The following is a 548,388-nucleotide window of genomic DNA, read 5'->3' as shown; positions in this document are numbered from 1 at the left end:
CTTATCCTCTGCTGCCCTCTTCTCCTTTTGCCTCAGTCTTTCAAGGCATAGGGTCTTTTCCAGTGAGTCTGCTCTTCCCAACAGGTGGTCAAAGTATTGGAGCTTCAGCATCAGTCCTTTCAATGCATATTCAGGATTGATTTCCTTTATGATTGGTTTGATCTCCTTGTTGTCCAAGGGACTCTTCTCCAGCACCACAATTTCAGCACCACCATCAAAAAACCTGATGCTGGGAACGATTGAGGGCAGGAGGAGAAGGGGGCAACAGAGGATGAGATCGTTGGATGGCATCATTGACTCAACGGACATAAGTTTGAGCAAACTCTGGGAGATAGTGAAGGACAGGGAAGCCTGGCCTGCTGCCGTCCATGGGGGTCGCAAAGAGCCAGACACAACTGAGTGACTAAACAACAATAGCCTTCTTTATGCTCCAGCGCTCACGTTGTGTAGATGACTACTGGAAAAACCATAGCTTTGACTATACTGACCTTTGTTGGCAAAGATTACATTTTTATTTTAAACTCATGTGCAAATCAAAGTTTTCACAAATTCCTGTTTTCTGAAGCAGGTGCTCCAAAAGACATTATTTTCTCTTTTTGTTTCTGCAATTTTTTTTCCCAAAGTTGAGTGTATCTCCAAATGTTGAAACATTTAACTAGTTTTTGGTTTCTGATATCAGAATTACAACTTCTCTCTCTCCCTAAGGGCTTCCCTGATGGCTCAGTTGGTAAAGAATCTGCCTGCAATTCAGGAGATCCAGTTTGATTCCTGTATAGGGAAGATCCGCTGGAGAAGGGATAGGCTACCCAATCCAGTACTCTTGGGCTTCCCTTGCAGCTCAGATGGTCAAGAATCCTTCTGCAATGCCGGAGACCTGGGTTTGATCCCTGGGTTGGGAAGATCCACTGGAGAAGGGAACAGCTACCCACTCCAGTATTCTGGCCTGGAGAATTCCACTGGGGTCGCAAAGAGATGGACAGGACAAAGCAACTTTCACTTTCTTTCTCTTCCTTCTTTAGGAATACAGTCAAGCCTTTATGAAATAAGGGACGTGCATGTTCCAGTGATTGGAGGTGTAAATATTGGTAATATAGAAGGCTTGTGTCCAGGCCTTTTACACATAATTTTTAGTCCTCTTTTCCATCTGTTATTAAAAATGAAATTACCTACCATTTATTGGGTTTCCTTCTAAGCTGCATTTAGGGTTCTTCTTGATGCACCTTGAGTCCCCACTTTGCAGCCTGAACACCAGCCTCAGTGAACTTCCCATAGGACTCTTGCCCAAAGAGCTCTTGCTGTCTGTCTCCAGACCATTCCCATCTGTATCCTGCTCCCTAGGCCTCTTATACTCTCTCCTCTCTTTCATCCCCTTTACTAGGCTAGCTCCTGCTTTTCCTCCCAGGAGTTAGTGTGTGGGTCCTCTCTCTTGGAAACCCTCCATTCCTCCTCATTGCCCTCTGGGCTAAATATCTCCCCTTGTCTTCCCACAGCTGCTGGTCCTTACCTCCTTCCCAGCAGTTATCATACTGATTGTTTGACATCACCCTAATGTAGGAGTTAGGGGCTCTCATTCTCTGTGCACCTGAACATCTGTATACTGCTTATAGTCAGCCCTCCACACATCTCTGTTATCCGTATCCCTGCTTCCATATCCACAGACTCAACCAACCCTGGATGGTGTTGTACTGCAGTATTTACCACTGCAAAAAAAAAAAAAAAATCTGCATATAAATGGATCTTTGCAGTTCAAACCCTTGTTGTTTAAGGGTCAACTATATTTACATGCCTTTCCCAACTGAGTACTCTCTCAAATTCCTGAAGTCAGGGATGATGGCTCATTCATTTTCTGTTGTAGTATACCTAGTGTCAGACTTTATTTTTTGGACCAACCTAGATAGCATATTCAAAAGCAGAGACATTACTTTGCCGACTAAGGTCCGTCTAGTCAAGGTTTTTCCTGTGGTCATGTATGGATGTGAGAGTTGGACCACCAGAAAGCTGAGCGCCGAAGAATTGATGCTTTTGAACTGTGGTGTTGGAGAAGACTCTTGAGAGTCCCTTGGACTGCAAGGAGATCCAACCAGTCCATTCTGGAGGTCAGCCCTGGGATTTCTTTGGAAGGAATGATGCTAAAGCTGAAACTCCAGTACTTTGGCCACCTCATGTGAAGAGTTGACTCATTGGAAAAGACTCTGATGCTGGGAGGGATTGAGGGCAGGAGGAGAAGGGGACGACAGAGGATGAGATGGCTGGATGGCATCACTGACTTGATGGACGTGAGTCTGAGTGAACTCCGGGAATTGGTGATGGACAGGGAGGCCTGGCATGCTGCGATTCATGGGGTCACAAAGAGTTGGACATGACTGAGTGACTGAACTGATACCTAGTAGATGTTCAGTATGTATCTGTTAACTGGCAGATGGATCTCTACTTCTTAGGTTAAGGGGACTTGAGAGGGGGAAAAAAAGGTGCCTCCAGACCACTTGGGATCCACTTGAACTGATTTGCACAGCGAGGTCCTCAGATTCTCTTGGGGCAAATGGCTGCGAGTTGATCAGTCACTGAGAGTGGAAGGGATCAAGGGGACTCACAGGACAGCAGCCTCAAGAGACAGGCCTATTGGTGGGTGGGGAGCTCCTCAGGCAACCCCCAGAATAGAGGTGGGTCGGAGATTGGTAGAGGGCCCTGGGATCTATGCCTACCCTACAAATCAGTGAGCATCACCACTGGTGGCCTTGTCCTCAGGTGGGGCTGGAATAGAAGCAGAGCTGTCAAGTCTAGCACAATCTGCTGAAACTGATTGTTACATGAGTTATTAATTTTTATTAAAAAAAATTTATGGCACATGCGATCTTAAGTTCCCCAACCACAGATTGCATCCATGCCCCCTTCAGTGGAATCGTGAGGCGCTAATCACTGGACCACCAGGGAAGTCCCATCACACGATATATTTTATGCAGTGTTTACAATCCAGGTCAGCTTAGTCATTTGAAGGAGGCAGCTACTCAGAGTGAGGGGAATCAAACAGTTTTCAGAACTGTTTCCTCTCCTTCCAGGGGTATAGCATACTGCTCTCTATTCTGTCTTCTTGCACATCCCACATGGAAGCCCATGTTTTACTCTACAGAGCGTTCATGACAGCCTTTATGATTTGAAGGTGGCCAACAACAGACTGGTTCCAAATAGGAAAAGGAGTACGTCAAGGCTGTATATTGTCTGCTTATTTAACTTATATGCAGAGTACATCATGAGAAACGCTGGACTGGAAGAAACACAAGCTGGAATCAAGATTGCTGGGAGAAAATATCAATAACTCAGATATGCAGATGACACCACCCTTATGGCAGAAAGTGAAGAGGAACTAAAAAGCCTCTTGATGAAAGTAAAAGAGGAGAGTGAAAAAGTTGGCTTAAAGCTCAACATTCAGAAAACGAAGATCATGGCATCTGGTCCCATCACTTCATGGGAAATAGATGGGGAAACAGTGGAAACAGTGGCTGACTTTATTTTGGGGGGCTCCAAAATCACTGTAGATGGTGACTGCAGCCATGAAATTAAAAGACGCTTACTCCTTGGAAGAAAAGTTATGACCAACCTAGATAGAATATTCAAAAGCAGAGACATTACTTTGCCAACAAAGGTATGTCTAGTCAAGGCTATGGTTTTTCCAGTGGTCATGTATGGATGTGAGAGTTGGACCACAAGAAAGCTGAGCGCCAAAGAATTGATGCTTTTGAACTGTGGTGTTAGAGAAGAGTCTTGAGAGTCCCATGGACTGCAAGGAGATCCAACCAGTCCATTCTAAAGGAGATTGGTCCTGGGTGTTCTTTGGAAGGAATGATGCTAAAGCTGAAACTCCAGTACTTTGGCCACCTCATGTGAAGAGTTGACTCATTGGAAAAGACTCTGATGCTGGGAGGGATTGGGGGCAGGAGGAGAAGGGGACGACAGAGGATGAGATGGCTGGATGGCATCACCGACTCAATGGACGTGAATTTGAGTGAACTCCGGGAGATGGTGATAGACAGGCAGGCCTGGTGTGCTGCGGTTCCTGGGGTTGCAAATAGTCGGACATGACTGAGCGACTGAACTGAACTGAACTGAACTGAACTGAAGCATCCAGAGTTCCTCCATCCATTCTTTATTGCACTCCAGCCTGCTCCTCTTCCCCATGCAGATGATGGCTGGGAGGCAGTAAGTCATCACTCCCTAAACATACCCCGCGCTTCCAGACCACCCTGCCTCTAGACCACCCTGCTTCTGTTCTAGGTCCCGTGCACTTGAAGTCTCTCCATCTCTAATCCTAGGAGAAATATTGGTCATCCTTTAAGGTTTCACTCTGATGCCAACTGTTCTGATCCTCTCCTCTCTCCTTCACCTGTCATGAAATTGTACGCATCTCCCACATCCTTTATAATGTGACCTAGCACTGTGTTTATACCAAGCCCTTGAATGCAACTGGCTTCTTCAAGCAGCTCTGTGCTGAGCACATTTGTGCCACCCCTGCAATAAAAGCCCCAGCTGCAAAGCACTGAAGAGTGAAGATTTTAGAAAGAGAGGGTTTTACAAAGATGGTTTCACAAGAGAGAATACATGGCATCTCACACCACACAGCTCCATAACAATTCCCCTTACACATCTCTGTGGCCTCACCTGCGCTCCTCCTCAGTACCAGCTACTTCTCTTTTCCCACCTCACATCTTCTCTCTGGGCCTTTCTCCAGCCACAATCTTGGGGTTTCTCCCTCTCCATGATCTCTACAACTTTCCTCCTAGACAATCCCCTCTAGCCCTCCGCCTCCATCTCTTTTTCAGTAACTTGCATTATTCACACTCATCACCTTTCAAACAACAGAGTCCCATTCTTCAGAAGACAGAGACTACCATAAATATCAAAGTATCTCAGCATGCCCCACCCCACCCCACCCCACAGACGCATTTAACACTTCAGCTAGTCTGTTACACAATACCTCCTCAGAGTGCTGAGTGAAGACATGAGTGAACACAATACACTATTTGCTGATGGCACCTAAGCCTCTCCAGCCTTGAGGCCCACCCCTCTCCCTTCTCTGGTAAGAAGAGACGTGACTCATCTCTGCAGCTCCTTTAGACACAGAGGTCTGACTCTTTCCAGCTCTATAGTTACCAGGAAGGGTTGTCCCACTCCGGCCGAGACAGCCATAGACCCCACTAGGCCAGTTAAACCTTAGGGTCAAACATAATAGCATTAGTATTTAACCAGGTGGACATAGTTGGAAATTTTTCCATTTTGAGATCCGGGAAAAGAGGTGAGTTTTCTGTCACCTGGAAAGTCAGCTCCCTACCCCCTTTCCTGAGTTTTCCTTCTGAAACAAAAGTGTTTCTTCTGGGAGTGGGGTGGGAGGGTGACAATCCTTGCTTTCTTCTGGAAACCATCTTTCACAGGTTGAAGTCAATTGGGTGCCAGAAACTGTTACCTAGGTGGCCTTGGATCCTGTTTGTGACCAAGCTTGCCACAGCTGATGCAGGTAAGGATGACTGGTTATCACTGTGAGCCCTGGGCTCTGACTTCAGGAGACTGGGGCATACTTGCACCTTCTGGCACAGGATGCCAGTCCGTTTGTTTCTGCCTCAAATGGCACCCCACTCCAGTACTCTTGCCTGGAGAATTCCATGGACAGAAGAGCCTGGTAGGTTACAGTCCATGGGGTCGCAAAGAGCTGGACACGACTGAGCGACTTCACTTTTTTTTTCAAGGACATCTGATTTCACCCCCTCTTCTTCCGATTACTTCCTCAGTTATGAGAATTCGGGTGGGCCCTCTGGTCTCTGAAGAAACGTGATGTTTTTGGAAGTGATTCCTGCCCTGACTGCTCTAGGTAGGCCTGATTTGCCAAAGGTCACCTCATAGCACCTTGTCACATGACTTGCTGCAAAACCATCTCAGGTATCAACACTACAGAAAGTGTCTTCTCCTGCTTCTGGTGTCTGCCAGTTTTAGACAATGGTCATAACCCCGCTTCTAGTGCTGTTCAGCATCGTGTCTCAGTCATAGGTGGCTGGGAGTCCATATGGAATTCCTGCTGCTGGTCCCAGCAGACTGCCTCCATCTCCAGTTTCTTACTGCCCCGTGACATTTAAGAGGCATGTACTAACTCCAACTTGATCTTCCTCTGCTGTCTCTGGCACTGTCCTTCCAAATGCCTGCAGTTTCTGACAGTGTGTCTTGTCCATCTTTGGTTCCCTTTTGCTTGATGGGCAGCCTTCCAGAAATCTTTCAGCAGGTATAAACAGGGCTGGACCTGACCATGAATATCTGCAGCAGACGTCTCCTGTTCTTGAGAGATTCCATCCAGTTTCTTAAGAAACTGTGTTGGCTGAGGCTGGCTCACCTGTCTCCAACCCAAGAATTCTCAGTTTAGTAAGCGTGCCTATCACTGTGCTCATTTTAGGCTCTGTCAGAAGCATCTGTCGTGAACAATGCAACCTCCCCAAAACCTGAATGCAGACTCCAGAGCAGTTCCCACACACTGCTAGTCCAGGATCACCCTAATTTGTGCTATATCATTTTTCAGTCCCTTACCTAGCTTAGCGCTTTGACAGTCATATTCTCTGTCTCCCTATAAAGGCTTGAAATCTCAGGTATTTCCACTGGGGCTTTAGACTTGAAGAGTCTAGTTTCAAAATTTAGCTTTGTTTCTTATCAGTATATATCATCGAGTAAATTACTTCATCTTCCTCAGTTTTCTTATCTGTAAAAAAATGAGGATAAAAATACCTACCTCATTGAATTGTTATGAAGACAAAATGAGGAAAAAAAATACAGTTCCTGGAATATAGTAAGTGCTGAACAGCAACCAAAATTATTACTGTTATTATTATTGTCCCTTCCCCCACCAATTCTAGCTATGTCCTCAATGCCTTGTCCTTTGCTTTAGGTAGGCAAAAGAAGGAAAGCAAGGAAGAGTGGAAGAACTTATAACCTCTATAATCTAGATTTGATAAATAAACCTGAAGAAATGCAGTGATTTAGAAAACCCAGAACCCAAAATCAGACTTTCTGAACACTCACCAGGATCCTGTCCTCTAACTTCTTTTGTCTGGGCATTTGTAATATTTAGAAAAGAAAGAGATTGCCCTTAAGATGTAGAAAAGTGGTTTGCCTCTGGTCATACAATATCCAAACTCAAAGACCACTGAGATTAAACCATGGTTACCTTTGAGTTGTAGACCAAGGGACTAGGAACAGGGGTTGAGGGAGACCTTTTTGTTTCTGTCAGTAAGATTTTTTTAAAATTATTTTTTGCTATGCTGGGTCTTTGTTGCTGCAACGGCTTTCCTCTAGCTGCGGTGAGCAGGGGCTGGCTATTCTCTAGTTGCGGTGCACCGGCTTTTCACTGAGGTGGCTTCTTGTTGTGGAGCATGGAGTCTAGGGCATTTGGACTTCCGCAGTTATGGCACCTGGTCTCAGTAGTCATGGCTCCAGGGCTCTAGAGCAGAGGCTCAATAGCTGTAGTGCACGAACTTCGTTGCTCTGCAGCATGTGGGATCTTTCTGCATTAAGAGTCGAACAGTGTCTCCTGCACTGGCAGGTGCATTCTGTACCACTGAGCCACCAGGGAAGCCCCTCAATAAGCTTTTGACATTAAAAGACAAGTAAACAACTAGGCACATATATACATATTTCAAATGTAAAAAAAAAAGTTTTAAAAAGCCTTTCCCTAACTGATGAGATTAAATTAAGTACCCTGCTAACTCTTGTGCAATCTCCTTTGCTTCCAGCCCCAGATCTCTCTGTAACTGGCCTAGAAAACAGTGAGGGCTCCCAGGTCACCAGCACACAGGGACAGATACTCTGACCCTGTTTATGACAGCATCGCAAACACATACTTAACATATTTTGGAAAGGCTGCCTGCTTCTATTACTGGTACATGAAAGTTTTGCTCTGGTAGCAAATCTCTAAATTTAGATGCTTTTCAGGATGAACTCTGAATGATCTTTGTCCCCAACACTAGTCAGGAATTGGAGGGCACCTTGCTTTTTATTTATTAATTTAAATACCAGAGGTGATGTTTTATAATGTGAAACATTTGCAGATTGCCATATTATTGGAAAATATAACAATCAAACACAAGGGAGGATCTATGATTTCTCCGTTAGGTTTCTCATAAAAATTTCGCCTTGGATTCCTTTTTTTTTTCCCTGAGTGTGCAAATCATTATTATATTAGAGTAATACATCATAATAGTACTTTGCACACTCAAGTGAAATAAAAATAAAGCCAAGGTAAAAATTCTTGTCCTGGTAACTCTATGGAGGTGATTAGAATGAATCCAGTTTAGGAATTTAGTTCTTACATGCTTAGTTCAAGATGCTTAAATGTTGTCATTTTAATTGAAGAAAAGACAATTTGACTAATGAGAGAAATTTAAGGAATGCTGAATTTAATGGAGAATCAGCTCCTTGAGAGATTGGCCCCAACAGAATATTTTTTTGTTTGTACAGTCAAAGGTATTTTTTTGTGTGTGTACAGTACAAGGTATTTTTATATTTATTTTAAAAATTTTACTGGGGTTTACTTGACAGTACAGTTTGATGATTTGATGTACATATATATTGTGAAATGGTTATCCCAATCAAGCTAATTAACATATCTATCACCTCAGACAGTTACTGGTTTCTTCTTTTCCTTTTTTTATCACAGACATTTATTCTTAAACACATAATAGATTCTAAGACAACACTTCATTCTAGCTATAGGTGGCAATGGAATGGGAATATATGGCAGGGAATCCAAATGTTTAAACAGGAATAGAATTAAAACTCATCCTTGCCTCAGGCACAAGGAACAACTTACTTTTTGCCAGAGTTCTAAATTCCACCTGCGATCTGGGGGCCCTTCCCTGTGGCCTTTGCTTTTAACTCTCCAAGTTTCTTCTGCTCCTCTGTTTTTGCTTGAACACCTTATCTTCCTCGTCCATCTCCTTGGCCTGCTTGGGCTGCTTCAGGGGCTTCTTACCACCTTTGCAGCTGGACATGGTGCCTGCCACCCCTTTCTCAGCTTCTTTTCCTTTTCTTAAGTGGTGAGATGGGGCTTCCCAGGTGGGAAGGGGAAGGTATATAAATGACTATTAATTCCCAGGTGGCTCAGTAGTAAAGACTCCACCTGCCAAGGCAGGAGACAGCAGGAGATGTGGGTTAGATCTCTGGATTGGGAAGATTTCCCCTGGAGAAGGAAGTGGCAACCTACTCTAGTATTCTTGCCTGGAGAATCCCATGGACAGAGGAGTCTGGAGGGCTATAGTCCATGAGGTTGCAAGAGTCAGACACAACTAAACAACAACAATAGAAGCAGAGAACAGAATGGTTCTGATAGGAGCTGGGGTTGAAAGGTGTCAGAATGGGAAGATGTGGATCAAAGGAGGTAAAGTTTCGGTTATGCAAGGTGAATAAGTACGAGAGATCTAACATATGACAACATGTTAAAGTTAACAATATTTTACTGTATATCTGAAGTTTGCTAAAAGTGTAGATGTTAAGTGTTCTCACCACATGTGCTTGTATGCTGCATGCTCAGTCATGTCCAACTCTTTGTAGCCCTCCAGGCTCCTCTGTCCTTGGGATTTCCCAGGCAAAAATACTGGAGTGGGTCGCCATTTCCTTCTCCAGGGGATCTTCTCAACCTAGGGATTGAACCCACATCTCCTGTGTCTCCTGCCTTGGCAGGTGGATTCTTTATGGTGAATCCACCAGGGAAGCCTTCTCTGCTTCTAGTTTCAGCATTTTTTAGATTCCACACACAAGTGATGTCATTTGGTATTTATCATTCTGTGTTTATATTCACTTAGTGTAATGTCCTTTACATGCATCCATGTTGTTGCACATAGCAAGATTTCCGTCCTTTTTAAGGCTGAATAATATTCCAATTCATGTATATACCTAACAGTGTTTCTTTATGGAGAGTCAAGAAGGTAACTTTGAATTCAGATGGACTGGGTTCAGATCCTAACTTTGTTACCACTGACACAGTGATAGTGAATGGTTTATTTAACTGCTCTGATATTCAGCTTCTTTGTATGAAATATAATAATACTGTCTTCCTAGAAGAATTAAATAACTGCTTCTGGTAAGCGCACATAGACCCCAACAAACAGTTAAGTATTATTCAATCAGGACATAACGGTAGATATGATTTTGTAAAATATAATAATAATTACTATTATGACAGGACATGATGATGCATTGACAAATCTTCACAAAGAAGATCTGTTTAACAAGAAGCAACATGGGGTAATGGAAAAAATACACAGAAAAAGGAGGAGTCCTAGGGAGCCCTGCCATAACTTAGTCACACTGGACACCTCACCTAATCTCCTGGGGTCTCAGTTTCCTCATCTGTAAAAGGAGCACTGTGCTTTGCACCCATGAAGGTGTTTGGCTAAAGTATTTCTAGAGGCCTGTCTAGTTTTAGAAGCACAGGAAAAAAATTTGTGAATTTTTTTGATTGAAAGGACTTCAGTGGAAAAGTTCTTTTGTTTCAACAGGCACCCAAATCAGGACATTCCTGGGGGCATATAGAACTCTTTAGGAAAGAGCTGGGTGGATATAAGAGGTCACGAATGGCCAGAAATCATGTTCCAGCTCTGAGAGTGAAAAGCCTGCTTGATAGGGTAATGGGATTTGGGGAGGACGCAGCTGCTTCCTTTGGGATCAAACTGAACTCAGGTCCTCGCCTGAACCTTTAAAACAACTCTCCCATACCCTCCCCAAAGCCTTTCCCGGCTGAATCCCTGGATCAGCGCCACCTGTCCTGTAGCCCCACCACCCTACCCTCCAAGTCACCCCACTCCTGTGCCTCACCTTAGTTTGCCCTGCTCACAGCCCTTCCTATGAGACTCATTGCTTCCCCAAATCTAACCCCAGCTCTTCCTATTTTTACTTCTCAACTCAGGAACTTCTGGGAGTACATAATCACATGCCCTAGGGAATTATGACAGTACTGGCTCTCACTCTCCCTCTTACCTTCTCCTTATCAATCTCTTGCTTTAAAAAGAAGAAATAAGTAGTTTTTAAAGTTCCTTTCCTCTAAATTTTAAAGTATTATGTGCCAACTGTAGAAAACTTTAGAGGGATAAGGAAGAAATTGGATATCATTTATAATCTTTCAACCCAAAGAGAGCTACGAGCTAGAAATATATTTCCAATCCTTTATTTCTTTGTATCTGTATTTATAGTGTATTTATACCTATTTATTGGAGAAGGAAATGGCAACCCACTCCAGTATTCTTGTCTAGAGAATTCCATGGACAGAGGATCCTGGTGGGCCATAGCCCTTGGTGTCACAAAGAGTTGGACATGAGTGACTAGCACTTTTTTACTTTCTATAGCTATTTATACATATTTTTGCATATTTAATAATATACATGAAAAATATACTCTTGTATATCACCATTTAATAAGTGGCTTTCTATTTCCTTCTTTCTGATCTAGATTGACTTCTTGGCAGACCCAATGACACTGACCTGCAGTATGGAACTGGCTTACATCAGCATGTTATTACTAATTATTGAGATGAGTTAGAGTTCTACATGCTAAAAAAAGATGTCACTCCCCAAACTGACGGCGATTTAGGCTCATCAACTCTGTGGACATGAATCCCAGGACAAATTTGTTGTTTTTTTAAAAAATTTCTTCAGTTCAGTCGCTCAGTTGTGTCCGAGTCTTTGCGACCCCATGAATTGCAGCACGCCAGGCCTCCCTGTCCATCACCAACTCCCAGAGTTTACTCAGACTCATGTCCATAGAGTCGGTGATGCCATCCAGCCATCTCATCCTCTGTCATCTCCTACTCCTCCTGCCCCCAATCCCTCCCAGCATCAGGATCTTTTCCAGTGAGTCAACTCTTTGCATGAGGTGGCCAAAGTATTGGAGTTTCAGCTTCAGCATCAGTCCTTCCAATGAACACCCAGGTCTGATCTCCTTTAGAATGGACTGGCTGGATCTCCTTGCACTCTAAGGGACTCTCAAGACTTCTCCAACACCACAGTTCAAAAGCATCAGTGTTCCCTTATTTTTTATTTTTCATTTTATTTTTGTATTCCTCCCTTTCACTTTTTATTAAAGAGAAATTGGCAACAAGATTAAATCTTTCATTAAAATATTACTCATAATGCCATTATGCTATCAGTACAACTATTGATATTTAAACATTTTGTATACATTTCACATAGGCTCAGAATTTGATTACATACTATTACATACATTTGGGCTTCCATGGTAGCCCAGCTGGTACAGAATCTGCCTGCAATGCAGAAGACCCTGGTTCTATTCCTGGGTTGGGAAGATTCCCCTGGAGAAGGGATAGGCTACCCATTTCAGTATTCTTGAACTTCCCTTGTGGCTCTGACAGTAAAGAATCTACCTGCAATCCAGGAGATCTGGGTTTAATCCCTGGGTTGAGAAGATCCCCTGGAGGAGGGCATGGCAACCCACTCCAGTATTCTTGCCTGGGAAATCTTGTAGACAGAGGAACCTGGTGGGCTACAGTCCATGGAGTCACCAAGACTCAGATACTACTGAGCGACTAAGCACAGCACACATATTTTTAAATTTAAGGCTATGTTATGAATATTTTCTGTGGTGTATTAAGTCCACCCACTTAACTGTTTTCGCTGACTGTATATGAATAATAAGAGCAGTAATGGCCAACATTTACTGAGCCCTATTCTAGGTGTTGTTTATTAAGTACTTTACCTACATTGTCTTATTTAATCTCCACAACAGCACTGTGAGGTAGCAAGTATCATTAATTAGCTGGCCCCCTTTTTACAAATGGGATGACAGATTCAGAGATAGTAACTAGTTTGCCCAAAGGCTGGAGTGCAGTAGAAAGTCTGACTCTGGGTTCTGTGCTTCTTTTGACTCAGTACACAGTTCTTGTTGCTTAATAATGTACCTTAGTAGGTGTGCTGTATTTTGCTCAACTACTCCTTTTGTTTTGGATACTTACATTGCCTCAGTATTTTTTCCCCAATTTTGATAGCCTGCAATGGACCTCTTCCCGGATATAGATTTTTGCTTCTGCTGCATGACTTCCTCATGGTTAGTTCACAGAAATGGAAAGGGAAAATAATTTTATTCAAAGATTTTATTCAAAGGGAGCTTATTGGAGGAGCTGTCGGGGGGAAAACAGGAGAATTTATTCAGCTCTTTTGCCACAGGCTCTGTCCCTGAGCCCTGCTCTGTGGAGTTGGGGGAGGTAGGGCAGTAGTGAAATTGGAGCGTTGCAGAATCTGGTCGCTTTCAGGCTGCATTTAGGGCTTCTCTTGTTATGGAACACTGGACTTCCTGTTGCTGTTATGTTTATTAAGGACATTTAAGCTTATTTTGTTAGCCCCACTTAAAGAAAAAGACCATTTTTCTCTTTGTATCCCAGAGCTTAACATAGTGCTCATTCAATAGTAAGTGTTTAATAAATGCATGTTGAGTAAATAAGTGAAGGATAAAGACCTCTCAACTTCGAACCCTCGGTTTCAATTGAACTAACTGTGATAGTTAATTAATATCTAGTGAGGATGTGTATTAAGCATCAGGATGGGTTAAGTCTCTTTATTTCGATCCTTTTGGGAGCTTTGCTGACACTGGAAGCTTCTGTCCTTCGTGCGAGTAGGTGTGGTCAGTTGCTTCAGTCGTATCCGACTGTTTGTGACCACCATGAACTGTAGCCTACCAGGCTTCTCTGTCCACAGGGATTCTCCAGGCAAGAATAATGGTGTGTGTTGCCATTTCCTTCTCCATCTGTCCTTCCCAGGGTTAGCAAATCCCTACCAATAGCAAAAAATTTCCTGGAAGCGCAAACCAACCAACTCAAGATTATATCCCAACCATCTGCTTTATTAGGTGCTCACAGGACTCAGCTTTGGACCACTGTCCCTTGTCCTAATCCCCACTAAGGACAGCCCCAGTGCCCCAGAGTTGACTGAAATCATTCAAACTAGCCAATCTTAAACCTGCTTACCTTTATTCCTTCCTGTGAAAACCATAATGAAGGCTTTTGCCCACATTTTCCCCTCAATTCCTCCACTCCCTCATCAACCCTTCTGCTTCCCCACATGGCCCTGTTTGGCACAATGTACCCCTTTGGGAACTGTGAACAACAATCTTTTCAATGGCAATCACCTCCTCCTGTGCTGGCCTCATTATACTTAAATAATAATAAAACTTACATCATAAAACTTCCCTGGTGGCTCAGGGGTAAAGAAATCTGCCTGCAGTGCAGGAGATGCTGGAGACGCAGGAGATATGGTTTCATTCCCTGGGTAGGGAAGATCCCATGGAGGAGGGCATGGCAACCTACTTCAGTATTCTTGTCAGAAAAATCCCGTGGACAGAGGAGCCTAGCAGGCTACAGTCCATGGGATCGCAAAGAGCTGGACGTGACTGAAGTGACTGAGCACACACGCACATCTTAAAACAGATACAGAAGTTAACAATGGCTAAGATGATGGGTGAAACATTGTGACCATGTAAGGGAACAGTTGGGCTGCAAGATGTAACTGACAGTAGTAGTCAGTAGTACCTGTCAAGATACCTGAGACAAGGACATGACTCTTCTATAAGGTAACTGCCTTGATATCCCTGGGATGCCAGGCTGGCATGGACTTGGGAACCCAAGAAGGGGGGATCAAGGTTGTCTGAGGTTCCAAGGCAGGGATTTGTTTACAAATCATTCCCATTCTATTAGCGGGTTCAGAGTAGAACTAGCCACAAGATGAGGATGTAGAGGTCTGAATTATTGGTCCAGGCACCTCAAATTGCCCAGGAATGAAATGTGCCCCAGAGTGTAAGGTGAACTTGCAGCTGAGAGAGAGGTGAATATAAAGCAGAGCAGGGAGCCGGGCAGTGCTGCTGGAGACCTTTCCTTTTTTTATTTCACACGTTTTCAACCTTTTTTGAAGAACTATTGGGAGCTGGGGGACTTCAGGTCTGGATGATGGGTCTGACCCCATTCAGAATCAGAGAACTTCTACTTGAGACACTTAATGGTAACAGCAAAGCTTGGTGGGAAAAGTGTGGCAGTGGCAAGTGCAGACAAAGAGCTAGAAAGAGCAAAGCTGCTGAGCACTCAAATTGTCTGAGGGCGTCTCTGTGCCATTAACTATAGCCAGGAGCTACCCAAACTCCTGCTGATGTCACCACCAGAAATAAAATCTGACTCTTCCACACTGTTACCTTCACTAACAAAATGCTGTGTCTGTCTTATGTGCTGAGGGGAGGACCAAGAGCTGGTGTGAGGGTGCTGGCTGGGTGGGCAGCCAGAAGGGCAGAGCTGGGAAGCAGGGGCTTGGCAGAAGCCAAGGGCTGGGTCACCAACAGGCTCAAACAGGATCCGGGTGAGCTATGGGCATAAAGAGGCATTAGATTAGTAAACCATTAGAGGGAAGCTGGGTTCTCTGGTTTACAAACAGATTCTGAGCCAGGAGAGTGGATAAGGCAGAAATTCAGGTTGGAGGACTAGAGACAGCACCAGGAAATTTCCAAATTTCGGGCATAGCTCCCCTTGGGTTAAGTTTTTTCCTTTAAAAAAGAAACTGGATTAAGTTGAGTTAATCAGGGATGGCTCAGGTTTTTTAATTAAAACTTAATTTGGAGATTAACTCATTTTTACAGACAGCTGCACCCACAGGATGGTCCTTATAGGCCTTCAGGGAACCAGACCTCTCAGGGAAGTGCAGTGCCCGCCTGCATCCTCCCTTCCCCAGAGGCTCATGACAGATGGCAGGCTGGGCCTTTCGCAGAGGGCATTCATTTGTGCATCAGGGATCAACTTTGGATTTTTCCTGCAAGACCCAGCCTCCCACCTCTAGGGAAAGAAATGAGGGGTAGAATTATATAAAATATAGAAAGTAGTGTAAAGATATGGAATAAGCCACTCACAATTCCACTTTCAAAGACAGTCACCTGTCTTCTGAATCTGTGGAACAGACATAATTACTATGCTGAATTGTTACATGAGATGAGGGAGAAGCTATTTAACATTTTGATAAGTTTCATTTGATTCTTTTCATTATGCACTTTAAAATTGGAATCACATTGTATATACATATTTTTTTTCTCACATTTTTCCTTAACAAATATCATGACTGTTCTCTCTCTCTTTCTCTTTTTTTAAGCCCTACCGTATGGCTTGCAGTATCTTAGCTCCCTGACCAGGATGGAACCCAGGCTGCTGCAGTAGAAGCACAGATTCTTAACCACTGCCCTGCTAGGGAAGTCCTTACAACTGTTCCAATAGAATTACCTACAAAGCAGATGGTGTATCAGATTTTGTTGGGGGACAGCTGGCTGACTCTGGGTGTAGAGAATCCAATGGTTGGCCTGCCCTGGTGCAGAACAAGAGGTAGCCATTGATAATGCCACGACTGACAATGGAAAAGAAGGTGTTCTGCTCTGGGATTCAGAGGTTAATTGGTTACATTTCTCCTTAGAGGAAACTCACCATCTATGATGGATAGGGTGCTGGGGAATAAGTTGGCATGAGATGAGATCTAAACAGACTGCCTTTTGTTTAAATCTGGGGTTCTCTGGGTCCATATTTTCACACGGTGGTATGAATTCTGTTAGAGAGGAAAGCTAAGACCTTATCTGGAAGTGAAATTCCAGGAAGCCCCAGAAAAGATGGGTGATTTTTGTTTTCTATGGCCCTGCCTTCCCCTGTAATTTTGGAAGTATATCTGGGCCCTGCCTCTGGGGGCAGATTGGGTGCAGGCCAGAGCCAAGGACTTGACAAAATACTTTTTTAAACTGTCACTTTGAATGCGGTTGCTTTATATTCTATCACATGATCAAAACATAATTTATTTATCTCTTTTCATTATGCTGAGTATTTAAGTTGCTTCTAGTTTGCTGTTAAAGTACTATAAAGCAGTGGTCCCCAACCTTTTTGGCACCAGCGACCAGTTTCATGGAAGACAGTTTTTCCATGGACCAGGTCAGGGGGATAGTTTTGGGGTGATTCAAGCTCATTACATTTATTGTGCACTTTATTTCTATTATTATTATTACATTAGCTCTACCCCAGACATGAGGCATTAGACCCCAGAGATTAGACCCCTGCTATAAAAAACGTGTTGTCACGTAAATCATTCTCTTAAATTTGACCTATTTTATGAGTATTAGATGGGAAGAAAGCTATTTTAACATTTTGGTGTGTTCCCTTCTAGTCTTTTTATTCCGCATTTAAAAATGATTAGAATTACTCTGTATATATAATTTTATTCCACCTTTTTCCTTAGTAATATATTGTGACTATTCTCATGGTTTTGTTTTGTTTTTAGATATGATTAGGTCAGCATCTGAAAGACTAAGGCCCTTGAAAAAAAGTGAAAGTGTTAGTCACTCAGTTGTGTCCAACTGTTTGCAACCCTACAGACTGAAGCCCACCAGGTTCTTCTGTCCATGGGATTCTCCAGGCAAGAATACTGGAGTGGGTTACCATGCCCTTCTCCAGGGGATCTTTCCAACCCAGGGATCAAACCCTCATCTCTTATGTCTCCTCATTGGCAGGTAGGTTCTTTACTACTAGTGCCTCCTCAGAAGCCCTTAATGAATGGTAGTCCTTCTCTGTTTTGTTTCACTGTCACTCGACTGAACTGGGCCTGGAGTTGCCATCTCACGTAAAGCACTGCAATCATCATTCTCATAGCTGGGGTATGATTCTTTTGTAGGGGAAGGAAGCCACAATCTCTCCAGGCCTTCTGATGTTTTGTTTTCTATCACGATACGCTGGATCTTCGATCTTCATTGCAGCACGCTGGATCTTTTCTGTTGCAGCATGCAGGCTCTTTAGTTTCGGCATGCAAGGTCTTTAGTTGTGTCATGTGGGATCTAGTTCCCTGACCAGGGGTTGAACCTGGGGCCCCTGCATTGGGAGCATGGAATCTTAGCCCCTGGACCACCAGGGAATTCCAGTGATTCTTAAATTATATGGTGCCTTAGAATCACAAATACTTATGGGCCCAATACTTAGGATTTCTGATTTTGTAGGTCTGGAAACTTGCATTTATAACCAGTTCTCAGTTGATTCTGCTGCTGCTGGTCTGGAAACACATTTTGAGGACTTCAGGCCTACAACTTTTACTACTCTTTCTGTCCTTCTGACTAACTCCTCTCATCCTTCAGGTCTCAGTTTTGATTTTATTACCTCTAAAAAGTCTTTCCTAAACCAGAAGTCTAAATTAAGTGTCTACCCTTTACACTTTCAAAGGCCCCTGGACTTGCTTCTGCATAGGACTGATCACAGTGTCTTATGACTTGTCTGTATCCCCCATTAGACTACAACTTATTTGGAAAAGTGACCATGTTTGTCCTGTTCATGGCTGTATCTTCAACACCTTGCTTAGTGCCTGATACATAGTAGGTGCTCAATAAATGTTTGTAGACTAAATGAGTGAGGCACATCCTGGGTAGTTGGAACCAGAGCCTAGGGACTCATGAGGGTGGAGCAAGTAAAGAAGTAAGTTCTAATGGCCAGAGGCCAGGCACGTCTAGGAATTCAGAGCTAAGGAAATAAGCAGGAAAATGTAGGAGCTATACATCCAGGAACTGGACCTCAGGAGTTTGGTCCACCCTCTGGGTTTCTGAGCAGAGCAGAACTTACTATCATAGAAAATAAACAGGGACTTAAGCTTCAATTTCTGATTAAGATGCTTGATCCATGGATGAACCTGGAGGGCATTATGTTATGTGAAATAGGTCAGATAGAGAAAGACCTAAACCCCTTCTGGGGTCTTTGCTGAATGACCAAGGTGCTTAGTGAGGTTTCCAAACTCTGCCTGATCAGACTCAAATGTGTCCCAGATCTAGGTGAGCACTGGGAATTTTCCAGCTTGCAACCTCAACCACTGATAATTTCCCAGGATCGTTTGTGAAGATTAAATCAAATAATTCATGCGAAGAATATTGGAGGGGATTGTTATCAGGAAAAGAGCTTCTAGGATGCTGGCAATGTATTTTTTTAATCTGGGTGGTGCTTACATGTGTGTTCACTTTGTAACTATTTGTTAAACTGAACATATTCTGTATATATGTTATACATCTCAATAAACATTAAAAGAAAGAATATAACATAGTGCAGACATATAGCAGGTGCTTAATAAATGGCAGTCAACCTGATTAAATGAGATAAGATAGGTAAAAGGCCTGGCACAAAATTCAGTGCACCAAGGGTTCAGGATCATTTCCTGTAAGTAAATGTTTATGCAAGTATGTGTGTGCTCAGTCACTTCGTTCATGTCTGACTATTTGCGATGCCATGGACAGTAGCCCACTAACCTCCTCTGTCCATGGAATTCTCCCAGCAAGAACACTGGGATGTGTTGCCAGGCCCTCCTCCAGGGCATCTTCCTCACCCAGGGGTCAAACCCGTGCCCCCTGCACCTCCTGCATTGCAGGCAGATACTTTACCTGCTGAGCCACCAAGGAAGCTCCTTGTGAAGGTACAACCTACAAAACAAAAACAAAACAACAGCAACCCAAACATGCAAAGTATAAGCACACAGTTCAGTGAATTTTTCTTAATGTGAACACACTGAAGTAACCAATAACCATGTCAAGAAATATAACTGAATGGTTCTTAATATAAAAGGATACGAAGTGAGATTTTTCTGATGTCTCAGAATTTTGGCCAAATGCTCAAAGCCAATAATAAATACCTCTCCCCCTTCTAAAGAACGTTGTCAGACATACTTTCAGGATCTCCTAAAATATTACAGGAAAAAAAAAGACAACAGACTTGTGGACACAATGAGGGAAGGAGATGGTGGGACGAACTGAGAGAGTAGCATTGAAACATATACATTGCTGCTGCTGCTAAGTCGCTTCAGTCGTGTCCGACTCTGTGCGACCCCATAGACAGCAGCCCACCAGGCTCCCCCGTCCCTGGGATTCTCCAGGCAAGAACCCTGGAGTGGGTTGCCATTGCCTTCTTTGAACATATACATTTGGAGAAGGCAATGGCAACCCACTCCAGTTCTCTTGCTGAACATATGAGATTACCTTACGTAGCTAGTGAGAAGTTGCTGTATAATACCAAGAGTTCAACCCTGTGCTCTGTAACAACCTAGAGGGTGGGATGGACAGAGGTGAGAGGCAGGTACAAGAAGGAGGGGATATATGTATACATGTGGCTGATTCATGGTATTGGATGGCAGAAACCAACAGAACATTGTAAAACAATTATCCTCCAATTAAAAAAAAAAAAAGAGGACAGAGCTGGTCCTTAGACTAGCAGCCTCTGCCACCCACCACCAGTCTCATAAGGGACTAGGATTTTAAAGGGGGCTCATTTCAGAATCTGCCTTGGAGGGAGTGATGTGGTTAAGTAATGGACTGACAAGGAATTACAGCCCCTGTGCTTCTGTAGAACCAGAGCGTAGGGTTAAGAGAGTTTGAGGGAAGCCTGACATACAGACTCTGAAATTTGAGGTGGAAGGTGGGAATGAGGTTAGGCACTGGTGTTTGCTTTTGATCTGGAGAATTCTGAAAGTAGAAAGTGGGCTGGAGAAGACTATGATGGTATTGTTCAAGAGAGGGCAATAGTTTAGTGGAGCATGAATGGTGATTTCCCTGGCCAAATGGATGCTGCAGTGGGTAGTGGGCTTTCAGTTGCCTGGATGGGGTCCTGTCCCAGAGGGCTATCCGCCAGGACTCCAGGAGTATGAGGAAATGGTGGTTATCTCTGGAGGTCAGGAGATGCAAGGGTGGATTGTATTAAATTAGCCAGAGGGTACAAGACATCACCCACATCAGGGAACCATGCACAGCAAAGATACCATGTGGCCTCTGACAAACCCACAAATGCTTCCCCTCTGAAGACCTAGTATGTGACCCTCAGCCAAGTTAGTCAAGAGAAACCACAAACTGCACCACCCTGAGTTAAAAGACCATTCCCTTCCCCCTAACCCAATCCTGGAAGAGCCAGAAGATGAGGTGAAACAAGAAAGTGAAATTGCAGACCACACATGCCTTCTTACGTAGTGTTGATCCTCTAGCCACAGGTCAAGCCTGAGGGGTGGAGAGCAGTGCAGATTTCAATGTGAGGTTTTTTTTTTTTTTCCTTACCATGGACTGGATTTTTTTAAGGTCTTCAGCTGAGGTTATTCCTATAGCCACAAGAGCCTGAAAAACTTTAAGATCTTCCTGAGATCCTGTCCAGGGACTAAAAAAAGAGATCCGGTGAGGCGTGTTAAAGGACAGTATTAGGAAACAAAGCCATTTCCTGTTTGTACCTTTTGAGTTCAGTCCTGTGTGTGTGTGTGCATCAGCTGGGCTATGACAGAGTGTGGAGAATTTCTCCTCCACTATTAAAGTACACTTTTCTAGAGATTAGAATTCACTAAGTCCTATCTCCTGTGGACAGTCCTAGGTAAATGCAGGTAGGTTCTCTCTCTCCTCTTTCATTATCAATCTGTATGTGAAGGTTTTCCAGATGATTCTCAGATCATTTAAAAATGTACAATCCCTCCTCCATCAGTTACATTTTAAATTAATGCCTTCCATGTATCAAAGGCATTCTGGCCCCTTTGTAGAAATTGGAGTCAGACAGACCTGATCTGTCTGTCTGCTATTATTAATTGCAGAGCCATTCTCTGAGCCTTAATTTTCCTATCTGTAAATATGTACCTAAGATACAGACTATTAAGCAGTTAAATGCAAATACATAATAGGATAAAACACCCAGAATAACACCTGACACATAGCAAGTGCTCAATAGGTAGTTAAAATGATTAATATTGTTTTGTATAGTATCCCATCAAACTAAAGTATATTAGTTTGATTATTTTCTGTAGCTGTAGTTTTATTTAATGTTTAAATTTTCTAAGGTTTGTTGTTTAAACTATTCAAAACAGTGCTAGCATAAAAGCTTGGGCCCTGAATGCAAAGTTCTTTGACACTATATTCCTAAAAGTGAAATGATTAGGTCAAATGTGTAAACAGTTGTATACTAGTTGGTACTGAGAAAAATTGGACCAATTTGAAATGCAAATTTAACATCTGGGTGTATCTATTTCCAAAATCCTGGAAATAGTGATGCTTTGAAAATATTTACATTTGTGGTGGGTGCTGAGACCTTCTCTTTTATGTAAGGCTCAAAATTTCAGACGTTTTGTAAGTGTTTTCAAAACCCTTTGCCTTGTATATTTTTTCCCAGTCTGCATTATTTGTGACTGGCTCTTTTTCCATTTCATTGCACTGAGATATATATTTTTTATATAAAAATTTACATCTTATACAAAAAATTTCAACATATTTGGTTCTTTAATACATCAGCAGCTTAAAATAGTGAACAGTAGGTGTTAAATACTTAATATTAATTCATTTGCCAATATTAAATGTTTCATCAGTTCAGTCACTCAGTCGTGTCCGACTCTTTGCAACCCCATGAATCGCAGCACGCCAGGCCTCCCTGTCCATCACCAACTCCTGGAGTTCACTCAGACTCACGTCCATCGAGTCAGTGATGCCATCCAGCCATCTCATCCTCTGTCGTCTCCTCTCCTCCTGCCCTCAATCCCTCCCAGTCTTTTCCAATGAGTCAACTCTTTGCATGAGGTGACCAAAGTACTGGAGTTTCAGCCTCAGCATCATTCTTTCCAAAGAAATCCCAGGGCTGATCTCCTTCAGAATGAACTGGTTGGATCTCCTTGCAGTCCAAGAGACTCTCAAGAGTCTTCTCCAACACCACAGTTCAAAAGCATCAATTCTTCAGCACTCGGCCTTCTTCACAGTCCAACTCTCACATCCTTACGTGACTACTGGAAAAACCATAGCCTTGACTAGACGGACCTTAGTTGGCAAAGTAACGTCTCTGCTTTTGAATATGCTATCTAGGTTGGTCATAACTTTTCTTCCAAGGAGTAAGCGTCTTTTAATTTCATGGCTACAGTCACCATCTGCAGTGATTTTGGAGCCCCCCAAAATAAAAAGTCTGACACTGTTTCCACTGTTTCCCCATCTATTTCCCATGAAGTGATGGGACCGGATGCCATGATCTTCGTTTTCTGAATGTTGAGCTTTAAGCCAACTTTTTCGCTCTCCTCTTTCACTTTCATCAAGAGGCTTTTTAGTTCCTCTTCACTTTCTGCCATAAGGGTGGTGTCATCTGCATATCTGAGGTTATTGATATTTCTCCTGGCAATCTTGATTCCACCTTGTGTTTCTTCCAGTCCAGCATTTCTCATGATGTACTCTGGATAGAAGTTAAATAAGCAGGGTGACAATATACAGCCTTTACGTACTCCTTTTCCTATTTGGAACCAGTCTGTTGTTCCATGTTCAGTTCTAACTGTTGCTTCCTGACCTGCATACAGATTTCTCAAGAGGCAGGTCAGGTGGTCTGGTATTCCCATCTCTTTCAGAATTTTCCACAGTTTATTGTGATCCACACAGTCAAAGGCTTTGGCATAGTCAATAAAGCAGAAATAGATGTTTTTCTGGAACTTTCTTGCTTTTTCCATGATCTAGCAGATGTTGGCAATTTGATCTCTGGTTCCTCTGCCTTTTCTAAAACCAGCTTGAACATCAGGTAGTTCACGGTTCACGTATTGCTGAAGCCTGAATTTTGTGTATAGTAGGTGCTTCAGGTCTGGTATCTTGAATATATTTCTGGGTACTCAACTCAGTTTAATTTTGTCATTTTTTCCTGATTTTAGCTCCATAGAAAACAGATTTCATAATTATGATTACACCCATTTAAATGATCATTCATATTCTTGGTAGTTTTCTCTTATTAAATTTCACTAAGAAATTTTAGTTTTTGAGATATCTTATTGTATTTTAGTTGTTATCTCCTGTAACCTGTATCTAAACTTTGAGTCAATGTTCCTCCCATTTTAGTTTCTCTGTATTTATGATTTTTTTCTATTGTGAACATGTGGGGACAGTATACACTTAAAAATAAGAAAAATGTGATACATAGTATCTTTAGTGGTAATAAAATGAAGTACAAGAGGGTGGCATGATTGTAACTTCATGACTAAGTGTTGATTGAAATAGGCAGAGAAGTGTGGGCCATCCTCTCACTGGTTTCTGGACATGGGCTCCCCAGGCTCTCCTGTTTGTTGAGGACTGGAACATTGTACTCTTCTTGATTACAGCTCTCAAAGAACTGCATCAAAACTCAAATGACCAGGAATAGTCTTGACAGAGTACAGGTAGTGTGTTTGTATTTGCTAAATATATAATAATATTACCTTGATTTTTTTTCTTTTTTGATCCTGACTGATAATATTTGCCATATTATTAGTGGTAGTTTAAACAAAAGGGGTGATTCCTGTCTGATTTCTGTAAGCTGATTTTGCTCCCAGACATGTTTGAATAATAGGGATTGGAGTTAACCTCAACCCTTAAATAGCTAGAACACTGGACAAAATATCCATTAAGAAAAACTATTTTTGGAATTTGGATGGCAACTAGAACAGATCTGTAGCCCCTGAGAGAAGGAAGAAAAAGTGAGGTGAGTTTTACAATTGACTCAGTGTACTGCCTGAGTGGACTTAGTGTAGGACGAAGAAACTCTCTGAGCTAAAAGATGTAAACTGGAGTTGAGACATTAATGTAGCTAGAAGTCATGGGGCAGAGTACAGGAGGGGAGGGAAAGGCACAAAGAAAGAGTTCTGGATATTCACAGGGAGACTCCCTTAAGTCCTTGGCTCAGTGATCTGCACATGTGTTGGGGGAAGCTACTGAGGCTGCAGAAAGGATCTCCACAAAGTGGAGACCGAACAATTCCTGGAGTTCACACAGAGCTGGGAATAGTCTGCTCCAGCAGGCAGAGAAGAAAGAGCTCATAATTTCTAAGGCATCAGCTAGGGATGTCAGAGGAGTATTTCCTTAGTGGTGAGGTTAAATTAGCCCTATACTAAATTAAAGGCTGCTCTGGCCTCAAGGAAAGCTTTGAAAAGAACAAACTGATTCTAGGTAACTTAACTGTACACCAGAACAAAATCTAACACTAATTGAGGAAATGCAACAAAACCCAGCCCCCAAGTGTGAAATTTACATTATTGGGCATCCAATAGAATAAATTACCAGGCATGTAAAGAAGTGGGAAAATATGATCCATAAGCAGGAGAAAAGTCAACCAATATAAACAGACTCAGAAATGACAGAGATGATAGAATGAGAAAACAAAAATGTTAAAGCAGCTTTTATAAATATACTTCATATGTTCAAGAGGGCAAAGGAACACTGGAGACAGAATTAGAAGATGCAAAATGGATCCAAATAGAACTTCTAAGGATAAAAATAGAGTAAATGAGATTTGTTGTTGTTGTTCAGTCACTCAGTCGTATTTGATTCTTTGTGACCCCATGGACGGCAGCACTCCAGGCCTCCCTGTCCTTCACTATCTCTTAGAGTTTGCTCAAACTCATGTCCATTGAATCGATGATGCCATCCAACCGTCTCATCCTGTCACCTCCTTCTCCTGCCCCCAATCCCTCCCAGCATCAGAGTCTTTTCCAATGAGTCAACTCTTGGCATCAGGTGGTCCAAATATTGGAACTTTAGTATCAGTCCTTCTAATGAATATTTGGGGTTAGTTTCCTTTAGGATTGACTGGTTTGATTCCTTGCTGTCTGCAGGTAAGATACTGCAGAAGAAAAATAATCAGTGAAGCTGAAGCCATAGCAATTCAAATTCAAAATGAGGCACAGAGAGAAAAAAAAATCTACCATATTGCATAATATGAAAAGTTTTTTTTATGCAATTTTTAATCAATTCAGTTACTTATATCTTCAGGCTCCAATTCCAATTCCTGGTCAAGAACTATGACATGCCTCACAGCCAAAAAAACAAAAACATAAAACAGAAGCAATATTGTAACAAATTCAATCAAGACTTGAAAAATGGTCCACACCAGAAAAATCAGTCTCCAATTCTAATTCTAGTTCTCTTGCTACTTCCACCACTGCAGTTATTTCTTCCACTGAAATCTTGAATTCCCTAAGGTCATCCATGAGGACTGGAATAAACTTCTTCCCAACTCTCGTTAACCTCTGTTTGACCTCTTCCCATGAATTATGGATGTTCTTAGTGACACATAGAATGGTGAGAAACCTTTCCAGATGGTTTTCAATTTACTTTGCCTAGATTCATCAGAAGATTCACTATCTATGGCAGTTACAGCCTTATGAAATGTTGCTTGCTTTCTGGCTATCTTGTTCCCTTGTTCTTTTTTCCTCTCTTGCTATCTTCCTTTGTGAATTGATGATTTTTCATAGTGATGTGCTTTGATTCTCTTCTCTTTATGTTTTGTGTGTCTACTGTAGGGTTTTGATCTGTGGTTATCATAAGGGTTACAGAAGAATGATACATCAGTTCAGCTCAGTCACTCAGTTGTGTTCGACTCTTTGAGACCCCATGGACTGCAGCATGCCAGGCTTCCCTGTCCATCACCAACTCCCACAGCCTGTTCAAACTCATGTCTTTGTTAATAGATTTAACTATTTGTTAATAGTTATATTAAAAATATAAAATGTGGGGGGAGACCAAAAGGATAGAATTTTTATATATGATCAAAGTTATGTTGTTATCAGCTTAAAAGGGACTATATATCAATAATATATACCTCCATATACCTGGAGTAACAGGCAAATTTGGCCTTGGAGTACAGAATGAAGCAGGTCAAAGCTATTATTTTGCCAAGAGAATGCATTGGTCATAGCAAACACCCTCTTCCAATAACACAAGAGAAGACTCTACACATGGACATCACCAGATGGTCATTACTGAAATCAGGTTGATTATATTCTTGCAGCCAAAGATGGAGAAGCTCTATATAGTCCACAAAAACAAGACCAGGAGCTGACTGTGGCTCAGATCATGAAGTCCTTATTGCCAAATTCAGACTTAAATTGAAGAAAGTAGGGAAATCCACTAGACCATTCAGGTATGACCTAAATCAAATCCCTTACAATTATACAGTGGAAGTGAGAAATAGATTTAAGGGACTAGATCTGATAGACAGAGTGCCTGATGAACTATGGACAGAGGTTCATGACATTGTACAGAAGGCAGTGATCAAGACCATCCCCAAGAAAAAGAAATGCAAAAAGGCAAAATGGTTGCCTGAGGGAGGCCTACAAATAGCTGAGAAAGAAGAGAAGCTAAAGGCAAAGGAGCAAAGGAAAGAATACCCATTTGAATGCAAAGTTCCAAAGAATAGCAACTAGCGATAAGAAAGCCTTCCTCAGTGATCAATGGAAAGAAATAGAGGAAAACAACAGAATGGGAAAGACTAAAGATCTCTTCAAGAAAATTAGAGATACCAAGGGAACATTTCATGCAAAGATGGGCACAATAAAGGACAGAAATGGTATGGACCTAACAGAAGCAGAAGATATTAAGAAGAGGTGGCAAGAATACACAGAAGAACTGTACAAAAAAGAGCTTCATGACACAGACAACCACACTCACCTAGAGCCAGACATTCTGGAGTGTGCAGTCAAAGGGGCCTCAGGAAGGATCACTAAGATTAAAGCTAGTGGAGGTGATGGAATTCCAGTTAAGCTATTTCAAATCCTAAAAGATGATGCTGTGAAAGTGTTGCACTCAATATGCCAGCAAATTGGAAAACTCAGCAGTGGCCCCAGGACTGGAAAGGGTCAGTTTTCATTCCAATCCCAAAGAAAGGGAATGCCAAAGAATGTTCAAACTACCACACAACTGCACTCATCTCACATGCTAGCAAAGTAATGCTAAAAATTCTCCAAGCCAGGCCTCAACAGTACATGAACTGTGAGCTTCCAGATGTTCAAGCTGGATTTAGAAAAGGCCAGAGGAACCAGAGATCAAATTGCCAACATCCACTGGATCATCAAAAAAGCAAGAGAGTTCCAGAAAAACATCTGCTTTATTGACTATGCCAAAGCCTTTGTGTGGATCACACCAAGCTGTGGTTTGGGAATACCAGATCACCTGACCTGCCTCCTGAGATATCTGTATGCAGGTCAAGAAGCAACAGTTGGAGCAACAGTTGGAACAATAGTTGGAAAAACAGACTGGTTCCAAATTGGGAAAGAAGTACGTCAAGGCTGTATATTGTCACCCTGCTTATTTAACTTATATGCAGAGTACATCATGAGAAACACTGGGCTGGAAGAAGCAGAAGCTGGAATCAAGATTGCTGGGAGAAATATCAATAACCTCAGATATGCAGATGACACCACCCTCATGGCAGAAAGCAAAGAACTAAAGAGCCTGTTGATGAAAGTGAAAGAGGAGAGTGAAAAAGTTGGCTTAAAACTCAACTTTCAGAAAACTAAGATCATGGTATCTGGTCCCACCACTTCATGGCAAATGGATGGGAAAACAATGGAAACAGTGACATACTCTATTTTGGGGGCTGCAGAGTCACTGCAGATGGTGACTGTAGCCATGAAATTAAAAGATGCTTGCTTTGAAAGAAAAGCTATGACCAACCTAGACAGCATATTAAAAGCAGAGACATTGCTTTGCCAACAAAGGTATGTCTAGTCAAGGCTATGGTTTTTCCAGTGGTCATATATGGATGTGAGAGTTGGAGTATAAAGCTGAGCGCTGGAAGAATTGATGCTTTTGAACTGTGGTTGTTGGAGAAGACTCTTGAGAGTCCCTTGGACTGCAAGGAAATCCAACCCGTCCATCCTAAAGGCAATCAGTGCTGAATATTCATTGGAAAGACTGATGCTGAAGCTCAAATTCCAACACTTTGGCCACCTGATGCGAAGAACCAACTCACTGGAAAAGACCCTGATGCTGGAAAATTTGAAGGCAGGAGGAGAAGGGGACGACAGAAGATGAGATGGTTGGATGGTATCACTGACTCAATGGACATGAGTTTGAGCAGGCTCCGGGAGTTGGTGATGGACAGGGAAGCCTGGCGTGCTCTAGTCCATGGGGTCTCAAAGAGTCGGACACAACTGAGCAACTGAACTGAAGTGATAACAAATTATAATAGCTATTATTTTAAAATACTTTTCCCTCTAACTTTATATTACAGTTAAGTTATTAACACACCACCATGTTCCAAATTTAGACTCTCTGAATTTGGTAGTATTCTTACCTTTACCAGCATGTTGTATATTTTCATGTTAGTAATAGCATCTTTTCAACTTGAAGAATTCCTTTCAACATTTCTTGTAAGGCAGTTCTTGCTTTCCAGAAAAGTCTTTTTCTCTTCTACGTTTTTAAAAAGCTTTTTTTGATGTGGACCATTTTTAAGGTTTTTATTGAATTTGTTACGATATTGTTTCTGTTTTATGTTTTTGTTTTCTTGGCTGTGAGGCATATCGCAGCTCCTGACCAGGGATGGAACCCACACCCCCTGCATTAGAAGGTAAAACTCTTAGCCACTGGACCACCAGGTGATTCTGAAAGACATCTTTGACAGTGAAGTATTGGTTGGCAGTATTTTTTCTTGCAGTGCTTTGAATATGCCATCTCACTCTCTCCTTTCCTTCAAGGTTTCTGCAGGGAAATCCACTGGTTATCTTATGGGAGTTCCTTTGTATGCGAGGATTTTTTTCTCTTACTGCTTTTAAAATTCTTTTTTTTTAATCTTTGAATTAAAAATGTTCTATTACAATATATCTTGGATAATACCTTTTTTCGTTGAACTATTTTAGGAATCTCTCATTTTTATGTATTTGGATGGCTAAATCTCTCCCCAGATTTAGTAAGTTCTCAGTCATTATTTAAATAGGCTTTCCTCTCCTTCCTCTTTCTCTTCTCCTCTGTGACTCTAATAATGCCTAGAATATTATTTTAATGGTGTTCTATAGATCCCCTAAGCTTTTTCATTCGTTTATCCTTGTTCTCCTCTGGATAATTTCAAATGACCTGTCTTCTACGCACAGATTTTTTTCTGCTTGACCCAATCTGCTGTTGATGATCTCTAATGTGTTTTTTGTTTCATTCATTGTATTCTTCATCACTACAATTTTTACTTTTTTATTTTTTGATTTCTGTCTCTGTTAAACTTCTCATTTGTGCATCTGTTGTTTTTCTGATGTTGAATTGTGTTTCTGTGTTTCCTTGTAGTTCACTAAGCTTTCTTAAGACAGCTATTTTGAATTCTTTATTGGGCAAATCATAGTTCTCCAACTCCTGGGGGTCAGTTCCTGGAAAATTATTATAATCCTTTGGTAGTGTCATGTTTCCTTGATTTTTCATGTACATTTAAGTCTTGCATTTTTCTCTTTGCATTTGAAGAAACAGTCACCTCCTTCCATTCTTGCTGACTGGCTTGAGAGAGAAATACAAGTATCTTCTGTCAGCCCTGTTAGGGTTTCTGACACTTTTTCAGACCTTTTCTATGGATATTTCTACTCCACCCATTCTTGTTCCCTCTGGTGGGGTTAATTCTTAAGATTGTATGCAAAACCAGGCTGGAGGCTGACAGCTTCCTGTTTGTTTCCCCTGGAGTGGTGCTTAGGGCTCCCCTAGTGGCTCAAGTGGCAAAGAAAGAAAGAAAGAAAGAAAGGGAAGTTGCTCAGTCGTGTCCGACTCTTTGCGACCCTATGGACTGTAATCTACCAGGCTCCTCTCTCCATGGGATTTTCCAGGCAAGAGTACTGGAGTGGGTTGCCATTTCCTTCTCTAGGGGATCTTCCTGACCCAGGGATCGAACCCAGGTCTCCTGCATTGCAGACAGATGCTTTACCCTCTGAGCCATCTGTCTGCAAATCTGGAGACCACTTTGATCCCTGATTTGGGATATCCACTCTTGATGAAAGTGAAAGAGGAGAGTGGAAAAGTTGGCTTAAATCTCAACATTCAGAAAACGAAGATCATGGCATCCAGTCCCATCACTTCATGGCAAATAGATGGGGAAACAGTGGAAACAGTGGCAGACTTTATTTTTTTTTTGGCTCCAAAATCACTGTAGCTGGTGACTGCAGCCATGAAATTAAAAGACGCTTACTCCTTGGAAGAAAAGTTATGATCAACCTAGACAGCATATTAAAAGCAGAGACATTACTTTGCCAACAAAGGTATGTCTAGTCAAGGCTATGGTTTTTCCAGTGGTCATATATGGATGTGAAAGTTGGAGTATAAAGAAAGCTGAGCGCTGGAAGAATTGATGCTTTTGAACTGTGATGTTGGAGAAGACTCTTGAGAGTTTCTTGGACTGCAAAGAGAGCCAACCAGTCCATCCTAAAGGCAATCAGTGCTGAATATTCATTGGAAGGACTGATGCTTAAGCTCAAACTCCAATACTTTGGCCACCTGATGTGAAGAACCAACGCATTGGGAAAGACCCTGATGCTGGGAAAGATTAAAGGCAAAAAGAGAAGGGGATGACAGAGGATGAGATGGTTGGATGGTCTCACTGACTCGATGGACATGAGTTTGAGTAAACTCCAGGAGTTGGTGATGGACAGGGAAGCCTGGAGTGCTGCAGTCCATGGGGTCTCAAAGAGTCGGACAGGACTGAGAGACTGAACTGAACAGACTGAAGTGGAGAAGGGAATGGCAGCCCACTTCAGTATTCTTGCCTGGAGAATCCCATGGACAGAGGAGGCTGGTGGGCTACAGTACCTGGGATCACAGAGACATGACTGGAATGACTAAGCACACAGAGTGGTGTTTGCTGTCTCCCAATCCAGAAGTGCTGGGCCAGCTTTCTGTGTGTGCTCACTAGCTGTCTGCAAAGGCTTACTCTCCCTGCCCACCATAGTGCACAGAGGGAGCCAGTCACGCGGTGGGGTATGTGCAAGTGAGGCATGGATAGCATTGGAGGTTTCTGTGGGCCATTTGGGGGATCTACAGGTGAGGCATTCCCAACAGCTCATGGAAAGACTTCCTGATAGAGTCCATGACACAGTTAATTGGCCCCCTGTCCCTTTGATGCCCTCCAAGAGCTCTGTTTGCTGGTCTACCAGCCACTTTCTGCCCCAAAGTCAGGCAGCACTCTTCAGAATTTTAGATGAAGTGAGAAAGAAGTAGATCTCTTTGGTAGCATCTCCCATTCAGTGGTAAAGAATCTGCCTGCCAGTGCAGAAGCCACAGAAGATTCAGGTTTGATCCCTGGCTCAGGAAGATCCCTTAGAGAAGGAAATAGTGACCCACTCTAGTATTCTTGCCAGGATAATTCCATGGACAGTGGAGCCTGGCTATAGTCCATGGAGTTGCAGAGTTGAACATGACTGAGCGACTGAGCATGCATGCATACACAGCTGGGGAAGATGGGTACTTACACACTCTCTCTTTCTCCTATGGCAGAAATAGGCATAGGTCTCTATTAGCACTAAGTTGTGGTGCCCTGGGGGGAGGGATGACACAGGTCAAGTAAAACTGTTTCTTCTTGCTGTCTTCCATGTGTCCAGCTTTAGATTTTTTTCCCTCAGCTGTGTGCTGTTACTTTTCTGTTAGACTCCTTGACCACCACAAAGACACTCTTGTCCATGGGTGATTGTCAGAATCAGTTACCTTTAGGGGAAAGATGACAGAAAATTCTTTTTCACCATTTTGATGATGTCACTCTGTGTGGTCTGGTCAGAAACGTTTTGAAAGCATTATTCAATCTACATAAGTGCTTTACATGTCAAAGAGACAGAGATCAGTCCCCAAAACTCAGCAACTTAGCCTGTTCTTGTGGCCAGTCTTTCTCCGTGCTTTAGTAGGCCGTGAGGGCTTCATTGTCATTTTAGAGAAAATTTGATTCAGAGTTCCATAAACTCACTTAAACCTGCATAAATTAAACAAAGACACAAATCTACAGGAGTATTTTAGAGAATCTAATGAAAGAGAGCCTATGAAGTAACAGATTAGGTGCTGGGAAGCCACCAGAAACCAAGCTGTCTCTCCCTCTCCCTCTCTTTTTGAAGCTCCATGTTCTTTTATTTCTGTTCTGAGAGTGGGCTCCATTCTTTTCTTTCCTTTGCTTCTTTGTCTGCTTGGTGTCCCATCGATCCTCTTAAGTACCCATAAAGCCTGACTAGAATGGCTATATATAAATACAATTTCAAATTTCCATAAGAGAAAATCTGATTGGTCCAGCTTGGCTGCGTGTCTAGTCTTAGACCAATCAAACGTGGTCAAAAAAGTGAAATCAACAAGAACATGTCTGTGGAAATTGTCCTCATGAGAAAGGGCAGTTCTGATGAGAATCCCCAAAGGATTCTCCAACAACCATGTATTGTTGATATTCATTTCAAGGATTCATCATCCAGAGAGATTATCACAAAAGTACTTAATTAGCAACTGCCTTATTCTAAAAAAGGATATGAGGTGGCTAAATCTTAAGGTATGCACAGGTGTAAATTTTAATAAAATAAACCAGGCAAGTAAATTAATTTAGCACTAAAAGGCTTTAGTCTAAATCATTAAAAATTTCAAATGTGACTTAGCTTAAATTATTGTTCTAAGTGGGAAATCTCATTCCTAATGATTACAGGTTTTACGATTTTAGAAAGTATTTGACTGGTTGGAGAAAGTAAGTATTTACCTGGTTGGTTTTTCTTAAATGCAGTCTATATTTCAGTCAAAATTGCGTTAGTAAGAAAATATGGAAAAACAAGAACCAGTAAATTAATTTGAATTTAATCAACAAAGGGAGCTGATTTTAGATATTTAACATATTTTGGTCAGTTGTAATGTTTTGTTAACGAATTGTTGAAATTTCATAAGGAAATGAAACTCAGTTGTCTGGCTTTTACCAGGTGCTTCTGTGTGAGTGTAGATAATCATACCTCATGGCATGGGTATTATACATTTTTAGGCTACACATCTTGTTTTACTGCTAAATGAGTAGGGGAAGTGAAATTTGGAGCAAATTATTGCTCTGGACAGGAAGCAATAGAAAGGCAAATCAACGTTGTTCTTGACTTGGTTCTTTGCACTGTAATTATATTTTTACTGGAAATGCTTTACAGCAATGCCTTTTTGGATCATCATTTAGTTATTCAGTACATTCATAGTCAGATATAGCTCAAGCCCCAACTGGGACTGAATTTCTCTGTTCCCCTGGGAAAGACCCTGTACGCTAAGTTAATTTTCATATGGCTTCAGTAGCCTAGGAAGGGGACAGTGCTGCTGACTTGGATACCAGGCTTTCTACCTTGGAGGAGATGGGCTATATGTTCCAACAGGCATGAGTGTGTGTCCTTTTGTGCAATTGTAATTGGAAAGTAAAATGTTAAGGAGGGAGTGAAAGGTGAAAGTGTTTGTTACTTCAGTCGTGTCCTTTGTGACCTCACAGACTGTAGCCCGCCAGGCTCCTCTGTCCATGGTATTCTCCAGGCAAGAATACTGGAGTGGGTAGCCCTTCCCTTCTCCAGGAGATCTTCCCAACCCAGGAATTGAGCCTGGGGCCTCCTGTGTTGCAGGCAGATTCTTTACTATCTGAACCACCAATGAAACCCCTAGGGAAAGAGGGGATTTATTAACAACAAACTTCATTAAGTTGAGCTGCTTACAGCCCTGGGTAAGGGAGGGCTTGGGGTAGGCTCAGGTTGGAGGATAAGCAATTAACTACAAGCTGGATTCTCAGGCAGCCTGTGTTTCTTTGTGAAGGGGAGTAAAATTTTGTAACCTTGGAATCTCCTTGGGAAAAACCTCAAGAAAATGAAAAGCTGAACTCTGGCCAGCCTTTCTTGAGCAGAGGTTGTCTGAGAGAGACCAGCTTTGTTGAGACCAGCTATTACTTTTACAAATAAAAAGCTCAGAGATGGCTTGAGGGATTCCACTAATGGACCACTAGGGAGGGAGCATGCAAGCAGTTGTAGTCAGACAGTGGAAGCAATACTGTGACAACTGGGGCCCTTCTTTGTGGGGGCAGCAGCAAGATGAGCAAGAGACCCCAGGAGAGGCTGTGCACTTGAAGTGAGGTGGCAAGAAGATGCTTGCACTCACAGCTCTGCCTTCTCTTTCTACTGGATAATTCCCATCAGTAGTTGTCACACGCACAAACTGGCTATTGTGTCTCCCATCTTTAGAAGAGCCTTCCCTAGATTCCTCATCCTCCTCTAGCTGTTAGACCATTTCTCTGCCTCTCTTCCCAGAAAAATATCTTAAAATAATCACCTATGCTCTGCCTCCAGTTCTTTACCTCCCTTAAGCTTACTTTGTATCTTTGAGATTCTTTTGGCATTAAAATAAGAGAAAACTCTGAATCAACTATGTAAACTAAAATGGCGATTTATGAGTTTAAATAACAAGAACCCCACTGGAAGAGTGGGCTCCATGTTTGGACTCTGGCTCTGCTTCATGGCAGGTATCTTGGTTCCGTCCTCCTCTTTGGCGTTAGCTTTATCCTCAGGCGTTTACCAAGGTGCTTCCACAGCTAAATGTCCCATGTAGAAATGACAATGTGTGTTCTCAGTTGTTTCAGCCATGTCTGACTCTTTGCGACCCCATGAACTGTAGCCTGCCAGGCTCCTCTGTCTGTGGAATTATCCTGGCAAGGATACTGAAGTGGGTTGTCATTTCCTTCTCTAAGAGATGGCAATAGCCAATGTAAAAGATGAGCTGCCCTCTCCTTCTGGCTCTTCTTAAGAAAAAAGAGACCTCTAAGAAACCTTCCAACAGACTTCCCCTTACATCTTGGCTAGAATTGTATGACAAATACATTCCTAAATGAATCATTGCCAGAGGAAAATAGATTGTAGTAGTTAGTTTGGACCAATCATATTTACAATGTAGCTGGCTTTGGCTGTTTTGTTTGCAAGGAAAGAGGGGAGAACAAGTTCTGGGAAAGTATGTACCATGTCAATTTAACTTTTGTCCCCAACAGTACACTAAAATGGAGCTACACCAGGCCACAACTCCAGTGAGCATTTTTGTCTTCATCTTTTCCCCCTTTTAGCAACATGTGACTCCTTTGGTATCCTTCCTTCTGCCATATCGTATTCTCCTGGTTTACTTTTTCCTTTGGTTGCTCCTTCTCAGTTTTCTGTATATACAGGATTGAAAAATAGGACTTGTCCTATTTTGTCTTTGATTTTGTCTTTGCTACACGATCTTAGAAAATGATTCAAGAGATAATTAGCCAGCACTTGAAAAGGATAAGCCAGAGTGGGTTTTATGTTGCTTGGTTGATTAAATACCTCCAGCTTATGAAAAAGTTTGGACGATACCAAAGTGCATAAGAAATTGGAGAGAAAATTACTTTAGATAGATGTGCAGAAAAAGTTTTCCCCACAGTATGGAAGCAGTGAGAGGGCTTGCTCTTCCAGCTGACAGGGGCAGGATGGAGGGACAAGATAGGTGATTAAATAGTCAATCCCACTAGGGGATTTTAAATAGAAAAATATAGGAGACCCCGGTATGTTAATGATTGCTCAAGAAGGCAGGTTTGCTTAACCACAAAACCAAGCAGGCTTGCTTAGTAACAAAACCATGCAACAGAAGCACAGGACGTGGCCCAAAACAATAAAACAATGGTGGCATGAGACATACATTGTGCCCAGTGAGCTCAGTAAGTCAGTGATCCCTAGGACATGCTCTCTGCACACATAAAAACAATACGTGAACCTAACTTGACCACGCAGAGACAAGAAAACTCCCCTGTTCAACCTGGAGAAAGAGTTAATGATGAAAACATGATGTCAACTCCAGAAAGACAAAGAAGGCCTTCTTTGCCCCTTCCCACTTTTCCTTTGATTATAAAACTGTAGCCCACAAAGTTCTTGGGGCACAGCATTTCTTGCTCACCTGCTTGTAAGCTTCATGAGCATCCTATTCTAATAAATCACTTCTTATCTACCACTTGGCTCTCACTCAATTCTTCTCTGCACTGAGACAGAAAGAACTATGATACCAGAGTTCTTTGGAGCCCCCCTGAAAAGACACTAATCAGTTTCACTGCCAGCTTAGTGAAAGGGGCTTTACTGGGGAGCACCAAAAAATGGGGCACAGAGGAATGGAGTCTGACTGTGGCTGGCAACTCCTCTGATGACAATGAGATGTTGTGTTGGAGATGGCTGTTCTCCCAGAGTTTTGGGCAGAGTGCTTGAGTGCTTTGAGGCTTGAGTGCTTCCCATGTACCTGACATGGTACACATGTAGAGAGCAGACATGGAGTTTTCTTAGATCCTGTCCAAGAGGGCTCCCTGGAGAAAAACAAACCACAAACAAACCCTGGAGATAGATGTCTGGATTCCAAGATGGTGAGGGAAGAATTTTAAGTGATCTGTCCTAGCAGATGCATTTACCTCCAGTGAGAGGACTACCATTGCAAGATTTCCTGAGAGGGTGGAGTCTCTAAAAAAAACCCATAAATAGTCCCATGGGAAAAGAATAATCTCTAAATACCTGCCAAACCCAGGTTGGTTTTTCAAATTCATAACTAGACTAGTCAAGTGAGATCTTTCCTGCCTTTCTACCTTTTCTTCCCTCCCCACTCTGCTTTGCACCAAGGAACCAGAAGCAATCTAGTGAGGGGGAAGAGGACTGCTTGTTTTAGGGGAGAGAAATAACCCGTCATCTATATCTTCCTCTCCCACTAGAGGCAGCCAGGTTGGAGCTTGCCTAAGGGACAGAAGCTTCAACTCTTCATGAATTTAGAAGATTTGGCTATTACTTTGGGCCATTCATATTACTTACTGAAATTAGACTCGGTGTATGTCTCTGGCCAAAGGTGACTGGATGGCTTTTTATTACTTAAGAACATCTACAAACACCACAAATTGCCCTTGCTTTTATTCAAGGAGCAGGTAACAGCTAGTTCAACCAAGGGAATGGTTTGAATGTGTCATGGAGAAAAAGAATAAAATGTTTTTCTGATTATTTCAAGTACATCCCTCTTTCTCAACATATTCAAAACTGTCTCTTTCCTCTTCTATCCAATCTCTAAATGAGGTTTTGCCCCAAACCTGACTCGGGTCTTCTTTCCTTCTTTGCCTACATTTTCTTGATATAGTCTCCCTTTCCATTTTATGATTTTGACCTGCTTTATGCCAATGACTTCCAAATGTGTACCTTTAGTCCAAACATTTTCTCTGAACCCCAGAATATGAATCCAGCTGGTATTGGCGATGTACCTCATTGCCAGTCTAACAGGCGTTTTAGTGGTGGTGCTTTAGTTGTTAAGTTGTATGTGAGACTTGCAACCCCATGAACTGTAGTCCACCAGGTTCTGTCCATAGAATTTCCCAGGCAAGAATCCTGGAGTGGATTGCCATTTCCTTCTCCAGGGAATCTTCCTGACCCAGGAATCAAACCCATGTCTCCTTCATTGCAGGCAGATTCTTTACCACTGAGCCACCACATAAGCCCCTAATAGGCATCTTGCTGCTGCTGCTAAGTCACTTCAGTAGTGTCCGACTCTGTGCGACCCCAGAGACGGCAGCCCACCAGGCTCCCCTATCCCTGGGATTCTCCAGGCAAGAACACTGGAGTGGGTTGCCATTTCCTTCTCCAATATATGAAAATGAAAAGTGAAAGTGATGTTGCTCAGTCGTATCCGACTCTTTGCGACCCCATAGACTGCAGCCTACCAGGCTCCTCCGTCCATAGGATTTTCCAGGCAAGAATACTGGAGTGGGGTGCCATTGCCTTCTCCGATATACATCTTAATATGTCCCAAAATTTCTCATCTCTACTATTTGTTTTTCTCCAGTTCTTTCCTACAGTAATAAAAGCACCCCTTTCCAACCAGTTGCCTAAACCTAAAATCTAAGAGGAATTTTGGGTTTTTCCCTTTCCTGGTCCCTTACTTTCAATCCATAGCCAAGTCTTGTCAGTTCTACCTGAAGAATATAGGTTCAGTCCATACTCTTCTTTCTATCTTTGTCACCCCCTACTCCAGGGTGCCATCAGCTTTTCCTGGGCTACTTCCACTCCCCCATGTGGCCTCCCTCCTTCCACTGTTCCCATGTTTAGTCTGTTTTCTACATCACCAGAGTGACTTTTAAATATTTAAATCTAATCATGTCATTGCTCTGCTTAAATCTTCTGTTATTTTCCTATTTCACATAAAACAAAATTCCAATGCCTGACCATCACATACAAAAGCCTTTGTAATCTAGTCCCTATTTCCTCTTAAGTTCATATGGTCCATTCTCTTCCACTCATTATGCTGCAACCACCTTTTCCTGAATGACCCAGTCTCTTGCTTAGCTTAAGGACTCTGCACTTTCTGTTCTCTCTGCTTGGAATGCTCCTTTCGGTTCAGTTCAGTTGCTCAGTCATGTCCGACTCTTTGTGACCCCATGGATTGCAGCATGCCAGGCTTCCCTGTCGATCACAAACTCCCAGAGCTTGCTCAAACTCATGTCCATCGAGTTGGTGATGCCATCCAACCTTCTCATCCTCTGTCATCCCCTTCTCCTCTTTACTGACTCTGATAAGACTGCATTCTTCTCAACCTTCAGGTCTCTGCTCTGATATCACCTCCCTGAGAAGGCTTTTCCTGAGTAAGCTTTCTGAAGTAGCTCCTCTTGAGAACTCTGTTACTCTTTGTCTGATTGCCTTATTTCTTTTATCCATAGCACTTATCACAAATTTAAATAATCTTGTTACTTCTTTGTTGACTTCTTTTGTTTTCTGTTTTTCTATTACCAAAATGTAAATTATTGGGTAAATATTGATATCCAACATATTATTAGTGTATGGCACCCCACTCCAGTACTCTTGCCTGGAAAATCCCATGGACGGAGGAACCTGGTAGGCTGCAGTCCATGGGCTCGCTAAGATTTGGACACAACTGAGTGACTTCACTTTCACTTTTCACTTTCATGCATTGGAGAAGGAAATGGCAACCCACTCCAGTGTTCTTGCCTGGAGAATCCCAGGGACAGGGGAGCCTGGTGGGCTGCCGTCTCTGGGGTCTCACAGAGTCAGACACGACTGAAGCGACTTAGCAGCAGCAGCAGCAAGACTTGGTAGGACCTGTAATCCATGCTGGAAAGAAAAGGAAACCTAATTCCAGGGGATAGGAGGTCACCAAGAAGCAGTACGGTTGTAAGGCGGCAGGCTGAATCATGATTTAAGAGATTAAGTTGAAATAGGGGAATGGCAATCTAGTTCACGTCAGTTCTTTGGTATACAAATAGAAAACCATTTTCCACAGGCCATGAGACTATGTTAATTATCTTATCATGTCAGTTCGATTTCTTCAAAGACTCTTTTTCTAGCCCTTTATGGATATTATCTTAAATATCCCCTCAAGCAATAGTTTGTCATGAGAGATGAAAAGATTGGACATAAATGTGGGTGGTAGGTAGTCATGTTTTCTACCATATGGATGAAGCGAAACTCTCTTACACTGTTGGTGGGAGTGCAAACTAGTTCAGCCACTATGGAGAACAGTGTGGAGATTCCTTAAAAAACTGGAAATAGAACTGCCATATGACCCAGCAATCCCACTGCTGGGCATACACACCGAGGAAACCAGAATTGAAAGAGACACGTGTACCCCAATGTTCATTGCAGCACTGTTTATAATAGCCAGGACATGGAAGCAACCTAGATGTCCATCAGCAGATGAATGGATAAGAAAGCTGTGGTACATATACACAATGGAGTATTACTCAGCCATTAAAAAGAATACATTTGAATCAGTGCTAATGAGGTGGATGAAACTGGAGCCTGTTATACAGAGTGAAGTAAGCCAGAAAGAAAAACACCAATACAGTATACTAACGCATATATATGGAATTTAGAAAGATGGTAACGATAACCCTTTATGTGAGACAGCAAAAGAGACACAGATGTATAGAAGAGTCTTATGGACTCTGTGGGAGAGGGTGAGGGTGGGATGATTTGGGAGAATGGCATTGAAACATGTATAATATCCTATGTGAAACGAATCGCCAGTCCAGGTTCGATGCATGATACAGGATGCTTGGGGCTGGTGCACTGGGATGACCCAGAGGGATGGTACGGGGAGGGAGGTGGGAGGGGGGTTCATGATGGGGAACACATGTACATCGTGGCAGATTCATGTTGGTGTATGGCAAAACCAATACAACATTGTAAAGTAATTAGCCTCCAATTAAAATAAATAAAAAATTTATATTAAAAATAAAAGAAGTGAAAAGAACCAGTCTCAGAAAAATAGTAAGTCAGATGTTAAAAGAAGAAACTGTCTACTGGTTCATTCCCTGCCCTGGAAAATCTAGGAGCTTTCCTGGTCATGAGTTCAAAGTGATCTCCCTGTAACAATTTCTTTTTTAATGCTTGTATCAATTTGAGTTGGGTTTTGTTACCTGAAATAACAGAAGACCTATTATTTTTTCACTTAAAAAATTGTTTTATTTGTCCCAAGTGGGTGCGTGCTCAGTTGTCCAGTTGTGTCTGACTCTTTGCGACCTCGTGGACTGTAGACCACCAGGTTCTTCTGTCCATGGAATTTTCCAGGCAAGAATACTGGAGTGGGTTGCCGTTTCCTACCCCAGGGGATCTTCCTGACCCAGGGATCAAACCCACATCTCCTGTGTCTCCTGCACTGGCAAGTACCACTGCACCACCTGGGAATCCCATCCCAAGTGGGTACCATTTTTTAATAAATATAGTTATTACAAATGTTTATAAACACTTCTGTAAATGGATTACTGAAGAGCTATCATGCTCATTCCTTGAAATAACTCTTCTCAAAGTATCCTGCATGTACAACTCTTATGAACATCTTTATTATGTGTGTTTTTAAGCACTTCTTCAAATGCATTACAGAACAGCTTTCACGTCCATTTCCTGAAATAACACTCTTGTCAAAGTAGCTGCACAGAGCATCGGAGAGTCCTATCTAATACAGCATGTGACACAATGTTTGGTACATAGCAGCAGCTCTCTGACAAGTGATCACATTATCATTGCTGTTGCTATAAGTGCCAGTCCATGAAAATCATACCCTCAGCCTCTTTGGAAACTCAGAGGTTAATGTGGTCCTCAGAGATATTGGTTTGGGGTGGGTGATAAATCCTGGCCTTAAATTCAATCCTTGATGCTGGTTCTACCTACAAAATTCACCTGTTCCTACTTCTTGCTCTCCTATTCATTCATTCATCCATCCATTCATCCATTCAACATGCCTTCAACTAGGCATATATATATATATCCATTCAACTAGGAAAAAAGTTTCCTGTTAGTAAAATCATCTGAAAACAGGACACAGGGATTCTTCAGCCTCCTCGAAGCAGCCTGCAGTAGAAGAGAGAATGGATCTGGTGTTGGCATCCTATGAAGGAAGACTTGTTAGATCCCTGCCTTAGTCTTCTCACTGTTGACAGTGCTTACATGGACCCTTCCTGTATGTCTGCAGCCAATGGGTATTTTACAGGCCTGAGCATATCCATGTCCTTTCTGACTCTGCCTGACCTCACACCAGCTTCCTGGCCCCTCTGCCTTCTGCCTAACTTAATTACCTTGTAACAGCTGCTGCCTCATTCCCTGGTGCTGCCTGAAACTGGGTCTGACTTCTAGCTGGCTTCATGCTTTCAGGGATCCAAAGGGCTGGAAGAACATCTCTGCATGTCTCTGTGGGGGCGTTTTCCCTGATAGCATGACCTCTTTGAGTTGCAGAGTACTTTTTTCATAATCCTTGCCATGAGCAGTGACGTTTTCTGCTATCTGAGCTCACCATGCCAGAGAGAGTTGGAGACACAGTACACATCACATAAGGAATGTGTCCTTGGATGTGGATCACTTTCGTCAGGCAGAGAACCAAAACACTACTCATTCTGCCTCTCCTGAGACTCACAGCCACGGAAGCACAGATTGCAGGGAGAAATTAAGCAGCTGCATTCATTTGCTAGAAAAATGCCCCAGCAAAGGCACTGGGCAAAGAGTGGCCCCAGGACTATGCATGCCGCTGCAGCTGTCATCACTCAGCCTACGGGGCTGAGGCCTTTTATCAGGGCTCTGTCAGCGGACTTGGTGTGAAGTGTTGCTGGGGGCTGCCAGGGGGTAGGACAAAGGAACCAGGGAGAAAGTACTCTTGTGCCTGGGACTGTGGGTTCCTGCTGACTCGAGGCCATTCTCAGGACAGGAGAATGTTCTCCTTACAAGAGAGGGTCAGGGCTCGAGGATCCCAGGTGGGTCAGAGAGGGGAGAGCTGTTTGGTTGAAGCAGTCTGAGGTCATGTGGCTAGGGTGGAGAATCAAAACCATCCCCCAAACAAGCAGCTTCATCAGAACGGAATAAAGTTTGAAAACGGATGGAGGAGACTGGTGCAAAAGGCAGGATGTGAACAGCAAGTTTAGGATGAAGTCTCCCTTCCCTGTGGGGCTTGTATGATTCTGGGGGTGGGTGTGAGGCCTTCAGGTAGTTGTACAGGGTGCATGAATGGAAGGCTGAGTCTGGAATCTGCCCGCTCTCTGCTTTTGATGTGTGAACAGGGATGACCGAGAAGGATCAGAGGAAACAGCAAAATGACCATGCCCAAAGAAGCCACAAGAGCAAACAAGGCTAGTCCTTTGCCTTGTGCAGTCCACTGAATGTCCACGTGGGCAGGAGCCACCGAGGGGCCACACTAGGGGGCCAGATCTCAGGCCCTGGCCCGACTGAGGTTTTAAACTAAACTCTTTGTCTGTAAACCTAGATAGCTAGCACTCTAAACCAGAAGGGGTAAACCACCTGCCAATTTGTAATTTGGGGGCTTTAGTCTAAGCTTGGAAAAGTTGAATGCACTGACCATAGACCAGACACCAGGTCTGGGAGAGAAAAAAAGGTTTCCACTGTTCAATCAAGCTGAAGAGGAGGTTCATGCAGCTGATTTCCACTGTACCATTCACCAGAAAAACAAAAGAGAAGATGGTTCTTTGAAACCACAGCTGTCTTCAAGGATGGTGAATTTTATTTAAAAAAAAAAAAAGACCTATAAAGTCAAGGCCTCTGTTGAAACAGTAATACGTGCTATTTGTTCAGCGAAGCCCTTTGAAGTGTTTGCTTAAAGATGGGCCTGGGGTGACTTGGGAAGGGAGTACTGAATGGCTCATCTCAAATCAGAGAGGAGAATTTGGACCCGGGGGGTGGTGATGACTGGCAAGAGGGGCGAGGAGAAGGAGGAAGACTCACAGGCAAGGCCAAGATGTCTGGGCTGGAAGTGGTCATGAGATATGCCCGGTGCCGGGCATCTGAGGGACCTTTGAGAACAGGCCGTCCACACGCACGTTAGCTGGTGTAGGGCAGCCCTGTAACATCTCCCCACAGCAGTCTCATTTTCACAATTGCTTCCCAGAGTCACAAGTGAAGGGGCTGGTCCTGGGTGAATCACACAAAATGATTTGCTGGGAATTCAAGTTCTGAGAGGCTCAAAGGCTACCAAGCCGGCACTTCCTCAGCGAAGCGACTAGCGAGTTGTGGGAACACTGACCTTGATATTTGTCCAGGGAGGTGCTGGGCTTTATCCCAAACCACACAACTGGAGACTCTGCCCGTTTTCCATTTCTGAATTGCTCACAGCTCAATGAAGTCATAGACTTTGAAGAGTTAGAGAGTTATTTAGCAGAAATGAGTAGTGATCTTGGAAGAAGTTTGATGAGTTTGAATTGTGCTTAGTTTCTATGACTGCTGCTGGGATTTTAGGAAAGGCGTTCCATACAGTTCAGTAATTTCCCAGAAAAACTGATTTCCTTAGTTATGAACATTAAATGTAAATGTAAACGCACTAATGCACTTTGCACCCAGTGCACAGCCCAGCGAGTCGGTAGCAGAACTTCAGCGTGGGACTCTGCCGAAGGGCATGCTGGGATTGAAATCCTGGCTGCGCTCCACTCCTGCGACAGCCAGCCAAGCACCCCTGAGTGGGGCTAAGTCGGCTGGGGAGGAAAGGACGCCTTTTTCTAATGTGCCTGCCGAAAGGGGGCGCCTTTTCCTGACTTCACACAGGGGAGGCCCGTGAGCAGGCGATTGAAAGACTGCACAATGTGGGCATCACTGTCTCCCTTTGGCTTTTCAGGATGGATATCCCTGTGCAGGTGCCCGCATTGAGGGAGGCCAGGGGGAACTTGGATGTGCCTCGGTATGAATTCTTGTGTATTGGTCGGTTCCCAGTTGGGTTGGGAAACTTAAAAATATTTAGCAAACTTGTTATTTAACTCCGAATGGCAGACCACTAGATACCCCTGAATTAGCACGAGCTTGCTTTATCAATGCATTACGTTTTCAAGAGCTTAAAGATAAAAATGTATTATGCCCACGTGGCGGTCTCAGGGTCTTTGGGGTTTTGTAGGTGAGTAGGTGCCAGTGGATACCTGGCTGTAAGCTCCATGAAGGGCTGGGCCTGGTTCTTTCATGTTCAGTGCTGCACATCCTGCTTTTAGTACAATGCTTGCCGTAAAGTATGTAATCAGTAAATACATCTGAATTGAAGGATGCATAAATGGTGCCCCATGGAAGTAGAACAGAGCAGAGGAGAAAAGATAAACTTCACATAGTGGCTGATCAAGTGAAATCCACATTTATTTGGAGCATATCTTAATCCCTTCTTTAAAGGGACTTTTCAGGGAGCTGGGTTTGCATTAGCAGTAGTGAAGGAGGAAACAGAACAGACTCCATCTTGAAAGCAGGACTCCATCTTGGGCAGGACTGTGGACTTTGAGCTATAGGCCCAGTATCTATGGAAACGACATACCAACTGGAAAACTAGACCCCCTCAGATGGAAGAGCCCCAGGGCTCATACCTAGACTCTCCGATGCCTAAAAGAATACCCTAATTATCTGTGTAACCGAATAGAATCATAAATTCTATTATGCTTATTGGAGTATGACCACAGGCCTATTGATAATTGGCCACTGTTAACTACCTAGGCTTACGGCATACGAATCACAGGTTTAAGGCATACAAATCACGGGTTATCTTTGATTGTATCTTTCTTTTCTTTTGTTCAGACTAGTTTCAGAGAATTTCGAGAGGTGGGTTTGAGCACGTACACTTAGAGTATACAAAGTTTTCACAAAAAGTGGTCGAGGTCCTTGGCTAAGAGGAGATTCTGCCTTGGGCCCGCTGGTATAATAAACTGCACTCCACTATCTGCATTGTCCTTCTGAGTGTTTGTTTCCTGAACGCATGGCTACAACAGTAGAGCTAAGAGTAAGATTTTATAAAATTACAAGCTTTTAGTATTTAGCTCTGAGCATCAAAGTGTCTTTATTGATGTTAGAGTTGTCTGAGAAATGTGTGACTAGGGCATTCAGTATTTTATTTATCAGATTTTATTGACCATCTGCTGCGGTCCATGGGTTTGCAAAGAGTCAGACATGACTTAGTGACTGAACAGTAACAATTGAGTATTTACTGTGCCCAACGCTAGAGAGATGCTGATGTCCTAGGCAGAGTTTCTGCCCTCACACTGCACGCTGGTGTAGCAGGGGAATGGGCACTAGAACAGATGTTTCCAGTAATGGATGTCTAGTGCCAGGGCAGAATCGCCCAGGGTTCCATGTGAACAAACAGGAAGCACATCTTACCCAGCCTGAATGGAATGAGGGACGGCCTCCTGGAGGAAGTGGCTTTGAATCCCTCTCAACATACATGGTTCCTTTGAATTGAGTGGGCTGTGGCTTTCCTATTCACTCAGTCTTCAGAGGTGTAGTCCCACTAGAGGTTCGGCCTGGGGCCAACACTGATTCTTCTGCAGCTGCTACTTGACCCACTGTGGAGGAGACCAGAATTATGCTTACGTGTTTTCCTCCCAAAAGATGCCAAAATTTGTTGAACAGAGCCTTCTACATAGGGATTTCTGAGTTAAAAATAATATCCACTTATTTAAATGTTCTAGCCATAATGTTTTCTGATTCTAAGTTGGCCATATATTCTCAGATTAAGACATCTGATTTGATGTTGTGAAGCTTAGAATCCCAGGGATGGGGGAGCCTGGTGGGCTGCCATCTATGGGGTCGCACAGAGTTGGACACGACTGAAGCGACTTAGCAGCAGCAGCAGCAGCTTAGAATTTTCCTTTCCAGAATAAAAATTCAAATAATGTGTGTTCCATTTCTTAGTGTTTAATTTTGAGATGAATAACAGTCAACATTACAAAAAAAAATGGGACCCTCTCTCCTAGCTGATGGTAGCAAAATAAAGAGCAAAAAATAGGTTTGGGTTTAGAAAGTATCTAACAGTTGAGTAACAATGGTCTCATTTTAAATAGAGTTCACAGTACATATATAATTATGTGTTGCATACACCCACATCCTGTTCTCACTAAGGATGAATTTTGGAGGGGAGCAAATTTAAATTTATCGGTTATTAAAATGAGAGGCTAATAATACTCTCATTTATAGCAGGTGGTACTCAAGGCACTTATTGGTTGGTTCATAGAGAGCTCGGCTGCTTGGAGAGGTGGGATTGTGCCACCTCTCCAACTGTGTGTCACTAGTTGAAGTGGGAAAATAAGACATGATGGTTTACAAAGAATCCAGCTACTTAGAAATCATCTCCATCGGGATGATTTGCACATTTTAAACTCAACCCTAAACCTAAACCCATCCTCTTCTGCCTTAAGCCTGCTTTGCCTCATGTGCCCCTATCCTGGCAAAAGGTATCACCATCAATCCAGTTGCCCCAAGTAGAAACTTTGATATTTTCCTTTATTTCTCTCATTTCTTCTTCTTGCCCCTCATTCCTTATTTCTAATCATCTTTCAAATGCTGTGGGCTCTACCTTTTATATATTACTTGAATGCATCCACTTTTCTCCATCCTCATGACACTTCTCTATCTCAGACCTTCATCAGCTCTCACCTGGCTTTTGCTGGCAGGTAGCAGCTTTTCTGATTTCCCCACCTCCCCTCTTACCTCACTCCAAACCACACCCCCCCCCCACATCCAGAGCTGATCTTCTTTATTTTTAAAAAACAGTTATTTATTTACTTGGTTGCATAGGATCTTGGTTGTTGCATCACGTGGCATCTTTTGTTGTGGCGCACAGACTCTCTAGTTGTGGCCCGTGGGCTCAGTAGCTGTGGTGCATGGGCTTAGTTGCTCCATAGCATGTGGGATCTTAGTTCCCTGACCAGGGACCAAACCTGCATTCCCTGAAATACAAGGTGGATTCTTAACCACTGGACCACCAGGGAAGTCCCGAGAGCTGATCTTCTTAAAGTGCATGTCTTATTGTCCGTCACTTGCTTAAAACCCTTCCGTGGTCCCTCACTATCACCCAAATAATGTCTAGGGTCTTGTGGCTCACAGAGCCCTGCAGGAACAGGCCCTGGGGATCTCGCCAGCTTTGCCTGTTGTCACTTTAACTTCTACACCACAGTCATCCTCCTTCAGTTCTTCAAAGACTCCTTGCTCCCTCTTGCCTTGAGGCTTTCCCTCAAGCTCTTGCCTATGTTTGAAATGCTTACAGTCTCCTACTTGTCTTTCAGATTTCACCTCAAACATGACTTCCTCCCTGAAATCTTTCTCTTCCTCAGGTCCTCATCCAGTTTCCCTAATACAGGCTCCCACACCTGTGTCAGGGAAACCCAGATGTGAAAGATCCATCATGGCCTCTTTTTGTGTTCTCACTGCTTGTCACTTGAAGGTGAGACTCTCTCTGTCTCAGTGCTATATTTCCAGTGATTACCATGTGGCTGGTGCTCAGTCAATGCTTGTGTCTAGATCTTGGGGTCCAAAAGGGATGATTGCTGGCAGAAAGATTGGATAGCAAAATATATTATGATTTTAAAAAATTTAAAGGAATTTTGTTCCCAACTCTGTCTCTATTCATTGCAGTTCTGTCCTCCAAATGCCATAAAGTTTTAACGCGCGTGTATAATGGGACAACCTGTGATGGCAGAAAAAGCCCCAGACTCAGGCAATATTTGTTGAACTCTTGTGACATTCCAGGCTGTGTCTTAAGCACAATATACATATTAATTTAATTCTTAGAACAGTTCTATTGAGTAAGTACTATTAATTTCATTTGGCAGATGAGACACAGAGAATCAGGTCCCAGTTCAGATCCATGCTCTGTCTCTTACTAGCTGTGTGACCTTGGGCAAATGACCTCTCCTTCTGAACTCTCACAGCCTGAACTACAAAATGGAAACAACACTTGCTAACAACTTGACTTCCATTTTTTTCATTTTCTTACACACCACACGTATTACACATTGGCCTTCTGTTGCTCAGTTCTGAAGGCCACCAGTACACTGGTGTATATCAGTACACAAAAGAATGTGAGCTAAGGCACGGGGATGTTCCAGCCCACCAGCTGTCAATACAGTTTTAGCAGCATAGCCAGTGTGTTTGTTCAATTAAATATTTTATTGCAATTCTTCCTTTTATATTATAAAATGTGTGGAAAATAAAAATAAAAGTTCTGATGCTAGTGATTAATAAGTAGCAACTATTCTGTACTTTGTCAGTTTTTAAACTATGATCTCTCAGCTTTCAAACCCACTCTTGTATATTCTGCTTTGTGGTGCAGGGGCTGGGACTGTGCAAGCCACATTTTTTCTTGGCCAGCTGCTTCCTTTTAGGCTATGTTCTTAAGGGATGTTAGGGAGACTGCAGGGCTAGATGAGGAAGAAGAGACATTTTCATCTTTGCTTCTGGTTTATTTCTGGCTGGCATCCTGTTCCTGTTGTCAGCATCCAGCAATGCTGCTCCTTCACTCTGGCAGAGGTGGTTCATTCCAGAAATAGTTTGTTACAGGTTAAGTTGTGTTCCCCCAAACTCATATGCTGTAATCCTTGCCCCCAGAACCTCAGAATATGACCCTATTTGGAGATGGAGTCTTTACAGAAGTATTCAGGTTAACATGAGGGTGGGCCTTAATTCAATGTGACTGATGTGCTTATAAGAAGAGGAAATTTGGACACAAAAATATACATAAAGGGAAATCAATGTGAAGAGACACAAGAAGACCATCTATAAGCCAAAGACAGGGGCCTTGAACAGAGTCTTCCTTCACAGAGCTTTCAGAAGGAACCCGCCCAGTCAACAGCTTGATTTTGGACTTCTAGCCTCCAGAATGTGAGACAATACATTTCTGTTAAGTTACCCAGTTTGTGGTGCTTTGCTGTGGCAAGCCTAGGAAGTAACATACAGTTCAGTCCAGTTTGAAGCTTTGCCAACTTGCAAAACCAACATGGTGTCCCGGCAGAGATACCAGCACTGCTGGCTGGCCCTGGTTCCTCCGCAGTCTGGGTCTCAGTCCACTGGGACTCACCTCCAAACCTCTAGTCATCTAGTGTTTGTCGCTCAAGTCATGTCTGACTCTTTGTGACCCCATGAACTATAGCCCACCTGGCTCCTCTGTCCCAGGAATTCTCCAGGCAAGAATACTGGAGTGGGTTGCCAGTTCCTCCTCCAGGGGATCTTCCTAAACTTGAATAATCCCAACCTCTTCCCTTGGTTCTCCCAGCCCAGAACTGCTTTCTGCCATTGTGTCCTCTCTGAGAGCTTAATAATCTTTTTTTACTTTTAGTTAGCAATTCTTTATTATCTAGTTAAATATTCCCTATATTAAATTCTTTCTGGTAAAATGACTGGAGCCTTGTGGGCATGACCCTGGCTGCCTAGGTGGGGAGGTGGGGCTGCTGCCCCAGTGGGTCTGGAAGGCTGTGCGTCAAACCAAAGAGTGTTATTCTCGAGACTTACAATCTAATAGAATTTGCCTTGTTGGGTTGTGATTTCTGGGGGGATGTATCACCCCTTCCTTCTTTCTTATTCTCCTTTTTGGAATGGAAAAGCCTGTCTCACCATTGTATTTGGAAGCACTTAACTTGCCTGGTTTTACAGGTTCACAGCTGGAGAGCTGTTTTGCCTCAGGACGAGTCCTACCTCTAGTCTCACCTACATCTGATTTTGATATTTAGAATTTGGACTTTAGACTTTAAAATTAATGCTAGAATGAGTTACTGCTTTGGCAGCTGATGGGATGGAAAGACTGTATTTTTCATGCAATAAGGACATGGATTTGTGGTGGGGGTTGGGCAGGGCTGGAACACTATGGACAGAATTGCATCCCCACAAAATTCATACGTTGAAACCTCTAATCCCCAACGAGACTCTCACAGAGAGTATGACAGAAAGATCCTTCCTGACATAACCCTGTATTAGGTACCTCTAATACAGTATCTCAGAATGTATTAGATACCTCTCCTCCAGTGCCAGAGACAAGAATCGTAGAACTCACAAAGTTAATGCAACTGCAGAGTCGGACAGGACGGAGCCCCTGAGCACTCAGCACTCAGAGACAAAGATAGCAACTTTTGAAGCAAACAGAGTGTGGACTTTGTTTTCTCATTTGAATATACATTGGCTTAAGCCCATTTGCTGAGAGTTTCGTTGCTAAGGAAAAGCACTAAATTGAGGAACAGAATAAACTGTTGAAAATATATGAAGATTGGATCTAAAAGGCTTCATGTAGTTTCGACTGTCTGATCTTCTTACAGTAACCTGCATGTTTCACACACTCCTTAGAGATTTTCTGCTCTCATGTTGGTCTCCTTAGACTGGGAGCTCCTTGAGGTAGAGTTGGGGGATATTTAGTCCCTTCTGTATCCCCTAGTGTCCATCACTGTGGCTGGCTCATAGTTGGCATTTAATAATACTAATTAAACTTAAACTTAATTCTCGAAAAGGGCCAATTTCAACTCCCCATCCTCAGTGTCATCTTGGACCTGTCAATGACCCAGGACAGACAGAGCCTCCAGGGAAAAGGGCAGCCTAGCGCAGAGGAATGTACTTTGTCGACTTCAGACCAAAAAAATGACTTTCCGTTAAGGTGGATTATTTTGAGAGCGCGAGACATAATTTACATGTCAGTCAGTCAGGCTGTGCCAAAATCATTCTCATGTCTGGAGGGAATTTATGTCTCTGCTCTTCTATGCTTAGGGTTTGTAACTTTCCTTATTTAATAATAGTTGTTACTTATTTAACACTAACGCATGTCAGGCTCAGTGATAAAGACTTTACAAAATTATCTCTCATTTGATAGCCACAACAATGCTATAAGATAGGTAACCCATTTTATAGGTGAAGCTGAGGCTCTGCAAAGTTAAGCAAATTGTCACTGCCACACTGAGAAATGCAATAACTGGAATTAAAATTCAAGTCTTTCTGACTTCAGTTTGGTCCTTTCCAATGGTCTTCTGTTCTCCTGTCAAGCAGAACCCCTAGACAATTAGGATGGGGGTCTAAGAGACCCCTAAACTCCTTAGGTAAATCTCCTGACTCTCTCCACACTGGGATCTTTTCTCCAGATACAAGCCCTCAAATTCTTGTTATTCCTCTGAGAAAGTGATGGCTAAGTTTTCCAGTCCCCAGTTTAAGTTAGTATACACCTTTTCACACCTCATACCGAAGGAGGCTATTTGCAGAGGCAGCGTGAGATTCAGAAGTGAGCAGGGACTTTCACTTTTCTGTACTGTTCCCCTCAATATCTCCTGCCGTATTTGTACTTGGAAGGGTTAATAAGATGATTATGTTATGGATAAACTATTGGTTATACATGGTACTTTTCAATACTATTTTATCTTCTCACATCCACATCTTATTTTATCCACAATCCTGAGAAGCAGTGTTGTTAACCCAGACTGGGGATCATCTAAAGGGCCTTCCTGAATGCCTTTGATATGTGTTAAAATGTTTCTATGTATTTTTTAAGAATCATAAAACATCAGAGCTACTGAATCATATTTATGGCATTAGGTTTCCAGTATGTCAGGTTTAAAAGAATTTAGGCTAATCTGAGAATCTCTGGATAATGTGGATAATATATCCATGGACATACATGAAAGCTTCCCTTGAAATGGAGATATAGAGAGTGGATATTATTAACTCAATGTTTTCCTTGTTTTTCATCTCTCATCTAAAGATGTATTGAAATTCTATAGCTTGAAATGTCACACAGACTTGGTCACATTTTTCCATGCTAGATGAAGTGTTTTAAGCGTGAGAAGGCCACCTGGATGTTTCAAAATGAGATTGATTGGAAGTCCCCGTCCCCCAACTCCCCCACCCCACGCTGTGCTGTGGCCTTATCCTCAGCTGTTCAGGTTCACACTTTTTAATTCTAATGGTCCACCCAGGGGTGACCATCTCTGCTGGATTTATTTACTCAGTTGAGAGATTGTTGTAAGGTTGAGTCCCTGGGGAAGTTCTGGCCATAGCATCCCCACCCTGAACTAACATTGTCAGTAGAACAAGGCGCAGCATCTTAACTCGGGCATAAGGAAAGCAGTGTTCTTACCAGGAAAGTCATGTTCTTACCACTCTGATCCTTCAGAGATTCTGAGCCTGTTCTTGGCTGCACCTTTCAAGCCTCGTTCTCCATCTAAGCTGGAGATAGTGTGCTCCCTATGTCCTCCTCCAGACATTTTGAATTTAAAACATAAAAGAATAGCATAATGAGCTCCCACACACTCTTTGCTCTATCTTTATAGGAAACATTTTATTTTGCTGAACCATTTGAAATTAAGTGGCAGGTATTATGATGCTTCACCTGCAAAAGAGCTTTATTGTCCTACATAACCACAATGCCCTGATCACATGTAAGAAATTTAACCTTGGTGTAATGTCACTGAGTACAGCTCACATTCAAATTTTCCTTACAGTGTCCTTTATAGCTATTTTGGGAGAGAGGACAATGTAATCAAATCTTTAATATCACTTTTGTGCTAGATGAATTTACATGTAAATTGAAAATGTCTTAGTTGTTTTAAATATCTCAACTCAAGGGACTCAACTTTGATTAATTTTGTATTTCAAACCCAAGTGCACATTCAGTACTGTTTCATCTAAGAAGATTTTGAAACATGACATTTGACGTTAATACTTTCAGAACTCTGGAATACCCTGGGCCCAATATTCCTGATATATTAAAACTAGAAAGAAAACTTCTTTCTTTAGCTGTTTTGGTTGTTGTTGCTGTTTTTAACCATGTTAACCATTTGAGAATGCAAAGTTCAATAATTTTAAGTCTATTCACATTATTGTGCAACACATCAGCAGCACTCTTTTTTTTTTTTTTAAGATATGTGTTTATTTGGCTGTGCCAAGTCTTAGTTGCAGCATCCAGGATCTAGTTCACTGACCAGGGATTGAACCTGGGTCCCCATGTTTTAAGAGCATGAAGTCTTAGCCACTGGATCACTAACGAAGTCCTTCTAGCACTCTTTTCATCTTGCAAAACTAAAAACTAAACTCATACTCTTCTCCCCCAAACCTGTTCCTTTTCCAGTGTTCCCATATCAGAGTGTTGGTAACTCCATTCATCCAGCTATTCACACCAGAAACCTAGGGCATGCTTGAAAATTGCCTTTCCTTTACCTTCCATATCCAATCTATTACCAATTCCTATTGATTTTTACTTTCCTAGGTGCTTCCCATTCATCAGCTTGTTTCTGTCCCTAACCCTGTCTCCCAGCCCATGCTGCTGCCATCTTATGCCACCTGGCTCACTGTGACGGATTTCACACCGGCCTCCTTTTCTTCCTGCTCATCCATCCTGGCTCCTAATAATTTGTTATCCATACAGAGACAACTATTTCCAAAGGGCAAGTGTCTCTCCTTACTGGACGCTGCCCATGCTATAGCCTCTGCCTGGACAACCCTTCATGCAGGTACTGCATATTTATCCATCACAACTTAGTTATCAGAGAAGCCTTTGCTAACTTCTCTGACAAGATCACATTGCCCATGATAAAGTTTTCCACCAAGTGCATTTCCCTCAAACACTTAGAATGATTACAGTGCCTCTGCTGGTCTTCCTCACTAGACCAGAAGCTCTTTGAGGGTAGGAACTGTGTCACTTTTTGCTCACCCTCGTATCCTGAGCACCTAGAACACTCTCGTGAAACATTTGATGAATGAATGAATGCATTTCCTTCTGGTCTATTTTCATATACGCTCATGTTTGCAAAAATAGAAACATCTTGTACCTACAATTTTATAGCTTTTCTCCTGCACTTAGCAATAGGCACACATTTGGGTGCTGTTTTTTATTGACAAAACCCACTCTTTGGATGTTTTGCTGTTTTCGATTACTCCTTGACTTTTCATTTGGAAAGTCGACTTTAGGGTTGTGTATAAACAGCAAACCTGAATTAGTACTGGCTGCTGTATGGTTTCTGACCTATTTTTCAAGGCCCATGTCTGCACCTGGCAACATCTCTGGTCTGTGCAAGAAGGGTAGCCCAGTGGTTGGTATGTGGGGTCAGAGAGATGAGCTGCTCAGCTCTGCTCTGCTTCTGTCCCAGTTAGGCTCATTTGAATACAGTGAAAAGAGTCTCAGTTAAGCTACTTCAGTAGAAGTGGAATCTAGGCAGAAATCTCTCTGAAATTCAAAGTGGACCTACAACTAGAGCTAGAAACTCCATCCAGATTCAGTGCAGCATTGGGATTTGGGCAAAAGGAGTCCATGGCTCTCCACCCAGTCTCAGGGTGACCTATCTCAGCTACTCTGTACATATCAGCTTTGATCTCCACTTTAACTTTCCAAGTTCCTCTTCTTCCTTACAGTTTTTGCTTTTCAGAAGTTTGGTTTCCAAATGGCTTTAATTTGGCATGGTTCTGACTCAATCTATGGCATCTCCTGATACATCTTTTTGCCTCTTATTTCGGTTCTCACGGAAAACTGTGTTACTTTTTTCAAATTAGAGAGTCTCTAGTTGTCCCGTTTGATGTTTTTAGCCAGCTCCATGTGTCCTTGAACTACTGTCTATGTGCACGTGGCTGTCTTTGGATGGGGGCATCCACTCTAGCTAGTAACAAGCCCCAAAATGACTTACTGGGCAATAGAAGAGGTGAACTGGAAACTTTCCATTAGAATAGGGCATGGGCAAATCAGGTGCTGTAACTGACTTAGTACAGCCTGTGTGACCTGGAACGAAACACCCAACTTCAATTTTTTTTTCCCCTTCCTATTGGGGTATGGAGAAGGGAATGTTCACCAACTCCAGTATACTTGCCTGGAGAATTTCATGGACAGAAGAGCCTGGCGGGCTACAGTCCATGGAGTACAGAGTTGGACACTGCTGAAGGACTAACACTTTGACACTATAGCTGATTAACAATGTTGATAGTTTCAGGTAAATCCAACTTCAGTTTTAAGCCTTGGTTTCCTCAACTGTAAAAAGAGGAAAACAACCTGTTTTACCAAATTCTCAGGATATAAGAAAATAAGATGAGATAAAGCATGTAGGATACTTAACCCAAGAACATGACAACGTTTCTCTTCATAGTAATAATATTATTTATAATACATTAATGTTTATAATGAGTATATTAATATACATTATGTATTTTAATACATTCTTTGAAAAAATTGCATTTTCATATTATAAATACAATAGAGACTTCCCTGGCAGTCCGCAGGTTAAGAATCTGACTTGCACTGCAGGGGACATGGGTTCAATCCTGGTCAGGGAATGAAGAGCTCATATGCCACAGAACAACTAATCCTGTGCGCCACAACTACTGTGGTGCTACAGACAGAGAACTCAGGGACTGCAACGAAAAGCCCGGGTGATGCATCTGAATAAGTAAATACTATAGCGTATAATACACATAATATGTTTCTATATACATTTGGAATAATGTGTTTTTCAAATTACCTCTTTAATCTGGCGTACTTCTGGGAAGAATTTCCCAGACAGCTAAATACTTGTGTAAATGGTGACCCTCAGTAGAATAATGTTTCTGACGCACAGGGTGGAGTGATGGGAATGTTTATTTCCCTAGGGGAGATGGTGGTCTACGGGCCCCTCTGCACTGACTATATGGAAATGATCCAAGACAACATGGGGATAATAAACAGCCTGTGGATACTAACAAAGACCATTGTACTGAAGGAGTTTTTTTGGTCTGGAGCCAGAAGCCAAATTTAGAATAAAAGGCACATACTTTCTTTTCTACAGAAATGCTTGAATAATAATAGCTAATGCTTACTGTATGCCAGGCATTATGTGAGCGGCTTCACATATTAACTCATTTCCCCCTCTTCACAACACATCAAGGTGGATACTGTTATTAGCTACAATTTATAGATAAAGAAACTGAGACTTTGATCTGTATTTTTTTAGATCCTTTCCATAAATTATAACCAACTGAGCTTGCTCTGACCTTATGTCCATCTGTAGTACTCTGTACTCTGAACCCCGTTGTTGGTATTGCTGTTTCTCCAGGTCTAATGTCTTGCCTTAATTCTCTGATGTCTTCCAGGGATAACATTCTTCCATGAATTTCAAACCTGAGGGCTGCCACCAGAGCCCTTAATATCTCCCCCCACCCCCACAGCCCAGAGGTCTTTGGGGCTTTCCTGGTGGCTCAGGTGGAAAAGAATCTGCCTGCAATGCAGGAGACCTGGGTTTGATCCCTGGTTTGGGAAGATCCTCTGGAGTAGGAAATGGAAACACACTTTGGTATTCTTGTCTGAAGAGTTCTATGGACAGAAGTCCATAGGACAGTCCATGGGGTTGCAAAGTCAGACACATCTGTGTGACTAACACAACACAGAGGTCTTTTATTTTATTTTTTTTACACCTATTGCACCACAGATTTGTAAGGAATGGGTTCCAGCAGCTCAGGCTCCTTTCCACTGGTTCCTACATAGAATGCTTCTCTAGGGGGAAAAGGCTGGTGCTTCAGTTGAGCCCAAGTACTTTTCTCTTGGCTTTCTGTTTTTCTGATTACTTTCCTTCACACATTTCAGGAAGCTATCTCAGCTCTTAGAGGGCTGAATCTGCTCAGTGTTTACATTAGTTCTCTTGTCCAGAGCCTTGCCCTTAGCTTGTTTGTTTCCAGCAGTGCCACCAGCATGCTGGGTAACACCAGACTCTCCCAGTTTCACCCTGAGAACATTTGTAAGGAATTCTTTTTTGAACATGATGTCTACAATATCACCTTTGTTGTAGAAGACGCACATGGATGTGACTGAAGGAACAATTCCATGTTTTCTTAAAGGCTTAGAGAACCTACAATGGGTGCTGCTCCCCTTGTCCTTCACGTCGGTCATTTTGGCAAAATACTGGAAGTTGGCAGTTTCAGCCAAAAAGAGAGAACCCCTTAATATCTTGAGAGCAAGCTTGACCAAGAAGCAAACGAGGACACGAAGTCATAATAGGATAAGAAGTGAGAGGTGTAGAACATGGTGTAGAACATACTTCATTGCTGTCCACAAAGAGACAAGGAAGCTAGAGTTTTTTGTCTAAGTTTTTGTCAGGTGAAGGTCACTCATGGACTCTCCAGCACCTCTGGTGATTTGGCGTGCTCTTATTGCTGGAGGAGCCTCTCAAGTAAAGTGATGCTTTGGGTGGGTCACCTCTAGATGGATATAGGCATGACATCCATATTGTGTGCTCGATCACTATGTGATCGTGCCTGTTTTTGTGTCCCTAAAATGGTGATCAAAGTACTTAACTGCACTGCATTAGTGGAAGGAAGAAGAATTCACAAAACTCCTCTCATAGTTCCTGGACTATATTTGATGCACAATAAATGGTAGCTTTAGTAGCAATATGTTAACATGGGGAAACAGTGGCTCTTCTTCTGTAGCTGACTTAAGACTTGTTTCTATCAATATAATTTGCGTTATGGAAGACAATTGAGTGGAGTCAGAAGGGGCAATCTGTGGCCAAAAAGGGAGAACCCCTTAATATCTTGAGAGCAAGCTTGACCAAGAGGCCAACGAGAACATGAAGTCATAACAGGATAAGAAGTGAGAGGACTCTATGGTATAGAACATACTTCACTGCTGTCCACAAAGAGACAAGGAAGCCAGAGTTTTTTGTCTAAGTTTTTGTCAGGTGAAGGTCACTCTTGGGGGGCATGGACTCTCCAGCATTTCTAAGAACAGAAATTTTCCTTGAAGCAGCCACCCATTTGTATGGGGACAGAATCTATTCGTTACAAGCATCATAAAGCCAACTAGCTTAGTAAGATATAATTAGATTCTTTTCTCAGGAGTAGAGCTTTTGCCAATGGTTGTATATTTCATTGCATTGTAGGAAAATAAAGTTTACATAGAACAGAATTATTTTGCTTGTACCTGTAAGGACTATTTTCTATTTCATGATGAATCTCAGAGCTTATCCAGTTTGACATAGACACACAGATTGTGTTTTTTACCTTTGCACTAAAATATAATCATAGATCTTATCACACTCATGGTACAACTTTGTGTGTACTTGCCTACTAGGAAAATGGAGGGTTTGGGGGAAGATAACAGTCTTATTCAGGTCGTGGAGTGGGTGGGTTTGGGAGGTATATGGAACATATTGGGGAACTTGGTGAACAGGATCCACCATGAATGAAGAATTGACATATTCTTGGACTTCCATGGTGGTCCAGTTGTTAGGACTCTGCCTTTCCACTGCATGCGGCACAGGTTTGATCCCTGGTCAGGAAACTAAGATCCTGCACAATGTATGGTGCAGACGGAAAAAAAAAATCCATGTTAGTAGTGGTTGCACAACTTGGTGAATAAACTAAAATCACAAACAAACAAAACAACCACTGACTTGCCACTCAAATATTCATCAGTAGTGGAAAGGCAATGGCAGCGCACTCCAGTACTCTTGCCTGGAAAATCCCATGGATGGAGGAGCCTGGTAGGCTGCAGTCCATGGGATCGCTAGGAATCACACACGACTGAGAGACTTCACTTTCATTTTTTACTTTCATGCATTGGAGAAGGAAATAGCAACCCACTCCAGTATTCTTGCCTGGAGAATCCCAGGGACAGGGAGCTGCCGTCTATGGGGTCACACACAGAGTCGGACACGACTGAAGCGACTTAGCAGCAGCAGTGGAATGTGAAAATGTGGCAAAGATAACACATAGAAGATAAAAAACAGGCAGAAATGTGGTTGAATCTTAAAAAAAGATAAAGATGGATGAAAGAAGACATACTAAAATGTACATAACTATAATTATGCTTATACACATTAAAAATTTTATACACAAAAACTTATTTACGGATGCTTATTTAGTTAGTAAATCTATAATATGATTTATATTTTTATAATATAAAGTAAGAAACTGTCAATGTGATTAATTGTAGGGGGCAGAAAGTGATTAGGACTATTAAGATGCACAGAGGGTACTCTCCTGGTGATGCATTATATCAGGTTATACTTATATTTATCTTTACAATAATTTATTAAATTGTATGTTCATGTTTAATCACTGGATATATATTCATGTTACAGATTTTTCCTTAAAGTTTAAAGAACAAGATTTGGCCTTGATACAGCATTTCAGAAACAAAGAATTGAGTTACATTCTTAATTGTGTTGTATTTGAAGTGGTTGGGTGGAATGAATATGGCCAGTGTTGTTTATAATCTGAGAGGTTGTAGAGGACAAAATGCCACGAAAGGCATTGGGTCATGTGCTGTCCTCAGCTCTCCTAGAGGAGGTGTTTAGCATCATAGAGGTAAAGTTCTGAGCCCTTCCTGGCCATGGCCTGCAGGAGGAGTTTGGCTTGTGTGTGTCTTTGTGGCAGGCACAGGGAACTAGTTGTATACACAGCCCATCTTCTGCGTATACAAAGCCTGTATACAGGCTATAACTTTGTTCAGCTGTCACATGGCTATTTCTTGATCTTGGGGAGATGGACTAGTCCCAGTGGATGAATTGTATTTGATGTAAGCCAATCATAGTATTCAATGTATATTTCCTGGTATTTGGTCTGAGGTGGCCAAGTGGCATGGAAAAGTATCACGGGGATTTCAGGAAATACTTCTCTCTCTGATAAAAAGAGAGAGATGGAGAAGAAGAGATCTGTGCTTTTTTGTCCTGATTTTGGACCAGAGTTCTGTGAAAACATGGTGTTTTGTACTGCGACAGATATTGTGCGACCATGTCAGTATACCTTTATCATTCCAAGGGAGGTAGAGTGAAAGATGGGAAAATCTTCTGTCCTTGATGACATCACTGAACTTCTGGATCAACCTGAGACTCCACACTTCTAGCTTCTTATAACGTGAGACTCATTGTTTAAACCACTTTTGATGGGATATTCTGTCTTTGAAGCCCAAAGATCTTTTTTTTTTTTTAAACCTGGGCACAGCTTGGGCAAGGACTGAACCCTGGGCACAGCTTGCCCAAGGACTGAACCCATGCCACCTGCAATGGAAGCATGGAGTCCTAACCACTCATCTGCTAGGGAATTCCCAGAAGCCCAAAGCATCTTGATTAACAGAGCTCTGGATGAAGAACTAGTTTGTGGGGAATACCAAAGGCCCCGATTTTAGGAGTAAGTATCCATGGAAGAAAAGAAGAGCTGAAGCAGAACTGGAACTCAGGAGAGGGGATCACCATTGACCAGGAAAGAGAAAGGACTGGACTCTTGCAGATCGTTGCTGCCCACTGCCACAGGAGGAATGGGTGCAGGTGCAGAGAGCAGAAGCTGCTTTGGTGAGGTGCCGAGCACTAGGGTAGCTGTAGTAGGCAGGCCCAGCAAGAATACAAGATACAAGAAGCCAGGGCCAACATGATATTACAGCTCTGATAGCCTGGGTGTGGTGGAGGAAACGGGTGCTTTAGAGTTGAGAACTGGGTCCTGCCACTCACTTGAGCAGAGCTTCACTTTCCTTAGCTGTAAAATTAAGTAAGTCATGTTAGCACCATTGGGTTGTTAGGAGGATTAAAATGCATTAATGCCTATAAATTTCCTAGGATACAGCAAAAGGTTAACAAAAGACAGTTTTTTTCTATTTAACGGAGACCTGCAGGTGCAATGAAAATACTTGACAATCTACTACTAGACGCCAAGACCAATAGATGCTGAGTGAGGTCAGGCCAACTTGAGACTTCCTAGGGCAATCTGGTGTTGACCTACCTGGATTGGTCTTCCAAGAGAGAAGACCCTGGGGATGGAGCTTCTACAGGCCATTTCTTCTCTGCCTCCAGAGGCATATCTACAACAATAAACAATAGGGAGGGGGAAAGGGATCACGAATAATTGCCATGACATTGTTTTCCCCTGAGCAGGGAAGAAGACAAAGACAGATGACACGCAGTGTTGACAGAAATAAGAATGTCAGAGCTACGTAGGGCTTTCCAAGGTTCCTGAGGAACTGAGTGGGGGGCTTATCATGGGGTCCCGGACTCCTGGCTGGAAGGAGGAAGAGGATTTACAATGTCCCATGTCCATTCCGTCATTGACACCTTGGGATATAGAAGCACCGGAAGTACAAATGTAATGACCAGAACCAGAGGCTTCCTGATCACGGATATGATGGGGGAGGTGGACCAAAATAGCCACGCGGCACTAATAAAAGACTCTGAGAAGCCACTCTTTTTCTATGGAGCCCCTTCCTACACACCCTTCTAAGTAATTTCTAACCTTGTGATGATTACAGAAAGAAGAAGAATAGCAGTTACTGGCGTTTGTAGTAACAGGATGAGAAAGTGCGAGACTTCCTGTTATGTGTGTGTGACAGCTGGTGATAAGTGGAGGGCCCTGCACAGGAAATCCGCCCAGCTTCTGCAATGTGACCTGCCTGAAACTTGGGCGCTCCTTCAGTCTGAGTGTCGATGGCAGGACAAAGGGGCACCTGGACCATGGACGACGTGGTGGAGAAGAGTTTGGAAGGACCCTTGGCACTGTCTACAGATGAGCCCCCTGAGAAAAGGGGAGACCTGGTGGAAATCTTAAATGGGGATAAGGTAAAATTTGATGACACAGGACTCTCCTTAATTCTGCAGAATGGCCTGGAGACCCTGCGGGTGGAAAACGCTCTGACCGACGTCATCTTGTGTGTGGACATCCAGGAATTCTCCTGCCACCGCGTGGTGCTTGCTGCGGCCAGCAACTATTTCAGGTCAGCAGTCTAGGACCAGAGTCAAATCGGGTGCAGGTCGTAAGGGAAATCTGAATTGATGCGACAGCCCGATTGAACTGGTTGGCTGTTGTATTGACGGTTTGTCTATTTGTTTAGGTTTGCGTGTCTATTAAAGATATGTACAAAAAAGGAAGCTATTAAACCTTAGAGTTTAGAATTTAAGTTTTACTAAAAGAAAGCTTGCATCATTTCAAAGCAATGTTTATACCTTATGGTGAGCTTTAATGTGTATATGTATTAGTCCAGAGGGTGGAAAATTACTGAAGTTATGGGATTTTTTTCCCCCCAGCACCTGACTACTGTATTGGAAACATAATGCTGTCTTTGTTCACCAGCAGACATGGAGAAAATGATGTGGCCACTCTTAAAGTTAGCCAATGACTTGCTGAAAAGCAGGGGCTTCTGTTGTTGTGTAGGGAGTCGGGTGGGAAGGGAAAGTAGTTACAACGGTGCTTTAGAAGTTAGAGACGCCTAGTTAAAACAAACTTAGAGATCGGGGTTCCAACCCACCCTGCCCCTTCCTGAGCCCAGACTTTAGGCAAGTAATTTAATGCTCTGAGTTCCTGTTTTGTCATCTGTAAGATGGGAACACTGATGCTTATCTCTCAGGATTATTGTCATAATTAAATGTGAGAGGGAAGAGTTTCACACAGTGCCTAGAATTTAGTAAATGCTTGATATATCTCTGTTGAAATTCTTCACCTCAGTCTATTTCAGCTAAGAACCATGTAGTGAGCAAATTCTTGGGGGAAGGAATGTGGGAGAATCAGGAACCTTGTGAATTTGGCTGGATCCAGAGTTTTTCAGATCAGTGTAGACATGGTGGGAACCAGTTCCCAAGGGAAATGTGGATGCAAAGGTTATTTGGGGAACTTGAAAAGAAATAAAAATTGTAATTCTTCTTATCAAGATTCTTCTTAACTCTTGGTTCTGGCTAAGGAAATTAAAAGCTATTTACTTATGTAAGTATCATGGAAGGTATTTTATTTTATTTTTTAAGATGCTTAGGGGAAAATCTTTGGAATTCAAAGAGCAAGGTCTATATGCTGTTGTGAAACTGCTCAGGTCCTATATATAGACCAGGCAAGGGGATATCTGGGTTTGTAGGAAGTAGGGTCTCTATGTGCCAAGCCGACAATTATCTCATTTTATTTTTGCAATAGCATGATGAAAGTGCCTGATATGCCCTTTTACAGATGAGGAAATGGAAACCCAGCATGACATATCTAGTCATTGTTGGAGCACAGATTGGGCACATTCTAGAAATTTTTGTTTTTATTGCAATACAAACTGCCCCTAAATTGGAGGCTTTACTCCACAAGAAGCATGTAAAAGGTAACATGTAGGCACAGCCATAAGGCTGGGTTGACATATATAAACACATTACTTACTCCACCAATATCGATCATATGCTTTCACACTGATCACAACCCCTTTCAGAAATGAATGAAAGTCAATTTAGCCTATGTATGTGCTGAGCACTCACTTTCAGGTTTATTCTTTTTGCTTTGAGTCACTAGAAAACTGCTATCATAAAACAAGTACCTGATTACCAGTTTCATTAGCCGCTCGACCTGGCTACGAAATAGGACTGCCAGCTATGTGCTTTTGCGTACATCACTGGTTTCTCTAGTCCTGGGGTTTCTCAGTCCAAACAGAAGGTGTTTGGGTTCAGGTCCTTCCGAGCCTGATGATCTAGAATACTTAGGGAGAGTGTGTGTGGGAGCCCCAGAAACAGCCATAAGGCAACGAAAAGCTGGAGGCAGCCACGTGGTGAATGTGTCTGCCAGTGGATGACAAGTCTCTTTCCAAACTGCCTGGTCATGAAGGGGAATTCCTTCCATTCTTTTTTTTTTATTCTTATCTTGGTATTTCCAGGGTGACTGTCCCCCTATAATGAATGCAATCCTGGAGACAGGATTCTTTTTTCCGGTGCTACTGTTTAAAATAACTTGTGTTGTTGACCACTTATTGTAGGTAAAGCCCTGTGCCACCTGTGTCACACACAGTCCCACTTAATCCTCATGACAGCCCCCCTGATGTGGGGAATTGTCTCCCCAATTCTTGATGAGGAACCCAAGCTTAGAGTGTCTCAGTTAACACAGTGCCCAAGTGGGGTTGGGACCCAAGACTGACATCAAGTCTTACACTCCCTCACTGCCTGGCTTGTTTCTAAGATTTTGAAAGGGCCTGGGAGCCAAGTTCCTCTTACAGTCAGGCTTCGGAAGGGCAGAGAGTCTGCTCTGTCTGAGAGGCTTCCGACATAGCCCCCTGAGCTCTGGAGGGCCTGAAGCTGGTTGTAAAATTTTGTAGGTTTTTTTTTTTTTTTCTTATTCATTGAGAATATAAATATTTTCCACTCAGTGATGGAGCCATCGTTTATTTAACCAATCCTCTATTGACAGACATTTGGATTGTTTCTAATTGTTTGCTATTATAAACAATGTTATAATGAATAATCTTTTATGTCCTTTCATATGCATGCAGGAATGGCTGGGGGAGCCTTTCTAGATGAGAGTTTGCTGAGTCAAAGAGAAATGCAGCTGCAGTTTAGTGGGTATTGCCAAATTCTTCTTAAAAGGGGTTCAATAATTTTGAGCTCCCTACAGCCTTCCCAGAACAGGATAGCATCTAACTTTGGGGTTTTTCCCAATCGGATAGATGAGAAATAGTATCTCAAGGTAGTTTTAATTTGCATGTCTCAATTTTGATAAGGTCAAATATCTGGTTTTTTGGGTATGTTTTTGAGAATTTTTTCAATGAATCAGTTAGTTTTTTGCTGTGCAGAGTCGTCATTGCTGCATGGGCTTTCCTCTCGCTGGGGAGAGTGGGGACTACCCTATGGCTGTGGTGTGCAGACTTCTCATTGTGGTGGCTTCTCTTGCTGAAGAGCACGAGCTCTTGGGTGCACAGGCTTCAGTAATTGCGGTCCTGGGCTCTAGAGCGCAGGCTCAACAGTTGTGGTGCACAGGCTTAATTGCTTCTTGGTATGTGGGGTCTTCCCGGACCAGGGATGGAACCCATGTCTCCTGCACTGGCAGGCGGATTCTTTACCACAGAGCCATCAGGGAAGCCCAGATATATTTTCATATGTTTAAGGGTCATCTGCAGTTCTTTTGTGCTCAGTTGTGTCCAACACTCCACGACCCCACGGACTGTAGCATGTCATGTTCCTCCATCCATGGGATTTTCTGTGAACCATCATTTCATAGCCTTTCAAATAAAATTTACTTTTATAAAAAATTATTGTAATCAAAATACTACATGCAAATACTTAACAAAAAGTCAAATAGTATTTAAAAGCTAATAGTGAAAACCAAAAATTTCTCTTCACTTCCTCCACATGTCAGTCCTGGTCACTAGAGTCCACCATTTTCGATGTTTAGCTGTTACTGTTTCTTCTGTTATGATATTTATATTTCTATAAAATATTCTTATACTGCTCTTTCATTTTTCAATGTTAGACATCATTCATTAATTTTCAGGTATGTTTGATAAGAATTTAGCACTTAAACCCATCTCCCTTACCTATAATCTCTCAGTATAATACTATCACATTTTTGATACATTTGTATTAAAAGTGTACATTATACCCATGAAACATTGCTTTCTGTTGAGCCAAATTGTATGTTAAGGTTACATTTTCTTTCTTATAAAACTTTTTGTCTTTGCTGAAGTTAATAACTCACTCTTTTTTTTTCCATTTGCTTAGTTTTCGGGGTATTTTTTGCTCACAGTCTCTCCATGGTTATGTTTCATGTGGTCCAATGCATCAGAAGATCTGTCAGTTCTATCCACTCCCAGCATCTTTATCACTCCCATTATCTCAAACAGCTTCTCTGAACCTGCTGCCCAGCTACTGTCTAGCTGCTTGTGTAAACACAGTGGCTGTAAATAGGGTCTATATTAGTAACTCAGACAATGTAGTTCCCTTTGGGGGCCTATTTAAAAGTCTAGAGTGGAATGAGGAAGCTGGGAAAACACTAGAGTAGAGTTGAGGCTGAGAAAAGGGTGAGGGAGAATAAAGCTTAGAAAAAATTAGGGAAGTACAGGTTTAACATTTATAACAATGTTTTCAAAACTTTTATAAGACCTCTAGTGTCTTTTATAAGATTGCTACTAAGCTGCCATTTGTGTTTGCTTCTGGACAGTTCCCCAAATCAAAGTCGTTAGAAGGGCTTGTTCATCCTGCATACCAGGCCACACTTATGGAATGATCTCCATTTAAGCCAGTGGTTCTGTCCGTTTGCAGGTGAGCATCTCACTGCAGAATATGGCAAATTCTGAGGTTGACCCATGAGGGCAACCGTGTTGTGATTCGCAGGGTTGGCAGAGGGAGGAGAGTACCAGTGAAGTAGGGAGGGGTTGTCAGGCTACCCTTAGTCCTACTTGATGAGCCACTCTTCCTATGTGAATATATAAGCTTCCAGGCTGAGGCTATCAACAGCAAGCTCCTTTGTTGCTGCTGATGCCTGAAATCTCTGCCTGGACTTGGGCCCTGCCTTGTACCTCAGTACTTTAGCCTGTGGGTCTGGTTCCCTGAGGCTGTGATAAGGGGACTTTACTCACTAGCTACAAAAATCAAGCCCAAGGCCAGGAATGGGAAGGGTATTGTGGGTACAGTTTATTAATAATTATTCTATATTAGCCAATTACTGGATGGCAGAAAGGGGGTCAAGGGTAAACTGGGCTTACTCTTAAGCTCTGTTTAGATATAATTCTTGGCGTTTTCTCCATAATAATGTAAACTATCTAGAAAGGAGCCAGCAAGTGCAGGTGATAGAATAAACAGATGCGTTACAGCCGTCTGAGTCTGGATCCGAAATCGGGCTAACGGTAAAAACATCGAGGATTGCTACTGGCACACTGGGCACTGGGGTGAACTCAGATGAACTGATAATTGCACTTCTAGTGTCGGGTTGGGCATTTTACACCTTTAATATTGTCCTTTTGGCAGAACCATTATGGTGGTTAATAATTAAGTACTATAGATCTATAGTCTCTTACCTGCAATTTCAAAATCCCCAAAGTGCTAAAAATGGGAAAGTTTTCCATGATTTATTTGATCACCAAATCTAACTGGAACTCCACTCACCTGGTGAAGAGACAGCTTCTGAACTGAGAGAAGGCTACTTAGACTCTTTATTTTCCTTAAGACACTATTCATATATTTACTGCTGAGGTGAGTGCTAATGTGTTGAATTGAGGAGTGTTGGAGGTGCTATGTAGTATTCATGATATGGTAAAAGCCAAACAATTCTGAATGCCAGAGCACATCTGGCTGCAAGATTTTGCAGTAAGGGGTTAGGAGATTTTCTGATAAAGTTAATTTTCATTTTGGGGGTGGTTCTTCCACCTTTTTTCCGGCATATTTTAGACTTACTTGTTGTTGTTCAGTCACTCAGTTGTGTCTGACTCTTTGTGACCCCATGGACTGCAGCATCCCAGGTTTCTCTGTATTTCACTGTCTCCCAGAGTTCGCTCAAACTTGTGTCCATTGAGTCGGTGATGCCATTCAACCATCTCATTCTCCTTTGTCCCTTTCTCCCTCCTGTCCTCAATCTTTCCCAGCATCAGGGTCTTTTCCAATGAATTTATGCTTATATTACATACTTATACCTGTAAACATGGTTTCCATATAATCTACATCTTGCTTTGCACCCTTTTTTCTTGTTATCATTAGCCTATAGTGTTCCATAGTTTTCATAAATACTATTTACTTATTTAGCTACCATTTTTAACAGATGCATAATATGAAAATCATTCATTATGAATATAGGTTGCTTTCAAAATTTTGTTTTTATAAAGTACGTGGTAATAAACACCTTGTATTAAGTACGTAGGGCTTCCCAGATGGCTCAGTGGCAAAGAATCCACCCGCCAATACAGGAGACTTAGGACGTACAGGTTCGATCCCTGAGTTGGGGAGATCCCCTGGAGGAGGAAATGACAACCCACTCCAGTATTCTTGCCAGAATAATCCCATGGACAGAGGAGTCTGGTGGGCTACAGTCCATGGGGCAACATACACGACTTAGCGACTAAGCATGAATACACATTAAGCACTTTTCACAGTTTGGAAATGGAAAGCTAACATTTTTTGAGTATTTATTGCATGCCAAGAACTTTGTTGGATTCTTTTTTATTTGATTTAATCTTCAAAATATTGGCAATTAAATAACAAGTTGATAGCTTTTGTCTCCATTTCACCCTCCAGGGAAATCACTTCTATAGGAAGAATGGTTTCCATATTGGGACCCAAACTGAAGATAGACCTCTCCACTGGGCAGAAATATGGCTGTTAGGACATTGCCTGTGAAAGACCATTAACTCCCTTTCCCTGCCATGCACTAGTGTGGTCCACATAAGGTGAAAATGACAAGAAGATGTAAAAATGATTGCCTTTGTGTGCATACACACACAAGCATAGGCAGGATACAGTAGGAATGCTCACCCAATTTGAGTCTGGGGGCTGAGCTGACAGATCCTGGTAGCAGAGACCCAGCATGCCTGAGGGTACTGGCCTGGGTCAAAGGGCTAAGTAAGAAATAAATATGCAGGTCAGGGTGTGAGGTGAAGAGACACTATGCTTTGAAAGCACAGGACTTCAGTCCCTATGGGACATCATTGGGGCTGGAATCAGTAAGTGCTGACAGAGTGGAAAGAACACCATCTCAAGGTTCTGCCACTGGCATTTGAGTCCTTCCCCTGCCACTTCTTGGCTGTGCAATACTGGAGAAATTGTTTGACTTCTCTGAGGCTCAGCAAATTAGCAACACCACAGTGAGGCTAATGATTTGCATCGACCTCTCCTGGTGAGTTAGTCTGAAATACACATAATAAAATGGATTCATTTGTAAATCTATTTCTCTCAACATTGTATTCCTGGCAATAAGTCAGATTTCTTAGTTCCAAGGAATAGAAGTCAACTGACTCTTTTGGGAAGGGATTTATGTAGGTAACTCCTCCCAAAGGCTGGAGTACCAAACTCAGAAAACAGACAGCATCAAGGGAGGCCAGGCGGTGTCCAGGACCAGAGCCTAAAGCCACTTCAAACCCGTGGTGAGGAAGACTTGGAGGCCAATGCTAGCACAGCTGTGGCCCCTGGCGCGACTCCACTGCTGTCTTGGGAAACCGGAGGCTGCTGCTATTTCTGCTGCTTCTACCAGAATAGGTTCTCTGTTTCTGCCTCTTTGTGTTACCAGCTCCCAGTTCAGAGCCTGGGGTTGGTTTATCTGATTGGTCAAGTCTGAGTTAGACACATTAGGTTGTTAGCTGTGACAGAAGCTGGAAAAGTGAGCATCAGGCTTTTGTAGCTTCTGGATAGGAAAGTGGCTTCTGTGCCACACACCATTTTATTCAGAGTTGTGCCACGCCTAGGGAGGGTTTCAGGTGTTGGGCAACCAAAAAATGCCAAGGATTCTTTACATGCAGCTACTATGTGACAGGCAGGCCTACATTAGATATAGAACAAGGCTTAAAGTAATATGAGCTAAACAAGTATTAGGGAATTTCACTGCTGTTGTCACATATGCATCAGAAATAAAGCTTCTGAGATCTTAGAAGAGAAGAGGACCATTACTTGCATTTTTATTCCTCCTTTCCCTCCAAATTGTAGGTAGTCCTTTGCATACTAAAAAGTAGGCTGAATGCTGAAGAATTGATGCTTTTGGACTGTGGTGTTGGAGAAGACTCTTGAGAGTGCCTTGGACTGCAAGGAAATCCAACCAGTCAATCCTAAAGGAACTCAGTCCTGAATATTCATTGGAAGGACTGATGATGAAGCTGAAGCTCCAATACGTTGGCCACTGGATGCCAAGAGCCGACTCATTAGAAAAGACCCTGATGCTGGGAACGATTGAAGGCAGGAGGAGAAGGGGATGACAGAGGATGAGATGGTTGGAAGGTATCACCGACTCAGTGGACTTGAGTTTGAGCAAGCTCTGGGAGATGTGAAGGACGTAGAAGCCTGGTGTGCTGCAGTCCTTGGGGTCACAAAGAATCAGACATGCCTGAGCAACTGAACAATAACCGCAGTTGTACATACCTGTGAGAATGTGTGGCATGAAGGCATCATCCATCTTATATGGAATTGGAATCAGCTTGAAAGTGGGATGAGCTGCTGCTGCAGAAGCAGACACCCTGTAAATGTTTGACATGAATAAAAACTTGATATTCCTCCTGCAGGTTCTGTCACTGATTAAGTGACATCCTGGTCAGAGCAGGAAGTACTCAGAGAGTCAGGATTCTATTGCACAACTTCAGAAAAGGGAAGGATGATAAAGCGTGGTCACCACAGGAAAAACTAGAAGGAGCAGTTAGGAAGTCCAAAATGCTTCAGAACATTGTGGATTCGACAGGCCACTCATGTGACCCTCTGGGCACAGATGTGCCGTGCCCACAGAGTGACTTCTGCAGACCTTTGGAAGATGCTGGCAGGGGTTGCTGTCTCAGGGCAGAGTGCAATCAGGTCTTTTGAATTCTCAATAAAATGTCATCTCTGTCACTTCCACCCTAGCATCTAGGGCATAGGGATCTCCTTTCAATCAGGAAGAGAAAAAAAATATTCTTCTCCAGTTTTGAATAATGTTCCATTTAGCATTCAACTAAAACACAACAGAGAAATAATTTCATCATTTACATCTCAAGTTCTGACCTTTATCTCTGAATCAAATACACAGATATGTAACTATCCCTCTATGAAAATGGCTTTACAGAGCTAGATTCTTATATAGTAAACACCAAACATCCCCTGAGATGAGAGGGCCAGATGCAGAATATCTGTGTTTTTGATAGAACTACCTTGGAGCTCACCATCCATGCCATTGCTCAGTGTTCTACAGTGGTCAGCATTCTCTGGGCTGTGAGGGATAGAAACTCAAAGTCAACCAGCTTAGGCAAAAGAGGAAGGTGTTTGGTCACATAACCAAAGCATAGGAAGGGCCGGGAGGCAGCAGCGCCCAGGAGGAAGAGGAACTAGGCCTTGGAGGCAGTCAGGGAGCTCCCTTCCCACCCTCGCTTGGCACTCAGGTGGGGCTGCTCAGGTGCACCGCAGCCTCACGATGCAGAATTTGCCTGTTGGCAGCTCTGAATCTCACTTCTCTCAGTTTCTGTTCCAGAGAGCACTGAGGGGTAGCTGCAGTTGGAAAGTCCCCAAGAAAGGCTGATTGACCCAGCTCCATTCAATTACCCAATCTGAGAGTAATCACTGGCAGGGACTTGGGGCATGACGTCAGCGCAGCTCAGCTCAGAAGTCCACTAATGGACAGACAGGTGTGTGTGTGTGTGTGTGTGTGTGTGACGAAAGAGACAGAGAGAGAGGTCAGTAAAACGGTGAGAGCTTCTATTTTAACCACATGATTGGAGTAGAACCTGGGTGGGAGGAAGAGCATTTTCTAGAAAGAATAGGGCTAACTGGACAAAAGGAAAAGTACATTTCCATTAAATAAAGATAACAGATCCTGGCTTACTTTTAAATTAACCAACTTGTTACACTTCTGGATTTGCTTTGACTGTCAGGAAGCTCAATGCATTAGGTTTCCTTAGCCTAGGTTTCAGTGATATAGTCTTCTCTTACTTTAATCCCTTAGTTCTTATCTTCTTATTTTTTGTGTTAGTTTGTGTTTTATAACACCTCTGGCTGCTTTAGTATAAGCCTTCTCAAGCTCTTTCAGAGAGGCCATTTCTGTATAAAAAGATAAATTTCACTTGTTATGAAAGAATATCTCTTAGCCAACCTACATATCCTCTGTCAGCTGTAAGGATTCTTTTATTCTTTTAATACATGTAACATTTTTGGAAAGGCTACAATAATCCCAGGAGTGCTAATACTGTTCTGACTCTAAAACACAATCAAACCAAAAGTTGCATCATGGCCTTTTTCTGAGGAGACACTCAGAGATCTATAAAAAGTAACCATCAGCAATTTTGCATATAATGACTCAAGTCTGGGGTCAAGTAAGAGCTGACTGTTGTCAAGAGATCATATGTCCTGTGGAGCAGGCTCAGACTTGCAGAGGGCTGGCATATAAAGGGCATTTTGGTGTTGGGGGGATTAGGGGAGGCTTTATGTCTCATGAATAATTCCAGGAAGGTGAGGTCGGTGGACAAAACAACAAAGATTCCACATATATGTGTTAATATATGATTGTTTTTCCCCTTCTGACTTACTACACTCTGTGTGACAGTCTCTAGCTAGGTCTAACCACATCTCTGCAAATGACCCAATGTCAGTCCGTCTTATGGTTGAGTAATATTCTGTTGTATATATGTGCCACCTCTTCTTTATCCATTCATCAGCTAGGTTCCAGAGGAACCTATCTGCAGGGCAGGAATACAGATGCAGATGTAGAGAACAGATGGGTGAACATAGAGATAGGGGAGGGTTAGAAGTTATAGTTATCATGCAGCCTAAGCATAAGACCACAGGAAGAAGGGTAGGGTTGGAGTAAGGAATGTTTCAAGGGCCAATAAGGCCGAGAGAGATGGGAAGGGGTGACCATGAAAGGTTTGTTGGGTTAGGATCAAAAGTTTGGAATGTACCTTACAGGAAGTAGGAAGCCAGGGACGAGTTTTAATTAGGAAAGTGAGACAGTGATCCAGTCTCTCTGTTAAAATAACCCTCTGGGCTGTGATGTGGAGGTCCTGACCTAGGGGCACCCTCAAGTGACAGCAGAAACTACAGGTAGAGAAGGTTAGGTTGGAATTAAGGCTAAGGCAGTGGGGATAAGGAGACAGTTTCAAGAGACATTCAGAGTCCTCTCTGAGGGCCCTCAGGGCAGCCAGACAACAAGGAAGAGGGTGCCATTGGTTGGCGAGAAGGGGAAGAAGAAAACAAGGCTTGGGGACTGGAAGACAAACTCTACTTCTCTGAGCTTCAAGATTGGAAAGAGAAAGAGAAGGCAGTTTAACTCTTTCAATCCTTCACCCACCCATGCCACTCCATTGCGGGACAGAGCCCAGAAACAGAACAAGTAATATAAAAGTCAACTCAAATTCTGAACTTCTTTTTCAAACACTTTGAGGGAGACACACACCATACCCATTCCCCTCTCTTGTCCACATCTCTGATACCTGTTGGCTTTTTGGATATCTTTGTATGAATTTTAGAAATGTCTTATCTGGGCAGACCAGTTAGAAATAGGCACTCCTTTCCCTAGGGACTGTAGCAATCCATGTCAGGGCTCAAGCCTTGGCAAGGGCAGCTGGAGGTCCATCCCAAATCTGACCACATCTGGGTGGCCCTGAGGGTAGCCCGGCCCGAGGGAACTTCTCCTTCACCTCTTGCTTCAAAATTCCTCTCCATCTGCAGCTGGAACATCTTTCACCCTCCCCATTTCCCCTGGATTCTGTATCGTAAAAACCCAAAGAACAGTCTTGGAGGCCCATATTCCTCTTTGGCAACTTGTGGTAGGAGAAGTCTGGAGCACATGTATAGTCATCTTTGTCCTATCACAAGATGGATAACTTTTAGGACTGGGGAAGCCTCAACGTTTGATCACCCCAGGGTGAGGATTGGGACAAGTCTGCATGTTTTTAAGTGGTCATAGCCAGGGAGTGCTCAGAAAAATTTCACAAAGCAGAGGCTGAGCCTCAATTTCTGGAAAATAGCATGGAGGCCATAAGAAACCAGCATGGGGATGTAGGGGGCTGAGATGGAAGATGTTTGGGAAAAGAGGGTGATAAGGAGCCTCCAGGGCAACAGTCTAGTCAGGATGTGGCAGTAGACAGCAAGCACAAATGCTGACTCTGCTCTCAGCCCAAGGGAAGTGAGAATCAGAGCAGATCTCACTGAAGAGGGTTGTGAGGGAAGTGGTGTTTTTTTAGGGGAAGCCAGGGGAACCTTTGGGCAAAGAGATGAAAGATGTGAAAAGCAAATTAAGGTGAAAAACAATCACCATGCTTTGTAATATAAAATCTTGGGTAGCAGGGCTTAGGATAAACACCTTGGGACTGGAGTCCCAGTTTGGAGAATCACTAGAAAACGTAGCTCTTCACACACATACCTTGCTCCCATCAATCAGTCTTGAAAGTTATTATTTATTCTCATGGCAGTTAGAGGAGAAAGGTGGGTTTGGAGACAAGGGGAGTTCACTTGGCCTACAGGACCAAGTATAGGACTGCATATGTAGTTTCCTTTTCCTCCATCCATCCAACAATAGGCCAGTAAATAAGAATTGAAAGAGAAATAAAATCTAACCCCTGCCTCCAAGATCCTTAAGAATCTAATAGAGGGAAAAGGCGCAGTAAAAATAGGCTCTATGGGACTTCCCTGGTGATCCAGTGGTTGAGAATCTGCTTACCAATGCAAGGAGACTCAGGTTTGATCCCTGCTCTAGGAAGATTCCACACGCCATGGGGCAGCTAATCCTGTGCACCACAACTACAAAGTCCATGCAGCAAATACCAAAGGCCCTAAGCACCAGTGCAGACCCAGCACAGACAAGTAAATAAATAAATAAAATTAATAATGTTTTTTAAAAAAAGGCCCTGTAGAAAGTACAGAGTCCTGTTTGTAACCCAGAGTCTTGATGTAAACAGAGGGACATGCTGGAAACTGCTACCTATGGGATGGGGAAGCAGAGTACACAGATCAGACTGTGAAGGGCCGTGTATAGTAATGTTGAGAGTACTTTAATGTTTCTTTTTCTGGGCACTTGTTATACAATCTTCTTTAGCATTTGGTCCCGTTTGTTATTCAGGATTTCTCTTGTCCAGTTGTGTCTGTCAGGATTCTGCATTGCAAATGGCAGATACTTAGTTCAGACTGGTTGAAGCACATAAAAAAAAAATTTTATTTCCACACATGATTTGAAAGTGCAAGGGTATTGGTTTCAGGGTTAGTTGGATCATTGTGCTCAAGTAATGTCATCAAGACTCAAGTTTCACTGTCTCTTGTTTCTTCTCTCCTTTGTGTTGGTCTCTCTCTCAGGGGGGCTTCACACATGGAAGCAAGAAGGTCTCTAGCCTCTCAGAATTTTTATTTCTCTCAGCTCAGCAGCCCCACTGGGAAGAGAGTTTCTCTTTCCCAGTAATTCTGGAGTAAGTTCTGGAATTGGTTTCAATTGAACTGGCTTCTTCGTGTGCCCATCTGTGACCCAGGCACTGTGGCTTGGAAGACATATGGACTATGCTAACCTTAGTCTAAGAGGTGGGACTAGTTCCATACAACCCTCCCAGACTGGTATTGGAGGAGGGATAGTTCCTCAAAGGAAAATCTGAGTACTCCTCCTAAAATGATTAGCAATGATGTTGGGCAGCCAAAATAAGAACTTCCATTATATCTTTGTGACTGAATCCTTGCTGAATTCTGGCCACAAGCATTTGCTGTGACTGATGCTGTTGTTTTAAGGTTTTTAAAATAACATTTATTTCTTAAAAGTTAACATGTGTATAACAGGAAATAAAAAAACACAAGAAGCTAAAAACAAAGTCATTCATAATCGCCATCAGTTTACCGATGTGTCCTTTGATGTGTCCTTCTAGGTCTCATTTGTGTATTTTTGCAACTAAGCATCCTTTTTTATGTAATTAAGACCATGCATTTGTATATCATGCTGTTTTACATATCATGAATCTTTACCATTTCAAAGTCCCAAAGCTATGAGTATTTTGGTAACCAGAATATACTATACCAACTCAATCTGGAAGGAAAAAAATTGTAATCCTGTTTTTCTCGGTGACAAAAATTTCAGAAAAGACAAAAATGGCAAATGGATGGCTGATGTGTATTCTGCCTGATCTTGCAGGTCAGTACAAGCCCTTCTTTCTGTCATAAATTTGGATGGGCTGAGGCCATTGATGCCATGCAGAGGCCTCAGCAGTGGTCCAGTAGGGCTGGGAGGGCTGCTTCTATAGAAACAAGGCTGGCGTTCAGTCCCATAGGGGTACATGTGCAGCATTCTTAAGGAGTGGTGAACTTGGGCAAGGGGCTTGGCAGAGACAGTTTGTTTGAGGTCTGATGGTGTTTAGAGTCAGGTGGGGGCAGCTCCAGGGTTCCAGCCTGTCTGTTCTTTTGGAGCAAATATTGAACGAGCAGCTGAAAATTCAGAGAGCTGACTCCAGGCCCTGAAGAGAGGCAGGAGAGTACTGTTGGTCATTTCTCTAGAGTAGAAGGAGAGATGGCCATGAACCTCCAAATCCTTCTCTGAAGGCACCCCTCCAGGTATATGAGATTTACATGTGCGCAGCAGATAAGAACAAGGAATTGCACACTGTTTGTTACTAATAGGGGTTTGCCATCACATCCTGTTTCAGAACTCCTAGGTCTAGTGAAGTGTGGTACTTCACTAGAAGTAAGCTAGTGAAGTAAGCAGCAGGGGCCCTGTCTAAACAGCTAAGTTAGAGAAAGACTTAAGAGGCCAGGACAAGGCCTGCCTCCATCTGAATCCCCACCAGGTTGGGAAATGGTGGAGGAGTACTACTCCTGCCCTGCAAATTCCCAGTGTAGGGGGCAGCCTTAGGCCTCATGTGATTCTAGGAGGTCTGGATCTCAGAAGATGAGAAGAAGAAACTACAGAAAGGGAAGACTTTCAAGGGCGTATCTGTCCCAGAACCACAACCAGTTAGTTCCTTGACCTGGACCTTAGTCCAGTCTCCTTCTTGGGGTTAGCCAAGGGGAATTGAGTTGGGAAATGGTGACCTCTCTCTAGGGCAGTGATTCTTAAACTTTGATTTGCAAAACAATTATGGGTGGGGCTGGGAGAACCTAGTAACATTTATATTCCAGTCCCACTGCCAGAAATTTTGTTCAGAAGGTCTAGGGTGGGTGGGATTCAGAATTCTGCTTTCTTGATATACAACCCAGGAATTCTGATGCAAGTCGTGCATGGCATATACTTTGAGACCCATCATCCTCAAGGCTGGAGTGCCTGCAGGCCAGGGATGTGGGCAGGTCTCCTGTGCTGGGACAGGGTCTACATGGTAGGGCTTAGGGAATAGCTTGAGGTCAGAAACTGGGCTGAGCCACATGTCTACATAGGTCTTTTGTCTAGGAAATGGTAGGTGGAAGGTTTGGTGCCTTTAGCTTAGAGGTGCTAGGGACCATAGCCAGTGATGTCATCCAATGCTGGGGTCACCTTGCTTCCGCTGACTCTGTGTTTCCTTTGCAGAGGAAACCTCTTTGGCCACATTGGGTTTACTTAATCCTTTCTTTTTAAAAGCTATTTATTTATTCGGCTGCACAAGGTCTTAGCTGTGGCATGTGGGATCTTTAGTTGGAGCAAGTGAATTCTTAGTTGAAGCATGAGAATTCTTAGTTGCATATGCAAACTCTTAGCTGCAGCATGTGGAATCTACTTCCCTGCCAGGTATTGAATGCAGGTCCCCTGCATCGGGAGAGCAGAGTCTTAGCCACTGGACCACCAGGGAAGTCCCTCAAAAATCCTTTCTTAACAATATAGTGTCCATTGAGCAGCACATGATTGCTAATTTTAAAAAAAATTTTTTGGCCAATTGTGTGCATATTAACACACATCCTTTTTAAAAATTTTTAACTGGAGGATAATTGTTTTACAATATTGTGTTGGTTTCTGCAGTACAACAATGTGAATCAGCTATAAGAATACATATATCCTTAAGTAGAATTTAACTCAGTTTGCAACCGCCATTAGAGCTATTCCAACCCTGAATACCTCACTGATGCAGAGAAGTTAGTTCTTGGTATAAAGGTGTGGTGAAGGGATTAGAAGAAGAACAGGACGGGGGCAACATGGGTGTAGCTGGTCTAGGAATGATAGGGGGGTGGTGGTGGAGGTCGATATTTGTTTATGGTACTGTGATTGGGGTTAGAGCTTCAGGAGGCAGGAAGTTCTGTGGTAAGTGTGGAGGCCTGGGGGGTGGGAGGAACCAAAGCAAAGTTGGGCTGATTGAAAATTCTGAATGGATGACATTTAGGAGCTGTTGGAACATGAAGAACTCATTGAATTTGTGAGTGGGAAGTTTTGGGGTGGGTGCATTCTCTTTAAGCTCTAGGCATTGGACTCAGGGATGTGATGGGTATTCTCAATGGGCAAGTCTCTTTGGGCCTCATCCTGTAGAACGCTTGATAATTTTTGGAGGGGCAGAGCTCTGTCAAAAGCAAACATGGAAGATCTAGAGGCACAAGTTTGCTGTCATTCATTCATTTATTCTCTTCCCAAATATTTACTGAATGTCTACTTAGGTTCCAGGCACTATTCTAGCCCTGAGGATATAGTGTTGAGCACAGCATAGTCCCTGCCCTCACCCAGCTCATGTTCTAGCAGAGAGACAATTATTAAACTCGTTAACAATAGATGTGTAATATAGCTTCAGGTTGGTACAGGATTGTGAAGAAAAACAATGGAGATGACATTAGGGAGTGATTATTTTAGACTGAGTGTCAGGGATGGTCATCCTGAGGCAGTGACATCTGAGCAGAGACCTGAATAAAGTCAGGAGTGAGGCTGGCAGAGCGTGGAGGGGAGTGAAGCCCAGACAGAAGGATGGGGCCATGGCCTGACTTCATTCCAGGAAACTTTGGCCCATGGCTATTTCCATGGCTGTTGTGGGAGATGAACTCTATTTCGGGGTCGGCACTGACTCACTGCTGAAGTATTGGGCAACTGACTCCCTATGTTGAGACTATTTCTAACTGTGAAAAGAGGATCTTCATAACTACCTCTGTTTTACAAGAATCTCATGAGACTTGGTGTCTGTCTAGAAAGTATTTTTATTACACAACAGTTTTGTCTCCTGCAGAAGCTAAGGGGTAAATGGTTAGCAACAAACCTAGCTGTGCTCTCAGGGAGCAAAGTGTGGCCTGGTTCACTCAGTGCTGACACTAGATGGTCCCCGAAAGATGGCCTTGAACTGCTGTTTTCCTTAGTGCACTGGTGAGCTCCAGATCAAAGTCCCTAGGTTCCGGGTCCCATTCTATTGCTGACAACCTGTAGGGTCTTGGTCAATGCACTTAACTTTTACCTCAGTCTGTCACCTATAAAATGGGTATGTTAGGGACTTCCCTGGAAGCCCAGAGGTTAAGAAGTCATTTTCCAATGCAGGGGTGGCGGGTTCGATCCCTGGTTGGGGAACTAAGATCCCACACGCCAAGGGGCAACTAAGCCTGTGTGTCACAACTACTGAGCCTGCATGCTACAACTAGAGAGAAGCCTGTGAGCCATAACGAAGGCTCGACACAGCCATAAATAAATAAATTTTAGAATGGATGTAATAATCAAAAGAGATTCTGCTGTTTGGCCTACAAATGCTATAAATCTAACTGTGGGAGATTACTGTTATTAAAGTGGAAAGCTAGGGCCCACTTTGCCTGGGTTGTGGGCCTTTCATGGGATCACAACATTGCCAAAGTGTTTCCATGTGTCTCCCAGATAGCAGCAGCAGGCCTAGGAGTTTGGTCTATGAGAAATATATAGTTTTCTCCTTAGTTTCATCTTATCTGTGTTCAGCACGGTGTCTCTGGCCAAGGAGAGTTTATTTAAGTGGCAGAAAATCAGTGAAAAAAGTCTCAGAGAAAAGCAGAGAAATGCTGGCACTTTGGGACCCAAACCAGGCAAAAGAAAAAACTTCCAAGGGGGCTCTGTGTCTACAGACACAGTCTTTACAGCACGTCCTTCCTCTCTCTCCTGTGAACATTTATTGAGCTCCTATTGTGTGCCCACACCACGCTAATGTCCCTAGACCAGTTTGTGAGCAGCCCTGGTCCTAACTCTATGCTGGATGGGTGGTAGGCAGCTGTGCAGAGACCTGACTGGAACTGAGCCTAATGCTGGCAGGTCCAGGGTTGTGAGATAGAGTGGTGTTGGCCATCTGCTCCAAGTATCTCCCACAGTCTTCTGAGTCCTCTGACCAGCCAGAGATGCCTTGCCTTAGTGAGTGCTAGCTATTGTTTCAACCTCTTTGTGAATATTATCTTATTCTTCCCAGAAGCTCACTGGGGTAGGGACTATTGTTAAATCATTTTACAGAGAAGGAAGCCAAGGTTTGCTCACTTGTGACATGGTGAGATAGCTTCGGAACCTAGACATCAAGCTCTCTCCACCTTCCAACAACCAGGACTGCAGTGCTTTCCCTGCCCTCCCCAGGCTCCTGGGCTCACTCTGCTTGTGCAGAGTGCTTGTCACCCACACACATCAAAACCCAGAGAGGCCTGAGAATTGACCTCCTCCAGGGGTGGCCCATAACTGTCAGAGGTGCCAGAGTATCACAGCCCAACTTTGCCTCTCATTGGGACTACTCTGGAATGTCTTCTTCAGAGGTCCTGCAGGACTAGGCCCGAGTGATTTTCTATATGACTTTTGCTTTGCTTGGCCTCCTCCCTCCTCATCTTCCCTCGCACATACCCCTAATACATCACCAGCTCTTGAGGGTTGGTTTCTGGGAGATTCAGACACCCAGTTATGTATTAGCTGAACTGGGGCAGAATGTTGTTCAGTGACAGATTCTAAGAGAGAATTCAGACGTTGTGTCTAGCAGTAACAGCCCTACCAAGAATCCAAATGATCTCAAACAGCCCATATAATTATGTCATCTGGGACCTGCAAAATGCATAAGAGCCCCTCAAGGTATAAGGCATTTAATTAGACAATTTATATACCTATCTCATTTAATATTAAAATATGTCTAGAGCAGAGTAGACTTTTTCAATTTTCCTTAGAATGTTTGAGATCATACAGATTCAACAAAGTCACTTTTTACTAATTTTAAAATCACGTATCAGGTGAAGGGGTATTTCTAAATTTCACCTTGGTAGGATTCCAGTGATATGCTGCCTTAATTACATGAAGCTTCATTTGACCCCATTATCATTGCCTACCCTCTCCATCTAAATGTTCTATTTCCCATGTGTTCATGTATATGACATTCAAGTGGGTGACATTGACTTTATCCCCTGAGATGTTTGCAGATCTTGGTGACCCAACAGCAGAGTTCAGGATTAATGTTCTAGGGCTGCACTGCCTAATATACTCACCTCCAGCCTCATGTGGCTACTGAACATTTGAATTATGGCTGGTCTGGACTGAGATGTGCTTTAAGTGAAAGTATACATGATGGATTTTGAAGGCTTAGTATTAAAAAAAAAGTAAGTTATCTCATTTATAGCTAAAAATATTTGCTACATGTTGAAGTGATAATATTTGACCTTAAATAAAAGATCAAAATTAATTTTATCTCATTTTTTATGTTTAAAATTATGGTTACTAGGAAATTTTAAATTACACATATAGCTTGCATCAGATTTCTATCAGGTAGCTCTGCTCTAGAGACTCAAAGGGAGGTTTAGAAAATGAGGTTGTCTAGCTCCTCCTAGGAAGACAGGTTGAGCTAAGAAACTGTGTGGTTGCCGTGATGGCAGAGTTCTCTGTGGAATCAGGAGGCGGCAAGGTGAGAGCTTCACGATCACACTTTACAAGGTGTGCGGGTCCACACTTGACTCTGTGCCCCTCTAGCCAACAGAGTTTATAGCTGAAAAAATTGGCGTGTAAATCAGTCATCTGTCCAAAGGACATCACTGCTTCTTTGGTTCCAGCCTGGGATTTGTTAACTTTACAGAATTCACGTTTACTGTCTGTGTCATGCTGTCATATTCTGAGGGGAGAAGGGTGAAGAGGCCAGTTGAGTGAGGAGAGAAGAGGGAGAAGTGGAGGGGATTGTTATCGATGAAAACAAAGACAAGAAGAAGGACAGAGGGAGACCCAGGGGAGAAGATCTCACTGGTGAAAACAAAAGGTTCAAAAAGTCAACTGGTCAAGTAATTCCTTCCTCTGTTTCTTTTTCTCTCTTTTTTCAATTATCTTTCTTTCTGATGTTTTGATGTTTGTTCCTAGAAAACCACAAGCAGTCACCTCTGTTTTGTAGATGAGGAAATAGCAGAAAGAAACTGACCAGCGATTTCCAGAGATAAATAGGAGGTGTAGCAAAGGGAGCAGGAAGAGAATTTAGAGGTACAGGTGCCCTCGGTGTTGGGGTGAAAGTCCCTCTTCTAGAAAGTACATTCTGACACCAGGGCTCCCTCCTGGTGGATCCTGCCTCAGTGAGTACAGTTTCTGGGGAAAGGCTTTGGCATTGTCACAAGCCTCCAGAAGAACCCCACACTTTGAACCAACAAAAAGTAGCTCTAGATCCTGCCAGGCGAGCCAGTAGGGCTCCTGGTGTCCCTTGAGGTCTGGGACTGACTTGGGAACCACACTTGGGCCTAGCAGAGCAGGACACGTCAGTTCACTAAGCACTCACGGGACGTCTGGTGTGTGCCGGGCACTGAGGGACAGACAACAGTCACTCAAGGTCCAGACCTCGCGCACCTTGCTGTCCCACTGAGGCAGACAGATCTGAAGGGAGTCTGTTTAGATTTGGAGCCAAGGGTCTCAGCTGGACTCACATTCACACATCTCTCTCCCAGGGCCATGTTCTGCAATGATTTAAAGGAGAAGTATGAGAAGAGGATCATTATCAAAGGGGTGGATGCGGAAACCATGCATACTCTTCTGGACTACACGTACACCAGCAAGGCGCTCATCACCAAACAGAATGTCCAGCGCGTCCTGGAAGCTGCTAACCTTTTCCAGGTGTGTGAACAAACAGGCCCCGTGTTTTCCTCTGGAGAGAAGAAAGCAGCATTTCTCTGGAGATCTGCCTGGCCTGGCGCCCAGGCCTGTACCTGGGACACACACAGCTGGGCCTGTGCTCACTTGAAATGTCCCGAGGGATGGTGAGCTGAGTCACTGACTCCTTAATGAGATGAAGCCAGGGGAGCTTGGTGCCTAGACTCCAGGAACTTGGTTCCTGACTCCAAGAAAAATGACTATGATTTACAGAAGCGTAATTAGAGTGTGAGGGATTTGGGGGAGCGGCAGTCACCAGTTCATATGTGTACCTTCTACTCCTTAGCACAACCCAGGGCTATTGTCACTTTCTCCCACTTTATGGGTGGGTAAATTTAGGCACATAGAGAATAAGTGACAAGGCTGAAATTTGAACCCTGGGCTTTCTGAGCCCAGAGGCCACCTACTTTCCATTATACATGCAGCCTCTCAGGGATCAGTGTCTAGACTTCAGGGGAAGCGGGAACTTCACTAGTCAGCAATTTGTGGTGGGTGTGAAGAAGAGCACTTCTCATGAAGGGTATCATGAAAGATAAATAGAGAACCCTCAAAATTGTCTTATTGTTTACATCTAACTATGTTTCTGTCTGATTATAATAATTATATTTAGTTTCATAAAATAATTAGACCCATAGCTTCTGTCAATTTTGTCTACAGTTATCACAGGAGTTCCATCCTGAGTTACCATCTTTGCCTAGGTCTAAGATTACGCTTTGAACTCAGTTCCATTGGGTTATGACAGAGATTCTCCCATTGAGGATGTTGAGATTTATGATAAACAGAGTCCAGGGACAGGTCAAGATCATTCCCAGGGACTGGAGACGAGCATCAGATCTTGTCTGGGAGTTTAGGGGTTGGCATACTCTTGGATAATCAGTAGGTCAGAACTGGAAAGGGACAGAAAACAGTCTGGGAATGTGGGGAAAGAGGGGTCTAGGGCAGAGATCAGGGACAATGGGATTATCTTTGTTGAGGCTGGAGTTGAGGCCGGATTTAAGAAGCCCAGCAAGGGAAGGAAAGTGGAAAAAGGGAGAAAAATCAGCCATGAAAAGGCACTATGATTCTAAGCAATGGGTCTCTGCAGGGTCAACCAAGTTTATTGTCTCGGTTTCCTCAGGGTATTTTAAAGATACAGAACAAGTTATTTCCCAAGGACTAGTCACACCTTATCTGGCTATGTCGCCAAGTCAGTTACCATCTGTACACCTAGCCCCTTGCCCTTATTGTCATTGTCTGCTTAAACCCTCGGCCTTATTCACTGGCAGGGAAATATCCTGTTATGTGGAGGGAGGGGCTTAGCAACCTCATGCTCAGCATCCCCTCTACCCACTATTCTGCCAATCTAACTTCAGGGAAATCCTTCTTGTGTCATGGATCTAGTTCAGCTTTTATACTTTTCCAGAACTTTCTCTTACAAGGCAAGTATCCTCTCTTCACTGATGCCTCCCAAAGGACCAACAACTTTGAGAGAATCACCTCATTCACCATAATTCACTCAAGCCACAGTTGCCATTGTTAGCTTCATGCTAATCTCCTTTCCTGGGACCCAAAAAGGGTAGTTGGCTTGTCTAAAGATAGACAGGTAACACTGACAGTAATAACAGTAATAGCAATTATGGCATCAGGTATAGTGCCTGACACCAAAGTAGATGCTTAATATAAATTTTATTGAGCACTTACTATGTGCTTTGAGTGACAGTTGGATCTAGTAACCAGATCTTCTGTTTTTCCCACTAAGTTAAAGTTGGTCCTGTATGATAGGCTGAGGAGATAATGTTGTTTTTCAACATGTGGGTTTTTTTTATATTTATAAATTGTAATAACATACAAACTCATTTAAAAAATTAGGAACCCATAAATTGTAATAACATACAAACTCATTTCAGAAATTAGGAACCCATACAAACAAGCAAAAAAAAAAAAAACATAAAAATTACCTACAACCTCCTTCTGTTTAGAGACAATATAGCAGCTTCCTTGGTGTATAGACTTCAGGTCCTTTTTTGTACAGTGACTTATACAGAGAGAGTTAGCAGCTTAGAGCAAAGCTTGGAGCCAGATTGCTGGATTTAAATGCCAGCTCCATTGCTTACCAGCTGTGTGGCTTTGAGGGTGTTTCACGTCTTGTTGTGTTCCAATTTCCTTGTCAATAAAACAGTCAAACCACGGAACACCAAGGAAAGAGAAGATCGGAGAGACTGGGTATATAGAGGGGTGTGTGTGTGTTTAAATCTTTACTTAACCCCTTTACTTTAAGTAAGATGTCCTCATGTGTCTCCTTCAGTTTCTGGTGTCCCTGAGTCCATAACCTTTCTCCACTGGATAAATCTTGTTAGACTGCAAGCAGTAGGAAGGATAAGCAGAAAGCTTAACTTCTTAAACCAATTTCCTGCTGTCAACCTCCATCTCTCCTGGAATTCTTGGCTTGCAGGGACTTTAATATTCTTGCTTTTTGGGGGTTCTGAGGGACAAATTTAGTATGCCCTCTCTTGTCTCAGCAAAGTCACTTACCAATCTTCATACTGTGTGGTTTGAGGTTACTGATGTCTCTTGGTTTCATTGAGGATGGAGTTTGTGTTTCTGTTTCTTGTTCTCCTTTCAGTTTGGGGTGGTTTTCTAAGCAAGACCTATAAAAACCCTTTAGATCGTAAATAATCTTTTGTGATAATATTACAAATATTTTCCATTGATTGTGTAACTCATAATTTTTAGTTATAGGTTTTTAATGTACAAAGTTTAAAACTAGTATTTAGTCAGATAATGTTGATCACGTCTTTGATGGTTTTTGCCTTTGGTGTGCATTTTTAGAATGACCCTCCCCATTGCTTGATTACGTACTGACTCACAAGTTCATTAGTCTTGTTAAATTTAAATGTTCAATACCTAAATTTTCAATATATCTGGAAATTATTTTGGCATACAGTTTCTTCTTTGTCTTCTTTTTCTTTTCATTTTCCCCCAAGTGGTGAGCTTCAGTGGAAAGTTTAATGAGCTTTAATGAGAGAGATTGGAGAGGAGGACAGAGATATGCTAATAGAGCAGGCTTTGTTTATTGTTTTATATATATATATATAATTTTATTTACTTATTTATTTTTGGCTATACTGGGTCTTTGTTGCTGCACAGCCTTTTCTCTAGTTGTGGATCACAGGCTCTAGGGCACGTGGCCTTCAGTAGTTGTGACTCTAGGATTCTGGAACTCAGGCTCAATTGTTGTGCATGGGCTTAGCTGCTCCACGGCATTTGGAACCTTCCCAAATCAGGGATCGAACCCTTGTCTCCTGACCTGGCAGGTGGATTCTTTACCACTGAGCCACAAAGGAGGCCCCCCTTTTTCTTGATACTTACTTGGCTATACCAGGTCTTAGCTGAAGTATGCAGGATATTCAATCTTTGTTGCAACATGCAGGATCTAGTTCCCTGATCAGGGATTGAACCCAGCCCTCCTACACTGGAAGCATGGAGTCTTAGCCACTGGACCACCAGGGAAGTCCCAGGCTTTGTTTATTGTTGATTCTCCTATTCTGATAATCCCTCACCTCAAAATTTTCCAAATCTCGTTTACTTTCTAGGCAAAAAATAGTAAGTTTTTCTCTGAGGCTATTTTACTAATTTTCCTATGAGTGTTAATTCTTATGAAAATAAGAGAAGAGTGCTGTGAGCTTTTGGACATCTATCTAACCCACTTTCTGCTTGCTATTGCTTCTGGATACTTTCTTTAAAGTATCATACATAGAAAACTGGTAATATTTTCATGCCTAGAGGCACCATAAGGAACAGAAGTTTATAGATTGTTGAAATCACTCTGTGCTTTTAAAATATTATTTTTTTATAGATAAAACATATCTATTCTAAATCAGAAATATAGGGAGATACAGTGAAACATTTGCCATCTTCACTAATGATTTTTTCTTCCTGTTTTGCTATCCTTCCTATTCTATGTATGTACCAGGATAAATATGCATATATTACCCTCATTCATTGCTTCCATTTTTTAAACAAAAGTGTTAGCACAGTAAACCCTCCATTTTGACATCTTGCTTTATTTGGCTTCACTATAATTTTTGGAGGTGGTTACAAGTCAGGATGTGTACAGCCATCTTATTCTTTTCGATGCTGGATAATATCTGTGGGGATCTCTTTAGATGTCAAACATATACAATTATCTGTAATAGTCTCTTATAAGGCAGGGTGGCAGAGCAGAAGGAACATGGGCTTTGGAGTCAGGCAGAACCTGGCTTTAAGTCCAAGTTCAGGGAACTTCCCTGGTGGTCCAGTGGCTAAGACTTCATGCTATCAATGCAGGGGGCCTGGGTTCAAACCGTGGTCAGAGAACTAGATCCCACAGGTCACACAAAAAAATCCTGCATGCCGCAATGAAGATTGAACATTCTGAGTGCTGCAACTAAGACCCAGTACACTGCACCCCGCCCCCCCACCAAAAAAAATCCAAGTTCAGTTACTTGTTTTAGTTATTTAAATTTTCTGAGACTCAGCTTTCTAAGTTGTAAAATTAGGATGACAATAATGGCTACCTTCCAAGGAAAGTATGCCAGAGTTGGCATTTTATTTTGTCATGTTAGAACCTCCACAGAAGTCTATACCACCCTGATAGTGGGACTAAAATCAGCATGAATCAGATTACCTTGGTTTCCCTTCCACAGCTTGGAGTAAAGGTTTCTTAATTGTCACACCTTTGATGTGACTCAGCTGCTCTCTAATTTTCTGATTCTCTTCTCAGGTTTTCTTTTACTCTCTTTCTGTTAAACATTGATTGCTTCTCTCTGAGGATTTCCCAGTCCAGAAAGGCAGAAGTGAGAGTTCAGTTGACCAAGCCAGTCACCACTATTGATGTTTGACAAGGGTTTTTCACAGGAGGTCACTTCATGAGTTGCTGGCCCATTGACACTGATTGCCCTTGGGTCAAAGGCCCATTGGTGTGGCACGTGTGCGTGCACACTCAGTTGCTTCAGCTGTGTCTGACTCTCTGAAACCCTATGGACTGTAGCCCACCAGGCTTCTCTGTCCATGTGATTCTCCAGGCAAAAATACTGGGGTGGGTTGCCATGCCCTTCTCCTGGAGATCTTCCTGTCCCAGGGATTGAACCCACGTCTCCTGGATCTCTTGTATTACAGGCAGATTCTTTACCTGCTGCACCACCTGGGAAGCCCAATTTTTATATATAGTAGTGTGTATATGTTAATCCCAAATTCCTAAATTTGTCTCTCCCCCAACCCTGCCATCTCCTTTGGTAACCATGTTTGTTTTCTACGTCTATGAGTCTATTTCTGTTTTGTAAATAAGTTCATTTGTAACATTTTCTTAAATTCCACATGTAAGTGATATCATATATTTGTCTTTCTCAGTCTGTTAGTTTTCTAAGCTTGAATTTAATCTCTGTTCTGAGCTCCCCATTCTACCAGCGGCAGCAACTGCAGTCAACATAATGATAACTCACTTCGGGAAAGCCTTATCAATTCAGGACTTGGCTTGCTTAGACAGTTCCAGGGTGCATTTACACTGTGGCAGGACACTGTTTAAAGAGGTGTCCAGCCCAGGCTTACCATGGTCATTTGCATCATTGGTTCACGTTGGCACCTGCTGGAAGTCTATATTCCCATCAGTCTCTCTCTTGCTCATCAAGCCCTTCCCTCCTGGCATCAACTGAAAGTCCTTAGACCCATCTGGTTCTGGCCATCAGTCCTTGCTGGTCATTTTTCATTTTCCTCGTCCTGTTTTCAAGGCCTCTTCAGTCTGCCAGTACTCTCAGCAACTTCCGTGTCCCTCTAAGGGGCACATAAGAAACGTCCATTTCCTCTCCTGTGAGAATCTTTAACTACAGGGAACTCAGAGCAACTGCCCTAGGCCCCCTTTGTGTAGAAACAACATGTTCTAGTTTCTCTTCTGCTGCTGCTATTCCAGACTGCTGCTTTTCTGATTTCATCTTGGCAGTCAAGGCACACATTCTTTTGTCCTCATATCTACAACCTCTAAGGACTTCCAGCAGCCCCCTCACTCTGGAGTTCTGGCCTGCTTTGAAAGGCAGGAACCATCCTAGGGGCCACACCTGCTTCTCACTCAATTACTAGACTTCTACTTTCTCCTGTCTCTTCCAAGAGAACTGGTATTTCCTCCAGTGTGAGAAAAGCTGAATCTTATATTATTATCCAATCTCCTATTTCTACCGTTTTGGCATGAAGTTTAAGCCCATGCTCTTAGTATTCTGGAGTTTGAAGGTCAAAAGGCCCAGTTATTACTGCTAATTGGTGGTTTCAAAACTATTTTTCTAGTATAAGTTCTAAAAGTATATTTAGAAACACAAAAGCCAAAATTGTCTTCTTTCATCTGCTCTCTCACCCTTCTCTGAGTCAGTAAGCCTGGAATGCCCTACTTATTGTTTACAAGCTGTGGAATAAGGAAGTGAGATGTGAGGTTTTAGTTGCAATGTTATCCACAATGCTGCCAGATTCTGACTTTTTCTGTTACCTAACTACACAAATGACTAAGTATCTGCTGTGTGCAAGGTACTTCGTGAGTAGCTTTCAGGGTGAAATAAAGATTAAAATTATAAATATAGGTCACATTTAAGTAGCAATTTATCACATTCTTTCCCCTACATGATCCTATTTGATATTGACAGTAGTTCTGAGCACGAGCAGGCCAGGTAATACCCTGATAATGAGACTGTAAGGTGGGTTTATTATTCCCACCACTTTCTAGATGTGGCTTAGATTTCAGTTAATCAAGTGGCAGAGCTTTGATCTGGGTCTAAACCCAGAACTTCTGGCTCCTGTACCTGCCTGCATTACTACTGCTGAAGACTCAAAAACGAGGATTCCCAATGAGCTTACAGACCCTGAGGCAGAATATAGAAATTTCTGGCTCTGAAGAAGTTGGACTTCATAGAATGGGTTGGGTTTCAACAAGTGGCAGCTGGGTTTGGGAAAACGTATTTCGGGCAGAAGGAACTTTTAAACAAAGACTGAAGGTTTCACCTTCTCTACCTGCTGTCCCACTGGCTGCAGCTGTGCGCATGGACCTGCTTCTTAGGACCTGGCTTCTACTTATTTACATGCTTCTGTGCTGTATACAAGTATTCTCTTTCTCTCTCTCTCACACACACACACCCCCAATCCCCCAAAGCCTTGAGCATCAGCTATGTCCCAGGCACCATCATTCTGTTTAATCCTGATAATGGTGTCCCTCCCCAGCCTTCACACTCTCCCTGGGCTGAGTCACTAAGCCACAGCTCTACCGCTTGCCCCTTGAATCTTCGTGTGGCCCACATGTACCTGCAATTGCATGCTGCTAGCCTGCTGGGGCTCCCGTTGTGTCCTCTGGGAACTCAAGGTCTGTCTGTTGCCTGAATCTCTACCAAACTTGCCATACCCTTGGGCACTGCCCCTTAGTTTTCATTTTGATTCCATTTATGAGGTAAGTGCACCTCTATGCGCCTCAGTTGCCCAGCACCTGCCCCACCTTAGTGAGTGGACCTTTTGCAGGTCTTAGCTCCTTCCTTTCCTGCCCACCCTGTATAGCTTCCAGGAAGCAGCAGATCTTTCAGCCAAGTCTGGAGCAAGGACTGAAAGTCTGAAGGGAACAGATGGCTTCCTAAGGTGGGAGAGTGTATTTCCATAGAGTCTTAGGCAGGTGTCTGGCTTGAGAGACAGGAGCAAAGGCAGAAGATTAGAATCAGTGGCAACTTACAACTTGTATGAAGACTGCTCGTTACTACCAATACAGACCCCACAAGAGAATGGCTTGCTGTTTTGTATCTATTGTTTGGGAAGACAAAAATAGTGACAAATATTTACAGTGAATTCAGAAGCACTTTCCAATAAGTTTTATTGTATTTTTAAAAAATATTTATTTATTTATTTGACCCCATTGGGTCTTAGTTGTGGCATATGCAATCTTTAGTTGTGGCTTGCAAGATTTTCTAGCTGCAGCATGAGAACTCTTAGTTGAGGCATGTGGGATCTGGTTCCCTGACTAGGGATCGAACTTGGCTCCCTGCACTGGGAGCACGGAGTGTAGCCACTCAGCCATCAGGGAAGTCCCTCCAATAAGTTTTAATTTTGTTAATCTCATCAACAATTAACACATTCTTCACATATACAGATTTGTTGGGGCTTGAAGTTAAGAATATCAATGTCTTTATAGATCATTTGCAAGGACTCCAAGGCCAGACAGGGACTATGGTCAATAGGATTCCTGATATGGACCAAAATAGGACTTATGTTATTCTGGAGTGGATTTGAAGGAAGCTATAGTGAAATGTGGAATCACAGTGGTGAGATCCTTTAGGATGCCTAGTTCTGGAGAGTGTACAGGGAGGCAGCAGAGGGGCTGTGGGAATGGGGGGAGGTGCATTCTCTTTGAGGCAGACACTTCTCATGGGAACTGCAAGCATGTTTCAAGTGGTTTCTTTGATTATATTTTTAGTCTCCCTGCTCTGAGAGTCAGGTGCCTGGGTGTAAACTTTTACTCACATGCTGCCCACCCCAAATAGGAAGTTGATTATCTGTTACCAATATCTGTTATCACTCAGGTTTAATAAATAAATTCATGTGTAATTGGGACAGATTGAGATCTGAAAACTTACCCTAAAGTCCTAATAATCTTGACTATGAAGAAGCAAAACCAGATATTTTTAAAGAGAAGAGTTTCTTGCCTCCATGACTGGCTTAGTAGTTTCCCAGCCACTGGCTGGGATCCCGTGATTCTGATTAACACTACCCTCACACTCAGAAGTGTTTCAGTTCAGTTCACTTCAGTCACTCAGTTGTGTCCGACTCTTTGCAACCCCCTGGACTGGAGCATGCCAGGCCTCCCTGTCCATCACCAACTCCTGGAGTTTACTCAAACTCATGTCCATCAAGTTGGTGATGCCACCCAATCATCTCATCCTCTGGCATCCCCTTCTCCTCCCACCTTCAATCTTTCCCAGCATCAGGGTCTTTTCCAATGAGTCAGTTCTTCTCGTCAGGTGGCCAAAGCATTGGAGTTTCAGCTTCAACATCAGTCCTTCCAATGGATATTCAGGACTGATTTCCTTTAGGATGGACTGGTTGGATCTCCTTGCAGTCCAAGGCACTCTCAAGAGTCTTCTCCAACACCACAGTTCAAAAGCATCAACTCTTTGGTGCTCAGCTTCCTTTATAGTCCAACTCTCACATCTGTACATCACCACTGGAAAACCATAGATTTAACTAGATGGACCTTTGTTGGCAAAGTAACGCCTCTGCTTTTTAATATGCTGTTTAGGTTGGTCATAACTTTTTTTCCAAGGAGCAAGTGTCTTTTAATCTCATGGCTGAAGTGATTTTGGAGCCCCCAAAATCAAGTGTCTCACTGTTTCCACTGTTTCCCCATCTATTTCCCATGAAGTGACTGGACCAGATACCATGTTCTTAGTTTTCTGAATGTTGAGTTTTAGGCCAACTTTTTCACTCTCCTCTCTCACTTTCATCAAGAGGCTCTTTAGTTCTTCTTTGCTTTCTGCCATAAGGGTAGTGTCATCTGCATATCTGAGGTTATTGATATTTCTCCCAGCAATTTTGATTCCAGCTTGTTCTTCATCCAGCCTGGCATTTTGCATGTTGTACTCTGCATATAAGTTAAATAAGCAGGGTGACAATATACAGCCTTGACATACTCCTTTCCCAGTTTGGAACCGGTCTGTTCCATGTCCAGTTCTAACTGTTGCTTCCTCGCCTCATATAGATTTCTCAAGAGGCAGGTCAAGTGATCTGGTATTCTCATCTCTTTAAAATTTTTCCAGAGTTTCCAGAAGTGTTTATTGAAGCACATTCTGGGGGGGAAATACAGGCAACTTGGAGACCCTCCATTCACCCTTGTCCTTACAAGTCCTCTTTGGACTCTCCTGGAATTTTGCCAGCTTAACAATGCAACAGTTACAAAGGCAAGGTGATGCTCACTGAGGAGAATTAGCCAGGTGCTCTCCAGTATCATCTCTACCACCTACCAACTGTGTGACCTTGGGCAACACACTTGACTCTGAATTCTCTCTTCCATCCTCTGTACCGATGGTAATATTAATATCTACTTAAAATGTATTTATTAAAAATAGAAAATTTATTCATTAAATAAAATAATGCATGAGAAATTATCTAGCACAGATCGTGGTACATACTAAGTACCTGAAAAATATTTTTTTCCTCTTTCTCTTTTTCCCTTCTTTCTCTTCTTTTGCCAGAATTTGTGCTAAGTGCTGCTGGAAATAAAAACACAAGTATGACCTAGTACCTGCCCTTGAGATACTGGACCATAGTACAAAATAGAAATGTAATCATTGTTCTACTAGAGGGGCAGTGAGTTGGTTAGTAGAGCCCAGAGGAGGGAGGAACTGGTTCCATGTGGGGCAGCTGGAGAAGCCATGAAGGAGGAAGTGGCTTTTGAGAAAGAACTTCATGAATACATAGGATTTCTCCACTTCTTTCCCTTTCCCTTCTCTTCTGTCTCCCTCCTTTCATTTTAACCAAGTATCGAGCCAGAATAAAAAATGTCCAGAGGCAGGGAAGGCTCCAAGCACAGTCTGATTAAGACCTTGGCTCTGTGTCTTTCTGGTCCTTCAGGTTGGCCGTCCCTCTTGTGTTGGTTTTGTCCTCAGGTGGATGGATACCAGAGAGCAACTCAGTGCCTCCTGCAAACACAATTTCCAGAAAAATTCCATGTGTGCAAACAAATTTTACCACAAAATATAGGGGTTCAAAAACTCACAAGAGCATCCGTTGGTCCCAGATCGAACAACTCTGAATGAAGAAAACAGCCCTGTGTAGATAAAGTGATGGCTGTGGTATTCCCTTCTTCCTCCTTTTTGAGGGAAACTTAAAAGGGGACTTCTCAGTTGTAGATGGGATGAACTCTCTTGAATCCTTTCTTTAAAAGTGGGGCTCCACCGATTATACAGAGTGAAGTAAGCCAGAAAGAAAAACACCAATACAGTATACTAACACATATATATGGAATTTAGAAAGATGGCAATGATGACCCTGTATGCAGGACAGCAAAAAAGACACAGATGTGTATAGCGGACTTTTGGACTCAGAGGGAGAGGGAGAGGGTGAGATGATTTGGGAGAATGGCATTGAAACATGTATAATATCATGTAAGAATCGAATTGCCAGTCTATGTCCAATGCAGGATATGGCACGCTTGGGGCTGGTACACGGGGATGACCCAGAGAGTTGTTGTGGGGAGGGGGGTGGGAGGGGGGTTCATGTTTGGGAACACATGTACACTCGTGGTGGATTCATGTCAATGTATGGCAAAACCAATACAGAATTGTAAAGTAAAAAAAAAAAACAAAAACGTGGGGCTCCAGAGTTAAACTTGCTTAGGTGATGGGAAGAGGATTTTAGCAGGCAGAGATGGGGGACAAAGGTGGTCCTGGCTGACAAAATGGTGTGAGCATAGAAAGGCAGTGTGATAGTGCTGACAGGTAAGCTTAGGGCTGTTTTCAGAAGGTGAGTAGACAGGCGTGACTCCATCAGGGAGAGTCCCATTGCTGATGTATAGGCACAGCTTGAGGGGTAAGGGTAGACTTTCTCAGTCTAGGCAGTGGCATCACTGAACTCTGTGACACAGTGTTTATTCCAGCAGTAATTGTACACAGTCTGTATGATTATTTGATTCTTGCCTGCCTCCCCCACTGGCTGCCTTTTCCAGTGAGCCTGGGCACTGTATTTCTTTCTGCTCCCCTTGGTACCCCCAGCTGAGGGCCTGTGATCTAACAGATGCTCAGTACATATTGGCGAGAAGAACAGGTGGATGAGCGGTTTCTGAGTGGGGGGAGACACGTGTTTCTCACATGTGTGAACTTTGGTACTTGATTTTACTCTCTTTCCTGGTTCCTTCTTTGCTCCTCAGTGGTCATCATGCTGGGGTAAATACTGGCATCTTGTCAGCTGGGCCTTCCTGGGTCTGGACAGACCAGACCATCTGCGTGCTCCAGTGAAGTGTACCAATCGCCCTTGGCATCTGCACGCAAGCCCTTGTCCTGTGCACACACTATTTGACTGGAGGTGACTTGAAATAATGTAAAAACATATATTTTTGGAACAAGATAAGACTTTCAACTTTTAGCTCTACCTCTCATTTTAAGTCTCTGAAGAAATTGCTTCACTTTTCTGAAACTGTTTCCTCATTTACAAAACAGCAATGATATAATAACAAATCTCTACTTGATAGTGTTGTTGTATGTATTGAATGAGGGGGTTAACGGAAAGGACTGGCACATCGTATGTGTTCTTTATTTATTTTTACATTTTATTTTCTCGTTGTGTACTTGAAAAATCACAAGAAAATATTTATTTTATTTTTTTCTGATTTTGAAAGCAACTTCCTGCTCAGTGCAGAAAACTTGATCTCTGCAGCTAAATCTAAAAAAAAAATTAATAACTGTATCTACACAACAGTTGAGATAACCACCATTGGCATTTTGATGTTTTTCCTTCTAGTGTTTTCTCTAATTGTGAGTTTAGATAGAATAAATAGACAATTCCTCCACAAGACACGAAACTGGAGGGGATACAGAAAGGCAAAAGTGAAAAGTAATTCTCCCTCTCCACCCTGATGCAGGCCACCAGTTCCCTTCCAGAGGCAACCACTGTTACCAGGTTCTGAGGTGGCCTCCCAGAGATAGTCTACTTATTTAGAAAATCGATTTGATTTTCATACCACCTTTCTCTCAGGCAAATGCTGGTGAGGTGTACCTGCCGCTTTGCTCCAGAGCCTGCCCTTTAAGTGAGTTCCCTTTCAGCCCTCTCAGAGGGCTCTGTGGGCAGAGCCACACAGGGCTCCGGTTACAGCTTCTGAGGGCTCAGCGAGGCTTGGTCTCGGTTGTATATTTTTACTCTTTGAACCGAAAATCTGCAAACAACTAAACAGGTGTTAGATTTCTGTCTCAACTGTTTCCACAGTTGCTCATGCGAGGAGCAGATCTACAGGCGGTGGGGGCCAGCAGGCCGGGTGGTCCGAGGCAGAGTTTAGACTTTCTCCTCAGGTCATTTACCCTCAGGTCAATGATTCCTAAACGGACAATTGAAAAGTGTAGTGTGACAGGGAAAAATATTTTGCCATTGGGATTGATCCCCTTATCAGGAACCTGTACCTCCTAGAATGTTCTGAAATGAAGGACAAACCCTAAGTCAATGTGGTCCACCCTAAGACCTGTCCTGCCCTTCCCTTCAGGCCCTAAAACCCTGACATCCCCAGCTCCCATCATTAGAGTTTCTTGTCTGCAGGCTGCACCCTCACTCCCTGGTCAGGTCTACCTGTCTCTACTCTGACTAGGCCCTGTCTTTAGAGCAACCCTCCCCACCAGGCCCTGTCCCCTCAGTCTCCTTCTTTCCATCTTTCCTCTAATTGATCAAACCAATAATATTGAGAACTTGACTCCTTCAAAGCTAAGCTCCAGAGGGCAGCAAATAGAATGGACTGGAGCATTTGAGACCCTTCGTCTGTATTAAATAATATAGCGGACACAAAAGAACTTTGTCACTGTAAAGCACTGTATACATATATAAGACTCACATTCTTATGAAGAGGATGATAATTTAAAAATAAGACATGGAAGCCAATTAATTTTAAAATTAATTTTTCATCACAAAAATGTTACTTATTCATTTTAGAGGATTTTAAAAGTATATAAATAAACAAAATAAGAAAACAATCTCATAGCATCATTACAGAGTGTGGTGCCTTACATAGTTTATACAGTATATTTCATCCATTCCTATGGGACTTGCTTCTGTGGGAGGATTATTGTTGCGATGACCAAAAATTTTTTTTCTTTATAAAAATAAAATAGTATCATAATACACATATGCTTTTGTGAAGTGCCTTCTCATTTCACCTGAAAATATTTCAGTATATAGCCCCCCAAACTTCTTTAAACATAACCATAACATTATTGCCATATTTAAAATTAATCATAGTTGCTTTACAGGGCACTCAAAGCTGGTGCTCTGTGACAACATAGAGGGATAGGGTGGGAAGGGGGGTGGAGGGTGGTCAGGGTGGAGGGGACACGTATACCTATGGCTGATTCACATTGACGTATGGCAAAAACCATCAGAATACTGTAATTATCCTCAAATTAAAATAAATATATAAATTTAAAAAGTAATAATTGCTTTATATCACCAAATGTTGGTTGTTGTAAATAGTTTTCTGACTTTTAAAATTATTTTGTTTAAATTAGTGTTCCAAATAAAGTGCTATACTTTCTTGTAGGTTGATGTATCTTTTAAATCTCTTTTCATGCTTCAGCTCTCTCTCCCTGCCCACCCCCTCTCACTTCTCTCTTTCTCCTTCGGATGCATTTGTTGAAGAAACTGAACGGGTTGTTCTGTAGAGTTTCCCACAGTCTGGGTTTTGCTGATTGTATTCCCATGGCATTATTGAACATGTTCCTCTTTCACCTGTGCTTCCTGTAAGTCTCTGATTAAATCTGGACATTTGATGAAGATTCAGTGAATGGATTTTTCAACTCAATACATTATGAATGTTTTCCATGTCATTTAATATTTTTCTACGACGTTTTCTTTTCTTTTTTTAAAGACCCATCATGGCCTCTCTGGTTCCAAGTACACTCCGTGTCTTTATTTTAATTTTAAAAATTTTATTTTTGGCTGTGCTGGATACAGCACGCTTTCTTAATGACCCTAGAGCTGTCGAAAATATGAACATATTTTCATTTATTTAGCTAGTCCCCTATTTGGGTCACTTGGGTTCTTTCTAAATTTTTGCTACTACATACAACTCACTGATCAACCTCTTTGTGGACTGGTCATTTTCTGGCCTAATTTGCTACCCTTCTGTTCTCTTAGTTCCTGCGGATGGTGGATGCCTGTGCCAGCTTCCTCACAGAAGCCTTGAACCCAGAAAACTGTGTTGGAATCCTGAGGCTGGCAGACACGCATTCCTTGGACAGTCTAAAGAAGCAGGTTCAGAGTTACATCATCCAGAACTTTGTGCAGATCCTGAACTCTGAGGAGTTCCTGGAACTTCCTGTGGACACTCTGTACCACATTTTGAAGAGTGACGATCTTTATGTGACAGAGGAGGCTCAGGTGTTTGAGACTGTGATGAGCTGGGTCAGGCACAAGCAGTCAGAACGACTCTGCCTGCTCCCCTACGTCCTGGAGAACGTGCGCTTGCCGCTTCTGGACCCGTGGTACTTTGTGGAGATGGTGGAAGCGGATCCTCTCATCAGGCAGTGCCCGGAGGTCTTCCCACTGCTCCAGGAAGCCAGGATGTACCACCTTTCTGGCAATGAGGTGAGTCGGTGATGAGAGATGCTATAGATAACCAGCAGAGTAAAGTGACTAGCAGACCTCCCAGAGATACAGGTGAGACTGGCTCACAAATCCTTAGGGCATGAAGAAGAAGATGCTATTAAATTTAGAGTTTGAGTCAGGCAGTCCAGAAGCTCTGGGTTTCTGCTCTGACAAATGGGGGTGATTCTGCGGGTAGACAGCGACTGAGAGGATTAGGTGAGATCGGGAAACCACCTGGCACGGCGCCCGGCACACCCTTCTTTCAGCTGTGCAAGGGCGGGGGTCTGTGGGGAGCCGCACATGTGGAAGGATGCCCTGTCCAGTTGTCCAGTCCAGGCACCACTCCTCAGGGCTGCTGTTTTCCCACTCTGGCCATTCTGGGGGGAACATTAGATCTCCTCCGACATTACCTAGGTTCAGACTCTTATTATTTCCTTCCTGAACTGAGATTTTCTCAAAACTCAACTTCCTGCCCCTCATCTGGCCTTCCTGCTGATCTAAAACTCAAGCCTAATCATTTTCTCCTGGGTTCAGTCTCATCACTGGCTCCCCACCACCCTCAGGATAAAGCCCACACTTCTGCCTAAACTCTCAGAGCCCAGCCTCCTGCTCACTGCTCTGGTGTCATCTCCAACCTCTCTCTCCTGCTCTCCTCTTGGTCCTAGTGCACCGCTTGTAATTCCCCAAGGTGGACATGCTTTTTCAGCCTTCAGGTTAATGCAGGCTGCTGCTGCTGCTAAGTCGCTTCAGTCGTGTCTGACTCTGTGCGACCGCATAGACGGCAGCCCACCAGGCTCTCCTGTCCCTGGGATTCTCCAGGCAAGAGTACTGGAGAATGCAGGCTAATGCTGCCCAAATGACTTTTTTTTTTTCTTTTTTAAAAAATTAATTAATTAATTAATTTTTAATTTTACAATTCTGTATTGGTTTTGCCATACATTGACATGAATCCACCACAGGTGTACAAATGACTTTTTCCTCTTCTTCACCTAGTTAACTTCTGTTCCAGCTTCAAAACTCAGTTTAAGCATCACCTACTCCAGAGGCCCCTGTCATTCTTAAAGTGTCATGGCATTGCTCTGTCATAGCACCAACCATTGCCTGTTAACCATTGAATTCCTCATCTATAAATATCTCAAGACAGTGTACTTGTTATGGTAGGAAATATGTCTTATTGGACTATTCATCCAGACCTTAGGAGAGTCCTTGATATATATATATATATATAGCAAAGGAGTGCTTAATGTTTTTTGAATGAATAAATGGGTACCAAGATGGTAAATAAAAGTATCATTTGTATCTACCTGGTTCTGCTTAACAATTCCTGAAGAAATGTTATATTCATAACTTTATAAAAATAAGAACATGCTTAGTGGAGAGGAACAAAACAATCAAGAAGTAATGATAGGAGGACAGTTTGTCAAGTTTGTATGCATGAACAGCCTCACATGTATACCACTATACAACCCACGTATACCACACATATATACCACTGTACAGCAGTTCTGAGGTTGGCTACCAAGCCTTCTTCATTACGCCACAGAAACATTAGCCAAGAGAGTTTAGGAATTGTCTTTCAGAGGCCCCTTGGGAGCCCCTTCTTTTCTGTGTGTGCTTTTCTAGTTCTGTGTTGTCTTCAGACCCATTGTCACTTATTCACTTTGCAAGCACATTCTTAAATATTTGGTAGAATTTATCAGTGATGCTATCAGAACCAGAAGGAATTTGTGTGTGTGAGAGAGAAGGATTTAAACTTAAAACTTCAAATAATATTTCTTTAATATCTATATCTATAATTCTATTTCTTCTAGAATTAGCCTTGGTAGTTTGTATTTCTCAAAGAATTTTCCATTGCTGAATTTATTGGCATAAAGTTGTCCACTTATTATCCTCTTTAATATCTATAGAATCTGCAGTGATGTCATATTTCTCATTCCAGATATTGGTAATTTGTGTCTCCTTTTTTTTTTTCTGATCAGTCTGGTTAGAGTTTTATCAATTTTATTGATTTTCTCAAAGAACCAGCTTCTGGTTTCATTTGACTTTCTCTATTGTCTTTACACTTTCTATTCCCCTTATTTCTTATTTCTACTTTAATATTCATTATTTTCTTTCTTCTGCTTACTGCAGATTGAATTTTCTTTTCTTTTTCCAGTTTCTTAGGGAGGAATTGAAGGTCATTTTTTTGAGATCTTTCTTATTTTTTCTTCTAATATTGTCATTAGTGCTGTAATTTTCCCCTAAGTTCTACTTCAGCAGCACCCATATATTTTAACAGGCTATACTTTCATTCTTCACAAATAAATCATGAATACCAACTATATGCCAGACATGGCACCAAACACCACAAAACAGTCTCTGCCTTAATAAAGTCCTGTATCTTCTCTTTTAGAGAGGATAGGACACTAAGCAAATGAAGGGTGATGAGTAGACTGATAGAGAACCAGACCACCACAAGGATCCTATGTTGAAATGTGGGTCACTGGCAGGTAGCTCAGCAATGGGAAAGCCCTCATATTCCTGAAGACAAGATCAATCTCTGCAACTGCTCTCACTTCAGCATTTAAAACATAGAGTCTTGATCAATTGCCAACATTCCTGCTATTTTTGTTTCTGCTTCCCATTTCCAACCCCCCTGAAAGGCAGATGTAAAAGGTTTCCTCTTATATAAATTGTCCCTACTACGTCTTCTGCAAAATTGCTGCTGCTAAAACTGTTCTGCCTTTTGTATTTGTGATGGAGGGGCGGCGAGTGGGATTATAGGCTTTGGATTTAGACCAGAGAGAATACTGACAACTAGAAAAGTCCCCAGTGTCAGAAACTTGGACTTCTAGTCAGGTGAATCTGGACTTTAATCTTGATTGCACAATTTACCTACAGTGTGACCTTGGGAAAGCAACTTAGCTGCCCTTAAGCTCAGTCCTTGTAACATCAGTTCAGTTCAGTTCAGTCGCTCAGTCATGTCCGATTCTTTGTGACCCCATGAACTGCAGCACACCAGGCCTCCCTGCCCATCACCAACTCCCAGAGCCTACTCAAACTCACATCCATTGAGTCGGGGATGCCATCTAACCATCTCATCCTCTGTTGTCCCCTTCTCCTCCTACCCTCAATCTTTCCCAGCATCAGGGTCTTTTCAAATGAGTCAGCTCTTTGCATCAGGTGGCCAAAGTATTGGAGTTTCAGCTTCAGCATCAGTCCTTCCAATGAACACCTGGGACTGATCTTGCAGTCCAAGGGACTCTCAAGAGTCTTCAACACCACAGTTCAAAAGCATCAATTCTTCGGTGCTCAGCTTTCTTCCCCCTTGTAACAGGGGGAAGATAATACCTACCAGCTGATGGAATTGTTTTGAGACTTAAATAAGATAATGAATGAAATGTGTTAACACAGTGTCTGACAGATGATAAGTGTCCTAGAAATAAAGACGCTATTCTCACTCAGTTCCTTTATGGCACAATCAAGCATTAAGCATTTTCTTTCTCTGAGGCTAAAATCTCTCTTTCCATTCAGTCCTTTTTTTTTTTCCTTTCTTATTGCCCCAAGTGCTCAGGGCACTTTCTTATTCTCATTCTATTGTCTAGGTAACTGAGCCAACCAACCATTGTGATCTCTGAGTTGGGTCTCATTGCTAGTTGATTTCTAAAATTCTCAGTCTTCTCACTGCTTGCATGAGCCTGACTTTATTCTTGATAACTTGAGTGAAAGTCTGGAGGATACGCTGTGAACATCCTTCTCCTCCTAACCCTCCTTTCCCAGACTTAACCTTGTTCCTTTTTTTAAGCCCACGGTGGTGGTGACAGAGTCAAACGTTAGAACCTAAAGGCAAATGTCAGTTTACATTTGATCTAGGAGTAGTAGCTGGTACCTTCATTGGGAGAGGTCTTTTGCGGGCAAAGAAAGTTGCCCCTTAATTTCATTGCCTCCAAAGTGTCCAGGGACCAACTTGATCTATAACAAGATATGCTCTGATATGTGTGCTGTCAGGAGGGCTTACTCCTGAGGACAGAGTGTCAGAAGCTCACCCCTGTGAGCTTTATCCAAGTAGTTTGGTTACTTCTGTTCAGTCCTCTCATATGGGCTCTTTGGACAAAGAGTACTCAGTTAGGTGCAACTCTTTCCTCTTTCTAACAATATGAAAATAAACTGGGTAGACCTGATTGTTGTGTGTGATTCACTGGCAAACATTTCCTTGTGTCTGAAAACTCGCGCATCTCTGATGTCTGACTGACATTTGTCATGCCTTTGAGGTTAATATTTTGGAAAGTATAGCTGAACTTACATGTGTGTTCAATCACACAGTCATGTCTCTTTTGTAACTCCATGTAGCCCGGCAGGCTCCTCTGTCCATGGAATTTTCCAGGCAAGAATACTGGAGTGGGTTGCCATTTCCTTCTCCAGGGGATCTTCTTGACCCAGGAATTTGACCCCAGTTAACTTCTGGGCCACCAGGGAAGGCAGGTCTCAATACCCAGCCTGATCCATGAACTGGATGATTATATTATCTATTGCTGTGCAACAAATTATCCCAAAAGGCAGTTTAAAACAACAAACGTTTATTATCTCATTACTGTCAGGGATCTGGGAGTGATTTAGCTGGGTGGTTCTGGCTTAGGGGCTCTTCTGAAGTTGCAGTCAAGCTACTGGCTGGGGCTGCAGTTAGTCATCTCAAAGCTCAGAGCCGGCTGGAGTATCCACTTCCAAGCTCCCTCACAAGATTGTTGACAGGTGTTACTTCCTTGCTGATGGTTGGCCCCTCCATAGCAGGTGGCTTCCTCAGAGAAAATGACCCAAGAAAGACAGCAATCAAGATGGAATCCTAGTGCCTTCATAACCTAATTTCAGAAGTAGTATACTGTCACTATTGTATTCTATTGGCATAGAGATCAACCCAGGAGCAATGTGGAGGGAACAACACAGGATGTTAATTCCAGGAGGTGGGGATTGCTGGGAGCCCTTGTGGAAGCTGGTTACCACAATGATCTAGACTGCAAAAAAATATCTTTATCAGGTGCTGGGTCAACTAGCTTGCCCATTCTTTCATTCTTTCATTCAGCCATCATTTATGGAAGCCCACAAGCTCCAGATATTGTTCTTGGTGCTGAGACCTGTTGAAGAAAAGGGCTGTTCCAGCCACGAGGGACATTAGAATAAATTAGATGAGGGTGAAAAGTGCTGTGATAGGGAAATTAAGGACTATGGGAGCATATGTGGAAAGGCTAGAATGGCTTCCAGGGGAAAAGAGCAAAGTGACATGGACAATGATGTCAAAAAGATTACAGGGCGAGTTGTTGGGAGGCAGTGTGGTGAATTGAGGACAGATATGGGGAGATCCTGACAGCAGGCAGCAATACAGGATTGTCAGTGGGAACAAAGTCTTCCGCAGGCCAGGATGCAGGACTGGGAGTCAGGAGTAAGATCACAGCTAGTGTGGTCCCAGCTAGTGAGCAGAATGTTGATGCGGCAGAGCAGGCACTGTGCATAAGATGGTTAAAGAGGGGAAGCTGGGGCCTGCTTCTCTGAACCAGAGTAAGAGTCACAGGAAACCAATTCTGGGAGGCTAGTGCTGTTCTCTAAACATTGCTCTATAATCCATAAATCCTCCCTGAAAGAGGACAGATTGGTGCTGGAGGTTGTACCCGGAAGGATGGTTTAGAGGCTGGAGGGAGAAATCTCAGATGGGACAGATTTGTCTTTGGTGCCAATGCATTGTTCAATCCTCTCCTACCAGCTTGGTATTCTCATAGTGCCTCCAAGTTCTCAGGACCACCCCCCACCCTCATCCCAGCTGGCCTTTCCACTGGCAGTGCTGCAGGCTCAGCCCAGGATTGTCCTGCCACACATAGTCACACTCCCTTCTGCTGACCCACAGAAGAGAGCCCTGCTACACACTTACTGGCCACGGTTCGGCCTCAAGAACTGAGGATCAAAATTTATTGTATCTGACTATAGGCACAGAAAAATAAAGTCTCTTCTGGGAAGTAGATGCTGGATGTTGGCTGACCTGATTGGATGTGACTATTGATTGGATTCACCATTTGTGGGCTTCAGTCTTTGCTACTGTAACCTGTGTGTCACCACCTGTAGGCAAGACTGAAGTTCCATGATCCATATTAGGTCAGTTTAACCTTGTAGGAAAAAGAAGCTGCATTGGTCACGTGGGAAATGGGTGCTGCCTCTCTGTTTCCCATCAAGGTCCTGCACCTGTAGAACCTCCCTCATCAAGCCCAGGGTTGGCTGGACCAGGAGGAGGGCACCTCTCCCTTTTCATTCATAACATCAACATGACATCTCCCACCACTCCCACTGTCCCCTTTGACTAGCTTTCCAGGGCTCTGCATGTGCCAGATGCTCGACTCAGCCCTCTACATTACAACCTCATGCATGCTCACAACAGCCTGGTGGCAGAGGTGTGATCACAGGCCCTTACAGAGACTGCGTCTCTTCTCCAAGGTCACATGGCCATAGGTGGTGAAAGCAGGAAGGAACTCTGGTGTATCTGACCCCAAACCTCTGCTCCTTCAGCTGGGTTCAAATATCTGTGGTATGAATTTCTTCACTTGTTCAAAGCTCTGAAGGGTCATAGGCTTGATGATGGGACCCAGTCCCCCGAACTCCCTGGATACATTCTGTTCCCTTTTGGTTCTTTTCTCCTAAGTCTCTGGATGCTCTTATATGCCCAGTCAGGACTTCTCTTCCAGTCCTCTAAAGAGGCCTGGTAGTGAGCAGAGTCTGGGATATCATCAAGAAATTGAAACCAAGGGGCAGTGGAAGGTGGCCAGAAATTAAATTCTAGGATTCAGTGTTTCCAACCAAGCAAGAGAGAAGATGCACGAAGTTCATTTGATTATAAACAGATCTGAACTTAAAAAGTAGTAAAATCTACAACTGATAACCTTTACTGAGTACTTATTATCCATCAGGCCCGAGGCCTTCTTCCTGACAAAACTATGAGGTTGTTACCACTAAAATCTCCATTATACAGAACATGATACTCAAGGAGGTGAAGTCACATGGTCATACCGTAGCAGAGTTAGGAATCGGATTCTCTTGTCCTGGTTCCATAACCTGAGCTCTGAACCACTGTACCATTCTGCCTTTTTGTACTCCCACTGGTTTTCCAGATCATTTCAGAGCGCACCAAGCCCAGGATGCATGAGTTCCAGTCTGAGGTATTCATGATCATCGGTGGCTGCACGAAGGATGAACGGTTTGTGGCGGAGGTAACCTGCCTGGATCCCCTAAGGCGTAGCCGCCTGGAGGTGGCCAAGCTCCCCATGACAGAGCACGAGCTGGACAGTGAGAATAAGAAGTGGGTGGAGTTTGCATGCGTGACATTAAAAAATGAGGTCTACATCTCAGGTAAGCAGAAGTTATGTGATACCAAAGCCAGTTCCCAAGGCACTACGTGCTTCCCTGAGTGAGAGGCAGGCGACCATCCTAGAAGAATTAGTGTGGATGGCACTGACCTAGCACTGACTGGGTCAGCATGTGGAAACCAGGCACTCAGATGGTCTTATCGTGGAGAGGGGATTATTACTAAACGAACCCTAATCCTTGAGCAGTATTGTCCTAAGAACTGGGGGAACAGACAGACAGATCCTGTACTTTCTGGAAAAGGAAGAAGGAAAGTATTGCTAGAGTTTATCTGGTGTCTGCTGTAGGCAAAGGCCACTGAGCATTGGTAATACAGTAATGAATATTCAGTAATTTATTTAGTAATGAATAAAAATCTGACCTCTCCCCCAAGTTTATTAGATTTTACCTTTAGATGCTCCAGTAACACCCAATACTTTTTCATCTCTTACTTCTAAGTTGTTTGCTTAATTATTTGTAATTACTCTGCCTGTTTCCCATTAGTCCTTGAATTTAATACCTAGCACTGTGTCTGGACACATAGTAAATGTTCAATAACTATTGAGTGACACAATCTCTACCATCTTTACAGCACTTAGTGTAAATAGACTTATCCTTTGGTAGCGTTTAATTATTTGCCTCTCACTTCAAGTTCATATGGTAGGTGATTTTAATCTCCAGGTTACAAATGGAGAAAACAGGCTCAGAAAGTATGGAACTTACCCAAAGTCATACATTCCAATCCGTGTTCTCTCAGTCTCATGCCCTCCCATGACATCAAAAGCCACCTAGCCCTTCTTGAGGTGCCAAGGGAAGAGACAAACATCCCATCCCCTCTTTGGGAGGTTTTCTCTAATCTAAACTTGTTTAGGGAAGAGCTTATTCCCAGAGCTGGCCTCCTTCAGAATAAAGAGCAGGTCAGCTCTTCCTTGAATGCATTAATACCATAGACTAGATTTCAGCTTTCTTTTATCTTGTAGAAATATTTTTAATTGTTGTAGAAGATATAAGCAATACAAGGAATATAAAGTAAAACATGGCAGTTTCTCTGCTCCATTACAATCTTACGTTTTTACTTGTTTTTTTTTTTTTACAAAAATGGTTTTGTATTGTCTTAGAGTAAGTAATGCTAGCCGTGGCAACAAATTCTAAACCTCAGTGAGTTACCACAGTAGTACATGGTGGGCTGAGGGAGAGCACCTGCTCCACTCGGTTCTTCAGGGACCTAGGCTCCTTCCATCTCATGATGCAGCTGTTTCCACAAGTGACCTTAAAGCTTGATGAATTTTGGGAAGAGAGAGAAACTGAACAAGTTGAGAAGCACACCTGCTCACAATAGCCTCAGCCTGGACACGAGGCTTCAGTTCTGCTCATATTCTATTGGCAAGGAGCAGCCACATGACCTCCCTGCACCCCCACGATGTGGGGCTGGGAAGTGTAGTTCAGCCATGCGCTCAGGAGGAAAAGACAGGTTTGGTAATCATGGTCAGTCTTTGCCACATACACGATACATGTTATTTTATTCTTCAACTTTTCTTTTCTCTGTCTTCAATTTGTTGTTGTCTTTTTAAAAATGATACAAGCAATACACAAAAGCATGCTTGTTATACTAAATCAACAGAAACTTGTACTCAATTAATGATCTATTCTAGACATCGTTACATGATCTTCTATATGTGTTAAGTCTATAATACATGTAAAGTACAGCACAATCCCAAGCACAGGGTGAGAACTCAACAGTATTGCTCATCATTATCATTACTGTGAGGATTGTTATTGTTGCTCTTTTACCAGTTTCAGGGCTGTCTGTTGAATGAATGAACCATAATTTTCTTCAATGTCTATTTTCCCCCTGAAAAAAAGGCCACAACAGACATTTTTCATACATATATGTTTATGAACTTGAGCTGCTATATGGAAAGATTCCTGGAAGTGGTCATAAGATGTGTAAATTTAGAATTTTTGTAGATATTGTTAAATTGTCTTCCAGAAAGTTTGTACCAATTTACAGTTCAACCAATAATGAATGACAGTGCCAATTTTCTACATCCTTGTTAACATTTTTTATCATCAATTACATTTTAATAGACTTGAATGTTTAAATTTACACTCCAAGTGAGATTGAATATATTTTCATCTATTTATTAGTTAAATGTATGTTTTTAAAAAATGAGCTGTTCCTATCCTTTTTCTATTGGTTGGTTGTCACTTATTAATTTTTGGAGTTCTTATTGTATGAAAGTGAAAGTGTTAATCACTCGGCCGTGTCCGACTCTGCAACTCCATGGTCTGTAGCCCGCCAGGCTCCTCTGTCTATGGGATTTCAAGAATATTGGAGTGGTTTGCCATTCCCTTCTCCAGGGGATCTTCCCAACCCAGAGATCAATCAAACCTGGGTTTCCTGCATTGCAGGCAGATTCTTTACTGTCTGAGCCACCAGGGAAGTATTTGTATTGTAAATACTTACTCTCAGATAGTGATTGTCTTTTAACTTTTTATATTTTAAATAGTAACTTTCTTTTCTATATGATTCTAGGTTTCTTGTCATGCTTAGAAAGCCCCTCACCACCCCCAAGATCTTTAACATCTTCTATCATATATTCTCCAGTTACTTCCATAGCATTTACACTTAAATTTTAAGTGTAATGTGAAATAGGGGTCTAACTTAATTTTTCTCTAAACAAATAGCAGTTGTTCTAATGCCTTTTTTTATCATCTCTATATCTTTTAGTCTGTTTCTGTACCTTGCTTTTAATTGATCAGTTTGTCTCATCTTACACTGGTAGCACATTATTTTTATTATCATAGCTTTTTGGTATTTTGATATTTATTTATTTTGATATTTGCCAGGGAAAGCTCTCTCACTCCTTCTTTTTCAAATGTTTCTTAGAAATGTTCCCAAATCTACTCTTCCAAATGAAGTTTAGAATGGTCACTTCACGTCCTGAAATCCATGAAAAGCCCTGAAGACATCCAACATAGAGGTTCACTTGGGGAGGACTGACATCTTTGCAATAACTTGTCTTCTCATCTGTGTACACAATATGCCTGCCCAATTAATCAGATCTTCTTTTACATCCTGAAGTAAAAATTGTAGGTTTTCTCCTCCTTTTAATAACATTTGCATACATTTCTTTGAAAGTGTATAGTATTTTATAATTTTGGATACTACCTGAATGGGATCAATAGCACAGTGTTTTGAATAGAGAACTCCAAAAGGTGCACAATCCCACTCCCCAAGAATGGTTAAACTATACGAACAAAAAGCTCACAGAAGAGGAAGAAGCTCAGTCTCCCTAGTAGCAGGGAAAAACCAAACTATGACATCATTTTTCTCTATTAGGATGTAAAGCAAAACAAACCAACCAAAAAAAACCTCCTGATATCTGCTGTGGGTGGGGTATGAGGAAAGGTCAACCAGGACAGCTTTAAAGGCTCTTTGGCAGAACCTATGAAAATTAAGGTAGGCACGCCCCTGACCTAGGAATCCCACCTCGGGGTTCCACCCTTGAGAAACACTCGTGACACAGAGCGTCACCAGTGATACTCAATTTCACACTAGTGCACAGTTGAAAGTCTAAAAACTACATCTTTTAAGTGTTCATAATTAGTAGTACTCTGTGCTGATGGGAAAAAGGAAATACAAAGTCATTAAAATATTTTATTCAAATCACCAAAAAAGTCAGTTCTCCTTTGTCTTGCTCTCTCTAACTGAAATATGTATTTTCTGTTTATTGAGTTGTTTTGAAATTTTTTTTTACCAGCTCATCACTCTATTGTGAGCATCTCATTCAGTTCCAACAGAAATAATTTCAAAGTAGGAGAAACCTCACTTATGTTTTTATATAGATCAGAGATATGAACCAAAGAATTTTCTAAGATCTTGTGGTGATTTCTCCAGGCTTGTATTTGTTTAAATATTAATAAATAAGCAAACATAGAACTTCAGCTGCTTTCTATTTTGATGCTGGTCAAGGCCATACCAGGCTTTCCAGGTGGCTCAATGGTAAAGAATCCATTTGCGATGCTGGAGATGCAAGAGACATGGGTTAGATCCTTGGGTTGGGAAGTCCCCTGGAGTAGGAAATGGTAACCCACTCCAGGACACTTGCCTGGAGAATCGCATGGACAGAGGAGCCTGGTGGGCTGCAGTCCATGGGGTCGCAGAGTCAGATATGACTGAGTGACTGAGCACACAAGGAAGGCCCTACTATCCCACCCACAATCGTCCAACCTCACCTGTCCTGCCTGACCTCTTGCTCCTCAGCCATACAAGCACTGAGTGCAGGCTCCTGCTGGCGCCCACTCGCCTAGGCAGACCTGCGTACCACTTCCCTGAAGCCTTCTCTGGACTTAGCTCATGTAGCCTCTTCTCCGAACTCTCGCAGCACAGAGGTGACACATGGCACGGCCTTACACTGTGTCTCCCTGTTTCCCTGTGTTGGCTCTGTCTCCCCAACCACACCGCACACATCTTCATGAATTTTTTTGCCTGGCGGGGTGGAGTGAGGGTTGGTGTTGGTTTGGGGAGGTAACACTTACGGGCTTGTGGGAAATTATGGGAGAAGCTGTACTTGTTACACGTCCGGTGGTTTCTTAAATACTGTATATGTCTTTCAGGGGGTAAAGAAACACAGCACGATGTTTGGAAATACAATTCTTCAATAAACAAATGGATTCAAATTGAGTATTTGAACATAGGCCGCTGGAGACACAAGATGGTGGTGCTGGGGGGCAAGGTCTACGTGCTTGGAGGTTTCGACGGCTTGCAGAGAATCAACAACGTGGAGACCTACGACCCGTTCCACAATTGCTGGTCAGAGGTATAGATTATTTCTATGAGTGACTCTGTATGGTTGCTTCAAAACTTAAAAAAAAAAAAAAGATATCTTCCAACATAGGTATATGGCTTTCTGATCTTTCTCCTCCCACTGAGAATATTTTTGGTGCTACCATCGATTCAGCATTTCTGATCAGGTCACAGAAATGCCCTTCTTCCAGGTGGGGGAACTCTGTGTGGGTACCTGTCCTATCCTGGCCAGTACCTCAGATGTGGAGTGCAGGCTTGATCCTATCTTGGTCTGTATGTCTTGGTCTAGAACCTCTGTCTCCTAGGACACCATCTGCCCTTGACTTCTCCACACTGGGCACACAGGGATCCCTTGACTACACTGTTGAAACCCAGAGTCATTTAGTCAGCCCTTATTCATGTGCCTATAATGATGAACCATGTGTATGTCTTCATATAAGACTTTAGCAATACAATCTCAGGTACATATCATACTCAAGAAAAGGCAAAGCTTTGTTCATCAATGGGCATAAAGTTTCAATTATGTAAAATGAACCAGCTCTGGAGATCTGCCTATAGATAACACCTGGAACCCTTATACCAGCAATTCTTCCTAACTATAAGGGCTAAGGACAATGCCTGGGACATAGTAGGCACTCAGTAAATATTTTTTGAATGAAGGAGCACATGAATAAATATGAATATACATTTTTGAGAAAGCAATCTCCAACATTGGCTGGTTTCATCTCGTATACACTTATTGCTGTCTACACCCCACCTCCGCTGAGAGCTGGACTCTCAGGGAGAAATAGACTAGAAACCAGAGCCAGGAGGGAGGGTGGGAAATGTATGCTTTGATCTTCTCTGTATCTCAAGGGAGTCAAGCCCACAGGCCTTGTGATTTTAGGCTAAGGATGCTCGGCCTTGTGTTCCCTGACTCCTGGCCTGTGTCCTGTGAACCACTGCAACAATCTGGGCAGTGTGACTGAGAGCTTCTCCTGGTGCCCCTGTGCCCCTGCAGGCTGCGCCCCTCCTTATCCACGTCAGTTCCTTCGCAGCTACCAGTCATAAGAAGAAGCTCTATGTGATTGGGGGAGGGCCCAATGGGAAACTGGCGACGGACAAGACTCAGTGTTACGATCCTTCAACCAATAAATGGAATTTGAAGTCGGCCATGCCAGTAGAGGCTAAATGCATCAATGCAGTGAGTTTCCGGGACCGTATCTATGTAGTTGGTAAGTGAGCAAATGGCATGATGTGGGTGGGGTTGAAAAGGAAAAGAAGATGGGATTGGTCCAGACCTTGGTGGAATTTATCTTTCAGTCCCAGAGACAGAAATAGCCCACATTTAGGAGACATGCAGAGCAGACAGACAATGGGGCCCTGGGAAGGGGAAAGCCAGAAGTTGCTATGGGAACAAAGTGTGTTGTAAGCATTAGCAATTGCACAGAAATGAATATGCACAGTATAAGTGCCCAGTAAATGGCAGCTACCATTATTTCTTACCTTGTGTCCATGGGAATTTTATTTTCCCACTTGCTTGAGGGTTCTAAAAGTTTGCATTTAGCAGGAAGGAGAGCCTGACCAGCCAGACCACAGTGGGCATGTAACTGTTAAGGATGATAGATCTCAACCCTGACTACTCATTATGGAGTTTTTTACAAAAACATGGGTACCTGGGGCTTGTCCAGACCAATGTCAGAATGAGGAGGATACTGGCCACAGTGCCAGGTGTTTTTAACGTGAAGGTGATTTTAAAGTACAGCCAGGGTTGAGAACTACTGATTAAGGAAATACCAAAAATAAATAATTTCAGCAAGTAAGCGCTAACCAGAGAAGGCTTCCTGAATGCAAAATGTGGGAACAGATTAAGGCAAAAATCCCTTTTCTCCCTTGCTTCAGATTTCCTGTGTTTTTACTGGTCAGACTCATGACTCTGCCTCCAAGGTCTGATCTCAAGATGGGTTACTAGAGCTGGTGTTCCCTGTCATGCTCAGTTTAGAGATGCCCCCACTTTTAGTCACTGTTATGTATATCAATACTTCTATGTACCAGGCTTTCCGCCAGGTGCTTTATGTGCCTGATCCCTCTGTTTTCTCATAACCACCATGGTCTTGGTGTTCCTGGTTACAGATCCCAAAGTGGCAGAGCCTGGTTTATGAGTCAGGCCTGCCTGATGCACCACCTGGTATTTCCTCCAGGAAGCAGTCTTAGGGTACATTTTAGCAGTCATGGGAAGTCAGGCGTCCTTTAGAACCCGATTAGCACCCGGCTGCAGAGTTTCAAGGGCTGTGACCTATTTCCAGCATGAGACTTCCCGCCCCTAGTTACCCATTCTGGCTTTCTTGAGAGCCATGAATTTGCTCTTTCTTTTGGCAAGGTGGTAGACTTGACCTAACCAGTAGTAGTTTAGTAGTTAATGGGGAAGAAAACCAGAAAAACAGTGAAACGCTCACGGTGTTTCCTCTTCAGGAGGGGCCATGAGAGCGCTGTACGCCTACAGCCCCCTGGAGGACAGCTGGTGCCTGGTGACCCAGCTCAGCCACGAGAGGGCCAGCTGCGGCATCGCGCCCTGCAACAACCGGCTCTACATCACTGGGGGGCGAGACGAGAAGAACGAGGTCATCGCCACAGTGCTGTGCTGGGACCCCGAGGCCCAGAAACTGACGGAGGAATGCGTCCTGCCCCGGGGAGTGTCCCACCACGGCAGCGTCACCATCAGGAAGTCGTACACCCATATTCGGAGGATCGTGCCTGGAGCCGTGTCGGTCTGACCCCGGGTGCGCGGAGGGCGCAACCACGCGGAGAGCCCCCCTCCCTCAGCCCTGCCCTTCGATCCTGCTTCGGACACCAGCGGGGCTGGACCGGGGGCTCCCCGCGGCGCCCCCTGGAGGCTCCTCGGAAGTCACAGCTTTGGGACACTTGAGACCAGCCAGGAATGTTTGCGAGACCTACCTCAGGAGGAAAGGAGAGTACTTAACATGGAGAAGGAAATGGCAACCCACTCCAGTACTCTTGCCTGGAAAATTCCATGGACAGAGGAGCCTAGTCCATGGGGTTGCAAAGGGTCGGACACGACTGAGCGACTTCGCTTAACATGTAAGACACACCTGTCCCCTGCCAGGTTCTATACCAGGCGCTTTTGTACACCAATGCTTTTTACTGTCCTAATGACCTGATTACTGGATATTAAAACTCCCATTTGACAGGTAAGGAAACCGAGCTTAAGAGAGGCTAAGTGCTTGGCCTAGGTCAGTCAGATTCTAAGTAGCTAAACCAGGAGTTTAAACCCAGGTCTTTCCATCTCGAAGTCAGCGTAGGTTCTGTCTGGCCGTCTATCTCAGAGCAGGAAAACACAAAGCAAAACAGCTCATCTTTTGGTCTGACAGATTAGCTGGAGGATTCACTCAGCAAGGCAGGGAAATAAAGGGTTTTTTCTTCTTATTTCTTCTTCTTTTCCTTATATTTAAACCACATGGGATCTTTGGTGTGGTAACCTTGGGCCCGTTGTCAAGAGTGTATCATAGGTTGTTTCATCTGACAGTTCTGGGGAGATGGGTCTGGGAAGACCTGTTTGCTCTGGAACATGTAAAAAACTTTTGTCTTCCTCATCAAAAACCTCTATCTTTTATGATCACAGGAGGCCCACTGTAGCCTGGAACTGTCACTGCCGGACAGAACTGTACCTTCAGCACAGCCCAGTGCCTTAGTCTTTTAATGTCCAACAGTTGTATTACAATGTAGAAAAGGTTTTTCCAGAGAGTCAGAATACTGTTTTGTTTCTTGTTTGTTTGTTTTATGTAAACATTCTTACACTGCTGGCCTCTGAGGAAGGACTGGCTCTTCTTGACAGTATACGTTCTAATTTTTAGACAGTGATTTGGGTCCATGTCCCTGTGACTCCACCTGCCTGGAAGCTTCATTTTCAGGATCCTTTTAATCCCTCCTATTTGGTTTTTGGATCAGGTTGGCGCAGTTTTGACTTAAAGAACAGAGTCTGTTCTTTACTGTCAGAGATAGAGCTTTCAAATGAGCTCACTGGAAATTCATTCTAATCCCGGAGTTGGGGAAACAGATTAAGATATCCTATTTCAGATGCTGTACTTAAAAAGCAACAATAATGGTAACAACATAGTAACTACATTACCTAATGTCCTTTATTTTCATCATATGATTTCACATCTCTTTATAGAGTTTTATTTCATGTCAGATGTGCCGTTTTGTGCTTGTACATCAGCAGTTTGGGAAGATTGAGGTATTAGAGTTGATAGTGAATTTAACTTTCATAGAAAAGTTTGGTTAGAAGAAGCTACAGCTCAAAGCAGATAAAACAGACTTGGAAAATTACTACTGAAAATTCTATTTATGCATAGATCATTGAGGATAAATATAAATGCATGTTGATGTTTGAGAAGCTCTGTGTCTTAGAGTCAGGTATGACACTTTAGCTCCCTGCTGTGAAAATTGAGGTGGGAAAATACAAACATATTTGTGGAAATTTAGAACACATACCTCGTTTACCCATGAATACTGATAACCTTAATGAAGCTCTCAACTGAAACAATTTAAACTACTTCAATTCAGCAAACATTCCTGGAAATTGTTATGTTTGGCAAGCCTTGGGGACTCCAAAAAGCAAGACAAATTCCCACTCTAGAAACATTCAATAAGTAGGTAAATGGGCCTCTTGTCAATATCATAATTTTTCTTTTCTTCAAGCTAGAGAAAAGGAGATGTACATGAAGTTATGAGGCTGCATTCAGGTCTTTCTTGCCTGTCCAAGTGATCTCCTTGGGAAGCTGTGCTCTTAGATCAATGATACAGCCATTGTTTACATGTTTGTCTTTCCTTGGGATTACCTTCAGAAACCACTTATTAGCTCTGGGAGGAATCAGTCGTATTTCAAAGACAATTTCAGGAAGAAATTTCAAAGAAGTTCAATGACCTCATCATGGGCAACACAGAGAGCCTCCCCTCAGAAAGAATGTGTTCCTTGTCCTGGTTGTCCTTTGATGAGAGCAATTGGCAAATTTTGAGCCCAAATTTTCAACAGGTCAAACTTATGCTGGGAAACTGAGGATTTAGGATCTCTGTGTTATAAACCTGGCTGTCAATAATGGGTTGGCAGACAGATACACCTACTAAGAAGATCCAGATTTCCACACTTGAAGCTGTCAGTCTGTAACTTTTAGGGATATAAAAAAAGTTCAAGTCATTTTGGGGAAACTCTATATCATCAGGATTTAAATTTCTAGGCCCTTGCTAGGGATGGAAGCTCTTAAAATCTAATTTCCATTCTTAGATGAAAAAACAAAAACCTAGTTCACAGGAAATTAACTGTCATAAGCCATACTGCCAGCAGGGGGACGAGGCAGGTTGGTGCCAGGTGAGTCAGAGACAAAAGGCCCTAGGACTCAGACAGAATGTCCTGGCACAGCCTACTGGATCTTGAGTCAGGTCCCATGAGTGGACAGAGAACCCTTGACTGGAAGGAGGAGGATGAGGTAGGAGGAGGAGGAAGTCAGGTTTGGACACAAGTCTAGAAAATGATGCCAGGGGCCCTGGAGTTTGGGAGCATGACTCCATTCTCAAGAAGGGGGAGAGGAGCATAAGGAACCCACTTCTTAGAAGTGAGGCAAAGTTAGAGCAGGACTAGCAGTAAGACCTGTTTGCTGTGGGGCCTCTGGGGTGCTTGGCTAGGTCTCTTTATCTTGCTGGACCAAGAGAGAGAGGCCCAGAGGCTCTGATGAGGTGGAATCTGTCAGAGAGGTTAAAGGGCCCCCGTTGCCAAGGCTGATCTGAAATGGGTAGGGAGCTAAGCTCACCCAAACATCAACAGATAAATATTCTCTTCTTAGCTTTCATCACATTCTACATGCATTGGCCTCAGGAAACACCCACACCCACATACACACAGAGCTCTTGAACTCAAAGAAGCTGTGCTCTCAGGGAAGTGCAAATATTTTGCTTATAGCTGTGAAAATAGAGCTTTGCTATTTATGAAAGTCCTTGAGGTACTGTTGTTATTTACTTATCCTACTTGATTTTGAAAAAGAAAAATACTCAGTAAAATTTTCAAAGTGGGTAAACACCACTGGAATTTCTTATGTAAAGTCCTAACTTGGGATTGCAAAAGCCTTTTTCTCCTTAGTATCTGATCTGGGTGTTGTATGAGATCTCCTCATTTGAGGAGTCAACTTTCATGGAAATCTGTAAATATCTCAAACATGGCTACTGCAAAATGAATTTTGACAGGTCAGATTTTCATATTTTTAGATAAAAATATTAACAAAATCCTTAGTTAACCAAATCCTTTAAGCATTTTGGTTACATGAAGTTGTTTTTTTTTTTTTTTTAGTGATCAAACTAAAGATACCATTTATGGGTAAAAATCAAATAAAGTTTTTATTTATTCAGTATGTATGGAGTGTGAATGGAGTAAATAAGAATATTTTATATACAATTACTAGCTGAATTTTTTTTTTTGGTTGATATGAATAAGCGGTATCTGAATAGAAATTAATTTAGGAGGGGAAATTTGGAATGTTTCAGTTGATTCCAGGGGGCTTAGATAAACTCACATGCTAAAATTAATCAGATTTGGTTTACAGAATGGCAAAAGTAGACAGCTTTTCCCTCCCTAGTGCCTCATTGCCTCTGGGAGCCAGTGTTTACCAATCTGTGTGAGTTTACAAACTGTGTGACTCTATCCTGTCTGACTTGAAGCCTTTCTGCAGGAGGCCTCCCTCTAGGTCTGGTCTAACTTCTCAGCCCTGCCTCCACCAATATCTCTCTGTAGTTTCCGGAGCTTTAACCAACCTTTGTGCTTCTCAAAAATGAGAACGTGAAACTGGGAATATGAACCAGAGAGCTGTGACTCTCGAGCACTGGAAAACTTGTCATCATTTAGTTTCTTTTGGATTTCAATACAAAGATGCTATGCAATCGGAAAGGAAAACCTGGGGCTTTAAAGAAATGTGCAGCCACATGAATGGCATTAGACCATTCTTTCTGAGCCTCCTTAGGGACAGAAGTTCTTACTTCTCAGTCTTATGGATTCTGAGTGGAAAACCTTGGGAAACACAGTCCCATTCTGTGGGTTGTACGTGTTCTGGAGTCAATCCTGGGCCATGGATCCAAGAGGCAGTTCACCAGCTGAGAGTCAAAATGGGGTTTTGACCATAACTTCACCACCGAACGCTCCAATTTTTCTACTGGATCTAATTGGTAATCTGATGCCCGGGCAGCTTGGCCAGGGCCTGGCATCTGCCCAGCTCTCTTTGCCTTGTCTTTCTGCTCCTGGTGCTCTGCTGGTATGTGACCTCCGATGGACCAGCCTCCTTTTCACTGGAGATGTGGGCTTTATGTAAGATCTCAGTCCCCATCCCCTCTTCCAGTGGGTCATGCCACATTTTCTCTTTCTGTATGCTGTCACATTCAAGACTCTTGGTGATGGGGACTAATTTGGGTCAGGTCTCGCCCACCCCCAGACTGCCCAGGCTGCCTGATTACTAATCACTCTGGTTTTCACTCCCACATTTGTTTCTGACACCTGGGGATTTTCCTTTTCTTCTTACCTGCTCAGCTTTCTCCTTTGTTACTGATTCCTGAATGACATTTATGACCTTGGTAGCCATGCATGCCCCATCCCTGATAGTCTGCCCAGTGGGTCACAAGTCACACCAAGTCACACTTGAAAACTACAAGGGTGGAGGGTGCAGGACTGGGCAAAGACAGAGCGGGGAATGGAGGTTGCAAACCTTAGTTTAACACTTGCAGCAGAAACCAGAGGGAAAAATCTGACTGCACAAAGAAACCCATGAGTCTGACCTTAGACAAACAGAGTTTTTGTGGGTAAAATTCTATTCTTTCACAATAAAAAATAGTAATAGGAGCATTTATTGAGTAATTTCCCAGAAATATGGACAGAGTCATAAATAGTTTGGGGACAGTGACAAAGTTGTCTAAGTAGAAATGCTGGATTTTTAATCATCAAACTGCATTCTAGTAGAATGTTACATTCCCAGAAAAGATCACTATAGAAGCCTGAAAGAAAAACAATACATTACACATTGTTCTGGCTGAGACTTAGACATTAGTAAGGAGTGAGTCTTTGTGAAACTGTGCAACAAATATTGATTGAGTAATTAATTTGTGCCAGACAGGATTCTAGGTACTAGGGCTCTGCATCCAGGAACAAAACAAAAGTCCCTGCTCTGATGAGCTAACATTCCAGTGGAGAATGTTACAAAAACAAACAAGTATATAATACAATGTCAAGTAATAATAGATGCTTGAAAAGGAGTAAAGCAGGGTTTGGGGCGTGCATGGTTAGATAACATCACCGACTCAATGGACATGAATTTGAGCAAACTCCAGGAAATGGTGATGGTCAGGGAAATCTGGCCATGCTGCAGTCCTTGTGGTTGCAAAGAGTTGGACATGACTTAGAGACTAAACAACAACAAGGCAGGCATGCTACTTTAAACAGGGTGAATAGATGCTCTTTCTGATAAAGTAACTTGAGTGAAAAGAATATCTGAGAAAGCATATTCCAGGTAGAAGGAATAGCCAGTGCAGGGCCCTAAGGCAGGAGGCTCAGTGTATTCAAAGGGCAGTAAGAAGGTCTTGGTGACTGGAGTGAATTCTGAGTGATGGTAAGGGGTCTCAAGGTCACTGTAAGAACTTTGCCCGTGATCAGAGGAAGATGGTAGGGCATAAGACAAGTTCAGAAATGACACAGATTCACAAATGTTACATACCCAAGCTGTTGCAAATTCAAGTCTGTTACATTCACAGTGGTAATTAGTAGTTAGTGACTGCTGAAAGCAACTATTTTGTGAACCCAGGAAACATTGCATTGTGTGTGCGTGCTCAGTTGTGTCCGGCTCTTTGTGACCCCATGGACTGTAGCCCTCCAGGCTCCTCTGTCCATGAGGATTCTCTGCTATTTCCTTCTCAAGGGGATGTTGCTGACCCAGGGATCGAACTCACGTTTCTGCGTCTCCTGCATTGACAGGCAGATTCTTTACCATTGCACCACCTGGGAAGCCCTGTTGAAATTTCTCCAAATCCTTGGTCTTTCTGACCCTGCCCTGTGTGCTCTCATCATGGTGGGCTGGGGGCTGACTTTCCCAACTGCCTGGTCACATGAGCCCAGGGGGCTTCGGGGAGAGCCTCTCAGATAATTATCTACATTCCCTGTGTAAATGGAAACAGTAACACTCAGACACATGGGTATCTGGTGAAAATGAGACCATCAGTGGCGATATTGGTGGATGGTAAACCAGGATGAAAGCCAGAACCTTTAAAGTCAGTGACCTATAGGAAGCCTAGATGATTTTCTAAAACCTCTTATATCTTGAAATAATGTGGATTGAGATTAAGAGCAATATAAAACCAATAAAAATCCTTAGTGGTTAAGTGCAAACCAACAAGGCATTTAAAAAATCTAGGTAAAACGTGTGGCAGTTCAGATGGGAACTAGAAATTAGGTTCTAGCAGTGTTAGTTCTGGATGATTTTGGAGAATATGATTTTGGAATTTTTACTAGGAACCAAGGCTGGAGACATGATGGGTTAGACTAGGCTGCAGCATTGTCACCAACTTCCCTGATTCCAAAGGAAGGTTGCAGTAGGGGCTGTTTCTCTGCTGGTCTTTGCATCTAGGGCACCTTGCACAGAGCCAGCGCACATATGAACACTCAAGGAATGTTGCTGCTTCATTGCCTGCCAGGAATAATGTATAGGGTGGGGGAAGGGGTTCCTGAGAAGCTGCCACCCAACTATTACCACACCATATTGATCACTTCCTGGACATTTCACACATCACAATTTGAATGATAAAAACCATACTTATCTTTCTTTGGACTGTGCAACATTTTTAAAAATTGGCAACATTGGGCCCATATTTCTACATAACAACTGGTCAGTACAGAGTAGGGAAACTTCTCTTTTGAAAAGGGTTGAGTGGTCTAGTGATTAAAAAATCCACCTGCCAGTGCAGATGACATGAGTTCGATCCTTTCCAGGAACTAAAATCCCACCATGCTGCGGGGCAACTAAACCCATGTGCCGCAACTACAGAGTCCGTACCCTAGAGCCCATGAGCTACAACTACTGAAGCCCACACCTCCCAGAGTCTGTGCTCTGCAAGAGAGAAGCCACCCGCAATGAGAAGACCGCTCACTGCAAGAAAGCTGCTGCTGCTGCTGCTGCTGCTAAGTCGCTTCAGTCGTGTCTGACTCTCTGCGACCCCATAGACGGCAGCCCACCAGGCTCCCCCATCCCTGGGATTCTCCAGGCAAGAGTACTGGAGTGGGTTGCCATTGCCTTCTCCTCACTGCAGGGAAGAGTAGCCCCCAATTGCGGCAACTAGAGAAAGCCCACACAGCAGTGAAGAGCCCGAACGCCACAACAAAGATCCAGTGCAGCCAAAAATCAGTCAATCAATAAATAGAAAGGGGCTGTGCTCTCCAGTTGGCCAGACTCCACTGACTTGATTGGCCCCAAAGGCATTTGAGCTTGCAGCCTCTGGTGTACACTCTCGTTTAGTCCTTGCAAAGAGCTCTATGAAGTAAATTGATGCTCCTTGGATGAGAAAACTGAGGTGAGGCTCCCAGATGTTGAGTACCTTCCCGGCATCAGGCCAGGACACTGTCTGTGGTCTCTTCAGCTGGTGCTGCTTCTGCTCTGCACACTACTGCTGCAGTTATGACAAGGGACCCATGTAACTCCATGCTTCTAGGATTTAAGCATTTTCTGTCTGCATCTCACAATTCTAGTCACTCTGAAAAATCTAGAAATAATATATTACTAGCTCACTGTGTGATCTGAGCAAAGCCAGAGATTTTTGACAGAAAAAGCAACGATGAGTGGTTGGAGATGTCGTTTTTTCCTCTAAGTTGACCTCCAGCCCTAACAGACTCTGCAGGAGATAAGACTGCACTTTCAAAGGCTCCACATGAGGCAAAAGATGACCACAAGTTCCTTACTTACATTTTGGTGATGAGGCAGAGCCAAGGACTCTCAAGGGTTTATTTTCCTTAAAAAGTAAGGTCTGGTTTGAACTGCCAAGCCCCATCACTCTGTTCTGTCCCCCCAGTTCTCTACCAGACTTCTCTCATAATGAGCTCTTAGAGGGACTGCGCCCTGTTCTATCTCAAAGTCATCAAGTCTAAGACAGTAAAAACTGTAAGACAAATCTTTATCTTAGTTGGCTTTAACAAAGGAAAGATGGAAGCATGCCTTAATGATAGGCATTCATATTGTATGAGTCCAGTCACACCAACTTTGTTTGCTTTAAAATTTCTTTTCTCTATCCTCAGAAATTGGGCCATGTGCCTACCCTTCATCTGCATTCCTTAGCATAATATTGGTGACCTTTACACATCATCTTAGTGACAACGTCTATTATAGCATCATTTACTTAGGTGTCCTACAGCACTTGCTTTTGCTTTGCAAAATATGAGATTGTGGTCATTCTTCCTCTAATGAATATCTATTTCACTAATATAAAATTTATGTCCCACTGCTCTGTTTCCTTGCTTTTCTGTACAGATAACTTTTTGTTTCAATGCCAAATCATAGCATTATCATGAAAAGCCTTATTGAGGTAAAATGGGCATACGATAAACTGCACATACTTAAAAGGTACCATTTGATAAGTTTGACATAATGTATACAACTGTGAGGGCTTCACTAACAGATGTATCTGCTCAGTGGTAAAGAATCTGCGTGCAGTGCAGGAGACCTGGGTTCAGTCCCTGGATTGGGAAGATGCCCTGGAGCGGGGAATAGCAACCCAATCCAGTATTCTTGCCTGGAGAATCCCATGGACAAGAGGGGCCTGGTTGGCTATGGTCCATCAGGTCACAAAGAATCAGACACAACTGAAGTGACTAAGCAGCAGCAGCAGCATACATCTGTGAAACCATCATCACAAACAAGGCATTAATAATGAAACTACCGACCTCAAAGTTTTTCCTGCCCCTCGGTAATCTCTGCCTCTCAACCATCCTGTTCCTCCACCACCTTGTACAGGCAACCAATGACCTGCTTTCTGTTAGTATAGAGCAATTTGCCTTTTCTAGAACTTTATATAAATGGAATCATACAGCAGATATTGTTTTTTCACCTGGCTTCTTTCACTCAGAAGTTATCGTGGATTCATCATTGGTGCATTGACACATTCATTCCTTTAAAAATAGTTTTATTGTGATGTTATTTACATGCCATAAAATTCACCTGATTTATTATAGAATTCAATGACTTTAAGTATACTTACTGAGTTGTGCAAACTTCACCAAAATCTAATTGTAGAACATTTTCACCACCTCCCCCAAAAAACTTATGCCCATTTACAGTCACTGCCATTTCCACCCAGCCCTAGGCAACTGCTAGTCTTTTTTCCTCTATAGGTTTGCCTTTTCTTGACATTTCTCATAAGTGAATTAATATAGTATGTGGTCTTCTGTCTGGCTTCTTTGGCTTAGCATGTTTTCAGGGTTCCTGTGTATGTTGAAACATGTATCAATGTTTCATTCCTTCTTATAGCTGAAAAGTATTCTAATTTATGGAAATACCATTTAGATTATTTCCACCTTTGGCTGTTAGGAATAATGCTGCTGCAAACATTTTCATGCAAGTTTCTGTGTGAAAATATATTTTCATTTCTCTTGAGTATAAACCTAGGAATGAAATTTCTGGGTCACATAGAAACACTATACTTAACATTCTGAGAAAACTGCCAAACTATTTTCCAAAGCTACTGTACCATTTTATTAGTACCTTCCCTTTAGCAATGAACAAAGGTTCCAGATGGGGGCCTCCTGCCAACAGCCATGCTGAGCTGAGCTGTCTTTGACGTGGCCCTGCAGTCCTCAAGGCTTGAAATATCACAGCCATCCAACAGCTTTACTGGACTCAGGACAGACCTTGAGCCAGGAGAGAGCCTAGCTGAGCTGCCCCTCAGAAACAGATAATATGGGAGTTCCCTGGTGGTCCAGTGGTTTGGACTTGGCACTTTCACTGCTGTGGCTCAGTTTCAATACCTGATCAGGAAACTAAGATCATGCAAGCGAGGCATGTAGCACAGCAAGCTCCCTCCAACCCACCCTGCCTACCCTCCCCCATCACTGCAAAAAAAAAAGGAGAGAAAGAAGCCCAGATGGTAAATGTTCATTGTTTTAAGCTACTAAGGTGTAGGGAATTTGTTAGACAGCCTAAGATTACTAATATATGGGAAATGGCTAAGGGGTGGAGGGCAGAGGACAACCTGGTTCAGGGAGGTGGCTCCCACTGCCCCTCCCCCGCATGACTGTGGGGCGTCCACAGGCACCCCCAGAGACACCTCTCTAGGGCGGTCATCCAGCCTGGGTTCCCTGAGACCAGGAGCAGGCAGTGAGGACAGAGGGATGGCAGTCTTGCTGGAAGGCTGTTAGGGAGGAACGGGGCAGCCGTGCCCTTGACTACCCCTGTGTGAAGTGAAGAGCTACATCTCCAGGGGCCCTGGTCTCAGTGCCCGGGACAGTGCCTGTTGCCAGCGACCCCAGAGGTACCTGCTGGGAGGCTGCGGGTGGGGCAGGGCCCTGAGGCCTCATTTGCCACAGAATACCTGCAACTGGTCCCAGGTCGGGGCCAGTGGGGACAGGGAAAGGGAGGCGACAAGAGAACTGAAAGCCCTGAGGACAAGTTTCAGCCATTCCTCAGAGTAAGCGGCTCCTGGGGTGAAATGATGACTAGTGCTGAGCCCCTCTCTGCTGCCGGCCCTGCAGGACGGGTGAGGGGAGGGGCTTCAGTCACCCACAATCTCCTCACAAGACCCTTGGAGGGAGAATTTCTTCAGAGGCAAACCGTGTCTGCCCTGGGTGAGCCCTCATGTGTCTCCCCCTGGGCTCCGGCAACAGGGATTGCATCCTATTCACCCAGCCTCCCCCGTGGCTCCTGGAAGGAACCCAGAATTATTGGAACCCAGAAGCCTTGGAGAACGTCCCTCAGTCAAAGCCACTGGTTGTGCAGGGGAGGAAAGGGCAGCTCATGGGCAGTCTTTTGCAGTGTCTTCATCATTTCCATATTTAACCCCTTTCTCCTGGATCCACTGGCCATGGGCTCTATACTACTGAGAGTCTTGGGTACTAAGTCTTAGTACCCAGGTGGCAGCACTGAGGGGACCCCAGAATCAGGGTCGGGCAGGTCACAGGCAGTGAATGATTGAGAGGCTCATCGCCTGGGGTAGGAGCAGGGGGTTTGGAGTCAGTCACACCTGAGTGTGGTTTTGATTTTGTCCCTCAGTTACTGGCTGTGTGATCTTGGGTAAGCAATTTAACCCCTCTGAGCATCAGTTTCCTTCTAAAACAGGAATATTGCAGCCTGTTTTGCAGGATTGGTATGAGGATTAGTAAAAATGCATACCATTTAGAATACCTAGGAGCTCAAATGGAGAAGGCAATGTTGCCCACTCCAGTACTCTTGCCTGGAAAATCCCATGGATGGAGGAGCCTGGTAGGCTGCAGTCCATGGGGTCATGAAGAGTCGGACACGACTGAGCTTTACTTTCACGCATTGGAGAAGGAAATGGCAACCCACTCCAGTGTTCTTGCCTGGAGAATCCCAGGGATGGGGGAGCCTGGTGGGCTGCCGTCTCTGGGGTCGCACAGAGTCGGACATGACTGAAGCAGCAGCAGCAGTAGCAGCAGGAGCTCAAAAATAGCACCTGCTATCAGTTCAGTTCAGTTCAGTTCAGTCTCTCAGTCGTGTCTGACTCTTTGCTACCCCATGAACCGCAGCACGCCAGGCCTCCCTGTCCATCCTCAACTCACAGAGTTTACCCAAACTCATGTCCATTGAGTTGATGATGCCATCCAACCATCTCATCCTCTGTCGTCCCCTTCTCTTCCTGCCCTCAATCTTTCCCAGCATCAGGGTCTTTTCAAATGAGTCAGCTCTTCGCATCAGGTGGCCAAAGTATTGGAGTTTCAGCTTCAACATCAGTCCTTCCAATGAATATTCAGGACTGATTTCCTTTAGGATGGACTGGTTGGATCTCCTTGCAGTCCAAGGGACTCTCAAGAATCTCCAACACCACAGTTCAAAAGCATCAATTCTTTGGCGCTCAGCTTTCTTTATAGTCCAACTCTCACATCCATAAATGACTACTGTGAAAACCATAGCCTTGACTAGATGGACCATTGTTTGCAAAGTAATGTCTCTGCCTTTTAATATGCTATCTAGATTGGTCATACTTTCCTTCCAAGGAGTAAGTGTCTTTTAATTTCGTAGCTGCAATCACCATCTGCAGTCATTTTGGAGCCCCCCAAAATAGTCTCTCACTGTTTCCCCATCTATTTCCCATGAATTGATGGGACCAGATGCCATGATCTTAGTTTTCTGAATGTTGAGATTTAAGCCAACTTTTTCACTCTCCTCTGCTTTTGAACTGTGGTGTTGGAGAAGACTCTTGAGAGTCCCTTGGACTGCAAGGAGATCCAACCAGTCCATCCTAAAGATCAGCTCTGGGTGTTCTTTGGAAGGAATGATGCTAAAGCTGAAACTCCAGTACTTTGGCCACCTCATGTGAAGAGTTGACTCATTGGAAAAGACTGGGAGGGATTAGGGACAGGAGGAGAAGGGGACAACAGAGGATGAGATGGCTGGATGGCATCTCGGACTTGATGGATGTGAGTTTGAGTGAACTCCGGGAGATGGTGATGGACAGGGAGGCCTGGCGTGCTGCAGTTCATGGGGTCGCAAAGAGTCAGACATGACTGAGCAACTGAACTGAACTGAACTGAACTCTCACTTTCATCAAGAGGCTCTTTAGATCTTCTTCAATTTCTGCCATAAGGATGGTATCATCTGCATATCTGAGGTTATTGATATTTCTCCTGGCAATCTTGATTCCAGCTCGTGATTCATCCAATCCAGCGTTTCTCATGATATACTCTGCATATAAGTTAAATAAGCAGGGTGACAATATACAGCCTTGACATACTCCTTTTCCTATTTGGAACCAGTCTGTTGTTCCATGTCCAGTTCTAACTGTTGCTTCCTGACCTGCATATAGCTTTCTCAAGAGGCAGGTGAGGTGGTCTGGTATTCCCATCTTTTTCAGAATTTTCCACAGTTTATTGTGATCCACACAGTCAAAGGCTTTGGCATAGTCAATAAAGCAGAAATAGACGTTTTTCTGGAACTCTCTTGCTTTTTCCATGATCCAGCAGATGTTGGCAATTTGATCTCTAAGCTGCCTTTTCTAAAACCAGCTTGAACATCTGGAAGTTCCCAGTTCACATATTGCTGAAACCTGTCTTGGAGAATTTTGAGCATTACTTTACTAGTGTGTGAGATGAGTGCAATTGTGCAGTAGTTTGAGCATTCTTTGGCATTACTTTTCTTTGGGATTGGGATGAAAACTAACTTTTTCTAGTCCTGTGGCCACTGCTGAGTCTTCCAAATTTGCTGGCATATTGAGTGCAGCACTTTTACAGCATCATCTTTTAGGATTTGAAATAGCTCAGCTGGAATTCCATCACCTCCACTAGCTTTGTTCGTAGTGATGCTTCCTCAGGCCCACTTGACTTCACATTCCAGGATGTCTGGCTCTATGTGAGTGATCACACCATCGTGATTATCTGGGTTGTGAAGATCTTTTTTTGCACAGTTCTTCTGTGTATTCTTGCCACCTCTTCTTAATATCTTCTGCTTCTGTTAGGTCCATACCATTTCTGTCCGTTATTGAGCCATCTTTGCATGAAATGTTCCCTTGGTATCTCTAATTTTCTTGAAGAGATCTCTAGTCTTTCCCATTCTGTTCTTTTCCTCTATTTCTTTGCCCTGATCACTGGGGAAGGCTTTCTTATCTCTCCTTGGTATTCTTTGGAACTCTGCATTCAAATGGGTATATCTTTCCTTTTCTCCTTTGCTTTTCGCTTCTCTTCTTTTCACAGCTATTTGTAAGGCCTCCTCAGACATCGTTGTTAATATTATAATAATTGTAACACTAACTAGAGGGTCTCAGAACATCTCTGGATATTTCATATATGCTACTATTACCTAGTTTTGGAGGTAATCTTACTGCCATTGTTTTCATTCTAGACCAAAAGGAAATTCTCATAAACACCTAAGGGGAGAGAGCAGGTTATAACTGTCACGAACAGCCTTAGTAATAAAAGGAGAGGAAACACACACACACACACAACCTCAAACCCAGAACACAGGTCCTTGCCAAGGATCCTGGTTACAAAAGGCAGTTGCATTCTTTGAAAATGAATGGAATGACTCTGGTCCCAGTCGATGTCTAGCAGTGTTCTGGGAAGACATAGCCCTGGTCTCTGGGACACTCCCAGTGCATGTGCCAGAATAAACACAGTCTGTTGCAAGAGAAGTTCCAGATGAATGGGACTGATGGCCATGGAAATTTATGCTGATAAATCCTGGGGAGTATTCTCTCTTCTCTCGGCAGAACTTCTTCATTTAGATAGTTTTGGGGCTTAGAGTTTAAATATTAGTGTTTTTGTTCTGCTTTGACAATTTGAATGAAATTTCTTCACTAGTGAATCTAATAGGGACTTTAAATTATTCAGATTATAAAACACATTTTTGGTGAATTACAGACTTAGAAAACAAAATTAAAACTAGATTAATTAACTTGTTCTAAATTTGGCTTTTCCCTAGCTGTCCACTAGACGGTGAGATGGGACCACTCTAATCCCACTAGTTCAGAAGCGGCTCTTCCTACTATAGGATTAAAGTGAAACATATATAATATCATATAAAAATGAATCGCCAGTCCAGGTTCGACGCAGGATACAGGATGCTTGGGGCTGGTGCACTGGGATGACCCAGAGGGATGGTACGGGGAGGAAAGTGGGAGGGGGCTTCAGGATGGGGATCATGTGTACACCCGTGGCGGATTCATGTTGATGTAAGGCAAAACCAATACAATATTGTAAAGTAATTAGCCTCCAATTAAAATAAATAAATTTAAATTTAAAAATTAATTAATTTTAAAAAAGGATTAAAGTGAGGAAACTATTTTTGTTTTGGTTTCATCTAAAACTTTTCTTTTCCTTTCAGAATAGATGCACAACTTTTTAAGGGCCCTTTCTAGCACTAAGTGAGCACTAAATGGAGGTATGCCGTTTCCTGGTCTGAAGGCCTGAACCCCAGGTGTTCTCCTTTTATCTCTGAGGTAGCAGTAGTGAAAGCTTACCCTAAATCAGGTGCTGTGCTAAGAGCTTGATCTTACTCATTCCTCAAAGAGAGACAAGAAAGTGTCATTTTCATTTTCTTTAAATGCTACCATTTTCACTTATGGACATTTTGTAGGTAAGTGCTTTGAGGTAAAAATTTCAAATGTGACTACCTCAACCAGGTGAAGAATCTGACTGAGAGAGTGAATGTAGGGAAGAGACCTCTTTGGGTGCTCAGGTTTTCACTCCTGGCAATGACATCTAAAGGGACAGAGCTATGTATTTTTGCAGGAAGAGGCAGGAAACATCTGGATAAATGAATTAGCACAAAGCCTGACCCAGAAATGAAAACCAGAAGCTATGGGACAGAGGGGGCTGTGATTACAATTACCAGAAGCAAAGGGGTGCCTTCCTCTCCAGCCTGATTAAGAACCCAAGTAAGTCCATACTGTGTCCTTTATTCAGCATCTACAGGTGCCAGGCAAGATGCTGCATGCCTTATGATTGAATGTTCATTTACTCCTCACAATTACCCTTTAATGCAGGTGTTGTGGAGGTGGAAAGAAGCACAAGGCAATTCTACTGTCATCAAGATTATTTTCTCAGTCTTCTCTCTGCAATCAACATTCAGCTCAGGGAAGTGGTGACTAAAGTAGACATATAATGGTCCTTCCCTTGCAGTGAAAATACTTCCATTGCTAAGTTACAGAAACTAGTCTCAGAAAAGAAAAACAGTTTTTTCAGCCTGAGTATTCAAACTTTGGAGTTTTCTGGTGACCAGTCAGCATCTAAATAGAATTTGAAAACATTTCTATGGCATTGGATTCAATAGAGAAAAACCTTTGAAACATGGAGAGAAATCAACCTCATTCAGGTTGAGATCCACATAGACTATCTTTGTAAAAGTGTTTTCTCCTGTGATTTAGCTAAACTAAGAACTAGTTGAGTTTGCCCAGCTGGGAGAAAAATCAAGACTCAGAAAGGAATTTTCTCTAGGTGTTTTATTTATGAATTCATCCATTCAAGTTCAGCTACTTCCTATTACAAAACCAGGTTAAATTTGGACTTTATAATTTTAAGGCCTAAGTCACATCATGGCATTTCTCTTCTCAAAACCCTCTAATGCCTCGGTGTGCTCAGCTGCTTAGTTGTGTCCAATTCTTTGCAGTCCCATGGACTGTCACCTGCCAGGCTCCTCTGCTCTCCAGGCTCCTCTGTCCATGGAATTTTACAGGCAAGAATACTGGAGTGGGTTGCCATTTCCTGCTCCACAGGATCTTCCTGTCCCAGGGATTGAATCTCCATTTCTTGCATCTCCTGCTTTGGGTGTGTATGCTCTGTTCTGTCTGACTCTTTGCAACTCCGTGGATTGTAGCCCACCAGCTTCCTCTCCATGGGATTTCCTAGGCAAGAATACTGGAGTGGGTTGCCATTTCCTCCTTCAGGGAGTATTTCTGACCTACGGATCTTCCCCACCCAGGGATCGAACCCGCGACTCCTGCGTTGTCAGGCATATTCGTTACCATTGAGGCACTAGGGAAGCCCAAAATGTCAAACAACCTTGGCTCACACAAGGATCAGGCTTGAACCTGTGACCTTGATGTTATTAGCACTGCACTCTAACCAACTAAATTAACTGGCCAGGATCTCCTACATTGGCAGGCAGATTCTTTACCACTAGCACCACCTAGCAAGCCCCTTTAATGCCTTACCGCATCCCTAAAACCAAAGTTCTCCTAAAACCGTATGTAGTTTGGTTCCGCATTACCATATTTCTCTCTCTAACTTCATCTGGTTTCTTCCTTTCTATTTTAATACATCAATTCTACAGCTAAGAAGAGATTCCTCTCTGAATTCCCCCTACCTCTTTCAGTTTTCTCCATCAGGAGTCAGCAAATACAACAAATACATTTGGGTGGACCAAATACCCATTTCTGTACAGCCAACAAGAATGGTGTTTACATTTTTAAATGGTTCAAAAAAGCCTTCAGAAAACTGTTTCATGACATGAAAATTATATGAAGTTCAAATTCTGGCATCGGTGAATAAAATTTTATTGGAACATAGTTGAGGCCATTTCAAGGGATCCTCAACACGTATCCTGAGTGCAGAGGAGCCCTAGATATAGGAACTGTAGATATAGGAATTGTAGGAAAAAAAAAAAGGCTTTGCTAAGCCACATGTTTCCTTGTAACCTAGTGGTTGGTCACCTGTTTTCTCCAAGAGAATTTTGATGTGGTCTCTCTCTATATGTATTATATATGTATGTAAATAAGTATATAGATTATATTTAGTATAAAGAAGAACTATTAATCTTCATAATTTTACTATTAATAATCCTAGCAGGATACCACTTTGGAGATTTGTGGCATATTTACTTCTAGTCTTTTATATATAAATTTACACATATATAATTACTTCTAAGCTTAGCTGTGAATTTTATTTTTAAAATATTTATTATTTATTGTTAATTTGACTACGTTGGATCTTAGTTGCAGCATGCAGGATCTTTGACCTTCATTGTGTGTGGCTCACGTGTTCTTTTGGTTGTGGTTGTGACATGGGATCGCCTAGTTGTGGACTGTGGGATCTAGTTCCCTGATCAGGGATTGCACCAGGGCGCCCTGCATTGTGAGCATGGAATCTTAGCCACTGAACCACCAGGGAAGTCCCTAAATTTTCATTAAATACCTTTATCTAGAAGAAAATACTAATTCTCACTCTCCTAGATATCCTCACTTCAAAATTACCTTTAAAATATCATTTTTAGCATAAATTATAGGATATAGATTTATTTTTGAAAATTTAGGTAGTAAAAATAAATAAGGAAAAATGAAATTGCCATCAGTCTCCTCACCCATAGACAAGCACCAGTAATATTTAGTCACACATAAACATTCATATTTAATATCCAGTATCTCAAACCTCCTTCTAGGTTTCCTGGGTCTACCTCCAAAACTTCAGTAGATGCCAAACTCAGCAGACCCTGTATTAGGAGCTGTGTTGAAAATCAGAAAGTAGAATGCCAAGTAAATCTACTTGGCAAACAACCTCTAGCCAATGCTAAAATGACTAAAAACATGCTCAAATTTGTCTGTCTCTCCTGAGTAAGAGGGAGAGACTTCATGACACAGATAGCCCAGAGGTTTCTCCAAAAATATACAGTCTACTGTACATGCTGTTTTTACATCTTGCTTTCCCCACTCAGCAATATATCATGAACAGCTCCCCACTTAATGTTATCATAATTCTTCTAAAATGTGTTTTTTAATAGCTGTGGAATATTCCATTCTAAAGATAAAAACATAGTTGGTTTAGTCCCCTCTACTAATGAACATTCAGGTTGTTTGTAAACTTTATTCTAATAATCATAAGCATCTTTGGGCATTATTTCCAATAATATAAATGTGGACTTGCTTGGTTCCACTGTATGCAGACAGTAAGGAATTGATGCATGTTTCCAAGATTCCTTAGAGCAAGGTTAAATCCTCACTTTAGCCTACCTACGTTATTATCATTTTACAAAAAATCCTTTGCCAGTTGAACAAACAAAGCAATTCTATCTCATTGATGTTATAACTTGAAGCTGGTTGATAACTAAGGAGATTGAACATATCTTCATATCCACTTCTTTTGTGAACTGCCTATGTCCTTTGTCTTTTATTTATTAATGTGCAAGTGCTCATTTTACATCAAGGATACTAACCTTTTGTAATATGGGTGCATGATCAGTTGCTTCAGTCGTGTCCGACTCTTCGTGACCCCATGGTCTGCAACCTGCCAGGCTCCTCTGTCTATGGGATTCTCCAGGAGAGAATACTGGAGTGGGTTGCCATGCCCTCCTCCAGGAGATCTTCCCAACCCAGTGATCAAACCCATGTCTCCGGTGGCTCCTGAACTGCAGGGAGATTCTTTACTGCTGAGCCACTGGGTGTATATGTTGTGAATATTTCCCTCAGCTTCCATTTGTCTTGTAATTTTTTTTAATGGTGTACTCTATCATTATTTCTCCTTGTTTTATTCTTAGAAACTGCCCCCCCATACCAACACACACACATCAAGATTCCATGAGGCAAATAGTCCAACAGTCTGTGTTTCTAATCACTATGCCCTACAGCCCTCCACAGAAGGTATAGACTTAGCTATTGCATCAACATTGCTTCTATGGGAAAGCCCGAGACCTTCAATACCAGGTGTACCAGACCCAGGGGGGTGAAACCCCCATGTAAGGCCTGCTCCCTCCTCACCGAACCCAGCATTAGGACTTCTGAAGGTACGACGGCAGTAAAGATGGGGCTGTCAGAGGAACACAAGGCCCTAAGTGAATGCTGTACACCTAAGTGAACGCCGTACCAAACGTGCTCATAGATGCCCCTCATGGAGGGAAACAGAGGGTCACCTTCCTCAACTCCCAGGCTGGTGAGACGGCTCCAGCTATGAAACAACAGCTGCAGGCTATGTGATGGAAGCTTCCTGGGGGTCAGGCCTGAGCCAGCTCTGACTGTGTCTGCGTCACTCACTGGCTCCTTGCTGAACCTGTGCAGGTGGGTCTAGTGTCCTCCCTTTATAGACGAGGAAACCAAGGCCTGAGAGGCCCAGTCACCCCACACTGGCAGCAGCAGTGCCAGCGCAACGGAGGCTGGGCCTACTGGGGCCCAGCTGAGAGAGGAACTTGTCCCGAGGGCCAAACACTGGCGAGCTCAACAGCCCCGAGCCTCAGTTTCTTCACACTCCAGAATCCTGGCACATCTGACTGTGGGGATTAAGTAAGACTAGGTCCTCTATTATCCCTCCTCACTCTACGATCATTCTATAAATATATTTGTTTTTTAAAAATTGATGATGTGGTTTTTGGTCTAATCACACCTTGCTTCTCATTTCTCACAAGAAAAGAAGCAAAGGTCATAAGCCTTTCAGTTACTGTGTGACTGCATGCACAGTAGGATGGCAAGGAGAAGGAATCGGTGTGGGCTAGAGAGGTCCTGGAGGTAAGATCTGAACTGTCCTCTCCTCTCTAAGAAGTGAGGACTTGCAGCAAGACAGGTGGGTGACCCAGGAAGGAGGAAACAGGAGCAGGGGCTTGGAGTCCTGGCTACACGCAGGGCCCGGTGGGAACCAGGCTGCTGGGCAGGGTCTGGGTGGGGAGCGTGGGAGGCAGGGGAGCCCAAATGCAGGAGATGGCCATTGTGCCAGGCGGTGGTGGGGCCCAGGGAAAGGTGCAGGAGTCTGAGTTGGCCAACAGGGCAGGGAATGTCAGGAGCCTGTTTCATTCAGCGCAGAATAGGTCCTGAGGCTTCAGACTTACAACAACAGGCTCTTAGTTTCACATCCTTCTTCTGCTTGATTAGGTGTTCCATTATTGCTTAATAATTCCCAGAATTTAATACTGTAAATAGTAACAACATGAAATACTATGGACCCATACAATGACTGTGTTGAAATCATTGTGTTTTTTAAAAAATTAATTTATTTTAATTGGAGGCTAATTACTTTACAATATTTTACATTACTTTGCCAACAAAGGTCCATCTAGTCAAGGCTATGGTTTTTCCAGTAGTCATGTATGGATGTGAGAGTTGGACTGTGAAGAAGGCTGAGCGCCAAAGAATTGATGCTTTTGAACTGTGGTGTTGGAGAAGACTCTTGAGAGTCCCTTGGACTGCAAGGAAATCCAACCAGTCCATTCTAAAGGAGATCAGTCCTGGGTGTTCTTTGGAAGGAATGATGCTAAAGCTGAAACTCTAGTACTTTGGCTACTTTGGCAGGAGGAAAAGGGGACAACAGAGGATGAGATAGCTGGATGGCATCACCGACTCGATGGACCTAAGTTTGAGTAAACTCCGGGAATTGGTGATGGACAGGGAGGCCTGGCATGCTGCGATTCATGGGGTCGCAAAGAGTCGGACACGACTGAGCGACTGAACTGAACTGAACTGAGTGGGTTTTTGCCATACACTGACATGAATCAGCTATGGGTGTACATGTGTTCCTCATCCTGAACCCCCCTCCCACCTCCCTCCCCATCCCATCCCTCAGGGTCATCCCAGTGCACCAGCCCTGAGCACCATGTCTCATGCATCCAACCTGGACTGGCAATCTGTTTCACATTTTTTTAAAGCATTAATTTAACAATCTGATGAAATAGACACTCTCCTGGTATTAAGGAAGTTAATTTAACACTTGAGAATTTTGCTCAGTGGCCAGACTTCCATCTGTTCCTTCGTCTCTCCTGTGTCTGTTTCTGGTCTCTGTGATCACTTGATTTGTCTTCTATTTCTAACATTTTCTTTTTTCCATAAGAACTATTTCAACTGCTTTATGGGAGTAGGTAGAACACAAATAAATTATTACTGAAATTTCCCTAGATATATGGTCTTCAATGTCTCATTATACTGAATAATGAAAAAAATAGGCCTTCATACATAAAACCTTTTGGACACAGAATCTGAAGTCCTTTGTACACCCAACTTATTAAACCTAATTCAAGTTAACAATCCCTGCATTTGTAGGTATAGCATTTTAAGGATTAAAAATGTGGGAATTTTTTTTGGTTAATGTGCATTATTTTATTTGAGCTACTAAATTCCTGACAGTGAGCTCTTTTTTTTTTCATCTCAAATACCTGGTACGGTACCTATGGTGTAGGTAGGTTTCCAACAAACTCTTACTGAAAGAATGAAAGAATGAAGTCAGAAATAACAATTCTGTAAACAGAAATATGTACTAATCATTATTCTGTTTCACTGAGGAAGAAGCAGTGTTGTGCTGGAGTCATGATGACACAGGCTGGGACCTGGGACCCATTACTACAGTGCTTGCACCTGAACAAACATCTCTGTGCAACAGAACACAAACTATATGGGACTAAAAATAACTGCACGCACATGCGGTTGGGGCAAATTATGAACAATAGATACAAAGAAGGCCAAAACCCAATTGTTACTTCCGAGGTGACAGGAGCAAGGGTACTATGTATGATCCCTGCACACACAGTGTGGCCAATGGCGTGGAAAGACCACCCAAGCCATCTCTGCTGAATCCATTTATCTGCCCCTCCTCTCACCTCATTTAAGGAAACAGCTCATCCCCCTACCGCCCACCACACTCAGGGAGTGAGCAAGGGTACCTCTTGTTTTTGTTCCCTCCTGCTGCAGCACGAATCCCAATAAAGCCTTGCCCAAATTCCTTCTCTGACCTCTAATCAATTTATACTGATTACAGAGACCAAGGACCCTGGTTGCTAACAATGGCACTTATTTCTTCCATTAAGTGACTTCACCTTGGCAACTTGATACTGGCCACGGTGGGAGTATTTACACCAAGAAAGTTAGCAAAGACTAAGTCAGTAGCCCCTTCGCCTCCATCCCTTGAGAGCCAGTTTTAAAATATTTGCCAACACACCATTGAAATGAGGATTTGGACTAGTTAAGTGATTTGATTGAGGTTAAAGTGCTGGCTGAGAAGTCAAATCCAGGCTCCTGGCTCTAAGACCAGAGGCCATTAGGGAAATTGATGAGTCAAGGACGAAAGAGCAGCCAGTTTCTGACTCTGCAGCACAGCTCCACAAGTGACAGAAACTGTATCTCCAGAAGGTGAAACACAGCAGGCCCTTTTATAGCAATGGTGATGGACAAAGCATGAAGACCTAAGTTCCTTAAAGTACCATAATGCTCTACAATCCTTATACCACCAGTTCCCTTAGTAAAGACTCAGGGCTTGTCTTTGCCTATTTGTTCATTTGGCATTTCACTGCCTTTATTTTTCCATGTCAGTGAATAGAAACCTACCCTGTATGTATCTTGTGAAGAAAGTAATGGTTTATGTAGGTGTGGACTTTGTGGCTGGACGTAGTTGGCAGGTCTCAAGTGCCCAATAGTGAGAAATGGTGACTAACCCAAGTTTCTGCTCGGTCCCACCTCCATGCTAAGTTGAAATTTAAAGTCTTTGGACTAAGGCTGAATCAAGAACTAATTCTCTAAATGTATTCTTTGTGGAGGGATACCCCAAATATCTTTGCCCATGATGTGAGCTAAAGTTTCAAAGCTCATGTCACAGTCACAAAACATGAGAAGACAGCTGTTCAGTATTTCCACCCCCACCCTCCCCCGCTGCCCCTGGCCCATGGAGGAGATGAACAAATTGGAAGCCCTCAAATTTGAATTGATAAGTGATATAACAACTGAAAGAACACATGATTTTCCACACATAAAATGAGGGTGATAAATTCATACTTTAGATTGTTCCCTTCCTTCTTAGGCAAATAGGATAAGCTATTACCATGAATTGGAAACATTTATATAATTAACAAGATTAATGAAACATTTATACCATTAACAGTAAGCATATATGCTTCTCAGCATTACTAGCTACAATGTGTTTCCTGAGAAATATCTACAGAATTGAAATTACAAGCTTTCCAATAAGTTTTGGGTGATTTGTGACTTCTGGTAACATGTTCATTTGGCTCCTGTACTGGTTTTAGCAGGGGCAAATTTGTTTAATGAGGAGTAGATCACCAGAAGAAGCTAATGGGGGAAAAACCTTAGAATATAGGAATCTATGTAGTATTAATAATTTACAGGTAATTTTATCTTTCTTTTTCCATCCCCGGACAAGAGCCAAGAATTGTCCTACCATGAAATTTGAAACACTAAAAGTAGAAGGTAGAAAGTAGTAAAACTGATTTTTACTGTGGCTTCCAAGAGGAACGTTTTAAGTTCATAGCTTTTAAACCTGCCACTTTAATCTTTAATACTGATGATTCACCAGATATTCTGAATATCACATTGATTTTTTCATGAAAACGACAGTTATTTTTTCTAATTCATATGAAACTTTCCAGGCTAGAATAAGAGGCCAGTAATTTGAGAGTGTTTCCATAGAGATGATATACAGCCATTCAGAAGGGCAGCTTTCATTAGAGTCCTTTATTTCCCCAACAAGGAGGAACCTGGCATCACAGTGGAATGATTAAATGAGTTAGTGTTTTCCTGACAGTCATATAATATCTCTTGATTCCAGTCCCCTTGTCTTCCCTTTGGATTACATTAGTGCCTTTATGGAACTTGGGGTCTGTTTTCGTTTGGGCCATGATCACAGTACAGTAGGAGAATACTTTGGATCCCTCTAGTGGTCGCTTTTTCAAATTGCAGTTCTCTGCTCAAAGGTTTATGGAATTTAGTGGGTTATCATCAAAACAAAAATTTTTTTAGTGAAAATATGTATTGCATTAGTAAATGTAAATGTTTCTTGGTGAAACTTTGTTTCTTTTATGCATATATTAATTCAGAGTCAAGATCACTTTCCAGTCAGCAATGTTTAGCACCAGTGGGCTGCCTACAGCAGAATGGGATTAGGGTGAGGGGAGCGAGGCAGTGCTAAGTAAGTGTGGAGTTGGAGCCTGCCTCTATTTTAAAACTTTGATGTCTTGTTCACCATGGATTTTTTGCGTTGTTTTTGATTTTTTAAAGAGTGCTGCTTTAACATATTATTTAGATTAGAATGAGTGGAGGCCAGTCACACTGCACTGAGCTCTCTGCCCACAGCTGGATGTCGCCACGTGTGGTGGTGCTCCCTGCCTGGTCCGTTATGTTTCTCCAGCAGCCCAGAAGGTGTTTAGAGAAGATGGGAATGACCCAAGGTCTGGGGTTGCTGGGGTGGAAGGACAGGAACGAGGCAGAAGAGGGCAAAGGTGCCAGGTGACCCTGCATCTGAGACAGGGATGTGGGTAGAAGAAGGGTCAGGAGACGGCTGGATGGGCCAGGGGTGTTAGGGGGCAGGTAGGGTGTGGGCAGAGGATTCCAGATGAATGTTTAGAGGTTGTGGTTGAAGAGAGAGTGGACTGGACTTTGAAATTTCAGAAGAAATGCAGTTCTAAGTGAAGCCACATAAATGACTTTTCCTGCCGGTAAGTTGTCTTCAGTGTGCGGGAGGGAGTGTGAACAAACATCTGCACCACAAAACAAGGGCTCCTTGGACTTCTGAGTGTCACATGTCTACTAGGTAGGATGTAGAAATACAGTTTCTCCAAGATTGGATGTTGTTAATGTATTACAATGGTGGTCTAAAATAGTGCTTAAGAAACAAATAGATGGATACAAAAATATGCACATTTCTGAATTCAAACCCACTGGCTTTCTCTAGTTAACATTACTCTGGTCTAGGTACAGTGCCACTGCTTTTCCTGGAAGATGCCTTCCCCAGCCCCACCCACACCCAACCTTGAGAGCCCCCCTGGCTCCCAGCACAGCTCTCACTGTTTGCTCCAGGTCTGTCTTCCCACTTGAGCTCCATGACAGGCCTTGTCTGCCCTGCCTTCCAACTGTTTCCCTTGAACTTTGTTACCCCATCTTAACTTTCTGATGAACCAGCCCTTTAAAATAGTTCCTCTTGTTTTGACTTGTCCCTCTTCTTCCCCTGAGTTGACTGTTCCTCCAGGCCTTTGCTCAGCTCCCCCTCCTCCAGAGTTAACCTGTGTTCATAGCCACCATCGTCTTTACCATCAGGGTGTCCCCCCCGACCTCCAGTGCTGTCTGCCTCCAGACTCAGACCACCTGCTGTCTTTCCAACACCTCTGTCAAAACAGCCTAAAAGCTAGCCTGTTCCCTCCTCACTCCTGACTCACGAAACCAGTTTTCTTACTTTTGTTAGTAATGCTTTGTCAACAGGAATAATCAGCAATCTATAATAGGAATAGAAAGGAGTTTTATTTGAGCAAAGGAAAGTTTGAGTTTTAATTTTAGTTTTAATTAGGCAAAAATTAGTTTTATTTGAGAATTGTGTTTCTCAAGCCATTCCTCTGATGGGGAATCATCAGGAAAGACAGACTCCTAATTTTAAGATTGCAGTGGTCAGACACAGCTGGCCTAATCACACTGATACTCATCCACTCTTACTCACGTTTTGTAACTCCAGTTCACTTCCCTAACTACTTGAACTCCCACCCACTGCCCCTCCCTGCTCCCTCATTCTCTCTTTAAAAGCACCCTGTCACCTCTGCACAAATCAAGAGAGAGCTCAGCTCATCCCTTTTGTTATTATTGTTATTGAATAAAACCTGTGTCCACCGCTTTAACTAAAACCTGGCTTTATTTTTGACATCTGAAACAAAAGATTGCTCCTCCTTCTGGGACTATCTAAGTCGTGTTGATCCTCAAGCACTTCTGAAATTCTATGATCCATTCAACCCTCTCTGAGTTCTGATCCTCAGGACACCCCTACTGGGCCTGCCATCTGTGGTGCCCAAGTTAACCCTGACCCACCTGTACCTTACAGGGATGTGTTGGGTTTTTTCCTATGATTTTGTCTTGACTCCAATTACTTGTTTCCAATATTTGAGGGTGACCACTATTAGTCTGTTATTTTCTTTTGTGTCTAGTATAAGTACTTACATAGAAAGTACTTAAATACTTACAGGATGAATTGAAATACTGGAAATTGTCATAGTTTAACTATAAACTAAAATGCAGTCAGTCTTTGTCATCTTAATTACAATTTTGACCAATATAGTTGGTTCTGCCTATATATTATGATCACAAACATAGACTCAACAAAGAAATGAGTTATCAGCAGGGGTGAGGTAGAATAAATGACTGTAGGTAAACTACTTTTGTCCAGAAAAGGTTAAAGGACTCCTTTGTATATTTTTGAACAGTTGTGAGGTTCCCAGACTTGGGGTGGGATCTACCATCTGTTTCCTCAAATTCCTTTACAAATCTCCTCTTCTTTATCCTTCTGATGACTGTCCCCTATTTAAAAAGAGGATATAAATTTGTCTCCAGTCCAAACACAGATAAACCCAAGTTATGTTCCAGATATTTGCATATTTTCATCTATTCTCTATTTTCTCTCCTGTTTCCTATTTTCTTTTTTTTTTTTTCCTGTTTCCTATTTTCATCAGTCTCTGAAGTCACATGTAATTTTTATACCCCCTCAGTAACAGTACATTGATATTCATCCCCAATTTGCAGATTAAACCACCAAATCAGCATGTAGGGAGGGGTGCCTGAGGTCACATGATAACCAGGTAGCTCTAAACCAGGTAGCCCTGGAGTTTCCAACCTGCTGCTGCTCCCACAGCATTCTCTTGTGGAGAGTCGCTGAGCTCACACTCATTGTTGGGATCTTTGTTTCCTGTAAGCTCAGCATTTTCTTTTTCCAGGTCAGGCAGGCCTGTGGGCCTCCCTCCAGTTCCCTCCCCTGCAGTTTGAATAGGAAGCTAGAGGATGTACCCTAGAGAAGCTTTAGGACCATGTGAACAGGAAGGGTGGGACTTGATTGCCTGTTGGTGGTTTCCAGCAGCAAAGCCTTGCCTGGGGAAATGTCATTTAGTTGTAACAAGTGCATTCAGATCCTGGTGTTTTTTGGGGTGGCAAATTATACTCAGAGACTGATACTGTCTTAATCAGTAGTTTAATTAACATGCGCTCACCGCAGGATTTATAATTTCACCAGACAATGGCATATAGGATAACAACTCTTAATAAGCCAATAAAGAAAGAAACACTCCTAACAAATGAAAGATTAATTACACTATTGTTGCAGGCAAAGTGGGATGACGAAATCCAAATTCAGTTGAGGTATACCTTTTCTCTGAGGTTAGTTCTCAAGAGAGTGGGCTTAACCAATTAAGAGCTGAGGCCCAGCTACTTGTGAACCTAAAGTGAAAAGTCCCAAGTTGCTATAGCACGTTGCAGAGAATGAGGGCGGGGGTATTAGAGGCAAGATGATCTTGACTGGGCACTTCAGGCTTTCCCCATTTAAGAGTGGCCTTTACCACCTCAGGAGTCAAGACCCCAAGGTCTTGATGAAATAAAATTATTTTAAGCCAGGAGAAGAAAAAACAATTCAAACATAAAATTCTCTCCCTGCCTCTTTCTGCTACTAGCTCCTTCCTTTTCATGTGCGTTGGCAACTGCATTGTACATTAACCAGATCTCCTTAGAAGACACAAGAATGCCTGCTTTACCAAAAAGACCAATTTCCTCGTGGTGCCAGCAAGGTAACTCCTTAGGAGAAAATATTCCTTTTTTAAAAAATCCTGTAAGGGGTCACGATCACCCACTATTCCCCTTGTATGTGCAGATCTGGAATATGTAAACTGTCAATTTGTTACTTTGATTAAAAAATAAAATAAAAAACCCTTTGTTCTGAAAATTGTGCAACTGTACTTTCACACACTTGAAACAAGTGTGCTTTCACACAGGTGAAACAAGTCAGTTCTTAGAGTTTTATGAAAGACTGTGTTCTCAAGTCATCTTAGATAAAATTTTCTATTGGTTTTTAGCTAATTTTTTGTCGACAGTCTTCAGAGGACTGGATCAGCAAAGGTTAGCTTTGCCTAAATCAGAACTTTCAGATTTTCCAGACACAATCTGGGTATTTATAGTACAAATGTCCTCTCATCTTAGTTGCTTCTTCATGTGTTTATGCTAATAACCCCTCAGTTCAGCCCCTCTGCTGAAAGGCAATACCGAAGAACGTTCAAACTGCCGCACAATTGCACTCATCTCACACACTAGCAAAGTAATGTTCAAAATTCTCCAAGCCAGGCTTCAACAGTACTTGAACTGTGAACTTCCAGATGTTCAAGCTGGATTTAGAAAAGGCAGAGGAACCAGAGATCAAATTGCCATCTTTTGGATCACCGAAAAAGCACAAGAGTTCCAGAAAAACATCTACTTCTGCTTTATCGACGACACCAAAGCCTTTGACTCTGGGGATCACAACAAACTATGGAAAATTCTTGAAGAGATGGGAATACCAGACTACCCGACCTGCTTCCTGAGAAATCTGTATGAAGGTCAAGAAGCAACAGTTAGCACTGGACATGGAATAACAGACTGGTTTCAAATCGGGAAAGGAGTATGTCAAGGCTGTATATTGTCACCCTGATTATTTAACTTATATGCAGAGTACATCATGTGAAATGCCAGGCTGGATGAAGCATGAGCTGGAATCAAGGTTGCCAGGAGAAATATCAATAACCTCAGATATGCAGATGACACCACCCTTATGGCAGAAAGTAAAGAAGAACTGAAGAGCCTCTTGATGGAAAAGAAAGAGGAGACTGGAAAAGTTGGCTTAAAACTTAACACTCAGCAAACGAAGATCATGGCATCTGGCCCCATCAGTTCATGGCAAATAGATGGGGAAATAATGGTAACAGTGTCAGACTTTATTTTTTTGGGCTCCAAAATCACTGCAGATGGTGACTGCAGCCATGAAATTAAAAGATGCTTGAGCCTTGGAAGAAAAGCTATGACCAATCTAGACAGCATATTAAAAAGCAGAGACATTACTTTGCCAACAAAGGTCTGTCTAGTCAAAGCTATGGTTTTTCCAGTAGTCATGTATGGATGTGAGAGTTGGACTATAAAGAAAGCTGAGAGCCAAAGAGTTGATGCCTTCGAACTGTGGTGTTGGAGAAGACTCTTGAGAGTCCCTTGGACTGCAAGGAGATCTAACCAGTCCATCCTAAAGGCAATCAGTCCTGAATATTCATTGGAAGCATCAATATTCATTGATGCCGACGCTGAAACTCCAGTGCTTTGGCCACCTGATGGGAAGAATTGACTCATTTGAAAAGACCGTGATGCTGGGAAAGTTTGAAGGCGGGAGGAGAAGGGGACGACAGAGGATGAGATGGTTGGATGGCATCATCAACTCAATGGACATGAGTTTGCCGGGAGTTGGTGATGGACGGGGAAGCCTGGTGTGTTCCAGGCCATGGGGTCGCAATGAGTTGGACATGACTGAGTGACTGAACTGAACTAAACTCAGCCCCTATCCAGCTGATCTCTGTGTGCTCCTTAACCCACAGATGAGATGATGACACCCTGACACGGTTGATTTCATTCTTAATGTGGAAACTTTACATTTAAAAGCAACTTATTTTTTGTTTGTTTGTCTTTGTCATAAACAAGTGGGTTAAAATAATGTAGGTAATAGACAAGTGGGTTTGAAATCATGTCAAATCAACGTACAACACGTGAGAGGAGGAGGCCTTTGCTTTGGGTTGGGAAAGGCTGCCTGGTGACTATATTCACCTTAGCAGAGTTGGGTGCTCTTTCATCATGAAGAGAAGCTGAGTACTATAAAAGAGGAGTCTACCTTCCTAGGTCTTCCCTTCATTACATCAACACTGTCAATGGCATTGCTATGGTTTATGAAAACAGTGGCCAAACAATTGATGTTGCTATAGATGGGAAGGTTTGGTTTTAGAACTTCAACTACATCGAACTGAGGAGAATGACCAACTGTTCTGATTTGCCCAGAACTGTTGTGTTAGCACTGAAAGTCCTGCATCTCTGGAAACCAGTACACAAATAGTCCCAGTTTTAGGCAATAACTGCTGAAGGTTGAGGGGAAAATATAAATCCTTGTGGCAGCTGCCCAAATAGCTGAAAGTTACACTATTTTTAGCATCAAATAGATATGGCATAGATGATCTGTCTTCCAGAGTTGGGGTTGCTTTCCTGCTGTTGTTCTTGCAAGCTGATGTTGACAGTCATGATTTGCAGTTTGTAATAATCGATTATCTACTTGTGTATTATTCTAAGTGATGCACCTGAAGTGTACAACTTAAGTGTATTTGAGTGTCAGTGTTAGTGGTTTTCTTTGGCTTGGACTGTAGATTGACTATTGTGCTTTGTGTTGAGATAGTACTAGTTTAATTTCGACACTATGACTATTTTGACAATATCTGCCAAGAGTTCAGATAATGATCATGAGAATGACAACCATACCAAAGCTGGCATGATGTAAACATCACTGTAAAAGAAGGCTAAAGGATTGTGTTATTTTAAATGACAGATGGACGGACAATTACAATTGGATTAGGAAATTTAATAACCAAAACAGTCCATTCTCCACAATAGATGGAAAAGGATTTGGGATTGGGCTTTGCTATGATTTGAATGCTTCTATCGTCCCCAAATTCGTATGTTGAAGTCCTATACCAAATGTGATGGTATTAGTAGCTGGGGCCTTTGGGAGGTGATTAGGTCCTGAGGTGGAACCCTCATGAATGGGATTAGTGCCCTTACAGAAGAGGCCCAAGAGAACTCTCTTTCCCTTTCTACTATGTGAGGATACAATGAGAAGTCTTCAACCAGGAACGGGGTCCTCACTTGACCATGCTGGCACCCTGATCTCAGACTTCCAGCCTCCAGAAATAAATTTGTGTGTTTTTTTTATATGTCTGTGTGTTTTGTTATAGCAGTCCCAACAGATTAAGGCAGGCATGTGAAGAATCAGATGTGAAATCATTTATGGATACTGGAAAAAAAAACAACATCTGATTTCTTGGAAGTGCCTAGAAGTGAAGTATTGTGAGTAGAATTTTGACAGTAGATGTAAAAACTTTCCCTTAAAAGATCCCAGAATAGACTTACATAAATATAGTCAATTATATTGATCCAATCTTTGACAAAGGTGCAAAGGAAATGCAATGGAGAAAAGATAGTCTTTTCTAAAAATGGTGCTGAAACAATTTGATATCACATGGAAAGAAATAAACCTAGACCTTATATTTTCCAAAAAATTAACTAAAAATGGATTTACAGAACTAAATATTAAACATAAAACTATAAAACACCTAGAAAAGAACACAGGAAAAAATTTTGCTGACTTTGGGTTTGGTGATAACTTTTAGATGCAAAACCAGAGGTAGGAAAGCTATTGACTTTGGACTTTATCCCAGGTAGAAAGGAAAGCTATTTACTAATTTAAATTTTTATGAGCTCACCCTGGAGGCCAAGTAGTACATGGATTGGATAAAGTTAAGACTGAGGGCAGGGAGACAAACTTGGAAGCCATCGCCAATGATCTCCAAATTTGTTGTGCTGTGCTTAGTCGCTCAGTCATGTCTTACCCTTTGTGACCTCAAGGACTGTAGCCCACCAGGTTCCTCTGTCCATGGGGATTCTCCAGGCAAGAATATTAGAGTAGTTTGGCATGCCCGCCTCCAGGGGATCTTCCCAACCCAGGGATGGAAGCCAGGTCTCCCGCATTGCAGGCAGATTCTTTACTGTCTGAGCCACCAGGGAAGACCAGATAAGAGAAGGAGGTACAAGGTAACGAGCTAAACATTACTGGAACAAGATGGTTAAGTTTGCTTTTGAATATTTTGAAGTGCCAGAGTCCTCAGACTGATATCCAGGGAGAGGTCAGTCTAATACTCGGAGGAGCACACAGGAAGAATGACCAGAGGATAGCAGAGGGCCACATAAGTAGGAGGAAGAAAAGTGACAGTGTAGCCCTGGGAGGCAGAAGTGTCAAGAGGAAGCTACTGAATTCAAGAAACTAATCAAACATGTCTTTAGCTGGCGATAATGGTTGCCTTTGATACTGAATAAAATCCACATTATTAAATAGGGCTCTGCAGGTCTTTTGGTAAAGTCAATAATTATATCAACGCAGGGCTCCCCAGGTGGCTCAGTGGTAAAGAATCTGCCTGCCAATGCAGGAGCCTTGGGTTTGGCCCCTGGGTCAGGAAGATCCCCCGGAAAAAGAAATGGCAACCCACTTCAGTATTCTTGCCTGGAGAATCCCATGGGCAGAGGAGCCTGGGGAGGCTACAGTCTATGGAGTCACAAAAGAGTAGGACACAACTTAGTAACTAAACAAAAACAAAAAATAGCAACTCCATGTTATTGTTATGGGAAAAGAAATCTATTGATTAATTAGTTTATTAACAAAAACCTTGTTGAGCAGTTACATGATGTGTACCAGGAAATGTCTGCCATACCAGAGGAGGGAGGAATCTTACATTTTTGCTTCTTTCTTCTTGAAGAAGCAGATAATGTTTAGTAGATGGTACTGGTGAAATCTGCAATTGATCAGTCTTCATGCTACTGCCAAGCAGAAGCTAACTTGGAACTATGAAACCTTTTTATGAAAAGCCATGTTCATTGTATCCTTTGTGTATAATTTTATAACTAGAATAAAATATTACTATAGACTGCTGGTTTATCTTTTTTGTTTGAAAATATGGATTATGGCAAGAAGTACAAATCTTTAAAAAATAAGGACCAAACAACTTTAGAGAAAAAATACTTCACTGTAATTTACTGAACATTCAATAAACATTCAACTAACTGCTAATAAAATACCTTACTGAAAAAAATGATACCAAACAAAATAAATTTAAGTATTTTCTTAAAAAATCATTTTAAAGTTAGCTCTATTCAGTTAGTGACTAATACAATAAAGGCAGACAAACTTTATAAATAGCTGCTTTTATATCTTTCAGTCCATATTATTAAATGATGGCAAATACTCAATACAACCATGTGTAGAGAACTAGGAAATAAGAGGATAAAGCCAATGATAACCCTCACATGAAATCATGTCTGAAGTTGCTTTGCTATCAAAATCTGTATTTTTAATCTGTTGTGAGCACTGAGACAAGCTTCACATATTACCCCCAAAAGAAACACAATGCACAATGTGATTGCCCGTTCAGCAATAGCAAGCACTACATTCATAATCATTTCATTCCAGGAATTAAATTAGGTCAGCCACAGTCTTTGCCATTTCCTCTACCGTAGTGTGGTAGAAAGTCTCAGTGTCACAAAGAATCTTCTTGTCTTCTTCAATGTTTATGGCCACAGCTTTCCTCCCAAACTGACTCCCGCTTCCAATTCTGAACAAAAGAAAAATTATTCACCACAATATCAGTTATCAAGTATTACATGAAGTACAAATGATATGAATTACTTGTTAACCACCAGTGGCTGTTTCTTTGCCAAGACTATACTTGGAGGGCTTCTAATCAGAGCACTAGATGCTAATCACAAAATCTAGAGAAAAAGAAAATATTGCTTTTGTGGTTGTTCAAAAAGATTTGTCTGGCTGCAAGATCAGATTCTATCAGGCAGCCTGAGGGTTATTACTTGTAGAGCAGACTACAGAATTGTGCTTGGGGTAGTGAAATTAAAGCCTGTGCCAAAGTGGGCCAAGAGCAGGTGTTAGCCTGGGACAGACATAAATACCAGACAAAACAAAAGGAACAGGTGTGCGATCCATCTGACACATTTTTGGAACTAAAAATTGAAAATATAAATTCTGGAATGTTAACTATTTATTAGGACTATTCTGTCCAAGGCAATAACCACTAGCTACATGTGGTTATTTAAATTAAAACTAAATAAAATAGAAAATGTAACCCCCAGTTCTCGTGGCCTGTCACCACTGTGTTGGGCAGCATGGATATGGAACATTTCCCTCACTATAGAAAGTTCTACTGGACAGACTTGGTTTAGGACTTAAAATTTTTCTGTGTGTGGGGAACCTCTAAAAAATTTGTATGGTAACCCATATTTATCACTGATTTCTGCTCAGGTCACCTCATACACTGTAACACTATTGACTATACCACTGTATCACTATTACCGCCACAGCTCTCTACTAAAACAGATGATAGACCCAGTCAAAAACGTCTTGGGTGGAACAACTTAAAATATCAAATAACCAGGACAAGAGAAAAACAAATAGGAAAACACTGACTTGCTCTTTATCCAAACAACATGCTGTTGCACTTAAGAGTCTATGTCCTAAATCAGGCTGATACCATTTCTGAGCATCACTTCATCATCTATTCTTACCAACTACTACTATATTTACTATATTATTTTTATATAAGTAGCAAGACATAATTCAATTTATTTAAGTGATAAAGCTACTATAACTAAGCCTGGGTCAACATAAATTGCTACCAGAAAATGCCAAGAAAAATCTCAATTATTCAGGAAATCATCAAGAATGCACAAGATATGAGAAATATCACAAAAAAAACTGTGTAAGTTAAGAAAGACAACCAGATCTAACAGCATTAGTGATGTTCCCTTTGAATATAAACTATCAGTTCAGTTCAGTTCAGTTGCTCAGTCATGCCTGACTCTTTGTGAGCCCTTGAATATAAACTATATAAAGTCCAAAATCTGAACTACATTTCACATTGTTTTCCCACTGTGTTCTGATTAACCACAAATCTTTCTAAGGACAATTTAAATACCACTTTTCATCAACACATTTCCTGATTCATTTACCTGATTTTCAAGGTTGCCTGGCTGACAAAATCGTACTTGAATAAACAATACATGATTTATTTTTCCAGAATAAAAGCAAGTAATTCAGTGAAGATGACAAATACTCAACTGAGAATACAGTTTTCACAAGTGGGCAGATCATAGTTCATAACCATCAACATTAGTTGTACATAAAAATACGAGCCTGAGATATGATAATATATTCAAATTCTAATTCAAAAGCAACTTCTATACAATCTTTCAGGACACAAAATTGTAATGAACTTTCTATAAATCACACCACTGTCTGTGGAGTAAGGTCTTTATTTCCCTACATTGCTTGAGCTGACAAAGACAATGAAAAATCTTCCCCTCAAAATCAACTTTTAGTAGATAAATAACATAATGAAATTAAATACCAGTAAGTCAGTATCAAGGAATTCCTTCTTGGTAATGCCCCTTTCTGTCAGTGCCTGCAAAATATGAATAAGCCTTAACTCTCAGGAGTCATTTGTTGAGTCAGGGTTTAAACTGGTAAATGTGTATGAAACCATGCATCCCTGGGTGCTACAGCAGCATGGCAGACAGGACTTGAAAGGAAACAGTCTTATTTTGAGCAGGGGGCAAAGACAATGCAGCACTTCTCAGCTACGTTGTAATTAGATCCTGCTTCAGTTTATTGAGGAAATAATGAGATATTAACAGTGTCTTAAGGAGCAGTACCAGGGAAGAACAGCTCCTGCCATGTAAGAGACTGCAATCCTGACATGCATTTTCTCGGATCCAGTCTACCCTTTGCCTTGAGTCCTTTAAAAGAACAGCCTGTGTACTGGCTGGTCCCTCATATGTCATAGACAGCATACAACCCCTTCCTTACAGTATTTCAGAGAGGAAAATATTAATTTAGATCAGCGTCAGAATAAAAAGCCGTTTGACTTCTCACTCCTAGACCTACCACTGGAAGGAACCCATTAGAAATTCATTCTTTTCATTCTGCCAGAATACTGATATTACTGTACCAAATTTTAGAACAAAATACTCTGGTGTTAGTTACCTGTAGTTTTTCTACTATCTGGTACGGTTGTTTTTCTTCTTGTGTTTACTTTGTTAGCTTTATTACAAGCACTAAGATACTGCAGATATTAGTTACTACAATTTTAGCACAGAGCTTAAATAAGAAGGTAAAAATAATCCTGGCTATAATTTTTATGTACATTAATTAGAAAAACATTACTCTATTTCAAAATTATTATAAGATACAATAATATATACCTTTCAAAGATCAGTTCTTTCTTCACTAGAATTTGAAATGGATCTCTCAGGAACTTTTTGAGGACTTCAGCATATTGATTGGCATTAAGGCAGAAAGGGACACAACCTTAAAAAAGAGACAATGACTAATTATGATGACATATCAACTATAACAGTTTTCATAATAATACTTAGAGGAATAATGTTTGAGACCAAGCGTCCCTGTCTTACTACAGAACTGAGCTAGACAGAGATTGTAGGAAACAATTGCTTTTGGCAGGGGAAAGGGCAATATAGCACTTCACAGCTATATTGCAACAGTTATTCCAACCTGCCCTCTGAAAAAAATCACACGCACACCTGAGTCCTTGTATTTGATTTCTGGTAAAACTCGTGGATTTGACCTTTAATCCTTTGGCTTATCAGCTTCATCCAAAATAAGCATCTTGGTCCATTTGGGAAAGTGAAAAAAAGTTTTACTTAAAGAGTGAGTTGTGCATAGAGACTTCCTTCCAGAGACCACAGTACAGAAGGAGCGGGGAGGGAAGAAGAAGTTTACATGAAGAAATCTGACAAACTCTATCACATGATCAAGGTCAACATCAATACTAGAAACGCCTGATAGAATGAAATGAAAATGGTATTTTACCTCTGTGGTCTTCCTCCTCAAGACCCCTAACTACAGTCTAATCTTGAGGAAAACATCAGACAAATTCCAATACAAGTGCATCCTACTATCTATCTGACCAATCCTTCTCAAAATGGTGAAGGTCATTAAAAAAAAAAAATGGTGGGGAGAGAGAGGAATTTGAATAACTGTTACAGGCAAGAAGAGCTTAAGGAGACATAATTAAATGTCACATGGTATCCTGAACAGGATCCTGGAACAGAAAAAGAATACTAGGTGAAAACTAAGGAAGCCTGAATAGATCCTGGACTTTAATTAATAATGTGTCAATGTTGGCTCATTAATTTTAACAAATGTGCCAAACTAATATAAGTTGTTAACAATATAGGAACCTGGGAACTCTCATCCCAATCTTCCTGTAAACTTAAAATTGTTCTAAAAAATAAAGCCTATTAAAGAAAAGTCTTAGTATTATCTCTAGATATTCATGCATGGCAACTGGCTTAAACAATTAGGATAATTATTTTCCTTCCCATACCCTAAATATCACTGGTTTAAAAATGCCCTAGGAAAAATATGCCAATACTTACAAAGGTATCTTTGAGAAGGCAATGGCAGCCCACTCCAGTACTCTTGCCTGGAGAATCCCATGGATGGAGGAGCCTGGTGGGCTGCAGTCCATGGTCGCTAAGAGTCGGACACGACTGAGCGACTTCACTTTCACTTTTCACTTTCATGCATTGGAGAAGGAAATGGCAACCCACTCCAGTGTTCTTCCCTGGAGAATCCCAGGGACGGGGGAGCCTGGTGGGCTGCCGTCTATGGGGTCGCACAGAGTCGGACACGACTGAAGCGACTTGGCAGCAGCAGCAGCACAAAGGTATCTCCTATATCAAATGTTCTCCCTGGAGTACCAGGGATGTGATGTGCTGCCTCTTCCATCAGCTTACAGTTTTTGCATTTTATTTTGAACACTTCTTCCATACAATGCAAGCATGACAAGTTGCTCCCAGGTAGTATCCAAGTGCTAGAAGTATCTTTTGGATCTAAAAGTCAAAAGCTTAAATTACTATGTTTTGCAAATAAAGCCTCCATCACATGACTTTCAAAGCACATGGCTAAATGTTAAACTGTTTATATTTAGTTTAAAATTCTGGTCTGCGGAACAGTTTTTATGCAGCACAATGTAGAATCACTTCCAAGCTTACAAGGCAGACAAATCAAACTGCTTCAAGATAAAATCCTTTTAAGCATCTCATTTTTACTTTTAGATTTTTGTGCCCTTTCAAACTTGGGGTCCTCAGTTTTCTACACATACCAGCTAAATAATGAAAGAACCCAAACAAACCTTTTCTACATTATTCTTTTATGTATAAGACACAAAGGTAGGGAAACAAGCTCTATATTTATAGATCCATGGCAAATTGTTCTGATATGTATTCACTGATTATCATTCACTTCAAAAATAAGTATCTTTCCAATAGGAAACTTATAAAGCCTTGAGTTTTTTCCCCATTGTTTTTTAATTGGCAGACTTGATTTTAATAAAGCCTATAGATTTGTTAAGAAAAGCTTTATTTTAGAGCTAACATAGCAATAAGCTTTGAAAGTAGATAGCAAGCAACAGATGTATCATGAGTGACAAAGATTCCTAACTAATTACAGAGACCACAGTTTTCATGTTGCAAAATTGCATTTAAACTTAACAATAACAAAAAGGGCATAGATCCTGTCTACCATAAAAGAAAGAAAGCTTTAATTTCTTGGTCTGTTGAAAGCCCAGGGGAAGTGGACTGCCATGAATTTATTACAAGTCTATCCAGTGTGCAAATTTCTGTAGCCCTTTGAGGAGGCTTGCTGCAGGCACAAAGAATACAAATAGTTGGATTCACCCCTGGTTGAAGTTTTCTCTGGTGGGCAACAGCTAGTAATAATTGGTAGCATTTATAAACCTTGGGGATGGTGGAACAGGTTTTTGGTAGTTATGATTTTAGAGATAAACCAAGGCTCAGAAATGTTAAATGACTTGTTTACTATCACTTAGGTAACAGTCAACAGTTGCTAAGATTAGACCTTTAATTTTTATAATTCCACATTCTCTTCAAGGTGGTGGAAAGGTTTTTCTGGAGAAAAACTGGGAAAAGTTCCCAAGAGGAGTTTTAGAGAATAGTTTGAAAGTGAACTATGTTAACACTGGAAACACTAAGGAAATAAAAAGAAATATAAAACTCCTACAAAGCTTGACATTTGGTTATTACAACATACTAAGTCTACCTCATCATAAACAGCCACTGACCATAAACCTATTTTTTGGCTTTATTTCTCACCCTATAGTCATTTTCTTACCCTTGGAGAGTGCTAATGTTTCTTTCTGTTTATAACACAATGAATATTAAAGCATGTAAGATTATACATGGGGAATAATTTCTGAGACTAAAATATAAATTTTTATTATATTACCCTGGCTTACAGATTTGTGATTTGGTAAAGTTGGTATATTATGGTCTAAAATATCTGCTTTAACTATTATTGAATAGTACATTTCTTTGCATTGAAACTCACAATATTCATAATATTCTTAATTACTTGGCTTTTTTCCACTTAAAACTAAAATACTTATATCTAATAATTTATGCCAAAAATTCACATTTACTAAAAGTTAAAGTGTAATGGTTAATCATAGATCAAATTAATAAATTTCAATGTCCCAGGCACTTGACAAGAATTTAATACAACAATCCTATGAAGTGGATACAATTATTATCATTTCTACTTTAAAGAAGAGGAGATGGAGGCCCAGAAAGATTACGAAACTTGCCTACTGCCATCAAAGTGTGAAACTAAAGTTTTGAACCCAGGTGTGTCTCATTCCAGAATACCCTTCACCGCCTTAATCATTACCTATGCAATGATGTCCATACATTTTCTTGCATGAATATAACCTTATCCACTGATATCAAAGTCAAATGATAGGCCATTGTGATCTAATACATATATAATATACTTTCATCATCACACAGTAAGTCAATATTCCTTGACAATTTAATAGTTTCTTCCCTTAAATATAAGGTAAATGCCACAGCAAAGAACCTAATATAAAACAACTTTCCAGGCCCCCTGAAAGATAAATTTGCTTTTGTTAGGTTCATTCTAACAATTAAAAGAGCTCCCCGGGAATCTTTCTTTGAAATGCACACCTGAGAGGGACAGCAAAACTGAAATGGCTTTTAAAGTGTCCTGGCCCCGTTACTTACTAGTTGCATAATCTTGGGCTGCATTAGAACACGGATTATAATACTCCCTATATAGGCAGTGCTATGAAAGGACACTGTAAATGGTTTAGGAGCTGTATAAATGGTATTCTTGCTTAGGATTGCCAATTAAAAAACAGGACTCCCAGTTAAGCTTCAAACAAATAACAAATACTGTTTTATATTTTTAATTTGATTTGATATCGGAGACATTTATAATAAAAATTGTGTTGTTTATCTGAAATTTAAATTTTAACCAGCATCCTGTATTTTAATCGCTAAATCTGTCAACCCTATTCTTGCCCCCATAGGTAGGAGTGCCTGGAGGATGGTAGGCCCAGGTCCATTCCTCCCACTCCCACCGCTAACGGGAGAAACTAAGGCAAAGGGCAGGTTAGAGTGATTCTCGAGCAGGGGAAGAAAGGAGAGGGCTGGGTGGAGGAGGACTTCTTCTCACTGGTGGGGCTGAAAGCAGAATCCGCTGACAAGCAGATTCTACCGAGCCTCCCGAACCCCCGCAACTCGCACTGCTCAGGCGGGCCAACACCCCACGCCCCCATCCCTGGGCAGGAACACAGCCGCCTTTCCACCCACCGTTGCCTGGGCGGCAGCAGCAGCAGCAGGCTCTGGACTAGCTGCCACCGGTTCCTCTCAGTCGCCATCAGCAGCACCGACATCACAGAGGCCGCCGCCATGTCCCTGGAGCCTGGACGCTTGTTGTGCAACGCCATCTCAGATGTGACCCAAATCGTCCCTCCAGACCGTATAGAAGTCTCTTGTCCTCCTCTGGCCACCGTCCAGTCGGATCCAAAAAGTAAGCCAATCCGAGCGAGACATTCGGAGGGGGCGTCACCGCTAAAACCAATCAAAGAAGAGAGCAGAGCTGCAGTGCAGGAGATGGCTGCGTGCCCGAGGGGCTCCCTGCTTTGTTCGTCCGTTGGGGTGGGATCCGACTAGGGTGGGGCCTGCTGTTCTCAGACCTTTTAGGCTACCTGAGTGCCCCATGGATATTTCTTTCTGTAGTTTATGGGGTTCTTTTTCTCTCATGGGGTTCAGGGCGAAGAGCCCTTACAGAGTTTTCTGAGGGGAAGAAGAAAGGGGGAATGTCCTGATATAAAAGGGTGTGGGATATGAAAAATACAACATTTTATAATGTTTCCAAAAATGTGAAAAACATGTATTTAAAACAAATCCTCCTCTTAATTGTCTCAAAATTGAAATTACAGAATTTTAAAATAAACCTGTTTTTTCTGTACTGTTATGTTTAAAAAATTGAGATATAATTGACACATAGCATTGTATAAGTTTAAGCTATACAACCTATTGATTTGATACCTTTATGTATTGCAGTATGATTGCAGCCATAGGATTAGCCAACACCTCTTTCATGTCACATAATTATGATTTCTTTTTTGGTGGGACATTTAAGATCTACTCTCCTAGCAACTTTGAAATACAGGATCCAGTATTGTTGACTACAATCACTAATACAGTGCATTATATCTCTAGAACTTACTAGTCTTCTAGTTGCAAGTTTGTAGACTATTTTTACAGCAATAATGAGTATAAGATAGAGCTTAACCCTTCCCCCACTTAAAAAAATCAGGTTATTCTTACTATTGAGATTTAAGAGTACTTTGTATGAGATTTAAGAGTTCTTGTATTTTAACAGTCCTTTTTCTTTTTTTAAGAGTTCTTTGTATGGTTTAGATAATAGTCCTTTTTTTTTAACAGAGTTATATTTTTCATACACGTTTTCTATCAACCCATAACTTCCCCTTTTATTCTCTTAATAGTATCTTTCACACAGCAGAAAAGCTTCATTTTAATGAAGTCTATCATCAAGTTTTTCTTTCATGGTACATACCTTTGGTATTGTACCTGGAAAGTCATCACCAAATCCTAGGTTATCTAGATTTTCTCCTATGTTATGTTGTTGTTTGTTGTTGTTTTTCATTTGCTAAGTCATGTCCGACTCTTTGCAACCCCATGGACTGCAGTACACCAGGCTTCCCTGTCCTTCACCATCTCCTGGAGTTAGCTCAAACTCATGTCCATTGAGTCGGTGATGCTATCCAACCGTCTCATCTTCTGCTGCCCGCTTCTCCTCCTGCACTCAGTCTTTCCCAGCATCAGGGTCTTTTCCAATGAGTCAGGTCTTCGAATCAGGTGGCCAAAGTATTGGAGCTCCAGTTTCAGCATCAACATTTTCAATGAATATTCAGGGTTGAATTCCTTTCAGATTTACTAGTTTGATTTCCTTGCTGTCCAAGGGACTCTCAAGCGTCTTCTCCAGCACCACAGTTTGAAAGCATCAATTCTAAAAAAAAAAAAAAAAAGAAAAGAAAGCATCAATTCTTTGGTCCTCAGCCTTCTTTATGGTCCAACTCTCATATTCATATATGACTACTGGTATGACTACCATACATAGCTGTGACTATACGGACCTTAGTTGGCAAAGTGATGTCTCTGCTTTTTAATACACTGTCTAGGTTTGTCATAGCTTTCCTTCCAAGGAGCAAGCGTCTTTGAATTTCATGGCTGCTGTCACCATCCACAGTAATTTGGGAACCCAAGAAAATAAAATCTGCCACTGTTTCCACTTTTCCGCCTTCTATTTGTCATGAAGTGATGGGACGGGATGCCATGATCTTAATTTTCTGAATGTTGAGTTTTAAGCCAGCTTTCTCACTGTCCTCTTTCACCTTCATCAAGAGGCTTTTTATTTCCTCTTCAATTTCTGCCATTAGAGTGGTATCATCTGCATATCTGAGGTTGTTGATATTTCTCCTAGCAATCTTGATTCCAGGTTGTCATTCATCCAACCTGGCATTTTGCATGATATACTCTGCATAGAAGTTAAATGAGCAGGGTGATAATATACAGCTTTGATGTACTCCTTTCCCAATTTTGAACCAGGTTGTTGTTGTTCCATGTCCAGTTCTAACTGTTGCTTCTTGACCTGCATACAGGTTTCTCAGGAGACAAGTAAGGTGGTCTGGTATTCACATCTCTTTAAGAATTTTCCACAGTTTGTTGTGATCCACATAGTCAACGAAGCAGAAGTAGATGTTTTTTCTGGAATTCCCTTGCTTTGTCTATGGCCCAGTGAATGTTGCCAATTTGATCTCTGGTTCCTCTGTCTTTTCTAAATCCACTTTGTACATCTGGAAGTTCTCGGTTGATGTACTGTTGAAGGCTAGCTTGAAGGATTTTGAACATTACCTTGCTAGCATTTGAAATGAGTGCAAATACATGGTAGTTTGAACATTCTTTGGCATTGCCCTTCTATGGGATTGGAATGAAAACTGTTATGGGAATTTTATTGTTTTGTGTTTTACATTTAGGTCAGTGATTCATTTTGAGTTAATTTTCTGAAGGGAAAAATTATTCCATACAACAATTGTTTTTATTTTGTTTTAATTGTGTATCTTAATGTCTGCTGTGTCATGAGGTAAAATTTATATCATGCTATGGTTTGCAGTCTAAGAAGTTTGATTAGCTTTGCTGTAGTCAGTGGTGCTCACCGTGTGGTCCCAGGACCAGCAGCATCAGTAATCCTGGGTACTTGTTAGAAATGCAGATTCTCAGATCTCATCCCACACTACTGAATCAGAATCCCTGAAGGCAAGGACTAGGAGTTTGTATTTTTAAAAAATTCATCTATATTTCCAGGTGATTCTGCTAGTTTGAGAACCGCTGATTTAGACTAAACCAGGTGGCCCAATGGCACCTCACCTCATTTGTGGCACCCAGGGTGGATCCTTTGTCTTTCTCTTCATTGTCAGAGGCATTGCTGACAATCCACCAAAAGGGAGGTAGAATCTACTTGGTAGTGCTTGGAGGATGATTTTTCTTTCCGAGCTCAGGCAAATCCTTACCTGAAGGCAGAAAATGGTCTAGAGTCATACGTTTAGTGATACACACTTTGGTTCTTATACCAACAGCATCTACAAAATGAGACTAAAGCCATACAGGCTTATTGTGGGGCTGAAATGATGTTTGTGAAATGCCTGCCGTCATACCAGGTGGCACAGAGCAGTCACTTACTATATGGTGGTGATAGCTGCTGTACTTGACACTGCCTATCACAACTGGTAAAGAATCCGCTTGCAAGGCAGGACAGCCCAGTTCAATACCTGGCTTGGGAATGTCCCCCAGAGAAGGGATAGGCTACCTACTCCAGTATTCATGGGCTTTCCTGGTGGCTCAGATGGTAAGGATTCCACCTGCAATGCGGGAGACCTGGGCTCGATCCCTGGGTTGGGAAGATCCCCTGGAGGAGGGCATGGCAACCCACTCCAGTGTTGTTGCCTAGAGAATCCCTATGGATAGAGGAGCCTGGCAGGCTACAGTTCATGGGATTGCAAAGAGTCGGATACTACTGAGTGACTAAGCACATCACAACCTTCAGCATATAATTGATATTCAATAGATGTGACTGATTATTAATTTGTTCAGTAGAGAGGAAGGCAGGCTATTCTGACTTGACCTTGATTTTGCCATACATTAGAGTAATGTAATTTGTCAGAGACAAGAGATAAATCAATTAGGATAGATAAAAAGAGGCACAGAAGGGAGGAGGGCGGTGGAGGAGAGAAGACAGAAAGCCTGTCCATGTTCACAAGAAAAATGGAGATAATGACTGTTTTCTTGAAGGAACAAGGAGGTATGGGCTATTGAAAGCTATGCTCATTTCTGCTTAGTTATACAATTTCAGAACTGCAAAAGGGACCTTGGGGATCACAGACCTACTCCCTCATGGCCCAGGTATAGTAGCTGAGGCCCCAGAGAGTGTGTGTTAAAGATGAGGGGACAGAACTGGTTTCTGAGGACAGACACTGCCTGTTACATCTTGCCATAAATCAGCCAATTCATCTCCATGGAAACCCCTGAAGATTGTGAAGGTACAGATGTGGGAAGGAGAGCTGCCTTCTGAGTGTGATTTATTTCTTTCCTTTTTCTCTCATTCCTATTCATAAGCTTCTCATTACTCTTCCCTTCTCCCTTCCCTTCCACCCATAAGAACCTGACTTAATCCAAGAAGCTGAGGTCACTGAATCTGCAAATTCCAGAAAGTCTCACAATATCAGTCTCCTCAGCAATATGTTGCTTTCTAGGGACCAGTTCACAGTTGGCTCTGACTGGGCACCGGATACTACTACCACCAACAGGAAAGCCTTCATTTGGTTCCTCAAAAATACTTGTCATCCTTGAAGAGCCAGAAACTACTGTGGAAACACAACCCAAAGCTATATTACTCCTTTGGGTCTTTAACCCCTCTCTGAATTCCTTGCAAGGGGTTGCTATGAAATGATTGCTCTACTTGTGCAGGCAAAGTGCACAGAGCCCAGTCATGGGAGGGAAGAATCTCTGCACAAATTTCACTCTGCAGGTGGCTTAACACCATCTCTTAACCACAGCCCACAACTGTTACCAGAAAGCATTAAAGAACATCTCCAAATGCCAGGGTTGAGGAGCTATTACTAGAAATTTCATCCAAGGTGTTTGGGGTTTGGCTTTTTACATGAAAAAGAGGAAACCTGAGCTTTCTAGAATTGGCTCAGAACCTGTCGGTGATCCTGGCACTCTCGCGACCGGGTCCCTCCTTTTAAGAATGGATTGAGGGGACAACCTGGCCAGATTTGCATTTGCTCAGGCTTTTCACGTGGGCTTCTGAATTCGGTTACTCCGCCTGTCAGGTAGTATCTGGAGCCACCTAATGAAGCCCTGCGACGGCATCTACCACTAGATAGTTGCGGAGCAGACGCTCCTGCGGCTGACAGGGAGGATGCTCAAGGACGCTGTGCCAGAGCCTTTCCTGGAGGGAGCGCTGGCGCGTCTGTCTGTTGGCTGGCGCAGCGCTGGCGAGCTGCACAAAGGAAAAGGCCCACACGGTGGAGTCACTCGTACGTACCCGCCTGCTGAGCCCGGCTGCTGCACAGCCCGCGCTCCCGGCTCCAAATGCGAGCGTGTCCAGTGGACGCTGATAACTGAACGAGACAACCCCTAACAGGGGGAAACAAATTCTAGCCACCCCTGGTTCCCCGGAGTCACGAGATAGGACGGTCAACTGCACCTCATACAGCCCTTCTTCCAGAGCCCCGGCGGGCGGCCTCAGAACTTCCTGCCAGTCCCTTTCTTGCCTGGGCTTCTCCACAGATACCAGGCGAGGGGGCGGGGTGTAGGGTGGGGGGTGGGGGTAGGGTGGGATACCAAACTGAAGTCGCTGTCTCCTCTCCCCGACAGCTGGAGGACAGATCTTGAATCGCCCCCAGTCTTAAGGGACGATTCAAGATAGGTTCCTAGTGGCTCAGACAGTAAGGAATCTGCCTGCAATGCAAGAGACTTGAGTTCCATCCTCTGATCAGGAAGATCCCCTGGAGAAGGAAATGGCAACCCACTCCAGTATTCTTTCCTGGAGAATGCTATGGACTGAAGAGCCAGGTGGCTTACAGTCCTTGGCGTTGCAGAGTCGGACACCAATGAGCAACTAACACTTACGGGAGTGGGCACATCATCCCCCCCGAAGGAGGACACGCGCGTGCGCACCTCTCCAGGCGCGTCGGGCACCGCCCCCCGGGCGGGGAAAGGTGCGCGCGGAGGCGGGAAGCGCTGCAACGCGCTGTGAGGCGGCGTAGGCGGCGCGGAGCACGCCTCCAGTTTCCTCGGCGCCTCAGCTCTCTAGTCCTCCGCAGGCGCCGAGTCAGCGCGCCTCCTGTGGGCTGACAGAGGATACTTCATCCCGACCCTCCCAGGAGGCAAAGCCAAAGATCGGACCTCAGATCCAGAAACCTATTCACCCGCCTCGAACCAGGAAGCTAGAAGCAGGGTTACGGCGAGATTGGGGCGACGTGCTCCCCTCACCTTTGGCACTGCTACTTTCCTGTCTCCCAAAGGCAGTCGTCGCGTTGGGAAAGCTGCTGGACCTAATCTTTAAATTTACCCCCTGCGGGGCGTGTCTGGCGTCCTCTAGCCGCGCGGCCGTGACTGGGAGTGACTCTCGTTTTGTGCCTTAGGAGAGCGAGAAAGAGTGTGAGGGCCGAACATCCTTTGGAGGAGATGCCTTTAAATAGTCATCCATAGCACCGATAGAAACAGATTTGTGTTGCTTTGTTTTGTTTATACCGAGTGGTTTTTCGGTGAAATGCTGTTTTGGTTAAAAGAAGAAATGGCCCCTCAGGAGTTCACACGGCGACTGGCCACAGTGATCACTCATGTCGGTAAATGACGCTTTTTAAAATCTTGCGTTTTATTAATGGAGGGTGGGGGCGTTGTCTGGGGCTTGGTCTCCCCCACCCCTCACAGCAGCCCTGGGATGGCCTTGGGTGTGGACCTCGCTGCCTTGGGTGCTGCCCTGTAACGGGCATCCCTGGAGCGCAGCGCTCGCAGCCCTCGAGTCCGCCGCGTCTGGCGGAGCCGGGGTAGGCTGTGGGGCAGGCTGTGGGGCAGGGGTCTTCACCAGGCAATTGCCAAGTCTGTTGAACCCTACACCTAGGGCTCTCTGGAGGTTAGGATCTGTTACCCGCTGCTGACCGTGGGCAAGGGTGGCGAGTTGTGTCGTAATTGACGCGACTAGAAAGGAGAGGGAACAGGAGGAAGGGAGGCCGGTGCTTTCCAGCAGAAACTGCTGCCAAGGCCCTGGGAGACGGGGTGCCGAGGTGCGGGCCACAGTAGAGGTCCTCTGCGCAGTCCTGCTCCCTGGCCTGCCCCGTGGAAGTGCTGCCTGGCGGTGTCGCCCCATCCCTGGTGGAACCCACTGAGAAACCTCTGCAAGCCCCGGGAGACTGAGCAGTTTAATCCTCTTCCATGAATTAAAAAAGGGGAGCAAAACATGCGTACCTTCTTCCTGAAATAAGGGTTATGGTGGGAAGACAGGACATTGAGACAGTGGCAAGGTTAATTCTTTTTATCATTCCCGCCACCCCTGCGCCTTCCCTGGACTTCCTTAAGTAAAGAACACATTCATGTTCAGATCTTTTGAATTTAGCTGACTAGAATTATCCTGATCATTTTCTCTGTTGCCCACTTCACTTTGAGGTCCTTCTGTGAATGTAAATCAGTTTTCATTGATAAAGTAAGTTTTCAGTCTTTGTTCCACCCATTTGTTAAAACTGCCTTCTTGGTATTTATATGATAAATATTGCTTCAATTAGCCATCAGTGCTCTTTGAGCACCCTAGGTCAGTGTGTTTAGTACGATAATGATACATACATTATTCATACTTATGGGATGATACACATGTGGGGATAGACTTTGGAAAATGATTTATGGATACATGGGGAGGCTCAGTTTTGATGATTCAGTTTTAAAACATGTTTCTGGTGCCCAGTGTGGCCACTTAACTGGTTTTTAAGACAAAAGGTCAGTAGAATTCTACCAAGAAAGACTGAATGTGAAATGCTGCTGAAGTCAGGATAAAATAAAACAGAACTTCAAGTCTGAAATACACTGAATGCTGAGATGATTGTGCTAATACCAACAGGGAAAGAGCAGTGAACTGGGGGTACGACTGTCTGAATTTGAATCCTGCCCTAGAAAAGTCATGCAACTTCAGATTGGAAAATGGGAATTTTAATAATCCTTCCCACCCAGCTCAAAGTCTGCTTGTAAGATAATGTGGGTGAAAACACCATTTAACCTGTGACTGTGTTATTGGTCCTATTCTTTGACCCTTTGCCACTAAAGATATTGGGCAGATCACTGGGCCTCTTTCAGGGTGAAGCTTCCCATCAGTTAAACAAGGAGGTATATGTGGACAATTATTCTCACCTGTTTCTCTGGATGTAGGATCTTCTTGAAGATATGGTAGGCAGTATATTCCTTGGCTGACACCAGGCTGCCTGTGGGGCCCAGACTGTGGTATTTTCTTCTCCACCTTGCTCCCTCCCTCTTTCCATAGTCAGCTCCATGATACAAACATGAATTTGTTGTAGTTTATGCCCTCAAAGAACTTCTAATGACCCCTGGCATTTGTGTGCTTTGCAGCATTCTGTCTCTTCCTGTGTATCCCCACAAATCTGTGAAGTAGGTGGGGTATACATTATCACTCCTATCTTACAGTAAAGGAATTGAGACTTGGAGTGTTCATCATTTAAGGCTTCAAGAGGTTAACCAGTCACAGGCTTAGGACTAGAAGGTACTTTTCAGATGCTCTGTTTGAGGATCTTACTAAGGGGTTCTCTAACCCTGAAGGTGCCCTGGCCTTCATGGAGAACTGAACTGTGTAGCTAGTAAAGCTTCTCATAGACTGGATTGGCTCTGTTTTTTTTTTTTTTCTTTCTTCCATTTTTATTGATATATAATTAACATACAGAAAGCACTGTATAAGTTTGGGATGTATAATGATTTGACTTAAACACATCATGAAACTATTACCACAATAAGTTTAGTGAATATCCATCATCTCATTGAGATACAACATTGTGTGCTAAGTTGCTTCAGTCATGTCTGACTCTTTCCAAGGCTACAGATTGTAGCCCGCCAGGCTCCTCTGTCCACGGGATTCTCCAGGCAAGAGTACTGGCATGGGTTGCCATGGCCTCCTTCAGAGATGCAACATTAAAGAAATATAAAAAACTTTTTTATTACTTGTCATGAGAACTCTTAGAAATTATCCTCTTAACAGCTTTCATATATAACATACGTGAGTTATATTTATCATGTTATACATTATATCTCTAGTACTTATTTATCTTATAACTGGAAGTTTATACTTTTTGACTCTCTTCATCCAATTCCCGTTTCCCCTACCCTCTTCTTCTGGTAACCACAGATCTGATCTCTTTTTCTACAAGTTTATGTTTTGAAGTATAGGATTGGCTCTGCATTTGACTTCGGGCATTTCCTTGATGAGCAGCCTGTGAGGGGGTGTGATCATGAGTTGGGGAAGGATTGAGAAGTGCTTGGAGCAAGATGTAGAACATTCTCCTGGTGTCCTACCCACTCAACTGGGCAATAGTGCTGTGCTTTCATATTAATTTGGCTACTTCTGCCTCTCAGTCAGTTTCTCCTCCAGCTGGGGTTTCTGCTCTTTCCACAGTCCTTTAGATTTGACAGTTCAGGTCTGGGGCCTGATGATTCAGTTTCTGAAATATCTCATGAGTCTCTTTCCTCTGTCCATTCCCACTGCTGCCTGCCTGTGACCTGCTTCAGAATGTCATTTCCTCCTGACTAACCCTTGTGCAAGCCTCCTGCCTTTCTTGTGTTTGCCTCTAATCTATACCAGGAATAAAAACAACAGGAAAGCCACACACCACACAGAGCATTGTGTACTCTAGAACCTTTGATGATATCCATACATAGTCATTGTCTGTAGCCTGGAGTACAAGCTCTGTACTTTTTGGCACCCTTCCTGTCTTACTCCCCAATACCTGATATTTCTACACCTATGGTTGCTTAACTCAGGCTCTTCTGTTCTTCAGCTTTGTTCCACTATATTTTTCTACCCTGTTCCCACTTCTAAACTTTTGCTTCTGCTTTTCCCCCACCTTGAGTGACCCCCCCCATATGTTTCTTCTCACATGAATAATATACACCTTTCAGTCCTGAATCAATGTCGCCTTCTCTGATCCTGATGTCACGACATAGTGATTCCTGCTTTGAATTTGAAGTAGGTTTTGTTCTACCCACATGACACCTCTCATACTCCCCTTGTATTGTGGTTAGTTGGTTATTCATGTGCATATCTCTGCTCCTAGACTCTTCATTACTTATCCATGTGGCCTAGACACTCACCTAACACAGGACTTCCCTCTAAGGAGGCATAGAATAAATGTTTACTGAATAAATGAGTGATTTGTAGTGCCTTGAACTGGACTTTGAGTACTTAGTAATGCCAGGCAATTTTTACACTTTTAAGAACAGCTTGGAAGCATTTGTAGATAACTCTTTTGTTTCCTAAAAGTGATTTTTCAGGTAGACATGAAGTCCTTCAAGTGTTTTTCATATGATGTGGTTCTCTGTGGGATCTTTCTTTGGATTTTGTTAGTTTGTCAGGGAGCCTAATAAAAATATGCACTTCACATGTGAACAGTGTCCAAGTGTGTTTTTACCTACATAGGGCACAAAAGAGGACCATCCTCTCACCTTTACTCTGGACCGTATAGTCACATTGGTTCAGTTACAGAATTTCACAATCAGAAGTGTTGAATAATTTTCTCCATCCCATCCCTTTCAAGTCTTTAATCTTTTCTTCAACTTTTACTGTTGCTGCTGCTGCTGCTAAGTCGCTTCAGTTGTGTCCGACTCTGTGCGACCCCATAGACAGCAGCCCACTAGGCTCCTCTGTCCCTGGGATTCTCCAGTCAAGAATACTGGAGTGAGTTGCCATTTCCTTCTCCAATGCATGAAAAGTGAAAAGTGAAAGGGAAGTCGCTCAGTCCTGTCCGACTCTTAGCGACCCCATGGACTGCGGCCTACCAGGCTCCTCTGTCCATGGGATTTTCCAGGCAAGAGTACTGGAGTGGGTTGCCGTTGTGTACTGCTATTTATATGCAAAGGTGCTGCCTAAGAAATCATGAGCTTTCTCTTAATGCATCTCTCATTGCTCTAGAACTTTGATAGACAGGGCACATATGGTTAACACAGAGCTTCTATTCAGTGGAAACCCTTAGTCATCCAGCTGATCTGTGTTGGTAATGCCCCATGCAGGTTTCACATTTCTAGTTCAGGTCACTCTCCATCTTGTCATCTCATATTAGAAGTAATTATTTTTACCTTACTTTATTATTGTTCTAAAATAATCTTATGTTTGTCCATGCCCAATTAAACTGTGAAGCAGAAGGGACTATCCTTTGAGATATCCTTATATACTTGGAGATTGGATTGGTGGCTATTTTAGTAGTAAAAGCTGTAGGATTTTGATTTGTAACCCAGGTTGCTACATTTAGGACACTACTGGAATTAGTAATAGGCAACCAGAAGAATACTAAACTAAGAAATTCAGCACACAATTCTTTATTCTATACAATGGAATAGTGGCTGAAATGCCTCAGGTTAGGTCTCAGCTAAAGTTGGTGCTGAAGGAAGACCCTAACGAGCAGAGTATCTGCTGTTCAGATGGGATTACCTGCTGTGAGGACAACTAGACATGCTGGAGTAGTGACTTCACCTATGCTAAAAGTGAATTAACTGGATCTGAGCCATTTTTCTGTTAAGCTCTCTAGTCACTGTGCCTAGGGCTTATGGACTAAAACTGTTTGCACCCTAAAAAAAAATAATTGACAGCTAATTTGCAAAATAAAATTTAAGAAGTGTTTGAATGCTCACAAATAATATTTTCTTACATTAAAAGCAGTGCATGCACAAAGATAAACTCAAAATGGATTAAAGATCTAAATGTAAGACCAGAAACTATAAAACTCTTAGAGGAGAACATAGGCAAAACACTCTCTGACATAAACCACAGCAGGATCCTCTATGATCCACCTCCCAGAATTCTGGAAATAAAAGCAAAAATAAACAAATGGGATCTAATTAAAATTAAAAGCTTCTGCACAACAAAGGAAAACAAGCAAAGTGAAAAGACAGCCTTCCGAATGGGAGAAAATAATAGCAAATGAAGCAACTGACAAACAACTAATCTCAAAAATATACAAGCAACTCCTGAAACTCAATTCCAGAAAAATAAACGACCCAATCAAAAAATGGGCCAAAGAACTAAATAGACATTTCTCCAAAGAAGACATACGGATGGCTAACAAACACATGAAAAGATGCTCAACATCACTCATTATTAGAGAAATGCAAATCAAAACCACAATGAGGTACCACTTCACACCAGTCAGAATGTCTGCGATCCAAAAATCTGCAAGCAATAAATGCTGGAGAGAGTGTGGAGAGAAGGGAACCCTCCTACACTGTTGGTGGGAATGCAAACTAGTACAGCCACTATGGAGAACAGTATGGAGATTCCTTAAAAAATTGCAAATAGAAATGCCTTATGACCCAGCAATCCCACTGTTGGGCATACACACAGAGGAAACCAGAATTGAAAGAGACACATGTACCCCAATGTTCATCGCAGCACTGTTTATAATAGCCAGGACATGGAAACAACCTAGATGTCCATCAGTAGATGAATGGATAAGAAAGCTGTGGTACATATACACAATGGAGTATTACTTAGCCATTAAAAAGAATACATTTGAATCAGTTCTGATGAGATGGATGAAACTGGAGCCGATTATACAGAGTGAAGTGAGCCAGAAAGAAAAACACCAATACAGTATACTAACACATATATATGGAATTTAGAAAGATGGCAATGATGACCCTGTATGCAGGACAGCAAAAAAGACACAGATCTGTATAGCGGACTTTTGAACTCAGAGGAAGAGGGAGAGGGTGGGATGATTTGGGAGAATGGCATTGAAACATGTATAATATCATGTAAGAATCGAATTGCCAGTCTATGTCTGATGCAGGATATGGCACGCTTGGGGCTGATGCGCAGGGATGACCCAGAGAGATGTTGTGGGGAGGGGGGTGGGAGGGGGGTTCATGTTTGGGAACGCATGTACACCTGTGGTGGATTCATGTCAATCTATACCAAAACCAATACAGAATTGTAAAGTAAAAATTAAAAATAAATAAATTAATTAATTAATTAAAAAAAATAAATAAAAGCAGTGCATGTTTGGAATTCCACTGCTGGAATGCCAGTGTGGAGAACCCCATGGGTCCATTCCCCAGTGATACCTCTGTAACATCTGGTGAAAACTGTAAAACAAATAACCTTTTAAAGTCTCTGGAGTTGCACTAAAGGGCATATAGAATACGAAAAAAAAAAATAAAGGCAAGGAAATCTACTAAATCTTGGTTAAAACAGTGAGTATGTGGTACTTGAGCTGCGATCTTCTCCCTCTCAGCTCAGTGTAAAGGAAGCTTCACTCTTGATTGGGTCATGGCCAAGAAGACAGGGCTTCCTCTCCCCTCAGCTCTCAATTAAGAGATATAGTATCTCACCAGGAGGGGCAAGGTGTCAGCATTTCTTATATTCTCCAACTGTAGGTTGCAGAGGCTCAGTTCTTGGTGAGTGTGACCGAGAGGTTAGAGTCTACTTTCCCACCCAGTCTTCATAAGATGAAATCTCTAACCCACTTGTGCCTTTGACCTGCTTCGTTTTGTACTCCAAGAAATGGTATGGACCTAAAGAAGCAGAAGATATTAAGAAGAGGTGGCAAGAATACACAGGAGAACTATCCAAAAAAGATCTTCATGACCCAGATAACCACAATGGTGTATTCACTCACCTGGAGCCAGCCATCCTGGAATGTGACATCAAGTGGGCCTTAGGAAGCATCACTATGAACAAAGTTAGTGGAGGTGATGGAATTCCAGTTAAGCTATTTCAAATCCTAAAAGACGATGCTGTGAAAGTGCTGCACTCAGTATACCAGCAAATCTGGAAAACTCAGCAGTGGTCACAGGACTGGAAAAGGTCAGTTTTCATTCCAATCCCAAAGAAAGGCAATGCCAAAGAATGCTCAAACTACTGCACAACTGCACTCATCTCACATGCTAGTAAAGTAATGCTCAAAATTCTCCAAGCCAGGCTTCAGCAATACGTGAACCATGAACTAACAGATGTTCAAGCTGGATTTAGAAAAGGCAGAAGAACCAGAGATGAAGTTGCCAACACCTGCTGGATCATTGAAAAAGCAAGAGAGTTCCAGAAAAACATCTACTTTTGTTTTATTGACTATGCCAAAGCCTTTGACTGTGTGGATCACAACAGACTGTGGAAAATTCTTAAAGATGGGAATTCCAGACCACCTGATCTGCCTCCTGAGAAATCTGTATGCAGGTCAAGAAGCAACCATTAGAACTGGACATGGAACAGCAGACTGGTTCCAAATTGGGAAAGGAGTATATCAAGGGTGCATATTGTCACCCTGCTATTTAACTTATATGCAGAGTACATCATGCAAATACTAGGCTGGAAGAAGCACGAGCTGGAATCAAGATTGCTGGGTGAAATATCGATAACCTCAGATATGCAAATGACACCACCCTTATGGCAGAAAGTGAAGAACTAAAGAGCCTCTTGATGAAAGTGAGAGGAGAGTGAAAAAGTTGGCTTAAAACTCAATATTCAGAAAACTAAGATCTTGGCATCCAGTCCCATCACTTCATGCAAATAGATGGGGAAATAATGGAAATAGTGAGAGACTTTAATTTTGGGGGCTCCAAAATCACTGCAGATGGTGACTGCAGCCACGAAATTAGAAGATGCTTGCTCCTTGGAAGAAAAGCTATGACCAACCTAGACAGCATATTAAAAAGCAAAGACATTACTTTGCCAAGAAAGGTCCATCTAGTCAAAGCTATGGCTTTTCCAGTAGTCATGTATGGATGTGAGAGTTGGACTATAAAGAAAGCTGAGTGCCAAAGAACTGATGCTTTCGAACTGTGGTGTTGCAGAAGACTCTTGAGAGTCCCTTGGACTGCAAGGAGATCCAACCTGTCAATCCTAAAGGCAATCAGTCCTGAATATTCATTAGAAGACTGATGCTGAAGCTGAAACTCCAATGCTTTGGCCACCTGATGAGAAGAACCAACTCATTGGAAAAGACCCTGATGCTGGGAAAGATTGAAGGCGGGAGAAGAAGGGGATAACAGAGGATGATGGTTGGATGGCATGAACATGTGTTTGAGTAAGTTCTGGGAGCTGGTGATGGATAGGGAGTCCTGGCGTGCCAAAGTCCATGGGGTTGCAAAGAGTCTGACACAACTGAGCGACTGAACTGAACCCACATGTTGGAGTCAAAGAACACCAAACCCTGATTGATCTTGCCCTAGCTCTCTTATAGGGTGGAGTTTTGACATGAGGAGGCATACTAAGAAGACCAGAAGCTTATGCCCTTGGCTCAGAGATTTTGCTCAAGGAAGAGCCATTCCCTGAGAATAGTGAGTACAAAGCCTTCCCCAAAGGAACTGACTTGAAACAGAGTGTGGGGGAAGCTGAAACTTAAAGACACTCTTGAAAAAACAATGGAGATTTTGGTGGTAGCAATTAAGAGGAGGCTAATAGCTCTATGAGAGCAATAAGCTAAGCCATAGGCCAGCTTATTTACCAAGAGACCCAGGGAAAGAGATATTAAGATGTGCCTTCCTGAGGTCAGAACAAGCATCAAAGTCTCAAAAACTACCTCTGCCTAAATTTGATTGGGTCAGACTGTGGAGCATTTGACAAATTAGGGTATTGTTGTAAACAGTAGAGCAATCAGTGGGTGTCCATTTGGGCTGCTATAACAAAATATCACAGACTGGGTGTGGGGACCAGCCTAACAATGAACTGACCTGAGGGAGTGAGCGGTGCTGCAGAAGGATAAGGAAAAATAAGACCCAGATATAAAGTGGGGATCGGGGGGCTGATGCCATTCGCAGGCAAAAGGCCAGATCCGAGTCCTTGCATGCCTTTTATTGTTAACTTCTACTTCTTATTCGTGCTCTAGAGATATCTGTTCTTTACAATCTCAGATCGGGGATAAAGATGTACAGTGCACAGTCCTCAATGTCAAACCTTCAGGCCTTTCATTGTTTACCCTTTTGGCTAGTGAGGCCCTTTCTCAATGACTCTCTCAAAGCTCTGGTTATGGGAACAGCCACTAATGGTTTTCCATCAATCACATCAGTACTTCAACATCTTGTTTTCAAGATGTCTTTCTACGATGTACTTTTTACTACTCCCAGCCGTTTGCCTGGGGGTGATGAGAAAGTCATTATTTTTCAAAGAAGCCCCGTTAATTATAGTACAGGCCTGTGCATAGCATATTCCTTACATATCCCCCTTTTTTATTTTTTGAAAGTTATTTTTGGTGATTATGGTGATCATAGAAGCCAAAGTGATAGTCGCTAACTGCTGTTGTTGTCTGTGGACTTTGTTGGTGATTTGCCACCAGACTATGTAGAAACAGAAAAAAAGACATATAAAAATTAACATAAAACCAGCCATTGATCCTCTGATAGTTTTCAAGTGAGGGATGGGATTTAACTGAGAAAATCCCATCTGCTGCTGCATGCAGCAGATTAGATCCTTGCAAAAGGTGTAGTTTCTGAGAGAAAGTTTCCATAATCTCTTGTTGTAAATTATTTATATCCAAAGATAGATTACCTTGATTTAAGAGGTATTGTTTAACTTTGTCCCAATGAAATGATGATTCATTATATTTGTGAAGAGTGACACAAAAAGAAGTAATATTCCAATCACACTTAAGATGAATCTATTTTTGCAGACTATTTACTTGATCAGTTAGTATTATAACAACCTGTTGTAAATCAGCCATTTGTGCAGCTAATTTTCCATCTGTTTGTCTTTGGATAGACCAGAGAACATCAGAATCTTTATGCCATTCTTGCACAAAGTGCACAGTCTGTACACTCTGATGCAATGCCACTCCTGCTATAGCTGGTGTAGTAGCTGTAGCAATAATTCATAAAATGGCAGCAATTAACAGTCCAATAAACCATTTAGTGTGTTTTAACACTTTCTTAAGGATTTCTTCTACAATATAGACTATGTGTGCCATGGTCTATTCATTTTCACAGGAAGCCATACTCCAGATCTGGTTTTTAGACTATATAGAGAATAGCCATCCTGAAATTGAAGAGAAGAATTAATACAAGTGTAAAAGGAACAATTTTGACAAGTAGCCCAGAAGAGGCATTATAAAAAGTAGGTCCTTTCAAAAATATGAAAGGTAAACAAACACACGATTTAATCCAATGGATTGAATTTTTATCAAAATGTAAGGAATGACCAGATACTGTTGAATTAAACTGCCCCTTCCATGCTGTTATAGGTTGGAAGGCAGCTTATATTTTCCACAATTCTGAATGTAAAGGCATATAAGGTAACTGAGATAAGGGAGGCAAGAAACTCCTTCCATGCCAATATATAGAGCTGTTAACAATGTTATTCATGAAGTCAAAAGTATTGTTTAACAATATAGGCAAATCCAAATTATTATTTTTATCCAAAGGATCTCCTTTGGGACTCCAATCAATAGTTTCTCCATCAGAAGTATTGGCCGTAATATGTCCAGTATTAGCTTTACATAATTTCCATTGTACCCAATGTTCTATTCCAGATTTTATAGAAATAATACAGTTAGGTAGATGGGGCAGAAACATAGTAGTATTTTCTCCTGTGATATTAAAGGAAAATGCTTCTAATAAGAAAAAATGAATTTTGTTCACCTGAGGTTCTTTAACTATAGACAGCCAACTTTGAAATCCTCTTTTAAGACAATGAGTTTCTGCCCCCCATGCATATAGGGGAAGATCTGTTCCCACAGTATAATTAACGCTAACATTTGAAAGTTGTCGGCCTTCTTCTTCTGGTTTTAAAGGAAGGCTTGGGTCAAAAGGTCCAGGTAACAAAGAAGAGTCGTTTATGAAAATTGGAACAGAAGAATCCTCCCATGTAATTGGTCTTAATAGGGGAGGATTGGGCACATATGCCCAATAAGTATGACTGGCACCTACTGTGGTAGTTACCACAGATAACATAGCCAAGAACAAGGCAGTCGAGGTCAAAGGCTATCCTTGTTCTTTGACCAATTTTTCCCCTTCAATGGTCAATTTCTTCAGTTGACTCCAAGTGGTGGTTTGGCTTTGTTGGTCCTTGGAGCCGGTTCGGAGTGGTTGCTGATCATCAGTCTTGTTTTTCCCCATCACTGGCAGCTCTCCGGGAGGATCGATGTCGAACCATCTCTTCTTCTTTCCTTTCTTTGACATGTCTTCCTGGCACCCAGTGGTGTAGTCCATCATCTGAAATGACAAGAGCATAACCTCATCCTTTCCTAAGTCTAAGGCCCTTACACCGATTGTTCATAGCATTTTCCCACTATGCAGGAGTATTATCTGCAATCATTTGACCAGGAGTATAATTTTCACTAAGAATGGTGTTCTGAAAATGCCACGTTGCTGCTGGCTTTGTATGATCTAATCTTAAATCCAAAAAATTTAAAGTAAATAAAACTTGGGCTAATTTTTCTTTTGGTGTCATTGATATGCCATACTTATCTCACTCTTTCTGTTTAAATAACATATTTTTTAGAGTATGATGAGTATGTACCATAGTAGCCTGACCTTGAAAATTATGTAGAATACCTGTAGAATGTGAAATATTCCAATCAGATAAAAATTTCATAAAACAATGACTCATATATGCAAGACCATTATCAGTTTTAATATGTTTTAGTAGGCCCATGAGAAAAAGCTTGCAAAAAATGTGAGATAACATCAGTAGATGTTTCTCCAGAATGAGCAGAAGCATAAATCATTTCCGAATAAGTATCCACAGAAACAGGAACAGCTCCCAAAAGTCCAAAAGAAGGGAATGAGTAACATCAGTCTGCCATATATCATTGGGATAAAGGCCTCTGGGATTAACCCCTGTAGTTGTAGGAACTTGGTGAGTAAGAGTACATATGGGGCAGGCAGAAACAATATTTTGGGCTTCTTGTCTGGATGTTTGAAATTTATTCATCAAGCCATGTGTATTTATATGTGTGAGCTGATAAAATTTATAAGCAGTAAGAAAAGCAATTAACAAAGAGTTGATGGAATCATTGCCCTTTGCCAATTGTTGGGGCAATTTAGAATAAGATCTGATATGTGTAAATTAAAAAGGGGCAGAATGAAGCCTTATTATATTTGTAATTGAGACAATATTGTAATAATAGATGATTTAGAAGCCTTTGGTAGAGATATGGTTTCAATAATTTGTGTTATCTGTACAGCATATTGAGAGTCTGATATAATATTTAATGCTGTAGAAACATCCTGTAATAAGGTACCTGCTGCTGCTGCTGCTAAGTCGCTTCAGTCATGTCCGACTCTGTGCGACCCCATAGATGGCAGCCCACCAGGCTCCCCCATCCCTGGGATTCTCCAGGCAAGAACACTGGAGTGAGTTGCCATTTCCTTCTCCAATGCAGGAAAGTGAAAAGTGAAAGTGAAGTCGCTCAGTTGTGTCTGACTCTTAGCGACCTCATGGACTGCAGCCTACCAGGCTCCTCCGTCCATGGGATTTTCCAGGCAAGAGTACTGGAGTGGGTTGCCATTGCCTTCTCCCAATAAGGTAGCTGCTGCTGCTGCTGCTAAGTTGCTTCAGTCGTGTCTGACTCTGTGCGATCCCATAGATGGCAGCCTACCAGGCTCCGCTATCCCTGAGTGGATTGCCATTGCCTTCTCCCAACAAGGTAGCAATAGCCTCTAATTCAGCTTGTTGAACAGAGGTTAGGCTAGATTGCCATACCTTTGTTGTGGTTCCAGTATAACTGGCTTTGAGAGTTTTATTTGCATCAATGAAATAAACAGGGGCATTAATAACAAGAATTGTTTTAGTAATAATAGGAATTATCCATTTGTGTTTAGCAGCTGCTGCTGTCGCTGCTGCTAAGTCACTTCAGTCATGTCCGACTCTGTGTGACCCTAGGGACAGCAGCCCACCAGGCTCCTCTGTTCACAGGATTCTCCAGGCAAGAATACTGGAGTGGGTTGTCATTTCCTTCTCCAGTGTTTAGCAGCAGTAGTAATCAAAGATGACTTTGGAAAATGGTTATGAACCTCACCTATGAAATCAGCAATGGCAATTTGCCAATCTATACTGGTAACAAATAATCTATGGATTTGATCATCAGTGAAAGGAAGAACAATTTCATACAGATCATAGCCAGAAAGTTGTATACATCTGGATCTCATTTTTGAAACAATAAAGGAAATAAACATTGTATAAGTAGTCATTATTTTCTTAGGAGTGTGGGACAAAAGTCCCCATTCAAGGATATCTTGCAGTTGCCATAATATTCCTGTAGGAGATTCTAAAGTAGGAGGAATAAGTAAAGAAATTGGCACAGTCAGATTTACTTGTTTAGGTTGTCTTTGCCGGATAGCTTGATTCACAAGATCTAAATCCTGTTTAGCTTGTTTTGTTAGTACCTGGGGGCTGTTTAAATCAGAGTCTCCTTGAAGGATTTGAAATAGGTGTGTCAAGGAATGATGAGGAATTCCTAAAGATGGAAACCAATTTATATCTCCTAATAATTTTTGAAAATCATTTAAAGTTTTCAAGGAATCAGTTCAAATTTATATTTTTTGTGGTTTAATATTTCTTTGCAATATATATCCTAAATATGGTTCCTGCTCTTGTAATTTATCAACAGCAATATGTAACCCATATTCTTTTAATTTAATCTCTGTATTTAAGAAAATACATTGAAGTTCTTTAGCAGGAGAAGCTAAAAGAATCTCATCCATATAATGGATAATATAAGCATGAGGGAATTGGTTTTTAATAAATTCAAGTGGTTGGGAGATGTATAATTGACATAATGTAGGACTATTAAGCATTCCTTGTGGGAATACCTTCCAGTAATATCGAGACACTGGTTTTTCATTATTAATGAACGGTACAGTAAAAGCAAAACCATCAGATTCTTGTAGAGGAATAGTATAGAAGCAATTTTTAAGATCAATGATTTTTATTTTCCAATTTTGTGGTATCATAGAGGGTGACAGAATGCCTGGTTGTAAAGCACCCATAGGTTCAATTATAGCATTAATTTTTCTTAAATCAGTTAACATTCTCCATTTCCCAGATTTCTTTTTAATAACAAAGACAGAATTCCAAGGACTAGTAGTTGAGGCAATATGATTAAGAGATAATTGTTCCTCTACTAGCTGTTCAAGAACCTGTAACTTTTTCATGTGATAGGGGCCACGCTCTGTCTGAATAGGCTCACCAAGTTTCCATTTCAATTTAAGTGCTGCTTTTTGTTGTTTAGCAGTGCCCCCCGCCCCAGTAAAAAGCCTGTGTATTTTGAACAGGATTATATCCCATATTTGCCACGCCACAATTTGTTTAGCTTGAGAAGATATAGTAGGAATTGTTACATAAGCTCCCCAGTGCATCAGTAGATCTTGTCCCCATAAATTAATAGGAGTATCTGCAACTAAAGGTTGTAAAGTTGCAATGCAGATTGTTGTTCAGGACGTGAATAGGGCAAAATATTAGTACCTTTTAAAATATTTTGCATAGTTTCAATTCCAGTTAACATAATAAGAACATCTGTTAAAGGCCAAGAAGTTGGCCAGTGCTTTTTGGATGTTATAGAAACATCAGCTCCAGTATCTACAAGTCCTGAAAATTGCTTATTATTAACATATACAGATAATGTTAGTCTAGAATCAGATACAAAAGTTTGCCAATATACTTGTTTTCCTGTACTTCCAAATCTTCCAGTTCTTTTAATATGAGATTTACTAGTAGTGATATAAGGTAATAATAACAATTGAGCTATATGATTTCCTTTTATTATTTGATAAGGATACTCTGTTTTCATAATAATAGAAATTTCACCCTCATAATCTTCATCTATAATCACCATTAGGACTTGAACTCCCTTACTTGTTAAACTACTGTGTCCTAATAATAATCCCATACTTCCTTTAGGTATTACACTTTTAATTCCAGTAGGGATTTTATAAATTCCCATAGCTGGCATAAAAAGTAAATTATCAATAGCAGGGATATCTAATGCTGTGCTCCCAGATGTTGCAGGAAGGAGGTGGGCAACCTGGGTGTATAGTTTGGAAGGGCTGGATGAGGTTGCTGTTGGCTTGTTGGGTACACAAAAGGAACAGCATTCCAGGTTTGTTGAGAGCTCATATTGTTTGATGGGCCCTGAGCAGGGTCCTTCTTCCAGTTTCCCAACAAAGGGGATCCATTTTTATGAAATTTAGATCTACACTGATTAGCCCAATGATTGCCTTTATTACAGTGAGGGCATAATCCAGGTGTCTTTTCATTTGTGGGAGTAGGCTTGCTACTGCTGCTAAGTCACTTCAGTCGTGTCCGACTCTGTGTGACCCCATAGACGGCAGCCCACCAGGCTCCCCCGTCCCTGGGGTTCTCTAGGCAAGAACACTGGAGTGGGTTGCCATTTCCTTCTCCAATTCATGAAAGTGAAAGTGAAAGTGAAGTCGCTCAGTTGTGCCCGACTCTTGGCGACCCCATGGACTGCAGCCTACCAGGCTCTTATTTGGTGTATTTTTATTAGTCTTGCAATTTTTCTGCACATGTCCTCTCTTATCACAACTAAAACATTTAACCTGCTGATTCACTTGTTGTTTCAAGCCTGTAATGGCTTGAGCCAACAATGGCATCTTATAGGGTTCTGATCTAATATCATGACAAGCCTTAATATAATCCTCTAGAGGCTTTCCTTGTACTTTAAGAGGCTGTAAAACCTTTTGACATTCTGAATTTGCATTATCATAGGCAAGTATTGGTAATAACATATCCCTTAATTCAATTTGAGCAACAATTCTCACCAGATTTTGTTTTAATCGGGTGATAAAATCAATATAAGGTTTTCCATTAGATTGTTTTACATTAACGAAAGAAGGATGAGACTGTTCTGGGGGGCTAACCTTTTCCCATGCTCTAAGACGAATCAATCTGCTTTGACTTATAAGTTGATTATAGAATTGTAGTTGTCTCTGAATCCCTTGATAATGCCCCTGACCCCATTAATTGTTCCACAGTAATATTAAGAGGAGGATTAGCAGCTGTATTTCTTTGAGCCTGTTGAGAGGTTTCATCTTGCCACCATGTCTGGAATTGTAAAAATTCCGAAGTGGATAAGCAAGTTCTAGCAATCATTTCTGAATCATATGGAATGAGTCGTTCAGACTGAGCCAACCCCTGAATAAGACCTGTGATGTAAGGAGATGTAGTTCCACATAGTGCATGTCTGTTTAATCTCCTTAATAGTTTTAAAAGATAGAGGAGTATGTTCAAATTGTACCATGCCTTGTGGAAGTTGAGCATTAGGGGGCACCTCAGTCATGATAACAGGCAAAACCAAAGCATCAAGGTCACCTTCTTGCCTCATTGCTCGTACAGCTTGTTGAAAAGATGAGAGAGCAGGTGCAGACGTCTTTGGTATTATGACTGAGGCTCTAAATACCCCATCATCCCATGTTGTATTGGGATCTAGTGGAGGGGGTTCCTGAACTAGAGGGGGCTCGGGCCAAGGAGCCAAAGGCTATGAGACTGGTGATAAAGGGAAAGCTTCAGGATGTTGCTCAGTACCATAGTTAACATGGGATTTAGGACTCAAAAATTGAGCCCCTCCCTCCCCTTCCAAAGGATTATGTTTCCCTTTATCCAGATTTTCATAAATATGAGGTGGCCAGACAGGTGACTCCTGAGATGCAGGAGGAGCAGGAGTATCGGATTCTGAATCAGAAGAGTCAGACTGTTCAGATTGTAAAGGAGCCAAAGTAGTATAAATAAGGTTACAGAGAGACCACAAACTTATAGGAATGGGTTCTGCAGACTGATAGGCTCTACACAAACAATGCATCACTTCCTTCCCTCATTAAGACGCAAAGTCCCTTTTTCTGGGTCCAACCAGTGACAGTGGTTATGAATTGCCTGAAATAACTCCTGGGAAATTCTCTTCTATCACTTTCACTCTAGAGCTATGTAGTAAGGTTTTTAGAAGCACAATATAGTCAGAATGCTTAGAAGGAGATTGCCCTATTGTGTCCCTGATTGACAAATCCACGGGGGTATACTTATCAAGTACTTTCACTGTCCTCCGATCTCTTGGCTGGAATTCTCCTTGTCTTCTGGCACTGTCAAAAAAGAGCCTCGAAAGCTACTTGCACCCTCAGGTCCCTGTTCGGGCACCATATGTCAGGACGAGCCCAACAACGAACCAACCTGAGGGAGCAGTGCTGCAGAAGAATAAGGAAAAATAAGACTCAGAAATAAAGTGGGGATCAGGGGGCTGATGCCATTCGTGTGCAAAAGCCCAGATCCAAATCCTTGCATGCCTTTTATTGTTAATTTCTACTTCCTTATTTGTGCTCTAGAGGTATCTGTTCTTTACAGTCTTAGATCATGGATAAAGATGCAATGCACAGTCCTCAATGTCAAACCTTCAGGCCTTTCATGACTTTGTTTACCCTTTTGGCTAGTGAGGCCCTTTCTCAGCAACTCCCTCAAGGCTCTGGTTACGGGAACAGCCACTAATGGTTTTCCATCAATCATATCAGTACTTCAGCATCTTGTTTTCAAGATGTCTTTCCACAATGTACTTTTTACTGCTCCCAGCCCTTCGCCTGGGGGTGATGAGAAACTCATTCTTATTTTTCAAAGAAGCCCCATTAATTATAGTACAGGCCTGTACATACCATGTTCCCTATACTGGTATAAACAAAAGGAATTTGTTTATATCCCCATGGTTCTGTAGCCTGGAAGTCTGGGATCAGGGTGCCAGCATGATGAGGGCCCTCTTCTGGATTCTGGATTATATCCTAACACAACAGAAGGGGCTAGAGATCTCTCTGGAGCTTCTTTTGTAACGTATTAATCCCATTTATGAGGGTTCTATCCTTATGACTTATGCACTTCCCCCATAGCCTCCACCTACTATACTAATTACATTGATCTTTAGTGGTTAGGATTTCAACATATGAATTTGGGGGGGACATAAACATTCAAACCATAGCAGTGGGCAGTGAATGGAGCCTAACAGTTGGGTGTGACATCAAAACAGGCAGACAACTTAACAGATCTGGAGGAGAGACAGGCAAAAAAGCCCAGTTAAACCTACTGTTATCTAAGAGTGACTGAGAGCATGTCCAAGGCAGCCCCAAGAATGATACCAGAGGGTTCATACTGCAAGAGAAACAGGCTTCACTAAAATAGTCTTAACTGTATCACTAAGTGAACAAGTGAACAAATACCAACAAGTAAATACAAGCCCCAGAGATGGGGAAAAGGGGAATCAGCATCCAAATTTACTATATTAACCTAAAATATCCAGTTTTCAACCAAAACTTACAAGATCTTCAAACAAACAGGAAAGTGTGACCCATGAACAAGAGTAAAAAAGCAGGCATCAGAAGAAACTGCAAGAAAGTTCAGGTGTTAGATTTAGCAAAGACTTCAATTTAATGCAGCCACTATAGATTTGTTGCTAAGTCACTTCAGTCATGTCCAACTCTGTGTGACCCCATAGACGGCAGCCCACCAAGCTCTGCCATCCCTGGGATTCTCCAGGCACGAACACTGGAGTGGGTTGCCATTTCCTTCTCCAATTCATGAAAGTGAAAAGTGAAAGGGAAGTCACTCAGTAGTGTCTGACTCTTGGTGACCCCGTGGACTGCAGCTTACCAGGCTCCTCTGTCCATGAGATTTTCCAGCAAGAGTACTGGAGTGGGGTGGCATCACCTTCTCCAACTATAGATACATTCAAAGAATGAAAGGAGACTATGATTAAAGAAATAAAGTATAATGACAATTTCTTACCAGAGACTGTCAATAAATAGAAGTATTTTAAAAGTATCAAAAGGTAATTCTGGAGTTGAGAACTACAACTGAAATGAAAATTTCACTAGAGGGACTGAATAGTGGATTTGAACTGACCGAGGAAAGACCCAAGGAACATGAAGATAGATTGACAGATAATGCAATCTGAAGAACGGAGGGAAAAAATAATGAAGAAAAGTGAACAGAGCCTCAGAGAATAGTGGGGACACTATTAAGTATACCAAAATGCATGAAATTGAAATACCAGAAAGAAGAGAGAGAAAATGGAGCAGAGATAATATTGAAAGAAATAATGACTTTTAAAAAGACCCAAATTGATGAAAAGCATTTGTTAACACATCCAAGAAGTTAAGTCCAAATAGAATAAAGGCAAAGAGAACCACACCTGGTCATATCATAGTAAAAATGAAAACTTTTAGAGAAAAAATGACTCACTATGTGTAAGGAAGCCTTAGTAAGGTTAACAGCTGACTCTCATCAGAAACAATGGGCATCAGAAAGCAGTGGGATGACATATTCAAAGTGCTAAGAGAAAAAAATTGTCTATCAAGAATCTTATATCCAACAAGACTATCTTTTAAAAAATAGAGGCGAAATAAAGACGTTCCTGGACAAGCAAAAATAGAGAATTTGTTGCTAACAGAGTCATCTTCAAGAAATAGTAAAGGAAGTTCTTCAGGCTAAAACAAGTGACCCTAGATGAACATTCAAATCTACATGAAAAACAAATAGTACCAGTAAAGGTAATTAAATGACTATAAAAGTATTATTCAGAGATAATGTGGTGCTCTAAAGACTGAATGGATGTTACTGTGTTTCTTATGTGATTGCCAGCTTTTGGTGAAGGATGCCAAACAGACATTGGCTTCCCAGGTGGCTCCACTAAAAATTCCTCTTGCCAATGAAGGAGATGTGGGTTCAATCCCTGGGCTGGGAAGATCTCCTGGAGGAGGAAATGGCAACCTACTCTAATATTCTTGCCAGAATAATCCCATGGACAGAGGAGCCTGATGGGCTACAGTCCATGGGATTGCAAAGAGTCAGACATGACTGAACAACTGACCATGCATGCCTGACCCCCCAGGAGATATTAACTGAAATATTGTCATGGTGATAATAATCATGTGTGTTGTAAAGAGTGGTCATTTATGAAATCAGGATTCCTTAGAATCAGTGTCTAAATAATATTGATTTAGAGATGATCATTTTCTCTGATATGGAGAATATCAGTGGCAAGTCCTACCTTTTCAGATGTGAAGCAGGCTGCACCCAGGCTTTGCCAGTAAACAGCTATGTAGCTATCTAGCATGTAATTTGGCCTCTGAGTCTTGGTTCTCTTATATGTAAGATGAAGATAATACCCACTCCACAGGACCAGTAGAAGATGAATGTCTAAATAGTACCTTGTAAGTGCTTAGTGCTTATTGGAGGGGAGAAGCAGAGAGAGTGAGAATGGCTTTAGAGGCAAGGACAGCATCCTCTCCCACTTTGTCCTTTGTCCTGGTCCATTGTAGGCACCGTCAGTGCTACTTCTCTTCCTCTTGCTCCTCCCCAGCTTCTGCCTGTCTACATCTGTTCTGGCAGGTTGCAGGCCTGAATTTTCTATTTTAGAGCAGAGTGTATATTCTTGCTCCTGGGGCCATCCCTCTGCTTTTTCCATCATATGACCAAACAAAAACTGAGAAGTAGAACCCAACCACCTGAGTGTTGCTGACTCTCAGCATTGTGGACACCTTCAAGGCTTTCTTGCTGTGAGGGACAGTTTAGAAAAGCACAGGAAAGGGGAGTATTGCCTCCAACAAGTATTATCCTCCTGGTCTCAGAGAGGACCTCCCACTGAAGGTTTCAAAGGTTTCATAATTCTAATGTATATTCAGGTCATGGCTGAACCTGTTTGCCCAGAGGGTTTGATTTGCTTTCAAGGAATGCATTCCTAAAGCTTCAGTCCTCCAGTTCACTATGCTGGTGTCGACATTAAGGTCCTGCATTGTTTGCCCTTGAAAAATACCTGTGGGGTTAGCAACTTAACATAACAGATTACAAGCAGAAGTTCCAAGAAGGAGCTCAAATATTAGAAATTTAGCCATCAAAAAATTTTGGTGGGGAGAGATCTCTGATAACTCTCTCCATTTGTTCTAAAATAGGTCTTTTCTGGGATGACATTATACATATAAACTAATATACTGACAAATGCTTAAAAGTAATATGAAATTAGACCTTAGGCTAAGAAAGAGGAGGGTAAAGGAAGATGTAATGAGGGCAACTTCTCTATTCTATTTTTAAAAATTATTATTATTACTACCCATTTGAAAAAGAAAACTCACATTTATTGAGTGCAGTGCCCTTTCACATGTACCTTTGTATCTTGGCAGCCTGGGAAAGTAAGTGTTATTACTTTCATTCTGATAAACGGCAAAACTAAGAATAAAAAAGCTAAGTTAAATAAATTGCTTATAGCTACAGTGCTGCTAAGAGCTGGAGTCAAGATTGGAACTGGGGTCTAATGTCAAAGCCTATGTTCTTTCTATTATATCAAGGCAGACATTTTTCTTGCTACTTGAAAATAATTTTGAGAGTGGATATTATGTCAGTTTGGTACTGGGGAAAGATTTCTGCCTTACTTCCTGTGTGCTCCCTGAGGGCAGCAATGATGTCTACTTCATCTTATGCTTAGGTCTAGCTCAGTACCTGGTGTTATTCATGAAAAAGTTCTCTTTTTGTTTGTTCTATTTGAATGGTTTGGAAAAGGGCCCTGGTCTCATTCTCTTAGCTTTCCTGGGTTCTCCCTCTGTCTCAGTCCCACTTAAGGTTCTTCTCACCAAGAATGCTCTGCCTGCCTGTCTGAATCTTCCAGTGTCTGTCTCAAGCCTTCCCTCCCTCAGGAGCCTTGCACAGATTGGGCCAGGTCGGGCCCAGTCTCTTTCCCCTTTCTGAGCACCTATAATAGTTGGTGTCCATTTCATTTGTGTTTTTCTGCAGTTGCTTGCTTTCTATCTTGGATTTTTCTCTTGTTCCAAATATTGGCACTTGTTTCATTTGTTGGTTGAACATGTGCTAGAGTCTTTTCTAATATAACATGAGCATGCCTTACAGAAAACTAAGATCATGGCATCTGGTCCCATCACTTCATGGGAAATAGATGGGGAAACAGTGGAAACAGTGTCAGACTTTATTTTGGGGGGCTCCAAAATCACTGCAGATGGTGATCACAGCCATGAAATTAAAAGACACTTACTCCTTGGAAGGAAAGTTATGACCAACCTAGACAGCATATTAAAAAGCAGAGATATTACTTTGCCGACTAAGGTCCGTCTAGTCAAGGCTATGGTTTTTCCAGTAGTCATGTATGGATGTGACGGTTGAACTGTGAAGAAAGCTGAGTGCCGAAGAATTTATGCTTTCGAGCTGTGGTGTTGGAGAAGACTCTTGAGAGTCCCTTGGACTGCAAGGTGATCCAACTAGTCCATCCTAAAGGAGATCAGTCCTGGGTGTTCTTTGTAAGGAATGATGCTAAAGCTGAAACTCCAGTACTTTGGCCACCTCATGCGAAGAGTTGACTCATTGGAAAAGACTCTGATGCTGGGAGGGATTGGGGGCAGGAGGAGAAGGGGACGACAGAGGATGAGATGCTGGATGGCATCACCGACTTGATGGACATGAATTTGAGTGAACTCTGGGAGTTGGTGATGGATAGGGAGGCCTGGTGTGCTGCAATTCATGGGGTTGCAGAGTCGGACACGACTGAGCAACTGAACTGATGCCTTACTTCAGGACAGAAATACCAACTAATATTCCTCCATGGCCTGGTAGAATAAATTAGTCATGTAGTAGGAGATCAAGAATCACATGTTTAAATAAATGGAATTTCCTCATCTCTAAAGTAGGATAATAATTATGTTGGTCCTTCTGCTTACTTTATAAGTGGAACCATACTATATGCCTGAAAATGGTTAAAAATAAATAAATCCTTCGAAAGTGAAGTGAAACAGTCACTTCAGTCATGTCCGACTCTTTGTGACCCCATGGACTGTAGCCTGCCAGGCTCCTCTGTCCCTGGGATTCTCCAGGCAAGAATACTGAAGTGGGTTGCCATTCCCTTCTCCAGGGGATCTTCCAACCCAGGGATCAAAGCCAGGTTTCCTGCATTGCAGGCGGATTCTTTACTGTATGAGCCATCAGGGAAGCCCTGGTGAGGACTATAGCAAAAGGGATCTGAATATAAAATGATCATAATTGTTGCTTTATGGACTAGCAGGAGAAGCATGGAAGGAGTGTTTTATTGTCCCTCAAATCGACTGCCATAGTAAATTTCTTGTACTAACTGGAAGCCACAACTTGAGCAATGTGAGAGTGCTGTGTGGGGCACAGGCTGAAAACAAGAGGCTTCAGTACTTTCAGGAGATGGCAGTGGGGCCGACATGGGCAGAGGAAGTGAGGCAAGGGTGGCAGAGGATATGAGGACGCTGTGGAACCCCACACCTCAGCCCTGGCAGCAACGGAAATTGTGAGCGGCTGCTTTGAGGGACTGTGCAATAATTTCGTCTATACTGAGAATCAACTGCTCTCCTGGCTTCTTTCTTTGCAACTATCCTCAGCAGTCCTGGGTATTGGAGGGAGAGTAATTCAAGGCCACCTCAAAACATGCCTCTCACACAGGGCTTTGTGGAGGTGGTGAAGCCATCACGTGCGAAGGGACTACTGTCCGTAGGGAGAAATGTGCTTTACTGGGCATCTCCCCTCCTCCAGGTTGACCCTCTATGGACGCTCTCTCTGGTCTCCCACCTAGTCCCCAATCCAAGGAGAAGACCTGCAGGTGGCTGTGAATGCCCCGTGCATCCTGGTTCAATCTTTCACAATTCACTGAAAACTTTTAGGTGATTTCTTCGTGTTTACTTGTATGGTGATACTTCGTGTTTACCTCCTCGTGTTTAAGATGGGTTATAGTTTTATAGTTTATTTGGCTTTTCTTGTTATTAGGATGCAAATGAGCCTCTTTCTAACATTCTGGCTTCCAGGGTGGAAGCAGAATGGCTTTTTACCTTGTGTATATGTGTATTTCACAGAGAAAATGTGCTTCATCCATACAGCCTTCCTTCACCACAGTGTTGTTTCAGGCAGGCTGCTGTGGTTTTTGTACTAGGACCTTTGCAAACTATTCTAGTAAACTGGGTCTCAAGCATTTTTTCTGTGCTTTGCCAGGTATCAGAGACGTTGAATGTTAAATAACTGAAACTCTTAAATAATCATTTTTAAGAGAGCTAAAAAAAATGCTTCCTCCCATCTGTTACCCAGCAACCAACTAATCATAGGGTTCTCTCATGTCAGGGAACCAGGGGTGTTGGGCACAGTCATTGGATGCCTGGCACCCCACCAGCGCTTCCTTTGGTCTACTATGGCCAAGGACCTATATTTGTGCTACAAAGGCTCATCTGCATTCCCTATATTTAAAAAATGTTTTAAGTAACCTGAAAATTCTGCTGAATTACACTTATATAGATAATTTAAAAATCTCTGCCAGAGTAGTTGAAATCCTTGAGGATCAAAATGAAAATGGTCTTGCTCATCTTGGCATTTTTCCTGAATTATGGCCCAGCCAGAGAGCCTCTGAGCCTAGTCTAGCACCATGGATTAAGTCCTCCCAAATAAGTATAGGTTCTTTTCCTGCTTACTGTGAGAGATGGGAATTGGTTGATTTGAACGAGTCTGTAAAGGAAGATGATGTCATTATCACAGGCTTACTGAATTTAAGCACTTATTTCTTTTTTTTTTTTTTTTTTTAGACTAGTCAAGTGCAGTAGTGAGAAGGGGGGAAGAGTAGAACGAGGAGTTCGATCTGTAACTGACTGTGAACAATCAATTTAAGCACTTATTTCTTACTAGCAGGCAATAATGATTATAAGCTTAAGAGATATTGGAATTTAACACACTGATGTTATTAAAGATGTATGTAATTCACATTAGCAAAGGACAAAATAATTTGTTTTGTAGCACTCTGCTAGTAGTGGAAGGGTCAGGATTTGAACCTAGTCAGATTTGGCTCCAGAGGCTGCATTCCTGATCACTACTATCAGTATTTCTAGTCCATACTCTTGGGGTTGTGGGGTGTCTCACACACTCTCAGAGCAGGAAGCTCTACTGGGCCTCATCAGCAGAGTGCGCCATCAGGAACAGAGGTGGCTGTTCTCGCCCTCTGTCAACTAGTCTGTGGTCTCTGCTTCCCTCTGGTGTCTGCACCACTCCATCTGCTTGTCTTTGTAGATTAACTCTGTTCATGTATCAGTGGGTATGAACCCCATGTGGCCATCCCCAGCCACCATCCCCCTCCAGATCCAGAGACTGGGTCTCTCTGTGCAGCTTCACTTTCTGGAGAATCTGACCGGCCCAGCTCAAAGGAAGCTTAGGCATTTTTGATCATATCAGCTGTGGGCTCAAACATTGACTTGGCCTTGGACTGAGGGAAGAAATCTTCAAAGAACAGGGGTTTTGGCTGTGTAGACAACTCAAAACAAATGTAGTAACTTGGAAGGCATTGGTGGCTCAGATGGTAAAGCGTCTGCCTACAATGCGTATCACCCGGGTTCAATCCCTGGGTCGGGACGATATCCTGGAGAAGGAAGTGGCACCCCACTCCAGTATTCTTGCCTGGAAAATCCCATGGATGGAAGAGCCTGGTAGGCCACAGTCCATGGGGTCGCAGAGTCCGGACACAACTGAGTAACTTTTCTTTCTTTCTTTCTTTTTCTTTTCTAAAATACTTGGGCAGTTTTAAGGGCTTGCTCTGTGCAAAACAGAAGCTTGCCTTGTTTTCAGTGTGCTTCTTCCTTCTCTGGGGTCTAATCCAAAGCCCACTGTCTTTCTGTGGCCACCTATGTGCGTAGATACCACAACTACATCATGATACCAACTGGTCAATAACAGATTGAAAGTGCCTCCATGAACAAAACACTGTGCCAGGCCTACAGCCCATGAGCTGTTGTGGGGAGAGTGTTGGACGGAGAACTTGCAGCCTAACACCAGCTAGGTAATCCACCAGCCCCTGTGGCACCCAGCTAACAGAGGACCTGAGGGGTTTGGGGAGGAGGCCTGTAAGCCTCTGGACTGGAAGAGACTAGGAGGAACAATCTGATAGTTATATCAAGAGAGTGCAAAAAAGTCACAAGTTGGCCCCTGATTGGTTGCTAATCCAGTTAGTGCTGTGAGTTTGCAGGCTGAAGTTGTGACCCTCAATGATCCAAGAAAGCTTCACACTAGTGCATGACTTGAGCTGGATCCTAATGGAAGGAAAGGAATTAGGTCGGTGGAGAGGGGTGGGGTGAGGAATGGCCACCTTGGTAACTGCATTGGTTTTCCTATGCTGATTGTCTCATTTATTCCACCCTTTGCTCAGACCTCCCTGGTCAGTGAACCTCTCCCTTGGACAGTTTAGAAACTTTGCCTTGAAAGAAAGAATGATCTCAAGCTGGAAGGCAGATCTACGTGTCTCACCATTTTTCTTTCTTCATAGACATAGATCCTTTTCTGGGGGAAAGAAGCTGGAGAGGCTAGAGGACATGGAAGTAATATTAAAAGTTATGTTTTCATAGCTGTCATTTATTTTCTGCCTCTTTAGTATCACATGTTGTGCTGTATATATACTGTTGATTTAATTAAATTTAATCAGCAGTATAGTCCATTTTTATGGATAGAAATGTGAGGATTAAACAGATTAGGAAACTTGCCCAAGGTCATACTGAATGAAAAGGTCAGGGTTGGCTATTTTCAAGGCCTATGTGTTGTCATACAGAATTCCATTGCAGAATGGAATATAAACCAGTACATGATAGACCTGTTAGTGAATTTTTAAAATATTTCAAAAAACCTAATGGAAAGGAAAAGCATTAATTCCCTGAGTATTTTACCATCCACTTGAAATGTTCATTTGTAAGTAATCACTTTCTTCCAAAGGAAAGCCATCATTTAAAGTTTGAGGATTTACTTCCCTTGTAGCTCAGTTGGTAGAGTCTGCCTGCAATGGAGGAGACCCAGGTTCGTTTCCTCAGTCGGGAAGATCCCCTGGAGAAGGAAGTGGCAACCCACTCCAGTATTCTTGCCTGGAGAATCCCATAGACAGAGGAACCCGGCAGGCTACAGTCTATGGGGTCACAAGAGTTGGACATGACTGAGTGACTAAGCACATACACCTTAAATATGCAATGTGTAACACTTAGACAAGAATAAAACTTTGTTAAGACATTTTGGGGAGTGCTGCCTATTTGGCACTTTCAGTGTGAAGCACTAGAGTGCTTTTAGTGGGGAAAAAAATCGAATAAAGTTATAACTCCCAGTTATCACAGCAAAGCGACAGCACCAATGTGCTCTTTTACTTGGTATGGAAGAATCCCTGTATTTAGAGGACTTTACTATGAAGAAGATTCAAGTACAACACATATACAGGTTGAGAAACTTCAGGTGCCCAAAACGTTTGTGCACATTGGTCTTCCCTGGCTTAGAAGAGTTAATTCTGCACTACTTTGTCCAGTTATCTTATCCCAGGTCCTATCCTACCAGGCTTTAGTTTATCAGTGTTTTTTTTTTTTTTTCTTAAATCTGTTATCAGATCAGTTTAAATTCATTTTAGCCTTTTCTTTTTGTGTACCTAGTTCAGTTCAGTCACTCAGTTGTGTCCGACTCTTTGCGACCCCATGAACTGCAGCACACCAGGCCTCCCTGTCCATCACCATCTCCCGGAGTTCACTCAAACTCACGTCCATCGAGTCAGTGATGCCATCCAGCCATCTTATCCTTGGTCGTCCCCTTCTCCTCCTGCCCCCAGTCCCTCCCAGAATCAGAGTCTTTTCCAATGAGTCAACTCTTTGCATGAGGTGGCCAAAGTACTGGAGTTTCAGCTTCAGCATCATTCCTTCCAAAGAAATCCCAGGGTTGATCTCCTTTAGAATGGACTGGTTGGATCTCCTTGCAGTCCTAGGGACTCTCAAGAGTCTTCTCCAACACCACAGTTCAAAAGCATCAATTCTTTGGTGCTCAGCCTTCTTCACAGTCCAACTCTCACATCCATACATGACCACAGGAAAAACCATAGCCTTGACTAGATGGACCTTAGTCGGCAAAGTAATGTCTCTGCTTTTGAATATATTATCTAGGTTGGTCATAACTTTTCTTCCAAGGAGTCTTTTAATTTCATGGCTGCAGTCACCATCTGCCGTGATTTTGGAGCCCCAAAAAATAAAGTCTGACACTGTTTCTACTGTTTCCCCATCTATTTCCCATGAAGTGATGGGACCGGATGCCATGATCTTCGTTTTCTGAATGTTGAGCTTTAAGCCAACTTTTTCACTCTCCTCTTTCACTTTCATCAAGAGGCTTTTTAGCTCCTCTTCACTTTCTGCCATACCTAAGGAAGCTAGAATTAATTCAGTCACAAAGGGGAAAGAGATCTGCCTGCCTGTTTCTCCCTATCTAACCCCCTATTTAAGGCTAACCTCATTTACTGAGGACCTCCAGAGCTGGGCACTGGGCCAGGTACTGGGGTCGGCATGTGAAGGAGCAGCCATGACCTCTGCTGGTGGCCATAGGCCCTGTGAAGGCCAGAGCTAGGCTGCCCTATACCCCTCCTCAGGTGTACTGGGAGTTTGGAGGAATAGAAGGTCCTCCTGGAGCCTACAGTCTGACAGGGAGGCAGATGGTAAGCTGTGAGCTCCAGGAGAAAATTTTAGGCAGTTAGCCATCACTCCCCCGTTCCTCCCTCATCTCACAGGCTTCTCTCCTTGTGGTCTCCCAGCCTCTCTGCTTCTCTGTCCATCTGCTGCCTTGCTTATGCACCTAGGGATTCAGTTGTGAAACTCAACTCTTTCCTTATTATCTCAAAACTCATGCACATAGAAGGTTAGAAGTTTAGAGGGTTCAGGAGAGTTTTCTGAGGATGGGAGAGGAGGTGTTTATGGTCTGGAAAGACAGACACTTTGAAATGGAGCTGGAGGCATCACTGAGTTTAAAATGTCCTTTGGCCACTCCAGCTCCTGGGGGGTTTTGTAGGCCCTTCCCTTCTCCATTTCACTGGCTTCTTCCCTCCCTCATGGCTTCTTTCTCTCTCTCTTTTTTATTTTTCCAAAAAAATTATATTTATTTATTTTAAAAAATTATTTATTTTTGGCTGTGTGGGTCTTCATTGCTGTGCAGGCTTTTCTCTAGTTTGATGAGCAGGGGCTACTCTCTAGTTGCAGCATGCAGGCTTCTCATTGCAGTGGCTTGTCTTGTTGCAGAGCATGGGCTCTAGGCACATGGGCTTCAGTAGTTGCGGTGCCTAGGCTCAACAGTTGTGGGCCCTGGGCTCTAGAGCACAGCTCAATACTTGTGTCGCAGTATTAACTGCAGTAATACTTAACTGCTCCATGGCATGTGGGATCTTCCCAGACCAGGGATCAAACCTCTGTCTTCTGTATTGGCAGGAGGATTATTTACCACTGAGCCACCAAGGACGCCCCTATTTGTTTATTTCTGACAAGTAAAAATTGTATATGTAAGGTGTGGAATGTGATGTTTATATATATATATATATACATTGTGAAATGATTATAGCAAAGTAGCTAACATAGCCATCACCTTTCATAGTTATTATTTTACTTGTTTAACTTTTTTTTTTGATATACAGTACTGTATTAGTTTCATTCTTTCTTCTCTTTTCTCCCCCACTGTTGAGGAAGGTCTGGTGCAGGACCTGGACTAGATGGATGGGCTTTATGAACACCCTCACCCGCATCCCGCTGCTTTTCATTTCATGTGTTTCCAAAGCATTTTTTTTCCCCCTACAGCAACCAAAAGCAGCTTTGCTTATAAAGCAGGAAAATTTTCTCAGGCTTCGAAATGGGATTTAGACCTTGACATATGGTGCAGAGATGAGGAGGAAAATTCCCCTACCTGGTTTGTCCTTCAGGTGTGGTGTGAGCATATTCTCTCTCAGTATGCCTTGGGAAAACTAAACCTGGTTTTAAAGAGAAAGATCATATTCATCATTTTCTATGGTTTTGTGAAGTCGCTCAGTCGTGTCCGACTCTTTGCGACCCCATGGACTGTAGCCTACCATGCTCCTCTGTCCATGGGATTTTCCAGGCAAGAGTACTGGAGTGGGTTGCCATTTCCTTCTCCAGGAGATCTTCCTGACTCAGGGATCGAACGCAGGTCTCCCGCATTGTAGGCAGATGCTTTACCATCTGCACCACCGGGGAAGTCATATGGTTTTGTGGTATAATCTAAAAAAGAAACAGAAGAAATGAGAGGGGAATGAACACTATGTGTTATTTCATAAAGGCTTTAATTACTCTGTTTATTAAAATAATACATGGCCTGTGTTTACGGTTTGGAAAAGTCAATGTTAAAATATCAGTTGTCCCCAAATTGATCTATAAATTAAACAAAACTCCAATCATAAGTCTATCAAATATTTTTGGGGTAGAAATCAGCTGATTTAAAATTTTATAATCAGCTAAAAAGTACTGTAATAGGCAAACAGAAATTTCTACAAAGCAAAGTAATCAAGACAGTATGATGTTGGCGAAAGGATAGACATACAGATCATTGGAAGAGAAGAGAGAATCCAGAAATAGTCCCACACAATTATGGCCGATTCATTTTTGACAAAGGTGTTAAGGCATTTCAGTTCAGAAAAGTGTAAAGGCAATCTCAACAAAAGTTGCTGGGACAATTGGGCTTCTATATTGAAAGAGTGAACCTTGACGTATACCTTACCCTACATATAAAAATTAACTCAAAGTGGAACATGGACCTAAATGGACTTAACCTTGACTGCACAGAGTTCTTTGGGTCCTTTTTTTCTTGATGAGCATGGCTAAAAACCTATCAATTTTGTCTGTCTTTTCAAAAAGCCGGCTCTTGTTTTCACTGATCTTTTCTTTTTTGGTCTCTATTTTATTTCTTTCCTCTCTGATTCTTATTGTTTCCTTCCTTCTGCTGACTTTGGGCTTTATTTGTTCTTTTTTTCTAATTCCTTTAAATGATAGGTTAGGTTGTTTGAGATTTTTCTTGTTTTTTGAGGTAGGCCTCTTTGCTGTAAACTTTCCTCTTAGAACTGCTTTTGCTGTGTCCCATAGGTTTTGGAAGCTTGTGTTTTTATTTTCATTTGTCTTGAGGTATTTTCTGATTTCCTCTTTGATTTCTTCATTGACTTGGTTTTTTTTTTTTTTTCATTGACTTGGTTTTATAGTTGGATGTTGTTTAGTCTCCATGTGTTTGTGTTTTTCTCATTTTTCTTTTTTTTAATTGATTTCTAGTTTTATACCATTGTGTCAGAAAAAAATGTTTGATATAATTTCTATTTGTTGAGACTTATTTTGTGGACTAGCATGTATTCTATCTTGGAGAATGTTCAATATGTACTTGAAAAGAATGTATATTCTGCTTTTAGATGGAATTTCCTATAGACATCTATTAAGTCCAAAGAGTCAGCATTGTGTCCTTATTGATTTTCTGTCTGGATATGTCCATTAATGTGAGTGGGATGTTAAGTCCCCTACCGTTACAGCACTATTGTTAGTTTCTCCTTTTATGTATCTTAGTACTTGTTTTGGAGAAGGCAATGGCACCCCACTCCAGTACTCTTGCCTGGAAAATCCCATGGACGGAGGAGCCTGGTAGGCTGCAGTCCATGGGGTTGCAGAGGGTCAGACACGACTGAGCGACTTCACTTTCACTCTTCACTTGCATGCATTGGAGAAGGAATTGGCAACCCACTCCAGTGTTCTTGCCTAGAGAATCCCAGGGACGGGGGAGCCTGGTGGGCTGCCGTCTATGGGGTCGCACAGAGTCGGACACGACTGAAGTGACTTAGCAGCAGCAGCAGCAGCAGTACTTGTTTTGTGTGTTTAGGTGTTCCTATATTATGTACATATAAGTTAATAAGTGTCACATTCTCTGCTTGTATTGATCCCTTTATCATTATATAATGCACTTCTTGTCCTTTGTTATAGATTTTGTTTTTAAAGTCTATTTTGTCTAATGTGAGTATTAATACCCCAGTTTTCTTGTTTCCAGTTGTATGAAATATATTTTAAAATCCTCTCACTTTCTGTCTGTGAGTGTGTTTAGTTCTAAAGTAAGTCTCTTGGGAGCAACAGAAGATATCTTGTTTTTTAACCCAGTCAGCCACCCTACCTGTGTCTTTGGTTGGAGCATTTACTCCATTGACATTTAAAGTGACTATTGATAGGTATGTACTTATTACTGTTTTGCTACTCTTTTTGTTTGTTGTTATAGTTCTTTTTTGTTCTTTTCTTCTCCTTTTAGTTTCTTTCTTTGTGGTTTGATAATTTTATTTAGTGGTTTGCATGCATTCCTCTCTCTCTAGTTTTTGTGTAACTGTTGTAGAATTTTAACTTGTGGTCACCATGGAGTTTATATATGTTGACTTATAATATTTTTATTCCTTTCTCTCATGTTTTGTGTTTTTGATGTCATATTTTATATGTTCTTGTTTATCCCTTTACCATATATTGTAGTTATATTTTTATAATTTTTTTGTTCTAATATTTTAAACAACATATTTAAGTTGTTGGTCTTCCCTGGTGGCTCAGTGATAAAGAACCCGCCTGCCAGTACAGGAGATCTGGGTTCAGTGATCACTGGGAAGGTCCCCTGGAGAAGGAAATGGCAACCTGCTCTAGTATTCTTGCCTGGGAAATCCCATGGACAGGAACCTGGAGGGCTGCAGTCCATGGGATTTTGAAAGGGTTGGATATAACTTAAGGACTAAAACAACATTTAAGTGACTGGTCCAAATATATATAGCCATCATTATTTATTTGTTTCACTAGTAGGAGTTTTCCTTTTCTATAGATTCATACTTCTTGTAGCCCTTTTTCCACTTAGAGAAAATCTTTCAGCATTTCTATTAGGATTAGTTTAGTATTGACGAACTCTTAGTTTTTGCTTATCTGAGAAATTCTTTACCTCTCCTTCAATTATGAATGGTAATCTTGCTGGGTAGGGTATTCTAGACTGTAGGTTTTTCCCTTTCAGCATTTTAAATATATCATATTACCTTCTGGCCTACAAAGCTTCTGCAGAAAAAATCTGCTGGTAGTCTTATGGGGGTTCTCTCATATGTGACTTTGTTTTTCTCCTGGTGCCTTTAGAATTCTCTCTTTAACTTCTGCTATTTTAAGTATGATCTGTCTTAATCTAGATCTCCATGGGTTCATCTTGTTTGAGATTCTCTGCTTCTTATACCTGGATATCTATTTCCTTCCTAGATCTGGGAAGTTTTCAGCCATGATTTCATCAAATACATTTTCCTTTTTCTCTCTGTTCTCCTTCTGGGACCCCTAATGCAAATGTTGTTATGCTTGATATTATTCCTCTGGAGGTCCCTTAATCTGTTCTCCTTTTTAAAATTTGTTTTAATTTTTGCCATTCTGATGGGGTGATTTCTATTATTATATCTTCCTGATTACATATATGTTCTTCTGTATCACCTGTGTGTGTGTGTTAGCTGCTCAGTCATGTCTGACTCTTTGTGACCCCATGGACTGCAGCCCACCAGGCTCCTCTGTTCATGAGATTCTCCAGGCAAGAATACTGAAGTGCGTTGCCATTCCCTTCTCCAGGGGATTTTCCTGATGCAGGGATTGAACCTGGGTCTCCTGCACTGGAAGGCAGATTCTTTACCATCAGAGAAGGCCTCTGTATCACCTAGTCTGCTGTTAATTCCTTCTAGTGTTTCAATTCAGTTACTGGACTCTTCAGTTCTTACTGATTCTTTTTAAATTTATAGCTCCTTTTTAATATTCCCACTGTGTCCATCTGTTCTTTTCCCTAGTTCAGATAGCATTCTTATCACTAATGCTTCAAACTATTTATCTGATAAATTATTTATCTGTTTCATTAACTGTTTTTTCAGGGGCTTTTTTTGTAGTTGTTGTTGTTTCATTTGAAACATATTCTCTGTTTTCTTATTCTGCTTAACTTTTTCTGTCTTTATGAAATTAGGTGAAACAGTTCTCTGTCCTGGTCTTGAAGGGTGTCCTTGTGTGGGAGCATCCCTAGATAGTCTGCATGTGCCCAGTGGTTTTGGTGGGAGAGCTGGATCTGACATGAGCACAAGTCATATCTTTCCTTAGGGTGTGCTGGCAGTTATTGCCTTTGTAGGTAGTGGGACTGGAGACAAAGAGCCTGAAGCCAGAGCCAGATATGAGACAGGACTTCTCCTCTGCTCAGTGGCCCTCCCGACCCTATTGAGTGTGGGGTATGGTCCCAAATTGCGGGAACAAAAGCTCTGAGGGTTGAGTCTGAGCTGGTTCTATTCTGAGTGTGTGCTCCTTCCCCCGAGCACTGTTAACTTTGCCCCCAGAGAGGAGCAGTACTAGAGCCAGAGGGGCCAGAGTGTGCATCTGATGTGGGCCAGGGTATGTGCTTGGGTGGTACCAGCACATCAGTTCAGACTACTCTGGCTCTGCCTCCTCCAAGAGCACCAGTAACGGCTGCCCTCACCCAGTCTGGATGCTGTTTAGGGTCAGAGCCAGCGCCACTTCCCAGTCTACTCTCCCATCGGCTGTGCCAGCTCTTGCCCTAGTATGAAGCTGCACCACAGAGCGAGAGTGGCCAAGTAGGCACTCAGCTCGGGCGGGAGCAATCTTTGGGGCAGCAAAGGAAACCAGCCAGAATCCTGGGCAATTTCAATCTACTTCGTCCACCTTGTTTCCCAGCTAGGGGACTTGTCTTTCCTGTGTTGGATCCCTGGACTGGGGTGCCCATTATGTGGTTCAAACCACTCACTCCCCACATCAGATCTCCAAACTCACATAATCCCCTTCCTAGGGTGCAGGGGACTTCTGCACCTGACCTGATCTCATGGCTTCTGTTCCCTTCCTACCTTGCTCCATGTGGGTCTTTTGTACAGCTGTGGTTGTTATAAGAGTCTTTGTCAGTCTCTGGTCTCTTTTTAGTGAGTATTACTCCACATGTGGATGTATGTTTGATGTGTTCATGGAGGGACGTGAACTCCATGTCCTCCTACTCTGCCACCTAGAAGTGCTAAGAAAAGCTTTTTTTTGTTTGTTTTTTTAAATACCTGTAATGGTAGTTTCTTGGGGAGAAGATAGGGGAAACATTCATCTGTCATTGCCATTACTACTGAGATAATCAGCTCTTTTCTAAAGAGAGTTACCTGGTACAGTACCCAGTTATCTCAAAGTCTGATATTAGACATAAAGAAAGTACATTCCTTTATTAGGTACTTGATCTTAGTCAAATGATAAAGGCCAGTTCATGGAATGTAGAAATTGTATGAGCTGTGCAGTTTGTTCATATAATAGATCCAAATGTATAAAGTTTCTAAGATTACAGCTTGTTTCTCCCTAGAGTTCTGTAAGCTATACAGAAAGATATACAGACATACCTCATTTTATTGCACTTAGCTTTATTGCACTTCACAGATATTTGTATTTTTACACAAAATAAAGGTTTATGACAACCCTGTGTTGAGCAAGTCTGTGGCACCTTTTTTTCCAACATTTGCTCACTTTGTGTCTCTGTGTCCCATTTTTATAATTCTCACAATATTTCAAACTTTTTATTTATATTATATTTGTTATGCTGATCTGTGATCAATGATCATTAACTGTTACTTTTGAGAAAGATTATGACTCACTGAAGGCTCAGATGATGGTTAATTAACATTTTTTAGCAATAATAGATTTTAAAAATTAATGCATGTACAGTTTTTTAGACAAAATATTTTTGCACACTTAAGCTATAATAGAGTATAAAGATAACTTTTATATGTACTAGGAAACTAAAAATTTCATGTGACTAACTTTATTGCAGCATTCATTTATTGCAGTGATATGGAACTGAACCCTTAGTTTCTCTGAGGTATACTTATAATTAGGGCCATGGCTGAGTGTGTGAGTTCCATACACACTGCCATTGTGGGTTTATGTGGTTGGCAAAGATAGCTCTGATGTTCCTAGGTGCTGTGATTCCAGTTAAGCATTTATAGTTGTTCATTTCTGAGTGAAAGGCTGAAGAAGTTAATGCTTAGTAAGAAAAAGAACCTGCAAATGGAGAATCATTTCTATAATGCTGATGGGAATCCAAACTGGTACAACAATTTGGGGGGAAGTCTGGCTGTATGTAATAACCTGTTGCTTGAAAGCTGCTGTATTTGCTGCCCTGTGTTAGATGTTCAGACTTTTCATTTGGTTGGAGTCAACATACAGTACCTAATGGTAGGAAAGAAAGAGCTTTTTTAAGTTTTAGTGTCCCAATTTAAATTTATTTTTCTAAATGTAGGTGTTTTCTTAAAGTACTTCACATGCAATTAGCACTAGTAAAGAACCAACTGTGAGGATGACTAAATAGGGCAGCCAGTAATCTCAAAAACTTCTGATAAAACCAATTTGGAAAAGGTTTAAACTTTACAAGTTAGATATACACCTCTCTTTTGACTTAGCAATACCACTCCTAGGTATTCATCCAAGAGAAATGCAAATATATGTCCACACAAAGACCTTTACATGAATATTTATAGTGACTTTGTTCTTAATAGCCCAAGTTGAAAATAAAACCTGAGTGCCTATCATCAGGAGAATGGACAAACTGTGACTCTCCATAGGATGGGATACAACTCAGCAATAAAAATCAATGAACTGCTGATGCACACAATATGGATAAATCTCAGAAGCATTATCTTGAGGGAAAGAAGCTAGACACAGAAGAATACACTCTGTATGATTGCATTACATGAGGTTTCTGAACAGACAAAACTAGTCTCTATTGAAAAATCATAACAGTGGTTACCCGGGGGTTAGGAACAAAGATTGGCTAGGAAGGGACATTAATATACTTTCTATAGATGGAAATGTTCTATATCTTGAAAAGGATAAGGGTTACATGTTACATGGATATATCCATTTGCCAGAATTCATTAAAATGTATACCTCAGATTTGAGTATTTTAATATGTGTAAACTTTGTTGTTGTTCAGTTGCCAAGTCATGTCCGATTCTTTGCGACCCCATGGACTGAGCACACCAGGTTCCCCTGTCCTGCTCAGACTCATGTTCATTGAGTTGGTAATGCCATCCAACCATCTCATCCTCTGTTGCCCTCTTCTCCTTCTACATGCAATCTTTCGCAGCATCAAGGTCTTTCCCAGTGAGTTGCTCTTCGCATCAGATGGCCAAAGTATTGGAGCTTTTACCATGTCTCTAAAAGAAAACTGTATTTTTTTTTGGTAAAAAATGTTTTCTTGTTTTCTCCTTGGTCAATTGTAAGTCTTACTTTGAAATATTAGTTTGAATCATACAAATAAAAATTAGAAGTTTGTGTATAGGACTTATTACTTACTTACTGGATGGATCACATTATGCCCTTTCTTTAAACCTTGCAGCTTAACATCAATAAACAAAAACATTAAGCAAAAAGAACCAAAATAAAATGCGTTATGAAAACAACCTCTTACTGAGTATAGCACTTTGCATGGCATAGTTCTGAAAGGTGAACTCACATGTCCCCCTGGGCGGTGGTAGTTAAGTGGGATCTCAGATTGCAACAGACAAAGAACATCCCTCATTTAGAATCATGATATTGTACTTGTACCTGATTGTTAGCAGTAGTTCAACAGATACTCTGTATCAGTTCAGTTCAGTTCAGTCGTTCAGTCGAGTCCCACTCTTTGAGACCCCATGAATCGCAGCATGCCAGGCCTCTCTGTTCATCACCAACTCCCAGAGTTCACTCAGACTCATGTCCATCGAGTCAGTGATACCATCCAGCCATCTCATCATCTGTCGTCCCCTTCTCCTCCTGCCCCCAATCCCTCCCAGGGGTCCCCAAACTCTGGGATCTAATGCCTGATGATCTGGGGTAGAGTTGAAGTAATAATAATAGAAATAAAGTATGCAAAATAAATGTAATATGCTTGAATCATCCTGAACCATCCCCTAACCCTGGTCTACAGAAAATTATCTTTCATGAAACTGGTCCCTGGTGCCAAAAAGGTTGGGGACATCCAATTCAGGATCTGAAATATTACCATATAACTCTGCCAGTGTATGTTGGCATACTTAGGTAATTGACTTGTATTGGTTGAAGTGTTAACTCTGTAGATTTTATTCCTTGGCAACCTGGAGAAAGGATGAGAATTGTGGCCTGGAATACATTTTCTTAAGAGCATCCTTTAAAATTTTTATATTTGTCTATTATTTGTATTTATTTATTTAATTTTTGGCCATGCTGGCAGCATACAGGATCTTAGTTCTCTGGACAGGGATCAAACTTGTATCCCCTGCAGTGGAACCTTGGAGTCATAACTACTGGACCACCAGGAAAATACCTATTTTATTTTAAAATATCCAGTGGTCTGATGTATATCTTATGAAGTGATTCCTCTAAAAAAAGAAAAAACATTCTAATTCTCACTGACATTAGGATTTCCCTCTCTATCTGACTTCCTCATCCCCCAGTTTCCTGAGGAAGAGATTTGGTCATCTGTTGGGCCTATAATCCTGTGAACACTCTCCAATCCAAAGGATAAACTGTCAGCAATGAAATGCCCTTGAGTGAACTTCAGAGAGATTAGCCAGGAGAAAGGATTAAACATGTTTATGTAAGTGCAGTGCCAAGAGAGGAGCGAGGAGGGAGCAGCGGCAGCACTTCCGGAATACAATGGCCTCTTGGTGTACGCGTTGTGGGCAGCAAGACCCTAGATACTTACCTTGCACCTCTGTGGGGATCACAGAGGCAGAGATGAGGGCTTACTACCATTTCCTTGGAAGTTGCATCAGGCTAGAACATATGGCAAAAAAAGGTACTGTGAGAGCAATGATGCCTTTGTCTTATGTTTTGTTATTCATCCTTATTCTCAACAGGATTGATGGTTTAACTAACCAACTGTACATTAAAAATTACTTTGCAACACTGTCTCAAGTTTGGTAAGGAGTTTAAAAGGGACTTTTTAAATTTAAAATATTAATCAGCTATTAACAATGTTGTAGGTGGTCATTTGGGGTTTCCCTGATGGCTCAGTGGTAAAGAATCCACCTGCCAATGCAGGAGACGTGAGATGTGGGTTTGATCCCTAGGTCAGGAAAATCCCCTGGAGAAAAGAATGGCAACCCACTCCAGTATTCTTGCTTGGTAAATCCCAAGGACAGAGGAACCTTCGGGGCTACAATCCATGGGGTCACAAAAGACCCACAACTCAACAACTGAACAACAACAAAACAAAGGTGATCTTTTACTGAGAAATTCATATTAAAAAGAGATAACCAAATACTTTTTGAAAATCAGATTGTAGGATGGAATGTGTAGGTATGAACCCATTTTAAAAGCATGTATGTATATACATATATACATACTATTATATACCCATAAGATAACTAATTTGGGGTAAAGGAATAGTAAGGAATTTTACTTTTTAGTTTTTGCTTAGTTGAAATTTTTATTTTTTGAAAAATAGCTAACACAATTGTTTTTGTAAAATGAAAATGAGAATTCAGATTATGAAATCTGTGTTCCTAAAGAAAAATATTGTCTGAAGGAAAGCATTAAATCTGAAATGCTAAGACTTCATGTTAGACACATGAGCTGATAACAAACTGGTGGTTTAAGAGTTAAAAAAGAAAAACACTTCTCTCTGTGGGCTGGGTGAGAAGGAATAGATTTCTAAGCATGCCTTACATGGCTTTGGAAGCCAGTAAGACAGGTGCTGTAAGAGCTGAAGCAGCTGCTTGTTTCTAAGACTGTTTCTTTCATGGATGGGCTTATTCGTATATTCCTCCTCACCCCTCACCCTGGCCTTTTTCTTTTTTTCCTTGAAATGTTTATAATACCAATACATTTATCCCCATTAGATCATAGACTAGGAAAGGTGATTAAAGCAAATCTCTTTGTTCTTATTACTCTTTATCTGTGCATAGAACCTGTTTCTTCACGGGAGGGGAATTATTGAATGAAGAAGTATGCTTTTAAAGCCGATTCTCCATTGTTGCATTATACTTTCTAGTTGAGACATGATTCATGGGACGGCTACTATATATTTGCTATTTAAGAAAAGAACAACTTGTTAATCAGATTTTGCTATCCAATCTTAAAACACATAGGTGCTCACCTGAGCATGCACACAAATCCTTGTAAGGACTTGAATTCAGGTGTAAATTATTGCCCTAATTTTACTAGAGTTGAATCCTAAGAGCTTTACAGTCTTGTTGAGCATGAGAGAGGAAGTAATATGAAAGATGAATATGAAGATTTCTGAATCCTAAACTTGCAGGATTACATATACTACTGTTGCTTTTCTTTCTTTCCCCATTATAAAAGGTTGTGAAATATTTGCCTATATACTTCGGCTGTCAGTTGTTTCATTCTGTGACTCAAGACAACAAAAGTTTGAGTCTCTTAATGCAAGTTTTATGAATATCTAAACAGCCTTTCTGACAGTAATGCAATCTTATGTTCAGGGGATTCTGTCAGTAGACTCCTTGGTATAATACTGATTCCTTGGGGCTAAGGGATGAAACACAAGAGATGACACACTGATTAAAATACATGCTTATCAAGACCCATATTTTATTTAATTGTTGCGGACCAGGGAGAGTCAAAAATTAGGGGTTTGCTTTTTCTTTTTAATTAAGTCTTTATTGAATTTGTTACAATATTGCTTATGTTGTTTATGTCCTGGTTTCTTGGCCATAGGGCATATGGGATCTTAGCTCCCCAACCAGGGATCGAACCTGCATTGGAAGATGAAGTGTTAACCACTGGACCAGCAGGGAAGTCCCAGGGGTTTGCTTTTTCACTGGCTATTTCCCCCTCCCCTTTTTTTCTTTTTAGAAGAAAATGTACTTAAAGTATTAGAAAATGAATGCATACCTGTTAGTTTGGTAACACCAACTGCTATTGTTGCTCTTTAGCCACTAAGCCATGTCTGACTCTTGCGACTCCATGGACTGTAGCCCACCAGGCTCCTCTGTCTATGGGATTCTCCTGGCAAGAATACTGGAGTGGGTTGACATTTCCTCCTCCGGGGGATCTTCCCAGACCAGGTATCAAACCCACATTCTACATCTCCTACATTGGTAGGTGGATTCTTTACCACTGAGCCACCAGGGAAGTCACCAATGCTATAACAGCTTCTAAATTGTATTGGATTAATACACTCCATTACAGTGTCCCTTGGAGAGGGAAATGGCAACCCACTCCAGTACTCTTGCCTGGAAAATTCAATCAATGGAGGAGCCTGGTAAGCTACAGTCCATGGGATTGCAATGAGTCGCACACAACTGAGCAACTTCACGGTGTCCCTGGCTGAGTGGCTCTTTTCTCTCAGAGAGTTTCAGGGACCCTGCCTACTTCTGTCTTGTGGTTCTGTTAACTGCTAGCTCCGAGTTGTCATCTTGTAGCCTGCAGATAGGGAAAGAGACAGTGGTGAAGACATCCCCATTTCTGAAATGCCCCAGCTCTTCATTTTTGCTCATCTCCCACTAGCATTCTCTGGCTACTTGGCAGGAACTGCAGGTGGGGAGGGTGAGTGGGAGATGTAGTTTCTAGCCAGACAGCTGCCTTCCAGTGATAATGCCACTGTATGCAGGAGGAACTGTGAATGTGGAGTGGGGAGCTATCCATCTTTGCCTTAGTAAAACTGAGGCATCACATAGCAAAAACATCCAAATATATAAGTCCCTCCAGTCAAGGCTATGGTTTTTCCAGTGGTCATGTATGGATGTGAGAGTTGGACTGTGAAGAAGGCTGAGCACCGAAGAATTGATGCTTTTGAACTGTGGTGTTGGAGAAGACTCTTGAGAGTCCCATGGACTGCAAGGAGATCCAACCAGTCCATTCTGAAGGAGATCAGTCCTGGGATTTCTTTGGAAGGAATGATGCTAAAGCTGAAACTCCTATTCTTTGGCCACCTCATGCGAAGAGTTGACTCATTGGAAAAGACTGATGCTGGGAGGGATTGGGGGTAGGAAGAGAAGGGGACGACAGAGGATGAGATGGCTGGATGGCATCACCAACTCAATGCACATGAGTTTGAGTGAACTCTGGGAGTTGGTGATGGACAGGGAGGCCTGGCGTGCTGCGATTCATGGGGTCGCAAAAATCGGACATGACTGAGTGACTGAATGTTGGATACTGAATACTGGATACATATATATGTGTATATATACTGGAACTGGATACATATATATGTAAACAATGTAAGTGATTACATTTTGTACTGTATCTTGCTTTATTTTTTTGAAACAATATGGTTTGAACTTTTTTTCTGGTTAGTACCTATAGATCTATCTGACTGTATTTAATGGCTCTCTAGTATTCTGGTGGGCTGCAGTCCATGGGGTTGCGAAGAGTCAGACATGACTGAGCAACTTCACTTTCACTTTTCACTTTCATGCATTGGAGAAGGAAATGGCAACCCACTCCAGTTCTTGCCTGGAGAATCCCAAGGACAGGGGAGCCTGGTGGGCTGCCATCTGTGGGGTCACATAGAGTCGGACACAACTGAAGTGATTTAGCAGCAGCAGCAGCAGCAGCAGTATTCTGTTGTCTGGCTGTTTCATCTTTTATTTAACCAGTCCCTTATTAATGGACATTTGCCCTAGAAGAATAATACCATAATAAACATCTTAGTTGGGGCTTCCCTGGTGGCTCAGAGGGTAAAGCGTCTGCCTACAATGTGGGAGACCTGGGTTTGATCCCTGGGCTGGGAAGATCCCCTGGAGAAGGAAATGGAACCCACCCCAGTACTCTTGCCTGGAAAATCCCATGGTCTGTGAAGCCTTGTAGGCTACAGTCCATGGGGTCGCAAAGAGTTGGACACGACTGAGAGACTTCACTTCACTTCACTTCAAACATCTTAGTACTCACTTATCTTGTACTTGTGATAAGATTTCCTTAGATTAAATTCCTAGACATGGAAATTCTTTGCCAGAAGACCACATATTAAACACTTTGACAGATATTTCTAAACTGATGAACATTTTTTAAAATTACCAATTATTTATGGGCTTCCCTGGTGATCCAGTGGTTAAGAATCTGCCTTGCAATTTAGGGGACCCTAGTTCAATTCCTGGTCCAGGAAGGTCCCACATTCTGAGGGGCAAGTAAGCCCTTGAGCCACAACTGTTGAGCCTGTTCTCTGGAACCCATGAGCCTCAACAGCTGAGCCCACATGCAGCAACTACTGAAGCCCATGCTTTAGAGCCTGTGCTTCACAGCAAGAGAAGCCACTGCTATAAGAAGTCTGTGCACTGCTAGTAGAGAGTAGTCGCCACTCTCCACAATTAGAGAAAGGCCACACACAGCAACAAAGACCCAGCACAACCCCCCAAATTACTTATTTATACTTTCACCTATAGAGAATCTGCCTACAGTGTTACCAACTCTATATGTTACTTATCTTTAAAAAATTGCCAATCCATCAGGCAGAAAAGACCTCATTCTGCTTTAATTTACATTTGTTAGTGAGGTTAAACATTATATATACATACATATTCATTGGTTGTATTTCTTCTGTGAATTGTCTGTTCTCAGTCTATGCCTGAGGTATGTTTCCTATGGTCGTTGTTACAAATCACCACAAACCTGATGGCTTAAAGCAACAAAAATTTATTTTCTCATATTTCTAGAGGCCAGAAGTCCAGAATCAAGGTACTCGCCCCACCTGACCCTCCACTCCTTTAGGGGCCCTAGAGGAAGCTCAGTTTCTGGTCTCTTCCAGCCTCTGATGGCTCCAGGTGTTTTTGTTGGTTTGTTGCCGCATCATTCCAATCTCTGTCTCCATGGTCTTCTCCTGTTCCCCCCTCTCTTATATGACTGCATTCTGGGCATGGGACAATTCACAAGAGGCTCTTCCTCTCAAGAGTGTTAATCACATCTTCAAAGACCCTTTTTCCAAACAAGGTAATGTTCACAGGCATTGAGGATTAGGAATGGCTATATCTTTTTTCTTTTTGAAGGGAGGGGACCATCCAACCCACTCTACCTATTTCTTGTTAATTTTATTAATGTAAGAGCTCCTTATATTCTAGGGAAATAAGCCTTTTATTAGCCACATGTGCTGTAAAGCTTTCCAGTTTTTACGTTCCTGTTGAGTTTGTTAAAGGTATGTTTGGCTTGCCAACATCGTTTACAAATTAGCTAACACAGTCTTTTCTTTTTTTAAACTCAGTCTTTTATTGAAATTTGTTACACTTTGAAAGACTGTTCCAGTTCCAGGATTATAAAAATGTTCTCCCATATTTTGGTATTTTTGTCATTTCATTATTCAGTCGTGTCCGACTCTTTGCGACCCCACGGACTGTAGCCTGTCAGGCTCCTCCGTCCATGGGATTTTCCAGGCAAGAGTGCTGAAGTGGATTGCCATTTCCTTCTCCAGGGGACCTTCCCGACCCAGGAATCGAACCCGAGTCTCCCGCATTGCAGGCAGATGCTTTACCATGGGAGCCATCAGGGAAGCCCTTTCATTATTTAATGAATCAATAATGGTTGGAGTTTATTTTGATGCAAGAAGTGAAATTTGGATACAATTAAAAATTTTTGACAATAATAAAATACTTTTATATAGCACCTACTATATATTAAGAATTTTTCTTTAGTTTTCTAACATTAACTCAGTTCTTACAACAACCATACTAGTTTCCCCCATTTTCAGATCAGGAAATCTAAGGCACAGGGAGGTTCATTGACTTGCTTGCGATTATTCTGTTATATGTGGCAGAGCCAGGGTTTGAACACAGGCATTGTGTACTGAGGTAATTGCCTCTTTGCTTTATACCCTTTTGGCTTACAAAAGGTTTCCTAGGACTTTCAGATAGTGAGGGAATGTTTAAATCTCCCTCTTGCCCCTTGGAAAATGCCAATTTTTTTTCTTTTTCCTTTTTTTTTGTTTTTTGCCACACCAGGCGGCTTGTGGGATCTTAGTTTCCTGACAACGGATTTGAACCTGTGCCCCCTGCAGTGGTAGCTCAGAATCTTAACCACAAGACCACCAGGGAAGTCCTGGGAAATGCCACTTTTATCATATACTACATCCCTATTTATATTTCAATCTAATTCTAATTTCCTTTCTGCTCGAGTTCTTCCAAGCGCATAACCAGTTCTATCAAACTTGGTTCACAGTGAAAGAGAAAAAGATGACATTATATCAGTGGGAAATTTACAAGCAAAATTTCGAACCAAATCACCAATGGGTGGCAGTAATGTGGATGTTCGAGAAAAATGTGTGGCGGCATCATTAAGATCATGGCTCAAAGAACTGAATCATAAACTTAATTGGCTTCTGTTAAATCTGGTATACACAAATTGATTTCACATGCTATTTTAATTAAATTAGATAATGTATGTAAAGCATCATCAATGAAAAAAACTAATAGTCAATCTAAGGAAGAAATGGAAATTTTTATTCAAGCTAACCTGTGATCTATAACCAGGAGACAGTCTCTCAGAGAGCTTTGAGACTGTTCTGAAGAGATAAGAGGGGGTAAGGCTAGTGTATATATGATTTTGATGAAGGAGTACATGCAGTCAAGCCTTCATCTTGGTAGAAGGTTACTGCTATTTTCAAGGAACAGATATCTTGGTTAATGGTTTCAGTGCTTTTCTAAGTATGAGAAGATGAAAGAACCAGATGCATAAAATTTTCTCCTGGAAATATTTAAAACTGGCCTATCTGAGGGCGAGTTCTTTCAGTTTTCCTAAAGCACAAAAAAGGTCCTCATCTTCGCCTTGAATTCCTTTTAGGGTTATTGTAGGTCAGTGGCTAGTGACTTGATTCTTGTAGGATTGGATGGTGGACAATATACTTTATTTTACAATCCCTTTCCTTTCAGTCTTAATTTCAACTAAGGCTTGGAAGACACTTTATGACCAATTTGTCCCACAACACTAAGAATGCTCATTCTTAGGTCAGGCATGGATCTTGTTCATAGGCCACTCAACGTACTGTTACTGGACTAGGCCCTCATAACAAGAGCTAAAATCCTCTGGACCCGCTGTCTTACTAGTCTGTTATGGTTCCCTCTTATCGCTTTATCCCATATCTAGAGTTACACTAGTACCATCATTGATCTTATAGAAATATATATGTGGTCAATGGTTTCAAGTTGCCTAATCACACATTTGGTAATGCAAGAAAAGATAAGCTTGTAAAATAGGCACAATAAAAGTAGTATAACTAGTAATATTGAAAAAGCAAGAGAGTTCCAGAAAAACATCTACTTCTGCTTTATTGACTACACCGAAGCCTTTGACTGTGTGGATCACAACAAACTGTGAAAAATTCTTCAAGAGATGGGAATACCAGACCACCTTACCTGTCTCCAGAGAAATCTGTATGCAGGTCAAGAAGCAACAGTTAGAACTGGACATGGAACAACAGACTGGTTCCAAATAGGGAAAGGAGTTGGAAAGAGTCTGACATGACTGAGCGACTGAACTGAGAACTGAACTGAACATTAATAAGGTCATAAGTAAGTATTTAAGTTAAGAACTCCCATTAGGTGCATGCAGCCCAGTATCTGCCCAGGTGACTAATCTGTCTGCACCAGTTGCTGTCTTTAAGGGAAATGATATATTGACATTGTATACACAGAGTTCACCAAAGATGTCTGCACAGACAAGGTTACAGGATTGAGAAAGGAATGTTATTGTCTAAGGAGTTGTATATTTGGCTCCATAAAAGAAAAGTTGATCTTTATGGTTGAGCAAGTTTTTCTGCTATTGGGGAGGTCTGGTTAAGGCATAAGGAATGCCAAAAGGGAGAGAGGAGGCCAAAGGGCAAGGAAAAACTTTTACATTTAAAACTGTCATGTACAAGAGTGTTTGAGCACAGTGCTCAGTAGGTATAAAGTGCTCAATAAATGGTAATAATACTCACAACAGCCTTCTAGAAGAAGATATTATTATTATTCATTCCCATCTTATGGAGGGAGAACCTGAAGATTGAGGAGCTGGTTAGTGACAGAGCTGGGATGCAAGTCCAGTTTTTTTCATTCTACTTTCATAGTACCTGAATGAATAAATATGCTAAGAGAGGAGGGAAGGAATGTTTAGCCAGAGCCTCTAGGGCTTTTTCTTAAGCAAAAATAAAATTATTTATCCATCTATTGTTCAAATGTATAAGGTCATAGTATTTTGATTCCTTTGTGTTAAGATGTTTTCCCCTTTTAAGAGCTTTAGGAAAATGTGAAACTTTGGAAGAATGTATGGAAGAATGCCATGTTGAATAAGCATTAGTCATATTTTTAGTTTTCTCATCTCATCACATTAGATCATATTTTATTATTGTGATCATATTTTATTATTGTACCCAAGACACTGCTTCTCTCTTGAATCTGAGGCTGGGAGTGGTCCTAGAATGAGAAGGGTAGGTAAGCAGTAAGGAGCCCACACTGAGCAGTAGGGTGGGACTTGGTGCTTGAAGGAGAGGTAAAACAAGTGCTCATGGCAGGGTTGGCTTGTTTCCTAGGGTGCTGATCTTAAAATCAACACAGAAGGAAAGGTAAGTTTACACCATGTCGATCTAGTTTCAAAAATACTTTGAATACATATAGATGATCATTTTTATTGAATGATAAGAGAAGCACTAGTGGAAAACTCAAATTAGAAGTTGCTCTTTTTTGTTTGTTTCTGAGGTGCATTTTTGTAAGCAACTGGGGAGAAACATGGATAGTCTAAAGTCAGATTTCAACATGTGCTTGCTTGTCTGTTAAAGTAGCAGCATCAAGAGTGTTTGTTAGTAATGCAGAATCTCTGGGCCCACTCCAGGTCTATTAAATCAGAATCTGCATTTTTAAATGCATGTGATTTATATATCATTGTAATTTGAAAACATTGCTCTGGAGCAGTATTGATTAAAATACAGGTCATGTCACTTTGAAACCTAGTGCTAAAACTTGAGAGCCTTAAAGTGGGGAGGGATCAAGTATTTTCACAGATTTTCTTTATTTCCTGCAGGGCTTTGAGTGCTTTTTATTTAATATACCGCAGGTGCAGAGCTAGTTGGGAGAAGGCAATGGCACCCCACTCCAGTACTCTTGCCTGGAAAATCCCATGGACGGAGGAGCCTGGTGGGCTGTAGTCCATGGGGTCGCTAGGAGTGGACGACTGAGTGACTTCTCTTTCACTTTTCACTTTCATGCACTGGAGAAGGAAATGGCAACCCACTCCAGTGTTCTTGCCTGGAGAATCCCAGGGGCAGGGGAGCCTGGTGGGCTGCCATCTCTGGGGTCGCACAGAGTCAGACACTACTGAAGTGACTTAGCAGCAGCAGAGCTAGTTTGCCTCTCCTGGAGTTATGAAGGACTACAGAAAGAAAGTGAAAGTGAAAGTCGCTCAGTCATGTCCAACTCTTTGTGACCCTATGGACTATACAGTCCGTGGAATTCTCTAGGCCAGAATACTGGAGTGGGTAGCCTTTCCTTTCTCCAGGGGATCTTCCGAACCCAGGGTTTGAACCCAGGCCTCCTGCATTGTGGGTGGATTCTTTACCAGCTGAGCCACAAGGGAAGCCCAAGAATACTGGAGTGGGTAGCCTATTCCTCTCCAGCGGATCTTCCCGACCCAGGAATTGAACTGGGGTCTCCTGCATTGCAGGCAGATTCTTTGCCAACTGAGCTATCAGGGAAGCACTGAGGGGAACATCATCTCCATCTATTGTTGCTAAGGAAACTGCATAAAAACTTCCACCTTGGTGCAGTGCTTGTCTTATTCAAGGGCACAGTGTGGGATGTGTATAGTAATCAAGAATCATAAACTTTTTTTTTTTCGGTAATAAAAAAAATAAAAGAGATTTGGATAAGCATTCAAAAACAGAAATCCTTATACCTAATAATATCTCATCACTTCTCAAAGCAATTTTAAACCACCATCTGCAGAGCCTGGGGCAAGAGTATACAAATAGAGGCCCACAAGCCGCAGTTAAATAAAATGTACTGTTTTATCTTTTTCCTTAACAAACATACCCCATAAGAACAAGATTTAAAATATGCAAAGAGGTATGGGTTTTATATGAGTAAAAATCAGAAAATAGCAAAGATAAATAAATTGAATTATTGCATACATCTGAGTGTTGTGTTGATGGGCCAGTGAAATTTGGATGAATCATAAAGAGATCTCTAATCCATAAGTCATTATTTTTTTCTCATCATGTCAGCAAACATACTATTGTTATAATTGAGATTTTCACATAAGTTGAACTCCATTGAGAGCAGAGATCTAAACTAAATATGATCTAAGTAAAATGTAATTGTGTTCAAGGAGTTTGAATTCTGAATATATTTGCATCATTAATTGGAAGGAAAAATGTGAGAATGTTGATGGTTGGTAGTGCTTGTTTCATTATGTAAGAATCTCCAGCATTCATACCATGTTGAGAGGAAGACTTTGACAAGTTAATTATTTGTTTTTTCTCTTACCTAAGCACTTCCTCTGCTCCAGTCCTCCCAGCACTCTGAAGCGGTGTCTGTCCCTGACATCAGCAGTGGCACAGCCCACAAATCATCATAGCATTTGGATACAGTTCGCCTCTTCTTTTGAGGCTATAGACCAAGACATGTGGCGGTGTCTTCCCCTGGGGCCCCAGTGGTGTTGAGAGTAGCTCTTCAGGGTACAGTGTGCCCTACCAATACTGAGCTCTGGATCATGAAGACAGAGGTAACTGTGTGATCTTTAACACATAGGTCTATGGGAGGGAGGGCTACAGGGCTTGGGACAGGGGACAAGGAAACTTCCTAGTGGGATGGAAATGTTTCCTATCTTGATCTTTTCCGTGGTTGTGTTAATGTATGTGTCAAAATTCATCAAACTGTACACTTAAGATTTGCTCATTGTACTGCATATAAATTGTACTTCAATAAAATCCTATTAACATAAAAAATAAAGGTTACAGAGTGTACTTTTCTCCATGTAAACTGAAGGGGGTAACCGTAGGATCTCACACAACTCTTTTATGTATTCCTTTCTCAGATGCCTGTATCCATGTGCGCACACACATACCACATGCTTTCTTCTTTCTTTTTGAAACTGGCTTCAATCTTACCATAAATATGATTTTTTTGTTCTTGAAATTATATCTTAAATCTTTTTCTATGAACATGATAGTCATAATTGCATCATGATTCTTCCATTTTTTTTTACTTTTATAAGTAATATTCTAGTCTACATTTTTATGTGCAGAGTTTTTATTTTGTTGTTTTCTCATTCTATATATTTCCAGATATAGAATGAATAGGTAAAAGATTATGAAGATTTTGATGACTGTGTATTGAGGCTTTGTATTATAATGGTTAAGATGTTGGGCTTTGGAGTTTAGAATGAACTAGGTTCAAATTCTCATTCTCCTTGACCTTGGACCAGCAAATCTAGTTCCATATTGCTTGCTGTTAGAGTTGTTTTGAGGATTAAATAAATTTAAATATATATATCAATTTATTATATATATATATATTATATATTATATATTATATATTATATATTATATATATATGGGGTTTGGTATGTAATCTCTGCAATAATCACTGGGTAAAATGTGAAACTAGTTTCCAAAAGGACACTACCAGCTGCACTCCCAAGGCCATGTAGAAGTACTAGTTTTCCAGCATAACTCCAGCATTGTATGTTGCTTTAAGGTGAAATGAGACATTCTATTGCTCTTTTAATTACATTATTTCACTATTAGAAGTTGGACATATTTTAGTGTTTTTGGTTTTTAAAATCTTCTAAATTTCTCCTTAAAAATTCTCTCATCTGCTTTCCAAGTGTCTCTTCTTCAATGTTAACTAATGGACAAGACTTCAATACTAATTCATCTGGTTCAGGTTAAGTATTGCTATAGCACTGGACTCAGTAAAAGAAGGAAAATGATTATGCGTTCTTTCTAACCTAGCCAGTAAGGGAAGCGAGGGACTTCCCCGGTGGTCCAGAGGTTAAGAATCCATCTTCCAATACAGAGGATGTGGGTTTGATCTCTGGTCAGGGCACTAAGATCCCACATGCCACCTGCATGCTACAGCTAATGAGGACCCAGTGCAGTCAAAAAGAAAAAGAGCGCGAGAGAAACAAGTGAAACACAGCATGATGCCATGGTGGCTTTTTGTACCAGCCTAGCAACTGATTGCTCAGAGCCTCTGGTCTGTAAGTATTTTCTCAGCAGTCAAGTCTGTTCTAGTTGCAGGGCTAGGAGGAAGGAATGGCAAGAGGAGTTTCATTTTTGTGCTAGGTGCCTTCCTTTTCTGTCATTATTAACTAAAAAATGAGTTATCTGTAAAGTGTCTTGTGAGGTCTGCTCAGAGCTAGTGCTCTCTTTAGTGTCATGAACAGTGGCTCAGTGGAGATCCTGGTCCCATTCCTAGTTCAGCTAACAGCAAATCCTTCCATCCTTTCTGCCTACCAGATTCTCTGGGCAAAGTAGACATGTAGCACGGTCTGTCAAACTAGGGTCTGCCTTCCTTCTTGGGTCAGATCATACATTTTCCCCTTATTAATTTTGTCATTCAGTCACTAAGTCGTGTCTGACTCTTTGCAGCCCCATGAACTGCAGCGTGCCAGGCTTCCCCGTCTTCACTGTCTCCTGGAGTTGGCTCAAACTCATGTACATTGAGTCAGTGATGCCATCCAGCCATCTCATCCTCTGTTACCCACTTCTCCTCCTGCCCTCAGTCTTTCCCAGCATCAGCATCTTTTCCAGTGAGTCAGTTCTTCACTTCAGGTGGCCAAAATATTGGAATTTCAGCATCAGTCCTTCCAATGAATATTCAGGACTGATTTCCTTTAGGATTGACTGGTTGGATTTCCTTGCTGTCCAAGGGATTCTCAAGAATCTTCACCAGCACCACAGTTTGAAGGCATCAGTTCTTTGGTGCTCAGCCTTCTTTATAGTCCAAAAAGGCTTGGGCTCACATAATAGTCACATACAGTCTCACATCTGTACATGACTATTGGAAAAGACCATAGTTTTGACCATACGGACCTTTGTTGGCAAACTGATGTCTCTGACTTTTAATACACTCTCCAGATTTGTCATGGCTTTCCTTCCAAGGAGCAAGCATCTTTTAATTTCATGACTGGTTTGTGTATTTATGGTTTGGTTCCTTTTTCCTCAGACCATACTTGAGCCTTTTAAATTCCTGTGACCCAAGTCTCAGAACAGCAAGAACATAGGCTAAGTGTTTCATTGCCCCTTATTTCTTGCTAGTTGCAACAGTTAAACTGCATCAGGTGTTATCAGCCTGTTTCCTGCCCTCTGCCCTGAGGAGGAGGTTGCAGTCAGTAGTAAGGGTCCTGCCTCAAAGTCTGTATTGCTCTCAGACAGGGGTTGGGGGGTGGCTGGGGGGTGGTGGACAACAAAGATGTGTTGCTTGCTGCCTAAGACTGGATTCCTATGGGATGTGCTGGGGTACACTCCATCACCTCAAAGGGCTTTGTGGATACATCCTGCATTTTTGGAACTGAGGGTCCAGGGTAGCATATAATCACACATTTGTATATATATAAGAGACCAAAATGGGATAAGTTTTTTTCCAGGCCTGTTTGTAACTTTGCATAGGATAGAAATTATGTCAAAATTCACTTACCACTTCCCTTTGCCTTGTGTGGGATACAAAGAGACAAACTTTAATCTACACATATCCAAAATAGCAAGCAGGAAACCTCCATGTAGGACCGAGGGACTTGCAGGGTGCAGCAGGTACCACCACGTCAGTGGGTTGTCACTGGCTGTGCCCAGCTGTTCCTGGAGATGGAAAAGCCATTTTATACATGTAGACCCTGAGGTTCAGCATGTTCTTGCCGTGGTTGCCCAGCTAGAAACTGACAGAAACAGCCCTTAGCATGCAGGGCTGTGTGGATCTGAGGCAGCTTCCTTCTCACTGTAGGGGGAGGTGTTCCTTTAGACCAAAGAGTTCCTGCACTCCCTTCCCTGCCCCATCTCCACGGGATGTGTAGCAGAGCCTGCCAGCAGCAAGGGCTGGTCTTATGTGCCTGTCCTGGTACAGAGCACGAGTGAGGCTGAACCGAGCATGGCTTGCAGGTATCAGGCATTGCTAAAGCCAGTGTCTAACGTCACGCCTCCATGTGCTCAGTCAGCACTGAGTTTGAGAAACCTTCATGGTCTGTTGCAGCAGGCCAGGTTGGGTTATGAGGTCCCTTCACGGAGACCTGGGAAGTCTTCAAGGATAACCATGCCACTCTCAGCAAAACTGGGGCCAAAGGCAAATCAGCTCATTTCTATTCTTGGAAAAACAAATTGTCAATTTTAGTATTGTTCCTTTTGTAACCAGAGGAGGCAGGTGAGAATATCTTTTTGGAGTGCTGGGCAATTTCCAAGATGAGAGACACCAGTCAATATCTCAGGAGTGGCAGAAGTCAGTGCTCCTCAAGGCTGAGGGGTCTAGAAACTCTATCACGCTTGCCCTCTTAGAGTCATGTAATTCAGGGCAGACCCAGGCTCCACACTGAAATTGTTGTGTGACCACAAGCAAGGTCAGAATCTCTCCATTTCTTCACTTAAAAAATGAGATGGGACAGGGGGATCATTAGCTTAACTCACTTCTGTTGTTTCTTTCAGATCTTACCTCTTTAATTTAAAATGTTTACACTAGGGGGACTTCCCTGGTGGCCCAGCGGCTAAGACTGCATGTTCCCAATGCAGGGGGCCTGGGTTCGATCCCTGGTCAGAGAACTAGATTCCATGTGCCACAACTAAGAGTTCACATGCCACAACTAAAAGATTCTGTGTGCACAACTAAGACCTGGGGCAAATAAATAAACAAATGTTAAAAATTAAAATGTTTACTTTAAAGCACACCTCAAATATTGAGGTAAAATAACAATAAATTGCATCTTATGATCTTGGTTTTTCTCTGGGGTCACTTTCCCTTAAATAGACTGCCTCAGGTATGGAAAAATAACAACCCAGATCACTGGGAGATTGTAATCTGAAAAACTCTTCAATTGTATAACTCCTATTTATGCTTAAACTTTCTATGCTGTTGTCCATTTGTAATTTAAATTTTATTATGGAAACAGAAATATATGCAGAAGAATTGTATAATGAACTGCCAAGGATCTGTCAACCAGCTTCAACAATTATCCACATTTTGTCAGTCTGGTTTCATCTCTCCCCATACACCACCTGCCATCTCCCACTCCTTGTAGTTTTTGGCAGAAGGGAATTATGGAATATTTTCAAGCAGATCTCAGACTTCATATCTTTTTACTGTTAGAAGCTTTACTTTGTGAATCTAACAGAGAAGGCCCTTCCTGTTTTGTGAAATAGTGACTTTAGTGTTGTTACTGCATGCAGACTGATTGTAGGAGGCAACACCTGTGACTGTGATACAGGAGTCTGAATTTTTAGTGAATTTAGAGTGGAAAGTGTATTGGGTTTACCCTCCTCCCTCCAGAAAAAGTGGTAGAATTCACTGAAAAGCATCTTGGGGTTTGAATAGCACCACCCCTTATAAGACTTTCAGAAAGCAAATATAGGAAAGGCCTTTACAGAGTGATGGACAGAGCTAGTGTTTAGGTAGCACCTACTAGGTACATCTCCATATGCATCGTCTGTAACCTACACACCAAAGCTGAGAAGTGAAAACCAAGACTTTGGGAGTTCAGTTCTGTTCAGTGCAGTCGCTCAGTCGTGTCCGACTCTTTGCGACCCCATGAGTCACAGCACGCCAGGCCTCCCTGTCCATCACCAACTCCCGGAGTTCACTCAGACTCACGTCCATCGAGTCGGTGATGCCATCCAGCCATCTCATCCTCTGTCATCCCCTTCTCCTCCTGCCCTCAATCCCTCCCAGCATCAGAGTCTTTTCCAATGAGTCAACTCTTCGCATGAGTTGGCCAAAGTACTGGAGTTTCAGCTTCAGCATCATTCTTTCCAAAGAAATCCCAGGGCTGATCTCCTTCAGAATGGACTGGTTGGATCTCCTTGCAGTCCAAGGGACTCTCAAGAGTCTTCTCCAACACCACAGTTCAAAAGCATCAATTCTTTGGAGCTCAGCCTTCTTCACAGTCCAATTCTCACATCCATACATGACCACTGGGAAAACCATAGCCTTAGCTAGACAGACCTTAGTCGGCAAAGCAATGTCTCTGCTTTTGAATATGCTGTCTAGGTTGGTCATAACTTTTCTTCCAAGGAGTAAGCGTCTTTTAATTTCATGGCTGCAGTCACCATCTGCAGTGATTCTGGAGCCCCAAAAAAGAAAGTCTGACACTGTTTCCACTGTTTCCCCATCTATTTCCCATAAAGTGATGGGACCAGATGCCATGATCTTCGTTTTCTGAATGTTGAGCTTTAAGCCAACTTTTTCACTCTCCTCTTTCACTTTCATCAAGAGGCTTTTTAGTTCCTCTTCACTTTCTGCCATAAGGGTGGTGTCATCTGCATATCTGAGGTTATTGATATTTCTCCCAGCAATCTTGATTCCAGCTTGTGTTTCTTCCAGTCCAGCATTTCTGATGATGTACACTGCATGTAAGTTAAATAAGCAGGGTGACAATATACAGCCTTGACATACTCCTTTTCCTATTTGGAACCAGTCTGTTGTTCCATGTCCAGTTCTAACTGTTGCTTCCTGACCTGCATATAGGTTTCTCAAGAGGCAGGTCAGGTGGTCTGGTATTCCCATCTCTCTCAGAATTTTCCACAGTTTGTTGTGATCCACACAGTCAAAGGCTTTGGCATAGTCAATAAAGCAAAAATAGATGTTTTTCTGGAACTCTCTTGCTTTTTCCATGATCCAGTGGATGTTGGCAATTTGATCTCTGGTTCTTCTGCCTTTTCTAAAACCAGCTTGAACATCAGGAAGCTCATGGTTCACATATTGCTAAAGCCTGGCTTGGAGAATTTTGAGCATTACTTTACTAGCATGTGAAATGAGTGCAATTGTGCGGTAGTTTGAGCATTCTTTGGCATTGCCTTTCTTTGGGATTGGAATGAAAACTGACCTTTTCCAGTCCTGTGGCCACTGCTGAGTTTTCCAAATTTGCTGGCATATTGAGTGCAGCACTTTCACAGCATCATCTTTCAGGATTTGGGAGGAGCTTCCCAAATATTACCTTTGGATTGATCAGTATTAGAATATCACATTACCCTGTCTCCATGCCAAAACACTTGAGATAACCTATTTAGCTTTAATATACAAATTTATTTGGTTTGTGCCTTAATCTAACCTGATGTTTACTGCAGTAGAAACAATAACTAGTTCATTTCTTGAGGTTCCCTTGGAAATAGTTAAATTAGGATAATAATGTCGTAGGCAGAGAAAGCATGAAAATGAACCTCCAATTAAAATAAATTTATATTTAAAAAGATAAAAATAAAAAAATAAAGTTCAGTATGAAATAAATCTGTAGCTAAGTCATGCTGGAATTAAAGAAATCATACATTATTTTAATGGAATCTGATCAAGCTACTTAGATGGGCTTAAGTGAATGGCTGAGGTCTATTAATGGGTATGACATTACACATGAAAGCCATTTCAGTAAAGGATTAGTGTTGTTAAAAAAAAAAAGAAAAGAAAAGAAAAGAAAGCATGAAAATGTCTTCCTCTGCCCAGGCCAGGTTAAGAGGTGCCACTCAGTCTTCCCTTCTCACTTGTCCCCTTTCCCCAAATGGGTAAAAGCAGTCTTAGTGATTATAAATCACTCTTTGGGGTTAGAGGACATTTGTAAGTTTGTGCTTGAAAGATTTGAATTTTTGCTTTGGAAACCTGTAACATTTGGTTTAGTGAGGAGCATCTTTATTTAAGATCCTTAAACATTTTTGCCAGTTGGAGAGGCTCCGTGAAGTATTCTGGAAAGGAGGAAAAAAGGAATGGAGTTGACTAAGGAGAGAGGCAGAAAGGAAGGAAGTGAGGAAAAGAATAAAAATCAGAGAACCTTTGTAAGTCCCAGACTGGTTTCATGACCCAGTTTGAGATGAACTCTGGTTACTTTCATTGCTTGTATTTAAAATGTCCTACAGACCCAAAGGAGTGAGCAGACCCTAAGCACCTGCCTTGGTAATGAAACCATCCTGGCAGGTTTACTGTGAAGCTACTGAAGCTTAAACTTCAGGGTTTCTTCCTTGCATTGATCCCTCCCTAAACCTTGGGAGAGGCACTAGAAATTATTCCTGTGCTCATGTGTTTAAGCATCAAACCAGATCCATCCCTGCCTGTCAGGAATTGATTTCTCAAGAGAATAATGTGCCCATAACCATATCTTGATAACCACATCCCAAACTTCCCTAGTGGTGGAACTTCCCTTTCTACCTTTAAATTCTCTTTATAATTTGCAGGAATTTAACCTAATTTGTATTTCATTTGTACAGATGAAATTATGCAGCAGGAAATCAGGCCCTTAGTGGCAGTGGATATAATTGAACAACTTCACAGACAATTTGCCATTCTTTCAGGTAAGGTGTAAATTCATTTGCATTTCTAGATTTCGTTGGGGTAGGGGGGGAGTCTCACTGGGAGGGCCCAGCCTCTTGAAATTGATTAGAATTATATTAGAGTCTCAGTCATCCCCAGGCTTCCCTGGTGGTAAAGTGTCTGCCTGCAATGCAGGAGACCTGGGTTCGATCCCCAGATGGGGAAGATCCCCTAGAAAAGGAAATGGCAACCCACTCCGGTCCTCTTGCCTGGAAAATTCCATGGACCGAGGAGCCTGCTAGGCTATACAGTCCATGGGATCGCAAAGAGTCAGATTGCAAAGAGTCACACACCACTGAGCCACTTCACTTCTCATCCCCAAAGCCTCACCCAGGACTAGAAGGAGCTGAGGATTGTCCAGCAGGAGGAGGGTGGGATCTCATAGATGTTACTCCTTTTGCTTTTGGGTGAGATTTGATATTTCCCAAGGAATACATTTCTTTGAGGTTGTAGAGAATAGAGCTGAAAAGTTTTTAAGGAAAGAAAAAGTAATAAGTACTGACATTAGCTGCCACCATGATGTTCTTCCAATATCCTCACTGAATGTTCTACCAAGATCCAACCTTAAGACAATCTTGGTTTTAAGAGTTCATGAATGTTGCTGAAGTAATTTGTTCTCTGAGAGATTTGTCTTTTATTCTTATCTCTAATGGATCTAATTCAAATACATCAATTTTCATTAAGCATTTAATCAACAGAGAAGGCAATGGCAACCCACTCCAGTACTCTTGCCTGGGAAATCCCATGGATGGAGGAGCCTGGTAGGCTACAGTCTATGGGGTCACTAAGAGTCAGACATGACTGAGTGACTTCACTTTCACGCACTGGAGAAGGAAATGGCAACTCAATCCAGTATTCTTGCCTGGAGAATCCCAGGGATGGGAGCCTGGTGGGCTGCTGTCTATGGGGTCGCACAGAGTCGGACACAACTGACGTGACTTAGCAGTAGCAGCAACATTAATCAAAGGCTAGAAATTTCAAGAGAAGCCACCACAATTAGAAGCCCATTTATTGCAATGAAGAGTAGCCCCTGCTTACCACAAATAGTGAAAGCCTGTATGCAACAACAAAGACCCAAAACAACCAAAAATTAAAAAAAAAAATTTTTTTTAATGCTAGAAATTTTCTGAGCATAGGTATAACCCTGAAAACTTGCTATTACTAGAATACTATTCTTTTTTATTCTCTTAGCCCAGGGTGACATGACTTTACTGAAACTGGAGGCACAGACCAAATCCTGAATTATAGTTAAACCTTTCTTAGAAGCATGGGTTAATGAGATTAGATGTCCTCAGCACATATTACAGAGAAATAAGGTGGCAAGTCACTCTCCCTTTATATCTGTTCTGAAAAAAAAAAAAGCAACAAAGTCATCTTAGTTATATCACAGAGAGTGTGTAGTTGGCATGAATTTTATTCTACAAAATATGATGCAAAAACCATCACATTTTTTCCCTTTCTCTAAATCTTTTTTAGTTTACCCCAAACTCCTCATGGGCTTCCCAAGTGGCTCAGTGGTAAACAATCTGCTTGCCAATGCAGATCCAGGTTCAATCTCTGGGTTGGGAAGATCCTCTGGAGAAGGAAATGGCAACCCACTCCAGTATTCTTGCCTGGGAAATCCAATGGACAGAAGAGCCTGGCAGGCTAACTTCCATAGGGTTGCAAAGAATCAGACACGGTTTAGTGGCTAAACAACAACAAACTCCTATTCTCTCCTACTGAATTTGAGAGAAATTCAATTTCCAATGTTAGGATATCACTCCGCATTTCACAGTTGGTGTCTTAGGTGGGAGCATCTTACACAATGCAGAACATTCTAGGGAATTCTCTGCTCTTCCCCCTACATTGGTCATTGTTTAGATAGTCACTGAAAACTCCATAAATACAGGGTTCTCATTTTTAAATGAGCTGATGCGAAGAGCTGACTCATTGGAAAAGACCCTGATGCTGGGGAAGATTTAGGACCAGAGGAAAAGGGGGCAACAGAGGATGAGATGGTTGGATGGCATCACCAACTCAGTGGACATGAATTTGAGCAAGCTCCAGGAGATGGTAAAGGAGAGAGAAGCCTGGCATGCTGCAGTCCGTGGGGTTGCAGAGAGTTGGACATTACTGAGCAACCAAACAACCACATTTAAAAAATTCTTCCTGTATTTTAGAACAGAGGCTAGAACATAATATCTGCTGAGGTTGAAATGACCTAAGTCCTCCTGGTCTGTCCTGTGAGGCTGGTGGACTCCCTTCTCCCCACATCCCCAGTCTAGGCACCACTGTCTTGACCCTGGTAGCAGTGCCTGGCCAGCCTCCTGCAGGCGCAGTGTCATAACTTCCTGCAGTGAGCCTAGGATGGTGTACAACAGAAGGCAGCATGGGGACAGGCTCTGGATTTCTGGCAACTGCTACTATGGCCCCGTGTTACAGAAGGCCCAAGGCCAACATGCATCAAGGTCTGGAATGGACGATGGGGTGGGCAGGGTAGATTCCTATAGTCTTACACCAAAACTGTAATGCCTCAACTCAGTTCATAATTATAGCATATAAAATTACACAATGATTCATCTGGGAAAGGAATCCAGTGGCTGATTGATACACTTAAATATCCAAAGTTATTGCTTTCAAGTAACATTGAGGCATTTTTTTTCTATGTTTATTTCTTAGAGGCAGTTTAGGGAAAATTGTAAACTGTACCAGACAGCCCTAGATATGGTTAGATTCTGCTACTGACTGGCTGTATCATGTTGGGTAATTTACTTGTCTAAGCTTCACTTTCCTCACTTTGTGTAATGAATAGGATTATCATAATTTTGAGGATTAAAGCATAATGTATGAAAAATGCTTAATATTGCAACTGCCAATTAAATGTTTGCTCTTTTTTCCTGATCTATTTTAGCCTCTCAAAAGTGTTTATTTTTATATTACCAAACATATTTTCAGTATGACTGTTTTTATAAGGGACAAAAACCATACAGTGATAGAGTATATAATACCACAATTAAGTCAGAAGTAGAGATAACTGCCACTCTTTAATGTAGAACATAGAATTGAGAACTCACACTGGCCCAAGAGCATACCTCTGCTTTAGGAAAGGCACTTTGACTGGACAAAGGCAATCCTTTCATTTCTGAGCTTGTCAGCTTGTTGCCTCAAGGTTGCCCTTCCTTTGAGAGAGAAGCATGGATTAGCTGTGATAGAATTTGCCACACTACAAATCAAGAAAAATATCAGCAGCCATGGGGTTCTCTGAGTCAGCAGGTATTTTTTGGAATTAGCAGGCCTGCTTTTCATCTTTAACTTCCCTATTTACCTGACAGAGGCAGCAAATGTCAGCAACGGGGCTGTTGTGGGTGCCTGGGTAGTTGTGGTTGTAAAATAGGAATCTCAAGCCCTGGCCTCTGCTCTGAGTCACAGCACTTTTCCTGATTCAGATAAGCAGAGTGAAGATGTCCCAGCTGCGGACTTATCTATAGATTCCACTGAGATCTAGAGAGAGCCAGAGCCCCCATCAACCAGGGATGCTGTGAAGGAGGGGATGGAGCCTTTTTCTCAGTGAGGCCACAGGTGCCTGGCCTACTGTGCTGTGTGAGTGTGCTCCTCTGGCTCGTTGAAGAGCAGGGCTCATTGCATGATGCCTCACCCAGATTTGTGGCCAGATGGTTTGAAGCATCTGGATGGTGATACCAACAGGGCCATCAGCAGGAATTGGATAGTAGACAGGACTAGGGTATCTGATGGCTCTGACCATGGAAGACAACTTGCATGTTCCCCAGTGAACTTGGGATATTCTAAGTTCAGGCATTTAGCTAGGAATCAAGAAAATATAAACAGGTTAGTGTGATGAAGACACTAGCCTTTGAACTCAGACAATCTAGGTTCATGTTCCAACACAATTAGTAGGTTGCTCTGAGCAGGGTTTCTCATCTGTAAAGTGGGTTGTTTTAACGATAGTGCTTAGCATAGTATTTGGCTACAAGAAAACGTAGACTATAGGATATGTTCGTTTTTAAACTTTTGGGTTGACCAGATGGAAAAATCTAAATGAACTTTTTGGCCAACTCAATGTATAATAGGTCTGGAGCTAAGTCTTGACCCTAAGATGGCTGCTACAGCTCCAGACATCAATTCTGTATCCAAAACAGGAAGAAGGAAAAGAAGCAATGCTGCCTTCTGTTCCTTTTGCCAAGAGAGCAATAACTTTCCTAGAGCTCTTGATAGCCTTCTGCTTTTGTTTCATTCCATAACTGTGTCATGTAGCCACTTACAATAAGAATTTTAATGCCTTTAAAAATAATAGCAGGAAGCTTCTGGTTCAAGAGTAGAAGGACGTGCACTCATCTCCTGGGAGAGCACCAAAATCGCAATTAGCTATTGAACAACCATCAACAGGAGGACGCTGGAACAACAAAAAGAAAAAGATGCCCCACGTCTAAAGACAAAGAAGCTGCACCGAGATGGTAGGAAGGGTGCAATCATGATAAAGTCAAATCCCATACCCGCCAGGTGAGTGACCCACAATCAGGAGAACAATAATACCAGAGAAATTCTCCCACTGTTGTGAAGGTTCTGAGCCTCATGTCAGGCTTCCCAGTCTACAGATCCAGCAAAGATACCGAGAATCCCCAGTGAATATGACTTTGAAGGCCAGTGGAATCTAATTATAGAACTTCTACAGGACTACGGGGAACAGAGACTCCAGTCTTGGAGGGCACAAACAAAATCTTCACACCAAGACCCAAGGGAAAGGAGCAGTGATCATACAGGAGACTGAACCAAAACTACCTGCTAGTGATGGAGGGTCTCTTGTGGACATGTGGGTCAGCAGTGGCTCTTTGTGGGGATGGGGCATTGGCAGCAGCAGTCCTGGAAGGGGCCACTTGGCATAAGACCTCTTGGCGATCTCTATTAAGCCCATAGACCCCAGGACTGGATCGCCTCAGGCAGAACAACTAATAGAGAGGGAGTACAATCCCAGCCATCAGCAGGTCATTGTATTAAAGTTTTACTGAGCATGGCCCTGCCCACCAGAGAAAGACCCAGTTTTTCTCATCACCAGTCCTTCCCATCAGGAAGCTTAGACAAGCCTCTTAACCTCATCCACCAGAGGCAGACAGAAGAAGCAAGAAGAACCATAGTCCCGCAATATGCGTGAGTACTAAGTTGCTTCAGTCGTGTCCACCTCGGCAACCGTATGGATTGTAGACTGCCAGGCTCCTCTGTCCATGAAAGTCTCCAGCAAGAATACTGGAGTGGGTTGCCATGTGCTCCTCCAGGAGATCTTCCTGACCCAGGGATCAAAACCATGTCTCCTGCATTCAAGGCAGTCTCTTGCATTGCAGGCAGATTCTTTACCACTGAGCCATCAGGGAAGCCTCAAGAGCAGCTAGAACCTAAACCACATCATGGAAAATTAACCAAGATGAGAAAGCAGAGGGTTTTGTCCCAGATAAAGGGACAAGATAAAACCCCAGAAAAATAACCATGTGAAGTGGAGATAGGCAACCTTCCATAAAAAAAATTCAGAATAGTGATAGTGAAGATGATCCAGGATCTCAGAAAAACAATGAACAATACACTAGAAGGAATAGGTAGCAGAGTAACTTAGGCAGAAGAACGGATAAGTGACCAGGAGGACAGAATGGTGGAAATCACCACCACAGAACAGAATATAGACAAAAGAATGAATAAAAGTAAGACAGCCTAAGAGACCCCTGGGACAACATTAAATGCACCAACATTCGTGTGATAGGAGGCCCAGAAGGAGTAGAGAGAGAGAAAGGACCCAAGAAAATATTTGAAGAAATAATAGGGTAAACTTCCCTAAAGTGGGAAAGGAAATAGTCAACCAAGTCCAGGAAGCACAGAGAGTCCCATGCAGGATAAACCCAAGGAGGAACACACCAAGACATACTGTAATCAAAATGATGAAAATTAAAGACAAAGATTAAATATTAAAAGCAACAAGGGACAAATGACAACATACAAGGAAACTCCCATAAGGTTATCAGCTTATTTCTCAACAGAAACTCTACAAGCCAGAAGGGAATGGTGTGATACATTTAAAGTGATGAAAGGGAAGAATCTACAACCAAGAATACTCTACCTAGCAAGACTTTCATTCAGATTTGAGGGAAAAATCAAAAACTTTCTAGACAATCAAAGTTAAGAGAATTCAGTACCACCAAACCAGCTTACAACAAATGCTAAAGGAACTTCTCTAGGGAGGAAACACAAGAGAAGGAAAAGACATACACAAAATAAACTGCAAACAATTAAGAAAATGACAATAGGATCATACGTGTGTGCATTCATGGGAGTTGCTTCAGTTGTGTCCAACTCTTTGTGACCCTTTGAACTGAACCCTGCCAGGCTCCTCTGTCCATGGGGTTCTCCGGGCAAGAATACTGGAATGGGTTGCTGTGTCCTCCTCCAGGGGATCTCCCCAAACCAGGGCTCAAACTCGGGTCTGTTATGTCTACCTGCATTGGCAAGAAGGTTCTTTACCACTAGTGCTTCCTGGTAAGCCCAGTAGGATCATGTGTGTGCTTAGTTGCTCAGTCTTGTCTGACTCTTTGTGACCCCATGGACTGTGGTCCACCATGCTTCACTATCAATGGGATTCTCCAGGCAAGAATCCTGGAAGGGATTGCCATGCCCTCCTCCAGAGTATCTTCCCACCCCAGGGATAGAACCCAGGTTTCCTGCATTGCAGGTGAATTCTTTACCATCTGAGCCACCAGGGAAGCCCAGCAGGATCATATTCATCTATAATTACCTTAACTGTAAATGGATTAAATGCACCAACTAAAAGACATAGACTGGCTGGGCAGATGAGAACATGTGTATGTATGCATTTCCACTTACTACATCACTCTAATTAACCCCTGAAATTGTATGTATTTATTTTATATTATTAGGTTAATCATGTTTCCATTATGGCCTGCGATTGTAATTATCTTTTATTTTTTGTCTGCTTATTGATTGTGAAAACTGATAAACATCTTTTGCTATTGTGAAAAAAAATAATAGCAGGAGGAAACACTATTTGAAGGGCTTACACACTTAAATAATGTGTTTCTTAGGTTAGGCCAATGTGAGTTAGAACAGATCCCCAGTCCCCTGATTCATGATTTATTTATTTATTTATCAGTTTTTGGGGGGAGAAGGGAAGAGAAAGGGAAAATAGTTACTGAGAGGCAAATAGCAGTAACCATCTCACTGTCTCTCCCAATGTTGCTCTTCACCATCTTCCTATGGGATTTCTCAAAGTTCCAAATTCTCCTCTAAACCCAGACCCTGAAGGGAATGGTCTTATATAGGCCAAGTATTGCTAGTATTTTCTGCAATAAAATTAGTCCTCTTTATGTACAGAAATGACACCAGAGGACTAAAGTTTATTTTATTAAGTCACCATCGTACTTAGTTCCTAGGAGTCTGGTTTTATTTACCTTCCTTAAATGGGCTTCTTTGCTGCAGTCTTTCTTCCTTCTGCATTTCCACACTCCCTCACAAGGTGGCACTGACTGCCTTGTAGTGGATGGAGGCCTAGTTTTGTTTCCTTGGTGCTTCTGCCTCTAAGACTAACAGACTAAAGGTTAATAGCATGTGGTGTCCCCAGTTAACCCCCTGACTTTCTGGTGTTTGTTCTCAGTGTTAACCATGATATAAGAAAACTCTACCCATCTTTCTCTAGTTAGGCATGAATACCTTTAATTTAATGTTGTAAAGAGCAATATTGCATAGGAACCTGGAATGTCAGGTCCATGAATCAAGGCAAATTGGAAGTGGTCAAACAAGAGATGGCAAGAGTGAACGTTGACATTCTAGGAATCAGCAAACTAAAATGGACTGGAATGGGGGAATTTAACTCAGATGACCATTATATCTACTCCCTCAGAAGAAATGGAGTAGCCAACATGGTCAACAAAAGAGTCCGAAATGCAGTACTTGGATGCAGTCTCAAAAACGACAGAATGATCTCTGTTCGTCTCCAAGGCAACCATTCAATATTACAGTTATCCAAGTCTATGCCCCAACCAGTAACACTGAAGAAGCTGAAGTTGAATGGTTCTATGAAGACCTACAAGACCTTTTAGAACTAACACCCAAAAAAGATGTCCTTTTCATGATAGGGGACTGGAATGCAAAAGTAGAAAGTCAAGAAACACCTGGAGTAACAGGCAAATTTGGCCTTGGAATGCAGAATGAAGCAGGGCAAAGACTAATAGAGTTTTGCCAAGAAAATGCACTGGTCATAGCAAACACCCTCTTCCAACAACACAAGAGAAGACTCTACACATGGACATCACCAGATGGTCAATACCAAAATCAGATTGATTATATTCTTTGCAGCCAAAAATGGAGAAGCTCTATACAGTCAACAAAAACAAGACCAGGAGCTGATTGTGGCTCAGATCATGAACTCCTTATTACCAAATTCAGACTCAAATTGAAGAAAGTAGGGAAAACCGCTAGACCATTCAGGTATGACCTAAATCAAATCCCTTATGATTATACAGTGGAAGTGAGAAATAGATTTAAGGGCCTAGATCTGATAGATAGAGTGCCTGATGAACTATGAAATGAGGTTCGTGACATTGTACAGGAGACAGGGATCAAGACCATCCCCATGGAAAAGAAATGCAAAAAAGCAAAATGGCTGTCTGGGGAGGCCTTACAAATAGCTGTGAAAAGAAGAGAGGCGAAAAGCAAAGGAGAAAAGGAAAGATATAAGTATCTGAATGCATAGTTCCAAAGAATAGCAAGAAGAGATAAGAAAGCCTTCTTCAGCGATCAATGCAAAGAAATAGAGGAAAACAACAGAATGGGAAAGACTAGAGATCTCTTCAAGAAAATTAGAGATACCAAGGGAACATTTCATGCAAAGATGGGCTTGATAAAGGACAGAAATGGTATGGACCTAACAGAAGCAGAAGATATTCAAGAAGAGGTGGCAAGAATACATAGAAGAACTGTACAAAAAAGATCTTCATGACCCAGATAATCACAATGGTGTGATCACTCATCTAGAGCCAGACATTTTGGAATGTGAAGTCAAGTGGGCCTTAGAAAGCATCACTACAAACAAAGCTAGTGGAGGTGATGGAATTCCAGTTGAGCTAATTCAAATCCTGGAAGATGATGCTGTTAAAGTGCTGCACTCAATATGCCAGCAAATTTGGAAAACTCAGCAGTGGTCACAGGACTGGAAATGGTCAGTTTTCCTTCCAATCCCAAAGAAAGGCAATGCCAAAGAATGGTCGAACTACCACACAATTGCACTCATCTCACATGCTAGTAAAGTAATGCTCAAAATTCTCCAAGCCAGGCTTTAGCAATACGTGAACCATGAACTCCCTGATGTTCAAGCTGGTTTTAGAAAAGGCAGAGGAACCAGAGATCAAATTGCCAGCATGCACTGGATCATGGAAAAAGCAAGAGAGTTCCAGAAAAACGTCTATTTCTGCTTTGACTGTGTGGATCACAATAAACTGTGGAAAATTCTGAAAGAGATGGGAATACCAGACCACCTGACCTGCCTCTTGAGAAATCTGTATGCAGGTCAGGAAGCAACAGTTAGAACTGGACATGGAACAACAGACTGGTTTCAAATAGGAAAAGGAGTACATCAAGGCTGTATATTGTCACTCTGCTTATTTAACTTCTATGCAGAGTACATCATGAGAACCACTGGACTGAAAGAAACACAAGCTGGAATCAAGATTGCCTGGAGAAATATAAATAACCTCAGATATGCAGATGACACCCCTCTTATGGCAGAAAGTGAAGAGGAACTAAAAAGCCTTTTGATGAAAATGAAAGAGGAGAGTCAAAAAGTTGGCTTAAAGCTCAACATTCAGAAAACGAAGATCATGGCATCTGGTCCCATCACTTCATGGGAAATAGATGGGGAAACAGTGGAAACAGTGTCAGACTTTATTTTTTGGGGCTCCAAAATCACTGCAGATGGTGACTGCAGCCATCAAATTAAAAGACCCTTACTCCTTGGATGAAAAGTTATGCCCAACCTAGATAGCATATTCAAAAGCAGAGACATGACTTTGCCGACTAAGGTGTGTCTAGTCAAGCCTATTTTCCCTGTGGTCATGTATGGATGTGAGAGTTGGACTGTGAAGAAGGCTGAGCACCGAAGAATTGATGCTTTTGAACTGTGGTGTTGGAGAAGACTCTTGAGAGTCCCATGGACTGCAAGGAGATCCAACCAGTCCATTCTGAAGGAGATCAACTCCGGGATTTCTTTGGAAGGAATGATGCTAAAGCTGAAACTCCAGTACTTTGGCTACCTCATGTGAAGAGTTGACTCATTGGAAAAGACTCTGATGCTGGGAGGGATTGGGGGCAGGAGGAGAAGGGGACGACTGAGGATGAGATGGCTGGATGGCATCACCGACTCGATGGACATTAGTCTGAGTGAACTCTGGGAGTTGGTGATGGACAGGGAGGCCTGGGGTGCTGCAATTCATGGGGTCGCAAAGAGTCGGACACGACTGAGCGACTGAACTGAACTGAACCTTTAATTTTAGTTAATGAAAAGATTAAATCACGAAAAGGTATATCGTTATGAATATTTTACAGTGTTTTGGTTCCTTGAAATGTTTTAGCCATTTTCTTGGCAGATATTGTTTATACAATTAGTATAGTGTTATAATGCATTCTAAATTTAGCCTTACTCAACATGTAAATTCTCTTAATTCACATTTCTTGCAAACCCCTCTGATTGTGAAACTAGAAAGAAGAATATATTTTAGTTGAAAGCTAATGGCATCCTCATCTAGATTGTTTTCAGTCAATGTAACAAGGTAGCTCAATCTCCTTGTCAAACACCTAATCTGCAGGTTTTTTTTTTTTTTTTAAGTGTACAGGATTAATCAAGAGGCATTTCCTGGAGATGACTGGTCGTTGAGACAAATATCACAGAGTGATTGGCCTCTGGGAGCACAAGACTCACGTTAACAATACGTACAAGAGACTTGTGTAGAAAAACCACAATGCTGACTTACTCTTTCCATGATGGAAACACTCACGTTTGCTAGGTAGCACGTTCTCTCCCATGAAACAAACGTACATGGGATATCAGAGTATAATCAGAAGAATCCAGGTGTGGATTGAGAGCAGCAGAGTGGGCTGGATGATCTTAATGGCACTGCCATTAGATAGACTGGCAACATGACCTGGATTCTCCACAGAGCAGGCCAGGAGTCTCTCCTTAGGAGAGGTGCCTGCCTTTGCTTCTTTCAGTCTCCCTTTCCTGTAATTTCTTCATTGATTCCACACCCTCAGTAATCATATAGTCCTCGTTAAACCACACCATGCACTGATGACTCTTGCGTTAGATATACAAAATAGGTGCAGTCATTTGTAATTGGCTTCACTTGGGAGCTCCATTCCACTGGAAGTAGCCTCCCTCCATGGGCACAGCATGGAAGGTGTTCCCAGCATTTTGGCTCATGTCCCTCTGCCTGGGGCACAAGTGCTTCAAGTTCCTTAGTCCTTAGTGCCTTAGGAGCTCAGTCAGTTTTTCACAGTCCTTTTTGGCCAAAAGCAATACCTGACAGGTTAAACAACTTAAGTCTATATGTCCTGACAACTTAGTAGCTATTTGAAAAAATATATATACACATAGTTGAAAGAAAAAGTCAGATTTAACTTTCATTTTTAGAGAACCACAGTGATCTCAAACCTTGGAATCAGTCTGGATATCACCACTTGCATTTCCTATTTCACACTGATTTTCATATTACACTTGCTTTAACACCAGCAGCCACCAAACCCTCAGTTCTCCAAAGATGTAATGCCATTCGAAAGAATACTGCACAATTTAATGTTGAAATTCCAAACTACCGCAAGCTAGTAGCAAGCATGGCATCTGACAGATGCCAACTAATGCTCTTTTCCCCCTAAATTTAAAATACTCATGGCGCTTTTGTGAGTTCACTGTGTATCCCTGTTTGGGAACCATGGGGCTGGAACATAGTCTTGTAGGTACATCTAGCTGCAAAGAGATTGGGAAATATAATCTATCTAGTCTAGTGGCGTCTGCTTTAATGAATAAAATATTTAAATCCTTATTTTATGCTTTTGTTCTACAGGGATGTCTGTTTATGAGTTATCCAAGGGCAGCTGCCTTGCAAGAATGTGCTTAACAATGGGTGCTTAGTCACTCAGTCCTGTCCAACTCTTTGTGACCTCATGGACTGTAGCCTACCAGGCTCCTCTGTCCATGGGGATTCTCCAGGCAAGAACACTGGAGTGGGTTGCCATTCCCTTCTTCAGTGGATCTTCCCAACTCAGGCATTGAACCCTAGTCTCCTGAATTGCTCGAAGATTTTTTACCATCTGAGCCACCAGGGAAGCCTTGTCTTGCAAGAATATAACCATAATAAAGGTTACCATTTATGGAGCACTTATATATAATAAATAGTCTGCTAAAGTGCTTTTCATATATGTTCTCACTTAATCCTTACAATACCTTTTGAGGAAGGTATAGGTAATATTCCTATTACATAGATACATATTTGCATATAAAAGGAAAGAAAGAAAGTAAAGTCGCTCAGTCGTGTCTGACTCTTTGCGACCCCATGGACACCAGGCTCCTCCGTCCATGGGATTTTCTAGGCAAGAGTACTGGAGTGGGTTGTCATTTCCTTCTCCAGGGAACTTCCCGACCCAGGGATCGAACCCAGGTCTCCCACATTGTAGACAGACGCTTTACCGTCTGAGCCACCAGGGAAGATACATATTTGCATATAAAAGGAAGCTTCTGTTTAATTAAGTATCTTGCATAAAATCACATAGAAATTAAAAGGTAAAGAAGAACTTGAATAAAGTTGTCTGATTTTAGAGCCAACTCTCTCTCTTTTTCTCTTTTTTGATCACACTGCACAACATGTAGGATCTTAGTTCCCTGAACAGGGATTAAACCTGTGCCCCCTGAAGTAGAAGCATGGAATCCTAACCACTGGACTGCCAGGGAAGTCCCTAGAGCCAACTCTCTTAACCTCTATACACTTTTACATTTGATATTTGCTGAAGGAAAGTTATGGCCAATGTAGACAGCATATTAAAAAGGTCAACAAAGGTCTGTCTAGTCAAGGCTATGGTTTTTCCAGTAGTCATGTATGGATGTGAGAGTTGGACTATAAAGAAAGCTAAGCACTGAAGAACTGATGCTTTTGAACTGCGGTGTTGGAGAAGACTCTTGAGAGTCCCTTGGACTGCAAGGAGATCCAACCAGTCCATCCTAAAGAAGATCAGTCCTGGATGTTTATTGGAAGGACTGATGTTGAAGCTGAAACTCCAGTACTTTGGCCACTTGATGCAAATACCTGACTCATTTGAAAAGACCCTGATGATGGGAAAGATTGAAGGTGGGAGAAGGGGACAACAGAGGATGAGATGGTTGGATGGCATCACTGACTCAATGGACATGAGTTTGGGTAAATTCTGGGAGTCTGTGATGGACAGGGAGGCCTGGCGTGCTGCGGTTCATGGAGTCGCAAAGAGTTGGACACAACTGAGAGACTGAACTGAACTACATAAATGAAGAGCAATATATGTATTCGTGTTGGCATTATTTACCATTCCACCTATATGAAAATAAATCAGTGTTGTCTTTTATATAGTAACTATCTTCAAAGGATTAAAAAAATTGAATTCTCACAACACCCCTGAACAAGCTTGAAGAAGAGAGGCTTGTTTGAAATAATTCAGTGTCAACTTTCCCACTTCCTGCTCTAAAATAATACAGACAAAAAACGGGGAGACCAATGCACATCTCAAGTTGATATTAGCCTGAGTCCTTTACTTGCAGAGGTAAACATTTTGAAAACATTTTGTTAACATCTTGACTACCCATTTTTGTTGCAGGAGGCCGAGGGAAAGATGGTGCCCCCATCATCACTTTTCCAGAGTTTGTGGGGTTCAAGCACATCCCAGATGAAGACTTCCTGAATGTCATGACCTACCTAACTAGTGTCCCCAGGTGAGCTGAACACAGTACTCTGCTGCCTTCCTTGTCACTGGGTTTATCCTGAATTTCCCATGTGGTAGTACTGGGCTGGGATGGGATCTTCCATGAGCCCAGCTCACACTGCTGTGTTATGGCCAATTTCACTTATCCATCAGTCAAAACAGGGATGTGGAAAGAGACTAGAAAACAAAGTTACATGAACATCAGTTTTATTATGGTGTGCACTTATGAAGTGCTTAATAAACATTGTTAAGTGAATGAAAAATTGATTGACTAGCTAACGCTGATTTTGTTCCTTCAGGTTCACTGCTCTAGATTAAGGTGATCCTGGTTTCCTGGGGCCTGTTGTCTAAGACACCTGGCTGCTGCTCAGGAGGCTCAAGCCAAGTTAGGAATCTTCATTTATTTCCCCTAAATAAGGAATTTAAGGGTAGATTTTATAACTATCATTGTCAGGTGGAGAAGTCACAGAGCAAGGAAACTAAAAGTCCAGAAATTAAAACTGTGCCTATAGCTGAGATCGAAACAGAGATATTTTGAGGCATCTGCTACTTCTACCCTCTTGGGCCCAGGTCTCACATATTTATGCCACTAAGTCAATAAATAGCCAGGTCTCCTAGGGATGGAATGTGGGACAGAGCTCATATTGGTGACAAATATTTCACAGACAGAGGTGGAGCTGACTGTGGAGTCCAAACTCCCTGGGGAGCAGACTTAGCCCATAAAGGCCTTACCCTCCGTGGGTCTGTGTCTCTTATGATACTGTCTGTTACTTAAATGCTTTGTGGTTAGGAGTTTACACAACAGCCAGGGGTGTGCTGTTTTGCTTGCTTTCCATCTGCCTCATATGATTTAGAGGTAAACTCTGTGATTAAAAGTCCACCTGGAACCTGATCCCACCTGCAGTGATTAGGAAGTTAATTAGTTTGCTTTAACCAAACCCACTCTAAGAGATTTTTTGTTTTGTTTTGTTTTTTTACCCTTCTTTCTTCCTCAGAGAAAGCTATAGATATATTTTTAGTGCATTTCTTCAAAGGTCAGTGCTTAAATTATATTTTACCTTATTACTTATCTCTGATCCAAGAGTATTGTAGACATTATATAGACAGGAGAGGATTTGGACTTTGTTGGTTTGAGAGAAGGATGCTGTACATCTCTGGGCTTTGCTTACATGGTTCTCTCTGCAGGAACACCTCTGCCACCCTTCTGGGCCTGGCTGACTCTTGCAAAATCATCAGCCCTCAGTCTGATCTCACTTCTTCATGGAAACTTGCCTTGACCCCAATTCTGCTCTCACAGACTCTTTATTTCCACAGACTCTGTATTTCCACAGTACCCCTTGTATAATGCTATGGTATGTGAAAATTATTTCTGCTCTCCTATTAGACTGTGAACTACTCAAGAATAGGGGCCAATGCTTCTTTTCTTTTTTTCCCTTCTAGCCCAGCACATGGTAGGTTCTCAAGAAGTAATGTTGGTGAAATTTCCAGTTCTGATCTGGTTCATTTCAATCAAAGGGTGTTTGTTATATGGTGAGAAGCAGGACACTGAGAGAGAGGGGAACCCAACTTCTCACTCCTGCCTTTTCCTCCCGGAGTTATAGGTAGTTGAACTTGGTCTCCCTCTTTGGCTCAGTTGACTTCCAGAACATTGACCTATCAGTTTAGCAACTTCTGTGAGGAGCAGCATGCAAGAGGAGGGAGGTGGGTAACAGATAGAAGTGCCTCTTCCCTATTATCATTATATTGCTCTAAACTTACAATCTAATTGTACCTACTCAGTGGATGGAGTCATATGCTAAATTAAATGGGGGCATTTTCATATTATATTTGCAGGCTTTCCTGAGCCACCACACTGAGGACCAGACATTGAGTGCCACATGACCCAATGTGGAGGGAAAGCATGAAGGGGTAGAAACCCTATCTCACAGGCAAAAAAAAAGAAAGAAAAATCAAGAGGCTACTGTTTAGGCCTAATTTACCTTTTCTGCTCTGTGCTGGTGTATAATTTCTCGTAAAATTGGTAGTATTTTCCTTTCCTAGAATGCAGTTTGTCTCTTGAGAAAGAGTAGCTGACCAGTTATTCCTCTTTTCTTCTTCCTGGCATTTGTTTATTCTAGCTCACTGCCCCACCCCTTGTTCCTTTCAACATAAAACAGAGACAATATGTAAGAAGGCTTGAAAGGAGAATTTGACGTGAACTTTGTTTCCCAGTTGTCATTTCAGGTTCCAAAGAATGAAACCACTCTTGTTCCTTTTTATGATTCCTATTTATCACAGTTTGCATCTTCCTAAATGTTACAATGGTTGCCAGACACCAGAACTTTTCCCAGGTTGCACAATGGTTTATAGGCAGGTGGCATGACATACAACAAGGAATGTATGCACAAGTGATGCACTGGGAGAGGAGAAAGACAGGATGCTCAGGGCAGGGAAAGGAGAGTTCTGTGCCTTAAATTAATAAGGATCTCTCATTGTGGTCAGGTTGGGGGAGTGCTGAAAGGCTTCCCACAGCTCGTTTTTTATCAGATCTTTGCTGAGTGCCATCAGTGTGTAGAGAGGTATGTTAGGTGCCATAAAGGACCACAAGACCATACAACAATATCTTGAATCTCACATGACTCTGTTGTTATGATATTCTGTGAAATATGTGAAGAAAATGCTATAAGAGCTCAGAAGAGAGAAGAAGCACTTTAGACAGGAAAAAAACAAGGAAAGCTTCAGGAGTGAAGTGGCCTTGACGGATGGATGAGATTTCCACATATAGATCAGAGAGGGACATTTCAGAGAGAGAGAACAGGATGGTGTTTAAGAACTTTGGACACAGCTCAAACCTGGATTGAAATCCAGATTCTATGGTTGCTAGCTGTGTGATCTGGGGCAAGTGATTTGGCTTCTATTTCCAACCCCCCCACCCCCACCCCCGCCCCCTGCCACTGGATTTTGAAGTTTTAAATAGAGCTTGTTTAGGGAATTACAGACTATTGAGGTTGTCCATAACAGGGTGAGGATCCTTTTCAGATAGTAGTGAGAAATGGGATTTGGATAGACAGTTGGGAACAAACTGGGCAAGGTGTTTTCCACCAAGTTAAGAAGTTTAGGTACAGTGAGCAAGACCAGACCATTGGACATTCTGAGGAAGAAAAAATGGCAACCAGATGAAAGTGGTGGTGGTGTGCAGGATGGGCCAGAAGGAGGGGAGGAAGGGAAGGAGGGAGACCAGTTAGGGGATTCTGCCCAGTTGTTGTTCATGTCTGACTCTTTGTGACCCCATGGACTGCAGCACGCTGGGCTTCTCTGTCCTTCACTATCTCCTGGAGTTTGCTCAAACTCATGGTTATTGAGTTGGTAATGCCATCCAACCGTCTCATCCTCTGTCACACCCTTTTCCTCCTGCCTTCAATCTTTCCCAGCATCAGGGGCTTTTCTAATGAGTTGGCTGTTTGCATCAGGTGGCCAAAGTATTGGAGCTTCAGCTTCAGCATCTCTCCTTCCAATGAATATTCAGGGTTGATTTCCTTTAGGACTGACTGGCTTGAACTTTTTGCTGTTCAAGGGACTCTCAAGAATCTTCTCTAGCACCACAGCTCAAAAGCATCAATTCTTTGGCACTCAGCCTTCTTTGTGGTCCAGCTCTCATATCCACACATGACTACTGGAAAGGTGCAAAGTGAAGAGGGGGTGAGCTGCCTGAGGGCAAGAGGACTAGATAGAAGGGGATGGATGGAAGCAAAAGACACTGGGGACTGGTGGAGGGGGAAGGAAGAGTGAGGAACCAGCCGTGATCCTTAGCTTTAGGAATTCTATTCACAATCAGATCTTTATGCTTTTACATGTCTGCTGCTGCTGCTAAGTCACTTCAGTCGTGTCCGACTCTGTGCGACCCCATAGATGGCAGCTCACCAGGCTCCTCCATCCCTGGGATTCTCCAGGCAAGAACACTGGAGTGGGTTGCCATTTTGAGGTCTCATTTTTTAAATTAATTAATTAATTTATTTATTTATTTATTTATGTGGGCAAGTGAGAAGCACAGTTTTAGGAACTTGTACTCTCCCCTGGCTTTTAAAGCTTTTTCCTGTCGTCATCTGAACCTTCATTATGCCCATTGGTATATAGGAACAAGAAAACAAAAAGAATGTACTTTTAACAAAATCTATTTCTACCTTATTGCATTGAACATTCAAACAGAAAAAGCAATAATGAAAAAGTTAAGACACAGGGAGAACACCCAGGATGCTTGCAGGCAGGCATCAGGACCTCTAGTCCTGGTTAGCTTGCTGGAGCTTCCTGAATCCAGGTGTGATTCCCCACTTCAACCCACTTGAGAGACCACACTACTGTGTCCACCACTGAGGTCTCATTTTAAACATGCCTTCAGTGGCTACAGAGTGGTTTGAAAAGGCGTTAGTAAAATATTCTGAGGCACAGAAATGGTCAACTTTTAAAAAATTCCAATTGCTTTTCTAAAAATCATATTTGTATAACTAAGCATACATTTTTATTACCCTATTCCTCTATTTGGTTTCTAGGTTTTACTCACAGTTATGTGTTCATTACTTGAGAGGGACTGGAGAAGTTACTTTTATTAGAAAGAAACAAGAGCCATATTTCATAACTGTGAATTTTATGATTATTTACTATTTCTAAAGGTCTTTTTCTATAATGAATCTGTTGAGAAGCCTATTTAAGTTTGAAAAATTCTTCCATGTCCATTTTCCTCCCATAGAGTCTGATGAATAGTCCTTGAGAAGACTCATATCCTCTTTTATGATATGCTGTCTCAGAATGCTGTCTGACATTTCTACTTTGGGAGGAGGGGAGGAGGACAGCATTATTATTTGGCCTGTGAATTCTAAACAGACTTGCTCCTTTGTATTGAAAGCCTGAATGGGATTGTAATAATCTGTCAGCTTTAAAAACCAGCCTTATCAGAGAAGTGAGTTTGATCTGAACTTCTTACTATTATGCAGGCAATGGAAAAAGCCCCTGATTTTAAGTAGTTTTAAATACTATAAATAGGAAAAGTGCTGCTTTGATTGAGTAGCTAAGGCAAGATGTGTTGTTTCCTGGTCTGGCTGTGGAATTGCTCCCCCAAATCAGGAAAATGGAATCATTCATTTGACTTGTAGGATAGAAGTTCAGAGTGGGGAGTCTTATTAGGCTGTTGTCTTGTACAAGATGGATGAATGTGCTTCAGAACCCTCTGGAAGGATACCTTGAGAGACCAGACCTTAGGCACACAAGTGAGGCTCAAAATTAGAGCACATCACATAGACTTATAAATAAATGTTTGATATTGGCAAGTAAGTCTTATATGCTAGGAGTATTTGAATGGATTATATTAGAGGATAGGAAAAAAAATTAATATGCCATATTCCTGTTCTTCTCTATGTAAAAACCAGGGAGTCTGACATTTCTCCCTAGTAGAAAGACTTAGTGTGTATAAGACATTTGTTATTTTGCTTAGGTGATTGTTTTAGAATACTGTGCTATATTCTGCCTTTTTGTCATCCTGTGAGGTAGGGGCTCAATTTCTTTTTTCTGATAATTCAGGTTTTTTTAGACATTCAAAACACAGCCTCTTGCTTGTATTCATAGGTTCTAACGGAGAAGGAAATGGCAACCCACTCCAGTACTCTTGCCTAGAAAATTCCATGGATGGAGGAGCCTGGTGGGCTACAGTCCATGGGGTTGCAAAGAGTTGGACACAACCAAGCGACTTCACTTCACTTCACTTCAATGATTGTAAATATCTGGAGTCTTTTCTTACTCAGTGGTATTATCGATTATAAAAAAGATAATTGCTCTAGCTCTGTGAAAAATGGTCTTGGTATTTTGATAGTGACTGTATTGAATCTGTAGATTGCCTTGGGTAGTTTGGTCACTGTCATGATACCAATTCTTTTAATCCATTAACTTGGTATATCTTTCCATTTGTTTGTATTGTCTTCAACTTCTTTCATCAAGGTCTTATAATTTTCCCAGTACAGACCCTTTAACTCCTTTTTAAAAAAATTATTTATTTATTTATTTTAATTGGAGGCTAATTACTTTACAATATTATAGTGGTTTTGCCATACGATGACATGAATCAGCCATGGGTGTATATGTGTTCCCCATCCTGAACCCCCCTCCCACCTCCCTCCCCATCCCATCCCTCAGGGTCATCCCAGTGACCCTGAGCACCTTGTCTCATGCATCGAACCTGTACTGGCAATCTGTTTCACATATGATAATATGCATGTTTCAATGCTATTCTCTCAAATCATCCCACCCTCACCTTCTCCCACAGAGTCCAAAAGACTGTTCCTTACATCTGTGTCTCTTTTGCTGTCTTGCATATAGGGTCATCATTACCATCTTTCTAAATTCCATATATATCTGCTAGTATACTGTGTTAGTGTTTTTCTTTCTGACTTACTTCACTCTGTATAACAGGCTCCAGTTTCATCCACCTCATTAGAACTGATTTAAGTGCATTCTTTTTAATGGCTGAATAATGTTCCATTGTGTATATGTACGACAACTTTCTTATCCATTCATCTGCTGATGGACATCTAGGTTGCTTCCATGTCCTGGCTGTTGTAAACAGTGCTGCGGTGAACATTGGGGTACACGTGTCTCTTTCAATTCTGGTTTCCTCGGTGTGTATGCCCAGCAGTGAGATTGCTGGGTCATATGGCAGTTCTAGTTCCAGTTTTTTAAGGAATCTCCATACTGTTCTCCATAGTGGCTGTGCTATTGCTGCTAAGTCACTTCAGTCGTGTCTGACTCTGTGCGACCCCATAGACGGCAGCCCACCAGGCTCCCCCGTCCCTGGGATTCTCCAGGCAAGAACACTGGAGTGGGTTGCCATTTCCTTCTCCAATGCATGAGAGTGAAAAGTGAAAGTGAAGTCGCTCAGTCATGTCCGACCCTTAGCGACCCCATGGACTGCAGCCTACCAGGCTCCTCCATCCATGGGATTTTCCAGGCAAGAGTACTGGAGTGGGGTGCCATTGCCTTCTCCGATAGTGGCTGTAGTAGTTTGCATTCCCACCAACAGTGTGAGAGGGTTCCCTTTTCTCTGCACCCTCTCCAGCATTTATTGTTTGTAGACTTTTTGATAGCCCCCATTCTGACTGGCATGAGATGGTACCTCATGGTGGTTTTGATTTGCATTTCTCTGATAATGAGTGATGTTGAGCATTTTTTCATGTGTTTATTAGCCATCTGTATGTCTTCTTTGGAGAAATGTCTGTTTAGTTCTTTGGCCCATTTTTTGATTGGGTCGTTTATTTTTCTAGAATTGAGCTGCAGGAGCTGCTTGTGTATTTTTGAGATTGATTCTTTGTCAGTTGCTTCGTTTGCTATTATTTTCTCCCATTCTGAAGGCTGTCTTTTCACCTTGCTTATACTTTCCTTTGTTGTACAAAAGCTTTTAAGTTTAATTAGGTCCCATTTATTTTTGCTTTTATTTCCAATATTCTGGGAGGTGGGTCATAGAGGCTCCTGCTGTGATTTATGGCAGAGAGTGTTTTGGCTATGTTTTCTTCTAGGAGTTTTATAGTTTCTGGTCTTACATTTAGATCTTTAATTCATTTTGAGTTTATTTTTGTTTATGGTTCCTTTAACTCCTTAGTTAGATTTATTCCTAGATATTTTATTTTTTGATGCAATTATAAATGAGATTGTTTCCTAATTCTATTTCTGGTAGTTTGTGTTAATGTACAGAAATGCAACAGATTTCTGAATATTCATTTTGTATCCCACAACTTTACTGAATTCATTGATGAGGCCTGTTAGTTTTGTGGTGGCATCTTTAGGATTTTCTGTGTATAGTATCATGTCATCTGCAAACAGAGTTTTACTTCTTCCTTTCCAATTTGGATTCTTTTAATTTTCCCTGCTGTCTTATTGCTGTGGCTAGAAGTTCCAATATTATGTTGAATAAAAGTGGCAAGAGTGAGTTCTTGTCTTGTTCCTGATCTTAGAAGGAAATGCATTAGACTTTACATGGTTGAGTATAGTGTTAGCTCTGGGGTTTATTTAATTTTTTAAAAAATTGAAGTAGAGTTACAGGGCTATGCTGGTGACTTAGACCATAAAGAATCTGCCTGCAATGCAGGAGAACAGGTTCAATCCCTAGATTGGGAAGATCCCCTGGAGAAGGTAATGGCTACCCACTCTAGTATTTTTGTCTGGAGAATTATATGTACAGAGGAGCCTGATGGGCTACAGTCCATGTTGAAATGAGTAGGATACAATTGAGCAACTAACACTTTACTTTGCTTCTCTTGATTTACAACATTGTGTTAGTTTCAGGTGTACAACAAAGTGATTTTGTGTGTGTGTGTGTGTATCTCTTTTCTTTCTCAGATTTTTTTCCCTTATAGGTTATTACAAAATATTGATTATAGTTCCCTGTGCTATCCAGTAGGCATATATTGGTTATCTATTTTATATATGTTAGTGTATCTATGTGAGATGAGTGCAATTGTGCGGTAGTTTGAGCATTCTTTGGCATTGCCTTTCTGTGGAATTGGAATGAAAACTGACCATTTCCAGTCCTGTGACCACTGCTGAGTTTTCCAAATTTGCTGGCATATTGAGTGCAGCACTTTCACAGCATCATCTTTCAGGATTTGAAACAGCTCAACTGGAATTCCATCACCTTCACTAGCTTTGTTTGTAGTGATGCTTTCTAAGGCCCACTTGACTTCACATTCCAAAATGTCTGGCTCTAGATTAGTGATCACATCATCATGATTATCTGGGTCATGAAGATCTTTTTTGTACAGTTCTTCTGTGTATTCTTGCCACTTCTTAATATCTTCTGCTTCTGTTAGGTCCATACCATTTCTGTCCTTTATCGAGCCCATCTTTGCATGAAATGTTCCCTTGGTATCTCTAATTTTCTTGAAGAGATCTCTAGTCTTTCCCATTCTGTTGTTTTCCTCTATTTCTTTGCATTGATCACTGAAGAAGGCTTTCTTATCTCTTCTTGCTATTCTTTGGAACTATGCATTCAGATGCTTATATCTTTCCTTTTCTCCTTTGCTTTTCGCCTCTCTTCTTTTCACAGCTGTTTGTAAGGCCTCCCCAGACAGCCATTTTGCTTTTTTGCATTTCTTTTCCATGGGGATGGTCTTGATTCCTGTCTCCTGTACAATGTCACGAACCTCATTTCATAGTTCATTAGGCACTCTATCTATCAGATCTAGGCCCTTAAATCTATTTCTCACTTCCACTGTATAATCATAAGGGATTTGATTTAGGTCATACCTGAATGGTCTAGCGGTTTTCCCTACTTTCTTCAATTTGAGTCTGAATTTGGTAATAAGGAGTTCATGATCTGAGCCACAGTCAGCTCCTGGTCTTGTTTTTGTTGACTGTATAGAGCTTCTCCATTTTTGGCTGCAAAGAATATAATCAATCTGATTTCGGTGTTGACCATCTGGTGATGTCCATGTGTAGAGTCTTCTCTTGTGTTGTTGGAAGAGGGTGTTTGCTATGACCAGTGCATTTGCTTGGCAAAACTCTATTAGTCTTTGCCCTGCTTCATTCCGCATTCCAAGGCCAAATTTGCCTGTTACTCCAGGTGTTTCTTGACTTCCTACTTTTGCATTCCAGTCCCCTATCATGAAAAGGACATCTTTTTTTGGGTGTTAGTTCTAAGGTCTTGTAGGTCTTCATAGAACCATTCAACTTCAGCTTCTTCAGTGTTACTGGCTGGGGCATAGACTTGGATAACTGTGATATTGAATGGTTTGTCTTGGAGACGAACAGAGATCATTCTGTCGTTTTTGAGACTGCATCCAAGTACTGCATTTTGGACTCTTTTGTTGACCATGATGGCTAGTCCATTTCTTCTGAGGGATTCCTGCCTGCAGTAGTAGATAGAATGGTCATCTGAGTTAAATTCAACCATTCCAGTCCATTTGAGTTCACTGAATCCTAGAATGTCGACGTTCACCCTTGCCATCTCTTGTTTGACCACTTCCAATTTGCCTTGATTCATGGACCTGACATTCCAAGTTCCTGTGCAATATTGCCCTTTACAGCATTGGATCTTGCTTCTATCACCAGTCACATCCACAACTGGGTATTGTTTTTGTTTTGGCTCCATCCCTTCATTCTTTCTGGAGTTATTTCTCCACTGATCTCCAGTATCATATTGGGCACCTAATGACCTGGGGAGTTCCTCTTTTGGTATCCTATCATTTTGCCTTTTCATACTGTTCATGGGGTTCTCAAGGCAAGAATACTGAAGTGGCTTGCCATTCCTTTCTCCAGTGGACCACATTCTGTCAGGCCTCTCCACCATGACCTGCCCATCTTGGGTTGCCCCGGAGGCATGGCTTGGTTTCATTGAGTTAGACAAGGCTGTGGTCCTAGTGTGATTAGATTGACTAGTTTTCTGTGAGTATGGTTTCAGTGTGTCTGCCCTCTGATGCCCTCTTGCAACACCTACCATCTTACTTGGGTTTCTCTTACCTTGGGCGTGGGGTATCTCTTCACAGCTGCTCCAGCAAAGCGCAGCCGCTGCTCCTTACCTTGGCCGAGTGTTATCTCCTTACCGCCGCCGTTCCTGACCTTCAACATGGGATAGCTCCTCTAGGCCCTCCTGTGCCTGCGCAGCCACCGCTCATCCGGTTGCTCCTCCCAGCTGCCACCCCTGGCCTCAGGCTTGGGGTGGCTCCTCAGGGTCACTGCCCCTGGCCTCGGGCGCGAGGTGGCTTCTCCCAGCCGCCCCTGACCTCCGACGCAGACGCGGGGTGTTTTCTCCCGGCCACCACTGGCCTTGGACATGGGGTAGCTCCTCCCGGACACCGCCCCTGACCTCGGACGCGGGATAGCTTCTCCCGGCCGCCGCCCCTGACCTCGGACGCGGGGTAGCTTCTCTCGGCTGCTGCCCCTGACCTCAGACGTCGGGTAACTCCTCTCGCCTGCACTCAGTGCGCCGGCTCGCAGAATGCTCAAACTACCGCACAATTGCACTCATCTCACACGCTAGTAAAGAAATGCTCAAAATTCTCCAAGCCAGGCTTCAGCAATACGTGAACCATGAACTCCCTGATGTTCATGCTGGTTTTAGAAAAGGCAGAGGAACCAGAGATCAAATTGCCAACATCCGCTGGATCATGGAAAAAGCAAGAGAGTTCCAGAAAAACATCTATTTCTGCTTTATTGACTATGCCAAAGCCTTTGACTGTGTGGATCACAATAAACTGTGGAAAATTCTGAAAGAGATCGGAATACCAGACCACCTGACCTGCCTCTTGAGAAATCTGTATGCAGGCCAGGAAGCAACAGTTAGAACCGGACGTGGAACAACAGACTGGTTCCAAATAGGAAAAGGAGTACGTCAAGGCTGTATATTGTCACCCTGCTTATTTAACTTATATGCAGAGTACATCATGAGAAACGCTGGACTGGAAGAAACTCAAGCTGGAATCAAAGTTGCTGGGAGAAATATCAATAACCTCAGATATGCAGATGATACCCCTCTTATGGCAGAAAGTGAAGAGGAACTAAAAAGCCACTTGATGAAAGTGAAAGAGGAGAGTGAAAAAGTTGGCTTAAAGCTCAACATTCAGAAAACGAAGATCATGGCATCTGGTCCCATCACTTCATGGGAAATAGATGGGGAAACAGTGGAAACAGTGTCAGACTTTATTTTGGGGGGCTCCAAAATCACTGCAGATGGTGATTGCAGCCATGAAATTAAAAGACGCTTACTCCTTGGAAGAAAAGTTATGACCAACCTAGAGAGCATATTCAAAAGCAGAGACATTACTTTGCCGACTAAGGTCCATCTAGTCAAGGCTATGGTTTCTCCTGTGGTCATGTATGGATGTGAGACTTGGACTGTGAAGAAAGCTGAGCGCCGAAGAATTGATGCTTTTGGACTGTGGTGTTGGAGAAGACTCTTGAGAGTCCCTTGGACTGCAAGGAGATCCATCCAGTCCATTCTGAAGGAGATCAACCCTGGGATTTCTTTGGAAGGAATGATGCTAAAGCTGAAGCTCCAGTACTTTGGCCACCTCATGCAAAGAGTTGACTCATTGGAAAAGACTCTGATGCTGGAAGGGATTGGGGCCAGGAGGAGAAGGGGACGACTGAGGATGAGATGGCTGGATGGCACCACTGACTTGATGGATGTGAGTGTGAGTGAACTCCAAGAGATGGTGATGGACAGGGAGGCCTGGCGTGCTGCAATTCATGGGGACACGACTGAGCGACTGAACTGAAGTGTATCTATGTTGGGGCTTCCCAGGTGGCTCAGTGGTAAAGAATCTGCCAGCCAATGCAAGGAGATGCAGGAGTTCAGTCCCTGAGTTGGGAAGATCCCCTGGTGGAAGAAATGGCAACCCACTCCAGTATTCTTGCCTGGAGAATCTCATGGACAGAAGAACCTGACGCACTGCAGTCCATAGGGTCACAAAGAGTCAGACATGACTGAGTGACTGAGCATGCATGCACATGTATTTTAATCCCAAACTCCTAATTTATCCCCCCGCCTCTTTCCCTTTTGATAATCATAAGTTTGTTTTCTGTGTATGTGAATCTATTTTTGTTTTATAAATAAGTTCATCTGTATAATTTTTTTTTAGATTCCACATATAAGTGATATGTGAGATTTGTCTTTCTTTGTCTGGTTTACTTTGCTTAGTATGATAATCTCTAGGTCTGTTCATATTGCTACATTATTTCATTCTTTCTTATAGCTGAATAATATTCTATTGTGTATATATATCTCATCTTCTTTATCCATTCATCTGTTGATAGGCATTTAGGTTACCTCCCATCTTGGCTATTCTAAAGAATGCTGCAGTGAACACTGGGGCTCATGTCTCTTTCCAAGTTATGGTTTTCTCCAGATATTTGCCCAGGAGTGGGATTGCAGGATTGTATGATAACTCTAGTTTGTCAAGTATGTCCCTTTTATAACCCCTTTATGTCCCCTTTATAACTTTGTTGAGAGTCTTTTTAAAATCATAAATGGATGTTTAATTTTGTCAAAAACATTTTCTGAATCTATTGAGATGATCATATGATTTTTATTCTTTAATTTGTTAATATGCCATATTAATATTCTTATTATTGATTCAATTTTGTTACTGGTAATTGGTATGAAATATTTTTTTATTGTTCAGTCTTGGGAGATTATACAGTTCTAGGAATTTGTCCATTTCTTCTAGGTTGTCCTTTGTCCATTGATTGACTTTTGGGTATTAAATCATTTTTGTGTTCATGGGATAAAGCCCACTTGACTGTAGTGTATGATTCCTTTATTATATTGTTGAATTTGGTTTGCTAATATTTTGTTGGATGATTTTTGCATCTATGTTCATCACTGATATTAGCCTGTAATTTTCTTTTTTGATGATATCTTTGTCTTGGTATCAGGCTGACGCCAGCCTCATAGAATGAGTTAGGAAGTGTTCCTTCCTGGGCAATTTTTTGGAATAATTTGAGAAGGATAGGTGTTAACTCTTCTCTAAATGTCTGATAGAATTCACCTGTGAAGTGATCTGGTCCTGGACTTGGTTTTCTGGGAATTTTACTTATTATTGATTCAGTTTTATTACTGGTAATTGGTCTGTTCATACTTCTGTTTCTTCATTGTTCAGTCTTGGGAGATTGTACAATTCTAGGAGTTTGTCCATGTTTTCTAGGTTGTCCATTTTATTGGCATATACTTGTTCATAGTAATTGCTTATGATCATTTATGTTATGTTTCAGTGGTATTGGTTATAACATCTTTTTCATTTCTGACTTTATTAATATAGATTGTCTGTTTTTTTCTTGATGAGTTTGTCTAAAGGTTCATCAATTTGGTTTTCTAAAATTGGTATGTAAACACCAAAGACCCCATATAGCCAAAATAATCTTAAGAAAGAAGAACAAAGCTGAAGGGATTATACACACTGGTTTCAAACTATACTGCAAAGCTATAGTAATCAAAGCAGTATAATACAGGCACAAAACAGAAACATAGATCAATGATACAGAATAGAGATCCCAGAAATGAGCCTACATTCAAATACGCAATTAATTTATGACAAAGAAGGCAAAAATATACAACGGAGAAAAGACAACCTCTTAAACAAGTGATGCTGGAAATACTGGATAGCTACAAGCAAAAGAATCAAGTTGGACTACTCTCTCTTACCACACACAAAATAAATTCAAAATGGATTAAAGATGTAAATGTAAGACCTGAAACCATAAAGCTCCTAGAAGAAAACATAGGTTATATATTCTTTGACATGGTATTTGTAATTTTTTTTGGATATGTCTCTGCAGGCAAGAGAAACTAGTTCAGTCACTTAGTTGTGTCTGACTGTTTGAGACCCCATGAACCACAGCATGCCAGGCCTCCCTGTCCATCACCAACTCCTGGAGTTTACCCAAACTCATGTCCATTGAGTCAGTGATGCCATCCAACCATCTCATCCTCTGTTGTCCCCTTTCCTCCTTTCCTCAATCTTTCCCAGCATCAGGGTGTTTTCAAATGAGTCAGCTCTTCACATCATGTGGCCAAAGTATTGGAGTTTCAGCTTCAATATCAGTCCTTCCAATGAATACCCAGAACTGATCTCCTTTAGGGTGGACTGGTTGGATCTCCTTGCAGTCCAAGGGACTCTCAAGAGTCTTCTCCAACACCACAGTTCAAAAGCATCAGTTCTTCAGCACTCAGCTTTCTTCATAGTTCAACTCTCACATCCATACATGACTACTGGAAAAACCATAGCCTTGACTAGACGGACCTTTGTTGGCAAAGTAATGTCTTTGCTTTTTAATATGCTATCTAGGTTGGTCATAACTTTTCTTCCAAGGAGCAAGCATCTTTTAATTTCATGGCTGCGATCACCATCTGCAGTGATTTTGGAGCCCCCCAAAATAAAGTCAGCCACTGTTTCCACTGTTTCCCCATTTATTTGCCATGGAGTGATGGGACCGGATGCCATGATTCTTAGTTTTGTGAATGTTGAGCTTTAAGCCAACTTTTTCACTCTCCTCTTTCACTTTCATCAAGAGAAACTAAAGCAAAAATAAATAACTGGGTTTGTATCAAACTAAAAACCTTTTTGCCTAGCAAAGGAAAATATTCATGTCAATTAAAACAAAAAGTCCGCTTACTGAATGGAAGAAGATATTTGCAAATGATATATCTGATAAGGGATTAATATCCAAAATATACAAAGAATGTATGCAATCTAACATCAGAAACAAACAGGGGGTTGATCCCGAGAACGTTGAGCATACGAAAATTCTCCTATGCTCAAGTCGCTTATGCAAAGTGGTACAGTACAATCAGCTGTCCATATCCACAGATGTGGAGCCTACAGATATGGAGGGCCAATTGTACCTGTTGATTTCACTACTATGTATTTACATCGTTCTTTACTCTCAGCCTTTAAGTTCTTCTACCTATATTCTACCACTTTTCATTACTAGGAATTATAATGTATTTTACACATTACTATAAATGTTTTTCTTTGATTATAGATTGATCCTACATAACAGAAATCAGTGGAATGCATTTATATATGTAATACGATTGGATCTCTGGAATGAGAGATGTAATCCTAAGTCCTTAAACCTGTGTCACTCAAAGGAGAGTGCTATAAACATTATGGTAAAATAGGTTCTCTTTTCTCATACTCCATGGGTTGCTCAAAATCATGCCACAGTTTAATTTATTTCAGACTTGGACAATGACTTTTTATGTACCTTTTCCCCTAGCATTTTTAATTGCCTTTGTTTTTTTTCTTGTTTATAGCATGGCACATATCTTTATTATATTATTAACATCTTATAGATTTTTTATCATAGAATTCGTCTAGTGCATACATTTTCCTCTTGGAGATATTCTTTTGAGCCTCTCTGAGCTATTCATAATACAGCCTGGTTGCTGTGTAAACCTGCTGCAAGTTGTCAACCTGGGATTGTTTTTTATCTCGGGAAGGTCATTCTTCATTTTGGGATTTCATGTTCATTTAAAAACTTTTAAGTTATTTCTTTTTTTAGAAAGTGTGTATGGTAAGTGAGTTTTACATCTTGAATGTCAGAAAATGGCTCATTTTGATCTCACAGTTAATTGGCAATATATCTGAGCATGGAGTTTTTTTCTTTTTTTTAATAAAATAACATTGATCCATTGATTTTTAGCATTCAGTATTAACTGATAACAAAGTTGATCCTTGTCACAGGATCTGACTGTCATCCCTTCATAGGTCAGCTGCTTGTCTCTCTGCATAAGAAGCTTTGGGGCTTTTTTCTTTATGTTTTGCAAGTTTGAAATTTCAAACATTTTCTTTCATACTGCTATGTCTTTGAATGGAAGATTCAAGTCTCTCTTAGGCTTAGAATTTTTTTCCTGTTATCTCTGCTTGTTTCTTTTCTACAACTCTGCTTCTGAAACTCAAATTAGAGGGACAATGCATCTTCTGAGTTTCTCTTCTGTGTCTTTAATTTTGTATTTTTCATCTCTTTATCATGTTACATTTTAATATTTGTATATGTTCTATATATCATATAAGTATGTGAAAAGTGAGAGTTGCTCAGTTGTGTCCAACTTTTTGTGACTCCATGGACTGTAACCCTCCAGGCTCCTCTGTCCATGGAATTCTCCAGGCAGGAATACTGGAATGGGTTACCATTTCCTTCTCCAGGGGCTCTTTCCAACCCAGGATTCGAACACACCTCTCCTGCATTGGCAGGCAGATTTTTTTTACCACTGAGCCACCTGGAAGCCCTAAGAGGAGTTCAGTTCAATTCAGTTCAGTTCAGTCGCACAGTTGTGTCCAACTCTTTGCGACCCCATGAATCGAAGCACGCCAGGCCTCCCTGTCCATCACCAACTCCTGGAGTTCACTCAGACTCACTCGATGGACGTGAGTGAGTTAAGTATGTTTAATATTTGCTTGGATTAATTCTCCCTCCCCTACTGGGTCCTTAAGCTTTACTTACTTTTTTCACGTTTTTCTACTGTTCTTTCTTGTTTTCTATCTATTTGTATACCTCTGTTTTTAGAAAAAGAAAAAAGAAAACTCTTTGGCCTTTTCATTGAGACTATTAACTTTATAAATTTACTCAGGAACAAGTCACATATTTATGGTGGTAAAATCATCCTATCAAGAAGAAGAAAAGTCTTTCTTTTTGTTAAAATCCACTTTTATGTCTTTTGGCAGTGTTTGAAATTTTCCTGACATAGTTTTTATATTGTTAAGTTTATTCCTAATTATTTTATGTTTGTTGCTAATAGCTCTACTATTAACTGGTCATTTTATTTTGCTGTTGAATTAGGTATAGATATCAAAATCATATTTGCTTCATCAATAGCATTTTGAAGTTCTCTTTCAGTTTTTAGGCTCAGAAACTATTCTTGTGGGATTGGGACTTTATAGCCATTGATGATTTGAATTCCCCTGTGAAATTCCCTTGTGAGTTTGGGCCTTGATAACTGTCTCTGTTTCTTGTATGGACTTTAGTCTGTTTAAACTTTATATTTTTAATGAGGTCAATTTTGGTAAACTGTATTTTCCCAGGAAATAACCTATTTTTGTCTTGGTTTTCAAGTTTATCTAAATAGAGGTATGCAAAGTAATTTCTAAAACTTAATTTTTTTTGGGTTTCAGTGCTTATTTTTCTGTTTGCTATTTCTTAGTTTGTATACCTGTGCTTTGTCCATTTCCCCCCTCCTTGATTAAGTAAGCTAGTGTCTTATTTTGTTAATTTAAAAAAATGGGATTCTGATTTTTTAATCAGATCTATTGGCTTTTCTGTCTTTTACTTTATTCATTCTGCTTTCAGTTCAGTTCAGTACAGTTCAGTCTCTTAGTTGTGTCTGACTCTTTGTGACCCCATGAATCACAGCATGCCAGGCCTCCCTGTCCACCACCAACTCCCTGAGTTCACTCAGACTCGTGTCCATCGAGTCAGTGATGCCATCCAGCCATCTCATCCTCGGTCGTCCCCTTCTTCTCCTGCCCCCAATCCCTCCCAGCATCAGAGTCTTTTCCAATGAGTCAACTCTTTGCATGAGGTGGCCGAAGTACTGGAGTTTCAGCTTTAGCATCATTCCTTCCAAAGAAATCCCAGGGTTGATCTCCTTCAGAATGGACTGGTTGGATCTCCTTGCAGTCCAAGGGATTCTCAAGAGTCTTCTCTAACACCACAGTCCAAAAGCATCAATTCTTCGGCGCTCAGCTTTCTTCACAGTCCAACTCTCACATCCATACATGACCACAGGAAAAACCATAGCCTGGATGAGACGGACCTTAGTCGGCCAAGTAAAGTCTCTGCTTTTGAATATACTATCTAGGTTGGTCATAACGTTTCTTCCAAGGAGTAAGCGTCTTTTAATTTGATGGCTGCAATCACCATCTGCAGTGATTTTGGAGCCCCAAAAAATAAAATCTGACACTGTTTCCACTGTTTCTCCATCTATTTCCCATGGAGTGATGGGACCAGATGCCATGATCTTCGTTTTCTGAATGTTGAGCTTTAAGCCAACCTTTTCACTCTCCTCTTTCACTTTCATCAAGAGGCTCTTTAGTTCCTCTTCACTTTCTGCCATAAGGGTGGTGTCATCTGCATATCTGAGGTTATTGATATTTCTCCAGGCAATCCTGATTCCAGCTTGTGTTTCTTCCAGTCCAGCGTTTCTCATGATGTACTCTGCATATAAGTTAAATAAGCAGGGTGACAATATACAGCCTTGGTGTACTCCTTGTACTTCCTGGCCTGCATACAGATTTCTCAAGAGGCAGGTCAGGTGGTCTGGTATTCCCATCTCTTTCAGAATTTTCCAGTTTATTGTGATCCACACAGTCAAAGGCTTTGGCATAGTCAGTAAAGCAGATTGGAACTCTCTTGCTTTTTCCATGATCCAGCGGATGTTGGCAATTTGATCTCTGGTTCCTCTGCCTTTTCTGAAACCAGCTTGAACATCAGGGAGTTCATGGTTCACGTATTGCTGAAGCCTGGCTTGGAGAATTTTGAGCATTACTTTACTAGCGTGTGAGATGAGTGCAGTTGTGCGGTGGTTTGAGCATTCTTTGGCATCATTCTGCTTTATCTTTAATATTTTCTTCCTTGTGATTTCTTTTGGCTTGCTTTATTTTTTTTCTTTTGAGTTGAAAACAACCCCCAGAGTTCATAGTTTATATTAGGATTCAGTCTTGGTATTATACATACTTAGGATTTGGACAAATGCATGATGACCTATTGGAGAAGGAAACGGCAACCCATTCCAGTACTCTTGCCTGGAGAATCCCATAGACAGAGGAGCCTGGTGGGCCACAATCCATGGGGTCGCAAAGAGTCGGACATGACTGAGCGACTAACACACACACACACACAAACACACGATGACCTATATCCACCATTATAGCGTCATACAGATTAGTTTCACTGACCTAAAAGCCCTCTGTGCTATACCTATTATTCATCTGTCCTATACTCCCACCCCTCAACCCCTAGCAACTTTGTTATATAGCTGTAATCATACAATATGTAACCTTTTCAGATTGGCTTTTATCCTTTAGTAATATGCATTTGTTTCCTTCATGTCTTCCCATGACTTGATAGCTCATTTAGTTTGAATAATAGTTTATTGTCTGGATATACTACAGTTTATCCATTCACCTTCTGAAGGAGATCTTGTTTGCTTCCAAGTTTTGACAATTATGAATAAAGCTTCTATTAACGGGCTTCCCTGGTGGCTCAGATGGTAGGACTGTGGACTGAGGAAATGGACAAAGGACAGGTATACAAACTAAGAAATAGCAAACAGAAAAATAAGCACTGAAACCCAAGAAAATTTAAGTTTTAGAAATTACTTTGCATACCTCTATTTAGATAAACTTGAAAACCAAGACAAAAATAGGTTATTTCCTGGGAAAATACAGTTTACCAAAATTGACCTCATTAAAAATAAAAAGTTTAAACAGACTAAAGTCCATAGAGGAAACAGAAACTAGCTTACTGCCTGCAATGTGGGAGACCCGGGTTCGATCCCTGGATTGGGAAGATCCCTGGAGAAGGAAATGGCAACCCACTCTAGTACTCTTGCCTGGAAAATTCTATGGACGGAGGAGCCTGGTAGGCTATAGCCCATGGAGTCACAAAGAGTCAGACACAACTGAGTGACTTGACTTTCTTTCTTTTCTATTAATGTAAACATCCATGTATGAGTTATTATGTGGACATAGTGTTCAATTCACTTAGGTAAACACCAGGTAGTTACACTTGTTGAGTCACATGATATGAGTATGCTTAGTTTTGTAAGAAACTGCCAGACTGTATTTCAAAGTGGCTGTACCATTTTGAATACCCACCAGAAATGAGTAAGAGTTCACAATGTGAGGATGTGAGTATTCCTCCACATCCTTGCCAAAATTTGGTATTGTCAGTGTTTAGGATTTTGGCCATTATAGTGGATGTATAGTGGAATGTTATTGTTTTAATTTGCAGTTTCCTGATGACATATATTGTCAAACATCTTTTCATATCCTCATTTTCCATCTGCATATATTCTTTTGTTCAATATCTGTTTTGTTTTTTGCCCAGTTTTTAATTGGGTTGTTTGTTTTCTTATTGTATAATGGTTCTTTATCAGATATATCTTTTGTAAATATTTTCTTCCAGTTTGTGGCCTCTCTTCTTATTCTCTTAAAGCTAAAAAGTTTTGATTCATATTTTTCCCCCTTTATATTAGCTTTTTATATAGGAATATTGCTTGCATCTTTGCAATTAGTAAACAAGTTTGGTGATTTAGGGTTGTTTATAAGATTCTTAGTTAAGAATACCATGTTATATATAGTTTCTAAATATAGTTTCTTTTATTAATAAACTTGAAATACTTTTTTTGTTAAGGAAAATTGTGTGTATCCTAAATTTATTTTTTTGTCATGTAGGATGCTAAATTTTACCTCTTGCTTCTTTTTGCCTTTATCACAGTCACCGCCTCTCTTTTCATTTCTTTTTCTCTCCCAGAGCTTTGTCTTTCCAACCCTGTCTCTTTGAGTCCTTCTCTACTCAGTGCCCTGATGTACCAGGACTCTGTTTTCAGTATTTTTGTACTTAGGGTGTACTTTTCTGGAAAAATTTTTTATTTCCATTGCCTCTTCTCTTGACTCTCTGTACATATTAATCAGAGTTCCTCAGAGAAATAGAACCAAGGATATCTGCATACATACTATGGTTAATTTAGTGTGTTAACTTGACTGGGCTAGGGGATGCCCATTAAGCTGGCAAAAAATTATTTTCAGATGTGTCTATGAGGATATTTGAGTAGAGTAGATTGCCCTCCCCAGTGTGAGCAGGCATCACCCAGTCCATTCAATGCCTGAACAGAACAAAAAGGCAAAGTAAAGGTGAATTCTCTCTCTACTTGAGCTTGGACATCATCTTCTCTTGCCCCTGGACATCAGTGCTCCTGGATTTTGTGCTTTCAGACTCAGATCAGGCTTTAAATCATCAGCTCCTCCATTCCGTGGCCTTGGACTTGGATTGTTGTACCACCAGTGTTTCTGGTTCTTTAGCTTGCAGATGACAGATCAAGGAACTTTTTGGTCACTATAACTACCTGAGCCAATTCTGTAATAAATCTCTTTATAAATATATATGTGTGTGTGTATATATGTGTGTATATATATACACATATATATATACACACACACATATATATATATATGTTGTTGGTTACATTTCTCTAGGAACCCTGATATGTAGATGTAGGTATTTATTATAAGGCACTGGCGTATACAATTATGGAGGCTCAGAAGGAGACCCAAGAAGGCCAGTGGTATAGTTTGAAAGCCTAAAAATCAGAGAGCCAGTTTTTTAGATTCTAGTCTGAGCTTGAAGGCCTGAGAGTCAGAATCACTGAAGGCAGAAGATCAATGTCCCAGCTCAACAGTGAGATTGAGAGAGAGCATGAATCCTATCGTCCTTCAAATTTTTGTTCTACTCAGGTCCTCAGTGGGTTGAATGATGCCCACTCATGTTGGGGAGGGTATTTTGGACAAACCAGGATGGTTGATTACTCTACATTTGACTCAGTCTTATGGCAATGTAGTATAATTTCAGTTAGCTAAATATTTTCTGTACCTAGGAGATAGTGGAGGAAAGAAGAGCCTGGGGTGTTTCTGCTTCAGTCCATGAGGTTGGAAAGAGCTGGACACAACTTAGCAACTGAACAACAAATACCAAGCTTACTGAAAAAGGCAATAGAAAATATATTAATATTAGAGCTTAATTAAGAAACTATGTGCTATATCAACCACAAAACTGATCTGGTATTTTGAGGTCAGAACACATTTATCTCAGTCTCTTACACTCATGTATTGGGTTGGCCAAAGAGTTCTTTTGGGTTTCTGTAAGATGTTAGGGAAACACCCAAATGAACTTTTTGGTCAACCCAATATTATACTTAATCATATTCAAAATTTTGACACATCAAAAATTCAATTATGTTTTTTATAGAAGAATTACTAAGATTGGAAATGAAGGAATATAGTATCAAAATATTTTCTATACCAAGAGAGTATGAACTTTGTGACTTGAGTGTTGCTCTTGAATTCAGAAGATTTGAATCTTAACTCTGCATATAATGTATGACTTTGGACAAGTTATTATAATTTTAACCATCTTGAGGATTAGCTTCCTCGTTTATAAAATGGAAATATTATCACCAACCTGACTGTGAGGGTGGTTTTGAGGATTATATTAAATGGTATTTATGCAGCTAACTAAGATCATACGTGTTAACAAGAACAATAAGGATTAAAACAGCCAAGTGTTACCTAAAGAAATACATAGTCTAGAAACCCCATTTCTTGTGCATTTGGTTTAGTTGAGGTTTTGATTCTTTTGTTGAACCAGATGGGGTAGAAAAATAACCCCTTCAGTAGCTGATACAATTTTCATGTTGTTTAGAATGCATTCTTTATGCAAGGGATTATATTCAAAACTATTGTCATGATTCATTAACTCTTATTTCTGAACTATTGCCTGTACGCAATTGTGTCAGAAGACACTGTTCTTTATCTTCCCAGCAGATCCTGCCCTCTTTACCCAAGACACTCTGGTCTTGGGCTTTGGCGTGCAGGGAACTGAGGAGCATTTACCCTCAACCTGGCTGGGGAAGCTACAGAGAGGGTAGGCGGGGAGCTGTTTATTTCATAGATCAAAGAACATCCTGTGTTTATGTACTATATTATATTTACTGAGCCTCTCCCAGTTCCACCTCACTTAAAGAAGTGGTTGAAGCTTCACTTCAACCCTTGGAGCATCAAATTGAATAATTTTTTGTTTTAAAGGAAAAAGAAGAGACATAGGAAACACTAGTAACAGCAAAATATACAAAATAAAACTGCCAGAAGATACAAGCAGATTTGCTATAAGAAAAAACTGAAGGGGCGCCATGAGATGGGGTTAAGAGCATAAGCACCGCTATCAGAGAGCTCTGACTTTGAAATCCAGTTTTGCTAGTATGATGTCAGGCAAGTTATTTTATTTCTATCAGCCTTTGTTTCCTCATCTGTAAAATGGAGATAATAATATCTATTTCATAAGATGAAGTGAGATAAAACATAAAGATGCCTGACAACTGATAGGAACTCAAGATACACATAGCTATAATTGTTTAAGATTATTGTTGTTATTAATGTTATTAACTTGTTAATAACAAATTATTGTTATTTGTTTTTGCTGTACTACAGAATGGTTTTGGTCATTGTTGTATGCCCTTTGATCAGTGCCTGATACCTATTGTGCACTCGCTAAGTTTGGCCTTTTTTTTAAAGTTATATAATATTTTTCCTTTTTCACAACTTGAATTTATTTAATTCCTTGGGTTTTTAAGCTAAGTTATAATTTATATAAAGTATACACATGTCAACTGTATAGCTTGATGAATATATACCTATCTATACACTATGTAACAACTGGGAAGGTTTCCTCCTGAAAAGAAGGTTTCTTTTCTATCAATATCTGCATTCCTACCCCTTCTCTTCCCCAAGTTGACTAGAAAAAATAAAAAAAATATTTAGAAGCCAAGCAACCACCTCTAAACAATCCATAAACTAAAGAAGAAATCATAAAGGAAACTAGAAAGCATTTTTAGCTGAACAATAATGAAAAGAGTATATCAACATTTATGTGATGTAGCTAAAACAGTGTTTCAGTTCAGTTCAGTCTTTCAGTTGTATCCGACTCTTTGCGACCCCATGGACTGCATCATGCCAGGCTTCCCTGTCTATTACCCGTTCTGGGAGCTTACTCAAACTCATGTCCATTGAGTTGGTGATGCCATCCAACCATCTCATCCTGTCGTCCCATTCTCCTCCATCCTTCAGTCTTCCCCAGCATCAGGATCTTTCCCAGTGAGTCAGTTCTTCGCATCAGGTGGCCAAAGTATTGGAACTTCAGCTTCAGCATCAGTTCTTCCAATAAATATTCAAGACTGCTTTCCTTTAGGATTGACTGGTTTAATCTCCTTGCAGTCCAAGGGACTTTCAAGAGTCTTCTCCAACACCACAGTTCAAAAGCATCAATTCTTTGGCGCTCAGCTTTCTTTATGGTCCAACTCTCACAAAGCAGTGTTTAAGAGGGAATTATAGCTTTAAATGGCTACCTGGTGACTCAGTGGTAAAGAATTCACCTAACAACGCAGGAGATATGGGTTAAATCCCTGGGTCAGGAATATTCCCTGCAGAAGGAAATGGCAACCCACTCAAGTATTCTTACCTGGAAAATCCCATGAACAGAGGAGCCTGGCTGGCTATAGCCCAGGGTGTCACAAGGTTAGACATGACTGAGCTACTGAGTGCACACACATAGCTTTAAGTACTTATAATAATAGAGAAGAAATGTTTAAAATCAGTGATATAATTTTCTACCTTAAGAAGTTAAAATACACTGACAATTAAATCCAAAGAAAAGAAAAGGAAGGAGATTGGAAAAAAAGAAAGAAAAAAAAAGGAAGGAAGGAAGGAAGAGGGAGGGAGGGAGGGAGTTGAAAATAAAACAGAATAATAGAGTTCCACTTTAATTTCGTAGTGATCAGAAGTACAACCTGTATGATTGCAATTCTTTAAAATTTGTTGAATTTTGCTTTGTGGCCTGGGATAATGGATAATGGACTATTTGATGAATGTCTGATGTACATTTGAAAAGAACAGATGCTGAATTCTTCAAAGTCAAATCTATATCCCTGGTGATTTTGTGGCTATTTGTATGATCTTAAAGTGTCTCCAAAGATTCTCACTTTCTGAGTTGAAAATTTTACATATACACACACATACATACACACAAATATATAAATTCATTTTTCAAATTCCAGCATTCTGGTTTCAGAATTTGTGCTCATAACTACTTCATGATTGGTATTGGTCAGGCTTCCCTGGTGGCTCAGCTGTAAAAAATCTGCCTGCAATACGGGAGACCTGAGTTTGATCCCTGGGTTGTGAAGATCCCCTGGAGAAGGGAAAGGCTGCCCACTCTAGTATTCTGGCCTGGAGAACTCCATGGACTGTATAGTTCATGGGGTTGCAGAGCTGGGCACGACTGAGTGACTTTCACTTTCACTTTCTCATCTTACAGATAAGGGAATAGGCTTAGAGAGGTTAGGTGATTGCCCCACATCTCAGTGCTAGTAAAGTGGCAGCACTAGGATTTGAACCAGGTTCCAAAACTCTTGCTCTTTCCTCCCATCCATAGTTTCCTCCCAAAGAGAGAGAAGAAAAATGTTTTCCCTTTAGTTTTAAAAAATTTTGTGAGAGTCTTGTGCTGACTTCAGAGGGGACCAAACAGGTTTTTTTGTTCTTAATGAAGTTGGTATCTCCTTGTACTTATGGTTTTGTGGCCATTTATGACCAGCCACTGGAAAAGAGCTGTTTTTCCCATTGACGTGTGTTATTTCCGAACATCTGTGGGACTGACTTCTAGGGAAGCATGTTGATAGCTTTATGAGCATCAGTCTTAGGAGTGGAAAGATAGCAGAGCTCGACCTCAAGGTCCTCTGTCTACACTGGGACATGTGGTGCTCAACTTACATGAATCCTTCTGCTTGTTGAGGGTTTCATACATTTGCCAGCCAGAAATAGAGCCCTTGAGAGGGTTTGAGACATGAAATATTTCTGCCTTGTGAAGGCTGCCAGGTGAGATGAGAGGAAGCCGGTTCCTTTCTTGGGGAAGTCAGACCTGGTTATCCCCTCGTGCTCTGCAGGGCATTTACACAGCAAGCCTGGAGTGACACGGAGGCAGTGGAATCATTCTGCTGAGGGAGCCCAACAGAATCCATGAGTCTCATTGTCTCTGATACTGACCACCCTTTTTTGCAGTGTGGAGGCTGCCAGCATCGGGTTCGTCATTGTTATTGACAGACGAAGGGACAAGTGGAGCTCCATAAAAGCATCCTTGACACGAATAGCTGTAAATATTTATTTTTATGTTTTATTATAAAGATAATTTGAACTATCTATTCAACTATTTCGCATCAAAGTCACCAGGAAGTAGCAGTTATTTTACTCCAAGTTTGGGAAGGTCTTTGTAGCAGGGGCTGATGTGTCACGTCCATATCCTCTCTGCTGCCCGAAGGTCACTTGCAGACCATTCCTGAGCATGAGTCTCTCTACCTTATTGACCTTTCTGGTCACTGGAGAGGAGCAGGTAGAGAGTGCTGGGAAGCTAATGCTCCAGGAGTGACCTGCAACTACTGCGTTATGGGCATTAGTGGACAAACACCCCAGCATTTGCACCCCTCAGTGGGGCAGTTCTGAGATACCACACAGAATTTCAGAAGACCCAGCCCTTCTTGCCCATAGCAGTTCCTCTCACTGATACACTGGCTGTCTAGCCATCCTGTCTCACCATCACGCTATACTCCTAACTGTTTCCTGGGGTCACCTCTTTAGTAAACTCTTGAGACCCAAATCCTCATTTTAAGGTTTGCTTTGGGGATCACTTAATTTTACGACAATCTTCATATTAGTATTCAAATTATTTTTTCACAAATTCAAAAGACACTAGCAAAATCAGACAGTATATGACATGAGCTTGCTTTTAGCATTAAATTGCACAACCTTGGATTGTTTTCCTTTTCCATCTTATTAGTCTGATTTTCACCCCTATTTATTCCCTTCCAGCAAGTGTATGCATCCTTTCCCTGTAGGGACCTCAGACCAAGGACTCAGCCACATGAACTCAGCCACAGACAGTTGACAGTGCCCATGACTCTTCAAAAGGTCTGGCTCTAGAGAGTTCTGGTTTCCCAGGGTTCATAGATAATACTTGAATCATCTGATACTTGAGTCTAATTTGTCCAAGAATTACACTGATCGCCTTTATGTGTAAAAGAAGCTGTAGTGCTGGGATCAAAAATATGACTACCAGTCAGAATCTCTTCATGTGCTTGTTAAAGATACAGATATCTGGACTTTATCCCAGTCCTAATGAGTCAGAATATTCCAGGGTAAAAGCCACGTTATTTTTAAATAAACACTTCAGGAGGTTGTTCTTGAGAACTCCTGAAAGAATGGAAAACCATGAGCAATGGGAAACTTGGATTCCCAGTTTTGCCACTAAGTTGTTAAATGAACCTGTTTTCTCATTACTCAGGCCCTTACCTCAAGATGAGGGCAATGCTTCTTGAGAGCAACTTAGCAATAAGATGCCTTGCTGCTGCTACTGCTAAGTCGCTTCAGTCGTGTCCGACTCTGTGCGACCCCATAGATGGCAGCCCACCAGGCTCCTCTGTCCCTGGGATTCTCCAGGCAAGAATACTGGAGTGGGTTGCCATTTCCTTCTCCAATGCATGAAAGTGAAAAATGAAAATGAAGTCGCTCAGTCGTGTTCAACTCTTAGTGACCCCATGGACTGCAGCCTACCAGGCTCCTCCGCCCATGGGATTTTGCAGGCAAGAGTACTGGAGTGGGGTGCCATTGCCTTCTCCAAATAAGATGCCTTAAGAACCCTTAAAATACTAAATCTTTGACTCAGAAATTCTTCTAGGAAGCTAGAAGAATGTTCCAAAATGTATAAGGATTTCATTTTACTGTTATTTATGATAGTATAAGTATGAAGGAGTCTAAATTACTAACAATAAGGGATTGTTTGAATAAATTGCACAACCATAAAAACATTCCAAGGAATTTTTAATATCAGGAATAAAAGCTCATGGTATAATACTAAGTTAAAAGGCAGATTGCAAAATATTACTACAGTTTGAGTTTATGATAAAGATATTTAAGCCAAGAAAATGGCCTAGAAGTGAAGGACAGGGAAACCTGGTGTGCTAACAGTCCATGGAGTCACAAAGAGTCAGACATAATGTAGTAACTAAACAACAAAAAAATTAGATTGAAATATTAAGAGTGGCTATGAAATCATGGGTGGTTTTCTTATTCTAATATATACTTTATTATAAATTTCTGAATTTTTCTATAAAGAGTGTAAATTAGTTTTTTAGTCAGAAAAAATTTTTTGTTTGGTTAATTTGTTTTTTAAGGAGGGGTTTGGATTATATGAGCAGTAAGATCTCTTTCAGCTGTGAAATATATTCTAATTCTTAGGCATCCAGGGTGTCCACTTTGTCATCTATAATCTTGGGCAAGAGGAGACTGATTGACATGACATTTGCATTGACACTTTTTATGATCCTTCCAGGTAGCATTTCCAGGAAACTTGCAGCTCATATTCATTCTTCGTCCATCTCACTTTATCCAGAGAACATTCACTGACATTGGCATTAAGTACTATAGAGATGAATTTAAAATGAAAGTGCCGGTAAGCATGACCTTTTTGTCTTGTCTGCATTTATTTAGGGCATGGGGAAAAGATAGAACATGAGCTTGTTTCTAAGGAAGGTAGAGAAAGAGGAGGGCATTCTAGGCAGAGGGGAATGGCATGTGTAAGGACATGGAAGCAGGAAATACACACTTTATGTGAAGTCCATGGGGAAGCCCCATTCTTGTTGGAATTACATATAGGATAATCTGGAAGGAAAGGTAAGGCACATGGTATATGTCTTAAGTGTAAGGACAGAAGGTCTAGATTTAAGCAATGGGGGTCCAGTGACGGTTTTTGAGTTGGGTAGTGACTTGGGTAAAGGAGTACTGGAATTATATAAATCCAGAGGTATTAGGTAAAAGATGGTATCCGAGACTGTACAAGAGATTGAAAAAGGAAGAGAAATTATAATAGTATGAGTAAAGGAAAATAAGGATCTAAAATATGGGGGTGAAAAATATAGGTAACTGTGAGTAAAAATTAAAACCAACCTTGTGATATGCATATGAGTGAAAGTGAAAGTCACTCAGTTGTGTCTGACTCTTTGTGATCCCATGGACTGTACAGTCCATGGAATTCTCAAGGCCAAAATACTCAAGGCCTTCCCCTTCTCCAGGGGATCTTCCCAACCCAGGGATCAAACCCAGGTCTCCCACATTACAGGTGGATTCTTTACCAGCTGAGCCGCAAGGGAAGCACAAGAATACTGGTGTGGGTAGCCTGTCCCTTCTCCAGGGGATCTTCCCAACCCAGGAATTGAACTGGGGTCTCCTGCATTGCAGATAGATTCTTTACCAACTGAGCTATCAGGGAAGCCCATGCAAAAAAGGAAAACTAATTAAAATGACAAGATTAAAATTTTTACCTCTAATTTTGGCAGAGATATGGGGCAAACCATCATTTCAGACTTTGTTGATTGGATTGAAGTTGGTAGTGACTAATATGAAAGGCTAATTTACAGTATTTATCAAAAATTAAAATGTACACACTCTCGACCTACCTGTGAGTTATTCTGCAGATACATCACACATGTACATAAAACTGTATATATAATGATATTCATTGCCAAATTGTGATGGTAAATGGTTGGAAAAAACATAACGTCCAACAACAAGGGGCTGGTTAAAGAAATTATGGTCTACCCAAGCAATTAAATATTTTACAGCCATCAAAAATGGTAAGGTGTGGTACAACTGGGTAGAAACAGCTGGCAGTTTCTTGTAAAGTTAAACATACACCTGACCCATGATCCACCCAAGAGAAATGAAAACACATGCCCAATAATAGATGAATAGATAAAGAAATTGCTGCAAATTAATATAAAAGAAAAACATTATGCAACAAATAGGAATGAAGTACTAAGCATGTAATAATGTGGTTTTATCTCAGAAATTCTTAAAAGAAATATTCTCTTAAAAGAAAGAAGCTAGACATTGTATACCCTGTAGTTCTTTTTACATAAATTTCAAGAAGAAGTAAAACTAAGCTATGGTGATAGAAAATTAAAACAGTGGCTGCTGTTAGTGGTGGAGATAGTGGACACCTGAAGGAGGCCTACAGAAACTATTGAGGAAAGTGGTTGGGAAGTAGAGCTGAAGGTCTATGGGGAGGGGTGAGAAGAAGACTATTTTTCTATTACTGTAGAGTCTTTTCCTATTTGAATTTGTTACCACCTACATATATTGTCTGTTTAAAATAAACCCCAAAACACTCCGACTTTAATTTAAATTGCTCTGAGAAAATATGTAGCTCTTCTTAGTGAAAACTGATCATCTCAAGCAAGGAATTTTTCTCTTTTCCATTCTTATTTTCCCTCTGTTAATAGTTCTATTTTGTATTAATAACCAAACTTCTTAAAATACTGTCTCCCTATACTTTGGTATTAACCAGAATCAAAATGAATTTTCCATTCTATTGTAAATACTTATTTTAAAATATTTGAGTGTTTAAGGGAAATGTGAGCCATGGATTTTTTTATTCTGCTTTCCTGAATTGAGTGACAATTAATATTAGAGAAGGGATGAGTCCTTACAAGAAGGTAATAAACTTGCCATGAGCCTCATAAGCTTTCTTCCCCTTCAGAGATGACGACTATACAATTGCTTCTTGTAACTCAAAAGGTTTGGACTTTGAACTGAACATTGGACAAACATCATGCATCTTGCCCTGGTGTGTATAAAACACACCTCTGCAAGTGATAATATATTGACAGACACGTTTGTGGTTTATGCCTTGCTTTTCATGTGGTCCATGGACACTAAGGAGAGAATGAATGTCTGCTTTGTCTTGATACTGTCTTTAACTGCTTCCATTTGTGATGGTGTATATCGATTCCCTACTGATACGTTGTTCAGTCACTCAGTCGTGTCCACCTCTTTGTGACCCCATGAACTGCAGCACACCAAGTCTCCCTGTCCCTCACCATCTCCTGAAGTTTGCCCAAGTTCATGTCCATCATATTTGTGATGTCATCCAGCCATCTCATCCTCTGATGCCCTCTTCTCCTTCTGCCCTCATATCAGGGACTTCTCCAATGAGTCAGTTATTTGGATCAGATGACCAAACTATTGGAGCTTCAGTTTCAGCATAATCCTTCCAATGACTATTCAGGGTTGATTTCCGTTAAGATTGACTGGTTTGATCTCCTTGTTGTCCAAGGGACTTTCAGGAGTCTTCTCCACATCAATATACTTTTAATTTTACCGTAAATGAACTTTTAAAAAAGCTCTTAGTCACCAAAATATGGGCTCATATAGTAGGAATATATTTCAATGCAAAATGTTTACCTCATAGTCTAGCATTGCACCTTACATGGGAGACTGAGCTCCTCCCACACTCTGTTGCACTACGGAATTCAGAGTCCTGGTTACGAAGCTCAGTGTAGTCAAACTTCAGCATATATTTTGCCTTTTCATTTGTTTGTTTCTTCCAGTTTTATTGCAATACAGCTGACATACAGCACTGCGTAAGTTTAAAGTGTACAGCATAATGATTTGATTTACGTACACCATGAAGTGATTTTTCACAGTAAGTTTAGTGAACATCCATCATCTCATATAGATTACAAAATTTAAAAAATAGATTTTTTTCTTATGATGAGAACTCAGTATTTACTCTCTTAACAATGTTCATATATAACAAACAGCAGTATTAATTATCTTCATCATGTTATATATTACATTACTAGTACTTGTTTTATCTTATAATGGGAAATTTGCACCTTTTGACCACCTTCATCTAATTCCCCCTCCCCTCATCCCTGTTTCCGGGTCTTTTCCAATGAGTCAACTCTTCACCTGAGGTGGCTTATGGACATGAAAATTGGTTTCTTAAAATGAACTTTGCAACAGAATACAGGAAATTCTCCTTTCAAAATTAAATATCATAGTTCTCTTTGAAAGCAACTTAAACAACTATTTAAGAAACTAGAGATAAGAACATAAACGTATACTGAAATTAAAAAATATGACATTCTTCATGTAAAACAGCTATTCTAAGAATGTACATGTTGGAAATGGTATGTCAGTACCAGCCACAGGAGGAAATGAGAAGGAGGCTTTGAAGGAAGAAGTTTCTTAAACTCAAAGGTCCCAAAGGAGGTTGGAGGGTCATCACATGCCTTTCAGGCCCACAGGGAAGCAGCCAGTTTTGACCAGGGGACAGAAGCAGAGGGGAAGGGAAAGTATAGACCAGAGCCTTTACTGGGGTTTCCATGGGAAAGGCAAGGCAGGGCAGGGTAACCAGTTTAGGATTGACTGGTTGAAATAGTTCCAGCAGGCTTTGGGGCAAGTGAATCTCTAGTTGCCTGTTACCTGGCCCTGGGATGATTTTTCTTTAATTTTTCATTTCATTTTCTTCTCTAGTTGTGGTGAGCAAGGGCTGTTCTCTAGTTGTGATGCGCAGGCTTCCTATTGTGTTGGCTTCTCTTGTTGCACAGCATAGGCTCTAGGGCGCATGAACGTCAGTAGTTGTAGCACATGGCTCAGTACTTGTAGCTCAAGAGCTCTAGAGCATGAGTTCAGTGGTTGTGGTGCACAGGTTTAGTTGCTCTGCAGCATGTGGAATCTTCCTGGATCAGGGATTGAACCCATGTCCCCTGCGTTAGCAGGTGAATTCTTCACCATTGGACCAGCAGGGAAGTCCCTTAGGATGATTTAGGGCAGCAGAAAGGTTGACTTGCTGTATGAGAGTTAGTTAAGAAAGTAGTTGGGGGACACTGGCTTGGAACTGGTTTTCATATGATAGATGTGCTTCCCTCCAGTCCTTTTTTTTAATCTCTAAAAATTAATTAGCCTCTCCCCAGTCAGTGAGACCATAAATGCCAGAACATCAAGAATATAGAAAATAAGTTAATTTAGTTAATATAACTGACCCTATGAAGAAAGGATGCCAAGTAGACAAATTCAGAATCTAAGAAAACGCAGAATAACTATTTAAAGGCCAAGTTTACATACTCAGTGAGTTCTATGAGTTTGATGAGTGAAATTATTCTGCTTCCCCTCTTATGTAGAATTTAAAATGTTTTTCCTTCTTGACCCATTAAAGATTCAAAGAGGAAAAAAAGTTTCATGGTGAAACTGCCTCTCCATTTTTTTTTAATTTGCATGCAGTAAAATTTACTCTTTTTGATGTTGAGTTGAATGTTGTTGTTCAGTCATGTCTGACTCTTTGTGACCCCATGGACTGCAGCATGCCAGGCTTCCCTGTCCATCACCAACTCCCGGAGTTTGCTCAAACTCATGTCCATTGAGTCAGTGATGCCATCCAACTATCTTAGCCTCTGTCACCCCCTTCTCCTCTTGCCCTCCATTTTTCCCAGCATCAGTTGTATGAGTTTTGACAAACGCATGGTGTTATTTAACCAAAACCACAGTAAAGAAACACACTGGTTTCATCACCCTCCAAAATCTTCTGATATTGCCCCTTTGTACTCAGCTCTAACCCTAGCAGCCACTGATCTGTTCTCCATCCCTAGAATTTTGCCTTTTCCTGAGAGTGCCTTTTGAGTCTGACTTCTTTCACTTAGCATAAAACATAAAACAACATCCATGTTGTTTCATTCTAAAGTAGATTTATCACTTGACTAATATGATGTAATATTAGGGGAAAAGCATATATTTTCATGTCCTCTGACCAAGAACCTGTTCTAAGAGTGTATATGTTGGATATGCCATGGTAAAGTAAGTACTGCCACCAGAGGAAAAGAAGGCAAGGCTTTGAAGGAAGAAGTTTATTATACTCACCAGTCAAAACAATCAATGACTGAAGAAATATAAGTCATTAGTTAAAGGCTACAGTAGGGTGTGTTTCAGAGATGGGAGTGAGTAGGGGGTATGATATGGTCCTTGGGACAGAGCTGGGACCATGCCCTTTGCAGGACCACTGCAGAGGAGGATAAAGGGACAGTTTGGAGTGTGTCATCCTTCTGTAGAAGTCTGGGCATTCATTCAGCAGCAGGCTCGCTAATTTACGAAAACCCACTCCCTATCACCTCCAGACTTCCTCCACACAAGATTAGTTGGGGGCACATCACCATTCTTCATAGAAGGGACATCAGTGTAGTGAAGCTTCTCAATCTATACTCTTCAATGGGTCCCGTTATAATTTTATTTTCATATTTACCAGTCCACCCTTTTGGAGAAGGAAATGGCAACCCACTCCAGTGTTCTTGCCTAGAGAATCCTGTGGACAGAGGAGCCTGGTGGGCTGCTGTCCATGGGGTTGCACAGAGTCGGACATGACTGAAGCAACTTAGCATGCATGCATGCATTGGAGAAGGAAATGGCAACCCACTCTAGTATTCTTGCCTGGAGGATCCCAGGGACAGAGGAGCCTGGTGGACTGCCGTCTATGGGGTCACACAGAGTCGGACACGACTGAAGCGACTTAGCAGCAGCAGTCCACTCTTTATTGGAATAGTCATTGCAGATTTTTAGGTCTCAGTACAGCATTTGCTTTTGGTGGCTGAAGGGTGTATATTAACCTGGAAACTTGACAAAAATTTAGCTAAACAAGACCTGACTTATAGGTAGCTTAGAACTGAACTCATCATTCTGTTGTAGGCTGTTCAATACTCCTATTCCTCCCTCAAAGCGGGGAAATGGAAAGAGATTTTCAAATGTTTCTCTACTGGATATAAATGCCTGATCAGGCCAAGTTGAAGTAGAATCTTGATGAGCTACTTAATTATCTGTGAGAAATATATTAGGTTTTTTCTGTTATAGATTGTTATGTTAAACTCCATTTCTGACCTTCATGACTACATTGACAAAAGCCAATTGACAGCGGACTTAGGGGGAACTTTGGAATATTGCCACAGTCAGTGGATAAATCATCGAACCGTGAGTACCAAGTTACGTGCCCTTTTCAGTGTCCCTCCTGGTGTTTTAGAGACAGGGACTTAAAGATCAACCATTGGACAGTCATTTCCCAGGACTACCTAACATCGGGAAGGTTGGGTTTTCTAAGTGATAGGCTGGGGGAGAGAAAGGGTGGAAGGATAAAGGCTAGGGCTTCTCCTGCTGATTACTTTGATCTTGCCTCATTTTCTGGTATAGCGGTCTCGAGGGACTTGATTTAGAGTGTACCCAGGGAGTTTGCAAAATACCAATACTCTGGTATACCTCAAGAAATTTAATATACTTGATCTGGGATGACTGTCAGGCATTAGTGGGCCACAAGCTCCCCAGATAATTCTAGTGTACAGACAGATTCAAACCTGCCAAGTCAGAAGAAGTTGCGTCTAAATGTAGACACCACTGAGTATTATCTGAGCTCAGGTGAGGCACTAAACCTCTCTAAGTTTGTTTGCTCCTTTGTTAAAATGGGACTAACACAGTGGGTTCTCAGCTGAAGGCGATATTGCTTGCAGAGGACATTTGTCAACGTTTTTAGGCAGACATTTTTTATAATCATAACTTGGGGAGAAGGATGTTAACTGGCATATCCTGGGTAGAGGCCGAGGATGCTGCAAAACATCGTATAATGCCCTAGACAGGTCCCCACAATAAAGAATTATTTCACAGATAAAGGAACAGACCTTCAGAGTGAAGAGGTAATTTATCTAAGGTCATAGGGTCAAGTTGTGGCAGAGCCAAGACTAAGATCAAACTTTTTTGAGTCACCTATTAGGGTCAGTTCCTTTGCACCTTTTCCACTTAGTGATTATTCACTAATCAGATGCATGGAATCAAGTTATTTTGTTAATAGGACTCACCACAGGAAACCTCTGGCTTTCCCCTATTTCTAGGATGACATTTCCAGGCCTTACACCTGATTGTTTTAGTTCTTACTGTTACGTTTGTAAAGTACTCATCTGTGCCCAAGATCCTTTCAAATTTGCCATTCCTTTTGATAAAAAAAAAAAAAAAAAAAACCTCCTGAAAAGAAAAAAACAAAAAACAAATTGACTGGATCCTGCCTTCTTTCCTTCCTTACTGCCCTAGAATATGATCTTGGCCAGTTCATTTGACCTTTTAGAACTTTAGTTCTCTCTTCTATAAAATGGAGATAAAATACCTCCCACTCTAGATTACTGAGGTGCTAGACAAATGTAGAGCACAAAGTTCAATGCATGGCCTACTGTGTATACTCAGGAAATACTTCTTCCCTGTTAAGACAGCATATTGGTGAAAACATTCACATTGTTATGATTGTCTGACCTTCCAGGCCATTGAAAACTTTGCTCTGGCATTGAAGACCACTGCTCAGATGCTTCAGACTTTTGGGGCCTGCCTGGCTACAACAGAGTTGCCCAGAAGCATCCCTTCCACTGAAGACCTTCTCATGTCCCACATGAGGCAGCGGAACAAGTTGCAGGTGAGTGGTCACTGATCTCTCAGAGGCCAGCCTCTGTGCTGGCAGATGGTCAGCTTCTTGGAGAGTTCTGAGAGCAAAATTAAAAGTTAAGCCCTCTTCTCCAGTGACTTGGCAGCCACTAATCATCTTTAATCTTCTAGATAGGCAATATATGAAGAGAAAAATCTTTGAATGACTGGTAGTATATATAAAAGGATTGAAGGTAAGACCTGTGAAAAGCAGCCCCTCCAAAGGGAACTCATTTTGGCTTGGTGCTGGTGAGACAAGGGATGTGAGCATCCATTCAAGGTGCACACTCCTATGATCTGCTCCGGACAGAACAGGATATAATGGACTGAAACTGCAGGGAAGGAGGGAGGGATGGGAGTTGGCTCTTGAAGCATAAATTTTCCTGAGGTTGTTGTGAAGTTTAGGGGCAGGATAATAAAGTGACTTATTGCTTCACTTCTCTCAGGGATGTGTCTTTTTAGTTGGGAACCAATTTGAGAAATAGGACTATGAAAGTGCTCTGAATTGGATTTAAGGAGAGGCACCTATTAAAGGATTCATAAAAGCATGTCAGAACCTGCTGGGAAGCAGCTTGGCAGATTCTTTTAGGCCATGCAGAAAAGAGAAATCTTCTCAGGTCTTACTGGATGGATGTCAGCCCCTTTCCACCACCAGAAGCACAAACAGACCAAAGCTATTATTTGGCGAGAGAGGCCTTCCCCAATGGCTCAGTGAGTAAAGAATCTGCTTGCAATACAGACAACACAGGAGATGGAGGTTCAATCCCTGGGTTGGGAAGATTCCCTGGAGGAGGAGATGGCAACCCACTCCAGTATTCTTGCCTGAAAAATCCCATGGCCAGAGGAGCCAGGCCAGCTACAGTCCATGGGATTGCAAAGAGTCAGACACCACTGAGAGACTAAGCACACAAGCACTCCAGTACTCAACAAGGCAGCAAATCAAGGATAGAAGGTTGATACATCATAGCATTACATGTATTCTCGCTGTGTTGAGCATAAGAAGAGCTGAACTCTCTTATCTGTGACCCAAAATATGCAAAAATTTTGCTTTGCTAGGTGGTTGAGTTTTTATTCAGCATATATTTATGACCTACCATCACATTCCAAGGAAACAAACAAAATGCAAACTCAAAGAACACATAGTTTGGTAGGGAAGTCAGAGTCAGGTAGTTGAGGCAAATTAATTCTTCCATGTGTCAGGGAAAACTGTTTAATTCTTTCTTTAAGGGTCTTGGTTACCAAAAAGAGTTCAAAATATATTCTCAGAATTACTCTGAGTAATCAAAAGGTCTGGTTTGAAACTATAGAAACCTGAAAATTCCCTGGAAATGACTTTTAGAAGCTTGACTTATTTCATTGCCAAACCTATTGGCCAAGTTCACCTCCCATGGTTCTTGGAAGATGGCATGGGGTGTGGAAGGCTGGGTCTAGGGCACCTCTCTGAAGTCTGCTAGAAAAGGGCTGGTGATCCATGCGCACAGGTCACAGACCACAGGAGACTGCAGAGCATCAGTTAATATATGGGTGTGATGCTGAACATCAGAGCCTGTAGGAAGGCATTGTGAACAGGGCTCCAGCCTGGGCTCATGAGCAAGTGTGTTCTGTATGTCGTTCCAAGAAGCGCTGGGAGAGGTGGCAGAGCAGAAGCACCAAGATGACCAGGTGGCCAATCAGGGAGGCCTCTGGGGAAAAGAAAAACAGAAATTGGATTTTAGATGAGGACACATATCTGAGGGGTGAAACCAGCTGTAGGTGCAGTGAGGGTTCACAGGGAAGGTAGATAAGTAAGTATTCTGTCATCTCTACACAGGCAGAGTTCCACAGAGGTAAAAGGAGGGAAAGAACCAGCCTCCGAGATGGAGTAATGCCATTTTTTAAAATTCACAGTAGCCAGCAGTTCTTGGAATTAAAACAGGATGTGTCCAAGTCAAATTATTATGCTGTACACCCTGAAACTTACACAGTGCTATATGTCAATAATATCTCAGTAGAACTGGAAGAAAAAAGAGTATAAAGTGAATTTCGGTTAAATTTAAATTATTCTGTCTTTATTTGACCAAGTAATATTAATATTCTTTTAAAGACAATACATAGTGTTTCTTCTGTGATTACTAATTGTTGACCTGGTACAACTTTGATTTTTTTGCTTCATATCTTATAAATTAGAAGCAAAAATTCCAAAATCATTAAACTAGATTTAGATTTTTCCTCTTTCTGATCCAAAAATGATTTAGAGAGAAAGGGTTTATATTACAAAAAAAGGAACAGTGTTTAAACTTTTACTAATAACTCAGTTTTATGATCACGTATATATAATTTTATTTTGATTAGAGTATTTTACCTACTTTTTAAACCAAAGTTTCCATAATTGAATATTTTTTCCATTTAGAAAGCATCTTTTCCAAGTGAAAAAATAGTGTAAGATTGATTCTCAGAACAGTGAACTTTTAAGTCTATTTAAATATCTATACAAGTTATAGTGTGTGACTTATGGCTTCCTCCTAGCCTGGAGAGTTTTTGTCAGAACAACACAGCATTAAGAGACTTGGTTTAATTTCTTGATTTCCTTTCCCCAGGGGGTCTTTGAGAGCCCTTATTTTAGATTCACATAAGTACATAGTTACCTCTACAATCAGCCAATGGAAGTAGGAGAGTTGTTGAACTTGAGAACTTTTACAGCCTATGCACTGATTCTGTATGTAGTTGTTACCACATTCTTCACAATTATCGTCCAAAACAATCTCTTCTGTCTTGACCACACTCATATATCAAACCAATTTGGTTACAAAGAAAAAAAGTCTCAGATCATACATAGCAGAAGAAACAAATCAAATTTTCAAGCAACCTTACCACTTTAAAGGAGCTCTTTTCTAGAAGAAACATAAATTCTTTCCTTAAGGCAGAGCCACACATTGGCTCTTAATCCATTTTTATGATCAAAAAGGCTCTCAATAGCAATATGTGCTATTTTCTGTCCAATCAGATTGTGGGCACTTGGGCTTCCTACTAAGACTTGAAACTTTATTTTCTCTGTGATTTCACTATATCATGGGCTTCCCTTGTGGCTCAGCTGGTAAAGAATTCTTCTGCAATGCAGGAGACCTGGGTTTGATCCCTGCGTTGGGAAGATCCCCTGGAGAAGGGAAAGGCTACCCAGTATTCTGGCCTGGAGAATTTCATGGACCGTATAGTCCATGGAGTCAAAAAGAGTCGGACATGACTGAGTGACTTTCACTTCGCTTCACTTCCCTATACCATCTGAGGAAGAGAAAGGAAGAGCGAGTCCTGTACACACATTCAGCATTGGTCTTCTTTTGGGGGAGACTAAGGTCCTCTTAAGTCAAGACAAGCACACATAACAGCACACTCATCCCTTTCCTGCATGTGCTTCCTGCACATGGATGAACCGTTGGAGCGTGCATTTAGAGCATGTACACACAGGGGCCCCAAACTCCTCTGAAAATTGGATCCTTCTCCAGGGAGAGCTCTCATTTTCTGAGGAAAGGCAGCCTTGACAGAATGAATACAGGCCACCTCTCAGTGTACAAGCAGTATGGCCACACTCATTTGCTGCCACTAGGATCCTATCTGCCCAAGAGAAAACTCACTGAAACTCCCAAAAACATATATAGATGTTCCCAGAAGCAAGTCCCTGAGCTCCTCCTCCAGCCTGAATGCCAGCAGTTTAAAAAAAAAAAAAAAAAAGACCAAGGATATTTTCTTTCCAGGGGGACAAAACTAAAGATCCTTGGGCTGTAGGACAACTGGGAAGCAAGTTCCCATCTACAGGAAGCAAGGGAAATTGAGGCTTGCCTCACACCATATATAAAGAATCTCTTAAAATTGATCAAAGAACTAAATGTAAAGTCTAAGACTATAAAACACTTAGAGGAAAATACAGATGTAAATCTTCATGACTTTAGATTAAGCAATGGTTTTGTAGATATGACACCAATTCTTGTCAACTTAACCATAAAAAGATAAGTAACTCAATTTTAAACCAAGCAAAGTTAGTTAGGACTCCTTGCTGTCACTGCTGAGGGCCTGGGTTCAATCCCTGATCTGGGAACTAAGATCCTATAAGCCACAGCAATGCCAAACAAAAAAATAAGTAAAAATTAAAAAATAAAAATGGGCAAAGGATTTGAATAGACATGGGTTGCAAAGAGTCAAACACAACTAAAGTTATTTAGCACACACACACACATATCCAAAGAAAGTATATAAATGACTTATTAATTCCCAGATGGCTCAGTGGTTAAGAATCTGCCCTCCAGTACAGGAGATGCAGGACACACAGATTCAATCCCTGGATTGGGAAGATGCCCTGGAGAAGGAAGTGGCAACCCACTCCAGTATTCTTGCCTGGGAAATCCCACAGACTAAGGAGCCTGGTGGACCACAGTCCATGGAATCACAACAAGTCAGACACAACTGAGCGACTGAGCACAAAGCACGTGAAGACATCTGCAATATCACTAGTCAGTAGAGAAGTGAAAATTAAAACTGCAATGATACACCTACTAGGATTGCTATGCAGTCTGACTGCTGTATTTATGATTCTTAATCCAAGGATTCAAACTACTGTGGTTTGAAAATACTTTTTAAAAATTCCAGATAGAAGCAAAAAATGGAAATTGCCTTGTACCTGGAAATGACCTACATAGCATTTACATTGTATTAGGTACTATAAGTAATCTAGAGATGACTTAAAATATGCAGGAAGATGTCTGTATGTTTTATGCAAATACTATATCATTTTATATAAGGGACTTGAGCATCTGCAGATTTTGGTATCTGAGGTGGGTCCTGGAACCAATCCCCTGTGGATGCCAAGGGACAACTGTGTTGGCATTATAAATTTGACTCTATTTTCTTTGTAGGAAATCCCAATAATAATGTTAATTTTATTTGGAATTTAAAATACCTATATAATCTGATGGTTTTTGAAAACATGTTTCCTGGCTTTGTCCACTCAAAAGGACCTGGAAGCAAAGACACCCTAATAACAATGCATATGCCAGCTAGCACTCAGATCTTGATTTATAAATATCACTTTTTATCAAAAGAAAGCAAGACTCCTTGGAGAAATAGGAAAATATAAAAGACAAGAAAGGAAAATACAAGAAGGACCTGGAATATTTTGTTTTGCCAAAAACCTAGAAAGGTCCCCCAAATTAATCAAGGCTCAATCAAAAAGGGAGAACCAGCTCAAAGAGGGGCTCACAATGGCCAAAGTTGGACACTTTAATCATAAAAAACAATAATGACTGACTACAACTGACTAACATACTAAAATATTTTAAAATTTGAGTATGTAATAATAACCCCCAAAATAATAGAAAGCTTATCTAGTGGCCTATACTCTTTTAAAATGTGAGTGATTAAAAGAATAAGAGGCCAAAGAACTGGTCCTGATTAAAGACTAAAGAGATATGACAATTAAATAACAGTGTTCAAGTCTAGATTGGACCCTGGATTATAGAAAAAGGAATTTTTTAAGGGATGTTACTGGAACAACAGGAGAAATCTGAATATGAAATTTGCATATTAGATATTGTATCAGTGTTAAACATCTATATATATTTTTACTATTGTGGGTATTTAAGAGTCATGCTCTTAGGGCAAAAGGTGCACAATATCAGTGAACGACGTTAGATGGTTCAGAAACAATTTATGGGACAGGGAGAAAAGAAGGAATAGAGGGGAGGAGAGAGAAAGCAAATGTGACAAAACATGAACAGTTGGTGAATAGGGATGAAAAAGCATATGGGAGTTCTTTGTAAGTCTGTTTTCATTTCAAAATTTTAAAGTTTGAAACATGAAAAGTCTCTCTCTCTCTTTTTTTTTTTTTTTCAGGAAACGGCTAATAAATGTAAACAAATAACAGAGTTAGAAAATCCCAATGAAATAAATGACTAGGGCAACAATCATCAATCATCAGGTTGTATCTGACTTCTGTGCTGACTTGTCAGTGGTCTGCTCTATATAGGTATTAAATATTTTGAATTGTCACCACTGTGAACAAGGACAATCTCCATTTTGGGGTTGGGTAACATATTATGCTGTCCAAGTACCATAGTTCCTCAGTCTTTCCCTCCATGTTATGGCAGATTTTGGTAACCCTATTGAAGCTTTTCTATAGGGAGAACAAGAAGGGAAAAGCTAAAAGCTAATGACTGCTTTTTTCTCCCCCCATCATATCTTGTTGTTAATCCATCTGCAACCTAATTTCTTTAGACTATTTTTAATTCACCCAACCTATAAATATTTAATGAGCACTGATGAGATAAGAAATGAGGGCTGATACCTGAGAGTGGAAAAGAAGGGTTATGTCCAGTTCCCAGGCAGGAATACCAGTCAGGTGGCTGACTTGGGGCATTACTTTGAGAGGACAGATCCACAGGGTCTGTCCAGAGAATTCTGATCAGAGGAGTCAAATCTGTCATCAGCCCAGATCTTAGGACAAGTTTGAGGCTGGGTGTAGGTAGTGGAGGCCTTCCCAGGGTTGAATCCTGAGGTGAGATGGGGGACAAGGAACAAAGGTATAAGGTTGAGAGGGCCTGAATTTCTGTGTGACTGGAGTGGAGAGTATAAAACCCTTCCTTGGGGAATGAATGTGCTGTGCATCAGTGAGGTTGGTGGTGGCTAGCCTTCAGGAAGAGATTTTGTGTTTGTGTGCATCAAGGAGATTGCTTGGTAATTATGGGCCTTTTCTTACCTTTAAGGCATACCAAACCACATCTTGAGTGATCCAGGAATCAAATCCCAAACTCACAGCCGCAAAATTCTAGGCCAGACTCCATCCCTTTTGGCCCACCTTATATGTAATGATCAGGGCATTGAGAGCTTGCCTGCACTATGCAAGTAGAGGACTAGAGCCACTGGATTTGGAAGGAGATAACCTGACATCTTCCCCAGCTGCAATGCCCTAAGTCCCCATGTGAAAAGAGAGGATAGAATTGCCTTGGAAATACGAATCTTCCCAAGTCAAACTGAAATTGCTGCTCATCTCCTCTGTACTTTGATAGTTGAACAAGGCCACACTTTGGGGTAGGGGCAGGACTGGCAGGGGTTTATTGATAAGGCCAGATGAAGTTTTTTTCATGGTTAACTAACTGTATGGCATCTTCCATCACGTAACATTTGATATCTGTCATTTTCTTATTTCTGGCCACTATCTTGGATTAAAAAAACAGATTTTATTAACTAATTATTTTAAATTTATAGTAACTTGAGATATGCACAAAATTTAAGAGTTGTTGCTTTTGGAGTGGGGGTGTGGATGGGCTGTGGACATAACACATGGTTTTTCAATATGCTAAGTCACTTTAGTCATGTCTGACTCTTGTTGCGATGCCATGGACCATAGCCCACCAGGCTCCTCTGTCCATGGGATTCTCTAGGCATGAATACTGGAGTCGGTTGCCATGCCCTCCTCCAAGGGATCTTCCTGACCCAGGGATCGAACATGCATCTCTTATGTCTCCTGCATTGGCAGGCAGGTTCTCTACCATTAGCACCACCTTGGAAGCCCCTTTTCAATATGTACTGTTTTGTATATTTTGAATTTTGTATCATGTGTTTGTATTATCTATTAGGAGCAAGTTAATCAATTTAAAAAGCTATAGCTTGACTTCTACTTAGTACTTAATTTACTAAATATAATAATGTAATAAAAATATACTTACCATTGTATTCAGGCTTCCCAGGTGGTGCTAGTGGTAAAGAACCCAACTTGCCAGTGCAGGAGACATAAGAGACTCGGGTTCAATCCCTGGATTGGGAAGATCCCCTGGAGGAGGCAATGGCACCCCACTCCATTATTCTTGCCTGGAGAATCCCAGGGACAGAGGATCCTGGTGGGCTATAGTCCACAGGGTCATAAGGAGTCAGACTGGCAACTTAGCATGCACACATGCACCGCTGCACTCATCTGAACCTACCTCGAATTTGCTTTTAATTCCTTCTAAGAGAGACTGTATTTCCTTTCTCTAGGATGAGCTGAAATTACTTGGAAAGCAAGGGGCCACATTGCTGTCATGCATGCAAGAATCAGCAACCAAAAGTCCCACCAGCAAACTCAGTCTCAATGAAGTTGAGAATGAAACTACCATGGAAAGGTGAGTGAGAAGGGTGCTATCTGCTTTTTCTGGAGAGAATACATAGAACCAGATAATGTGAAACAACCAAGAACAGATTGGAACAGCTGCCGATGGGTCTTGGTGGGGTCAAGGAAGAAGAATATTTGAGACAACAAAGGAAAAACCATAGTGTCCTTCTGGCATCCATCTACAGAGATCTTTTTATGAGAAAGCCATTCCCTCCTCCTATGGTCTGCTTTCATTCCAGGATGTCAAGGAATATGGTAGTATTTACTGAACCTTCATTGCCAAAAAACTGTTTGGTTAGGTGCTGTGTTTGCACACCTGTCTTCTTAGGTGGAAAGAAGTAGAAAGGTAAAGTTACCTGGAGCACATTTTAAAGGTTACCGGGGGCATATTTTAAAGCATGGCTGCTGCATCTGAGGTTTTTGCCTAGTGCTGAGGGTGTCCTGATTGAAAAATGGAAAATAGGGGAACCAGCTGAACCATGAGAAAGTCATAGGTGACATGGACTTCAAAGTAAGGAGACCATCACAATTAGGAACTCTGACTGAAAACATGGGTGTTATCAGCATGAGCCTGTGGAAATGAATGCTAATCACATGTCCTGTCTTGTTCTTTCTCGACAGGTTATTAGTTCAGTTGGATGAAACAGAAAAAGCCTTTAGTCAGTTCTGGTCTGAGCATCACCTGAAGCTTAATCAATACCTACAACTACAGCACTTTGAACACAGTTTTTGTGAGGTGTTGTTTTCTTGTTTAATAAAACTTCCTTTTATGGTTCTGTTAGGGGAGTGCACAGTTCTGTGACTTCTGGTTCTCTCTTCCCCCTTAAATGCTGGGTATCAGGCTCTGCACCCTCTCCCTAGTCCAGTCCCTTCCATATATCTTTGATTCCTCTTCTCACCTTTTTAGTGGGGGTAGCAATGTACCAGAACCTCATTTTCCCACATGGTATTTCAGTGATGGTTCACCTTCCTTTTTGATTCGTGTAGCTTCGATATTCTATCTACACATTGTCTCAGCATCCCCAGGTGGTTTTTTTTTTTTACATAATTCATTTACTTTAATTGGGGATTAGATGATATACTTTTAACATTATTATTTGCATTTTGCATCTATTCTTCAGTCATTCATCACATTTATGAGGTATTTATTGTGGTATTTCAGTACCCCCAGCTTAATCTAAAAGCTGATGAGCTGTTTTAAAAAAAGTCTATATAGATATACACATATCCTGAATCGTTTTTGGATTTTCAAGTTGTCTAGAGTATGACAAGCCTATACCTGAAGATGGGATGTCCACTGGCTTATTTCTGGGCTTTCTAATATGTCTTGTAGGTTAAGCTAGCCCTGGACAACTTGTTGGCAGAGCAAGCAGAGTCTTCAGACACCGGAGACAGTGTGATGCGTGTGGAACAGCTTCTTAAGGAACACAAAAGACTGGAAGGAGAAGGCCAGGTTTGTTTGTTTGCTTTTTCCAGTTTTGTGGACTGGGAAGAAGGTCCCTGTGGATAGTGACAGATCACGGCTACTCATTAATTGTTAGATGGTTGCCAAAAGACACAGGATTGCCCAAATACTGACTTTTTAGTGACCCCACTCCCACCCTCAGGTCCCCAGGGAATTATGCACATTAACAACTATGAGGAATAATGCAGGCAGTACAGAGTTCTGTTAAGGCTGCAGGAGCACCCAGTTGAGTCTGGAGGCTTAGGTGGGGTTCCAGGTGGCCCTGCCCATTCATTCAGTGACAGGGCTAGGGAGGGATAGCAGGAAGTAAGATCACATTGGGGGTGTTAACCACTGGGCCGGATGTGGAGGCGGGCTTGGTGGTAAGGAGGGGAAACTTTAAAAGGAGAAACCAGGAAAAAAAAAAAAAAAAACTAGTTTTATAATAAGCAAGATGGTGAAAAAGGGGAAATTGGTCCACATTAGTTCTGTTGCTACACAGAGTTGGTAAAGCTTTCTCCTTTCTCATGCTCAAAGAGTTGTAAATATCAGACTTGTAAAGGAATATATGCCTCAAGTTCCCATACCCAAGTTAAACAGTTTCCCAGGTCTGTACACAGATCAACACTTAGGAGTAGGTCTGTCTTCAATCTTTACAGATTTGGTTGTTACAAATTAAGAAAGACCAGTCAGTTCTTACCAGAGAAGTTCCTCTCTGCTTTTCTTTAATTAGGGTCCCTTTTTTCTCTCTTGGGAAGTCTTCTATAGTTGCCATTTCCATTCTGAGCTAATCTGGAGGCATCCTTCCTCTAGATTATGGTAGACGGTAATTTCATGGTACTAGAGGTTTGCTTCTCAAAATGTGATCCTTTGGCCAGCAGCATAGATATCACCTCAGTGAGAATTTATTAGAAATACGGGGAAATCTCAGGCCCCGCGTCAGAATCAAAATCTGCATTTTAATAAGATCTCCAGGTGTTTGACATGCACATTAAAGTTAAGCATTTGACATTCACATTATTGTTAGAGACATTTTTTGTTGTTGTTTGGTTGCTAAGTCGTTTCCAACCCTTTGTAACCCCATGGACTGTAGCCTGCCAGGCTCCTCTGTCCATGGAATTTTCCAGGCAAGAATACTGGAGTAGGTGCCATTTCCTCCTCCTGGGGATCTTCCTGACCCAGGGATTGAACCTGCGTCTCCTACGTTGGTGGGCAGATTCTTTACCGCTGAGCCAGTGAGGAAATTCCCTTAAAAAATGGTAACAAATGTAAGCCACGCCCAGTCTGGCTTTAAGAGCTATCAGTTGTGAGTTCTGAGCTGAAAGTACATTTGCAGTACATGAGCACACAGGCCCACCTGTGCACACAGACTCTCACTCAGCAGTCCCACTCTTCCCTTGTGAGCACCCTGTTATCCATGATCGTTGACAGCTAATTGCTTTAGTGCTGAAGGCATGAGTTACGAGAAATGTTTATTAAACAGTGAAAAAAGGCTGAATTTTGTGTATGTGATATCTCTGTGTCTCAGAGTCTCTAAGATACTCAGTCTCAGAGTCTCAATTTTATGTAATTTTAGTTTTTTTCAAGTGAACTCCTTATTAAATGTGGATACTATGTATTTTCATTATGTACATTCATATTTTAGGGAAAATATGCCTCATCAATCCCAGTACCTTCATTTTTGGTTTGAAAAATATTGTTTTATATATAAATACATACACAAAGGTAGCTGCTGACCTGATAGAAAGGTATTCATTCGTCATCAGGTATTCCTTGTCTTAGATTCTGTGGCTATAAGTGGTGAACCAGACAGTTCAGTTCAGTTTCAGTTCAGTAGCTCAGTCGTGTCCGACTCTTTGTGATCCTATGAACCGCAGCATGCCAGGCCTCCCTGTCCATCACCAACCGCTGGAGTCTACCCAAACTCATGTTCATTGAGTTGGTGATGCCATTCAACCTTCTCATCCTCTGTCGTCCCCTTCTCCTCCTGCCCTCAATCTTTTCCAGCATCAGGGTCTTTTCCAATGAGTCAGCTCTTCGCATCAGGTGGCCAGCGTGTTGGAGTTTCAGCTTCAACATTAGTCCTTCCAATGGAACACCCAGGACTGATCAGTCAAGACCCTATTTTCACACAAGTTGCATTCTACTGGGGAGAGACAGACAAGTGACAGTAATCAGATAAATCAACATCAGATAGTGACAAATGAGATGGAGAAAACTACAGGACACGAGAGAAAGTGAGTGGGGGTACTACTTTAGTAGTTAGGAAAGGCCTCTCAGACCTTTGATCTGAGATCTGGATAGCCATGAAAAGATTTAGGGAATAGCAGTCAAGGCAGAGAAGCTGCAAGGACAAAGGTCTTGAGGTAGAAACGAGGTTGGGAGTCCCAGTAGTGTGGCTGGACTGTGGTGAGCTAGGAAAGAACAGGTGGGAGCACTAGTGGTAAGGGTTAGATTTTATTCTCGGTGGAATGGAAAGCTGTTGGACAGTGCTCTGGGTTGTGTTTTAAGTACTGGATCTGCATGACTGCATTCACATTCTCTCTTCTGCCCACCTCCTTAGACTTGTGATCTTTGGTACATACTTTTAAAATCGCTGACTGTGAGTAGGGGCAAAACCTGTGGCCACAGGACATCTTTCTTGGGCAATGTTCCTGAACCAGCTATACTCACCCATTGCAGATGACTCATAGTCCACATTGGTTTTACCCGTTCTGTGCCTTGTTTACCCTGGTTTGTTACTTGTTTTCTCAAGGATGCAGTAGGCCTTCCCATTTGCCTTTGAGTGATCCAAACAAAGCCATCTAGTCATAATCAGAACTTTTTAAACATCCCTTCACTCAGATTTCTAAGTGGAATTGTTTCTTCAAGTGATATGGGCTTGGCTAATCTCTTTGTCCTATAAATTGTTAAAGGAAAGAGGTGATGTTTGGATAGAATCTACTAAAATATGCTTGAGGTTTGTCTTTCCTCAGCACTTTCTCACCTTCTTTTGTAGCATAACCACACTGATTTCTGGGTTATTGCCAGCTTCCTTATTCTGTGTAGTGGTATCATCCTCACAGGTTACCTCTGAGTCAGCCCTAACCAGATCTTCTTGCATACTAATTGAACCTGCTCTTTTACTCTGTTCTGGTTTGAGGGTTTAATTGTCTTTTGGGTGCTCAGCTCTCATTCTTAGAAGCGAAGGTTTCAGTCCCCCTCACTTCCTATAGGGTTTTTGCTGTGAGGCATGCTCAGGCCTTTGGTAATGGGCCAGCAAGGAATGGATCCAGACAAAACAGTGAGACCCAACATTTTTTCAGCCTTGACATCTCCCTCCAGGGTTAGGGCCCAGGAGTTACCCTACTGTGTCCAAGAAGGCATGGAACCCAGATCATTAACCTAGAGATATAATGTAGCTGGAAGGGCTACATGACTTTTTTTGTAGTGGAAATTTTCAAGTACACAAAAAAGTAGGTTGACTAGTACAAGGGACTCCCATGTGTCTATAGCTCAGTTCCAACAACCATTAACTTTCTGCCTTTCTTGTTTCACCTGGCTCATTTCCCCATGCATGCACTCCACTCCTCTGCTGTTACTATCTGTGGATCTGTTCTGGGTTCCCTGATATGGCAGCATCACCCCTTCTTCACCATTTTCTTACAGTAGACATGCCTATCTTCCATTATAGCAGTAGAGTCTTTGGCGGGTGGGGGGTATGATAACTTGTTATTACAATAAAGGCTTTGAATTATAAGCTGCAACTTGACCATCCAGCCTTCTGAAATTTTCAGCATCTGAAAGATGCCAGGCAGACTTATGATCAGAGCACCGGATTTCAGCTATTTCTTTCTTATTATTTCTTTTTTTACTTTGGAGGTTTTGTTCCCTGATTACCTTGAGTAGAAGCTGTATAGACTGAAAAACAAGCTGCAATTTGGAGGTTTTTCAGTAAAGTTCTTTGCAGGCAACTAAAGGATTTGATAGTCATAGCTGTACAGACATTATTCTAGCACCATGTGGACTGGAATATGTGGACTGGAAGGTGCTAAGACACAGGCTTTGGAGTCAGATGGAACTGGATTCACATCTTGGCTCTAACAACTACCAACTGTGTGATACTAGTCAAGTTTCTTAGCCTTTCTGAATGTATCCTCCCATCTATAAAACGGATAATAATGATTCCTACCTCACAAGAGTCCCTGGGAAGATGAATGAACCTGATGTATAGTAAGGACTTAGTGAGTGCCTGGAACATAGTAAGTGATCAGAGCTTAGAAGCTATTAATAATATCCATTCATTTCAGTAATTTTCCAGCCATCTGGTATTGATTTCCGTGTTATATTTATGGATCTCTTCTCCAAATCTATTTGGACCTATTACTCATATCTTTCCTCCAACATTGCAAGCGTTTTAAGAACAGTTCTGAAGGTGTGATGCAGCATGCCAAATCCAGGGCAGCTGTGACCACCACAGGATGCCCGGGGAGCATCCATTGGTAAAGTTCCCTGGGCCCAGAAAACTTGCACTATTCTTAATAAATTAGGTGCTGGACTTAGAAAAAAGTCAACAGAGATTTCCTGGCCAAGTTTTCCTATTTCTATATTTGGCTAAATTCAGACAGGTTCAATCAACCAAATGAGGTCTCTGAGCTCGGGCAGGACAAGCACAGCCATTTTTCTCTGTATGTGTTGGCCGCAGCTAGATTCTGGAGCCAGACTGCTTGAGTTTGAAGCCTGGCTCTTCTCTTTCCTACCCGGGTCACCTTGGGCCATTGTGTCTCCACTCCACTTTTGTAAAACACCCCCCTACATTAAAGGTTTATTGTGAAGAGTTAAAGGAATAGTTAATGTAAACATTCAGAACAGTACTTAGCATATGGTAAGCTCTCAGTGAATGTTTTTGTTGATATCACAGAGGTGGTGGGGTAAATTCTGGGCTGCAGAGTGTTTCCTAGGTTCAATCTTCAGTGGCCGAGCAGTTCTACTTCTTATATTCATCCTGCAAATATTTATTGATTTCCTACCATGCCACACTGCTCTGAGTTCTGGACACAGGAGTGAACAAAACAGTCCAAGGAATTAGCATTGTAACCTTCTTTGAGTGATGGTGAGCAATGCGTCTATCTGGGCCTTTGCTGTTTTGAATAAGTGCACTGGGTATTTGTCCCTAAGTTCTTCTAAATAACCCTGCTTGATTCATATCATTTATTCCCATATCATCCCAAAACAACAATCATTTGTTCTTAAGTACCTAATATGTGCTGTGTACTCTTAAAGAGCTGCTGAAAAAGAGCTGGTGCATGCCAACAAGTGTCTGTGGGATAATGCGGACAGTGGGCAGTAGATAGCTGATCATAACACAGTCAAGTTCATGTTTTGGTTGGAAAAGGCATAGAGTGTTATGGGAGCTCAGAGGAGGGGCATCAAAATAAAATGGTGGAGTCAGAGAAAGTTGCCTGAAGTAGATGAACTCTGAAGGGTGGTTTGGAGTTAGTTCCAGAGTAGTGTGGGTACGTGGGGAGGGGTGAGGAGGTAAGGGGAGGGTTGATGAGGGAAGGATGGGGCTTTCTAGGCAGAGAGAGCAAGTAGAGAAGGTATGGAGGCTCAAAGTCATCTGACTGTTTGGAGAACTACAAAGGAGTCATTAGTCCAGTTATAGCAGAGGACAGGGTGACAGAGTGAGCGAGGAGGAGGCACAGGTGTGAGCCAGGTAGTGAAAGACTTTTTGTGCATTTCTCAGGAGTTTGAACTTCCTCCTGAAGACAGCAGGGAGTCAAGAAAGGCTCTGAGGCTCTGAAGTGATATAGACATGAATAGACATCATGATGGAATTGCTGCTTCATCCGCAGTGTGGAGCATGACTTGAGGGAGAGTTTAAAGGAAATCAAGGAGACCAGCTGTCCCAGTCAGAAAGCACCAAGGTCTGAACACACAGTGACAAGGAGGTGGTAGGGAAGGGCTCAGCATTCCAAAGGTATTAAGAAGGAGGTGTGTTCTGTGGGACTTGGTGAATGATTGACTGGGTGGGAAGCAGGAGCTTTAAGCTTGTTGAAATCTTATAAACCACTGTAAATTAGGAGAGTGTCATGTTGTCATCATCTGGGGTCATGATGATTCCTTGTGTTACTATGAAAAGCTAAACCAGGGCAAATGTGATAGCTTGGATGCTCAACATGGCCGGTGAGGGTGTGAGTGGGCCTTCTGTCGTGAGGCCTTTGAGGACATGGCAGTCCTCTGTCTTGACTCAGGTCAGTATCTTTCATACAGTTCCAGCCAAGCAGATCACCGCATCCCCTAGTTCACTGGTTCATTTGTTCTTTTATTTTATTGGCCAAATATTTATGGAATGCCTACTAAGTGATCTCATGGAGCTTATGCAATGGTGGGCATGGGTGAAAGAAGAAGGAATCATAAAAGTAAAGAAAGAAAATACTTTCAGATAGAGGTAAGTGGTTTTAAAAAATGAAAACAGAGTGAGGGAGAGGGCCTGGGAGGTTGACTAAGAGCTTCGCCCTGGGAGGAACATCCCAGGGAAGGGTGCCGAGATAGCAGCTAGTTTGGTTGCTCACCTGGATTACTGCAGTCGCTCCGTAACTGGTCTCCTTGCTTTCCCTATTCTCTGCCATTTTTGACACCACAGCTGAAGCAATCCTTTCAAAAATATGAATGAGATCCTCTCCTCAAAACCCTTCTGCACACCCCATGTCATAATGAGTAAAAGACAAAGCACCCACAATGGCAGCAAGGCCCTCCCTGGGGAGACCCTCTTCTTTCCTCTCTGATCGTGTTTCCCCCTTCCCTCCCTGCCTTCTCTGCTGCAGCCCCATGGCTTCCTCCTGCTGCCTGAACATGTCAGACATGCTCCCACCTTTCTGCCAAGTGCTGCATGGCTGTCCCTCACTTTAGGTTTTGGCTCTTGTGTCATGTTCGTGGCCTCTGCTTGGCATAACGCAGAATTTCAGACTCTCAAAAGAAAGCAGGTCTTCAACATAAAGCATACTCTTTGCACAAACAGTTTAGGTATCATGAGTCATTCTTTTTTTAAAAAAATTTTTTGGGGTTGCTCTGGGTCTTCATTGCAGTGCTCAGGCTTCTCGTTGAAGTGGCTTCTCTTGTGGAGCACAGGCTCTAGGCATGCAGGCTTAGTAGTTGCAGCTTGAGGGCTCTAGAGCACAGGCTCAGTAGTTGTGTCTCCTGGGCTTAGGTGCTCCATGGCATGTGGAATCTTCTCAGACCAGGGATTGAACCCATAACCCCTGCACTGGCAGGCAGATTCTTATCCACTATACCACCATGGAAGTCCCTTGAGTCATTCTAATTAAGGGTGATAGGAACCCTCCTGACTTTCCCAGGTGCCAGCCATGGACTGGCCTTGCAAACAGACCTTTCTAAGGACGACAGTCTCAGGCTGCTGTGCTAACTTTTCTGTACAGCACGGCTAGCACCTTCCCAGTGAGCCCTTCTCTCACCACCCTCTTTAAAATAGCAGCTCCTCCACCAGCCCTCCCCACCCTCCTCTCCCTGTTTACTTTTTCTCCATAGCACTCATCACTGACTAAGATACTATATCATCTACATATTTGTTTATTGCCTGCATCTCCTACTAAAATGTAAGCTTCGTGAGGGGAGGGATTTTTGCCTGGTTTGTTTACCACCAAACCCCCAGCACCTGGACAGTGCTTGGTACATGGCAGGTACTCAATAATATATGATGAATGAATTAAAAACAGGAAAACATGGCACATGTGGTTAGAACAAAACAAGCTGTGCTGAAAGAGGTAGGAGATGCAGTTGCTGAGCTAATGAGTTGAGAGCAGACAGGGACCTTGTGGGCTGCAGGAAACAGCTTAGACAAACATATTGCTTAAGTCTCATGATCTCTCCATAGGATTGCCCAAACCAGATCTTTACCATTTTCTCAACCTCAACTCACTCTCCTCTCTCCTTGGGGCAACATGTCTATCTCTTTTCCTTTTCATTTAGTTGACAGGATAATTCAGTCTCCAATTCTGTCCAGTGTAACACTTCATGTTCTTCTGGCCTAGAATTTATCACAGTTGTAATAAGTTAATTATTTGTATAATTCATTTAGTATCTGAGTTCTCCACTGAACTGAAAAATCCTATCTTGTTAATGCTATATCCTCAGTGCCTAACCCAGAACTCAACAAATATCTGAATGAATGACTTGCTTTTCTTCAGAGTGCAGATGATGCTGGACTAGGCTAGGCCTCCTGGGGACCTTGAACCACCCCAGCGCTTTCCCAAGCTCTCAGCCTAAAAACCTGATCACCATTTATTTCCCTAACCTCTCCCCAGATTTGAAGCAACAGTGCCAGGCAAATCCCGGCCTCTCCATGACTCAGTTTCTGATGCTTGGCTGTGGATGTTCACTTTGCAGGAGTCCTTGGAAAAGGCCCAGCTGCTTGCAGTAATTGGGGACCAGCTTATCCAAAGCCACCATTATGCAGTGGACTCCATCAGACCCAGGTGTGCGGAGCTCAGGCACCTTTGTGATGACTTCATCAATGAAAACAAAAAGAAACATGACATTTTAGAAAAGTCCTTGGAGTTGCATAGAAGGTTGGACAAGGTGAGCAAAACTAAGTCGTGACCATGATGTGTGCAAAATGTCCTGTGAAGAAGTCTTAATCATATTTGCCCTCCCTACCCCTCATTATTGTTGAGAGGATAAAGTGCTTCATGTGGAACAGCACTCAAGAGGCATTAAAAACTGTACCAATCTGAAGTTATAGAAGTATTGAAGGTGAAAAATGCCCTAGCCATCCACCACATCCTATTTGAATGAAAAAAAGTCCACATCTTCTGTGTGGACTCAGACTTAAAGTGTGTTTTGACCTGACCCAGCCCTTCTTGATGCCCCATCAAGTGTACAGAGAACGAAGCGCTATAGTTGCAAAGTGCTTCTCCTCATTAAAGGCATCAGATTGTGAATCCTTTTGAAGAAGCTTAAGTAATAATGACCATTATACACTCCTACGATATATTGAGTACCTACTGTGTTTCTACCAGGAGCATAATTGCATCATCTATTTAATCCTTAATATAACCTGTGAGGAAGATAATAATGGCCTCATTTAAGAGATAGAAATTGATAATCAACATAGCTGAATGGGTCGATGAGTCACAGCATTTAGTACATAAGGTGAGCGTGCTATAATTGCAGATTTCCTGATGGACCACTCTGAAGACTCTGATTCAGTAAGTCTGGGATGATGCCGCAAAATCAATATTTTCGTCAAGTGTCCAGGTGATTTGGTGCAGGTGGTACCTAAACAACACTGAGGAACCCTGGAATAAAAGGTTGCCCAAGACCACACATGGGGTAAATAGGGGATTGCAGGTTTCGGGTCAGGATGGCCAAATTCCAAGACTCAGACTCCTTAGACTAGACTGCAACTCTGTATGCAGAGTGCTCACGGGGAGGGGGTGCCTCCGCCCACACCCCACTGCCCTTCAGTGGTGATCTCTGAGGCAGGTGGCCAGTCAGCAGGGGCCTTGACTTCTGGAGCCTTCCCTATCAGCTGTTCCAGCCAACACAGGGCTCATACTATGAGTCAGCATGCTCCATTCCCACAGTTGTTTCTCTCTGATAGCTGGGAGCACCCGCCCAGGCTGTTTACATCATCCCATTGCAACAGGGATTTTAGTGTCAAGGAAATACAGCTGCTCCAGAAGAAAGTGGCTCAGAAGAGCCTGGAGCACAGCCTGCTCTGTGTGCTGTGCTCTTAGCAAGATTAGCTAGCTGCTGTTTCCCTCACTCCATTTCTGCTCCAGACATAATAGCCTAATGCAATCTGTGGAGTTTGTGTGTGTGTGTGTGTGTGTGTGTGTGTGTGTGTGAGGGGACAAGTAGCTGCTGCGACTCTGCAGAAGACCTGATCCTAGTATTTTCTGCAGATATAGGCATAACTTTAAAGAGAAAGTTTTCACAGTATGTATCAAAACATAATTTCATATTATTTTGAAAATTCAAAAATATCAGAAGGAGGAGGAAAACAATTATTCATGGATGCTACTTACATTCCACTCCCCTCCTCATCCCCACACAATGGGAATCATCCATTTTAATATATCTTTATACGATTTCTTTGTAATTCTAAAAGTAGTACACATTCGGTATAGGTAATTTAGGGAAAAAGTCAAGACAAACTTAAGTTGCCTATAATTTTCCCACTTAGAGATAACTACTTTGGAGCTCCCTTTGGATCTTTTTTCCTCTGTACAGTTATTTTACATACCTCTTTAGGTCACGCAATAAATGGTAATGCAGATGTACTTGCAAGGTACTTTTCATATAAATATTCAGACAGCACAAGGGCCCTTGTCTGTTTAAGTTTTTTAAAAATCAAATTGTTAGAATTCTTTACCTATGTGATTTCATCCCGACATTCTGGAAAGTTTAAGTACTGCTGTTCTGATCAAGAGCTTTGCATCCTTAGATTCTTCCCTTGGAAAGACAAATAGAAATGTGGACAGAGGAAAATGGTATTCTTGTTAAAGGAGACATTCCCTCTATCAGGAGGGCATGGAGGGCCCAGGTCTGAAGCCTCATTTTTCACTCTGTGCTCTTGTAACCAATTAAGATGCAAGAAAAGTGGCCTAGAGGTTAGACCCAAAAACCCATTTGTGGTATTTTTCAATGGTTAGACCAAACATAGAAACAACTCAACTCTCTCCTCTTAGAGATGTGGCAATTATTGTCAGTGGAGAAGAATGTTTATGTGATTTATTTTTTGATTAAGTGACTTTCCTAAAAAGTCTGCGGATAGAAAATTGATTTGGCCTTATCCACCTCATGGTTATATTTTTGGACCTCTAAACTTGATCCTGGATGACATTACATCTCATGATAATTGCCTGTTGTCTCAGAATCGTTGTGGACCCCATATGAGCTTGGACCTCCTGAGGATGGTGGTGGCTGAGCTGTGGGCAGGCTAACTGTACAGGGCACTGTGTTTCTTTCCAAAAGGTCAGCCAGTGGTGTGAAGCAGGAGTCTACCTCTTGGCTTCCCAAGCTGTAGACAAGTGCCAGTCCCGAGAGGGTGTTGACATTGCCTTGAATGACATTGAGACATTCCTGGGCACAGCAAAGGAGTACCAGTTGCCCAGCTCCAAGGACTTTTACAACCAGTATGAGTTGATGCTCACTCTTGATATAAAGGTAATGTTTCTGAGTTATTTTGATCCGTGGTTGGGAAAGGGATGTGGGGGGACATTGCATGTTGCCCAAGCAAATTTATGTTGGATGTACTGAGCAGATTAACCAGCTCTCAAGTGGCCTCTTAGACTCCTGGTCTGTGCTTCCTGGAAAACTGACCCTTCATGGCTTGATTCAAATAACTTTCATTCTCTGTCATTCATTTCTCTGCAAATACTTATGAGCATCTCTGACATATCATGCTCTGTGCTGAAGGCCAAGGACACAGTTTGAGCAGAAATAGATGTGGTTCCATCCTTCACTGAACTTACAGTTTATGTACAGGAGAGGCTGACATTAATAAATATCAAATACAAAACACAAAAATGTATTGCAAACTAAGATAAGTGCTTAAGAGGATGTATTCAGGGTTCTATTGGGTATAAAACAGAGGAACTTGACCTGGACTGAGGGTCAGGGAAGTTCCCTGGGAAGATTCACTTGAGCCAAGGCCCGGAAAATGAATAGAGAAGATGGGAGAGGCTTTCCAGATTGAAGGATCAGCATGTGCAAGGTTTCAGGGCTGAAGGGAGCCTGGCACAAGTTCAGAACCCCAAATTCAGAACAACTGGAGTACAGAACACAAAGGGTGTTTGGGGTGAGATTAGAGAGGGGTACATGAGTTGGGGCTTTGTGGGGCATATGAAGGAGTTTGGTCTTTATTCTGAGAAACACTGAAGGATTTAAGAAGGAGAATAACTGGATCAGATTTGCATTTCGAGAGGAGCACTTGTTCTGTGAAGCCAACAGTTATAGATAGTACACTTTCCTCTTAGAGCCATATCACCTTGTATGTGCTTCTTCTGAAGGGGCTTTTTTAAACCTCTTTTGAGTCATGGACCCTTTTGAGAATCTGATACACATATTTTTACAGTTCTGTACTCAGAATGATTGAATGGAACTTGATGTAGGTACTGTTTACAAAGATATGAGGAGAATTTAGGAAACCCAATATGGATGGTGAAGCACCCCGGACTAGCAAGAAATAGGGAACAGTTACCACCGCTAAGCCTGAAAGACAAATGGGAACTCGAGAAGCACTATAGCTGTGGCTGTAAGAGAGATAGCCCGTAAGAGCTGTGGCCTTGGGCAGAGGCCACAGCCGGTGGGGAAATATATAGCCCTACTTTTCTCTCCCTCTCAGATTTCCTAGTGGTTCATCTCACTGGCCAAATCCAACTAAAAGCCCATGGGCCTCTAGTGAGCCCATTTGATGGCGACTGTAGAGGTCAGCTTCCTGGGACACAGAGCAGTGTAGAGAAGATGTAATGGGGAAGCAAACAAGGAATGCCCAGTATGTATAGCTTTTATGATTAATTTTAAGGGAACACCTTGAAGGATATCCATGGATCCAGGCTAAGATCCTTTGCTCCAAAATGATACATAGCAAACTGTATTCTAGTTATTTATTTTTAATGTCTGTCTTGTTTATTATACTGGAAGCTGCATTGAGTCAAGAGCCTCACCCACCTCTGTGTTCCTGTGCCTAGCCTGTGCCTGGTATCTTACAGTCCATGTTTGTTGAACAAATGGACAGGCAGGTGGCAAGTGGGCCAAGTACAGTGAGGGCAGCTTGGAGTGGGGTTGTGCCTCAGTGATAGTCTTTCCTTGACTCTTCCTGGTGGGCTTTGGTGTTAAGATATGATCTTAAAGTGGTGTTGGTCCCCTTTCCCTAACACAGGGACCCTTCTACTTCCCTACAGAGAGGACAAAGAGAAGGTGCATCTAGCATCTGTGCTATATTGTAGACCCAGGATTTGGTAGCCTCAGATCGTATTTCCAAAGCAGAACAGTCTCATTTAGCTCCACGTCCATTCGCTGCACAAACAAGCTTATCAGGTCAACCAGGGTTTGTGGCCACAGATGCCATTTTGGCCAACACCAGCAAATGTTATAGCCACATCTCCCACCAGAAAGTGAGTGAAACGTAAAAAACCACTTCCAGGAAATAGGCAGAAACAAGGAGGAAGGAGGAGACCAGAGAGAAATTTATTTTTAAAACCCAAAATGGACCCTCCAAGTCCCCCAAACCCATTTTTTTCTTCTTTTGGTTTAGAGTAAAAATTCTAGATGTTAATATTCAGATATCCTATTCTGTCAGAGAGTTTTATCCACTGAGGAGTAATGACTTGGTTGTCAAAATGGGTATTCTATAGACATGGAAATAAGCCTTGTTATATGCATATACACACATTGGTACAGATACATGTATCTCCTTAGTTGAACAGTTGGTTCCAGGCATAGAAACAAGACCCCTAGTATCAATGAGCACACCCACCTCTGATATCTTAGTTTCTAATACCATTCTCCAGTAAAAGAGAACTGGGCTCCTTGGAGAAATGGCCACATCTAGAACAGGGAAAGGAAATGTATAAAATGATCCTAGAGAGGGTTATCAAGATTGCAGAATAAGGGGATGCGAAGTTCACCTCTCCCAAAAAAACACATCAAGATTACATCGACACGTGGAACAATTCTCACTGAAAACAAATGAGACTGGTAGAAAGACACTTATACAACCAAAGCTATAAGAAAGATCCATATGGAATTAGGTCAGGACCACACCCCTGGGAGAGGACACAAAAAAGGAGGAGGATTACACAGGCCTTTTAGGGAGTGAGCAATTTGAATCACATATGGGCACCCCAGCCCTGGGATCTGCAACAAGGAAGATGAGTCCCTTTAGTTGGTTTGAAAACTGGAAACAAGGTGGATGAAGCACATTGAAATTCCCCCAGGATTCTGGCTAGTTTCCTGTGTCTGCACCAATGACTGACTCAGCCCAAGCTAAGTGCTCACTTGGCTGTTCTTGCTCTGTGGTGCAGCTTGACACTAGGGCAAGAGCTGCCACAGCTTTTGGAAGAGTACAGTTGTGGGGGTTGGGGTGTGGAGCTGGCTCAGACCTGGCACAGCACCCCCCATTACTGGTGCTCATGGAGGAGGCAGATCCAGAGTAGTCTGAATTCTGACTTATGTGCTGGAACCACTCCAGCACACACCCCAGTCCACACCAGGTGCCCACTTTGACCCCTCTTGTTCCAGCACTGCTTCCCTCTGGGGCAATTCTGGGGAAAGGGGGAGAGTACACAGAATAGAACCACCTCAGACCCAACTCTCAGGGCCTCTGTTCCAGCAATCTGAGATTAGACCCCTCACCCAATAGGGCAGTGATGGCCACTGAGCTGAGGGGAAGTCTGAGTCATACCTGGCTCTGGCTTCAGCCCCTCCATCTCCAGCCCATAACCTACCAAGGTGCTAGCTGCCAGCACGCCCTGAGGAAAGATATGACTTGTGCTCATGTCAGATCCAGCTCTCCCACCAAAGCCACTGGGCACATGCAGACTATCTAGGGATGCTCCCACACAAGGACACCCTTCAAGACCAGGACAGAGAACTGTTTCACCTAATTTCATAAAGACAGAAAAAGTTAAGCAGAATAAAAAGACAGTAAAAGTTGTTTCAAATGAAAGAACAAGAAAAAAAAAAAAAACCCTGAAAAAACAACTAATGAAACAGATAAATAATTTACCAGATGAATAGTTCAAAGTGTTGGTAATAAGAATGCTAACTGAACTAGGGAAAAGAATAGGTGAACACAGTGGAAATATTAACAAGGAACTAAAAAGTATAAAGAAGAACCAGTCAGAACTTAAGAATACAATAACTGAAATGAAAAACACACTAGAAGGAATTAACAGCAGACCAGGTGAAACAGAATACACAAGTGGTCTGGAAGACAGAATAATGGAAACTACCCAATCAGAATAGCAGAAGGAAAACAAATTTTAAAAATGAGAATAGATTAAGGGACCCCTGCAAAGAGTCAGACATGACTGAGCATGAGCGACTGAACTGAACTGAACTGAACTGAACTGATCTGGAACAACATTAAGCATACCAGTATTTGCATTATAGAGGCCCAAGAAGGAAAAGAGAGAGAGATAGAGGAGTCAAAAATGTATTTGATGAAATTATAGCTGAAAACTTCCCAAACCTGAGGAAGGAAACAGATAACCAGGTACAAGAAGCACAGAGCAGCCCACACCAGATGAACCCAAAGAGACCCACACTAGGTGTAATTAAAATGACAAAAGTTAAAGAGAGTTCTAAAGGCAACAAGAGGGGGAGAAAAAAAAAGAGCTATACACAAGGGAACCCCCATAAGGCTATCAGCTGATTTTTCTGCAGAAACTTTGCAGTCCAGAGTGAGTGGCTATGATATATTTAAAATGCTGAAAGAAAAAAACCTACAATGTATGATACTCTACACAGTAAGATTACCTTTTAGAATTGAATGAGAGATAACTTATTAGATGAGCAAAAACTAAAAGAGTTCTTCAATACTAAATAAATGTTAAAAGAGATGATCCAAAGTGGAAAGAAAATGTTACAAGAAATAAGAATCTATAGGAAAGGAAAAATTCCAATAGTAAAAGCAAATATGTAGTGAAGGCTGTGGATGAACCACTTAACTAAGCTGGTAGGAAGATTAAAAGATAAAAAATCATAAAATTAAACATAACTACAGTGAACAGTGAAGAGATACTCATGAAGATGTAAAATACACATCAAAAACACAAAACATGAGGGAGGGGCAGTAAAAAAGTAGCTGTTTTAGAATGTGTTTTAATTTAAACGAGTACCAGTTTGAAACAAATGAAATATAGTTACAGATAAACATATATGAACTCCATAATAACCACAAATCAAAACCCACAACAGATATACAAAAATCAGAGAGAGAGGAACACGAGCATTCCACTAAAGAAAATCATGAAACCACAAGTTAAGAAACCAAAAGAAGGAAAGGACAGACAACAGCTACAAAAAACAGAAAACAAGTAACAAAATGGCAGTAAGTACAAAACTATCAATAATTACTTTATATGTCAGTGGAATAAATTCTCCAGTCAAAAGACATAGAATGGCTGATTGGATTAAAAAAGAATACCTCTCTATATGTGACTCACAGGAGACTCACTTCAGAGCTAAAGACACACAGACTGAAAGTGAGAGGATGGAAAAAGATATTTTGTACAAATGGAAACAGCAATAAAGAGAAGGTAGTAATATCAGATGAAATGGACTTTAAAACAAAGTCTATAACAAAGGACAAAGAAGGGTATTATTTATTGATAAAGGGATCAATACAAGAATATACAAGGGGTATAACTCTTATTAACATGTATGCACCTAGTATAGGAAAACCTAAATCTATAAAGCAAATATTAACAGACTTAATGGGAAGCTTCCCAGTGGCTCAGTGGTAAATAATTTGCCTGCAATGCAGAAGATGCAGGAGACATGGATTTAATCCCTGGGTCAGAAAGATCCCCTGGAGGAGGAAATGACGATCTTTCCCAGCATCAGGGTCTTTTCAAAGGAGTCAGTTCTTCACATCAGGTACTAGAGTTTCAGCTTCAGCATCAGTCCTTCCCATGGAATATCCAGGGTTGATTTCCTTTAGGACTGACTGGTTTGATCTCCTTGCTGTCCAAGGAACTCTCAAAAGTCTTCTCCAACACCACAATTCGAAAGTATCAATTCTTTGGCACTCAGCCTTCATTATGGTCCAACTCTCACGACTACAAACCATACAAACCATAGCTTTGACTATATAGACTTTTGTTGGCAAAGCTGTCTAGATTTGTCATAGCTTTCCTTCCAAGGAGCAATCGTCTTTTAATTTCATGGCTGCAGTCACTGTCCACAGTGACTTTGGAGCCCAAGAAAATAAAATCAGTCAGTGCTTCCACTATTTCTCCTTATATTTGCCATGAAATAACTTATACTTAGAACTGGACATGGAACAATATTCCATGAACATGAACATCATTCAAAATTGGGAAAGGAGTACATCTATTCGTCGCCTCCACTGTATAATCATAAGGGATTGCTACCTATTTTTATAAATCAAGTTTTATCAGAACACAGTTGCTCACTTTCATTTATGTGTTATCTATCATCTATGACTGCTTTTGTGCTAAAGTAGCCAAGTTTGGCAGATTCATCAGAGACTAGAGGATCTGCAAAGCCTGAAATATTTGCTGTTTGGTCCTTTTCAAAAAAATTGCCAATCTGTGGTCTAGATCAAAACTTTTCAATAGAAATATAATGTAAACCATATATGTAATTCAAGATTTTCTGGTAGTTGCATTTTAAAAAATAAAAAGAAACAAATCAATTTTAATAATGTTTTCTTCCACCTTTGTGCAAAGTATTTCAACATAAAATCACTGTTGTATAATTAATTATAATTTAATGAGATATTTTATGTTCTTTTTTCAAGTAAATGTTCAAAATCCAGTGTGTATTTAAACAATGCAGCTCAATTCAGACTAGCTGCATTCCAGGTACTCACTAACCACATGTGGCCAGTGGGTACTGGATGGACAATTCAGGTCTGCCTTCAGATCCTCCAAGGAGTGAGGCTAGACTCAGATTTTAGTGCAGAGGTCAGCCTCGACAGGGCCTTAGGCTATAGGGGAAGAGTTGTTCCATAGCTAACATTCCAAACCTCAGGGATCTTTGCTCTTTCCTCAGAAGATGGTTCAGCATAGAAAAGACAAATTTACTTTTTCCAGTTGCAAAATGTGGTGACCTCCCTGGATGTGTGCTGAGCCTGTACTTTTGAAATTTGGCATCCTCAGACCACCCTGCATGGGTTATGGTGGTTCAACTCTTCTGAGTCCCTCCTTTGGTGGTTAAAATCATCCACAAGATGGATGTCAGAGTCAGCATGACAAAGAGAAAGCTACCCACTTCCTTGACCCACCAGAACTGAAGGGACGTCATGCTGAAAGAAACGTATTTCAGCTGGATTCAGGCCTTGGGGAAACCCAGGTGAAACAGTTCTAGTTTCTTGTTCTCCTGAACCTCTGCCGTAGGGAACATAGTCCCTGCGAGAACATGTTTGAGTTCCATCTTTCTCCTGATACTTCATCAATTTATTTCTTTCCTACTTATATATAGAGAAGAGGTCTCACAGAATAAAATTTAAATGTATATCCTTTTCATCACACATCCTTGTGGTTCCCTTGATCCTGCCTCAAAATTTAGCTACCCCTTCCCCTACAATACTTACAGTCTTTTCTCCACCAGGGCCTTTATTCAGGTTACATTTCTCATTTTGGAATCATTCTTTTGTAAGTTGGCATGTGACATCCTTTTCTACCATGAATGGATTTGGCTTAGTGAGCATTTACCCACTCAGCATATATTAACTCATAGTCAACAAAAGAGTCCGAAGTACTTGCAGTAATTGGATGCATTCTCAAAAATGATATAATGATCTCTGCTTGTTTCCAAGGCAAACCATTCAGTATTACAGTAATCCAAGTCTATGCCCTGACCAGTAATGCTGAAGAAGCTAAAGTTGTATGGTTCTATGAAGACCTACAAGACCTTCTAGAACTAACACCCAAAAAAGATGTCCTTTTCATGATAGGGAACTGGAATGCAAAAGTAGGAAGTCAAGAAATACCTGGAGTAACAGGCTAATTTGGCCTTGGAGTATAGAATGAAGCAGGGCAAAGGCTAATAGAGTTTTGCCAAGAGAACGCACTGGTCATAGCAAACACCCTCTTCCAACCACACAAGAGAAGACTCTACACATGGACATCACCAGATGGTCAACACCGAAATCAGATTGATTATATTCTTTGCAGCCAAAGATGGAGAAGCTCTATACAGTCAGCAAAAACAAGACCGGGAGCTGACTGTGGCTCAGATCATGAACTCCTTATTGCCAAATTCAGACTTAAATGGAAGAAAGTAGGGAAAACCACCAGACCATTAAGGTATGACATAAATCAAATCTCTTATGATTATACAGTGGAAGTGAGAAATAGATTCAAGGGCTTATATCTGATAGAGTACCTGAAGAACTATGGACGGAGGTTCGTGACATTGTACATGAGGCAGGGATCAAGACCATCCCCAAGAAAAAGTAATGCAACAAGGCCAAATGGTTGTCTGAGGAGGCCTTACAAATAGCTGTGAAAAGAAGAGAAGTGAAAGGCAAAGGAGAAAAGGAAAGATACACCCATTTGAATGCAGAGTTCCAAAGAATAGCAAGGAGAAATAAGAAAGCCTTCCTCAGTGATCAGTGCAAAGAAACAGAGGAAAATAACAGAATGGGAAAGACTAGAGATCTCTTCAAGAAAATTAGAGATACCAAGGGAATGTTTCATGCAAAGATGGGCACAATAAAGGACAGAAATGGTATGGACCTCACAGAAGCAGAAGATATTAAGAAGAGGTAGCAAGAATACACAGAAGAACTATACAAAAAATATCTTCATGACCCAGATAATCACAATGGTGTGATCATTCACCTAGAGCCAGACATCCTGGAATGCCAAGTCAAGTGGGTCTTAGGAAGCTCACTATGAACAAAGCTAGTGGAGGTGATGGAATTCCAGTTGAGCTATTTCAAATCCTAAAAGATGATGCTGTGAAAGTGCTGTACTCAATATGCCAGCAAATTTGGAAAACTCAGCGGTGGCCACAGGACTGGGAAAGGTCATTTTTCATTCAAAAAGTTTTCATTCAAATCCCAAAGAAAGGCAATGCCGAAGAATGCTCAACTACCTCACAATTGCACTCATCTCACACACTAGCAAAGTAATGCTCAAAATTCTCCAAGCCAGGCTTCAACAGTACATGAACCATGAACTTCCAGATGTTCAAGGTGGATTTAGAAAAAGCAGAGGAACCAGAGATCAAATTGCCAACATCTGTTGGATCATGGAAAAAGCAAGAGAATTTCAGAAAAGCATCTCCTTCTGCTTTATTGACTACACCAAAGCCTTTGACTGTGTGGATCACAACAAACTGTGGAAAATTCTTTGAGAGATGGGAATACCAGACCACCTGACCTGCCTCCTGAGAAATCTGTATGCAGGTGAGGAAGCAACAGTTAGAACTGGACATGGAACAACAGACTGGTTCCAAATTGGGAAAGGAGTACGTCAAGTCTGTATATTGTCACCCTGCTTATTTAACTTATATGAAGAGTACATCATGAGAAATGCTGGACTGGATGAAGCACAAATATTAATAACCTCAGATATGCAGATGATACCACCCTTATGGCAGAAAGCGAAGAACTAAAGAGCCTCTTGATGAAAGTGAAAGAGGAGAAAGAAAAAGTTGGCTTAAAGCTCAACATTCAGAAAACTAAGATCATGGCATCTGGTCCCACCACTTCATGGCAAATAGATGGGGAAACAGTGGCTGGTTTTATTTTGGGGGGCTCCAAAATCACTGCAGATGGTGACTGCAGCCATGAAATTAAAAGACACTTGCTCCTTGGAAGAAAAGTTATGGCCAATCTAGGCAGCATATTAAAAAGCAGAGACATTACTTTGCCAACCAAGGTCCATCTAGTCAAAGCTTTGGTTTTTCCAATAGTCATGTATGGATGTGAAAGTTGGACAATAAAGAAAGCTGAGTGCCAAAGAATTGATGCTTTTGAACTGTCGTATTGGAGAAGACTCTTGAGAGTCCCTTGGACTGCAAGGAGATACAACTAGTCCATCCTAAATTAAATCAGTCCTGAATATTCATTGGAAGGACTGATTTTGAAGCTGAAACTACAATTCTTTGGCCACCTCATGCAAAGAACTGACTCATTTGAAAAGACCCTGATGCTGGGAAAGATTGAAGGTGGGAGGAGAAGGGGATGACAAAGGATGAGATGGTTGGATAGCATCACTGACTCAATGGGCATGAGTTTGAGTAGGCTCTGGGAGTTGTTGATATCGACAGGGAAGCCTGGCCTGCTGCAGTCCATCAGGTGGCAAAGAGTCGGACACGACTGAGTGACTGAACTGAGCTGAACTGAACTGAACCACTCGGTGCCTGGCAGTGTTCCAGGTGCTGGAGATACAGTGGTGAAAAGAATACAACTGCTGACAATCAAGTGGGAGGTACAGGCTCTTAGAAGCACAATTCTGTACAAGGCAAGCTATGCAATGACCTGCATATGGATGCTCAGAGAAGAGGGGAAGATGGGAGAAAGGGAATGCCTCCTGTTCTCAGATTCAGTACAGAGCCACCAGCTCATGATCTACTTTTTGTTCTCATAGGCTAAAGCCCGGAAAGTCTTGCAGAAGCTGAGCGACGTGCAGGAAATATTTCACAAGAGACAAATGAGTCTGATGAAACTGGCAGCCAGACAGACTCGCCCAGTGCAACCCGTGGCCCCCCATCCTGAGTCTTCCCCAAAATGGGTGTCACCAAAAACCAGCCAGCCCTCCACCATGGGTGAGTTATTTGGGGAAGGAAGTTTTGTGGCTTTATGTTTCATCCATGCTCATGAGGATTTAGATTATGCTTGTTTAAGATGCATAATGGTCACACAGATATTATATAAGATATGGAATAGTACAGGCATTGAAGACTTATAAATTTATGTAATACTGAATGCCTGGATGCCAGGAGAAGTTCACAGTCTAGTAGAAAAACAATATAAATGCATGAATAGCATTAGCATAAAATAAGCTTCATTAAAAACCTTTAAAAGGCCAACAAGATTCTGTTAGCAAAAGAGTGGTAAAGTTGGTTCTTTGAAAAAAATAAAAAGATGAGTCCTTACATCAATCCTCCATGGTCTTGATTACTGTAGCCTACTAACAAGACTTGAGATTAGGTAGTATAAGTCTTCCAACTTTGTTATTTTTCAAGATTGTTTCAGCTATTTTAGGTCCTCTTCATTTCCATATAAATTGTAAAATCACCTTTCAGTTTCTTCTGGGATGAATATGTAGATCACTGAATGAATATATAGTTCAGTTTGGGGAGAACTTTTATCTCACCAATGTTGAATCTTTCAACTTATAAATGTTACAATGTTCCATTTATTTAGGTCTTCTTTAATTTTCCTCAACAATATAGTAGTTTTGAGTGTAAAGATCTTAGATATGTCATGTTTTTTAAAAAGCCGTATGATAAATGGAACTTACCATATATAACTATTATCAATAGGAATATATTTCTATATAGAAATGTAATCATATCATCTGTAAATAAGGACAACTTTACTTCTGTTTCAGTCTTTATGCTTTTTTCCCCCTTGCCCTATGATAATGGCTGGAACATTTAGTAGAACGTTGAATAGAAGTGGTAAAATCAGACATCCATGATTTTTCCCAGTTTGTAGGGAAAGAACTTATTGTTCACCTTGAAGTATATGTTAGCAGTAAGTTTTTCACAGACGTACTTTATGAGATTGAGAAAGTTCCCTTCTATTCCAGTTTGTTAAGAGTTTTATCATGAATGATTGTTCAATTTTTCAGATGCTCTGTTTGGTGCATATAGTTAGTTACTAGTAGTTGCTCAGTGGAGAAGGCAATGGCACCCCACTCCAGTACTCTTGCCTAGAAAATCCCATGGACGGAGGAGCCTGGTGGGCTGCAGTCCATGGGGTTGCGAAGAGTCAGACATGACTGAGCGACTTCACTTTCACTTTTCACTTTCATGCATTGGAGAAGGAAATGGCAACCCACTCCAGTGTTCTTGCCTGGAGAATCCCAGGGAGGGGGGAGCCTGGTGGGCTGCCGTCTATGGGGTTGCACAGAGTCAGACACGACTGAAGCGACTTAGCAGCAGCAGCAGTTGCTCAATAGTGTCTGACTCTTTGTGACCACATGGACTATGGCCCTCCAGGCTCCTCTGTCCATGGAATTCTCCAGGCAAGAATACTGGAGTGATTTGCCATTTCCTTCTCCAGGAGATCTTCCCAACCCAGGGATTGAAATTGCCTCACTTATGTCTCCTGCGTTGGCAGGCAGGTTCTTGACCACTAGTGCCACCTGGGAAGTGCTATGTATGATTTTTCTCCTCTATTGGTTTATATGGTGGATTACAGTGATTTATTTTTATATGTTAAAACAATCATGCATTCTAGGTAAACACTCTTGGATATTTTTATATAATATATATATAATTTGTTGCCACATGTATTTTGAAACTGTTATTAAGCATACACAGATTCATAATTATTTTATCTTGAAGATATATTGGCCCTTTCATAATGATGAAATATCACTCTTTCCCTTCTTATCTTTAGTAATAGGCCCTATATTGAAGTCTACTTTGTCAGATATTAATATTGCCACTCCAGCTTTTTATGCTTAATGTTTACATGATACACTTTTTCCATTCTTCTATTTCCGACTTTATTTTTAAAGTATATTTCTTATAGACAGCTTTACTTGGGTCTCCTCTTTTAAAAACATTATGTTAACTTCTATCTTCTAATTAGTGTTTAATTGATTTTACATAATATGTAATTATTGATATAGTTGGATTTAGAGCTACTATTTCATTATTTCTTCTCTATTTGTCTCATATTTTTTTTTATTCCTCTTATCTCCTTTCCTGACTTTTTTCAGGTTAGCCATTTTTTTAGTATTCTGTTTTAATTCCTCTACTGACTTTTTACATACATACACACATACCTTTTTGCATTGTTTTTCCCCCGGTGTTTCTTCTAGGTATTACCATGTGTGTCCCTAATTTCTCACAATCTACTTTGAGTTAATATTGTAGCACATTGTGTAAATACAGGAAATTTGCAACAGTATAGTTGCATATGCCATTTAATCATCTTCTGTGCTATTCTTATCCTAAATATTACGTCAACATATGTTACATACCCCAATATTGTGTTATAATTTTTGCTTTAAACAGGCATATATCTTTCAAAAAATTTGGAGAAAGGACAAAAAAAAAGGAACAAATATATAGATAATTTTCTATTTACTTCCTATTCATCATTTCTGATGTTCTTTATTCCTTATTGAATTACCATCCTGTATTTTGTCTCTTCTGGCTGAAAACCTTCCTTTGGCATTTCTTGTTTTACAGGTCTGTTTGCAACAAATTCTTTCAGTTTTTATTTAGCTGAAAATTACGGGGTCTTTTGGTAACTCTCCATTTAATACAATTTACAGTCCCCTGTCTCCTACCACATATTAAGCTTTTTAGAATTAAAAAGTTGATAACAGTTTAGTGTTATAACTTTAGTGTTTAGTTCACTAAATTCACAGTTTTGTGAATTTCTTTCCAAAATTTTTCCACACACACACATACGTACACATGTACACTCAGACACACTTATGCATGCACACCCCAGATACTCACAGACATGCACACACAGAGATGTCCTTCTTGGCTGGTTGGAAACAGGGCTTGGTTCTCCTGACCTCTTATATAGGGCACTTTCCTAAAACTAATTATACTTCTTTATATGACTTTGCTTCCCTCATTATTATTATTATTATTATTATTATTTTGATTTCCCTCATTATTTTAAAGGACATATATTTGTTACAAATAAACAAAGCACGACGATAGATTGTTTCTCAGCTTTTCAAACACAAGACTTCACTGTAATTAATGATCCTAGGATCCACAGATCTTTGACATGTCTGAACAGGTACTGTGGACTTTGGTCAGGCGACTTGCTTACTTTGTATAATGCTCCTATGCTTTTGTTTTGGAAATTAACCACTGAGTGTGGATTCTAGCTGGTTGATAACAGGATTTTCAAACACATTCATCTGATTCCTTAGTAACTGAGTCCATGCCATGATAAAGTATTATATTTCACAGTGTAAGGAACATGGTCAGGGCCACTTACAGGTGGGAGCTGGAATCTCAGCTCTGACTCTTGGTAGCCAAGTGTCTTGGGTACTTTGAACCTCTCTGAAGTACACAAGGAACCTGAAAACATTCTTTCATGCTATGTGTGCCCATTCGTGTCTGATTCTTTGCGACCATGTGGGCTGCAGCCAGTCAGACTCCTCTGTACATGGAGTTTTCTAGGCAGGAATACTGGAGTGGCTTGCCATTTCCTACTGCAGGGGATCTTGCCAACCCAGGGATTAAACTTGCATCTTCTGTGTCTCTTGCTTTGGCAGACGGATTCTTTACCACTGTACCACCTGGGAAGCCCCCTTCTGTGGCTATAATAGTAACTAAAATATACTGAGTGCTTACCAAGACCTAAATACTTAGTGCATATTAAATCACTAAGGCCTCATACATACATACATACTGTTCAGTTCAGTTCAGTAGCTCAGTCATGTCCGACTCTTTGTGACCCCATGAATCGCAGCACTCCAGGCCTCCCTGTCTATCACCAACTCCTGGAGTCCACCCAAATTCATGTGTATCGAGTCGGTGATGCCATCCAGCCATCTCATCTTATGTCATCCCCTTCTCCTCCTGCCCCCAATCCCTCCCAGCATCAGAGTCTTTTCCAATGAGTCAACTCTTCGCATGAGGTGGCCAAAGTACTGGAGTTTCAGCTTTAGCATCATTCCAAAGAACACCCAGGACTCAGCTCCTTTAGAATGGACTGGTCGGATCTCCTTGCAGTCGAAGGGACTCTCAAGAGTCTTCTCCCACACCACAGTTCAAAAGCATCAATTCTTTAGCGCTTACCTTTCTTCACAGTCTGAGTCTCACATTCATACATGACTACTGGAAAAACCGTAGCCTTGACTAGATGGACCTTTGTTGGCAAAGTAATGTGTCTGATTTTGAATATGCTATCTAGGTTGGTCATAACTTTCCTTCCAAGGAGTAAGCGTCTTTTAATTTCATGGCTGCAATCACCATCTGCAGTGATTTTAAATAAAGTCTGACACTGTTTCTACTGTTTCCCCATCTATTTCCCATGAAGTGATGGGACCAGATGCCATGATCTTCGTTTTCTGAATGTTGAGCTTTAAGCCAACTTTTTCACTCTCCTCTTTCATTTTCATCAAGAGGCTTTTCAGTTCCTCTTCACTTTCTGCCATAAGAGTGGTGTCATCTGCATATCTGAGGTTATTGATATTTCTCCTGGCAATCTTGATTCCAGCTTGTGCTTCTTCCAGCCCAGTGTTTCTCATGATGTACACTGCGTATAAGTTAAATAAGCAGAGTGACAATATACAGCCTTGACGTACTCCTTTTCCTATTTGGAACCAGTCTGTTGTTCCATGTCCAGTTCTAACTGTTGCTTCCTGACCTGCATATAGGTTTCTAAAGAGGCTGGTCAAGTGGTCTGGTGTTCCCATCTCTTTCAGAATTTTCCACAGTTTATTGTGATCCACACAGTCAAAGGCTTTGGCATAGTCAATAAAGCAGAAATAGATGTTTTTCTGAAACTCTCTTGCTTTTTCGATGATCCAGCAGATGTTGGCAATTTGATCTCTGGTTCCTCTGCCATTTCTAAAACCAGCATGAACATCAGGAAGTTCACAGTTCACGTATTGGTGAAACCTGGCTTGGAGAATTTTGAGCATTATTTTACTAGCATGCGAGATGAGTGCAATTGTGTGGTAGTTTGAGCATTCTTTGGCATTGCCTTTCTTTGGGATTTGAATGAAAACTGACCTTTTCCAGTCCTGTAGCCACTGCTGAGTTTTCCACATTTGCTGGCATATTGAGTGCAGCACTTTCACAGCATCGTCTTTCAGGATTTTAAATAGTTCGACTAGAATTCCATCACCTCCACTAGCTTTGTTCATAGTGATGCTTTCTAAGGCCTACTTAACTTCACATTCCAGGAGGTCTGGCTCTAGATGAGTGATCACACCATCGTGATTATCTTGGTTGTAAAGATCCTTTTTGTACAGTTCTTCTGTGTATTCTTGCCACCTCTTCTTAGTATCTTTTACTTCTGTTAGGTCCATACCATTTCTGTCTTTTATCGAGCCCATCTTTATTCCCCACTTTGCAGATGAATAAGCTAAAGCCATTATCTTCACTACCTCCACCATAGTTTGGCCCCAGGTAAATAACAGGGAGGGAACACAGCCCCACCCATCAACAGAAAATTGGATTAAAGCTTTACTGAGCATGGCACTGCCCATCAGAACAAGACCCAGTTTCCCCCTCAGTTAGTCTCTCTCATAAGGAAGCTTCAATAAGCCTCTTATCCTTCTCCATCAGAGGGCAGACAACTGAAAACCACAATCACAGAAAACTAACCAATCTGATCACATGAACCACAGCCTTGTCTAACTCAATGAAACTATGACCCATGCCATGTAGGGCCATCCAAGACAGATGGGTCATGGTGGAGAGTTCTGACAAAATGTGGTCCACTGGAGAAGGGGATGGCAAACCACTTCAGCATTCTTGCCTTGAGAATCCCATGAGCAATATGAAAAGGCAAAAAGATAGGACACTGAAAGATGAATCCCCAGGTCAGTAGGTGTCCAATATGCTACTGGAGAAAAGTATAGAAATAACTCCAGAAAGAATGGAGAGACACAGCCAAAGCAAAAACAACACCCCGTTAGGGATGTGACTGGTGATGGAAGTAAAGTCTGATGCTGTAAAGAGCAATATTACATAGGAACCTGGAGTGTTAGGTCCATAAATTAAGGCAATTGGAAGTGGTCAAACAGGAGATGGCAAGAGTGAACATTGACATTTTACAAATCAGCAAACTAAAATGGACTGGAATGGGTGAATTGAACTCAGATGACCATTATATCTACTACTGTGGGCAAGAATCCCTCAGAAGAAATGGAGTAGCCATGATGGTCAACAAAAGAGTCTGAAATGCAGTACTTGGATGCAATCTCAAAAATGACAGAATGATCTCTGTTCATTTCCAAGGCAAACCATTCAGTATTACAGTAATCCAAGTCTATGCCCTGACCAGTAATGCTGAAGAAGCTAAAGTTGTATGGTTCTATGAGACCTTCTAGAACTAACACCAAAAAAAGATGTCCTTTTCATGATAGGGAACTGGAATGCAAAAGTAGGAAGTCAAGAAATACCTGGAGTAACAGGCTAATTTGGCCTTGGAGTATAGAATGAAGCAGGGCAAAGGCTAATAGAGTTTTGCCAAGAGAATGCACTGGTCATAGCAAACACCCTCTTCCAACCACACAAGAGAAGACTCTACACATGGACATCACCAGATGGTCAACACCAAAATCAGATTGATTATATTCTTTGCAGCCAAAGATGGAGAAGCTCTATACAGTCAGCAAAAACAAGACCGGGAGCTGACTGTGGCTCAGATCATGAACTCCTTATTGCCAAATTCAGACTTAAATGGAAGAAAGTAGGGAAAACCACCAGACCATTAAGGTATGACATAAATCAAATCTCTTATGATTATACAGTGGAAGTGAGAAATAGATTCAAGGGCTTATATCTGATAGACAGAGTGCCTGAAGAACTATGGACGGAGGTTCGTGACATTGTACAGGAGGCAGGAATCAAGACCATCCCCAAGAAAAAGTAATGCAAAAAGGTCAAATGGTTGTCTGAGGAGGCCTTACAAATAGCTGTGAAAAGAAGAGAAGCGAAAGACAAAGGAGAAAAGGAAAGATACACCCATCTGAATGCAGAGTTCCAAAGAATAGCAAGGAGAAATAAGAAAGCCTTCCTCAGTGATCAGTGCAAAGAAATAGAGGAAAACAACAGAATGGGAAAGAAGAGATCTCTTCAAGAAAATTAGAGATACCAAGGGAATATTTCATGCAAAGATGGGCTCGATAAAGGACAGAAATGGTATGGACCTCACAGAAGCAGAAGATATTAAGAAAAGGTGGCAAGAATACACAGAAGAACTATACAGAAAAGACCTTCATGACCCAGATAATCACAATGGTGTGATCATTCACCTAGAGCCAGACATCCAGGAATGTGAAGTCAAGTGGGCCTTAGGAAGCATCACTATGAACAAAGCTAGTGGAGGTGATGGGATTCCAGTTGAGCTATTTCAAATCCTAAAAGATGATGCTGTGAAAGTGCTGCACTCAATATGCCAGCAAATTTGGAAAACTCAGCAGTGGCTACAGGACTGGAACAGTTCAGTTTTCATTCAAATCCCAAAGAAAGGCAATGCCAAAGAATGCTCAAACTACTGCACAATTGCACTCATCTCACATGCTAGTAAAGTAATGCTCAAAATTCTCCAAGCCAGGCTTCAATAGTCTGTGAACTGTGAACTTCCAGATGTTCAAGCTGGATTTAGAAAAGGCAGAGGGACCAGAGATCAAATTGCCAACATCTGTTGGATCATTGAAAAAGTGAGAGAATTTCAGAAAAGCATCTACTTTGTTTTATTGACTACACCAAAGCCTTTGACTATGTGGATCACAACAAACTGTGGAAAACTTACAGAGATGGGAATACCAGACCACCTGACCTGCCTCCTGAGAAATCTGTATGCAGGTCAGGAAGCAACAGTTAGAACTGGACATGGAACAACAGATTGGTTCCAAATCAGGAAAGGAGTACATTAAGGCTGTATATTGTCACCCTGCTTATTCAACTTATACGCAGAGTATATCATGAGAAATGCTGGACTGGATGAAGCACAAGCTAGAATCAAGATTTCTGGGAGAAATATTAATAACCTCAGATATGCAGATGATACCACCCTTATGGCAGAAAGCGAAGAAGAATTAAAGAGACTCTTGATGAAAGTGAGAGGGGAGAGTGAAAAAGCCGGCTTAAAACTCAACATTCAGCAAACTAAGATCATGGCATCTGGTCCCATCACTTCATGGCAAATAGATGGGGAAACAATGGAAACAGTGAGATATTTTATTTGGCGGGGGGGGGCTCCAAAATCACTGCAATTGGTGACTGCTGACACAAAATTAAAAGACACTTGCTCCTTGGAAGAAAAGTTATGACCAACTTAGGTAGCATATCAAAAAGCAGAGACATTATTTTGCCAACTAAGGTCTGTCTAGTCAAAGCTATGGTTTTTCCAGTAGTCATGTATGGATGTGAAGGTTGGACTACAAAGAAAGCTGAGTGCTGAAGAATTGATGGTTTTGAACTGTGTTGTTAGAGAACACTTTTGAGAGTCCCTTGGACAGCAGGAGATCCAACCAGTCCATCCTAAAGGAAATCAGTCCTGAATATTTATTGGAAGGACTGATGCTGAAGCTGAAACTGTAATACTTTGGCCACCTGATGTGAAGAACTGACTCATGTGAAAACACCCTGATGCTGGGAAAGATTGAGAACAGGAGGAGAAGGGACGACAGAGGATGAGATGACTGGATGGCATCACCACCTCAAGGTACATGAGTTGGAGTAAATTCTGGGAGTTGGTAATGGACAGGAAGGCCTGGCATACTGCAGTTCATGGGGTCGCAAAGATCGGACACGACTGAGCGACTGAACTGAAGTGAACTGAAGCTAAAGCTCTTTGATAATGTATGGTTCATATGTGGAAGAGCAAAATTTGAACTCTGGCGACATTGCTCCCATGTCCTTGCCTTTAACTTCACCGCTGTACTTAACAGAGTTAAGGGGAAGTGGTTCTCAGTCATGGGTATTGCCAGTCAGTATATGCATTTCTAGCTTCCTGTTACTATGCCTAGAATCATTCAGGTTACGGAGATCCTGCAGAGAATGAGGAGCCCAATGGGTTGTCCATTGTTATAAAATAGGTTCAGCAATCATACAACCTGGGGCAGCTATCTGTGCACTTCACTACAGATTTCAATGCAACATGATTAGAAAACCCACAGAAAGATCAAGGGGCTTCCAGTTGGCTCACAGAGGCTTGGGAGGGCCTCTGGAGGCAAGACAGTCAGCCTCCATCAAGTCTGCCACACATAAGCATCCGGGTGGTACTGGTGACATTAGGTGGATGACATTTTGGCCACCGGACCTAGAAATGCTCATATCCTGTCCTGGGTTAATCGCATGTATCCTGTGAGTTTCCCAAAGGAACTGTATATACAAGGGTGGTGACAAGAAGTAAAGTACTACTTACTTACTATTCTTGTAGTCATCACCCCCAGGGCAGCCTTCTGGTAAAACTGGATTAGAAAGCTACAAATCTAACCAGGACTTCTCCTTCCCAAATCCCAATCTTAGTGCCAAATGACTGTGGAGGTTGAAGACGGCTATTTCCCAGGCGTCTTAGTGCCCTGTGGGAAGGAGAAGAGGGAGAGAGAATAATTGAGAGGTAAGAGTAAGAGCAAGCCTGCCCAATTTCCTCCAGACTCAGCTGATTCTTCACACAGTCATCCTGTCCACTAATAAATGCAATTGCACCAGTTCTGGAATGCAACGGTTAGGTCATTAAGTTAGCAACAATTTCTATCTTCTTACATAATCATAGTGTGTTTAAATGGTAAGATTTTAGTATTTTTCAAATTTTCTATTAATAATCACTAATTAATTACCTGTATAATGGAAAGAATACACTCAGTAGAATGTGGTACCTAGAGTTCAATCTTCTAATCCAAGAACAACATCAAGTGCAATGTTATACATTGCAAATGAAAATGCTAAAGCATCAGTGTATAAACAGAATCCATGAAGCTTAGAATAGTTAAGGAAGACTTCATGAAGAAAACAACTTTTTAACTGGGCCTTAAAAATGGGAATGATGGAAAGAATCATTTTTACCACATTACCTTAATTGATTGGTTGCAGTCTGATGTTTTCTGTGGTGTTGGGTATGACTTTTCTCTTTGGATCAAGTGCCTGGGATCAAGGACTCTTTTTTCTGCATCTCATCTTCACCTCCAATTTCATCTACTATTTTGAAAATCACTGTAGCGGCTCAATTAAGCTTTGTTAATCAACTGCATCAGCATGATCCAAGTCAGGCTAAGTGCTCTGAGTTATTAGCTAACTAGCCAAATTAATGGCAGGTTTCCTTTATCTCTCTAGTTCCTCATCAGAAAACATCTGAGGAACCTTATGCAGAGACAGATTTAAACTCAGAGGAAAAGGAAGATGATGAGACCAAATCTGAAGTCAAGGTAAGATCACCTTCCCTTTACTGATAGAAATTTCTGACATGTATAAGAGTGCTGCCATCAGTCAGTCAGTTCAGTCGCTCAGTCGTGTCCAACTCTTTGCGACCCCATGAATCTCAGCACGCCAGGCCTCCTGTCCGTCACCAACTCCCGGAGTTCACTCAGACACGTCCATTGAGTCAGTGATGCCATCCAGCCATCTCATCCTCTGTCATCCCCTTTTTCCTGCTGCCATAATTATCAATAAACCAATAAATTGTGTTTCCCTATTTTATATGTATCATCACCCCCAGAAGATGTGCCCATATAGGCACATAGCACAGCTCCTAAGAGATGAGCTTTGTAGAATTTCTTCCCTTTCTTAATTGCAACTAAAAATGAAAAGCTGTTTGGTCGTACATAACGTGCTTGGGGCTTCCCAGATGGTGCTAGTGGTAAAGAACCATTAGTGCAGGAGACAGAGGAGACATGGGTTTGATCCCTGGGTCAGGAAGATCCCCTGGAGGAGGGCATAACAACCCACTCCCGCATTCTTGCCTAGAGAATCCCATGGATAGAAGAGGCTGGTGGGCTACAGTCTATAAGGTTGCAAAGAGTCACGACTAAAGCAACTTAGCATAGCACATACAACATAATATACATGATTGTTGGTAGATAATGTTTTATTGAAGAAAAAATCATTTTATTCATTCCTATAATCTGACTTCATATTTAAAATTGGTAGAACAGTGTATGCATTTATAAAAGAACAAGACAAAATTGCATACAGCTACACATACACACACACACATATAGCTGATGCACTCTGAATAAGCACTGTGGATTGTGCCAAAGTCATTTTCTCACTTTTAATACTATACTCTAGTTGTGTGAGATGTTAACATTTGAGGAGGTTGGGGGAAGAATTCATAGGACTTACCTGTACATTTATTTGTAAACTCATGTGAATCTACAATTATTTCAAAATAAAAGTTTTTTGTGTTTTTTTTTAAAGCATAAACTTTGGAATCTGGCAGACCTAGTTTAAGCAATATAACCTCTCTACACCTCAGTTTCTCATCTGTAAAACTGGTAATAACAACAGCTACCTCCTGAAACTGTTTCGAATATCAATAGAAAATTTGAAAACGGCCAAGCACTGTGTAATTGTAAAGTAACGCTGTATTCAAAAACCCAAGCAAAATGAATTATGAATAAATATTGCTGTTTAGCAACCCCAGAACAGGTCCCCTTTCCTCTGCCTCACTGAAAAATTAAATATCTGGCTGACTGAATGGTTCTGAAACAGAAGCCAGTAGACTGTGGGCTCAAATGTACTTCACCAATAGTTCATATTCATCATCAGCTCCTAATGTGTCCAAATCTAGCTTCCCCCAACAGAGAATCCACTGACCATTACGGAGTCAGGCAGAAAGCAAGTCACAGGCTTTTCTTCCTGGAGGCAGAAACAATGTGGAAATTAGTTCCCAGCAGACTTTTCTTAGAAAGTTGCATTCGTTTGTGTTTGTTCAGCCATCCTTCTGTATTCCAGGCAGACGAGGGCACTGTTATTGCTGTTTTAGCATCCCTGATAGTTGTAGGTATTACATCACCATGTCTTCCAGAGTTAGGAAACAGTTTGCAACTTCATACAGTCTTGTAAAATTTTCTGGTCAATGTCTTTGTCTGGTTTTGGTATCAGGGTAATGGTGGCTTCACAGAATAACTTTGGGAGTGTTTCCTCCTCTTCGGCCTTTTGGAAAAGTTTGAGAATGATCAGTGTAAGTTCTTATTTGTATGTGTGGTAGAATTCCCCAGTGAAGCCCTCTGGTCCTGGACTTTTGTTTGCAAGGAGTTTTGATCATGATTATTATTATGGATTCTATCTCACTTTCAGTGTTCAATCTGCTCAGATTATCTATTTCTTCTTGATTCAGGTTTAGTGGGCTGTATGTTTCTAAAAGCTTGTCAATTTCCTCTAGATTGTCCAATTTGTTGGCATATAATTATTCATAGTGTCATACAGTCTTGGTCAGACATTTTCTGAAATGGGCAAATGTCATTAAACTTCAACTGACTTAACATTCATGAAGTCTGTGAAATCATTAAGTTATATAAAAAGGGTTTACCTGTGATCCCCCTCAAAACTGAGCATCAGTCTACCCTCTTCTGTGCCCTGGCCTCCAGAGAATGTCATCTTTGAAGGTGAGGTCTGTGTCGAGTGCACCAGAGCCCAGGCTGGGTACCTGAACTCATATGTCACTGCATTGACTCACAATGTGATTTCAGCTCATTTTATATCTCTGTGACCTACTTTGCCTATCTTTAGACAGCATATTTATGACCTGCACACTTTTTTGTTATTTATTTTTAATTGAAGGATAATTGCTTTACAGTATTGTGTTGGTTTCTACCAAAAATAAACATGAATCAGCCATAGGTTTACCATACTTTATAAAGATGCCATGGGAGTTGTCAGTATGTAAAGGTTCTCAGATATAAGAATTCAAATTAGAGTAAATTATTTCAATAATTGGAAACAATATGAGTGCTATTGTTTTATTTGTTGTAAAATTTTAAAAAAAAGGAAATATTGTCAGTAAAATAAAGTACCTTTCCTCAGGGAAAACCTCAAAGTATTTAAGGCCCAAGGTTTCTATAAGCTATATTTATCATTTACCCTGATATTACATACTGGTAAAAATAAACAGTGCAGGAACAGAGGTGGCTATAGACATCGGCCAACAGGGTTGGAAAATGTTGAGTAGGATTCAGAAAACTCTGACCAACAAACCTCTGATTTCTTCCTTCTTCTGCTGTGCTGTTTGTTTAACTCAGGCTCCAAGCCCATCCTGCTAAGATGCTTGCTCCCACTGGGTTTAGGCAGATCACCAACAGCAGAGGTCCTCCTGAGCAGACACAGGTACAGGCTATTGCCATCCTTCTGTGCTTGTGTTGCTTTTTCCCTTGCTGTTGCCTTGTTTAGGCATTTAATGAAGGGCTTTTCTCACAAGAACTTATATGTTAACAGTCAAGGTAGAAAAGCAAGCAGAGTAGGAACAGAGGCTGCCAAACTTCCTCATTTTGGAGAACAGTGGTATGTCAGACTTTTGCTTCTAAAGCCTACGGCTATGAGAAGAGTAAGCAGAATCCAGTCATGAACAATATAAGTAGGAAGATAGGAGATTTGTGCACTAAAGCAAATCCTGGACCTAGAAATCAATTTAGAATCAGTGAAAGCAATTAGTGTTTCCCATGGTGGGTGGTATAACCAGGAAAATCATCATTCTAAAATATGTAAGAAAACTAGTAAGAAAAAAGGTAAATTAGAAAAGAAGGTTTAGATACATGCCTGGATTGTTCAAAACAGGGACAAGGAGGTTGAATGACACCAAGAACAATCACTGATGCTTGTGTTTTATGGCCACTGTCCAAAGCAGATAACCAGGATAGGAGAACACACATCTGCCTCCAGGTAACAATTCCGACATCTTTTAAGCCTTAGGCCAGGAACTCAAAGATGAAATGAAGCCACAGCCAGTCTAGGAGAGTGAATCATAAGGTTTTGATAAATGTTCCTTCTTGCCCTCAAGAGGAAATACTCATGGGGGGAAAAAAATAGCTTTAAACCCAAATCATTCATGATTGCTGATGGAATCACTGATACTACCTGCAGGTAAGATCATGATACAATTTTATCATCATCAGAGAATTCATTCCCCAAAAAGGTGTCCCCTGTTCTGTGGCAGGAGGATCTCTGCCAGTTCACAAGAACTTGACAAGCTCAACTTGAGGAGGCAGCTGAGACTCATGGGGCAGTCTGGCAGCTGTGAAGGCATGCGCTTGGTCCCCTGACACTGTTTCTGGGAAATCCACAGTGGAGTCATTTGCTATGCTGCTGGCAGTAGTGAAGTGGCTACTTTCTGTCCTTCATGTCACCAGTTGGAAGTTGAAAGCATGACTCACCGAGGCTGCTTTCCCTGGGCTGTGCATATCACTGCCTCTTTGAAGCTGTAAGGAAGCCAAAGGCTGATGAGAGTTTCTTTTTCTTCAACGCCAACCCTCAGGAAAAAGGAAGCGCTGTTGGCCGTGAGCACCATCAACAGTGTTTCTGGGCACCTATTAAAATAGCAAGGCCTTTTCAGGCTTCTGAGCAAACAGGCTCCTTCATAAAAATTTTTTTAAAAGCATAAAAAGCCAAGGTAGAAAGAAAACTGAGGTGAGGGAATGGTTGCTATCCTGGCTGAGGGCCAGACATTATGCTGGGTCCTATGTATACCTGACTTCATCACTACTCCTCAATTTGTGAGGAAGGTGACCCCTCCTTTGTTTTATCTGTGATGCTGTTGAGACTCTGAGGAACTAAGAGAGTTTCCCCAGGGCTCACACATCCAGTAAATGATTGAATTGGAATCTGAAATTAGCAGTTTACCTAATCTTGCATTTACTTTTTTATCTAATTTAACCTATCTACGTTATAACTTACTTAATCTACCTAACTAGCAATTTACTTAACCTTTCATCTTCTAACTTTCCTCTTCTGCAAAATGCAGATAAATAAAGTGACCTCCTCCAAGTGGCAGATTATATGAGTAATACATAGAAAGCACCTAGCATGATGCCTGGCATACAGAAGATTCTTAGTAATGTTAGTTTCCCATTTAATCCTGTATTTATTTATAAACATAATAAACATAGAATAACCTGTGTAAGAGATGAAAAGAAGCTAAAAGAAGGTCAGATTCAGGTCTTAAATAGCTTCTCCTAATTTTGAATACGTATCTTTTTGCCAAATGATAACAGATCATGGCCAAATTCAGTTTGTTGCTTTCTCATTCTTCTGAATCCCAGAGTCTTTCCTTTACCTGTATCTCACCAAGAGAACTATGTGTACTATGAGCACATTTCACTGTTCACTTTCTGTGATGTTTTGAAGTCTGATCATTCTTAGAGATAATAAGAAATTCAAAGAATCCACCAAATCTTGAGCTCCCCAACCAAGCTCTCTGCTCAGTTTCTAGAATGAAGATTCTTAAGGTTTCCTATGTACTACAACCCTGAGAAGCTTATTCACAAAAGATTCTCAGGCTCCATCCACAGAGATGCTAATTCAGGAGGTCTGGGGTAGGGCCCAGGAATCTGAATTTTTAACTTGTGCACACAGTGACTAGAATGCAGGTGGTATAAGGACTGCACTTTTGGTCACATGGGGCTAGAGGCTATATGTGTAGGCCATTCAGATAAAGAAGAAATTATTAAGGTAAATATGGGTCTCATAGGCTAATACAGGGTCCAGAAGGTAGGAGAGTGAGAATGTGACTATATTCATCTATGAGAATGTATTTTTCACTGAAGGAACTGTATGAAAAAAAAAAAAGAATAATAGTAAGACCACTGTTGGCTTTGCTCTTTGACCAATACAAAGTTGACCTGACTAAAATATTTGATGTGTCCAATTTGGTTGGCTTATTCAGCTCAATTTAATAAATATCAAAGCTATTGCTATGAGTCACATATGGGAAACAATTCTAACATGGGACCTAAACTCAAGAAACTTATAAGTTTCAGGGGAGAAACAACCTATTTCTAATAATTTATAATACAAAGCAGAATGACATACCTCTGGTAAAAGGAATATCATGTATTAGAAGGCAGAAGTTTGAGTAAGCTCATGGACATGAGTTTGAGTAAGCTCCGGAAGTTGGTGATGGACAGGGAAGCCCGGCATGCTGCAGTCCACGGGTTCGCAAAGAGTCAGACACGACTGAGCGACTGAACTGAACTGAGAAGGCAGAAGAGGGGACAGTTCATAGCAAGTATGTTGGGAATGTTTTTTCAAAGAAGGTGGCATTTGAGCTTTAAAGAATAAGTATAGAGTGCCAGTCTGGATTCCTGGTGTTTTATAGCAGTTTCCCACTAGCTAGCTATTTTATACATGGTAGTGTATATAGGTCAGTGCTACTCTCTCAGTTTGTCCATATTCTCCCTCTGGTGCTCTGTGACAACCTAGAGGGGTATCAAGAGGGAGGGGATAGATACTTACGGCTGATTTCCATTATCAGACACATACAGATGCTTATAGCTGATTTCTGTTGTTATATGGCTGAAACCAACACAACACTGTAAACCATGTATCTGCCAACTGAAAATTTTAAAGAAAGAATAAATGCAACTTTGAACATGATGCAGTTGAAGGCACCGAGGTGAAAAGGCTACAGGCTGTGCAATTCCAACTCTAGGACGTTCTTGAAAAGGCAGAACCCATGAAGACAGTGAAAGATCAGTGGTTGCCAGGGGTTAATGGGGAGGAGGGATAAATAGGCAGAGCACAGAGGAATTTTAGGGCAGAAAAGTACTTTATGACCCGACTGTCAGTGCAGGTTCTTGTTTGCAGCAAGTATACCCTCTGGGGAGGTGACGGTGGGGGCTGGGGACAAGGGATCCCTGCCTTCCATTCACTTATGCATGGAACCTAAAACTGCTTTGAAAAATAAAACCTATTTTTTGAAAAAAAGAATAAATGCAACTTTGAAAGGTAGATAAGACAGAGAAGGCCAGTCCTGGATGGGGAAGGAGTAAAGCCTCAGAAATCTGAAGGGAGCATAACTATTCTGGGAATAGTCCAAGAAAACTGGGAAGGTAGACCAAAGACAGGTTGCTTAAGGCTTTGGTTGAGGGTTTTTGCCAACAAGGCCACCTGTGTACTGGCACGACATCGATACAGCAATGGAGAGTAAATTAGATGAAGACAGGCAGGCTGACCACTTGCCAGCAGTTGTCACAGTCTAGCTGAGATTTAGATGTTGAGAGCCTACTAATGGCAGTGGCAAAAAAAAAAAAAGATGGACAGAGCTCATACTCATTAGGCCAGATGTTCCACCACACCCTCCCCACCAACAATACTCTAGACTGTTCAAGAAAGTTTGATGAATGAAGGAATAGATCAAGGCAGAGAAATAAGAGGATAGATTTAATGGGGAAGGAAAGGAAAATATTGACGAGCCCTTCAAGTTTTTCATCTTGGATCCCTCAGGAGATGAATTTGTTAGCCAACATAGAGCACTCAGCTCAGTTCAGTTCAGTCGCTCAGTCATGTCTGACTCTTTGCCACCCCATGAACCACAGCATGCCAGGCCTCCCTGTCCATCACCAGCTCCCAAAGTTCACCCAAACTCATGTCCATCGAGTCAGTGATGCCATCCAAACATCTCATCCTCTGTCATCCCCTTCTCTTCCAGCCCTCAATCTTTCCCAGCATCAGGGTCTTTTCAAATAAGTCAGCTCTTCGTATCAGGCGGCCAAAGTATTGGAGTTTCAGCTTCAACATCAGTCCTTCCAATGATCACTCAGGACTGATCTCCTTTAGGATGGACTGGTTGGATTTCCTTGTAGTCCAAGGGACTCTCAAAAGTCTTCTCCCACACCACAGTTCAAAAGCATCAATTCTTTGGCACTCAGCATTCTTCATAGTCCACCTCTCACATCTATACATAACTACTGGAAAAACCATAGCCTTGACTAGACGGACCTTTGTTGGCAAAGTAATGTCTCTGCTTTTGAATATGCTGTCTAGGTTGGTCATAACTTTCCTTCCAAGGCATAAATGTCTTTTAATTTCATGGCTGCAGTCACCATCTGCAGTGATTTTGGAGCCCCCAAAAATAAAGTCTGACACTGTTTCCACTGTTTCCCCATCTATTTGCCATGAAGTGATGGGACCAGATGCCATGATCTTCGTTTTCTGAATGTTGAGCTTTAAGCCAACTTTCTCACTCTCCACTTTCACTTTCATCAAGAGGCTCTTTAGTTCTTCTTCACTTTCTGCCATAAGGGTGGTGTCATCTGCATATCTGAGGTTATTGATATTTCTCCTGGCAATCTTGATTCCAGCTTGTGCTTCTTCCAGCCCAGCGTTTCTCATGATGTACACTGCATATAAGTTAAATAAGCAGGGTGACAATATACAGCCTTGACATACTCCTTTTCCTATTTGGAACCAGTCTGTTGTTCCATGTCCAGTTCTAACTGTTGCTTCCTGACCTGCATACAGATTTCTCAAGAGGCAGGTCAGGTGGTCTGGTATTCCCATCTCTTTCAGAATTTTCCACAGTTTATTGTGATTTCAGTTCAGTTCGGTTCAGTTGCTCAGTCGTGTCCGACTCTTTGCAACCCCATGAATTGAAGCACACCAGGCCTCCCTGTCCATCACCAACTCCCGGAGTTCACTCAAACTCACATCCATCAAGTCAGTGATGCCATCCAGCCATCTCATCCTCTGTCGTCCCCTTCTCCTCCTGCCCCCAATCCGTCCCAGCATCAGAGTCTTTTCCAATGGGTCAACTCTTCGCACGAGGTGGCCAAAGTACTGGAGTTTCAGCTTCAACATCAGTCCTTACAAAGAACACCCAAGACTGATCTCCTTTAGAATGGACTGGTTGGATCTCCTTGCAGTCCAAGGGACTCTCAAGAGTCTTCTCCAACACCACAGTTCAAAAGCATCAATTCTTCGGTGCTCAGCTTTCTTCACAGTCCAACTCTCACATCCATACATGACTACTGGAAAAACCATAGCCTTGACTAGACAGATGTTTGTTGGCAAAGAATTGTTACACTGACATTTATGCATTAAAGTTAAAATCACATGAAATCAAATGGCCTGAGAAAATTTAGGATGTATGGGCAACTTCCTTTCAATGTCCTAGGCTTACTTATTTCCTTCACATTTTCTTGGTTGGGGAATGGCAGAAAGGTATCCTGTGACATATTCCTTACTTTCTGATATTTTTAACAGAACTACAGACCTGCATATCATTGGTAAAACAATGTTTGCAGTTCTTTGAGAAGACATTTCCTTCCATAAACAAATATTATTAAGTAATGTTTAGATATTAGTGCAACCTATAAAAGCCAATTTAACCAGTAAGAACAGTGAACTAATTACTAACAATTCTAGCTGGGAAATTCAAGATCTTAGATACAAGAGACCCTAGAAAAATTTTGTGAAGTTTGCATCTGGGACCCATTTCCTTATCTTTCTCTAGTTGTTTCCTCTTTCCACAAAGCTTCTGGACCACTAATGCCTGTCTCCCCAAGCTTGCTCTTCCCCTCCAAAGGGCTTCAGTCTGTAAAATGTTCTAAAGCCTTCCTCTTCTGCCTCCTCTCTTCTCCCCTCCCTCTCGGAAGCTTCCTCCCAATACAGCTGATCTGGACCAGAGGTGAGAGAAATCTGAATGAGCCAGTTCACAGCAATGCATGGCTGAGTGACTGGCAGTCCCTTAACCCTTCTGCAAATACTTGCCATCTTTTAAAAGGGACTGACTGCCCCTTTTATCCAAAGGAATTTTTAGACTGTGGCTTCTTCAGTGAAGTGTAGGAAAAAGTGTGCTGGAAAAATGTCTGGGAGCAGGAGCAAATAGGCTGGAACAGCTGGCTAGGGATTCCCTTGAAGGATAGGTTCTCTAATTGGTTCCTGTTCAAAAGTCCTTCCTATTCTCCACATTAGAACCCACTGAACCTCAAAAATCAGCGAGGTAGGGTTTCCCCTTTCCTGGTACTTCTAGCAATGGAGAGGGCAGGCTATTTCCTCCCAAGCTGATATTTTTCACTCTGAGAAATACAGTGTCTTTAAGGTCACCCTAGACTGAGGCTGGAGGTTTCCTTTCCTTTCCTTCCTGCTCTCCTCCTCTAAGCCATGCCAATCTATTTTATTCAGAGGTTCTTATTTTCCATACCTCTTTTGCATTCTTGGGTTTTCATTATTAATTTACAGTGCCAGAAGAGGCTTAACCTTAAACACTTCTTGTAATGATCACTCTTCATACTTTAAATAAATAGGGTAGGACTTCCCTGCTGGTTCAGTGGCTAACACTCTATGCTCCCAATATAGGGGGCCCAGTTTCAATCCCCAGTCAGGGAACTAGACCCTGCATGCTGCAACTAAGACCCAGTGCAGCTAAGTAAATAGATAAATAAATATTTTTAATAAAAATAAATAAATAATGAAGAGGGTGGTTCAGCTCCTTATCTGCCTTCCATTTTCTTTCTCAGAATTAGGCCTAGCAGCTTTCCTTTTTAAAAAATGTGATAATATAATAAGCCATACTTTTAAATTACCAGATATTATCTCTTTAAGAGAGTTGGAGATGAAGTTGCTCTCTGAGCATTCCTAAAATCATAAAGAGAAATCACTTAATTTCAGGGAAAAACTAATTTGATTCTGTTTCAGATGTTGCTGTCTCTTTTGGGGGGAAAAATGTTAATAATCAATTGAAAATTAGCTCTTGATAATATTTACAATGTAAGTTTTAAAAAGATAGATTCTTCAGAGAAATTGAGATAAAAAAAAATTTTTTTTTTTTACAAAATTCCTTTAGGTTTGGCAGTTAGCCTATTTTTTTCGAGTTTTGAAAATATGGCTTTCTTCAAAATATAGGGGAGACAAAACAATCAGATTCTATGTTGAGTAGATATAGGAAGTCATGATTCAAGGTGATTCAGGAAAAACTGCATGTGGGTTGGTGTCGCTTTGAAACCAAGGAGAGGCTAAGGTACCGGGAGGGATGCAGGGCCTGGAGCAGCTACCAGCCTGCCTGCCTCAATGGACACACAGTAGCAGGGGGTTCCCTACCTGCTTGGCCTCCCAGAGGAGTAGTTTATGTGTTGGTTCCCTTTTACAGCACCAGCTGACTGAGAAAATCCCTTCTTTGGGATGCCCTGGGGCATTTCCAAGTCAGGGTGACTGAAGGAAAACAGGATATGATTTCACAAGAAACTTGTTCTGCTTTCAAATCACCTCGTTTTATAATTCATTCAGTGAGGCTTGTAAGGAAACTCTAACAGAGAAATAAAGCAGTCATTGGTGGGTTAGTCTGTGGTCAGTTTTCTTGGCTCATTATTTGAATCAAAGGACCAATATTTGAAAGCAAGCATTTATTTGTATATGTTCTCCTCCTCACAGAGCTTTCAGGAAGCTTAATTCAAAAGTTTCCCAAATGTACTCTAGCTGTAGGTTAGCTTTCATCTCAAAATTGGAAGCAATAACACCTATGTTGATATTTTATATTATAAACAGAGGAACATTTAATTGCCAAATTACTCACCTCCCTCATTTTACACAGAAGAAAATGGATACCCAGGAAGATTAAGTGACATGGCCAACATCTCCCAGCTACTGACAAATGTGGGGGCTCTATTATACATGAGCGGGTAGCAACTGCCCAGCAGTTACTGAAGATCAGCATGCTGAGTGCATTACATAATTGCCTATTATAATCTCCACCCAGTAGATATTAAAGAACCAACCATAAATGCCATTTATTAAGCTTTACCTTTGTGCTAAGTATTTTAATATTTGCCAACAAAGGTCCATATAGTCAAAACTATGGTTTTTCCAGTAGTCATGTATGGATGTGAGAGTTGGATCATGAAGGAGGCTGAGCAGCAAAGAACTGATGCTTTTGAATTGTGCTGGAGAAAACTCTTGAGAATCCCTTGGACAGCAAGGAGATCAAATCAGTCAATCCTAAAGGAAATCAACCCTGAATATTCATTGGAAAAACTGATGCTAAAGCTGAAGCTGCAATACTTTGGCTATAAAGAGCTAAGTCATTGGAAAAGACCCTAATGCTGGGAAAAATTGAAGGCAGGAGGAGAAGGGGACAACAGAGGATGAGATGGTTGAATGGTATCATCGACTCAATGGACATGAGTTTGGGCAAACTCCAGGAGATAGTGAAGGACAGGGAAGCCTGGCCTGCTGCTGTCCATGGGGTCACAGAGTTGGACCTGACTGAGCGACTGAACAACAACAATCACAATGACCTTCTGATATAGATGTTATTACACTTATTTTACTCACAGAGAAGTAAGGTGCTACCCAAGGCCACTTAAAAAAAAAAAGCTGGGGATTTCTACCCAGATTTACCTCTCATGCCTCAGTTTGTATGTTTTTCACTCAGTTTTCACTCTTTTTAAGAGATTTTGAAATTATAGGTCACAGTGGTAACAGTGAACTCAGGTGGGTTTACTAGCATTTATAAATAAATAAAAAGAATAGAGTACAATGGGATAGAATTTAAAATAGAATGTATCCAATCACAAAATCACACAAACATTTTTCAGTTACATGTACATCTGTTGTATGTTTTTTCCAATGCCACCAAACAATTAACTCAGTTCTACACAGTCTGCTGGAGACAGCATCAGATTCCAAACAATGAGGACTCAGCCTTATTAAGACTGCTCCCAAGCCCCTTCAGAGGCCAAAGGCAAACACAAGTTGTCACCTGTGCTTCTGAGAAACTGGCTAGGTGCTTCCTAAAAGTTACCTCTTTAACATAAACCCAAGTGTGGTTGAAAGGGATTTGTTATAAATATCAAGACACTCTTAACACAGGAAATTTTAGGAGCTCTGTGCCAGAAATAGAATGAAAACCAAATATCGATTTCTCAACTATAAATCACAATATATATATGTAAGTGTTATTATGTAAACATTTTTCCTGTGGACTGTGGTCAGATTTTGAAAGCCACTGCACCAAAACTAATCCATCTAAACCTTAGCAAAACACTGGTATACAGTGCAGGTAACTGCAGGCTCTCATTAAGAGTCCCCAGATCTGCTGTGGGTTCTTCCCATATATCCTCAAAAACATGGGTGTTGTATTCCATCAACCTTGATTGACAGAGGACTCTCCCTCCACCCTAACACCAACTGTCTGACATGTGGCCATAAGAACATAGGTTGACACAACCAAGTCCATACCCAGGCATTTCAGCAACCCTGTGAAGTCCTCTCGTACATGACAGTCTGTAAATTAGAGGGGCATCATCATTCTGTATAAAAGATGACAAATTTCAGACCTGCACCTTGAGTCACTGTTATTTTTCCATCTATAATAGGTTGTCATGAAATAAGAGACTCTACAATCTACCATAGTAACAATAGATCACTAGAGTTAGGAAGAGCACAGTTCATTTCACAAGTATAAGCGAGTTTTACAGTGAGAGGGAGTTTTGTTAATGATAGCTACTCTTTCTGAAGGTATTGCATGTTGTGGATTCAAAGGTGAATAAGGCTGGAGCGCAAAGTCTAGTGGGTGTTTTTGTCGTGGTAACGTCACGGAGGAGGAACTAGAAAGGGATGCAGTGTAACATTAACTGCCATAGTAATTAGCTCAACATTACATAGAAAATGTGAAGAAAGAGCTTTGATAGTGTGGTAAAAATACCTAGATTGGTTTGAATCCAAGGACTGGTATTTACTTCTGTATATGATTGAAATGAAAAATAAATTCTAGTCTCTGGTCAAATATATGTAAGAGGGAACTAAAAATTTAGATTCTCATTGAAATGATATCCTATATTAAAAGAAAAAATATGAACCTGAATGGAAGATTGTTCTTATATTTTAGAGCTAAATTAGCAAAGCTAGTATCTCAAATCCTTTATTTGTTAGCCTGCTTTCTGGATATGATACCAGGTTTGGGAAGATATCTATAAAAGGATAGAAAATCCTTGGTTTTCTTTCATACACTGAACATTTTTAAATTGCTGTTTCTGTGGTCTGCATTGTGGATAATAATACAACCTTAACTTGACTGCTCTCTGCTAATCCAGACAGAGGATTCTCTTGCATTGTCTACATCTATCTGAGTAGCCTGTCACTCTGACCTGTTCTGCAAGTTAGTTCATCTGAGACTGGGCAAAGCTCATCCTTCAACTTCTAGCTCAAATTATAAGGAATCTTTATGTTTATTCATTAAATTTCCCTTAACGATACTTTTGCAAGGGGGCCCCTTCTAAATCTCTACTCTCTTTTGTGACAGTGTAAAATAACTCATTTAAACAGAACCTAGCAGGCAGGAAGAACTCAAATGCTGGCTAATTATTTACTTGCTCATTTTTGGGTAATACCTTTATTATAATACTCCCATTGCTATCAGTATGATACACAAATTCACGTCCTTGTTAAAATTGTATTTTTTTGAAAGTAAATTCAGTAGGGGTCTTGTTTCTTCTTGAGAATTAAATGCCCAGTGTTATTCTGAAAAAGATCCACAACCCATTGTGGCAGATAGTGCTGTTACCAGAAGGGGAACCCCCCACATACACTTACAGGGCCCAAGAGTGGGCTCTAATACTCGGAAATGAATTGTCTGAGGAGACACACGTACTGATAGAGCAAGAGAGCTTTTGGGGAAGGCGCTTGAGTGGAGAGTAGCAGGGGAAACAAAGCCAGGGAAACCTGCCACATGACTCTCAGGTTTTATGGTAAGGGGGTTACCTTTCTGGGCTCTCTCTGGCCAATCATCTTGCTTAGCCCATATTTAGTCTGACTCAAGGTCCTTCCTGGCGGCACAAACATTTCTCAGCTAAGATGTATCCTGGCATAAGGGTTTCTGGGAGGTTGGCAGGACATATTATGGATTGGCACCTCCTCCTTCCTTTTGGCCCCTCTCAGATTCTCTCGGAAGAAGCACTTTGTTCCTTATCAGGACCTTCTGTTGTGAGACAGCTCATGCAAGTGGTTATTATTGTGCCTGTCCAAGGCAGGCAGTTGCATGGGGTCCATGTTCTAGGGGAGGAAATCAAGAGATTCAGTGAATTTGCCCAAGGTCTTAGAGGTGGCTCATAGTGGAGCAGGACTTCCAACTATCAGCTGGCTTTACCAGCTGCATTGGTGACCACTCTGCACTGCCCAAGGAGGCAGTGTGATAGAACAGACTTGTGATTACCAGCCTTTGAAAAGTGGACCCCAGACTTATCTCTGCCTTTAGCTCTCTTTCTAAGCTTGAGCAGGTCACAACTTCTCCAGACCTTGATTTCTTACCAAAGAAATAGAAGACATTTGGGAATAGAAAAATATAGGTAAGAGCCCTCCTCCCCAAACAAATAGATGATCTTACCAAAATTTCTTTCACTTTAGAATGAAGAAATACTTGAAAGCAGTCATGATGCGGACAACCCTGAGCCAGAGCAGCCTGACAGTTCCAAAAATCTTTCTCCCAGCAGGTAAGATTGCACATCCCTTTGTAGAAGTCATTTTAACCCTTTAAAGGGGTGAGTGTGGTGGGGGGAGGAAGGCAGGATATACTCGCTTTTAAATCTCATAACTAATCTTTCCTAGATAAATTCACATATTTATTCTGTATACTAACTAACCTTCATTATTTACCCATGAAGAAAATTCATGAATTTCATAAAAGCAACAAGCAGGAGAGGAAAAATGGCACCTTCAAAGGCTTTTAAAAAACACTGGATTATCAAGAAAATTGTAAATGAAAAGTTATTCCTAATATGAATTATTGATTTTAAAGCATTTAAAGGATATAGGTTCCCCAGAGACACAATTTATACAAATGTAATGCTATTTAGGGGGCTTCCCTGGTGGCTCAGTGGCAAAGAATCTGCTTCACAGTGCAGGAGATGCAGGTTTTATCCCTGGGTCAGGAAGACCCCCTGGAAAAGGAATTGGCTATCCACTCCAGTATTCTTTCCTGGAAAATGTCATGGACAGAGGAGCCTGGCAGAGTACAGTCTAGGGGTATTGATTGTATTGACACAAAAGAGTCGACACAATTGAATGACTAGACAGGAACACAGATGCTATTTCTGGCCTACAGAAAGGTGTCTGCATGCATATGAATGCTCTCTTGATCAGAAAGCCTAAATTATGGCAGTTAAGACCAAAAGGGTGAGATGGTTGGATGGCATCACTGACTCTATGCACATGAGTTTGAGTAAGCTCCAGGAGTTGGTGATTGACAGGGAAGTCTGGCTTGCTGCAGTCCATGGGGTCGCAAAGAGTTGGACATGACTGAGCAACTGAACTGAACTGAAGACCAAAAGCATGAGAGGAAACTCACTTTTTAAAAATCTTTATACTCAGAATTCTCATCATTACCTCTAATCTAGCATTTGTCATGTTTTTTTACCGACACCATTTGACTTACAAACTCCTTTATGAGCTGCTTTTATCGCCCAGAGTCTATCATGTTTAGCTCTTAGCAGGCCTCCATAAATATGCTTGTAATGAAATGAACAAATATCTTTCGGAATTTGCCTCTTGATTAAAGCTAATATTAGTTTAATTAGACTACTTGCTATTCTTTCCCTTTAAACTATTCAAGGAAACATGTGGGCTCTTACTGGTTGAAATATACCTTTGAGTTATAGTAAAAGGCGCAGTTCAGCATATCTGAAAGTGTGTTAGTTTGGGTTGTGTCTAAGATGAACCACTTGGCAACGTGTTCTGTTGTTTTCCTTAATTGACAGTATATCATTGGGGACTTCTCTATTACTACAACCACATTTACTTTTATCATTATAGTTTGTCTTATAGTGAATGCTTTAAGTTAATTGGTGAATTATTATATTAATTTATAGTAGTGGTTTAATCACTAAGTCATGTCCAGCTCTTTGCCACCCCATGGACTGTAGCCCCCTAGGCTCCTCTGTCCATGGGATTCTCCAGGCAAGAATACTGGAATGGGTTGCCATTTCCTTCTTTAGGGGATCTTTCCAACCCAGGGATTGAACCCGGGTTTCCTGCATTTCAGGCAGATTCTTTACCGACTATGCCACAAAGCAATGATTAAATCATACTTCTAATGAGAAATACAAATAGGAAAAGTTACAGCATTTAATGAAACAAAAATGTCTAAGATTCTTACAAAAGAACTTTGAGAAAAGGCCAAATTAGCTAGTGGATTGAGCAGGAGATAGGAGAAACTGTAAGATTACTCATTTTGTTCTCCCAGAAGCTTTGAATAACTACTATAAGATCACACCTTTGCTGTAACAATTTAATCTGTATTTCCTTTTTTACTTTTGAATTTACAGTTTTGAGTTTTTAATGTATAACTAATATAAATTTGTTGGGCTATAGTTGGATAGGTATATGCTTGGCATATAGTAAGCATTCAGATTTTGTTGAATAAATTATAAACTTTTAAGTAGTACAGGTAAAATGTTATAGCAATGTCCATTAAGGGTTCTGAATAATTAATCTCTTTTCACATTTGGATGGCTTGCCAGAATCACATTACTTTATTATATTTGGAAAAAGTAATGATTTTAAGCATTTTGTGATAATACTGGGCATAGTCCCTAACTTCAGAACTTATATTTTAGCTAGGGAAAAAACACATGAAATGATTCCTAGGTAGCACAATAATATTTGTGATTCAGTATATATTTTAGAGGGAGGGGAGGAGATGCTTAATGGAAGAGCAGAATTGGGGTTGTAGATATAAGATTTCAACAGCTTCAGGAGAAAGTGTTCCTGAAAAGGGAAACCAGTTTATGCAAGGTAAGTTTGGTCATGAGTGAAATTTGTAATGGGTAATGGTGGCTACAAGGAGTGAAGGAGGAAGAGAAGATTAGATAAAACCTTGAAAACAAGGTAGAAGAGATTGGATTGGATGCTGGAGGCAGTAAGGAGCCTTTGAGTTCTGGAGCAGAGTAACATCATAATGAAAGCTGAGGCTAGTCCCACTGCAGGATAAACATAATTACGGAGACATCTAACATTTCTCTCGTTATTACAGAAGAACGAATAACCCTGTATATCACTAGTTCTCTGTTCTGATTCTCATTATAGCTGTGGTATTCAATTAAAGTCCCAAATACAGGTCAACTCAACTCTTCCTCATAATTATCATTTTAGTCCCAACTACAAACACCCCAGCCATGCCTCACAAGTAAAAAGTTCTACTGCAACCAAATAATTCAGATGCTTCTGAGTTTTAAAAATATATATTGAATCACACCATCTAGTATGACAAAGAATCAAGAAAGAATCAGGTGCAAAGCAGATGATCAGATACTATGTACAAATCTACTGAAATACCAAACGCTGCAGAGCAGGCCTAAGAACATTCCTAATGTTAAGAGACTAGGGCTAAATTTGAATCAACGTTTGGCTAGTTAATGATAACAAATAAAAGGAAAATGGTGTCTTAAGGCACTACGGCTATAGTTCTTATTTCATTTTTTCCTGAACAGTCTATTAGGAGAGAAGACTTCCTGTACTTAGACATTCCAGAAGAAACCTTTCAACAAACAAAAGAAGCACTTTAGATGGCTCCACAATGCAGAGAACACAGCAATCCTCTATCCTGGGCACAGCAGCAAGTCTGAACAGGAAATAGGATTAAGAACACGTATTACAGGCCTCTCTGACATTAAACAGAACCAGTTGATGACATAAACAAATAGTGTTCACCCAGGAGTTTAAAAGCCTTTGTGAAAATACACATCTGTTGACAATTTTCAAGTTGTTTATTGGAAATCATAGATTTATTTTTAAAAACCCTCTAATTATTTTGCCATATAAGAGCAAAATTCAAATAATATAAATAACATTTTGGTATAAAATTAATAATATGGAAAATAGATGCAAGCCAACCAACAGGTAAAAAGTTTTTAGCAATAATACTGTATATAACCATCAACTGACCATCCAGGCTGAAAGTTTATTTTCCCTTTATTGATGACTTTTAAAAGATAGCCTTGCACTGGAGCACCAAAAAGTTTTTTTTTCCTTCCTTTTTAAAAGGTTGGAATCCTTTATTTACAATTATTCTTCTCAGTACTTTAAGTCTGATGAAGGAAGTATCTAGCAATTTCCTTATTAAAAAAAGGAAGTGCCTTCATATTTCCTCTAAATTTAAATGTTTCATTCTGTGTTAAGGAAAAATAAAAGATGAACAGAACTGAAGGGAGCTCTTTCACAAATAAATAACTGTTTCACAAAAGTATTGATGTAAACAAGATCATTTTGATGGGCAGAGACATGGATGTTCTCAACCAATAGCAAATTTAAACAGTTACAAGTATAGATACACAGGGCATATATATGACCAAAGGACAAATGATATTAAAAGATCAACTAATAAAAGTTAATTAAAACCTGCTTTGCCAAAATGCACTTTTGTTCTCTACAGTTTTTAAAATTGGTCAGAAAATTTAAATTGTAATGATCTAAAAACCCTGAATCTACTCTGAAAGTAACTACAAACCAGAATGTTTGACACCAGTTTTGACATGAGTTAAAAATGCTAAATTATCTGAACAATCAATGTAAACAAGCTTTGATTTTCAAACTAGAAAAAATTAACAAAAAGTTTCTGTAAACAATGAAAAGCTACCTGCAACAAATTATATATATATATATATGTGTGTGTGTGTGTGTATATATATATATATATATATATTTATATATCATCATCATCCAGTTATGTATACTGAGAATTCTTTTTTAGTTTTTTTGTGTGTTTCAGACGTCATCATTTCAAGTGATACATCTTAGTTTTCCCTAACACTCACCTTTGCAGACAAAGGGTTTATAATCAGTTTAACTGCTTTTGCTGAAGTCATTATTTTGCCTTTCATATAATCCCCCTAACAACAGACCTCACCTAGTTCTTCCTGTAGTGAGGAGAGGTTGTTTGTATCATAGCCACATTTTCATCCTGCCATGTAAAATAAATCTAACTTCCGCTATTGGATCTCAGCCACATCTCTTTTATTACAAGGAACATACAGCTTTACAAATGTTTTAAACTTCATTCAGGTGACTTTTCTATCACTTTCATTCTGAAATATTTAGAAGTTGAATATCACCTCTGATAGTCATTTTGATGAAAGAATACATTTTTTTAGCTACTATAGTTTTGATGTTTAATACTCTCAGTTTTAAAAGCTAAACTCAAAACCAACTGGTTTATGAGACCCTGTTGGAGAGGGGTGGGCTGATTTTAGTAATTAATACAATTTAGACATTAAAACTTTTATCTTATAAATTATGGAGAAAAGAGTCTCATAATGTTCTATCTTTCTTTTTGAATTCTTCTCCATTATTATATTCCTTTATATAAACTACATTCAAATAGCTGCCTTAAAAACAGACTGATACTGAATATTTTAAAACCAGTTGAAATTTCATTAAATTATTGATAAAATCAACCTATCTGAATTAACAATGATTTATCTCTAGCAAAGGACCCTCTGAGTAAGACACGTCCATGTTTTGTGTCATTGTCTAATAATAATAATAAAAAAACATAATAAAGTACTAGTTAGGATAGAGCTAATGACTTCTCAAATTTCACATTAAACTTTGAAAAAATATATAAATATAGTTAAAATGACTCCAATACTGTCCAGGTAAAACAGCTACATGAATGTGACAGTAAATGATTTGGTGATTTATAAAGAAATTGTGTCTCTTCTCCTAAGTCTCCTCTGAAGAAGAAGAAACTTTCTTTGACCAGGTTCATGTACTTCCTTCCATGCCAGTCCTCCCTTGCCCGCACCAGCTCCCTCAAGTGCTCTTTAATAAGTACCTGGTTCAGCAACATATCCATTTCTTTGAAATGTTGTGCTATACATTTACTTGGTATTTTCCAAAAGCAGTTATCCTAACACCTAGGCACCTTAATAACTTTTCTACTCCTCCAATATACACATGGTACTGAGAACTTGAAATTCCCTTTAGTTTTGTTTTCATATGAACCTTGTCTAAATCTAAATTCCTGGAAATGAATTTAGGCAATGAAGTAGGTAAGTTATATTGAAGGGCTTCTAGAATCAAAGAAACATTCTGATAGACTGGGCTTTCAAAATATTCCTTTGTTCTTCATATTCATTTCACTTATGGTATAGACAAACATTCAAAAGTTTCTTTATCCAGGTTTGGCTCAGTGACAGTGATAAAATACAACATTCAAGTACTATTAGGCAAAGGCAGCCCTACAGGGATATGTATCCACATAGGTCAGTTTGCAAAGGAGGACTATCTTGATTATTCTGCAGTACATCTGACCAAAGAAACCTTTTGAAATTGTTTTTACTTTTGGGTCTGTGGCATCCATCCAGAGGTCCTGAAGGTCTTCTACATGCCCATGAGATGTCATCATTTTTTCATAGATGCAAGGATGGTAAGGGGTTTTACCTTCCCCAGAAAAAAACACATGGTATTGTGGTACTATCCCTATTTTGTTGGCACAGAGGCCCATGAACACATCGTCTATGTAAAGGCTAGAGTTAAGTGTCTGTGATGCCTCATAGACTTTGGCAGCCACATCACCAGAGATCACGTAGGCGGCTCCAGCGGTATAGTCAGGGTAAGCCGGCCACTGGTACATTTCATAAGAAACATAGTATTTGCTGCGTTTGTCTCTAACGGGAGGAGCACCACGGTGAACACGACCAATCCAAAAGTCTTGAACACCAATTTGTTCTAAACTTTGAAGGTATTCAATAAGATTGGGCATGTGAATAAATATGTCGTCATCAGCAGTCATGAGGAATTTGGCATGTGGACAAAAGCGATTTGCCCAACTGAACTGGAGAAGAAATTTAAGAGTAAGATTATAGAAAGAATCAGCAAAGTCTTGCTGAATTATATCACTGTACATCTGATCTTCCCAAACCAGCCTTCTCTGAAGTCTTTCTCTTGTCAGTGGGTCAGAAGGTGTTCCTAAGACAAACAGAGTTTTGATGTTGGCATTAAGTTGAGAGCAAACATACTTCTCATTGCCCCATGTTTTCCTAATGGCAGAACGGCGATTGTAATTTTCAGGTGCAGTCTTTACAAACAGTAAGAGCAGGACATCTTGCGCTTGACACTTATCCTCATGGTTAATCAAGTACTGGTAACGAGGAACCCCCTCCTCGCTGCGCTTAAGAGACAGGCTGTCATTCACAAAATTGTAGCTATTTATGAGGTATCTGTAAGAGTAGGACTTCATATGGCTCACGATGTGATTATCGATCGATATCCAGAACATCAGGCTTAGTACAAAACAAGTGGCAAATAACTGAATAAACTGCCATTTTTTTACTCTCCTGCCACTAACAAACATTCTGACGTCCATCCAGGTCTGTTTTTATTTAGGGTCAGTTTTAAACGAGTGCTTGCTTCTTCAAAACCATAGGACTGTGTATTCTGTAGAACAGATGTCCATGTTGGTCATTAAAAATGTAAAAGGAGCTCCTTATTTCATAAAATATTTTCTTTTAATACCATTTTTTTCGGAGACCGCAAAAGAATGGAACACACTGCAGAATGACGCTGGCACATCAGAATGCTCCCACTCTGACATCCTTCATTAAGTTCAAGGATTGGCCTTATGCAGCTATTCTGTGTAGTCCTTTTTGTGCAAGTTAAGTGCAACCTATTAGAGTCAGGAAGAGAAAAAAATTACAAGTGAATGGATTACTGAGTTACCAGAAAGAAACAAACTACTCTTAATTCCTTAAAAACAATATGTAACCTGACTGATCTGGATAAAATGTGATGGAGCAGCTGGTGTTGAGTAGACACATACAGCTGTTTATTTTTTCAAGGGAATCCAAGGAAAGGGAAAGAACCACTCTCTACCTTCTTCTCATTCAGAATACAAAGACCCTTTTCTCTTCTCAAGCCTAGGAAGAAAACTTCCAAAATGTCTGTCATCTTACATACCTAAAGTTCAAGTTTCTTAAATGGGTATGTCCATGAATATATTGACTTGGAATATAGTCACAATGAAAGCAGCTATATAGTTCAAGGAACAATACTCAATGAAACGAAAGTTCATAATAATAAAAATACATTAAAGCTTGCCCCAGACAAGGCAGAAATAGGAGTAATTTTTTTTTTCAAACCAAGATTCATAATCAAGAAGTTGAGATATGCTTCTCAAAAGCATAGTCCCAACTCTCTAACCAAAGTGGCGTTTCTGTACAGTCATCTTGTTTCTGTTCTTTTCCATTTGGAAACTCCACAGGCACCTCGAATTTAACATGTTCAAAAATAACTGCACACACTGAGCGCACCAGGCAGTACCGGCCTAACCTGGGTGGTGGGGCCTTTCACACACAGCTGTATTTCCCATTGCCCAAGGTAACTCCACACTAGGGTGATAACTGCACAAGCTAGGCTTGCAAAAAGCCCAAGGAGGACAGGAGATCAGAACCGAGCCTTAGTGATAATTCAGAGATCAGCACAGGTAAACTTTTATGCCTAAGGGTATAGATTTTTAAATTGCTAGCACCACTTAGGAATCCACAAAAGCTTTTTTTTTTAAAAAAAAGAAAGAAAAAGGAAAAGCATAATAGAGAATGGCAGAGTGCATTGAAAGTAGTTAGGTATCATTTTCTGAAACTTTAAGTTTTGTGTATAAATACCTTCAGGGTTGTAAAGTAAAATGCATTTCTGTTGCAAAGTAAAATGCAAAAAAGTGAGGAATACTGCCATAAGGGCTAGATCAGTATTGGTAATTTGCCCCTTGGTTTGGGTGGTCATGGCGGACTGAATGAATGCTCTAGGGTAGGATGAAAGAAGACTTTTGGGCATCCCTTGGACTGAAAGGAGATCAAAACAGTCAATCCTAAAGGAAATCAACCCTGAATATTCATTGGAAGGACTGATGCTGAAACTCCAATACTGATACTGACGGACTGAAGCTGAAGCTTCAAAAATCCCCCTGATGCGAAAAGCCGACTCATTGGAAAAGACTGATGCTGGGAAACATTGAAGGTAGGAGCAGAAGGGGACAACAGAGGACAAGATGGTTGAATGGCATCACCAATTCAATGGACATGAGTTTGAGCATACTCCGGGAGATAGTGAAGGACAAGGGAAGCCTAGCGGGCTGCAGTGCATGGGGTTGCAAAGAGTCAGATATGACTCAGTTACTGAACTATAACAAGGGTGAGAGACAGTAAGAAACATCTGTTTCTGATGGTGGCATCTGCTTACACTTTGCAAAATTGCTTTCATTGGGCAGGTGGAGTGGGGGAGGGGCACTTCCTCTCAGTCTTAACTGTGCTCTCTTAGATAAGCCCCACCTCTGAAGCCCTAGCCTTCTGCCCCTTCCACAATACACACAGAAGGAACTGGAGGCTTCATGCAAAGTAACAGAGAAAGGCAGATTTTAACACAGCTTAAGTGTTTAAGAATTCTATGAAAAATCTCAATTGAAACTAATTTGCTGTTTCTATTCCAAGAGATCTCAGGAAGGAAACAAAAAGAAGGGTAACCTTCGGAACCACAGGCAAAACTAGCTTCCCATTTCTGAGCAGCTTCACTCACTCTGTTCCAAGGACAGCTTTGCTTTGCACCTATTCACAGTTGTCTACAAGCCAGAGCTTCTTGCTAGACAATCAGCCCACCTGCCCAACTCTGCCAGCACCCACTTGCACCCTGGACTCATAGAGGCCCTTGTCTCTCTCCCATGAATGGGTCTATTGCTCATCTGGATGAGAACAACTATAGCACAACACTCTATCACTATCTATCACCAAACAGCCAGCCCATAACATTTGTTTTGTCCCCTTCCACCCCACTACACATATATTTCCCTCATTTCCCTATACTCCTTCAACTGTTCCCAATTGGCCTCTAAGAGTCACAACTGTTTTCTGAAAAATGACAAAGAACTAGTCATGAAGCCAGCAACCCACACTACTTCTTTAGGCTCAGCACAGTGTGTGAAGTTCTAAGACACAGTTTCTCCACCCACAGCTGCTTGAACTTTGGAGCCACTGTTTACATCAGTCACAACCAAATCTCCCTGATGTGATGATAGGAGTGTTGATGTGATGAGGGGAAGATCTGGGAATTCATAGAACCCGGCTTCTCTAATAACAAAAGAACACCCCCACTCCTCCAAAGTGAACTTAGTTATTAGGACGGCTTTTTCCAACCAAAAGCAAAAGCACCTCCATGATCTAAATTCACTTGTTAAAACTAAACAACGTTTTCCCAACCCTGGTGTTGCTCATGGAGACCATTCACAGGCAATCAAGGCTCACCCTTCTGGGTTCACACTGTCATAAAGCTTCTCTAAGGCACATCTTCTAGCTTCTGTATTCACAGCGCTAGGCTGGGGGCTACAGTGAAGCCCACAGGCCTGCCTGACCTAGAGAAGGAAAATGCTGGACCTAACAGGAAACAAAGCGATCCCAGTAATGAATGTGAGCTCAGCAACCATCCACAACAGAATGCTGTGGGTGCAGCTTCCTTTGTGCCCGCAGTGCAGCTGGGTGACCAATCAACCAGGGCCACCCGGTTTGGGGCCAGGTTTATTATATAACCTCAGGCACCCCTCACTGCACTCTGCTTTAGTGACTCAATCTGTAAACTGGGAGCAAAGATCAAAGTATTGTTACTGAGGGAATACAAAAATTACAGATGACTTCAGAGCCTGCTGAAAATAGGAAACAGGGAAGGCTCTATGAGAGAACAGGACAAAGAGCTGCTTAGGGGAAAATATGCAAATATTTGGAATATAACTGGGGTTTGCTTCTGTCTGGATTAAGAGGAAGGTAAAGATATCCTCAGTTTTCTCTTTCCTAAAAGAAGTAGTCAGAAGAGTAAGAAATTTGAGTGGATAAGAAGTTGAATAGGAATATCAGAAAAGAATGTGGCAGACCTCACCCCAAATACTTTTCAGTCTGGGAGCTGTGCCGCTCAACCACTCAAGAATATTTCTTCACAAGAGAGCTCTTCAAACTTCTCTGATTATAAACAGAAAACAAAACAATTAATGCATCTAGAGGCTACAGGTTTCCCAAAATGAACCCTGACTTTTTTCTACTTCATTCCTGCTGTCAACTCATTTCTCTGTTGAGTTTACTTTTGTAATCCTAAAGTATTATGCAGAACCTGCTACAAATTTTGAAGTTTTAGTTAAGATGATGAGGTTGGCATTTTAATTTCAAGTTAAACAACCTCAATGTTGTTTCAGTTAATTTCAGTGTCCAATGTTTCAGTTAATCCTACAACTGTGTGTGTGTGTGTGTGTGTGTTTGCTATAGAAATACACCGGGCATGGTGGCAGTCATGAGGTAATATTTTCTGGTCTCTGCTCTGAAAGCACCAACAATCTAGTTGAGACAAGACTCACAGCATGCATGTGGAAACACATTTCCCCTGGACAACAACAGGCATGTCACAGTAGGGTTCACTCTGTATGTCAGCACCAATCTGGGTCATACCTGCTCTAGGCACAACAGGAGTGTCCCCGGGAGGAGAAATCAGTGACAGCTAGATCACAAGGGCCTAGGATGACCAGGATTTAGGTGGTTGCAGAAGGACAAGGAAGCAGTTTCGGGCAACAAAGGGAAGAAATACAATATGGCAAATATTTGAGAAACAGACCTGTATTGATATTTGAAAGCAGGGAGGTTGGGGTGTACTTATGGAGAACCTTGAAAATAAAGCAGAGAAGGCAGTGCCCAGGGCAGCAAGTCCTTTTTGTTTTTAGTGATAACTCCCTTGTCAATATTTATTAAGCTTTATGCAGAAATCTGGCAGTGGTACGAAGGATGCAGGATTCCTAGAGATCAGACCCTGGATAATATCAGGACCTTGTACTGAAGCAGGCAGGCTTCCCTGGTGGCTCAGCCTGTAAAGAATCCACCTGAAATGCAGGAGACTGGGGTTCAATCCCTGGGTGGGGAAGATCCCCTGGAGAAGAGAATGGCCACCCAGTCCAGTATTCTTGCCCGGAGAATCCCATGGACAGAGGAGCCTGGTGGGCTCCAGTGAATGGGGTCACAAAAGAGTTGGACATGACTGAGCAGCAGAGCACACACATACTGAAGCGAGATGAGATGAAAAGGGTCTAGTCTAGGATGGTGGAGGTAGGGACGGAAGGAAAGGGTAAAGACGACCTTCTCGACTCTGTGGGAGAAGGTGAGGGTGGAATGATCTGAGAGAATAGCACTGAAACATGTATATTATCATATGTGAAACAGATCACCAGTCCAGGTTTGATGTATGAGACAGGCTGCTCAGGGCTGGTGCACTGGGATGACCCAGAGGGATGGGATGGGGAGGGAAGTGGGAAGGGGGTTCAGGATGGGGAACACATGTACACCCATGGCTGATTTATGTCAATGTATGGCAGAAACCACAATATGGTCAAGTAATTAGCCTCCAATTAAAATAAATAATTTTTTTAAAAAAAAGCCTCAGTGGCATGTGATGAGTGGCCTGGGGCAGGGAGTAAAGGAGAGGAGAAAAACCTAGGTCTAAGCATTACTGACAAAGGAGGGAGTCAGGAATGAGGGGGCAACACATTTGCTTTTAAGCTGTGTTGATGGAGATGTTAAGAGAGACAGCAAGTAGGTAAGTCCAGAAGGTAATCTGAGCCTGGAAGCAGACAGCACTGAAGTCCAGTGGGCGCCCTGAGTTATAAAGACAATGCGGGCCATGAACGTGGGTGAACTCTCAAGGCAGACCTGAGCAAAGGCCTGGAGGAATAGTCAACTCAGGGAAAGGAGAAAATGGAGGAGTCAGAGAAAAGAGAAACTATTTTAAAGGGCTGGTTCACCAGAAAGTTAAGATGAGGTAACAAAGATCGAGAGAGACAGTCGGAAGGCAGGGCAGACAAGGCCTGTCAATGGAGCTCAAGTGGGAAGACAGACCTGGAGCAAACAGTGAGAGCTGTGCTGGGAGCCAGTGGGGGATTGGGGAAGGCATCTTCCAGGAAAAGCAGCGGCACTGTACCTAACCAGAGTAATGTTAACTAGAGAAAGCCAGTGGGTTTGAATTCAAAAATGTCTATTTGGTTTTTGATTCTAATTAAGAAACATCTATTTATTTCTTAACCACTATTTTAGACCACCATTGTAATACATTAACAACATCCAATCTTGGAGAAACTGTATTTCTACATCCTACCTAGAAGACATGTGACACTCAGAAGTCCAAGGAGCCCTTGTTTTATGGTGCAGATGTTTGTTCACACTCCCTCCCACACACTGAAGACAACTTACCGGCAGGAAAAGTCATTTATGTGGCTTCACTTAGAACTGCATTATTCTGCAATTTCAAATTCTAGTCCACTCCCTCTTCAACCACAACCTCTAAGCATTCATCTGGAATCCTCTGCCCACCCCCTACCTGCCCCCTAACACCCCTGGCCCATCCAGCCATCTCCTGACTTTTCTTCTACCCACCTCCCTGTCTCAGATGCAGGGTCACCTGGCACCTTTGCCCTCTTATCCTTGGCTCCTGTCCTTCCACCCCAGCAACCCCAGACCTTGGGTCATTCCCATCTTCCTATAATGCCTGCCAGGCTGCTGGAGAAACATAACACAGCAGGCAGACAGCGCCACCACACGTGGCGACATCCAGCTGTGGGCAGAGTGCTCAGTGCAGTGTGACTGGCCTCCACTTGTTACAGAGCTGCTGCCTCTCCCAGGCTCTCCACCAGCCATGCTGGATCGTCCCCCCTCTTCCTAGGAAGTGTTGTGCTCACTCTTAGCTGACAACTTCCCTTCCTACCTCATAGAAAAAGTAAAAGACATCACACACTTGTCACCATCTCATCCCATGTGTGCTTCCTCTTCAGGAATTCCCCGGGCTGGGCAGCCCGCTCCGTTCCCTCTATAAAGCACACTGGCCACTGTCAGGGGCCAGGCTAGGGAGAGGTGAGGGAAGCACTCATTTGGGGCACAAAATTTAAAAGTGATAAAAATATGACTATAATGTTGCTCCTCCAGCAAGTCACAGATTTTTTTTTTTTTAAACCTCACTACTTGATACTTTTAAGCTTAAGTTTTCATGACTTAAAGTCCCATGTGAGACATAACTTTTGGTTCCTTTCGAGACATAACTCAAAGGAAAGAAAGATAACATTTTCTTTCTCATCTTTATATTACAGTTTGTTTTACATTCCAAGTATTTTTTTTTTCCCTGTCTTGCTCTGATCATTTATTCCCTATTAAACATAGGTAGGATAATCCTCAGGAACCAAACTGCCATGTTAAAGAAATCAGGTATAAAAAGCCCTGAATTTACCAGAAAGCCTATGATTTGATCTTCATAGATTTTTTTTTTTTTGTAGTAAAATAGTATTTGGTCCTAAGAAACACAACTGGTTACTGTTTAGCACTAATTCTCTTTCTATTTGCTCAATAAGGTGGCAACCTGAAATGTGAATGTACAACTCACATTTTAAGTGGGAAAAATGAGATATTCTCTCAATTATATTTTATTCTTTAATCAAATTTAAGGGTATTCAATATAAGGCTATAAAAAAGGACACATTCCATGTAACAGCTATCTTTAAGTGTTTATGTGACTGTGACTAGCTATGAAATTTAAGCTCAAGCTCTGGGCAAGATTAAAAGTCATGTGGAATTGTTATTCCTCCACAAAGAATACATTTTAGAGTTAATTCTTGATCCACTGTTAGTCTGAAGGCTTTAAATTCCAGCTCTGCAAGCATGGATCTGAGACAGTGGGAAAAGTTGGTTATAAAATGTATAGTGTGAATCTAGTAAATTGCTCTCCACTTACATAAATTATGCTATATGTTTCTTTATAAGTTAAACATGGTTGTCGATTTCTGTTTGCTGGTTGTGGGAAAACTAAAGACAGGAAAATGCAAAATGAACAAACAAGTAAAGACAGGTTCCAAGTAAAGATAAGCACTAAGGAAACTGGTGACAGAGACATTATAGAGTATTATATTTTAGAGGCATTATATTAAATGTTGCTAACATTTCCCAATAACCAGTTTGATTGTACAGAATTTGAAACAAACAAAAGAGCTGAAATATAAAGAGAGTCTCGGAGAGGTCACGCACTTGCTTTTCTAAGCCTGGCCTGTGTTCATTCTTGAGGCATATTTGTTGAGTTGACAGGGTTGCCAGTTCTTATAAATATGATTTTTGTCAGTTTTGTTCTTTTCTACTTAAGGAACAAACTTCTCCTTATGCCTAGTGTAGCAACAGTTGCTAACATGGGATGTTTAGTGTGCATCAGGATCTGTTCAGAAGGCTTTACATAGACAGTAACTCTCTCAGTCTCACAACAACCTATAAGGGAGAAGTTATCTCCCCATTTTTCAGAAGAAGAAATGGAGGCACCAAGACATGGTGTTAACCCTGTAACCTCCATGAATTCCAGACCCTGTTGCAGCTCAAAAGCAGATGGTCCTTTACAGCCCTATCCCTGAATTCCTGACCGGCTCTTGCTGTACTCCTAGTATGATGGAAGGACAGAGAAGCTGGTGGGGCAGAACCAAGAGAACCAACCCTAGAAGGGAAAAGATTTGCTTCCCTGTCTGAAGTTTGGAGTCATTTATGTTTTGCTACCACCTGCATTTCACCAGAACTTGTTTTCATTTTCTCTGTAACACATCCTTTTCCCAACCTTCTATCTTGTTTCCCTCCTTCCTTTCCTTGATCTCAGTAGCACCAGACAATGGGCAAAAGTGACAGTTTGAGTCACTTTGGTTACAAAAAGTCTTTCCTGCACATGGAAGATTGGAGTATTTAAGGGAGGAGATTCAAAGTGGTACATGTGTGCTAATAAGTCGCTTCAGTCATGTCTGACTTTGTGCGACCCTGTGGACCGCAGCCTGCCAGGCTCCTCTGCCCATAGGATTCTCCAGGCGAGAATACTGGAGTGGGTTGTCGTGCCCTCTTCCAGGGGGATCTTCCCAACCCAGGGATCAAACCCACATCTCTTACATCTCCTGCATTGGCAGGTGGGTTCTTTACCACTAGGGCCATCTGGAAAGCCCTCAGAGTGGCAGGAGGAAGTAAAGAAAAAAGTAAGTAGGGAAGGAGAAGAGAGCAAAATGTACATGACTTAGAGAGGATATTTTAAGCAAGTATTCAATGAATAAGGATTGGATGATATGAAAGGAGAGGAGTCATACACAGCTGAGGTTAGATTATAATATGAAAAATACTGATTTCAAAATATGGTAACAATATAACCTGATATAAACCTGCTATATAAGCTATACACTTTGGCCTGTTATCCAGTGGCAACATATTTCCTGTTCTGAATGCAATATTTGATTGTGGGTTCAGAAAACAAAAAATAAATAATGGTGTAAAACGTAAGATACACACACATACACATATATATTACATTTCCAGCTCAGTTGATCAACATTTATTATAATAAGTAAATTGCCATTTAAACACCTGCCCTGTCCTAGATAATATGCTGTACAGCCCTGAAAGTAGGTAATACCTACATTTAAGTCATTCAACAAGTTATTAATTTATCACATACTGTGTGGTAGGCCACAGGCAGGATGCTGAGAGGGCTTCAGAGATGCGTCCAGTATAGATCCACTAACAGAGTAAAAAATTGTTCCAGTGCAACCTGGAATCTGGCGGTGGGGTCGGGGGTGGGGGGCAGGTGGGCAAGAGAATAGGAAAATTAAGTGCGAAGGTGAACAAAAATAATTTCTATCCTAGTGCTCCCATTTACTAGTCACATGAGCTTGACTTGTCTTTAAACCTTGTACCAACAGTGTTTTCTGAGGATCATTTTAGATGATCTACTGACAAAATGTGGTCCAGGTCAAGTGTTCGATATATGTTAATTTCCTTTCTCTAGAAATTTTTACATCTTTACCATGATGGTTTAGTTAATAGATGGCTGATATTCTTTAGGGGTTATTTTCCTTTCAAAGTGATGAGCTGTACTCAATATTCTCCTCAAAAACTTTTATTAGATAGGAGTTTTTCAAAATTCTGATCTGATTGCTAATGGCCATTAAGACATCTCAAACACTATTGTGACTGAAAACAAAGGTATCATTCCTAATTGAACATGGTCTTCCATTATCCTTGACAGGAAAGAACAATATGGTTCCCACAAGCACTTAAGAATACACTCCAAATGACACAGCCAAAAGATTGTAAGGTCCTGTAAAATATAAAGAAGGAAACCTGAGTCAACTTTTTAACTTATTTTTCTTAGACCACAATCAAAAAGTTGTCCAAAGAGTTGTAGAAAAGGAATAAAAGAGATAAAATATGAAATTTCAGGGAATCTTAAGCTGTGTAATAGTACCCTGAACTTAGAATTTAAGGAGCTTATTGCCTGCAGACTTAGAGGAACATTCCTTTCTGTTAAAAAAAAAAAAACAAAAAACTGGCTTCCAGTGTTATAATCTTCACAATGGAAGATAAATCTTAAAAATAAGTTACTGGTGTCTCTGAATTTCTAGCATTTAAACGTAAAGAAATCACTTTTGCTTTTTCAGAGTTTACATCTCACCTGATTGAGTTGCTTATCTTTAAATATGAATTCTTCTATCTCTTTTATATATGCAAACTGTAAAATAAAATTCTAGATTTACACTGTTTGGGCTAAATCTTTGCTGGTAGAAATTCTATATCTAATGGCTGAGCTCTTATAATAATTTGCTGTTCCGCAATTTCTGGAACATAGATTCAATGTATATTTCTCCTCACAAGATTATTCAATAACAGAAAATAATGGCTATGGAAGTATTTTCAATATTGGAAAATTTCAATATTGGAAAATATTTTATTTTCAATAATGGAAAATAAAATAATGGCTATGGAAGTATTCCCCCAAAAAAGTATAATGTGCCATAAAATGCAAAGCTAAAATTTATTCTGTTGAATATATACAATGTTCCAAATATACAAGGATACATTCTGTTACTTTAAGAGAACGTTTCCTTCTGAATTGCTCCTAGTTTCTTTTTAGGCATCCCATGTTCTGATATGTAGATCAGAGTGCAATTGGTTCTCAGAAAGAACTCTACCCTAACAATTTGAAAGTCACTGAGAGCAATGATTCTAGCCAAAGTGACCCATTTAAAAAGATGACCCATTTCAAAACCCATGAGTTATTATTCAAGCTGTTCTATATTTTAGAATTAGAAAGTTATTTCCTTTTCTTACAATCTCACTTGAATCAGTCTTTTATAAAAGGGAAATTCTCTCTCTATTTTATTGAAATATATAAGTTGACATTTTCCCTTGCTAAAGCCTGCACTTTACTTTGAAAATTCTTCTCCGCCTTCTGATGGTTTGTGTTTGTGCCTATGTGTGTGTGTGTGGTCAGAACATTTAGTGCAGTATCATCTATGCCTCCTAACCATCCCTCATTTCTCATTCCTCAGAAACAGCCTCTCTGAGCTGCAGCTTGAACTCTCCCTGTCATAGCACTCATTCCCATCTTCAGGTGTCACAGTGAGCCCCTGGCAACTGAGGTTAGTCAAACTGAGTCACCTTCATCCTCAGAGGCGCTCAGTAAACACCGATGGAGAGACCCTGTGGGAGAGGAGATGGGAGAGAGAAAGCGGAAGAGTGGAGAATCATTTATGTATTTAATGGAAACATTTCAGATATTGAATTTATTGTTTTTAAAAGAAAAAGTTGACACCAAAAAGAAGCCCCACCCCTGCACAGGGACAAGATGTAAAATCTACTGTAAGTTTCTTATGAGAAAGTTAAAACCTCAGGTGCTTCTAACCAGTCCCCCTTTCAGAAAGTTCAGGACAGGATCTTTTCAGCACCACCACTTAATGCAACTACCTTCAACCTTCCTTTTCTGGGTCAGTTTCAGCTTCTCACATCCTTCTCCCTGCCCCCATAGGGACCAGGCAAAGTTTCCCAAAATAAAGGCACAGAGGAACAAATCCAGTTCTAATGTATGTGCTTTCATTGGAGAATTACCCTAAATACGACCTCCAAGCCACCACCAGCCACCGAGCGGTACAACGTTGGTGTCCCTTTAACATGACCCATAACCTATGAAAATCGACCCTGGGAACGAAAAATATAGGGTGTGTAGTCAGAATCGGATGAAAAGTTGCTACTCTGGATCTACGTAAGAGGCATCTGAGTAAACAAATGATTCTGTCACTTCAGGAAGCAAAATAAAATTTGGCAAAGTCAAAGGAAAGCGTGGCCAGGACCTCCCCGCTTAGAAAGAGGTCTCGTTTCCCAGTTATCCCGCCTGCCTACTTCCTTGTCTGTATTGCCCCAGCCAGTAACTCACTGAAAGCTTCCCCTGTCTGGCGGTTTCCCAACTTCTAACACGACGCAGGATCTCTACCCGAATTCACCCCTGCAGCCTAGGTGTGGGCGCAAGGTTGGGGGCCCCCCAGCCGGAAACCGAGGCCCGCAGGGCGCGGCGTTCCCCTCCCGGCTCCCGCGCTCCGGCCGGTTTCGGCATCGCGGCGCGGCGGCCGCCTAGCTGGAGCTCGTAGGAATGGGGACCGGCTCCGGAGAACTTCACCCTTCCCCCCGCCCCGGAGCTCCGGGCCCCCCAGCCTACCTGCTGCTTCTGGATGGCGGCTCGGCCCAGGGTCGCGGTCGCCAAACGCCCGCCCGAAGGCCCGAATGAACAAAGGCGCCCCGGGGAGGGAACGTGCCTCTTTCCCCGCCGTACTCTCGGGCAGCGGGCAGCCCTGCCCGGCGGCGGATAGGGCGGCCCCAGCTTCCCGACGCCTGGCCTCGCGCTCCGGACCAGGGCCGCGAGCCGACGCCAAGCCCGGTGTCAGCTACAGCCTCGCCTCCTGGGCCCCAGAGCTCATTCCAACCTGAAGTCCTGGAGCCGCCGTGCGAGCGACTCTCCTCCCCTCTCGGCCCTGGCGACCTCGCCTGGTCCAGAGGAAGCAGAACAGACTCCTTTCCCGCAGCCCGGGAGCCGCTCCGGCTCGGAGGCGCGGCGAGGCGGCCGGGCCGGGCAGGGGCGGGGCGGAGGCCGGGCCGGCCAGGAGCCCTTGCTGCGGACCAAGGGAATCCGTCTCCCGTCACAAAGAACAAACCAGATGAGGAGTAGCGAATTATCCCCGCCGAGCGGGCTGGAACTTTCCCCATTTAGTGATCCGGAAGAGAAGACTACATTTCCACCTACAGGGGGCCTGGGCCCCAGTTAGGATGCGGTGGATACGGAGCAGTTTAAAAAGAGTACGATTGATCACACGTATTAATTCCATATGAAACAACTGATCTCCATATACTTTGCATTAGGAGGCAGAATTTGTTGCACAAGTGATCCATTCGTTCAGAACACGCAACGGTTTACTCATCTACGGGAGATAAGTTTTGACTGATTGAGTTGTAGTTCTCTGAGCACCTTATTTTCCTTTTCAGAGCGAGAGTTCTAAGGGCAAGCTAGACTTTAAAAGATCTCTTGTCACACCGCTTACGCACCCCCGCTCCGAGCTTCAGGGGGCCTCCGTGACAAAAGAAGGAAACTCAATTTTACTGCATACAGCTTTGCGACAGCGGTTCTTTTCAGGAATGCAATGGGCCGGTGGGAGAGACTCACTCCGCTCCGCAATGAGTTTACTTTCAAGCCCAGCTTCATTTCAAAGAAAACGTAAAGCAAAACTCACCAGGACCAGCTCCTTAAACTCCCAAATCGCAGGTCGGCACTCCGCCGGCATGGGAACTAAAGTCATTGGTCTCCGGAACAAAACTTACTCGTTTTAAATTTTAGTCAGGGGCTGGGGAGCTAGCTCTCAGCTGGGCTCGCTACCCCAGCGGGAAGCGGGCTGGAGCCGGCTGAAAGCTGGGGAACCCAATCAGGGGCTCCCGGAGGAGGGCAGGGGCGCGGCCAGTGTGCTGTGTTTCCTGCACTCTTGGCGTCACTCCGAAGCCCAGCCTGGCCTGCGCTGTAGCCACCACCCCAGCGTGTAGGTGAAGGTGATGCGCCCCGCCTGTCTATTCCTGTCGGTGCAAGGCAGCTCCAGGAAGTGCTTCTCCACACCTCTTTAGTTAATTGAGATTATTTATTCAGATCATCGGACTTGCCTGGTGGCTGATGGTATAGCGTCTGCCTACAATGCGGGAGACCCGACTTCAATCCCTGGGTTGGGAAGATCTCCTGGAGAAGGAAATGGCAGCCCACTCCAGTGTTCTTGCCTGGAAAATCCCATGGACGGAGGAGCCTGTAGGCTACAGTCCATGGGGTCTCAGAGTCGGACACGACTGAGCGACTTCACTTCACTACTCAGATCATCAGCTATGAGTCAGGATCCACCTGAATGTCCTCTTTGAGGTGTTTTCCCCACTCAGAATAGTTACTACACATAGTAGACAAAATCAGAATATAAATTTCCACTGAAGGGAGGAAAGTATAAACAAATCATTTTGGGGGGTTTGGTTACTTATTCCCCAGATGTTGTTCTAGCATCCTCCTTATAGAACAAATATTGTCATTTAATAGTGGTGATATTTTGAACGATTTTGTAATTGTACAATATTATTTAACAATATGACAGAAAAAAATTTAACCCTTTACTTCAGTAAAGTAAAAGCTTTGGATTTGTTATTGTAAAAGGAATTAAAATAAATAATTTTTAAAAAAAAGGAATGGCAGGTAATGGCTTGAAAGTAGATTATGGAATCAATTTGAAACTGTAAACACAACGTTGTACTTGTTATTTCTAGCTAGATTTTTAAAGAGGTGTTGTAATTGCTTTCTTTAGCTCCTTAGCATATGGAGCCATGCGATTATTTTCTTTTATATATTACCCATAGAGAGTGTGGCTTAGTATTGCTATTATCTACTCAGACCCAGTACTCCTATTATCTACTCAGCCCTCATGGCATGTCCTATCACAGACAGAAATATTTAGGTATTTTGACTTGTAAGGGAGTCACTGACAGTGACACATAAATAAGCTAATTTATTGTTGCTGCTGCTGCTGCTAAGTCACTTCAGTCGTATCCGACTCTCTGAGACTCCATAGATGGCAGCTCATCAGGCTCCACCATTCCTGGGATTCTCCAGGCAAGAACACTGGAGTGGGTTGCCATTTCCTTCTCTAATGCATGAAAGTGAAAAGTGAAAGTGAAGTCGCTTAGTCGTGTCCAACTCTTAGCGACCCCATGGACTGCAGCCCTCCAGGCTCCTCCATCTATGGGATTCTCCAGGCAAGAGTACTGGAGTGGAGTGCCATTGCAAATCACCCCCTTTTACCTATGTGAAACAAAATCCTGATGATAAATCCACAGATATTCCCCCTAGGTATCATCTGTATATGTCAGATTTATGTACAAATTTTTAATTGCCGTTATATTCCCATCAGGTCATTTGGAACTAGGCCCACATAAGTGCAGGTATCACACATGTGTATTCCACATGCTTGCACACATGGGACTGTGTCCTATACAAACTGACTGAAACATTGATAAATATATGTGAAAATCACATATTCACATCGACCTATATGAAGATAGACAACCCAGACAGAGAGAGAAATGATTCAAAAGTAAGTCAAGAGATTGGTGAAAGGATGTGGAGCTTTAGGTGGGAGGAGGGGAGAGGGTGTGGATAAGAGATGGGGATGAGCAAAGTGGTCCAGAATGCCTGACAGCTGCCCACACATGCACAGGGAAGGCAGCTTTGTACATCTGGGAGGATTTCTTACAGCAAGCTGACACCCTGTCCCACCCCAGGAGGAGAAGAGGATGATAGACTTCATGGTATAGAACAAAGTACCCTGTTTTATCTGGAGGGAGTGCATAAAATTTTTGAAATTAGTTGGAGATAAAATTAACTGATAGTAGCAAAGCCGACTTGACCATCACAAAGAATGAGGACAGTGTCACCTTGCCCTCGGTGTCCACAGTAGCTGCTTGTGAACCGAGTCAACTAAAATTAGATTTATAAATGACTTTTAATCTCACCATCAGGAATTTGCTTCACAGAGCACTAGAAAATTTAGGGAAGTGCTGGAAAAGAAAGACCTGTAGCATCAAGATGGTGAACTTGAAAGATGATAGAAATTACAATTTGCAAGTTAGAAAGGAGAAGATAAGGCCAATAAAGAGCAGAAGAAGAAGCAAATGTAGGAGAGAGAACCAGAGAGTACGGTATGTGTTATTAGTTGTGGCAAAAGAAAACTGAAACGAGTACAAGAGAACCTGGGAGATGGTGGGAGCAAAAGAAACCCAAAGAGAGAAGTGTTATTGAAATAATGAAAGGAGAGCTGATTGCTTAATGCCTAACACAGTTGAAGCAGACCAACATAGTGCCAGGCTGACTTGTTCAGTTGCCCTTTCTGTAGGGAGATTTCCTCACAGACCCTGTACAGGCCCTGCCCCATGAATTCAGACATACCACAAGCTATGTGTTCTGAAGCCAGTAAGAGTTCATGCAAGGCTTGGGCTGCTAGAGAGGTGAGGGTGGAATCCTGACTTAGTTCCTGCTGGCTATGAGATCTGGGTAAGCGACCTAACTTCTCTGTGCTCCATGGTAATTCCTTCCCGGAAGGGTGCAGTGAGGACTGATCACAGAGCAGTAACATGTACGAAATGCTGAGCAAGGCACCTCATGGCCTGGGTGGACAGGTGTCACTCTCATGTTCATTACGGGCTACAGAAAGCTCTTCTGGCTTGGTGAGCTGGTCTTCCTGCTCTATCTCATCAGCTTCATTGCCATAAAAGGACCTGCTATGTTTCACATCTCTAGAGATACATTTTCTATTAATAGAGCATCAGCAGTTAATGCAACATCTCCTTCACTGCCTCCTCCTCCTTTGCTGCCTACCACCTCCTCCTACCCACACATATATCCTTCTGGGCATTCTTTTCTCACCACATTTGCTCCTTGGTGATCTCATCCATTGCCTTTAATGCTTGATTTATATTTCTAATCTAGATTCTGAGCTCCAAACTGGAAAGTCTTCGCTTAAGTGTGTCACATCAGTCTTAAGCTTAACAGGTCTAAAATGAGATATTCAAATACCTGTTTGTGAAATGATGAATGGATGGGTGTTGGATGACCCCAAGAGCCAGAATCCTTCTCACCAGTGGACCCAGCCCAGGGCGTTTGTTACATGTCAATAACAGTCAGTGGCATTTTATCACTGTATCAATATCTATGGATCTTTTTTCCCTACTCTTTGAATGACCTACACCTCTTAAAGGTGGAGGTTACATCCTGCTCATCTCCAGTTCCCTTAAAAAACCCTTCTGCAATGCCTTGCAAAGAGTGAATATGTATTAGCCACTGGTTGAATTCAATTTTTTGCTGAATGCTGCCCACATTCATCAAAAGTTCAACCTTTTGGTCTAAGAAGCTTCATCCACAGTACAATGACCCCAGTGTACTTCGCCTTCTGTGTCAACAAGGCCCAAATGCTGACACTGGAGGCACACTATCCCCTTTCCTACAGTTCTTGCTGTAGCTCTTGTGGTTTGGCACCATTCAACAGCCTGCCTCAGTTCTGGGATCTTGGCAGTTGTATGAAACCATACTAGGTACATCCAGAGCTGAAAGATGAAGGGAATTGACAGCACGAAGAGATACTCACCCACAGGCCATTCTAAGAACCCATTTTGTGTTTTTCTCTCCTGCATGGGTGGGGAGACCTCCTTAATACACCATCTCCTTCCATCAGTACATAAGGGCATCTTTCGTACATGCGTGCTTAGTTGCTAGGTCACATACGACTCTTTGTGACCCTATGGGCCACAGCCTGCCAGGCTCCTCTGTCCATGGGATTTTCCTGGCAAGAATACCAGAGTGAGTTGCCATTCCTCCTCCAGGGGATCTCCCCAACCCAGGCTTCATCTCTCATACCCTAAAACCCTCAGTAGGGGTCCAACAGGGACAGGGACAGTCTTGGAGATGCAGGTCCTACTTGCTGTGACCCTCCTTGGTGCAGTAGCACTGTGCTATGGATTGAATGGGCCTCACTTGGGGAAGATAGTGGGGGTAGAGGATTGACTTGTGGGAGTGAGGCTGGGACAGATTTTCTTTCCATGTTGCAAATGCTCAAACAGCACTTGTGACAATGACCTGGTACCAACTCCCTGCCAGTGGATCCTCAGCATTTCTTCTCCTCTCTCCACCTAAAGATCAGACATTCACTTTACACTCCCAGAGCCATGCAGCGTTCTATTCAGATTCCAGGGACTGCCTCTAATTCCATCTTTTTCTCTCCAAGCCAGGAGGGACACTTGATACTTGTGTAGGGACACTCTTGAATGCTACCTGATTAACACTTACATCTTAAAAGACAATTGGCACCAGCCTTCCGACAGTTATCTAAACTGAGGAAAAACTATTTGCATCCTGTGATGAGATGATACAGAGGAAAAGAAGAAAATCATAGTCCATGAAGATGTTCAGAAAATAGTTATTGACTATGATATGGGGGCTGTGTGCTTGACTCAGATGCAATCATTTGTGATAGAAATTTTGCAGTTAAGTTTGGTTGTACTAATATTCAAGGGACAACCAAAATATAATTCTCTATTGCTCTTTTCTTAACAGTTAATAATTATTAAGCTCTCATTGCCTGCTTTATGGAGCATACATGGTTCAAATCCTATTCAAATTAATTCTAAAAGGCAGTTATAAGCTTGCTTCAGATTTGTATTATTATTTAAAATATGGATCATTAGTTAGGAATTTAAAATAGCTATTGTGAGATTTTTCTTATAGCAGCACTTCTCAAAAGCCAGTTCTAAAGTTCTTGATAAATCATGTTCTCTGAAAAAAATACCTTTCATGAATTGGTCTTGATTAGTCTGATGGTCTAGGGTCATAAAGCCCAATATTAACACCTATTCGGTCCTGTAAATATAGGGCTAGGAATCTTAGAAAGAGCAATACCTCTGAGAAATAAGTTTCTAGCATAATAAACAAACAGACTATTTGGGGAGGAAAGGGATTAATAGATAGGATATCTGCTGGATAGATAAAGATACAAATAGGTCTGCAGAAAGGTACAGAGGGTAGAGAAAGTAATGTGTCTTTTCAGTGATTCTTGATCTTTGACTGTTTTATACATATTTTTTCCTTTACCTTTGGGAATTTCCTTTTTGCAATAGATTTCCCTTTGCATAAGGCAGGCTTATTACCTGTTTCACAATTCCTTTCCTTTATGGGAAAATTATTAAGTTACTTGGATACTCTGGTTGGAATTAGTACCAATACGACCCTTTCCCGTGGACTGAGGTAGTAATGATTTTCCTATCAGCAGTATTCTAGGAGTCTCCTTGGTATCAGAAGTCTCTCCCATGAAGTCTTGTTATGCTTGGATTGCACATATGCTGATACACCATGGCTTTGAGATTTGAGCCAGGTTCCTTGAATCCTAGGAAAAAAATGGATTATGGGCTAAGCCACCCCTTTTTCTCTAACCTGCTTACCTGTGTCCTTATTGTGTGGGCCCTGTCCCTTATGCAGCCATGCTGCCGAGTCCGAATATTGGGTACTATTTCAGTGGACTGACATTCGCCCTTGACACACCAGTCTTTAGTTCTAGAGCTAGACATCCTGGACACAACCTCTTTCTGGCAGCACCAAGCCAGTAGTTTGACCTCAATCAAGTCACTTAATGCTCTGAGTCCCTTCTGTGTCCTCTTCTGTGAAATGATAGTCACAGTTAGTACCTGCTCCTGCTTACAGAATTTGTGTCTGCTCCTTAAATCTACCATTCATCCATTCAGTAAATACTTACTGAGAATTTGCCTACTTGTAAGGTATGAGGACAAGAGATGGATGATAGGATATCTGTCCTGGAGGAGCTCTTTGTCAGGTGTTGAGTGCATCAAGGAAGATGATATGCATATTTAAAAAATAACTGTGGTTCACATCATGAGGTTAGCTATTATTTTAAAAATGGAAAATAGGGACTTCCCTGGTGGTCCAGTGGTTAAGAATCTGTCTTACAATGCAGGGGACACAGGTTCAATCCCTGGTCTGGGAAGATCCCAAGTGCTGTGGAGCAACTAAGCTTGTGCCACAACTAGAGAGTCAGTGCACCGCAAGAAAGATCCCACATGATGCAACGAAGGTCCTGTTGTATCTGGACCTGACACAGCCATGTAAATAAATGTTTAAAAAAAAAGAAAAGGAAAATAATACTTGTTGATGAGGATGTGGAGACATTGGAACCCTGGTGCCTTGCTGGTGGGAATGTAAAATACTACAGTATGATGGTTCCTCAAATGTTAGAAATAGAGTTACCATATAATTTAGCAATTTTACTTCTGGGTATATACCCAAAGGAAGTGAAATCAATAATTCAACAGAGATTCACAAACTAACGTTCATGTTATTCACAATAGCCAAAAGGCAGAAACAACACAAGTGGCCATCAACAAGCAAATGGATAAGCAAAATATGGTCTATGCAAACAATAGAAGATGTAAAGCCTTTAACAGGAAAGAAATCTGATACATGCTACATCATGGATGAAATAAGCCAGATAAAAAATAATAAATGGTGTATGGTTCCACTTACCTAGGCAAAATGATAGAAACAGAAAATGGAGTGTGGAATGGAGGTTACCAGGGCCTGGGAGGAGGAAGGATGTTGTTAGTCTTTGAAGGGGACAGAGTTTCAGTTTGGGTTGATGAAAAAGTTCTGCTGATGGTTGCACAACATTGTGAATATATTTTAATTCCACTGAATCATACACTTAAAAATCATTTAAATGGCAAATTTCAGGACTTCCCTGGTGGTCCAGTGGTTAAGACTCCACATTTCCAATGCAGGGGGCTGTGGGTTCTATCCTGGTTGGGAACTAGAATCCGACAGGCCATGTGGCATGGCCAAAAAATTTAAAAATTAATAGAAATTTTAATGTAATATATATTTTACTGCAATTCTTAAAAACTAGAGGAATTCCCTGGCAGTCCAATAGTTAGGACTCCATCCTTTCACTGCCAAGAACCCTGGTTCATTCCCTGGTTGGGAAACTAAAATCCCACAAGCCATGTGATACAGCCAAAAAGAAAAACAATTATAATTCCCAAAATACTACATGAATACAGGATTAACTTGAATTAGGATAAATGGGATTGTGTTTGTAATTAATCCCTCTTTCAAAAAGTGCAGTATGCATGAAATTACTTTGTCATTATTTATTATGCGATATTGAAAAGTGAGCACCCATCCAGATAAACTTTAATAATAATTTATTTATGCCCCGTCCTGCTCTAAAAAGAATTTAAGGTAGTTTACCCTAAACACATCAGAGTAATGAGATCAAATCCACTTAACATCAGACCAAATATAGAAACTGAGATATAAAACAGAAGGAGCTGATGGCATATCAGTAACTGAGCAAGACTTTCAACTGATGGCACATTAGTAACTGTTAGCCTTCCAGATAGTAGAGAACTATTTATATTCATCAGACCTTTTATTAATGCTTAAAGTATCACTAATTTCAACATGGTAATCTTATGGATCCATAGTGTTTCAAATTGTTACCATTTATAGTTCTGGGAATTTATTAAGCAATTATGGAACACCTAATCGAGCAGAAGGATGTGAAACTAAGAGCCTGTTGTTGTAAGTCTGAAGCCTCAGGACCTGTTCTGCGCTGAATGAAACAGGCTCCTGACATTCCCTGCCCTGTTGGCCAACTCAGACTCCTGCACCTTTCCTTGGGCCCCACCACCGCCTGGCACAACGGCCATCTCCTGCATTCGGGCTCCCCTGCCTCCCACGCTCCCGACCCAGACCCTGCCCAGCAGCCTGGTTCCCACCGGGCCCTGCGTGTAGCCAGGACTCCTAGCCCCTGCTCCTGTTTCCTCCTTCCTGGGTCACCCTCCTGTCTTGCTGCAAGTCCTCACTTCTTAGAGAGGAGAGGATAGTTCAGATCTCACCTCTAGGACCTCTCCAGCCCACACCAATTCCTTCTCCTTGCCATCCTACTGTGCATGCAGTCACACAGTAACTGAAAGGGCTATGACCTTTGCTTCTTTTCTTGTGAGAAATGAGAAGCAAGGTGTGATTAAACCAAAGATCATTTCATATATCTTATTCAAGAAGATAAGATAGACACATTGAGGAAGTGGCATTGAAACATATTCATTACCATATAGAAAATTAGATAGCCAGTGACAATTTTCTGTATGACTCAGGGAGCTCAACTCTGTGCTCTGTGGCAACCCTCATGGGTAGACTGGGCTGGGAAGTAGGAGGGTGGTTCAAGAAGTAGGGGACATACCTCTGGGCAATTTACATTGGTGTATGGCAGAAGCCAACACAACATCATAAAACAATGATTCTCCAATTAAAAATAAATTTTTAGAAAAGATGATAAGATATTTAGCAAATGACCTATGAGAGTCAATAGGGATACTTGAGCTGATCTAATCCATGAAGAAATGGAGGCCCCAAGAAAGAAAATGGCTTGTTCAAAGTTACCCTGCATATTAGAAGCAGAGATAGACCTGGAAACCTATTTTTCTGAAACTCAGTATTGTTATATCATCATGCTAGTTTCATTTCAATTTGTGTTTTATTTCATAACCAGCAAACAGGATTTTAATGCACCCTCAAACATAGGCCAAGAGGGGCAACATAATGTGTTAGCAAGAACATTGACTTTGCCAAAGCCAAACACATTGGGCAAGTCCATGCGTGGCTCTGGGCCCTTCTTTTTCCACTTGTAAAATAAGGATTAACTGATGGGTTTTTTTTTGTTTTCTTTGACCATATTGCTACCCATTCTGAATCTTGTTGTTGTTCAGTCACTCAGTCATGTCTGATTCATTGCCACTGCATGGACTGCAGCATGCCAGGCTTCCTTGTCCTTTACTATCTCCCGGAGTTGGCTCAAACTCATGTCCGTTGAGTCGATGATGCCACCCAACCATCAACAATCTCATCTTCTGTCTCCCCCTTCTCCTCCTGTCTTCAATCTTTCCCAGCATCTGGATCATTCTGAATCTTTGGGTCTGTATCTACCTTTTGAGCAAGCACCCTAAGAAAATTCTTTACACATGAATGGAGAGTCTTGAAATTCTGGGAGGAACATTGACAGTTGTGGGCAATTGAAAGCTACTTTAAGGTTTTTAAGATGGAGAATGATGGCATAATGGAGTTGGAGCTTTAGGAAGGGCATAAACTGGTGGTCTGTATAATAGATTGATGGGAATGAGATCTCAGCAGCACAAGTGAGCTGCTAGGATTGTGCCAAAGTATTCAAGATAAGAAGACAGGAGAGTTTGCTCTGTATTGGAGGTACTGGAAATGGAGAATAAGTGGTAATTCCAAGAGGTGTGTTCAGAGATGAAAAGACAAGACTTGGTGACAGATTGAATGTAAGCAATAATGGCAGGGAAGAATTTGCAATAACAACTGTGTTTTCAGTTCAGTTCAGTTCAGTCACTCAGTCTTGTCCGACTCTTTGCAACCCCATGAATCGCAGCAGGCCAGGCCTCCCTGTCCATCACCAACTCCCGGAGTTCACAAAACTCACGTCCATCGAGTAGGTGATGCCATCCAGCCATCTCATCCTCTGTCGTCCCCTTCTCCTCCTGCCTCCAATCCCTCCCAGCACCAGAGTCTTTTCCAATGAGTCAACTCTTCGCATGAGGTAGCCAAAGTATTGGAGTTTCAGCTTCAACATCAGTCCTTCCAAAGAACACCCAGGACTGATCTCCTTTAGAATGGACTGGTTGGATCTCCTTTCAGTCCAAGGGACTCTCAAGACTCTTCTCCAACACCACAGTTCAAAAGCATCAATTCTTCTGCGCTCAGCTTTCTTCACAGTCCAACTCTCACATCCATACATGACCACTGGAAAAACCATAGCCTTGACTAGACAGACCTTTGTGGACAAAATAATGTCTTTGCTTTTGAATATGCTTTCTAGGTTGGTCATAACTTTCCTTCCAAGGAGTAAGCGTCTTTTAACTTCATGGCTGCAATCACCATCTGCAGTGATTTTGGAGCCCCAGAAAATAAAGTCTGACACTGTTTCCACTGTTTCCCTCTCTGTTTCCCATGAAGTGATGGGACCAGATGCCATGATCTTCATTTTCTGAATGTTGAGCTTTAAGCCAACTTTTTCACTCTCCTCTTTCACTTTCATCAAGAGGCTTTTTAGTTCCTCTTCACTTTCTGCCATAAGGGTGGTGTCATCTGCATATCTGAGGTTATTGATATTTCTCCTGGCAATCTTGATTCCAGCTTGTGCTTCTTCCAGCCCAGCGTTTCTCATGATGTACTCTGCATATAAGTTAAATGAGCAGGGTGATTTTTAGGAACCCTAGAATATGACTTTTCCACCAATATGCATTGGGCTTCCCAGGTGGTTCAGTGGTAAAGAATCCACCTACCAATGTAGGAGACACAAGAGACGTGGGTTCAGTCTCTGGGTTGGGAAGATCCCTTGATGGAGAAAATGGCAATCCACTCCAGTATTCTTGCCTAGAAAATTCTATGGACAGAGGAGCTTGGTGGGCTACAGTCCATGGGGTCACAAAGAGTTGGACATGACTGAGCGATGGAGCATGTAAGTACCAATACGTATCCTATTCCTGTCTGATGAATTCTGCTTCAACCCGAGGTGCTGAGGTGTTTGTGAGGCATCCAGGTGAAGACATATGGGCTTGAGCATGACCAAAGATTGGGCAGGAAGATAAAGATATAGGAGAGTCAACAGCATGAGGGAAGAGGAGAGAAGGTAGTCTAGAAACTTGAGTTCAGATCTTGAGGGAGCAGCAATATTAGACATAAGGAGAAAGATGAAACAAGAAAGGAATAGAGAAGAAACAGGGTGGTAAATGAAACATGAATAATAAAGAGAAACCAGAGGAAAAGAAAGGTTTAAGAAGATGAATATCCATTACATCAGAAGCTTTGGGGTTTGAAAAGGATAAAAACAGATGTTTAATTTTTGCAAAGAGAGTATGAGATGAAAACTAGCTTTTTTAAAGAGAAAATCTATAATACTTTTGATGTGTGTGATATGATAGACTATGAGGAGTAAATTAAATCCTTTGATGACAAATTGTATTGACAGTTAATGAGCAAAAATATACTTCTAACAAACTGGTTTTCAAAAGAACATTATTCTATTGGAGAACTGGGAAATTGAGTAGGGGATGGGGGCAAGGGTTAAAAGAGGGAACAGATTAAGGTGTGTGCGCAGAGAAGAAACTTACTAGGAAATCCTAACACGTACATAGTGCATTAATGATCTTGTGTACAAAATAGGGCTGCATTCATCTTTTTAAAAAGCTTTCCTTTCCTGTCTCTTGGTTATGGTGTCATCTGAAGCAAAGAGGAGGTGTTATATAGGATGGAATTAGCCATCCAAAGTTATGTTTTTATACTACCTTAAAATGTTGCTTCAGAGAAAAAACAGTCCCTTACCATTTCCCCCTTAATGACCTGGGGATGTGGATGAAGGGAGATCCATTTTTATGTGTAAATCAAAGCCAGGGAGTACATTTAGTGTAGAGTACATTCGTGCAGGCTGATCTGGCATCATCAACCCCATCCTAATTACAGTGTTCTACCCCTGGGTAGATATCCACCAGGACATAAATTGCTCTACGTGTTTAAGGTTTTAAAATTACTTGAGTACTCCCAGTGTTTTCACCTACCTAATATACACTTGATGACTTTAGATATTAAATCCTTGAGTTTTTTCCTATGAACAAAGTGCTTTGGAATAATAAAGCAGGCAATCATCAGCTAGAATCATTAATTTTCTCCAGTTTTATAAAGTTATTTGTAAGGAAAACAAAGGAGAAGAAAAGAAAAAGAATGACTAACAATGGTGTGAGAATTTTTTTTTTTTAACTGGAACTGAAATGAAACCCACCAGTGTTCAGGGGACTTCCTGTTGTTGGGAGTTTTATCTATTGCACTCAAAAAAGTACTAAAAGGAAGCAGTTGAATTTGGAACATGACCTGACCAGGGACTTTTTTTGCTTCTGAGTTGTGAATATTTTCTTGTGTCAGATTGCTAAAGACTCCTAGGGTTCTCTAAATTATTATATAAATGTTGAATGATAAGACTGACTTCTGCCCACCACTTAGTTATTTCTGCCTTGTGACTTCATTTAATTGTCAATACATCCTTAAACAGCCTTGCCAAGTTACTTAAGCCCAGTGCTTCACAGGGGCATAAGAAGCTGGCTGCACTCTGGTTTTCTATGAATGCTCAACTGTCGCTGTGGTCCTACTTAATGTCATGGCTCTTAGAAACAGATTGGTATTGAGGCCTGTATTTCTTTCTGACATAGCAGTTATTATTTCAGGATGATTTACAAAAATCAAAGGAACCTTTTACTTAGAGACTCATTCAGTTCAGTTCAGTTCAGTCCCTCAGTGGTGTCCGATTCTTTGCAACCCCATGAACCACAGCACGCCAGGCCTCCCTGTCTATCACCAACTCCCGGAGTTTACTCAAACTCATGTCCATCGAGACGGTGATGCCATCCAGCCATCTCATCCTCTGTCATCCCCTTCTCCTCCTGCCCCCTATCCCTCCCAGCATGAGGGTCTTTTCCAATGAGTCAACTCTTTGCATCAGGTGGCCACAGTATTGGAGTTTCAGCTTCAGCATCAGTCCTTCCAATGAACACCCAGGACTGATCTCCTTTAGAATGGACTGGTTGGATCTCCTTGCAGTCCAAGGGACTCTCAAGACTCTTCTCTAGCACCACAGTTCAAAAGCATCAGTTCTTTGGTGCTCAGCTTTCTTTGTAGTCCAAATCTCACATCCATACACAACTACTGGAAAGACCATAGCCTTGACTAGACAGACCTTTGTTGGCAAAGTAATATCTCTACTTTTGAATATGCTATCTAGGTTGGTCATAACTTTCCTTCCAAGGAGTAAGCATCTTTTAATTTCATGGCTGCAGTCACCATCTGCAGTGATTTTGGAGCCCAAAAAAATAAAATCTGACACTGTTTCCACTGTTTCCCCATCTATTTCCCATGAAGTGATGGGACAAGAGACTCATTAGCTACTAATAAATATGATCTTGAAGTAACTTTTTTGGCAGAATTATACTTCTTAAAATTGTATCCTTGGTCAATGGCTGTCTTTTATCAGTTTTGTCTTATAACAAGCATTTATAAATAGATATAAATTTTTCATTTTAAGAAAAGATAATCATTGAGTTATAGTATAGGGTAAACTGTAGGATATCTTTCAAATGGGGTGTATATGTCATTACTGTCAGTAACATTCATTTTAAAGTGTCATGTAAACCATTTTTTAAAAGTATAAACGCAGTAAGTATTTAAATTTTTATTTCTGCTACACTGGGTCTTCATTGCGGCACTCATCCTTTTCCTAGTTGCAACATGGGGAATGGGGCTTCTCTAGTTGTGGCTGAGGGATTCTGTTACTGCAGAGCATGAACTCTGGAGTGTGCAGGCTCATTCGTTGTCATTTGTTGGCTTAGCTCCCCTGTGGCATGTGGGATCTTAGTTCCCCAACCAGGGATCAAACTGGTGTCCTCTGCATTGGAAGGTGGATTCTCAACCACTGGACCACCAATAAAGTCCTTACATTTTTTTTTCAAATCAAAGATTGAAGAAGGGTGAAGAGTAAAATGTAAAAATTTTTCCTCTATTTTCTTGTCTTCATTATCACTCTCTAAAGGAAATCACTGTTAACAATGTTTTAAGCTTCTTGGCATGAATTTTCTAAGCATTAGATAATTTTACATATATGTATGTATACACACTCATTTTACACAAATAGTGTGAATTTTATACAACTAGTCATATTCTACACATTGTTGTACATTTGGTTGTTGTTTTTTAAAATTCACTTAAAACTCTTGGACTGTGTCGTATCAGCATGATTCAGTCAGCTTCATTCTTTTTAAAAACTGCATGGCATTTCATTGTGTGTATGTACCATAATTTAAGTAACTTCCAGTTTGTGTCTTGTTGTTGTTGAGGTTCTGTTGTTTTAATTACAAACAATGAACGTGTTTAGAAGTGAAAATGCTGAGTTAAGTCACACACACCAGTCAATGTGTGTTTTAAATCATGATGAGTTATTTTCAAGATATCTTGTACAGATTTATACTTTTGCTAGTATTATCTGAGCATGTTTTCATATCTTCATCTGCCAGTCTTCTTTTGAGGTTTGCAGTGTCTGACATACTATAGAAGCTGAAAATTGTTACCTCTTTATACCATGCTTTTGTTGGATTCATATGTACTGAGCATTTTTTTATAAGACTAATAGTCATCTGTGTATTTTTGTGAATTTCCTATATCACATTCTTTGATTATTTGTCGCTATTTGTTATATCTATTCTTATGAAAGGAAAATAAACTATTTTCTAGGGTAGGCTACTGTTTAATAGATAACTCATGAGGAGCTCACAGGAAACCACAAATGTGTATATTCTACATGTGAACACTTGTACAAACACTGATTCACTTGGAGGCCTGAAAGAAAGCCCTAAAAGGCAAGTGTGGCCATATAACCTGAGGAGCAAAGGAAAACAGTCTGGAGATAGACTGGGGACTGGCCTCACTTTTTCTTTTGTTTTTCTATTGCTACATTGAAAACCAGCCAGAAACTGTTGCCCCGAGACAGGAGCCACCTGAGCATAGCAAGACTGGCTTTTTGCTGAAGTCATGTAGATAAAATCAAGGTGTTGGCCAGTTGCACTTCTTACAAGGTATCTTCTAAGTTTACGCAGTTGTGGCTGAATTCAGTTCCTTACAACCATAGGACTGAAGTTCCGTTTCCTTGCTGGCTGTTAGCTGGGGGCCACTCAGCTTCCCTGGTGGCTCAGAGGTTAAAGCATCTGCCTGGAATGCAGGAGAGCCTGATTTGATCCCTGGGTTGGGAAGATCCCCTGGAGAAGGAAATGGCAACCCACTCCAGTACGCTTGCCTGGAGAATTCCATGGAGGGAGGAGCCTGGTCCATGGAGGGAGGAGCCTGGTAGGCTACAGTCCATGGGGTCGCAAAGAGTCGGACACGGACACGACTGAGCGACTTCACTTTCACTTTCACTCAGCTTCTAGAGGCTGTCTGTGATCCTTGGTGTGTACCCCACCTCCATCTCCAAATCCGGCAAAGGAGAATGTCCTTTGTGCTATATACTTGTTGTACTTCCAATCTCACTGATTTTTAGATCCAGATCTAGAGTCCATGGGAGTAGGAGATGCCCAACCTGATAATCTACCTGTCTTAAGGTCAACTGATTTGGAACAAAACAGAATAGCAAAATATCTTCACTTATGTTAGTGTTTGATTGACTAACTGGGAGGAGGTGTATGGGCACTAGGGGCCAGAAATCTTGCAGGCCATGTTAGAATTCTGCATACCACACCTCCCACCTGCCTTTCCAATAGAAACAGAAAAAGCACATGTCTTCTGGCTATAGGAAATCAGTCACACAGAAACATGGAATGCTGGAGGAAGGGGGAAGGACAGGCATCTAACCCCATGCACACACACACAAAAGGCATTCCTATAGGTCAAAGATCATGATATGAGCAATGAAATAGCAGAAGGCTGGAGAGAAAATCTAGGAAACCACATGTGCGATGTAGGGATCAGGCAGACCTTGCTGACCAAGAAACCAAAGCTGATATTTCCTACTCCAGTATCTGCCCTCTTGCCCCCCAAACTATGGCCCACAAATAGGTCATTCTCTGGCTGCATACATGGATTTTGAGTCCTTTAACTTTGCCATTTCTTCTCGTGCCAGAGTGATCAGAATGTGGTTTTGTGAGATGTTGGCCTTGGGTTTTCAGCAGAACAGAATGAACTGTCTACAACCTAATTAGGTGAGCCACTGAGGGGAACTGTATTGATGACTGTTATTCTAAAAGAATTCTAAAACACTGCTTCCCTCCACCCCACTCTCTCTCTCTTTCATCTTCCCACCTGCTGCTGATTCAGGCATATTATACGTGACTTGCTTGAGACTGAAGAGACTTACATAAAAGAGATTAAGGATATAATTGATGTAAGTAGATTTGGGGCAAGGGGGATGTTAATCATGTATTCAAACTGTAAAAATTTTGTTGCAGAAAGAAATTCAGGATAGTTGCCTTATGTGTCTAGAATTCCCACCAAAGTTTCAGGTCTTATAAATAGCACACGTGGTTTTTTTTTGTTTTTTGTTTTTTTTCAGGAGGACATTCTATGTTGATTCATGTAACAAAATAACTTCCAAAGGATTGTAGCAACTCATATGATTCTAGTAATGCCCCACTTAGCTTCATCATATGCTTGCCAACAACGGATGTGATAATTTAAACATTTTGATAAATAGAATTGTTTCTCATTGTATTAAGTAGTATTCTTTTTACTTAAGAGTAAAATTTATATTTTCTCTATCTTCCTAAGGTAGTAATCTTGAGAAATAAACTATATGTATAAACTTATAATGGAAAGTTTTTACAATAAAACATCAGAATAAAACCAAATATCCAGTAAAAAGGGGAATGGTTGATGCTAAATGAAGTATTAGTCAACTGTTATAAAATAATTATTTTTACTAATAAACACAACGTTGAAATAAATGCTTGTAAGATTAAATTAAAAATAGTACTTCTAGAAATTTACAAGCAGAGTCTAAAAATGCATATAGAAAAACAGACTACAAATTATATATGTACTGTGATTATAACCATACATAATAAGCTTTTAAAAGCCATAAAGGAAATAATACAATAGTAATTGCATCAGGTCATAAAATAAGAGGTAAGCTTTTTTTCCTTTTCCATTTGACTTTTGTGGCAAATTTAAAAAACGGATTTGTTCTTCCTGTAAAAATACCATCATATTATCATTGCCATTAAACCATCTTATTCTGAAGATAGACCAATGAGGAATATAACATCAAAAGAAAGTATCTGAAAGAATGGCTTGCAAGAAACATGTGTGCCATACTCCCCAATTATTGAAGTTTTGGCCTTTACACTGTCTAATTCAGATCATATCTATGTGTTCCTGTTTGTAAAACCTACCCTCTTTCCACCTCTGCAGGGATATATCATTCCAATGGATTTTATTTGGCTGAAGCATCTAATTCCAGATGTTCTGCGGAATAACAAGGAGTTTCTCTTTGGGAACATTAGAGAACTTTACGAATTTCACAACAGGTATATAACGATTCAAATTATCAGAGAAAATGGAAAATAAGAGAAGGATGGAAATCAGTTCAGTCCAGTTCAGTCTCTCAGTTGTGTCTGACTACTTTTTGTGACCCCATGGACTGTAGCACACCAGGCTTCCCTGTCCCTTACCAGCTCCTGGAGCTCTCTCAAACTCATGTCCGTTGAGTCGGTGATGCCATCCAACCACCTTATCCTCTGTCATCCCCTTTTCTTCCTGCCTTCAACTTTCCCAGCATTAGGGTCTTTTCCAATGAGTCAGTTCTTTGCATCAAGTGGCCAAAGTATTGGAGTTTCAGCTTTTCATATTAAAAAGCAGAGACATCACTTTGCCGCCAAAGGTCCATCTAGTCAAAGCTATGATTTTTCCAATAGTCATGTATGTATGAGTGCTGAAGAACTGATGCTTTTGAACTGTGGTGTTGGAGAAGACTCTTGAGAGTCCCTTGGACTGCAAGGAGATCAAACCAGTCAGTCCTAAAGGAAATCAGTCCTGAATATTCATTGGAAGTACTGATGCTAAAGCTGAAACTCAGCTTCAGTGGATTGGATTGGGGTAGGATGAGATGAGAATGAGGTGAGAAGGTCCCCAAGGAAGAAGGGGAAAGACGTTAATGGAGCATGTACTAGTGTCAGGCATCAATGTTGTATTCATTCGTGGGTTCCTTTCCTTATTCATCTATTTACACATCAGCATTTATTGAGCACCTTCTGTGTCAGGCACTGTGTTCCGCATTAGGAGTACAAAGTTGACTAAGACACAAGTCCACTTACCTATTATCATAGAGGGGTGCTGGAAACCAGGGTGTTAGAAAATGCTAACCAGTCAGACAATTGTCCCTTTAGCCCATAGTTCCTGTCCTTTTAGCCTAATTGTCCTTTTAGCCCAAGGTGTTGGGCTCTAAAGAATGAGAAAAGGAGGGAACTTAGGAAATCATGTTCCAACTCTTTCATTTTACAGATGACAAAACCACATCTTGTGTTTACTACTTCACCCATTCTAATGGCTCCAGGCTCTCACATCTACTTGATAGGAGGGAAGAGACTGCTTGGTGAATGAGTTGTTTCTTAACCACATCTCTTTGCCATTGGTCAGACACAAAGCTGAAATAAAAATGCTATTTCTGTTTCTTTTCCTGGAGAAGTTATATAGCTTCTTTGAACCTCAGGTTTCACACTTATGAAACCCTGTCTTGCAAGGTTTGGTGGAGGATTGAATGAGATACTATTTGCAAAGCACTTAGCTTATGCCTGATTTATAGTCAGCTTTCAATGATAGTAGTAGTAGTAACAGCAGCAACAGTGGTTCTTGTTACTGTCACTATCATGTAGCAGAGATCATCAGTGTATCCAATCTGTCTGGTGCTTAGAATTACTCAAACAGGTATGAGTGGTTTCACAGAATCCTATTAATGGCACAGAATACATTTTTTTTTTCTTCCAAATCAGCACGTTGAAGATGAGTCAAAAGCGGTAAAGCCTGGAAAACAACATTTTTCTATGCACTTCTTAAAGCATTATGTGATTTTATTTTAAAAAAAATTTTGTTAATCCCATATATATATAAATCAAAGCATTATTATACTTTTCTTTCCCTAGGACTTTTCTAAAAGAATTGGAAAAATGCACCGAAAACCCTGAACTTCTGGCACATTGCTTTCTCAATAGAGTAAGTCTATGCCCCTAATAAATCAAAATAACCTTGTGATTAAAGTCAGCCCTTTATTTTCTATGTAAATGGCAAGGGCAAATGGAAACACAAATGGTCTAAAAATTTGTATCTGCCTTTTGAATGCAAACTGGGGAATCTTTGCAGGACTTCACCCAATGTGAACTGAGTTCACCCTGCTGGGTGGAAAGGACTGCAAGCCTGGTTTCCTGCAAAGCCCCCTAAAATGGAAGACTGGTCCCCCTGATCCCTGAGGTAGAGAATCCTCCTCTGGATGACTAAGCTAACTGTTGTCAACTAAAAAAGATGCACAAAGTGAGAGTGTGAGCTAAGTTCTATTTGGGGCAAAATGAGGACTGCAGTCCAGGAGGCAGCACCTCAGATAGCTCTGAGAAACTGCTCCAAAGTGGTAGTTGGGGGAGGTCAATATAGAAGATTTTGGTGAAAGGAGAGTTCAATGCCATCTTGCTTATTTTACAAAAAGTTTTATTCTAGTCATGAGGAGCTGATGTCACCATGAAGGGATTTAGTGCTTTTCTAGATATGAGGAGATGCAAGGATTGGGAATTATAAGATAGGTTCCTGAAAATATCTAACTATCTAAAGGCATGTTCCACCAGTTTCGCTGGAGCACAAAGTGCTTCACTCTTCACAACAGCTGCAGTAGCACAGGATTCAGCCTCCACAGAGGGAGATGACAAATGACCTTTGCAAGTGCCAATTTGTGGTTGACACTGTCTTAGGACAAGAGTCACACAGCAGGCTTAAATTCTTCGCTAAAGTTGTATTAACACTCTCAAAAGAACTGTGAAACTGAAACTCTCAGAAAATATTCTTCTATGTTATTTTCTACAACGTCAAGTACAGTGCAGTGCTCAGTTGTGTCTGACTCTTTGCAGCCCATGGACTGCCAGGCTCCTCTGTCCATGGAATTTTTCAGGAAAGAATACTGGGGCGGGTTGCCATTTCTTTCTCCAGGGAATCTTCCCCACCCAGGGACTGAGCCCAGATCTCCTGTGTCTTCTGCATTGCAGGCAGATTCTTTACTGCTGAGCCACTGGGAAACCTGATCCAGATGCCCTCTTCTTTCTAAGTCTTTCGCATTTCTTCTCTCTCTCCCAATCAGCCCTTCCTTTCATTCTCTTGCTCTTTTTTTTTTTTTTAATGAGCCTGAGACAATAAATCAAACAACTTAAATTTTTCAGCAGCTCAAAGTAGGACTAATAAGTCTAAGAGCAGTATTTGTGATAAACCGAAAGCAAGGAAATGAAAATTCCCCAGGTTTCAAGCTATTAGACACAGTGGAGAAATAGAGTCTTCAACCCTCAGAGCTTTAACCAACCTAGAAGACCCCTTCCATAGCCCTACCTGGGTTTTCCATCACAGCCTTATCATAGGTTTTTCATCCTGAACCAGAATTAAAGATACACTAAAAACTATTTTGGAGGAGATGATGAGATGGCAGTGCAGTAGGTGGATGCAGAGTATATCTCTCTCTGTGCTTGCATCAGGAATACATCTTCAGATGAAGAGGATCTCACAGAGCACCAGCTGAGAGCTGGCTGGAGTCCCTGATCACCAGAAGGGAATACATAGATTGACGCAAAACTTGGTAGAATGAAGGAAGGAAGGGAAAAAACAGAGAGTGAGTAGGACTGGACCTGAACCCATGGGGTGGAGGAACTGAAGCAGGGATGAAACCCCTGCATCGGAGGAATAGTTTGGGACAAAGGGGAGGCATTTGAGGCTGTTGGAGGATGAAGCAGCTGATCTGTGAAGGTCTGAATGGAATAAGAACCACACAAACAATCTGTACTGCAGCCCTATGTACCCCAGACAGGGACACAGGTCTTCCAGTATGCATAGTAGGGACTGGGTAGGGGCTGGAGAGCAGTCCCAGGACAAGGATTGCTATTGATTGTGGGAGATATCCTGAAGGGATGTGAGGGAGGAGATAGAAGAATGTCCTTGGAGGAAAGCTGGGCAGCTCTGGAGGCAGGGTGATACTGCTGAGTCAAGTGCTGGGAGTAGAATCACCACTGTAGCCTCTCTCTCTCCCCACATACTGATGCTAGCAGCTGATGGAGAAAGACCTCAGAGACGGTGGCCCTTTGAGTGCCTGACACACTAAGCAATAGACAGGGACCCCAGCCAGGAGGGCCCTTTGAATGCCTGCTGCACCAAGCACCATAGAAGGACCAGCCAAGGAAGCCCTTTGAACACGAGCTGCCAGAGGCTAAAAAAGGCTCTGCTGCTGCTGCTGCTGCTGCTAAGTCGCTTCAGTCGTGTCCAGCTCTGTGTGACCCCATAGACGGCAGCCCACCAGGCTCCCCCGTCCCTGGGATTCTCCAGGCAAGAACACTGGAGTGGGTTGCCATTTCCTTCTCCACTGCTTAAAAGTGAAAAGTGAAAGGGAAGTCACTCAGTCGGGTCTGACTCAGCAATCCCATGGACTGCAGCCCACCAGGCTCCTCTGTCCATGGGATTTTCCAGGCAAGAGTACTGGAGTGGGGTGCCATTGCCTTCTCTGGAAAAAGGCTCTAATAGCCTTTTTATATCCTTATATCCTGCACCTGTGGCTGCTGGCTTCCCTATACATCTGGCGCATCCAGGTTCCTTGGGATCCAAGCATCTGTGCCACCTCCATACCTAGTCCTCACTAGGGTAGAACTGCCAGAGGCTAGGAAAAAAAACAAAACAAAACCCTAATAGTGTGAAAATCTCATGTACCCACGGCCACCGGCTTCCTTGCACACCTGGCATCACCAGGTTCCCCACAGCGCAGCCAGCTGAGCCCCCTCCATACCTGGTCCTCAGTGGGGCAGAGTTCCCTGGGGAGGAGTTGCCAGAAGCTAGGAAAAGTCCTAATAGAGCCATATCTCCTGCACCAGCTCCTCTGCATAGCTGGTGCTTCCAGGGTCTCTGATCCAAGCAACTGTGCCACCCCACACCCAGTCCTCACTGGGGACCCAAGTCCTCCAGGGCAGCCTCAGGAGCAAACTCCAGTGGATGACCCATATGCAGAGGTGGAGATAAAACCACAGTTGAGCTCCAGGGGCAGAGTGGCTAAGGAAGAGGATTGAAAACCCTTCCACCAGCTGTACAAGCTGCAGACTAAATCCACACGATCAACTGGGTAAACTCTGAGTCTTGTTGTTGTTTAGTTGCTAAGTCATGTCCAATTCTTTGTGACCCCATGGACTGTAGCCCACTAGACTCCTCTGTCCATGGGATTTCCCAGGCAGGAATACTGAGTGGGTAGCCATTTCCTTCTCCATGGGATCTTGTCGACCCAGGGATCGAACCCACGTCTCCTGCATTGGCAGGCAGATTCCTTACCACTGAGCCACCAGGGAAGTCCTATGGAATATATAAAAGGACAATGAGTGTTCACACAAAAGAAGAAGCCCTAGCTCTGGCCACTGTGGATATTGGAGGCAAGCATACACAGGTATAGGGCTAGATTAGAGTCTGTGCTGTCCCCACAACAGATACAGAGAACAGTCGAGTTTTGGAAGAACTCCTAGTGAGGTGGAGGTGGAATTGCCACTCTATATACATTTTCCTCCTTTCCTTTTCACCCTTTCACCTTTCACCCTTTTTTCTTTTCATTTTCATATTATTTCATGTTCTTTTTAAAAAATTATCCCTTAAATTTTTATTTTTCATAACCTACTTTTTCCATTTTTTAAAATGTTTTAATTTTAAACAAATTCATTTTTACCCTAGTTGTGATTGTGCTCTTCTTTTTTTATTCCTTTTTTATCCTTTTTTTCCTTTGTTTTCTCTCTTCTTTTCCCTTTGTAAGTGTGTGAGTTTCTTTGGGTGTTCTTGGCTATTGAGTGTTGGTTTCACCTTGGCTATTGAGTTGGGCTTTTATCTTCTGTGCTGTGATGCCTGTGAAATCTTGGTGCCACAGTAAGGGATCAGGCCTGAACCCCTGAAGTGGGAGACCTGAGTACAGGACTTTGGACCACCAGAGAACTCCCAACCCCATAGGACATTAACTGACAAGAGCTCTCCCAAAGGCCTCCATCTCAACACTAAGATCAAACCTCACCCAAAGGCCAGAAAGCTCCAGTGCCAGACACCTCATGCCAAATCACTAGCAAAAAGAAACACAGCCCTGCCCATTAGCAGAAAGGCTGCCCAAAGCTATACCAAGCCCATAGACACCCCAAAACACACTGCTAGACTCGGCAGTACCCCTCAGAGAGACAAGATCCAGTTCCATCCACCGGAACACAGGCACAAGTCCTCCCAACAAGGAAACTTTTACAAAACACTGATCCAACCTCACTCACAGGGGGCAGACTCCACAATTAAGAGGAACTACAATCCTCCAGCCTGCAGAAAGGAGAACCCAAACACAGTGAATTAAACAAAATGAAAATACAAAGAAAAATGCAGCAGATGAAGGAATATGGTAAAAAAAAAAAAAAAAACACCTTAAGACCAAACAAATGAAGAGGAAATAAGCAGTCTACTTGAAAAAGAATTCAGAGTAATGATAGTAAAGACAATCCAAAATCTTGGAAACAAAATGGAGGCACATATAAATAGACTGGGGCATGGATAGAGAAGATATGAGAAATACTTAACCAGGACCTAGAAGAATTAAAGAATAGACAATCAGCAATAAACAACACAAGAACTGAGATTAAAAATACACTAGAAGGAACAAATAGAAAACTATCTGAGGCAGAAAAACAGACAAGTGAGCTGGGAGATAGAATAGTGGAAATACCTGAAGCAGAGCAGAATAAAGAAAAAACGAAAGAAATAAGGAGTCTCAGCAGCCACTGTGACAACATTAAGTGTACCAACATTAAAATTATAGGGGCCCTAGAAGAAGAGGACAAAAAGAAATGGTATGAGAAAATATTTGAGGAGATTATAGGTTGAGGGCAGGAGGAGAAGGGGGCAACAGAAGATGAGATGGTTGGATGGCATCACCGACTCAATGGATATGAGTTTGGGAAAACTCCAGGAGATAGTGGAGGATAGGGAAGCCTGGCATGACGCAAGCCCATGGGGTTGCAAAGAGCAGAACACGACTTAGCAACTGAAAAACAATAGTCAAGGACTTCCCTAACACGGGAAAGGAAATAGCTACCCAAATCCAGGAATCTCAGAGAGTCCCATATAGGATAAACCCAAGGAAAAAAACACCAAGACACATATTAATCAAACTAATGAAAATTAAACACAAAGAACAAATCTTAAAAGCAGCAAGGAAAAGCAACAAATACCATACAAAGGGACTCCCATAAGGCTAACAGCTGATCTTTCAACAGAAAATTCTGCAGGCCAAAAGGGAATGGCAGGATATACTTAAAGTGATGAAACAGAAAAAACTTCAGCCAAGATTGTTCTATCCAGTGAAGATCGTATTCAGATTTGAAAGAGAAATCAGAAGTTTTACAGACAAGCAAAAGTTAAGAGAATTCAGCACCACAAAACCAGCTTTACAACAAATGCTAAAAGTTCTTCTCTAGACAGGAAACATAAGAGAAAGAAAAGACCTACAAAAACAAATCCCAAAACAATAAAGTAAATGGTAATAGGATCATACATATCAATAATTACCTTATATGTAAATAGACTAAATGTCCCAACCAAAAGACACAGATTGGCTGAATGGATACAAAAACAAGACCCCTATATATGCTGTCTACAAGAGACCCACCTCAAACCTAGGAACACACACAGCCTGAAAGTGAGGGACTGGTAAAAGATATTCTGTGCAAATGGAAATCAAGAGAAAGCAGGAATAGCAATATTCACATCAGGTAAAATAGACTTTAAGACTGTTACAAGCGGCTAGGAAGGACACTACATAATGATCAAGGGACCAATCCAAGAAGATATAATAATTATAAACATATATGCACTCAACAGAGGAGCATCTTAATACATAAGACAAACGCTAACTATTAAAAAGGAAGTTGACAGTAATACAATAATAGTGGGGAACATTACCCCACTCACACCAATGGACAGATCATCCAGACAGAAAATTATTAAGGAAACACAAGCTTTAGACAATACATTGGACGAGTTGGACCTAATTGATAGCTACAGGGAATTTCATCCAAAAACAGAGATTTCACTTTCTCCCCAAGTGCACATGGAACTTTCTGCAGAATAGATCACAATTTGAGTCACAAATGAAGCCTTGGTAAATTAAAAGAAATAATTTCAAGCACTGTTTCTGATCACAGTGCTATAAGATTAGCTATCAACTACAGGGAGAAAAAAACTACAAAAAACATAAACACATGGAGGCTAAGCAATATGCTTCTGAATAATCAACAGATCACTGAAGAAATCAAAATATACCTAGAAATAAATCACAAGGAAAACACAGCAACTCAAAATCTATGGGATATGCTAAAAACAGTGCCAAGAAGTAAGTTTATAGCTGTATAAGCCTACCTCAAGAAATAAGAAAAATATGGAATAAACAACCTAATTTTACACCTAAAGCAACTAGAAAAAGAACAAAAAACCCAAAAGTTAGCAGAAAGAAAGAAATCATAAAGATCAAAACAGAAATAAATGAAAAAGAAATGAAGGAGACAGTAGCAAAGCTCAATAAAACTAAAAACTGGTTCTTTGAGAAGATTAAATTGACAAACCATTAGCCAGACTCATCAAGAAAAAAAGAGAGAAGACCCAAATCAATCAAATTAGAAATGAAAAAGAAATAAAACAGACAACACAGAAATATAAAGGATAATTAGAAATGAAAAAGAAGTTAAACAGACAACACAGAAATATAAAGGATCATAAGAGGCTATCATGAGCAACTATATGGCAATAAAATCGAAAACCTTGAAGAAATGAGAAAATTCTTAGAAAATATAACCTTCCAAAATTGAACCAGGAAGAAATAGAAAATATGAATAGACCAATCACAAGCATGGAAATCGAAACCACATTCCAAAATCTTCCAACAAACAAAAGCTTGGGGCCAGATGTCTTCACAGGCAGATTCTACCAAAAGTTTAGAGAAGAGCTAACACCTATCCTGCTCAATCTTCCAGAAAATTGCAGAGGAAGGAAAACTCCCAAACTCATTCTACAAGGTCACCATCACCCAGATACCAAAACCAGACAAAGATGCCACAAAAAAGAAAATTACAGACCAATATCACTGATGAACATGGATGTAAAACTTAACAAAATTCTACCAAACAGAACCCAACAATACATTAAAAAGCTCACACATTATGATCAAGTGGGCTTTATCCCAAGGATGCAAGGACTGTTCAGTACATGCAAATCAATCAATGTGATACACCATATTAACAAAATGAAAGATAAAAATCATATAATCATCTCAATAGATGCAAAGAAAGCTTTTGACAAAATTCAATACCCATTTATGATTAAAAAAAAAAAACTCTCCAGAAAATAGGCATAGAAGTAATATCAGTTCAGTTCAGTCACTCAGTCGTGTCCAACTCTTTGAGACCCCATGGACCTCAGCACGCCAGGCCTCCCTGTCCATCACCAACTCCTGGAGTTTACCCAAACTCATATACCTCAACATAATAAAGGCCATATATGACAAACCCATAGCAAACATTATTCTCAATGATGAAAAACTGAAAGCATTTCCTCTAAGATCGGAAAAAGACAAGGGTGCCCACTCTTGCCACTATTATTCAACATAGTTTTGGAAGTCCTAGCTACAGCAGTCAAAAAAGGAAAGAAATAAAAAGAATCCAGATTGGAAAAGAAGAAGTAAAACTCTCACTGTTGCAGATGACATGATTCTCTACATAGAAAACCCTAACGATGCCACCAGAAAATTACTAGAGCTAATCAATGAATATAGCAAAGTTGGAGGATATAAAATTAATACACAGAAATTCCTTGCATTCTTATATACCAACAATGAAAAATCAGAAAGAGAAATTAAGGAAATAATCCCATTCACCACTGCAACAAAAAGAATAAAATACCTAGGAATAAACCTACCTAAAGCGACAAAAGACCTATATGCATAAAACTATAAGACACTGATGAAAGAACTCAAAGAGAACACAAACAGATGGATAGATATACCATGTTCCTGAACTGGAAGAATCAATTTTGTGAAAATGACTATACTGCCCAAAGCAGTCTTTCGGGTAGTATAAAATTGGGTCATGCAAAAAATTGCACTAGATTCAGTGCAATCCCTATCAAATTACCAATGGTATTTTTCACAGAACTAGAACAAACAATTTCACAATTTGTATGGAAACACAAAAGACCCTGAATAGCAAAGGCAATCTTGAGAAAGAAGAATGGAACTGGAGGAATCAACTTGCCTAACTTCAGACTACACTACAAAGCTACAGTCATCAACGCAGTATGGTACTGGCACAAAAACAGAAATATAGACTAATGGAACATAATAGAAAGCCCAGATATAAATCCATGCACCTATGGGCACTTTATTTTTTTTTTACAAAGGAGGCAAGAATATACAATGAAGAAAAGACAGTCTCATCAGTAAGTGGTTCTGGGGAAACTGGACAGCTATGTGTTAAAGAATGAAATCAGAATGCTCCCTAATGCCATACACAAAAATAAACTCAAAATGGATTAAAGAACTAGGTATAAGACCAGAATAAAAGGTTTAGAGCTAAACATGTTTAGAGGTAAACATAGGCAGAACATTCTGACATAAATCACAGTATGATCCTCTATGACCCACCTCCTAGAGTAATGGAAATAAAAACAAAAATTAACAAATGAAATCTATTAAACTTAAAAGATTTTGCACATCAAAGGAAACTATAAACCAAGTGAAAAAGATAATCCTCAGAATGGGAGAAAATAATAGCAAATGAAAAATTGACATCCAGAAAAACAAACAATACAATCAAAACTGGGCAGAAGACCTGAACAAATATTTTTCCAAAGAAGACATACCAATGGCTAATAAACACATAAAAAGATGCTCAACCTTGCTCATTATTAGAGACATGCAAATCAAAACTACAATGAGTATCACCTCACACTTGTCAGAATTGCCATCATCAAAAAATCTACAAACACTAAATGCTAGAGAGGGTGTGGGGGAAAAGGGAACCTTCTTGCATTCATGGTGGGAATACAAATTGATCCAGCCACTTTGAGAAGAGTGTGGAGATTCCTTAAAAAACTAGTAATGAAACTACCATATGACACAACAATCCCACTACTGGACATATACCCTGAGGAAACCATAATTAAAAACATATGTTCCCCAATGTTCACTGCAGCACTATTTACGATTGCTAAGACATGGAAGAAAACTAGATGTCCATTGACAGATGAATGGATAAAGAAATTTTGCTACATATACACAATGGAATATTACTCACCCATAAAAAGGAATGCATTTGACAGAGTTCTAATAAGGTAGATGAACCTAGAGCCTATTATACGGAGTGAAGTAAGTCAGAAAGAGAAAGACAAATATCATATGTTATGCATATATATATGGAATCTAGAAAGATGGTACTGATGAACATGTCTGCAGGGAAGCATGGAGACATAGACATGGAGAACAGACTTGTGGACTCAGGTGGGAAAGGAGAGGTTGGGATGAACTAAGAGGGTACCATTGAAACATATACATTATCATATGTAAAATTAGATAGCCAGTGCAAATTTGCTGTATGACTCAGGCAGCTCAAATCTGGTGCTCTGTGACAACCTAGACGGGTGGGATGGGGTGAGATGTGGGAAGGAGGGTCAAGAGGCAGGGGACATAAGTATATCTATGCCTGCTTCATGTTGTTATATGGCAGAAACCAATATGATATTATAAAGCAATTATCCTCCAATTAAAAATAAAATTTAAAAACTATTTTGTATTCAATCTGATTAATTTCCTTTTTGAATTACTTTTATAGCATTGCTATAGTGTTTTATACCATTTTACAACTTTATGCTAATCAAACCACTAATGTGAAATCTAGTTTCAGAATTTAGTAATATTTCATAATTGCTTATATCATTATTGCAAAGATTTATTGAAATTATTGAATGAGAAAAGGACCAAATTTCTATGGGAAACAATTGGATATTATCAAATAAAAATTGTCCAAATTATAGGAAATGGTTGGGAAATGGTTAACTGGGCATCTTTTCTTAGAAGAATTTCTCTCCTAAAGTTTTACAAAGCTTTTCATACCCAGACCACAAACCTGCATATAATTCTATATGATTTATGATATTGGGGACAAAATACCAGTAGTAAATTCATATCAAGTACAAAGCTATTACTCTGGGACAAATGAAGTAATTAAAAACTACAACTACTTACTGTTTGAGAATCCTTGAGGGAATTATCACTGCTGTGCAAAGACTTGTATTTGTTAGTCAAAAAGGCAGGTGCATCACCTACTATTTACTATAGCAGTTAAACTCTTCTCATAATACTTGAGACTTCCACTAATCATGGATGTAAGCTTTGAAATATTGCTCTAGCCAAGTGCTTTAATCAGATTGGGTACCCTGTAGTATCCAGGAAGATTTTGCCCCAGAGACCAAACTCTATTTAGAACAGCATTTACCTTGAGTTTTATTTGTTCTGAGATCTCATGTGGTACAAATGAAAAAGCACTGGGGTAGGACTCAGAAAACTTAGTGTTAGTTGCTCAGTTGTGTCCAACTCTTTGCAACCCTATGGACTGTAGGCCTCCAGGCTCCTCTGTCCATGGGATTTTCCAGGCAAGAATACTGGAGTGGTTTGCCATTTCCTTCTCCAGGGGATCCTCCTGACCCAGAGATCAAACCTAGGTCTCCCACATTGCAGGTGGATTCTTTACTGCCTGAGCCACCAGGGAAGCCACTTGGAAAACTTCACTTCTCATCTAAGTTGAGCCACTTGCTATCAGCATGACCTCAACTTTCCTCCTCCTTGCAACAAGCTTGGTAATACCAATATGTAAAGTTGCTGTGGAAATGAAATCAAATATTGCATATTGCACACAGAATGGCTCTACAAAGTAAAAAGTACTTTAACAATAGCTACCATTTGTTGAGTACTCTGCTGTATTGGGCATTTGTTGAGAGGGTTCTATACATCTCATTTAATCTCACAGCACTCATAGGAGTTAACTGAAGTTTTGAGCCTGCTTAACAGATGAGAAACTGAAGTGAAGGAAGGTTAAGTAACTGACCTCAGGCCAAATAAGCAAATAGCTTTGTTTGTAACTAACAAGGCTGAGAACTGAACCTGAGCAACAGTCTTCCCAATTCCTAAGCAATCGCATCTCCCTGTATGAATATGAGTTTTGGGGTAGCAATTTTTTAGCCTCCTGATTTATTCTATAAGGAAGTTAAGGGGATCAGGCACTTTTGTATGCTGCTGGTTAGTTCCCATGTTTTCACAAGAATTTTGAACTGAAGAGTAAATTTAGGTCAGTAGTGTGTTTCAGTGCTGGAAGGCATGTAATGTTCTGTGATACTCAAAGTACAGACACAGAAGCAAGAAGTGAAGGCTTCAGGAGCACAGGTATCAGCTCAGCATCCACCAAGAGAACACAGAAATCCACAAGGAAGTGGCCACGTGGTCATCTCTGCCGGAGCAGTCCAGGCTCTGTGGCAAGCACAGCCGCTGTAGACTGGGTTCTCCTGATGGAGAGGATGAAGCTGGCAAACTGACTCCACAGGCTTGGGTATACTTTCTACCTTGGATATTGGCAAATGTGTGCCCACCTCTCGGGGCCTTTGATACAATGAGAATATAGTTCACACAGCACTTGGAATCCCTCTTGATCTCTAGCTATGAGATAGTGGTGTCCCTTTTTATGTCTTGGAAGACTTGTGCTGCAGGTTGAAGGTGATGTTCGAGGCAGGGATTGCCCAGACCACTTAGTTTGTGTTCAAGCTTCCACTGCCATATTTTCCTTCTGGGATGTTTCTATCTTTTGGTTATTTCTTAGGTTTCTTTACAGGGTTGGCATCATGATGACTGTAAAGTTGGTGCTAGTGGTAAAGAACCCACTTGCCAATGCAGAAGACATGAAAGACATGGATTCGATCCCTGGGTCAGGAAGATCCCCTGGAGGAGGGCATGGCAACCTGCTCCAGTATTCTTGCCTGGAGAATAACATGGGGGACAGAGGTGCCTGGTGGGCTACAGTCCATAGGATTGCAAAACGCTGGACATGACAGAAGTGACTTAGCATGCACGCATGGGGAGAAAGCTGCCAGCACATTTTTGTCCATTTTATTACTCACTGCAAACCATTTGGGGGAGATATTTATCTAGGTATCCCAGATAAAGAAAGGAGGAGAAAGGATAAAGAGAAAATCCAACTCCTGTTCATGAATTCAGTTATTTATTGACCAGAGTCCTAGAGCTTCTCTCATAGTACTCCATTCATATCTGTGTTGTTTATAACCCTCTGTTTACCTCCTTGTCACACACTCACTCCAACATAAGGTTATTTGTTGTACATCCCCAGTTCCTTACACATTGAAAATACTCCAGGCCTACTGAGTGAATGAATAAACTGTGTCATTATATCCTTTTATTGAAAAATGCTAACTGGTTAACTTGTTCTAACTTTTTCTCACCCAGAAAGAAGATCTTCAAATATATTTTAGATACCATAAGAACCTGCCCCGAGCCAGGGCAATCTGGCAAGAATGTCAAGACTGCACCTACTTTGGGGTAACACTGCATTTCTAAGTTCTCCCACAAACTCTTTTCCCGGGACAATGTTCATAGACATCCAACTTTTAAAGAAATCTAAAAGTATGAACTAGGAAGAGGAATTTGGCATTGGGATTTATGTTTATTAAAGTCTTTCCTATTTTGAAATTACACACTGAAAGTTTCAATGCTGCCCTGGGTCTCTATAGGACAACCTGTAAGGAACTGCTGTAGCCTGGTGAGAAAATGGAGTGCTCTTCTAGGATAGGCTTTTTTAGTTGTTGTTGTCTGTTTGTTTTAGGATAGGTTTTAAAAGCAGAATTAAGTCACACTTGGGGGAATCCCTGGAATGATATCAATAAGCCTATCATGTATCCTTAAATAGATTCCCACACTCCCAAGCCCCAACCTGAAGACAGGCTGCCTCCTTTTCAGAAGGCTGCCCCATTGCCTCCCTCTTTATGGACTTACTTTCTAAAAGAAATAAATAAAAAATAAATAAAAAATTTAAAAAAAATTTTAAAAAAGAAATAAATAGGCATATATGTATACATATAACTGATTGACTTCATTGTATAGCAGAAACTAACCCAACATTGTAAAGCAATTATACTCCAATAAAAAGTTATAAAATAAGAAAAAAAATAATAAAGTGAATCCTTGAGAAAACAAAACAACATAAAAGAACAAGCAATAAAGAAATAAACAGCCTGGCATCCCTACTTGCCTTTAAAACTACCAGCCAAGCCTGTCCCCTTTCCTGTCTCTCATTTTACAGTCTGTAACTAAGTGAGTGAACCGCCAAAACATTACGGAACTGGTCGACCCTGCTGCGCTGTCCTGTCCATGAAGAATCCACTTCACTTGTATTTAAATGCTGCTGCTTCTGTTCCCTGTGTGTGTGTGTTGTTTTGTTTCATGTTGTTTCTGTTTGACTTTTCAAGGTATGCCAGCGTCAACTGGGGCACAGTCTCCCTCTTTTTAAGTGTCTGAGAGAACCAAGTCAGAGACTTATAAAGTACCAGACGCTGTTGAAGGTAAGTTGATGAGACAGTACTTCCTATGCTGGGAGAACAGATGTAGGTGTGATGGTGCACTTTACCTTGAAAAGTGAAAGTGAGGTCGCTCAGTCGTGTCCGACTCTTTGTGACCCCCTAGACTGCAGCCTACCAGGCTCCTCTGTCCATGGGATTTTCCAGGCAATAGTACTAGAGTGGATTGCCATTTCCTTCTCCAGGGGATCTTCCCAACCCAGGGCTTGAACCCGGGTCTCTGGCATTGTAGACAGACGCTTTACCGTCTGAGCCACCAGGAAGTCCCTTTACACACGTAGAATTGTAACTTCAACTTCCAAGGGTGAAGCTAGATCTATATTTCAGGCTTTTCCTGTCCCCAGATCTTAATCAGCTTCCTCAATGAGGAGTAAGACCAAAAAATCATAGGGACATGGAAGCCTAGCTAGTCCAATGTGTAGCCAGCTTATTGTAGCAGGGGGTCCTAGGGAGGACAAGGCCACCACATGCTGGCAGCTTAGAGAGTGGGGAGCCAGGCAGGCCACTACTCTTGGTAAGATGTTTACAGGTAAGATACCATCTGCTCCATTTTACACCTGGGACAAGGAGCTTCAGGAAAGAGTTGTGATAGTCCCTGAAGTTACTGTTAATATGTTACATGCATTTAAACAGAGGGGAGAAGGCAACACTGGATCCTTCTCTTCTTCCGCCGCATCTACCTCTGCTTTTAGACTGAGGCTTTTTCTCAAGAGCAGCATAACAGGGGGAATTTGTTCTGTGGAACCCCCTAGTGGTTCTTTCTCGCTCTGAGACCAGCACACCTGCAGGAGAACACTCCTAGGAACCCCCACACACACCCACACACACAGGTCAGGAGCTCTGTCAAGCCTGCTTTCCCACGTGTAAGCTGGGGGAAAGGTCTGGGCTACTCTTCCAAGGTCTGTTTTTAATTAACCTTTATTAAGTAGGTCTTGCCCAGTGGCTACTCTCTGTTAATTTGAAAGCAAGCTGTTTACTGAGTACCTTCCCACGTGTGTTTCTTACTTAATCCCCACAGTCATGTGTGCCCAAAGGCTCTGGATTGTGAAGAAATGGAGGCTCAGGGCAGTTAAGCTACCACCAGTGTTCTGCCCTCGGGGCAAGTTCCCCTCTCCGCTTGGCATCAGTAGGCCCAGCCTTGGCTACACCAGCTCTGCTGCTGCCAGTGTGTGGGGCCTCTCAGGCCTTGGTTTCCTTGTCTGTAAAGTGAGGACACTCACCCTCCCGCATAGGTTCAGTGAGTGACATAGTCACAGTCAAGAGCTGGCTCAGGGCTGACCCCCAGGAAGCATCCATCACATAACCTGCAGCTGTTGTTTCATACCTGGAGTCATCACACCAGCCTGGGAGTGAGGAAGGTGACCCTCTGATTCCCTCCGTGAGGGGCATCTATGAGAATGTTTGATAAAGCATTCACTTAGGGCCTTGTGCTCCTCTGACAGCCCCATCTTTACTGTCATCCTAACTTTAGAAGTCCTACTTACTGCTGGGCTCAGTGAGGAGGGAGCAGGACCTACGTAGGGGTCTTTACCTCCTGGGCCTGGTGCACCCAATACTGAAGAGCTCAAGCTTTCCCACAGAAGCAATGTTGATGCAATAGCTATGTCTGTACCTTCCGTGGAGGACTGTAGGACATAGTGATTAGAAACACTGACTCAGGAATTAGACATCCTGGGTGTGGTCTGGCTCTGATGCTTCCAGGCTGCGGTGAAATCAGGCAATTGCTTAACCTCTCTGTACCTTAGGTCCCTCACCTATAGAATGAAGGTAGTAATTGTACTTTCCTGGTATGTTTTTTGGGAACATTAAGTGAGGTAATGCATGTTAAAAATACTTAGAAGGTTTGTATTTCACTGAGGAAACGAGGCAAGATCACTATAAAATATTCCTTGGGGGTCTGTGCAAAAACCATGGGAGGCTACTCAAGACAGACCAGATTACTCCATAGCTAAGCTTCTTCCTTCCTGGAAGAAAAAGTTTAAACCATTGGCATGCCCGTGAAGAGAGGAAGCACTTTGGAGTGTTCTCTACTCTGAGCGACAGAGCTCATGCTGCAGTGCCTGCGTGTCATGTCTGATTCTGAGTGTAGCCCGCCAGGCTCCTCTGTCCATGGAATTCTTAAGAATACTGGAGTGGGTTGCCATGCCCTCCTCCAGGGGATCTTCCTGACCCAGGAAGGATCATGGGATCCTGGTGTGGGAAAGCTTTCTAAGTATAAAACAAAAAGGAAAAGGAATGATAGACTATACCAGTAAAAACAGACACATGAAAAAATGGGGAAAATATTGTATTAGCAAGATATGTGACAAATGGTTAGCATGTTTAATAATAAGCCTATAGAAATTAACAATATGGAGAAGGAAATGGCAACCCACTCCAGTATTCTTGCCTAGAGAATCCCATGGACAGAGGAGCCTGGTGGGCTGCCGTCTACAGGGTCGCACAGAGTCGGACACGACTGAAGCGATTTAGCATGCATGCATGCATTGGAGAAGGAAGTGGCGACCCACTCCAGTGTTCTTGCCTGGAGAGTCCCAGGGACAGAGGAGCCTGATGGGCTGCCATCTATGGGGTCGCACAGAGTTAGACACGACTCAAGTGACTTAGCAGCAGCGGCAGCATACATATTAAAACTGAATTAAAACTGAAAGATGAAAAGCTGAGGTAAACAAAAAAAATCAATATATCTTTAGTTAACACAGAATAATTATTGTTGATTAATTTCTGGCAAAACTGCAGGCCATAGAATTAAATATATTTCCTGAAAATGTAAGACTTAAAAATGTAACAGATGAGAATAGGAGATAAGGTCTTCTAAATCATAAATAGAAATAAATTGACTGCAGCAGTATTCAATAAATATTCCAACATTTAGTAAAAAGATTAAGACTCTAGAAACATTCACAGTATGAATCCATTCATATAAAATTCAAAAACAGATTTAAAGTATGTATAATATGAATGCATGTTTAGGTGGCAAAGCTACATAGGAAAACAAGGAAGTGAATCTCATTATATTTGGAGAGTAATTACCTTAGGCAATAATAGAAGGGGCTGTGATAACAAAATGATAGGGGAGTTGGACTTCCAACATGCTAGTAATGTCATTTCTTGGTCTACATGACTATTGCACTGATGCTTGAATTATTATTGTGCTAAAATGTACATATGATTTAAGCATTTTTCTCAATGTTTACTTTATTTCACATAACAAAAAGGTTTTAAAATGAAGTAGAGAGAATTCTCTGGTAGTCCAGGGGTTAGGATTCTGCACTTTCACTGCCTAGGGCGCAGGTTCAATTTCTGGTTGGGGAACTAAGTTCCTGCAAGCTGCTCAGTGAAGCCAAAAAAGAAAAACATTAAAATTAGTAGAGATATAAAGAATTTGAATAGCAAGTTTCACTCACTATTATGTGTTATCTCTGTATATAAGTATATTATACCCATATAGATACAATGTTATAGAAACGTATATTATAGATACATGAATTTACTTTTAAAATATGAATTTACTTTTAAAATTTAGTTTTAATTGGAAGATAATTACTTTACAGTACTGTGTTGGTTTCTGCCATCCATCAATATGAACCAGCCAGAGGTATACATATATCCCCTCTGTCTTGAACCTCTCCCACCTCGCATCCCGTCCCACCCTCTAGGTTGTCACAGACATATGACTTTAAATATATATGTGTATATGTACCATGCAGTCTGTTCAAATGCTCATAAAACCTTCTTTTAAAAGTCCATCATCTACAAGGCAAGGGATAAGTTTATCATTGCTGCAGAATCAATGATAGCTGTGAATTTCCTATGCTTTCAGTTCCCAGGTTGGGATTCATGTGTGTATTTATACTCTCATTATTTATTGGTGTGTGGTAGGGGGTGGGAGGATAGATAACTCAGCTTCCAGTTCATATGTACAAGGAATCACATTCATCCATGCTTCATGCCAAACAGTTATATATTGCCCAGAAACCCTAGACTTTGACTTAAATGCAGTAAATGAATGGAATTCTATATTGTCTTTCTTTTTTTAACTTAATTTTTTTCTTTTGAACATTTCTTGCTCTTTTTTTAATTAAATGATAATTACTTAAAAAAGAAATTAACAATAAAAAAACAAAAAACAAGTATCTATGAAATGCTTAATACCTTTTTCTGAGATGTTATGAAATTAAAAGTCATGACAGAGTACATAATGTATGTAATGTCTATGTCATAGCAAGTTGATTAGATAATACAAATACATTATTTATCAGCACACATTAGGCATGTGTACTCGGTTGTGTCCAACTCCGTGAACACATGGACTGTAGCCAGCCAGGCTCCTCTGTCCATGGAATTTTCCAGACAAGGATACTGGAGTGGGTTGCCATTTCCTTCTCCAGGGAATCTTCCTGACCCAGGAATCAAACCCACATCTCTTGTGCCTCCTGCATTGGCAGGCAGATTCTTTACCAGCTGAGCCACTGGGGAAGCCCAGCATACATTAAAGATAGATGCGTTAAGGAAAATAGAACTCACTTTCATTGAGCTCATGATTTTTTGCTTGTTTGCTTTTGCTATTACTTAATTTTTTTAACTGAAGTACAATCATTTTACAATGTTGTGTTCATTTCTGCTATACAATGAAGTAAATCCGCTATACCTACACATATGTCCCCTCCCTCTTGTACCTTCCTCCACCCCACCCCCATCCCACCCATCTAGGTCATCACAGAGCCCTAAGCTGAGCCTCCTGTGCTTTATGGCAGATTCCCATTAGCTATCTATTTTACACATGGTAGTGTATATATGTCAAGGAACTAAACTGGGTCATTTATAGAGATGTGGATGGACCTAGAGTCTCTACAGAGTGAAGAAAGTCAGAAAAAAAAAAAAGAAATATTGTATATTAACACATATATGAGAAATCTAGAAGATTAGTAGAGATGAGCTCATTATTTCTGTCGAACAGGCTAAGTAATGTATGGAAACTATCAAATTTAATATAGAGAATTTTCCTTGCTTGTATTTTGTTTTAAAAAATGTGGTTTGCAAAATGGTACATTATTTGTTTACAGTAAGTTTAGCTTATTGCAAGAAAGATGATCTAGAATAAGTGGTCGTGCTGGTTTCCTGTGTAATCCAACTCATGTCATAAATAGGCCACTGTTTAAAAAAAGAATTAATAGGTGAAGGGTATAAACTTTTACTTAGGAGATGAATATGGAATTGAGAAAGTAGCGCTGACATACATACACTATACTGTGTGAAACAGATAGCTAATGGGAGGCTGCTATATATTAATAACACAGGGAGCCCAGACTGGCACTCTGTGACCACCTGGAGGGGTGGGATGGGAGGGAGGGGAGGGAGGGGATGGTCAGCTATTATAATATACCACAATATATAGTCACAGAGCACCAGTCTGGACTACCTGTGTTTTTAATATATAGCAGCTTCCCACTAGCTATCTGTTCTATACAGGATAACGTCAATGCTACTTTCTCAGTTCTTATTCATCTCCTAAGTAAAAGTTTGTATCCTTTACTAATTATATATATATATATATGTATATACAGACACACACATATATAATGATATTATATTATTGTATTTCATTAATTATATAGTTAAATATATATAATTATGGCTGATTCACATTGTACAGCAGAAACTAACACAGTTTTCCTCCAATTAAAAAATAAATAAAAGGATGAATAAGGTCTGCAATTCTAATGTAAAACGTAGTGACTATAGTTGATAAGACTGTATTGTATAATTGAAATGTGACAAGAGTGTAGGATTTAAATGTTCATACTGAAAAAAGAAATGAAATGATAGATGTGTCATTTAACTAGGTGGGGGAATCCTTTTACAGTATATACATGTGTCAAATCACTACAAGACACGCTATACCCTGGAGAAGGAAATGGCAATCCACTTCAGTATTCTTGCCTGGGGAATCCCATGGACAGAGGAGCCTGGCAGGCTACGGTCCATAGCATCACAAAGAGTCGGACACAACTAAAGCAACTTAGGACATAAATTCCTGGCTAAGGATGTTTTCAGCTTTCTTCATTTTAGTCATTCAAAGCATCTTACCACCTTAGCTTCTCTGTTGGCTATAAGTTGCTTCCTCCCTCTGACTGTCACAAAGCACTAGCCTGAAGTGTTTTTTTTTCCTTCCTTTTCAGAGTTTGTTATTTCTATCTCCTTTATGTAGTGAAAAGTCTCTGTCTTATTCATGGTTAAGTGATGGACATTGTTATTCTCAAAATTTTCATTAAAACTGTGTATAAATCTCTTTCAGAAAAGACACACTGTAAATACCTAACAATTTTATATGTCAATTATGCCTCAATAAAGCTGAAATTAAAAACAAAATAAATAAACAAAGGAACTAGGCAGCTTACAAAAGAATAAAAGCCAATAACAAACATTTTTTTGAGAGTTCTACCTCACTAGTTATTTGAGAAATTCAAATTCAAAACAGCAGTGAGGTGGGATTGCTCTGTTGATTTGGCTAGCAAAACTTTTTGATTAAATAGTAATACTCCAAGTAGGCTATGGGATGGTGAAAAAATTTTTCATATATGGCTGATGGAGACATAGTCCTTCTCTAAAGAACTTGGAAACATGTATCACAACTCTTAACATTAACAATTCAACTTCTAGGTATTTATACTTAAGGAAAGTGTAAAGACTTATTGTAGTAAAAAATTATTTAACATAAATATTTAACAGTAGAGGGGAATTAATCAATTATGATTCAGCTATAGCATGCAATCCTTTCTGCTTGTGCTCAGTTCCTCAGTCATGTCCGACTCTGCGACTCCAAGAACTGTAGCCCACCAGGCTCCTCTGTCCATGAAAATACCAGGCAAGATTACTGAAACAGGTTGCCATTTCCTACTCCAGGGGATCTTCCCAACTAGGGGTCAAACCTGAGTCTTGCATCTCTTGCATTGGCAGGTGGGTTCTTTACCACTAGCGCCACCTGAGAAGCCCATAGTATGCAATACTCTGCCACAATTTAAAAACATGTTTTAAAAAAATACATTGTTGTGGGGAAATGTTCATAATAAGTTGCTGAAAAAAAAGCAGGATACAAAATAGTGTGTCCAGTGTGATTCTATGTTTGTGGAAAGAACTTTGTGCTGAATATTCCATTTACTTTTTCCCTCTTACTTGTGACAAACAGACAAATTTATATACATCCTCAGTTTAGCATTGGCTGGAGACTGTTTGCACAATAGATTAAGTTGGCATTTGACTTTTTAATTTTCAGTAAGGCTTTTGGGTTAATGCAGGGGCTGCTGGATTTTGAGTCGCCTGAGGATTTGGAGATGGACCCAAGTCATCTAGAAGGAGGTTCGGCTAAGGTACTGGAAATTAAATATTATTTTATTTACTAACTGCTAATGAAGTGAATGTTAGTCGCTCAGTCATGTCTGTTTGAGACCCCCATGGACTATAGCCTTCCAGTCTCCTCTGTCCATAGAATTCTCCAGGCAAGAATACTGGAGTGGGTTGCATTCCCTCCTCCAGGGCATCTTCCCGAACTGGGAATCAAACCCTGGTCTCCCACAATGTAGGCATATTCTTTATGGTCTGAGCCACCAGGGAAGCTAATGGCATTTGTCTATACATGGAAGGACTTATGGTAATTTTGTTTTCTTAGTGTATGATGTTTATTGTGTAAATTTTCTAAAATAATATTCACCTCATAATTCATAGTCAGGAAAAAACAAAAAAACTAAAAACAATTTCAAAGTTGGGATTTATAATAGCAAAAGTGGTAATATACTTTCTTTCTTCTATATAAAAATGTTTCACAGGAATACAAAAGTAAGTGAAAGTGTGAAATGCATATGTAAAAGCCTGGATGTAAATATAATACAATTCCATGTACTGGCTATTGTAAATAGTGCTGTAATGAACACTGGGGTACATGTGTTCTTTTCAATTATGGTTTTTTTTAATGGTATATGCCCAGTAGTGGGGTTGTTGGGTCATATGGTAGTTTTATTCCTAATTTTTTAAGGAATCTCCATACTGTTCTCCATAGTGGATGTATCAATTTGGATTCCTGCCAAAAGCAGTGGGATGGGGTATGAGGGAGGTTCAACAGGGAGGGGACATATGTATACCTATGGCTGATTCATGTTCATGGATGGCAGAAACCATCACAATACTGTAAAGTAATTATCCTCCAATTAAAAATAAAATAAAATATAAAATCCTACAGTTATTTTCCTGCATGGTAGGGTTATGAATGATTTATATTTACTTCTTTGTACTCCTTAGTAAATCTATATACATTATGCCTTATGCCCTTCCAAATGTGTGTGTGTATGTGTGTGTGTGTGTGTGAATTCTAAGACAACCAAGTTTCTCTTGGAAGAAGTGATGGTCACACAGTATGGGAAGAAACTTGTGGCTTGCAACTGGTATTTTGTTTGTTTGTTTATTTTTCTCCTAGTGGAAATTCTGATATAAAGAGAAAAACATGAGGCATGTGTCTCAAGGAGTGGTCATTTCCATGCCCTCCCTGGTCAAAAGGTGTTGTGGAGATGGCTTAAGATTAAAAGAAGCTCAAGGGATAGGTAATACTTTTATGGCCTGGAGCAAGTAGAGCTAGCCTGGGTTTCAGTAAAGCGTCTGCCCATAATGCAGGAGACCCAGGTTCGATCCCTGGGTTGGGAAGATCCCCTGGAGAAGGAAATGGCAACCCACTGCAGTACTCTTCCCTAGAAAATTCCATGGATGGAGGAACCTGGTGGGCTACAGTCCATGGGGTCACAAAGAATTGGACATGACTGAGCAACTTCGCTTCTCTTCTTTTCTCAGCTATTTGTAAGGCTTGCCAAGACAGCCATTTTGCTTTTTTGCATTTCTTTTCCATGGGGATGGTCTTGATCCCTGTCTCCTGTACAATGTCATGAACCTCATTCCATAGTTCATCAGGCACTCTATCTATGCAAAGATGGGCTCGACAAAGGACAGAAATGGTATGGACCTAACAGAAGCAGAAGATATTAAGAAGAGATGGCAAGAATACAGAGAAGAACTACACAAAAAAATCTTCATGACCCGGATAATCACGATGGTGTGATCACTCACCTAGAGCCAGACATCCTGGAATGTGAAGTCAAGTGGGCCTTAGAAAACATCACTACGAACAAAGCTAGTGGAGGTGATGGAATTCCAGTTGAGCTATTTCAAATCCTGAAAGATAATGCTGTGAAAGTGCTGCACTCAATATGCCAGCAAATTTGGAAAACTCAGCAGTGGCCACAGGACTGGAAAAGGTCAGTTTTCATTCCAATCCCAAAGAAAGGCAATGTTAAAGAATGCTCAAACTACTGCACAATTGTACTCATCTCACACACTAGCAAAGTAATGCTCAAAATTCTCCAAGCCAGGCTTCAGTAATACGTGAACCGTGAACTCCCTGATGTTCAAGCTGGTTTTAGAAAAGGCAGAGGAACCAGAGATCAAATTGCCAACATCTGCTGGATCATGGAAAAAGCAAGAGAGTTCCAGAAAAACATCTATTTCTGCTTTATTGACTATGCCAAAGCCTTTGACTGTGTGGATCACAACAAACTGTGGAAAATTCTGAAAGAGATGGGAATACCAGACCACCTGACCTGCCTCTTGAGAAATCTGTATGCAGTCAGGAAGCAACAGTTAGAACTGGACATGGAACAACAGACTGGTTCCAAATAGGAAAAGGAGTAAGTCAAGGCTGTATATTGTCACCCTGCTTATTTAACTTATATGCAGAGTACATCATGAGAAATGCTGGGCTGGAAGAAGCACAAGCTGGAATCAAGATTGCCAGGAGAAATATCAATAACCTCAGATGTGCAGATGACACCACCCTTATGGCAGAAAGTGAAGAGGAACTAAAAAGCCTCTTGATGAAAGTGAAAGAGGAGAGTGAAAAAGTTGGCTTAAAGCTCAACATTCAGAAAACGAAGATCATAGCATCCGGTCCCATCGCTTCATGGGAAATAGATGGGGAAACAGTGGAAACAGTGTCAGACTTTATTTTTTGGGGCTCCAAAATCACTGCAGATGGTGATTGCAGCCATGAAATTAAAAGACACTTACTCCTTGGAAGAAAAGTTATGACCAACCTAGATAGCATATTCAAAAGCAGAGACATTACTTTCCCGAAAGGTCCTTCTAGTCAAGGCTATGGTGTTTCCAGTAGTCATGTATGGATGTGAGAGTTGGACTGTGAAGAAAGCTGAGCACTGAAGATTTGATGCTTTTGAACTGTAGTGTTGGAGAAGACTCTTGAGAGTCCCTTGGACTGCAAGGAGATCCAATCAGTCCATTCTAAAGGAGATCATTCCTGGGTGTTCATTGAAAGGACTGATGTTGAAGCTGAAACTCCAGTACTTTGGCCACCTCATGTGAAGAGTTGACTCATTGGAAAAGACTCTGATGCTGGGAGGGATTGGGGACAGGAGGAGAAAGGGATGACAGAGGATGAGATGGCTGTATGGCATCACCAACTCGATGGACATGAGTTTGAGTAAATTCCGGGAGGTAGTGATGGACAGGGAGGCCTGGCGTGCTGCAGTTCATGGGGTCCCAAAGAGTCGGACATGACTGAGCAAATGAACTGGAACTGGGAGAGTCCTACATCACACAAAACTAGCCCCCCAGCATGCATGTGGGAGGAGGGTTAGTGGGAAGGAGAGAGACTAGGAGCCATTGAAAGTAAGTTGAGTTTCAAATGTTTAGTAAAGAGGGAGATGCCTGGTGTAAGGACTTTTAATCCTTTGTTAATGACGTGATAAATTCAGGTGAGAGTCTGTTGTTTTTCACCAGGACCTGGAGCGTATTTACCATGAGTAAGAAAGTAAGAATCCATGGCATGTTGTTCAGTGGAGGCAGCATGCTCCACTCCATTCATCAGCCCTGTCATTCATATCTCTGATTCAAAGATGCTAATCTTCAGTGTTTAAGCAGAGATTAAAAAAACACACAAACCTTTGCTTATGTCTTACAGGAGAGGACAAGAAGAAGCGGGCTTTATGTGGGGAGCAGCAAAGAGCTCTCTAGTCTTTGTTGTGGAAATTGTTGTGGTTTTTAAAAATGGACAAAAGCAAAGTCTTTCTGTTTCTATTTACCAGAAAACAGATAAATATGCTGTCCCCTGCTACATAGCAGGGGAATAAAATACAGAAATCCTAAGCAAAAGACTTTCAAACTGAAACAACCATCCCTAACATGTCTTAAGTGTCACAATAGTAATCATTGGAACGTTCGTTGGTCTCGTAAATTAGCTTTTTCCCCTTAATTCTGAGTCTTCATGCTGTTTGGAAGGTACAGATCACATTGGCTTACCTCTTTGGCATCTTTAATGGTGACAGAAAATGGGGAGATTCAGTGTGGCAAATGCCGCCATTGTGGTGTTTACACGTAAATCATTAGTAAACCTCCACATGGTAGCCTATTTTTTGCCTCTATACAGATATCCTCCTCTGAAATGGTTTTAAGAATGGTTTTATCCATAGGAAAAGACTATCACATTAAATACAGGAATATGATACTCAAGCTGTACTTTTCAATTGGCCCTGAGGGATAGGAGAGTAAATGGGAGAGCAGCCTTTTTAAAGGGCTGCAGTTTTCATGCTTTACAAAAGCTCAGGATATCTCTTAAATATCCAGAATATGATGTCCATGATTTTATGAACTTCATTCTTCATGAGTATAGTGTGCAGAAAATGTAGTCAGTGATTTTGCTTGTGTGTGTGTGTGAGAGAGAGAGAGATAGTTAAACCAGCAAATATCCTTAGCCACCTTTGGAAGCAAGGAAACAGGTTGATATACCTACCTTCTCAGTCACTTCCTGCTGGCTGGATCCACAGCTCCTTATCTCTGTCCTGTTTTCTTTCTTTACTTGGTAGATGGTTTACCTTTTGATTTCCAACAAGGCATTTGGTTTCCACAGAACGGGCCGAAGAGGACCGAGGATTCAGCCTTCTTAGCCGATCTACAACAGGCTTTGGCCATGATGGAGGATTTGATCAAGTCCTGTGAGTTGGCCATGGACCTGGCAGCAGTCACTGGGTGTCCGGTATGTTCTGTAGCAAGTGTTGGGACATTTTAACCAAAGGCAGACACAATCCTACAAAGGTAGGAGGTACTGTGGCAACGTTAGAGAACTGATCTGTGGGGAAGGAATTTGACTCTGGGCGAAGTGACCTAAGTTGGTCACACGTGTGCTATGGGATTCCAAGCAGCACCTCTGCATTTTTAGGGATCTTGAGTTGTGGTTCTTGGAGTCCCAAATGTTGAAACTGATCCACACTCTGGAAAAAGCAGGAACTCAAGGATCAGGGCATATTGGGCAGGAGAAAGTGCTAAAGGAGTTATTTATTTTCTCACTCATGGCACTATTAAAATATCAAGAGATTTTCCTTCTTTAGCTTTATTTTCTCTGTGAAAATTACTTTGAAAATGGATCCTGAGTGAACGTCTAACCTCATTTTACATCACAGATCCAAGATGAGGTCCAACGAGCATATATTGTATATTCCTTAATCCATCTGCTTAAAGAAAAATACCAAAAGAGGGAGTGCTGGGGACTGGGTCATCTCAACTCTGGCATTAGAGTTGATCCCAAGCAGGCCAGACCCAGGCATGCTAGGCAAACCGTCCTCTAACACTGTGTGATCTCACTGGGCTGGGACATAGTTAATATACAGCTGGTTTTTGCTGTGAAGTACTCTAAATTTTAACTCAGATTTATTTGCTGTCATTGTCATAACAGATTACCACAATCATGGCAGCTTAGAATAGCACAAATTTATTATCCTATAGTTCTATAGGTCAGAAGTAGAACATAGTCTCACCAGGCTGAAATCAAGGTGTCTGCCTTCCTTTCTAGAGGCTTTTGGAGAGAATATTTCACTGCCTTTTCCAGTTTACAAGGGCCACCCGCATTCCTCCACTCATGGTATCTTTCTCCATCTTTAATACCAGAAACAGTGGGTTGAGTTCTTCTCACTTCACATCACTCAGACCATCTCTTCTATTTCTCTTCCCTATTGGAGTATAATTGTTTCACAATGTGTGTTAGTTTCTGCTGTATAGCAAAGTGAAATTAGCTATATGTATACATGTTGGTTAGTTGCTAAGTCGTGTCTGACTCTTTTGCAACCTCATGGACTCTAGCCCACCAGGCTCCTCTGTTAATGGGATTTCCCAGGTAAGAATACTGGAGTGGGTTGCCATGTCCTTTTCCAGGGCATCTTCTTGACCCAGAGATCGAACCAGTGTCTCCTGCTTGGCAGGATTCTTTACCGCTGAACCACCCAGGAAGCTCATACATATACATATATCCCCTTTGTGGTGTTTCCTTCCTTTTTAGGTTACCACAGGGCATTGAGTGAGTTCCCTGAGCTGTACAGTAGGTTCTCATTAGTTATCTATTTTATAAATAGCATCAACAGTGTATATGTGTCAATCACAATCTCCCAATTCCTCCCCCCCTTTCCCCTTGTGGTCCATACATTTATTCTCTATGTCCATGTCTCTATCTGCTTTGCAAACAAGATCATCTATACTTCTTCCACTTTTAAGGACTCTTGTGACTATACTGGGCCTAACTGGTTAATCTATGATAACCTCCATATCTCAAATTCAGCCAATTAACAATCTTAATTCATTTGTCATGTAATTTAACATATTCTCAGTCTCCAGGGATTAGGACACAGGCATCTTTGGGAGGCTATTATTCTGCCTCTCACATGGGGATCAAGTATTCAAAGAATTATATTTCAGATACTTTCCTTCTCTTTTCTTCCCTTTCATTTTTACCTGGATTTAAAATTCTATTTATTGAGGTCTGGATAGATGAAATGACCCTTTTATTTCTTTCCTTGTCAGAAATCAAACCAAGCAAATTAATTAGGGCCAAAAAAAATTCCTGTAATTTTTTATTTCCCTCCCTCCTGGGTTTTCTCTGGCCAGCATCTCAGAAACGGCTACACTGGGTTTGTTGAGATCTAGGCAATGATGCTGTTACTGTCCCCTGGGACTCCAAAACACTCTCTGCTTACTACTGATACATGATTTAAGAGGGTATTCATGAACCATGCGGCGTGGGGCAGAGGGGATTGTTTTCTTGATAACTGTTTCCTTCTTTGGCTAAGGAAAGTCAAGAAAGCAACTTGTTTAATCGTTTGGAACATCTTTCTGTTCTTTTTATCTTTGAACACATGTCAGATAACCATATTACATCCATTTTCCTGAATCAAAAGAATATCCTGAAACCTGTACTCAGGGCAGGAAACTCCCAGCTATTATTCTGAGTGTAAGTAACATACAAAGAGGAAGTTATGAGAAAAGAATGATTAAAATGTGAGTAAATAGCAATCTACTCTGATTTCACTCCAAACTGGTTTGCAAATAAGATGAATGAGTTCATAGAATTTTAGAGATTTTTTAACACCAGTGCAAAGAACTTTTCTTCCCCATCTGTCCTCAGAACATACACTCTATGTTTTCTTTCTCACTAAGACTTTAACTTCCTTTACATCTAGTAATGTATCCTGACAGTCTTATATAATCCTACTGAGTTATGGAAGAGCAGACATTGGATTTTTTAACTTTCTGATTCAGGAACAGGTCCATGAAAAGAACAGCTAACTCACTCCAATCATGTGGTGGTTATCAGCTAGGACTATTTCTTTGATCTCTTCGCTCCCTATCCAGGGTGCCAACCTCTCAACATATTCTTCATCTGATTCTGTTTAGAGTTTACTAACAACTCAAGTACTATTAACTCAGATGTAGTGATTTTGAGATTCTTTGCATCAGCTTCATAGAACTTTATTACAAGATACTTACAGTCACGTGTTGTAGGGAGAGATAAATTCAGACCTTAACTTCTTAATTTATCTACTTGACATCCAATATTAATTTGGTTTTGTGAAGGAAAGAAATAGAAGTTGTGGGTGAGTTCATAATTCAGTTCAGTTCAGTTCAGTCACTCAGTCGTGTCCGACTCTTTGCGACCCCATGAATCATAGCACGCCAGACCTCCCTGTCCATCACCAGCTCCCGGAGTTCACTCAGATTCACGTCCATCGAGTCAGTGATGCCATCCAGCCATCTCATCCTCTGTCGAGTTCATAATTAAAACAATTTTAAAAATGCCCTTCTGATATTTACATTCTTTCCCTTTTGTGTACACTCAGTTTTTGGTTTAATTTAATCACAGAAGCTTAAAAATGTTTTTAAGAAAGTTTGTTTTGTGGAACACTGAGATGTCTTTACTTCTCTCTCCTTGCCAAAAGAAAAATTTCCCCCTGTTTAATCCAATGCATAAAATATAGATGTATTTTGAGTTCTTTTAAATTCTGACTTGCCAGTAACAAGTTCCAAAGTTGAATAGTAATGATTGAATGAAATATATTTATTTTCTGGAACAAATTTATGTTATTCAACAAAGGAATTATTTTTATTACAAATTTACTGTGGGCCAGGGCCAGGTATTTTATTTTCCATTTTAGCTCCTGCTCTGCTTGCCATAGTGTTGGCTGCAGAAATAAGGGTGAGTAAATAATCTTGATGACTCAGCAGAATTGCCTTGGGCTTCTCACAACACCTATGTTAAAGGGTGATTGTGAGGAGTAAATGAGGATTAATTAATGTCAGATGGTCTCCTCCATATGAAAAACAATGGCCTAAAAAATCTAATAAATGCTGCCATTTTCATGTGTGGACATTTTGTAAGTAAGACCTCTGATGTAAGAATTTCAAATGTGACTACATTAAATAATAAGGCACCCAGCACCATGCCTGGGTGGTGGTAGATGCTGAATATAGAACCCAGTGCTGACTTATTTGGGTTCTTAATCAGGCTGGAAAGGAAGGAACCCCTTTGCTTCTGGCAATTGTAATCACAGGCCCCTGTGTCCCACAGCTTCTGCTTTTCATTTCTGGATCAAACTTTGTGCTAATTCATTTATCCAGATGTTTCCTGCCTCTTTGCGCAAAAATACATAGCTCTGTCCCTTTAGCTGTTGTTGCCAGGAGTGAAAACCTGACCACTGAAAAGAGGTCTCTTCCCTACATTCATACTCTCAGCCAAATTCTTCATTTGGTTGGTATGCACTGTGCTGTACTGTGACAAATCGCTTCAGTCATGTCCAACTCTTTGCAATGCCATGGACTGTAGCCCATCAGGCTCCTTTGTCCATGGGATTCTCCAGGCAAGAATACTGGAGTAGATTGCCATGTCCTCCTCCAGGGGATCTTCCTGACCCAGAAATCAAACCTATGTCTCTTACATTGCCTGCATTGGCAGGCAAGTTCTTTACCCCTAGTGCCACCTGGGAAGCCCCTTGGTTGATAAAGTCACATTTTAAACTCTTATATCAGAGCTCTTACCTACAACATGTCCACATATGAAAATGGTTCAGTTCAGTTCAGTCGCTCAGTTGTGTCTGACTCTTTGAGACCCCATGGACTGCAGCATGCCAGACTTCCCTGTCCACCACCAACTGCTGAAACTAGCTCAAACTCATGTCTATTGAGTCAGTGATGCCATCCAACCATCTCATCCTCTATCGTCCCCTTCTCCTCCTGCCCTCAATCTTTCCTGGCATCAGGGTCTTTTCAAATGAGTCAGCTCTTCACATCAGGTGGCCAAAGTATTGGAGTTTCAGCTTCAGCATCAGTCCTTCCAATGAACACTCAGGACTGATCTCCTTTAGGATGGACTGGTTGGATCTCCTTGCAGTCCAAGGGACTCTCAAGTCTTCTCTAACACCACAGTTCAAAAGCATCAATTCTTTGGCACTCAGCTTTCTTTATAGTCCAACTCTCACATCCATACATGACTACTGGAAAAACCATAGCTTTGACTAGATGGACCTTTATCAGCAGTAATGTCTCTACTTTTTAATGTGCCATCTAGGTTTGTCATAGTTTTCTTCCAAGGAGCAAGCATCTTTTAATTTCATGGCTGCAGTCACCCTCTGCAGTGATTTTGGAGCCCCCCCCAAATAAAGTTTCTTACTGTTTCCATTGTTTCCCCATCTACTTGCCATGAAGTGATGGGACCAGATATCATGATCTTAGTTTCCTGAGTGTTGAGTTTTAAGCCAACTTTTTCACTTTCCTCTTCACTTTTATCAAGAGGCTCTTTAGTTCTTCTTCACTTTCTGCCATAAAGGTGGTATCATCTGCGTATCTGAGGTTATTGATATTTCTCCCAGCAATCTTGATTCCATTTTCTGCTTTATCCAGCCTGGCATTTCACATGATATACTCTGCATATAAGAAAATGGTAGCATTACTAGATTATTTTGCCATCATTTTCCATGTGGAGGAGACATCTGACATTTCATTGGCTTATTTGTTTGGGGGAGCCCCTGTGTTGTATCTCTGAGCTCACACCCATCAGATTCATCAACACACCAAAGTGAGTGTCACAGCATTACATCACTAGTAGAAAAATGCGTTGAGGCTATATTTGTTTCCTAAAGCTGTCATAGCAAAACACCACAAATTGGGTGGCTGAAAAAAACACAAAAATTTTTTCTCTCACAGTTCTACAGGCAAGAATGCCAAAATCAAGGTGTTGGTAGGCCCATGCTCCCTCTGAAGATTCTAGGAAAGAATTGTTCCTTGCTGGTCTTCTGAATTTGTTAACTTAGAGCTGCCTGTTGTCCTCTCTTCTCTTGTGTGTGTCTCTGTTTTCTTTTCTTATAAGGACATCAGTCACTGGATTAGGGCCCACCCTTATCCAGTATGACCTCATTTTAACTAATGACATCTGCAAAGAGCATATTTCCAAATAAAGTCACATTCTGAGATCCTGGGTGGATGTGAGGTTGGGGTAAGTACTCTTCAAGACAGTTCAAGGTCATCACTGAATTGACTTCCTCACAGTGCTGAGCATTTAGTTTCATGTCCCTCCAGGCCCTCACTAACTGTCAATAAATGATTCAATACTTTTGGGCACAAATATCTACAAAAGTCATGCATGTGGTCTCTGATCTTGGGACCAACTCTTGTCTGATTGGAAAGAAAGGATACATGTGGTTGAAAAGATGGCAACAGGTCATCCTTGGTCCTGTTCAGAGCAATCCCCCTACCCTCTTCCCTTTGGAAGCAGGGGGCCTCCACACAGGCATGCGTCCATGATGGTAATATATGGACACCTGTCCTTCATCAGTGCTATACAGAGCATATGCCCTCAGCCACCACAGGATGGGCCTCAAGCATTGAGATGTCTGATCCCATCGCTAGTGTGGTCCTGAGAAAGTTGATACAAGATAACCTGAGTGATATGCAGCCCATCTCTTCCAAGTCATCCCCCAAAATAGAGCAATTTCCTCTAGTAACTCCAGTGATGACATGCTAACTGGAAAAGGCAACCATATGGCCTCAAGAAGAGTCAGAACAATGACAGGAAAGGGGTCATGGATGTGGGAACTCAACAATTCTAGGACACATAGCAACCCTAGGGCTTTGGCCTGGGAAATCAGCTGGGATTCTCACCTGTGTGCTCTACCTATACATGTCAGGTATGTCCTCTCTTCTCACCGCCCACTGACTGGTTTCCCCCCATCAGTCTCTTTTCCTCTTCCTCATAGTTTCTGGTGACTTACTTTCTCCATACCTCTTTTTCCTTATCATTTATTCCAGCTCCAGCCCTCTCATAACACATCTCACAGTTACAATTCCTGCTGCTTACTGCTTCCCCCTCAGATCTCCTCAGTTCTCACAGGGATCAAACTGGCCATCTGGCACATCTTTTTCACACCAGGCCTTTGTGGTCAGGGACTGGCCCATCTCTGGATTCACATCCTTTGTTCAATCACAACCATGGCTGTGGGAGGGATGAGAAGTATAGAAGTTGTAAAGGACAAAAACATTGCTGCCAAGGGTGGCCTTTCAGCCTCTACAGTCCATGCCTTGGCAGATACCTTAGTTAACATCACCCACCCTCTGCAGATCATCAGAGAGTATAACTGGGTTTGTTTCCTGCTTCCCCATTCTTCTGGCCTCTTTTAGAATTGCTTTTAAAAGCTGTGATGATAAAAGGAATCCAGATTGGAAAAGAAGTAAAACTCTCATTGTTTGTAGATGACATGATCCTCTACATAGAAAACCCTAAAGTTACCACCAGAAAATTACTAGAGCTAATCAATAAATGTAGTAAAGTTGAAGGATATAAAATTAATACACAGAAATCCCTTGCATTCCTATATACTAACAATAGAAAAACAGAAAGAGATATTAAGGAAACAATCCTATTCACCATTGCAACAAAAAGAATAAAATACTTAGGAATAAATTTACTTAAAGAAACAAAAGACTTATGTATATAAAACTATAAAATGCTGATGAAAGAAATCAAAGAGGACACAAATAGATGGAGAAATATACCATGTTCATGGATTAGAAGAGTCAATATAGTGAAAATGAGTATACTACCCAAAGGAATCTATAGATTCAATGCAATCCCTATCAAGCTACCAATGGTATTTTTCTTAGAACTAGAACAAACAGTCTCATGATTTGTACGGAAATACAAAAAAACTTGAATAGCCAAAGCAATCTTGAGAAAGTATGATGGAACTAGAGGAATCAACCTGTCTGACTTCAGACTATACTACATAGCTACAGTCGTTAAGACAGTATGGTACTGGCACAGAGACAGAAATATAGATCAATGGAACAAAATAGAAAGTCCAGAGTTAAATCCACACACCTATGGACACCTTATCTTTGACAAAGATGGCAAAAATATACAATAGAGAAAAGACAGTCTGTTTAACAAATGGTGCTGGGAAAACTGGTCAACCACATGTAAAAAAATGAAACTAGAACACTTTCTAACACCATACACAAAAACAAAGTCAAAATGGATTAAAGATCTAAATGTAAGACCAGAAATTATAAAACTCTTAGAGGAAAACAGAGGCAGAACACTCTCTGACATTAATCACAGCAAGATCCCTTATGACCCACCTCCCAGGGTAATGGAAATAAAAACAAAAATAAACAAATGATACATAATTAAACTTAAAAACTTTTGCACAACAAAGGAAACTATCAGTTCAGTTCAGTCACTCAGTTGTATCTGACTCTTTGCGACGCCATGAACCACAGCACGCCAGGCCTCCCTGTCTATCACCAACTCCCAGAGTCCACCCAAACCCATGTCCATTGAGTCAGTGATTCCATCCAACCATCTCATCCTCTGTCATCCCCTTCTCCTCCTGCCCTCAATCTTTCCCAGCATCAGGGTCTTTTCAAATGAGTTAGCTCTTTGCATCAGGTGGCCAAAGTACTGGAGTTTCAGCTTCAACATCAGTCCTACCAATGAACACCCAGGACTGGTCTCATTTAGGATGGACTGGTTGGATCTCCTTTCAGTCCAAGGGACTCTCAAGAGTCTTCTCCAACACCATGGTTCAAAAGCATCAATTCTTTGGTGCTCAGCTTTCTTTATAGTCCAACTCTCACATCCATACATGACCACTGGAAAAACCATAGCCTTGACTAGATGGACCTTTGTTGGCAAAGTAATGTCTCTGCTTTTTAATATGCTATCTAGATTGATCATAACTTTCCTTCCAAGGAGTAAGCATCTTTTAATTTCAAGGCAAATTGGAAGTGGTCAAACAGGAGATGACAAGAGTGAACATTGACATTTTAGGAATCAGCGAACTCAAATGGACTGGGATGGGTGAATTGAACTCAGATGAACATTATATCTACTACTGTGGGCAAGAATCCCTTAGAAGAAATGGAGTAGCCGTCATAGTCAACAAAAGAGTCCGAAGTGCAGTACTTGGATGCAATCCCAAAAATGACAGAATGATCTCTGTTCATTTCCAAGGCAAACCACTCAATATCACAGTAATCCACGTCTATGCCCCAACGAATAATGCTGAAGAAGCTCAAGTTGAATGGTTCTATGAAGACCTACAAGACCTTCTAGAACTAACACCCAAAAAAGATGTCCTTTTCATTATAGGGGACAGGAATGCAAAAGTAGGAAGTCAAGAAATACCAGGGCAAATTTGGCCTTGGAATACAGAATGAGGCAGAGCAAAGGCTAACAAAGTTTTGCCAAGAGAACACACTGGTCACAGCAAGCACCCTCTTCCAACAACACAAGTGAAGACCTTACACATGGACATCACCAGATGGTCAATACTGAAATCAGATTGATTATATTATTTGCAGCCAAAGATGGAGAAGCTCCATAAAGTCAGCAAAAAAAAAAAAAAAAAAAAAAAAGACCTGGAGCTGACTGTGGCTCAGATCATGAACTCTTTATTGCCAGATTAAGATTTAAATTGAAGAAAGTAGGAAAAACCACTAGACCATTCAGTTATGACCTAAATCAAATCCCTTATGACTATACAGTGGAAGTGAGAAATAAATTCAAGGGATTAGATCTGATAGACAGAGTGCCTGAAGAACAATGGATGGAGGTTCATTGTATAGGAGGCAGTGATCAAGACCGTAGTGAGGAGAAGAAATGCAAAAAGGCCAAATGGTTGTCTGAGGGGGTCCTTACAAATAGCTATGAAAAGAAGAGAAGTGAAAGGCAAAACAGAAAAGGAAACATATACCCATTTGAATGCAGAGTTCCAAAGAATAGCAAGGAGAAATAAGAAAGCCTTCCTCAGTGATCAATGCAAAGAAATAGAGGAAAACAATAGAATGGGAAAGACTGGAGATCTCTTCAAGAAAATTAGAGATACCAAGGAAATGTTTCATGCCAAGATGGGCACAATAAAGGACAGAAATGGTATGGACCTCACAGAAGCAGAGGATATTAAGAAGAGGTGGCAAGAATACACAGAAGAACTATACAAAAAAGATCTTCATGACCCAGATAATAACGATGGTGTGATCACTCACCTAGAGCCAGACATCCAGGAATGTGAAGTCAAGTGGGCCTTAGGAAGCATCACTATGAACAAAGCTAGTGGAGGTGATGGAATTCCAGTCGAACTATTTCAAATCCTGAAAGATAATGCTGTGAAAGTGCTGCCCTCAATATGCCAGCAAATTTGGAAAACTCATCAGTGGCCACAGGACTGGAAAAGGTCAGTTTTCATTCCAATCCCAAAGAAAGGCAATGCCAAAGAATGCTCAAACTACTGCACAATTGCACTCATCTCACACGCTAGTAAAGTAATGCTCAAAATTCTCCCAAGCCAGGCTTCAACCGTATGTGAACTGTGAGCTTCCAGATGTTCAAGCTGGATTTAGAAAAGGCAGAGGACCCAGAGATCAAATTGCCAACATCCACTGAATCATCAAAAAAGCAAGAGAATTTCAGAGAAACATCTACTTCTGCTTTATTGACCATGCCACAGCCTTTGACTGTGTGGATCACAACAAACTGTGGAAAATTCTTCAAGAGATGGGAATACCAGACCACCTGACCTGCCTCCTGAGAAATCTGTATGCAGGTCAAGAAGCAAGAGTTAGAACTGGACATGGAACAATAGACTGGTTCCAAATTGGGAAAGGAGTATGTCGAGGCTGTATATTGTCAAACTGTTTATTTAGCTTATATGCAGAGTACATCATGAGAAATGATAAACTGGATGAAGCACAAGCTGGAATCAAGCTTGCTGGGAGAAATACCAATAACCTCAGATACGCAGGTGATACCACCCTTATGGCAGAAAGCGAAGAGAAACTGAAGAGTCTCTTGATGAAAGTGAAAGAAGAGAGTGAAGAAGTTGGCTTAAAACTCAACATTCAAAAAACAGAGATCATGGCATCTAGTTCCATAACTTCATGGCAAATAGATGGGGAAACAGTGACAGACTTTATTTTTCTGGGCTCCAAAATCACTGCAGATGGTGACTGCAGCCGTGAAATTAAAAGACGCTTACTCCTTGGAAGAAAAGTTATGACCAACCTAGATAGCATATTCAAAAGCAGAGACATTACTTTGCTGACTAAGGTCCATCTAGTCAAAGCTGTTGATTTTCCAGTAGTCATGTATGGATAAGAGAATTTGTAAAGAAAGCTGAAGAATAGAGTGCCGACGAATTGATGCTTTTGAACTGTGGTGCTGGAGAAGACTTCTGAGATTCCCTTGGACTGCACAGAGATCAAACCATTCAGTCCTAAAGGAAATCAGTCCTGACTATTCATTAGAAGGACTGATGCTGTAGCTGAAACTCCAATACTTTGGCCACCTGATGCAAAGAACTGACTCGTTTGAAAAGACCTTGATGCTGGGAAAGATTGAAGGAGGAGGAGAAGGGAACGACAGAGGATGAGATGGTTGGATGGCATCAGCAACTCAATGGACAGGAGTTTGAGGAAACTCTGGGAGTTGGCTATGGACAGGGAGGCCTGGCGTGCTGCAGTCCATGGGTCGCAAAGCGTCGGACACACTGAGTGGCAAGGTGGCAAAAGAGACACAGATGTAAAACAGACTTGAACTCTGTGGGAGAAGGTGAGGGTGGGATAATTTGAGAGAATAGCATTGAAACATGTATATTACCATATGTAAAACAGATGACCAGTGCAAGTCTGAAGCATAAAGCAGGGCACCCAAAGGTACTCTGGGGCAACCCAGAGGAATGGAGTGGGGAAGTAGGTGGGAGTGGGTTTTAAGATGGGGGGACACATATTTACCCATAGCTGATTCATATCGATGTATGACAAGTGCCATCACAATATTGTAAAGTAATTAGCATCCCATTAAAATAAATTAATTTTAAAACAAAAAGCTGTGCTGGGACTTCCCTGGTGGTCCAGTGGGTAGGGCTCTGCAGGAAGTCCAGGTTCAGTGCAGTGGGCTCAGCATTTGATGCAGTGATCCTTTATGAAGACCCATGGGAGAAATTTCTTTCATATCTTATTAACAAGTTGATGTGCTTTTCCTGAACAACTGGTTTGAGTAAGTCTTCAGATATAATGAATTGTATAGCTCTCCATATTTCCTTGTGTACTGCCTGCTAGATCAGAGCCTAGTCTGCAGCATGTTCACATGGCTTTATTGTCTGTGTTTTATGTACATCTTCTTCATTATGTACATCTTCTTCATCTTATTGTTTTAAGCTCTATTTTTTCTTTGCCCTAATCTCCTTGGTTATTTTCTGTCTGCCTATTTTACACAGACATAAAATATATATTTTATAAGAACTGGACATGGAACAACAGACTGGTTCCAAATCGGGAAAGGAGTATGTGAAGGCTGCTTATTTAATTTACATGCAGAGTACATCATGAGAAATGCTGGGCTGGATAAAGCACAAGCTGGAATCAAGATTTCTGGGAGAAATATAAATAACCTCAGATGTTACCACCCTTATGGCAGAAAGTGAAGAAGAACTAAAGAGCCTTTTGATGAAAGTGAAAGAGGAGAGTGAAAAAGTTGGCTTAAAACTCAACATTCAGCAAACTAAGATTATGGCATCTGGTCCCATCACTTCATGGCAAATAGATGGGAAAACAGTGGAAACAGTGAGAAACTTTATTTTGGGGGGCTCCAAAATCACTGTAGATGGTGACTGCAGCCATGAAATTAAAAGATGCTTACTTCTTGGCAGGAAAGTTGTGACCAACCTAGGCAGCATATTAAAAAGAAGAGACATTACTTTGCTGACAAAAATCCATCTAGTCAAAACTATGGTTTTCCCAGTAGTCTATGGATGTGAGAGTTGGACTGTAAACAAAACTGAGTGCTGAAGAATTGATGCTTTTGAACTGTGGTGTTGGAGAAGACTCTTGAAAGTCCCTTGGACTGCAAGGAGATCAAACCGTCCATCCTAAAGGAAATCAGTCCTGAATATTCATTGGAAAGACTGATGCTGAAGCTGAAACTCCAATACTTCGGCCACCTGATGCGAAGAACTGACTCATTTGAAAAGACCCTGATGCTGGGAGGGATTAGGGGAAGGAGGAGAAGGGGATGACAGAGGATGAGATGGTTGGATGGCATCACTGACTCATGACATGGTCATGAGTTTGAGTAAACTCCGGGAGTTGGTGATGGACAGGGAGGCCTGGCATACTGCAGTCCATGGGATTGCAGAGTCGGACACAACTGAGCAACTGAACTGATCTAATTTTTGAAATGAGATGGAGTATAAATCAATTTTTAAATAGAAACTACTGAATACAGTTGTTCCTGTGGCAGATATTAAACACCTTCTTTTGCCAGCCTTGACTAAACATATTTCCTGCACTATGTATGTCTGAGTAATATAAATTAAATGGTTAGAAAAGAAGACAGCATTCACTGAGGGCTGGAATGGTTACATTTAAGTGGGTGCAGGAAGTATGTGGATAGAGTGAGTAACTTCTCACAGATCCTTATGAACCCATCACCCACCTGTCTTAGTTTGCAGTCAAGCTGAGTTTGTGCAACCTGCAATAGGAACATCATGCTTTTAGGAGAGAAGGCCTTGAAACTGGGGTTCTTACTCCTCAGTGAGGACTTCACTCACCACATTTACCGCATGTAAATTTTATAAAGGAAAAAGAGGAAAACAGTACTGAAATTAAGACACACACACCATAAAAATGATTCAAATTTATTGCCTTGAGCTTTTTATTTTAGACTTTCAGATATGCAGTCATTTAAAAAAGGTATTTACAGTTCAATATACATAATATTTTTTAATGCCTATTAATGGTACACGAGTTGTTGTTGTTCAGTCGCTAAGTCAGACATGACCTCTTTATGACCTTATGGACTGCGGCACACCAGCCTTCCCTGTCCTTCACTATCTCCCGAAATTTGCTCAAACTCTTGTCCATTGACTTAGTGATGCCATCCAAGCACTCATCCTCTGTCATCCCCTTCTCCTCTTGCCCTCAATCTTTCCCAGCATCAGGGTCTTTTCCAATGATTCAGCTCTTTGCATCAAGTGGCCAGCCAAAGTATTGGAGCTTCAGCTTTAGCACCAGTCCTTCCAATGAAAGTTTGGAGTTGATTTCCTTTAGGATTGATTGGTTTGATCCTCTTGCTGTCCAAGGAACTCTCAAGAGTCTTTTCCAATACCACAGTTCAAAAGCATCAGTTCTTCAGCACTCAGCCTTCTTTATGGTCCAACTCTCACATCCATCCATGACTACTGGAGAAACTATAGTTTAACTATGATATGTCTGCTTTTTAATACACTGTTTAGGTTTGTCATAGCTATTCTTCCAACGAGCAAGCATCTTTGAATTTCATGGCTGCAATCACTGTCCACATTGATTTTAGAGCCCAAGAAAATGAAATCTGACACTATTTCCACATTTTCCCCATCTATTTGCGATGAAATGATAGGACTGGATGCCATAATCTTCGTTTTTTGAATGTTGAATTTTAAGCCAGCTTTTTCATTCTCCTCTTTCACCTTCATCAAGAGGCTCTTTAGTTCCTCTTCATTTTCTGCTATTAAAATGGCATATCTGAGGTTATTGATATTTCTCCCAGCAATCTTGATTCCAGCTTGTGATTCATCCAGCCCAGCATTTCACATGATGTACTCTGCATTCAAGAGTACATAATGTACATTATATCTAATAATAACTTTTAAATTGAGAGGATTTATCTTAGTTAGATATAAAACAGGGAAATATCTCTGTCCTGGTCTGATTCAAATAATTTTTTCTTTTGGCGTTTTAATTCAGGGAAATAAATTCTTTATTATCTACTTTAATTATATAGTTTTTTTTTTATAAATACTACATTTCTAGCTCATCACACTCCGTTACTTTTAGAGAGAGCTTCAGACAAGGCAGGATCACCTCATTTGGACTTTCAGCCAGACATTTGAGGGTAGAAGGAGAGGCATCATAGTGAGTGTGTGCCTTAGAAGCAAAAAGATTCGACCAAAAACAAACAAAAAAATTGTCATTTGGGATTAAGTTTACACTGTTCACTCACTATGAAAAATGCAGTTGTTGTTTAGTTGATAGGTTGTGTCCAACTCTTTTGTGACCCCACAGCCTGCCAGGCTCCTCTGCCCATGGAATTCTCCAGGCCAGAATACTGGAGTGGGTTGCCATTTCCTACTCCAGGAGGTCTTCCTGACTCAAGGATCGAACTTGAGTCTCCTGCATTGGCAGGAAGATTCTTTACCACTGAGCCACTGTTGCTGCTGCTTCTAAGTCGCTTCAGTTGTGTCTGACTCTGCGACCCCATAGATGGCAGCCCACCAGTCTCCCCCATCCCTGGGATTCTCCAGGCAAGAACACTGGAGTGGGTTGCCATTTCCTTCTCCAATGCATGAAAGTGAAAAGTGAAAGTGAAATTGCTCAGTCGTGTCTGACTCTTAGCGATCCCATGGACTGCAGCCTACCAGACTCCTCCATCCATGGGATTTTCCAGGCAAGAGTACTAGAGTGGGGTGCCATTGCCTTCTTCGACTGAGCCACTAGGGAAGCCCAAAATGCAGAGTTGAATGTAATTACCATTTCCTTTACAATGTTATAAAGATTAGGTCATCCTAAGCTTTCTCTTTCAGAACAAATCTCATGTTCTTATGTTCTCATGTTGCTGAGGCAGATGTTAAAATACATCTGAATTAGGATGGAACCCACAGATTACCAAAGATCTATACTGCAGCAAGGATACTGGCTCTCCCAAACATAATTAAAATATTAATATCTTGCCCTTATTAAGTAGTGTCATATCAAAAACAAAGAAAATGAAATGGAATTCTGTAGCTAAAAATTAATTATAAGATAAAAATATCAGAGTACCAATACCTTTAGTTCAAAGTATTTCTAACATGCTTTATGTTTATTACCTTATGCTGCTGCTGCTGCTAAGTCGCTTCAGTCGTGTCCAACTCTTTGCGACTCCACAAACAGCAGCCAACCAGGCTCCCCTGTCCCTGGGATTCTCCAGGCAAGAACACTGGAATGGGTTGCCATTTCCTTCTCCAATGCATGAAAGTGAAAAGTGAAAGTGAAGTTGCTCTGTCGTGTTCGACTCTTAGCGACCCCATGGACTGCAGCCTACCAGGCTCCTCCGTCCACGGGATTTTCCAGGCAAGAGTACTGGAAGGGGGTGCCATTGCCTTCTCCATATTACCTTATACTGCTGCACTATTCCTTATTAACTGAATGACACCATGCTGATTGAAGCTCATAAAATTGTAGTTTTGGTAAGTGACAGATTAGCCTGACTGGCACTTGTAAGATTGTAAATGTCAAATAAGCATGCTCTGCAATTTGACAGCTTCTTTTTTATCAAGTAATTTAACAACTCCTTTTTGTGTGTATCTGTGTTTCCCAAAGGATGATATTGGAAAATTTGGCAAATTGTTGATGCATGGTTCTTTCAACGTTTGGACAGTTCACAAAGATCGTTATAAGATGAAGGATTTAATTCGATTCAAGCCCAGCCAGAGGCAAATCTATCTATTTGAACGGGGAATAGTGTTCTGTAAGATACAGATGGAGCCCAGTGACCAAGGCCTGTCCCCTCACTACAGCTTTAAGAAGTCTATGAAGGTAAAGGTGTCCTATTGCACTCGGGAGTCAGCACAACCCTGTGGAGAGAAATATTGTTATCTTTACTTTATAGATAAAGAAACTGAAGCTTAGAGAGGCGAGCTTAACTTATCAGATGCCACAAACAGCGAGAATCCACCCAGGTCTGATTCTAGAGTCAGAGCTTGTAATCAGTCACTAGATAGGCCCAGGGCTGGCACAGGTTGCCTTTGTACTGGGTAGAGAAAAGGGACCCTATGGCAGCCTATCTGGACAAACTAATTAAAAAGTACCCTCCTTTGTCCAGGCAGAGGATTAAAAGTCTTAGAGATTAGAGCATGGGCTGAATTTCTCTCAACCATGCATCTTTTCATACAAATGTAGGCAACACCTGATCCTGGGGATCTAGGAACCCATGTCCACACCAACCATTGCCTCTTGCTTGTATGAAAAATATTTCATAGCTAGCAATCACATATACACATACATGCTCTTGTGATTAAAATTGTTAATTTATTCATAGTGCTTTTTATTTATGTTTCATAGTGGACACTAATTCAGTTACTATTATGTAGAGATTTGTGAAATACTTAGGTATTAAAGGAGAGATCACCGTTTTGCTTAAAGTTGAAGGCTACAGCTGTGCCTGTGGAATGATATAATTTGTGTTGTCCTCTGAAATAGACAAGATAAATGACACAAGATTGTCTTTTATGTTCCTTGGGGTTGTTAACAGAGAACAGTAAAACACTTAGAAGAAAGATGGAAGAAAAGAGATCAAAGGTAGAAAGAATTGGAGTGACAGACAGGGATAATTCTTAAATCGGAAGAGATGGCATAGAGAATTTTCTTCTTTGTTTACCATAGTTGATGACGCTTTCAATTCGCCAACTTGGAAGGAGGAGCAACAGAAAGTTTGAAATTGCCAACCAAAATGGACTTGAAAAATACATCCTACAGGTAAAATTCATGCCTTTCCCATAGGTGTCTCTCCTCTTTCCCTACCGTGTTCCCATAACTCAGCAAGTGTTTTTTTATCTCATTCTAAAATTCACCCAGAGAATAAAAGTCCTGTCCAATTAATGTACCAGGTGATGATATTCAGTATTTTCTTATCTGTAATTGCAGGCAGCTTCAAAAGAAATCAGAGATTGTTGGTTTTCAGAAATAAGTAAATTATTGATGAAACAACAAAACAATATTAAAGGTAAGTTTACCCTTGCTGACCTCAGTTTGGGGATTATACTGATTCCAGCTTTGTGTGGAATCTGTGGAGGTGTGGAGATTGGGGATATTGTTAAAGAAAATGATTTGCCTAAAAAATAACTGTGGGCACATTTTCATAGTAGCTGGAAGCACCTGTGCTTGCTTTAAATTGTGTAGGGGTTTTGCAATTGTGTGTATGTGCCTTTTAGACATGATCTCACCTACCCAATTGTCCAGACCCAATTTTCTCAATCAGAAGTCAACAATATGCAGCCCAGAGGAGAGTCCTCATCAGAACTCAGCCAGGCTGGCACCCTTATCTCAGACTTCCAGCCTCCAGAACTGTAAGAAAGAAACTTCAGTCATTTATAAGCCATCCAGGATATGGTATTTTGTTATAGCAGCCTGAATTAAGACAGCAGACTTGATGGAAATCAGTTGGCCATAGATACAGAATTCTTGGTTGACAGTCTTTTTCTTAAAGCACTTTTGTCATCCCACTATTTTGTAGCCTCCATAGTTTATAGTAAGAGTTAAGCTCTTTACTTATTAAAAAATATTTGCATGATACAGGTTGCTTTTCTCTTGCTGCTTTCTAGATTCTCTCTCTCTTTTTTAATTAAAGGGTCATTGACCTACAAACTATGTTTGTTCCAGGTGCACAGCTTAGTAGTTCAGTATTTCTATACACAAAATATTGCCACAATATATGTCAAAAGGTATACTGTCTGGGAATTCACTGGCAATGCAGTGGTTAAGACTCCACACTTCCACTGCAGGGGCACAGGTTCAATCCCTGTTCAGGGGACTAAGATCCTGCATGCCACACAGCATGGGCAAAAAAAAAAAAAAAAAAAGTATATTGTCTATGTTTTCCTTCAGGAGTTTTATGGCTTCAGGTCTTACATTTAAGTCTTTCATTTATTTTGAGTTTATTTTTGTACATGGCGTGAGAAAGTAGTTAATTTTGATTCCCTTGCATGTAGCAGTCCAGTTTTCCAACACCATTTGTTGGAAAGGCTGTCTTTTCCCCAGTGTATATTATTGCCTCCTTTGTGATAGATTAACTGTCTGTGTGGGTTTATTTCTGGGCTCTCTATTCTGTTCCATTGATCTGCGTGTCTGTTTTTGTACCACTACTACGTTTTTTGATTACTGTATCTTTGTAGTATTGTTTGAAATCACAGTTTGATATCATCAACTTTGTTCTTTCTCAAGATTGTTTGGCTATTCAGGTCTTTTGTTTCTATACAAATTTAGAATTATTTCTTTTACTTCTGTGGAAAAATGCCATTGGTATTTTGAGAGGGATTGCATTGAATCTATAGATTGCCCTGGGGAACATAGTCATTCTTAACAATATTGACTTCCAGTCTGTGAGCATGGTATAACTTTCTATTTGCTTGTGTTGTCCTAAATTTCTTTCATCAATGTCTTATAGTTTTCTCTCCTTGGTTAGATTTATTCCTAGGTATTTTATTCTTCTTGATGCAATTGCAAATTAGATTTTTTCTTGATTTCTCTTTCTGATAGGTCATTGTTAGTGTATAGAAATGCAACAGATTTGTGTATATTACCTTTGTATCTTGCAACTTTATGGAACTAGTTGCTTTCCCCTTGATGCTTTTAATTTTGCCATTTTAATTACAACCTGTCTTAGTGTGGATATCTTTGGGTTCATCTTGTTTGGGACTCTCTGTGCTTCTGAACCTGGATGTCTGTTTCCTTCCCCAGGTTAGGGAAGTTTTAAGCTATATGTCTCCAACTTCTCTCTCTCTTCTTCTAGAACCCCTAGAGTGCAAATGTTAATATACTTGATGCTGTCCCAGAGGTCTCTTAAACTAGCCTCATTTTTTACAATTCTTTTTCTTTTCTCTGGCCAGCTTGGGTGATTTCCAGTATTCTGTCTTCCAGTTTGCTGATCCACTCCTCTGTATCATCTAATCTACTGTTGATTCCTTCTAATATATGTTTAATTTTAGTTATTGTGTTGGATACGACTGAGCGACTTCACTTTCACTTTTCACTTTCATGCATTGGAGAAGGAAATGGCAACCCACTCCAGTGTTCTTGCCTGGAGAATCCCAGGGACAGGGGAGCCTGGTGGGCTGCTGTCTCTGGGGTCGCACAGAGTTGGACACGACTGAAGTGACTTAGCAGCAGCAGCAGCAGCTCTGCTTAGTTCTTTATATTTTCTAACTCTTTAAAAATTGCTCTCTATGTTCATCTATTTTTTTAGCTCATTCAGCAGAGGGCATGGCAACCCACTACAGTATTCTTGTTGGAAGAATCCCCATGGACAAAGGAGCCTGGTGGGCTATGGTCCATGGGGTCACAAAGAGTCAGAGATGACTGAGCAAACTAAGCACAGCACAGCACAGCATTTTATTAGCATCACCTTGAGCTCTTTATTGGGTGAATAAGTAATAATTATTGCTTAATAGTTCTTCTAGGATTTTATTCTTGTCCTTTCATTTGGAACATTTTCCTCTGTCACCTCATTTTGCCTAACTTTCTGTTTTTATTTCTATATATTCTATCAGTTATGTTTCCCAATATCAGAGATGTGGCCTTATGTAGGAGATATTCTATGGGGCCCAACTTCTGTTTGATCACCAGAGTGATGTGTTCTAGGACTGCCTCTTCTGTGAGCTGTATGGACTTTTCTGTTGTGATGAGGCTGACTACTGTAAGCATACTTGTAGCCAGGGCTGGCCCCCATCCCAATTGGCTGCCAGGTTCTGCCTTTTTGAGGATGCTCCTTGCCTTCTGGCAAGCAGTACTAGGTCCTGGTGCAGTTGGCTTTGTGACTCAGGGGTTCCCAGGACTAGCGCTGGCCCATTAGTGAGTGGGTCTGAGTCCTGGGCCCTCTGGTGGATGAGGCTGGGTCCCTGAATGACTTGGGGATTCATGGGGTCTTAAGGCATCAGGCCTGCTGGTGAGTGGGGCTGTTTCCCAGAACCAATCATCTAGAGGGAAGATTCCAGAATGGCACTTGCCAGCACCGGTATCCTCATGGTAGAATGAGTTCCTAAATATGGCTGCTGCCAGCATCTGTATTCCCAGGGAGTTCCTAGTTTCTTCCTACCTCTCTGGGAAGTTCTACAAGATTAGCAAGTGGTCTAACCCAGGATTCTTTCAAACTATTTCTTCTGCCCTGGGTCTTAGAGCATGTGAGATTTTGTACATGCTCTTTAAGAGTAGAGTCTCTATTTTCTAGTGCCCTCTAACTCTCCCAAAAGTAATCCCCACTGGCCTTCAAAGCATTTGACTCTGGGGGCTCATCTTCCTGGTGCAGGACTACTGAGCTAAGGAGCTCAATGTGGGGCTTTTACCCCTTGCTCCTTGGAGTGAACTTCTGCAAGTGTGATTATCCTCTTGTTTGTGGGTTGTCTACCGAGTGGGTATGGGTTTTAACTCTACTGTTTTTCTGCCCCTCCTATTTATCTCATTTTAGTTCCTTCTTCATATCTTTAGTTGTAAATAACTTTTTCTGCTAATCTTCAGGTGTTTCTTATCAGTAGTTGCTCTATAAATAGTCGTAATTTTTATGTAGTCATGAAAAGAGGGGATCTTGTGGTCTTCCTAATCTGCCATCTTGGCTATCTCTACTTTCTTTGACTTTTGATGGTTTGATCATATTATGTATAGGTGGGGGCCTCTGAGTTTTTATTTCTGGAGTTTTTAGATCACCTTGAATGTGTAGATTAGCATTTTTCTTTGAATTTTGGAAGTCTTTGGCCATTATTTCTTCAAGTATTAATTTTTTCAGTCCCTTTTTCTGTCCTCTGGGACTCCTGTTAGGTGTATAGTGATATGCTTGTTGGTGTCCTACAGGCTTTTAAAGCTCTGTTTATTTTTTCCATTCTTTTTCTTCCTATTCTTCAAATTGGGTAGTTTCAACTGACCCATGTATAAGTTCTCTGATTCTTTGCCTGCTCAAATTGGCTATTGAACCACTGTAGTGAATTTTTCACTCCAGTTTATTATACTTTTCAATCCAAAATATCTATTTGGTCCTTTTAAAGTATAATTTCTCTCTCTTTATATTTACTATTTGATGAGAGTTTGTTTTCATACTTTAGTTCTTTATATATGGTTTCCTTTCATTAAACATTTTTTTTAAGTTGATTTAAAGTCTTGGTCTGGGAAGTGCAATATCTTGGCTTCCTCAGGGACAGTTTCTATTGATGCCTTTTTTTCCTGTGTATGGGTTATGGTTTCTTATTTCTCTGTATGCATCATAATTTTTCTTTGGAAACTGGACATTTAAAATGACATAATGTGGCAGCTCTGGAAATCAGGTTCTCCTCTATCTCCAGTGTTTGCGATGATTGCTGTCTGTGGTTTATTTAGTGACTTTTATGAAATAATTCTATAAAATCCATATTCATTGTCATGTGTGGTCACTGAAGTCTGGTTGGTTCATGGTTGGGCAGAAGTTTTCTTAAACACCTGAAATCAATAAACATTCCGGTCTTTGCCAAGAATTCTGTGTGGACTTTAGAGCACAACTTTAATACTCAGTCAGACAGGTGACAATTTCCTTAGCCTTCACTTATTTTTTGTACAAAGTCTCAAAATCAGCTGAGGTGAGAGCATAACATCTTCTAAGATTTTTCCTTAGTGTGTGCACAGCCCTTGGCGTGTACACAATGGCCATCTAGAATCTCCAGAATATTTGGAGTTTTTCAAAACCACTATGGATTCTTATGTTTTTCCTTTTACTTTTTGATTATTTTATTTTTGCCCCAGCTGTTGTCCAGTGCCTCAAGCAGCCAAGAAATTAAATAATCACCTCTAGATATTTTCTCAAAGGGCCCTGGGGAAAAGGCTTTTCACACTGAGCAAGCTCTTGGCTGGTTAATAAAGACAGCCTTGCAAGTAGGATAGTCCAAGGAACCCCCAGACAATCAAATAATGACAGTTTTCCGGGAATGAGACTTTGAAGGGGGTCCCCATTCTGCCCCCTCCTAGAGCTGCCAGCTTGCTAATTTTCACCATGATTACAGATTGTTGGTTTCCAAGGCCACTAAGAAAAAGGAGGAGAATGGGACTAGGGTAACTAAAACACCACAAAACTCACTGGTCATACTGAGATTCATCCAGTCTTCTTGAACTAAGGCTCTCCTGAAGCCTTTGTTTAATTTCCAGTGTTCTGAAAATATTGTGGCTGTTTTTGCAATTTTTTTCCATGCTTTCATTGAGGAGCAAATTTTTGGAGGTTTTTTTATCCCAACACAATTTTCATAGATTTTATTCACTGTATTCCCTTTAATCGCTAAAAATCATCTTTGAGTAGGCTTTATCCTTCACATGTGTCTTCTCAAGTGTTATTGGACAGGAAAATCCAAAACAAGCTTCATCCATTGAGTTCCAATATTTCTTTCAGGTAATGTTGCTAGGGTTAAGGAATGCTAGTTTCACGGGAAAAACCTATCTCCTATCATTTATACTGGCAACAGTTTTTGTTGTTTAATGAGGAAAATTATATACACATGTAAAGATAACTTTGTCCTCAGACTTAGCAGTAATGAAACCATTTTACACTCTTTCTGTGTCTCCTCTGATCGTGAGCTTGTCAGGAGGATGTGTGGGTGAATGTGTATCATAAGATGTGAAAAAAAGGTAACTAAGAAGTGTGACTGGATAACTAGCACATCAATTTTCAGTCATGACCAAGAGACCTAAGTTCTTGATTTAAATTGTAAGCCTCTGCCAGGAAATGTAACAAGATCATGAAGTTAATTTTAATTTATATAAAGGTAAGATGAGGGGAAAGATATGATTTAATTTTGCCTTTGAACTATTAATAATATGCTAAATACATGTTATGGTAATGGAATATGAGTACTCTGGAAGCATAATACAGAAAGATATAAGAACCCTAGTAGGAAAAGTTACTTATTTTCCCCAGAAACAAACATTCTAATTACAATATTGTTCTAGAAATCCTTACTGTCTAGATCAGTGTTTCACGAAGGGTGGTTTAGGGAAAACTTGCACTGGAATTGCTTGAAGAGCTTGGGTCAAATGCAGGTTCCTGGGTCCTAGCCTAGAACTGTAAAATTAGGATTGCTAGGGTTTATGCTTGGAAATATGCATTGTAGTTTATTAAAGTTTCTGGGAAGAAGCCTTAAACAATTTTTAAAAGAGCTTTATTGAAAAAAATACAGCTTTATTGAGTTATAATTGACATAATAAATTGCACATATTTAAAGTATACAATTTGGTAAATGTTGACACATGTCTACACCTATAAAAGCATCACCACAATCAAGATAATGAACACCTCTTTCATCCCCCAAATTTTCCTCATGTTTCTTTTTATTACCTTTCTCTTGTACCTCTTTTATCCCTTTACAGCTCTCCAAGTGATCACTGATCTTCTATCACAATAGATTATTTTGAATTTTCTAGAATTCCATAAAGAAACATATAGCATGTACTTTTTTGGTCTAGTTTCTCCACTTAGCATAATTATTTTGAGATACATTCATGTTTCTTTGTGCAGCGATAGTATATTCCTTTTAATTGCTGTGTAGAGTTCCATTGTTTGGATGTACCTCAGTTTACATATCCTTTTACCTCTTAATGTATATTTGGTTTCTTTCCACTTTTGAGGTGCTAATGCTGCTTTGAAGATTTGGGTACAAATCGTTTTGCAGACGTATGTTTTCATTGTTCTTGGATAAATACCTAAGAGTGTAATGGTTAGGTCATATGGCAGGTGCATGTTTAACTTTTTAAAGAAATTGCTAAGCTCTTTTCTAATATGGTTATACCATCTTATACTCCCATAGCAGTATATGAAAGTTCCACTTGCTCCATGTCTCACCAACGCTTGGTATTGTCAGTCTTTTTTCATTTTAAGCCTTCTAATAGGTGTGTAGTAGCATGTTACTGAGGTTTTAAGTTGCTGTGATTAACAGTTGAGCATCTTTTTGTGTGCTTCCTTGCCATCCATATATCTTCTTTGGTGAAGTCTCTGTTCAAATCTTTTGTTCATTGTTTTCTTATTATTTAGTTTTGAGAGTTTTTAAAAAATATATTCTGGATGCAAGTCATTTATTGAATATGTAATTTACAAATATTTTCCTTCAGTATGTAGCTTAGTTTTTCATTCTCTTAAGAGTATCTGTTTAGGAGAAGAGGATTTTAATTTTTATGAAATCCAATATTTTTAAAATTAAGATCATACTGTGGGTGTTATGTGCAATAAATATTTGTTTAAAGATAACAAAGATTCTCTCCTATGTTTTCTCCTAGATATTTCATAGTTTAAGTTTTACACTTAGGTCTCTGATCCATTCTGAGGGATTTTTATGGTATTTGCTATGAAGTGTCAATCAAAGTTCAGTTTTGTGCACATGAATGATTGTTCTACTACCATTGTTGAAAAGACTCTTTTTCCACTAATTGACTATTTATACATGTGCATCTATTGCTGGATGCTCTATTCTGTTTAATTGATCTAGTTTTCTATCTTGACATCAATACTTTACTATCCTAGATTTCTATAGTTTTATAGTGTCTAAAATCAGATTGTTTGAATCTTTCAACATTGTTTTTCCTTTTTAAAGTTGTTTTGGCTATTCTATATCTTTTACATTTCTGTATATATTTTAGAATCTGTTGTCAATTTCTACAAGAAACCTTGCTGGGATTTGGATTAGGAGTGTGTAAAATCTGTAGATCAATTTGGTGATAAGTGCTATCTTAACAACAGTGAGCTTAATCTACAATCTAAATTTTAACTAGATCACCCAATTCTTCTTTGCCCCACAGAAAAACATTTGTTGTAAGATCTTGGTATTCATTCAGTTAATAACTCAGAAACAAATTTAAGTCTTCCTCAAGCCCTAGCACTCTATGCTCTAGGTTGTGACAGAAATGTAAAATATAGATAAGAAGCAGAAACAGACACTAGCAAGTAGTTTAGACTGAAAAAAGCAATCAAACTGAACTGAAACATCAGCCCCGAGGTGTGGTTCCGGCCCCTTTCATCTTCAGACAGGCAAACAGAGGATCAATTTCACACAACTTTCCAGCAGCAGAACCAAGTCCCCTGAGCCTGGCTTACCAAGAAGATCTGATGAAATGTCACTTCAAGTGATGCCAACAGCAAGGGCTCTAGGAATTCAGAGAGGCCTCTGCACCCTGTGACTGAGTGAGCAGGAGTGGGCCTTGGGCTGGTCCCTGAGAGGAGATGAGACTCTGGGTGGAACACAGACTCAGGGACATCAGGCAATAGGGGAGGGAGGTTCCTCAGGCAGGTGGTCAGATCAGGAAGGTCAGGACCTCAGCCCCATCACTTTATACAGCTCTACACCCTGAAGCCTATATGCAGGTCAGAAAGCAACAGTTAGAACTGGACATGGAACAACAGACTGGTTCCAAATAGGAAAAGGAGTCTGTCAAGGCTGAATACTGTCACCTTGCTTATTTAACTTATATGCAGAGTACATCATGAGAAACGCTGGGCTGGAAGAAGCACAAGGTGGAATCAAGATTGCCGGGAGAAATATCAATAACCTCAGATGTGCAGATGACATCACTTTTATGGCAGAAAGTGAAGAGGAACTAAAAAGCCTCTTGATCAAAGTGAAAGAGGAGAGTGAAAAAGTTGGCTTAAAGCTCAACATTCAGAAAACGAAAATCATGGCATCTGGTCCCATCACTTTATGGCAAATGGATGGGGAAACAGTGGAAACAGTGTCAGACTTTATTTGGGGGGGCTCCAAAATCACTGCAGATGGTGACTGCAGCCATGAAATTAAAAGACGCTTACTCCTTGAAAGGGAAGTTATGAGCAACCTAGATAACATATTCAAAAGCAGAGACATTACTTTGCCAACAAAGGTCCGTCTAGTCAAGGCTATGGTTCTTCCAGTGGTCATGTATGGATGTGAGAGTTGGACTGTGAAGAAAGCTGAGCACCAAAGAATTGATGCTTTTGAACTGTGGTGCTGGAGAAGACTCTTGAGAATCCCTTGGACTGCAAGGAGATCCAACCAGTCCATTCTAAAGGAGATCAGCCCTGGGATTTCTTTGGAAGGAATGATGCTAAAGCTGAAACTCCAGTACTTTGGCCACCTCATGCAAAGAGTTGACTCATTGGAAAAGACTCTGATGCTGGGAGGGATTCAGGGCAAGAGGAGAAGGGGATGACAGAGGATGAGATGGCTGGATGGCATCAGCCACTCGATGGACATGAGTTTGAGTGAACTCCAGGAGTTGGTGATGGACAGGGAGACCTGGCGTGCTGCGATTCATGGGGTTGCAAAGAGTCAGACATTACTGAGCAACTGAACTGAACTGAACTGAACACCCTACAATGTGGCATCCCTACAATGCCATATCCCACTCTCTTAACTAAAGGGAATTACAGAGTCAGAGAGGCTGTGGGCTGGAAAGAGAAGAGTGTGACCCTTGCGTGGGACATAGCAGCACAGGTCAAGGAGGGCAGCAGGCACCGTGGTTTGGGACAACTTCTACACATACTTCCCTTGTGGCCTAACCCCCTATAACCAGGAGGCCTTGGTACACCAAAGAAGATCAGGCTCACTGGGAAGGGGCTCTGGTCACAGATGGCTTTTGCAGGGCAGCATGCTGCCTGGTATAATGTCTCTCCCTGTCCTGGCAGGCTCCAGAGCCAAAGCAGGAAATCCAGGCCGCAGGCCCATCCTAGCACCTGGGCAACTTCCACCTGTCACATGGGTAATGAAGGTGGACCCAGGAACCTTTGAAAATCACCAAGCTGCCTCCAAGAGACCATGTTCAGTGATGACCTGGAGCCAGGCTTGAGAGGTTCCTGGGTAGAGTGGAAGTAAATGAGGTTGAGAGAGAGGGAAGGTAAACCTCCAGTATCATAGGTAAACCTCCAGTATCATACTGAGGCGTTAGGCTTTAACACAAGTGTAGGTGGCGAGGGCTGCTGGAGGTTGAGACCTGGTGCTGTTCTCACAGGCTGGAACAACACCCAAATGAAGAATGCGATTCTTATCACTGTCCCAGAAACTCATGCTGTTTCCCTCACCAAGTCAGGTAATTTGGGCTCAGGTGGAAAAAATGAGCACTTAATGTGCACATTGCTTATTCCTTTGTTCAGGGAACTCACTGCAGAATCCTGGATGGACCAAGAGTCTAGGCACACAGGGAATGGCAGGGTGGCCAGAGAAGTGGGAGGGATGCCAGGCCCAAGTAAGCCAGGATTGCAGAAAGGTTTTGCAAATGGCTAGGAGAATAAGACCAAGACCTACACACTTTAATACATTTTTATAGTATTCTATGTGTCTGATGCTACTGCTAAGTTACTTCAGTCATGTCCGACTCTGTGCAACCCCATAGACGGCAGCCCACCAGGCTCCCCCGTCCCTGGGATTCTCCAGGCAAGAACACTGGAGTGGGTTGCCATTTCCTTCTCCAATGCATGAAAGTGAAAAGTGAAAGTGATGTTGTTCAGTCGTATCCCACTCTTAGCAACCCCATGGACTGTAGCCTACAAGGCTCCTCCATCCACGGGATTTTCCAGGCAAGAGTACTGGAGTGGGTTGCCTTTGCCTTCTCCATTCTACGTGTCTACATGTGTATAAAATCAACGTGTAAAATCTATTCAAATTGGCTTATGTTTGAGAGTTAAAAAGTGAAAGTGTTAGTAGCTCAGTCACATCTGACTCTCTGAGGCCCTATGGACAGTAGCTCAGCAGGCTCCTCTGTCCATGAAATGCTCCAGGCAAGAGTATTGGAGTGGGTTGCCATTTCCTACTCCAGGGATCTACCCAACCCAGTAATGGAACTGTCATCTCCTGCTTTGCAGATGGATTCTTTATCAGTTGAGCTACCGGGGAAGTTATGTTTGAGAGTTCTGAGGTTTTTTTTAATTTCATACCAAGGACATCTACAGTTTGAAGCAAGCACTAGGTGTGTACTCATTTTTTAAGAGGTGTCCAGTGTTGCAGATAGTTTCTATTGATTCTAAATAATTATGTGTGTTCAGTCGCAAAGTCATGTTTGACTCTGTAACCCCAGAACTGCAGCATGCCAGGCTTCCCTGTCCTTCATTCTCTCTCAGAGTTTGCTCAAACTCATATCCATTGAGTCAGTGAAGCCATCCAACCATCTCATCCTCTGCCACTCCCCCATCCACATAATTGCTTTCACTGATTTTGTTCATCACTTAGTGTATTACAAGGGATTTCCAATTAAGTTTTAATTTAGTTTAACTTTTCTAATTAAAAAATATTAGCTCCCTGGCCCCACTGCCAGCCTCCAGCATCTTTCCCAATGCTAGGTTGCTGAGTTGCAGTTGAGTCATACCTGCCATTTTGAAACCTACTGTAAATGCTTTTTCCTCTGGCTGTTTTCTGTAACTTTTCTATGGCCTCCAATTCTACTCCTATTGTCACCTGGCTGCCCTGCCTCCTACTTTGCTGACTAGGCAAGTGTACCCTCTGCTGTTAATTCATTCAGCTTCTCTCTTTCTACCCGGAACTCTCCTGATCATCGTCCTTCCTCTTCGCATTCCTCCTTATCTGGAGGAGGATACACTCATACTTCTTTCAGGGTTCAGTTCTTTCTGGTGCTCCTTACCCATCTATTCCTGCCCACTTAGAAACTCTGACTCTAATTCCTCTCCCTGTTCCAAGGCACTCAGGAGGTACCCAATAAACACTTGCTGAATAAACCCGTAGCCTGGGATCCAGTTCAGGTACAGCCTGCTTAGTAGAGGCTCCCCTAAAATAAAGAGAGATGATAGTGACAGGAAGGGGTGAGGGCTCTGGGGGACAGCCGAGTCTATTTCCCTCCTCTCTGTACTTACTCCCTTAAGGAGTACCTCTATCGCAGTATTGAATGTGCTGTATTATAATTTTATGATGTGTTTAACTTTTTCTCCCCACTAGACCATGAATTTTCTCTAGGGCACAGAGGTTCTTATTAGTTTTAGTTTTCCTTGGGTTTCATATTATACAAGAACCTGGCACTCAGGTAGATGCTCAGTAAATGTTTAGTGAATAAATGAAAGAACTGATTGAATAATCACATCAGGCTAGCAAACCACTCTGTAAGAAGAGCTAGGAGGTGATAAGCTTTAGCTCATCTCCTCACCTCTCCCATTTCAAGATTTGCAGCCAGTTAGGTGTTAACTATGTAATCTGGCAGGTGGAATCCCTTTAACATTCCTTTGTTAAATGTCATCCAGAGATCTGGGGCAAGTCTTAGACCACAGGTTGAGGAAGAATAGGAAGCAGGTCCATAAAGCTTTAGCTGGGGAAAATCTGAGCCAATACCACTCCTGCCGTAGAGAACCAGTGTAGGGAGCTCACATGTTTTTCTCTAAAGCAAAGGCAATGAAGTGGAATTTGTACCCTGGATTGAAAACATGGAAAGAGCTACCAGTAGCAAGGAAGCCTTAGTCGCCATCACATGTAGGATTCAAGATAAGATCCAATGGTAGAGTGGAGCATGAAATCAATGGGGGTGACGCCAGCTGCTTAGAAGCTGAGGAAGATAGTACCCGAATCTCAGCCCTTCCTTAATCATGTGAGTAAGAAGAAAGGTATAAAATCAACTTCCTGTTATTCATTTGCATAGATCCAGTTAGGCCAGAATGAAAATGAGGGCAAATATTTCACATTAAGAAGTAATTTCCTCATTGGAAGAGCTGTCCTCTTAAGGAAATGGTTGTAGGCTAAGAGCATTGCCAGCATGCCACTGCTTTGGAAGAAAGACACCGAATGGGGGCGCTGTACTTTTTGCTCTATCCGGGATTTATGGATTTCATCTCCTCCCAAAGCTTTCCCTGAAAAGGTTAGGAACACTTGATCAGTCAGTTTTCTGGTAGGCAGAATTGGGCATGGGGTCAAAAAGAAACAAATGGGGAGGCATTTTTATATTTTGTATTTTAATGGCATGATAGATTATGTGTTTATTGGGCTTGAATGTGCTATTTATGTTGTCGTTTTTTTCCTTCCTTGACTATTTAAAGATAATCTTTCCCAAAATACCTTCCTTATGCTTTTTCTACTGCCTGTAATCGAAGCATTAGGAATTTAGTATTTGAGTCTTTGGTTTTAGATTATCATGTGATTAGTTTGGTGGGACATGAGGGATGTCTTCAGGCATATACTTTATTTGGAAAAGGCCTCTAAAAGGAGTTTTAGTTTAAAATACATTTATTGAGCATCTATAAATTACAAAAAGCCATTAACGAAACATGTACAGCCCACTCCTACTCCAGAACAAGGCTAACTAGTGTATGTTTCTTATTCAGACTTCTAGAGCCTTGGATGCTAATAAGCATGAAATGGCAAATTAACAGGAAGATAGCCACATAATTAAGAAATTGAATATTCCATTTTGGTTAACAAATATTAATGGCAATGGCATTTAATTAGGCAGTCCTTCTCAACTAGGGTGTATATGTGTGTTATAAAATTTTATATTTGAAAAATGAAAAATAACATATTTTCTTCTTAGTACAGACCAGAAAAAGTAAGGCTTGAGAAAAATTATGGCTGATGAGAGTTCATAGAATATAATCCCTAAGTTTTCTTTGTATGATAAGGCCTGTCCTTCCATGTAGCAGAATCTCTAGAAGGTATGAAATTTTTGTTTTTCTTTACTGTGGAGACTTTGTATTAACTTATGGGGAAAAAAAGCATTTTTAAGAAAAGATAAAACCAGATTTTCATCTCCTAAATAATTGGCTTTATCCTCCAATACTGTCTCTGATCAAGTCATATCTTGGCTGCCCACTTAACCGGTGACTCCAGTTTATCAAGTACCATTAGAAAATTGAGTTTATCCATTTTGTCTAGTCATAAAGTATGTTTTGTTCTTGAGGTTGTTTCATGTTCAAGAATCTCTTGAAGAAAACAAAAGATCCTTTGCTTGAGGACAGACAAGTCAACATTGGTACAATCTACAAATAGCAGATATGAGACTGTTAATAAAGTTATAACTCCTCCTTTATCCAAAGCATAAATATGCAAATTGTCCAGGTGCCTTTCTTTGCTTCCTTCTGTCTCTGTCCAGATGGTTGAGGTCATCAGACCCAAAGACATAAAGTAAGCAGAAGAACAGCTGACATTTAGTGAAGGGTGTTCCAGTCTAGGCTTGGTTGTAGACTGCGTCCATATATATTTATGTATACCTGTGTGTGTGCACACGCATGCACACACCTTAAATGCCAGGAAAGCAGGTTGGTTTCAGGAGGCAGAAAGATATAATGGTAATAACTCTTAGGTTGACATGACCTTTGGTGACTTTTTTACCAGCTAAGTTCACAAAAACTTGTTAGCTCTTCAAACAATTGGCTGTTGCAGCAAAAAAACTGAGAGTTACATGGTAAACGTAGTATAGGACACTAATGTGGTGAGGATGTGGAGCAATAGGAACTGTCATTTGTTGCTGATAAGAATACAAAATAGGACAAAGAGTTGGGCAGATTTTCACACAGCTAAAATAATCTTACCATGTGGTCCAGTAATCATACTCCTTGGTACTTACCTAAATATTTACCAAACTATGGTACACCCATACAATGGGATATTATTCATCAGCAAAAGGAAATGAGCTGTCAAGCCTTAAAATGATATGGAGGAAACAAATGCATATTGCTAAGTGAAAGAAGCCACTCTGAGAAGGTTATATACTGTATGATTCCAACTATATGACATTCTGGAAAAGAGAAAATGAGAGACAATGAAAAGATCAGCAGTCACCAGGGGTTCAGTGTAGGGGGTGGGAAATGAGTAGGTGGAATGCAGGAGATTTTTAGGGTACTGACAGTGTTCTATATGATATAATCGTGGCTGTGTGGTGTTACGCATCTGTCAAAACCCACAGAAGGTACAACACAAAGAGTAAGCCCTAATGTAAGCTATGAACTTTAGTTAGTAATAGTGTATTAATACTTGTTTATCAATTGTAATGAATGTACTGCACTAACACAAGATGTAAATAATAGGAGTAACTGTGGGGAGAGAATGGTGAAGGGTCACATGGAAACACTCTGTACTTTCTGTTCAGTTTCTCCATAAGCTTACACCTGCTCTAAAAATAAAACCTACTATTTTTTAAACTTAAAAAACCTACACACCGTAGTATAGTAGAGACTGTTGAGACCTCATCCTGATCCTTTTTGTTAGTCAGTTGGGATCTTCAGCTGACCAGAGCCATCCATCCAAGAAATACTTGAGAGCTTACGGCCTCTCTCTAGGGCAGCATTTCTGGCTGATTCAGGGCACAAGGTGGCTCAGAGGTTAAAGTGTCTGCCTCCAGTGCAGGAGACCCAGGTTCGATCCCTGAGTCGGGAAGATCCCCTGGAGAAGGAAATGGTAACCCACTCCAGTATTCTTGCCTGGAGAATCCCATGGACAGAGAAACCTGGTAGGCTACAGTCCATGGGGTCGCAAAGAGTCGGACACGATTGAGCGACTTTCCTTCCTTTCCTTCGGGCACAAAAGCTAGCCCTTCTCCCTCGAGATGGGACACCTGTGGTGCCATCCATGCCCCAGAATTTCTGGGTGACCAGGCTGATGCTAGATCTTGGCTGAACCCTCATCTGCACTGGCTTCTTTCTTGCTCTATCTTCGGCCCTCAGTGCCTTACACATTTCAGCTGACTGCCCTATCTCCTCAACTCATTTGCACAATCTGCTTCTGGGAAACCTGACCTAAGACAGTACCAGGAGAGGTCCTAGAAAGGATGGGGACTCTGGCCAGCTGGCAATGACGCATCACTGCAGTAGGTGGAATGTTGGGAATCCTGGACACTAGCCTGTGTAGCTGTTCAACTGCTAAGACCTTCCCTGGTGGTGAACTGGGATCAGGCACAGGCAGACAGGGATGCATCAGCAGGTGCAGGGTCTCTAGCATTTGAGAGGTTTGGGGAAGATATTAACTATCAGGAATGTGGAACTGGGAGGGTACTGCTAAGCACCACTGGTGCATTGAAGAGAGTGAAGACAGTGGCAGACTCAGAGTAATTGCCAATTTAAAGCACAGTGTGTGAATCAGAAGGCCTCCTTTCCAGTGTTCAGCCCCTCATCACCTACAACAGAGGGCATACTTGAGAGAAGGATGAATTCTCAGCCTAGGCAAGTCTGCTGCCTGATTATTTGGGGTCCCTAGTGCCAACAGATGAAGCAGGCAAATTGGGCCCTGATAAGGAAGATGTGCAACCGAAAAACTGGAGACTATCTGGGTGCATGCCTTGTTCCCCTGGACTGGCAGAAGTGTGCCATTCCCCCTTGATGGAGAATCAGCCCTTCTCCTCCCTGCAAGATTATGCAGAAGTCTCAGATAAGACATAGAGTAAGTCCCCTAATATGAACAGGTTCCATTCTAAGAGTGTGTTATATCCAATTTGTTCATAAGTCCAACAAAGTCAGCCTAGATACCAAACTAACACAATCAGCTATATAATACTGTCCTATAATAGGTTTATAATACTTTATATACAAATAATACATAAGAAACAAACACACAAAAGTAAACCTTAGTACCTTGAAAAGTACAGTACAACAGTTGGCATACAGGGGCTGGCTTTGAGTCGATAAGAGTCACTGTGAGGAAGAGTCACTGACTGGAAAGGGGAGAGGAGGAAGGAGATGGCAGAGCTGAAGGATCGTCAGCAATGGGAAATGGAAGGCAGACTGCAATTTCACTCATGCCTGACTGATGGTACAGGTTCTGGTTCCTTGCTGGATTCAATTCGATCTACCCTCTTCAAAAAACAATCCAGTGATATCTGGGTAGTAGCTTCATCATAGATGACACAGTAACACTAGATTGCATTCTGAATGGCTGCTGCAATCTTCATGTACCATTGTAGGTTTGGATCCTGTGTCTTAAAAATTAACAGTGCCTCCTCAAATGAAGAAAATCCCCTTGCCATTTCCTGCAATGTGAATCTCTTTGGTTCTTCAGTTACTTCTTCTTTCTCCTATCTCTCTACTCTTGCAATTATTTTCACTTATGTTTCCATCGTTATCGCTTGGCACTTCTTAGCAGTACCAGCTACATGACCCCTGCTTTTACACTTGCTTCCAGACATCCTGGGCTTGAAATAAAGATACTGTCCTACTGTACTCTACACAGTATTGTACAGTGAAGTACACAAAGGCACAACTACTTTCAGAGGCTATACACGTGCAACAGTGTACACCACACACATGAACTAACTTACATGATTGGACATGTGAATGCATGTTCACATCTTTGAAAGTTCTCAACTTGAAGATTCATATGTAGGGGACTTACTGTGCAAGACAGTGCTTGCCCTCCTCAGGATACATCTCCATCACCCTTCCCCTAACCCCTTCTTGGATGATAACTAGCATCAGATTACATGATCTGACTGGGGAAGAGGCACATAAATATATGAATGTGAGCTCAAAATGTGAGGATCTTTGTGCCATGCTTTAACAACTCCAGAGGACATCCATTGCAGAGACGTTACCAAAGAACCAAGCTGACTGGATGACTTAGCCAGGAGGTGTCAGCCAGCTTCTTCCTTGGCACCCCAGTACCTGCACAATGGGCTCATGAATGGAGAAGTCTTGGCGGTAGAATGGAAGGCTGTACATGGTCCTAGCAGCGTGGGCTCCCTATCATCAAGACCAGTCTAGCTGCTGCCAGTGTTGACTGCCAGCAGAGACCCATGCTGAGCCCTTGAGGAGAACAGGTGATTTCATCAGGCCCTCCAAGCTGGAGAGTACAGTGATTCACTGTGAGTGGGGTTGACACCTGCTCCTGTCCTACTTTCTGTGCGTCAGTTTGCAACACCGAGAACAGAACACTGCTTTGATTGAGAGACTCATTCTGGCAAAAGAGGAACAGCCATGGGCGTGTGACCACAGGACCAGCCCACTGAGCCTACCACATGTTCAGATGCTGCTGACCCGATAGAGCCTCTTGGAGGCACCTGTGAGCAGCAGTTTGAACATGAGACTGAGGGGTTGGTGTGCTAACCTCAGGATGCAGTATATACCTTAAACCAATGGCCACTTTATGGCACCAGGACCCCAGGAGGCAGAATATATGGATACGGGAGCCAAGAGGTTGAGTGAGTTGTGACCTTATTCATTGTCACACCCAAAGTGACCCACATGGGGAATTGTCCTCTCATTCCTTCTACTCAGCCTCGGTGGGTCTGAAGGTCTTGATTCCCACGGGGGACATTTCCACCAGTGGACATAGTAAGAGTCCTAGTTAAATCTATGTCTGCTGCCGGCTGCTGAAGTTGTCCTTAGGTTGTACCCTTAAGTCATTCTCTCCCCCCCACTCATTCTACATCCCTTTTCCTCTCACCTGGCACTTGGCTGGTGGCATACATAGTGGGGGTCCCAGACTCTTGTCTGGCTTTTGTCCTTTTACTTGCCCATTTACAGTGACAGTGGGGCAGGGAAGTACTGGGACATGTCCCTGCGGATGACAGGAGCACCAGATGTGTTCCTCTCTGCCTCTGTTAGGTAGCAGGCTGACCGCCTCCTGATGATCAGGATCAAGGACTTCCTGGAGTGTGACAACTCTTTCCTTTGTCTGGTGGGCTTTATATTTTATTCTTATGGGAAAACTCTCACTAAATCTCTGATTAAATGGTCAAGACTTCAGCTAAGCCCAACTAAACACCTCAGAGGGCAGCTGGTTGCTGAGCTAGGTGAGAGTTTCCCAATTGTGAAGTTTCTTTGACCCCAGCTCCTAGCAGCCCTGAAAGTCTAAGGCAGCAGGATCAGGCTGCTCTAGAAACTGGCAGGGATTCTGACAACAAAATTTGTTGTTGTTCAGTCACTCAGTCGTGTCCAACTCTTTGCAACTCCATGGACTGTAGCATGCCAGGCTTCCCTGTCCTTCACTGTCTCCTGGAGTTTGCTCAAACCCATGTCCACAACAAAATATGCACTAAAAGAAAAATAATAATAGAGTACTGTGAGAATATGTGGAAGCTGAAAGCAACTGAATGCTTCTGAGTGATTCCCTTCCTCTTAGCCAGAGTTCAGTTAGTTCAGTCGCTCAGTCATGTCCAACTGAGACCCCATGGACTGCAGCACCCCAGGCTTCCCTGTCCATTACCAGCTCCCAGAGCCTACTCAAACTCATGTCCATCGAGTCGGTGATGCCATACAACCATCTCATCCTCTGTCGTCCCCTTCTCCTCTTGCCTTCAATCTTTCCCAGCACCAGGGTCTTTTCAGTTCTTTGCATCAGATGGCCAAAGTATTGCAGCTTCAGCTTCAGCATCAGTCTTTTCAATGAATATTCAGGACTGATTTCCTTAAGGATTGACTGATTGGATCTCCTTGCAGTCCAAGGGACTCTCAAGAGTCTTCTTCAACACTACAGTTCAAAAGCATCAATTCTTCAGCACTCAGTTTTGTTTACAGTCCAACTCTCACATCCATACATGACTACTGGAAAAACCATAGCTTTGACTTGATGGACCTTAGTTGACAAAGTAATATTTCTGCTTTTTAATATGTTGTCTAGGTTTTCATAGCTTTTCTTCCAAGGAGCAAGCATCTTTTAATTTCATGGCTGCAGTCACCATCTGCAGTGATTTTGGAGCCCAAGAAAATTAAGTCTGTCACTGTTTCATTGTTTCCCTATCTATTTGCCACGAAGTGCTGGCACCAGATGCCATGGTCTTAATTTTTTGAATCTTGAGTTTTAACCCAGCTTTTTTTTTTAACCCAGCTTTTTCACTCTTCTCTTTCACTTTCATCAAGAGACTCTTCAGTTCCTCTTCACTTTCTGCCATAAAGTTGGTGTCATCTGCATATCTGAGGTTATTGATTTTTTCCCCAGCAATCTTGATTCCAGCTTGTGCTTCCTCCAGTGTGCTTTTCATATTGATGTACTGTGCATATGAATTAAATAAGCAGGGTGACAATATACAACCTTGACATACTCCTTTCTCAATTTGGAACCAGTTCATTGTTCCATGTCCTGTTCTAACCGTTGTTTCTTGACCTGCATACAGATTTCTCAGGAGGTAGGTAAGGTGGTCTGGTATTCCCATCTCTTTAAGAATTTTCCACAGTTTGTTGTGATCCACACAGTCAAAGGCTTTGGCATAGTCAATAAAGCAGAAGTAGATGTTTTTCTGGAATTCTCTTGCTTTTTCTATGATTCAACAGATGTTGACAATTTGATCTCTGGTTCCTCTGCCTTTTCTAAATCTACCTTGAACATCTGGAAGTTTTCAATTCACATGCTGCTGAAGTCTTGCATGGAGAATTTTGAGCATTACTTTGCTAGTGTGTGAGATGAGGGCAATTTTGCAGTAGTTTGAACATTCTTTGGCATTGTCTTTCTTTGGGATTGGAATGAAAACCTGGCCAGAAACAGGTATGCAAAGGAAAGGGACACTTCAGATAGAGACCACATTGTAGATGTCCAAGTTTATACTCTGGGGCACCAAGCAAAAGATCTTAATCCAACCCAGTACTGGTGCAAGCACCCTGGAGATCTCACCTGTCATGAGCTCTGGAGAGCTATTGGGATGAACTAGGCAGAAAAAGACCCCACTGGTTGACTCTGAGAAGGCAGAGAAAGAGCACATTATCAACACTGCACACAGTTAGGGGTCCCACTGAGGACTAACAGACTTCAGCTCCTTCTCTTTGTATGAATTATTTAACTTATTTGTGCTTACATTGTTCTCATCCATTATGTTACAAAATGGAAGTGATACTGTATGGTCTTGTTGTGAGAATTAGATGAAGTTCTTAGGCTGGTGCCTAGATTGCTGTTAGCATATTAAATAACAATTAGTTACCTACCTTTGTTCCTTCAGGGAAGGGAAGGAAAGCTCAGGGGCATACGTATTGTTTTAAGGTAGCTCTCTACTCCCCAACCCCCAAGTGAAAATGATATACTTTAACTTATATTATAGAGATAGCTATTTTGAAGGGATAGAGGAATAAAGGAAACTCCAGTTTAAAAAAAAAAAATAGTTTACCCCTTTGGAGTCCATGGTGTAAGAGCCACCCCTGAGCTAGCAGGATCTGCAGCTGTCCCTTTATGCCACCTAGTGGACAGCAAGGGGAAAGCCTTAATCTTATCTTCAAAGTCTATAGTTTACCAAAAACATGTATTCTTCTTCTTTTTTTTTACTTTTTATTTTGTATCGGGGTGAAATTAATGGGCTTCCCAGGTGGTGCTAGTGGTAAAGAACCTGCCTGCCAATGCGGGAGACATGAGACGCAGGTTTGATCCCTGGTCGGGAAGATGCCCTGGAGGACGGTGTAACCACCCACTCCAGTATTCTTGCCTGGAGAATCCATCCCACGGACAGGGGAGCCTGGAGGGCTATAGTCCATAGGGTCGCAAAGAGTTGGACATGACTGAACTGGCTTAGGGTGCATGCATAGCCGATTAACAATGTTGTGATACCTCCAGATGAACAGTGAAGGGACTCAGCCATACATATACATGTATCTGAAGAGGACAGTTTAAACTCACTAATGGGTTAACTTGTTAGCAAATTTCATTGTTTATGCAAAATAAAAGATCAGGACTTTAAAAACTAGGTGCTAAAACTAAACTCCCTAGATATTTTAGGATTTATGTGGCATGTGCAATCAAGATCATTCACTGAAGGAAAAGAAAACACACCCGTCCTTATCAGCATGAATTTTCATGACCCACCTTTTCTTTTCTTACTGTCCTTCTCCACCAACACTCTTTATGCTCATTCTGTACATGGACTGGGAGTGTCCCAGACTCGGGGTTAAACCTTCCCAACACACTGCTGGACCTGGGCTGGTACCAGGGTCATTCTGTTCATTTTCCAAGAATACAACTATCACTTGAAATTTTGCTGTACTCAAACTAAATATTTGTCAAGTGTCTGTGCGTTCGGTTTTTCTTGTGTGTGTGTGTGTGTCTGTATGTGTGCTCCTGCACACATGCACACTCTGCTTCCTGTTAAAGCCCTTTTTTAACCTTTATAATGTTTCCTCTCTCAGATGTTTATGAAGATGAAGACAATGGCAGACAAATATCCCCAAAACATGAGTAATAATAGCACACTGGAGTGCCCAGAGCAGTTCTGAGACATTCTCTTTAGTATTATTGTAATTACTATTAACAGTGATCATAATAAGTGTTATTTATTAAGTTCCACATTACTTTATAAACATTTTTGCTAATTCTTACATCAATACTGCAAAAGAAATATTATTATTTTAGAAACAAGGAAACTGATGCTCAGAGAGGTTAAGTGGCTTACCCACAGCCAGTGAATGAGGGGCAAAATTAAAACTACACCCAGGTCTGACTGCCTCCAAAGCCCTTGCTCCCGCCCCAGGCGATGGGCTCTCATTCATTCACTGAGGTGCCTGTGACCTGCCCGACTGATTCTGGGGTCCCCTCAGTGCTACCACCTGAGTACTAAGACTTAGTTCCCAAGACTCTTAGTGCCACAGAGTCCATGGCCAGTGGATCCAGGAGAAAGGGATTAAATATGGAAATGACAAAGATATAGTAAAAGATTGCCCATGAGCTGCACCTTCCTCCCCTCAACAACTAGGGGCTTCTAAGAATTCTGGATTCCTTCCAGGAGCCACAGGGGAGGCTGGGTGAATAGGATGTGTTTCCTACTGTCAGAGCCCAGGGCCCACAAGGAAGAAATGTGAGGGCTCACCCAGGGCAGATGCAGTTTGCCTCAAAAGAAATTCTCCCTCCAAGGGTATTGTGAGGAGAATGTAGGTGGCAGAAGCCCCCTGCCCGCTCCCATCCTGCAGGGCCAGCAGCAGAGGGGGGCCCAGCACCAGATCATCATGTCACCCCAGGAGCTGCTTACCCTGAGGAATGGCTGGAACTTGTCCTTAGGGCTTTTAGTTCCCATATGTCCTTCCAGTCCACTGTCACCCCAGGCTGGCTGCCCATGTTCTATGGCTGATGAGGCTTCAGGGCCCAGCCCCATCCCCAGCAGGTCCCTCTGGGGTCCCTGGCACCTGGCATTGTGTGGGTCACTCAGACCTCGGCCCCTGGAGACACAGTTCTTCGGGTCACACAGGGGTAGTCAAGAACATGGCTGCTCTGTTCCTCCCTAATAACCTTCCAGCAAGACCACCATCCTTCTGTCCTCACTGTCTGCCCCTGGTCTAAGGCACCCAGGCTGGATGATTGCCCTAAAGAAGCATCTCTGGGGGTTTCCTGTGGATGCCCCAAAGTCACATCAGGAGGAGGGCAGTGGGAGGCACCTCGCAGAGCCAGGTTCTCCTCTGCTCACCCCACCACCTCCCAGAAGCCAGAATTAAACCAGGCTGTGCCCTTGCACCGGGCCGGGTTTCTGGAGGCTGCCCCGCTGCTCCCCGTGTTGCTAGCACAGCCCCCACTGCCCCGCTCTGGGAAGGACCCCCGGCCCCAGAACAGTTTGGGGGGCCTCTGGGCTGTAGGCTGGGAGCTCCCACTTGCTGGCTGCCTGCTCCCGGAGGTGCTGTGCCCCACCCCACCCCGTCCCAGCTGCAGGCTCCTTCCACTCCCTCTCCTCTGCCCAGAAGAGGGCCTTGCCCCTAAGCCTTCCCCCTGAATTCTCACCTGAACTAAAAGCTCTCTCCTGCACTCAGATTCCTGAGGGATCTGGAACTCAGCTGATGCTCAACCCAGGGCTCCCTCAGGTGGGCTCATTCTGCAGATGCTGCCTTGGCAGCACTGTGGGGACAAGGATGATGTCTTTTAGAGCATAGGGGAAAGAAAGGAATGTGTAGGGAATTCCCTGGCAGTCCAGTGGTTGGGACTCCGAGCTCTCACTGCCCAGGGCCTGGGTTCAATCCCTGTTTGGGGGCCTAAGATTTCACAAGCCAAACTGTGTGATTTTTTTAAAAAAATTTAAAATGTGTAGATTCCAGCTGCAGTGTTTACCTGATATTTCAATTGGTAAAGAATCCACCTGCAATGCAGGAGACCAGGGTTCAACCTCTGGGTTGGGAAGATCCCCTGGAGAAGGGAAAGGCTACTCACTTCAGTATTCTGGCCTGGAGAATTCTATGGACTGTGTAGTCCATGGAGTGGTAAAGAATTGGACGCGACTTTCATTCCCTTTCATGCAGTGTTTACAGGCCAAGGGAATTTACTCAACCTGGTGATTAATCTCTCTCATCTCAGTTTCTCATCTGTAAAACGGGGCTAAAGTCCATACAGTTGTGTGAGGCTTCACTTCTGATAAATGCCTGACATCCCAGCAGACACAGCAGGCTCAGTATTTGGTGGGAGAGGCTGTTCCCCACAGTGTCTTTAACAGGCCTGGCAGGACAGGTGCACAGAGGTGCTGCTAACTGGTACATGAATCTCACTGGAGAGAGAGGCAGGATGTACTTACTGTCCCTCTCATTTTCTCTCTGGGAAAGCAGGGACATTTGGCAGAGACTGCCAAGGAGATGGGAAACAAGCAGTTATCAGAGGAGAGAAGGAGATAAGGATGAGAGGAGGGTGGGAAGGAGCGAAGGCAAGAAGGTCCTCAAGACAAAAAGACAATGGCTTTTCTTGGTGGACAGGGAGGTAGGGCTATGAGTACCATGTGGACAGGTCTTCTCAGTCACAGTTACGGAATTTTGAGCTGGAACAGGTACCCTTCCTCCTGGTCCAGGGGAAGCAGTCCTGTCCTGGGAGAGGCGGGAGAGATGGGGAGAATGGGTTTCTGTGCTGCCCGTTCCATCCTGCCCTTGGGCTGCGGGGGTGGCGCGGGGGTGGGGGGGTGTCCTCCCACGCCCTCCCCCACAGCAGGCCGAATTCTTCACTTTCCCTCCCTAAGGTTGCTCGAGCAGGGAGTTTGTCTCCATGGAAACCTCTATCAATTGTGAAGGTGCAGAAGATCCGGAAAAGGAGAGCAGTGTCCTGAGTGTAATTTATCTCCTTCTTCCTTCCTTCTTCCTTCCTATCCTCCCTCACTCCTGTTCCTCAGCTTCTCCTGCCCGTTCCTCCTCTCCCCTTTGCCTTTCGTCCTCCTTTCACGATTCTCACCCTTAAGGACCCGGCTTAATCAAGGAAGCTGAGGTCACTGGATCTGCGAGGTGGCTCCCACACCACTCCCCACCCCCCGCCCCCCACCCCCCAGCCCAGCATGCGCCGCATCGCCGGCTCCTTAGCGATGCGCTGGTTTCGGGCCAGAATTAGGGGCTCTTGCTGTGGGACCCGAGTGGCCCTGTGGGAGAGTTGGGGTGGCCTCGCCCTGCCAGCGGGAATCGCCGTGTGGATCTGACCCACCTCCCCAACACTGCATCGCTGTCCCTTCCCTTCCAGCTCTCGGGACTTTTCCAGTTGGACAACAGTTACGAGACCTCCAAGTCTGGTCAGGAGAAAGGAGAAAGCATCTGGGGACGGAAAGAGGGCTGCCAAAAGGAGGACATGTGAGTGGAACGCGGAAAGAAAAGTAAGCCAATTTGTTAGCAGTTGCTCCTCTGACTTTCTTCTTGGAATTTCAGGGCCACGAACAAAACTGAGAGCCTTGGGATGTCTACCGGCTTGCTCGCCCCTGCGGGGAAGGCCGGTTTCCCTCAAGCAGAGGCAGGGCGGGCGCAAGAAGGGAGCCTGAGGCCGCCCTCCGCAGAGAACTGATACTCGTTCCAGACCACTGAGCCTCCCCAGCCGACTGTATTCCGGGGAGCCGCTTCTGTGGGCGCGGAGCAGAAGTAGCAAAGGGATCTCACAGCCCACAGATCCGCTGTCCTGCCCGGGAGCGACTGGACCATCTTCCCGGAGCCTGAGGAGCGGTCCACGTCTGTGCGGGGAGCCTCGGGCTGTTCCACGCGCGGCCGCGCGAGCGCAGGGACTCGGAGCAGACCCCTTGGAGAACCTGCAGATGCCGACACGCGCCAGCGCTGGGGCAGGGCGCAGAGTCTCTGGAAAACCTTGCGCCTCTCTAGACGCGCCTCGAGTGCGGACTCCGCGGAGAACCTCTAGCTGCTCCACATGTGCGCCTACGGAGGTTAGGGATCCAGTCCTGGAAAGCTGAGTCCAGGGTTTCTGAATGTTGGCACTTTTGACTTTGGGGTAACTGCTGTGGAGGCTCTCGGGCATTGTAGAATGTTTAGGGGCATCTCTGCCCTCTATCCCCTAGATGCCAGAGACACCTCCCACCCACTCACCGAAATTAAGACAATCAAAAAATGCCTTCAGACATTGCCAAATTTCTGCTGGGGCTGGAGTGGAGAGCTAGGTTGAGAACCTCTGATCGGAGCCGCTCAAATTCCACAGGGCAGCCCTGCGCTCTTCTCCCTGAATACCCACAAGAATGTTAACTGTGATATTTGTGTTACTTTGTTCCAGGGTTGTTTCCTCTTAGTGAGGGCTGGCTACAAGTTAACTTCTGAGCTATTTACGTTTAGATTTATTAGTTTTTAAGTTAGCTTCATTTATTTTCAGTAATTTGTTTTTAGTTTTATTAGTTAATATTCATTTTTGTTTTTAGTTTTATCTTTATTTAATCTCATAGCTTTAAAGCTACCTGTTTATAACTATTTGGTGTTACTTAGTTCCTTAGTTTTTTATTTATTTTCAGTTACTCATTTACAGTTACTTTGTTTTGAGTTATGTATTTCCAAATTAGTTACCTTTAGAATTATTTATTTTTAATTATCTTTGCAAGTGTTAATATCTGAGTTATTTTTATGTTTATTTTATTTTTAATTATTGCAATTTGGGGATTATTTATTTTTACAGCTACTTATTTGAATAGTAAATATCCACTGGAAGTTTTTTAATTGCTTTATTTATTTTCAGAATAAAATACCTGTAGTTATTTCAGGGCTTTCCCCCTAGATATTTAGTTTTAGAGTTACCTATATTCACAGTAATTTATTTTCATTTATTTTAGAGTCTGGGTTATTTTTACATTCATTTGTTTGGGGTTTTTTAGCTATTAATATGTGGTTTTAAATTATTTTCAGTTGTTGCATCTTGAGCATATTTTGAGTTTCTTACTTTCAGAACTTTTGAGATATTTAGTTTTTGAGTTATTTTCAGAGTTACTTATTCTCAGTCATTTCTTTGTCATTCAAGTTTTTTTTTATTTTGTATTTTTCATTACTTTATTTTCAGTTTTATTTACAGAATTATTTAGTATTTCTTTAGAATTATTTAATCCATCAGTCAGGATCCAATCAAGAGAAACACTATACTAGTTATTTTAACAGAAAGAATTTAATATAAGGAAGTACTATCCAGGTACTGAAAATTTCAATGGGGGAAAAAAAGTGATAATCAGATATCATGAAGATTTTAACTTCTCTGCTGGCATCAGGAAAGACCAAGCAGTTATGAAGATGAGTGAGAGGTTCCTGGGTCCAGCTGGGGGAGTCAGATGTGGAAATAGATGATCACAGCACTGTGGTGACATACAACTCCGCCGCTATGTGATGAGGCCAGTTGTGGAGGTGCTCGGAAGATGGTAAACTGCAGCTACTGCAACTGAAATGCAATTTTGAAATTTTTAGACTTCTTAAAATCCAGAAAAATAATAAAGGCTGAATCTTCTGTGAATGAAATTCGTGTCATCTTTCTAGTTGGGTAAATGAAAAGAACCAAAATCTTCAGGCAAATCCTCCAGCCTCCTTTTATGAATACTAGTTGCTCAATACCCACTCCAATGTTCTTGCCTGGAGAATCCCAGCGATGGGGGAGCCTGGTGGGCTGCCGTCTATGGGGTCGCACAAAGTCGGACACCACTGAAGCGACTTAGCAGCAGCAGCAGTTGCTCAATTCATCATGTCCTCTGTTGCCCACTAGAGGGCTTCATTTCAGCAGGTTGCTTAGGAATGGGAATTCTGTAGCCCCAGTGAAAGTGCTCTGGTATAGGAACTGTAAAATCTGGCCAGAGTCTGCGTCCACAGTAAAGAACAACCATGCATTATGAAATTATTAGAAAAATTAGAGATATTTAAACCAGAATTTCCCAGGGTATATTTTGCAGAATAGGCAGAAGAATGTAAGAGTTCAATGAGTTAATCTCACAATGAAAAAGAATTATCTAAAAATAAATATACTTTACAAGTAGTACATATTACTGTCTTGGTTGATCCCAACTAGTAAATTAAAGGAGCTGAGAACTCTTTCGGGAAGAAAGTCTGTATATTTTTGTTAAACTCATGATTTCCCAAACTTATTTGACCACAGAACCCTTTTCTTTGTGAAATATAACATCCAATGTGTATTGGTAAAAGGAAAGACTCTGCTATAACAAAGAGATCCAACAATATAGTGACTAAAGAATATTTCTTTCTGTGAAACAGCCTGAGTTGAGCTTGCAGTCTACTCTGCTTCACAGGGTCATTTAGTGTCCCAGGTTCCTCCTTTCTGATTTTCTACCATCCCCTAGAGCATTGTCTTTGTCTAGACAGTCAAAAGCAAATTTCAGGAATGTCCAGCTTCCATCTTGCAGGAAGGAAAAAGAACTTGGGAGATATGTATATGCAATGTTTTAAGGCCCAGCCTGCAAGTAGCACACAAAATATTTTCTTATATTCCCTTAGTGAAAGCTATGTTGAATGGCCACACCAAGCTCCAAGAGGGGTTGAGAAGCCACTGCCCAACTATAAGTTTACTAATATGTGTCTGTGTAACCCAGCCAGCCTGCAGCAGAGGAGAAACTAGAATCCAGGTCTTCCAACTCTCAGGCAAGGATTCTAAGTTACCACACTAGTATTTGCTTATCAGTCAAGTATGAGTCGACTCATTGGAAAAGACTCTGGTACTGGGAAAGATTGAAGGCAAAAGGAAAAGAGGTTTGCAGAGAATGAGATGGTTGGATAGCATCAGTGACTCAATGGACATGAACTTGTCCAGGATATACTGAGGGATAGGGAGGCCTGGCATGCTGCAGTCCATGGGGTTGTGAAGAGTTGGACACAACTTACTGACAACAAAAACAGCAACAAGCATTAAATGTCTCCTGAATTCCAAGTTCACTGTCAAATGAGAATAGAATGCTTTTTAAAATACACTTTCACCAATCCTGTATAAAATATTTGTCATTTTCATCTTTAATCTGGCAGCAGTTTTTACAGATAAGCTTTTCAAATATAGCTATTATTAATAGCAAGAATTGTAGGATCATGACTGCAGTCATGTAATTAAAAGACATTTTATCCTTAGAAGGAATGATATGACAAATCCAGACAATGTATTAAAAAGCAGAGACATCAATTTGCTGACAAAGGCCTGTATAATCCAGTAGTCATGTGTGGATGTGAGAGTAGGTTCATAAAGAAGGCTGAGCACCAAAGAATTGATGCTTTTGAATTGTGGTGCTGGAGAAGACTCTTGAGAGTCCCTTGGACTGCAAGGAGATCAAACCAGTCAATCTTAAAGTAAATCAACCCTGAATACTCATTGGAAGGACTGATACTGAAGCTGAAGCTCAAGCTCAAATACTTTGGCCACCTGATGCAAAGAGCTGACTCATTGGAAATGACCCTGATTCTGGGAAAGATTGAAGGCAAAAGGAGAAGGAGACAGTAGAGAATGAGATGGTTAGATAGCATCATGGACTCAATGGTCATGAATTTGAGCAAACTCGGGGAGGAGCCTGGCATATTACAGTCCATAGGGTTGCAAAGAATTGGATACAACTTTAAGACTCAACAACAACCATAATATTTTAATTTGCCAGAAACCGTATACTGTGGAAATTAACAAAAGGAACAGAGTCGAGAATCTTGAAATGGACCCAAATAAATCTCAGAATTTACACTACAAAAAAAAAAAAAGGACTTCAAATTAGTTCTGAACCAAAAAGACAAATTATGTGTAAAAGTGGTATTTGGACCTCTGGATAGCAATATGGAAAAAAACAATAATAAGTTTATCTCAGCCCTTAAAATCATTCATATTGATACCAAAACTCAACCTATGTGCACCAATGCCAAATCAAATCTCTAAGATTAGAGTTTGGGGTGAAGTAGAAAAGGATAGCTTTACTGCCTTACCAGTCAAAGGGGGACACAGCAGGCTCATGTCTCTCAAAAACTGTGTGTCCCCAACCCAGAGGGACTTGGTAAGGAGTTTTTTAGCAATGGTTTAAGGACAGAGTTACTGATAAAGATTAGGGTGTGAGCAGGGCCTACATTCCTTTAGTTTGGCCTCTGGGGGTCTTTTGAAGAGCTTCTCTGGTTCCTTTAATCTAGAATGAGGAATGCTAATATCTTCCGTTTGCTGGTATTTTTAGTTCTCTAAAGGCTTCCCTGGTGGCTCAGAGGGTAAAGTGTCTGCCTGCAATGCAGGAGACCCAGGTTCAATCCCTGGGTCGGGAAGATCCCCTAGAGAAGGAAATGACAACCCACTCCAGTATTCTTGCCTGGAGAATCCCATGGACAGAAGAGCCTGGTGGGCTACAGTCCACGGGGTCACAAAGAGTTGGACATGACTGAGCGACTTCACTTTCACTTTCTTTAGTTCTATAAAGAGCTCAAAGATATTGTTATGTGTATCACTTGAGGTAGAACCAAGACCCTGCCTCAAGGCAATAGTATTGTTCCTTGACTGCTCCTCTCTTGCCTCTGCATCCCCTTTTCCCTGAGTAGCAACTGTTTTTGAAAAGCTTCCATGCCCAGGAGCCCCACAGGGTCTTTCTTGGTTTCACTATTGTTCAAATGTGTGACAAAGAAATCATGAAAATCACAACATTGTAAAAAGAATCTTGAATAGGATAGTCTTTCCAGGCAAAAACTGAAACCAGAAGCTTCAAAGGAAAATTTTGACAAATTAAGCTATGCAAGAAGCAAAAACTTATATGTAGAAAACAGGAAAAATTGAAACTCAAAAGGTAAATGCATTTTCAAAACATGTGGCACAAGACTAAATTCTTTGGTGTATTATATAAAGAGCTTTTACAAATCAATAACAATGGAAAAAGAAATAGGCAAAGGGTGTGAATATACATAGGAAAAAAATTCAAAATCCAGTAAATAGATGATAAGAGGCCAAACAGTGATATATCACTTTTCATTATCAGAGTGCCCAACATTTAAAACTTTGATAATACCCAGTGATGGAGAAGATATAGGAAAACCAGCACCCTCATGTGTTGTTGGTAGAAGTATAAATCAGTGCTAGCATTTTAGAAGGCAATTTGTAACAGTTTTCAAAATTTAAAACAAGTATATTATTTGATCCAGCAATTCCTCTTCTAGAAATTTATTTTAATGATTTATTCATACCAATGAACAAAGAATTCTATGTACAGGGTTCATTTTCGGTTTACTTTTAAGAGGAAAACAAGTGGTGAGAAATGGGAAACAACCTAAATGTCTGTGGTAGTGTTACATCTTATCTCCAAATTTGAAACAGGAAGGGGGCACAACCTCCAAAAGAATGACATAGCCTGAGGACATGATATAAACCCATCAGAACCAGCTAGATCCAAGATGGCAGGTGAGTCGATGTCCTCTTGACTTGAGCCCCAGTGCACGCTCACTGTAACATCAGTCCTCTAAATGACATATTGCAGGTGCCATGATGGCTCCAAGGATGACCTGAAAGGTCAAAACATTGGCACTTGCCCAGTTCCTGGAAATCCCTCTTCCCCCAAATAGCTGGAATACCCATCCCACTCAGCCTATGAAATTATTCGCCCCTATAAAAGCTGACAACCCTGTACCCTGGTGCCTCTCTCTCCTCTCTTGCTTTCTGAGATGGTCTATATTCTGTATATGGGGTGTGTTTCCTCCCTGAACAAACCTTCTTTCAGTTTACTATGATTCACTCTTGAATTTTTTCCTGCACTCAGCCAAGAATCCACACTTGGTGACTGTCCAGGGATTCAGACGTAACCTGGGGTGTGACCGCTTTCCTGCACCTCACTCTTTTTCTTGCAACAAGTTGAGACTCCTCCCTTCAAAGAGTGCAGTAAAATTACCCTCCCTTTAAGTGTGGCTGTACTAGTGACTGTAATAAACAGAATGTGGTGCAAGTGATGCTTGTTGCCTTTCAAGACTGCGTTATAAAAGCCATTTTGGTTTCTTCCTTGTTCTCCCTGTTGGATTCCTTACTGTAGAAGAAGCTAGCTGCCATATGGAGAGGACACTGAAACAGCCCAAAGGAGAGATTTGAGTGGTAAGAACTGAAGCCTCCTGCCAGCAGCCGTGTGTGAGCTACCTGGGAGGTTAGATTCTCCAGCCCTAGTCGAGTCTTCTGATGGCTTCAGCTCCAGCTGACATCTTGGCTGAAACTTCATAAGAGATCCAGACCCAGAAGAACCCACCGAAACCACCCTTAAATTTATTACCAGAGGGCCATGAGATAACAAGTGTTTGCTGTTTTAAGCTCCTCAGTTTTGTTAACAATAAATTAAAAATATATTAAATAATTTAAAAACTAGTTGATAAAGTATTATACTGACATACAATGGAATTCTGTGCAGCTATTAACAATAATACTGTGGAGAAAGCTAGAAACAGCACTGTCCCCATACTTGCAAGATCAGAAAATCTGGAAAATATGCAAATTCACAACTTCTGTGGACCAAGAGAGAGCTGCATTCACAGGGCAGCCATATAAGCTGAAGTCCCAGGGAAACAGGCACCTGCACAGAGAGGACTCCAGCTCTTGCCTGCTCGGAGCAGGCAGTGCTACATGTCGGCAAGCAGAGTTCAGCTGAATTTGCTAGTGGCCTAGCGTAACAAGTTTGCAAGAGAAAATTGAAACCTGCAGATGTAATGAAAATTTGCATTCAGTAGCAGACTTTTCTCCAGTGGTGTCACTGGGCACTCTAACACACACACACACACACAATTAGTGAAAGTCCTGAGAAAGTATCCTTCAGGGCATAGCCCCGGGGAGAGGAATTCTAGCTGCTGCAGGAAATACAGGAAACTAATGCTCGGATCCTATTTCTAACAGAACAAAAGTAGATCCAACTGCTCAAGAACAGGTGTGATAAACACAGACGTACAGGCTGGTAAGCCCAACTGCAGCTGGGGAAAGAAAACGGAATGAAAAGTGTACCTCTGATCCTGAGAAAGAGGTGGGCATATGTGCTGGGGCAAGGATAGAAACAATTCGAAGGTCACACTCCCTCAAAACCCAGGGACAGGTTGCCTGCCTGCCTGAGACTTAATCTGAACAGAGCATCTCCTGGCTTAGTGCCCAGCACCAGACTAACAAGCAGCGACTATCAGTAACGGTGGAATCTGCCAAGAGAGCTGAAAAGCGTGGAGAGAGAGAGACGCTGACACATAGCAGGGAAGACCGAAAGCTGAGGTGGAGCACACACTGAGAAAGCATTTGCGCAAACAAGGCCATACCTTAAACACACGCAACACTTGAGTAATTTGATGATGTATGTAGTGTACTTAGGGTAACTGTGGCAACAACTGACCCAAGGATCTACACAAAGGAGTGAAGACTGCAAGAAATGGTAATCACATGAGTAAGTTTTTGTTTTTTTTTTATTTAAAGAATTCTTTTTTAATATTTTATTTATTTTTTAATCTATTTGTCTGCATCGAGTCTTTAATATTTTATCTATTTTTTAATCTATTTGTCTGCAGCATGCAGATCTTTTGCTGCAGTGCAGGGACTCTCTGGTGGCACTCAGGCTCCAGAGCATACAAGCTTAGCTGCTCTGCAGCTTGTGGGACCTTAGTTTCCCCAACCCAGTATCAAACTCACATCCCCTGAATTGTAAGACAGATTCGCATCTACTGGATTGCCAGGGAAGTCCCAATGAGTAAGTATGAAAGCCTTTTATCCCCCCTTATCATTTACCTCTCCTTAAAAGATAATTGATTATTTAAATAAAAACAGAGTAACAATATGTTGTGGGATTCATTACATCTACTGAATTAAAACGTATGACAACAGAAGTGAAGAGGGAAGAAATGGAAGCAAACTCTTGTAAGATTCTTCTGTGTGAAGTCGTATAAAATCATTTGAAGGTACACTGTGATACCTTAAAGATATATACCCTAAACTCTAAAGCAAACATGAGAATTTCTGCTTTATGAGATAATATTAGTTACGACATGAGAGTTACAACTAATAAGTCAACAGATGAGGCAACATGGAATTTTAAAAAGTAACTAACCAAGAGTTAATAGAGAAAGAGGAGATATGAAACCAAAAATGGGCAGGAAAAAATAGAAAACAGTTGCCAAGATGGTAGATATAAAGGTAACTATATCAGTAATCACATTGTTTGAACACCCCAATTAAAAGGAGGTTATTGTCAAATTGAATATTTTAAAAAGAAAAGAAAAAGAAAAAAGACCACCCTTGTGACCTACAAGAAACCCACTTTAGCAAACCAAAGCCTATGCCTGAAATGCCTGAAGGTTAAGAAACTGAAACCTAGAGACAACCAATCACACACAGCCAGCTTGACTTTCTCAAAGGACACACCCACTGAAGCTGCAGCCAATCAAATAATTTCCTTACTTTGCTTCTGCCTCTTCCCTAGAAAAGTCTTTCCCCCAGCTTCTATCAGTGGAGCTCTCCCAACTACTTCTGACTTGATCCTGCCCAATTTGAACTGAGTTTTGCTCAAATAAACTTAAAAAAAAATGTTAGTATGCCTCATTTTATCTAACAGTATAAAGACACAAGGGCCTCCCTGGTGGCTCAGACCGTAAAGAATCCGCCTGCAATGCAGGAGCCCAGAGTTTGATCCCTGCATCAGGAATATGCCCTAGATAACAGAACTGCAACCCACTCCAGTATTCTTAACTGGAGAGTTCCACGGACAGAGGAGCCTGGCAGGCTATATAGTCCATAGGGTTGCAAAGAGTCGGGCATGACTGAGTGACTACCACACACACACATAAAGACAGAAATAGATTAAAAGTAAAAGGATGGGAAAAGATATCCCATACTAACACTAATCAAAAGAAAGAATAACTATGTTAATATAAAAACAAATTGAGTCTTGGAACAAAGAATATGACCAAAAGTAAAAATCACTTAAAAATAATAAAGTGGTAAATCTATCAAGAGGACATACCAAGCCTAAGTGTTTACACATCAATAACAGAGCTTCAGAATACACAAAGCAAAAACAGAACTGCAAAGAGAAATAAACAAATTCACAATTATAATCCAGTGTTTTGACTTGAGAAATAGAATTTTTCCTGCCGTATTAGTAAAGAAGGATGTCAGGGTCATCGGGGATTTTAGCCCTCCAGGGCACTCTGGAAGGGGAAGAATACCTGTGATCCAACAGCCATCAGGCTACAGCCACTCCCTGCCAGGAGCTCCAGGGAGCTGTGCAAGCATGTGTGTTCATTCAGTCTCAGTCATGTCTGACTCTGCAACCCCACGGACTGTAGCTCACCAGGCTCCTCTGACCGTGGGATTTCCCAGGGAAGAATGCTAGAGTGGATTGCCATTCCCTTCTCCAGGGGATCTTCCCAACCCAGGGATCGAACCTGCATCTCGAGTCTCCAGGATTGAGAGGTGGATTCTTTACCACTGAGCCACCAGGGAACCCCCCAAAGACCACCTACAGTATTGTTAATAGCTGATTAATGCTTTAAATTTTAAAAGTACTACCTTTTAAACTTTTAAAACTCCTTAGCAAACTTGGGATAGTATTGCAAGGTAATTTTTTAATGTAAAGTTGGTTAGTTAAGCCATCATTCCTCTGATCTACTGCTTATATGCGTATTCCTCCTGACTGGGATTCACAGCTCTGAGAGACCATCATTGCTTCATCTAATTAATAGAGGAAGGAGATAAGAGATGAAAAGGTCATCTTTCCAAGACACTGAATATTATTCATGTTCCAGAAAAACCAACTGGGAGTAGGCATTATTATCCCTATTATACAATAGAAGAAACCTAGGCTCAGAGAGGTTACCCAAGGTTGTACAGCTGCTGAGTTGGCAGGGTCAGGTTCAAACATCAGATCTCCCCAACTCTTTAGACCATACTCTTCCCACTCCCCGCAAGGTGAGGGTGCCAGATAAGGCTACCTTGAGCAGTGAACAGGGCTGTCTCCGACTTCTTGTGAATACACACAGAGACAGACAGCGCTCTACTACTGAGTTTTGACTCCTACTCACTCCTCATGAGTGAGGGATTGGTTTTCTCTCAGCTGAGAAGGGTCTCTGGGTTTATACAGAAGTAGATTCAAGATCTTAGAGAACAAGGGAGACCCAGCTTATGAGAGAAGGAAGCAGGTGCTGACACAGACCCACCTCCTCTTGTGGAAAATGCTCTTAATCGGGCTGGGGGACATGCCCCACCCCCCACCCCATTTGTTACAAACACTTAAGGCAGAACCGAAAGTGCCTGCTTTCACCGGAGGGCCACTTGTGGTTTCCCGCCCTCATCGCACTGCTTGGGAGGGCCTCTCAGTTGCTTCTCATAACACAAGTGACTTTGGTTTCTTGGCCACAACTGAGTGAAGGGCAGAAGGAGCCTGCCCTGGCATCAGCCTCCCACCGTTCAGAAGACCCAGCCGTGCTGAGCGCTGAGCCTAGCAGCTGCTTGGCGAGGCACTGGTGCTCCCTGGCTCCCCAGTCATGTCCTGGCAGATCTCGGCAGTGGTGCTGTTCTTCGTGTCTCTGGCTGGTGAGTGACACACATGACCTTCCACGATGACCCCACCATATCTGGTCCTATTAAATGTAAATTCATTCTAGTTCCAGTGACCAAGGTGGGACAGGGCAGACTGGAAATAGCTGTTGTGACTTCAGTTACTGTGGGTATCTGACTTGGGACTGTCTTTTTGTTACTCTACATGTGGACCACACTTCAGTGTTTCCCAAAGGCTTCCATGGTTTGGATTGTTTGCCATGAGTCAGGCAGAGTAGGTGTCAACCCAGGAAGACAGAGACACTGCCTGTGGTTCCCAGATGGGTTCTAGGCACCTGATTAGGGAGAGTTTGTAGATATCACTCCCATTTAAGAGGTGAAGAACTGAGCCAGGACTTAAAAATGGGGCTCTTGGCACACACTCTGGGGAAAGCATGTCATGCTTTGCTTTTCCTGCTTTTCTCAAATGAAGCACTACATTTATATCAAACAATAAGTTGTGAAGATGAATGAGATGTGGCTGACAAGCTGCACCATCTCAGAAGGATGTAAGCCAGGGCATCAAAGATTTGTTTTTCAATTGCAAGGATTTCAGATCAGAGAGACTGTCTAGGAAGCTAAGCTTTTAATGATCCTTTATGTCCCTATCCCCTGCTTTCACCAGGAGCGTTTTCTCCCTAGGACACAGGGTCCTCTTATGTACTTTGTAAAGCTTGTTGTTGATTCACAATTCCTTATACTACCACTGACTTGAATGTGTAAGGGAACTAGCTCTGTCCACATGGCCCCACTAACGTGCTCAAATGGGGGACACACCTGCACTGGAGTGTAACCCAAATCATCATGAAAGTTGGGTGAAGAGTCAAGCCAGCTGCCCTACTCCAGGCTGTTTTCCTTTATGCTGCACTTTCGGAATTAGAGTTTCACATTCTTTGGGAGGCAAAAATGGAAAGTCATTATTATGATTAACAGAGCAAACTAATAAAAAACCATAAGTTCTGAGCTATGTGTGGGCAAAATTTCAATGGCTGGCAGGTGACTGGGGGATTCAAGAATGCAATGAGTGTGTGATAAATGCCCAGGCAGGTGGAGGGGAAATGCCACATTGCCCTTTCCTCTCTGAGCTGCACATTCTTAGAGGTGAACACAGGCACTCAGCTAACAAATCAGGGTCCATGTTCTACAGTTATGCACTATACTCCTACATGCATATATTCAAGAAATACTCGCTAAATTGGGTATGAGCAAAAAGCATTAGACATTTTGCTTGGAGAGACATAGCTTTAAAGTAAGTTTACTGTGTAATCTTTTTCCAGTCACTTTGCTTCCCTGATCTCAAATTCTTCCCCTTAAAATAAGGGGATTTAAGTTGGTATCAGTCAAATTTAGTTTCAGTTGCACACAAGAGACCAGCTCCAAATAGTGAATTAAACAAGATGAATGTTTGTTTCCCTCTTAAGTGAAAATGAGTAAAGAGGAAGTCAGAGCAGGTGTGTGGGGACTCATTCTCATCAACCCACCACCCTAGGTATGATCTCCACCTGCAAGACCTCCTCAGAGCTCTCATTGTCTGCAGAGCTCTAGCCATCACATACAGCTTACAGGTTAACTGAAGGAGGAAACAGGAAGGCAGCAGAGAGGCCCCAGGAGGGACTGAGCTCCCTCCGAGCAGCCTTCCCAGAAGGTCCACATGAGCCTACCTCTTCTATTGCTTTGGCCTGAACTCAGTCACACATTCCTATCTTTCCCATCTGGAAAAGAGGCTTGGAGATGAATTCCAAGCAGTAAGCACTTAACTTCAACTCATGGTTCTATTTATGAAGGAAAAAGGAGAGACTGAATTTTGGGGGAGTCAGCCAGCCGTCTCCAACACAGGGCTGGAGCCCCTTCTGTTCAAAGGTTCTCTTTGAGTCTCAAGTCCCCCAGAAAGTTAACAGAGACAGGATTTGCATCTTTTTGCTAAATGCTTTAAGACTAAACTGTGAAACTGTGAGCAGAATCTTGCCAAGGGCTGAACCCTGCTGCCCCCCACATCCAGAAACAGTCTTCCTGCCTCATGCAGCTGGGGCTGCTTCTGCTGCCCAGGGAGGTACCAGAGAAAGTGCTTGGGCATTATACCCAGTTCCCTGCCCCTTGAGGTGGGCCCTGAGACTCCATTTACTCTCCAGCTGTGTTCCTTACAGCTGTGCAAAGTGTAGCCTCCAAAACCCACCAGGCCCACTCCCTGCTGGCCTTCCACCTATCCCTCCTCCCCACACCCTCCCATGTTCCCATCATGTTGACCGCCTTGCTGTTCTGCAGACATGCCAGGCTCTGAGGCCCTTTTGCCTTTGCACAAACTCTTCCTCTTGCCTATAGGATGCCTTCTGCTCTCTTGTCTGGCTGAAGAACTTCTGTTAGATTCCCCACCTCACCCCATCACACTCAGAGGGCCTGCTTCAATAATAAGCCCTGCCACACTGAGGTGTGTAGTCCATTTTTGTATCTGCCTCACAAGGTTTGGAGGCCCTAAGAGTAAAGATCTGCCTCTAGTTACCTGGCCAGGAGCTTGGCTCGGTGTAGTCACCCATAGAGCCGTTGAATTGGGTGTGGCAGGGAAACCAAACTAAGGCTCCCTAGGAAGGCCTCACTGTCTGGGAAATACCGAGAGAAGTAGTACTTGTGTGATCACTGGCTTTCCCAGGGCCTGGTTGACAGGGTATCTCTCAGATCCTCATGCGAGCTGTAGGGAAATCCAAACCTTCTCACACCACTGGCTGCAGCTCACCATCTAGAGGGGTGAAGACTCTAGGGTACTCATTTTCTGAGTTTCTTGAATCCTGGAGAGGAGATGCTCAGGTTCTGGGAGTGAGAGCCTGGCAAATCAATGTGCAGATTTCAGGTTGTGTTCTTTTGAGCAGGAGGAGGGCTGAGAGATTCTGAGTTATGCCCTGCCCTTGCTTCTGCCTACTTCCCTCTTTGTGGGTCTCAGAGAACTTAACTAAACCTCTAGGGGTCAAAGAACCCATTTAAAAACTATGACCCAATTTTGACAAAGATTGGGCATATATGTGTGGTCATAAACATAGATTTTGTAAAGACAGAGTATTTTTCAGAGTATTGTTTCCTTGAGTACCTAACAAACTTATGAAGTTTCTTGGACATATTTCAATGCACAGCAGAGCTACCCCTGTCAAATTTCCATCTTATCATCGGCCCATCTTTTACACCTCACACTCCTACGAGGAAAGGAGGAGAGGGGCTAGATTGGAGAAGGAGAATATAGGAACAATATTTCCCAGAGTTGTTTAGTTGTAACACACTCTGTCACTTTTGGTCCTGTCACCTACCAGCCCCAGGCGCCTGTTCACCACAAAGTCGTGTATCATACGGAGATGCCATCACTTCCGGGCACCTCACAAAGGTTTCCTGTACCCCAAGCACACTTGACAGGGTACCATGAGTGTTCTTATCCTGTTTGGGGTGCTGTGCATTCGTGAATAGCCAATGTGTTTTTTCTCCTTATTTGAGTTCATTCATCATGATTAAGAGAGGAATTCTAATTGTATTATCAGGAAGGTTCCCCCTTTGAAAGTGTGTGCTACTCAGTTGAGGAAATTCTACTCAGTTGAAAAGATTTACTTTAGCTCATAAGCATAAGGTAAACACAGCGGGATTTTATCAAGGACCTAATCATCCAGGAGAGCAAAAGGCAGGTGGTTCTCAATCTCCCAGAGTTCTCTGGAGTAATCTTTGCTTTTTACTGTAGATATTCCTAGACACCATGTCTGGGCGTGAATTCTATTTCTCCATCATAATACTATGATCCTAATGGGATTCCTATTGGGTTCTCGACCCAGGAAACAGCAACTCAGATTTAGCCCAAATGAATTGTGAAGATAAATCTTTAACAACTGTCAACCTTCATAATAACCTTGAATGGAGAAACCTTGCCCCAGGTTCTACAATATGGGCCAAAAGGCTCCACATGGAGTGATTTTACAAAGATTTTCAAAGTAAACCTACAACCCAGAAAGTCAATTGATATAACTCTCAAATATTATACATTTCAGTTGTCCAAGTAAACATTTTGGATACAGAAAAGACTTCTTAGTAATAGTCTCAAGTAACTTCATGTCATTAATAATGTCTTTTACAAACCAGGTGTGCAGAAATAATTGATACTACTGGACTTACAGTTAGCCTTTTCTTCTGGAAAATGATCACTGTTTTAGCATGTGGGCCTTTGAAAGCCTCACTAAGGACCACCATGATGAAGGTTTGGTGAACTGGGGTCACTGCAGGGGCGCCCTACTCTTCTTCTTTCCTCTGCTTTTATCTCTTCTCTCACTGTTCTTCCCAGGGGTACACACTGCCTCCACCCATCCACAGATCCAAGGGCAGGCTCTGCTTCAGACGGGGGCTTGGGTCTAAAGCTCCAAAACTTACTAGTTGAACAATTATGGTCAAGTTAATAAAATTTTCTAAAATTGAGTTTCCTCATCTGAAAAACATGGAAAGATTAGTACCTGTCAAAGGGTTTTTGAGAAGAGTTGATGAAAGATAACCCTTGATCTGAGGTCTGCCATGTAGTGAGTGACTTGTAGTAACTTGGAATTTTATTGCTATTATTATGGGGAAAGTACCCACTTAGAAATACATTGGATGAAAAAGAGAGAGAGTAAAGGAGTTTGTGGATGATTTTTATTAGATATGAAATTCAGGACTCTATAAACACCAGCATAGAACAATCTTTCCATTTTCCCCATGCTTTTCCAAGTCACTGCCTGACACTGGGCAGCTCCCGCTCCAATGAGTGAAAATACAATGGGTAAACACCATGAAACCGTAGCACTGAAGAGGCAGCACCATCTCTCAGTGCACCTGATTGTAAGCTCTCCTGAGACATCATTGCACTTGTTCACCTTTGGTTTTGCTCTGTGCCTGACGGAGACAGGATAAAACTTTTCTGTTTGAAAAAGAGCCAGAGAGGCCTTTGGCCCTGAAGGGTGACCTGGGAGAGAACCTATGACAATAAAGCACATTCTAGGTCTGCTTAATAGTTCAGAAAGGCTTTTACTCAAACCACCTTGTTTGAGCCTTCTAATAATCATAGGAGGAAGGTGATCCAGTGGTTAAGAGTCCGCTTTGCAATGCAGGGGACGTGCTTTTGATCCCTGGTTGGGAAACCAAGATGGGGAGCCACAACCAAGACCCAAAGCAACCAAATAAACATATGAATAATCCTAGGAGGTCTGCAGTGTTATAACCGCCCCTTACACATTCAGTTATTTATTCATTCATTCTGTAACCGCTGAATACCTTCAATGCACAAGCCCTGGTGGTAGAAAGAAAAAAAGAACAAACCCACAGCTCCCACTTTGAGGTTGCCTTTAATCTAGTGGGAGAGATGCACAATCTATAAACATATAATCAGGGCTGGTACACACTGTCTGGCCAGGCTTATTGTTAAATATTTGAATGCCACCCCCTTATATCATTACAAGTTGTGATTACTGTGGTGAGGGCAATGAAAATAACACTGTGATGGAGAATTGTGGGAAAGGGGAGCTGTTCTATGTGGGGAAGGCAGGGGAGACTCTTGAAGGAGCCGACATTTAAGCCAAACTGTGAAGGACACGCACACCAGATATATCAGAGCCTTTATGGGTTAATTTAATTTCTTAGCTGGAAAAGACTGGACCACTCTAAAGGTTAAGTAAGGGAATGATAGAAATTGGGCTACAATTAGAAAACTGATGGAAAAATAAAAAATGGTAGGGAACTGAGTCTCTTGTCATTGGCGGCAATTGTGCATAGACTGGCTGAGCACGTGAGAAAACATCCAACAGTAAAATTCACACATTCGATTAGGGTTTGTATTAGGTCCCTTTCCAGCCTGGGATTATATGATTCTATGAAAACTGTACAAGTCTGTGCAGATCTTTACTCCTGTTATTCAAGCTGCCCCAGCTCTTTCAGACCATCCCAGCAATATCCAACCCAGGAACACACTCTGCCCAGGAACTGTCTGGATTCATGTCTGAAGATGGAAGATGAAGTGACATTGATACTTAGATATCTAGCTGAGCACGCTCTCTGGGGTGTTAGTACCACACACCGTACAGACAAAAGGAAAGAATATCTCCAGTACGATCATGGATGACAGCCTTGTGTAACTCAATGAAGCTGTGAGCCATGCCATACAGGGCCACCCGAGATGGACGGGTCATGGTGGAGAGTTCTGACAAAACGCGATCCGCTGGAGAAGGGAATGGCAAACCACTTCGATATCCTTGCTTCGAAAACCCCAGTATGATCACAATCCTGTGAAAACATGGGTGCAATCAAAATGTTAAAATTGTGACCCTGTGGAAGAATTTTGAGTGATGTTCACTTCACCATTCTATCCTTGTAAATTTTCCCCAGATTTAAAAAATGCATGTTAATTTTAATGAAACATTAAAGTGGGAGTGGGGGGGGACTAACAAATGTGAGCTATTAGTTGGTATATTAACTTTTTTTTTTCTAATTTGCAGTGATTTGGTATTATGACAGTCATCATAACAGTCACATGAAAGCAAACGTGTTTCCAGAAATCACAGGTTATTCTTCACCTACAACAGGACAGGCCACAGTAAAACCTTCTCTCCTCCAACCAACTAACCACGTGCCTCACAAAACTGCAGCAGCAAGATCGACAGATGGTCACGTCACCTCTCAGACAGTTGCCAAAACATCCAGCTCTGAGACCCTAACCACAAACACAACCATAGAAGTTCTAGCAACAACTTCCCCAGTAACTACAAAGAGCACCCTACCAACCACTCCAACAACCCACACCCTAGTCACAACCCTGGCCACACCCAACAAGTCACACGTGACTTTTCCAGTCACTGAGGCTAAAGCTGGCCTCAGTGTAGGTCCCAGTTCACCACCAGTCACTGTCAACCCAGCAGCTCACACCACTGGAAACAGGCCATCGACTGCCAGCCACACAACTGGGAAAACCACCCGACTCAGTAACCAGACCACCCTTCCAGCAACTTTGTCCACCTCACCACACAACATCACAACCAGTCAGAAACCTGCTCAACCCACCCACACCCCAGGGCCAACCACAGCCGCATACAACACCACCCAAACGGCCTCGCCTGCCACCATAGCTCCCAGGCCCACCCTTGCACCACAGCCGATGTCACCCAAGATGGGACTTTATCAGGTTCTCAATGGAAGCAAGCTGTGTATCAGAGCAGAGATGGGGATACAGCTGACGGTTCAAGACTCCGTGTCGGTAAGTCGGGGCCATAGGACCCTAACAACAGCTTCGAAAAGTTTGAGAGTGCCTTGCTAAAAATGAACATTCCCCTGCATCCTCTGTCTTGTAATGAAACAGACACTTGCAAGTTCCTCTTTCTCCAAGGTCCTCTATTAAGAGAACCTGTTTTAGAATACCTATAAAAATAGACACTGATAGTGACTGTATGAACAAAGGCAAGCACACACCAAAATTTTAAATATGCACATTCCTCACTTTTAGCCAGCATGGGCAGAGTGTGGGGTATGTCCAGCATTGATCCCAGCCTGGCCCTGTCCCTCTGGATGACTTTTAATCTTCAACAACTTTCCTGTGAAATGAGAGGTTTGCATTCAATGGTTGTTCCAACCACCTGTGACATTAATATGAAAAATCCAGATTAATGAGAAGATTGGTTGGAGGTATTGGGGGTGAGGGGTTAAGATTATTTGATTTACTGAAAGAATCACTATAAAAATTCTTCCTATCTTGCACCATTTTTGTGATTGCAAGTAAAACTTCCACGTTCAGGCTTTTATTTGAAACAGAAGTTCATTAGACAGCAAAATATTTCCTGTAGTGTCTAGCATGTTTGACTGAACAAAAATTAAATTTCACACAGTTTATCAAGAATATAGCTGCTACGAGTTATCTCTCAAGGAACTCCTTACTGTGAGAGCACTCTTTAGTTTAAAAAAAGTCTTAACAGATTGGAAATGAGAGGTGTCTTCCAGGGACTTTGAAATTCCCCGATGAAAACCCACTAGCCTCGAGTTTCAGACTCCTTTCTAGCCTGTGCTTCTGGTCTCCCAACTAAAGTGTTCTCTTCATTGAGCCCATCTATTTTATTTGGTTTAGGTCTTTTCACCTCAGAAATACTTCAACATCGACCCCAATGCAACTCAAGCCTCTGGAAACTGTGGCTCCCGAAAATCCAACCTCCTTTTGAATTTCCAGGGCGGCTTTGTGAATCTCACATTTACTAAGGTGAGGCTGAGATCCTTACGCGAACAGGCTCTAGCATTTCTTCCCCTGCCCACCCCCAGCTGCCCCCCAGCTCCCCCCTCCCCACCAGGGCCAGTGGTGCAATCCCACGCTTCACTTTAAATTCCAGAGGAAATAGACATCAAAGCCTTTTGAGATGTTCTCTGATAAGAATGAGGGTCATAGAGATGGAGAGGAGGCAAGTGTCGACATCTTCTGTTTGCTCTCTTTCCCCTTCAGCCTCCTCTGTGCAGCCCAAGAAGGGCTTTGATGCCTCTGGAGGTGGGGTGCGGGGTGGGGGACTTTGCCTCCAGGTGGGGAAATTTGGCCTCAGGGAACCTGACCACAGTGCCCTATGCAAACCACCCAAAGGAGGAAGTTGTACCAATGAACAGACCCACAGAAATTTCCAGTGGGCACAAAAAACAGTATTACTCTAACACCAAAGTCAAATGTCATAGAAGGCAAAATCCAGGGACTAACCAGGAGCTGGGTTTTCTAGGCTGTATCCTGGAAGGGAGCAGACAACAGAGTATAGTGGAAGAGCATGGTCATGAGGTCAGAGTCTTGGCTACCAGTTTGACTCTGTTACTGTTCTGCTTTTGACATCAGGCAAGCAGCTTAAACTGTTTGAGTTTTTTGTTTTATTTTTTTATCATTTGAAAAGTGGGAGAAAGGAATTAAAGATCACTCCTGTAAAGAGCTTGATCCAGTACATAGAAAGTGGATGCACACTAGCTAGTCGCTATAGTTACAGTGACTGAAATGGGCAGACGTCTTGGGGACACAGTGATGGCCATTCCCCCTCTCAAAGAAGAGACTCTTTCTGACTGCCCCCAAGTGTCTTACAGGCCGAGAGGATCCTAGCAGCTGGGACTCGGTGCAGGTCTCTTTCTTACCTGTCTAACTGACCCCTGAAGTTAGAGGGTCTTGGTTAGCAGATCTTAGAGAGCAATGAGCACAGACTTTGGGATCAGACAAATCAAGATTGACTTTCAGTCATAAAACTTACTAGCTGCGTGACCTTGGACTAGATTGGGGCATTTTCCTTGTCTATAGAATGGAACTAGTTACAGCTACTTAGTGGGACCCTTGGGAGAATTAGAAATGGTGTTTGTAAACCACCCTTAGCTATGCCCCCGGAGAAGGCAAAAAGTCCCAAAGAAAGTAAAAGTTCCTACCAGTCTTAGCCTTCTGGGGAATGTCTGCATTTGAAAAAAAGTTACTTGGCTGTGCTGGGTCTTAGTTGTGATATGCGGGATCTTTGGTTTCAGCCTGCAAACTTCTAGCTGTGGCGTGTGGGACCTAGTTCCCCCACCAGGGGTCGAACCAGGTCCCCATGCATTGGGAGTGCAGAGTCTTTACCACTGGACCACCAGGGAAGTCCCAGTTTCTGCATTTTAAAAGAGAAGTTGTTTCAGCCAAAGTGGTGGCCACAAATCCCAAGATTATAGGGGCTAAGCATAGACCTTGATGTATATTTAGTCTTAATTGCAAAGTAGTTGAAGTAGCGAAAAAGTAAAACTATCTTTTGTCTTGAAACAGACAATCCTTATTTTTTATTTTCCCACTTTTGGTGAAGACTTCATTTTCCCATTAAATCTGTATAAGAAAAATGTTAGCGTATGTGTGAGGTGACAAGCAGCAGCCTCAGTAGTGAGGGGACGAGAAGGACGGGTCAGGAGCTCTGGTCCTCCCCAGAGGGGACAGCCAGAGCTGTGGAGGCTGGCGGCAGGGCTGGCATCTAGCCCTGGGGACTGTCACTGTCTTTTATGGTGAGCGTTCATTCTGGAGGGTGAGGTGTCCTGAATGGCCACCACTCTACTGTGCCAGATGAATATTTTACATATCACCTCTGTCCGGTGGTAACGAGAGACCAGTGTTGCCAGTGTTCAACAGAAGGCAGAAGTCCAGATCTTTTAATAAAAGCACATGACTTTTTAAGTTAGCAACACATTTTTAAAAAATTAAACACTGTTGACCCAACAAAACACAGTTGTAGGCCTGTGTTTTGGCCTCAGGACCCTGACACTGTACCTTCTGCCCTAACAGGTGAACTATGTGAAATGCCTTTAGGCAGGAAAGTCTAGATCCTTCCACAAGAGAAATGCGCTCAACACTTCAGTCACTTTTCACTTGTTGCTACCCTCTACACCAGTGCTTCTCAACAGCAGCAGTATTAACACTTGGGTTAATACAGATGAGTCTTTGCAGGGGGGCTGTCCTGTGCTTTGTGGGTTGTTGAGTAACATCCCTGGCCGACACCTACTAAATGCCAGTTCAGTTCAGTTCAGTCACTCAGTCGTGTCCGACTCTTTGCGACACCATAAATCTCTGCATGCCAGGCCTCCCTGTCCATCACCAACTCCTGGAGTTCACTCAGACTCGCATCCATCAAGTCAGTGATACTATCCAGCCATCTCACTCTCTGTTGTCCCCTTCTCCTCCTGCCCCCAATCCCTCCCAGCATCAAAGTCTTTTCCAATGAATTAACTCTTCTCATCAGGTGGCCAAAGTACTGGAGTTTCAGCTTTACCATCATTCCTTCCAAAGAAATCCCAGGATTGATCTTCAGAATGGACTGGTTGGATCTCCTTGCAGTCCAAGGGACTCTCAAGAGTCTTCTCCAACACCACAGTTCTAAAGCATCCATTCTTCGGCACTCAGCCTTCTTCACAGTCCAACTCTCCCATCCATACATGACCACTGGAAAAACCATAGCCTTGACTAGACGGACCTTAGTCAGCAAAGTAATGTCTCTGCTTTTGAATATGCTATCTAGGTTGGTCATAACTTTTCTTCCAAGGAGTAAGCGTCTTTTAATTTCATGGCTGCAATCACCATCTGCAGTGATTTTGGAGCCCAAAAAAATAAAGTCTGACACTGTTTCCACTGTTTCCCCATCTGTTTCCCATGAAGTGATGGGACCAGATGCCATGATCGTTTTCTGAATGTTGAGCTTTAAGCCAACTTTTTCACTCTCCTCTTTCACTTTCATCAAGAGGCTTTTTAGTTCCTCTTCACTCTCTGCCGTAAGGGTGGTAACACCCAACCCCAGCTATGACAATCCAAAATGTTTCCAGACATCGCGAAATGTCCCCCAAGGGGCAAAATCACCCCAGATTGAGAACTAGTGTGCTAGAGAAAAAGATAGCCTTAAAAAAATAGGAATACATGTTAGTAATAACATTTTTGTTGTTCAGTTGCTCAGTCGTGTCCTACTCTTTGCAACCCCATGGACTGTAACATGCCAGGCTTCCCTCCCTGTCCTTCAGCATATCCTGGAGTTTGCTCAAACTCATTTCCGTTGAGTCAGTGATGCTATCCAACCATCTCATCCTCTGTCATCCCCTTCTCTTCCTGCCTTCAATCTTTTCCAGCATCAGGGTCTTTTCTAGTGAGTCAGTTCTTTATATCAGGTGGCCGGAGTATGGAGCTTCAGCTTCAGTATCAGTCCTTCCAGTGAATATTCAGGGTTGATTTATTTTAGGATGGACTGGTTGGATCTCCTTGCAATCCAAGGAACTCTCAAGAGTCTTCTCTAACACCGCAGTTCAAAAGCACCAATGCTTTGGTGCTCAGCCTTCTTTACAGTTCAACTCTCACATCCATAAACAGATGTTATAAAAGAGAACCAAGTTGTAGGATAATAAATAGATCTGATTAGCAAGACTGATTTTTCAGCCAGTTTATCAATAATAAGAGTTTACTGAGCACCTACTTTGTCCCCAACACTGAGCTAGACATAACGGGAGAAGTAAAAGAAATATAGGTAAGTTTGAGGTTTCAGATCACATACAATAACTCATAATTTAAAAAATTGAACACTGCCAGCTACAGAAACAAAGAAAAACCCCTCCTAGGAGGGAAGTTGTTGTTGACGTTGTTCAGTCAAGACTTTACTTATCTGTTTCATATCTGTGTGACCATGGGCAAATCAACAGCTGTCTCTCTGAACCTGTTTTCTCAGGATGGGGCTGCTATGAGGATGAATTGGGCTGGTGTAAGTGAAAGAGCTGAGCAGGGCATCTGGCCCATTTAGGGTCAGGACAGGTGGTTTTCCTTTCTCATTTCTCTCTGTTTCATTTTTTAAAGAACTGAAAACCTTTCAATGTCAATGTCTCATTTGATTAAGATGACATGCTGAGAGTTGTTCAAACTCTTCAGCTGCAAGATAAATGTATCTCCTCTCACCCTCTACTACCCACAATTTCCTTCCTGCTCAGGATTGTTTGCTTTAAAAACAACACATCTTTCAGTAACTCACAGAGTTTATGTTTCTGTTCTCGGTACTATCCCTTTCTCATCCACCTGGTTTGAAAGGCAATGTGAGCCTTCAGCACTGACTCTGGGACCTGGAAGAAACCAGAGGGAGGAGCCCCAGGGCAACACAGTGTTAGCCATCAAGGTGTGGACAATGAAGAGTGCGCAACCACCTGGTGTTTCCCCAAAGCCTTTCGGGGCATTAGGAGCTGCCTTAGCTTACAGCTTCCTGAGAACTGTTATCAGCATTTATATGTTAATACCCTCAGGGGGCGCTGTTCAGAACTTCCCAAGTGGGTGGCCCACCATTCCTGTCATGCTTTCCCTTGTGGGGTTCCCTCTGCCTGAAATGCCCCTCCTACCCCTAATTCATCCTTTGAGATGAAATATCAATTCATCTTCACCCTAGGAAGTCTCCCCACCTCAACCTCAATCACCACCTCCATCCCAGGTAAACTGGGACACTTCCCTCTCTTGGTTTCTGGGCCCTCCATATATCCCCTGACCTCCACTAATGCACTTGCCACACATTTTGCCATCTTGAAGGCAAGATTTTTACTTATTCACACTCTTTAGTGCTCCGCCCTGACTTTACATATAGTGCGTGCTTATGCTTAGTCACTCAGTCCTGTCCAACTCTTTGCAACCCTTTGGACTGTAGCCTGCCAGGCTCCTTTGTCCATGGGATTTTTCAGGCAAGAATACTGGAGTGGATTGCCATTTCCTCCTCCAGGGGATCTTCCTGACCCAGGGATCAAACCTGTGTCTCCTGCATTGCGGGCAGATTCTTTACCCTCTGAGCCATCAAGGAGGTCCTTATACACAGTATATTTTTACCAAATGTTTGATGAAAGAATGAATCAATATGGAGCAAATCTAAACTTCACAGAGAACTTTGAGCCAAGGGGACAAAAAGTAAATTAGCACCTCTGTGTAAACAGCCTCTTTAGTTTTTGTGACATTCAGAGTAGAGATTTCTTTCTCTTTTTTTTTGCATTTAACTTTTTATTTTATATTGGGGTATAGTTGATTAACAATGTTGTGTTAGTTTCAAGTGTACAGCAAAAACATTCAGTTGTACACATACATATATCTATTCTTTTTCAAATTCTTGTCCCATTTAGGTTATTACATAATGAGCAGAATTCCCTCTGCTACACAGTAGATCCTTGTTGGTTATCTGTTTTAAATATAGTAGTGAGTACACGTCAGTCCCAGACTCCCTAAATATCACCCCATCTGTCCCCATGGTAACCATACCTTGAGCAAAAGGGGCCTGATTGATGTCCACATCCTGAACATCTGTGATTGTGAAACTCCCATGATAAAATTTGCAGAAGTTGAGGAGGGGACCCTGGGCATCACAGTCATTGGTATGCTGCCTTCTTGGGCAGGCTGGACAGACTGGCTTTCTCTGGACCCTGTCCTTTGCTAAGGAGGATGTTTAAGTTCCTTGAGCTAAACTCTTTCTGATGAGATATCGCAGAGTTCTCTTTTTGATGAGATATTGCAGAGACACTGACAGTGAGGAGCCACATTGTCAGCAGCCATTGGTTGAGTAGGGAGACGGTTCTTTAGCAAATGGTTCATTCAAATGGACATGCTGTAAGTGCTAAAGTACCATACTTGGCTCTTAGGAGTCCTTGGCCCTCTTTTGTCAATGCTGATAGGTACACACAGGCTTTTTACTTTGTCTTCAAGAATCTGTCATGGTAGATATTTGTCATTCTTCAGCCTCAACCCCAAATGAGAAACCATTTGGCAGAGACTAACCTGATGGGTGACAAAGGAGAAAGCAGACATTATAAATTGAATAATGTGTGGCATGTAATTTCCCTTGGGCTTTGGGTTTACACCTGCTTGAAGTTTTCAACCCACCCTGCACTCCCACTGCTCTTCTCTGCAACCACCCCGTTCCCATTACTGAGAGCTGAAGTTTCAGCCAGGTTCTTTAATCCATAGGGCTAGCTAAGCTTAGCTCACTGGCTTGTTCTCTTTTTCTGTTGGTGGTGGATCTGAGCTCTAGGATATAGATAAAAATTATCCTTTGAGCTCAGTGAGAGAGGTTTACTGGGAAGGGAAAATCTTTTTGTTAACAATGCTAGTTAAAATTTGAATGGAGACTTTGTGATCAGTTTTTTACATGATTCCTTCATTTAATCTTCACATCAACCTAAGATGTGAGGATTACCATTGCCTATTACTATTGTCCCCATTCTTCTATTGAGTAAGTAAAAAATTAAATGTTTGGAATGTTCACAAAGATTCAACAACTCAAACTAGGTTATATGGGAACAAAGACATATTTAAAGAATAATATTAAAAAATTCTTAGCAACATTTTATTCTCCCAAATAGGAGATTCATCACTCTAACATTTCATAACCAACCAATGTATTCAGCAACCTGGTATTTAACTGATGGTGTAGCCCAAGAGTCAACAAACTGTGCCCCCCACAACCAAATCTGGCCCACAACTGAAAAAATGTACAGTCCACAAGCTGAGAATGGCTTTTACATTTTTTATGGTTGGGGAGGAGAATGAAAATTCTATGACACATGGAAATCATATAAGATTCAAAATTTCAGTGTCCATAAATGTTTACTTTTGGAATATGGCCACACTTATTTGAGTATATGTCATCTACAGCTGCTTTTGTGCTAGAATGGTAGAGTTGAATGGCTGCTACAGAGAACCACAAAGCCTAAAATATTTACCATATGGCTCTTTAAAGCAGAAAAAAAAAACAACAACTTTCCAACCCCTCATATAGAATAAACTTCAGCCCTGTTGCCATTCAAATTAGGCCAAATTCTGAATTTTCAAAAGAAATGCTTTGCTCCAGTTTAAATGAAAGACAATTTTATTTTCTTTAACACCACTCCACAGAAAAAGTGGGTACCATGATCTAAATAAGACTTATTCAATATCGGCAGCATACATTATATAAAACTTGAAATCTCAAGGAAATTAAACATTCCTCTGATCTTTTGTTTATATAAATTTGCCAAACACATGCTGTTCCTTCACCATGAAGATAGACAGTAGCTTTGTCAACATTTGTCTAATTTTGACTCAGTCAAAACAGAAAGATATAGGCTTGGGGCTCTGTCCTGTTACATCATGAGATGAACTTGCAGTGAGCGTGGGCACTGCCATCTGCTCTGGAGGGCCTCACCATGGGCACTAGCCCCATAAAGCCCAAGTTCTTCTGGAGCAGGAACAAACCTTCCCATCAGGGCATGCAGTTGGTTGGGCCCATGCTTGCTTTAATGCTTCACTTCCCCTCTTGGAACTTTTAATGATTTTTCAAATGTTATTCATTCATTTATTAGCTGTGCTGGGTTTTCATTGCTGTACCAGGGCTTTCTCTAGTTTTGGCAAGCAGGGGCTACCCTCTGGTTGTGGTGCTCGGGCTTCTCATTGTGGTGACCTTTCTTGTTGTGGAGCACAGGCTCTAGAGTGCTCAGGCTTCAGTAGTTGCAATGCCTGGGCTCAGTAATTGTAGCTCATGAGCTCAGCAGGTGTGGCTCGAAGGCTCCAGCTTGCGGGCTCAGCAGTTGCGGTGCGTGGGCTTAGTTGCCCTGCAGTATGTGGGATCGTCCCAGACCAAGAATTGAACCCACGCCCCCTGCATTGCAAGGTGGATTCTTAACTGCTGGACCACCAGGAAAGTCCCTTAATGACTTTTGATCTTGCATTTTTTATTTTGAACTAGGCCCACAAATTATATGGGCTTCCCAAATGGCTCAGTGGTAAAGAATCTGCCTGCCAATGCAGGAGACGCTGGAAATGCAGGTATGATTTCTGGGTCAGGAAGATCTCCTGGAAGAGGAAATGGCAACCTGTACCAGTATTGCCTGGAAAATCCCATGAGCAGGGGAGCCTGGTGGGCTTTAATCCATGGGGTCACAAAGAGTCAGACACTGAGCAACTGAGCATGCACGCACAAATTATATAGCCAGTCTTGCTTCCTAAAGATGATTCTGTATAGGCAACTACATTTTAGGGAATGTGAAAGGAAGTTCTTACACAACAATTTTTTCTCTGTAATTCCATATCCCATAAAGGAAAATGTTGAGCAAGATCCCATAGACAAGATCTTCCTTTGTCTCACCTACAATGTGAATCAGAGGTAGATTCCTGCCTCCTCTGAACCTCTTTATTCTCAGTTGTAAAATGGGATAAGAACACTTATGCTGCCTCAAGGGGTTGTTATAAGGATCCAAGAAGGCGAAACATGCACTTAGGAAACTGTAAAACCTTTAAAGAAATACAAGCCCCCTTTCTTTACAAGGAAGATAGATGTAGGAGCTGCCACAGGAGAGAGAAACTCCAGGAGGTCTCTGATGGACAGCTCAGCCTGACACCACCACTGTTCTGCTGCTCCTTAAATCAGTCTCTTGCTACAGCCCAGTTTCCAAAAACAAAGCCCTATATCACTGCCCTGCTTAAAACCCTTCAGTGGATTCTTTCTGTCCTTAGGTTGGGGCAGGGATCTTATAACAGTGACTGTGGGCTTAGTTGCCCTGCAGTATGTGGGATCGTCCCAGACCAGGAATTGAACCCACGCCCCCTGCATTGCAAGGTGGATTCTTAACTGCTGGACCACCAGGAAAGTCCCTTAATGACTTTTGATCTTGCATTTTTTATTTTGAACTAGGCCCACAAATTATATGGTCTTCCCAAATGGCTCAGTGGTAAAGAATCTGCCTGCCAATGCAGGAGACGCTGGAAATGCAGGTATGATTTCTGGGTCAGGAAGATCTCCTGGAAGAGGAAATGGCAACCTGTACCAGTTTGGCTAAAGAGACCCAAATAAAAGAATAATCTGGGACTTCCCTAGTGATGCAGTGATTAGGCCTCTGCTCTTTCACTGCTGAAGGCCTGGGTTCAATCTCTGGTCAGGGAACTAAGATCCCACAAGCCACACGGTGTGGCCAAGAGGTAGAAAAAAAAAAAATAACCTGAATAAACTGTATCTGAAAACAACTCAAGAAAGGCCTGGATCACAGTTATTTTTCTCTAAAACAAATGGATGATCCAAGCACATTGTCCAACTTGCCTTTGAGACCCAAGACTGAGCATCTTGAATGAATCATCTAGGTCTTATTCTTCTCCCAGGACCTAGAGCACTGCCTGGTCTGGGATGGATATAAGAGAGGTTAAAGGCTAGCCAGGCAGCTGGGGGGTCATATCTTCCCTGCCACCTATTATTAGAGTTGTGACCTTGGGCAAGTCACTGAGCCTTCATCTCTTCTCCTAGTTGTTGTGAGGATTAAATAAGGTGTAAAGCAGAGGTGACTATCACACGAAGTAAGAAGTGCTGGGCACGAAGTGAGGAGCCAGCGTGTGGAGGTGCTTCAGTGAACCATAGGATCCAGAGTTCGGTACATTAATAGCAGTGACCTTACTGGAACAATTTGTACTCTGGAACCCTTACTGTGTAAGGAATCATCATTTTCATCCACAAATAATATGCAAGTGAACTAGATGTGGTCAAGATTATTACTGTCAAATTCCTTTGATGACTACTAAAAGTAATTCTGTGTCAGATTCTCATTTTGGTTGCTTTACCATTTTTGGCAACTCCTCTTACTTGCAGATGGTTGTCTAAAGAATGCTTAAAAGTGGTAACACCATAAATCACCTGCTTTAAAAAATAAAAACTCCTTTTCCAATGTACCCTTTCATATCTCAGTTCAATTCCTTTTAACGTTTCATACTCTGAGTCTCTCAGGAAGTTATAGGGCTATTCTGTAGGGAGTTTTTTGGTTTGTTTTGTTTTTCCAAAAAAGACAGTCTCTGGATAAAATGCTTTCTAACTGAACACAACAGCCTGAGGTCCTCTTCTAGGGAGCAGTCAGTAATCTCAGGGTTAACCATTTCTTTCCAGAATCCTTTATGGTTCCATCTAACTGCTTGGAGATATGAACCCATTAATCTGTTTAAAGTAATTGATAACCTATCCAGGAAAACCCACACACATACACTATTTTGCATACTCTATTTTTCCCAGGGGGTTTATGAGTGAAGTCACTCAGTCGTGTCTGACTCTTTGCGACTCCGTGAACTGTAGCCCACCAGGCTCCTCTGTCCATAGGATTCTCCAGGCAGGAATACTGGAGTGGGTTGCCATTTCCTTCTTCAGGGGATCTCCCCGACCCAGGGATCGAACCCAGGTCTCCCGCATTGCAGGCAGACGCTTTAACCTCTGAGCCACCAGGGAAGCCCATCAAATCCACCCACAGTAGCCTTAAGGATGAGTGGTCTCAGTTTAAATCCCTACCCTAAGATACTAATTACTAATAACAACTTAATGTTTGCCCCCCACCCCACAACCCACTCACCTTCCAGATATAGTTGCATTTTATCTGGGAAAAACATGGCCTAGCTGAAGGGACTCAGATTTTACCAGGGGAATTTGAATTTCAGGCTCTAGCAACAAGCATGATGTAGAAAAATTTTCAGCCAGGGGCAAGCCATTACTTATCATTTAGTTATTGTGTGAGGTATTTACTTTTTTGGAAGTTTTCAAGCACAATTATGGTTCCAGGACAACATACCCCCACACCCCCATATCAATGATTTAATAGCTAGAATCCTGCCTAAACGGTCTGTAAACTAGGATCATAAACAAAAAACAGAGATTACCCAAAGATTTACACACTACTGTTTTACAGGATGAAAACTCATATTACATCAGTGAAGTGGAAGCCTATTTGACTGTCTCAAATCCAGGTAAGTAGTTGGAGAGGCCTGTGCCACCAGCGAGGACGCTATGTTTCTGGGTAGTTCATTTTTCATCTCACTAATCTGTGATGCTGCATTTGAGACACAGGCAGGAGGTACAATAGCACAGCAGTTAAGATAACAAGCTCTCGAATCGGACAGCTTGAGTCCAAATACCATTTATTAGCTGTGTGGTTTGGGGCAAATGTTTTCAACTCTATTTCCTCATCTGTAAATGGTGACAGATGAGGTATGTCACCTGTTATGACATACCTCATGACATGTCAATAGGTAAGTTAGTATGGGAAAGTTAGTGTGGGAATTAAACGGGAAAATGCACATCGAGTACTTGCACAGAGCCAGACCCAGCGAGCTGACCCTCAGTGTGTGATGTGATCTCAGACACAGGTGAATGCACCTGCAGTGGCAGGAGAGGGGAGAACGTCCAGACTGCCTCACTAACAGCCTGTGGGCGAATTCACTGAGGTCCACAGTCTGGTCCCTGGCCCCAGAAGCCCTTAGCACACCCTTAGGTAGCAGCTGTCTCTTCAAGGAGCCTGGTGTTAAACCAAGGTTATAAACTGATGTATAAAAGCAGAATGCTAATCTGTTCATTCATGCTACTGTTTCTTATTGTAACTGCAAGGGGACCAGAGAGATAGGTCCTCTTGGTCAATGAATTTTCTCCCATTTGGGAAAACGAGTATATTCAGAAAGGTACCTGGTAGAGGTGTAATTAGAACATGTGGAGTTATTATGTGATTTAAATGTTTAACCCCATGTGCCTTAAGCATTCACCTCCTTGAAAACAGTGTAACCCGCATGAGACAGTGCCAGTCTTTGAGTAGGTCCCTCTCTCTATCAGCACTCAGATGGCTGGAGATGAGCCTCTCCCTTTTCATGGGTCCATGAACGATGCAACAAGCCCTCCCAATGATGGGCCTAGTCCTTCCTTTTGCTCTGTTAATGCATTCAGTGTGATGATATGCAAATAATCAGCTCAGTAACTTTGCATGTCTCTGCTCTGATGAATTATTAGTAAAGAGTTCATGTGAATTTTGACTCAGAGAACAATCTTACTTCTTTTATTTCTGAAGGTCTTGTGGGCACTGTGTGTGTGTGTGTGTGTGTGTGTGTGTGTGCCCAAGCATTGACAATTGTCCACATCAGCTCTGCCCTCAAAGGATTTAAAATAACTGAAGAAAAGATTCCCCAAAGTTTTTATTTCAGCGTTATCATATTTCAGTGTAAGTGAGATGACTCTCAAATACTGCAAACAGCAGGAAAAAGTCCCCAGAGAGCACCTGGGTGAGGTTTCATGAGGCGAAGGTGGCAGAACTCCAGAAAGCCACATTTGAGAAAGGCCATTTAATGCTTCATGGGCCAACAAGCAACAGCTGGGGCTCAACAGCTATTTGCCAGGATTCTTACATGTCTCTATTTCACCTTCATATTTTCAGCGAAAGTTTACCAAGCAATGAAATGTGCGATGATGATGTTTGAGACTGTGGTCGGGCATTCCTTCAAGTGTGTGAGTGAACAGAGCATCCAGCTCTCAACCCACCTTCAGTTGAAAACAACAAATGTCCAACTTCAAGCCTTTGATTTTGAAGATGACCACTTTGGAAATGGTGAGTTATGTCACAAACGTACACTTCTGAGAAAGTGTACCAGGGTAGTTTTAAGTTATTTTTGTTTGAAGCTTTCAAAGGAACAAGAATCACTTGAACATCCTAGAACAGTATGATCCCACCACCAAGCTCTCAGGGTCAAGTTTCTCTGGCCAGCCCTCCCACCATTGTGTGAGTCAATACCAACCTCAAAATCTAGCTAAATCTATTTTTGATAGTTGAGAGGTACTCCTAATGTCATTGAGTTATTATGAGAGGGATGTTTTAGAAACTAAAATTCAATTCTTGCCCATAGGTAGAAATCCTTGTAACACTGTTTTCCTGGTGGGGAGAAAAGGGATTCCTACATGTCTTAACCCACTCATGTCCATTGCCCTCCTGTTGTAGGTTACATTCTCCTTGTCTGACCAAAATCCACGTTCTGACTCATTTATACACACATGCACATAATCAATCAAAAAGTCAGAAAATTGCCATCGCTAACCTCCCCAAGCAAGCTGCTGAGTACTGGTAGACTCAAGTGTCTTTGGAGAGCACTTTAAACATCCTGAATGTGAGTGATGGGTAAAATTCAAGATTTCAGAATGGATTCTTTCCCACTTACAGAGGGAAAAGAAGATGTGATAATTCTAGACAGAAATATACTCAGCTGGACCTCCTCTCCTCAGATCCAAGCTGTGCGACCGGACTAGTGCTTCCTCAGAGTTAATCTTAGTTTTCATCAACTTCTGCTTTGGGTTTTTACCACAACAGAGGGAAGCAGGTCGTAGCAAGAAGACCAGGGACAGTCCAGGGTGACTTTCCAAAGAAGCCCTTTTCTCCCCACTGAGAAAACAGTGTTATAAGGATTTCCATATATGGGAATTGAACTTTAGCTTCTAAAACATCTCTCATAATATGTCAGTGACATAATAGCACCTCTCAACTATCAAAAATTGATTTGGCCAGATATTTAGCTGTAAATTAAATTTCTATAATGTGAGTCTGATTTCTCTGTAAAGTTGAAGATGTGAGGGCAGAAAACTGATATATTAACACTTGGTGAAAGCATTTAGCAAAGGAAGGAGTAAAGTGTTATTTGCTGTGGATCCCCTGATTTCTGTTGATTTCATCTGAGTCCTACACTTTCTATCTTCATTCTGGACCTTTACCACAGTCCAGATTAAAATTTAAGATTAAATATTAAAATTTGCTAGTAGGTATTGCCCCTATGTTGTCATCTTGCCTCAAAATAGCCAGTTTGAAAAATTCTTTTAAAAATTCACTATGAAGTCTTGAAACACCTCTGTATTTAATCATGTGGTTTTAAAAACAGTACACACATTTGCTCTTCCTCCCCCTCAGAACCTGTGTAGAGAAGGAAGTTGAACAGGTCTGGGAAACCACTTAGTGGCAGAGGTGAGAAATGAAAACCTTTCAGCAGCACACCTGGCCTGCTATTAGCAGTGCTCACGAGGAGATGTAGAAAGCTATCTTATCATTTTTTCCTCTCCCTCGCTTGCCCTCTCATATAAATTGTCACAAAATCCCGTCTGTTTTACCACCAGAATATTTCTCTTGTTCATTCCACCATCCCTACTTCAGCTCAGCCCCTTATTCCCAGTCCTTGTGCTCAGAGTTCACTAAAGATGCTCAAGTGTGAAGTCGTATGTCATCCTGTAAATAATATTTTCTACCAAAGAGTAAGAGAAGATGGGGAAAGGAATCAGTTAAAATATAAAAGTTACCATTCAGTATGGTGTTATAAAAGGCATAAGTCCAAAGAGCTGTGGGAGTGAGAGGACAGTGTGACGCACACAGCTCTGTGGGGAGGAGGTCAGAGGAGCGCTGACCGACGGCTGGCCCTTCACCAGGGGCTCGGAGAACTGCAGAGGGATCCCGCAAGTGTGAACGCTCAGCCTTGTCAAAGCGGATGGTCATCTCAAACAGGAGGCTCCTGCCCCCACTTCTCAAGCTCTTCTCTCCAAACTCTGGGAGGCTGAGAAAGCTCTCTCTGGTGTCAGGAGCCCGGGCTGTCTGGCAGCCCCTTTCAAGAGGCACAGAGTTTAAATAGAATACTTTGGCCACATGATTTGGTGCAGATTTTGACGTTGAGAAACAAGGCTCCTTGGCTTACCCTGGCTCAAGACACGATTCTGATCCTGACCTCTAGCCTTAACCAGTATTTCTCAAAGTTGAATCTGCCTCCCAGTCATGTCAGAATCACCTGGGCCCCAGGTCTGACCCACAGAATCAGAATCGCTTGAGGGTGGGGCCCGGGGACCTCTGGTATAATATGCCCTGTAAGTGGCCAGAGGCACTGCAAGTTCCAGGGCTGCAGTGGCCCCTCCCCTTCCCATCATCACCCGTCTGTGCCTGAGGCAGCAGGGACAAGCCCAGTACCTCCATCTCTCTTCTCTGTGAAGCCGAGGCAGGTGGGGACAGTATCACTTCCCAGCGTCGTGGCCAGCCTGTAACACCTGTTACTCTGACTTCACTTGCAGCGGATGAATGCATCAGTGACAGAAACAGGAGAGAAATCCCTGTGGCCGTGGGCCTGAGTATCGCGGTACTGCTTGCCGTTTTGCTAACAGCATGCCTGGTGACCAGAAAGAGGCCCAGTAGAGGATATGAACGCATGTAAAGCCCCACCTTCTTCAAAATGTGCAAGGTTAAGGCCTTGGAAATGCTGGCTGCATGTTTAGCCTGAAGTGATGGGATCACATTTTCTAGTTGCCAGCCCCACCCTCCTAATCCGATTGGGACACCAGCTTTCCAACAAAGGCTGTCAAAGCTAGCTATGGTTAGCCCCCACCCCACTTCTTCCTGGGCCATATGGGCTTGAGTTCCATCCACACCTGATAATACAAACCTGGCTGGGAGAACTGGGGACAGAGGCATGGATGTGAGCAGGGTCCTATGAGATGGAGAAAGCAAACCACCAAAGGAAAAACTGTGGGAAAGGCATTTTCAAACTGCGCTGATTTTTCTTATAGGCTTCAAAGAGTCTCAAATTCTAGGCTTTTGTTTTGCTTTACTTTTAAAAAACCAATCCAGTTCAAAGTAAATTCTAAAGTGATTTTAAACTTCTGAATTTTTCCCACCTCCTGATTTACTTAAATTACCAATGGTCTTAATAGACCATCATTTTTAAAAGGACATATTCTACACTGTTAAAATGTATTATTAGTAAAAAGAAAAAAAAAAACTAGAAACATCCCAATATTTCATTTTTTCAGTGTAAAGGATATACCAAAGATCTTGGCAAACAAGAGTCTTAATAAATGTTAGTTCTCCAGTTCTTTCACCTTCATTTGTTGTCTACCCGCATAACATCTTCTTTCTGCTTTGTCTCTATTTTCCTTTGATTTTAGTCTCTCCTTGTAGATTTACTTGTTAACTTGGGCCATTGTAGGGGGTGGAAGTAGGCAAAGCATCTAAACAACCAGAAATGGCAAGAAGAGGGAGATCCACCCATTGTTGCAGGGAGGGGGACCCCTTCCAGGGCCTGAGAATGGGCTCTTGTCTAACACTCAGAAGTGAATTGTTCAAGGAGACCCATGTGCTGACAAAGCAAGAGACTTTGTTGGGAAGAGGCACTCCATGGAGGGCAGGAGGGTAAAGGAACCTAGGAGAACTAGTCTGCCATGTGGCTCATAGTCCTAGGTTTTATGGTGATCGGATTAGTTTCTGGGTTTTCTCTGGCTAATCATTGTGACTCAGGGTCCTTCCTGGTGGGGCACGCGTTACTCAGCCAAAACGGATTCCAGTGAGAAAGATTCTGGGAGGTTGGTAGGACACGTGGTTTCTCCTTTGACCTTTCGTGAGTCCTTCCAGTTGGTGGTAGATTGCTAGTTCCTCCATGTCCTTACCATGTCCTCCTGTTGTAAAGTAACTCAAGCAAATGCTTGTTACAGTGCCCGGATGGCAGTTCCAATCAGTGTTTCCCCTAACAAGATTATTACCCTCTTTCCTTTTTTAGCAAACATTTACTGGAAAAAAAAAAACTGTAAACCAGAAATTTCCTGATTGGGAGTGATTGGTGTCTAGAGGGAAAGTTCTATCAAAATGTGGCTTGGAATGTTATTTGTAGTTTTCTATTACGTTGACTATTTAAATAGCAGAACTGGGGTTGCTATTTCAGAGAAAGGGGAGAGTAATGGACTTCTGGATATTTTTAATTGTTTTTACTAACAGAAACTGTTGTTGTGTTTCTACGTTTTCCAGAGGTGTCATTCATTAATTTTAACAGAAAGTTGATGAAAGTTGGCAACCACGCTATAAGCACCACTTATCTGGGACGTGTACAGCTTTCCTTTGAGGTGTTTTAGCTCTCTCCACTTTCTCAGAAATGGTGGGGGTAGGGAGGGTACACCGCAGCTTCAAGAGCTCTCCAAGAGAGGGTCAGGAGTTCCTGTCTCCTTACAATAGGAGGTATTGATGCAAACCTGGGACATGAGGACCCAGTGTTCCCCAAAGTGACTTGGGCTGAACAGCAAGGGCTTGGCCTTGGAGAGATGCCATCCGTCTCAATCTCCTCCTTCCAGCAGGCAGCAGCCCATATCTGCACAAGACTCCCGTTTCCAGTTCAACCTCAAGTGTACTTGTTGGGTTCTGTTCTGCAGAGCATGGGTTGTTTATTCAACATGCCGCTAACCGCCCTGTAGAATAACTAAAGGAAGGTTCTAGCATAGAAATTTCTCCCACAGCAGATGGAAGACAAAGTCGAAATAAAATTTAAAAAAAAGAGAGGTAAAGCAATTCACTTGAGTTTAATTTCCCTTTCTACCACCTTCAATGAATTATTCAGTGATGGCTGCTGCTTAGACTCCTGTGATCAATCCCTCGCCCCCCACCCACCCCGACCCCGCCACCTATGATCTTTAAAACTGCTTTGAATTAACATTCTATTAACAAAGAACACAAGTTTTATTTGAATAATTAGTAAATAAATGCCTGGCTGCATGATGGCCTGACAGTTCTGCCCACTATTGCAGTGATGTCCCAGGAGGGTCCTCTTCTGAGTGCAGGAGGCTGCTGTTAGTGCGACAGAGTCCAGGAAGCCTCACAGGGGCCTCAGATCCTCCCTAGCTGCACTGGTCCCAGGCCTTAGGCTCTCCTGATTCCTGCTCATCCAGCTGGTTCCAACTCAGTTTCTCCCTTCAGCTGATGGAGAACTGAATTTACCCATCTCTCTCTGCAACCTACCTAGAGAGAGTAGAAACCTTCACTAACAGGCACCTGGAGAGAACCTATCCATTGTTAATTTTGCTGTGCGCTTGACCCTTGAAGGATGCTAGGGGTTAGGGATGCCCAACTTCCCACAGTTGAAAATCTGTGTGTAAAACAGAGTTGGCCCACCATTTAGGTGGTTTCCTCTGTACTTGCATTCTCCAACAATCCCCAATAGAGCAGTACTGTAGTATTTAATATTAGAAATAATCTGCCTTTAAGTAGACCTGTGCAGTTCAAACTGGTATCCTTCAAGGGTCAACTGTATTTCCTTCTCAAGAACACTGTTTTACAAACTGGAAGCCCACAGAGGACATGGTTTGGTATTCCTTTTACCTTGTTCCATAAGCATTTCCCTGTGATGCTAAAGGTACAACGTGTCATTACTGTGGCTGCTATCTGGAATATGCTATCAATGTTATATGATAACTTACATAACTATTCTGTTATTACTGGGAATTTTTATCGTTTCTAGGTCTTCACAATGATAATGGGAATAAAGAATTACGTATGAATTACATACGAAACAAACATCGATTAACAAATGTGTATCAAGGTGTGCCTGAATTTTGGTGCCTCTTGTGTCTCCTGCATTGGCTGGTGGATTCTTTACCACTAGTGACACCTGGGAAGTGCTAGGGCTTGTAAAGGAGAAAGAGTGAGATGAATAGGACATTGCACGCCTAAGAAAACAAATTGAGCATCAAAGTAACACACTTATATACTAAATGGAAACAGGTAAAAGGCAGAATAGGTAGAGCTGAAAACTGAATTATCTTCATAGAGAAAAAGACGGAGATAATCAGTTAATGCAGATAAAAATTAAGCTTACATTATAGGAAAGCTGCTAGGTATTTAGATCATCTTAAGTAAGGATAAGTGCTGTCTCTGAGGTACAGAGTTCAAAAACAAAAAGATGATATCTTTTAAGATGTAATATGTTTCCTTAAAAGAAATAATTGAAGTTGGAGATTGAAAGTGCATAATGCATCCTGGGGGGGTGGGGGGGCGAGGAAAGCCTGAAAGTAGTTATCTAATATTGACAGGGGAACCAGTAAGATGGCAGAAGGGTGGAAGTGATATTATCTGAGTAAAAAGTTAATAGGCAGATTTCCTCAAACATGAAGTAATTCAAGGGAAACAGCACCAATGAGCTCTCCTTAAAGATACAGCTTGACAATGAAATTTGGTCAGAGAGAAGCCACATTACAAACAAGGATATCAGCAAACATCTCTTGGGAATAGAGAAAGCACAGCTTTGTTTTTTAAAATGTGTTTTATCTATTTGAAGAGTTAAGTTGAAAAAGCATTAAACAGTTATGGATCTGAGATTTTATCATTCCTTCTCATATATGAATGATATATGTACATGGTTTTCATCACAGCATTATTTATAATATCAAAAGATTAAAAACAACCAAAGGTCCATCAGTCTGGGACAGATACATCCTACAACAGAATACTATACAGTTATTAAAAAAAAAAAGAAAGATGACATACATGTGTATGTATGTATAAGGAAAGTTATCCAAAATATCATTAAATAAAAAATGTATGATGCATAATAGTGAGTAAAGTGGGAAATAAAGTGTATTTTCACTTTTGCTTCTATCTGAAACATTGGATACACATAAGAAACTAAGTAGTTGTCTAATATTGACGGGGGAACCAGTAAGATGGCAGAGGGTAGAAGTGATACATTTCAAGGTACAGCATTTCGTATTGTTTTGACTTTAAAACATGAATGTGTTCTATATTTGAAACAAATTTTTAGGAACCAAAGAAATCATAGTCATCAAATAGAATTGAAATATTGTAAATCTGAACAATGTTTTAAAAAATATTTATAGCTGGCTCTTCAGAATTTGAGTCGGGAAGAACAGAGACAGAAGGGAATCTGTTAGTGTTAATCTTTCAAAACAGAATCAATAGGTAATATATAAATTGGAAACACAGAACTTAGGAAACACATCTCTATTTTACAACCTCTTAATGCGTTTCATAATATTTTACTTATTTTATTTGTGTATTTTTATATCTTTTTTGAACCTTAAAGACATCTTTTATGTAACAATATTTCCCATGACAAAGATAAATTTATTTCAAGCACAGTAATTCCTCTAGTTTTAATTTTTTTCTTTGAAATGGAAGTAACATTAAAATGAACAATTTTGCTTAAAATAGATTTTACATGATCCCATTTTATTTTTATTTATTTTAAAATTTATTTTATTTATTTCTATTTATTTTTCTACCCATCTATTCTTATAGTTATAAAGAAAGATGCCTGCAATAATGTTGTCCATGTTTTAGCAATGATAATTTCTGGGTAGTTGGTTTTCGGGAGATTGTTCTTTTTCTCTGCTTTCTAAATCATTTTAATTATTTTTAATGAGCATATATCATTTTTTAAAAATACAGTACTTTTTATTTAAGCATGCACATGAGCACACGCATGCATACACACATATGTGCAGAGGAAACAAATGCCTCAAAGATTTATAGTGATTAATTCAAGTGGAAGAAACAGGCGATTAGAAAACTATTTTCTTTGTTAACTTTTCTGTATTTTGAAGATGTTTAAACAATGTCCTATTAAATAGTATAAAACTATATGGAAAGTAGATATGAGATGATACCACTCTAATGACGGAAAGTGAAGAGGAACTGAAGAGCCTCTTGATGAAGGTGAAAGAGGAGAGTGAAAAACCTGACTTGAAGCTCAGCATCTGACAATTTTGAATTTTTTTTCCAAATTATTTTAACTTCTTACATTATGTTCTTTCTTATATAAGAAATCTATAGGTATTTATGTGTACAATATTATCTATAACAAAATTACATATAACTTTAACAAGTATGAAACTAACAAAATTATCACATACCCAAAAGGATTCCTGGAAAACGACATTTTCTTGTCCTCCTCTAAGAGATAAAGCACTTTAACTAGCTTTAACAGTTTCTTATGGTGACTATCACCGTAATTCTCTAAAAAAATAATTAAAAGCTTATCTTATTTCTTATATCATCTTTAAACCTCTTGCTATGGAAGATAAGGATTTCATACTCTTAAGCCATCCTTTTTATGATTATATCACTGCTTTTTGTTAAATCAATAAGGTATGCATCATTATAGTGTAAATATTTTTCACTGTCAAATCAAATTACATACTACAAGCACAATTCCCATCTTGCATGGATTTTGTCCCCCCTCAGCCACCCCCACCCCAGTCTCTAATTAGCATTCCCTCTTCCCTGTCCCTCCTGATTCTTTTTTCTTGGACCTCAGGTGAGAACTGGGTTAATGGTGATTATTGGTGCAGAACACAATTTTAGTATTGGCTCATGGAAGGCCTCAAGGGTATATCCTCTCTCTATCCTTGAATAAGGTATACATAGAGTTTTTCATTTTTTTGTATTCAATTCAGTTCCCTTTTATTCCCAGGACCTTCCATCTTTCTCCAGTCAAGACTGATAACATTTTAAATGAACTGAATAAGTGCTCTCTAATGTAATAAAGAAAAAAAAAAGAGTTTTGACAATTTTGCAAACTTTCACTTTTAAGCTCTCATAAATAGATCTATTTTCTAATGTTTTTGCTCACTAAAAGCAATGAAAGAGAACTGTAAGTATGACAAACGTGTTTAATAAAGTGGAGAAACATCACATGTTTTCCACAGATCGTGTTTATGGTGACAGTCTATTTTAAGTAAGCATACCCACTTTGCAGAAAACAATACCTGGAAGAAAACAGGACTAAGAATTATTAAATATTTATTAATTGCTGAGAATAGAAGGGTATCTTATTTCATCTCTCAACAACTTTATATATTATTTGCTTCCTTTATAAGTGAGTAAATTGCAAGTTTAAATAACCTGCCCAGGAAGTAAAAGTCAAACATAGGTCTGACTCTAAAGCTCATATTCTCCTCACTACAGCCTGCTTTCTGGTCTAGCCTCACTAAACCTTACTGGCTGCATTGTGTTTGTTCTTCCCCTTAGTGGATGAATGTTCATCTGACTACACGATTGTGCTTCCTGTGATTGCGGCCATCGTGGTTGGTCTCCTCGCTGTGGGTTTGATTGTCTATGCAATCCGTTTAAGGCGTGAATATTCTGGATACCAGAGAATCTAATTGGCGCCCAGGAGAAAAGAAAAGCATGGAGTTTAGCGAACCCTTTCATTGCTTCCAGGGTGTTGTGGACTTCCCTTGGAGTGTGGATCCTCCCAACCATGTAAACCATCATCTTTCACACACGCACACAAAAATCATTTCTGATGTAAGTTCAAGCAGCATATCTATTTAAAAATATTTTTGTTTGCTTTATGAAAGATCTGGTGAGTTATTTAAAAATATTTCTAGTATCATTGAAAATATTTTAACCAAAGTCAATTGTTGATTGAATCAAGTAAATCATCTTCCTAAAAATAATTTATTTTGTTCTATCCTCTATTGCCACATTATAACTAGGTAAGAAAACCTACTTAAGAGAAACTGAACACTTGAGATACATTAAATTAATAATGTATGTAAGGTGGTAAATGCTCTATATTATAAACCAAAGAATCAATTGTAATTAATGTTACCTGTGTTCACATGGGAAATTTATTTTATCCTTGATCTCTTCCACTTTCAAAGCTGCTTCTGCTTTGTGTAAAAAATATATTTTCAGTACTTTTACTATGTGTTGTATGATGTACATGTGTCTGGCAATTGACTTACTTCCTTTTCCACTTTAAATGTTTCCTAAAAATCCTCAAAAAGAGCAACATATCATAGGTGGTCTAGACATTTGATGTGACACCAAGAGGAATAGATCAGCTTATATTTCTGTCTTGACTCCTGCTCCAGAATCACTCAAGACTAAGAATTAGGTGGCTACAGACAACAGAATTAAATGAGAAGAAAGAAACATTAATAATGGCCCTTTGCTATTGAACACATATATGCCAGACACTAGGCCAAGCAGATTATATACATCTTATTTAATTTCACAACTTAAATATGAGTAAACTCAGACTCGAGGAATTTCCCAGCTAACAGGTGGCAGAGCCACACAAGTGTCACCTAGCTAACAAGTAGGAGAGCTTGAATTTGACTTCCTGCTGGCCTGGTACCAGGGTCTCAGTCTTTGCACTACACCAAATTGCCTACAAGAACGATGACACTAAGTGCTGTCTGAAGACTCACACAGGTGTGTGCCCCCTTTTACAGAGGAAATGATTTTATCCAGAATGATAAACAATTAGAATACGTGTAAAGAGGACTTATAGAAAATGAAATGAGTCTATCTTCAATGAAGTTCTCTACGCCCTCCAAAAAAATTTAGAGGCTCTGTAAAACATTTGTTTCTCGTTCTTATGGGATTGTTAAGCTGTGAGTCTAAAGATGAAGAAATGGAGTAAGCTTTTCAAGGTATTTTTATTTCTTTGAGTGAGAAATCTTAACAGGTAACCAACTTTTCTTTCTTGAACGTAGATCTCCCTCTTGTGGTAACTTGCTTCTTCTGCAGTTTTATGGCCACATTTTCTACTCTAGTTCATTTTATTCTGTAGAGCAGCCAAGAATTTTATTCCTCTTTGTTCTTACTTGGAGAAGGAAATGACAACCCACTCCAGTACTCTTGCCTGGAAAATCCCATAGACGGAGGATCCTGGAAGGCTGCAGTCCATGGGGTCTCAAAGAGTTGGACACGACTGAGTGACTTCATTTTCTTTCACTTTTGTTCATACTACCAAAGAAAAGAACTAAGTCAGAATACTAACAGAAAAGACCACACACCCCTAGCATTCATTAGTAAAGGAATAATTCAAGTCACCCTGGAGGACATAGTTACTTTCCTGATTTGCTCTCTTATGTCTCAATACTGTTGGCAACGTCCTAACTTTAGTCTTAATAAAATTGAAATGTATTAAAAATTTTGGTAATAAAAACTTATTTTTGAGATTAACTTGTGTCATTCATTTCTTACAATTCAGTTTTTGTGCTATTAAAATTTTTGCTTATAACCTTAGTGGAGGTTGTTGCTTCAGTCAATAAGTTAAATCATCTTCCTAGCAATAATTTATTTCTTTCTATTCTCCATTGCCACATTATTACTAGACATGAAGACCTATTTGAGAGAAACTGAATTTCTGAGAAGATAAACCATATTGAAGATACAAATTAAATTTCTCAATTCTCAGTCCAGACTACCTGACTGATTTACTGATTTATTTACCATTTCATTCATTCATCCAACCAACATTGATTAAAGACTTCCTAAATGCCAGACAGTCTGGCAGGGGCTGAGATAAATAAGAAGAAGTCTTGTATTAGTTATCTACAGCTACGTAACAAATTGCCCTGAAACTTAGCAGATTAAAACAGCAAACTTTTACTATCTCACACAGTCTCTGAGGGTCAGAAGTCTTGGAGCAGCTTAGGTGGGTGGTTCTGGCTCAGTGTCTCTCCACGTGGCAGTTCACCTGTTGCCAGAGCTGCGGTTATCTGAAAGTTCAAAGGGAGCTAAAGGATCCCTTCAAAGTTCACACCATGTAGCATATCCATAGGCATGCTCACAATATAGCAGCTGGCTTTCTCCAGAGCAATGATGCAAGAGAGAGAGACTGACCACCTAGTCACAGAAGTGACATGCCATCCCATCTGCTATATTCTGTTGTCACACCAACTATCCCTGATATTAATACAATGTAGGAGTGAAGACCAGGAGAGGTAGAAATCAAGGGAGCTTTTCTTGGATGCTGTCTACCCCATGCCCACTGTCAAGGCAGAATTACTGGTTTACTTTGGGGAGGAAAACTCAGGTATAGAAATTTCAGTACATACACCAACAAATGTTGTTTGATAGTAACCTATGCAAAGGGTAACAGTAGCAGGGCTGTTTCCAGTCTGCTTCCAACTCTGCCCCAGATGGAGCACACCCCCAGAAGAACAACCTCTCAAGCCCTGGTGCTGGTAGTCTGAACCAGCTGCTGCTCAAGTTGACTTGCCTTTCTACAAAGGTAGGTTGTTGATCCATGCTCTGCTGCTGCTGCTGCTGCTAAGTCGCTTCAGTCATGTCCAACTCTGTGCGACCCCACAGACAGCAGCCCACCAGGCTCCGCCGTCTCTGGGATTCTCCAGGCAAAAGTTCTGGAGTGGGTTGCCATTGCCTTCTCCGTGGTCCATGCTCTATAAAATTCATTTATAGCTTTGCTTCAGGAATTTGTCAACTCCCCTATGCTCTCTTATAATGTAATCCAAAGCAATCTGGACAACACAAGATATGCTACGGAATATCACACTGAACCCTACATTGATGATGTCATGCTAATTAGACAGGACAAGCTCAAAGCAATTATTATGCTGGAAGGAAGGGAAAGTCGCTCAGTCATGTCCGACTCTTTGCGACCCCATGGACTGTAGCCTACCAGACTTCTCAGTCCATGGGATTTTCCAGGCAAGAGTACTGGAGTGGGTTGCCATTTCCTTCTCCAGGGGATCGTCCCGACCCAGGGATCAAACCCGGGTCTCCTGCATTGTAGACAGACGCTTTACCTACTGAGCCACCAGGGAAGCCTAATATGCTGGAGGTCTTGGTTAAACACATGTGTTCCAGAAAGTATGAAGATACAGGGACTGACTACCTCACTGAACAATTTAAAGTCCCAGAGGATCAAGGACATACCAGAATGTCCCCTCCAAGATAAAATATAGATATTTTTCATCTTGCATCCTTTCCACAAAGAAGGAAGCACAGAGCCAGCTAGGCCTCTTTAGGTTCTGGTGGCAACATTCCACAGCTAGGAAAACTCCTCTGGTCCATTTACCAAGTGACACAGAAAGTGATCGGTTTTGAGTGGGGCCCAGGGTAGGAACAGGCATGACAACAACTCCAGGCCACAATGCAATCAGCTCTGCTGCTTGAGCCTTACAATTAGAAAGACCTCATGGTGCTGGAGGTTTCTTCAGTGGGCAAGGGTACATTATGAAATTTTTGGCAAGCCTAGTGGGAGAATCATGACACGGTCCCCAGGCAACTGAAGCAAGGCCAAGACCATGCCATTTGCAACAGAAAAATATATCCCCTTGAAAAGCAGCTCTTGGCATGTTACTGAGTCCTGGTAAGCTTGACCTTGGGACACGAAGCAATCATATACCCAGAACTGATCATTTTTTAGCTGGATTCTGGCAAATTCACTGGGCAATAAGCTGGATGGGCCTAGTAGTAATCAACTGCGGGATAGAAATGGACATCCAGGATCAAGCCCAAGTCGGTTTAGAGAGCAGGGTAGGTAAGAGAATCTCTTAGTTTTAGAGAATACACATTAAAGTAATTAGGAATAAAAAAGAGCGTCTCGTCTGCAACTTACTTGCGATGGGTTTTTAAAATGTGAGTATATGAGTATGTGTGTGTGTTTAGGTACATGGAGAGAAAAAGATACAGCAAACATTGTAAAACATGAACACTTGGGAGATAGAGGAGAAGGGTGCTATTCTTGCAGCTTTTCTGTAAGTTTTAAGTTACATCAAAACAAAATGTTTAAAACATTATGTGCTTAGGTATCAAATTCAGAATATGCGAAAGGGTACATAGTAAAAAGGTGTCACTATCCTGTTGCTGTCCTGGAGTGGATAACTTTTCCTTTCCAGAGGCTATTGCCACATACTGGCTTCCCAGGTGGCTCAGTGGTAAAGAATCCACCTGCCAATGCAGGGGATGTAGGTTTGATCCCTGGGTCAGGAAGATCCCCTAGAGAAGAAAATGGCAACCCACTCTGGTGTTCTTGCCTGGGAAATCCCATGGACAGAGGATCCTGGTGGGCTGCAGTCCATGGGGTCACAAGAGTCAGACACGACATAGCAACTAAAACAACAACAGAAATGACAAATTGCTGCATGCATAGCACGTATTTTTTTCTCCTAGTTTTACACAAGTGATAGAATAATAACCACAATTCTTCACATTGTTTTTTTCACTCATCAATCAATCTTAATATATGAGTATATATGGGCTGTCTCATTCTATTTTTAGTGGTTGCATAATAATCCATTAAATGTACATCTGTACATTTATTTAATCAGTCTCTTTTAAGCAGTCCATTATTTCCGACAAAGAAACAGTAATTTTCCTTAATCAGACGTTATTTCAAATGTCAATATCTCAGGTGATTTCTAAGAAATAGCTTTGCTAGGTTGGTGAATTTGCAGTTTTGATAACTATTACCAAAGTACTCTGTATAATGGTTGTGCCAATTTTCACTCAATAATGATAACATTCTCATGCCCCTCACTAATTACAATGTGTAATTAAACATTTTGATATTTGCTGATGTGATATATATATCATTATAGTTTTAATCTGTATTTCTTTGATTTGGAATAAAGTCAAATGTCTTCCATATTTATTTACATACTTACATTTCCTATTCTGTGTATGGATTTCCCCAGTGGCTCAGATGGTAAAGAATCTGCCTGCAATGCAGGAGACCCAGGTTCAATCCCTGGGTTGAGAAGATCCCCGTGGAGAAGGGAATGGCAACCCACTCCAGTATTCTCACCTGGAGAATCCTAAGGACAGAGGAGCCTGGCTGGCTACAGTCCACGCGATCATAAAGAGTAGGACATGACTGAGCTACTAACACAGGCACATTCTATGAACTCCTCACATTTTTCTTTTTCCTTTTATACTTGTAGGTTCCCCCCTTAGCTTTACTGAAGTACAACTGACAAATAAAATTGTGTATATTTAACATGTTCAATGTGATGATTTGGTATATGTATGCTGCTGCTACTGCTAAGTCGCTTCAGTCGTGTCCGACTCTGTGCGACCCCATAGATGGCAGCCCACCAGGCTCCCCCGTCCCTGGGATTCTCCAGGCAAGAACACTGGAGTGGGTTGCCATTTCCTTCTCCAGTGCATGAAAGTGAAAAGTGAAAGGGAAGTCGCTCAGTCGTATCTGACTCTTAGCGACCCCATGGACTGCAGCCCACCAGGCTCCTCCGTCCATAGGATTTTCCAGGCAAGAGTACTGGAGTGGGGTGCCATTGCCTTCTCCGTGGCATATGTATACATTGTGAAATTATCACCATATTCAGGTGATGTGAATACTTAAGGTCTACCCTCTCAATAAATTTCAAATATACAATATATTATGATTATAGTCACCAAGCTGTGCATTAGATCCACAGAGTTTATTCATCTTTTCTTTTCACTGTTCATCTTTTAACTGAAAGTTTGTACCCTTTGACCAGCATCTCCTCTTTTTCCCCTGTCCCTCAGCTTCTGGTAACCACCATTCTACTCTCTGTTTCTATGTTTGACTTTTTTTTTTTTTTTAAGTTCCAAATGTAAGTGAGATCAAGCAGTATTTATCTTTATCTGGTTCATAACATAATGTCCTCCGGGCTCATCCATGCTGTTGCAAATGGCAGAATTTCTCTCTTGTGGTTGAATTATACTTCTTTGCCATATGTGAGTATGTGTGTGAGTGTATGATCTTTGTTCATTCATCTAGTTGACAAAATACTTAGGTTCCACATCTGGGCTATGGTGAATGACACTGCAGTAAAGGCGGTAGTGCAAATATGTCCTCAAGATGCTGATTTTGTTTCCTTCGTACATATTTCCAGAAGTGAGGTTGCTGAATAATATGGTGGTTCTATTTTTAAATTTCTGGGGAATCTGAGTAGTTTCCACAATGACTGTCCAATTTACTTTCCCGTCAACAGTGTACAAATGTTCCATTTTCTCCACATCTTCACTAACACTTGGTATCTTTTGTCTCTTTGATAATAGCCGTCCTAATGGGTGATAACTCATTGTGGTTCCAATTTGCATTTCACTCATGATTCGTGATGCTGACCACCATTTCATGTAGGTGTTAGGTATTTGTATGTCTTCTTTGGGGAAAATATCTGTTTGGGTCCTTTCACAATTTTTAATTGGATCATTTGTTTTTTGCTATTGAGTTGTATATTTTAGATATTAATCCCTGTCAGACATATGGTTTGCAAATATATTTTCCTATTCAGCAGGATGCCTCTTTATTTGTTGATTTTTTCTTTTGCTGATGAAGCTTTTGGCTTGATGTTTTCCCAACTTCATTTTTGCCTTTGTTGCCATTGATTTTGGTTTCATATCTAAAAAAATCACTGCCAAGACCAGTGTCAAGAAGCATTTTCCCTATGTTTTCTTCCAGTAGTGTAAGGCGGGTCCAGTTTCACTCTTTTGTACATAGACATCCAGGTTTCCCAATAGTGTTTACTGAAGGGACGATCCTTTCCCCACTGGATGCAGTTGGTACCCTTGTCAAAGCTTAGTTGATCATATATTCTGGGCTCTCTATTCTGTCCCCTTGGTCTCTTTATATTCTTTGAAGTTTTTCTCTTGCATTATAGATCTTTTTTCCTTATTGATTTGTAGCAGTTATTTGCATATTAAGGAAAGTACACCTCCATCTGTGATAAGTTATATAATTGTTCCCAGTTTCTTTTTTGGGGGGGTATGTATGCTTTGCTGTGCAGATTTTCAAAATGATTATGTATTAAATAGTTGAATTTATCAATTCTTTCTCTGTTATAGTTTCTGAGTATTGTGTTACACTTAGAAAAACCTTTCCTTCCTTAAGATATCCCTTGATATCTTCTAACACTTTTATCCTTTCATCTTTTGTGTTAAATCTTTTATCCATTTGGAACTTATTTTGGTGTTAGATGTGAGGAGTGAGTAGAGATTCAACTTTTTTTTTTTCCTCCTAGAGGGTTTGCCACTTGTCCCAATACCACTCTTGAATTATTGAGTCTTAAAATCTAGAATGAACATTGCATTTTATCAAAGATCTATTAAGCAACTGTGAACATGATATGATTGTTTCTCTTTTAAGCTATTAAGATTAATTACTTATATTAATATTGACTCTGTCTACATTTCTGAAATAAATCTTACTCATCATGGCATATTACTCTTTCCTTATGCTACCAGATACTTTTTGTTGCTGTTCAGTTGCTCAGTCATGTCCCACTCTTTGCAACTCTGTGGACTGTGGAAGGCCAGGCTTTGCTGTCCTTCACTATTTGCTCAAACTGTCTCCCCCTTCTCCTCCTGCCCTCAATATTTCTCAGTATAAAGATCTTTTCCAAAGAGTCAGCTCTTTGTATCAGGTGGTCAAAGTATTTGAACTTCAGCTTTAGCATCAGTCCTTTCAATGAATATTCAGGGTAGATTTCCTTTAGGATTGACTGGTTTGATCTCCTTGCTGTCCAAGGGACTCTCAAGAGTATTCTCCAGAACCACAGCTCGAAAACATCAATTCTTTGGTGCTTAGCCTTCTTTATGGTCCAACTTTGACATCTGTACATGACTACTGGAAAAACCATAGCTTTGACTATATGGATCTTTGTTGGCAAAGTAATGTCTCTGTTTTTTAATATGCTGTCTAGTTTTGTCATAGCTTTTCTTCCAAGGAGCAAGTGTTTTTCAATTTTATGGCTGCAGTCTCCATCCACAGTAATTTTGGAGCCCAAGAAAATAGTCTGTTTCCACTGTTTCCCCATCTATTTGCCATGAAGTGGTGGGACCAGATGCCATGATCTTAGTTTTCTGAATTTTTAGTTTTAACCCAGCTTTTTCATTCTCCTCTTTCACTTTCATCAAGAGGTTCTTTACTTCCCCTTTGCTTTCTGCCATTAGAGTGGTGTCATCTGCTTATCTGAGGTTATTGAAATTTCTCACATTACTCTTGATTCCAGCCTGAGCTTCATCCAGCCCAGCATTTCACATGATGTACTATGCATAGAAGTTTAGTAAACAGGGTAACAATACACAGCCTTGTATTTCTTTTCCAATTTTGAGCCAGTCCACTGTTCCATGTCCAGTTCTAACTGTTGTTTCTTCACCTGCATACAGACTTCTCAGGAGGCAGGTAAAGTGGTCTGGTATTCCCATCTCTATAAGAATTTCCACAGTTTGTTGTGAGTGGTAAAGAATCTGCCTTCCAGTGCATGAGACATAAGAGAAGGGGGTTTGATCCCTGGGTTGGGAAGATCCCCTTGAAGAGGGCTTGACAACCCACTCCAGTATTCTTGCCTGGAGAATCCCATGGACAGAGGAACGTGGTAAGCTACACTCCATAGGGACTCGAAGAGTCGGACATGACTGAAGCAACTTAGCATGCATGCAGGCACAAAGGCTTTAGTGTAGTCAATGAAGCAGAAGTAGATATTTTTCTGGAATTCCCTTGCTTTTTCTATGATCCAATGGATGTTAGCAATTTGATCTCTGGTTCTTTTGCCTTTTCTAAATTCACCTTGTACATCTGGAAGTTCTCACATACTGTTGAAGCTTAGCTTGAAGGATTGTGAGCATTACCTTGCTAGATACTTACCAGATATTTTAGTTGGTAATATACTTTGGATTTTTCTATTATTATTCATAAGTGAGGAAATTGAACTAAAGTTGTGTATGCTATTTTTGTTAGTTTTTGGTAACAATGTTATGCTCACTTCTTAAAAATGTCAGGTCGATTTATTCCTCTCCCTTGGCTCTTGTTTTATCACAACAAAAATTTAGAGTGATGGACTAAGCAGTTTAAAATAACAGACAAGCTACAATTTAGTTCAGTTCAACTAAACAGATATTTTACTAGACAGACACTCTGAAGGGGGCACTCCTTATCTTTCTTGATGATCAAGCTGCTTGGTGTCCCCCTTTAATATTTGCAGTCTTCTCCTTTTAATTATGCCAGTGCAAAGTAGGGCTTATATCCACCACCAATCAGAGAAAGGGAATGCAAAGGGCATGTACTCGAGGCCGATTGACAATTAACAGCATGCTGTGTTGTTTATGTCTTCCTATGTGTCTTCACATAATTCAGTCTGTTACAATTAGATGTGCAATATTCATGAGCCCTTCAGTTCAGTTCAGTTCAGTTCAGTCGCTCAGTCGTGTCCGACTCTTTGCGACCCCACGAATCGCAGCACACCAGGCCTCCCTGTCCATCACCAACTCCCAGAGTTCACTCAAACTCATGTCCATTGAGCCGGTGATGCCATCCAGCCATCTCATCCTCTGTCGGCCCCTTCTCCTCCCTCCCCTAATCCCTCCCAGCATCAGAGTCTTTTCCAATGAGTCAACTCTTCGCATGAGGTGGCCAAAGTACTGGAGTTTCAGCTTCAGCATCATTCCCTCCAAAGAAATCCCAGGGCTGATCTCCCTCAGAATGGACTGGTTGGATCTCCTTGCAGTCCAAGGGACTCTCAAGAGCCTTCTCCAACACCATAGTTCAAAAGCATCAATTCTTTGGTGCTCAGCTTTCTTCACAGTCCAACTCTCACATCCATACATGACCACTGGAAAAACCATACCTTGACTAGATGGACCTTTGTTGGGAAAGTAATGTCTCTGCTTTTCAATATGCTATCCAGGTTGGTCATAACTTTTCTTCCAAGGAGTACTGCTAAGTCACTTCAGTCGTGTCCGACTCTGTGGGACCCCATAGACGGCAGCCCACCAGGCTCCCCCGTCCCTGAGATTCTCCAAGCAAGAAACTGGAGTGGGCTGCCATTTCCTTCTCCAATGTATGAAAGTGAAAAATGAAAGTGAAGTCGCTCAGGCGTGTCCGACCCTCAGCGACCCCATGGTCTGCAGCCTACCAGGCTCCTCCGTCCATGGGATTTTCCAGGCAAGAGTACTGGAGTGGGGTGCCATTGCTTTCTCCATCCAAGGAGTAAGCGTCTTTTAATTTCATGTCCCTTAATGGACTCCTAACTGCCTAACTGCCTAAAGTTACTTGGTGAAGACCCCATGGTTATTTTGTATTCATTGTGTGCCCAGAGTGCTTGTGTAGAGTTAAGAAGTCTCTCCTCTCTGGTATTTTGTAGCATATCTATGAGCTCTCCTGGGTGTGTCTGGGATAGAGTTTAGAGATCAGCTTAAATCGATTTCAGCCACGCCTCCCCTCAGTTGCTCATGTCTAAGCTTCCTACATAACAACTAGAGTTTGGAAAACTTCCAGTTTTTTCTTTGTTATGGGTCAGTACTTGGATGCAATCTCAAAAATGACAGAATGATCTCTGTTCCTTTCCAAGGCAAACCATTCAATATCACGGTAGTCCAAGTGTATGTCCTGATCAGTAATGCTGAAGAAGCTGGAGTTGAATGGTTCTTGTCAGTCTTGACCTACAAGACCTTCTAGAGCTAACACCCAAAAAGAATTCCTTTTCATTGTAGGGCACTGGTATGCAAAAGTAGGAAGTCAAGAAATACCTGGCTGCTGCTGCTGCTGCTGCTAAGTCGCTTCACTCGTGTCCGACTCTGTGCGACCCCGTAGACGGCAGCCCACCAGGCTCCACCGTCCGTGGGATTCTCCGGGCAAGAACACTGGAGTGGGTTGCCATTTCCTTCTCCAGTTCAGAAAGTGAAACGGAAAAGTGAAGTCGCTCAGTTGGGTCCTACTCTTAGCGAAACCATGGACTATAGCCCATCCACGGCTCCTCAATCCATGGGATTTTCCAGGCAGAAATACCTGGAGTAACAGGCAAATTGGGCCTTGGAATACAGAATGAAACAGACCAAAGGCTAATAGAGTTTTGCCAAGAGAACACACTGGTCACAGCAAACATCCTCTTCCAAAAACACAAGAGAAGACTCTATACATGGACATCACCAGATTGTCAATACTGAAATCAGATTGATTATATTATTTGCAGCCAAAGATGGGGAAGCTCTATACAGTCAGCAAAAACAAGAACGGGAGCTGACTGTGGTTCAGATCATGAACTCCTTATTGCCAAATTCAGACTTAAATTGAAGAAAGTAGGGAAAACCACTAGACCATTCAGGTATGACCTAAATCAAATCCCTTACAATTATACAGTAAAGTGACAAGTAGAGTCAAGGGATTAGATCTGATAGACAGAGTGCCTGATGAACTATGGACGGAGGTTCGTGACATTGTACAGGAGACAGGGAGCAAGACCATCCCCAAGAGAAAAAAATGCAAAAAAGCAAAACGGCTGTCTGAGGAGGCCTTACAAATAGCTGTGAAAAGAGAAGTGAAAAACAATGGAGAAAAGGAAAGATATACTCATTTGAATGCAGAGTTCCAAAGAATAATGAGACATAAAGCCTTCCTCAGTGATCAATGCAAAGAAATAGAGGAAAACAATAGAATTGGAAAGACAAGATCTCTTTAAGAAAATTAGAGATACCAAGGGAACATTTCATGCAGAGATGGGCTCAGTAAAGGACAGAAATGCTATGGACTTAACAGAAGCAGAGGATATTAAGAAGAGGTGGCAAGAATACACAGAAGAACTATACAAAAAAGATCTTCATGACCCAGATAATCACGATGGTGTGATCACTCACCCAGAGCCAGACATCCTGGAATGCGAAGTCAAGTAGGTCTTAGGAAGCATCACATGAACAAAGCTAGTGGAGGTGATGGAATTCCAGTTGAGCTATTTCAAATCCTAAAAGATGATGCCATGAAAAGGCTACACTCAATATGCCAGCAAATTTGGAAAACTCAGCAGTGGCCACAGGACTGGAAAAGGTCAGTTTTCATTCCAATCCCAAAGAAAGGCAATGCCAAAGAATGTTCAAACTACCACAAAATTGCACTCATCTCACACACTAGTAAAGTAATGCTCAAAATTCTCTAAGCCAGGCTTCAATAGTATGTGAACTGTGAACTTTCAGATGTTTAAGCTGGTTTTAGAAAAGGCAGAGGAACCAGAGATCAAATTGCCAACATCCACTGGATTATCCAAAAAGCAAGAGAGTTCCAGAGAAACATCTATTTCTGCTTTATTGACTACGCCAAAGCCTTTGACTGTGTGGATCACAACGAACTGTAGAAAATTCTTAAAGAGATAGGAATACCAGACCACTTGATCTGCCTCTTGAGAAATCTGTATGCAGGTCAGGAAGAAACAGTAGAACTGGACATGGAACAACAGACTGGTTCCAAATAGGAAAAGGAGTATGTCAAGCCTGTATATTGTCACCCTGCTTATTTAACTTATATGCAGAGTACATCATGAGAAACGCTGGGCTGGAAGAAACACAAGCTGGAATCAAGATTGCCGGGAGAAATATCAATAACTTCAAATATGCAGATGACACCACTCTTGTGGCAGAAAGTGAAGAAGAACTAAAGAGCCTCTTGATGAAAGCGAAAGAGGAGAGTGAAAAAGTTGGCTTAAAGCTCAACATTCAGAAAACTAAATCATGGTATCTGGTCCCATCACTTCATGGCAAATAGATGGGGAAACAGTGGAAACAGTGGCAGACTATTTTTCAGGGCTCTAAAATCACTGCAGATGGTAACTGCAGCCATGAAATTTAAGATACTTGCTCCTTGTAAGAAAAGTTATGACCAACCTAGACAGCATATTAAAAAGCAGAGATTACTTTACCAAAAAGGTCTGTCTAGTCAAAGCCATGGTTTTTCCAGTAGTCATGTGTGGATGTGAGAGTTGGACTATAAACAAAGCTGAGCACCAAAGAATTGATGCTTTTTGACTGTAGTGTTGGAAAAGACTCTTGAGAGTCCCTTGGACTGCAAGGAGATCCAATCAGTCCATCCTAAAGGAAATCAGCTCTGAATATTCATTGGAAGGACTGATGCTTAAGCTGAAACTTCAATACTTTGGCCACCTGATGCAAAGAACTGACTCATTGGAAAAGACCCCTGATTTTGGGAAAGACTGAAGGTGGGAGGAGAAGGCGATAGTGGAGGATAAGATGGTTGGAAGGCATCACCGACTGGATGGACATGGGCTTGAGTAAACTCTTAGAGTTGGTCATGGACAGGGAGGCCTGGCTTGCTTCAGTCCATGGGGTTGCAAAGAATTGGACACGACTGAGTGACTGAACTGAACTGAACCGATGGATCAGACTCAACAGCATTGAGGTCAACTAATATTCGGCATTTTGGTGGCCTTTCCCTGTAAGATAAGGTGAGTCACATGCTTTGGGAGTGGAAGTGAAGGTAGTAGGAACATTAAGTCTTTGATAATATTCTCTTGTTCTTCTGTGATATTGCTTTTACTTAGATTTTTGATCTTGGACCTGTTTCAGTACATTGCATTTTCTTGTCTTAAATATCATCCAGTTCATCCAGGTTTTCAAACTTTGACAAAAATTGAGCAAAATAGTCTCTTACAAATTTTTTTTTCTATACCTGCACCTTTCCCTCACTTAAAAAAAAATCATAGCACATGTGTAGTTTCCCCCTTTACTTCTAATTATTTAACAATTTTTATTGATTTATTTGAACGTCTGGACTTAGTGCTTCTCTAGTTCAGTTCAGTTCAGTCGCTCAGTCGTGTCTGACTCTTTTCGACCCCACGAACCACAGCATGCTAGCCCTCCCTGTCCATCACCAACTGCTGGAGTCTACCCAAACCCACGTTTATTGAGGAGGTGATGCCATCCAACCATCTCATCCTCTGTCGTCCCCTTCTCCTACTGCCCCCAATCCCTCCCAGCATCAGGGTCTTTTCAAATGAGTCAGCTCTCTGCATCAAGTGGCCAAAGTATTGGAGTTTCAGCATCAACATCAGTCCTTCCAATGAACACCCAGGACTGATCTCCTTTAGGATGGACTGGTTGGATCTCCTTGCAGTCCAAGGGACTCTCAAGAGTCTTTTCTAATACTACAGTCCAAAAGTATCAATTCTTTGGTGCTCAGCTTTGTTTATAGTCCAACTCTCACATCCATACATGACTACTGGAAAAACCATAGCCTTGACTAGATGGACCTTTGTTGGCAAAGTAATGTCTCTGCTTTTTAATATGCTGTCTAGGTTGGTCATAACTTTTCTTACAAGGAGTAAGCGTCTTTTAATTTCTGGCTGCAGTCACCATCTGCAGTGATTTCAGAGCCCCCCAAAATAAAAGTCTGCCACTGTTTCCACTGTTTCCCCATCTATTTGCCATGAAGCGATGGGACCAGATGCCATGATCTTCGTTTTCTGAATGTTGAGCTTTAAGCCAACTTTTTCACTCTCCTCTTTCACTTTCATCAAGAGGCTTTTTAGTTCCTCTTCACTTTCTGCCATAAGGGTGGTGTCATCTGCATATCTGAGGTTATTGATATTTCTCCCAGCAATCTTGATTCCAGCTTGTGCTTCCTCCAGCCCAGCATTTCTCATGATGTACTCTGCATGTAAGTTAAATAAGCAGGGTGACAATATACAGCCTTGACATACTCCTTTTCCTATTTGGAACCAGTCTGTTGTTCCATGTCCAGTTCTAACTGTTGCTTCCTGACCTGCCTACAGGCTTGGATAGTAGTTTTAAAAATTCATTTATTTCTTTCTTTTAATCTTTACTAATGACTTAATTCTGCTCTGCTTATGTATTTTTTTCTAACCCTTGAATAGGATGGCTTACTTTCACTATAATCTTCCTATAATCGTGTATTTTAGCTATCTCAAATAAGCATCTCTATGTAGTCTTTTCAGTACTTTTATTTTCTAGATATTCTTCATTTCGGTTCTTTCTCCTTTCAACAATTAAAACACTTTTTTAAAAGTTCGGGTTGTTTTTAAATTTTAGCTAATTACATATTTATTTTAACCGTTCTCGATCGAGACCACTAGAGAATTTTATCTTGCTCTCCACTCTCTTTGACTTTTTTCATGACTCTGCCTCGCCAGCTTCCGCGCGGTTTTAATAATAAAGGTCAGGAGGAGGGTTTCAGAACCAAGGAACGCTGAGGTGCAACAGCACGGACAGCAAGCCGGATTCCAGAGAAACTGAGGACGCAGCTTACCCCTTCATGAACTGGTGCAAAGGTCAGAGAAGCGGGGACCACACCCCCGCGGGACGAGACCGGACTGGCCAATCACCGCCCCCAAGCCCTGCTCTGTTCTTTGATTGGTTTTGGTGGAAACGCCCCCAACACGCTTCGGTCGGCCTATTGCTTGGCTTTGACTTGTACGGTGGCCGGCGGAGGACAAGAGGGTTGCGCCGCTGCGACGAGTTTTTGTAGTGAGGGGCCCGCAGCTCGTAGCTTTAGGCGTCAGAGAGCGACGCGGCTGAGGGACATGGCGGCGGCCTCTGCGGTGTCGGTGCTGCTCGTGGCGGCGGAGAGGCACCGGTGGCAGCGAGTCCCGCGCTTGCTGCTGCCGCCGAGGTAACGGCGGTGGAGGGGCGGTGGGTCATTGTCGCGCCCGGAAGTGAATGGACTCGTGCGCGCTGAGAGGCGCAGAGGAACCAAGGGTCGAGGGGGAGGAAGGACGGAAGAAAAAGTCTAGCCCATCCCGGGGGGATTCCCTTCCTTTTCCCTTCCACACATCCGCTCTTCAGCCTTCTGCCCATTTTGGAGGGGGTGGAGCTGGGCCACAGGGGCAAGAAAAACGCTTGTACGGCTGCTAACCATTCACACTGCTTTCACTGCTTTCAGTCTGCGGCGAGCTTTGTTATAATCCCGCTTCTGGTGAATTCCGAAGGAGCCAACGATTTGCCCTAGATTGCACTGCAGCTGTGTGTGTTAGTTGCTCAGTCGTGTCCGACTGTTAGTAAGAAATGGCGCCAAGATGCTAAGGCCTCTTGGAGTTCTTCCCCTTCGCTGAGATAAAGGTTAACAACAGCAAATTTATCGTCCAAGGGACTGAGAGGTTTTGTCAACAGCTTTGTACGTATCAGATATGATTCACTCTAGCTAACCTGACTGCTGGTGAGTTTCAGGTTTTAAGCTTTGGCGCTTATGGTAAAGAACCCACTTGCCAAAGCATGATCCCTGGTGGGGAAGACCCCCTGGAGGAGGGCACTGGCAACCCACTCCAGTATTCTTGCCTGGAGAATCCCATGGACAGAGGAGCCTGGCAGGCTACAGGCCATAGGGTCTCACAGAGTTGGACTCCACTGAAGCGACTTAGCACGCACCCACAACAATAATTTTGGCAGTGAAGATATCCCCAGGTTTCCCGGTAGCAGGCTTCTTTAACTTCCTTTGCCTTCTCTTCGCACCTTCTCTGCTTCCTCCTCGTTTATCATTCTGGAAAGATAGTATAGTTTAAGGGCACAGACTCTATGCAGTCAGAGTACAGGGGACTCAGCTTTGCTCTTCACTGGGGGTGTGAGTAATCTTGGGCAAGTTACCTACTTCAGTGCATCAGTTTCTTTAGAAGGAGATAATGATACTATCCCTAGAAGAAACAATACTAGTATCTTGGACTATGCTTATTAAATGAATTAACATTAATGTAAAGAAGCTTAAATAGAATACATAGAATTAGAACCATTTGTTTATTCTTAAATAGAATCTGATGCATATGAATCAATCTATAGATGTAGCCTTTGCAGACTCAATGATTTAAGTCTCACGATTTTTTTCCCTTTTATTGTCCCAAAGTTACTGTATATATGTAGATTTTCAGTTATTTAATTGTGTAGGACTAGCCCCAGAGTAAAATATGATGGTGAAAGCAATGTTAGTGATCTTCTCTTTCTCCTGATTTTTTCTTAAATTTCCGGGGCTCTTCAGGATGTTACACAGACTCATTTTCTCTCACTTCCCTCTCCCTCTCAAATTTTCAGGTATTAGGTATAGAACTATTCTCAAATAGTTGTCACCCTGGAAAATGTTAGAGTTGTTAATGGCATGCAGAACTAAAATCTTATCAGTATTTAGGGTGTTTACATGTCTTTCTTTTTTTTTAAGAATTGGAATTTCATTCTAAGTGACACAGGGAAACAATTGGAGGAGGAATTGAGCAGGGAGTGCCATGGTCTGATTTATTTATTTGTTATTTTATAAAGATTTTATTTAAGTTTTTAAAAAATATTTATTTGGCTGGGCCAGGTCTTAGTTGCAACATGCAAAATGTTTTAGTTGGAGCATGCGGAATCTAGTTCCCTGCTGCTGCTGCTGCTAAGTCGCTTCAGTCGTGTCCGACTCTATGCGACCCCATAGATGGCAGCCGCTGTCCCTGGGATTCTCCAGGCAAGAACACTGGAGTGGGTTGGCATTTCCTTCTCCAGGGATCAAACCCAGGCCTGTATTGAGAGCGCCAAGTCTTAGCCACTGGACCACCAAGGAAGTCCTTCTTTACATATCTTTTTCTTTTTTTTAAAATTGGAGGCTAATTTACAATATTGTGGTAGGTTTTGCCATACATTTGCGTGAATCAGCCATGGGTGTACATTTACATATCTTTTTATGTTATGAGTTTGTAGTAACTGAGAAAAGAAATCTAGTCTATTGGTAGAATTTTTTAAATGAGAATAAACTAGTGTAGAAATTCTTGAATCGGGGTACAATAATCACATGAAGGCAACTTCTTAATGTCTTTTAAGCCATTTTAAATTGTAAATGGTGAAAAATGGAGTAGACCAGTCAGAATGTTGTTGGGATAGAAGATTTTAGTTAAAGTGATGTGTGTGGGGTCTACACTGGAAAATGGCAGAAGAAGATTTTAGTTCATCAATGTTCTTAAAACAGAATCAGAGTCTTAGCTGGATTTATCAAAAAATTGCAATTTTATAGACACTTGTCCAGGACAGGCCTTGAATCTTATCAATAAACCTATCTGAAGACTGTGATAGGAAGAGACTTTGATCCTGGCCTCACCGCTGAAGCTCAAGAAAGCTGTCAGGTGATTGGAGAAATGTTGGAAAGCAGTAACCTCCTGAGAAAACCGTCTTGTGGAACTCAAGTGCCAAAGCTATGGGTCTTCCCAGGAACCCTTCGTGGATGTCAGCTTCTGACTGAGGGTGCATCAGAGGGCAATAAGTGTCTGGTCCTCCACTCTAACATCTAGCTTCCTGCATCTCTGCCCCAGTGAAAGGCTAGTCCTATTCAATTACATTTCTATACATACTATAGATATATGTATATGCTACACATGAGTTACACAGTATCTAATGTCAGTTCAGTTCAGTCACTCAGTCATGTCTGACACTTTGCAACCCCATGGACTGTAGCACGCCAGGTTTCATTGTCCATTACCAACTCCCAGAGCCTACTCAGACTCATATCCATCGAGTTGGTGATGCCATCCAACCATCTCATCCTCTGCCATCCCCTTCTCCTGCCTTCAATCTTTCCCAGTATCAGGATCTTTCCAACGAGTCGGTTCTTTGCATCAGGTGGCCAAAGTATTGGGGTTTCATCGTCCTTCCAGTGAAATTGGAAGCATCAGTCCTTCCAATGAATATTCAGGACTGATTTCTTTTAGGATTGACTGGTTTGATCTTCCTGCAGTCCAAGGGACTCTCAAGAGTCTTCTCCAACATCACAGTTCAAAAGCATCAATTCTTCGGCACTCAGCTTTCTTTATAGTCCAACTCTAGATTTAAGGACTAGATCTGATAGACAGTGCCAGATGAACAATGGGCAGAGGTTTGTGACATTGTACAGGAGGCAGGGAGCAAGACCATCCCCAAGAAAAAGAAATGCAAAAAGGCCAAATGGCTGTCTGAAGAGGCCTTACAAACATCTGTGAAAAGAAGAGAAGTGAAAAGCAAAGGAGAAAAGGAAAGATATACCCATTTGAATGCAAAGTTCCAAAGAATAGCAAGGAGAGATAAGAAAGCCTTCCTCCGTGATCAGTGCAAAGAAATAGAGGAAAGCAATAGAATGAGAAAGACTAGAGATCACGTCAAGAAAATTAGAGATACCAAGGGAACATTTCATGCAAAGATGGGCTCAATAAAGGACAGAAATGCTATGGACCTAACAGAAGCAGAAAATATTAAGAATAGGTGGCAAGAATACACAGAAGAACTGTACAAAAAAGATCTTCACGACCCAGATAATCACGATGCTGTGATCGCTCACCCAGAGCCAGACATCCTGGAATGTGAAGTCAAGTGGGTCTTAGGAAGCATCACTATGAACAAAGCTAGTGGAGGTGATGAAATTCTAGTTGAGCTATTTCAAATCCTAAAAGGTGATTCTGTGAAAGTGCTGCACTCAATATGCCAGCAAATTTGGAAAACTCAGCAGTGGCCACAGGACTGGAAAAGGTCAGTTTTCATTCCAATCCCAAAGAAAGGCAATGCCAAAGAACGTTCAAACTACCACACAATTGCACTCATCTCACATGCTAGCAAAGTAATGCTCAAAATTCTCCAAGCCAGGCTTCAACAGTACATGATCCGTGAACTTCCAGATGTTCAAGCAGGATTTAGAAAAGGCAGAGGAACCAGAGATCAAATTGCCAACATCCACTGGATCATTGAAAAAGCAAGAGAATTCCAGAAAAACATCTACTTCTGCTTTATTGACTATGCCAAAGCCTTTGACTGTGTGGATCACAACAAACTGTGGAAAATTCTGAAAGAGATGGGAATACCAGACCATCTGACCTACTTCCCGAGAAAAATGTATGCAGGTCAGGAAGAAGCAGTTAGAACTGGACATGGAACAACAGACTGGTTCCAAATAGGAAAAGGAGTACATCAAAGCTGTATATTGTCATCCTGCTTATTTAACTTATATGCAGAGTACATCATGAGAAACGCTGGGCTGAATGAAGCACAAGCTGGAATCAAGATTGCTGGGAGAAGTATCAATAACCTCAGATATGCAGATGACACTACCCTTATGGCAGAAAGTGAAGAAAAACTAAAGAGCCTCTTGATGAAAGTGAAAGTGGAGAGTGAAAAAGTTGGCTTAAAGCTTAACATTCAGAAAACAAAGATCATGGCCTCCAGTCCTATCACTTCATGGCAAATAGATGGAGAAACGGTGGAAACAGTGACAGACTTCATTTTGGGGGGGCTCCAAAATCACTGCAAATGGTGACTGCGGCCATGGAATAAAAAGACGCTTACTCCTTAGAAGAAAAGTTATGACCAACCTAGACAGCATATCCAAAAGCAGAGACATTACTTTACCAACAAAGTTCCGTCTAGTCAAGGCTATGGTTTTTCCAGTAGTCATGTGTGGATGTGAGAGTTGGACTGTGAAGAAAGCTGAGCGCCAAAGAATTGATGCTTTTGAAGTGTGGTGTTGGAGAAGACTCTTGAGAGTCCCTTGGACTGCAAGGAGGTCCAATCAGTCCATCCTAAAGGAAATCGGTCCTGAATGTTCATTGGAAGGACTGATGTTGAAGCTGAAACTCCAATGCCTGATGCGAAGAGCTGACTCATTTGAAAAGACCCTGATGCTGGGAAAGATTAAAGGCAGGAGGAGAAGGGGATGACAGAGGATGAGATGTTTGGATGACATCATCGACTCAATGGACATGAGTCTGAGTAAACTCCAGGAGTTGGTGATGGACAGGGAGTCCTGGCGTGCTCCAGTCCATGGAGTCGTAAAGAGTCAGACACGACTGAGTGACTGAACTGAACACTATCAAAGGCTTTGGCAGTCTCACTAAAGAAGAAGTAGATTTTTTCCTGGAACTCTCTTGCTTTTTCAATGATCTAACGGATGTTGGCAATTTGATCTCTGGTTCCCCTGCCTTTTCTAAATACATTTGGAAATTCTCAGTTCACATACTGTTGAAATCTGGCTTGGTAAATTTTGAGCATTACTTTGGTATCATATGAGATGGATGAGTGCAGTTGTACATAGTTTAAACATTCTTAGGTTTCTAATATGTGTTGTGCCTTTTTATCGCCTGCCTTGTAAAGGATCTAAAATGGTTAGTTCTTGGGACTTCCTTGGTGGCCCAGTGGTTAAGAATCTGTACTCCCAATGCAGGGGTCCTAGTTTGGATCCCTGGTTGGGAAACTAGATCCTACATGCTGCAACAAGGACCCAGCACAGCCAAATACATAAATAAATATTCCCTTGTGGTCCAGTGGTCACAAGACTGCTTCCGCTGCAGGGGGCATGGGTTCTATTCCTGATTGGGGAAGATCCCCTGTACTTTGTAGTGTGGCCAAAAAAGTAAATAAAATGGTTAGTTCTTTATAACCATAGTTTTCCCAGATCTTCCAGATATGGACAGAAAGGACGAAGGGAGAATTACTTCTGCAGTTTGTTGGTTTCTCAGTGTATTCTTTTTAACTGACACCTAATAGGCATTGTATGAATCTGGCCCGCTTTCTATCAGTTCGTGGTTAGTTTCAATGTTAAGTTACTGTATCAATAGGTATCGTAGAACTTAAAGTTGTTTTAGATATTAATGAACTTCTCCCTGGTTAAGACATAAATCATTAGGCTCCCTGCTTCTCCATTTCTTATTTATATAAAAATTGTTTCTTGAGAGAGTGACAAAATCTTTTGATGTTAATTATCATTGTTGGTGGCTCTGCAAAGCTCAGCCCCTCCTGCAAAATCTTTTTCCTTAGTATTTATATATTTTTTTAGGGGGGAGTAATGAAAAAAAGCTTCCCTGGTGGCTCATCTGGTAAAGAATTCGCCTGCAATGCAGGAGACCTGGGTTAGATCCCTGAGTTGGGAAGATCCCCTGGAGAAGGGAACGGCTACCCACTCCAGTATTCTGGCCTGGAGAATTCCATGAACTGTATAGTCCATGGGGTTGCAAAGAGTTGGACACGACTGAGCGACTTTCACTTCACTTCAATGAAAAAAAGATTGAGAAACACTGATGTAAGTGACTTGCTTGGCGTCACCAGCACTCTTTCTACTGCCTTTGCTCACCTCGTTCCCTTTATTTCTCTGGGCTTAGTTGTGCAAACCTGTCTTACCAGAGGAGTGAGTTAGATCAGTATTTTTCCAACTGTAGTTTGATCAATGTTTTATTTAATAAAATGGAATACAACAGGAACTACTGAAACATAAGGAAATTTTTCTTTCTTGAAACTTCTGTGTGTCTATTGGATTGTAAAGTTGAACGTAGTTTTTACTTTGGATTCTAGTGAAAAGAGTTTGGGAAAAAAGCTGAACTGGATGTTCTTGAAGTACCTTAGCTTTCTAATTGTCTCTGACTCTAGGCTCTCTTGCCAGACTCAGGAGTGAGCAGAGCAGGTTAGGTGGTCTGGTCAAGGACATGGAGTGCCAGGGAAATCAGTCAGAACTGTAATTTTTGATTTCTAGATTTGTTTTCTTCCTACAAAGAAAATCTTATTAAATCATGCTGTAGGCTTTAGATTTAACTAAGGTCTTATCTGGGCTTGATTTCAAGTTTTTAAAAATTGAGATTCTTCTGAAAAAGCGATGACACATCTTATATATCCTGTCTAATTATAATTCCATTTGGATTCATTTTATAGGGGATGGGCTTGGAAGCAAAGAACAAGGAAATATGCAACAACCACAGGTACTGACAGTGTCTTCTGTTTGGCTTTGTTTCAGATTGTGAAGTAAGAAAAGGAAAGGTTTAATTATTTAATGTGTGCATAATAGAATATTTTTATATACTTAACCCGCAACCCGCACTGCTGTGTACAGAGGGATAGAGGCAATGGAGCAGAGTGACGAAGAACTTCACTCACTGTGGAGTGAAGCTAATCTGGGTTCAAATCCTAGAGCTACCATTTCTTTTAGCTGAATTGTTAGCCCAAGTTTGTGTGCCCCACAGACAGTGAGGCCAAATAAACCAAAACATTGAAGTTTGGAGCAGAGAAAGGTTTATTGCAGGGCTTATGCCTCAAAAAGCCCCGAGTTCCCCAGAAGGGTTTCAGCACAACATCTTTAGAAGTCAGGTGAGGGAGATGGGTCTCAGGATATGTGATGAGCTTGTGCACAAGTCTCTGATTGGCTGATGGTGAGGAAATAGTGATGTCACATTATCAGTCCTTAGGCTCTAGGAGGCGTGGGGTTATGTACTCATGGTCACCAAATAGTTAACCAGTCCCCCACAGATACTGAAGGACAGCTATATTTTGCATTCTCATTCCTTAATTCCCCAGTAATATTTGTATATGGTTTTCATGGTATTTTAAACAGGAAAAAACATTTCCAAGGTCCTCATTGCAAACAGAGGAGAAATTGCCTGCAGGGTGATACGGACAGCCAAAAAAATGGGTGTACAGTCTGTGGCTGTTTATAGTGAGGCCGACAGGAATTCCATGCATGTTGACATGGTACGTTTTTTAAAACCAGAAGTCAAATTTTGTAAGTGACTGTTATTTGTTTATTGTGTCAGTATTTTACTTCTTGGTTGATAGTTTATATTTGCTAGTGTTAACAGTATCTAAGTAGGTAAGTTCAACCTGCTCAGTAATAATTTATCTTGGTAACCAGACATAACACCAGTGGAACTAAGCTATGTGCTTAGTGGTGCAGTTGACTTATAGGCAAGGTCCTGTTTCATCAAGAGTTGATTCAGAGAATGCGGCTGACCCACAGATCCCACTGTCAGTGGCGCACGTCCAGATCCTTGATTTACCAGGAGAAGGACTGAGGTCAGACTTAGCAACTGCCGCTTCCTGGCCAAAGGATCTTGGACAACTCACTTAACGTTTCTGAGCCTTGACTTAACTGTAAATTATAACTGAAAGGACCTTACTCCCCTGATGTTTGTGATTGTTATTGATTGTTATTAGTTATTAACACCAGACAGAACGCAACCATGGATGAACTTAGCTACTGGCCTTCTTTCTGGCTGCAGCAAGACTCCAAAGACTGACAGAAATTCTTGGTGACCCGCTTCACCTGGGCTTTCCACACTGCACAGCAGGCCCATGCAGCTCTCTGGCCACTTTCCCCTCAGATTCTATCTGGAACCCATTTTGCTCCATTCCGGGCTCTGAGTCTCCCTCTACCATCTGTTCTCACCTGATCCCAATTCACAGAGGACGTAGGACTGAGCTTCCTGCCGTAGAACCCACTCACTGCATCTGCATCTGTCCTCTTCCCATCCAAGGCCAGTTGTCTTCCTGTGCTATGGAATCCTTCTGTCTCCTACCAAGAATCTTCCAATTTTTCCTTTTCTCACCGTGCACTGTAGATCGTATCACTTTAGATCGTATCATCAACTCCTTTGGTAAAAACTTCCAAAAGTGAGTTTCTAGCCCAGCCTTCCTTTTGATTGTGATCCATGTCTGTCCAGCTCCCCCTGGATGGGCACCAAACTAACTCATCACCTTTCATCTCTCTCCTGAAGCTGCTTTTCTTACAGACTTCTTTAACCCAGTAGATCGCAATACCATTGCTTATAAAAATAATAATGCCAGAGATTCGGGGGTTGTTTGAATATCTCCCATCCTCATCCCCAGTGTACATCATTCCCCCGCCTCCATCCAGACAGTCCCCAGTTGTTGTTAATTCTGCTTCTCAAACATTTCTTTCCACTTCTCTCTGCCCTCTCCCACCTGCACCTTAAGTCAAAACCACTGTCATCTTCACCTGGTCAGATGCTGTAGCCTTGTACGTGGTTTGCCTACTTCTACTCTTGACCCCCTCTCACAATATTTTCTGCACTTCAGCCAGATAGATCGCTTGAAAAGCAGATTTCCATGTTATCCCTATGCAAGGTGGATACTATTCAGTGTCGGTTAATGTGGTTAGAAATTAATTTGCTGATAGAAATGTATGTTAATGACACCATTTCAAAGGGTGATTAACCAGGAGTGATTAAAATGTCATGTCTCACCCAACCCTGCAAACACTCCTCTAGATCTCCATCCAGAGATACACTCATCCATGTGCCCCCGGAGTCATGTACAAGATGTTCCTGGCATCCATTTGCCATTATGGCTTGAATGTCTGTTAAGAGGTACCTGATTAAATGAACTAAGTTACCTCCCTACTGTGGAACTTTATGCAGTTGTTTCAAAAAAATGAGGTAGACATGTGTAGTAGCAAGGAAAGATGCACTGTTAATGAAAAAAGGAATTGCAGACAGTGACTCTAGAGTTTAACCCTATTTGTGTAAAAACAAAAACTGAAACTGTTGGATGGTTATATAAATATGTTCAAATAAATAGGAATGTGCAAATGGGAAGATATATCCCAAATTGATCACAGAGGTTACTTCTGGTCTGCTTCAAGAGATGCTATGATTATGTGACAGTTTTAAGGGACAGTATAAAATAGTTCACAAATGTATAGAAGGAGTATTATCATACTGTAATAATTATAAAACTTCAGGAAACTTTGTAATTTTATTTCTTGCTGTATTACATCTGTGGTATATTTTGTCTGTTTTCAAAACTACGTTTTTGGCATTAACTACATTTAAGGTTACTCTTGTTGCTAATAATAATGCCGTGACTAATGCCTCTTCCTTCCTAACCCAGGCACTTTAATTTCACTCTGTGTGTTTTATTCATAAAAAGTCAAGTTTTGGTATCTCATGCAAAAGATTCCAAGCTGGCTAATTTTTGTAACATAGACATGAGCTACTGCTTCTTTCTCAGTTCTTGCGTTGTTCTGAGGCAGCCAGCAGTTCTGTACAGTGTACTCATGTGTCCTAGCTGTGTGGTCTGTTAAGCCTGTAATATTCCTTCCACAGGCAGATGAAGCCTACCTCATCGGCCCCGCTCCCTCTCAGCAGAGCTACCTTTCTATGGAAAAAATCATTCAAGTGGCCAAGATCTCTGCTGCACAGGTAACAGAGTCATGAAGAAATCTGCATTGCAAGAGAGATAAGTTTTGTACAGTTTACACAAAGTTACTTATTATTTATAGAACTTATTCTCTCTTTTCAACTATTCCTAAGGTTTTTACATTTGATTATGGGATTGTTTACTTCATGGGAAATAGATGGGGAAACAGTGGAAACAGTGTCAGACTTTTATTTTTGGGGGCTCCAAAATCACTGCAGATGGGATTGCAGCCATGAAATTAAAAGACGCTTACTCCTTGGAAGGAAAGTTATGACCAACCTAGGTAGCATATTCAAAAGCAGAGACATTACTTTGCCGACAAAGGTCCATCTAGGCAAGGCTATGGTTTTTCCAGTTGTCGTGTATAGATGTGAGAGTTGGACTGTAAAGAAAGCTGAGCACTGAAGAATTGATGCTTTTGAAGTGTGGTGTTGGAGAAGACTCTTGAGAGTCCCTTGGACTGCAAGGAGATCCAACCAGTCCATCCTAAAGGAAATCAGTCCTGGGTGTTCATTGGAAGGACTGATGTTGAAGCTGAAACTCCAATACTTTGGCCACATGATGTGAAGAGCTGACTCGTTTGAAAAGACCCTGATGCTGGGAAAGATTTGAGGGAAGGAGGAGAAGGGGATGACAGAAGATGAGATGGCTGGATGGCATCACCGTTTTGACGGACATGAGTTTGCGTAAACTCTGGGAATTGGTGATGGACAGGGAGGCCTGGCATGCTGCGATTCATGGGGTCGCAGAGAGTCAGACACGACTGAGTGACTGAACTGAATGGGGTTGTTATTGTAAACAAGATGTGTCCCTTCTCACTCATCAGCCACTCTACCTTCTTACTGAATCCTGTGCTTTAGATCTTTGGGGAAACAGGTAGAGGGAGGTTTTCATTACATATTTAAGAGGGAGATCCTCTGTCTTCCAAGAAATCCTCTACTAAGACAGGTCCTAGGAACATCAGATTCTTTAGCAGAAATAGATGGTGGTCTAAATTATAAGGAAAAGTAGAATCAAAAAAGGAATCTTCTTCCCTCTTGACTTCCCCGTCTCATTCCAGGGCCCTGCTCCCTGGTTTTTCAATATCTCAGGCTCAAAACTTCACCGTTATTACATCTCTCATCCTTCAAAATAAAACAGGAGCCCCAACTTGTACTGAATCTTTCTTTGAATTGTATCCAGAAGTTGTTCTTTTCAATCACACAGTCCTTACAATCTCTTGTCTGGATTTTCTCATTCTCATCTGATTTCCCTGCTTCTAAATCCCCTGCCCATTCAATGAGTTGTGCTAGGCAGATTACTGCTAGCAGTTGCTTTTACTATAAGACAGGTGTTTCTTAAACACTTGTTTCCTCAATACCGCCTACTCTTTATTTTTTTCTCAATAACTTACCCCCTGTCTCATCCTATTCCCCAGTGAGTAAATCTCCAGTGGTTACAAGATAAAGTTCAAACTCTTCAGCCTAGCATTTGAGTGTTTCCAGTATTTATCAAAACTTACCTCTCATCACCTGTTCTTTATTATGGCTACAGTGACCTTTTCTCCATCTTTACACATCATGCTTATTTCTCTGAACATTTGCTTATATTGTTCTGTGTGCCTAAAGTACTCTTTTCCCCTTGACATCTCATTCATGCATTTATTCGCTGAGCAAGCATTATTTGATCTTCTGCATTGTGCCAGCTTCTAAGTATGAATGCAGCAATGACTAATAAGAGTTTATACCCTATGTCTAAAGCTACACTCTGGTAGTTGAGGCAGAAAATAATGAAACAAGTTCAGTTCAGTTCAGCCGTTCAGTCATGTCTGACTCTTTGCGAACCCATAGACTGTGAAACGCCATGCCTCCCTGTCCATTACCAACTCCCAGAGTTTACTCAAGCTCATGACCATCAAGTCGGTGATGCCATCCATCCATCTCATCCTCTGTCATCCCCTTCTCCTCCCACCTTCAATCTTTCCCAGCATTAGGGTCTTTTCCAATGAGTCAGTTCTTCACATCAGGTGGCCAAAGTATTGGAGTTTCAGTTTCAGCATCAGTCATTACAATGAATATTCAGGACTGATTTCCTTTAGGATGGACTGGTTGGATCTCATTGCAGTCTAAGGGACTCTCTAGAGTCTTCTCCAACATCACAGTTCAAAGCATCAATTCTTCGGTGCTCAGCTTTCTTTATAGTCCAACTCTCACATCCATATATGACTACTGGAAAAACTATAGCTTTGACTAGATGGACCTTTGGTGGCAATGTAATGTCTCTGCTTTTTAATATGCTGTCTAAGTTGGTCATAACTTTTCTTCTAATAAGCAGGCGTCTTTTAATTTCATGGCTGCAGTCACCATCTGTAGTAATTTTGGAGCCCACGAAAATAAAATCTGTCACTGTTTCCATTGTTTCCCCATCTATTTGCCATGAAGTGATGGGACCAGATGCCATGATCTTCGTTTTCTGAATGTTGAACTTTAAGCCAACTTTTTCATTCTCTTCTTTCACTTTCATCAAGAGGCTCTTTAGTTCTTCTTTGCTTTCTGCCGTAAGGGTGCTGTCATCTGCATATCTGAGGTTATTGATATTTCTCCTGGCAATCTTGATTCCAGCTTGTGCTTCTTCCAGTCCAGCGTTTCTCATGATGTACTCTGCATATAAGTTAAATAAGCAGGGTGACAATATACAGCCTTGACGTACTCCTTTCCCTATTTGGAACCAATCTGTTGTTCCATGTCCAGTTCTAACTGTTGCTTCCTGACCTGCATACAGATTTCTCAAGAGGCAGATCAGGTGGTCTGGCATTCCCATCTCTTTCAGAATTTTCCACAGTTTATTGTGATCCACACAGTCAAAGGCTTTTTTGGCATAGTTAATAAAGCAGAACTAGATGTTGTTCTGGAACTCTCTTGCTTTTTTGATAATCCAGCAGATGTTTGCAATTTGAACTCTGGTTCCTCTGCCTTTTCTAAATCCAGCTTGAACATCTGAAGGTTCACAGTTCACATACTGTTGAAGCCTGGCTTTGAGAATTTTGAGCATTACTTTACTAGTGTGTTTAATAGACCTTGTGTGGCATTTTGGGAAAGAGGAAGGTGTTGTTTAATCAGAAATTTCAAAAATAACTTCTTGTAAGCCAGTCAGCTTCCTTATTTTATCTTTGCTTTCTAATCAAAGAGGGGAAAAATCCTTTTCCTTTTTAATGGCGGTTCAGTGAGACCATTTTTCAGTGTAAGTAATGACTGTAGCAGATGTGCCATGTGTTAATTCTGGGAGTTTGTCAGCGCCTAGTCTATCTGGATTAGTATTACAGTAGATCCTGTAAGAACACAAACAGTGTTACAGGAACACAAATAATCTTCACACATTTTGCCTGGATATTTAACATTTGAGGTGAATTGCAAGCATTACAGATAGTGGTTAAGAGTAAAAGCAAGAAATAAGTACTATGGGACTATTATTGGGGCATAGTGATTGGAATTAAGTCAGAAAACTTAGGCCAGAGAAAGCTGCCTGATCCAAAAGGAAGTTTCAGTTCAGTTCAGTCACTCAGTCGTGTCCGACTCTTTGCAACCCCATGAATTGCAGCACGCCTGGCCTCCCTGTCCATCACCAACTCCTGGAGTTCACTCAAACTCACGTCCATCGAGTTGGGGGTGCCATCCAGCCATCTCATCCTCTGTCGTCCCCTTCTCCTCCTGCCCCCAATCCCTCCCAGCATCAGAGTCTTTTCCAACAAGTCAACTCTTTGCACGAGGTGGCCAGAGTACTGGAGTTTCAGCTTTAGCATCATTCCTTCCAAAGGACACCCAGGACTGATCTCCTTTAGAATGGACTGGTTGGATCTCCTTGCAGTCCAAGGGACTCTCAAGAGTCTTCTCCAACACCACAATTCAAAAGCATCAGTTCTTCAGCGCTCAGCTTTCTTTGGTAGGTTACAATTTGCAGGGCTCTTTGCTTGCTTTTGTGCATGCTAAGTCACATCTAACTCTTTGTAACCCTATGGACTGTAGCTTGCCAGGCTTCTCTGTCCATGGGTTTCTCCAGGCAAGAGTACTGGAGTGGGTTGCCATGTCCTCCAGTGGGTGTTCCTGACCCAGGGATCAAACCTGTGTCTCTTACATCTCCTGCATTGGCAGGTAGGGACTTTACCCCTAGGGCCACCTGGGAAGCCCACAGGGTTCTTCACTAAAAGGCTATTTGCCAATTAGGGGAGCAAACCTTGCCCTCACTTTGACAAGAATTGTATTGATTGTTTTAATAAAGAACGTTGAATAATGACTTAGCAGCAGCAGCAGTGATATTGAAAGAAGTTTGCAAAAGATGTAGAATTCTTTTTTAAAATTTTTATACAATTTTTAAACGATACATTTCACTTGCAGTTATTACAAAATATTGGCTATATTCCCTGTGTTGTAGAATGTATTCTTGTAGCTTATTTTACACAAAATGGTTTATACTGCTTAGTCTCCTACCCCTATTTTGCCCCTGTCTTTTTCCCTCTCTGCACTGGTAGTTCTATGTATCTGTGAGTCTGCTTTTTTTTTCTGGTCATGCAGCGTAGCTTGCAGCATCTTAATTTCCTGGCCAGAGATTAAACCTGCGACCCTGGCAGTGAGAGTTCAGTTCAGTTCAGTTCATTTCAGTCGCTCAGTCGTGTCCGACTCTTGGCGACCCCATGAATCGCAGCACGCCAGGCCTCCCTGTCCATCACCATCTCCCGGAGTTCACTCAGACTCATGTCCATCGAGTCCATGGTGCCATCCAGCCATCTCATCCTCTGTTGTCCCCTTCTCCTCCTGCCCCCAATCCCTCCCAGCATCAGAGTTTTTCCAATGAGTCATCTCTTCACATGAGCTGGCCAAAGTACTGGAGCTTCAGCTTTAGCATCATTCCTTCCAAAGAAATCCCAGGGTTGATCTCCTTCAGAATGGACTGGTTGATCTCCTTCAGAATGGACTGGTTGGATCTCCTTGTAGTCCAAGGGACTCTCAAGAGTCTTCTCCAACACCACAGTTCAAAAGCATCAATTCTTCGGCGCTCAGCCTTCTTCACAGTCCAACTCTCACATCCATACATGACCACTGGAAAAACCATAGCCTTGACTAGACAGACCTTAGTCGGCAAAGTAATGTCTCTGCTTTTGAATATGCTATCTAGGTTGGTCATAACTTTTCTTCCAAGGAGTAAGCATCTTTTAATTTCATGGCTGCAGTCACCATCTGCAGTGATTTTGGAGCCCCCAAAAAGAAAGTCTGACACTGTTTCCACTGTTTCCCCATCCATTTGCCATGAAGTGATGGGACCAGATGCCATGATTTTCGTTTTCTGAATGTTGAGCTTTAAGCCAACTTTTTCACTCTCCTCTTTCACTTTCATCAAGAGGCTTTTTATCTCCTCTTCTCTTTCTGCCATAAGGGTGGTGTCATCTGCATATCTGAGGTTATTGATATTTCTCTCAGCAATCTTGATTCCAGCCTGTGTTTCTTCCAGTCCAGCATTTCTCATGATGTACTCTGCATATAAATTAAATAAGCAGGCAATATACAGCCTTGATGTACTCCTTTTCCTATTTGGAACCAGTCTGTTGTTCCATGTCCAGTTCTAACTGTTGCTTCCTGACCTGCATACAGATTTCTCAAGAAGCAGGTTAGGTGGTCTGGCATTCCCATCTCTTTCAGAATTTTCCACAGTTTCTTGTGATCCACACAGTCAAAGGCTTTGGCATAGTCAATAAAGCAGAAATAGATGTTTTTCTGGAACTCTCTTGCTTTTCCATGATTCAGTGGATGTTGGCAATTTGATCTCTGGTTCCTCTGCCTTTTCTAAAACAGCTTGAACATCAGGGAGTTCACGGTTCACGTATTGCTGAAGCCTGGCTTGGAGGATTTTGAGCATTACTTTACTAGCATGTGAGATGAGGGCAGTGAGAGTACTGAGCCCTAACCACTGGACTGCCAGGGAACTCCCTGTTTCTTTTTTGTTGTACTCACTAGTTTGTTTTATTTTTTGATTCCTCATATAAGTGACGTCATATTTGTCTTTCTCTGTCTGATATATTTTACTTAACATAATGTCTTCCAAATCCATTCATGTTGCTGCAAATGGCAAAATTTCATTCTTTTTTATGGCTGAGTAGTACTCCACTGTGTACATATACCAGATCTTCTTTGTCCATTCATCTGTTGATGGGCATTTAGGTTGCTTGCAGATCCTAGCAATTGTAAATAATGCTTCTGTGAACATTGGGGTGCATATACCTTTTCAAATTAGTGTTTTCATTTTTTTTCCCTCAGATATATACCCGGGAGTAGAATTGCTGGGTTATATAGTAGTTCTCTTTTCAGATTTTTGAGAAGCCTCCATAGTGGCTGCACCAATTTACATTCCCACCAACAGTGCAGAAGTATCCCCTTTTGTCCATATCCCTACCAGCATTTATTATTTCTGTTCTTTTTGATGGTAGCCCTTCTGACAGTTGTGAGGTGATATCTCATTGTAGTTTTGATTTGTATTTCCCTGTTAATTAGTGATGTTGAGCATCTTTTCATGTGCCTGTTGGCCATCTGAATTTCCTTTTTTGAAAAATGTCCATTGGGTTCTTCTGCCCATTTTTTAATCAGGTTGTTTGTTTTTTTGATGTTGAATTGTATGAGTTGTTTATATGTTGCATATTAATCCCTTATCAGTCATATCATTTGCAAACATTTTCTCCCATTCAGTAGATTGTGTTTTAGTTTTGGCAATCATTTACTTTGCTGACCAAAAGCTTTAAAGTTTAATGTGGTTCCTTTTGTTTATTTTTGCTTTTATTTCCTTTTCTTTAGGAGACTGATCAAAAAATATATATATTGCTGCAATTTATGTCAAAGTGTGTTCTGCCTGTGTTTTCCTCTAAGAGTTTTATAGTATCTGGTCTTACATTTAGGTTTTTAATCCATTTTGAGTTTATCTTTGTATATGATATTAGAGAATGTTCTAATTTTATTCTTTTACATGGGGCTATATATGTACCACTTATTGAGAGTGGTCTTTTAATAATAAAGAGACTGTCTTTTCTCCATTGTATATTTTTGCCTCCTTTGTTGTAGATTGAACACAAGTATGTGGATTTTTTTTTCTGGGCTCTATCCTGTTCCATTGATGTATGTCTATTTTTATACCAGTACCATACTGCTTTGAGTACTATAGCTTTGTAGTATAGTCTGAAGTCAGAGAGTGTGGTTCCTCCAGCTCTGTTCTTTTTTAAAATTGTTTTGGCTATTTGAAGTGTTTTGTGTTTCCATGTAGAATTCTAAATGTGGCCATTTTGACATAGGCATTTTTATAGACAGTAGAGTAAAATTTACTCATGAGCTAAATTTCTGGTAATTTGTTCCATGACATGGCTGTATTGAGAGAATCTGGAAGATACAATGGTAAGCATGCTCATTAGACTGGTCCTCTTGATTGTCAGTTGTCTCAGGTCTTCTGTGGCTGGGAAAGAGGTAGTAGTAGTAAGCTCTGGCTAAAGATCAGAATCACTGAGGAGCCTTTTAAAGAAAATGTTGATGTAGTACCTTGGGCGGGACCTCAAATTACCTGGAAGACAGCTTTCTGCTCTCTGATGGAATGTTGATGATTATTTGTTTCTTGAACTGAGTATTTATGAAAACTATGTTTAAAAAAGCTGTATACTTACAATGTACATTTTTTTGTAAAGGGGCTTCCCTTGTGGCTCAGCTGGTAAAGAATCGCCTGCAATGTAGGAGACCTAGGTTTGATCCCTGGGTTGGGAAGATCCCCTGGAGAAGGGACCAGCTACCCACTCTAGTATTCTGGCCTGGAGAATTCCATGGACTGTATAGTCCATGGGGTTGCAAAGAGTCAGACACGACTGAGCGACTTCCTTACTTTTTTTGTAAGTATATTATTATTTAGTGAAAAGCTGGTTACCTGGATTAGCTCCTAAACACGAATGTTTTGTGAAAGTGCTCTGGTTTCTTTTAATGTGCCACCAGGAATAAATAACTTTATTAGAGACATTTCAAAATCATACACACACAAAACAATAATTTGAGGAGTCTGAATTGTCTGCTCCACCGTGGAAAGCAGACACATCTCAGTTTTGCTGAAGACAGAGCCAATAGTAACAGCAACAACTTTGTATCTATGCATATGCTTGATCAAGTGCAGAGCAGAATAGACACAAACTGTAAACATGGAAGGAAGTATTTTGGCAGAGATTTAAGGGTAGGAGATGATACCAGTTTTCTGTCTTTCGTGTTAAAGGTGTCTTATTACCAAAGGATGAACAGTCTAAAAAGGCTTGCAATCCTGTGTCGCACCAGGGTGAATCGGCAGCTAAACACATGGCTGATGGCTAGGAAATTAGCCCACTGGTGGTAGTAGCATTGTTAGATTTCCTTTTTAATCCATTCAAATGCTTGAGGATACTGTGGTTTGTATATATCAGTGTTCACCCTAAAAGAAATTAGTTAAATTCCTTGAGGCCATTCCCATAATGTATTTGAACATTATTGTTTGCAAAGAGACAACTGCTTTTCTTCTTAGTTACAAAGAGAGAGTATTTATCTAGTTAATCAGGGTTCTGTTGAATTAAGTATCTGTTCCAAAAGAAGGGAGGCTAGCAACAAACACTTTGAAAATGAAATTAAGGAAGCAGTTGTATTTGCAATAACATCAATGAAAATCAAATACTTAGTAAAAAAGTTAGTTCAAGACCTATCTACTGAAAACTATGAAACATTTCTGAGAAAAATTAAAGACCTACACATGCATGTTTTTAATAGCATTAACCATAATAGCCAAAAACTGAGAAAAATCCAAATTAATAAAAAACAAAATGTGTGGGCTTCCCTGGTAGCTCAGTGGTAGAGAATCTACCTACCAATGAAGGAGACACAGGTTCAATCTCTGGTCAAGAAGATCCCACATGGTGGGAGCAGGTACACCTGTGTTCAGAGCTTGGCAGCCAAAACTGCTGAGCACGTGGACGACTGCTGAAGCCCATGTGCCTGGGGCCTGTGCTCCACAAGGGAAGCCACCGCAGTGAGGAGCCTGTGCACCGCCAGAGAGTAGCCCCTGCTCCCCTCAACGGAGACAAGCCCAGCAGCAGCGAAGACTTAGCAGAGCAAAAATTCAATGACTAAAAATAAATAAAATTATTTTTTAAAATGTGATACAGCCATATAGTCTGTAAACAAAAGTGCTATATATATCCTTGTTGTGGCATGCGTCAGTACTCTTTCTATTTCTTTTTGCTGGTGAACCACAGAAAATTATGGTAAGTTTAAGCCAGACATATAAAATTGTGGACTATATGGTTCCATTATATGAGTCTTCTAAAAGAGGTAAAATTATATAGAAAGAAAGCAAGTCAGTAGTTGCTTGGTTCTATGAGCAAGGATTCATCATTTATGCACATGGGCATATGGGAATTCTGGTAGAAGTGTCGTAAAGCTGGGGTATAGTCATAGTCCAGTTACAGCACAGTTATCTAAATGTGCTCGATTCATCAGGCTGTAAATGGGTGAATGTTTCAAATTGTAAATTCTACCTTTAACAAAGCTCTTAAAAAATCAGATAGGGCTGGCATGTAGACCTGTTTTACTTTGCCTCACATAAATAATATTTGACATTTCATATAAAATGACTAAAATCGAGCTTTGGTTTAAAAGGAACAAAACTCTGAGCTGACATCAAAATGTGATTATTTGTATTCAGTATCTAGCATATTGCTATGTGCTGTTCCTAAGATGTGGGTTTTTCTAGTCACAGGAGTTTGCCAGATGTCTAAAGCTTACCCCTTTTATTTTGAAAGGTTCTTTGGACGTAACGGTTTTGAAATAGGGTTGGATAAGCTTTTTTCTTTTCACATTCTCTTGGTTATAATTATACATACTTAATTATTATTTTAAAAGGACAGAAATGCCCTCAGGACTATTGAAGTTGCCCTACTCCTTGCTAAACCACATAAGCCTGTTCCACTTTTTACTCTCCTCTCTTTTGTCCCTTTTCACTGTCAGGATGTTTCTCTTAGAAATCTTGCGGTCGTTCAGTTACTGATTTTCCTCTTCTGTGGGATAAGACAGCCAAGTAAATTTCTGAAAACTCTGAGTAAGTTGCAAGTGATTAGGTTAAAATCTAAGACGGTCCTTTTTCACTGAAGTGTATACAGACTTTACTACTGTTTAACTATATGACTTATATTTGATTCTTAGCTTTTTTTCTGGAAAGGCAGCATCAGCAGATAGTGACCTGAAGCTAAATGAGTTAGTATTGTATAAGGGTGCTCTTTGCAACCTTTGGACACACGGTTTCAGTTCTAGGCCAGCTTTGTAGAGAGAGCAAACCGCCACCCACCTGCCTTACCACCCTGAAGTTCTTTACTCCTAACTGTGAATATTCCTTGACATTTCATATATACCTGAAATAATTTAAAGCAGGATACTTGTATGCTAATGTTCATAGCAGCGTTATTCACAGTAACCAAAGCAGTCTGCATGTCTATCAGATAGACATGGATGAACAAAATGTAGGCTATAACTGCAGTGGACCATTATGCAGCCGTAAAAAGGAATGATATTCTAATACTTGAAAATAGCATGCTAAATAAAATAAGCCAGAGACAAACAGGCAAATATTGTTTGATTCCCTTTTATCAGGTACAGAAAAGATGGAAAATAAAATAGAGGTTATCAGGGAATGGGAAATTATTATTTAATAGGTATAGAATTTGGGGGTTGATGGATGGTGATGGTTGCACAACATTGTGAGCATACTTAACGCCACTGAACTATACACTGAAAGTGGTTAAAATGGTAAATTTGATATGATATTACCACAATAAAAAGAAATATTGGTTTTTCTGTTTCAGGTAAGATTTCAGAACTTTAGTATGAAAATTCAATTGTAAATCAAGTATGCTTCAATTAAAAAATATATTAGAAAAATAAATTTCAGACGTCTCTTTGGAAACATATTCTGATAGAGACCATTTGTACCTATCAACAGCATAGGGAGAGGCCTCCCCAGAGGGAGATGCCATCACCTGTATCACAGTCTGCCAGTGGAGCACTAGAAAGCTTATCTATTCATTTCTCCCTTCTAGGCTATCCATCCGGGATATGGCTTTCTCTCAGAAAACATGGAATTTGCTGAACTGTGTAAGCAAGAAGGAATTATTTTTGTAGGTCCTCCTTCATCAGCAATTAGAGACATGGGTATAAAGAGGTATGAGCATATATCTTTTAAATACGGCCATAAGAAGATTAATTGAAATGGTTTATTTTACCTACAATAGACCTAGGTAAATAGGTTAATATATCTTTATGTCATCATAGGCATAACTTATGTATATGCTACTACAATGCATTACAGAAAATATTCAAGTATCAAGTCTAATAATTGTGTTGGTAATCAATATGTTGATCAGTTTTTTGGGATTAAAAAACAGGATGGAATGAACTACCGTATGAAAACTGGGTTGAGAAAACTAGTAGATATTTTAACAATTGTATTAATATTAGTTGTCTCAGACTATAGTCCTTTCTTTCCTATGGAGTGTTTTCTTTTTAAAGTTCCATTGTATTTTATAGACTTGGCAGTATTTGTGTTTTTCTTGTATGAAATAATTCATAGCTTTGGGGCATATCAATTTTTTTATTCTAAAGCACATCCAAATCCATCATGGCTGCTGCTGGAGTGCCTGTTGTGGAGGGTTATCATGGGGAGGACCAGTCAGACCAATGCCTGAAACAGCATGCTAGGACAATTGGTTACCCCGTCATGATTAAAGCCGTCCGTGGTGGAGGAGGAAAAGTAAGGTTGTGCGTGCTTGTATTTTCTGTTTTGGACTAGTCTAAGTTGTTTTACTTATGCTGTAGACATAACTATCTTTCCATCTTAGGGTATGAGGATCGTTAGATCTGAAAAAGAATTTCAAGAGCAGTTAGAATCAGCACGGAGAGAAGCTAAGAAGTCTTTCAATGATGATGCCATGCTGATTGAGAAGTTTGTGGACACACCAAGGTAGGTTCAGCTCTTTTTTTCTGACTCAGATTTTAAAATTGAGTTAGAAATGCAAGCACATTATGTAAAATATAAAGTTCTAAGAGTACATGAGTACATTAAGTTCCTCAGATCTACTCCACCTATATTAAGGTATGCATTCCTCCAGGCATTTTCTACATGAATAGAAACATTTATGCATAGACACACAGAATACAAGATACATACAGAAGAACAGTAAATAGAGCCTTAATAATATACGCTAGTATTATATGGTAGACATCTTTCTCTGGCAGTAAATATAGAGATACCTCATTCTTTTTATTGGGTGTTTATTGGTTCCATGATAAATATGTATCATTAATTCATTCATTGCATTTCTTGTTGATGGCATTTAGTCTTTTCAAAGTAAAATTCTTGTAAGAAATTAAGCTTTATATTACAGAACTCTGTAAGCATCATCTGAGATGTTCAGAAAATGGAAATAGTTACCCAACTTGAATTGTAATTATAAGTGATATGTTAACAAATAATACTAATAGCTCACCCTTATTTTGCACTTAACCATGGCCAGGGTTTAATTATTTCACATGTACTAAGTAGTAATCTTAGTATATTTCTAAGATTCTTTGCAACCCCGGGGACTATAGCCCGCCAGGCTCCTCTGTCCATGGGGATTCTCCAGGCAAGAATACTGGAATGGTTGCCATTCCCTTCTCCAGAGGATCTTCCCAACCCAGGATTCGAACCCGGGTCTCCTGCATTGCAGGTGGATCCTTTACCACTGAGCCACCAGGGAAACAAGTAGTAATCTTGCCGTCCTTCCATTCCTAATCTAATTCCTTCAACAGTCCCATTAGGTAGGCCCTGTTCTCTTTTTTTCAGGTGAATATACTAAGCAGCGGAGTGGTCATCTGAATTGCCTGAGATCTCCAAATTAGGTATTGGTGAAGCTGAGATTTGAACCCAGGCAATTTGACTCCGGAATTCATACTCCCAGTGACCACATTAAACTGCTTCTCTGGGTGCCACTATAGCAAATACCATGTGCATTTCTTTCTTTTTTTTTTTTTTTTTCAGGGGACTCCCGGCTTTGTCGGTGATGGCCAAAACAAGATTTCCATGTGCATTTCTAATTTATTTTATTAGAAATTTTATTTTCACATGTATTGCTTAAAATAAGATACTGATTATAAAAGCTTGTTTCATAGATTTTGTGTTAAATATACAGACACACACATATATAAACCTGTAAGTCAAAAGTGACTTTATCAAGAATAATTCATTTTGTGGCAATAACCAGAGAGAGATTTACCTTGAAGATGATGAGCTAAAGCTTCAGTCCCTTCTCTTGTATGGGCACCTTTGAAGATTCTATACCTATTTTTTGTACTTTTCTTAAAGTGGGCTCCCAAATTGTTTTTGTTTCAAGCCTTACAAAAGTTAGAATTGTCCCTGAGCATGGCACAGTAAATTAAATTAATTTAGAATGTGACAGTTTAAAAAAAGTCAGTCTCAAAATATTTTCTTCATGATAGGCATCAGGAAAAGTAATATAAATACATTACAAACTTGAAAAATACAAGATATGGAAAACAAAATCATGATAAGTATTAGCATTTCTACATATTTGTCTTCTGTATTTTCTAGTAATAACATTTCAATATCATGATAGTCACACTATTTTATATTCTGCTAAATAATTACTTGTTGAATTAATGGAGGGCCAGAAGAATGTGGTGCCAATAACTGAGGAAAGCAGAAATCAAAATGTATTTTATATCTGATTAGAACTATTGAGCTTATTTGAAAGGTGGGATAGGTAACAATCTTCAAAGTGTACTATTTTATCTAAAAAAAAAATCAGACTCCTTCCTCACTTTATATTCAGTATACATTCTAGATGAATTAAAAGTGTAAACAGGAAAATAAAAACTTTAGAACTCTCAGAAAATATCAAGGCATTCCTACTAGAAACCAGCTGCATCTGTGTATCTAGCCGGACCCTGGCAATGACTGAATTGGAGTGACTGGGATTTGATGCACTTCCTGATTCTCAGACACTGTGCTCCAGAATCTCTACATTAGATAAAACAACATAGAAAAGGATCATCAGAAAAGGGGAAATAATAAGAGTGATTTGACAACTGTAGGAATCCTAACAGAACACAGATCGTCAGAGGGCTTCCTTTGTAAAGAGCCAAGGGAAAATGTTTCCAATTTTTGAGAAGTCAGAAAAGAGCTGTTCTGTGCTCTTGGTGTGGCCTCAAGTGTTCCTTTCAGAGCTTGGAGTTCCTGCTCTAGTGTCTCCTTTCCTGGGACAGCTAAAGGATAAGGGGGAATCAGTGGATGTGGTAAAGTCAGGAACTTGGACCTCTATAATGAAAGGAAGATTACTAGGGGGAAAATAGAATCTCTTGGGCTTTTGATTCTTAATTGATTTCACAGATAAGTTTATTCAAAATAATGATAGCAAGAATGAGTTTGGTGTTGGTAGCTTACAAGTAAATAAAAACAGAAAAGATCAAGGAGGCAAATCCAAAAGGAAGAAATCAGCTCCTATTATTTTGTCAAGAGAATATGTTGGACAAATTGGGACATTTTTAAATAGAACATTCAGTAGAAGTGATACATCAAGGAAAAACATATCTTCCAAGTGGTTTAATGAAGTGTTTCATGAGGTGAACAAAAAGGAACAGAAATGAGCCATTGTGCTGAAATAGGACATCGGAAGACTTCCTGGGTTTTTTAAAATTTCTTGTATGTTTGATACTTTTTATTCTAAAAACTCAACCGAGGGCTTCCATGGTGGCTCAGTGGTAAAGAATTCAACTGCCAGTATAGGAAACACAGGTTTGATCCTTGAATCAGGAAGATCCCCTGGAGTAGAAAATGCCTATCCACTCCAGTATTCTTGCCTGGGAAATCTCATGGACAGAAGAGCCTGGCAGGCTGGAAGAGAGTGAGACACAATTTAGCAACTAAATAACAAAAATTCACCTGCAAAAAAAGTCTATATTATAGTGGTGAATGTGTGAAATTAACTACAGTGTGAACATATCAAAATGAATCTCCTGGAAAGAATGCTTTCACGTTCACCAAATGGTCTGGTTTACCCTTCTTTTTTTAAATGTTAGTTGCATTTATTCTTAATATGATTTCGATAATTATACTATGTTACACTCAACATTAAAGTGACTTTTTTTGTTTTTTTTGATTTAGTATTAATATGTTCTAAAAAACTAATGATCCATGTAAATTTATTCCCTAACCTTTCTATGGATAAGCCCTTGTAATTTTCAGTCTGCCTTAGTTTAAAATCTGACTATAAGAGTTGCTTTTTTAAAATCCTCCAATCATTAAAAAAAAATGTTGTCACTGACTTTTTGAGGATACATGACATGCAGCTATAATTTGTAATTTTGATATAGTCAGATTTATCAGTCTTTCCCTTGTCGGCTTGTATTTGCTACTTGCTCCTGCTGTGAGGTCATAGATACGGTCTCCAGTGTTTTCTCAGTTTTCTTACTTCTCACTCATTCCATGTATATAATTTTTTTTCTTGAATGTTCAACCTACAAATGGAGACTTTTCATTGGGTTTTTAAATAGGCATGTAGAAGTGCAGGTGTTTGGTGACCACCATGGCAATGTCGTGTACTTGTTTGAAAGAGACTGTAGTGTACAGAGGAGACATCAGAAGATCATTGAAGAGGCCCCAGGGGTAAGGATCTTGTAAAGAAATTTGTCAGCTTTTCTATATTGTAAACCCCAGACTTTCATGTCAGAAATCTGTGAAGCTAGTGTCTCCCCCAAAGTGCTGCTGAACAGCTACTCTCCAGTAGTAGTAATCCGATTTCACTGTGGTGCTAGGGATGAGGAGCAGGTTGGTGTTCAAAGGGCACACTAGGGCTTGGATCCTTCTGGATAGTGTCTAGAAAAAGCTGCTCTGATCCACTTTGGACCTGACTTACAGTGAACAGCTACTGTTTCCATGCAGATTTTAAATTGTAATTACCTAGCATGTTTGCAGAATGTTAATTGAATATATTCTTTCTGAAGAAGACTCCTTAACTGCTACTTCAGATGTTCCTAAAATACACTAATGGTATTCCCAACTTAAAGGTTTTATTGTATAGGAGAGCTATTTGCTTTTATTTGGCAACTTTGTCCCCTTAGAATTGTGTACATCTCTTTGAGACTACCTCTTGATTGGCTCAGCTTGTTTTCTGGGTCATGGCCTACTCCTGCTGCTGCTGCTGCTGCTAAGTCACTTCAGTCGTGTCCAACCCTGTGCGACCCCATAGATGGCAGCCCACCAGGCTCCCCCGTCCCTGGGATTCTCCAGGCAAGAACTACTCCTAGAATTACCTATTTTGGGATTTACATTTCTTTGCAACCTGCTACTGCTATAGTCCTCTTTTGTGTCCAAAGTTATATATGAGTTTTTTAAAATATGTATTTCTAAAAGATCATGGATCTAAAGTTTCTGGTTAATCAGTTTGTTATTCTCATACTATATTCAGACTTTAATTTCTGTTGCAGAATATATTGTACTGTTTCAAGTTGTTGTTCAGTCACTAAGTCATGTCTGACTCTTTGAGACCCTATGAACTGCTGCACACCAGGCTTCCCTGTCCTTTACTGTCTTCCTGTGTTTGCTCAAACTCATGTCCTTTTGAGTCAGTGATGCCATCCAACCACCTCATCCTCTGTCATCTCCTTCTCCTCTGGCATTCAATCTTTCCTATCATTGGGGTCTTTTCCAGTGAGTCCACTCTTTGTATCAGGTGGCTGAAGTATTGGAGCTTCAGCTTCAGCATCAGTCCTTCCAATGAATATTCAAGGTTGGTTTCCTTTAGGATTGACTGGTTTGATCTTCTTGTGGTCCAAGGGACTCTCAAGTCTCCTCCAGCATCACAATTTGAAAGCGTCAATTCTTTGGCACTTAGTCGTCTTTATGGTCCAAATTTCACATCCTTACATGACTACTAGAAAAACCATAGTTTTGGCTATATGGACCTTTGTCAGCAAAGTAACATCTCTGCTTTTTAATATGCTAAGTTTGTCCTTTGCTTCCAAGGAGCAAGCATCTTTTAATTTCATGGCTGCAGTCACCGTCTGCAGTGATTTTAGAGCCCCCCAAAATAAGATCTGTCACGGCTTCCACTTTTTCCCTTTTATTTGTCATGGAGTGATGGAACTTGATGCCATGATCTTAGTTTTTTGAATGTTGAGTTTTAAGTCAGCTTTTTCACTCTCCTCTTTCACCCTCATCAAAAGGCTCTTTAGTTCCTCTTCATTTTCTGCTGTTAGAGTGGTATCATCTGCAAATCTGAGGTGGTTAATATTTCTCCTGGTAATCTTGATTCCAGCTTGTGATTCATCCAGCCTGGCATTTCACATGATGTAGTCTGCATATAAATTAAGTAAGCAGGGTGACAATATACAGCCTTGACGTACTCCTGTTCCTATTTGGAACCAGTCTGTTGTTCCATGTCTGGTTCTAACTGTTGCTTCTTGACCTTCATACAGATTGCTTAGGAGGCAGGTAAGGTGGTCTGGTATTCCCATCTGTTGAAGAATTTTCCACAGTTTGTTGTGATCCATTCAGTCAAAGGCTTTAGAGTAATCAATGAAGCAGAAGTAGATGTTTTTCTGGAATTCTCTTGCTTTTTCTATGACCCAGTGAATGTTGGCAATTTGATCTCTGGTTTCTCTACCTTTTCTAAATCCAACTTGTACATCTGGAAGTTCTCAGTTCACGTACTGCTGAAGCCTAGCTGAAGGATTTTGAGCATAACCTTATTAGCATGTGAAATGAGCACAATTGTCTGAAGTAAATGTCAACAATTTCAATAAATCCTTATTTTCAAGCAGTGATTGCATAAATAAAAATCTGTTGAGCACCACTGAACAATGTTAAAAAGTTTTGCCTACTTTTGATATACATTTTTCTTTATGAACGCCTTTTTTTTTTTGGCTGTGCCATGCAGGATCTCAGTTCCCCAACCAGGGATTGAACCCATACCTCCTAAAGTGGAAGTTCAGAGTCTTAACCACTGACTATCAGGGAAGTCCTTGAACATTTCTTATTAACTTACAATCTCAAGGTTTACCTTTATTCCAAAGTAATTTTGGGGCATATGACCCATATTCCTTTATTCATCTTGAAACAAAAAGAGATTGTTCAAAGTTTTAGTACTGATACAAGTAATTTTAAGTGCACACATGGCCATGAAGTTTATTTTGGTGAATCCCCTGGTGGTCTAGTAGTTAGAACTTTGCACTTTCACTTCCATGGGCCCAGGTTCTATCTCTGGTCAGAGAGCTAAGATCGCAGAAGCCAAAAACGCGGCCAAAAAGAAAGAAAAGATGGTTATTTTGTAGGTATTAAGTAATATCTGCAATTCATAGAAATTACTAACAGAATCATTATACTTTGGTATATAGACAGTTGAACTGTGGGTAAGACAGTATTTCATGATGAAATAGATATTTATCCTTATTATCTCTTTAATGTAGTATTTGAGACATAGAAATGTAACATTGAATCTTAATTGAAACCTCTCGTAGAACCAAGTACTAATGGAAATTTATTGCAAATATTTTTTCATAGCCTGGTATTAAACCTGAAGTAAGAAAAAAGCTCGGAGAAGCTGCAGTCAGAGCTGCTAAAGCTGTAAATTATGTTGGTGCAGGTATTTTAAGTTTGCTTCTAATAGAAGGGGAGGAAAAACTATTTGTGTTTTGAAAGGCAAATGAAATATATAGTTTTTAAATCATTGACTTTCAAACTTTTGACTATATCCACATTAAGAAATACATTTTACATTTGGATCCAGTATGTGAACATAAATGTTGGTTTATATACATGTATATTTGGGGGGAAAATCATTTAAATAGTACTTAGCCTAATTATATGTAATGCTATTTGATGTTTTCTATTCTATTTTAAAATAAAATCATTAAAATGAAATTTTTTGCATTTTTTAAAATTAGTAAATTTTAGCTTTTTAGAGCAGTTTTAGGTTCAGAGGAAAATTGAGCAGCAAGTTCAGAGAGTTCCTATGCCCCCGGTGCCCCCACACACACAGCCTCCTCCTCTAGCAATATCCTGTACCAAAACAGTACTTCTGTTACAACTGATGAACCTGCATATACACATCTTTATCACCCAGGGCCCACAGTTTACAGTTTGGGTTCACTCTGGATGTACATTCTTTGAGTTTGGAGAAGTAGATAATGACATGCAGCCCACATTTATCCACCATTGTAGCATCTTACAGAATAGTTTCAGTGCCCTAAAGATACTCTTAGTCTTCCCTATCTCCAGTTCCTGACAATCACTGATTGTTTTATTGCCTCCATAGTTTGTCTTTTCCAGAATGAATCATACAGTACATAGCCTTTTCACATTGTTCAGATTGGCTTCTTGCACTTAGTAATATGTATTTAAGTTTCCTCCATATGTTTCCATGGCTTGATAGCTCATTTCTGAATTATAAATAAAGCTACTATAAACAGCTATGTACAGGGTTTTGTGTGGACATAGTTTCAGTTCTTCTGGGCAAATACCAAGAAGTATGATTGCTAGATCACAGGGTAAGAGTATGTTTGATTTTGTAAGAAACTACCAAACTGTTCAAAAGTGGCTGTGCCATGTTGCATTTACACCAGCTTGTGGGAGAGTTTCTGCTGCTCTTCATCCTTACCAGCACTGGTGTTGTCAGTGTTCCAGGTTATGGCCATTCTAATAGGTGTGTATCTCAGTGTTTTAATTTGCATTTCCCTGATAACGTCTTTAAGTTGGGAAGAACTGACATTTGATAATGTTGAGTCTTCCTACCCATGAACATTTTTCCATTTATTTAGTTCTTCTCAATAAATGTTTTAAATGTTTAAAATAATAAAGCAAAGGAAAATTTCTATTAAAACAAAAAGAAGACATTAACATAATGTTTAGTTACTGAGTAATCTCCCAGTGGGTCACTAGAAGAAGGACTTTTTTAAAGATACTTCCAAAGTGCGCAGTCAAGAGAAAAAAAATGTTGTGTTTTTCTCCACGAAGTTAGAGTGAGATGGGATGTCAGAGTGTGAGGTTTCTAGGGACTTGATGTACAGGAGCAGCAACACATGGTCCAGTCATGTTCTCACTGCTCTGACAGCTGACTGATTCATAACTTGGGCTTGCCATTTGCTCAAAACCCCAAATGTACTTTTCTATTGTTAATTTCATTTGGCTCCCCAAGTTTTGAGAATCATTTGCTGCTGCAAAATTTGAGATGTTTTCTTCATGAAAAGCAAACTGTTTACTATTCAATGAAGGTGGCCATAAAGCTGGATATGATCTTTTGTGAAAGATTTTGATTCCTATTGACTAAATGCTGTTGAAATGTGACCACTGTATTTTATATTTTAGGAACCGTGGAGTTTATCATGGACTCAAAGCACAATTTCTACTTTATGGAGATGAATACAAGGCTGCAAGTGGAACATCCTGTCACCGAGATGATCACAGGAACTGACTTGGTGGAATGGCAACTTAGGGTGGGAGTATTTTTTCTGTTAAAGATCAGTGTTGAGAATATGTTCCCTTCTGGCCTCTTAAAGGAAGGTGTCACTTTGGATAAGGGTTCAGTTCTTCATGGTTGTCATAAGTATAGGAAAATGGGAGGTTAATGGTGACATTACATTTGATGCACTTTATGGACTCAGATTTCTAATCTTTCACTTAGCATCTTTCCCCCTTAGATCTGGGGCAGCCAACAGGCGAGCTGCTGTCAGTGAGGCTTGCTTGTGACCACTTTGTCTCAACGCAAAGCCTTGTCTTCTACCTGAGGCCACATCATTCAGGACCAGGCCGTCATTAGATTTTAGAGGCAGGATAGATGCTTGCCAAGGTGAAATAAGCTAAGAGGAGTTGAAAATGAAGAGCTAAAGGAACAGTTCAGATTTACAGAGTGGTCTCTGTGCAAGTTCTGACACACTATTGATGGCCCATAAAGGGATGAGTGTGGCCATTTAGAATAAATGTCTAAAAAATGTCAAAGCACTTTGACATTGCTATGACACATCTACTGTATTCTACTGAACTAGTACGTCTACAGCGTCTCCTCACAGGCCTGAATCAGAGTTTTACAAAGCTTATTGCTTCAAATATTAATGACAATAAATTTGACTGTTTTGTTCTCTTTATTAAAAACAGATTTTTACAGTCTATTGTTTAACATCATAATGTTTTTAAGTAGTATGAATGTTCTTAATCTCTGTAGGGTTCTTTGTTCTCTATATATCCTGAATCTAGATTATTTTTTCAGTGTTGTGATGCTAAAGTCTTGATTATTTTGATAATTTTATCTTTGCAAAATTTCTGTGGACAATAATATAACATTCCTTTTGCTGCTTCTTGGGAATGATTGGTGGTTTTAATTGAGCTGTAAGATTCTTCTGGCCTCTGTAGCCTTAGGAGCTACACATCAGGGTAGTAAGTGTTAGTAAGTGTCAGGAACTGTATTGGGTTTAGAAACTTTTGAAAAGAGTGCTTATGTTTCCAGAATTCAAGGAAAATAATTTTTCTTGAGTAGTAACCAGAAGAGTTCAGGATTTTTAAATCATGAAGGAGTAAGTGTTTCTAAGAATGAAGGAAAAGAAAGCTTTTGGATATGAAGGGGAACCAGCAGGCATTTATGTCTGCAAGTCGAGAAACTGTAAGAGTTTTAGAAAGAGAAATAGGCTTTTATTATCTGAGGAAGGTTTCTAGAGCTTAGGGATGCCACTGGACCTTATTTATGCTATTCAAGACACTTTGGAATCTGGCTTCCAAGCAGAAGTAAAACAACGGGTCTCACCATGTGGTGAATCAATGAGTTCAAGCTCCAGGGCCTATCTCTCGAGTCACTAGCTTCTTGGAGTGAGTGTGCAGTGATGTGAGCCCCTGGTTGCAGGCTCAGATGGTTAGCAGTGTTAGGAGAGGCTGGTGAAATGTCCAAGGTCCAAGGGGTTCCAAAGAGTCAGTGTCTAAGCCCGAGTGAACTCAGATGGTATAGATTTCCAAGTACTCAGAAACATGGTTGGGCCAGTCTCTTCTGGGTCCAGAAAGAAGCCAACTTCAGAGGGAAACAGATAAAGATAAGTCAGGTTGAAATTGAACTATATAGTCAGAAATAAAATCACATCTTAGAATATGAACATATAGTCATTCTTTTCCTTTTTTATACTAAAACAAATAGAATTCCTTACCAAAACATTACAGAGGATTTTATTATAAAGGATAGGAATGAAAAAATAAAAGCTAACACTTACTGAGTATTTACTGTATGCCAGGCATTTTTCTCTGAAGCATTAAGAGGTTACAGAAACTTACCCAGAATTGAGTATGCCTAAAACAGAAAAAGTATAGAGACAGAATTTGAACCCAGGCAGTAGGGCTGCAAAGTCTCTGGTTCCAAACACTATGCCATAAAGGCATGCAGTTTAGTCCATTTTCCTTTCATTTTCACTGTTGTAGCTCCTGATTTTTCTTATTTACAGATTTTGAGAGATGAAACCTTTGCTTGTTTTATACTTACCTATCTAGTGCAGTGTACTGCTGAGTTACTAGTTTTTTGCTATATCTTTTGCCATTTCAGTTTGTCGTTTTCTCATCTTGGAGGAAAACTCAAGGGTAAAGAGTGACAGTGTGCCCTCCAATAGCCTTTTCCAAATTATTCTAATTGAAGAGAGAGATTTGTTGTATTGGTATATAAGAGCCAAAATAATAATAATTAGAGTGATGATTAACAATGCTGATTATCCTGTTTATAATCTGGTGTCCTACAATATATATAAAATAACAAAATTTAAAAACATTGTGTTCCCCTGCCTGTTTTGCTGGATCACTTGGTGGTGAAGATAACAAGGATGACGAGTGCCATTCTTTAGCCATAGCTGTGAATATCGTCCTAAACACCAACTAACAATTTACTATAAGAAAAGATTGACATGGTAACTGAGTGCTAATATTTTAAGTGAAAACTGAGACTATCTTGCCAGTAAGAAGTTTTAGTTTCCATTATATTGATAAAGCTCTGATACTGGTACTTATAACTTAGTCATCAGTTTGCCTGTTTTCTCTATTTTAAAATTGTAGAGACCTATTGTAATTAATGCAGTATTTCCAGGCTGCATCTGTTTTTTAATCTATTTTTGCTTTTGCCTAATACCCAAGTGGGTGGACAAAATAAGAGTTTTTAATTGGCTTCATTATAAAGTCTAAATGTACATTTTACGTAGAAAAAGGCAAGACCATTTATGCAGTCTCATAGCCGCTATCAGGTGGATTTTCATAATAAGCACATACTCTTCTCTTACCAGATTGCAGCAGGAGAGAAGATTCCTTTGAGCCAGGAAGAAATAACTCTGCGGGGCCATGCCTTTGAAGCTAGAATATATGCAGAAGATCCTAACAATAACTTCATGCCAGGGGCTGGACCGCTAGTACATCTCTCCACCCCTCGAGCAGACCTTACCACTAGGATCGAAACTGGAGTACGGCAAGGTAAAGTGAAATTAAAGGACAAAGTCTCAGTGGTTAAAATTTTTTGGTACATTATTGGTTTTGGATAGGGTCTTTTCCTGTGTCTTGTGGATGTATCTAGTATGTTTTCAAAATAAAGGATTTCTTTGATTTCTCAGTAATCTTTTCCTTTTGGAATAGTCACTTTTAAAGAATAACTAGTATTGGGGCTTCCCTGGTGGTCCAGTGGCTAAGACTTTAAGCTCCCAATGCTGGGGGCTGGGGTTCGATGCCTGGTTGGGGAACTAGATCCTGCATACTGCAACTAAGACCCATTGCAGCTGATTATGAAGAATAAAAAAAAAAAAACAACAACAACAGATGGCTAAACTTTTTTTTTTAAAAAAAAAAAAGAAGAACTAGTATTTTTAAGCAGTACTGCAGTCTTTTTTGAAATGCAGCAGCACTTAGTCAAACCTCAGCAACAAATATTTTCTAGTATTGTTTTATATTTTTATTTTGCCTAGTTCCAAATATAATTTAAGGTGACTGATATCTGCTATGCCCAAGGCACTCTGCCTTCAAGTTACTAAAAGTCAAACTGAAAGATTAATAAACTTAGTGCAAGCTAAACAGTAATTTTAAAAAGTTAAAAAAAAACAATGCAAGAGCTAGTACAGTTCACATATGATTAATAACCATGGTCATAACAGTTATTTAGCGCTTACTATGTACAGGTACTGTTCTAGGTGTTTTTTCTACATGGGCTCCTTTACTACCATATGATCACCTCCATCTTCCAGATGGGGAACCAGGGCACAGAGAAGTGCCTTCTCCAAGGTCACCGTTGGAGCCAAGCTGTAGACTCGGGCATCCTGGCTCCAGGTCTATGAGCTGAGCCACCACCATCTATTGCCACCTTACCTTTAGTTGCCAGAGAAGTTATACAGATGGTGAGTGATAAAATATAGAAATCCTCAGAAATAGCAGGTTATGTTAGGCTGGTGTAATCGGGACATGTTTCTAAGAGGAAGTCTGGAGTGAATTTGAATAGCCAGATTTAAAAGCATACAGAAAAGTGAAGAAAAGAGGATTTAACAAAAGGTGTGTTTGAAGAACTGAGAGAATATGTGGCTGGAGAAAAGAATTCAGGGTGGTGAGTAATTGGAGATGTGGCTGGAGATATAGAATAAGAGCAAATCATATAGGGTCTAGAAAGCCAAAATGAGGAATTAGGACTTCTTAACAATAAATTGCAGGTGATACCACTCTAATGGCAGAAAGTGGAGAGGAACTAAAGAGCCTTTTGATGAGGGTGAAAGCAGAGAATGAAAAAAATGGCTTAAAACTCAACATTCAAAAAGCAAAGATTATGGCATCTGGTCCCATCACTTTATGGCAAACAGATGGGGGAAAAAATGGAAACAGTGGCAGATTTTGTTTTGAGGGGCTCCAAAATCACTGCAGATGGTGACTGTAGCTATTAAATTAAAAGACGCTTCCTCTTTGGAAGAAAAGCTATGACAAATCTAGACAGCATATTAAAAAGCAGAGACATCACTTTTCTGACAAAAGTCCATATTAGTCAAAGCTGTGGTTTTTCCAATATTCATGTATGGATGTCAGAGTTGGACCTTGTAAAGAAAGCTGAGTGCCGAAGAATTGATGCTTTCAAATTGTGGTGAAGACCCTTGAGAGTCCTTTGGACAGCAAGGAGATCAAACCAATCAATCCTAAAGGAAATCAACCCTTAATATTCATTGGAAGGACTGATGCTGAAGCTGCAATACTTTGGGTACCTAATGTGAGGAGCCGACTCATTGGAAAAGACCGTGATACTGGGAAAAATTGAGGGCAGGAGGAGAAAGGGGTGTCAGAGGACGAGATTGTTGGATGGCATCACCAACTCAATGGACATGAGTCTGAGCAAACTCCAGGAGATAGTGAAGGACAGGGAAGCCTGGCATGCTGCAGTCCATGGGGTTGCAGAGTCAGATATGACTTAGTGACTGAACAATAACTACAACAATAAACTGGCAGCATTTTGAGAGCTCTGGATAACCTACAGCAAGTTTGGAAGTCAGTAAAGTTTTTAGCATATCAGTGAAACTTCATGGAGAGAAGAGGGGACTTGCAATAGGAAAGAAAAGGAATCTAAGGCAAGCAAAGCTTGCAGTATAGTTTAATAAAAGTGCTCAAAGGATAACAGATAAAATTCTCAGACAGACTCCCCGATTTATCCTGGCCCTGGGAAGGATAATCTAGTACAGGAGGCTTTCCCCAACCCTCTTTTGTGTCCCCTTGTGTATTCCTTGGGATTCCCCCTTCATATCATCTCATGATGATCTTTTGCTCCTTGTCTAATTTCTCCATTAGACTAGGAGTCGTACAAGAGGGACTAGGTCTTCTATGTTATATTTGCAGGACTTTACTCAAGCTGAGGCCTGGAAAGTGTTCGGTATGTGTTGGTGGATGGATGGATGGGTGGATAAGGGAGTGTAATCTAACCTCTTGATTGTATAGATGAAGACTCTGGGGTTCAGAGGGGTCAAGTGATCTGCCAAAATCACAAAAACATCTTTTAACAGTATTCTTTGTATACCTCATCCTTTTGACTTGAACCATTTCTAACCAGTGAAATGTGCATAGTTCAGTTTCTTATTCTCTGAGACTCTGACACAGTAATGATAGCTGCTGTTTATCAGCTCTGCCAGGTATGGCAATTTGGCACTTGATTGTCAATCCTCCCAGCAACCATATAGAATAGAGGAATTATTTTCTTTATTTTTCTGATGAGGAAACTGAGCGGGTGGAGGCAAGGAAACGCCAAGGACAGAAGTGATTGTGATATGAGGGTTTCCACTGACTTCCAAAATAAGACGGGAAGAGAAGATTCAGAGGAAGTTAGGATGGGGCAAACCAGCCTGTGTGTCATTGGATGACTCTTTTGGGGCATGGTGCTCTTGATAACCATACCCTCCTTCAACTTATGTTTTTAAATCCCTTTGAGCCTCAGTTCCTCATGAATAAAGTGGTGGTAATGATATCTGTCATGAGAATAAAGTGTGAAATGTACAGAAAGCCCCAGGAGAATGTCTTGCTTGTCATATTTTCTCTCTTCTAAGTTTTAACTTTAGTTTCTGTGGTTTTTCAACTTCAGGAGATGAAGTTTCAATGCATTATGACCCCATGATTGCCAAGCTGGTCGTGTGGGCTGCTGATCGCCAGGCAGCCTTGACGAAACTTAAGTACAGCCTTCGACAGTACAATGTGAGTGAGCTGGAGCCGTGTTAGTGACCGTGATGATCTCTGGATCTCTATAGCCAAGCGTGTCCGTTACGACTGGTCTACCTTTGTCCTTGTCAACTTATTTTTACCAATTTCCCATATGTCACAACAAAATTATTTCACATGGGAGAATTTCCCATGGGTCAGAATACAGTTTGAAGACTTCTGATTTCAGCTAGAAAGGAAAGATTACAGGACTAAAACTATTAGCATCAGCGTTAACCTCAGTGGGATTCAATGTGAAATTTCTACTCAACCTGTAGATAAGGCCAGCAACACAAGTGTGGCCAATCCTCTGATGTTATTTTCTGTCAAGGAAAATAATTATGTTCAGTTTTATCCATTTGAAAGAGTTTGTTGCTTTTCTGTAACTATGCATTTCCTTGGTGCAATAAGCCCCATACTATGCTGATTTAGTGTCATAGAAGGATTTCTTACTAACCCATGATATTCAAGTTACTGTATTTCGTGAATGGATCAAACCTCCAGTTTCTGTGGCTCCACCCACACTCTCCTCCTTGTGACTCCTTTGACACACCCAGCATGGAGCCACATGTTCCCTTTCTCCCTCCAGAATTTTCTTGCCCCATGTGATCCCCTCCTCACTGCCCTCAGCCCTGCTCACCATGATCCTTAGAGTTCTTCCCAGGCCTCCCCACAGGACCCTTTGCTGCTCTCTGTTCCTTTGAGTGAGTGATTGATTGAAGCCGCTCAGCCGTGTCCGACTCTCAGCGACCCGTGGACTGTAGCCCACCAAGCTCCTCCGTCCATGGGATTCTCTAGGCAAGAATACTGGAGTGGGTTGCCATTTCCTTCTCCAGGGGATCTGACATTATAGTAGATGTTTATTTATAGATACTGTTATTTGTCCCTTGATGTAAGCTTTGTGATGGCAAGGACTTTGTTTTGTTCCTCGCCGTGTCCCCAGTACTGGGGTCAGAGCCTGGGACCTAAAATGCTCTCAGTAAATGGCTATTAAATAAATGGATGAATGAGAAAATGCATGAATGAACCTAAGAGCTCAGACAGCTGGTTTTGTCCTAGATCCCATTTATTGGGTGGATTTGGTTTAATTCTATACCTTTTCTTATTTTTATATCAGTGTGTACAAGTTGAATTTTACTGTTCAGAGGAAGCTCTTTTCAGGTTGTATAATCCTACCCATCCCCTGTGTAGCAATCCTATTCTGTCTGCAGTCTTCTTTGTTCATGGGAGTGTTCTGAGAAGCAAGTCTTCAGTATCTTGCACATAAATCTCATTTCAGTTTCTTAATGTTTACTTGCTTTCCTAACCTAAGTCAATTGAACATCTCCACACTACCTTCCCAACACCATTTCCTACATCCTGTTTATCATAGTGAATTAATGTAATGTGAAGTGCAAATGCATAATGATGGTGAAATGAATTTGTTTTGTTTTTCCTGAGAGTTAGTCATGGTCAAGAATACTTAGTAGAAAGAGCTGATGCCATAGATATGTTTTCCTGAGTATGTTGTTTTCCCCACTCACTGGGGACATGGACATTTTTTCCTCCCTAGATTGTTGGACTGCACACCAACATTGACTTCCTCCTTAGCCTGTCTGACCACCCAGAATTTGAAGCTGGGAACGTGCACACTGATTTCATCCCTCAACACCACAAAGAACTGTTGCCTGACCGGAAGACCACAGTCAAGGAGTTTTTATGCCAGGCAGCTCTGGGCCTCATCCTCAAGGAGAAAGCTGTGTCTGATGTCTTCAAAATTCAGACACAAGGTATGGAATATTTTTCTATTTCTTCTGCTTTGCAAAATTTTATGAATAATCATTGAACATGCTTTTTTTTTTTTTTTTCCCCATGCTGCATGGCTAATGGGATCTCAATTCTCCAGCCAGGGATTGAACCCAGGCCACAGCAGTGAAAGTCCAGAACCCTAACCACTAAGCAACCAGAAATTCCCAGTTTTCTTTTGTTGCCACTCCTGCCTCCCTTTTCTTCCTTCAGTGACTGACACCGTCTTCTGCTAAAGTGTTTTTTAGTATCAAGTAGAGCTCTTTACATAATATGGGTGCACCCAACAGCATGCTTTAACCCATTCAGTGTAACTTAACCCATCACCTAAACAACATAGAGATGGACTTATTTTCAAGAAAACACCAATTCTCCCCACATCTTATGCTGTTATCCCTTACAACTTCTTTTTGTTTTGTTTTTTTATAATTCACTTTTTATTTCCTTCCAACTTCTTGTATTCACCACTCCCTGCTTAGTTGTATCCTCCATACCTGCAGCAGCTTTCTTGGTCCTAGAGACAAGACAGAGCATTGGAGATGCTCAGATTCCCTTAAGTTACCCATAATTTATTGTTGAGTTAGTTCTTCTGCTCTCTCTTTTTAAAAAATATTTATTTGGCTGAGTCAGGTTTAAGTTGTGGCACATGGGATCTTTCGTTGTGGTGCACAGACTCTCTAGTTGTGGCACACAGGCTCCAGAGCGTGTGGGCTCAGTAGTTGCCACAATTGGGCCTAGTTGCTCTGTGACGTGTGGGATCTTCGTTCCCTGACTAGGGATCAAACTTGAGTATCTTGCATTGCAAGGCAGATTCTGAACCACTAGACCACCAGGGAGGTCTCCTTCTTCTCTTTCTATTCTGAGATTAAATTTCTGACTAGCTAGATACCTAGGTATTTCATCACATCATAGAGTCTGGGACTATGACAGAGATTCATCCTGGCTGCCATGTGTGTGCATCCGTGCGTCAGCATTCCCACTGAGTTGTTGCCCAGCATCTTCCTAACACCTCAGGAAGCTGGGAATTCATGCAGAAAATTCATTAGTCAATTACAGTTTCAGTCAATTCTCCATTAAGAAGTTCTTCCCACTTGGTTGAGCAAAATCTGAGCTCTCCCACATTTGCTCCATAATATTTCCTCAGGCTACCTCTGATCTTTGAAGCAAACAGGGAAAAAAACCCTGAATCCATTTATCCCTTCATTATTATTAGGATTATTATATTATTATAGGATCCTATTATTCAGATCTTTAATTTCTAGATTCATTCAAGAAAGTGATATTGAGGGCTTCCCTGGTGGCTGAGTGCTAAGGAACCTGCCTGCCAATTCAGGAGACACAGGTTCAATCCTTGGTCCAAGAAGACCCCACATGCTGTGAAACAGCTAACCCTGTGCACCACAGCTATTGAGCCTGTGCGCTAGAGTCTGGGAGCCGCAGCTACTGAGCCCATGTGTTGCAACCACTGAAGCCCCTGCAGCCTAGAGCCCTGTGCTCCACAGCAAGAGAAGCCACTGGTGAGAAGCCCACCCACCGCAACTAGGCGAAAAAAGCTCACACAGCAGTAGAGACCCAACACAGCCATAAATGAATTAATAAGTAAAATTTTAAGTTATAGTGAAAGCTTAAAATATATAGCTATATTTGGAGATTTGTGCTCTGTCCTCATTTTGTCCTTTTACATTAAATAAATTCATCTACCTATACCCCAATCTGGTATTCCTAAGCCTGGACTTAGCTGTTTTAGAATGGAGTGTCCTCTTACTCTCACTTTCCTTTTTAAATTAAAATTTATAAGCAGCCCAGAGGAGTTTCAGAATACATTGCTTCAATTTAGCTACTCCGTAGCTCCTGGAGATTATCTAACAGAGGGTGAACACACAAGTCTCTAGGGGAAGACCAGTAACAGAGAAGAGCGGAAGAGGCCAGGTGAAAGAAAAGTAATGGGCAGTGAGGATTCGGGTAACCTGGAATGCATTTGCCCTGTCAAAATTGTGACCAGTGTGCAGTTTATGCTGCCAGAGGTGGAAAGTTGAGGTTGTAAATATTCTGATTTTTCAAGAAAAACTGGGAGTTTTTTCATGTAAAATTTCCTGAGATGTAAATAAAAGTGTCTAAATTTAAAGCATTGCTTAGAATAAAGAAAACATATTTGAGCTGTCAGTATAGGACCTCTGTTTTATGTTTTCTTTTGTTAGTAGGCCTGATGTTCATAAATTTGTTGTTGAATTTAAAATTTTTTCTAGATCAATACTCTCCTTTTGCATCCAGCAGTGGAAGAAGACTGAATATCTGTTACTCTAGAAACATGACTCTTAGGGATGGTAAAAACAGTAAGTAATGTTTTATTGAAAAAGAAATGTGCTTCATAGAAATAGATCACATTTACTGGAAGAAAAAAGAATTCAGCCTGTCCACGATCAATTACATTCTTTAAGATCCCTAGCCTAAACATTGGAAGGAAGCATGCCAAAATAATAGAATTGACTGGCTCTGGGTGGTAGAGTTAATGATATTTATTTTTCTTTTTCACACTTGTTCTATATTTGGTAAATATTTTTAAAATAGGTCATAAAACATACATAGAAAAATGAAATGAAATATATAAAACATAAGTGAGATTACCATTGGATGCTGGGATTTGAGGCACTTCTTTCCCTCCTCTTCTTTGTACTTTCATGGCTCTGCCATTTTTCTTCTGCGAGTGTGTATGACTTCTAAAGAAGAAAGTAACCAAAACTTCTCCACGGGAGGAGGATTGCCCACCCCACCACTCACCAGGGAGTCACTGTTAGACCCACTTATTGCTGATGAAACTGAGACAGGGGAGGTGCAGTTACTCAAGGCTATTAGGTAGCAGAACCAAGACTGACACCCAGTCTTTCTGGCCTTGCCCCCTGTGCTGTTTCCACCACTTATGTCAGCCAGGCCAGAAGCCAGGGGCCTGAATCAGGGTAGAGTGATGGGAATGGACAGGGAGAAATGCAGAGCACAGGTCTTCAGGGGGAAGAACTTGGCAGCTCTGTGGTGACTGTTGGAGGTGAAAAGCAGAGGAAGAGGATAAGGCAAGAATGACAAGTTATAAACCTGGATGATGAGCAAATCGGTGTCAGTCGTGGAGTTCACAGGTCAGGAGGGAAGGCAGGTGGAAGGGGTGATGATTTGTTGGCCCCATTAGGTTTATTTTAAGATGCCAGTGGAGGATCCTGCTGGGAATGACTAACCAGAGTTCTGGAGTAGGAAGGTCAGGCTGGAAGCAGATTTGAGCTGGGAGCCTCAGAATGCTGGTAATGTGTCAGGTGTAGGGGAAATGACTTTGGTCTGCATGCTCTGCCCCACAAAGTTTCCATCTCCTAGGATAGTCTTTAACCTATTCTCTAGTCACATAATGATATATTTTGTATTATATTTGTATAGTCAGATACAGTTTATAAATTGCTTTCACATTCATTTAATCATTTACATTCTCATACCCAGTTAATGGGTCAGAATGGATCAGAAAAGCAGGATTTTATTTTATTTTTTATTTTTTAAAAATTTATTTATTTTAATTGGAGGCTAATTACTTTATAGTATTACAGTGATTTTTGCCATTCATTGACATGAATCAGCCATGGGTGTACATGTGTTCCCCATTCTGAACCCCCCTCCCACCTCCCTCCCCATCCCATCCCTCTGGGTCATCCCAGTGCACCAGCCCTGAGCACCCTGTCTCATGCATTGAACCTGGACTGGCGATCTGTTTCACATATGATAATATACATGTTTCAGTGCTATTCTCTCAGATCATCCCACCCTCTCCTTCTCCCACAGAGTCCAAAAGACTGTTCTGTACATCTGTGTCTCTTTTGCTGTCTCTCATATAGGGTTATCGTTACCATCTTTCTAAATTCCATATATATGTGTTAGTATACTGTATTGCTGTTTTTCTTTCTGGCTTACTTCACTCTGTATAATAGGCTCCAGTTCCATCCACCTCATTAGAACTGATTCAAATGTATTCTTTTTAATGACTGAGTAATATTCCATTATGTATATGTACCACAACTTTCTTATCCATTCGTCTGTTGGTGGACATCTAGGTTGCTTCCATGTCTTGGCTATTATAAACAGTGCTGTGATAAACATTGGGGTACATGTGTCTCTTTCAATTCTGGTTTCCTTGGTGTGTATGCCCAGCAGTGAGATTGCTGGGTCATATGACAGTTCTATTTCTGGTTTTTTAAGAAATCTCCACACTGTTCTCCATAGTGGCTGTACTAGTTTGCATTCCCACCAACAATGTGAGAGGGTTCCCACACCCTCTCCAGCATTTATTGTTTGTAGATTTTTGGATCACAGCCATTCTGACTGGCATGAGATGGTACCTCAATGTGGTTTTGATTTGCATTTGTGTGATAATGAGTGATGTTGAGCATCTTTTCATGTGTTTGTTAGCCATCTGTATGTCTTCTTTGGAGAAATGTCTGTTTAGTTCTTTGGCTCATTTTTTGATTGGGTCATTTATTTTTCTGGGATTGAGCTGCAGGAGTTACTTGTATATTTTTGAGATTAATTCTTTGTCAGTTGCTTCATTTGCTATTATTTTCTCCCATTCAGAAGGCTGTCTTTTCACCTTGCTTATAGTTTCCTTTGTTGTGCAGAAGCTTTTAATTTTAATTAGATCCCATTTGTTTATTTTTGCTTTTATTTCCAGTATTTTGGGAGGTGGATCATAGAAGATCCTGCTGTGATTTATGTCAGAGAGTGTTTTGCCTATGTTCTCCACTAGGAGTTTTATAGTTTCTGGTCTTATGTTTAGATCTTTAATCCATTTTGAGTTTATTTTTGTGTATGGTGTTAGAAAGTGTTCTAGTTTCATTCTTTTACAAGTGGTTGACCAGTTTTCCCAGCACCACTTGTTAAAGAGATGGTCTTTAATCCATTGTATATTCTTGCCTCCTTTGTCAAAGATAAGGTGTCCATAGGTGCATGGATTTATCTCTGGGCTTTCTATTTTGTTCCATTGATCTATGTTTCTGTCTTTGTACCAGTACCATACTGTCTTGATAACCATAGCTTTGTAGTATAGCCTGAAGTCAGGCAGGTTGATTCCTCCAGTTCCATTCTTCTTTCTTAAGATTGCTTTGGCTGTTTGAGATTTTCTGTATTTCCATACAGATTGTGAAATTATTTGTTCTAGTTCTGTGAAAAATACCATTGGTAGCTTGATAGGGATTGCATTGAATCTATAGATTGCTTTAGGTAGTATACCCATTTTCCAATCCATGAACATGGTATATTTCTCCATCTATTTGTGTCCTCTTTGATTTCTTTCATCAGTGTTTTATAGTTTTCTATATATAGGTCTTTTGTTTCTTTAGGTAGATATATTCCTAAATATTTTATTCTTTTTGTTGCAGTGGTGAATGGAATTGTTTCCTTAATTTCTCTTTCTGTTTTCTCAGTGTTAGTGTATAGGAATGCAAGGGATTTCTGTGTGTTAATTTTATGTCCTTTACTATATTCCTTGATTAGCTCTAGTAATTTTCTGGTAGAGTCTTTAGGGTTTTCAATGTAGAGGATCATGTCATCTGCAAACAGTGAGAGTTTTACTTCTTCTTTTCCAGTCTGGATTCCTTTTATTTCTTTTTCTGCTCTGATTGCTGTGGCCAAAACTTCTAAAACTATGTTGAATAGTAGTGGTGAGAGTGGGCACCCTTGCCTTGTTCCTGACTTTAGGGGAAATGCTTTCAATTTTTCACCATTGAGGATAATGTTTGCTGTGGGTTTGTCATATATAGCTTTTAAGAAAAGCAGTATTTTAAATGTCTTAGGATCACAGAGATGATCATACCATGGATGGCAGATTTGGGCCGTAAGCCAGAACTTCTCTTTCCCAATTAATTACGTTTTCTACTATGACACTACAGCCTTTCTTGTTGAGGGGAAAATATCCGAAATTTCCTATAACTGTAAAAGAGTTAAAACTTCAGTTTTAAACAAGAAAAGTCTGAAATTCACCTTTATTGACACCTGACTTTTTAAAAATTTTTAAACTTTATTGTCAGGGAGTTAAAAGATGTTGATGTCCCTAAAAACTAGTTTTCCTTAGGTTGAAAGTGAGGTTTTTCAGAACCTCAGTTACTGAATAAATGTATGTCTTCTAACTGTTCTTCAATTTCCCCACTTTTTCCATAAAGATGTAGCCATAGCTGTAACATATAACCATGATGGATCATATAGCATGCAGGTAAGCCTCCTTGGTTTTGTTCTACAGCTCAGAGCTGAATCTGATTTCTCTCATACTGAGTAGAGCATGTTTTCACTCTTTACTATCTTTGAAGCCATTGATTATCATGTCTATAGTTAGGAGAATGTCATGAGCTTTTATTTCAGACCAATTTGGAAAAATTACCCCCTATACAGTTTCTGATTATTTACTCAGTTTGGCTGTAATTTCCTTAAGAATAAAAACTTGGTTAAAAAAAAATGATAATAATATTTGAATAAGACACCTAAAAAGCCCCTAAATTATGTGAATGTATTTATATCTAAAGCAGCAGTTCTCAAATGTTTGGTTTCAAGACCTCTGTACACTCTTAAAAGTTATTGAGATTCCCCAAAGAGTTTTTTTTTTTATTAGTTACATCTATTAATATTTACCATTTAGAAAATTACACTGAGAAAAAAATTTGTTATTGTTTTAATGTATGTTTTTAAAATGTACATATGTAATTTGTCATTTTACCCATTTTTAAGCATACAATTTAATGGCATTAAATACATTCACATTGTTGTGCAACCATCACCACTATCCATCTGCAGAACTGTTCTCTTCCTGCAGAACTGAAATTCTGTTCCAATTAAACAGTAAAAGAGTCCACTCCCCCTTCTCTACCCACCCCTCCTGGGCCCTGGCAATCACCATTCTACTTTGTCTCTGCAAATTAAACTGCTCTAGGCACCTCATATAAGTGGAATCATTCAGCATTTACTCCTTTTGTAACAAGCTAATTTCACTTAGCATAATGTCTTTGAGGCCCTTCCATTGTTGTAGTATCCATCCAAATTCCCTTCCTTTTTAAGGCAGAATAATATTCTATTGTATGTATGTACTACACTTTATTTATCCAATCTAAATACACAGATGCGTAGCGGACACTTGGGTTGCCTCCAGCTTTTGCCTATTATAAATAATACTTCTGTGAACATCTGTATACAAGTATCTCTTTGAGACCCTATTTTCAATTATTTTAGGCATGTACCCAAAGAAGTAGAATTCCTGTATCATATGGTAATTCTCTTTTTAATTTTGGGGGGAACTACCATACTCTTCCATAGTGTCCATACCATTCTACATTCCCATCAGCAGTGCACAAAAAATCCAATTTATCCACGTCCTTCCTTGCCAACACTTATATTCTAGCTACTTTGTTTTGTTGTTGTTGTTATTGTTTTTATTAAAAACAAAAAAGCCCTAAGGTATGGAAGTAGTATCTTACTATGGTTTTGATTTGTATTTCCATAATAACTAAAGATGTTAAGCATCTTTTTACGTGCTAATTGCCTATCTGTTTATCTTCTTTAGAGAAATATCTATTCAAGTTATTTGCCTTTCTAAAAAAATCTGGCTGGGTTTTTGTTGTTGAGTTGCAGGATAAACTGAGAAAAGATTATCACCAAGCACACATTCCATTAGCCATCAGAGTAATATCATTATCATGTGTCCTACAATCTCTAGAAAAGTCCACTATATACTTATAAGAGAATGAGAGTAGAAAGAAGACAATATTATGTTATTAAGAAATTGTTTGACTTTATGGAACTCCTTAAGGGGTTTGGGGGACTCCAAGGGATCCACAGGTCATACTTTGAGGCTTTTTAGTCAAAATTTTTGTGATAGACCTCAATTTTTAAAAATCCATTACATTGGCAAAATAAAATGCCAAAGGATTAAGAAACAATGTGAGAACTCAACCAAATTCCTATAGTAAGTATAAAATTCAGAGAATAGAATAAATCATTTTTCCTATGAGCTAAGAGATTTCAAATCCAGCAAAAATGAATTTATCAATGATGCTCTTTAGATTCCCCAACACTTTGAGACACATTGATTTCCTCTCTGTGATTCAGACAAATGATGGGAAATCAACTTAACTATATGAGTTGCAATTAATATTGGTAACTCTGGTTTAGGGACCCCTTCTTATCCCTTGGTAAATGGTAAAGTAAATTGCAGATTTGTTCTGATCTGCTCATGGAACTACCTTCACAAATGTAGAATGCGCTTCTATACATCTTTAAACAAAACTGTTCCCAATCTAACCTTTATATCCTGAGAATTCCACAGACATTCAAATGGCTGTCTTAGTAGGTTACAAAGCAGAGTGAAATGTCATATTTAACTTAGGATAGATGAGAACCATGTATAAATACTGCAGTGTGACCTATTTCACTGTTATTATATATATATAAATATATATAATGAAAAGAATAGCCACAGGACTCTGACTCTAACAGGGGAATTGAAAAATAAAGAAGATTTAAATGAATTTTATGTGTATAGGGGAAATTTTTTCTTGTGTATATAAATGAGAAAATATCCTTTAGAACAGCATGATTTCATGTCCTTTTGTCAGCTACTTTGAAAAGATTAAGTGTGAAATCTATTCTTTGGTACTCTGTCTCTCAGAGCAAGAAAACTGTGCTCAATCTCCAGCTAACTTATCTTCTTAAATCATAACTGAAAACCCGTAAATTCAATCTCCATGTTGGTGAGATAAAAGAAATCAATCTAATTACAAGATTCTGACATTATTCATCACTAACTTTTGTACAGTAAAACTCAATTTGACTTTGGATACTCAGAGATGAGTATTAACATATAATATACTCAACTGAATTTTAATAATTTTTCTTACTTTGGTTTGTATTTCTATTTCACTTTCTTATTACTATTCTTAAAGGAGCCTTTATCTGTAGCATTATGGTGCTACTGTAGATATATTACATAACTATTTTTTTTTCTTTTAATTATCTTACTGCTGTTTCTTTCTAGACTATTTTGTTTATGAATCTTAGGAAATTTCCTGCATGATTTTAAAAAATGTTTTTACCTGTTTCCTTTTGAAACTATTAACAGTAAAGAATTGATTTTAATTCTGTAAGGTTGTTCATTTACTTTAAGAATCTTAATTTTCTGTTTTTTCAGATTGAAGATAAAACTTTCCATGTCCTTGGTGATCTTTGCAGTGAGGAAGACTGCACTTATCTGAAATCTTCTGTTAATGGAGTTGCTAGTAAAACTAAGCTAATTATCCTGGAAAACACTATTTACCTATTTTCCATGGTAATGTCTTTATAGTGTTTTATAATAACACTATTGGAGTTTGGGAGAAAATTGTTTGACCAGGAGTATTCCACTGGGAAATTAGAATGATCTGTTTTGGAACTTCCCTGGCAGTCCAGTGGTTAAGACTCTGTGCTTCCAAGGCAGGGGGCATGGTTTTAATCTCTAGTCAGAGATCCTGCATGCCACACAGTGCAGTCAGGGGTATGAGGGCAAACAGCACATCCTGTTTCCTTCTCTCACTGCTGTGACTTTTTGTCTATCCCCCTTTCAGTCTGAATCTTTGTCACATTTCTACCTCTCTATTTCTCCATTCACCCCATTTGTTTTCCCAGATTCTCACTGACAGACACATACCCATTTCTTCCTTTAATTCTCAAATACCCTAAACACTTCCCCTAACCACTGTCCTCCTGGCACTGGGAATCGTGGAGACTTGGGAGGAGGTGGCCATTGTGAGAGGAGTCTGTGGACCAGATGTTCCTTACAGGGGAGGTGCATGTGGGTTAGTGGTGGTCTCTTGGCAGTTGAAGGCTGGTTGAGGTAGGCTTGGCATGGATATGACTAGGAGCTTGTTAGGAGACCTTAGCGTTCTACGTGGGCAAAGAAAGGAAGTGGATTATCAAATTTCCTGTGATCTCTTCAGAGCCTTCTCACACTTGAGAAGCATCTTCCAGACCAGAGTCCCTTGTGATGAGATGCCTTCCGTATTCCAATAATTAAACTGTATATTTGGAATCAAGGATGATCTCATTTTGCAGACATTGTTTTCCATAGTCTATGTGCTATAACAGTATAATGGCAGAGGCAGTTGAGTGGATTGGTGAAAAGCATGAGTTCTGGTTCGTGACATTGTACAGGAGTCAGTGATCAAGGACATCCCTAAGAAAAAGAAATGCAAAAAGGCAAAATGGTTGTCTGAGGAGGCCTTACAAATAGCTATGAAAAGAAGAGAAGCAAAAAGCAAAGTAGAAAAGGAAAGATGTACCCATTTGAATGCAGAGTTCCAAAGAATAGCAAAGAGAGATAAGAAAGCCTTCCACAGTGATCAATGCAGAGAAACAGAGGAAAACAATAGAATGGGAAAGGCTAGGGATCTCTTCAAGAAAATTAGAGGTACCAAGGGAACATGTCATGCAAAGATGGGCACAATAAAGGACAGAAATGGTATGGGCCTCACAGATGCAGAAGATATTAAGAGGTGGCAAGAATACACAGAAGAACTGTACAAAAAAGACCTTCACAACCCAGATAATCACGATGGTACAATCACTCACCTAGAACCAGACATCCTGGAATGTGAAGTCAAGTGGGCCTTAGGAAGCATCACTACGAACAAAGCTTGTGGAGGTGATGGAATTCCAGTTGAGCTGTTTCAAATCCTCAAAGATGATGCTGTGAAAATGCCACATTCAATATGTCAGCAAATTTGGAAAACTCAGCAATGGCCACAGGACTGGAAAAAGTTAATTTTCATTCCAGTCCCAAACAGAGGTAATGCCAAAGAATGCTCAAACTACCACACAGTTGCACTCGTCTCACACGCTAGCAAAGTGATGCTGAAAATTCTCCAAGCCAGGTTTCAACAGTACATGATCCATGAACTTCCAGATGTTCAAGCAGGATTTAGAAAAGGCAGAGGAACCAGAGATCAAATTGCCAACATCCTTTGGATCATCAAAAAAGCAAGAGAGTCCCAGAAAAACATCGTCTTCTGCTTTATTAACTACGCCAAAGCCTTTGACTATGTGGATCACAACAAACTGTGGAAGATTCTGAAAGAGATAGGAATACCAGATCGCCTGACCTCCCTCCTGAGAAATCTGTATACAGGTGAGGAAGCAACAGTTAGAACTGGACATGGAACAACAGACTGGTTCCAAATAGGAAAAAGAGTACTTCAAGGCTGTATATTGTCACCCTGTTTATTTAACTTATATGCAGTTAAGAGAAACACTGGGCTGGAAGAAGCACAAACTAGAATCAAGACTGCCGGGAGAAATACCAATAACCTCAGATATGCAGATGACACCACCCTTATGGCAGAAAGTGAAGAAGAACTAAAGAGCTTGATGAAAATGAAAGAGGAGAGTGAAAAAGTTGGCTTAAAGCTCAACATTCAGAAAACTAAGATCATGGCATCTGGTCCCATCATTTAAAAGCAAATAGATGGGGAAACAGTGGAAACAGTGACAGACTTTATTTTTTGAGCTCCAAAATCACTGCAGATGGTGACTGTAGCCATGAAATTAAAAGATGCTTACTCCTTAGAAGAAAAGTTACGACCAACCTAGACAGTATATAAAAAGCAGAGACATTACTTTGCCAACAAAGGTCCATCTAGTCAAAGGTATGGTTTTTCTAGTAGTCATGTATGGATGTGAGAGTTGGACTATAAAGAAAGCTGAGTGCTGAAGAATTGATGCTTTTGGACTGTGGTGTTGGAGAAAAACTCTTGAGAGTCCCTTGGGCTGCAAGGAGATCCAACCAGTCCCTCCTAAAGGAAATCAGTCCTGAATATTCATTGGAAGGACTGATGCTGAAGCTGAAGCTGCAATACTTTGGCCACCTGTTGCGAAGAGGTGACTCATTGGAAAAGACCCTGATGCTGGGAAAGATTGAGGGCAGGAGGAGAAGGGGACAACAGAGGATGAGATGGTTGGATGGCATCAGCGACTCAATGGACATCAGTTTGAGTAAACTCCTGGAGTTGGTGATGGACAGGGAGGCCTGGCGTGCTGCAGTCCATGGGGTTGCAAAGAGTCGGACATGACTGAGCGACTGAACTGAACTGAACTGAACTGGAGAGTTCTGAAGTGTGAAGCTGTTTGCTTTCAAATCCTGGCCCTACCAGCATCTGCTTGACCTTGAGCAAGTTAAACTCTCTAGGTTTTAGTTCTCCCATTTGTAAACAGGAATAAGTAACAATACCCACCTCATAACGTTATTGAGACCATCAGGGATGTTTTATATATTTCTTAAGAAGAGTTCCTGGCTTAGACTAAGGACCTGAGAGTGGAGATGCTATTAAAACTGGCTTGTAGACAGTGGCTGTCTTTCACCAACAGTTATGTACTTAAGGGCTTCCCTGGTGGCTCAGATGGTAAAGCGTCTGCCCGCAATGCAGGAGACCTGAGTTCAATCCCTGGGTCGGGAAGACCCCCTGGAGAAGGAAATGGCAACCCACTCCAGTACTCTTGCCTGGAAAATTCCATGGACAGAGGAGCCTTGTAAGCTACAGTCCACGGGGTCACAAAGAGTTGGGCATGACTGAGCAACATCACTTCACTTCACTTTTATGTACTTAATTCTTTTAATCCCCTCTGTAGTATGTATGCCATTACTTCTTTATAGTGGAAATCAAGACTGAAAGGGGTTTAGTAATTTGCTCAAGAATTCAGTTGGTAAAGAATCCACCTGCAATGCAGGAGATCCTGGTTCAATTCCTGGCTCAGGAAGATCTGCTGGAGAAGGGATAGGCTACCTGCTCCAGTATTCTTGGGCTTCCCTTGTGGCTCAGCTGGTAAAGAATCCACCTGCAATGTGGGAGACCTGGGTTTGATCCCTGGCTTGGGAAGATCCCCTGGAGGAGGGAAAGGGTACCCACTCCAGTATTCTGGCCTGGAGAATACCATGGAGGGTCACAAAGAGTTGGACATAACTGAGCAATTTTCACAAAGCTAGTTAGAACCCTGGTATTAAATATGACTAATATTTAACAAATAGCTTGAAAATAATTATCACCTCAGGCCTCTTCATAAAACTACAGCGATAAGATCTTAATTTCAATTCTAATTTATGTTATAAATATATATCCTGTAAATATCATTTCTGTTTATAGGATGGAAGTATTCAGATTGGCATTCCGGTTCCCCGATACTTGTCTTCAGCAAGCTCAGGAGAAGCCCAAGGGGGTGCTGTAGCTCCTATGACTGGAACTATTGAAAAGGTATTGACGAATGTATGTAGAATAAATGTCTTTGTTGAACTTTGTTGTATATATCCTTCTCCCCCTCTCTAAATCTTGTTCTTTGGAAAGTATCCATTTCAAGAAAACAAGAAGATCTATCAAAGATTCAAGTTCTCTATTATAGTCTTCAGTGAATCATAAATTTACCTAATTTATGATAAGGACTTTTCTTTGAAGTGAGAATTCCATCAAAGTACAAATAACCCAGGTTGTCTTTAGTTGACTAAAATGGAACATTCACCAAGCATTATCCCAAATTTGAAAGGTATTAGTGAAGAACAATGTGTTTGGTGTTGAATGCAGTATATATTCAGATATGAGATCCATACTGATAATGACTTCCAGTGGTGGAAGATCAGTAGTCTCCTTTTATATACAATAGAGTCCCTTCAACTGCACTTAAGTCATAAAAATCCTTGGTACCAACAAACAGAAGAAGAAAACAACTACTTAAATAGTGTGAATGATTTCACCCACCACTCCTGTCTAGAAATGTTTGCCCCAGAAGGGCAGTTGACTGGGGAACTTGCACTTGCCTTTCACTCATTCAGTCTCAGTTCCCAACAGGCCTCTCGTAATATGGGCATCCCTACACAGGGTTTACGATGAAAGTTGCATTTTTTCCCCCCATAATTGGCCTAAACCCAGATTATTGATTTCATCGAATACTACTAAACTATTACTCAACATTGGGTGATCGAGGGGCTTTGAGACGTGTTTCTCAGTTTTCACAATTTTGCCTGAACACATTGACTTCAGAACCTAATTCTACTGTGTGATGTTTCTAAAAACTACTTAAAACCATGTTAACCAAGAAGATAGTAAAACCATATGGTATATGATTTAATTTATACTTGAAAAAAGGAAAATAGAGATTTTTTTCTGGGTTGCCAACCAGTTTAATTCTTTTAACAACCTAGAAACAGAAAGCCAGGCAAGACCCTGCACTCTGCCTATCATGAAGACATTTAAGTGTAGTACAGGCATACCGTAGAGATACTACAGTATCTCTACTTGTGAGGTTCTCTACCACCAAGTACAGTACAGCAAGTCACATGAATTTCTTGGTTTCCCGGTGCATATAGAAGTTACGATTACACTGTAGTCTGTCAAGTGTGCAATAGCATCATGTCTAGAAAAAAAACAATGTACATACCGTAATTAAAAAATACTTAGATATATGTGTAACTGAATCACTTTGCTGTACACCTGAAACTAACACAACATTGTAAATCAACTATATGCCAATATAAAATAAAATTTTTAAAAAATCTTTATTGCTGAGAAATGCTAACCATCATCACTGATCTCAGTGAGTTATAATCTTTTTACTGGTGGAGAAATACTGAAATATTGCAAGAATTACCAAAATGTGGCACTGAGGCACAAAGTGAGCAAATGCTGTTGGGAAAATGGCACCCATAGACTTGCTTGATGAAGTTGCCACAAACCTTCAATCTCCTAAAAAAAAGGAAAAAAAAAGCATTATGTGTGAAGCACAATAAAGCAACATGGGCCTATAGTCCTTCCCTGTTGGTGATATGTCTTGTCTGTCTGTCCCTGAGAAAACAAAAAGATCTTGAAATATGTAGAGTGTATTCATCTGATTCAAGGAAAACTAGATGAGGGGTGGCGAAGGTGGGGAGCTAAGGAGTGAGCCCACTGGTGACAGTGCCTGCACTGCCAGGCTGACCTGCGGGTTTCTGATTTGTGCCAGTGTGTTTGTCTTTGGCAGACAAGACAAGCACGTAGACACACACTTCTCCTCTGTACGTTTGTTTACCAACTCTGTGCACCACAAATCAGGTGTATAATTTGCCCAATTGTCAGACCACATGTAGACCATCACAAAGGACCTCTGTTTATAAATATTAACCTGTCACTCTGAATCTCTAGGTATTTGTGAAAGCTGGAGACAGAGTGAAAGCTGGAGACTCTCTGATGGTTATGATTGCCATGAAAATGGAAGTAAGTGAAATCATGGGTTCACTTGCCAAGTAAACTTTGGGAGCTATCAGTCCCAATTTTTCTTTTGTCTTATGTCGTAAGTTAAGACCATTTTAAATATCAGGGGGAAAAAAAGTCCTTCCCCAGTCCAGTTGAATTGGGGTTTCCTGTAGGGGAGCCCCAGGATCAGTAGTTTTTAAAAAGCTTCCCAGCTGAGAATCTACTGTGAAGCTTGGGCTGAGAATTACTAGCTAATCCAGAGCTTCCCACCCACTCCAGTGTTCTTGCCTGGAGAATCCCAGGGACGGGGGAGCCTGGTGGGCTGCCGTCTATGGGGTCACACAGAGTTGGGCACGACTGACGTGACTTAGCAGCAGCAGCAGTAGCAGCAGCCAGAGCTTCCCAGTTATTGACCTTGAATGGTTTACAGGTGTATCAAGGTAATGACTCCTCTCAACCCCCAAGTGCACCATAAACATGTTTTTATTTTCTCTGTGTGCTGTGATGTGAGGAAGGTCAGGAAGCACTGAAACATGACAAAACATCAAAACAGCTGACTTCATTTTTTACTCTTCCTGTGTCTTGACTTGGTGTGTGCTCAACCCTCGTTAGTATCACAGCCATCGTCTGTCATGCCTTGTGTCTCTACAGCATACCATAAAGGCACCAAAGGAGGGCACGGTCAAGAAGGTATTCTACAAAGAAGGTTCTCAGGCCAACAGACACGCTCCTTTAGTCGAGTTTGAGGAAGAAGACTCTGACAAAAGGGAAGCAAATTAAACGCCATCAAATAAACAGCCAGTTAAGCAACATGTTCAGTACAGTATCCACACCAAAAAGAGAAAGTGCCTTCCTGCTTTTCTCGGGATCTGACGACTAGCACTTTTACTAAATGATTGTATGATTCTGCTTAAAACCCTTTCATGTTTAAAAATCATGTACTTGGGTCACAAATACAATAGATTCTCTTCAAAATATTTCATACTAATAAAATTAAAGGATACTTTTTAAATTGGGAGACAGTATCGTTTGTTTTTGCCTCAAATATTTTATCATGTATCGTGTTTAGGTGGGTGGGCAGCAACTTGATCAAAAGAGAACTGAGAGAAAAGGTCACTGAACTAAATGAGTATCTCCCAGTCACAGTCAGGACAAAAACAAACATTAACATATTTCAGAGACAAATGCCATAGCACTAAACTCAACCTAAGAGTTTTTTGCCAAAGAGTAGCTTCTTGGGCAGTTTAAAGGCTTGGATGTTATTTGTTTCTTGTTTTTGTGATTGGAAAGTTTCTATCCAGACTGCCTTTGCCTTTATTGTACTTGCTAAGCTTGTACAAATTTATATACACACTCTTAAGCTCTTGTGTATATGTATTTTATGCACATATATATATTTAAATTATATGCTGGAATATAATTTTTCTAGAAACACACTTTCAAGCCTCTGTAATTTTCAGGTAGCTACTGAAGTGTTAAATATTTGTTGATTTGAGTTCTAGCTGCACACATGAGACTGCATTAAATGTTGTAGAGACTACAGTGAAATTTTAAAATATGGTCTTTGTACTTTAAGATGCTGATGACTTAATTGGGAAAATAAGACATAATCATGTGAAACGTTATGTGGAAAACAATCAGATCCAAAATTAAGTTCCATTGTCAAGAGAGTGGTGAGAAAGGTACTAGGTACTGAATTTGGAAATGCTGAGTTCCCAAGTAAATCTGATCACACAGTAGTTAGAACATCCATTTTTCCAACAAGGCAGCAAGAAACTCAATACACTAAGACGTGGGTCTGGGTGAAGGTTGATGGCTTATGATGTGCAGAATACAGGTCTTTAGGAGTTGGGAGAAGAGACTTCAGTGGGCAGGTGTGCTCAGGGTAGGTTTCTTTAAGGAAGGAGAACCCAAGGGCAGTAGCAGGAGTGCATGGAAATTATACACTAGAAGGAGCAGAGCCTACACTGTTGAAAATGAGCAAGTTGGGTTCTATATTCAGGAGCAAAGCTGCATAACTGGAGAGGGAGGTGCTGGGATGGGTGAGTAGGGACAATAAGAGATAAAGTATGAAATTTAGGTTGGGACCAGAAGCTAACTGGCATGGAATGGCAGGTTTAGATTTTATCTTGCAAGTTGTAGTTACACTGAATTATTTTTCATCAGGGAAAGCAGTGATTTTGGAAAATTTTATCTGGCTTATTAGAGTCTGTTTAAAAAAATTTTTGACATTATTTCATAAGGGTGAACATTTGTATACCTTATGACCTAACATCCCAGTTCAGAAATGCACAAACACACTTGTGCACCAAGAATGTTGATAGCCATGTTACCCATAATAGCAAAGCGTTGGAAAGGATCCGAGTTGGTTGGCAGGAGAAGGAATAAATCACTGTGGTATGGCACACAGTGGAATACTATGTAACAGCAAAATAAACAAGAGCATTAACATGGATGAATTTTGAATTCATAATAGTGAAATAGCATGTACCAGGAGATATACACAGTATGGTACTATCTTTACAGACTTGCAAAATCAACTAGGTTCATATATATATATATATAATAAATTTTTTAAATTAAGGTATGGTTGATTTATAATCTGTTAGTTTCAGGTATATAGCAAAGTGGTTCAGTTTTATATCTATTATTTTCAGATTCTTTTCCATTATAGGTTATTATAGATTATTGGATATAGTTCCCTGTACTATACAGTAAGTCCTTGTTGCTTATCTATTTTATGTATAATAGTTTATATCTGTTAATCCCATGCTCCTAGTTTACCCTCCCCCACCATTTCCCCTTTAATAAAACATTCTTTAAAAAGTAGAATTAAAAATTAAAGACAGTGATTAGCTCCAGATAATTAAGCAAGGGGTTGACATGTATGAAGTATGTACAGGTAGATGCAGGTTACTGTTTAGTGTTCTCCTTGTACAGCTGGATGTTTGGTTGATCATATACATTACATATGATTCAAATAA

The 548,388-nt window shown here is 41.3% G+C and overlaps 5 protein-coding genes, 1 long non-coding RNA gene and 3 other non-coding genes across 17 annotated transcripts; 4 read left to right on the top strand and 5 right to left on the bottom strand.

The window, feature by feature from the left end:
* The first annotated feature begins 62,334 nt into the window (after positions 1-62,334).
* On the top strand, positions 62,335-117,181 carry KLHL6 (kelch like family member 6). The gene is made up of 7 exons (XM_040251754.1): positions 62,335-62,667; positions 83,066-83,231; positions 98,124-98,573; positions 105,698-105,935; positions 110,550-110,752; positions 111,740-111,953; positions 113,191-117,181. The coding sequence occupies exons 1-7, from the start codon at positions 62,381-62,383 to the stop codon at positions 113,490-113,492; spliced, it is 1,860 nt and encodes a 619-aa protein (XP_040107688.1). The 5' UTR covers positions 62,335-62,380; the 3' UTR covers positions 113,493-117,181.
* Positions 117,182-146,949: 29,768 nt separating this feature from the next.
* On the bottom strand, positions 146,950-154,877 carry LOC120871792. Its single transcript, XR_005723119.1, has 5 exons — positions 154,663-154,877; positions 151,694-151,863; positions 150,211-150,316; positions 149,358-149,411; positions 146,950-147,554 (listed from the first exon to the last, which is right to left on the bottom strand). It is a non-coding gene; the product is annotated as an uncharacterized LOC120871792 (long non-coding RNA).
* LOC120859767 lies at positions 149,479-149,610 on the bottom strand. The gene has a single exon (XR_005720146.1). It is a non-coding gene; the product is annotated as a small nucleolar RNA SNORA63 (small nucleolar RNA).
* LOC120860054 lies at positions 149,947-150,121 on the bottom strand. The gene has a single exon (XR_005720230.1). It is a non-coding gene; the product is annotated as a small nucleolar RNA SNORA81 (small nucleolar RNA).
* LOC120859774 lies at positions 150,392-150,522 on the bottom strand. Its single transcript, XR_005720148.1, has one exon. It is a non-coding gene; the product is annotated as a small nucleolar RNA SNORA63 (small nucleolar RNA).
* Positions 154,878-160,698: 5,821 nt separating the features above from the next.
* MCF2L2 (MCF.2 cell line derived transforming sequence-like 2) lies at positions 160,699-435,326 on the top strand. Its single transcript, XM_040265422.1, has 31 exons — positions 160,699-161,291; positions 218,759-218,842; positions 232,746-232,860; positions 259,190-259,280; positions 261,513-261,632; positions 267,860-267,976; positions 269,304-269,453; positions 277,460-277,584; positions 278,196-278,310; positions 278,908-279,027; positions 287,404-287,595; positions 289,996-290,187; positions 300,315-300,492; positions 310,894-310,985; positions 325,888-325,973; positions 362,365-362,431; positions 363,457-363,572; positions 365,184-365,253; positions 377,831-377,923; positions 378,850-378,942; positions 386,256-386,327; positions 390,920-391,045; positions 407,218-407,433; positions 408,280-408,372; positions 408,541-408,619; positions 419,508-419,541; positions 420,961-421,071; positions 431,695-431,846; positions 433,384-433,472; positions 433,872-433,978; positions 434,054-435,326. The coding sequence occupies exons 1-31, from the start codon at positions 161,216-161,218 to the stop codon at positions 434,184-434,186; spliced, it is 3,504 nt and encodes a 1,167-aa protein (XP_040121356.1). The 5' UTR covers positions 160,699-161,215; the 3' UTR covers positions 434,187-435,326.
* B3GNT5 (UDP-GlcNAc:betaGal beta-1,3-N-acetylglucosaminyltransferase 5) lies at positions 329,225-346,331 on the bottom strand. Of its 3 annotated transcripts, none has more exons than XM_040251713.1 (2): positions 346,097-346,331; positions 329,225-333,142 (listed from the first exon to the last, which is right to left on the bottom strand). In XM_040251713.1, exon 2 carries the CDS (start codon positions 332,840-332,842, stop codon positions 331,700-331,702), a length of 1,143 nt encoding a protein of 380 aa, XP_040107647.1. In that variant the 5' UTR covers positions 332,843-333,142; positions 346,097-346,331; the 3' UTR covers positions 329,225-331,699. The 3 variants fall into 3 exon arrangements, with proteins under 3 accessions (XP_040107647.1, XP_040107667.1, XP_040107657.1); XM_040251733.1 differs by lacking the exon at positions 346,097-346,331 and adding an exon at positions 345,296-345,405; XM_040251723.1 differs by lacking the exon at positions 346,097-346,331 and adding an exon at positions 345,031-345,286.
* Positions 435,327-444,033: 8,707 nt separating the features above from the next.
* On the top strand, positions 444,034-477,146 carry LAMP3 (lysosomal associated membrane protein 3). Of its 3 annotated transcripts, XM_040251704.1 has the most exons (7): positions 444,035-445,133; positions 451,616-452,370; positions 453,232-453,360; positions 464,304-464,361; positions 465,813-465,983; positions 468,467-468,633; positions 475,197-475,283. In XM_040251704.1, the coding sequence occupies exons 1-6, from the start codon at positions 445,085-445,087 to the stop codon at positions 468,604-468,606; spliced, it is 1,302 nt and encodes a 433-aa protein (XP_040107638.1). In that variant the 5' UTR covers positions 444,035-445,084; the 3' UTR covers positions 468,607-468,633; positions 475,197-475,283. The 3 variants fall into 3 exon arrangements, with proteins under 3 accessions (XP_040107639.1, XP_040107638.1, XP_040107637.1); XM_040251705.1 differs by lacking the exon at positions 468,467-468,633 and having other exon boundaries at positions 444,034-445,133; positions 475,197-477,146; XM_040251703.1 differs by lacking the exon at positions 475,197-475,283 and having other exon boundaries at positions 468,467-472,193.
* A 13,975-nt stretch (positions 477,147-491,121) lies between these two features.
* On the top strand, positions 491,122-546,422 carry MCCC1 (methylcrotonoyl-CoA carboxylase 1). 5 transcript variants are annotated; one of them, XR_005723115.1, is made up of 19 exons: positions 491,122-491,325; positions 498,324-498,370; positions 499,000-499,136; positions 501,509-501,604; positions 512,704-512,825; positions 513,266-513,413; positions 513,502-513,623; positions 517,214-517,325; positions 520,221-520,302; positions 522,024-522,151; positions 524,957-525,140; positions 528,259-528,368; positions 529,924-530,140; positions 532,403-532,489; positions 536,339-536,388; positions 539,350-539,487; positions 543,329-543,436; positions 545,354-545,682; positions 545,811-546,422. XR_005723115.1 is itself a non-coding variant. In XM_040251700.1 (19 exons), exons 1-19 carry the CDS (start codon positions 491,237-491,239, stop codon positions 546,182-546,184), a joined length of 2,178 nt encoding a protein of 725 aa, XP_040107634.1. In that variant the 5' UTR covers positions 491,122-491,236; the 3' UTR covers positions 546,185-546,416. The 5 variants fall into 5 exon arrangements, 3 of the variants coding, with proteins under 3 accessions (XP_040107634.1, XP_040107635.1, XP_040107636.1); XM_040251700.1 differs by having other exon boundaries at positions 545,354-545,425; positions 546,056-546,416; XM_040251701.1 differs by lacking the exon at positions 499,000-499,136 and having other exon boundaries at positions 491,200-491,325; positions 545,354-545,425; positions 546,056-546,416.
* Positions 546,423-548,388: the final 1,966 nt, after the last annotated feature.

This window comes from Oryx dammah, unplaced genomic scaffold (assembly GCF_014754425.2).
Source record: "Oryx dammah isolate SB20612 unplaced genomic scaffold, SCBI_Odam_1.1 HiC_scaffold_2, whole genome shotgun sequence".
Classification (NCBI taxonomy): Eukaryota; Metazoa; Chordata; class Mammalia; order Artiodactyla; family Bovidae; genus Oryx; species Oryx dammah.
This window is presented reverse-complemented; position numbering and strand designations above follow the sequence as displayed.

Coding starts and splice junctions, on each gene's coding strand:
- KLHL6 (XM_040251754.1), top strand. CDS start 62,381: ATGGCAGGACAAAGGGGCACCTGGACCATGGACGACGTGGTGGAGAAG. Junction 105,936..110,549: donor AAATGAGGTCTACATCTCAG/GTAAGCAGAAGT, acceptor TATGTCTTTCAG/GGGGTAAAGAAACACAGCAC. Junction 111,954..113,190: donor GGACCGTATCTATGTAGTTG/GTAAGTGAGCAA, acceptor TTTCCTCTTCAG/GAGGGGCCATGAGAGCGCTG.
- MCF2L2 (XM_040265422.1), top strand. CDS start 161,216: ATGCTGTTTTGGTTAAAAGAAGAAATGGCCCCTCAGGAGTTCACACGG. Junction 277,585..278,195: donor AATGAAACTACCATGGAAAG/GTGAGTGAGAAG, acceptor CTTTCTCGACAG/GTTATTAGTTCAGTTGGATG. Junction 408,373..408,540: donor TTGAAAAATACATCCTACAG/GTAAAATTCATG, acceptor CTGTAATTGCAG/GCAGCTTCAAAAGAAATCAG.
- B3GNT5 (XM_040251713.1), bottom strand. CDS start 332,842: ATGGACGTCAGAATGTTTGTTAGTGGCAGGAGAGTAAAAAAATGGCAG.
- LAMP3 (XM_040251704.1), top strand. CDS start 445,085: ATGTCCTGGCAGATCTCGGCAGTGGTGCTGTTCTTCGTGTCTCTGGCT. Junction 453,361..464,303: donor TGAATCTCACATTTACTAAG/GTGAGGCTGAGA, acceptor ACTGTTTTACAG/GATGAAAACTCATATTACAT. Junction 465,984..468,466: donor AGATGACCACTTTGGAAATG/GTGAGTTATGTC, acceptor CTTCACTTGCAG/CGGATGAATGCATCAGTGAC.
- MCCC1 (XM_040251700.1), top strand. CDS start 491,237: ATGGCGGCGGCCTCTGCGGTGTCGGTGCTGCTCGTGGCGGCGGAGAGG. Junction 501,605..512,703: donor CCAAGATCTCTGCTGCACAG/GTAACAGAGTCA, acceptor TCTCCCTTCTAG/GCTATCCATCCGGGATATGG. Junction 539,488..543,328: donor CTATTTACCTATTTTCCATG/GTAATGTCTTTA, acceptor TTCTGTTTATAG/GATGGAAGTATTCAGATTGG.